This window comes from Oryx dammah, unplaced genomic scaffold, assembly GCF_014754425.2.
Source record: "Oryx dammah isolate SB20612 unplaced genomic scaffold, SCBI_Odam_1.1 HiC_scaffold_23, whole genome shotgun sequence".
In the NCBI taxonomy this organism is placed as follows: domain Eukaryota; kingdom Metazoa; phylum Chordata; class Mammalia; order Artiodactyla; family Bovidae; genus Oryx; species Oryx dammah.
This window is the reverse complement of record NW_024070207.1, coordinates 112750317-113241053: the sequence shown is the minus strand read 5'-3', so window position 1 is coordinate 113241053 and position 490737 is coordinate 112750317. Positions and strand designations below refer to the sequence as shown.

General features: G+C 38.4%; 3 protein-coding genes and 1 non-coding gene across 9 annotated transcripts; 1 reads left to right on the top strand and 3 right to left on the bottom strand.

Moving 5' to 3' along the window:
• Window positions 1-42818: 42818 nt before the first annotated feature.
• On the top strand, window positions 42819-327815 carry CNKSR2 (connector enhancer of kinase suppressor of Ras 2). 5 transcript variants are annotated; one of them, XM_040266669.1, is made up of 22 exons: window positions 43015-43277; window positions 104800-104963; window positions 114770-114972; window positions 132889-132976; window positions 158741-158782; window positions 173040-173159; window positions 180037-180096; window positions 184555-184623; window positions 201008-201154; window positions 210970-211103; window positions 216268-216479; window positions 232948-233037; window positions 234642-234856; window positions 259283-259331; window positions 259744-259916; window positions 262560-262633; window positions 262930-263001; window positions 269070-269137; window positions 275178-275278; window positions 277813-278362; window positions 323510-323706; window positions 325791-327815. In XM_040266669.1, the coding sequence occupies exons 1-22, from the start codon at window positions 43214-43216 to the stop codon at window positions 326004-326006; spliced, it is 3108 nt and encodes a 1035-aa protein (XP_040122603.1). In that variant the 5' UTR covers window positions 43015-43213; the 3' UTR covers window positions 326007-327815. The 5 variants fall into 5 exon arrangements, with proteins under 5 accessions (XP_040122605.1, XP_040122604.1, XP_040122607.1 ...); XM_040266671.1 differs by lacking the exon at window positions 201008-201154 and having other exon boundaries at window positions 42819-43277; XM_040266670.1 differs by lacking the exon at window positions 232948-233037 and having other exon boundaries at window positions 42874-43277.
• LOC120882740 lies at window positions 151262-151365 on the bottom strand. Its single transcript, XR_005725592.1, has one exon. It is a non-coding gene; the product is annotated as a U6 spliceosomal RNA (small nuclear RNA).
• A 406-nt stretch (window positions 327816-328221) lies between the features above and the next one.
• Window positions 328222-333738, bottom strand: KLHL34 (kelch like family member 34). The gene has a single exon (XM_040266674.1). The coding sequence runs from the start codon at window positions 331657-331659 to the stop codon at window positions 329707-329709; it is 1953 nt and encodes a 650-aa protein (XP_040122608.1). The 5' UTR covers window positions 331660-333738; the 3' UTR covers window positions 328222-329706.
• A 58703-nt stretch (window positions 333739-392441) lies between these two features.
• SMPX (small muscle protein X-linked) lies at window positions 392442-442581 on the bottom strand. Of its 2 annotated transcripts, none has more exons than XM_040266666.1 (5): window positions 442099-442581; window positions 438440-438496; window positions 427015-427101; window positions 419292-419434; window positions 392442-392874 (listed from the first exon to the last, which is right to left on the bottom strand). In XM_040266666.1, exons 2-4 carry the CDS (start codon window positions 438476-438478, stop codon window positions 419306-419308), a joined length of 255 nt encoding a protein of 84 aa, XP_040122600.1. In that variant the 5' UTR covers window positions 438479-438496; window positions 442099-442581; the 3' UTR covers window positions 392442-392874; window positions 419292-419305. The 2 variants fall into 2 exon arrangements, with proteins under 2 accessions (XP_040122600.1, XP_040122601.1); XM_040266667.1 differs by lacking the exon at window positions 392442-392874 and adding an exon at window positions 402004-402100.
• Window positions 442582-490737: the final 48156 nt, after the last annotated feature.

The following is a 490737-nucleotide window of genomic DNA, read 5'->3' as shown; positions in this document are numbered from 1 at the left end:
TTCATAGTGATGCTTCCTAAGGTCCACTTGACTTCACATTCCAGGATATCTGGCTCTAGGTGAGTGATCACACCATCGTGGTTATCTGGGTCATGAAGATCTTTTTTGTATAGTTCCTCTGTATATTCTTGCCACCTTTTCTTAATCTCTTCTGCTTCTGTTAGGTCTATACCATTTTTGTCCTTTATTGTGCTCATCGTTGCATGAAATCTTCCCTTGATATCTCTAATTTTCTTGAAGAGATCTGTATTACCAAAAGACATTTCTACAAAACAAGAGAAAATGACTATAGTTCAAGGAATTCTCTGTGGTACCACTTCATATTTCTACATCCAATAGTAAAAGTTAATGGAAAACTAAAGCAACTCAATTAAGAAAGGACTGATAAGGACTCAGACCCTTCAGGAATGAAGTTAGGGATTATCTTCCCATGTAAAGATCCAATCAACCTATTTCCTGACAGTAAAGCAAACTTGGAAAGAGTAGTGGAAGAAACAAGTTATGAATTTCAACTATGACCTTCTGACTAGTTACAGAAATTAAAATTTAGTAGCTTCCTTGGTTGTTATGAATATATTAACCATTTTATCTTTTTTTTCTTTCTCCTATTATTTTAATTAAAAAGCGTTACCAATATCTGATTGGTTATTTCAACTTATGCACAACCGCTTATGCTCTTTCAGCCTTCCAACGTCTAGGTTACCACTGTTGTTATTTTTCAGTCGCTCAGTTGCAACCCATGGACTGTAGCACACCAGGCTCCTCTGTCCATGAGATTTCCCAGGCAAGAATACTGGAGTGGGTTGCCATTTCCTTCTCCAGGGGATCTTCTCGACCCAGGGCTCGAACCCGTGTCTCCCTCATTGGCAGCCGGATTCTTTACCACTGAGCCACCAGGGAGCCATTTTTCTATATTAAATCCTGATGAACACTTAAAATTGTTTATGTTTTCCCCATAGGACCCTAACTAACAACATATCATTCTCACTTAACTTTCACAGGCCTCAGTTATTCTGACTATAGCTTTGCATTATACTTTCCCCTCCTTCCAAGTTATATATCAATTCTGTTAATTTCTTTAATAAACAAATCACCATACATATTATATGTTGACTTTCATGCAGTGATGTCCAGAACTGAATTTAGTAGTTACGCATCTAAATTTAGAGAATTCAGCGATGCTTCAAGAACTGTGACTGGAGCTTCCCTGGTAGTTCAGTGGCTAAGAATCTGCCTTGGGATACAGGGGACACCAGTTTAATCTCTGGTCTAGGAAGATCCCACATGCCAGGGAGCAACTAAGCCTGTGAACCACACCTAGAGCCTGTGCTCTGCGACAAGAGAAGCCACAGAAATGAGAAGCCTACACACCACAACTAGAGAGTAGGCCCCCACTCTTTGCAAGTAGAGAAAGCCTGAATGCAGCAACAAAGACCCAGAGCAGCCAAAAACAAATAAATAAATATTGAAGAGCTGTGAATGATGGTAGAAAGATGGTAAATGAGTGGTGAGGAGACACAGTTGATTTGCAGGGTAGGTGAGGGGAAAATATGTCACACTCACTTACTGGTATTTGGACTTAGGCATCAATCAGGGATTTAAATGCTAACCTTTACACATAAGAGGTAGGGGAGCTAGTGATTACCAGACCTAAACTTTCTTCTTTTTCCTAAAAATGCTCTTTCATAAAAATTTCATTATGCACAGCATATATAGAAAAGAGGTAGGTTTTTAAACAATCCTGGTAGTTTAATTTGGAATTAACTAAGGAAAAAGTCCAAATTGTTTGCTCAACCTAATAAAATAATATCACAAATCAAACCAAATTGCCTGTTTGATGAAGTCAGATTACTTGTTTTTGCATAAATGATACAGTTTAAAGAAATACTTTTTAACAGAAAACAACTGTCTGGTATACAATAATTTTGTTTTCTTCAAATTAAAACAGAGAAATAGAAAATGAAAAGTTCTGCAATTATTCTGCAAGTTTATTGGCAAAATGAATGAACATGTATTTTGGTTGCTCTGCAGAGATGACGTGACATAACTGAAAGAGCAACGTGATGCCTGGTGACAGAGCTGAATAATTGTCTTTTAGAAAAAGAGAGTGAATAATTATCCATCTTCTGTATTTCTTTCACATAGGGTTTATGATGATTACTTCAACCCTGCAAAATAACTCATGCCTCCTAAAATCCAAACCAGAGACCCTAATGTTAATTTGACTATTATTACTAATAGTAATAATATTAGTTTGACTCTAATAGTAGTTTGATTCAGGGCCTTTTCATTAGTAAAACAAGTACTTCTTTACTACTACAATCACTGATGAATCAAGAACTGTCCTGATTCTGTATCTATAAGATGAGCACTAAGATTGTTCGGGGGTTTGGTTATTTGTTTTTATTTTTCTCTTGTGTTTTTGTTTTGTGGGGTTTTTTTAAATTTGTTTGCTTTGCTTTTGTTTTCCCAGCAGTGGTTTAAAGTTTTTTCTTATCCATGTACAATCCCTTGCTGTTTTCCTCCTGACCAATGCATTGATTTGTTATGGTGTATCTGTAACTAGAAATAGATTGATGCTAAACAGACATACAGAGGAAAAATAATCCATCAACTCTCCCTCCCTATTCCATAGCCAAAATAAGCTGCTCTTCCCAATTATTTGCTCATTTCCCTTTAGTTTCCAGGAAAGTGTGAGCTCCTTTGGAAATTAATCTTGCTTATATTTATTCTCAGTTCCTAGTTAATGCACTCAGTAAATTCTGATGTGTATAAGGGATCACCTACACTTCAGAACAGTGCTATTACCAATGAAACAATATCAGTTATTTGACCAGGCTGCTATATGAAGTCTGTGGAAAAATGTAGAAGGTGAAAATACTTCCTTAATTTGCATTCTTGCCCTTATTGTTATGTGGAATGGTAGTTTTTCACAAGCTTAATTTCAAAACCAGAACTCTATGCTTTATGCTCCTTAATGTTCAAAACATGAGAACTATTATAAATAATTGAAGTTGTTAAGGGGTCAGTTACTTTGATGAGATCATCTGTGCAGAAGTAAAATCAACAACCACTCATTCAATTCATTTGATAAACACATGGATACAAAGATGAACAAAAGACACACCGAAGTTTTTAAATACTACATAATCTTGTTGACCAAACAGCTTTCTACAATGAAAGAGTCAAACCACAGGGTATTATAGAACAGTAGGGGGAGGGTACCTAAAATTCCAGGCCAAAGGGTTCAGGGAAAGTTTCCTAAACTGAGTCTTAAAGAATGAGTAGGAAGCAGTCAGGCAGAAAGGATAGTTTGCGCAAAGACCTAAAGAATAGAAAAAACCATGGCATGTAGGAGGAAATGTAAACATTTAGATGTCACTGAAGCATAATAAGAGGACAGAAGATGGCTGAAAAGGGAAGTAGTATCTAAATAACAAGGCCAAATTTTCCGTATTATGGAATTTGGAAGTAAAGGGAGCCCTTGGGGAGTTTTAAGAAAAGCAATGACAGGGTTGGATATGCACTTTAGATAGATCATCTGAATTGGAATGAGGATGGATTTGAGGAGCACAGTATTGTAGGGAAGCAGTATTACAATAACCTAGGTGAAAGATTGTGAGGCCTTGGACTTGGAAAATAGGGGTGAGTTCCAAAAATATTTAGCAGTTTGGTGATTGATGGAATGTGAGCTGTGAGAAAGAGACTCCCTGGATCCTAACTGGCACAAATAAGTGATCGTACTGCTTGCAAAGGAGTTACAGAATGGGAAAAATGGGGGAGATGGTTTGGGGAAAGGATAAGAAGGATGTAAACAGACATAATGAATCTGACATAACGCTGAGGCATTCGATTGGAACAATATATCAGAAAGTTAGATATGTAAGAATCCCTCCATTACATTTTGGCAGTTGAAACCATGAGAGTAGATCTGAGGGGAGAACAGAGAAACTGCTAAGAGGAATAGTATCAACAACAAGAAAGGAATTTCAAGGAGGGAATTATCAACATGTCAAATGCAGCAAAAAAGCCCAATTGGATAAGAACTGAAAATGTCCAGCTATATTTGATAATTAGAAGGTTTTATAGAACATAATGAGATAATTTTCAGTAGGGAATAAAGTCAGAAAGCTAACTGTATTAGCTTCATTGTAAACGATGAGTGAAGAAGTAGAGATGAGTTCAGACGTTTTAAGAGTTTATATGAGAAAACAGAAATGATGGTGGCTCAATTTGTTCTTTTATATGAATTGCTCTTTTAGTGTCATATCTAAGGACTCTTTGCTTAATCCAAAGTTACAAAGATATTTTTATGTTTTCTTCTAGATATTGTATAACTCTAAGTGTTACCTTTATTCTATGATCCAGTTTGAATTACTTTTTCCATAAGATATGAGGATTAAGTCAAGGTTTATTTTTTAGCATAGTTGATGTACAGTTGTTCCAACACTATTCGTTGAAAGAACCTCAACTGACTGCTTTTGCAACTTTGCAAAAATCAGTTGGTTGCACTTGTGAGGGCTAATTTCTGGACTCTATTCTCTTCCATTGATTTATTTTAAATTTTTTTATTTTATAATCGAGCTAAGTTGATTTACAATGTTGTGTTAGTTTCAGATGTAAAGTGATTTAGTTATACATACATGTATATCCATTCTCTTTCATATTCTTTTCTCATATAGGTTATTACAGAGTATTGAGTAGGGTTCCTTGTGCTATACAGTAGGTCCTTGTTAGTTATCTATTTTATACATTGTAGTATGTATATGTTAATCCCAAACTCCAAATTTACCCCTTCCTCTACCCTTCCCCTTTGGTAACCATAAGTTTGTTTTCTAAGTCTGTGAATCTGTTTCTTTTTTGTAAATAAGTGCATTTGTATCATTTTTAAGATTTCACATATAAGTGATATTATGATATTTGTCTTTCTCTGTCAGACTTCACTAAGTATGATAATCTCTAGATCCATCCATGTTGCTGCAAATGGCATTACTTCATTCTTTTTAATGGCTGATTATATATATGTACTACTACAAATGGCCATTGTATATATGTACTACATCTTCTTTGTCCATTCATCTGTTGATGGACATTTAGGTTGCTTCCTTTTCTTGGCTATTGTAAATAGTGCTGCAATGAACATTGGGGTGCATGTATTTTTCTGAAATATGGTTTTCTCCAGACAGATGCCCAGGCGTGGGATTGCTGGATCATATGGTAGCTTTTAGTTTTTTAAGGAACCTCCATACTGTTCTCCATAGTGGCTGCACCAATTTACATTCCCACCAACAGTGTAGGAGAATTCCGTTTTCTTCACAACCTCTCTAGCATTTACCATTTGTAGACTGTGTCTAATCTTTCACTAATACCATACTATCTTGACTGGCTTTTATCTTATGTCTTGAAATTAGGTAGTGGTGATTCCTCTAACATTGTGTATTTTTTTTTCTTTTCCTCCCCAAAACTCTTTTGGCTTAGACTAGTTATTTTGCCTTTCAGTATAAATTTTAGAATCAGCTTGTTGATTTCTACAAAATTACTGCTGGTATTTTGATTGGAATTTTGTTGAATCTTAAGATGAATTGGAAGAGAAACAACATCTTAGCACTATCAAACCTTCCAATCCATAAACATGGTGAACATCTCCATTTATTTAGGTGTGATATTTTGATTTATAATAAAAATATGTATTTGGTTTCCATCCCCAATTTCTGGCATAGAGCTCCTGAAACCCTTGTAATTTCCTAAATGAGAGAGATAAAAGGAGTTTCAATGTTAATAAGGAGGTGATTTTGTAATGCCCCTAGGTCACATCAGGATAGGGGTTGGTCACCAGAAGAACCAATCATGTGATTGAAGCTTTCAGTCCCTTCCACGCCTCACCCCACCTCCAACTACAAAGAGGGGAGAGGGACTAGAAACAGAGTTCAATCACCAATGGCCAACAATCCTGCCTGTGTAATAAGCCTCCATAAAAACTCAAAGGACAGAGCTCAGAGAGTTTCTGGGTTGGTGAACATGTGGAGATTTGGGGAAAGTGGCACGCTCAGAAAGGACATGAAAGCTCCACATCCCCATTCCCTTCCCTAGGCATCTCTTCTATCTGGTTGTTCCTGAATTATATCCTTTAATAATAAACTGGTAATCTAGTGAGTAAAATGTTTCTCTGAGCTCTGTGACTTGGTCTAGAAAATTACTTGAACCCATGGAGGAGGTTGTTGGAGCTGAAGATCTATAGCTGGTCAGTCAGAAGCACAGGAGACAGACTGGCATCTTAACTGGAGGAGGCAATCTTATGGGACCAAACCCTTAACCTGTGGGATCTAATGCTATCTCCAGGTAGATAGTGTCAGGAATGAGTTGAATTGTAGGGCAATCATCTGGTGTCCCAAGAATTGTTTGATGGTGTAAAGGAAAATCCTCCTCCATATATTGGAATTGGGTTCAGAGCTCAATTATTGGGTGTTCTTGATTTCTTTAATCATCATTTTAGTTTTCACCATACAGATTCTGCACACATTTTGTTAGACTTGAACCTAAGTATTTCAACATTGTGGTACTGTTTTTTCAGTTTTGTACTCTAAATGTTCATTACTAGCATATAGAAATACAAGTGATTTTTTATATTGACTTTTTACCTTGCAACCTTTGTAAATTCATTTATTAGGTCTCAGAGCTTTTTTGTAAAGTCCTTGAGACTTTCTATATAGAAACCATGCCATTTTTGCACAGATATAGTTTTGTTTCTTTCCTTACAATCTGGAGATCTTTTATTTCTTTTTCTTGATTTACTACACTTAATAGAACTTCCAGTAGGCTGTTGATTAAAAGTACCCTTGTCTTGCTCCATCTGATGAAGAAGCATTAGTCTTTCATCACTAAGTTTAATGCTAGCTGTGGTGTGAGTAACTCCCTCAAATAAAGGGATTTGCCTTTTATTCCCTGTGTGCTGAGAAAAATTTTTAATGATTAACACAGTAGTCTCCCCTTATCTGAGGTTTCACTTTCTGAGGTTTCAGTTGCTCTTAGTCTACCACAGTCTGAAAATAAAAAATGGAAAATTCCAGAAATAAATAATTCATAAGTTTGAGTAGCATGATGAAATCTCACACCATCCAGCTTTGTGTGAATATATGTCCATTTGCTCTAGGCATCATGTGTTTTTTTAATTAGTGTATTCTTTTTTTTGAGGTTAATTTGTGATTTTATTTGCCAGCATAATTAATTATAGTGGCCTGCAAGCTTTTTTGATCTAAAAATTACATTTTACATTACAATCAAACACACACACACAAATATAATATAATATTTGTGTGTGGGGGTGTGCATTAGTTGCTCAGTTGTGTCTAACTCTTTGTAACCCCATTGACTGTAGCCTGCCATGCTCCTCTGTTCATAGAATTCTCCAGGCAAGAATACTGGAGTGGGTAGCCATTCCCTTCTCCAGTGGATCTTCCCAATCCATGGATTGAACTCGGGTCTGTTGCATTGCAGGCAGATTCTTTACCATCTGAGCTAGCATGGAAGCTTATATATAATAGGTAGACATATTTTGTTCAGTCGCTCAGTCATATCTAACTTTGTGACCCCATGGACTGCAGCATGCCAGGCTTCCCTGTCCTTCACCATCTCCTAAAATTTGCTCAGATTCATGTCCATTGAGTTGGTGATGCCATCCTACCATCTCATCCTCTGTCATCCCCTTCTCCTGCCTTCAATCTTTCCCAGCATCAGGGTCTTTTTCAATGAGTTGGCTTTTCACATCAGGTGGCCAAAGTTTTGGAGCTTCAGCTTCAGCATCAGTCCTTCCAATGAATATTCAGGGTTGATTTTCTTTAGGATTGACTAGTTTGATTTCCTTGTAGTCCAAGGGACTCTCAAGCGTCTTATCCAGCACTTCAATTCAAAATTCAGCACTCAGACTTATTTAGGGTCCAACTCTCACATCTGTACATGACTACTGGAAAAACCATAGCTTTGACTGGATGGACCTTTGCCAGCAAAGTGATGTCTCTGCCTTTTTTTAAATTTATTTTTAAATTGAAGGATAATTGCTTTACAGAATTTTGTGGTTTCCTGGCACATCAACAACTCCCAGACCTCTCTCCCATCTCCCTTCCCACTCCACCGTTCAGCCTGTTGCAGAGCCCCTATTTGAGTTCCCTGAGGCATACAGCAAATTCCCATTGGCTATCTATTTTACATATGGTATTGTAAATTTCTATGTTACTCTCTCCATACATCTCCCCTTCTCCCTTCTCTCCTCCCACCTTGTCCATAGGTCTGTTTTCTATGTCTGTTTCTCCACTGCCACCTTAAAAATAAATTCATCAGTGCCATGTCTTCAGATTCCATATATATGTGTCAGTATATGATATTTATATTTCTGACTTACTTCACTCTGTATAATGGGCTCTAGTTTTGTCCACCTCATTAGAACAGATTCAAATGTGTTCCTTTTTATGGCTGAGTAGTATTTCATTGTATATATGTACCACAACTTCTGTATCCATTCATCTGTTGATGGACATCTAGGTTGTTTCCATGTTCTAGCTATGCTAAAGAGAGCTGCAGTGAACATTGGGGTCATGTGTCTTTTTCAGTTTTGATTTCCTCAGGGTATATGCCTAGGAGTGGGGTTGCTGGGTCATATGATGGTTTTATTCCTAGCTTTTTAAGGAGTCTCCATACCATCTTCCATAGTGGCTGTATCAGTTTACATTCCCACCAGCAATGCAACAGTGTTCCCTTTTCTCCACAACCTCTCCAGCATGTATTGTTTGTAGACTTTTTGATGATGGCCATTCTGACTGGTGTGGGTGGTATCTCATTGTAGTTTTGATTTGCATTTCTTTGATAATGAGTGATGGTGGGCATCTTTTCATGTTCTTGTTAGCCATCTGTTTGTCTTCTTTGGAGAAATGTCTCTTCAGGTCCCTTTCCCACTTTTTGATTTGGTTGTTTGCTTTTCCATATTGAGTTGTATAAGCTGCTTGTATATTTTGGAAATTAATTCTTTATTAGTTGTTTCCTTTGCTATTATTTTCTCCCATTCTGAGGGTTGTCTTTTCACCTTGTTTGTAGTTTCCTTTGCTGTGCAAAAGCTTTGCAGTTTAATCAGGTCCCACTTGTTTACATTTGTTTTTATTTCCATTACTCTAGGGGTGGGACATAGAAGATCTTGCTTTGATGTATGTCATCGAGTGTACTGCCCATGTTCTCCTCTAAGAGTTTAATAGTTTCTGGTCTTACATTTAGGCCTTTAATCCATTTTGAGCTTATCTTTTTGTATGACATTAAGTAGTGATCTAATTCATTTTTTTTACACATAGCTGTCCAGTTTTCCCAGCACCACTTATTGAAGAGGCTGTCTTTGCCCCATTGTATATTCTTGCCTCCTTTGTCAAAAATAGGGTACCCATAGGTGGGTAGGTTTATCTCTGGGTTCTCTAACTTGTTTCATTGGTCTATATTTCTGTTTTTGTGCCAGTACTATACTGTCTTGATGACTGTAGCTTTGTAGTATAGGCTGAAGTGAGGAAGGTTGATTCCTCCAGCTCCATTCTTCTTTCTCAAGACTGCTTTGGCTATTCGGGGTCTTTTGTGTTTCCATATGAATTGTGAATTTTTTTGTTCTAGTTCTGTGAAAAATGTCATTGGTAATTTGATAGGGATCACATTGAATCTGTAGATTGCATTTGGTAGTATAGTCATTTTCATAATATTGATTCTTCCTACCCAGGAACATGGAATATTTCTCCATCTGTTTATGTCATCTTTGATTTCTTTCATTAATGTCTTATAATTTTCTGTGTACAGTTCTTTTGTCTCCTTAGCTAAATTTATTCCTAGATATTTAATTCTTTTCATTGCAATGGTGAATGGGATTGATTCCTTAATTTCTCTTTCTGATTTTTCATTGTTAGTATATAGAAATGCAAGTGATTTCTGTGTGTTGATTTTGTATACTGCAACTTTGCTAAATTCACTAATTAACTGTAGTAATTTTCTGATACTATCATTAGGGTTTTCAGTGTACAGTATCATGTCATCTGCAAACAGTGAGAGCTTTACATCTTCTTTTCCAGTCTGGATTCCTTTTATTTCTTTTTCTTCTCTGATTGCTGTAGCCAGGACTTTGAGAACTTTGTTGAATAATAGTGGTGAAAGTGGACACCCTTGTCTTGTTCCTGATCTTAGGGGGAATGCTTTCAGTTTTTCGCCATTGAGAATAATGTTTGCTGTGGGCTTTTCATATATGGCCTTTATTATGTTGAGGTAGGTTCCTTCTATGCCCATATTTTGAAGCGTTTTTATAATAAATGGATGCTGGATTTTGTCGAAGGCTTTTTCTGTATCTATTGAGATGATCATATGGTTTTTATCTTTCAATTTGTTGGTATGGTGTATCACATTGATTGATTTGTGTATGTTGAAGAATCTTTGCGTCCCTGGAATAAACCCAACTTGATCATGGTGTATGAGCTTTTTAATGTGTTGTTGAATTCTGTTTGCTAGAATTTTGTTGAGGATTTTTTAATCTATGTTCATCAGTGATATTGGCCTGTAATTTTCTTTTTCATGTTGTCTTTTTCTGGTTTTGATATCAGGGTGATTGTGGCCTCATAATGAGTTTGAAAGTGTTCCTTCCTCTGCAATTTTTTGGAAGGGTCTCTTTTCTGAATGTTTGATAGAATTCCCCTGTGATGCCATCTGGCCCTGGGCTTTTGTTTGGGGGGAGGTTTTTGATCACTGTTTCAATTTCAGCGTTTGTAATTGGGTTGTTCATAATTTCTATTTCTTCCTGGTTCAGTCTTGGGAGGCTAATCTTTTCTAAGTATTTGTCCATTTCCTCTAGGTGGTCTGTTTTATTAGCATATAGTTGCTCATAATATTCTCTTATGATCCTTTGTATTTCTGTGTTGTCTGTTGTAACCTCTCCTTTTTCATTTCTAATTTTATTGATTTGATTTTTCTCCCTTTTTTTCTTGATGAGTCTGGCTAGTGGTTTGTCAATTTTGTTAATTGTGTCAAAGAACCAGCTTTTAGTTTTATTAATCTTTGCTATTGTTTATTTCATTTCTTTTTCCTTTATTTCTGCTCTGATTTTTATGATCTCCTTCCTTCTGCTGACCTTGGCCGGGGGGAGGGGGTTGTTCTTTTTCCAGCTGTTTTAAATGTAGAGTTAAGCTGTCTATTTGATGCTTTTCTTGCTTCTTGAGCTATGAATGTACTGTTATAAACCTCCCTCTTGGAACTGCTTTTGCTGAGTCCCATAGGTTTTAGGTCATCGTGTTTTCATTGTCATTTGTTTCTAGGAATCTTTTGATTTCTTTTTTTTCTTCAGTAACCTCTTTGTTATTTAGTAATGTATTGTTTAATCTCCAGGAGTTTATGGGTTTTTTTGCTATTTTTTCCCTGTAGTTGATATCTAGTCTCATAGCTTTGTGGTCAAAGAAGATACTTGATACAATTTCAATTTCTTAAATTTACTGAGGCTTGATTTATAGCCCGAGATGTGGTCTGTCCTGGAGAATGTTCAATATGCACTTGAGAAGAAAGTGTATTCTTCTGCATTTGGATGGAAAGTCCTAAAGATATCAATTAGTTCCATTTGGTCTAATGTTTCATTTAAGGTTTGTGTTTCCTTGTTGATTCTCTGTTTTGATGATCTGTCCATTGATGACAATGAGGTGTTAAAGTCCCCTGCTATTATTGTGTTGCTGTCGATTTCTCCTCTTATGCCTGTTAGTGTTTGCCTTATGTTAGTGTTTGCTCCTATGTTGGGTTCATAGACATTCACAGTTGTTAAGTCTTCTTGGATTTGTAGTGTCGTTCTTTGTCTCTTATGATACTCTTTATTTTAAAGTCTATTTTGTCTGAAATAAAGATTGCCACCCCAGCTTTCTTTTGGTTTCCATTCACATGGAATATATTTTTCCATCCTTTTACTTTCAGTCTCTATGTGTCTCTAAGTCTTAAGTGGGCCTCCTGTAGGCAGCACATATATGGGTCTTTTTTTAAAATATAAATTTATTTATTTTAATTGGAGGTTAATTACTTTACAATATTGTATTGGTTTTGCCATACATCAACATGAATCTGCCACAGGTATACACGTGTTCCCTATCCTGAACCTCCTTCCCTCCTCCCTCCCCGTACCATCCCTCTAGGTCGTCTCAGTGCACCAGCCCCAAGCATCCAGTATCATGCATTGAATCTGGACTGGCAATTCATTTCATATATGATATTATACATGTTTCAATGCCATTCTCCCAAATCATCCCACCCTCTTCCTCTCCCACAGAGTCCAAAAGACTGTTCTATACATCTGTGTCATTTTTGCTGTCTTGCATACAGGGTTATCATTACCATCTTTCTAAATTCCATATATATGTGTTAGTATACTATATTGGTGTCTTTCTTTCTGGCTTACTTCACTCTGTATAATAGGCTTCAGTTTCATCCACTTCATTAGAACTGATTCAAATGAATTCTTTTTAATGGCTGAGTAATACTCCATTGTGTATATGTACCACTGCTTTCTTATCCATTCATCTGCTGATGGACATCTAGGTTGCTTCCATGTCCTGGCTATTATAAATAGTGCTGTGATGAACATTGGGGTACACGTATCTCTTTCAATTCCAGTTTCCTCGGTGTGTATGCCCAGCACTGGGATTGCTGGTCATAAAGCAGTTCTATTTCCAGTTTTTTAAGGAATCTTCACACTGTTCTCCATAGTGGCTGTACTTGGGTCTTATTTTTGTATCCATTCAGTCAATCTGTATCTTTTGGTTGGTGCATTTAATCCATTTACATTTAGGGTAATTATTGATACATATGTTCCTATTGGCATTTTCTTGATTGTTTGGGGTTTGTTTTTGTAGGTCTTTCCTTTCTCTTGTGTTTACTGGCTATGTAAGTCTCTAGTATTTGTTGCAAGGTTGATTTGGTGTTGCTAAATTCTGTTAATTTCTGCTTGTCAATAAAGCTTTTGATTTCTCCATCAACTCTGAATGAAATCTTTGCCAGGTATAGCAATCGTGGTTGTAGGTTTTTCTCTTTCAGTATGTTAAATATATCCTGCCATTCCCTTCTGGCTTATAGAGTTTCTGCTGAAAGATCTGCTGTTAATTGTATGGGTTTTCCATTGTATGTTACCTGTTGCTTTTCCCTTGCTGCTTTTAATATCCTTTCTTTGTGCTTTATCTCTGTTAGCTTGATTAATGTGTGTCTCGATGTGTTTCTTCTTAGGTTTAACCTGTAAGGGACTCTCTGGATGTCTCTGCTTTTTGATACACTTTCTACATATGTCATAGCTTTCCTTCCAAGTAGCAAGCGTCTTTTAATTTCATGGCTGGCTGCAGTCACCATCTGCACTAATTTTGGAGCTCAAGAAAATAAAATCTGTCACTGTTTCCATTTTTCCCCATCTATTTGCCATGAAGTGATGAGACTGTATGCCATGATCTTAGTTCTTTGAATGTTGAGTTTTAAGTCAGCTTTCACTCTCCTCTTTTCACTTTCATCAAGAGGCTCTTTAGTTCCTCTTCTCTTTCTTCCATAAGGGTGGTGTTATTTGCATATCTGAGGTTATTGGTATTTCTCCCGGCAACCTTGATTTCAGCTTGTGATTCATCCCGGCTGGCATTTCACATATTGTAGTCTGCATATAAGTTAAATAAGCAGGGTGACAATATACAGCCTCGACGTACTCCTTTCCTGATTTGGAACCAGTCCGTTGTCCCATGTCCAGTTCTAACTGTTGCTTCTTGACCTGCATACAGGTTTCTCAAGAGGCAGGTAAGGTGGCCTAATGTTCCCATCTCTTTAAGAATTTTCCACAGTTTTCTGTGAGAGTTGGAGTAATATCTAGCATCTTTGTTACTGTTTACCATTTGTTGCCCTTGTTCTTAGTTTCTCTGTTTGTCTTACATTATTTTTCTGCCTTTGTATTGTACTGCTGCTGCTGCTAAGTCTCTTCAGTCGTGTCCTACTCTGTGCAACCCCATAGATGGCAGCCCACCAGGCTCCCCCATCCCTGGGATTCTCCAGGCAAGAACACTGGAGTGGGTTGCCATTTCCTTCTTCAGTGCATGAAAGTGAAAAGTAAAAGTGAAGTCGCTCAGTCTTGTCCGACTCTTAGTGACCCCATGGACTGCAGCCTACCAGGCTCCTCCGCCCATGGGATTTTCCAGGCAAGAGTACTGGAGTGGGGTGCCATTGCCTTCTCCGTTTGTACAGATGGGTCTTATTCACTTTGATAATCTCAGGCTTTCATTGTTAGTGGTTACTTTAGAGTTTGAAATATACATCTACAATTAATTCAAGTACACTTTCATCATATAATACTATACACTTCTCAGGTAGTGTAGGTACTTTATATTACCAGTTCTTCCCTCTCATCCCTTATGATGTCTCTTATTACTGTACTTACTCATAAGCTATAATCACCCAATACATTCATTTGGAAAGATTTTATTGACTTATATTCAAAATCACTAATTCCTTCCTTAGCTATATCTAGTCTACTGATGAATTCACCAAAGGCATTCCTCATTTTTGGTACAGTGTCTGCAATTTCTATCATTTCCTTTTGTGTCTTAGAGTTTCCATCTCTCTGCTTACATTGCCAACTGGTTTCTGCATTTACCCAATTTTCTATTACAGTCCTTAGAAAGTTAATTATCATTATTTTAAATTAGCACTGATAATTTCAAAATCTCTGCCATATCTGGGTCTGGTTTTGATGCTTGGACTGATTCTTCAGACAGTTTTTTTGGTTTGTTTTGCCTTTTAGCATAGCTTGTAATTATTTTGTTGTTGTTGTTGAATGTCAAACATGATGTATCAGTAAAGGAAATAAGGTAAACAGGTGTTTAGTATGAGGGTTTTGTGTTTATTTGCCTAGGAGTTAGGCCGTGTTTACTGTTTGCTGTAACTATAGGTATGGGAGGCTAAGATTTGTTCTAATGTCCTTTTCTTTGTCTTCCTTGTTATCTTTGCGTTTCCCTAGAAAGAAGCTCCTTCTTAACTACAGGAAAAGTCTTGCTGTTCTTTCAGATGTAATTCCCTATTTACATACAGAAGCCCTGTTGATATTGTGAAAAGACATGGAGGGAAGAGGAGCCTGGCAGGCTGCAGTCCATAGGTTTGAAGATCTTTCTCATCAAAAGATCTTCACGCGTGCATGCTAAGTTGCTTCAGTCATGTTCGACTCTGCAACCCCATGGACTGCAGCCTGCCAGACTCCTCTGTCCATGAGATTTCCCAGGCTAAAAATACTGGAGTGGGTTGTCATTTCCTCCTCCAGGGTATCTCACAGACTCGATATATTTTGGCTTAACTTGGCCATTTTATGACTTTTTTCTGTTTGTTTTCTCCATTCCTCATTCCTCATTTTTTCTCATTTACTTCTCAGTGAGGTATTTGAACATTCTTAAGAATTCCTGATAAATGTGTAGTGTTTTTGAATACATTTTCTGTATTGTTTTCTTAGCAGTGTTCTAGATATTTTATATATATACATAATATACACACACGTGCACACATACATCACAATGAACTGGTTTAAACACTTATCCAGTTTGAGTTAAGTATAGGAACATGACTTCCACTTAGGTCCCTTGATCCTCACCATTAAAAAAGCATTTTTTCAAAGTGTATCCTCTACTTTTGTTAAGCATCAAGCAGCTGGTGTTACAATTTTTGCTTTAGCTTCAAATATGATTTAAGAAACTCATGAGAAGTAGGAAATCTGTTATATTTACCTCTATATTTACACATTCCAATTTTCTTCCTTTTCTGAAATTCCAAGTCTCCTTCTGTTATCATTACTTTTTCCGATTAGAGAAGTTACTTCATTCTATTTTTAAATTGAAGGATAATTGCTTTACAGAATTTTGCTGTTTTCTGTCAAACCTCAACATGAATCAGCCATAGGTATACATACATCCCCTCCCTTTTGAATCTCCCTCCCATCTCCCTCCCCATCCCACCCCTCTAAGTTGATACAGAGCTCCTGTTTGAGTTTTCTGAGCCATACGGCAAATTCCTGTTGGCTATCTATATTACATATGGTAATGTAAGTTTCCATGTTACTTTTTCCATACATCTCTCCATGTCTATAAGTCTATTCTCTATGTCTGTTTCCCCACTGCTTCCCTGTAAATAAATTCTTCAGTACCATTTTTCAAGATTCTGTACATGTGCGTTAGAATATGACATTTCTCTTTCTCTTTCTGACTCACTTCACTCTGTATAATAGGTTTAGGTTCATCCACCTCATCAGAACTGACTCAAATACATTCCTTTTTATGGCTGAGTGATATTCCCTTGTGTATATGTACAACAAATTATCCGTTCATCTGTTGATGGACATCTAGGTTGCTTCCATGTTCTAGCTATTGTAAATAGTGCTGCAATGAACAGTGAGATACATGTGTCTTTTTCAATTTTGGTTTCCTCAGGGTATATGCCTAGGAGTGGGATTGCTGGGTCTTATGCTGGTTTTACTCCTCGTTTTTTAAGGAACCTCCATACCATCTTCCATAGTGGCTGTATCAATTTACATTCCCATCAACAGTACAAGAGAGTTCCCTTTTCTCTACACACTCTCCAGCATTTATTGTTTGTAGACTTTTTGATGAGGGCCATTCTGATTGGCCTTTCTGCTTCATTGACTATACCAAAGCCTTTGACTGTGTAGATCACAACAAACTGTGGAAAATTCTTCAATAGATGGGAATAACAGACTACTTGATCTGCCTCCTGAGAAATCTGTATGCAGGTCAAGAAGCAACATTTAGAACTGGACATGGAACAATGGACTGGTTCCAAATCGGGAAAGGAGTACATCAAGGCTGTATATTGTCACTCTGCTTATTTAACTTATATGCAGAGTACATCATGAGAAACACCAGGCTGGATGAAGCACAAGCTGGAATGAAGATTGCCGGGAGAAATATCGATAACCTCAGATATGCAAATGACACCACACTTATGGCAGAAAGTGAAGAACTAAAGAGCCTCTTGATGAAAGAGAAAGAAGAGAGTGAAAAAGTTGGCTTAAAACTCAACATTCAGAAAACTAATATCATGGCATCCAGTCCCATCACTTCATGCCAAATAGATGGGGAAACAGTGGAAACAGTGTCAGACTTTATTTGGGGGGGCTCCAAAATCACTGCAATTGGTGACTGCAGCCATGAAGTTAAAAGATACTTCCTCCTTGGAAGAAAACTTATGACCCACCTAGACAGCATATTAAAAAGCAGAGACATTACTTTGCCAACAAAGATCTGTCTAGTCAAAGCTATGGGTTTTCCAGTAGTCATGTATGGATGTGAGAGTTGGACTGTGAAGAAAGCTGAGCACCAAAGAATTGATGCTTTTGAACTGTGGTGTTGGAGAAGACTCTTGAGAGTCCCTTGGACAGCAATGAGATCCAAATAGTCCATCCTAAAAGAAATCAGTCCTGAATATTCATTGGAATGACTGATACTGAAGCTTAAACTCCAATACTTTGGCCATGTGATGCAAAGAACTGACTCATTTGAAAAGATCCTGATGCTGGGAAAGATTGAAGGCAGGAGGAGAAGGGGATGACAGAGGATGAGATGGTTGGATGGCATCACCAACTCAATGGGCATGAGTCTGATTAAGCTCCAGGAGTTGGTGATGGACAGGGAAGACTGGAGTGCTGCAGTTCATGGGGTTGCAAAGATTCAGACACAACTAAGTGACTGAACCGAACTGAATTCTTCTGGTGTAAGGTGATATCTCATTGTGGTTTTGATTTGCATTTCTCTAATAATGAGCGATGTTGAGCATCTTTTCATGTGCTTGTTAGCCATCTGTATGTCTTCTTTGGAGAACTATCTATTTAGGTCCTTTCCCCACTTTTCAATTGCATTGTTTGTTTTTCTGTTATTGAGTTGTATGAGCTGCTTGTATATTTTGGAAATTAATCCTTTGTCAGTGGTTTCATTTGTTATTTTTTTCTCCCATTCTGAGGGTTGTCTTTTCACCTTATTTGTAGTTTCCTTTGCTGTGCAAAAGCTTTTCAGTTTAATCAGGTCCCACTTGTTTACTTTTGCTTTTATTTCCATTACTCTAGGATGTGGGTCATAGAGGATCTTGCTTTGATTTATGTCATTGAGTGTTCTGCCTATGTTTTCCTGTAAGAGTTTAATAGTTTCTGGTCTTACATTTAGGTCTTTAATCCAATTTGATTTTATCTTTGTGTATGGTGTTAGGAAGTGTTCTAATTTCATTCTTTTACATGTAGCTGTCCAGTTTTCCCAGAACCACTTATTGAAGAGGCTGTCTTCGCCCCTTTGTATATTCTTGCCTCCTTTGTCTAAAATAAGGTACCCATAGGTGCATGTTTTTTTTTTTCTGGGCTTTCTATCTTGTTCCATTGGTCTATATTTCTGTTTTTGTGCCAGTACCATGCTCTCTTGATGACTGTAGCTTTGTAGTATAATCTAAAGTCAGGAAGGTTGATTCCTCCATTTCCATTCTTCTTACTCAAGACTGCTTTGGCTATTTGGGGTCTTTTGTGTTTCTATATGAATTGTGAAATTTTTGTTCTAGTTCTGTGAAAAATGCCATTGGTAATTTGATAGGACTTAGACCATTCTTTCAGAGAAGGCAATGGCACCCTACTCCAGTATTCTTGCCTGGAAAATCCCATGGACGGAGGAGCCTGGTAGGCTGCAGTCCATGGAGTCGCTAAGAGTCAGACAGGACTGAGCGACTTCACTTTCACTTTTTACTTTCATGCATTGGAGAAGGAAATGGCAACCCACTCCAGTGGGCTGCCGCCTATGAGGTTACACAGAGTCAGACATGAATGAAGTGACTTAGCAGCAGCAGGAGCAGCAGACCATTCTTTAATAGGAGGTTTATTAGCAAATAATTATCTTAGTTTCCCTTTGCCCAGAATGTCATTTTTGATCCTCCATTGCCAAAGGATATTTCTGTCAGATATAAAACTTGCTGTTGAGAATTTAATTCAGTGCTCAAAAAATATTCTGCCACTTACTCTTTAACCCCATATTTTCAGATGAGAAATCTGCTGTCATCCTGATCAGTGCTTCCCTATAAGAAATGCAGCATTTCTCTCCGGCTGTTTTCAAGATACATTTCTTGTCTTTCGTGTTCAGAAGTTTAATTATGATATGTCATGGCATAGACTTCTTTGGGCTTATCTTAGACTTGTTTAGTTTCTTGTATCTGTAGGTTTATTTCTTTTTGCAAATTTGGTTTGTCTTTAGCTATTAATCCTTGGAATAATATTTCAGTCTCACTATCTCTCTCCTCTCCTTTTGGAAGTCTGATGATACAAATATTCTCTTTTGCTATTGTCCCATAGGTCCCTGAGACTCTGCTCAATTTTTTTTTTCAATCTATTTTCTCTTTGATGTTTCGATTGGGTAAATTCTACTGATCTGGTTCACTTATTCTATTTTCTCTACTCTACTATTGAGCCATTGAGTGAATTCTTCATTTTGATTATTGTGTTTTTGGCTCTATCATCACCATTTATTTTTTGTTATAGCTCATTTTTCTGTGGTGAGTTTTTTAATGAAAATTCATTAAATCATCTTTGTGATGGTGCTTTAAAATTTTTGCCAGATAATTCCAATATTTGATTCCTTTTGATGCTGACATCTAGTAATTTTCTTTTCTCATTCATGTTTGATTTTTCTGGTTCTTACTATGCTGAGTGACTTTTTATTATAGCTTCAACATTTTGGAAATTGTATTATGAGACTAGAGATCCTATTTAATCTTTATTTTATCAGCCAGTCCACCTGTTGAGGTGTAGCTCCCATACCAGGTGGAGTCTATGTTGTTTCCTGCTGGGGTTTGCAAACACTACCTCAGCAAAAGTAGGGCTATGACTCACACTGTCTCATTGAAGATAGGTGGGATGGAACGTAATCTTGTCCTTCAGTCCTGCTGACCCCTTCCTGGTGAAACTAGGATTCTGGCAGGTGGGTATAGAGACTCAACTTCGAGTGAGAGAACAGAAATGCTATCTAGCCTTTCTTGGTACCACATCATTCAGTCTCACTGTTACTGGGTAAGTATGGAAGGTCAACTTTGCACTGGCCTTGTTGACATCAGAGGTAGCTGGAATGCTGGGTGCTTACTAGGCTTGACTCACACCATTTATTAATACTTAGTCTCATTGATCTCAGAAAAGGTGGAGGCTTAGTTTCTCACTGAGCCCTTTGACATTGGACAGCAGGTATAGCCCCACCTCCCATCACCTCATTAAATCTCATTTCTGCTAGGTACAACTAGAGGCTCAGCTCACCTCTGAACCCCACTGAAACTACCTGGTTGAAGGAACCTGAACACTGCTTAATTCTGCCAGGTGGGGAATAAAAGACTGGCTCCCCACTCATCCTTACCAATAGAACCTTGGTAGGGGAGTCAGAGCACCACCTACTTCCACCTGGCAGGGGATGGACAATCAGCTCCCCACTTGGTCCAATCATTACTATCTCCACAGGAGAAATCAGATAACTGGTGTCTACTTCAGATCCCCACTTAGCTTGCTAACACCACCTAGTGGAGAAATCAGAGTGCCACTTACTTGCGCCAAGAGGACTACCACTGAAACATGGGGGATGAGGCATACTTTTTCCCTTGATGTTTGTCTGGTATAGGATGGGTCTTGCCAGAAAGGGTTTTTGTTCTTAGGAAATCCTGTTTCTAGTGCTTTGGCTAGACAGTGGGAATTTGTTTTGTCTTTGCCTATTGGTAGTTTTGGGTTGGAGGCCTCTGCCATACTCTGTCAAGAATGTATGGGAGACAAGGAAACCCAGGGAACGCATCACTGTGTCTCTTCTCAAGTCAAGTTACCTATACTGTCAGCCTTTTTTTTTTTTAACCTTTCAAAGTCTATGATCATTTGCTATTTTAAGCCATGACTTTGTACTTGTAAGAGGGAGAACCTGGAAGGAATGGAGTAGAACCAGAAGTCTCCCCAAAAATAATTTAAAGAAGACAATATTTTCTGTTTGTTCCTTACTAGAATTTTATTTAAAATAGGAATTGAATATTTTACCAAAAATTTTTCCTTCATGTATTATGGAGATTGATTTGTGTTTTGACCTTTGATCTACTGATTAGGGTTAGAATGGACACTTAGGAAAACTTCACATGATGGCCAAAACTTTTTTTTCCCGTATGCAGAAGGCAAAACAGTTTATTGATCACCAACCTTTTAAATTTAAAAGCAGACTTTGAAATTCGCCAGTTTTGTGGAGAACCTGAAATGAGTACTAAAGGCTTTGATATTTGATGTTATTAAGATATGTAACTGAAGGCTAGAAGGTACTGAGTCTTCTAGTGAAGCTGCAGTCTTCTCAAAAAGAAGTATATAACACTTTACTGGTAACCATTTTAGTACTTATATGTGTGATATATTAGTATGAGAGCAGCTGCTCAGCCAAGTGGCTCCCAATATTTTGTTTCAGCTGACATCAACATGCTGTTCCTCTATATGTCATTTGACAACTGCTTAAAGCCTTCTATATTTCTCAGTGTTCCAGAAATATTTAAAAATTATGATAAGGCAGTATTCAACTTTTAATCGGTTCCTAGACAATGGTCATATGTTGAAGCATCAAAAGCTTATCCTAATGTCCTATATGTGCAAAATTACAAGACAGAATTTAATTCTTGGATATAAATTATGTACCATAGACAAACCAAAAGTGATCGGCTATATACATGGAGTAAAACTATGCCTTTAAAATCATGTATTAAGTTATTAAAATTAAACAGAAGGTATGAAAACTTGATTTCTAATATTACTTTTCAGGGATTTTTCAGAAACAAAACAATTAAGTATAGATCCATGTGTCAGTATGGAGGAATCTCAAAAATAGTATCCCGAGTAAAGAGAAGCAAGACACAAGAAGTATACATCGTATAATTTCATTTACATGAAATTCTAGAATGGACAAAACTAATAATCCATGGTGATAGAAATCAGATCATAGATGTTGTGGGGACATAAGGGAGATTTCTGCGGTGATGAGGCTGTTCTGGGTCTTAATAATGGTATGGGTTAGTACAAGTTTATGCATTTGTCAAAACTGAACAGTACACCCAGAGTATTCAGCTGTATTTAAATTGTACTCCAAAAAGTCAAGATCTATCTATCTCTTTATATATATATATATATATATATACACACACATATATGACTAAAAGACTTAGAAAGTATACTGTCTAAATAAGTTCTCTACTCTCCCAAATTAAATAAAAATCTTAGCAATATAGGGCAAAGCAGGGAGGAAAATGTGAAGAGAGAAAACAAGAGAACCAGACGTAGTGGAGGAAGGGAGGGCTGTGTCCTTCCCTTCAGATGCTCCACAGAATCCTGCTGTAAGTGAGTATGTGAGACAGTATAACGAATCCTGGGTAAAGACCAGGGAGAAGGCAAGCCTTTAAGAAAACTCCTTCAAACCATTAAAAGTGCGGTTGTTATTGTGTGCCTATACTGGAGAGGGCCAGGGAGTCCTGGAATACTGCAATCCATGGAATCGCGAAGAGTCAGACACGACTTGGTGACTGAACAACAATAGACAAAATCCAGTGAATTTCCTGTAGGATGGCACCTGAAAGTCCTAGAGAGTTAGAGAGGAGCCATGCAGAGAAATAGTTACTGAACTTGTGAAACATCTACAGGTGATACTAATGATCACTAAACAAGAGGAATGTACAGCTATATAGTTTGATTTTAACAAACTCAGATCTCAACATGCCAGGCATAGGCCCGGGGACTAAACAGGAGAAGTCACATTACAGAGGATGTCAGTTTAGGATATAACCAAATTAAACATAACAAGTAGATACGCCTACTTTATGGAAACTTTTAAATATTTGTTCAAGCTTCCTTCTAGCTTTACATCTACCTTGGGGAGGGGGAGAAGGTAAAACCTATGAATTTCTTTAAGAAAAATCTTAAAGGTAACAAACTTTACTGGTTGTGACCAAATAAAACTTTCTAGGACATAGATAATTTTTCTGTTACTAGATAAAATTTTCTGGGCACTTGAGACGAGAATACACTTAGTCAAATAAAAAGCAAAGCTTCTTTTACTGTATGTACTTGTTTTAAACTTAGAGAAAATTTGCAAAAGTAGTACAGAGAGAGTTCTCTTCTATAGTTCACTTTGCTTCCCCTATTGTTATAACCACAGTTTGATTATAAAGAACAAAAATTTAACATTGATACAATATTATTAACTAAACGACAGACTTTATTCAAAATTCACTGATTTTTTTCCCACTAAGTTGTGATGGCAATGTGGGATCCTGGATAGGATCCTGGAACAGAAAAAAAGACATTAGTGGGGAAAAATCGGTAAATTTTGAATAAAGTCTGTCGTTTAGTTAATAATATTGTATCAATGTTAAATTTTACTCATTAGGTAACTGCAGACATTCTTCATTTCTCCAACACCTTTAAACTGAATTGAAAATTTGGGCTGCCTGTTACGAACATTTTCACTGATCATTATACTTGTACAAACGCTACAAACGCCTCCCAAAGTCTTTATGTGATAAATACTAGGGGAGGAGCAGATTGCATGGTATTTTCTTCTGTTTCAATGAAACCTTGCATTTGGTTTCATGTAGCAAACAGCTCTCTAGGAGGCATACCTTCTACTTCAATGATTTATTTTTTTCTTGAAAAGTCTTCTATGTATTTCTATAGGTGGTTACAAATTTTTTGATGCTATGGCAACAAGTTTTTCTTCTGAAACAATCAAACCTTATTTTGCTCATGATGCTGATATGTCACTGCACTAACTCATTTCTCCTGAATTGCAAAATGTTTTGGCCATATATGTTACTTAGATCTGAGGCATGAGAATTCACTGCATCTGATTACAAATCTATGCAACAAAAAGTGTTTTGACCTGCTAAATCACCCCATCCCTATTCAAATTACCATTAATCATATTAGTCCTCCTTCTGAACTATTTGATGGTAGAGCTTAGCTGATGTCTATGTCTGAGGAAGTCACTAGTTAAAGTGTGAAAGTGAAAGTGTTAGTCAGTTGTCTCCAACTGTTTGCGATCCCACGGACTGTAGCCCATCAGGCTCCTCTGTCCATGGAATTCTCCAGGCAAGAACACTGGAGTGGGTAGCCATTTCCTTCAGGGGATCAAACCCCATTGCAGGCATACTCTTTACTGTCTGAGCCACCAGGGAAACTGAGGAAGTCATTTAGATATTAGTGAATTTGGAAACATGTTGTGACTACACTCATTTGGGGAAAGAAAGATCATTAAAACAGAACATCAAAGGCAAATTGTCATAAATTTTCTCCTTGAAAATATTTTTCTAACCAGTTTATGGAGAAGGTGGCATAAGTTCCACTTACCTTGAGCTTTTGATTCTCTCTACGACTCTTACTATACTTCTTCCAGGCCTTGACTAGATGATAATATCTAAGGTAATGAAAGGTAGCAAAGCATGCTACCATATGCTGCTTGGCATATTGATTATTTTGAGCTTGAAGGTACTTAAAAACAGCAATTGCAGGGAGAGACTTTCTCTGAACTCCCCTTATCTGCCTAAAATCCTTCTGAAGGATTTCAATTATCATAAATTCCCTCCCTAGGAGTTTCATCAACTAGAGACGACTGACTTTCTCAGGAGAAACTAAAAGTCCATACCACACCGAGACAAACTTTGTCACACACTATCATATTTCCCACATATTCTTTTAAGGCCCCATTCATCAGCCCTAAAAATTATTTTATTTCCCCTAAGAAGCCTACCATCACTGTCCCCTTTCCCTATGAAGGTGGTTTTTAATCTTGAATTCTAAGCCACATCTCTTGTTAACCCATCTTTGATTATTGGATTCTCAGCTAAGAATTTAGAAGGGTAGAGAAAAAATTATTTTGTCTTCCCTACAATCAGTAAAGAATCCACCTGCAATGCAGGAGACCACCTGCAATGCAGAAGACCTGGGTTCGATCCCTGGGTCAGGAAGATTCACTGGAGGAGGAAATGGCAACACTCCAGTATTCTTGCCTGGAAATCCCATGGAGTGAGGAGCCTAGTGGGCTACAGTCCATGAGGTCATGAGGGTTGGACACAACTTAGCAACTAAAGCACCACCACTACCACCACCACAGTAATAATGGCAGCTATGTTAATACTACAGAAACTGATATCTAAGAAGTACAACTAAAATGTTAGCAAATTATTTAATTCTTTGAGGTATTCAAAATAAATTCAAAATATAACTGTGTAATGGCAGGTATCAGCTGAAGTCATCTTTACCAAATGCGTATGGGAAGTCTTTGTATTAATGTTTGCTTGAGGTTGCTTCTGTGTGACTTACTAAAACAGATAAATTACTATTAATAGATTTTTCAGTTTGATATCACTGTTGAAACATAAGATCCCATGAGAGTCCAAGTATATTTTTCATACCAAAAATGAGGTACACTGCATGGTAACAGGACACTTCTGATTATACTAACAGCCTTTGAAAGAGATTTGATATCTTGCTATTTTTTACATATTTATGTTCTAATGGACCAAGAAAAATTGAGTAATCAATACAATATTAAAAAGCCATGAAAAAAGAGAAAAACACTGCATATACGAAAACAATATCACTCTCCCAAAAGCCAGATCACATTGGGTACCTAATATAATTCATGAATAGTGTTTTTAAACTAAACGTTGTATTTAGTTAATTTCATCATCTTTCTAATCTCTTTCCCAATTAGCTACAACTTCATTTTCTTTGTTCAGGTATAAATTTTGCATGTGATCAGTCTCTTTTTCCATGAGATTATGCATATCAGAAGCTGTGCCATTAAGGAAATAAGGTTCTATAATTTCTAAGTATGGCCTTTTTTGGGGGGGGTGGCACACCACACCATACTACACCACACAGCTTGTGGGATCTTATCTCCCCAACCAGGGAGATGCCCCTTGTAGTGGAAGTGCAGAATTCTAAGCACTGGACAGCTAGGAAATTCCCCATGGCATAGAATTATTATTTTTTTAGAAAAAGACATATAATAATTCTATGACCTTTTCTTCTGCCTGCCATGTGAGGATTTCAACAATGCTACGTAGGAACACGGATATGTGGTTTGGGAGAGAGAACCCTGAACTGCAGTTTACTTTCATCTAGCCTACCGAAAAGGTATTTCTGTAAATAGAGAACAAAAGCAAGGTTTAATTTTTTTAACCAATTTTGTTTTCTTCAGGTACTCATTTAAATATGTTGATAGCGAAGTGGTACTTTTGTAGTGCAAACATTTTTCTCCCTACTCCTCTCCCTTCCCTTTTCTATCTTTATTCACAATCCTGACAAAAAAGGAATAGTTTATAGGAGCTGACATTTTATTTACCTTTCTATAGCCACACAAGAATAACTGAATATTTCATATATCTCATTTTACAAACATAAATTTACTTACTTATCTTTTGCTCTACTTTAAACTTCTATAGAGTAGTATCTTAAACCAAATATGTAGAACCATAATACTAATAGAGTAACCTAAAGTACAGATAAATGTATTCTTTTAAGAAACATAAGCAAAGAAATGCAATCAATTAGTGTTAAAGGTTCAAGTAGTCATCTTTGGGATGTTGATATAATTCAAACATTCTGGGAACTTTTAAAACATTGCTTTCAGTAATTTTATGCAGCATGCTTATAATAATGTATATTTTATAGCTTATTTTTCCTTAATCAAAAACAGTATTAGCTAATTGGGGCATCAAATTTACTGGTTAGACATAGTTTCAGATGAATTTTTACTATCAAAGTTATTCTTGTAGAAAAAAAGTTTGTCAGTTTTGAAGGTGTTTAGAAAACGGTGCTATAAATTCTATGCAATTTGAATGATAACATTAGCTTACGTTTGTAAGTTTACAGTGATTGTGAACACATTTTTTAATTTGAGCCTCATGACAGTTCTAAGAATGGGAATTCCCATATTGCAGAAGAAAATACTGAGGATTAGTGGGGTCATGTGATTTGCCCAATATTACAGAGCCTTGAACTTGAAGTTTAGACAGCAGGCCCAACTCTTCTCACTCCTAATTTAGCTCTCTTTCTAAGTATATCATATTTTGCAATTCTACATGTTCTGGGAAGTTTATTTTTCTTATAATTTTATATGAAATTTCTTTTCATACAATTTATAATAATATAATTTATAGTTGCTCTATAATTTTGATGAGGACATACTTCAATGAAAATTAAGGTTTGCTGCTAAAAACATCATTAACTTTGCCTTTTGAATTTATACATTTAGGTTAATACATAACCATATGTAAAACCTCAAATCATTATTTCAAAATTTCTGGACATCTGGTACCATAAGAGTCATTGCATCAGAACAACCAATCCTTGATAATAATTAAAAAATCTGGACACATGCAAAGGAAAATAAATAATAATGTACACCTTTCTTTGAATGGCTATAATCTGCCATGAAATAAACCACAAAATAAAACTGTTTTCATAGAATATTAAAAGTAGCCACATGCCAATGGAAAAAAGCTTGGTAATTATGCCTTCAAACGGGACTTTTGCAGAAAGTTATTTGCTTAGGAAGCAAGAAAATGCTGTCAAATTCTCATTATCAACTGATTTCTGTTTCTTCTATCACATTCCAAATCCCATTATAAGTGGGTTAACATAACTATATGACATTGGAAACTGTATGTCTCTTCTAAGTAGAAAAGATATGTGGCTTCAGTCAAGTTTAGAAGTAATATATTGTTCTAAAAATAAGGTTTCTGACTTAGAAGACATATGGTGAATCTTCATGAAGTCAGTGAGAGAGGAGGAGTTGTCATGAAATGTGCTCCATTAGAATTGCCAGGGGGACAGACTGTACTTTCCCACTAACAAATGTCCCTTTTTTAATGTGACTGTCCCTATATTTTCTTATTACATGCACAGTTCTTTCCAATTCTTCCACTTTTTCCCTGTGAATATGTGAAATACTTTCTCTATTGAATTTCCAGAATTCATGTTTTTAAATATTTACTTATTAGAACTCAAAAGGTATATTATATTACCAATTGCATATAAAAATGGAATTTAAAAAAAGCATGCTATAAAAGAGATAATTCTACCTTTGAGGGTGGAGGCTGCTTGATATGAGAAAGGCTCCACAGAGGAATTTAGATTTCAGTAGGGCCTTTTTGGGTGAGAAGGGTACCTGAGGAAGAGTTAACAAGAGAAGTAAGACTTCATTTTCTGATGTGGCTAAAGCAAAGTATTCTAGGCAATGGATAGAAATAGAGGTAAAGCTAAACTGGAGTCAGCCTGTAAATGATTTCAAACACCATGCAAGTAATTTCAGTCATTATGCCCTTGTCAGTCCAGTAGAGACTTCTGGTTTTAATTAAAATATTTTAAAATGTTTACCAAAGTAATACACGCACAAGACTTAATAATCTAATGGTACAGAAGGACTCAAATGAGCAAACCATAGTCCTCTGCCCTACTCTTAAGTACTCCCATTTTCACTCTTGTAAGTTGATTGTCACTATTAATAGACTTGTTAATTCAAGACACTACCATGGATTTTCTGCCAAGGCAGAAGAGTACTTAGCTAACTCATACCATATCTACTGCTTCATTAATTCTTCCCAATGTGATTATTTTCAGCTCTTATATTTCTTACTATTGTAAGTCCAAGGAATATATTTAATGTTTATTTCTTTTTCATCAACAGTATAAAGTAAATCTTTACTCTCTGCCATGTAAAATGAGTTTCCCAGTACTTCTATTTCTTCTTTTTTACTTTTCTTCCCTCTTTGAAATCACTTTATCTGACATTAATATAGGCACTTATGCTTATTTTTAATTAATATTTGCTCAATATATCTTTTTCCAACCTTTTACCTTCAACCTGCCTATATCGCTACATTTGAAGTTTATTGTAGATAGCATATAGTTATATCATGTTTCTTTCCCCACAAAGTTTTATTTCTTCAACAGTATATAGAATATTAAGTGGAATAATATGCTTTATGACTTGGAGAATCAGGTTGTGATATATTTTATTTTATTGTGCTTATGAGGGTTCAGCAAAAAGGATAATGAATAGGATTTTGTTTTACTTGAAGTATAGTTGAATTAAAATATTGTGTTATTTACCACTATATAGCAAAGTGATTTAGTTATACACATACATTCTTTTTCATATTCTTTTCCATTTTGGTTTATCATAGGATATTGAATATAGTTCCCTGTGCTATACAGTAGGACGTTATTGTTAGTTGCATCATCTTTTCTTTTTCATTGGAGGATAATTGCTTTAAAATATTGTGTTGGTTTCTACCATACATCACATGAATCAGCCATAGGTATACATACACCTCCTCCCTCTTGAACCTCCCTCCCACCTCCCACCCCTTTGGGTTGTCACAGAGCACCAGGTTAAGCTCCCTGTGTCATACAGCGAAGTCCCACTGGCTATCTGGTTCATATATGGTAATGTATATGTTTCATTGCTACTTGCTCAGTTATTCCCTCCATCTCCTCTCCCCACTGTGTTCACAAGTCTGTTCTCTGTGTCTGTATCTCCACTGCTGCCTTGCAAATAGGTTCATCAGTACCATCCTTTTAGATTCCATATATATCCAATAATATATGTGCATCATGTTTTTTAAATCCACTCTTAAGTCTGCCATTTTAATTCTTGTTTTCTGTTTATTCTCTGCTTTTCACTTCTTTTTTCTTGTTTCTGTCTTCCTGTAGGTTACTTGAATATTTTTAGAATTTCATTTTACAGATAGTTTTTGAGTATGTCTGTTATATAGCCTTTTAGTGATTGCTCTAGGCAATACATTATATATATATACATAACTTATTACAGTCTACTGGTGTCATCATTTTACCAGTTCAATTGAAGTTTAGAAACAGTACCATTCTTTGTATGGTTTTATTCTCCCTCATTTATACTGTAATGATCTTATATATGTCCTCTTTATACTGTATCGGGCATTGTTATATTTTTGCTTCAATCATCAGCCATAATTTAGAATACTCGAAGGAAAGTCTATATTACATTGTATTTACCCATGTTCTTTCTTCCTTCTGGATGTTCTACCATTCCTTTCTTATAATTTCCTTTCTATTTAGAGAACTTCCTTTAGCCATTCTTGTTAGGGTGGATCTGCTGGCAAAATTTCTTAATTTTCTTTCATCTGAGAATATGTTGATTTACATATCATTCTTGGACGATATCTCTGCTGAATATAAAATTCTGGGTTCTTTCCTTTCAGTGCTTGAAAGATGTTGTGCCACTTCTTTTTGGACTCTGTGGTTTTCCTTTTATTTAAGTATTTTTATTGTGATAAAATATACATAAAACTTACCACTTTAAGCATTTTTAATTATAAAATTCAGTGGTATTAAGTACATTCACAGTGTTTCACAACCAACCTCTATTCATTTCCAAAATTTACCACTTAGACAATCACTCCCCATTCTCCCCTCCCCCAGCCCCTAGTAATCGCTATTCTCCTTTCTGTCTCTGTGAATTTGCTTATTCTAGGTACTCTGTGTAAGTGGAATTATACAATAGTGGTCCTTTTGTGTCTGGCTTATTTCACTTAGCATAGTGTCCTTAAGGTTTATCCATGTTGTAGCATGCATCAGAACTCCAATCCTTTTTAAGGATGAATAATATTTCATTGTATGTATATACCACATTTGTTTATAAATTCATCTGTTGGTGGACATTTGGAGTGTTTTCCACCTTTTAGCTATTGTGAATAACGTTGCTATGAACATTGCTGTAAAAGTTTGGTTGAGTCCCTATTTTTAAATTCATTTGGATATATACCTACAAGTAGAATTGCTAAATCATATGGTACTTGTTTTTGATTTTTTGAGGAACTGCCAAACCATTTTCCACAGTTGTTGTTGTGCTGTCGCTCAATCATGTCCAGCTCTTTGTGACCCCATAGACTGCACCACACCAGGCTTCACCATCTCCCGGAGCTTGTGCAAACTCAGGCCCATTGAATTGGTGATGCCATCCAACCATCTCATCCTCTGTCATCCCCTTCTCCTCCGGCCTTCAATCTTTCCCAGCATCAGGGTCTTACTGGAAAATTCAATATCATGGAAATTGTCCTCACTGTTTTCTTCAAAGAGTTTTATAGTTTTAGTGCTTACATTTATATGTTGCATCCATTTTGAGTTAGTTTTTGTATATGGTATAAGGCAAGGGTCCAGATTCATTTTCTTGCATGTAAATTTCTGATTTTTGTTTTTTTGTTTCATTTTGCTTTTTTCAAAAAATATTTCTTTGAGGAACAAGAGCATGAAGCTTCCTAGTTTGCAATCTTGCTATCATCCTGGATTCCATGGTTTCTGATGAGAAATCAACTATCATTCACATTATTTTTTCCCCATAGGTTAAGTCTTGTTTATGTCTGTCTGCTTTCAAGATTTTTGTTTTGCTTTTCGTTTTCAGAAATTTGACTGTGACATGTCTTAGTTTGAATTTGTTTAGTTATCCTATTTGGAATTCATTCAGCTCTTGAATCTGTAGGTTTGTATCTTTTGCCACTTTGGGGAAGTTTTCAGCCATTATTTATTTGAGTTGTTGTTCAGCACTTCCCTTTTTCTCTTTTCCTACAGGACTCCAATGACATGAATGTTAGATCTTTTGTTTTTGTGCCACAGGTTTCTAAGGCTCTGTTCTTTTTTGTTTAAGTCTGCTTCCTCTTTGTTATTCAGATTTGGTAATTTCTATTATTTGTCTAAAAATTTATTTATTTTTGACTGTGCTGGGTCTTTGTTGCCATGCACAGGCTTTGTCTAGTTGCAACGAACGGGTGCTACTCTTCCTTGCCGTGCTCTGGCTTCTCATTGCAGTGGCTTCTCTTATCGTGGAGCACGGGCTCTAGGCTCAGGGGCTTCAGTGGTTGCAGCACATGGGCTCAGTAGTTGTGGCTCTTGGGCTCTAGAGGGCAGGCTCAGTAGTTGTGGCACATGGCCTTAGCTGCCCCATGGCATGTGGATCTTCCAGACCAGGAATCAAACGCATGTCTCCTGCATTGGAAGGTGGATTCTTAACCACTGAGCCACTAGGGAAGTCCCTATTCTATCTTTCAATTAATTGATTCTTTCCTGAGTCACTTCCATTCTTGCTGTTTGACCTCTACATTGAATTTTTATTTCACTTGTTTTATTCTTGGGTTCTTAAATTTGGTTTCTTTTTATGTCTTCTATTTCTCTGCTGATCTTTTAAAAATTTTTTCATATATTTCAAGTGTGTTTTTAATTGTTCATTGAAGTTTTAAATTATGGCTGCTTTAAAAATCTTTGTCAGATAATTCTAACATTTCTGTTATCTTTTTGGGATTAATTGTCTTTGTCTATTCAGTTTGAGATCTTAGTGGGTCTTGGTATGGCAAATGAATTTCAACTGAAATCTGGACATTTTGGGTATTATGAGCCTCTGGATTTTAAATAAATCTTTGTGTTTAGTTGTGACACCACTCCAAAAGAAGAAGCAGAGGTGTGGCCCTTTTTCAGCCAGGTGTCATAAAGCCCAGGTTTCCCACTCAGCCTTCATTGACACCTGAAGGTGTGGCTTCTCATTATTGTTGGGCACTATTTGGACTTTCTGACTTTCTTACAGACTTCCACTAATATTTTCCAGGCTGAGAGGGGTAGAAGTGTTTCATTACTTAAGCTCACTATTTGGTCTCTGCTGACATCATGGGATGGGAGGTGGTATCATTACTGCTGGACAGTGTTCAAACTCTTTACTCACCACAGGGACTCCTCTGACACCACTAGAGCAGAGAGGGGGACACTCTGTTACTGCTGAGCAGAGGAAGTAATCCAGGTTTCTCCCTCACTGGAAGTGGGATGGAGGAGGTCATACTGCCTGGCAAGGATGAAAGACCTAATTCCAATTTGGCATTCTCTGAAACCACCATGGCAGGGGTGTTGAGGTGCCTTGCAATAGCCTTGGGAAGTTAAAGAAGTTTACGTGCCCTACTTTGCCTTTTGCTGGCTAAGGTGGGGTGGGGTTTAGTTTTCTGAGTGGTGTTTGGCTGGAGTAGAATGGTTACTGTCTCAATGTTTTCTGCCTTCCTAAGCTACTGGAATCAAGATTGCCGGGAGAAATATCAATAACCTCAGATATGCAGATGATACCACCCTTATTGCAGAAAGTGAAGAGGAACTAAAAAGCGTCTTGATGAAAGTGAAAGAGGAGAGCGAAAAAGTTGGCATAAAGCTTGACATTCAGAAAACGAAGATCATGGCATCTGGTCCCATCACTTCATGGCAAATAGATGGGGAAACAGTGGAAACAGGGTCAGACTTTATTTTGGGGGGCTCCAAAATCACTGCAGATGGTGACTGCAGCCATGAAATTAAAAGACGCTTACTCCTTGGAAGGAAAGTTATGACCAACCTAGATAGCATATTGAAAAGAAGAGATATTACTTTGCCAACAAAGGTCCATCTAGTCAAGGCTATGGTTTTTCCAGTGGTCATGTATGGATGTGACTTGGACTGTGAAGAAAGCTGAGCACCAAAGAATTGATGCTTTTGAACTGTGGTGTTGGAGAAGACTCTTGTGAGTCCCTTGGACTGCAAGGAGATTCAACCAGTCCATCCTAAGGGAGATCAGTCCTGGGTGTTCATTGGAAGGACTGATGCTGAGTCTGAAACTCCAATACTTTAGCCATCTCATGCAAAGAGTCGACTCATTGGAAAAGACCCTGATGCCGGGAGGGATTGGGGGCAGGAGGAGAAGGGGACGACAGAGGATGAGATGGCTGGATGGCATCACCGACTCAATGCACATGAGTTTGGGTTAACTCTGGGAGTTGGTGATGGACAGGGAGGCCTGCGATTCTCGGGGTCGCAAAGAGTCAGACACGACTGAGCGACTGGACTGAACTGAACTGAGGTTGCCTCTTTCCTGGTCATTAACTAGAGAGCTCAGGCTTTTTTTAGGACATTTTTGTCTGTGCCTTTCATTCTCTTCATTTTTCTAGGAAGGCAATGGCACCCCACTCCAGTACTATTGCCTAGAAAATCCCATGGATGGAGGAGCCTGGTAGGCTGCAGTCCATGGGGTCGCTAGGAGTCGGACATGACTGAGCGACTTCACTTTCACTTTTCACTTTCATGCATTGGAGAAGGAAATGGCAACCCACTCCAGTGTTCTTGCCTGGAGAATCCCAGGGACGGGGGAGCCTGGTGGGCTGCCATCTATGGGGTCGCACAGAGTCAGACACGACTGAAGTGACTTAGCAGCTTCTTCAGCTCTATGTCTGTAATGAACAAAAAATAAACAACCTGGGAACTCATCACTGTGTCATTCCTTGGGTCTGAGTTCCCTTGCTTGTCTGCTTTCTTCTATATTTCAAAGCCTTCTTATGTTGTTTTATATATAATGTCCAGGGTTTTAAATTGTATGTCGTGGGAGGACTAGGGGAAAGTACCTCTCCTCAGTCTTTCTAGAAGTGAAAGTTCAACTCCTTAAATTACAAATATAAAATCACATCATGTTTCTGACCTGCTTTCAAGTCTTAAAGGTTTTGCACTACACTCCAAGCTAGTTACTACATGGACATAGAAGACTTTTTTTTCTAACTCCAGCCTATTTCTCTAGCCCCTTTCATGCCCTCACCCATTCTCTGTTTCAGTCACATGGACTTCCTTTCTGTTCCTCAGTCATGTCAAATTCTTTATTGCCCCAGGGACTTCACACATGCTTTACTTCTCCCTTGAATGAGCTGTCTCTGATCTTTGCCTGCCTGTATTCTTTGTGTGTATTTCAACGCTGCCTGAAAGTCACCTACTCGGAGTATTCTCTGATTACTGTAAGGAATTTTCTCTCTCCCTTGCTATAGTTGTTCTCTATCATTACACTTTGCACATTTCATGCCAGCATTTTTCATGATTTACATTTTTATACACATATTTTGTTTGCTTACTAGTGTATTGTATGCTTTTCACTAGACTGTAAACTCCATAGGTTCAGGAGCCATATTCATTATATCCACTGGTTTATCCATGATGCTTAGCCTTGTCCCTGGTACACAGTAACCATTTAATAAATGCCCGTTGAATGAATGAATGGAGACACAACATTATACAACGTACAAATTACATTGCCATTTTATAGTCTAGAAATATATGTATTTGTTTTGCATTCTTATTTTCATATTTTGAAATACACCCAAAATACGTTTGCAGTCTCTTTCATTTTATTTGCTACCATATGTCAAAAGTATCTATTTGTACACTTTGTTCTGTTTAAAGGATTCAAGGACGGCAACTATGTTTTACATTTTTGTATGTATAGTGCTTAGTACAGGGCCTATACCGAGTAGATGCTCATGATGAAAAATCAATAAATGATACCTTTTGCAATGTGCTACAAAGTATTTGAAATAGTTCCTAAGAGGAACTAAACAAACCAAAATATTTTCATAACTTAGATGATCCAAATAACCAAGTATCCTTTCAAAATCAAGAAAATGTCAAAAGCAGGGACAAACGTCTATGCCTCTCTCTCTTTCTGGATACAGCTCTTGGTCAGTGGGAATAAATTTGTTCTACTTGGTATGACCATCTTTAATTTTCCAGTCTTCCTAGAAGTAATAAGACCCATTTGAGAAAAATGACAATTATCTATGGAGAAAGAAAGCAATCTTCCTTTCCCACTCCCCATCTTTATTCTACTATACTCTGTGAATTATTAGTCAAAGATCAAACAATTTGTGTCTTAAGTACTTTTTATGTTTAAAATTTTTGATTTGTTGAGCTAATTTATAAATAAAATGTCTGAACTTATCTAGCATCAATTTTGCCAGTTCATATTTGCCACTATCAATAAGACTAATAAATGTTCAGATGAAAATGGACCTGACATTTTGAATATAAGGGAATACCCTAAGAGTGAGATGTTTTGTAAATAAATAATGTTAAAGCTCAGAAGAAAAGGTTTAGATCAGGTTTTTATTCTTACCCTGCAATATTAACATAGGATTTTTCTTTTATTAGTTATGGAGTTATCTTAGGCAGCCCCAGTGACTGAAGCAATACATCCTTTTTGAATTTGAAATCCAGCTCCTGCTGCTGCTCTTGCTGCTAATTTACTAGGCCAGGGCTGGACTGGCCTAGTTTATCCAGGCAGAGGTTCAGCAGAGCTCACTTTTTTGAGGAGTATTTATGGACTTCCAAGATTAAATCTGTGCCAAGTGGTCAAGCAATACCTAAGCAGCAGCATGGTGGCAGCTGCTAGGTTGGTTTATCACACCTCCATAGAGTCAGTCAGTAAGGCAAAAACAACTCCAAATGAATTTTGAAAATTTATTATTTACACAGACAGCAACACAACATCAGCATGGTGTCAACTCCCCACGTCCCAAGTCCCATAGGATGATACCAAATTGGAGAGGCCAGATGATAGATGATACAATGGTAAGTCATTCTGTCACTGAAGAGCCAACTCTAAACTACTGCTGAACAGTTCTTAAGTCTGAAGTTGTATCTGAAGCTCCTATGAGATGGCAAGTCCCATTCCTCACTGGAACCAAGGTGGCAGATGAGAAATGGACTTGAGATAGCTCCTCACAGTGTTCATTTGCCATGTTCCAGGAAAGATCACAGGTCATTTTGCCATGGCATGTGTCAGACTGTGGTAGAGCCTTGCCTATGCAGAGATGTGCAAGATGACCAGAATGCCATGGTAAAATTGTTCTCCTATAATCTGATGAGGAGGGGAGGATTTCAAAGTCAGCCTAGTTAAAAGGTGATATCATGGGCTTCCCTGGTGGCTCAGATGGTAAAGAACCAGATGGCCTAAAATGTGGGAGACCTGGGTTAGATCCCTGGGTTGGGTAGATCCCCTAGAGGAAGGCATGGCAACCCACTCCAATATTCTTGCCTGGAGAATCCCATGGACAGAAGAGCTGGTGGGCTACAGTTCATGGGGTCGTAAAGAGTTGAACATGACTGAGTGACTAAGCACATACACATCATTGTATAAGTGGTGAAAGTATAATCAGGTAAGAGTAGGGATCATTATTAATGGATGAGACTTCATCAGAAAATAGTACTGAAAGTGATGGTGGTAAATTGAAGAACTGTTACCATTCATCGTGGAGCCATCTGAATAAGATATACACATAGACAGGTTATGAGGAAGAAGAAAAAAAATCGACTTACGAAAAAGCTGCTAGCCTGTATATACCAAGTTTTCCCATTTTGACACCCAGTTCTTCCACAGATATCAGTAAGGCAGGTGAAGATATCTAAACTGACAAAACCACCAGATTTTTCTTCTGAATTCTTACTAGAACAACATCATTTTTGCACTGCACGCTATTTTTCACTCTTTTCTATCTGAAACTCTTTTTTCATTGGGCTGCCATGACACTTCATTCTCTTGTTCTTCTTACAATTTTATTTTCTCTTTCTCTTCTGTGGGTGTCCTCCATGGACATCTCATACTCTCCTGGTCCTCATTTATGTTTTAGGAGTAACTTTCAAGTCTATATCTTCAGTCCATACTGAGCTTCACATTCCTATATGTGAATGCAGAAACTGCCTACTGAGAAGCCCTTCTCACTTGTCCCATGGGTACCTCATGTTTAGAATGTCCACAAAATATCTCAGGTCATTTTCCTTTCCCAAATCCTCTTTTTTAAAAACATTTTAGATGGAGAAGAAATAATTTACCCATTCACCAAAGCTAGAATCATGCAAATCACTCTTGATATTGCTGTTTTCCTAACCTCTCATATCCAATCAATTACCAACTTCTGCTGAATATTTATTAAATCCATCTGACCCAAGTCATGTCTTCATTGGTCTATTGCCACGTCCTCCAGATTGACTTCTCCCTCCATCCTGTCCCTCTCACATCTGTGCTTCTCCATGACTGCCAGTCAATATAAAAACATAAATACATAAATATGACCAAATCACTTAGTTGCTTAAAATTCTCGAAAGGCTATGTTTTAGGTTACCTTTTAGTTTGAAATTTTTCCCCTGATCTGGCTATTATCCACCCCTCCCACCTCATCTCCTGTTGCCTCTTGCTTTGCTTTTCAACTCCAGCCATCCAGGCACTTCTAGGCAGTTGCTTTGTAACTGCTCACACATATTATCTTCCCCCCAGTTGTTAGGTTCTCTTCAATGCATAGTACTAGACACATCTATCACTGTACTTATCACATTATGCTATCAAATTAATTGTGAATGTTTGTTTCCATTACTAGTCAATGGGCATCTTGGTCATCTTTGCATCTACAAAATAAAGCTCTTTTTTTTCTGATTAAGGATACAACTTGGGCCACCACATTGGTAGTGTTCAAAAAAATGTTTGTTTAATAATAAGTTTATATTCTTTTCATTAATGGCTGCTAAGTATACCAGAAACTTCCCTGATGGGCTAGGGCTAGTCAAGAAAACTAGGTCTCCTAATCTTAGGTGGGCTCTGGGATTTTTATTAGACTGTGATTAATACCTGGAAAGAGCCCTAAAAACACTCTATTGGGATAATCTCAACTTCAGCCAATTTTTCTTCACTCAGAGATGATTGCTGTGAGTCTTGGTCTGGAAAGGACATGGCTTGATTTAATACAGTTTACCCCTGAGGCAGAACAGCAAAGAAAGGATTCTATTAATTTAATTATAGTCTCAGGGTCTTTCTCCCTGATAATATAAAGGGAAGTTTGGCCCAGAGAAGCACGCTTAAAGGTCGGTTTATGGTCAAAGACTATCTTCCTACTCACCTCTCTGACTATTGGAGGCATAGACAGATTTGCTTTTTTCAGAAGCTTTGGTTCTTTACTCATATTGTTAGTTGAATTATACAGCAAGAAAATAAAAACATTGTTCCAGAAATTTTGCTTTACTTTCTCTGGAGCACGTTTTACATACTCTTCTTGAGAATAATTTGTATTTAGTTTTATCATTACTAGTCTTATCTGAATTGGCTAGCTAATTTTTCTGATCAAGGTATACAACTTGGGCCAACATAGAATACCTGCTTTTGGAATTATAGAAAAGGTTTGGGCTCAACTAAGTGGAAAAAAGAGGGCTCTCATCCTTTCCTCTCTTTCAGGACATGGGCTTCCCACACAGATGTTCTGTGTGGTCACTCCTCACTAATTATTCAAAAATGAAAGATAAAAGAGAAAAAAATTTCTGATAATATATTACTCAATTTAAAAAGCAAGAAATCTAAATATTAAACAGGGAGCTATAGCAGAAACACAATCTAAACAAATTGGGAATATACCAGAAAGGGCTCTGCAAGATATTCTGTAAATATTAAATAACTAAAAAACATTAAAATAAGTCCTACATTGCAAGTCTGAGGTCTGTGCAGAGCAAGCTTCTTAGCAGAAGAAATGGGAAGTGAAGATTAAGGCCCCTATGAAATAATCTAGGTTAGAACATGTGGCAGTTAGAGATCTTCAACTTGCAGCTCCAGAAGAAACATTCACACATTTACTCCTGTCTTTGGCCCTAAAGAGACAAAGGCTTCAGGTTTTCTCCCCATCTAGCACCTAGATTCTAGTCAGAGGACCTTTGTAAATTTTGTATCTGAAGTACTTAGACTCATTACATATACTACAAAATCTTAACTGAAAATATTTTGGTCAAGACATTTTAATTTTTTATGGAAATCGAGAGGGTCTAAAAGACAAAAATAGAAAACTATAATAATTGGATTAAAAGATGATTTAAAGTGGTTTATTTTGATATAGTTGCAGACATCTAACAAGTTCTATCTCCAATTAATTTAAGCAATTTAATGTTTCTCCTTTATCTGCTTCCAAAAAGAATCCAAGGCTGCTTCCAAAGAATCAGTTTGGCTTTTATATCTAGACTGTTGAAGTATCTGTCACATATCATTTAGTGCACTGTTGCGATATGTAGTTTATGACAACATACCTTTTCCCCTAATCCTTGAGATTTGTTCATTGAGAAGGCAAAATTAAGAGGCTGAAGTTTCATGTAATAACGTTTTACTAACAAAAATGGGGCAAGAGATTAACATTTTGAATAAGAGGCAAAAGAATATAAAGGTAGTTTATTTGAACAGTTGTAGAAAGACTTCCTCAGGAATACAGTGGCTCAGGCTCTGTGCCCTCAGTCCAGGGGCCAGGGTTCCATCCCTGGTCAGGGAACTGGATACCACTGGTAGAAAGTTATCTCAGGTGATTAGATTAAATAAATTCCTTAATGTAACATAAATAGGAGAATGTGTACAACCTAATTCTGTGATGTAATTCTCAATATCCTCTTTTTCTAGGGCCTTTTTTCCCCATTTTCTCTGGCACTTGTCTTTTCATGAAATGCATGTCTTTTATTTTTACTGCACCCTGGCCTTTAGCATTTGTTTTGATTGATATTACATTCATTACACAAACAATATCTCACTTTAAGCTTGCTTGCACTATGATGGATAGTCTGGTTGCTTGTCATAAAAACACAGCCAGGATACACTGTTTGGGTGTTTCAGCCAAATTTCTTCATTTCCTGTATTCTCAGTTGGTACTGCTCAGGAACACTGATGGTGACTCTCAGCCTCCTGTGTCCTTAACTTTCTGAGAGACATGGTCAGTTAACAATGAATAGACCTTCCCCTTCCAAAGTACTGTTCATTTTGTGACACTGATACCAATCTTTGTACTAGTTTTAAAAGCTCATATTGTGGAATCACCTTAACTTGGTATTACAATCATGCATCATGATCTCAGACAAATTACTTAACCTCTTTAAGCCTTATTCATTACTTTATTCAACATTTATTGAACTATGTGTCATAGGCTCTGGGGATAGGAAGTAAACGTGATAGCCACAAGTTTCTCATCTATAAAATGTTGCTAATGATAGAACTGTTTTGAGTATAAAGTATAAGTAAAATACTTAGCACGGGGCTAAATAAATGTTCATTGTTATTATTAGCACTATTATTTTGATCAAATTACTTTCAACATCTCTCTGTGACTGTAACCTCTAATGATTCACAATGCATCCATTCCATTTCTGAATATAAAGCTACTCCATAAATTACTGATGCTTGGAAATGATCTTTTATAGAAACACTGATGCAGCCTTCTGAGAACACGGGAATGGAGGCACTTCAAAATAAACCTTTCATGCCTGGTTAAGCCAAGAAAAAAACTGTAAATCACACCACGGTCTGGATTATGAAAGGGAGGTGCTATATCTGTCTCACCTGAGTGTAGACTTATCTAGATAATCTACATTTCTTCCCAAAATTTTCAGTATACTTTAAAGTTTGTATTATTAAAATAAATAAATAAACCACAGCCTACAGACAGGTCATCTTAAGTTTTACTTCTTGTGTATCACTAGCCTGAAAAGATCAAAAATATTTTTACTGTGGTTTCAGCTCTTTGTGTGTTTGAGGGGCGGGGGGGGGTGGGGAGATGTCAACTCCTGTTGGTTGAGAAAAGTGGCAGTTCTGCATCTCATGCAGTTGAACAAGAGAAAATGGGTTACTGCAGGGGCTGGCAAAACCTACTGCCGTTACTGAAACGGTTATACAAGTAAACCTGAAATGGTTATACAAGTAAAATGAGTTTCTCTTTTACTCAGTGGAGCTATTTAAGAATGGCAAAGATAAAACATCTACAATGGTGGCAGACTGCTTGTGTCCAAACATTCTAGGATGAATTATTTGTCGTTTAAATCGAGCCTCACTAGGCAAGCTTTTTACTAAGGATTGCACGGGAGCCTGCGTAACGTTTCTGAAGAACGGGAGTTTTGAAGAATCGTTTTCCACACTTTGTCACTCATTTGCAAGCCCAGTGTTACCCTTCGGTTCTTACACAAGAATATCTTTAAACAAAAGGACATCCCTTAAAATGGGCACTGGGCGCTCTGAGCCTCGGTGGAGTTGGCCGAAAACCCCATACCGAGCCCTTCAAAAGGCACGTGGGGCCGAAGCTCCCTCAGAATCGCCGCGGCCGGCGCTCGCAGGCTCCAGGCTGGGCGCCTGATTTCCGCGGCCGGTGCAGCTCCGGGGACGGTCCCGAGCACCGGCCCTCCTGCCTCGTCATCGCTGCGTCTCTGGCCGGCGGGGCCCGGTCCCCGTCCGCGGCACTCCACGCCTCCGTCTCCGCGGGCGTGCGCGGGGCTCGGGAATCACCTCGGGAGCCCACTCAGCAGCGGGAGGGCGGGAGCGAGGAAAGCCCGGGCTCCCGCTTTAACCCCCGCGCTCAGCGGCATCCCCCTCCCCTCGGCGGCGGGGCCACAGGTACCTCCTCAGCCGCCTCAGCAGTGGGCGCTCAACTGGTGGGCAGGGCGTCCCGCCACCGCCGCCGCGTCCGCTCAGAGGCCCTTCAGAGCCGCGCTCCCGCCGCCTCGGCACCTGACTGACTGACTGACCGACCGACCCAAGGCCGCCGCCGCCGCCACTGCCGCCGCGCACGCGCTCCTCGTCCGCCTCCGTCCCGGGGCTGCCCGCAGGGCGGGAACGCGACGCTGGAAGCCGCCCGCACCTGCCTGACTGACAGGCAGACCCCGGGATCGGGCCTCGTGCGGGCGCGCACGCGCACGCGCATCGCGCTCCTGCCGTCGGCCCCGGGGGCGGGACCGCGCGGCAGCGAGCGGGCGGGGGGCTCGTGGCGCGCGCGCCCCGCACCCGAGGGCTGCGGAGAGATATTTTGGGTGGCAGGAGGCCCCTCGTCATTTCCGCCGGGTAGCTGGTCGTGCCCGGGGCTTCACTCCCGCGCACGAGGCGAACGGGCAAGTTGGCTTCGGGAGTGCGGCGGCGGCTCCTTGCCTTAGCGGCGCGACCCTCGGCAGTGCAAGCCATGAACTGAAGCCCCGAAGGGACCGAGACCCGAGCGGAGTGGCCGAGCCACGGCGGCAGCCGCCACCTCAGCGGGGAGCGAGCAGAGCCGGCGCGGAGCCGCGACCCCGGCGCCTTTCCCTCCCCGTCGCCTCTCCCACCGCTGCTGCCCGCCGTTTCCTGCGAGACATTGCAGCCGCGAGACTCCATACACAAAAGCCGCCTTCTCCGCGCCGCCCGTCCAGCGAGGCAGCGACCAGCGAGGGACCCCACCTGAGGGCGGCTCAGGCTGCTGAGTTCGTTTTGTGTCTGAGCTCCGCGCCCCGCGCGGAACCGACCCCGTGCCCATGGCTCTGATCATGGAACCGGTGAGCAAATGGTCTCCGAGTCAAGTCGTGGACTGGATGAAAGGTAATGCCCGCTGTGCGGACGGCGAGGCGGCCCTGGGGCGCGGGGTCCCGGCGCGCAGGAGGGAAGGGTCGCCCGCCGCGGCCGAGCCCGCCATTGGGGCTGATCTTGGGGCGCCGAGGGCGGCCGGGGACCGCCGGGACTGCTGGGGGCTCGGGATCCCGGTCTCCTATTGTCTCCAAGTCAGTGGCTTCCCAGCTGGAGAGGGGCGCGGAGAGCGTGGGGGTGGCCGGCGCAACCCGATGGGAAGCTGGAAGCCCGGCGGCGGAATCCCTGTCTTTCCGCCTCCTGGCTACCCTCAGGCCGGGAGGATGTAGCGACCCGGGTTTTCCCCCTCAGGGAGGAGGCCCCAGGAACTGTCGCCCCTTCCTCCGGCTTCTTTGTTCCTGGGAATCCTGACACCCCCTTGGCGGCCGCCCCTGCCAACTGCCTTTTCTTGCGCCAACTCTCCCGGCAACTTTTAAGCCCACATAATGGGGTCAAGACTCGGCCGCAGGGGTTTGGATCCGGGGAGCTCACCCTCTTCCCCAGGTTGGGCTGAGGATGCTCGAGGGATGCGCTACTTTGGAGGAGAGGAAAACATGCTTCCCCCGGGACAGCATCTTCGCTGGTGTCTGTGGCTCCCTCCTGTGCATCCCCCCTCCACCCTCACCCCGCATCCTCTGCCTCCTCCTCTTCTGACCGCTTGAGGCTTTGCATCTTAAGGCTTTTTACTTGGGGCTCGACCCAGCTGTAAGATGATGCACAGTCAAGTGCCCCTCGTTTCTTCCATCTTGAAGACGCTCCCCTTTTTCCCCTGCAATTTTTAATAACCATACTTAATTTATTCGCCTTCCTAATCTCGAACGTGGGCTTTTTCTCTAGTCCCTGGTCTTTCCTGCCTCACTATCTCCCTCTGTTGTCTGAGTTAAGGGGCCTGTAGAGGACCCCCCTCCTCACGACCACTGCACCTCCTCCCATCCTCAAGATTCCTAAGATTTGGGGAATGCTGACGGGGGATGGATGGGATGGGAAAAAAAGGATTCCTCGCTACACTTGGGAGATGTTAGAGCTTTGCCCGTGGTTATTCTTAGGCACCAGCTCTGGGTAGATTAGTCAGGGACCAAGGCTTATCATTAGAAAATGCACGTTCCGAAGATGGGGGAGCCCCTTCTTAGGGCTTGCTTAGCACTCAGACTTTCTAAGCTTCAGGTACTTTAGAACGAAAGGTAGGGTGATTGGAAGGGATAGAGAACGACAGGGGGAAACTCGATTTTTTTTTTTTTTTTGTTGTTCTTTTTTCCTTGATCCTTTTCCGCCTCTTGTTCTTGTGGATTTTCCTTTATCTATTTGCTTTCCTTTTATGCCCTTACTTGCTCCTTTATTCTTCATTTACTTCTTTTTTCTTTTCTAATATGTGGAAAGTGCTTTGTAACTGCAAAGCACAGTACAAATGAGTGTATTGACTTAAATCGAATTTATTATTTATCGACTGCCCCCCTGTGTTCGCTGAATTGTGCTAAGGTGCCATGGGTGCCATGACTAAGACAAAGTCCTGCAGTGGCTCATTTTTTTTTTTCCTGCAGCTTCTTCTCTTTTCATATTTGCTATTGAAATTCCACTCTCCTAGATTCCCATCAATTTTAACACCCTTTGGAGTGTCAGATGCAGACAAGCATCTGTCTTCTCTGTTTCTCAGTCATGGAAGAAAGAGCCAGAGTACATGCAAGAAGCAAGAATGCTTAATTAAAATCCTTTCTTTGAATTTGCCTATTAAATTACTTTAGTTTCAGTCTTGTTACTGAAGTACTCAAACAAAAGCTCTCTTGGCTCCATGGGAGTCAGATTACCTTCAGAGACTACCTCTCACAAATTCCCATGATGCTTGTAGTGAGTGCTGCATACTCCATCTTCTTCACCTCCCACCTTCTCAGTACATTTCTGAGGTTTCCCCTCTCTCTACACTTTAGGTCCGCTGAAGCATACAGAACATATGATGTACATATTCTGACACACATCATTAGTTTCTCAGTACACTAGTCCTTTAAAAATCTCTCCAGCCTAAAATGCAGCTTCTTTGAGGTTGAACTAACATCAGTTGCTGTGATTTTAAGTGATTGTTATATTTAAGTTGAATACTTTATTTTCCTACCTGTTGGTGATACATTTTAGCGCTATTTGAAAAACCAGAATTCATGTATCTTTGTATACATTAAAGCAGAAGAGAATCACTGATGTAGCTGTATATTTCAAGTCCCAAACTGCTTACTGCTGAATTCCCATAATCTTCATATAAATTTGATTGCAAATAGTATTGGAAAATAAGGTTTAAAAAAGTAGTTTGATGAAACGAATATTTCCTCAAATTAATTAAGGTAACTTACACTGTTACCTTAATTAATCCCTCCCATTCTTTTCCCCAAATAAACTTTATATAATACACTTTAAAAATACTTTTCACCCTTTCTTCAGATGCACTAATGTTTAAAACTCAATTCAAGCTGTAGCTTTGGAATGGCTAAACCTCATTTAGTGTTATATGTAGTGTTATATAGGCAGTACCAAAGCATGAATAGGACTTTCAAACAACTGTAGCATTGTGGGAGTTCTTTAAAAACATGCTCCTGATGTGACAGTTTCATCATCCTTAACATTTAAAGCATATATATAACATACGGTTTCACCTGGTCACAATTGTAGATAGTGAGATATAACTCTCTTTAATAAGGTATATGCTTTATGTTCTTTCTAGGCTATTTTTTTTCTTCACTAAACAGGAAATGAACCACTAAGCATATAAAAATAGCATGGCCATGTATTTAATGCTTCCAGACAATTATAGAAGTGCTATAGAAACTCAGTCAGCAGAGCGGGAAATGAAAGGAAAAACTCCTAGCTGACAAGATTATGAAGCTTTGATAGAATATATTCAAGTTTAATTATCAAGGACCGTATATATATTGCAATTCACTTTGATTTCTTTTTATTAAAATATATTTCAGGACACCTAAGTATTAATCTATGTTAATTGAGTGCTATGAGGAAATACTTCCATGTTTTTTGCTCACTCCCAACTTCACTATTTGTAAAATCCAATACTCATTGCATTTTCGCTGACAATAAAAATTTGGTATGAGACGGTGTCAGTGTTAGTTCCAGTAAATATATGAACTCCTCATGAGTCAGTAAAATAAGCATTTATGTCCCATATTATCCTGATAGTTAGTACTTCACACAATCTAGAAATGTCTCATAGCCTTCAAAATTAATTTAAAAAATGAATTTTATAAAAATATTTTTTGACATGAATCAGCCACGGGTGTACATGAGTTCCCAATCCTGAACCCCCCTCCCACCTCCCACCCCATATCATCTCTCAATACAGTATTGTAAAGCAAAATAAAGTAAAAATAAATAAATAAATGTACATCCACGGGGGGGGCGAAATTATGTAGGGGATTTGTGATAAGTATGGCAATAAAAATGCTTTTGTTGTCTCTAAGATATATATATATTTTTTTTTGAGAAAATCAAATACTCAGTGTTTGAAACTAACCTTTTTCAGTTGGAAATTGCATTCAGTCCTCTCATAGTTTTGACAAAATTTTAAAACCAAATCCTTTTTTGCAGTAAATAAAAACAAAGCAGTTATTGGAAAAAGGTACAAAAGTAGGTCAGTACAGTAACTGTTTCTAATTTTTGCTCAGTCTATTACTCTAAAGTACATTATTTCTCAGCTCCTGTCTGTTCACTTGCAGTGCCTGGAAATATTTCATAATCTGCAGTTGCTTGAGTCTACTTTTTTTGCCCTCTGAAATATAATAAAAACCCCTGAACAAGTTAGGACCCCTATTACTAGTTTTATTACTCATTTGCCTTATCCATGTCACACCCAGTGATTCCAGTTTTTTTATCACACCTTTTCTGACTTTTGAAATTCTTTCATAATATCCGTATGACTAAGATAAAAGTTATTTTCCTGGACCAGCTCCCTTTATGACATTTTTCCAGTGATCTTTAATCCTTTTCTGGATCAAATAAAATGGATTATTGTTTTCAGAGTCAACCAACAGGCCCCACTTTGCTGATCTTCTCTTATGGTCTCTGTGACTTAGTTTCATCCACTCTTGTGTTATTGTGATTCCTAAAATAGTCTATATTTTTAAGATAGCCTCTTAAACCATCCCACAATTAACTGCTCTGGTCTTTCCTGTTTACTATAAACCATTTTCTTTAAGAAGCATTCATTGACTTCTAATTTCTGTCTGATGACTCAGCCTTCTTGAGGATAGAAAATGAAATACATTATTTTAGGTCTTAAAAAATAGATAAAGCCAACGTTTTGTATACAGCTCTAAAAAAGAGGAAAATGCAGTGATAAAATAAGCTCTATTTAATATAAGAGTGTAAATGCTCTAAGGGAAAATGTGCCTGGTAACAGAAAGCAGTTTCGACAGGTACAGTGCTCTTTAGTAATTTCTTTTCTCTCTCATAGGACCAGACCTGAAGTTGAAATTTATCTTAATCAGGAAAATGTCAAAATTTTGAGTTAACTGTCTTGAGAGAGAGAGATCAGAAATAATTTTCTGGCAGGAATTTGAAAAGTATACACCATAAGGGGAAAAAAAATATGTTAAATGACCAAACTGGTGCTATCACCTCTATTTGAAAATTAATTTTTTTCCCCAATTGCAATGTGACTAGGTAGTAACCAACAGCTACCTGCTTTGGATTTGGCATTTTTGGAACAGAAATTCTTGTCATTTTATACAAAGAGGAAATTTACCTTTTTGATATATAGAGTTGAGTTCACAAGAAACATTTTATTTATAGTGTCATTAACATTCGCTCCTTAAGGTAACACTCCTAGTGCACAGTAGGAAAAATAGTATATTTATGTACATATATTCTAGTCGTTACATATTATTTACTCAGTGTTTCAGCATGGAAGCTTCTTTAATGGATGGATTTAAATAATTCCCTGCTTTGAAGAAATTAGTCTCTGTAAGGGATGGCAGTGACATTGACAAACCTTTGCCAAGACAGAGATAGGTCCCAATTAGTACATTTGGTAAATTTTAAGAGTTTGAATGTGTATACAAGCACGAGTGGAAAGAGAAAAGGATGATTTTAGTAAGTCAGGAAAGAATCCATGAGGTAGCTGGGGTTTTCGCTGGGGTTTAAGCAGTTTATTTAATTAAGGTATATTCTAAGAGGGATGTATTCTAAATGTAGAAGCACATCAGGAGGCTGTAGAGTTGAGATAGGGTGATTAACCAGAGGGGTTGTGTCTGGGTTTGTCTGGTTGAAGGAGAAAGGTGGGCAGTAGAGGGAAAGTGAGGGAGGAGCATGAGTAGGTGGCACAAAAGTACAAGAACAAATCTGCATTTCACAAAGACAATAAAACTCTCATCGTGTCCTGAGTTTAAATAAATACCACATTATAAAACTTTGGCTGCCAAAAATAAGCCCACAAAGAATGTGTATTGAATTGGTACAGCTGTTTCAAATCTGTTTCTCAGGAATAATTTGGAAATAATGTTAAAATGAGTTATTTTGAAGATTAATTACATCATTAACATTATGTTGTTGAATATTTAGAAATTTACTGATCCAAATTCTTACATGAAGAATGAAGATGGGCTTTTAAATGTTGACATTGTTCTTAAAACAATGATAAACTATCATTTTCATTTATAGCAGAGTGACCTCTGATTAGGACTACTTTTAGCTTTCTCTGTGACTTCCTTCACATTTAAGGTTTATTGTGAAAACTGAAGTATTAACTTCTACAAAGAGTCCTAGAAGGATGGATCATCTGTACTGATTTAAAGGTGGGGGCGAGGGAGGATAAGTAACTTGGAAAAAAATAATGGAATCTTTTGTTTATGTTTTATAAGTTTTATAAGTTTGTCATAGTTTAGTGTCTGGCTGAAGAACAGCCAGTGTAGTCTTAGCATTCAGTGAGTGAATTCAGTTTTCATACATAGCATAGGCCTGTGCTCCCCAAAATGGTATGTTTCTATGGTTGTGGAAGCCAAATGATCAAAAGAAGCCAAAGAGTTGATTTTTGCTAAGTATTTTAGAACATTATTTTTACATTAAAACAAACATATTATATTCATGCTATAGAAAGCAAAATTGGCAGGATTTTAAAGATGAGACCAGAGGCTTAACAGGAATCTTAACAGGAATCTTAAGCTTGCAGCAGGCTGTTTAAAGCTGCATTTCCCAGACCTCCCAGGGTTATGAGTGTACTCCATTTAGCAATTATGGATACATCAGTGGAAAAGTTTGAGAAGTGGTGGTTGGGTTTAGAAAACTTAAAATTTATGTACTCTGCTTCTTCTTTTTCTATTTCAAGGGTCAAAATAAAATTTCAGTCAAGGTCATGATAATTATAGCATCTTTGTTGTATTCATAAAACTGTAGTCAGAATGAACTTAAGAATGATTCTCTTCTGATCCTACCCTTTCACTTCTCACTCACCCCCCTCAGTTTAAAAAATTTAATGATTCCTCACTGTTTTGAGGAAAAGGTCCTTAAAATGGCCTATAAGACCCTTGAAAGTTTGGCTGTTGCCTATGCGGTAAACCTCATTGCTAGCATCAGCTAGCTGGTAAACAGCCAGCTCCACTGGCCTTCTTTCAGTCCTGTTTACCCTGCCCTTGAGCCTTTGCACTTTTTCTTCACCCAGTTAAGTCCTGCTCATCTTTCAGATCTCAGGCCTCCCATCCCCTACCTTAGAAAAGCCTTCCTGAATCCCCAGATCACACCAGATCCTCAGTTACGTGTTATCTGATTGCCTTGTATATCTTCTTTGTTCCATTTGCCATTTTTACCTTGATTTGTGTGGTTATTTGATGAGGGCAGGGAACCCATCTTTTTGCATTACAATGCATAAGAAAATATCTGGTGAAAAGTAGGCACTCAGGAAATATTTGCTGAGTAAACGAATAAATAAATTTATTCACAGATTACTAGTCTGTGGGCAAAACTGCTTTCCTAAATGGCAGTTGACGTAAAGGCTCTTATTAATACAATGCTCTGATGGATACTTCAGAGACAAAGTGTATACTGTGTGCCAGAATACAGTGGAAATAGAGTTGCTTTGTCTATTTTTCATAGTTGCATTGCTATCTAGTCAATTCAGTGTTCCAAATCATGGTTTAGATTTATTTTGTTAAGAATTAATAATTTCAATGAATCTGTAACACTTCTGTCTTTATGCTCTAAATATTATTTACTGATAATCATTTAATAGGCCAACACAGTAGGCAAACTTCTGCTTAAAAAATGAAAACATACCCCTTTTCTTAAGCATTTTTTTCTTTCATACAAATTTTCTAATTGTTTCTTCATTTTGGTGTTTCTAAAGGAACTATATATTTTGGAATGTTGATAGAATGAAATTGAAAGAAAAATGCCTTAAATTTGTCCTCTTAAAATTTTTTTAAAAAGTTTATATAAGAAATTAAAATTTATTTTTCTGTTGTGAGAAGAAAATGCCCTTTATTTGTTAATTTGGAGGATAAAATGAAAAAAAGCCCTTTAGCTTAATGGGAACCGTTATCTTCTCTATTATATTTAATATTGAATTTACATTTTTATTAATAGGAATAAAATTAAGATATTTATATTTGCATCTTAAGTTTAGCATTTCTCTATATTTTTTCATCTCTCACTTTGATTTTGAAAAATGGAATTTTAATTGTTTAAGCCAAATATAAATTTATTTGGACTAATTTTTTTGAAGAGTGTTCATTAAGAATCTATGTAGGAAGTTACTGTAAAGCATAACTTGTTGAATACAGGTGCCTCGTGGACTTTTTGTGAATTACATGCTACTGGATAATCACTAGTAGGCAAGTTACAGAGATTTTTCTAATGAAATGTGTCCTTCCACCCAGATTTAGAATTGTTAAAGCATAAGTCAGAATAAGTGAAATTAAAACTTTATCATAACTTTGCCTGTTAACTCTTAATAAAACAACACCTTCAGGCTTCAGTGTCCTAGGTAGTACTGAAAACCAAGGATTGCAATTGTGCCCTGATTTGAATTACAAATAACCATTAAACATGCTAGAATTTTTTTTAACTTGAAAGATGTATTTAATTTCTTGTTCAATTTCAATTTAAATTACAATCATTAATTCTAATAGTTTTCATTATCTTAATCTTACTCTTGCAATTTCAGGAAAGAAAGGGTTGTGGGTATTTGCATAAATTCATTGAATTTTAAATTTTACTAAAGTACAATAACTGCTGTTTTAGTTTTCTGTATTCATCTGTTGAATAATTAGTCACAACATAAAATTGTTTTAAAAACCAAGATTTATTAAATAAACCAAAACTCACAATGGCATTAATGTATCCTAGTTTGCCACAGTAAAAACATTGTTGCATAACTAATATAAAATGTAGCATACTTGTCTGTTTTATATTTATTTAATGTTAATGTTCTTGGAAATTAGTCTTATTAGGTAGGCTGGATCATCTTCTAATAAGATAATAGAGAAGAGGAAAATTTGTTACTTGCTTTTAAAGTGTTAACTAGTATCCTTTTGTGTGTTTGAACTACTTATATTGTTTTAGCTATATCTGCTATTTTTTAAATGGGCTGGGAACATGGTTTCTGAAGTAATATCTACAAAAAATCAATAGAGGGCAGACTTAGATCCTGAATTTTACTTTTTTCCAACTTGTTTACCAAAGATTACCAAAGAATATGTTTTTTAGCAAGATGTTCAGTTCAATTCAGTTGCTCAGTCACGTCTGACTCTTTGTGACCCCATGAATCACAGCATGCCAGGCCTTCCTTCCCATCACCAACTCCTGGAGTTCACCCAAACTCATGTCCATCGAGTCGGTGATGCCATCCAGCCATCTCATCCTCTGTTGTCCCCTTCTCCTCCTGCCCCCAATCCCTCCCAGCATCAGGGTCTTTCCCAATGAGTCAACTCTTCGCATGAGGTAGCCAAAGTATTGGAGTTTCAGCTTCAGCATCAGTCCTTCCAATGAACACTCAGGACTGATTTCCTTCAGAATGGACTGGTTGGATCTCCTTGCAGTCCAAGGGACTCTCAAGAGTCTTCTCCAACATCACAGTTCAAAAGCATCAATTCTTCGGTGCTCAGCTTTCTTTATAGTCCAACTCTCACATCCATACATGGCAACTGGAAAAACCATAGCCTTGACTAGATGGACCTTTGTTGGCCAAGTAATGTCTCTGCTTTTTAATATGTTGTCTAGGTTGGTCATAACTTTCCTTCTGAGGAGTAAGCGTCTTTTAATTTCATGGCTGCAATCACCATCTGCAGTGATTTTGGAGCCCCCCAAAATAAAATCTGACACTGTTTCCATTGTTTCCCCATCTATTTCCCATGGAGTGATGGGACCAGATGGCATGATCTTCGTTTTCTGAATGTTGAGCTTTAAGACAACTTTTTCACTCTCTTTCACTTTCATCAAGAGGCTTTTTAGTTCCTATTCTCTTTCTGCCATAAGGGTGGTGTCATCTGCATATCTGAGGTTATTGATATTTCTCCTGGCAATCTTGATTCCAGCTTGTGTTTCTTCTAGCCCAGCGTTTCTCATGATGTACTCTGCATAGAAGTTAAATAAGCAGGGTGACAATATACAGCCTTGATGTACTCCTTTTCCTATTTGAAACCAGTCTGTTGTTCCATGTCCAGTTCTAACTGTTGCTTCCTGACCTGCATACAGGTTTCTCAAGAGGCAGGTCAGGTGGTCTTAGACATGTACTAAATTTATTAATTAAAAACCTTTTAAATACTGGTTTTAAATAATTACGCTGAATGAGTAATTTCAACGTTAGGTGAATTCTCATTATAATTTTGATATGTTTTATATGTGTATGTGGGAGTTTATTTCATATACATTTTCCCCCAACTATCCATATTATTTTCAAAATGTTTGATAGTTCTGGGGACTTGTGGGTTTTTTTCCACTTGACTGAGCAGAAAATTCATATTTTAATTTTGTGTAATTCACTTATATTTTGACTATGCAAACGAGCTACTAAGCTTTTAAAATATATAAAACAAGAGAAAGTGTTGCAGAATTGCTGGTGCTCAAAATAGACATTACAGTCCAGTTTCTAGTTTTCCTCCCTGCTTTCCAGAGCCTATATGGAAAAACCAAATTCAGTTTGGTGGAAGCCAACACATGGATGGCAAGGCTAGGTGCTTCTTCCCCATTTCCCTCTGTATTGGTGGTGTTGTGAGTTTTGTGACAGTCCCTGTTGGTACCAGCTTTGCATTAAATTAATGGCAGCTTTCCTTATCTAGAAGGCTACTCCCTTCTAGAGGCTTTCATTGGGATGTTGGTTTGTCAAAGCAGAGAGAAGCTTATTTCTATGGAATATTTAAAGCTAGATAATTTGTCTTTCTCTTTGGTTGCTCCTTGCAAGAAACCTTCCAAGCTTGTTCCTTGGAAGCTTGCTTCTTCTCCAAGCTTGCTCCTTGGAAGAAAAGCTATGACCAGCTTAGACAGCATATTAAAAAGCAGAGACATTACTTTGCCAACAAAGGTCCATCTAGTCAAAGCTATGATTTTTCTAGTCGTCATGTATGGATGTGAGAGTTGGACTATAGAGAAAGCTGCGAGCTGAATAATTGATGCTTTTCAACTGTGGTATTGGAGAAGACTCTTGAGAGTCCCTTGGATAGCAAGGAGATCCAACCAGTCAATCCGAAAGGAAATCAGTCATGAATATTCATTGAAGGACTGATGTTGAAGCTGAAACTCCAATACTTTGGCCAACTGATGCGAAGAACTGACTCTTCATTGGAAAAGACCCTGATCCTGGGAAAGATTGAAGGCAGGAGGAGAAGGGTATGACAGAGGATGAGATGACTGGATGGCATCACCGACTTGATGAGACATGAGTTTGAGCAAGCTCTGGGAGTTGGTAATGGACAGGGAAGCCTGGCGTGCTGCAGTCCATGGGGTCTTAAAGAGTTGGACACAACTGAGTAACTGAACTGAATTTGTCTTTCTAATCTGTCCCTGGATATAATGTTTTAAGTCTATTTATGATAAAAACTTGTTAACTCAGATTCCATTTATTTGATGTTTGTGATCAATTTGAGTGGGTTCCCACTGAACTTTACTTTTGACCTGTGAAGAAAGGGCTTGCTGATCAATCTAATAATGTAATCAAGATTGGAAAGAAATTGTTTGACCTTAGAGGATGTGGTATTTTCAAGTATCGTACTTTGCCAGGAGCCGTTTCTATACTGAAAATATTCAAGCTAGGAATGAGTTATATTTTTAGTTAGAATTTAGCATGATTGGTTGGAATCATGGTTTTTTACTTTTTTGGTATATTTTTGCAAACATCCTGTAGTACAGCTTGGTTCTTCCCCTCATTGGCACATGTTAGGAAAGTCTCATGCATTTCACAACTATTAGTAGTAGTAATACTTAAAAGTGAAATAAAGGACAGTTGTTAACACCCTTTTCCCTGATAAGTTACAGAAAAGTTAAGCAGCTCAACAAAGATGTGCAGCTGTCAATAGCTAGGACATGAAGGAACCTAGATGTCCATCGGCAGACAAATGGTTAAGAAAGCTGTGGTACATATACACAATGGAGTATTACTCAGCCATTAAAAAGAATGAGGTGGATGAAACTGGAGCCTATTATATAGAGTGAAGTAAGTCAGAAAGAAAAGCACCAATACAGTATATTAACACATATATATGGAATTTAGGAAGATGGTAACAATGACCCCATATGCAAGACAGCAAAAGAGACACAGATGTAAAGAACAGACTTTTGGACTCTGTGGGAGAAGGCGAGGGTGGGATGATTTGAGAGACTAGCATTGAAATATGTATATTACCATATGTGAAATAGATTGCCAGTCCAGGTTTGATGCATGAGAGAGGGTGCTCAGGGCTGGTGCACTGGGATGACCCTGAGGGATGGGATGGAGAGGGAGGTGGGGGGGGTGGTTCAGGATAGGGGACACATGTACACCCATGGCTGATTCATGTCAATGTATGGCAGAAACCACCACAATATTGTAAAGTAATCAGCCTCCAATTAAAATAAATTAATTTTTAAAAAAGATGTGCAGCTGTAATTAGGTTGAACATTAACTCTTTTTTCTGCCTCCTGGATTCAGAAAAGGCAATGGCACCCCACTCCAGTACTCTTGCCTGGGAAATCCCATGGGCAGAGGAGCCTGGTAGGCTGCAGTCCAAGGGGTTGCGAAGAGTCAGACACGACTGAGCAACTTCACTTTCACTTTTCACTTTCATGCATTGGAGAAGGAAATGGCAACCCACTCCAGTGTTCTTGCCTGGAGAATCCCAGGGACAGGGGAGCCTGGTAGGCTGCCGTCTATGGGATCGCACAGAGTCGGACACGACTGAAGTGACTTAGCAGTAGCAGCAGGATTGGACTTATAGTTTCGTGAATGAAGAACAGAGTTCAAGTTTATACATAATTATTTTTTTTGTTTTATCTTTTTAAAAGTTGCCTGAATTTTCTATCTTTTAAAAATTGGCACAACTTAGTATATATAATAAAGAGTACTTTGAAATCACATGCCTGGCTTAGTTATATTGAGGCTCCATTACTCCTAGCTATGTGATCTTAGTGAGGGAGAGTTTAAGTAACTTGCCAGATTTTCTCATTTTTGTTAAATAGGGGTGAAAACATTATGCACCTCATAGGGTTGTGGTATGCTTAAAACAATGCCTAGTATATAGTGAGTGCATGATAAATGTCAGTTTTTTTTTAATTAAGGTGGAAGTTTAATTCTGTTGGTAATCTTCAGAGGCAGAACTGTTAATAGATAATATTTATTGACTGTGTACTATATACCATGTCCTGTGCTAGGTGCTTTTCCTGCATCATCTTATGCTTAACCTAACCCTGAAAGGTTGGAATTATCCCTGTTTTACAGATGAAGAAACTTTTTTTTAGAAGCTTAGTCACTTTTCCCTATATATCCAAATGTTTATCCAGCAAATGTTCAATAAATATTTTGAAGAATGAATAAACATTAAGTGCAAGAAGCAGAGTTTGAATGAATTCCTAACTGGTTCTGAAACATAATATGTTTACCTTCCCTTTCTACCAGAGGTAGATGTGACATGAGAGGAATCCTGGGAATCCTTGCAAACAGGTGGATGTCCTCTCCATCAGACCTACTTTCTTTAGTGTGTGATAAGGTGGGCTGTGGTTATTGAGTTCTCTTGACCTCTGTAGGAGTGTGTGTGTATCGTTTGTTTGGTGGTGGTAGTTTCTCCTCAAGACTTTAGCCAGTGACAAAAATGCCACATATATGACTATAATATTGGTGACATCTTTTTTTTTTTTTTTTTTGGCTGCACTGTGTAGCATGTGGGACCTTACTCCCTGACCAGGGATTGAACTTGTGCCCCCTACAGTGGACGTGCAGAGTCTTAACTACTGGACCACCAGAGAAGTCCCTCATCTTTCTTATTTTTAAGTGTACTCCAGGAGTTTGATGTTCTCCTCTTTTGAGTGTGGTGGCGGTGGTGGTTTAGTCACTAAGTCGTGTCTGACTCTTGCGACCACATGGGCTATAGCCCCTCTGTCCATGGGATTTTCCAGGCAAGAACACTGGAGTGGATTGCCGTTTCCTTCTCCAGGGGATCTTCCTGACCCAGGAATCAAACCCAGGTCTCCTGCATTGCAGGCAGATTCTTTACTGACTGAGCTATGAGGGAAGCGACCTAGGCTAAAGATCTGCTTTAGGATACTGCTATTACCAGCCCTGGAGAAGGAAATGGCAACCCATTCCAGTATTCTTGCCTAGAGAATTGTATGGACAGTGGAGCCTGGCAGGCTGCAGTCCATAAGGCCACAAAGAGTCAGACACAACTGAGCAACTAACACTTTCAACACTTTGATTAACAACTCAGTGCTGAGATGTTTTATTCTGAAGAATTGCTAATGAAAGTGCATGGTACCTCATGAAAAAGGATGCTCAACATCACTAAGCATCAGGGAAATGCAAATCAAAACCTCAATGATTTGTCACCTTACACCTTTCAAAATGGCTGTTATCAAAAATACCACAAATAATAAATATTAGCAAGGATGTGGAGAAAGGGGAATCCTAGATCAATCTTGGTAGGAATGTAAATTGGCACAGCACTGTGTAAAACAATATGAAGATTCCTTAAAAATTAAATTGATAGAACTGTTATATGACCCAGCAATTTTACTCTTGGATATATATCTGAAAGAAATGAAAATACTAATTAGAAAGATAGGTGTACCCCAGCATTCATACAGCGTTATTCACAATAGCCAAGATTTGGAAGCAACTATGTGTCCATCAACAGGTGAGTGGATAAAGAAGTTGCAGTATACACACACATACACACACACGATGGAATATTACTCAGCCATAAAAAGGAATGAAATTTTGCCATTTGCAACAATATGAATGGATCTAGAGGGTATTTTGCTTAATAAAGTAAGTCAGACAGAGAAAGAGTCACTTGAAAGTGCATGTTTTCACTTATGTATGGAATTTTAAAAAAAATGAATGAATATAACAAAAGCAGGAACAAACTCAGATACATAGACCAAACTAGTGGGTTATCAGTGGGGAGAGGAGTCAGAGGAAGGACTGATAGGGGAAAGGATGTATGAGATAAAATAAGCTACAAGGATGTAATATATGACACAGAATATAGCCATTATTTTATAATTCCTCTAAATGGAATATAATCTGTAAAAATACTGAATCACTATGTTGTACACCTGAAATTAATATAGCATTGTAAATCAACTATACTTTAATAACAAATAATAATAATAAATTTTCCTTATATTAGGGCTTCCCTGGTGGCTCAGAGGTTAAAGCGTCTGCCTACAATGTGGGAGACCTGGGTTCAGTCCCTGGGTTGGGAAGATCCCTCGGAGAAGGGAAAGGCCATCCACTCCAGTATTCTGGCCTGGAGAATTCCAGGGACTGTATAGTCCATGGGGTTGCAAAGAGTAGGAAATGAATGAGTGACTTTAACTTACTTATACTTTCAGTGAGTATGGATAAACATCTAGAGTATTTTTTAAGTATATTTAATATACTGTTATAAATTAAAGAAAAAAACACCCCTCCCCCAGAAGTAATGGTGCCTGTAATAGATGTTCCTAAGGAGTGTTACATTTTACTACAAATACAGACATTACTTGGAGATAATGTGGGTTTGGTTCTAGACCGTAGGAATACAGCAAATATTGCAATAAATTGAGTCACATGAATTTTTTGGTTTCCTGTGCTCAGTTGTGTCTGACTCTTTCCAACCCCCTGGAGTGTATGTAGCCTGCCAGGCTCCTCTGTTCGAGGAATTCTCCAGGCCAGAATACTAGAGTGGGTTGCCATTTCCTCCTCCAAGAGATCTTCCCGACCCAGGGATCAAACCCTGGTCTCCTTCATTGCAGGCAGATTCTTTACTGTCTGAGCCACCAGACATAGTGAATCACACAAAAAAACTTACATGCTGGAGAAAATGTAATTGTTATGTATCAAAAATTCTATTGTGAAATCATTGTTAAATACAGAGTGGTGAAGTTGAGCTAAAGATGTTTGATCAGTTGAATACTTGTATTATACAATGGTACCATTACCTCAGATATGCAGATGACACCACCTTTATGGGAGAAAGTGAAGAAGAACTAAAGAGCCTCTTGAGAAAAGTGAAAGAGGAGAGTGAAAAAGTTGGTTTAAAATGCAAAATTCAGAAAACTAAGATCATGGCATCTGGTCCCATCACTTCATGGCAAATAGATGGTGAGACAATGTAAATAGTGACAGACTTTATTTTGGAGGGCTCTAAGATCACTGCAGATGGTGATTGCAGCCATGAAATTAAAAGATGCTTGCTCCTTGAAAGAAAAGCTATGACACACCTAGACAGCATACTAAAAAGCAGAGATATTACTTTACCAACAAAGGTCTGTCTAGTCAAAGCTGTGGGTTTTTCAGTCATCATATATGGATGTGAGAGTTAAACTATAAAGAAAACTGAGCACCGAAGAATTGATGCTTTTGAACTGTGGTGTTGGAGAAGACTCTTGAGAGTCCCTTGGACTGCAAGGAGATCAACCAGTCCATCCTAAAGGACATCAGTCCTGAATATTCATTGGAAGGACTGATGCTGAAGCTGAAATTCCAATGCTTTGGCCACCTGATATGAAGAACTGACCTCTTGGAAAAGACCCTGATGCTGGGAAAGATTGAGGGCAGGAGGAGAAGGGGACAACAGAGGATGAGATGGTTGGATGGCATCACCGACTCAATGGACATGGGTTTGGGTGGACTCCAGGAGTTGGTGATGGACAGGGAGGCCTGGCGTGCTGCAGTTCATGGGGTCACAAAGAGTCGGACCCGACTGAGTGACTGAACTGAACTGAACTGAATGATAGCTAAAGTGGTATCCACATTATGTTTTTAAATGATACATGTGGTTTTGCATGTGTGTGTAAAATATATGTTCTAGCATGTATTTTTGAAACTTTAAACTTTGTCCAGCATAGAAGCACAAACATAATAGTTTCTATTTCTCTTTGTTTTCCTTTAATAGAGTTGAGGTGAGTTTGCTTTAGGCTGAAGTTTTAAAATAAGTGAAAACAACTTAAATTGTCCTTTGATTGTAGAAAGAATGATTTGAAGTCTCTCAGTTTTTATGAAAGCTACAATAGTCAGGACAATAGACATTTAAAAATTAATGTCAACTATGAACTGTAGTAATTATTAACAATTTTGAAGTTGGCTTAATGTCCATTTGATTCTGTAAAGCATTTTTTCTCTCCTAATGTGCTCATTATCTTTGAAAATCCATACAAATTAAAATTAATTTTGTTTGGGTATGTTGTTGATAATTTCATCACTTTCTTTGAAAAAGTTGACATTTATGTTGATAAGTGGTAAAAGATAGACTTTAAAATACAGAAACACAACGAGTCTCCGTCTCCGTTAACTTAAGATACGTCTAATGTTTAAACAACATGGTTTCTAATTTTGAGGTAATGAGGCTGTTTTGTCGGCTTGTTTTTACAATTGCGATCATCACACACAGAAATAATAAATACAGCAAAATAATACCTAGGGATCTACTAACATTTTTCTTTTTACTGATTTACCAGTAATAAGATCACAAAAAATTAAAGGCTGCTGTGTGTCTAAAACATAAGGGCTTAAATATATATATATATGACACATACCCCTACAACACTATTATTACACCAAAATTCATTTCTTAATATTAAGTATCTAGTTCAAATTTCTAGTTTCATAAATGTCATAAACATTTGTACAATTTTTTTCCTCTTAAATCAGGATCCAAATAAAGCTCACACATTGTAGTCTACCTTATTTTTTTCCTACATCAATCCTTTTGGATTCAGTAATCCCTTTATATGGCAGGCATTATTTAATGTCACTTGAAGTAAAATTCATAGATAATAAAACCTACCTCTCCCACAATTAAAAAATTCACTGTAATGCCTTTAGGATAATTTAAAAACAATTTTTAAAAATAAGATAGGCTTTTATATATAAGTGCTTCTAATGACTGTACTAGAAAAAAACAGTGTGTGCCTATTTATAATAAGAATGCCTGGATTCAAGCTAAGCAAGCAGTAAGTTCAGAAGTCATTCCATAAGTATAAGAAAATAAAAGAGCAGGTGAATTGATAAACACTGGAATAAGAATAAGTATTAGAAGAAGTATCAGGATAGACGTACTTGATATGTCACTCTAATACTTTCTGTTCAACATTTAGTGAAAGGAACCTCAGCTTTTTGGAGAAATGGTAGATTCTAGAGCTGAGGAGGGAAAATTTAAGATGAGTGTGGAGCATCTTTTGCCAGAAGGTAAGGAAGTGCTTAAAAAACACAATGATAAGAGCATGTCAAAGACTTGGAAGCCCTTCTGAAAGAGCTCTCAGTGGCTGAAGCTGGAACAATTTGAGCAGTGAAAGTAGTTTTGAATTTTAACTCAATGTATAATGTAAGTATTGAGGAGTCTATATTGATGTAAATAAATGTCTGGATAAACAAAGAAATGAGGGAGGAGAGAAAAAATCTCCCATACAGATAATTTCAAATAATTTATGTAGAAACATCCCTCTCAAGGAAGTGGCACATAACTCCACACTTTTTGATCCTGAACTCACTTGGTGACCTGTTTCTGAAGACTAAAGTGTGGGAAGGGGAAGTACAATTTCAGTGGACGAGCCGAGTGAACACTATTCGCCACCTGATCACCGTTTGCATCATCAGTAATAAGTGATGTTCATCGCAAGTACCTTTGATATGACATGATGTGGTGAGAATGGCACCTGACCAATGTAGTCTTCTTCCCCAAAACCTGTAATTCCAGTCTCAGTTCAGTTCAGTTGCTCAGTCATGTCTGACTCTTTGCTACCTGATGGACAGCAGCACACCAGGCCTCCCTGTCCATCACCAACTCCAGCAGCTTCCTCAAGCTCATGTCCATTGCGTCAGTGATGCCATCCAACCATTTCATCCTCTCACGTCCTCTTCTCCTCCTGCCTTCAATCTTTCCCAGCATCAGGGTCTTTTCCAATGAGTCAGCTCTTCGCATCAGGTGGCCAAAGTTTATTGGCATTTCAGCTTCAGCATCATTCCTTCCAAAGAACACTCAGGACTGATCTCCTTTAGAATGGACTGGGTGGATCTCCTTTGCAGTCCAAGGGACTCTCAAGAGTCTTCTCCAACACCACAGTTCAAAAGCATCAATTCTTCAGCACTCAGCTTTCTTTATGGTCCAACTCTCACATCCATACATGACCACTGGAAAAATCATAGCCTTGACTAGACGGACCTTTGTTGACAAAGTAATGTCTCTGCTTTTGAATATGCTGTCTAGGTTGGTCATAGCTTTTCTTCCAAGGAGCAAGCGTCTTATAATTTCATGGCTGCAGTCACCATCTGCAGTGATTTTGTAGCCCAAGAAAATAAAGTCTGTCACTGTTTCCATTGTTTCCCCATCTATTTGCCATGAAGTGATGGCACCAGATGCCATGATCTTCTTTTTTGGAATGTTGAGTTTTAAGCCAACTTTTCACTCTAAACTTTCACTTTCATCAAGAGGATCTTCAGTTCTTCGCTTTCTGCCATAAGGGTGATATCTGCATATCTGAGGTTATTGATATTTCTCCCAGCATTCTTGATTTCTGTTTGTTTTCATCCAGGCTGGCATTTCACATGATGTACTCTGCATATAAGTTAAATAAGCAGGGTGACAATAAGTAGCCTTGTTGTACTGCTTTCCCAATTTTGAACCAGTCTGTTGTTCCATGTCTGGTTCTAACTGTTGCTTCTTAACCTGCATACAGATTTCTTAGGAGGCAAGTAAGGTGGTCTGGTATTCCCATGTCTTTCAGAATTTTCCACAGTTTGTTGTGATCCACACAGTCAAAGGCTTTGGCATAGTCAATAAAGCAGAAGTAGATGTTTTTCTGGAGAAGGCAATGGCACCCCACTCCAGTTCTCTTGCCTGGAAAATCCCATGGATGGAGGAGCCTGGTGGGCTGTAGTCCATGGGGTCGTGAAGAGTCGGACATGACTGAGCGACTTTACTTTCACTTTTCACTTTCATGCATTGTAGAAGGAAATGGCAACCCACTCCAGTGTTCTTGCCTGGAGAATCCCAGGGATGGGGGAGCCTGGTGGGCTGCCGTCTATGGGGTCGCACAGAGTCAGACATGACTGAAGCGACTTAGCAGCAGCAGCAGCAGCAGCAGCAGATGTTTTTCTGGAACTCTCTTGCTTTTTCAATGATCCAATGGATGTTAGCAGTTTGATCTCTGGTTCCTCTGCCTTTTCTAAATCCAGCTTGAGCATCTGGAAGTTCTACTTCATATACTGCTGAAGCCTGGCTTGGAGAATTTTGAGCATTACTTTGCTAGCGTGCAAGATGAGTGCAATTGTGTGGTAGTTTGAGCATTCTTTGGCATTGCCTTTCTTTGGGATTGGAATGAAAACTGACCTTTTCCAGTCCCGTGGCCACTGCTGAAAGTTTTCCAAATTTGCTGACATATTGAGTACAGCACTTTCACAGCATCATCTGTTAGGATTTGAAATAGCTCAGCTCAAATTCCATCAGCTCCACTAGCTTTGGTCCTAGTAATGCTTCCTAAGGCCCACTTGACTTCACATTCCAGGATGTCTGGCTCTAGGTGAGTGATCACACCATTGTGGTTATCTGGGTCGTTAAGGTGTAACCAGGAGAAAGACATTGAACAAATCCAAATCTATGAACATATTTACAAAATGACTGACCAGTATTCCTTCAGAACTGTCAAAGTCATCAAAAACAAGGAAATGTGAGAAACTCAAACACCATAAGAGGCTAAGGAGACATGAGGATTATTTAGATCCTAGGACATAAACAGCCTGATAGGAAAAAATTATTTGAAATCAAATAACCTCTGCCTGTCTCTTTGCTCCAGTGTAAATGAATTGTGAAGTTTAGTTAATAGTGGTATAACAGTGCTGTTCCTTAGTTGTGAGAAATGTGTGACAGCAATGTGAGCTGTTAATAATAGAATATAAAATGAAGTGAAGTGAAAGTTGCTCAGTCATGTCCAACTCTTTGCAATCCCATGGACTGTACAGTCCATGGAATTCTCCAGACCAGAATAGTCGAGTGGTTAGCCTTTCCCTTCTCCATGGGATCTTCCAAACCCAGGAATGGAACCCAGGTCTCCCACATTGCAGGTGGATTCTTTACCTGCTGAGCCACAAGGGAATCCCAAGAATACTGGAGTGGATAACCTATTCCTCCTCCAGGGGATCCTCCTGACCCAGGAATCGAAGCAGGGTCTCCTGCTTTGCAGGCGGATTATTTACAAACTGAGCTACCAGGGAAGCCCTTAAAGTCAAAGTCGCTCAGTCGTATCCCAGTCTTTTTGGCCCCATGGACTATACAGGGCATGAATTCTCCAGGCCAGAATACTGGAGTGGGTAGCCTTTCCCTTCTCCGGGGGATCTTTCCAACCCAGGGATTGATGCCAGGTCTCTGGCATTGCAGGCAGATTCTTTACCAGCAGAATATGAGTGAGAGCTATGCAGAAATTCTGTACTATTTTTCCAACTTTTCTGTAGACCTAAAATTATTCTGAAATAGTTTTTTAAAAATTAGAGTTAAATTTATTTTGAAATTTGGTTATGTCAAAATGTAAACAGTATCTCATATGAAAAAGCTTTGGTTTACCATTTTGCGTTAATAATAAACTCTTTCAAATGTAAGGAAAAAGTCGTGTGGTTTACGGCAGTTCTACGGTGTGGGAGTGGTGCATTCATTGATCTAGCAGTCATTCAGTAACCCAGTCATTGTGATAACCCCAAACTCCTCACGATACTCACAGTGCAGCCAAGGGCCAATATTGGCCCTGACCTGGCTACAAGAACCTTTGCCTGTCTCTTACTCCTGCTAAGTCGCTTCAGTCGTATCCGACTCTGTGCAACCCCAGAGATGGCAGCCCACCAGGCTCCCCCGTCCCTGGGATTCTCCAGGCAAGAACACTGGAGTGGGTTGCCATTTCCTTCTCCAATGCATGAAAGTGAAAAGTGAAAGTAAAGTCGCTCAGTCATGTCTGACTCTTCGCGACCCCATGGACTGCAGCCCACCAAGCTCCTCCATCCATGGGATTTTCCAGGCAAGAGAACTGGAGTGGGGTGCCATTGCCTTCTCCAGCCTGTCTCTTTGCTCCAGTGTAAATCTCATGCTCTTCCACATGTGAAAAAATAATTTTTTGAATGAATGTTATACGTGGTTTCCCTTCAACTGAAATTAATCTTTTACTTGATTAGCTTTTGTTTTTAATGTTTTGCTAATGAGTAAGTGTATTTAAGAGAAGGAAACTGAATGTGCATGGAATAGGGTGGAAACCACCAAAATTTAGCTCCATCTCCTTATGTATTTTACCTCAGTTATAACAGATTTGCAGTTAAACTGTTGGACAGAAGAGTGTGCTATTCTAAACCTTGTTAATAAAGCCTGATTCCCAACACTTTCTAATTGTAGTTTCTGTTTCCTACAGACATTGTGTAGAAATGTTAAACAAGGCATGAACATTTTTAGCAAATAAATGTGGTTTATAGTAATTGATTTTAAGCTGAATATATAAGTGAAGTGAATATATAAATGTGTATATAAATATGCATTCATGTTTACTTAGAGAAGATATTTGCCTAGGGTAGATTTGCTGAAATTGAATATAACCAAATAAACTTTCATCATTGCTTTTCTTCAAGGAAATCACCATTTTTCTTTTTGTCACTAAAGGTAATACTATTTTCATTGTATTATGGGGTCATGTCCTGTGTTTAGCGGGCTTCCCTGGTATCTCAGATGGTAGACTCTGCCTGCAATTCGGGAGACCTGGTTTCCATCTCTGGGTTGGGAAGATTCCCTGGAGGAGGGCATGACAACCCACTCAGGTATTCTTGCCTGGTGAATCCACATGGACAGAGGAGCCTGGTGGGCAACAGTCCATGGGATTGCAGAGAGTAGGACATGACTGAGCAACTAAGCAAAGCACAGCACAGTATGTTTAGCAGCTGAGTTTTGGGTATGAGAGTGTTTGTAACTTAATACCTCCTTTGGTCCCGTCTCTGAGAAATTATACTTGATTTCAAAATAGAACTACTTTAACACTTGCATTTTATTCCTGTATCTTTTTTTTTTAATTAATATTATCCTTGTTTTCTATTTTACTGGCATGAAAATTTTCTGAAAGGAGTAGGGTCTGGTAATAAGTAGGTAAAACTGTGACCAGGAGTTTGATGCATTAACTTGTTTTTTTCTGGCCACAATAAATTGAAATGTTATATTGATCACAATTTCAGCTTATTTGATTCTTTGCTATTAATCCACATCTATGAAAGTGTGAAGTTCTGCTGATGTTGATGTGAATATCTGAGAATTGTCTCCCTGTCTTGCTGCTAAATGTTCTTCTCTTTTCCTGACTTCATGCTCTGACTACCAGCCTAGATATACATTAATGTATTATCTGTGAAATACTTTTGTTTTTTGTGCAAAGTGTTTCTTAAACTATGCTCACGTGAATGAAAGTAAGTTTATTTTGTTTTTTTCTGCTTTGTTTTGTTTTAGTAAGGTAACAATGTTTTGCATTTTAAGAAAACTTAAAAAAAAATCTGTGTAGATTGTAAATTAAATATCAAAGCTTTGAAGCCATCTTTGAATATGTGACTAGAAATGATGGGTTGGCTTTCCAAGATTCTCCTTGTATCATAGACAGGATAGAATCTGTCCCAAGGTAGGTGAGCAACATTTAGACTGAAATTGTTTCCATAACTTTCCAATGATACTTTTCATAACAGAAGTACATAGATTTAGGATGACTAGCTATTATAGTAATACAGTCTCATAATAATTAAAAACAGAATGTTAGCAGCAAATAGTGTGATTTTCATGACTTATGAAATACAGATGGCAAGAAGAAGACTTGGAAGCTTTTTCAGAATACAGATGGACATGAGTTCTTCACAGAAGTTAATTAAGAGTAATCATTGTATAGTAACTACTGTCTTGTAGGCTGCCATGAATTTGATCTTCTACCTTCCCCAATAAAAATGCCAGATGATGGATTTAAGGCTGCTGAAAACATCTTTATCACCTGTAGGCATACCAAAAGACTTACTCACCTTTTGTACCCCACTCTTCCCCCATCTCTACATGTCATAAATGTATACAAAGATGAATAAAAAGATAATCAAAGGGAAAAATATCTAGTAGGAAGCACTGTTTAGTGAAAACAATACAACTTATCTGTAGGACTGAGTTGGAACTGAAAATCTCCAGTTTTGGTCCAACTTAAATTCTGTTCCATTGTGTGTTTTTAACTCACCTCCTCATTTCTCAAGCCCTCAGTTTCTTTTTCTAAAAATGAGGGTAAGGAAAATGTGCTTTATAGAGATTTCTGAAGAACAATCAACATGTAGTCTGATTAGAAACTGAGTAACATTTTTCCACTGGCAAAAGTAGTTTATTAGTTATTGAACAATATTTTTAAATGATATTTATGAAAAAGAATTAAGTATTCCAATTTAGAAATAAATTGCTGTATATAGCTCACATATACGAAGAAGCTAAGACAAAGATTATACTGATTTTAAAATATATTTGGAGTATGAAGTGGCTGGCTCTCTCTTGGAAACTTTTCCTGTTATTAGCTTCTCTCTGCCTTGTGTGTAGCCACTTCTCTCTAACAGCTTTATTGGAATCTTCCTTTCCAAACAATTTTTTCCATATGTGAGTCAAATGATCACTTAAGTAATTCAGTCTAATTATTAGAATGGTATATCTCGTTCTTCATGCTGGGAAACCAAATACTAAGGTCCAAAAGGCATTGCTGTTGATGCCTTACCATCCGTGTCTATGTCTCACCCGTATGAGCCTCATCTCAGTAGGAATCCTGCATATCATGATTCCTCACACTTCTCAGCTTTATTTCACCAAAAGGTTCATGATCACAGAAATTTCATTTTTCAGACATTGTCAGAAGATTGGAATATAAGTTTTATCAACACAGGCATATACATGCTGATCAAAATCACTAAATACTGAAACTGTACAATGAAAATAACAGGCACTTATGAACACTAGAGCTCCATTTAAGTGGTAAGAATGTACTGACTTTTCATGGGGAAACAGTCAGTTGTAAGGAACAAATGTACCAATTCAGTTGAGCTTGGATCACTGAAAACAAGAGAGAATCACTGACAAAACAATGCCTTTTCTCATTCATGTATCACAAGTGGTATTTGGATGGAGGACAATTGAGAAGCATTAAGACTACAAATTAGTTCCTATGTTTTATATTATGGAATGGTTGTTGGAAAGTGTACTTTCCCAATGTTAGTATGCTATATATTTTTTTAATTACCAACAGTTTTGTTTTTCTCCTTATGTTTCACATCTGCGTTTCCCTTGGGAAAATGCTCCATATATCCAAATTGGTATACTTGTGTAAATGATGTCAGCTCACATATAAAATTTAGTGTAGAAGAATTTTTAAAATACAGAAATTAAGAGCTTCCTTTTAATCAGTGTAACAGTGTAACAATGTTGACTTTAAAACCTTTGAGAAATATTTTTCTCCATGATTTTGTTATTACTACTTTTCCTCCATCTTTTTGATTTTGTGTGATAAATGACAGAAGACAATAATATGCCATATTTTATTCTTTTCATTCAAACTTTGAAGATCATTTGGACTTTTTTGGTCACCCCTGAGCCATTTATAGCTCATTTTTTAAAACCATTAAATTTTAAATTAAACAAATAACTTTTGAAAAATGAGATCATGTAGTTAAGATAGCTATCAGAGTTACCTAGGGAAATAATTTGGACTTCTGGTTTTCTTTGCCTTAAAAGAATATTGGGTGACACGTTCTCCTTTAAAACTGGATTATAAATTTTAAATTCCTTCTTATATTTGGTTTAGAAGCAATGAATGATGAGCATTCTTGATTTTCTTTATGTCTACTTTAGTGACAGTTGGGACTTCTGAATTTTTAGAAGGTTTAATTTTTTTCCATCCTATAAATTGAATGTCAGGCATAAAACTTCATGTACTTTACATAAAGAGTTGTTATGTAACAAAAGCAGAAGGTGTATTTTTGATCTTGTAGGTGGATCTGAATCCTTCAAGTCTGTGCCATCATTGCCAGATTACTTTTACAAATTCTGGTTAGCAGATTCCTCAGATGGTAGGTTACAAATCTCTCCCCTTTCTCCCTTTTTCTATAATCTTTCACTACTGAAAACTGTAACAAGTTTTGCAAGAAGGTCATTGAGCAAATACCTTCTGATCCCTTGGATAGACTAACTCCTCACACTCTTTCTTTGCCTACTTCTTGGTAGTATTAAAATTTTTTTTCAGGTAGCTGAGAAGTCATACTATATAAAATAAAAATATGAATTACAAATGCTCTCACAAGACCAAGGAAAGCATAAATTAGAGTATGTGGTATATGCAAGTTAATACAGAATATCTTGACAAAAAAACCCAATGCTTTTTGTTCTTGGTGTTCATTTTTAAATCATCCCTTTAAAATCAGGGTCTGTGTAATGTTCTTTTAAGTTATTTCTAGATATGTGCAAATTAATCAAACAGATTTATATTAATGGATATAGTGCAAATATGTCCCTTAAATTCTTAGCAAATTTTACAGATATTTTTATAAACCTTTAACATTTATGGTATTAATTATATTTGACAGGGAAATTCTTACTTAGGTCCCTTTATTGAAACACATCATTTTTTAAAACAATTTGTAACATTTCTTTAATAAAAGAACATGCTTAATTTGTGTGTACACTGACACACTTGTTCTCTGTGAAATAAATTGATAAGGAAGAACTTGTAGAAATCTCTTATTACATGTAACCAACTGAGCTTAGATTGGTTAAGGACTTGTCTAGATTCACATATCTTTCTAGTAACAAAATTACAAAAAGACAGCTCAGAAAAAGTGTGAGGCATACATCTTTTTATTAATATAAGGACATCTCTGTTAGGAACAAAATTAATTCTTTTGATCACTGGTGTCAAAGCTAGAACATGCCTTGATTAACACATGCAACAAGCCTACTTCATACAATAATCCCCCATTAAGAATGTTTGCTTTAGATTTCATTGATCATAAATAAAATGTAAGATTCAGAGAATGCCAGACCCCATTTGTAAGGAGTTAAAAATGCTATTAACTGCTAGAAACACTTCTGATGGTCTTCAAATCTCTGAGTGCTGTGATTCAGTGATTTTTAAATATCATTTTCTAAGGCAATGCTGTTTGTTAGTATAGTCCAGGGCAACAGGATTAAATCCAAGTCTGAACACAGTGGATTTTGTGGTCTGTTTAGAGCTGTAAATGGTTTACTTTGCTGAATTGTCTATTACAATTCACTTATTTTTAATTATTTGCCATTTTAATTATGAATGATATACATGTTCCTGAATCTCTAAATGTAGAATAAGTTTTGGCTTTATATTCTTTAACTATATAATTTAAATAACCTCAGCATTCTGCTAGAATTAGTATAGAGTAAATTGGTTCCAACCAAACACAAATAGCTGTCTTTGATACATCAGAAAAGTACATTTGAAAGATCAGGACCACTGAATTATTTTAAGATTTGTTTGTTGAGTTGACTTATTGTGGTGTCCTCCTTGATACCTATTTTAAACATTGCTTTCTTCTTCTATGTGGTAGATATTGCATAATTTATGCTGTTTTCATTGCTTTCTTTTTCCGACATTCCTGTATCTCAGTGTTAAAAGCCACACAGTTGGAGTCTCTGATAAGTATATGAATGCCAAATAGGGAGATGTGAGTAAATAAAAGTATTTAACAAAATGGAAACAAACACATAAATGGATTTTTTTCAAGTTTGAAACTTGTAGGTCTCTTGTATTAGGTGTGCTGTCACGTATTCAATAACTAGATGAAAACATAAAGTATTTTTTCTTTCACCACTGAAATACCATTGTGTTTTCTATTCTAAATTTCCTTCTAATGGCATTTACTGTCCTTTAGGAATTACTTTCTTTTATGTGTTAATCTTTTGATATTGTATATTTCAAGCTTTGTCATCCTTTTAAGAATGGCAAAAATTTGTAAGTTAATGCACGTTTTCTGATAGCTGCTGTTAAAGATGGAATGATAATGCTTTTCCTGCCACCATGAGACATGTGGTCACCTCAGGACAAGCACTGAGTCATACTCTGGGCCCAGTAGGAAAAGTTCACATCATTGGCAGCCGCCTGGGCTCTTCATGTTCCATGACAAATGGCAAACTGGCACATAGTGTAACTGAAGTGTTTCTCAAATGTCTAAGTCTCAGGAAAAATTAATGTTAAGGAGTGTAAAACTTAATTCTGTGACTGCTTTTGAACCAGCAGATTTGAATTATTAATTTAGTTATGCTTGTTTCCCAAATTTGTAATTGTGTTTTAACTAAATTCATATTAGAACTTGAAATGGTAAAACTAAAGCACCTTGTATAGTGAAGAGCTAAAGAATTAGATCTTGTTCCTATATATTTTTTTGTCCATTAACCCATCTCAACAACTCAGATAACACTAGAATGTGACCATAAATGTTTTTTTACTGTATATTGGTCATAGATACACAGCTGTTAAATTAACCTAGAAATTTTTGGACTGACATATAAGTATTTATGCAGTTATGTAAACAGTAATAGAATAATAGAAAACTTCATTGATTATCTGCATAAACACCAGTAAAGTTTGGTACCAAAAACTACCCACTTCCACCTACTCAAACAACCTTAAAGCATAAATTCTATTTTAGAGTATTTTACTAATATTATGAGTTTTAGTACAATTAAAATAAGCACCTTATAAAAATAAAACCTTTAATTGAATGTCTTTGTTAATGTACATCTTCAAGGCACCTTACATTTTTTATGTGAAAGTTAATTGTATGTATATCCTTCAAATGAAAGGAAGTTTGTTTTAGTTACATTTTTCTCTTTTTGTAGTTTTACTTGAAACATGTAATTTTATAAGTATATCAGAGCTAATTCTGTATGGTTGAGTAGTATTTTTATTTGTCCGTGGGCCGTTGAGTTTTTTAATAGTAAAATACAACATATGTTGCCTACATAATTAGGTATTTTTAAAAGTTGCTCTGAGAACATTGGAATCTAACATGAAAACCTTTTGGGATAGTTCAGTTATTTTTCCCCTCAGGGATAATCAGAATGTCCCCATTCTAAATTAAAGTTTTGACAGAATATTTTTTTTTACCATTTAATCACATTAACTTAAACTCCCGTAAGGCCTGTCCACCATCACCATTGTATAACCACCTCCAGTAATCTGCTCAGTGGTCACAGTATTACACAGTCTATTCCAGTAGTCACTTTATTACAGTGGGAGAAATGTAGACTTTGAAGCTAAATATACCTAGATTTAAATTCCAGTTTTGCTACTTACTGGTTGTATGGATTTGAGCACATAATAACCATTTTCTCCTTTTTAAAATGAGGACATAACAACACCTACCCTAAAGACCATTGAGATTTAAATGAAGTAATCTATGCAAATGATATACTGATTATTGGTACTTAGTAGGTTCTAACATTGGCTGTTATTATTACCACCACTAATACCACCTATAAAAGAGGGTTGTAGTCTGAGAGTGCTAATATATGCAAAGATCATAGTAGAAACTGGAAAAGTATTGGTTATTATTGTTACCACTAACAACACAAAGTCACCACGCTAGCCTACAAATAATTTATTACTGTAATTGATGCTGAATGTAAACCATCAAGTATCTTTTGAGCTACTCCAATTTAATTTTACTGAAATAATAAATGAATTGTAAGTATGAAGCTGGAAAACAAGATTACTGAGAAGATAAAAATAAAGATTCCATAAACAGTTTACATTTCAGTCAGAATTAAGACTCTTTGCCAGGAATGGACCATTCAGTTCAACATGGCTTACTCATAGAATAATTTCTGATTATATGCCTCATGCCTTAATATACTTGAATTTAAAGTCATAGTCATACTTCTGAAATGTAAAGCTCCACATATTTTCATATGGTGAAAATATAGTATTTAAATCAGACTTAGCAATGTCTGAGTTTCAAAAGACTTTCAGAGTTGTATCTGGCACATTTATACAATAAATATTTTTGAATGAACTAATGAGTAATATCACCCCAATAAATAAAACCTGATCTAAGATAACTACTGCTCTTAACTTCTATTTCATATGTAAATTTAGCTACAGCACAAAGAATATTTTTCTTCCACCCTTTTAAGAATTAAGAAAGATAAATTTTTATCTTATCTCAGGGCAGAGACTTTCTTTTTATTGGTTTGTGTAAATTAAGTATTTTATCGAAAGCTTTTCTTTTATGAACTAGAAGTTCAAATGTTGTTGCCTGAATAAGAACCCAAATCAAAATATATAAAGAAAATATTTTTAAATGAATAAATTTTCTTAATTGTTTTTGGGCAAGCTTACCTAAACTTGGGGGTGTCATTATGAATGATAAGAAAGAGTAGATGAAAGACTATTTTAAACTTTTAGGTGTTTTAGTCACTTCTTTCTTCCTTAGCTCTTTACAAGTTTTTTTATAGTAGTAGAAGTGTGCAAATACATTTTAAAATCTTTTAGTCCTTCTTTTTAAGAACACTCAAATTTAAACCTACTGCTATACCTTGTTCAAGCTAGTGCCTTTTGGCCAAGATGTATCTTTTCTAAGCAGTGATTTGCTGAATTAGGGGTTCTCTTATAAGCCAGGATGTTAGTAATACTAACAGAATGATGAGCTTAGAAAAGTGGGTTAAGAAATGATCAGGAAAAAGTAAGAAGGTTGGATTGTCCACTAAAAGGATAGTCCAGTAGCAGGAATCTGGTCAGTTCAGTTCAGTTCAGTCGCTCAGTCATGTCTAACTCTTTGCAACCCCATGGACTGCAGCACGCCAGGCCTCCCTATCCATCACCAACTGCTGGAGTCTACCCAAATCCATGTCCATTGAGTCGTGATGCCATCCAACCATCTCATCCTCTGTCGTCCCCTTCTCCTCCTGCCCTCAATCTTTTCCAGCATCAGGGTCTTTTCAAATGAGTCAGCTCTTGATGAAAGCCTCTTGATGAGCCTCTTGATGAAAGTGAAAGAGAAGAGTGAAAAAGTTGGCTTAAAGCTCAACATTCAGAAAACTAAGATCATTGCATCTGGTCCCATCACTTCATGACAAATAGATGGGGCAACAGTGGCTGCCTTTATTTTTCTGGGCTCCAAAATCACTGTGAATGGTGATTGCAGCCATGAAATTAAAAGAGGCTTACTCCTTGGAAGGAAAGTTATGACCAACCTAGATAGCATATTAAAAAGCAGAGACATTACTTTGCCAACAAAGGTCTGTCTAGTTAAGGCTGTGGTTTTTCCAGTGGTCATGTATGGATGTGAGAGTTGGACTATAAAGAAAGCTGAGCACTGAAGAATTGATGCTTTTGAACTGTGGTGTTGGAGAAGACTCTTGAGAGTCCCTTGGACTGCAAGGAGATCCAACCAGTCCATCCTAAAGGAGATTGGTCCTGGGTGTTCATTCGTAGGACTGATGTTGAAGCTGAAACTCCAATACTTTGGCCACCTGATGTGAAGAGCTGACTCATTTGAAAAGACTCTGATGTTGGGAAAGATTGAGGGCAGGAGGAGAAGAGGACGACAGAGGATGAGATGGTTGGATGGCATCACTGACTCAATGGACATGGGTTTGGGTGGATTCTGGGAGTTGGTGATGGACAGGGAGGCCTGGCGTACTGCAGTTCATGGGGTTGCAAAGAGTCGGACACTACTGAGCAACTGAACTGAACTGAGGTTTAAGCCAACTTTTTCACTCCTTTCACTTTCATCAAGAGGCTTTTTAGTTCCTCTTCACTTTCTGCCATAAGGGTGGTGTCATCTGCGTTATCTGGGGTTATTGATGTTTCTCCTGGCAATCTTGATTCCATCTAGTGCTTCCTCCAGCCCAGCGTTTCTCATGATATACTCTGCATATAAGTTAAATAAGCAGGGTGACAATATACAGCCTTGACATACTCCTTTTCCTATTTGGAACCAGTTTGTTGTTCCATGTCCAGTTCTAACTGTTGCTTCCTGACCTGCATATAGGTTTCTCAAGAGGCAGGTCAAGTGATCTGGTATTCCCATCTCTCTCAGAATTTTCCACAGTTTATTGTGATCCACACAGTCAAAGGCTTTGGCATAGTCGTAAGTGTAGACAGCAACAAGTTGACTTTTTATATTATTGTCAAAAATAGAGGGTTTTAAAATTGGAAATAACATGCTCGTATTTCTTGATACTTATCTAACTCTATAAACCCTTAAGGTGATGGTACAAACTACTAAGATCTGGCTTAGAGATAATTCATTTTGACCTTTTCAAAGCCAGAAAAGTACCACTTGTGGGTTCAGAGACTCTGATATATAATAAATACATATTTCCTTTCCCTTAGTTTCTGACTGGAAGCACTGAAAAGCCTTGGAATTTCCTAAATGAGGGGATTAATAAAGGTGTCTTGTTATTTTAATGAGGTGATTTTTGGACTACACCTAAGAATGTTTGACTGATGAGTGTAAATTTCTCTCCCTGAGGAGAGAGCTTGGAAGTGCCCTTGCCCTTTACTGGTACCTTGCCCTGTGCGTCTTTTCTGTTTGGCTGTTCTTGAGTTATATCCTTTTATAATAATGGTAGTCTGGTTAGTGAAATGTTTCTGTTATGTGAGCTGTTCTAGCAAATTAATGGAACCTGAGTATAGGGTTGTGGGAACCTTTGATTCATAGCTAGTTGATCAGAAGTAGAGGTAATGTTACTGAAACACACTTGGGTCCACTCTTCCACCATGCAGCAAAGCCAGTCTATTGGCACCTGGTTGTGGTGACTGAGCATACAGCATTTATTGAAAGGGCACCAGGCAAGGAGAATGAGCAACTCATGCTCAAAAGACTGTACTCCCTTATGACTTTCAGGAAAGAGTTTTAAAGGCAACATTTAGGGTGAGGGTTATAGGGTGTATGACTTTCTTCTGATGGGTTGGTGGTGAGATAACAGGGTGATATTTTGGGAATCTTAATCATCAGCCTAGTTCCAACCAGTTTGCGATCTATGTGCTTGTTTAGTATGTAGTCCCCATCCTCTACCTGGCATGTGGATGTCTTTGTTTCTGCAGAACAACTCAAAGATTTGTGTCTGATTGTTGTGTATATCCCTTGAGGAGGAACTAGTACCCTGTTATATCTCTGAACTTTTGTTTAAGCTATTATTTTCTTTTTTGACAGCTTTTCCTATGTTTCTGCATTTACTCACTTCCCTAATTAGTAACTGTTTGAGCCTGTTCTTTGAGAATCAGAAAGGCCCAAGAGACTAAAGCCTTTTTCTACAAACAAGAAACACAGAGGGGTTGTTGTGCCTGGGAGGGACCTTCAGGGTCTTGCTCTATTTCAGTAACAATCTGGACTTGTGGTTGGCACCCTGAGTTAGAGGGGATCCTTGGATCCTCCAGTTTGTAAGTGGTGGGTCAAAAGCACAAATAACCTGGACTTTCTGATAATGTCAGAATTGAGTTGAATTGAATTGTCAGGCACCCTCCTGGTTTTGAAGGAGTAGTTTTCTACTCTTATAGCAAAAAGTTCAAAAATAAGGCTGCCACATTCATTCACTTGTGTAACTTTTTACTATCCTATATATGACTGTGCAGGTATGTATTGTCCAATCTGCACGGATCTATGTGGTGTCCTTGGATAAGTAAGGATATGGAGTTGAAACCTAGAGCAAATAAAGGGAAACTTCATAAAATTTCTGGTTTTGCTTATCTAAAATTGAGAATATTAGAATAAATGATTAATATTTTAGAATGATTTAGTTTATGTTCATTTTCAGTTTGGGTAATTGAATGCTTATGGCAAAGGCTATGTCTGGATTTATGACGATACTTAACAGGCTTAATAATTTTAAAGAAAACTTATGTTTATGATTTTTCCATTTCTAATCTAGCATCTAATCTGAAATTTAAATGGCAAATGATTACAAATAAATTACTATAAATTACTCTATCTTACAAATAAAAATGCATTTTTTTAGTATTCTGGAACATGCAAATAGTTGACATGTAGTTAGCTCTAAAATATACAAAAGCAAAAGATCATGTTAAAATTATAGGCATTGAAATTTTTATACTTATTTGACATAATTTAATTTTTTGTGCTTGATTTACCATCCTGATTATGGTTAAGACATAATTTTTAATCTCTTGAATTCAGCTCACAACTGAGTATATCAATCATCAAACTTGTAAACATATAAAAAAAGGAAGAGCTGGGAAAACCTGGAAAAAGAAAAACTATAAAGTAGGATTATCTTTACTAGATATGAAAACATTATAAAGCTTCTCTAATAAAAACAACTTGATGTTGGCCCATAGACAGACAAATATACCAGTGGAATAGAATATAAAGCCCATAACTAGATGTCAGCACATACAGAAATTTATGATAAAGGTAAAATTAGATCCTTAACCTCCTACCATACCCAAGATGGTTTTGAGATCTAAATGTAAAAAATGAAACTGTAAAAATACTAGAAGAACCCAATTTTAATAGCGGTCTCCATTTTTAAAGAAAATTTCCACACAATGGAAAAATTTCCTTTTAAAATGATACCTTCTTCTCCTCATTTTGCAAATATGATCAGTTGCAGGTAACAGGCATAGGGAATATCTGTTCTGTGCTCTCAATGTTATCATCCCGTATATGGATTGTTTTATTTAAAAAATCACTATCAATTTATACTTATATTATGTAAGAATAGATTCACTCTCAGTGACCATAATATGTTTATATACATTATCAATTCTGTCCTCAGTTTTTTTCCTGTTACCTTAGGATGAATTTATCTAACTATAAAATATCAATGGCAACTCAGATTTTGTGATGGTGAGACAGGAAAAGTATTTTAAACTCGTGACTATGACTGATGAGTGTAAATTTCAGTTATAGAGAAAAAATGAGTTAACTGGTTCATTACATAAAGATTTTAGAAGGAGAAAATCTCATAAAATTAAAAAAAAAAACCTTGAAATGAATTTTAAATCTGTTGAATTTTAAAACAAAAGATATTTATTAGGTAAATGTATTAAATACACTCTGTTCTGGAAGTATAAAAATAGCATATAGTATCAAAGCTGGTCTTACTAAGTATATGGAATTAAATGTATAGTCTTAATTCTAAATAAAGGTTATTATATTGACTCCAGTATATGAGTTTCCATTCTTTATACAGCTGCTGTATATTTCACTTAAACCACATGCTACTTGTCAGAACAAATGGTAAACTGGTACATTAAAGAAAAACTGCTTCCAGAAAATAGCATTATGTAACATACTGTTCCTCCTGGAGAAGGAAATGGCAACCCACTCCAGTATTCTTGCCTGGGAAATCCCATGGACGGAGGAGCCTGGTTGGCTACATACAGTCCATGGGATCGCAGATTTGGACATGACTTAGTGACTGAGCAAGAACAAACAAAAAAAAATACTATTCCTCATAAAATCTTCCATAGTAGCTTCTATATTCATAAATAGAAACATGCAGCAATATGTACATAGTGTAAACTAGATTTCAAGAAGAGCTTAATTAGTTGAAAGAATCAGTTGATAAATCCTCAGTCATGTAAACAATTCACATGGATAGGTTTGTTTCTGGATTCTCTTTTTTGGGTTCGTGTATTTCCTATTCAGGGCAGTTTTGAATTGATGTTGCTTTATAGAATGTTTATTATCTGAATGACAAGTCCTCTCCCCCAGCACCATGTTAATGCTGTTTCAGATATTTCTTGCTTATTGCTCACTTTTTTTTTATATGAAATTTGGGTTCAGTTTGTCAGGTCAAACAAAACAACATCCCATTAGGATTTTGACTGAAATTGAATTGAATAGGTTAATTTGTGGAAAGTTAATATCTGTTCACTCTTGGGTATTCTCATCCTGGAATGTGTGTCCTTCTTTATTTGCTTGGATATTCTTTTATATACTTCCATGAAATTTGAAAGCTTTAAAAAAAAATAAGTGTTTGCTACATTTTTTGTTAGGTTTTTTCTTAGGTACTTTGTGTTTATTCCTATGTGAATGGAATTTTTCATTATATTTTCTAATTTATTTTCCTCTGTTTCAGTTCAGTTCCGTCACTAAGTCGTGTCCGACTATTTACGACCCCATGGACTGCAGCACACCAGGCCTCCCTGTCCATCACCAACTCCTGGAGTCCACCCAAACCCATGTCCATTGAGTCGGTGATGCCATCCCACCATCTCATCCTCTGTCATCCCCTTCTCCTCTGGCCTTCCATCTTTCCCAGCATCAGGGTCTTTTCAAATGAGTCAGTTCTTTGCATCAGGACGCCAAAGTATTGGAGTTTCAGCTTTAACATCAGTCCTACCTCAGGACTGATTTCCTTTAGGATGGACTGGTTGGATCTCCTTGATATCTAAGGGACTCTCCAGAGTCGTCTCAAACACCACAGTTCAAAAGCATCAATTCTTCAGCCCTCAGCTTTCTTTATAGTCCAACTCTCACATCCATACATGACTACTAGAAAAACCATAGCCTTGACTAGAAGGCCCTTTGTTGGCAAAGTAATGTCTCTGCTTTTTAATATGCTGTCTAGGTTGGTCATAGCTTTTCTTCCAAGGAGTAAGCGTCCTCAGTGTCATGGCTACAGTCACCATCTGCAATGGTTTTGGAACCCAAAAAAATAAAGTCTGACACTGTTTCCACATCTATTTGCCATGAAATGGTGGGACCAGAGGCCATGATCTTTGTTTTCAGAATGTTGAGCTTTAAGCCAACTTTTTCACTCTCCTCTTTCACTTTCATCAAGAGGCTCTTTAGTTCTTCTTGGCTTTCTGCCATAAGGGTGGTATCATCTGCATATTTGAAAGCAAAGCAAAGTCACTCAGTCGTGTCTGACTCTGCGATCTCATGGACTGTAGCCTACTAGGCTCCTCCATCCATGGGATTTTCCAGGCAAGAATACTGGAGTGGGTTGCCATTTCCTTCTCCAGGGGATCTTCCCGACCCAGGGATCGAACGTGGGTTCTCCCCCATTGTAGGCAGATGCTTTTACCATCTGAGCCACCAGGGAAGTGGTGGTTATTGATATTTCTCCTGGAAATTTTGATTCCAGCTTGTGCTTCATCCAGCCCAGCGTTTCTCATGATGTACTCTGCATAGAAGTTAAATAAGCAGGGTGACAATATACAGCCTTGACGTACTCCTTTTTTCTATTTGGAACCAGTCTGTTGTTCCATGTCCAGTTCTAACTGTTGCTTCCTGACCTGCATATAGGTTTCTCAAGAGGCAGGTCAGGTGGTCTGGTACTCCCATCTCTTTCAGAATTTTCCAGTTTGTTGTGATCCACACAGTCAAAGGCTTTGGCATAGTCAATAAAGCAGAAGTAGATGTTTTTCTGGAACTCTCTTGCTTTTTCAGTTATCCAATGGATGTTGGCAATTTGATCTCTGGTTCCTTGCCTTTGCTAAATCCAGCTTGAACATCTGGAAGTTCACAGTTCACATATTGTTGAAGCCTGGCTTGGAGAATTTTGAGCATTACTAGTGTGTGAGATGAGTGCAATTGTGCGATAGTTTGAGCATTCTTTGGCATTGCCTTTCTTTGGGATTGGAATGAAAACTGACCTTTTCCAGTTCTGTGGCCACTGCTGCATTTTCCACATTTGCTGGCACTTTAATAGCATCATCCTTTAGGATTTGAAGTAGCTCAACTGGAATTCCATCACCTCCACTAGCTTTGTTCGTAGTGATGCTTCTTAAGGCCCACTTGACTTCAGGATGTCTGGCTCTGGATGAGTGATCCCACTGTCATGATTATCTGGGTTGTGAAGATCTTTTCTCTTGCCACCTCTTCTTAATATCTTCTGCTTCTGTTAGGTCCATACCATTTCTCTCCTTTATTGAGCCCATCTTTGCATGAATTGTTCCAGGGAAGTTATTGTATACTGCTCTTATTTTTGGCCACTTTAACAAAATTTGCTTATTCTAATAGTTTTTCAGTTGATTTTCTTGAATTTTCTAAGTAGACATATATAATATATATTATACATACATATTTTGATGGTTTTTCTTCTACTTTTTGTTACATTTTTGTGTTGGCTTGGTCTCCTGCTCACCGTTGATTATTCTTATCCTTAAGGAGAATGCTTAAGTTTAACTTTTATGTTGATCATATGATTCTAAATTGTTCTAAATGTGTCTCTCTATTTAATAAGGTCTGGTAAACTGATACATTCACCTTTATACTTATAATCAAAAGTTTTAATTAAATAAATACCCCCATATTTATATAAATCATAACAATTGGCTTAGAAAAGTTAGTTTAAGGAAATGATTATTAGTGGTCTCTGAGGCTTAAGGATTTAGCTACCTGTCTTCTAGGAAGCAAATATATGTTGAGGAAGATTTTTTATTTATGTTACATAACTTAGTTTATGAAGTAACTTGGTTTCATATTTTATAAAAAAATATAATTTTAGAGAATGTAAACATTCTCTTTTAAGGCTATTTAAGTTTATTTATATGTACTGATGATGCCATTAACATTTTAATTGTTGAACCATTAGGGCAGCTGCACCCATTATTATTTATACATTTCCAGAAAACTTTGTTGTATTTCTCTGAAATGCATGAAGGGCTTCCCTGGTAGCTCAGTTGGTAAAGAATCTGCCTGTCTGAAGCAAGCCTCTTTGAATAAAGAAGTGAAGATATGAAACCACTGAACCACTCCCTGTTGGACCAAAGAGTATTCCATTGTTTCTGATCTTCCTCTTCATTCCTTCCTGTCAAGACAAGAAGAAATGGGAGTAGGAGATTAATTGTCATGTCTCTCTTTAGTTTATAGAGATAGTGATTTAAAATACAAGTGTACAGGCTTGAGGTCTTCCACATATCCAAGGAATATTAATCTGTTGCTAATATAAGGTGTATTTTTAAAAAACGGAAGGTAAGTGTTGTCTGTGTAATCCTCCTTTTCTGTTCTTAAAAGATCAAAACGTGTAAGAACCCTAAAGTGAAAAGTTTTATTGGTTCTCTTCGTAATACTTTCACTTTTGTGGCTTTACCAGGTCATAGTCACAGAGTAACACTCCTCTTCCTATTTGACAGACTATGAGAGCTTTTAATTGTGGAACGTTAGTAGAACTTTTATTATTTTTGAAATAAATCTAAGAGCTGTAAGATATTTTGAAGCACATGTAAACCTGTAGTTCATATTGTAGTCTTAAAAAATTATATGAATATTTAAATGAAGGATAAATAAATAAATCTTATTCCAGAAGAATTGCCCCTAATTTAGGTTTTCATTAGCTTGCACCAGGTTGAACTCGTTAAAGTTTACCTCAGGGCTGGAATGTACTGTATGTATTGAAGAGAAAATGCCATAGTAAAGCATGTGGGCCATGTTTCCTTGCAGAGAGGACCAGTTTCTCCAGATTAGCTGTATTCTCTTTCCTGTGGTAGTCTTTTAAGTCATTTGTTAGTTTATTTTTCCTGTTGTATCCTTACAAGATAACAACTTACAAGACAAGTTACAAGATAACAACTGCATGCCCCTCCTGTTCAAGCAGAAATAATTTTTTCTCCTTTTTGGGATATTAGGTATGGGGTTTCTATGAAAAGTAATGAAATCAGCTTTTGACATGATTCAGTTTCAGATAGGAATGCACGGTTTTATTTTGAACTCTTTACCTTTTTTTTGGTTTAATATTATTTAATATTAATATTAAATATTAATGTTTTAAATATTATTCAATATTTAACAGCACTGGACGTCAGGATCAAAGTGCTTTTTTCATAACTAGAAGTGTCCAAAACTTTAACAGGAACTTAAAGTTGCCTTTATCATTATTCCATGAATCACACTCTTCCTAAATGACTTTAATCTGTGATGCTATAGCCAAAGAATATATTTCCTGGGAGGCTGCTGACAATACAGATGTAATTGTAGCTTTTCCTGCATTGTTACATATCTTAGTATAATTCCTATTTCCTTTCTTGAAATGAAAAATTCATATTCACCATAGGTTCCTTCAAGACTTTTTCCATTTCTGGAAAAATACCTTGAATTCCAGTCGGCTGTTAAAAGTTATGAGTAGTGAATTATTGCCTTTGAGAAAGGAACAGTTTTGACGCATGTCTGCCAGTATTTCTGTAGCTTTCACCAGGGTTGTTTGTAATGCTTATCACAGTTAGTTTTATTTTGTATATTTATAGCATTTGCAAAAGAGTTCAGGAAATAGCTTAGTTTGTGGCTGCTCAAGATGGTCCTTGGTAAGCACTTGGTTCCTTTCACAGGTTGATTTACAGCTGTCTTGAGTATAGGCCTGTGCTGCAGTCAGTGGTAGCATATTTATATATATGCAAATCTTGCATCCCTCAGGGTCTTTTTACTGAAATTAACCAATGGAGAGATTTGGGATTGAATTGAAATAAAAGCTTGCTAAAAGGATTGTTTGCGCAGCTGCTTTTAGGCAGTGACCAAAGTCTCTCAGGAGAGTGAGTGAATACACTCTTGTTGGAGCAAACTCAGAAGTTTTTGAGTCGTGCTTTGCATAATATAAAGTCATTAATATGTTGGATCTTTGCCCTTGCTCTAACCTCCCCCAGCCCTCACATTCCCCCCATCCTGCCCCGCCTTTTCCTTAGTCTCCTTTCCTTAGAAGAGCTGATTGTTTATTCTTTGTGTCCTGTGGAGGTAATTTTTTTAAAAAATCATGGTCTCATGTGACATCAGTGTATAGTGATCTAGAGTTAAATTTCATGTTAGACAGTTTTTAAATCGTGAGAACTGAATGAAATGATGTCCATGCATCTTTATCTTATAACCTGCTGTCTATGAAACTAGGGTTTTGAGTAGTAATTTAATCAAAGGAATCAGAACATTAAGCTCCATTAACTATTGGGTTGCCAACAGTATGGATCTAGGATTAAATTATGACTTGGAACTTTGCAAATGTCATCTAAAAGTTAATTCTTAAATTCCTGGCAGGCACTTGCCATCTGCTAAGAAACAGATGTGGTGGAGGTTAATTTGTGACTAGAGAAGCAATGTTGTCTCTGTGGTAAGGAGTGAGGGTAAGATTAAAAAAAAGCAGGTCTATCAGATTATTTCCTTTACTCAATATTTAGCCAAGTCCCTGATGTGCTCCCTCCATCTCCCTCCTCCCCTCTCTCTCAGTTCTCTTCTCTCCCTCCCTGTCTCCTGGCTCCCCTCTTTTCTCTCATTGATATGCATCTCTGTAGAACTTTATCCTCCTTCCTTTCTAATTTATTAGTATTTCTGATTCTGGTCCCCAGTTAGGAATTTGGCATCTGGAGGGAACAAAGTACTCACTAACACTGTTTTTTTTTTTTTCCAGTTTGTTAAAAGGAGGAACCACACTTCCCTAACCAATGGTGATTGCAGTAGAATGTTATCACAGTGAGAGAAAATTTTAATTTTACTAAGCAGAGAGGAATTATGAGAAATATTAGAAGATTCTCATATCCTTGGAGCTCCTTGAGAACTGCTTAATGATAATGAAACCAAGCAGGACCCTGTGGGGCCCTCTCCAGTACAAATCCTTTGTGTCCTCCCTTTCTTATTTGTAGGAAATGAGCTTCATTCAGCCCCCTAGACTTTCCTTGAGTTCCAAAGGGTATTTTCAAAGGGTTGCTAAATCAGTGAAGTGAGGGAATGCAGAGACAAAGGGGGAGCCCTCAAGAAATTATAGCACAGCAATGAAAGATAGGTCCTGGTTCCTTCTCAAGGGATATACACAGCCATATCTCTTGAGTTTTTCTACGGAAGCTAAAGCCCCCACCCGGGTGGAAAATGGAAACCAGACTGAGCACATGACTTTTTCTGGAGCACCACCCTTTATGTTACCACCAACCAATCAGAAGAAAGTCACACACCCTGCAGCCTTCACCCCCAATTTTGCCCATAAAAACTTGTCCCTGAGGTGTTGAGGGACAGGGAAGCCGGGCACACTACAGTCCCTGGGGTCGCAAAGAGTGGGACGGGACTTGGTGACTGAACAACGGTTGTACCTGGTTAATACTAATTGCAAATAAGATTGATTCCCCCCCCCCAAAAAAACTTCCCCCTGAAAACCATCTGGGAGTTCCAGTTTTTTAACACCTATTATCCTTAGTTAGCCCTACAATAAACCTTTCTCTGCTCCAAACCCCAAAACAAACTTGGATTGGATACCAATAGGGAATAAAAGTTTGTATCGTTTGTTGTTTATTTAAAAAAAAACAAAAACAAAACTTGCACTGCATTCTTTTATAATTTATGATAATATTGTGAAGGATGAGAATAATTTAAGCTGGTGAGTTTCTCCCTGGACTTCATATTTTGGAAAATTAGGATGTTTTCTAAATACCAATCTTAAAAGATGCAGTTAGGGATTTATTCGAATAAACATAATTTCGATTAGTTTTGAATACCTTTTTTTCTTTCCGCTTGGTTAAAATAATTTGTCTAGGTTACAGTATGAGAATTTGTTACTGTGTGGTTTATAAATTTATGGTGAATATTTGTTGATCCGTGGGTATCATAATAAATATATTTCCTAATTAGGACTGGTAAGCCTATAAATGCTTCCCTGGTGGCTCAGATGGTAAAGAATCTGCCTGCACTGCAGGAGACCCTGGGTTGGGAAGATCCCCTGGAGAAGGGAATGGCTACTCACTCCAGTGTTCTTGCCTGGATAATTCCATGGACAAAGGAGCCTGGTGGGCTATAGTCCATGACGTTGCAAAAGTCATGACTGAGTGACTAAGCACAGCACAGCACAGCAGCCCACTTGTGTCTGTTTATGTGTATTGCCAGTTATCTTTATTGTCCTATTTGATAATGACCTCATCACTTATTGAAAAACTCTTCTCTTTTTGCACCTGACAAGCTTGGCTGTAGTAATGGCTATTGTTATTTGGGACCTTGTTAAAAATACACAATCTCGGCCCCCACCCTACAGCAACTGAATCTGTTATTTGGGACCTTGTTAAAAATACACAATCTCGGCCCCCACCCTACAGCAACTGAATCAGAATCTTGAGTTTAATCAGCTCCCTAGATCTTTTATATGCACCTGAAGTTTGAGAAGCAATGAAAAACTGACATTGTTTTGTGTTATAATTGTAGAATTATCTTGAGAAGGTCTTATGAATTTTAGGGGAAAAAAATCAGCCCCTCCAAATAGCCTGTTCTCCTAGGCAAAGTAAAATTTACATCTAGGCAAATAAAAATATTGAGCTTTTAGTAAAATTGTATGATATTATGTATTGATTCTGCTACATAAAGGAAAACATATATAAAATTCAATATCAGAATTTATGTTTTTAATAGACAACCCAGAAATGACTGGATTCTTTTAATCTTGAAAATAAATTCTTATGAATACATTTTAGCTTTGTGTTAAAGGTCAAAATTCATAGCTTTTATATGAAATGAATCGCCAGTCCAGGTTCAATGCATGATACTGGATGCTTGGGGCTGGTGCACTGAGACGACCCAAAGAGATGGTACGGGGAGGGAGGAGGGAGCGGGGTTCAGGATGGGGAACACATGTATACCTGTGGCGGATTCATGTTGATGTATGGCAAAACCAATACAAGATTGTGAAGTAATTAACCTCCAATTAAAACAAATTTATATTAAAAAATAAAATGTCAATATTCAGTAAAACTAAGTGATACAAACATTAAATGGAAGGTAAATGTTGACTGAAAATTTGTTGTTGTTCAGTCACTAAGTTGTGTCTGACTCTTTGTGACTTCCCTGTCCTTCACTATCTTCCAGAGTTTGTTCAGATTCATGCCCCTTGAGGCAGTGATGCTATCTAACCATCTCATCCTCTGCCAGCCTCTTCTCCTTTTGCTTTCAGTCTTTCCCAGCATCAGGACCTTTTCCAATGAGTTGGCTCTTCGCATCAGTTGGCCAAAGTATTGGAGCATCAACTTTAGCATCAGTCCTTCCAATGAATAATCAGGGTTGATTTCCTTTAGGGTTGACTGGTTTGATCTCCTTGTAGTTTAAGGGACTCTCAAGAGTCTTTTCCAGTACCACAATTCTAAGGCACTCAGCCTTCTTTAGGTTCCAACTCTCATATCAATACATGAATGTTGGAAAAACCATAGTTTTGATTATATGGACCTTTTTTTGACAAAGTGATGTCTCTACTTTTTATACACTATGTAGGTTTCTCATAGCTTTCCTTCCAAACAGGAAGTGTCTTTTAATTTCATGACTGCAGTCACCATCTGCAGTGATTTTGGAGCCCAAGAAAATAAAATCTATCACTGCTTCCACTTTTTCCCATCTATTTGCCATGAAGTTATGGGACTGGATGCCATCATCTTAGTTTTTTGAATGTTGAGTTTCAAGTCTGCTTTTTCACTCATCAAAAGGCTTTTTAGTTCCTCTTCAATTTATGCCATTACAGTGGAATCATATGTATATCTGATGTTGTTGATATTTTTCCTAACAATCTTAATCTCCACTTATGATTCATCCAGCCCAGCATTTCGCATGATGTACTCTGCATGTAAGTTAAATAAACAGGGTGACAGTGTACGACCTTATCATACTCCTTTCCCAATTTAGAACCTGTCAGTTGTTCCATGTAAGGTTGTAACTGTTGCTTCTTGGCTTGCATACAGGTTTCTCAGGCAACAGGCAAGGTGGTCTGGCATTCCCATCTTTTTAAGAATTTTCCACAGTTTGTTGTGATCCATACAGTCCAAGGCTTTAGCATAGTCAGTGAAGCAGATATTTTTTGGAATTCCCTATATTTTTCTATGATCAAACATATTTTAGCAATTTGTTATCTGGTTCCTCTGCCTTTTCTTGTACATCTGGAAGTTTTCGGTTCATGTACTGCTGAAGCCTAGCTTGAAGGATTTTGAGCATAACCTTAATAGCATGCAAAATGAGTGCAAATGTCTGGTAGTTTGAACATTCTTTGGCACTGCCCTTCTTTGGGATTGTAATGAAAACTGACCTTTTCCAGTCTTGTGGCCACTGCTGAGTTTTCCAAGTTTGTTGGCATATTGAATGCAGCATTTTAACAGCATCATCTTTTAGCATTTGAAATAGCTCATCTGGAATTCCATCACCTCCACTTGAGCTTTGTTTGTAGTAATGTTTCCTAAGGCCCACTTGAATTCACACTCCAGGATGTCTGCATCTAGGTGAATGACCACACCATCATGGTTATCCAGGTCTTTAAGACCTTTTTTGTACAGTTCTGTGTATTCTTGCCACCATTCTTAATCTCTTCTGCTTCTCTTAGGTCATTACTATTTCTCTCCTTTATCATGCCCATCCTTGCATGACATGTTCCTTTGATACCTCCAATTTTCTTGAAGAGATCTCCTGTCTTTCCCATTCTATTGTTTTCCTCTACTTGGCATTGTTCATTTAAGAAGGCCTTCTTATTGCTCCTTGCTGTTCTCTGGAACTCTGCATTTGGTTGGGTCTATCTTTCCCTTTCTCCATTGCTTTTCGCTTATCTTCTTTTCCTCAGCTATTTGTAAAGCCTCCAGGCACCACTTTGCCTTCTTGCAGTTTCTATTTCTTTGGGATGGTTTTGGTCACTGCCTCCTCTACAGTGTTACAAATTTCTGTCCATAGTTCTCCAGGCACTCTTTCTACCAGGTCTAATCCCTTGAATCCACGTGTCACCTTCACTGTATAATGATTTAGACCATATGTGAATGACCCAGTCCTTTTCCTTACTTTCCTTAATTAAAGTACAGGCTAGTAGCCAGCCAATCAGGGCAATGTGTAGGCTAGGAGTCAGCCAATCAAGTCAACATATAGGTTCGGAGTCAGCCAATCAGAGCACAGTACAGACTAGAATTCAACCAGTCATGGCAATGTACAGGCTGTGTTAATCAGCCAATCAGAGCAAAGTACAGACTAGATGGCAGTGAATCAGGGCAATCAGGGCAGAATGCAGCCTGTCTTTGTTGTTCATTTGCTAAGTGGTGTCTTACTCTTCCCAACCCCATGGACTGCATCAGGTCAGGCTTCCCTGTCCTTCACTATCTCCCAGAGTTTGTTCAAATTCATGTCCATTGAGTCTGTGATGCTATCTAAGTATCTCATTCTCTGTCGCTCCCTTTTCCTCTTGCCTTCAATCTTTCCTAGCATCAGGGCCTTTTCCAGTGAGTCGACTCTTCACATCAGGTGGAGCGTCAGTTGATTTACTTTATTGACTGGTTTGATCTCCTTGCTGTCCAAGGGACTCTCAAGAGTCTTCTCCAGCACCACGATTCAAAAGCATCAATTCTTCAGTCCTCAGCTTTTTTTATGGTCCAACTTTCACATTCGTACATGACTACTGGAAAAAACATAGCTTTGACTAGATAGACCTTTGTCGGCAAAGTGATGTCTCTGCCTTTTATATGCTGTTGAGGTTTGTCATAGCTTTCCTTCCAAGGAGGAAGTGTCTTTTAATTTCCTGATTGCAGTGACCATCCACAGTGATTTTGGAGACCAGGAAAATAAAATCTGTCACTGCTTACACTTTTTCCCTGTTTGTCATGAAGTGATAGGACCAGATGCCATGATCTTAGTTTTTTGTTGAGTTTTAAGTCAGCTTTTTCACTGTCCTCTTTCATCCTCATCAAGAGGCTCTTTATATCCTCTTCATTTTCTGCCATTAGTGTGACATCACCTGCATTTCTGAGGTTGTTGATATTTCTTCTGGCAATCTTGATCCCAGCTTATGATTCAACCTAGCATTTTGCATGATGTACTCTGCATATAAGTTAAATAAATAGGGTGATAGTATACAGCCTTGTTGTACTCCTTTCCCAATTTTGAACCAGTCATTTGTTCCATGTAAGGGTGTAACTGTTGTTTCTTGGTGTGCATACAGTTTTCTTTGGAGACAGGTAAGGTAGTCGGGTATTCACATCTCTTTAAGAATTTTCCACCATTTGTTGTGATCTACACAGTCTAAGGCTTTAGCGTAGTCCCTCCTCCAGTGGACCACGTTTTGTTGGAACTCTCTACTATAAACCATCTGTCTTGGGTGGCCTTGCATGGCTTGGCTCATATCTTCATTGATTTACACAAGCCCCTTCTCCAGGACAAGGCTGTGATCCATGAAGGGGACTGAAAATTAAATTGAGTCTAATATTTTATAACCTGTTTTAGGAGTCATACCATATGTAAAACAGATAGCCAATGGGAATTTGCCCTATGAATCAGAGAACTCAAACCATCTTGGTATCAACCTAGAGGGGTGGGATGGGGAGGGAAAATGGGAGCGAGTTTCAAGAGGGAGGGGATATGTGTATACCTATGGCTGATTCATGTTGATGTTTGACAAAAAACAACAGATTTCTGTAAAGCAATTATCCTGCAATTAAAAAATAAGTAAATTTAACAAAATGTTCTTCTTGACTAGCTGTTGTCTATTATAGACATTTATCATGTCAATGTGTTTGTGTGTGTGTGTGTGTGTGTGTACCAGAGGCAGAGGGTGCACACAGTAAATTTGGAATGCTGTATAAGATTTGTAATTAGGGAAGCATCATACGAGATGTATTGAGATTAGGTTTACTAGTGGATGGTACCCTTTGTTTCTACAGTTATTACTTTAATGCTAGAGTTTTCTTTTGGGAAAGTTATTTCACTCAGAATTAATGATTTGCATAAGTTTAGATTAAAATGCGGAGGAGGCAATGGCAACCCACTCCAGTACTCTTGCCTGGAAAATCCCATGGGCGGAGGAGCCTGGTGGGCTGCAGTCCATGGGGTTGCTAGGAGTGGGACACGGCTGAGCGACTTCACTTTCACTTTTCACTTTCATGCATTGGAGAAGGAAATGGCAACCCACTCCAGTGTTCTTGCCTGGAGAATCCCAGGGACGGGGGAGCCTTGTCTCTAGGGTCGCACAGAGTCAGACACGACTGAAGTGACTTAGCAGCAGCAGTAGCAGATTAAAATGATCAGCTGTAACTTCTAAAGACAGTTTTTTACTTTCTATTACTATACTGTTGTGTGTGTGTGTTTTTTTTTTTTAATGAATCACCACCATTTTAAAAGATGTTTCTACCTTTATTGCATTTTTTTCCCATTGATTTTTGATTTGTTTTTCAGGTATAAATAACATGGGCTAGGTTGTACTTCTAGGGTTTTTCCCCTTACTTTTTGTTACCAGGAGGAGACTAGGTTGTGGTGCGGGGGGAAGGTGTGGTGTAGGTAGCATGGAGGAAGGAAATAGCCCAAGAAAAGACAAGTTTGGGAAAGCTTATTCAACTCCCATGACTAGAATAACTTGAGAAGTGAAGGTACTGAGGAGGAAGATGAGTTCCTGCCAAAGACGATCTTTTCTTGGCAAAAGGTAAACTACAAGTCACTGTGCTACACATGGAAGCCAGTGGGAGCTTTTGCGAGTACAAATCTGAATGCAGCCTTCAGTAATGCTGGCCTTCTTTCAGTGCTTCATACTCTCCATGCTCTGTCCCACCTTTGGATCTTTGCTGTTCCCAGTATCTAATGCTCTTCCCTCCCCCTTTGTGTAACTGGCTCACACTCCTCTTGTCATACTTCTCACAGAAAACCACCCTTGAACTGTCAAATTTGGTCATATCCCCCTATTTCAGGCTTTTGAAGCACCATTCAAAGATAACCTTTCCTTTGATTTATATGTCAGAGTTGCTTGTGTGATTCTTTATGTAATGGTCTTCTTTCCAATTAAACTGTTAGCTCCATGAAGGAAGGGACCATGTCTATTTCTGCTTACCTTTTATTCATATTCCCTAGAATAATACCTAGATCATAACTAGGCATTTGATAAATACTTGTTGAATGAATAAATGAAAGTTGATATCAGGAAATGGAAAAGCACTTGGGAGGGATCCTGATATTGAGCCAGAAAGGGAGATATTCCTAGCTCAGCAAGCTAGTTGATCAGAGGAAAATCATATATAAGTCTGTGCTAAGGAATAGTTATTGATTTATGAATCTGATTTAAATCTGAAGAAAATCAAGAATATTAAGGGAAGCCTGGGGCTGAGATAAAGCAAGATTAGATGACTCTCCAGAAGTAAGGTTGGACCAACAGGTTTTTCCCTTTACAATGGCATGATCCAGGTGTCCCCACATCAACATTGGGCAAACACTGCCTACTCCCTCCCTTCCTCCCTAGAGAAGGAGATCTCTCCCAGCACTTAAAGATGACTGATCAATCCTTTCTGCTACTATTCCTTCAACATTTATGTGAATGGTGTTTGGATACAAAATTACTTTCCTCCCTTGGTATAGCTTATGTACAATTTTTTGTAAAATTCAAAATCCACATATTGCTGAAACTTTTGGCGTGTCTTCACATTCAACAATACTGTTTAGACATTAAATGAAAATATTAAAAAACAAAAGATAGCTGTATTAAATACTGTTGTGATTAGGCTAATTATTTTTTTATGATGTATTAGCTTGGTTGAGATATTTTGATGAGTTTCATGTGAGATTCCCTGAATTTAGTAAATCATTGCTTTTGATGGTTTCTTTGAAGTCAACAAAAAGAAGAGTTGTGTTTCTGTTAGAGAAACTTAATTACACAGGAACATAACATTTGTAATCAAATATAAAATAGTAAATTACAGGCGTGGCTTTCATAAACACATATACTTCCCCAAATGCTTAAGTCTATTTAAAATTTGAAAGAAGTTAATTTAGGCTAAGGTTAAAACTTTGGCCACCTGATGCGAAGAGCTGACTCATTTGAAAAGACCCTGATACTGAGAAAGATTAAAGCCGGGAGGAGAAGGGGACGACAGAGGATGAGATGGTTGGGTGGTATCACTGACTCAATGGACATGGGTTTGGGTGGACTCCAGGAGTTGGTGATGGACAGGGAGGCCTGGAGTGCTGCAGTTCATGGGGTTGCAAAGAGTCGGACACGACTGAGCGACTGAACTGAACTGAATTTTTTAGTTAGCTTGTACTTTTTAATATATGCATAGTGTAAAATTCACCATTTTTAATCATTAAAATTTTTAAATTATATAATACACATCAAATTTACAATTTTAGACATATTAAAATGTACAATTCAGTGATGTTATGTCCATTCACATTGTTAAGCTACCATCACTAATATCTATCCATGAAACAATTCATCTGGTAAAACTGAAACTCTTTACCTATAAAACACTAACTCCCTCTCTCAGCCCTTGGCAACCAGCATTCTACTTTATGTCTATGAATTCTAGGTATTCTAGGTACCTCATATAATTTCAGTCATATAGTACTTGTCCTTTTGTGAATGGTCTGTTTCACTCTGTGCTCAGGCGTCATCCATTTTATAGCATGTGTCAGCATTTCTTTCCTTTTTTTTTTTTAAGATTGAATAAAGATGAACAAAGTTTGTTCATCTGTTGATGGACACTTGGGTATTTCCACCTTTTGTTTATTGTGAATAATGCTGCTATGAACATGGGTATACATATTTTTTAACTTTTTATATTGGAGTATAGTTTATTAACAATGTTTTGTTAATTTCAGGTGTACAAAAAAGTGGTTCATTTATACAAATATCTATTCTTTTTCAAATTATTTTCCCAGTTAGGCTGTTAAATAATATTGAGCAGAGTTCCCTATGATATACATTAAATCTTTATTGGTTATCCATTTTAAATATAGCAGTATATACCAAAAATTAAACAAATGAACTTATTTGTGAAACAGAAACTGACTCACAGACTTGGAGAATGAATTTTTGGTTACCAGAGGAAAGATAGGGGGAGAGATATTTCAGGAATTTGTGATTGACAGATATCTTTTTGAGACCTTGCTTTCATTTCTTTTGGCTCCAGAAGTGAAATTACTGGATTACATGGTAGTTGTTTTTTTCAATTTTTTTGAGTAACTGTTGTACTCTTTTCCATAGCGTTTGTACCATTTTATATTCCTGTTAATGGTGTTTATCCAAATCCTTGACAACACTTGTTGTTTTGTATCTTGATTATTTTGTTTTGTTGGATCATTGCTATCCTGGTTCGAAATAGGAAAAGGAGTACGTCAAGGCTGGATACTGTCACCCTGCTTATATAACTTATATGCAGAGTACATCATGAGAAACGCTGGGCTGGAGGAAGCACAAGCTGGAATCAAGATTGCAGGGAGAAATATCAATAACCTCAGATATGCAGATAATACCACCCTTATGGCAGAAAGTGAAGAGGAACTAAAAAGCCTCTTGATGAAAGTGAAAGGAGAATGAAAAAGTTGTCTTAAAGCTCAACATTCAGAAAACGAAGATCATGGCATCTGGTCCCATCACTTCATGGCAAATAGATGGGGAAACAGTGGAAACAGTGTCAGACTTTATTTTTCTGGGCTCCAAAATCACTGCAGACGGTGACTGCAGCCATGAAATTAAAAGACACTTACTCCTCAGAAGGATAGTTATGACCAACCTAGATAGCATATTGAAAAGCAGAGATATTACTTTGCCAACAAAGGTCCGTCTAGTCAAGGCTATGGTTTTTCCAGTAGTCATGTATGGATGTGAGAGTTGGACTGTAAAGAAAACTGAGCACCGAAGAATTGATGCTTTTGAACTGTGGTGTTGGAGAAGACTCTTGAGAGTCCCTTGGACTGCAAGGAGATCCAACCAGTCCATTCTGAAGGAGATCAGCCCTGAGATTTCTTTGGAAGGAATGATGCTAAAGCTGAAACTCCAGTACTTTGGCCACCTCATGCGAAGAGTTGACTCATTGGAAAAGACTCTGATGCTGGGAGGGATTGGGGGCAGGAGAAGGGGATGACAGAGGATGAGATGGCTGGATGGCATCACTGACTCAATGGACGCGAATTTGAGTGAACTCCGGGTGTTGGTGATGGACAGGGAGGCCTGGCATGCTGCGATTCATGGGTCGCAAAGAGTCGGACACGACTGAGTGACTGAACTGAACTGAATGGATATGAGGTAGTATTTCATTATAATTTTGGCTTGTATTCCCTAGTGACTAGTGATGTTGAACATCTTTTAATGTGCTTATTGGACATCTGTATACAATTGTTCTTTGGAGAAATGTCTATTTAAGGCTTTTGCAATTTATTAATCAACCTTTTGTTGTTGTTTTTGAGTTACAGGTGAGTTCTTCTTGAGTTCTTTATCTATTCTGTCCCTTGCCAGAATTCTCATTTGCAAATATTTTCTCCAGTTCCATGAGTGCCTTTTAATAGTTTAGCGTGCTTTAAAGAACAAAACTACTTAATTTTGATGAAGTCCAATTTATTTGTTTTTTTTTTCTTTTATTGCCTGTGACTTGTACTTTTTTAAGTCAAAATCTGTAAGTGTGCTTTTCAAGATTAGAAGTATGACAGTAGGAGTCTTTTATTTTCAATTGTCATTGAATGAATATACAGTATGTATCCTCAAAACATTTTAAACACCTGTTGATAAACTATCGATTTTCCAAAGATGATTCAACTCCAACTCACCCATTTATTTTTATTATAAAAGTGAGACTCTACTAGCTATTTTCTCCTTAGAACCTCTGTTGAGAAATTGTAACATCTTTAAAGCCAATAAATATGAGTATTTTTTGTCTTTGTGTTAATCAGTTACTATTTGGCATACAAGACAATAAAATTTTAGGAAAAATGTATTTCAACATTGCTGTAAGAGATTCCAATTAGAACCTATAGTTGTGTTTATTAAAGGGGTTTATTGAAGGCGGTATTCATTACATCACACAAGAATTTCTTCCAATGGGAAATCTTTTTTTGGCTTCAGTATTAGATACTTTTGAACTGTGGTGCTGGAGAAGACTCTTTAGAGTCCCTTGAATTACAAGGAGATCAAACCAGTCAATCCTATATGAAATCAACCCTGAATATTCATTGGAAGAACTGATGCTATAGCTGAAACTCCAGTACTTTGGCCACCTGATGCAAAGAGCCAACTCACTGGAAATGATCCTGTTGCTGGGAAAGATCAAAAGCAAAAGGAGAAAGGGGCAGCAGAGGATGAGATGGTTGGATGGCATCACTGACTCAATGGACATGAATCTAAGCAAACTCTGGGAGATAATGAAAGACAGGAAGCCTTGCATGCTGCAGTCCATGACATCACAAAGAGTCACATACAACCTAGGAACTGAACAACAACAAATCAGGAATAGGTGAACTTCTCTTAGATGTTGGTTTCCTTTTCTAATGAGTATTAACTGTGTACCTGATCCAGTTTTCTTCTTTATTATCTTCTAGGCAATTTACAAGCAGTGTTCTATCTCCTCCCATACTTTAGCAAGTCTAATATTTTTCATTGTTATGAAGTTTGTATATTACCATTATTTCTGGATCCCATTTAATGACTAATCATATTTTCTCTCAACCATATTTTTCTCATCTACTTTTTAATTTGTGTTCTCCTGCTGAGTTGTGTGTGCTTGTGTGCAGAAATGACATACTTAAACCCCTTTTGATATAAAGTAAAATTTAAATAAAGGGATTTTAAAACAATGTCTTTAAAGTTTCAAGTGGAAAATAGAAAAAATATTTTTGGTATAATGTCTTTCTAGTATGTTATAGATGATCACTTTGGGAAGAATTCTAATTCCTTCTAATTTAGCATGGGCTTTAAAGGTAGAGATTTGGTGTCAGATGGACTTGGTTTTAGATTTGACTTTACTATTTATTAAGCTGTGGGATCCAGGGCATGATCTCTAAATGTCCATTTTCTTATCTGTAAAATCAAGATAATTATATGTAATCCATAGAGTATCCTACAGATTAAATGAGAAAATGTTTGTGAAGTTCTTAAAACAGTGCTTGGCACACAGCACTAAATAAATAAATAAATAAATTGAAGGTATTACTGTTAATCAGAATCATCTTTCTACTTGGAAATAACGGAAAAGTATTGGCAGCTTAACATTTTCTAGAAGAAATTAGGACAAAATAAATTAGAACAGACTCAGAAGAAAATTGACCTTCCTTTTTCTATTTTATCTGGTTTTCTTGGGAATCCATGTAAAAGGAAATCATATACTATTTGTTGTAGAGAAACTGCTGGTTTGTAGAAGGAGAGTGACTAAAAGATGGCATTGAAGAACATAAGGACAAGGATTTCTCAAGTCAGCATGTATTGCATTGGTTTCAGTGATATCTAAAAACTTTGCAGTGTTTGTCCTTTCATTCATTTAAACACAGCATCAGATCAAATGCCAAACAAGTCCCCTATTCTGTTCAATTTATCAGAGTATACTTACATGGAATTCATGACTTGGTAGTTTTAAATAATTTTTCCATGTATGTCTGGAAGAATATGATTTTATAGCCCCTGTCCTATGTTGTCCTTTGTTCATTTTAATAACTGCATGTTTCTATCTCCATTTATCTCTTTCTGCATGCATACAGATTATTGTTGAGGTCTGTTTTTTTAACCTTGAAATGATCTGATGTAGTCCAATCAAAACAGATTGGACTTTAGAATCCTTTGGCACTAGGTTTTAATCCTTGCTTTGTCAGTCAGTTACTGTGTAAACTTGCAAATGGATAAATGGTGACATTATTCACCTTTAGATCCTTTCATCATATAGTCTTGTTGGTATAACAATAGCCCCTTTGTCCCCATGTGATACCTCCTTATCAACTCTCCATCCTCATCAATACCATACAATCTCCTAAAAGAATATTCTATATGCAGGCCTCTAATTTCTTACCATTCAGCTCCATGCTCTGTCTGATTTCTGGTTTTACTAATATGATATTCTGATTAAAGTCTCCTTGTTATCAGATTAAGAATGGGCTTTGAATTGTGGTCAGCTGACTGGGAGTTTTCCTTTACCACAGTCCTGTACTGCTAGTCTTGAAATTTTTCTTTTTTTCTGGTTCCTCTTCATGATACCACCTGTTTCTCTCTCTCTCTCTTTTTTTTTTCATCCCTCCTTTGCTGTACTTGCTCAATTTGGCTCTAGCAAAGTAATGCTCAGAATTCTCCAAGTTAGGCTTCAACAGTACATGAACTGAGAACTTCCAGATTTCAAGCCGGATTTAGAAAAGGCAGAGCAACCAGAGATCAAATTGCCATCATCTGTTGGATCATAGAAAAAACAAGAGAATTTACAGAAAATCATCTACTTCTGCTTCTTTGACTACACTACAGCCTTTGACTGTGGATCACAACAAACTGTGGAAAATTCTTAAAGAGATGAAACTACTAGACCACCTGACTTGCCTCCTGAGAAACCTGTATGCAGGTCAGGAAGCAACAGTTAGAGCAGGACATGAAACAACAGACTGGTTCCAAATCAGGAAAGGAGTACAACAAGCCTGTATATTGTCACTCTGCTTATTTAACTTATATGCAGAGTATATCATGAGAAACGCTGGAGTGGATGAAGCACAAGGTGGAATCAAAATTGCTGGGAGAAATATCAATAACCTCAGGTATGCAGATGACACCACGCTTATGGCAGAAAGCGAAAAGGAATTAAAGAGCCTCTTGATAAAAGTGAAAGAGGAAGGTGAAAAAGCTGGCTTAAAACTCAACATTCGGAAAACTAAGATCATGGCATCAGGTCTCATCGCTTCATGGCATATAGACATGGAAACAGTGATAGACTTTATTTTCTTGGGCTCCAAAATCACTGCAGATGGTGACTTCAACCGTGAAATTAAAGGACACTTGCTCCTTGGAAGAAAAGCTAAAGCTATGACCAACCTAGATAGCATATTAGAACAGAGACATTATTTTACTGACAAAGGTCTGCCTAGTCAAAGCTCTGGTTTTTCCAGTAGTCATGTATGGATGTGAGAGTTGGACAGTAAAGAAAACTAAGTGCCAAAGAATTGATGCTTTTGAACTGTGGTGTTGGAGAAGACTCTTGAGAGTCCCTTGGACTGCAAGGAGATCCAGCCAGTCCATCCTAAAGGAAATCAGTCCTGAATATTCATTGGAAGGACTGATGCTGAAGCTCCAGTACTTTGACAACCTGATGTGAAGAACTGACTTATTAGAAAAGACCCTGATACTGGGAAAGCTTGAAGGCAGAAGGAGAAGGGAACCACAGAAAATGAGATGGTTCAATGGCATCATTGACTCGATGGACATGAGTTTGAGCAAGCTCCCGGAGTTGGTGATGGATAGGGAAGCCTGATGTGCTACAATCCATGGGGTTGCAAAGAGTCAGATGCAACTGAACTGAAGACAACATTAAATTTTTAGAGAAAGAACTTGGCTTTGGGGAGAAAAGTAGAAATGGTGGTGGTCCCTATGGTGGATCTTGGCCGTCTAAGAAGTCTTCTAGAGACCACAGTCACTGAGTGGTTTTCTACTGCATCACTCTATGCATCCTATATTATATAAGCTTCTTAGAATTCTGTTTATAATCTCTCAGCTCTGCCAATTAGCAGGGTGAAGGAGACTTTTCAAAGGTAGTTAAATGCATGAATGCACACTGTCCCAAAGTTAGTTCAGTTCAGTTCAGTCGCTCAGTCATGTCCGACTCTATGAACCCATGAATCACAGCACGCCAGGCCTCCCTGTCCATCACCAACTCCCAGAGTTCATTCAAACTCATGTCCATTGAGTTGGTGATGCCATCCAGCCATCTCATCCTCTGTCATCCCCTTTTCCTCCTGCCCCCAGTCCCTCCCGGCATCAGGATCTTTTCCAATGAGTCAGCTCTTTGCACGAGGTGGCCAAAGTATTGGAGTTTCAATTTAGCATCAGTCCTTCCAATGAACACCCACGACTTATCTCCTTTAGGATGGACTGGTTGGATCTCCTTGCAGTCCGAGGGACCCTCAAAAGTTCTCCAACACCGCAGTTCAAAAGCATCAATTCTTTGGTGCTCAGCTTTCCTCAGAGTCCAACTCTCACATCCATACATGACTACTGGAAAAACCATAGCCTTGACTAGATGGCCCTTCGTTGGCAAAGTAATATTAATATCACTGCTTTTTAATATGCTATCTAGGTTGGTCATAACTTTCCTTCTGAGGAGTGTCTTTTAATTTCATGGCTGCAGTCACCATCTGCAGTGATTTTGGAGCCCCCAAAAATAAAGTCTGACACTGTTTCCACTGTTTCCCCATCTATTTGCCATGAAGTGATGGGACCAGATGCCATGATCTTCGTTTTCGGAATGTTGAGCTTTAAGCCAACTTTTTCACTCTCCTCTTTCACTTTCATCAACGGGCTTTTTAGTTCCTCTTCTCTTTCTGCCATAAGGGTGGTATCATCTGCATATCTGAGGTTATTGATATTTCTCCCGGCAATCTTGATTCCAGCTTGTGCTTCATCCAGCCCAGCATTTCTCTGCATGTAAGAGAACTTATATGTACTCTGCATATAAGTTGAATAAGAAGGGTGACAATATACAGCCTTGACATACTCTTTTTCCTATTTGGAACCAGTCTGTTATTCCATGTCCAGTTCTAACTGTTGCTTCCTGACCTGCATATAGGTTTCTCAAGAGGCAGGTCAGGTGGTCTGGTATTCCCATCTCTTTCTATTGTGATCCACACAGTCAAAGGCTTTGGCATAGTCAATAAAGCAGAAATAGATGTTTTTCTGGAACTCTCTTGCTTTTTCTATGATCCAGCAGATGTTGGCAATTTGATCTCTGGTTCCTCTGCCAGTTCTAAAACCAGCTTGAACATCTGGAAATTCACGGTTCATGTACTGCTGAAGCCTGGCTTGGAGAATTTTGAGCATTACTTTACTAGCGTATGAGATGAGTGCAATTGTGCGGTAGTTTGAGCATTCTTTGGCATTTCCTTTCTTTGGGGTTGGAATGAAAACTGACCTTTTCCAGTCTGTAGGTACTTAATAATAGTTGCTGAAAGGAATGCTGGAAACATTATTCCCTGGTCTGGGTCTTTTATATCAGTCACTATGATAAAATCATATGAGAAGGAAATTTTTTCTGTAAAAATTTTGGTAGTTTCCAAGTAATAAATTATATTCCAAAATTAGTATTTTCCAAATATTGTATTGCCTGTAGTTCATTTATAATATTTCTTATTTTATTTTTTTTAATTTTCAGAATAAAATTGATTTTGGTGGCATTACAGTTGTATAAGTTTTAATATGTATATAGATTTGCATTACCATATCACAGTTGGGGCACAAAACAGTTTCATCACCTCCAAAATCTCCCTCTTGCTGCTTTATAGTGATGGCCTCTTCATATACTCAGTATCTGGCAACTACTGATGTGTTTTCTGCTGCAATAGTTTCATTATTTTCACTATATAATATAAATGGAATCTTGCATTAAGCTCTTTCATATTGGTCATTTTTACTCAGCATAATAAGCTCCATTCAAGTTATTGTATATGTCAGTTGTTCCTTTTTAATTGCTAAGCAGTATTCCATGGCATGGATGCTCCACTGTTTGTTATTCTTGTTCATAGTATGTTCCATTTGTTAAATAAGATATTGCCTAACTTTTGTTGCAATTTAGAATTATTTAGTGGCATAAAGGATTTTGAAGAAAACTTTTTCATATTTTTTTGGTTGAATAAAATTAAATTTGAATAGAGGAAAAACAGAGCAAAGAGTAAATATGCTTTTACTTACAAATTAAGAGTGATGGCTAGCTTATCTCTGAAGTAAATCAAGAATTTAACATGGCTATATCATCTCACTGGATAAGATGGCTATAACATCTCCTGGAATGTGAAGTCAAGTGGGCGTTAGAAAGGATCACTACGAACAAAGCTAGTGGAGGTGATGGAATTCCAGTTCAGCTATTTCAAATCGTGAAAGATGATACTGTGAAAGTGCTGAACTCAATATGCCAGCAAATTTGGAAAACTCAGCAGTGGCCACAGGACTGGAAAAGCTCAGTTTTCATTCCAACCCCAAAGAAAGGCAATGCCAAAGAATGCTCAAACTACCACACAATTGCACTCATCTCATACGCTAGTAAAGTAATGCTCAAAATTCTCCAAGCCAGGCTTCAGCAATATGTGAACCGTGAACTTCCAGATGTTCAAGCTGGTTTTAGAAAGGTAGAGGAACCAGAGATCAAATTGCCAACATCTGCTGGATCATTGAAAAAGCAAGAGAGTTCCAGAAAAACATCTATTTCTGCTTTATTCACTATGCCAAAGCCTTTGACTGTGTGGATCACAACAAACTGTGGAAAGTTCTGAAAGAGATGGGAATACCAGACCACCTGACCTGCCTCTTGAGAAACCTATATGCAGGTCAGGAAGCAACAGTTAGAACTGGACATAGAATGACAGTCTGGTTCCAAATAGGAAAAGAAGTTCGTCAAGGCTGTATATTGTCACCCTCCTTATTTTACTTATATGCAGAGTACATCATGAGAAACGCTGGGCTGGAAGAAGCACAAGCTGGAATCAAGATTGCTGGGAGAAATATCAATAACCTCAGAAATGCAGATGATACCACCCTTATGGCAGAAAGAGAAGAGGAACTAAAAAGCCTCTTGATGAAAGTGAAAGTGGAGAGTGAAAAAGTTGGGTTAAAGCCCAACATTCAAAAACTAAGATCATGGCATCTGGTCCCATCATTTCATGGGAAATAGATGGGGAAACAGTGTCAGACTTTATTTTTTGGGGCTCCAAAATCACTGCAGATGGTGATTGCAGCCATGAAATTAAAAGACACTTACTCCTCAGAAGGAAAGTTATGACCAACCTAGACAGCATATTGAAAAGCAGAAACATTACTTTGCCAACAAAGGTCCGTCTAGTCAAGGCTATGGTTTTTCCAGTAGTCATGTACGAATGTGAGAGTTGGACTGTGAAGAAAGCTGAGCACCGAAGAATTGATGCTTTTGAACTGTGGTGTTGGAGAAGATTCTTGAGAGTCCCTTGGAATGTAAGGAGATCCAGCCAGTCCATTCTGAAGGAGATCAGCCCTGAGATTTCTTTGGAAGGAATGATGCTAAAGCTGCAACTCCTGTATTTTGTCCACCTCATGCGAAGAGTTGACTCATTGGAAAAGACTCTGATGCTGGGAGGGACTGGGGGCAGGAGGAAAAGGGGATGACAGAGGATGAGATTGCTGAATGGCATCACTGACTCGATGGACGTGAGTCTGAGTGAATTCTGGGAGTTGGTGATGGACAGGGAGGCCTGGCGTACTGCAGTTCATGGGGTCGCAAAGAGTCGGACACAACTGAGCGACTCAACTGAACTGAACTGATATCATCTCACAGCTATATGAGAATTGTCAAAAGAACATTTAACTGCATAGGTTTTAGAGCAAAATCATGTGTCTAGATTTATTAGATATTCTAGGTATCTGTAAAGTACCGTATATATTGATGTAGTTTGGTTAGTTTTCCCCTGATTAGAATACAGTATTTAGTTTTTATACTGGGATAGGTGGTGGTGCCATTCACTGAGACGGTGATTACAGGAGACTCCTCTGGAGGGCAAAATGAGAAGTTGTGTTGTGGACGTGTTACAAAATATGGATATGTAGGTTTGGCATTCATGAGGGAAATCTGAAATGGATATTTAAGATCTCAGATGGAAGTTGAAGAAATGGATGTGAATGAAATTCTTCCGTTAGAATGTAATGAGTGAGAGGTAAGGCAAGTAGGAAGGGGTCTCTGGAGTGCAGAGCAACAATATTTTAGGACAGTTGAAGAAAGCTTCCTGAAAGGGAACTGACAACCAATAGGCAAAGAGAACCAAGAAAGAGCAATGTACACATACCAGTAGAGGGTGAAAGAAAGAGTAGATAGTATAGAGAGACTGCAGGGCAACTCAAGTTACTTTTGAAATTTAGTGAAGACATGTGTGATCTGGTATACTGGACTACTGTACCAGGAACCAGGTAGCTTTTAGGAGTATCTATTCTTCTTTCAATGGCTACATAATTTCTGTTATGGAACTTTGCTTCACTTTGCAAAGTTTTTCTAATCTTGTCTTTGTTTTCTCTTCTTATAATATCTGCTCCATCATAATTTCAGCTGAGTTGTAGCCCATTATTACCTTTGATTTCCTGCCTTGACATATAATCAAGACCTTTTAGATATTGAGAATTGCCTCACTTTCTTGGTATTTCTTACTTAAAAATCTTATTAGTCCAGTTCAACATTTATATCAAGTTGTTTCATAGGTTATTGAAGCCACTCAATCTGTAGCCTGGCCAATCACTTACTGAAGTGCCCTGAGTAATCTTGAAAACCATATACATTGTGGATTTCTGCTTTTGGATCTGTAAATTGCAAATGATGGCAGATTAAAGAGTGCATTATAGGTGAGGAAATAAATGTGTAAGGGGTTTGGCTTTGAAGGGAATAACAGACTAGTGGGAAACACAGCATCAAGGAAATCAAGGAAAGAATTTTGTTTTATTTTGTTTTTTAAGGTGACAGAGGTTTGAATATAGAAGTCAATAAAAAAGAAATGGTTTACTTCAACATTTAATTTTTTAATTGTTGAAGTAGTGTTAAGGTGGCAGAGGAAGATTGAATAGCCTTGTACTGAAACAAGGATACCTCTCCCTCTGCAATGGAATTAAAGAAGAAAGGAGGAGGGGCTGGAGATAAATTTGGAAGTAGGGGAATATGCCCATTAACACATTTTGTGAAAGAGGCCACAAAGAGAATGCTGAGAAGAGAGGTAAAGATTTCCAGTAATTGCTGAGGAAAATTCAAATAGGAACCTAACAGCTAAGGATAAGAGGAAGTGATTATCCACCGCCTGCCCCCTGCCCCCTGCCCCCAGTGAAGCCCATGTATAGGTTGAGAAAAGGTGGATGACTGAACTAGTCCAGAGCTGAAATGGACTCAATTTGTGACTTGGTAGTAGTTAATGCTTGCTTTATTTTAAAAATTTGTTTGGTTCTACTGGGTTTTTTTGTTGTTGTTGTTTTTCATTCTGGTCTTCAATATGTTTCTTCTGCAGGTCTTGATGACTGTTTGCAACAGTATATCAAGAATTTCGAGAGGGAGAAGATCAGTGGGGACCAGCTGCTGCGCATCACACATCAGGAACTAGAGGACCTGGGAGTCAGCCGCATCGGCCATCAGGAGCTGATTTTGGAAGCGGTTGACCTTCTGTGTGCACTGGTAAGGGCATCATGGAACTGGTGGGAAGGGAAACTTTGCTTTTTCTCCCTGTTTTCTTTCCTTTTAAAATTTTTTCCTAAAATTTTTTTTTGTTTCTTTTTCTCCTTCTCTTTACAAAAATAATTTCAATGCAAGAAGAAAAAAAAATCACCTAATTATCAGTCAACTGGATGTGGTATTTTCCTCCTTCATTGTATATGATGTGTTATGCCATGGCAAATTACAAATTAAGGAGGCTTATTAACTCAATTTGTGGCATTTTATCTAGCTGCTTGAAAAACTAAAAGCTCACCAAGGGAGTTTTCACAGTAGCAATTGGGATGTACAGTTGCATACAATCATTTATAAAGTTCATTTCCTTCTAAAAGTTTGATTTAGTATCCCAAATGTTAAAGTAATCCTATTTTAGAAAAAAATCATCCTTAAAATAATCAATTATTTTAGTGTTCTTTGTATGTATATCAATGAATATTGAATAATTTATTTATGTCTGCTTATGTATGCTATAAGAGCAGTGCCTAGTCAAGGCAAGAGAAATCAATATCAAAATAATCCTGCAAGATTTTGATAGTACATTAGATATTCTGAGAAGAATATAGATTTTTTCCCTCCTGTGTTAGCTAAAATGACACTAGCATGATTGGGGCTAGAACTACAATGAGAAAGAACATGAGTCTTGTAATATAATAATATGGGACTGAAATTTGACTCAGTCAGTGAATGACATTTGTAGGCAAATCATTTCACGATTGCCTTAGTTCTTTTATTTAACATAGAGATATTTTATTTAAACAAGAGATATTTTATTAAAAAAAAAAAAAGAGCTTCCTTGGTGGCTCAGCCACTAAAGAATCTACCTGCAATGTGGAGACCTGGGTTGTAACCCTGAGTTGGGAAGATCCCCTAGAGAAGGGAATAACTACCCATTCCATTATTCTTGCCTGGAGAATTCCATGGACAAAAGAGCCTGGTGGGCTACAGTCCATGTGATGCAAAGAGTCAGACACAACTGAGCAACTAACACTTTATGGGCTTCCCACGTGGTGCTAGTGATAAAGAACCTCCCTGCAATGCAGGAGATGTAAGAGACTCACATTTGATCCCTGAGTCGGGTAGATCCCCTGGAGAAGGGCCTGGCAAACCACTCCAGTATTCTTGCCTGGAGAATCCCACGGACAGAGGAGCCTGGTGGGCTACATACAGTCCATGGGATCGCACAGAGTCGGACATGACTGAAGCAACTTAGCACAATATCAACTACCTCTTGGTGGTGGTGTGAAAATGAGATAGTGTTTGAATAGTTCCTAATTCACTGCCTGGCACCCAGTCGACATTCAATAAGTTGTCGCTATTATTAAGATGATGATTAATAATAAATGTGTGATTCAAGCATCCATATACTCAGCACTGTATGTGTCAAATGTAAGATCTAGTTCCTGCCATCTTGAAAAGTCTAGTGGAGGGAGAGTGACATACAAAGCATGATATAATCAAATTACTAAAATAAAAGCATGAGCTAAATATTAAGGGACACAGAAATTTTAACTAAAATAAATGGGTTCATACTGCAAAAGATGTCATCTTTAACAGCCTACTGGAATATGAGCTTGTGTTTAAGATGTGGAGAAACAGAGGGAAGTAATTTCCAGGTAGATAAAACAGCATATACACAGGCACACAGAATAAAGAGCATGCCTGGTATGTATGAAAAATGGTAAGCTGTTTTCCCACCACAAATAAGTGGAAAGCAGTGGGCATAAAATTAGACTCTAAAAGATAGATCAGACTGTAGAGTACCTTAATATCCTGGTAAGAGATTTGTAGTTCTTAGTCTGGGCACTGGAGAACCATGCAAGAATGATCAAATACTTGCTTTAAAAAGGTAACTGATGGTAGTGAAAAGGGTGGACTGGACTGGACTGAAGATGGGGGAACAATTAGGAAATATTTAAGATAATCCACTTAGGCTATGAGAATGGCTTGAACTGTGGATGTGCTATAGGAATAGAGTATACTGGTAAATAGGAGGAGTGAGTGACATAGAAGAAGCTGAGAAAGATTCCATCCTTCTAGCTGCAGAGACAGAGTAGATTTTACAGTGATGCAGATAGGCAATAGCAGCAAAAATAGATTTAGGTGGGAATATAAATTGAGTTTTATATTTGTTGAATTTGAGGCATCTCTGGTTTATCCAGAAAGAGAGACTCCACCAGACAATTGAATTTATGAATTTGGAGCTGAGAAGTGACTGAAGACAGAGATTTGGGAGTCTCAGGGACATAGGGATTGAATCCATAGAGAGAGAGAGAGATCATTCAGGGAAGGTTTATAGACTTCAAAACCTTGACACTCCATCTGGGAAGGAAGGAGGGGAGGGGAGGGGAGGGGAGGCTGGAGAGGAGTGGTCAGAGAAGCATGAAGACAACTATGAAAGAGTGGTCACAAAAGCAATGGGAACTGTTATTTCCATTAAGGAACATTAATAATGTCATCAAATTTCACAAAAAGCCAATAGAATAAGCAAAGAAAAAAGAACTGACTGAAAATATTTTTTAAAGAATCTAAAACCAGATTGGTTGAATAGTACCTCCCACTTACACATTTCAGTCTTAACATTAATTGTCCTTTCGTCAGAGACATTCCCTGATCACTCACTCCCTCACCCTGACTGGGTCTAAAATCATCCCCTCACTGTTCTTCTCTTTCTTAATCTTCATCTCATTTTGTAATTACATATTTATATGCTTTTTTTTAGTTTAGTATCTGTTTCTTCTGCTAGACTATAAGCTATATGGGGAAAGTGACATTGCTTATTGAACACCTAATATGTAGCACAAATGCCTGGCAATAGTAAATGCTGAATAAACATTTTTTGAAAGTGGTGATGAAAGAGATGACATATTTTTCACATGATAATTTAGAGATCCTCTTGTTTCCTTATTCCTGAGATAAGAAAATTAATTCAGACCAGAACACACACTTGCACTAATCAGATCGCAGAAATCATGCCTGAAATAAAAGCTAGTACTCAGGGTTAGGTAAGAGTCCACAGTGTTTTTGCATAATGGTTTCCATATCTGAGTCAGAATGGTCATAAAGGTATCATCTAAGTGACTCAGGGACGGGAATCTGACCTAGCAGTCCCCTATCTATAACAGTAAAGTTGAGCATGTTAGAGCTGGAAATCTAGAGTGTATGTGTCATAAGCAGGTCTTCTCATAAATGAACCATTCACATGCTGAGCTCCACTCTGCCACTTTGAATAAGAGAATGAGATTGGTAATTATGGAACTACCTACAGATCGTCTAGACCTGTAGACTTTGGAGTTTGGCCCATGATAAACTCTGCTGACCTCGACTTACTTAAAATGATGGTATCAGAGATATAAACCACTGCCATGCAGTTCTGGGTTTAAGCACTCTAGTGTTGCATCATTTTCTTGGGGAAAAAAATGAAAACATTAAATTCATTCTTTCTATGTTTCTTCCTCAAAGAGGTCAAATGTTAAACATTTTCACTGCTTCCTAATGGCTATACATCAGCAGCTTAAAAGTGGACATAGCTTACACTTTATGCAGTAGATGTTTTCCAGTAAATATAAAGTAAATATTTGAGCAATGAATCCTGATTTATTTCTCCATGCCATTATAAAATCAGAAAGTGAGAGCCCTCCAGCAAGCTGAGTTGATTGCAACAGCAGTTGTGCTGTTGGGAATGAGAAAAAAATCTGTAATGTCTCTACTGACTCTTCTACTTTTTCCTACATCTATTATATTTATTTCTTCTTTTAACAATTATATATTCATGCTCATACAGTGCTACCACAGGGAATACAAAGATGAAAAAGGCATAGTCTGTGCTCTTAAAATGTCTCTAGTCCAGTAAAGAAGACAAGAGTAGTTAAAAGATAATATAGATTTAAAATAAAACAAAAAAAATCCCAGGGGAAAGCAGAATCAGATGATAAACACTACTGAGGGATCCAGGAAATGTAAGTGGGATCTGTATTGGGAATTGCAGGATAAGTAGGTGTTTGCCAGATAAAAACGTTGGAGAAAAGTTATCTAGGCAGAAAAATATGTGTAAAGACAGAATTGTGAAAGAGCTTGGGGTGTTCAGAGAAAAGGAAGAATTTTGATTTAGCTGCTGAAGTGTGGGAAGTGATGGGAAGAACGGCACCTTGCACTTTGTATCACATTATAAATCTTTGCTTTGGTTTTTTGGTCCTCAGTGTGCTTTCTGCCTAGTGTTTAACACATAGAGGATATTAAATGAATGCTATCTTACTGAATGAAGTTCTCCACCATTCTCTAGAGAACTGTGTAATTTTTTTCTCTTGCCAATACAGTCTCTGACTCTGAAATATAAGGAAGACACAGTTCAGTTCAGTTCAGTCGCTCAGTCGTGTCCGACTCTTTGGGACCCCATGAATCGCAGCATGCCAGGCCTCCCTGTCCATCACCAACTCCCAGAGTTCACTCAGACTCACGTCCATCGAGTCCGTGATGCCATCCAGCCATCTCATCCTCAGTCGTCCCTTTCTCCTCCTGCCCCCAATCCCTCCCAGCATCAGAGTCTTTTCCAATGAGTCAACTCTTTGCATGAGGTGGCCAAAGTACTGGAATTTCAGCTGTAGCATCATTCCTTCCAAAGAAATCTCAGGGCTGATCTCTTTCAGAAGGGACTGGTTGGATCTCCTTACATTCCAAGGGACTCTCAAGAGTCTTCTCCAACACCACAGTTCAAAAACATCAATTCTTCGGTGCTCAGCTTACCAAATTTCATTGTTTCATTTAAGCAGTGGATATTTTTCTGCCTTGTTTTAAAATTAGTCCTGATGGGAAATAAATGTCATGGAAGCTAATGAAAATCAAAAGTATATTTAGTAACTTGTTCATTTATGCAACATAGGTTTATTAAGCTCCATCTATATACTGTTTGTAAGGACTTCCCTGGTGGCTCAGATGGTAAAGCGTCTGTCTACAGTGTGGGAGACCTGGGTTCGATCCCTGGGTTGGGAAGATCCCTGGAGAAGGAAATGGCAATCCACTCCAGTACTATTGCCTGGAAAATCCCATGGACAGAGGAGCCTGGTAGGCTACAGTCCATGGGGTCACAAAAAGTTGGACACGACTGAGCGACTTCACTTTCACTTTCATATACTGTTTGTACAATGTTATCTTAGAAAGAAATAAGGTTTTCATGATTTGGAATTACATTAACTCTTTCAAGCTGTTATGCTATCATTTGGTGTGCTTCAGTAGAGAGCATCTTGTATTAACTAAAATAATAGAGCATATATATAGTTTAATGCATAGTCCTCAATTTATGTTCTGACAATACAACTTTTATTGAGAAGTATAAGTGAATCATTTATGATAGGATAAGAACAGTTTTCATTTCATTCTTCATATACTTTTCATGTAATAGGTATTTTGTGAAAAATTTGATGTCACTAGGATTTGTTTCTTTGCAGCATAATTGCTTAGTTCATTCATCTCAAAATAATTTATTTCTGAAAATATTTGTTAAAGCAATCCTTTTAGGACTCACTTGTATTTATAAAGTATTATAAAACCTAAACATGTATTACATGATGCATTCAATTAAGAGCTGTGAAGAAAATAGCATTGACATTGTAAAATGTATTATAATAATATTTTCAGTTAAGTGTGTAGTGAGAATTTGCCACTAGTAGGGTATAGCCAACTTGACTTTCTAAAATGTTTTCTTTCTTTCATGTGCTTTTCCATGCATATAGTTGAGAGAACAGTAGAAACCTGGCACCAGTTCTTTAAGACTAGACTGACTATGTTGAATCCTTGTGGAGTCACACCTGATTCCTGGCATGAATGTTGTTGGCCACATAGGTAACATAGGATGAAGAAAATAGCAAAGTACATTTCATGTCCAAGCTTTTGTTTAATTGATTTAGTCCTTTCTATACATGGCACCCCACTCCAGTACTCTCGCCTGGAAAATCCCATGGATGGAGGAGCCTGGTGGGCTGCAGTCCATGGGGTTGCTAAGAGTTGGACACGACTGAGCGACTTCACTTTCAGTTTTCACTTTCATGCATTGGAGAAGGACATGGCAACCCACTCCAGTATTCTTGCTGGAGAATCCCAGGGATGGGGGAGCCTGGTGGGCTGCCGTCTATGGGGTCGCACAGAGTCGGACACGACTGAAGCGACTTAGCAGCAGCATACCAATAGTAATGCCTAGTTGTCCCATGAGTATCCAGTAAAAGCAAGCCTGCAGTGAATAAACCTGCATTTTAAAATTGTCAGGACAGTAACTCTTACCCGCATACCTTTGGCCAAAACAAAGAGGCAGTTCTTTTACTTGTTGCTTCTTTACATGGTAGGCTGGGGAGTGTGATTTACTGGTGACTTTGTGAGTCAGAACAAACCATCCATTTTCACGAAGGAAAAGGCAAAATGGTATCTGTGTTGTCAGTAATTGATTTTGAGCTACTTAGAATTGAGTTCTGTGATGATAAAAGTTAACTTGCAGGATCAACTAACCCACCTCTTTTGTTAAAATAGTATCACATAGACAGTGTTATATACAGATAAGCTGCTAAACTATTTTTATAGTCCTCTAGAATTTCTTAAATGCTTTTGAATTATTGGTTTAACTAGTAATAGTTCAACTAGTTATATTTGTTAACTAGAATAAGTTTTAAGAATTTCCTTCTCCATCTTCTACTATGCATATTTTGTCTATTCTCGCTACTGGGTTACTCTGTTGCCCACATTTTTTACCTGAATTTCCTTCATAAAGGGTATTTCTTTAGTAGGCTTCCAACTTAGAAGACCTCTGTATCTTACCAGATTTTGTCCAGAAGAATTTTGGATTATCTTAATTCTTGAGCTGTATTTTTTGTTTTAATGTAATACTATCTTAAAGTTTGAAAGCCTCAAAGTAGTTTTACTTTGTCTTCAGATTTTTATTTATGAGAGAATCTGTATTCTTTTAAAATCATTTTTACCATTTCTAATAAAATATTTGAGATGATTATATATATATAAGGAGATAGTTTAAATGGATCTTTTGTGGGCACTAATGGCTATAGAGTTCAAGTTATGTTACCAGATTGATTAGGTTCCTCATTAATAAACTACTTAAATTTGAGCTTCTCTGAGCAAATGCAAATATTTTCTCATTAAAATGATTAATATACAGAAATGAAAAAAGCAGACACTGTTGTACTTCAGGGAAAATGCTTTAACACAGAAAAAACTTCTGAAAATACTTTAAGTACTTCAGAAGTTTCATTTTAAGTTTAGTTGATATAATTTTTAATTTAGTCATTAGAGTATCTCTTCCACGAGGATTTTCTTCATAACATACAGACATGCTGGATAAAATCTCCTAAATGTCTCACAAATAATTCATGCTCAAATGCGATAGAATTTGAATAGAATGTTGTTTTATTTGTGTAAACCAAACCTTTTAACTTGACAAGACTATTGCAGTTCAAATTTAGCAGTGAATATATAATATATTGTGTGTGTTTTTTTTAATCTATGGCTCTAAAACTGTTCTTTTAGTAAAACTATGAATTTTCAGCCAAGAACAGTCAGATTTTTATCATTATTAAATCTTTAGTGGTAACATACATAAGTTGGTATTAATGTTTATGCATCCAAATCCTCTCCCCTACTCCCTTTTTTATTTCTTTCCTTAAATTACCATAGAAAAAAAATAAACCTGAATTTCATATAAACTTGCTGCTGAGTCGCTTCAGTTGTGTCTGACTCTGTGCGACCCCATAGACAGCCGCCCACCAGGTGCCCCCATCCCTGGGATTCTCCAGGCAACAACACTGGAGTGGGTTGCCATTTCCTTCTCCAATGCAGGAAAGTGAAAAGTGAAAGGGAAGTCGCTCAGTCGTATCCGACTCCTAGCGACCCCATGGACTGCAGCCTACCAGGCTCCTCCGTCCATGGGATTTTCCAGGCAAGAGTATTGGAGTGGGTTGCCATTGCCTTCTCATATAAACTTAGGTACACAATAATTGTTGACTTGATAATAGAGCTAAATCTGTCGTTACATTTGCTTCCCTTTCTCATTGCCTTCTCATATAAACTTAGGTACGCAATAATTGTTGACTTGATAATAGAGCTAAATCTGTCATTACATTTGCTTCCCTTTCTCATTGCCTTCTCATATAAACTTAGGTACGCAATAATTCTTGACTTGATAATAGAGCTAAATCTGTCGTTACATTTGCTTCCCTTTTTCATTTTCCCTTTACTTTCTTCCATTTTGCTTCATTTGTTTCTCCTACCCTGCTTGAACAGGAACAGATTAGTGGTGCAAAGGAGTGGGTGTAGAGGTGTTCTCTCATAGGTGGCCTGGTAACTTATAGTCCCATTCTGATTTCTGTCTGCTCTAAGCTCTGAGTTCTTTAAAGCAAATCAAAAAGTCTCCCTCACTTTACTTAACTGTAAAAGGAAAGGCTAAATCAAAGTTAGAATTTGTTTGGGCCTCAGAGACTATCTAACATTCTTCGACGTTCATAATTTTCTAGAATTTAATAATACTTTTAATTTTACACATGAAAATAATGTACATGTTGCCAAGTAGTTTGATCAAGGTCATCCTCTGATCAGGTTAACTGGCCTTTCTTAGAAGTGTTTTATAACTCACAATTACCTGTTTTAAACTTTAGTTGTAACTTGGGAAATCTTTCACTGAAGTTTATTTGAGAGGATCCTATAATATGTCTCTATTGAATATGGTTTAAAAAAATTATTTGTATTTATTAATAAAAATCTTTCTTGGAATAGTTTATAGATGAAACATTTAGGGTGAGGTACTATATATTACTGTGGGCTCCCCAGGTGGTGCTAGTGGTAAAGAACCCGCCTGACAATGCAGGAGACATAAGAGATGCTGGTTTGATCCCTGGGTTGGGAAGATTCCTTGGAAGAGGGCATGGCAACTCACTCCAGTAGTCTTGCCTGGAGAATCCCATGGGCAGAGGAGCCTGGTGGGCTAGAGTTCATAGGGTTGCAAAGAGTCGGACACGACTGAAGTGACTTAGCACACATGCACTGTATATTTCTAGAAATTGAAAACTGAGACCAAGGAAAAGAAGAACAATTATACTTACAAAAAAATCATTGATTTCTTTAGATGCGATTCATACTTGACTGAGCTAATGCAACCATGACAAAATTAAAAGTTTAGTTTTAAAGTTTGTATTATAAAAAGGAGAAGCTATATTGGTTCCCCTGAGGATGCAGAGGTTTACTATGTATACCATATCATAAAAGAAACTTCCTATGTGAGTCATTATGAAGAGGACACAGAAGGAAAATTATATGATGTATTTTATGGTTGGGCTGTGCTTACTTTGCTCATTTTGGGGAAACAGAATTTTTCCTAGTGCTTACTTTCATGACTATACATATGCTAATAGAATAGATAATCAAAAATAATTGTTGATAATAATGAATTTCACAAGTAAATGAACTTAGGTTTGCTTAAAAAAGAAACTGCTTATGAGTCCTTATAATTTTTCTGTCTTGGGTGCCTTAGTTCCAAGATACAGTGCCCTCATCTCTCCATGTTCATGTTAGTACTTACACATTTTATTGTAATTTGTTTATCTGATATTTCCTCAAATCCTCATTTGACTATGAATTCTGCCAGGCCAGGAATCCTACCTTAGTCATATTTAACTCTTAATACTTGTTCCATTGCCTGTACATATAGTAAAATACTCAGTAAATGTTGACTGAATAAAATATTGATTTTAAGTATATTTGTTTTTTCTCTTTTCATAATTCAGAATTATGGCTTGGAAACAGAAAATCTAAAAACTCTTTCTCACAAGTTGAATGCATCTGCCAAAAATCTACAGAACTTTATAACAGGGAGGAGAAGGAGTGGCCATTATGATGGGAGAACCAGTCGAAAATTGCCAAATGACTTTCTGACTTCAGTTGTGGATCTGATTGGAGCAGCCAAGAGCCTGCTTGCTTGGTTGGACAGGTAAAATCTTTTACATGTTTCATAAGTTATCCTCTTCAGATGTCAGTTTGAATATAACATTATTTCATTTTCTTGTGAAAAGATTGTTTATAGATAAATTGATAAGTAGAGGAATATTAAGTAAAAAAGTCTAATTATGATTTACCACAATATAGGCATTGTGATACTAATTATTTGCAAAATTTTATATTTGCAAGATTTTATATTCAACTGAGTAGCTAATTAGTCATTAGTTCCTGACAGTTTTAAAATACATTTGCTGCTTTATAAGCAAAATCATTTTTGACTGTCACAAGATTTGTAATACTGCCTTGCTTTGTCTCTTGATTTTCTATGTACTTTTCATTCATTGGTCATGTTTAAAGAAGCAAACATCAAGATTCTATTTACTGTTTTAAATGGGTAATTAGACACTGACATTTTCATAGCATGCATTGTATCATTACGTTTGCTTTATCCATTCTATATTATTATTCACATTGCACAGTCAATTTTGGATATTACAGACACAATTTTGGTCCTTTTTTTGCTAGTTTAGTTAATTTCACTTGTTTTGAACACATAAAATAACATAAAAGTTTTCATACTATAAAATGAAAAAGATTAGGTTAAAATTATATATGTGATTAAACATTTTAATTGTGAAACATTACAAGTATTAAAACTGAAGTTTTCATTTTTGAAAATTTTTTGTGAGGGATATAAGAATGTTAGTTGTTCAAACTCTTAGTGACCTCATGGACTATAGTCCACCAGGATGTGAACTATGCTATAATGGTTAAATAATCAAAAAAAAATTTTGTCTGAGAAACTCTGATATATAGAAGTTTACTAGAATCTTTTTTTGAATAAATGTCAGTAGAATTTCCATACATGTACAGATATATATGAGCTTCCCTGGTGGCTCAGTGGTAAAGAATCCACCTGCCAATGCAGGAGACTCAAGAGACGTGGGTTTGATCCTGGGTTTGGGAAGATCCCTTAAAGAAGGAAATGATAACCCACTCTAGTGTTCTTGCTTGGAAAATTCCATGGATAGAGGAGCCCAGCTAGCTGCAGTCCATGGGGTCACAAAGAGTCAGACAAGACTTAGCGACTTACCACACATGCACATATATACATATATTCACAGTGACCCTTGAATAGCATGGGTTTGGAGTGCATGGGTCTACTTATATATAGTTGTTTGTTTGTTTCAATCAATATGCATTACATTACTACACGTCATAATCGTCCATTGAATGAGTCTGCGAATATGGGCTGAGTATAAAGTTACACATGAATTTTCAACTGTGCAGGGTTGGGACTCCTAACCCTCTTGTTGTTTGAAGTTCAACTGTATTATATTTTTTCCTTTTTAAAAAATATAATACTTTATATTAAAAATAAAGTATTTTTATATCTAAGGTAAAAGTTAAGGTAATTTTACTTATTTCTATAATTTCTAAATTTATATATATATATTACTAATAATATATAACAAAGTTGAAAGTGTTAGTCGCTAGTTGTCCCCGACTCTTTCTTTGCAGCCCCATGGACTGGAGCCCACCAGGTTTCTCTGTGCATGGAATTCTCTAGGAAAGAATATTGGAGTGGGTTGCCATTCCCTTCTCCAAACATATAACATGATAATAGTAAATCCGGATCTGAACAGTAGGCTGTATATTGTTAGCTTTTTGGGTAATTAATTGGTAGACAGCATATTTCTCTTATGACACCATTAAATTCTTTAAATTGTTTAACCCACATTTATCAATTGTATGAATTGTCATTTAAACATAGATTCTACAAGTTGTATAATGATCGATTAGTAAATATATTTAAACTATAGTTTATCCTTAAGTAATGTAATATGCTTGTTTCAAGAAGCTTCTCAGTAATTGGGAAACTTATAGAAAATATATTTGGTTTTTAGTTATATCTTCTTATATCACCTATCCTATATTATAAATTTGCTCAGCCTTTATATTTTATTTGGTAAATTTCATTTTCTTTTTACACTAGTACATATGAAATGAATAAATAGAATGATTAGAGAATGTGTTTACTTCTTAATGGCAAGTAATGTTTATAAAGTCACATAATGGCTTCTAGAACATTATATAATAATTTCCGAGATTTCATTGTATTATATAATTTATTATGGTTGCATTATTTGTATCATCTAAGACCACATCCTTAGTAAATGCTAGTTTATCTGCAAACGTACATGAGCATACACACACATACATAGTAATTTATATAATCAGTGGTGTTTTGTGTTGTTTCATAGGTAAAGAAAATGTGAGAAAAAGCCTGAAGGAAATAATTTAATTCATCTGTTAGGCTTCCATTGCTGCAAAGGTCCTCATAATGCTTATTTTGAATTATATCATACTACAGTGATAATTAAATCAAAGGCCATTTAACATTTTGGCCATAAAAATGAAATATATACTTTGAAGAAACAAAGAGACAACTTTATGATAATCTTAAAAATCTTCTGACTAGACTATAAGTTGAAAAAAGAAACTGAAGTTTATATTTTGAAGATTCTTCTAAGGAAAGTTCAGCTCCAGGCTGGCTTGCCTATAATGATTATGCTTTAACAGATTAAGTTTTAAAAAGGAAAGAAGAAGAACAAAAATAATTCTTTGTCATTTTAAGGCATTTGGTCTTCATGCTGAAGGCATATAGGGAGCTGTTTAGGATCACTGTTGTTTTTAGACCTGTGAATTTGGATGATGCCTTGGGCTATAGTGTTGGGAAATATTAGGTGAAGAATAAGGCTAAAAGAAGGGAAACCAGTTAAGAGGTTGTTTTAGGAGTATTTGTTCCTTGTTACCTGCCCAGGGGTTAGTTCCAGGACCCCTCAAATACCAAAATTTGAGGATTCTTAAGTCCCGTATATAAAATGACATACTATTTGTATAAAACCTATGCACATCCTCCTTTATGTTTTAAATCATTGGTAGATTACTTATAATACCTAATACATGCTATGTACATAATTGCCCTTGTGCAACAAACTCAAATTTTACTCTTTTGAGCTCTCTGCAATCTTTTTTTCCCAAATATTTTGAATCAAGTTTGGCTGCAGCCATAGATATGGAACTTGCCAATATGGAGTGCCAACTCTAATCATGCTACTGCTACTATTGGTGATTCTGATGCTGCCAGCCACATTCACTTAAAGCAAACCTAGAAGAGTTGTCTTCATTTTGCAGATAGGAAAAATACAACATTCAGAGGCAAAAGTTATATTCAAAACCAAATAGGAAGTAAGTGGTGGAGCCAGGATTCATTCCAGGCATCTGACCACAGAGTTGATTCTCTGAGCTGCTATTGACTGAGATATTTAACTGGAGAAGCAGGAGTGGGGATAGAAGAATATTAGAGATAGATATAGAGACTAAGGAAAAGGGAGACATCTAGGGTGAATAAAGGTATCTGACTTGGCTCATCCAGTGGATGGTGAAGCCATTATCAAAATAGGAGGAACGAGTTATGGTGGAGGACAAGTACTGAGTGTTGGCCATGATTGTGAAAAGTTCTTTAGAATATTGCTGCTCAGAAAAGATACATGGTGGATAGAGATTTGGGAATCATTAAAATATGAGTGGTAGTTAAAGTCCTAAATATATTAATATGGTGGTGTAAGGAGATTTTTGCACAAGCTGGAATCAAGATTGCCAGGAGAAATATCAATAACCTCAGATATGCAGACGGCACCACCCTTATGGCAGAAAATGAAGAGGAACTAAAAAGCCTCTTGATGAAAGTGAAAGAGGAGAGTGAAAAAGTTGGCTTAAAGCTCAACATTCAGAAAACGAAGATCGTGGCACCTGGTACCATCACTTCGTGGGCAGTGGATGGGGAAACAGTGGAAACAGTGTCAGACTTTATTTTTTTAGGCTCCAAAATCATGGCAGGTGGTGATTACAGCCATGAAATTAAAAGACGCTTACTCCTTGGAAGGAAAGTTATGACCAACCTAGATAGCATATTGAAAAGGAGAGATATTGCTTTGCCAACAAAGGTCCATCTAGTCAAGGCTATGGTTTTTCCAGTAGTCATGTATGGATGTGAGAGTTGGACTGTGAAGAAAGCTGAGCACTGAAGAATTGATGCTTTTGAACTGTGGTGCTGGAGAAGACTCTTGAGAGTCCCTTGGACTGCAAGGAGATCCAACCAGTCCATTCTAAAGGAGATAGATCATGAGTGTTCTTTGGAAGGAATGATGCTAAAGCTGAAACTCCAGTACTTTGGCCACGTCATGCAGAATTGACTTATTGGAAAAGATCCTGATGCTGGGAGGGATTGGGGACAGGAGGAGAAGGGGACGACAGAGGATGAGAGGCTGGATGGCATCACCAACTCAGTGGATGTGAGTTTGAGTGAACTCCGGGAGTTGGTGATGGACAGGGAGGCCTGGCGTGCTGCAATTCATGGGGTCACAAAGAGTCGGACGTGACTGAGCGACTGAACTGAACTGAAGGAGATTTTTAGAATGAATTCCTCTTTTCCTGTTCTATTTGTTTTCCATAACACTTAAACCCTTCTAACACGCTATATAATTTGCCTATGTGTTAGTCTTGTTTTTATCTGACAACTCTATACATGATGTATGCTTCAAGAGAGCAGGGATTTTCATCTGCTTTGTTCACTGCAGTCACAGTTATCTGGAAGAGTTCTTGGCCTATAGTAGGTACTCAATGAAGTTTTTTGAGTGAACGAAGCGAACTGAGATAAGGAATGACTGCTGCAGACAACCACCAATTGAAGGATGATTATAAGTTCAGCTTATGGGGAAAAAATAAGAAGGTATAACCAGAGACTCCATAGGCTAGAATTTGTTGAGAGTGGTGTCAGTTTGTTGAGTTTTTTTGGTATATTTGGGGAGAGGGAGTGTTGATATTTTTGTATTTTTCCTAACTTTATAGAGATACAAGTGATATATAACATTGTGTAAGTTTAAGCTGTACAATGTGATGATTTGATACACATACATATTGCAAAATGCTTACCACAATAAGATTAGTTAATATAATTTATAAACTCACATAATTACCTTTTTTGTGTATGTGGTGAGAACATTTAAGATGGGAAAAAAGAGTTTTAGGGAAAAAGTGAAGTGGTCGATAAAGTCAAATGCTGCTGACAGTTTAGGCAGGGTAAGACTGAAAGTATGTGGTAAATTAGGGAATCAGGATATATCTTACAAGCAACAGTTTAGTCTTTTTATTTAGAATTAATGAAAGCTGGAATTCATGGGTTGATTGTGAGTTAAATGTAAGTGATAACTCTGAAGAAATTTTTCTGTGAAATGGTTAGTAGTTCACGATAGTTTTGCATAATATCAGACTTTGACTTTTTGTAGACTCAAGTCTTTTAGAGGTGTTGCCAAGGAGGAAAGTCAAATGATGAGTGCTAGAAGGAAATGACAACCCACTCCAGTATTCTTGCCTGGGAAATCCTGAGGATAGAGGAGCCTGGTGGGCTATAGTCCATGGGGTCACAAAAGAGTCAGACATGATGTAGCAACTAAACAACTTCTTCTAAGCAACTAAACAACTTCTGTATTTGGAAACTTGACTTTGCTTCTTCCACTGCCATAAAAGTAAAGTGAAGAGTGAAAGTCGCTCAGTCACGTCCAACTCTTTCAGACCCCATGGATAATAGCCTGCCAGACTCCTCTGTCTATGGAATTCTTCAGGCAAGAACACTGGAGTGGATAGCATTTCCCTTCTTCATGGGATCTTCCCAATCCAGAGATCAAACCCAGGTCTCCCGCATTGTAGGTAGATTCTTCACCATCTGAGCCACCAAGGAAGCCCGATATAAATTTCGAAAGGTCCCAAAGTCGAATATAAATGTAATAGGATTTTATCTGTAACTGTGCCAGGTAAAATATTTACACCATTTGTTTTCCTGACAAGTAGCCCAGGAAAGTTTTTCTGACTTTTATTAGAGATTGTTAACAGATGTGTATTTAGGTTATATTTTTATTCCTTTCAAGGAAAAAATGTCTTCTAGGTAGTAGCCAAAGCACAACACAACACTCCACATGCCCTCTTGTTTCATTGTATCCTACAAACTACACCGAAAGCTAGACACATTAATCAACACTAGAAAAGCCAAAAGAGCGGTATTCTCCATGACTGCTGTTGTGAATCCCTGCCAAAACTCATCATGAAATAGTATAAAAGACCAAGGGGCTAATAAGAAAGAGATGAGTTTCAGTTCTGCCTCTGGCCCTGGATAATATTGAACCTTAACCTCTGCTTTTCTTTTTAGAATAAGGATGTAAGATCTGGAGAATTTGAAGTTCTCTTATAAGCACTAATATTCCGTAAATCTTTGACCTTGTTCACCAAAGTGATATGAAAAATATATTCATTTTATTTCCCTTTACACAATTTGAAAGAACAAAATACTAACAAAATTTGTTAGTGATTTGTAAAATCATGATTTAACTGTCTCTTCTCTGATTAAATTTAGTTCATATTAAGTTCTAGACCCAAACTGATCTGTTTTTGTGCTTTCTTTATATAAGTTAAGAATGTATCTTGTCTTTTTTATTTTTGTTTTGAAGAATTTAGAGCTTAAGTACTTAATTATAAAAGTTCCATAGAAATTATATTGACTTGTCATTGTAGATTAATTTGGAGGGTTTGAAATGGTCACTGCAGTCAAATACTGCCAAGCATTGGACTTTAAACTTGGTTTATTCCTCTGATATATATAATGCTCTGGTTGAAAAATAAATTCTATCAGTTGAGTATGGTTATTTTGATGCTAAGTAACTGGCTTAATTTTTAAAATTTGACTTCTGGCATTACACCTGTTTTACATTTTGGGGGGAACTTTCATACACAGCAATGTGATGACTTTATTGCAATTTTTATTTTATGTCACTTGAAGGAGAAGAAAGGAAAAGAAAAATAGGAAAAAAATCTTTAATTTAGTTCCATATTGAACTAGATGCTTTGCAAGTATTGACTCATTGAGTTCTCACAGAACAGGTATCTTTATCACCATTTTACATATGAAACATGAAGTAACTTGCCTAAAGTTATTCACGAGTATGAAAATTATCATTTGAATCTATGTTTGTTGTAATACAAAAGCCCTTCTTGTTTCACTTTTATCTTGTTCCTTTGTTATACTACATTTCCTTTTGAATGTGGACTGATTCTTCAGAATTTTGAGGAAGTAATTCTTTGGAATGCAGCATATATAAACATATATTTGTACTTGGGTGTTTCTCTTCAAATGCTAAAGAAGAATACCACTTTTCTGTTTCTGGCCTTGACACGTCAAATTGCTATGTAGAATTTTATTTCTAGAAGGTTTATTTCTCATTCTACTTTAAATACATCAATGAGATATATTTTAATATCACTGAAAGAATGCTAGGGGAAATGTTTACAAATCACAAAACCCGCAATTTCAGTGGAGCTTCTATTTAAATAATATTTAAAATTTTTGAAATAAACAACACTTATTTTAAAAAACCAGCTCCTAACATTTCTTAAATAAAATCTAAGGCTAACAAAATCCTTTTTTTTTCTTCTTATTTTAAATATCAACGAATGAAACAACAGACTTTCCCAGAGGAAAAGCCTCAGATAGGAATCACAGTTGGTTAATATCTTTATTGTTTATTTTCAATTCATGGTTTACTTGTCTATTTTTAACATACATCCTGCTATTTTTCACACCTCATCTTTCTTACGTTTTTTTATGGCTTTGCCAAAATGAATCTATACTTTGAGGGGTTTTTTTGTTTTTTTGTTTTTTTAACAAGTTGCTCAGTCGTGTCCGACTCTTTGCGATCCCATGGACTACATAGTCCATGGAATTCTCCAGGCTAGAATACTGGAGTGGGTAGCCTTTCTCTTCTCCAGGGGATCTTCCCAACCCAGGGATCGAACCCAGGTCTCCCGCATTGCAGGCAGACTCTTTACCAGCTGAGCCACAAGGGAACAAATCAATTTATGTTCCATGTTGTGCCATAACCTTATTAAAAATGTTCAAAAGTATTATTTATAGAAAAAGTTTATTTTACTATTTATAGTGGAAGTTTAATCTTTTCTCTCATTTTTAGCATTAATACCTATTTCTAATTGTTTCTACATTTTAGGACCATTCTGTTTTGAAGGGATCAATGAGATATCTTTATATCATTGAAAAGCTTTTAAATATTTAAGGCATAAAGGTTGGGATGCTAAGGAAAGAAATGTATTTTTTGAGATCTTTTCCTTTATCTAAGAAGGCGGTTGAACTAATTTCTTCTTTCATGATAAGGAAATATAGGACAAAAGTTATTTCTATACCAGGGAAAAATTATAAAGGCAGAGAAAACTACCCCAAAACCCCAAACACTACCAGATGCTTGCTGTTTGGTCGTATTTCCTCTTGTGTGCTCACTGCTCCCACTTGGCACCTCTTGTTCCAGAAATGAGCAGTGATGTTAGCAAGGCTGCTGTTCACAGACTGCCCCTCAGGCTCAGCAATGTCAACCTGAGAAATATTAAGGCCTTTCAGATTTCCTGATTAACTCTTAGCTTTTCTTATTAGCTTCTAATTTGTTTAGGATTTCTGAAACAATAACCTTTCCATAAATGCTTTTGTTTGAAAAGAATGTACAATAAGTTTTCTGTAGTATCAATAACTTTTTCATTAGAAGTATAAGCATTATATTATCCATAAGATTTGAGGATAGTTGCATATTTTAAGATCTAAATAGGATAGTTCCTGTAATAGCCATTTATTAATGAGCCAAGTATTTTATCTTTTTTAAAAAACTTTTAACTTTTGGCATCGAAAAGTTTTCATGCCATGAATTTAATTTCCTTTAAGTCAGCCACGTTTTTTTTTTCCAAGTAGCCTAAGCTCTCGGGGTTTCTTGAGACTGAGAAATTCCTCTCTTAATTTTGTTTTCAAACTGATCGTGTTCAGCAATTCTGTAATGATACATTTCTTTATCTCATTAAGTCATGATTGAGCATTCACCTTTGGTAACTCACAAAGATTGGAACCTGTCAGCCTTCTTTTATTTATGTATGTGTATAGCCAAGATCATAATACCAAATATTAATATCTGCTAGCTAAGAATGGTTGTTATTATAGTTATATGTGATTTACCTTTAAAATGAAAACGTTAGGGGGATTCACTACAAGATAAAATTTATGTTTTCCTTGCTATATGTTTAGATTATTTTTTTTGGACACTTAATCTTGAGTGAGAAAGTGGTCCTACTTGAAATGTGAATGATCAGGAAAGTGGAAAACATGCCTTAGAATTCAGTTTGCTACAGGCATTCAGTTATCAAATAGATTTTTCTTTTGGTACATTTTAAAGATCAAATGAGCATTTTTTTTTTAAAGAATTTATAGGGAAAATCATGCTGTACTTCATCACTTCTGAATGAAGTTTTAGATTTTATTAACAGTCTTTGACCTTTGTAAAACTAGGAACCCAAGCTCTTTCTAATCATGCCAGAAGCACTTTGAATTCTTAATTGAAATGCCAATTTTTATGCTTCAGTGCAGCAAAAATGGTCTTGGGTGGTTTTTTTAAAATGATGTTTTCCTACAAGTACTTAAATCTTACATCATTAAAAAATAGTTTTATTGAGGCCTAATTTACATTCTATAAAATTTATCCCCTTTAAGTTTAATGAGTTTTAATAAATTTAGATATAGCTATGCAATGATTTCTACAATCACACATTTTAGAAAATTTCCATCAGTATAGGTTTGTTTAAAACTGGATCCTGCTTACAATTAAAGAGGTTAATTTTTTTAACAGAGAACACAGATTAATTAATTGCATATATTTTGCTCTAATTAACATTATTTGAATTCTTAATGACTCCTTAAGTTTTAGTAAATTTTGTTAGAAAAATATACTGTTTTGAAATAGTAATAAGCAGTGGTGGAACACAGCACAAAGTAGACTGTGATATATAGAATCATTTAGAAAACAATATGTTAAAACTCCTGGAAAAAGGGCTTCCCCTGTGGCTCATCTGGTAAAGAATCCGCCTGCAATGCAGGAAACCTGGGTTCGATCCCTGGGTTGGGAAGATCGCCTACAGAAGGGAAAGGCTACCCACTCCAGTATTCTGGCCTGGAGAATTCCATGGACTGTATAGTCCATGAAGTCTCAAAGAGTCGGACACGACTAAGCCACTTCACTTTCACTGGAAAAAGAAAGGGTCATTAAATAAATGGAATTGGGGCACTTGATTAAGCCTTTCTAAAATAAATTATGATGGAGCACTACCTGTTCACTAAAGTAATTTTAGGTATATTATTTATTTAAGCGAGAAGCATTAGTTCATAATGAAAATGGAGAAAATATAGACAAAATGGTTTCTAGATGTAGACTTATTAAGTGTTTTAAAATGTGCAATTAAATGCAAAGAAATATACTGTTTGACTATATAATATTGAAAAATATGATTAAGTATAAGATAGATGACAAACTGGAAAAATACTTGTAGCAAACAGTTATGAGAAGTATAGGGTTAATGTGTACTATGTGAATATTACATTTACATTAAAAAATGAAACACCAAAGTACAGTAGATGAGCCTATAATAAACAATTTAAAAAAGAAGAGACAGGGATCCCTTGATGGTCCAGTGGTCAAGATTTTGTCTTCTAATGAAGGGGGTGAGGGCTTTATCCCTGGTCAGAGAGCTAAGATTTCTACATGTCTTGGGACCAAAAAATCAAAACATAAAACAGAAGAAATATTGCAACAAATCAAGACATTAAAAATAGTCCACATTAAAAAGAAGAGGAAGAAACAAACTGCTAAGTTGTATAATATCAAGCAACAATTTCAAAGTACCTGAAGCAAAAACTGTCAGAACTAAAAGAAGAAATAGATAAATCCACAATTACAATTGGATACTTCATCTCCTCTCTGAAAATAGAACATAACGATTAGAAGAACTGAACAACACTAGGTAACAAGATATAATTGACATTTTTAGAGCATTTCATCCAACAAATGTATAATACAAATTCAAGTGTCCATGGAACATTCAGGAAGGTACACCACATCTGCATCATAAAACAAACTTCAATACATTCAAAATAATTTAAATCAGAATGTCTTATTTAACCATAATGCAGTCAAATTAGAAATCAAACAACAGACTTCTAGAAATCTATAGATAAAAGGAGGAAATCTCAAGGGAAATAAAAAGAAATACATTGAACAGAATGAAAATTATGGTAAGTCACAATTTTTGTCAGTTCAGTTCAGTTGCTCATTTGTGTCCGACTCTTTGCGACCCCATGGACTGCAGTACACCAGGCCTCCCTGTCCATCACCAACTCCCAGAGTTTACTCAGACTCATGTCCATTGAGCCAGTGATGCCATCCAACCATCTCATCCTCTGTCATCCCCTTCCCTCACTCCTTCAATCTTTCCCAGCATCAGGGTCTTTTCCAATGAGTCAGTTCTTCACATGAGGTAGCCAAAGTATTGGAGTTTCAGCTTCATCATCAGTCCTTCCAATGAATATTCAGGACTGATTTCCTTTAGGATGGACTGGTTGGATCTCCTGGCAGTCCAAAGGACTCTCAAGAGTCTTCTCCAACACCACAGGTCAAAAACATCAGTTCTTCAGTGCTCAGCTTTCTTTATAGTCCAACTCTCACATCCATACATGACCACTGGAAAAACCATAGCCTTGAGTAGACGGACCTTTGTTGGTAAAGTAGGTACAGTAATGTCTATGCTTTTTAATATGTTGTTTAGGTTGGTCATAACTTTTCTTCCAAGGAGCAAATGTCTTTTAATTTCATGGCTGCAGTCACTATCTACAGTGATTTTGGAGCCCCCCAAAATAAAGTCTGTCACTGTTTCCACGGTTTCCCCTTCTATTTGCCGTGAAGTGATGGGCCAGATGCCATGATCTTAGTTTTCTGAAGGTTGAGTTTTAAGCCAACTTTTTCAGTCTCTTTCACTTTCATCAAGAGGCTCTTTAGTTCTTCCCTCACTTTCTGCCATAAAGGTGGTATCATCTGTGCATCTGAAGTTATTGTTATTTCTCCCGGCAATCTTGATTCCAGCTTGTGCTTCATCCAGCTCAACATTTCTCATGATATGCTCTGCATATTAGGTTAAATAAGAAGGGTGACAATATTATAATTATAATAATACAATTTTTATATATGACAGTATAATAATGCAATTTTTGTGGGACACAGCTAAAGGAGTTCTGAAAGGGAAATTTGTAAAAACTGCTTATATGAGAAAAAAGATCTCAAATCACTATCTAAGCTCTCTTCTCAAGAAAATAGAAAAATCAACAGGCGTGGGCATAAGGTTTCAGTTAAGCAAGATGAAAAAATTCTAGATACCTGGTGTAGAAGATTGTACCTATAGATAATAATACTGTCTTTCAGTTCAGTTCAGTTCAGTTGCTCAGTCTTGTCCGACTCTTTGTGACTGTCTTTAGCTGGTCCTTTTTGTGATTCCAGTTGTCTTGCTGTTCACACTGTTTGTACTGTTCACTGAGCTTAGGGTAGATAAGGTACGCACTAAGAGACTGGAAGAAGACTTGAGGAGCCATAGGAACTGCAGATGTGTTTATTCCCTCCTGGCTGGCATGACAGCCATAACACAGCCTCTCTCCTGCCTGACACAGCAGCCATAGCAATAGCCATAACATAACCATAATGTAGCCACAGCGTAGCCATAAGATAACTTCATGTAACATAGCCATGATGTCACTCCCGTGTAGCCCCAATGCTGTAGTAGCCAGGGCTTTCATGGTGAAGCTCATACAGGCGTACTGCACAAGGTAGCCGTTGACCAGGTGAGTACCTTGTGGCATGTGTGTGCAGTACTATAAGTGATCTCAGCTGTTACATAACTGTGGGAAGCCACTGTTTACAGAACATGGGGCGAGGGGGTGAGAGAGACTGACTGGCGCCATCTTCTTAATTTCCCCACACTGTCTTTTACAGTTAAATTTTTAAGAGGTTAGATCTCATGTTAAGTATGCTTAAAAGAATTAAAATAGAAAATAAGCCCAAAGCAGCAGAAGGGAGCAAATAATAATGATCAAAGAACTAAATGAATGAAAATGGAAACACAGTATGTTGAGAAGTCAATCAAAATTAAAAGGATAACAAGAAATACTGCAAATAACTCTTTATAAATACATTTGACAGCTTCGATGATATGACTCAATTCCTTCAAAAACACAAACTACCTAAACCAGTTGGAAAATTATCAAGGAAATTAGATAGCTCTTAAATATAGATAATAAATACATAGGGAAAATACATATAACTTTGGGAAAATACCAATTAAATCTGTGATATCGGGGGCTATAGCTATTAGAATGGCCAAAATAGGTAAGTGAAAAATATGATTTTTAAAACTATAACTAATAAAGAGCCTCTCATATGGACCCCTATGACAATGGGACGTGCTTGAGTTCTAGAGTTTTTCTATAAGAGAGACATTCAGATTGTAACCAGGAAGCAGTTTTATATAAATTGCCTTAAGAGTTATCCGAAGCACTGAAGTTCTAGTTAATCTGACTAGATTTTTACCCCCATATCTTTTCTTTTTGTGTTCTTGTTTTCTTTAAAATGGGCTTCCCATATAACCTCTGGTCCCATAAAAACCTAATTGGCATTCATAGACAAGAAAGAGGATAAAGAATAATGGAAGTAAAAGTCACTTAGTTGTGTCTGACTCTTTGCGACCCCATGGACTATAAAGTCCATGGAATTCTCCAGGCCAGAATACTGGAGTGGGTAGCCTTTCCCTTCTCCAGAGGATCTTCCCAACCCAGGGATTGAACCCAGGTCTCCCACATTGCAGGAGGATTCTTTACCAGCTGAGCCACAAGGGAAGGCCACTGTAAATTCATTTGGTGGCAAAACAGTTGCTTGGGAAGACTGCTGTTGTCTGTAACATTCTTGAAAATATAAACCTTGTTCAGTTCAGTTCAGTCACTCAGTCATGTCCGACTCTTTGCGATCCCATGAATCGCAGCACGCCAGGCCTCCCTGTCCATCACCAACTCCCGAAATTCACTCAGACTCATGTCCATCAAGTTCGTGATGCCATCCAGCCATCTCATCCTCTGTCGTTCCCTTCTCTGCCTGCCCCCAATCCCTCCCAGCATCAAAGTTTTTTCCAATGAGTCAACTCTTTGCATGAGGTGGCCAAAGTCCTGGAGTTTCAGCTTTAGTATCATTCCTTACAAAGAACACCCAGGGCTGATCTCCTTCAGAATGGACTGGTTGAAGCTCCTTGCGGTCCAAGGGACTCTCAAGAGTCTTCTCCAGCACCACAGTTCAAAAGCATCAATTCTTCGGCTCTCAGCCTGCTTTCTTCACAGTCCAACTCTCACATCCATACATGACCACAGGAAAAACCATAGCCCTTGACTAGACGGACCTTAGTCGGCAAAGTAATGTCTCTGCTTTTGAATATGCTATCTAGGTTGGTCATAACTTTTCTTCCAAAGAGTAAGCATCTTTTAATTTCATGGCTGCAATCACCATCTGCAGTGATTTTGGAGCCCCCAAAAATAAAGTCTGACACTGTTTCCACTGTTTCCCCATCTATTTGCCATGAAGTGATGGGACCGGATGCCGTGATCTTCGTTTTCTGAATGTTGAGCTTTAAGCCAACTTTATCACTCTCCTCTTTCATTTTCATCAAGAGGCTTTTGAATTCCTCTTCACTTTCTGCCATAAGAGTGGTGTCACTTGCATATCTGAGGTTATTGATGTTTCTCCCAGCAATCTTGATTCCAGTTTGTATTTCTTCCAGTCCAGCATTTCTCATGATGTACTCTGCTTATAAGTTAAATAAGCAGGGTGACAATATACAGCCTTGACGTACTCCTTTTCCTATTTGGAACCAGTCTGTTGTTCCATGTCCAGTTCTAACTCTTGCTTCCTGACCTGCATACAGATTTCTCAAGAGGCAGGTCAGGTGGTCTGGTATTCCCATCTCTTTCAGAATTTTCCACAGTTTATTGTGATCCACACAGTCAAAGGCTTTGGCATAGTCAATAAAGCAGAAATAGGTGTTTTTCTGGAACTCTCTTGCTTTTTCCATGATCCAGCGGATGTTGGCAATTTGATCTCTGGTTCCTCTGCCTTTTCTAAAACCAGCTTGAACATCAGGGAGTTCACAGTTCACGTAATGCTGAAGCCTGGCTTGGAGAATTTTGAGTGTTACTTTACTAGCATGTGAGATGAGTGCAATTGTGTGGTAGTTTGAGCATTCTTTGGCATTGCCTTTCTTTGGGATGGGAATGAAAACTGACCTTTTCCAGTCCTGTGGCCACTGCTGAGTTTTCCAAATTTGCTGGCATATTGAGTGCAGCACTTTCACAGCATCATCTTTCAGGATTTGAAATAGCTCAACTGGAGTTCCATCACCTCCACTAGCTTTGTTCGTAGTGATGCTTCCTGAGGCCCACTTGACTTCACATTCCAGGATGTCTGGCTCTAGGTGAGTGATCACACCATCGTGATTATCTGGGTCGTGAAGATCTTTTTTGTACAGTTCTTCTGTGTATTCTTGCCACCTCTTCTTAATCTCTTCTGCTTCTGTTAGGTCTATACCATTTTTGTCCTTTGATCCCTGTCTCCTGTACAGTGTCATGAACTTCATTCCATAGTTCATCAGACACTCTATCTATCAGATCTAGGCCCTTAAATCTATTTCTCACTTCCACTGTATAATCGTAAGGGATTTTATTTAGGTCATATCTGAATGGTCTAGCTGTTTTCCCTACTTTCTTCAATTTAAGTCTGAATTTGGTAATAAGAAGTTCCTGATCTGAGGCACAGTCAGCTCCTGGTCTTGTTTTTGTTGACTGTATACAGCTTCTCCATCTTTGGCTGCAAAGAATATAATCAGTCTGATTTTGGTATTGGCCATCTGGTGATGTCCATATTTAGAGTCTTCTCTTGTATTGTTGGAAGAGGGTGTTTGCTATGACCAGTGCATTTTCTTGGCAAAACTCTATTAGTCTTTGCCCTGCTTCATTCTGCATTCCAAGGCCAAATTTACCTGTTACTCCAGGTGTTTCTTGACTTCCTACTTTTGCCTTCCAGTCCCCTATTATGAAAAGGACATCTTTTTTAGGTGTTAGTTCTAAAAGGTCTTGTAGGTCTTCATTGACCTGTTCAACTTCAGCTTCTTCAGTGTTACTGGTTGGGGCATAGACTTGGATTACTGTGATATTGAATGGTTTGCCTTGGAGATGAACAGAGATCATTCTGTTGTTTTTGAGATTGCATCCAAGTACTGCATTTCAGACTCTTTTGTTGACCATGATGGCTACTCCATTTCTTCTGAGGGATTCCTGCCTGCACTAGTCATCTGAGTTAAATTCCCCCATTCCTGCCTGCAGTAGTCATCTGAGTTAAATTCCCCCATTCTAGTCCATTTTCGTTCGTTGATTCCTAGAATTTCGATGTTCACCTTTGCCATCTCTTGTTTGACCACTTCCAATTTGCCTTGATTCATGGACCTGACATTCCAGGTCTCTATGCAATATTGCTCTTTACAGCATCGGACCTTGCTTCTATCACCAGTCACATCCACAACTGGGTATTGTTTTTGCTTTGGCTCCATCCCTTCATTCTTTGTGGAGTTATTTCTCCACTGATCTCCAGTAGCATATTGTGTACCTACCGACCTGGGGAGTTCCTCTTTCAGTATCCTATCATTTTGCCTTTTCATACTGTTCATGGGGTTCTCAAGGCAAGAATACTGAAGTGGTTTGCCATTTCCTTCTCCAGTGGACCACATTCTGTCAGACCTCTCCACCATGACCTGCCCGTCTTGGGTTGCCCCATGGGCATGGCTTAGTTTCATTGAGTTAGACAAGGCTGTGGTCCTAGTGTGATTAGATTGACTAGTTTTCTGTGAGTATGGTTTCAGTGTGTCTGCCCTCTGATGCCCTCTTGCAACACCTACCATCTTACTTAGGTTTCTTTTACCTTGGGCATGGGATATCTCTTCACGGCTGCTCCAGCAAAGCCTTGTACCAATATATATTATTTGTATGCCAAACTGTTTGATAAAGTATGTGAAGTGACAGAAGCCATTAGTTTAGTACAAGTGAAAAGCTACTCAAACTCACAGCAGTTGGTATATCAGTGTTTTACTCTGGGATGTGGAATCTGGGAGTCAGCCTTCTTCTGTTTGAATACTAGCTTCACTACTTACTAGTTTTCACTTAAGTTTGCTGTACCTCAAGTGTCTCATATGTAAAATGGGAGTAAATAATAGTGTCTTGGAAAAGGAAATGGCAACCCACTCCAGTATTCCTGGGAAATCCCATGAACAGAGGACCCTTGTGGGCTACGGTCCTTGGGGTCCCAAAGAGTCGAACATGACTTAGTGACTAAGCAAACAACAGTAATAGTGCCTATAAGAGTTGTGAAAATTATTTAGTACATGTAAAGCAATTAGAAGACTAACTGGCACATAAGTCCTCAGTAAGTGATAGCTGTCATGAGACTAAGCTCTAGATTGTGACTATTTCTAGATGATACTGGAATCAACAATGTTAGTTTCATTTGAAAATAACCCAAAATGTCTTTGCTTAAGTATGCCGTTTTTTATTTTATTTTAGATGTAGTAAAGAGCCTTTGTGAGTACCAGAGAACTTTTAAGTATTAAGAATTTAAAAAAGAGAGTAGTATAATGGAAAGCAAGCATTGTTTCTTATATTTAATTCTCTTCCAAGCATTTCTCTTAAATTTTTTTCCTTAAGTACCTTCTGAATATTTTTATCACTATGTAATCTTAAGAACAATTCATTTCACATTATTCAAAACCTTATTTTACACTGTTGTATTTGGAGACCTTTCGAAAGCTGTTCCGATTAATCACAATTTTCCTTTTCCCTTTATAGATCACCATTTGCTGCTGTCACAGACTATTCAGTTACAAGGAATAATGTCATACAGCTCTGCTTGGAATTAACAACAATCGTGCAACAGGTATTAACTGGCAAAATTTCCTTCTGTTAATTTATTAGTATCATATTCTTTTTAATATAAATTTATTTATTTTAATTGGAGGCTAATTACTTTATAATATTGTACTGGTTTTGCCTATTTAGCAAGCGTTTATAAAATACTGATTTGGGATTTTTCTCATTCAAAGGCAAATGGTTCATTAGAAATCAAATACATAATTCATTGGAAAACTGTGCATATAATAGCCCAGTAAACAAGGGTTTTATTTATCAGTAGATATAAAAGTAACCTGAACCTCTAGAGACAGTATTATATCAATAATAATTGAGGCTGTTAGTCTTACACTTTTAGTGGGGATGAATAAACTGTATTGGCTTTCACAAAATTAAATTGCCCCATTTGGATAGCAATCTGAGACTTTTGCTCCAAATGCCATTAGTTCCTTATTAATACAACTAACTACAGTTTTATTTATATAGGTATACATAATAAATATACATAATAGCCTTTCATTATACTTACCATTTAAGTGATCTGTTTACATGACCCAGTTTTTTTACTTTGAATTCCAGGCAAGAATACTGGAGTGGGTTGCCATTTCCTTCTCCAATTATTTAAACCAGGAACCACCAAATCAAATGTGTCCAGGAGTGCAGCAGCTTATACAAATGTCCTGTCATAAGATATGAAGAAATGGTAGAGGAAGGAATTGACTAGTACATATACTGCAAAAATTTGTTTAAATCTAGCAAAACATATCTGAGAGGTGTAAGGCCAGCACGCACCACTCTGTAGAAGCCTGATGTCAACATAGTGCTGCTGCTACTTTCTCATTATTTGTTAACCTATCCAGTGATGCAGAAATAGGTAAAGCAGAGGATAAAATGTGATGATACAGAAGATTATTGAGGAAATTAATGATTTAAGTTATCCTTTTACTCCCTGTGTTTATTACCAAGGATAATTAAGAATTTCCTATATTGCCTATATTTTCTCAAATAAGAAATTTTATCAGTACAAATTTTAATGTTTCAAGTATATTTTCTGTTGTACTATATAGATTTTATTAGCGCCATTTCTCTGAAACTGCAGGTCTATAGAAAGGAGAGTTAAGTTTGTGACTTTTAATTGTGGAATATAAGAGACATTCATCATTCTGTCATAGCAGTAAGAAAGTCAGTAACTCATTGCTATTAGTCACAGACATTGATGAAGATGATAAATATTTTATGAGCTTTGAAATACTATTGTACATGTCTTCATATTTGATATCAGTGAATTTTATTTCTGAATGTCAAAGATTTCTGGATAATAGGGAGGAGAGTGGCATTTGAGGGTGAGGGTCAGCAAATGTTTACTGTGAAAGGCCAAATAGTATTAAGGTTTTGGAGGCTTTATGATATAGGCTATATGGTGTTTGATCCAACTGCTCAATTCTGCTGTTACTCTGCAAAAGCAGCCACAGACAGTGTGTATGTGAAATAAATGGGCATAGCTGTGCGCCAATAAAACTTGTGCTACAAAAACATGCAGCAGGTTGAATTCAACCCTGGGCCACAGTTTGCTGACTTGTGTTCTAGAGCTATGCTAGTCCAGTGTGTCCAGTGTGGTTCATGGACTAGTGGCATTATCACAAAGAAACTTGTTAGAAATTCAGATCCTTGGCACACACTCCCAAATTTACTGTGGGAAATGCCCAGGAATCTGAATGTTAACTAGTTTGTCAGGTGATTCTGGTTCTCGTACACTGTTCTAGGGCATAGGAATGAGAAAGCAGTAATATAGTCTATGGGTAATTTTTCCTGTAGTTCTGTATTATCAGTGACATTGCTTCAAAAGAATGTTTTCTAAAGTGACTTTTAAAGCCATTAAACTTGACCAGAGACTTAAGATATGGATAGCAGACTATTAGTTTCTTCTCTTTTACTATGAAAACAATTTTCTCTGCTTTAAGGGTACCTACTGTACAGTATTTCTATGATAATCGTTCATAGTATATTAGGTATGTGTTCAGGAGTAATCTATATGCAAATAATCCTTGTTTTGCATTTTATGTATATAATTATATACATATAATAATTTGCAAATGATTATTGTCTGCTACATGACAAGATCTGTGATAATCATATTATGTGTATTTCTTAATGTTTTCATTTATGCATGAGACCCAAGACAATTCAAATACTGTGGAATTAAATGGGCGATTTAAGAGTTTGTTTTTTTAACTTTTATACATGAGAAACTCATACTTATTGTCAGTTGAGAATGCAGTCCATCTAATGTCACCTTCTAAAATAGTGTAATTTCCATACATAATTATGACAGAAAGTGGGTGTTTTTAATTTCTTGTATCTCTTTTAAACATCTGAATCTAGATAGCCAGTTTAAGGTTAACTTTTAAGTAACTGGCCCATTGTTGCCTTGTAAACAAAGACTGCAATTCTTCTAAATGGCATCTTTGAAAAGTTTTCTTGAAAATATTGAAGGAGAATCAGGTGTATTCATTTTCACTGAATTCATTCATACCTAATTTTTTCCTATATTAAAATAATCTTATGTTGTTAGATTTAAACGAACTCATCTTTTAAAAAGTTACATTTCTTTTAATATTACCTATAAAGTCAAAAATGGACAGTTTTATATGTTTAGAATTCACAGGTTCTAGAATTGTCACGATAACCTTCAGATGTTACATTCAGAATGGCTGAAATGATTTTCAGTGACTTAAAATTTCCTGTAGAGGCATGTGCAGGGGTGGAAGTGCAGTTTGTGTAGAATATGACTAACCCACCCATTCCGCTATTTTAAGAACCTACCATCTAAGTAACAAGTGATGCAGTTCTCATTTCCAGAATGTATGAACACCTGCTATAGACATCTACTTCATAGAAAACATATGCCATTCTGATGTTGCCCTCAGCGGCTTGTTCATGCTCACAACAGGACCTTTTAACAGCTACACTATTTGGCTCAACGTTCTCTTTAGGAAGCCTACTTCAAGACATAATGGGTTTGAGTTTTGCTGTTTACAGATCAGGAAACATTAGGTAGAATAGAGAGAGATGTTTTTACAGCTTGAACTTTAAGTACATTTTGTCTTGAACAAATGCAGAATTACTGAAATTATCCCCAAATAATTGAAATACTCCAAGTATGCTGAGGACATAGAAGGACTTGCTGTACCCTCCACCCACTGTACACTGTTTTGAAGAGGATGCCTTGCCCTTCTTAGGACATTTTGCCCTGATATAACCCATTTATTTATTTATTTTTTAACGTTCAGTAGCTCATAATGTTTGTCATTGTTCCTTCTATCTCACCCTCATTTCCTGATCACATGTCCTGTTCCACATGTCACTTTTAAGATGTTTCCAAACAGAAAGTTCTCTGTACATGAATGTTCTTGGTTCTTTCCTTGCCTACCCCATCCCAGTATGTACCTGACTTGATGTCATAATTCATTTACTTTAACTCTTTTCTGTTGTACCTTAAAGGAAATATTAGATGTGAATTTTTCTTAATAAAGCACATCTTCATGACATTCTGGTTTAATCTGCTTACAAGTATTGAATGGATCACGTTCAGACTAGTCATCCTAAAGCCCTGCTCAGATTCTGTCGTTTTCAGCAATTTTCCCCTAATCTCCAAACTGATTACAAATTCCTCTCTTTGGAATTCAAAGGACTCCGAGTATGGTTCTAACATAATTTTGATTTTATTCTCTAATTCTCCTTTGTATCTTAATTGTACTCTAGTTCATGTGGATGAGTTATTGGTAAAATAGATCTTGTAGTTTCATCTTTTTATGTTTTGAGGATGCTTCAGAACATTCCCCATATATCTTTTTATCTCTGCCTGCCAAAATCATGTCCCATCCCTTAAGGCTTCTAGGGAATACCACCTCACTTGTGAAATTTTTACCATTTCTCATAATTGTTTATATTCCCCTACTTTGACCATTTATATTTAATATAATAACTGATGTGGTTGGGATTAAATTAAATATACCACCCTGCTGTTTGTCTTCTTTGTCTCCAGTCTGGTCTTTGTTCTTTTTTCTGCATTGATTATCTTATATGATTCCATTTTGTCCTTTTTATTAACTTCTCAGATCTAATTATTTGTTGTGTGGGCAAAGATGTAAATCTCTTACTTTACATGCGTTTTATATCTTGTCAGTTATATTCTGCTGTGAATCATACTTACCTTACTTCCATTAGATTGTTATCTCCTTGAGGACAGGAACAATGTGTGCTCATTACTTACTTGTTAAAATAAATTGACCTGAGCCCCAGTTATCTTATATGCTTTAGCAGTGCTCATTTATGCTCTTCCAGAAAAGTCTAGAATTTAATGCTTGAATTATTACTCATTTTTATTTCACCTCTTGTGTAAAACCTGCAGTTCTATCTCTGCTACTCATATTAAGAACCCCAGAGATATCCAGAGATACCCATCACTTTGCATCTCAGTTTATACATTAATTAAAATTACTGATCCTCATAACCATTTTCCAATGCTAGAATGAAAGTGAACAAAACTTCAGAAACACCATATGCTTTTATATAATGCTATCAAAATATATTTTTAGAGGAAACTTAATTATAGTCATGAAATGAATGTTTATAAATCATCTCTTAAATAATCTACTGTTTTCTTCTGTTATGTGATGACTTATCTTTGATACAAGGTCTTTCTGGGCTCTCTTGTCTGTTAAAGGATGATAATTAAAATAATGAAATAAAACAGTTAATTGTTTGCATCTTGATGATGAAAATATGGGTAATTTTAATTTATTTAGACTACTTTTTTGTCTTTTTCAAATTTTCTAAAACAAATTTGAGTTAGAAAAATATGAAAAGAATGCTATGTACATTGAAGAAATACTGCTTAAGTTTGATAGAAGAGCACAGCATAGATGAATACTTATTATATTTTGAAATAAATTTTGTAGTTTACAAACAGCCAGTGTCCATCTAATGGTCTCATTCAGCCATTAAATACACAGTAATCGTTGCATTCACTTGGACTTGTATGCAGTATCTAAAGACTGAATTAAACTTAAGCTGCCAGTAAAAGAGGCCAATTTGAATAAGCAAAGTGTAGATTAAAAAAATATATCTAGGGCATGCATTTATTACTAGGCTTTCAAGAAATCTCATCTGAACAGTTATGATGATAGTTATGCTTTGAAATATGCTGTACTTGAAATTATTTTTCACTCAACTTTAATTATTTTTATTCCCTTTGCAGCAAGATGAGATGATCAATATCTAAAAATAAACTGTCACAAATAGATTTTTTTTCCCTTCTTAACACAAAGCGGTGTTACTGTAAAGTAAGTGGAAAGTGCCTTTTGATATTAGCTACTTATATTTTAAGTAATGTAAACAGTAAAGGAGAAAGATACATTTCGTTTAACAAGTTCTGCTTGGAAGAATTTATTTAATCTTACTATATCTGTTTTTCTTATTTCCAGTTGTGATGGGTTTAGACCGTTATAGTTGAAGTCTTTAAAAGAGATTCTTCCCCCAGCACCTCTTTCCCACATAAGATTGATTATAATAACACATTGGAGAAAAAAAGGGAAACTGGTTTTAAAATCTTAAATGGAAAGAATTCTTACAAAGAACTGAAGCTGCAGATATTTAGAGCACTGTTAGCACCTGAAACAGAAAAGTGAGACAGGTACCCACGCACTTCTCAGCACTGAAATACTTGCCATGATGCCTACTCTAATGGGTATTAGCTTAACCTAAAATTATTCTATCTAAAATTTTTTCCAGTTCAAACACAAAAAAATGATTAATTAGATTGTCATATAGTTAAGAAATGGTCATAAAAGTATCAGTTTGCAAGGTTCAACTTTGGTGGAACTTAGAATACTTGGGGCAAGGGACAGAGGGTGGGAATGATGAGTCCTGGGAGACTTGAGGCTTAGCCCCATTGTTTCATGCATATACATATGCATAAGTATTTTGAAAATGGTCTTTTTCATTTACTATTGTGTGATAATTTTTTAAAAATTTTATGCACAGTTATTAGCTTTTCTGTCCTTTAAAAATGTTTATAAGATAGTAATACTTGTTAGTTTTAAAAATACAGAAAACCTTAAAGAATAGTTATTGCCATGTCAATTTAAGCACCAGAAGCAACTGTGCCACTGCTATGGTCTTTCCTATAATAAGTGTGGATGACACCACCCTTATGGCAGAAAGTGAAGAGGAACTAAAAAGCCTCTTGATGAAAGTGAAAGAGGAGAGTGAAAAAGTTGGCTTAAAGCTCAACATTCAGAAAACGAAGATCATGGCATCCGGTCCCATCACTTCATGGCAAATAGATGGGGAAACAGTGGAAACAGTGTCAGACTTTATTTTGGGGGGCTCCAAAATCACTGCGGATGGTGACTGCAGCCATGAAATTAAAAGACGCTTACTCCTTGAAAGAAAAGTTATGACCAACCTAGATAGCATATTCATAAGCAGAGACATTACTTTGCCAACAAAGGTCCGTCTAGTCAAGGCTATGGTTTTTCCTGTGGTCATGCATGGATGTGAGAGTTGGACTGTGAAGAAAGCTGAGCGCCGAAGAATTGATGCTTTTGAACTGTGGTGCTGGAGAAGACTCTTGAGAGTCCCTTGGACTGTAAGGAGATCCAACCAGTCCATTCTGAAGATCAGCCCTGGGATTTCTTTGGAAGGAATGATGCTGAAGCTGAAACTCCAGTATTTTGGCCACGTCATGCAAAGAGTTGACTCATTGGTAAAGACTCTGATGCTGGGAGGGATTGGGGGCAGGAGGAGAAGGGGACGACAGAGGATGAGATGGCTGGATGGCATCACCAACTTGATGGATGTGAGTCTGAGTGAACTCCGGGAGTTGCTGATGGACAGGGAGGCCTGGTGTGCTGCGATTCATGGGGTCGCAAAGAGTCACACACGACTGAGCGACTGAACTGAACTGAACAGATAATAAGTGTCTTTTAATTAACTTGTTATTCTGGCTTTCTGCCAGTTCATTTGTTTGATTTTTTTCCCCATATTTACCTATCTAATTCATTTTCTTTTTTTTTTTCTAAATCTTCATTCAAGAAAATGGAAAAATCATCTTCAGAAGTCAACATTAGTAATATTTCTTTTTGATGGACATCTTCCTCTAAATTATGTGTGTGTGCTCTCTAATCAATTTTGTTACCTTTACATTGTTTTAAATACAAATCAGTAGACTACTTATGAATTGTTCTTAAGTATACATTTTTAAATAAAGATGTATGTGAACATATTGAGTATATAATCCTTTCTGAAAAGAATGCATGCTTGAATTTAATCTAACTTGTTTTATCTTGATCCGGTTGCTATTTACTCAAGGTAAATTCCCAGGAGAAAATAAGAGGTTTTTAAGGACTTAATTGAATTGGTATTTATGGTTTAAATTGTTAGGGCATGTATTTATAAATACTAAAAAAAATTAAAATATTATGGAATTTTGTAAAAATAGGCTTAGAAGTGATTTTTAATGTTTTATTAAGGTTATACAAAAAAATTTGGCCTGTAAGTTTATTGACAATAGCTATCATATTTAACTTCATTATATTTTATCCATATAAGTATTACCTCCTTTACCTTCCTAGTTGACCTTTTATATTATTTACTCTTTTATTTTATGGCAAAATAATATAGTGGGCTTTGACATAAAGTAGATATGAATTCTAGAGAAGGCAATGGCACCCTCTCCAGTACTCTTGCCTGGAAAATCCCATGGATGGAGGAGCCTGGAAGGCTGCAGCCCATGGGGTCACTGAGGGTCGGACACGATTGAGTGACTTCACTTTCACTTTTCACTTTCATGCATTGGAGAAGGCAATGGCAACCCTCTCCAGTGTTCTTGCCTGAAGAATCCCAGGGATGGGGATGCCTGGTGGGCTGCCGTCTATGGGGTCGCGAAGAGTCGGACACGACTGAAGCAACTTAGCAGCAGCAGCAGATATGAATTCATCATGGCTCTGCTTTTTACAAACAGTATGAACTTTAGCAAATTACTTCATATCATAATTTTGTCTTCATCTATAAGGTGGATCACTTTGTTGGATTATTATAGGTGAATTTCTGTGAATATTGGAAATTGATCTAGTTCATGATCTGGCATTTTAGTGGGAGCTTAATAAAAGGCAATTTTAGTTCTCTTGTATAGCAAAAGATCTTTGGAAACCCTCAAGTCAGTTTGTTGTTTCACACAAAATTTAAAGGAGTGTTTCTCTGCTTACTTTTGGTATTGAGTGGCAATGAAGAAAGACCTGGTTCTGAAATGAGTGATTTTTTTTTTTTTTAACAGCGGTGTTAAGTTTTATTGTTAGTCTTAACATTATACATTCCCATTTAAAGTCTTCTTTATACGTGCAATGAGTGATTTTTTTAAAAAAGGATTTTGGTTTAATTTCAGATGTTTTTTAGAATTTAAGGCGATTGATAACTATGCTTCATATTCTGAATGATATTTTGAAATGTCTATGTTCAAATGGAATACAGAAGTTAATTTTGATTATTTGTGAATTTGCCCTCCCTATCCACATATTCAAGTAACCTAGAGTTGAAAATTCAAAACAGGTAAAGGTAAAAGGCGAGTGTATAATAAATAGTAAGTTATACAGAGTTTGTGTTTGAAAAGGGATATCAAGATTCAAGTAGTAGTGAGATACATGTATACTGGGGTAGGCAGGCTACATATTTTATGGTTCATGTAGTAAGTATTAAACCATATGAAAGCTCAGCCAAGGTAGACTATCACTCATCTCAAACATGGCTTTCCATATTATTTTTGCTGTATTCTCAGGGTTAGTCACTCCAGTACTGTTGCCTGGAAAATCCCATGGACCAAGGAGCCTGGTGGGCTGCAGTCCATGGGGTCACTAACAGTCAGACACGACTGAGCGACTTCACTTTCACTTTTCACTTTCATGCATTGGAGAAGGAAATGGCAACCCATTCCAGTGTCCTTGCCTGGAGAATCCCAGGGACGGAGGAGCCTAGTGGGCTGCCGTCTATGGGGTCGCACAGAGTCGGACACGACTGAAGTGACTTAGCAGCAGCAGCAGGGGTTAGTGGTTAAGCCTTCTTGAAACAGACATTCTAGGTGACCTGAAAACTGGACTTGGCTCTTGGGATTTGAAACTGGGACACTTCAGACCAAAAACCAGGACAAACTTTATATGTAATTTTTAAACAATATGAATTGCATTACTTGGCATACCTGTTGAAGGCAATATGAAAGATGCTTCTTTTTTATTTTATATTTAAGGAATATATTTTAGTTCAATACTCACTCCTTTAAGTTTTCTTCAGTTGTTTTAGCTGACAATGAGAAGCAAACCATTATCTTTTTAAACTTCTCTTTATGATCCTAATATATAATGAATTAGATAGTAGATATACAACTATTAAGCATAGTACCCAGATAGCTTGAGTAATGTTTTTTCTGAAAACAAATATGAAACCAAAAATTTAGAAAATTTGCAAAGCTGAGATTATGTTCTACGTATGTGCCTGTATCCCTTTAAGGCCTGGAATATAACATTATAATCAGAATAGATATAAATATACAGAGAAAAAATAAATCCTCATTCTTGATGTTTAAAAAATGATTATTGATATCTGCAAATTTTCTGAAGGCTCAGAACGAAAAGTAAATAAGTAATGAAATTATTACATGCTAATAAGACTTTAGGAAAGCACTATTTAGAATATTGGACATAATAATTTTTATTCTTCCAGCTTTCTGACACTTTTTGTAAAAAAAAAAAATTAAAACATATAAAATGAAGTAGATTGTTTTTACAGGTTTATTTTACAAACCTAGACTGTGTTGCATATTATCTGAGCGTCTTACCAAGACACTTTTAAAGATGTAGATATTCAATAGTATCATCAGTAATAATATCAGAAGAAATGGATGCATGGTGCCATTAGTATACTAATCAAATTCTTTTAGGTAGTAAATAACAAGATGCTATTTTTCAGACATCTGTTTTCTAACTATTATATTTTAAAATTTATGTTATATATATACACAAAACCAATACAATATTGTAAAGTAATTAGCCTGCAATTAAAATAATTAAATTCAAATTTAAAAAAATAAAGAAATTCATGTCATATATATGTTATGAGGCATAAAAATAAATACTCTTAAATTGGTCATTTAATAGCTATAACATTACCAATATTGTCTTAGTTATAATTGTGCTCTTCTCATTACCCTGCCTCTTCTAAGGGTGTTTATTATTTCATTTTTTTTTTCTGTAAAGTAATTTCATACACTTTCTGAACATTTCATTTAGTTAAGCTTGACTTTGAGCTTTGTACAAATAGTATCACTTTGCATATTACTTTTTTATTTGATAGTGTATTCTGAACTAATTCATGTTTTGTTTAGTGACTGTAGTTCTTTCACTTTCAATACGTATAATACTTAATTATATGTATATACTTCAGTGTTTATTCATTTTCCTGACCATGAATATTTGAATATATACTTACATTTAACTATGTATGTAGGAGGATTATACAGTATACACATGCTCATCTTTAGAAATGTACCACATCCTTTTCTCAAAGTTTTATTGCTTATTTATGGAATATACTTTAATTGCCTTCCTATTTTCTGAATTACTACATTTTGTCATACTGTCACCTTTGTTATACAGTTCACCTTTCAAGAGGCTTTTAAACTATTCTCCCAAAGAAGATAGAACATTTAGCATTATTGCTCTATTATATATAAGGAACTAGAAAGAGGGATTACACAATTCTTAACCCTTTTAGGTGGTCAGGTTTTCAGAAGAGAATCCTTGATGTGCTCCCATTTGTAATCTACTGTGGTGATTCTTTTTAAAGAATCAAGCCAAATGTAACACTAATCCATTTAAGAAAAGATTTGCTGTAGGAGACTTGGTAAAGGCAACTTTTCTGCTTTTTGCACTTGAGTGTCTCCAGTGCCAGGCAAATAAATGTTGAAAAAATGAAAGGATTCATTTTCTCTTTAAAATTTCACTGGAAAAGGGGTTACAGGATTTTAAATGTAATCACTGTAACTAGTTCTGAGGCTGATGAAAACCTGAGAGAGAACTAAACAAAATACTGGTTTCTTTTTTCAAAGTTGATAAAATCCAGGTATGTCATGATTATTACAGATATAGTCCTTAATATTTTAAGACTGACTGTGGTGAACAGTATGGAGATTACTTAAAAATCTAGGAATAATACTACCATATGATCCCACAGCCCTACCACTGGGCATATACCCTGAGAAAACCATAATTCAAAAAGATACACGTAACCCAGTGTTCATTTACAATGGCCAGGACATGGAAGCAACCTATATGTCCATTGACAGATATATAAATATATATATACTGGAATGTTACTCAGCCATATAAAGGAACAGATTTGAGTCAGTTGTAGTGAGGTACATGAGCCTGTTAAACAGAGTGAAGTAAGTCAGAAAGAGAAAAGCAAATACAGTATATTAATGCATATATATGGAATCTAGAGAAATAGTACTGATGAACCTATTTATATGGCAGGAATAGAGGTGCAGACATAGAGAACAGGCTTGTGGCCACGATGGGGGAAGGAGAGGGTGGGACAAATTGAGAAAGTAGCATTGAAACATATACATTACCATGTGTAAAATAGATAGCTAGTGGGAAGTCGCTATATAACACAGGGAGCTTAGCTGGTGTTCTGTGACAACCTACAGGGGTGGGATGGGAGTGGGGGTGGGAGGAAAATTTAAGAGGGAGATATGCTTAGGGCTGGCCTACGGAGGTATGCATATGTATGTTTATGGCTGATTCACATCATTGTACGCTGAAACCGACGTAACATTGTAAAGCAATTATCCAATTAAAAATAAATTAAAGAATAGTTTGAGGCTGCTTCTGTTTCTTCTCCTTTTAATGCTTGTAACTCCAGGGAGATGAGTTGGGTGGGGGCAGGACGGGAACAGTGTTAATGGCACTTGTCTCCTTGTGAAACTGGTAATAAGCTGGTGAATTAAAAATTATAGTGGATAGGAATCAGAAACTTGGAGGGGAGAGTTGGTTTGGAAGCTAAAAAAAGTTCCTATTACTACTGTCCATTCTGCTTCCCACCCTCCCCAAATAAATCCATGGATACATTTCCGAGTATCGTTTAGAATGCCTTTGTAGCTTAAAAATTCCATTTTTTGATCTGATAGCAAATTTGAAAACCTGAGTCATAAAAGAATATAGAACGTGATATTATTGGATTATGCACTGTCAAAGCAGTAGTTATCAAAGTATCTAAAGGGAAAAATCAAAAGGTTTGATTAGGTAAATTATTGGTTCTGATTCTGTAAATATTTTGTTGTGTATCTTGCTCTTATTTAAGTGCTATCTGCAAAGTTTTTAAATCCTTTTGAAATGTCTACCCTAGCACTAAGCAGCAGTTATTAATACTGTAATTATTAATTTCCCTTTTAATGTTTCACTGTTTTCCACAGCTCTCCATACCCAACTAAATATCTCACTAGGCTTCCTGGTTCTTCCCATTTAAACTATCTGCATGAATGCTTTCCTGTCCCATCTCCCTACCTGCTTTTTAAAATTGAAATGTATTCTGCCCTTGGCTCTTCAGTTCACCTTTATAACCCCTCCCTCAAGCCATGTCATCTGGATAAATCCTATATCTTATGACATTTAAAAATTATTAGCAAGAAAAAAGGGCTATATAAAGTATAATAGGCAGGCAATGGTATTATTTCTATTTTGAGGTTGGCAAAATGCTTTTAGAACTTAGCAGATTTATCCCTCACAATAATCAGGTGAAATAGGTAGACTAAATGTCATTATCTCAATTTTGTAAATGGATAAATGGAATTTTAGAGAGGGACAGTGACATGGTCAGTTAGTGACATGACCAGGACTTAGGTCCAGCTGCTTTGACATGGTTTGTAATACTTCCTGCTCATTGTTTCTCAAGTTTGGCTTCACCTTGGAATGGAGTAAAGGGCTTTTTATTTAAAAACACAGATATTGGGTCCCATCCAAGACCTATTAAATTAGACTCTCTTGGTAGGGTTGTAATCAGTTTTTTTTTTTTTTAATGATGTCTCAGTTGATTCTAACATAGAGCCAAAGTTGATAACCACTGTGATGTAGTCACACTGCTTTAATGAGATGAACGTGAGGTAGGAAGAAAATGTATGTGATCAAGAACAGTGCTTCCCAATGGTTGGTCCAAGGACTATGATTCACCGATTCACCCAGGGAAGCTTGTTTAAAATGTAGATTTCTTGCACTTCACTATGGTATGAATGGTTGAGAACAATGGATCAGGAGGTCCAACTATTTATAGGTGATATCAGCCCAGAGCCCACACTTTTATAAAACAGGCTGAAGTTTTGAATATACAACTGTTGCTATTAGTTCATAGTTTATTTGGGTCATAAATGCATTTCCAAAAGGATTAGACTTGTTCTTCAAAACATCAAATATATATGTTATTAACAAAAATGGTCCTTGTGCATTCATAATAGTGGGAGAACCCATGCTAGAAACTAATGTGGTATCAACAGACAGAGGTAGAAACTAGACTTACTGAAACAAGAAGGAATAGTAATATTAGCATTTTTATAAACCATATTATGCCTTATTTGGGTTATATTGTTGAATCATTACACAAAATCTGTGACACAGATTTCATACCTACCTTGGATGAAAGCAAGAAATCAAAGAAAATATAGAACTGCTCTTTTTATTTTTTTTAATTTTTTAATATAAATTTATTTATTTTAATTGGAGGTTAATTACTTACAAAAGGCACTGGTTTTCTGAGATATTTTGCCCAACTGCTGATGTAGTTTTTAATAACCATGGCCTCTTGGGTTGGGTCAGAATAACCACTGATGTTAGATAGGTAATTCATAAGAAATTAGACCCTGACACAAGTAAAATAATGGATTGAAATTGTAATCAACAGGGGCAGGTTGAAGAACCGGTCAGAATTAAGTAATTAGGACAAGTGAGCATAAATCAAACTGAAAAAAAATGAGGTAATTCTCTAAAGTACAAGATGGGAAAAGACTAGATTTGCATGAAGGTAGTAGAACGTAATCTGAGGTTAGTTGTGAATTACATTCTGTGAGGAGTGACATAGCCCCTCATATTTCCTGAAATGAAGAAGTACAACCAGTAAAATTGATAAAATAGTTATTGCATTAAACTCTGTGCTGGTTAGGTCTTCATTTGAGTGAGAGTTCTGTTTTTTCCCCTTGTTATTTGATGGAGGATTTTATCAGTCAAGATAAGGTTGATTATGCTGTGGTAACAACCTGAAAATGTTAGTGGCTTTTAATAATGCTCATGTCCAGTGCTCATGTTCCATGTCCATCCTGGGTTGTTTTAGTTCTTCTCCACATCCTCTTCATTTCACAGCTCAGACTAGCCTCTTCTTGAATACTGCTTGCACAGGGAAAAGAGAGCCTGGTGAACTATGAACTGGTACCTAAAGTTTCTGCATGGAAATAAGACATAGCACTTCAACTCACATTTTGTTGAACAAAATAAATCATAGGTCCATGGCCAACATTGGTGGCTCCAGGAAATTTACTTTTCCCTTAAGAAAAGAAAGTATATATTTAGAAATCATAATACAAACCTGCTACAATATTGAACCTATAATGAATTTCAGTATAACATTTACTAGAATTTTAAGGACAACAATGTTTATTTGAATATAAGGAAAGAGGCAATGAAACTAGGTGCTAAAATGTTGAATATCAAGAAAACAGCTTGGTAAAGGTTGAATTTGAAGAATTTCTTCTTTTCCCTCAATGCATGTGTATGCATGTTTGTATGCATGTGTGTGTTTCTTGGTATTTGAAGTATAGTCTACTGGAATATAGGGTGGGAAGTTTGGTGGGAAGGGGAGACTTTGGTGAGAGGGGGAGACTTTTGAAATTTTTCGAAGCATAAAATTCTACCCAATAATCTCTGTGTTATGACTAGGAAATGCCAAATGGATACTGATTCCATGTAATATCTATTTTGAGGGTGTACAGTATTCAGCCTCTGCATAAGCTAGTATTATTACTTGAACAATTTAGTATTTGTTATGATTCAAATATCATCATCATTGATCTAAAAATATTTATTGAATGCTTGGGTAGATGTCACTTTTTCAAATGCTGGACATAGTTACTAAAAGAAAAGGTTCCATTTTGTCTATGAAAGTGCAATCTAAGCAGGTAAATAGGGCAAAGATGCATGAGCTTAAGGAATTTTTTTAAACTAATACTTGGAATTTGTTCACATATATTATAACTTCCATTTATTTTCTGGCAGTCAGATGTATGGTCTTGAATTAAAGAATTAATGTTTAATTGATATCTTTATTTCCAGGGGAGTGTGGTATTAATCTTTGCTTGAACTCTTCAGTTGGATTTATCACAAGGGAAAAATTCTCTCCCAATTTTAGACGCTATAGATTTTCTTTCCATTCTCCAGGCAAGAATACCAGAGTGGGTTACCATGCCCTCCCCCAAGGGGTTTGCCCAACCCAGAGATTGAACCCAAGTCTTGCATGGCATCTGATCCCATCACTTCATGGGAAATAGATGGGGAAACAGTGGAAACAGTGTCAGACTATTTTTTGGAGCTTCAAAATCACTGCAGATGGTGATTGCAGCCATGAAATTAAAAGGCGCTTACTCCTTGGAAGGAAAGTTATGATCAGCCTAGATAGCATACTAAAAAGCAGAGATATTACTTTGCCAACAAAGGTCTGTCTAGTCAAGGCTATGGTTTTGTCAGTAGTCATGTATGGATGTGAGAGTTGGACTGTGAAGAAAACTGAGCACCGAAGAATTGATGCTTTTGAACTGCACTACAAGCAGATTCTTTACCAGCTGAGCTACCACGAAGCCCTTGTGATATATTAGATGGTCATTATAGTGAGTAACTTGAATATGTGGAAGCTAGAGAGACTTATTATTACAAAGAAATTTTAACTTCATTGAATAAATATAAAATTCTTGATATCTTTTACATAATGCTAATCTTTGTGCTGAGAAAGCCCCAATTATTTTTGTTGAAAATATCTGTTGAGATCATGCAAATTGAAGTCTAATACCAAATTCATATTTAAAATGATTTTAAAACTGTGAAACTCAGTCTTTTTGTACAAAATAGGAGTGTGAAGAAACTAAGTGTACTGTGCTAGTTTATTTAGCAATTAGTTTTGTTTTTAACATATAGCTTTAAAGTTTTGTTTTTATACCTAAGCTATAAAACCAATGTTAAATACTTACTATGGAATATGAAAATAGAGACTCAATGGAATAAAATAATCATAACTGATGAATTCACATTTATAGCATATACAGAGCCTCTGGAGATATTAAAGAGAGAATATTGACAGTCTAATGGGAAAGACCAAAAATTAAGATCACTGATAGAAACATAAAATGCATACAGTTAGAGTTATCTGATTGGCCTTTCAGGACCATTTTGGATTTGTTGGATTTGCCTTGATGGTTTTTGGATTTGTTGAAGAGCCACTTAGATGCTGAAAAAAACTCACTTCTGCTTATACCTCCACGTCTGTATATGCTAAAAAATTAGTTTCCACATTCATCCAACTGTTGGAACATTAGTCTTTCATTGTCAAGTAAAAGATGAGTGATTAGAGTCAAGTGTGGTTTCATTTTAGATGAACTCCTGTGGGAGAACTGGAACAGAACTTTGGAGAGGAATATGATCCAAGATACAGAAGAATATAATTATGTTCACCAACAGAAAGACTAAGATGGTCTCTAAGGTCATGCCCACCCACATTCTGCTCCTATTCTTGGTTTATTGCATTTTTTGTTATAACTCATAACCATATTTAACCTAATGAAAACCTTAGCCAATTTTTAAAATGGGTCATTTTAAAATTTCAGTAGATCCCAGCCTTCATGAACATACTTCTCATTTCTGAAATAACATCAGGAAGACTAACAAGTTTGTGATCATTGAGTCAGTCACAATGGTGAAGGGACTGCCAAGGAAGTAATTGTTGGGTTATTATACTTCTGCCTTGTTTGCCAAGGACATTTATGTGAAATGAGAATTAAACTATGGCATTTTGATAACATATCAGGAAGGATGTTAATGCCTGTCCATTCACCGTGGACATTCTTCTTTTCACTTGAAGTACTCAGTCAGTTTCAGTCTCTGATGAACCTAATTTAGTTTGAACTTTTATCTTTCATCCATTGCAAATCATTTAACATTGGCACTGCTTTCTCTGTGCCCACAAAACTATGTGATGGGTACTTGGAATTCATTTTTCATGCTCTTCTGTATTTTGTCTTACAGAGAGAATTGGTGTTATTGTACTGTGGGCTACTGTAGATGTCGTAGTAGACTGGACTCTGCCCTTTGCTGAAGGGGAAAAAAATGAAGTATCTGGTTAATGACTGGGAATTCAATCCCTTCATGCTTTCTTCCCAGATATTGCTTTTTCTGTTTTTTTTTTTGTTTGTTTGTTTGTTTCTTGGTAAATGGCTTTTCCAGGCTTCTCTGGTGGCTCAGTGGTAAAGAGTTCACCTGCCAGTGCAGGAGATGCAGGTTTGATCCTTGGGTCAGAAAGACCCCTTTAGAAGGAAATGACAACGCACTCCAGTATTCTTCTCTGGGCAATCCCATGGACAGAGGAGCCTGATGCGCCACAGTCCATGGGATCGCAAAGAGTCTGGCATGTCTTAGCAACTAAAGAACAAATGGCTACTCCAGCTGTTGGATGGACTAAGTACATTTCTCTAGACTTGTGCTGCTGTCTAATATGGTAACCACTAGCTGCATGTGGCAGGTGTTTTTTTGGCCACATTGTGTGGCTTGCAGGATCTTAGTTCCATTACCAGGGATTGAACCCAGGCCAAGGCAGTGAAAGCATGGAAAGCTAACCACTGGACAACCTGGGTATTCCCTGAATGTGGCAATTGAAATGCAAATTAATTAAAATTAAAGAAAATTACATATTCAGTTCCTCATTCGCACTGAAGGCATTTAAAGTGCTTAATAGCCACACATGTTTAATGACTTGAATTAGCACAGACATAGACTATTTTACTGTAACTCTGTTATCACTATAACTTTTATTAGATGTCTCCGCAACACTTTCTCCAGTTACTCCTGACCACATAACTAACTTCCTCCATCTCTCTTTTTTAATTTATTTTTTATTGAAGGATAATTGCTTTACAGAATTTTGTTGTTTTCTGTCAAAACTCAACATGAATTAGCCAAAAAATATGGAACACTTCACAAATTTGCATGTCATCTTTGCTCAGGGGCCATGCTAATCTCTGTATTGTTCCAATTTTAGTATATGTGCTGCCAAAGCAAGCACCATCTGACTCCTAAACATTATCTGATCTTGTCCATAGCTGTCTTCTCACTACACATATTCTTTGTTGATGAATTCATTGTTGTTTCATTTTTCTTGTACCTTTAACTCTCTCTTTAATGTAAATATTTCCCAGCTTGGATTCTATTCTAGATCCAATTCAGCTTTTTTTTCAGCTACTTGCTGAGCAGCTTTGTATAGGACTGGCCAAAAAGTTTGGGTTTCCGTAAGTTGTTTTTCTGTAAGATGTTACATAACATCTTACATAAAAACCCAAATGAACTTTTGGCCAGCCCAATATATGGCCTTTCAGCCACTTCTAATTTTACATGTCCAAAATAGAATTATTTTATTTTCTCTAAATTCTCTCCTATCATCTCTACAGTGTTATTCATCCAATTGCTTAGACTTGAACCCCAGGGTAATGTTTAACTTTCCCCTCCCCATTATTCTCTGTACCTATCAATTAATTACCAAGTTAGCTCATTGCGGACTACATGTATCTCATCTACCTTTTTACATCTCCCCTTCTGCCATCATCACCTCAGTTCAAGCCCTGATCACATATCATATTTTCTATTGAAAAAGTATTCCAACTGACCTCCTTGCATCCAGTTTTGCTCCCTTCCAAATCCATGACTACTTCTTCATCGTTTTCATGAAACATACCTTTGATCACAGTCTTCCCATACTCAAACATTTGTGAGCACTTCCTTTAGCAGAGTAAATTGCATATTTCATCTTCCCCAGAGATGAAATGTCTACTTGGTATATTTTGGAAGATAACACAACTTTGAAGAGTTTCTTCCCTCTGAGACATGGCACCAAAGTTATTCTTGTAACTAAAGGAAAGGAACAAAGAAAAAGAACTATGAGAAAAGAGAGATGTCTGTTTGAGTTGTTAAGCTAGACCAGATAATTTGAACTATAGTTTCATCCCACCACCCCCATATTTTGTTAAAACACACACACACTCATGCTTACCATTCACACTGCTGTTTAATACCAACCATGGCACTAAGTGTAAGCTATCCTGACTTTAGCCTCTTCCAAATAAGTCACAAGAAATTGTCAAGTGATTGAGGTAAGTCTTTGCCATCCCAATGGAAAATGAAAGTCACTCAATGTGTCTGACTCTTTGTAACCCCATGGAGTATACAGTCCATGAAATTCTCCAGGCCAGAATACTGGTATGGATAGCCTTTCCCTTCACTAGAGGATCTTCCCAACTCAGGGATTGAACCCAGGTCTCCCACATTGCAGGCAGTTTTTTTTACCAGCTGAGCCACCGGGGAAGCCCAAGAATACTGGAGTGGGTAGCCTGTCCCTTCTCCAGCAGATCTTCCTGACCCAGAAATCAAACCAGGGTCTCCAGCATTGCATGCAGATTCTTTACCAACTGAGGTACCAGGGAAGAGGGAGCTTCAAAATAGATTGCTTTATAAAAATAAAGCTTTTATTCCCTTTAAAACAACAAAATTCCCCCAGCCTATCATTGGTAACTCTCCACAATATGACTCTTTATTTTCTAGACTTTCTTTCTCATTGCACTCACCTCATGTATCTTAGGCTCTAGCCAAATTGATTTCCTTATCCTGATAGTGTGCCTTTGTTCAGTGTGTTCATGTAATTTGGCACTATCTTTCCCCCAAACCCCGAATTTCCAGACTTAAAAGCTATTTAAGCTTAGTTTAAATACCATCTCCTTCAGAAGATCATTCCAGAGTTAAGAAGTCAGAACTTATCTCCTTTTTTATAGGATCGCCTATTAGCATTTATCTTGTTTACCTTGTATTATTATTTGTTTCACCTACTTCTTTAGGAAATAATGAAATAATGATGGCCAAGGATCAAGTTTAATTTATCTTTGATCACCGAATAGTGCCTTATAGTGAATTGCATTTAGAAGATGCCAAAAAAAAAAAAAAATTCTGGTGAATGGCATTGTGACTTGGGGCTTCCCTCATGGCTCGGTGGTAAAGAATCCGACTGCCAATGCAGGAGGCATGGGTCAGGAAGATCTCCTGGAGGAGGAAATGTACTCTTGCCTGGGAAATCCCATGGAGAGAGGAACCTGGCAGGCTACAGTCCATGGAGTAGCAAGAGTCAGACACGACTTAGCGACTAAGCAACAACATTGTGACTTGAGTGAGTGAATGATTGAGTAAGAGTATAACACTAACTCATTACATGAATTAATCAGTGAAGCAACATAGTGTAGAAATTTTGATACCTTGAAAATAGAATATGTGAGGTATTTGTATGTAAATACCCTTATCAAAGGTTTGCATGGCTGGCTTATTTAAATATTAGTTGAAAGCAAAGCAATTAATGACCTATGTACTGTTCTTGTGACTATCTATAATACACAGTTGATGAGATGTATTATCTGTACTGAACATTCTAATCCCCAAGTGACAAAGTATTTAGCATTTATGGTAAAATACAGGATAGAAATTTTTTATGTATTCTGCTCAGTTTAGCAGTTGGATCGTGGTTTCACTAAAAGGATAACTGATTATGATTCTGTGGGGTGATCTTACTTTCCTAAGGAAAAAAGTGATCAAAACTGAAGAAACACTCCTCATTTTATAAATATTGTCTTATTAAGAATTTGATGCATTTAAATGTGCATCACATCATTTGAAAAAGTGTTATACATAAAAAGGATAAAGAAATTCAAGTGTTATTTTGCATGTATAGTAAAAGACAGCATCAATACTAAAGAGAATTCCTGGGAGTATATAGTGGTACAGCTCTAAATCCAATTTTAAAAATCTAAATTTAATCCTAACCTAAAAATAACTAGAACGTCAGCGGTGTACCTTTCCATAGTGTGCATAAGTTCAGAAAATGGAGGTATATTCATATCCAGTGCAATTTTATTTTTAAAACTTGGGGTATGATCTTTTAGGACAGGATTTGGCCTCAAGTGTTAATAAAACTCCCACTTCAGAAGCAAATATTTTAAAATCACATTTGATGGAAATAAAATGACTTACTGATGAGATGAGACCCCCAAAGTACCTGCTGTATGTATGCCATGTGTGTGTGCTCAGTCGTGTGCTACTCTTTGCGACCCCGTGGACTGTAGGCCACTAGGCTCCTCTGTCCATGTTATTCTCCAGGCAAGAATACTGGAGTGGGTTGCCGTTTCCTCCTCCAGGGGATCTTCCTGACCCAGGTATTGATTCCATGTCTTTTGCGTCTCCTACATCGGCAGGCCAGTTCTTTACCATAGCACCACTTGGGATGCCTCATAGCACAACACAGTGGTTTTGTTGAATTTTATTAAGAAATATATTAATACTTTAAATTTTTAACTAATTAACCTTTTATATGTTGATTTGTGTGATTTTTGTGGCTTTCATAGTCCTAAAGTTATTAAAATATAAAACTTCTTGAATAGTGTAGAGTTTTACATATTGTAACTTATTTAGATGAATGCCTGTCTTCTTAAACTGCACTTCTCTAAGCCATGTTTTATTCATCTTTATATTCTTAAAACAGATGATTAATATTTGCTGAATCAAGAGCTATACAGATAAATAGCTGTATACATCTATCATACATTATCCAATTAGTTTAATATATTCAATATTATTAAACTTCATTATAGTTATCCTCTTAGATACTCAAACTGCTCCATCTCTGCCCAGGGAGAATTCTCTTCATATTGACTTCTGAATCCTACTGACACAGTCCTTGTAATCTTTAATAGCTTCTTTCTATTTTGTGTCACAATATAATTCATGCTCCTCTTGTACAATTCCTATCCCAGTTTGGTATTAGCCATTTTCCAAGAAAGCCTGTGAAATGGTATTTGAATACCACCAATTGTGGAGGGTTCATTTACTACTAAATGGATCATTGTTTCTATGCTTTTTCAGTGGACAGAGCTAAGAGATACATACATACATATATATACATACATAATACATCAAGAGACTCTAAGGTTTTTACTGATCTTCTTGTGTATGTGTCTGCTTTCTCCCATGCTAAAATTACTTACCAGTGTCACCAAGAGTGACAAAATGTTCAAATCAGTTCAGTTGTTCAGTTCAGTCGCTCAGTCGTGTCTGACTCCTTGTGACCCCATGAACTACAGCACACCAGGCCTCCCTGTCCATCACCAACTCCTGGAGCCTACGCAAACTCATGTCCATTGAGTCGGTGATGCCATCCAACCATCTCATCCACTGTTATCCCCTTCTCCTCCAGCCCTCAATCTTTCCCAGCATCAGGGTCTTTACAAATGAGTCAGCTCTTTGCATCAGGGGGCTAAAGAATTGGAGTTTCAGCTTCAACATCAGTCCTTCCAATGAATACCCAGGACTGATCTCCTTTAGGATGGACTGGTTGGATCTCCTTGCAGTCCAAGGGACTCTCAAGATTCTTCTCCAACACCACAGTTCATAAACATCAGTTTTTCGGCACTCAGCTTTCTTTATAGTCCAGCTCTCACATCCATATGTGACTACTGGAAAAACCATAGCCTTGACTAGGCGGTCCTTTGTTGGCAAAGTAATGTCTCTGCTTTTCAATATGTTGTCTGGGTTAGTCATAGTTTTTCTTCCAAGGAGTAAGCGTCTTTTAATTTCATGGCTGCAGTCACCATCTGCAGTGATTTTGGAGCCCCCCAAAATAAAGTCAGCCACTGTTTCCAGTTTCTCCATCCCATTGGCATGAAATGATGGGACCAGATGCCATGATCTTAGTTTTCTGTGTGTTGAGCTTTAAGCCAACTTTTTCACTCTCCTCTTTCACTTTCATCAAGAAGCTCTTTAGTTCTTCACTTTCTGCCATAAGGGTGGTATCATCTGCATTTCTGAGGTTATTGATGTTTCTCCCGGCAATCTTGATTCCAGCTTGTGCTTCCTCCAGCCCAGCGTTTCTCATGATGTACTCTGCATATAAGTTGAATAAGTAGAGTGACAGTATACAGCCTTGACATACTCCTTTCCCTATTTGCAACCAGTCTGTTGTTCCATGTCCAGTTCTAACTGTTGCTTCCTGATCTGCATACAGGTTTCTCAAAAGGCAGGTCAGGTGGTCTGGTATTCCCATCTCTTTCAGAATTTTCCACAGTTTGTTGTGATCCACACAGTCAAAGCCTTTGGCATAGTCAATAAAGCAGAAATAGGTGTTTTTCTGGAACTCTCTTGCTTTTTCAATGATCCAGCGGATTTTGGCAATTTGATCTCTGGTTACTCTGCCTTTTCTAAAATCAGCTTGAATATCTGGAAGTTCACAGTTCACGAATTTTGAGCATTACTTTACTGGCATGTGAGATGAGTGCAATTGTGCAGTAGTTTGAACATTCTTTGTCATTTCCTTTCTTTGGGATTGGAATGAAAACTGACTTTTTCCAGTCCTGTGGCCACTGCTGAGTTTTCCAAATTTGCTGACATACTGAGTGCAGCACTTTCACAGCATCATCTTTTAGGATTTGAAATAGCTCAACTGGAATTCCATCACCTGCACTAGCTTTGTTCATAGTGATGCTTCCTAAGGCCCACTTGACTACTGTCATGTAATTGTTCACTGGCTTCATCCTGTAAGACACCAGTTTCAATAAAACAGTAACAAACTAACAACACTACTACCAACAATGTGGTTATTGAAAATAGTATAAGTGAAAATAGTAAAAATCACTCAGTCGTGTCCAACTCTTTGTGACCCCATGGACTATACTGTCCAAGCCTGAAAATAGTATAAGATTTTCTTTAACAATTCTTTTTTTATATCATACTAGGGATGTACAAATAAAGTATATTGTAAAGAACCTTGAAATAATTATTCTCTGTGTGATTATTCTCTCACAACAGAATATACATTTAAATCATATTTACTTTTTTCCTTGATAAGAATCCTTTTGAATTGTGAACATTTAATCCATATTGATTCTAGGAAGGTAGGTAATTAATGAAACTTGCATCCAGTACAGCTGAAGCTAGCTATAGAGGCAGCATGGGGAAACTGGGCAACTTCCCAGCTTTTCCCAAGTTATCGTCTCAGTGTAATTGTGTTTGAAGTTAATTCTGTAAAATTGGACTCTTCCAAATTCAGATGTAAGTACACAAGCACTTTTCAAATATAAATGTTTTATCTACACCTTGCCTCCTCTGTACACATAATTCATTCATACTTAATAAAGAATTGACTTTATATGATTATATAGACATAGATGTGATTGTAACAGACCTCTCCTTTGGCACAGGAGCCCTTCCAAATGGCAAGACCCAGTCCTTAAGTATTTCTATTAGTTTGTGAAATGAATTAGACCAAATTTAATGTTAAAAAAAATTAGCCCCCCCAAAAATATGTGCTTCTTCTGGCAAGGTATTGTGGTGAAATGGTGTTACCAAAAGCTATGTTGAACAAGATTCCTTTTTGTCAAAATTAAATTCAGGGGGAAAGTGAAATGGATTCTCATTCCTTGAAATATGTAATACTTTGGAATATATATATTTTTTCAAAATTATCTAGCCAAATTATAATCAGTTAACTTTATATCTTGAGGTAAAAGTTATTCGTTTAAAATTCTTAAATCGTGCAGAGCACAATAATTCATAGTTAAAATGTACTCATCATTTACTGTATGTCAGATAGTGCTGAGCCATTTATTTCATTTCCTCATTTGATTCTCACACATTGCTATTGGTTTACTGCTATTATCATGCAGTAAATTTTATAAATTCCTTGAGTAAACTGTACCATAGAAACACAGAGTTTCTAAGCAATGATCACTTTGCTATATTACTGTTTATTGTAAGTCTAGCAATTGCAGCTATAAAGACAATGGAGAATTTTTTAAAATAATTTTTTGTTATTTCAGAGACAAATTTAGGGAAGAACTATAAACTTAATATTCATTGGTAGCGTACATTAATTTTAATTGCATATAAATATGTTTAATATACTATATATTTTTGAGATTGTTTATATGACTGTTGAAATTAATGTTAATATTTTTTCTTAATGTTCCAATATATAATAACTAAGTATTTGAAATGTTGGACATATTTCAGCAAAATATATTTATTACATGTATAAGTTTAGACAAGAAATGATTATAGTTATTTTTCCATTAGTTGCTTTTACATCTACTTAATGTATATTGTCCTTTATTTTGTGTGTTTAAAATTAGTAAAATTAGAAAACACAGTTAAACAAAAATTAAAATAACCCTATAACTGACCATCAGAGCAAATCAGTGTGAATGTTTTGGTATACAGTATTCCAGGCATTTTCCCATTCTAACTGCTGTTTTTGCTTAAGTTTCAAGACTTTTTCAAATTGTAGTACAGTTCCTAAGAAAGTGTTTTAAAATGAATGTTTAATTTTTTTTAATTAATGTATGTGTTTCTTTTTTCAGGATTGTACTGTCTATGAAACAGAGAATAAAATTCTTCATGTGGTAAGTATACTTGGATTTATTTTCACCTTCGTTGCAAAGTATGTATTCCTTTGCTTAACTAGTTATTAAGTAAAAAGCTACAGCCTGTCTACAGCCTGTGAAATAGTGAGCCCTGTATATTTTATAGGGAAAGTACAAAAGAATCAAAACATAATAAGTTGTATTAGTTATAATCATTCTTTTTTAACTTAATAGAAAAATATTATACAGTGGTTTAAGACTATAGTATGTAGCAAGGTTAAAATGCCATAAAATAAAGAATCTAGAGAAAAGGAAATTTGAAATAAGAATTTTTCACTCTTGATCTGTGACAAAAGGAGATCAGAGTAAAACGTTTGGTTTTATAATAGAGATGATCCACCTCTGTTGGCATTTGGATGAAATACTTCATAAAATGATCAAACTGCCTTTACTCTGATTCTGCATTCACCAACCTTCTAAATTTTAATTTGGCCATATTTATTGAATCAGCTAATGACTTTGCATGTGTTTTATCTTATTACTAAAAATGTTGAGTATGAGTACATTATACTTGGTAAAAAGGCATCTTAATGAAGTTTGCTGTTTTTCTTTGTAAATCCATTTCTTGGCTGATGCTCATCTGCCCTAATAATTTCACCTCTATTAGAAATGAGTGACAACATAAATAACATTGAAGAAGTTTAGAAATGAATGTAGTATAATATTTACTTTGATTATTTTCCATTTCAGCTAGTGAGAATTTAAAGATTTTGTCTGATAATGATTGCGGCTTCCCAGGTAGTAGTAGTAGTATTAGTTGCTCAGTCCTGTCCGACTTTTTGCAGCCCCATTGACTGTAGCCTGCCAGGCCCTTCTGTCCATGGAATTCCCCAGATAAGGATACTGGAGTGGATAGCCATTCCCTTCTCCAGGGAATCTTCCCCACCCAGGGATCCAACCCAGGTGTCACAGTGGTAAAGAATCCACCTGCCAATGCAGGAGACACAAGAGACGCAGATTCGATCCCTGGTTCGGGAAGATTTCCTGAGGTAGGAAATGGCAACCCACTTCAGTATTCTTACCTGGAAAGTCCCATGGACACAGCTGAGTAACTGAGAATGTATGCTGATAATGTTTGAGACAGAGATTGGCGTTAACCGATCAATTCACCTCAGAAAGCACTTGTATTTTCATGTTACTATTCTACCTCCTGTCTTGGCCTTTTTATGCAAGAATGGCCCAGCCTTCACTAGAAGGTTGTATACTTGTATATTGCTTTTCTCACAATAAGAATTATTTTTTTAAGAAAATAACAAAATGTGTAGTGTACCACTTGGTATATGATGCTGGAATACTTTATTATTTTTTTTTTTTTTGACACAAAGTTAACTTTACAATGGAATGCTTTCTTTAAAACTAAAATTTCAGAGAAGTCTCTTTCTGGGTTTCCTGTAATATAGAAGGACATCAAACATTTCTCACTCTTCTGGAGACTGGGCAATCCAGGATCAGGGTACCAGCAGATTTAGTATCTAGTGAGGGTCTGTTTCCTGATTCATAGAGGATCCTCACATAGTGGTAGAGGCAAGGGAATTCTCTGGAGTTTCTCTGTAAGGACTCTAATCCCATTCAAGAGGGCTCTAAACCAATGATCTAATTACCTCTCAAAGCCTCCACGTCCAGATACCATCATATTGAGGATTAGGTTTCAGTATGAATTTGGGAGGAATACATACTTTAAGTCTGTAACAGATGGTGAGGAATAAAAAAGTATATGAGTTCTAATTACTATTTTCAAATGAAAAATTTTAATGATAGATCAAAAAATAATACAAATATCATTGAACTTATGTTTTAAAGAGACAAGCTCTGTTATTTCTAAATTAAACCACAAAGACTACCATTACTTTCCAGTGGCAGTTATTCTCAGAAAATAAGGATTTCCTGTAAAACTAACGAAATACAAATTTTCATCTGTAGATTCGTAAACATGAACACACAAATTTATGTAGTAGCACACTAAAAATATCCAAATGGTACTTAGAATCTGATGTAATGAGAATGGACATACCTTGCTGCTAGGCATGTAAGTTCATAAAAACCATTTTTAGTTAATTTTAAGACTCACAAACATTAATTCTAACATTTATGTAGTGTTTAAAATATGCCTCAGGCACTATTTTAAATGCTCTGTATAAACTAATTCCTTTAATCCTCATAGCAACCTTATGAGGTAGTTATTATTAGTGTCTTCTCTATTTTACAGTTGAGGAAACTAAAGCACTAAGAGGTTAGACAACTTTCCCCAAGTGACATAGTTGGAATGGATTTAAGACAGAATTTTAACTCAGGCATTCTGGCCCCAGAGTCTGTATTCCTATACAGAGTCTAGTCTAAAAATAAATTCTAAAACACAATAGCATTTTCTATGGAAAGTGTTTATAGCAGCATTATACGTAATAATGAAAAATGGGCAATAATAGGTTAACGCTTCAGTACACGATGGTGCATTCAAAGGATGAAATATTTATTCATACTGTTTGAAGTTGTATTTGTGAATATATGATTTATGAATAAATTTTCCTTAAATTTTATTAATATACCAAAAATATCTTTTGAAAATATTCATGGAAAGATTCTAAATGATAATGTTAACTAAAATCCAGACTAAAAGCATTATAAACACAGAATAAATCACCATTGAAAATTGAAATAAAAATATTCTTTATTAATTTGAAATAGAAAATATTCTTTATTAATATTTCTTATTTATTTGATAAAATAATAGCTGATTTTTGTTTCAAATGTCATCCCAAGTTCCTTCAGTTAGTGTTACTTTTATATGTAAGTAAATATTTATTATATTTATAATCCTGATGGCCTTTAATGGATAATTTTATTATTTATGTTGTGAGATTGTCAAAAGTGATTTGGACAACCCTTCGCCTAGATTTCCTATCCACCTTTTTATCCTTAAAATTGGAGAGAGTTGTTTATATTTAAAATGATAAAGTAATAGACTCTGAAAACCAAAAAGCTGGGTAGAAAAGAGCATTGGTTGGTTTCAGTGGTAGACAGAGCTATCTTTTATTCAGTGAGACTGAATAAAAGGAGATGGGACAGCTTGGATTTCCTTGGAATTTTGCCATTAAATATAGAGATACAGATAGCAGAGTGCAACCATAAAGGACAAAAGGAAATGCAGGTATTGGTGTCCTATATATCTGAGTGATTGTCACCTGATGAAAAAGAGTAATTTATTTCACCTCTCTTGATTTGATCTTTACCTCTCAGTGAGGCTTTGTCCCTAGGCACACATTTCCTGGCATGTTGGAGCCCATCTGTTTTTCCTCTGCATGAATCCTTGTTTCATACAGTAAATCAGTTGCAGGGAATCTGGAAATCTCTTCAGTTTTGTGCCCTACTTTCTCCTCACTCCCACCTTTCACTATAATCTGTAAAAACTGGAGAGTATTCCTGAGAAGCCATTTCAGACCTTGTGCTTTAGCAGACTTATTTTGCTTGTCACAGCTCTGCTTCTCTCCTTGGTGAGCTGGAAACACATGTCAGCTTTGATAAACTCATGAAAATCCCAGGCCAGGCATTGATTGTTAAAGTCACATTGTTTAAATCAGATTGTACTGAGCTCAGATACACCTTTTACATTAACCAGAAGTGTGGTCTTATATATCGCACTTGCTTTGTACTAGCATTTTTTTGCACCCATCTTTTTTATAAAGATGAGAGGAATAAATAAAGTAAATGCCTATTTATCATTTTAGTGTTAACACTATCTTTTCATTGTATAGTACTTTACAGTTTACAGGCCATTGTTATGAATGCTGTCTCTTCTCTCTCCTCTCTTTTCTCTCTAAGCTAAATTTTTTTTTCATTTGTTATTTAAGTTTGATCATGAATTAGGCTTATTTTGGCCTGTTAACTATTTGTTTTATTTCACAAATATTTCGTGCATATTTTATTCCTTCCTTTAAATTTATGCATTGTTTACGCTTAAACTCCATTTGAAGTGATATTACTGTCCCTTCTCTGCTATCTAGACTAGAAATGGCTAAAACTGAATAGAACCAACAGTTAGGTTAAGAGAAGAGCCTGGAGGAGAAAATTAAAAGCTCATTTTAGACTTTGCCCACCATCTATAGCATGTCATTTATCTAAGCATAGTTTCCTTCTAATCTCCCCAAACCTTGCAGATGTCAGTACTAGTGCAGCAGCATGCTCCATAATAAAATAAAAGTCATTGTGTTAATATTTTATTTTTAGAGATTTCTTCAAAACAGTGACAGTCTAATGACTTTATAAAAATAGTTTTATATTGGGTCTCTGATGCTGTAAAATGGCAGCTTTCCCAATTATAGACTCTTCTCTTAAATCTGTGATCCTGAGCCATTGCAAACTGAATGTTTTTGTATGGTTGACATTGTGGTTGTAACTGGAGCATTTAAACATACAATTTATGGTCAATCTCATTAAAACATGAATTCTAATACTGGTTTTGTAGATAGAAAGCATTAAGATGCTTCTTTATTTTGAAAGTTAATGTGACCCTTCCATTTTGGCCCACTTCACTATCTTTGTGGTCACCCTAAAAAAGCACATTAACTCTATTACTGAAATAGGCATTGATTTCTTGAGTGTTGTATTAGATTATCTCCAGCTTTTGGCACTTTGGTGCTTTATAAATTATTTTAACTATAAAATTAAATTCTCCACAGCTGATGTCCCATGTAGGAATGAAGAAATCTAGTTAGAATATGATGGAGTTAGAAGATATTATTAGTCTTTTATGGGGCAAAAAAAAAAAAATGTGTATATACTAATGGGAGTGTGACCACACATAAAAAATTAAAATGATTTGTATTCGGTGTCTTTTTAGTTTGTCTTTATGATTTGGATACACAGTATGTAAGTTGGTATATTTATGGATGTTTTTGCTAACATCACATTTGCTGAATGCATTATGCATTGTAAAATGCTTTCATATTCAGATTGACTCTGAATGTACAATCCTCTCTATCAAAGAGTATTTGTTTCAGTTGTTAAGTCAAGTGAGGCCAAATAATGTAGTAGAAAGAGCAGCAATTTGAGAGTTAAAAAGATTTTATGTCCCGACCCCATTCTGGCACTTACTAGTTATGAACAAACTAAATTAGCCTTTCAGATTAAGTTGGGGTAGTGGAGTGTGTTTGATTTCAAAGATCTAAATGCCATAAATCTTTGGTGACTCACAAACTCAGTAAAAAACAATATGGCCACATAAAGAGATGATTGAAGGACTGTCTTAATCTAAGATCATTCTTTATGTGATCAAAGACACTATGTTTTTTAAAAAAACTATAGTTATTGTCACTGTAAATGTAAAGATTTCTTCAAAAAGATAATTGAATCCATCTGGAGACAGAAATTACACGGTAGCTTAAACAAGGGAAGTTTAATCTAAATAATTATTAAACGGTGGTGGAAGAATACCGCTAAAGCATGCCCTAGGACTAAGACAGAGTACCCAAGGAAGGACAGCTTGTAAGTGGACACCGTTCCTCCACGCTGAGGGCCAGAGCTCATTAGAACAATCACATTGCGGCTTCACCACGTTGCCTAACCAGAGCTGGTCCAGACAAGCAGGAAACAACCTTCCAGGATACAGGCAAGTGATGCTGGTAAGAGTCCTCACAGAGGGAGTGGGAAGCTGCTGCTGTGAGTGTGACGCTGACAGGGCTATAGCATGGTAGTCAGTGAGCCCACACTGAGGCTATGAGGTCACTGAGGGACTACATAGTCTGGGCATCATGGATGTCCCCTCACACTTCTGCTAATGGACCTTGTACCAGAAGCAAATAAAACAAAACACTGCCCAAAGGAAAGAAGAAAAGCTTCCCTCTCCTTTCCCTATCCCTCCAGCACCCTCTGCTGATACAAACTTAACATTGTCCTTACTGTAGAGCACAAAGGTCCTGCCTGTTCCTAGAGCAAACACTGAAGGGTGAATTTGGAGCTGAGAGCCCATGAACTAATAACTGGTCCAATGTGATTAACTCTTTTCTCCATAAAATCACATATGGCAACTTTGAACTTCTCTACTAAAAGTAAAGACATTGCTCCCAGGTCTCTGCTATTTGTTCCCCATTTGTCCATAAACTGTATATATAGTGCCTGGATTTTCCAGAAGCTCATCCAAACATAATGAACTGTTTCACTCTTGCTATTTGACTCTGAAATAAAATGAAATCATCTTCCTGATAACCTACATCTTGCTTGAACCACTGGTATTTCCAGACTCTTGTTAATCTTTAGCCTGGAAAGTACTGTGCATTCTAATGAGTACCCCTCTCATCTGCCTGGGAACTCCCTATAAGCCTGTTGGCTCTACTTTCTGCCTCAGAGAGAGAAGGTGAATAGGGTGGAGATTTTCCCAGATTCAGTTCTGGTTTCCATCTGACTGTTTCCCTATCAGAAAACGAAAGAGCAATGGAGGCTCATGTCCCAGCTTTAATTCAGACCAGGATGCCTCAGGAAAGTAGTTGTACTGATGCTGAAGCTGCTATACTTTGGCCACCTGATACAAAGGGCCAGCTCATTAGAAAAGACCCTGATGCTGGAAAGATTGAGGGCAGGATGAGAAGTGGGCAACAGAGGATGAGATGATTGGATGGCATCATCGATTCAATGAATATGAGTTTGAGCAAACTCCAGGAGACAGTGGAGGACAAGGAAGCCTTGCATGCTGCAATTCATGGGGTTGCAAAGAATCAGACAGACCACTTAATGACTGAATAACAACAGGATGCCTCATGAAAGTAATTGGAAGTAAGTTGGAAGTATCATGGATCCACTTCTTGCTCATCAAAGTAGGTATACGTTTGGGACTGAGGTTTTCTCACTGGTAGGTACTGACCTCATCATTCTTCGATGATTATTATTTTAAAGGGTTATTCCTTCTCTGTCATCAGGAACACAAGGACAACATGGTTAACGTCAGTGATACTAAGAACAAGCCAAATACATCACCAGAAACACTGTCTCAGTTTGAGAAATCCTTAAACGTAGCAGTGACATTTAAATCATGTAACAGATACTCAGCGCTTTTTGAATGAATGAATGGCTTAATAAAGCAGTGGTGGTGGTGATTTCTTTACATTTTGCCAATAGTTTTGTTGTGCTTTTCCCCCACCATCAGAGTCTGAAACCTAAAGGGATTGGAGAGTTTTCTAGGTCTTTTTGGAACAAAGTTCATATGACCTTTATTGTTTATTTGTAAATACAGTTGCTTTCTGAAGCTCTTTGAGACTCTTAATCTTTGTTATATACAAAAATAATTTTTATATTGGTTTAAAATTGAAATTTTATTCTATTGTATTAGTTTTTAAAGTTTAAAAAAGATTTCTCGAACAGTTCTTTTTACTCATATGAGTAAGAAATTCTTCCTATGTTGGGGAATGTGTCTGTATGCAAGACAGCAAAAGAGACACAGATGTATTAATACTTTTTAATATCAATTTAAATTAATTGTTCACTCCTGTTTTAATTTTTATTCTATATTAGAGTGTAGTTGATTTATGGGCTTCCCTTGTGGCTCAGCTGTAAAAGAATCCACCTGCAGTGTGGGATACCTAGAGAATTCCATCAACAGTATAGGCCATGGGGTTGCAAAGAATCGGACATGACTGAGCAACTTTCACTTCACTTCATAGTTGATTTACAATGTATTAATTTCAGGTGTATAGCAAAGTGATTCAGTTATACATATATCTATTCTTTTTCAGATTCTTTTCCTATTTAGGTTATTGTAAAATATTGAGTAGAGTTCCCTGTGCTATAGAGTAGGTTGGTGTGTGCTAAGTCACTTCGGTCATATCCAACTCTTTGCAACCCTATGGACTTTGTGACCTACCAGGCTCCTCTGTCCATGGGATTCTCCAAGCAAGAGTACTGGAGTGGTTTACCATTCCCTCCTCCAAGGGATCTTCCTGACCCAGGGATCAAAGCTGCATCTTTTAAGTCTCCTGCATTGACAGGCAGGATCTTTACCACTAGTGCCACCTGGGAAGCCCAAAGTAGGTTTAGGGAGCCATTGTAAGTGCACAGTTGCTAACTCAGCATAGATCTGGCAAGTACTATAAACACTGTATTTCTAAATGAAGCTTATATAATTTGGAGTTTTCACTATTTAATATTGGAGTAAATTTGTACTATTTTATGAAAACAAAGCCTCTCATTTACCAATTATATTGGAAATATACTAAATTGGCAGTTACATGATTTATAATACTGCTGTTAAGTTGCTTCAGTCATGTCTGACTCTGTGTGACCCCATAGATGGCAGCCCACCAGAATCCCGTCCCTGGGATTCTCCAGGCAAGAACACTGGAGTGGGGTGCCATTTCCTTCTCCGTAATAATACTGAGGTATAATAATATATAAACCAAACAAAATAAAAATATGCTCTGTCCTCTAGACTATTTTAGTTGAAATATTATTTATATATCAATAACTATTTTAATATGTATATATTATTTATCAAAACTAAACTGTTGTTAATGTTTTTCATATTATTGATAAGAAACCTGAATTATTTTTGCTGTCCTTAAATTGTAGCTTTCACATCATTTTTCCCATCTTAAAATACATATTCATCTGTTTATTGTTTCCTCATTTTATCTTAGTTTTACACTGTTGTCCCTTTTATATATGTGTATACCTGAAAGTAGAAATTTCCTTGTATAAATCCTTTTGTTAAACTTCTGAACCTGAGGTTCTTTTCTATGTGAAATGAATTTCTTATTTTTAAATCTAAAGATAATTTCCATTCATTTCCTCCAGTATACTCAGAAGAATAAGTATCCAGTATTTTACTTATTTAGAGAAGCATAAATAAAAATACTTTAAGTAGCTTAATCATGTCTGGCTGAATGTGCTCCCAGGCTAAGAGGCTGACTTAAAACTTTTTACTTACTCCTTCCCTATTCACTGTTGTTTGCACTTTCAATGCTTTCTCCATTTCCTTTTAAAAATACTATAGTTTATTTCACATATTAATCTAAAAAGTGTCTGACAGGTTCAGTGATAATGAAAGAATGCTCATCAGAGATACTGAAATAATGCTCTGTTATTGGTTAGTATATTAATGTAAGATTGCTGTTTTTCGAATCTTCACAGTGGCTGAAACTTTGCTTTTATGACTTTTTAAAAACCACTATTTTATACTAAACGTGCTATGTTCAGATATTTTTTTCCCCTAAGAACTTTTAGATTTGGGTGAACCAGCCATGCACTATATGCAAACCTATATAAAATATACTATGTGTATAGGATAGAGGATGAAAAGGTCCTATTTCTTCCTGAAAATATACTCTATGATTATATTAATTCAAATTTGAAATTTATATAAATAACTGGAGAGGAAAAAAATGCTAATACCATTAAATCCAGCCCATGACACTCTTCTGTTTTAAAAGTTTCTTAAATACTAGCTAACCATATCTGTTAACTGTTGTTCAGTCACTAATCTTTTCTCACCATTTTGCATAGTATAAACAGAATCCAGAGGATCAGTTATAATACTCATTGCCATTTTATGTTTCCTTTATACTAAAGACATATTTTACTAGGCTTTAACTTAAAATTTCAAAAATTGTTTCTATTTTTAGAACTAAAGATAAATAGAATTTAAAATTATTTGATATAAATATTGCAAAAATAGTGAAAGAATCTCCTTTATGCAAGTGGCTACAGTTATCTTCTAACTAGAATAGAGTTGTCTTTTTTGTTGCTAAAATTGCAAGTTTTCCCAGAGAGCTGCTTCTTTCATACTCCCAAGTCTACTAGTTCTTATCTAAACTGCATTATAAATTGCAAGAACACTTGTAGGCACAGCTTATATTTCACTATACTATGTAATTTAAACATGTTATATAACATCCCTTTAATACTAACATAGATTTTAAACAATAAAAAAATTAAACTAATCAGCAACAAATGGAGATTTAAGGATTGAAGAGATGGTAAGCATAATGATTAAGAAGTCAGATTGTTTTGTTGCCAAGACAGTGACTTTGTTTAGCCTTGCTTTCTCATCTGCTGCTGCTGCTGCTGCTAAGTCACTTCAGTCGTGTCCGATTCTGTGCAACCCCATAGACGGCAGCCCACTAGGCTCCCCCATCCCTGGGATTCTCCAGGCAAGAACACTGGAGTGGGTTGCCATTTCCTTCTCCAGTGCATGAAAGTGAAAAGTGAAAGGGAAGTCGCTCAGTCGTGTCCGACTCTTAGTGACCCCATGGACTGCAGCCCACCAGGCTCCTCTGCCCATGGGATTTTCCAGGCAAGAATACTGGAGTGGGGTGCCATTGCCTTCTCCGTTCTCACCTACTAAACTGACTATAATAATAACTACTTCAGAAAGTTGTTAAAAAGATGCATGAAATAATGAGGTATTTAGCGTTGTACAGCACACATGGTAGGTACTCTGTAGAGTTGATGTTAACTTTTAATAATAAAGAATGTATTTTCTTAGTATATTATAGTTAATTTTCTTTCTCTGGGATACACTATTAGGTAGCAATAGATAATACTGTGTGTTCACTGAAGGGAAAAATTAACTTTTTACAAGGACGTGTAGGGCATCATGCTAAGTGACATAAGTCAGACTGAGAAAGACAAATACTTTAGATGTCACTTACATGTGGAATCTAAAATCTACAACAGACTAGTGTCAACTGAATAAAATGCAAAACCTAAAAGTTGAGAATTATGGTTTATTCGGTAGACTGTCTGAGAACTCAAGTCCTATATAGGCAGCCTCTCAAATAGTTCTGAGGAACAGCTCCCAAGAGGTTAGGGAGTAACCAGGGTATATATGGGTTTTTGCAACAAAGACTAGGGAAAATCAAAAGATCACTGTTAATTAAAGAAAACCAAACATCTCAAGTTAACGAAATTAGTACTTGCCCATGTATGGGAAGATGCAGGAGTCTGGGTTCACTGAAATTAATTCTTTTGATACACACTTTAGCCAGCACCCTCTTCTTTCCCATTCTCAGTCTCCTCGGGGTGTACCTTTGAGTGTGGCTGCAGTGGCTAAGGGCTTGGTGGTCTCTGCATCCTTTGTTTGTGGATATGGCAGACAGAATTTTTTCATTCACACTACTGAATATAACAAAAAAGAAACCAAATCACAGAACAAAGTAGTGGTTACCACTGGGGGAGGGAAGAGAAATCTAGGGGTGGAGAGTGGGAGATACAAACTGTTAGGTGTAAAATAGGCTCAAGGATATGTGGTACAACATGGGGAATCTAGCCAATATTCTATAATAACTGTAAGTGGAAAATGACCCTTAAAAATTATTTTAAAAAAAGAAAAAAGTTCTAAATCCTACTTAAAATTCAGTAAATAAGTAAACAAATAAATAAAAATGCTAACTTCCTTGGAACTTTTCTGTAGTACCCTTAATGTGGTTTTCTGCAGTGGCTTGGTGTATGATACAGTAATGAGTGTAGAATTAGCATATGAAACCAAGCTATTTTGTATCCCTTCTAACTGGCTTATTGAACCAAGTGCCAAATGCTACAATATAAAGATTCTAGTACGTTATCTCTCAAATAGGGAGCAAGGTTCTAGCCAAGTTGCTTTTCTAAGTCTTTTTATTATTTTTAATCTGTTAAATCCTGATAGCTTTGCTAGTAAAGTCAATGTTTTATTCATCTTTCGTATTTCCAGCAGACCTAGAACATAGCAGGCATTTGACAAATAAAATTACTCAGTAGAGAAATCTGAAAAAATGATTTGCAACTTAGTATGGTAGATTTAATTTTTTTTTTTTTTTTGTAAAAACACCTACAATGTAGTTTTTCTTCTTTTCCTCCTACTCCACTTCTGAGTGCTTCCAGTACTTGAATAGGAGAGCTACTGTTGCTCATTACTAGTGTGTTATATGAGGCCTTGAGTGTTGCAGTACACACATGTTGAGCCATTTTTATATATTCTTTACCTTCCTATTTATTTTCAGATTATCATGCAATTCAAGTATTCTATACAGAAACCCTTCATATTAACATTGTTATCCGTCCTGCCCCCTGCCACTCTTGAGACAGAGAGAAAATAAGAATGAAAATGAAACCACTTAAGGAAGGAAAGGAATAGTTAAAAGATTTAAATCTGCCCCAGTTGCTTTTCTTCCCATCAAACAGTAGCAATTTGAACTGTAGACATTTTTGTAAAGGGCTGCCATTCTGTCTTTTTCCTCCTGGCTGCTGATGAATATTTTCAAAAGAAATTTTAAAAACACAGAAACTACCGTCCCAGGATGGGCTTCATAATATGTGAGACCCAGTGCAAAGTGAAAATATGAAGCTCCTTGTTCAAAATGGCACCAGCAGAGTATAATACTAAATGCAGGCCCTTGTGCACAAGTCATATGCCCACGACGCTCACCCTGTGCAGTTCCCTGTAGTTCTGAGAGAGAGTCTTCCTGTTCGCACTTTCCTTAGCAGCTTCAGGGTAAATACCTACATGGTATCTCTTGAAAGCATTGAAACTTGAACATCAGAGAGAGTAAAGAGGTTTGAACTTCCCATCATGACCATGCACTATGATTACTGGTCATTGTAACATCATTAGCAAGGCCATGGAGTTAAGAATAATAAGATAATTCATCCCATGAGTGAGAACCAAGCCCTTTGAGCTTACAGAAAGCAACAAGGGAAGAATAAACATTTATTTGATGTCTTCTTTGGAAAGAAACCGTATTAGACTTTTAAAATATATATTCATTATCCTGATTTGTCATGTAAAACATATAAAATAATTTTTATTACCTCACTTTCTACATGTGTAAACTGAACTTCAAGGATATAAGATAACTTGCTCACAGACACACAGCAAGTAGCTGGCAGTGTGGTGATTGCCCACATCTCTTCATACCAAGCTGATGCTTTCCATGCTGTCCATGGTCTATCCTTAGGGGTTGATAGCCACAGTAAACGTGCAGCCATGAAAAGCAGATGCAAATGGCAGGGCTTCAGTAAGGGGGAGAAATTTAGCCAGGCAGTTTCTGTGGGGTGAGAAAGCTGAACCAAGCAGAGACCAAGGTCGTGGACCATGTAGAGAATGCAGCAAATAAAGAGCCCTGAGGGAACTGACCCCCTTAAGTAGAGTAATGAAGTGGTCACAGAACAAATGTAACATGTTGGATAGAAGGTATGAATAGATTTATCCTAATTTAAGCACTAATTTTGTGTCTTCAGTCAACAACAACAAATGTTCTAGGATCTGTCTCCCAGGGGTAGGGGAGGAAGAGAAGTCAGAGATGAGTAGGACGTGGTCCCAGCCTTAGAGGGCTTCTGAATGAAGTTATACAGTTTTGGACAGTTCATAGAACGTTGAGAAAGCAGGTTTGAGGGAGTGCCAAACTTTGCCTGGAGGAAGGGGGAACTTTGCAGAAGAGTAACCTTGAGAAGGAAAGTCTAGACAAATGAGAGGGAGGAGTTCACCAAGCAGATTTGGGAGATTCATTTTCCCTGGATTTTGGCTGGATATTTTTTTTTTTAAATCTTTTCTGATCATGAAGTAGAAAACCTTCAAGGTCTTTGAAGTTGTTGAATTCTCTTCCATCCAGTGGCTGGTATCAAGAAGTGTTCAGGTTATTAAGATTGTTTTGAAACAATCATTTCATTTTAGATCTGATGAATCAAATAATAGAAACAAAACATAACCATAACTTTCTTGAATATTTTTATGTATGCATTCATGCTAAGTCGCTTCAATCAAGTCCGACTCTGCAATCCCGTGGACTGTAGCCCGCCTGGCTCCCCTGTCCGTGGGATTCTCCAAGCAAGAATACTGGAGTGGGTTGCCATTTCCTTCTCCAGGAGATCTTCCAATTTTGATGTGTAGTTCTTATATTTACTGGGGTCTGCCCTGGTGGCTCAGAGGTTAAAGGGTCTGCCTGCAGTGCAGGAGACCTGGGTTCAATCCCTGGGTCTGGAAGATCCCCTGGAGAAGAAAGTGGCAACCCACTCCAGTATTCTTGCCTGGAGAATCCCACAGGGTCGCAAAGAGTCAGATACGACTGAGCGACTTCACTTTCTTATGTTTATAATTTAGATATAGATGTGTTTTGTGTGTATTTCTTAACCTGAGTATCTTTTTAATACAGATATTATAAAATAAAATGCCAAGTACCTTCTTCTATTTTTTCTTTTTCCTTGTAAAAGGTATTACAATAAAAAGTGATTTATGTTATTTACAACATGTATTGACCATAATTTTTTGTTTGTTTGTTTTCAGTGTAAAACTCTTTCTGGAGTCTGTGACCACATCATATCCCTGTCATCAGATCCTCTAGTTTCACAGTCTGCCCACCTTGAAGTGATTCAGCTGGCAAACATCAAACCAAGTGAAGGGCTGGTAAGAGAAACCATGTTTATCAAAGCTACCGTCCATCAACAGACAGCTAATAGTATGGGTGGGCAGCCCCCAAATATGAGAATCCATTAATTTTAACAGAATGAATAGGTTTTTTTTTTTTCTCTCCTAGAGGAATTGAAGTGGTGGGAGTTAGTCATGATAAAAAGTTTTATAAAGATGAAAGAAAATTTAAAATAGTGATTTCTGAATTAGCCTGTTTACTTTGGTAAATAAATTAGCTTTAGTTACATTTTTAACCCTTATCAAAGTTCCTTGCTGCTGCTGCTAAGTCGCTTCAGTCTTGTCTGACTCTGTGCGACCTCATAGACAGCAGCCCACCAGGCTCCCCCGTCCTTGGGATTCTCCAGGCAAGAACACTGGAGTGGGTTGCCAATTCCTTCTTCAATGCACGAAAGTGAAAAATGAAAGGGAAGTCGCTCAGTCGGGTCCGACCCTCAGTGACACCATGGACTGCAGCCTTCCAGGCTCCTCCGTCCATGGGATTTTCCAGGCAAGAGTACTGGAGTGGGGTGCCATTGCCTTCTCTGTCAAAGTTCCTTAGATTTACAGGAAATTTAAGAATTTTGTAATAAAAACTGCAGTGTTATCTGCTGATGCAACTGGGTGTTTTATTTTGCTTTTGTTTGTTCGTTTTAATAGGTCTCTCTTCCCTTAGGTTGTATAAGCTAAATAAACCCAATATTCTTTATAATTCACATCTTTTCTTTCTTTTAAGGGTAAGTAAGCAGGTAGATATCACTAAAACTAGGCTAACATCAATGAGATGTATTTTTTATTATGTCATAATAAAGATAATCTTCTATATTTTGTTCACCTGATTAAAAATTGTATTGATTCTAAATTTAACCCAAGGGATACCTTGTCTTTTAATGAGTCTCTAGAAAGAAAGCATATAATATTATTATTAATAAGTGAGAGATTAAAAAAAAAAACAGGAAACTGACTGGAGAACATCTTGCCTACCACACAACTATTTCATGATAGTTTGATGCTACAGTGTTTCTACTCTCCCTATAGGTGAATTTTCCAAGAATACTAATAAGGATATTTTAGAAAATAGAAGTCTTAAAAACTACTGTTCACAGTGTAATTCAGATAATATATTCTTATAGATTCCTGTGCAGGTTTAACTTTTTATGTGACCTTCCTTCTTCGACTGAATATGTGTGTGTGGTGTATGTGTAAGTGTGTATATATGTGTGTGTGTGTGTGTGTGTGTGTGTGTGTGTGTGTGTGTGTGTGTGTGTGTGTGTGTGTGTGTGTGTGTGTATATAAAAAATGGTTTCTGGGAGCAATGCCTTCATTGGTCACCAGTGATTTTTTTGGCTTGAAGTCCTGTTTTCTATAGAATGACTTTTCTCTGGATGCTTAACAAATTACTTTTGAGTAATCATAGTTCCCTGTCTTTTTGTGGCTTGTATCTGTATTTTCCTGGAAAGATGGAAATTAGCATCTCAAATATAGCCAAAGTATGTCATCATTGTAACCTATAAGTGTTATTAGCTATATTTTGATTAGTTTTAGAATTTATTTTAATGTTTATAAACTTATTTGAAGTAATATTTATGATTTTAATTCTTACTTCCTTTTAGTTATGTTTTACAAAGTCCGGTTTTATTTAAAGCATCTTTCTACCCGTAGTATTAAAGATTTTCCTTCTTTAAAATCTCCCCTTTTAGTAGTTCTGAAGGAAAGAAAGTTCTTTAAGTGTGATTTGCACTGTGAGAAATTATGAACTGCTACTATATAATATTAGACTAGGAGACAGAAAATCTGGATACAAATCACTTCCATAAAATAGAGCTGTGAGTGGGATATGGGAGAGGTGAGGAAGTAAATTAAACCTCCTTGGCTGTGATATTTTCATCTGTAGAATGTGAGGGGCAGGAAGGGATGGACTGCTGCTGCTGCTGCTGCTAAGTCGCTTCAGTCGTGTCCGACTCTGTGCGACCCCGTAGACGGCAGCCCACCAGGCTCCCCCGTCCCTGGGACTCTCCAGGCAGGAACACCGGAGTGGGTTGCCATTTCCTTCTCCAGTGCATGAAAGTGAAAAATGAAAGGGAAGTCGCTCAGTCATATCCAACTCTTCGCGACCCCATGGACTGCAGCCTACCAAGCTCCTCCGTCCATGGGATTTTCCAGGCAAGAGTGCTAAGGGATGGACTAGATCCTCTTTAAAGTTCACTGTAGCTCTATGAATTTGCAGTTCTGAGGACAGTATTGTTCTGAGAAAAAAGCCTGATTTTTCCCTCTAATTTCCACTAAAATAATGAGGTGAAAATAACCATGTGAAGTGAGTCAACACATTGCTCATTTATGGACTTGGTGAAACCTTGATTTTTATTTTCAAAAGACCCCCTGGACAGGGGTCTTTTATTTTTTAAATTTCAAGTACGTAGAGCTGGATGTGCTCTTTGGAATAGTCATGAACTTAAAATGCCGAGAACCAGGTTCAGTTATTCTGGAAGAGAGCTGGTAGAGAAAAGGAAGGAGTGAGTACCTACCATTTACCAGGTATCATCCTCACAACTCTGTAGAGTAGGTATTTGCAAAATGAGAAAATGGTATCATAGATCCTCACCAGTTTGCCGTGTATGACATTAAGGTAACATTCAATAGAGGCAGAGATTAAATCCAGGTAAATCTAAATGAGGTGCAGTTTACCAAAGTTTGTTCCATTATCCCACAGTTAAACTTGGGGTGGCTAAAAGGAGGTAAGAGAAGTTTAGGAGGATGACTTTAAAATTAGAACTACTTAGAGGAATCCATTTAAAAGGGTAATCAGCACCATTTCATTGGGAAAATATTTCCAAGGGACAAAAAGAAAAAGCTAACATGTTGAATATTAATAAAAGGAGTTATGTATAAAACCATTTCATGTGATTCATGTTAAAGGGGAGATGACTGAATAAAAATCTTACGTAACTTTACTCAAGGTATCATTTTAAAAATCAGTCACTTGATTTAAGTTTAGTCACATTTGAAATAGATTTGAGGATTTGGGTGACATTTAGCATGAGCTTAGCCATAGAAGTGTTTAAATGAAGGAAAGGAACAGAAAAACATGGGAGAATACCAAGCTTTAATGAAGTTTAATCAGTTTAAAACATCTGCAGATGATCTTTTCTGCCTCTTTCAAAGCAGAACATCTCTCATAGGTAAAAGGTAACGGGCTTTATTCTTGCACTGATAAACTAGATAGATTGTTCATCAACTTTCTGCCTAAGTAGTCAAAGTAGTCCTAGGATTTCTTAGTTTTGAGAGTCCTGAGCATTATAAGGAATAGTGGGCATTGTGCTTAGTAATGGTTAAAATATATCAAGCTAACTTCTAAAACACTTTTAAATAACAATAATTAGCAAAAAGTTAAAGAAAGGAAAATGAGAACTATTGGAACATATCAAACTAGATCAGAGCCAAGAGATGGAAAGAATAGAGAGGAAAAGGGCTTAGGGAGCAACCTTGGGGAAGCCTCTTTGCTTTAGAGAGTTCTTTTGCTGTTTAGGCACTTGGACTCGCTCCTAAAGTGCTTTATTCCATTGACTTGACTGTGAGGTTGCTTTGGTTCCATTGGTTAACCGCCATTTGAAGACAGTAAAGCAAATGTCATTTTGGCAAGCTGAACAGAAGACAGGGAGCTGTTGGAGTCAGCTCCAGAATTAATTAATTGCTTTAAAAGAGAAAAGGAAGGAAGGAAGAATGAAGATTTTGATGAAATGGAAAACCAGATTTGTCTCAGTCCCAGAAAAAGAACCATTTGAATTTCATGTCCTTCTGCTGTTTGACCTTTTCTGAGAGGTGACCAAGTGATCAGATGTATTTCTGTGAACTCTTCATTATTCAGAAGATGATTAGTTTGAAACGCATCCAAGTAACTTGTTTCTTCTCTTACTTTCTGTTTGTGCCTGACTTTGGGCCATTTTCCTTGTTAGTACCACCAGAAAGATGAAAAAGCTGAAGAAGTCAGTCTTGATTATGAAAAGCAGTTACAATGAATGGTTTGTTGCATAAAACAAAATATCTTATTCTATGTGGCATTTTAAAAATATGTTTTATTTGTTTTATTGCTCATAACTATGAAGTTGCAAAAACTGAACTCTGTATACATAGCTAGATCCTTATTTATTTAAGCATTTAAAAAATATACTTTGTCCATCTGAAAAAAAATTAGCTTTAATATAAATTACACATTTAATTATATATAATGATGAAATCCTCTTCCTATAACTAATTGATAACTTGCTTTAGCTTACAATTGCCATTTTAAAAGTTCCCGGTATGTGTAGTAATTGCATACAGATTTCATTTCCTGAGTCATAACTAGATTATCTCCATGAGTTCCTATTATCCTGATGAATATAATGATTTTTCTAAATATTTATTTTAGGAGACCAGACTTTCTCTATGACCTAATCATTTAAGAAATTATATAGAGCTCTTGTCAAACACCTTAATTCATAATCAGTAATGCACTGTTGAAAGAAGTGTGGAAAGAAATATAATCAACTTTTACTTGCAGTTGTCAGAAGAGATGGATGATTAAAATAAATTTGTAAAAGGTCAAACCCAGTTATTCTTTTATAACCACATTGAACTTAGTATATGTGTGCTAGAGAGGTCTTCATCTTTTTAGAATGGATGTTAAACAGTGACTGTTTGACTCAGTATCTACAATTCCCAAATATTCTGTTCTAATAAGGAAAGTGAAGGTGAACAACCCTTCTGTTAATAAATCTGTAAATTAGGAGCCTCATGGTTGAGAATATTGTCTGGGCTCGAAACGCAGCTTCACCTCCTTTGGCAGACCTGCCCAGTCTATCAGTAACTCAGTTTCCTTATTCCTGAAACAGAGATAATCATAGTGTGTACCACACAGACTATTGTAAATAAATGTCAAACACTAACACAGTCCTTAGCAGATTGTAACAAGTAGCTGTTAGTGATGATAGTGATAGATAATGATGAGTGATGATTGTTGTATATGTCCAAGTTATATATTGCTATATTGTTTTACTTCACTGTTTTTTTTTTCCACTTAATCCTCTCACAATCCTTCTATGTAAAAAAACTAAAACAAAATTTAGTGTTTCACTCTTACAAATGTACTTAAAAATCCTTTATTAATTTGATGTCATTTGGTAACTCCCATGGGGGAAATGATTGCAAGAATCTTGTCCCGTTCTATGTAGCACTGTTGTATTACCTTCCAATAAATAATGGGATTAAATAAAGTATGTTATATACTTGTCACCTGTATAAGGTTGAATATTACCATATGGTTATAGCCAAGAACTAACCAATTTCTTAATTAATTTCCATTTTTATGTTTGTTGAGGTTATGTATTTCATATAAAATGATGAACTTTCATATAAGAAATTAGAATTCACAGATAAATGAACATCTTGTAAAATTACATTTATTTTGTTTCACAGTAAGAGATCCAGGCTTAAACAATCTCTGAACTGATACCAACATCTTAGACATATGACATTACTCAAATGACTTTTCTGAATTAAAACCTACCCAATGACTTCTTAATAATTCCATGCCATGAGCTTATTGCTTCTTGTTTTTATTTCTTAGTTATTTTTAGTGAAAACACAAGTACATTTAGATATCAAAATGTTAACATCCAGGTATAGGAAATTAACACTGCAATTGTCTACACATAATTATTTAAATGTCTTCTTTTTCCAAGATGATTGTTCTTAGTTATTAAGTCCCTTATATTTCAGGCTTCAGGTTTATTTTAAAGTTAGTATTTTTTAATTTTTGAAGTCAATAGTTGAGATGCAAATTAGTTTCAAAGTAAAACTCAGTAAATTTTTTATCAGAATATTCCTCAGGAAAAAAGGCCATTCAGAGAATCATCTATTTTTTTTTTCTGATTTATTTAAGTGAAAATATTTCAGTATTTAAAATGTGAATCCTTTCTTGTAATTTCTTTTAGGGTCCTGTCATAACTGGCATAACTTAAAGGTTTCATTTGTTCTTAAAACTTGAATAATTTGAAGATTTCTAGATAATATTTTATCTTTAATGAAGCTTTTTCTGAAATCACTTTGTTTAAATGGAAACGGAATTTCTTCTTTATTGGGAGGAGGGGTGCCACACATTACCTCTAAATTAATATTATGATTTTCATTTTAAATATTTATTCATTTTTGGCCACATTGTGCAGCTTGTGAAATCTAATTCCCCAACCAGGGATTGAACCTGGGCCCTCAGCAATGAGAGTGTGGAGCCCTAACCACTGAGCTGCCAGGGAATTCCACCTCTTAATTATTGATCGGTCATTGATGTAATTACTAAAACTTCAGCAATAAGATTAAGACAGAATGTGTAAGATACCACAAAAGGGGAACAGAAAACAAGTTGATATAAAGAATATCTTCTCATTCTTCTGTGTCCGGTGGTTCTGTAGTGGCTCTATGGAAACCTGCTTTTTATTGTATAATATGTATCAAGTATAATAAACTAACAATATCCCAATATTTGAATTTCCCATTGTAACTTTTATTTTGCCACAGCACATGTAGTATGGATTTTGAGGAGAGTGAACTATCTTCTTCAGGATATTGAATCCCCATGAGGCATTTTGTAAGTTCACTATTCAAGTAATCATTTGATTAAGCTGAGTACAGGCTTCTTCAGGCAAACTTTAGAAGCCAGAACATTCAGATAGGAATTTCTTAAAGTTCAAAGACAGCCTTATTGAATCATGGATTCATCCCTGCGGCAATGGCAATTTTAACTTGATAGGGCAATTCTTTTTGTAAATGAGGTTATAATATCCTTGAAAATATTTCAGTTTTCATTTGTTTTCCTATGCTGTCTTTTTGTGTTTTTTTTTAGGGTATGTATATTAAATCAACATATGATGGCCTCCATGTAATTACTGGAACTACAGAAAATGTAAGTATTCTAACATTTCAAATTTTGGAGTATGTTTTGTCTTTTATTGTTAACCAACTTATGGCACTTCCATAATTCCGGTTGACTTCTGAGGAAATAAACAGATTAAAATATACAACTAAAAAGACATACTGAGTTAGTAAGCACTGATTTGGGGAGAATTTCAGTTATTTTTGTTAGTTGAGAATAGCTATTTATCTGAAGTAAATCAGATGTTTTGTATTCAAAGCCAGAATTTGTTAAGTATTTTCTGATTCATGACAAGTTATTGTGATATCTAAAAGAATCCACCTCCATCTGACAAATAGTGTAGTTTTATTAGGAAACTTAAATTGTGTAAGAAAGAAACATCAGATAAGTTAGGTTTCCTGAATACCTGAAGTATAATTGAACTTTATTCAGTAAAGAGGCAGCATGGTATAGATCGGCCCATTTTCACAGTGAAGTCCATCCCTGGACCAGCAGCATCAGCTTCCTTTGGGAATGCCCCACCCCAGACCTACTGAATTAGCTCTGGAGACCAGTCTGTTTTTTAATAAGAGATTCTCTTTTAAAAGGTGCACAGATGTATAGAACAGTTTTTTGGACTCTGGGAAAGAGCGAGGCTGGGATGATTTGGGAGAATGGCATTGAAACATGTATAATATCATATATGAAACGAATAGCCAGTCCAGGTTCGATGCATGATACTAGATGCTTGGGGCTGGTGCACTGGGATGACCCAGAGGGATGGTACAGGGAGGGAGGAGGGAGGGGGGTTCAGGATGGGGAACACGTGTATACCTGTGGCGGATTCATGTTGATGTATGGCAAAACCAATACAATATTGTAAAGTAATTAACCTCCAATTAAAATAAATAAATTTATATTTTTTAAAAAAAATGTGTTTTAGAGACATGCTCCACTGCAAGCAGTAGGTCAGAGTCACTAAGTCTAGGCTGTACACCCAATTTTGATTTTGTTGGCAGTGTAATTTCTGATGAGTCATTTACACTCTCACTGCTTTGATTTCCTTAACTATGCATGCATGCATGCATGCTAAGTTGCTTCAGTCGTGTCCGACTCTGTGCAGCCCTATGGACAGCAGCCCACCAGGCTCCTCTGTCCACAGGAGTCTCCAGGCAAGAATACTGGAGTGGGTTGCCATTTCCTTCTCCGTCCTCAACTATAAATCATAAATAATATATCATCTGTACTGCATACCTCACTAGGTTATTGTGAAAATTAAATAAGATAATAAATATGAAAGACTGTACTATAAAAAAAAGAGCTACAGAAATGTGAAATGATTGTGTTGGACATTAACATGATCACTATAACAGATCTGAGTTGCATAATAAGTCATTATTTCTGCATTTGGTTGTCCTAGATTTCCATCCCACTCTCTTAAGCAGGTTTTGAGCTTCAAATATTTTTCTTTTAGAAATTCTGACAAATCACATTTATAACATGTTCCTTCAAAGAAGACTGAGGTGAAATTAGTTAAATCTCAAGTTATTATTGTTCTCAACATTTTACCAGCGTTTTCTTTTTAAAAAGACAACATTATTTCATCTAATTCACCTATTACTTTAACCATTTGTTGATTTTTTCCCCCTCCACTTCACTTAGTTTCTTGTGAATGGTGAGATACATTGAAGTTGCAGTTTTGTGCTGGCGTCTCATTGTTATTAAATATGAGTTAAATGAGATCAAGAATACGTTATTTGCATATTGTCAACTGTTTAACATTTTTAAATGCAGTGAGATACTTATAAACTATACTCTTGTCACTGATTGATCATTTTCATTCGTGTGTACATTCCTCTGATCATTTGTTTGATCATTTGTTCATTTAGCAAAACTCTGCTTCATGTCTGTTGTGTTCCAGACTTGAAACTAGGTATTGAAAAAAATTTTAAATTAAACTAACTTGCTGCCCCTAAGGCATACAAGTACAGATTTATCTGTGTAAACAGGTACTGAAATCTGCATAGATGGACAAAGGAAAAAATAGTAAATGCTGCCAAATAAAAACAAGGAAGGAATCACAGAAGTGGTTATTTTGAACTAACTGTATCTTGAAGAATTGATCAAAACAATCTCTCTACATTGTATGGAGTCTGTTAAAAAAAAAAAGTTGAGCACTATGCATTGTTTATATTAATTAGTAATATTTTATAAATGGATGAGTGACCAAAGAAGGATTGATTCTATGAGTAGTTCAGATATAAATGGTATGTTACTAGTTCATCATTTAATTCTTTTTTCTTGAAAGTATTTCACTATTTTTGGTACCCTAAATCATTTATCATTAGATCTGTGTTGAGTCTTAGTAAAGCTGCTCACTAAGTGGATAAGTTATTTTGTTTTGCTGTACCCTAGTTTCTTAGTTTTTCCTTTGTAAAATTAGGGGGTTTGGATAAACTCTTTCTAGGATAAATTTTAACACTGAAAGTCTATACTTTGTACGAATTGTTTCCTTTTTCACTTCCCTGTGCAAAAAGTTGTTTCAGTTTCTTTGAATTTTATGTAGCAGCTATCAAGCTCTTTTACATTATGAATTAGAGCCATTGACTTGATTTTTCTTTTCATTCACTCATTTAAAAGGATCAATTGTAAGCCAAATAGCGCTGGGACTGACTCTATAGTTACAGCTCTATTTACAAACTTTTCAGAAATGTTACATGGTCTTGTCTGATTTGGTAGGTTTTGTGAAATAAATGCTTGTTTTTTTCTTGTTGTGACACTATTCTTAAAGTTAAGTTCACATCCTAGGTGAACTACCCTCTTAATTGTGTGGCTGTGTTACTCCTTCAAGAAGTGGAATTCCCTGAGATACCATCTAACCTTGGATTCTAGCCTATTATAAATAATTTTTAAAGAAAATCCTATTCCAGTGTCTTAAAAGTAGCATTTTACTTTGCAAGTTCCATCACCATATCATCCTTCTTTTCCTTTCAATAGATAATAATGAATTGTATTACAGTATTTATAGTTGTGTTTGATAAATTAACACACATATAAATACACAAATACATTTTTTTCATAAAATACATTTTCTGCCTATTCAAAAGCCCATATGCATATTATCATTAAAATGTCTAATATACATAATCAATAGTCATTACAGGGAAAAATAAAGAATAGAACAGTATTTTAAATTCTTACAGTATTATGAAATTTCTATCTTAAATCTCATTTTAGTTTCCTAAAAACTTCAGAAAACTTGGCAATATTAGTTTACTAGTCTTTTTTTTTTCTTGTTTGTTTTTGTTTTTAATCTCTTTGGGGAATAAAGAGGAAAAATGATAAAATTGTTACATCCTGTATAAATGTTGGCATTTTAGTTTATTTAATGTGGTTTTGCCAATGTATTATGCTGCGTGAAACATTAGAAATAGGACTCTCTTGTAGTTAGATACTGAAAAGAATGTTATTTAATGTAACTTTGACCTAATGGCTATCCTTTCAATTTGCTTTTCTCATTTATTCAGAATTGATGGTATTAATGATGAAATAAATTAGCAATATAATCATTAGTTGACAAAGCTTTGGTGCTGATCATAAAGGTGTACTTGAAAATATTTGCTGAAATTAATGTGAATTATTTGTATTAAATGAAAAAGACCAAAGTTTTAAAAGATTATGTTTTAACATATATATTTTTGAACCAGATGCCCAGTAGAACTACTGAGAGGGTTGCCTGTTTACAATCTGCCGTTATTATTTTTCCCTAATGATCTCAGAAACATAATGGTCTTTTACAACATAAATATCTATATATTGTCTTACATTCCTACTTTCTGTTATTAGTTTTACATAGAATACAAATAGTATATCAAATATTCAGTCAGTTCAGTCGCTCAGTCTTGTCCGACTCTCTGCTACCCAATGGACTACAGCACACCAGGCTTCCCTGTCCATCGCCAACTCCCGCAGCTTGCTCAAACTTAGGTGCATTGAGTTGGTGATGCCATGCAACTGTCTCATCTTCTGTCGTCCCCTACTCATGCCTTCAATCTTTCCCAGCATCAGAGTCTTTTCCAATGAGTCAGTTCTTCGCATCAGGTGGCGAAAGTATTGGAGTTTCATAGAGCCGTTCAACTTCAGCTTCTTCAGCATTACTGGTTGGGGCATAGGCTTAGATTACTGTGATACTGAATGGTTTGCCTTGGAAACGAACAGAGATCATTCTGTCATTTTTGAGATTGCATCCAAGTACTGCATTTCGGACTCTTTTGTTGACTATGAGGGCTACTCCATTTATTCTAAGGGATTCTTGCCTACAGTAGTAGATATAATGGTCATCTGAATTAAATATCAAATATTAGTAACATTTTTTTAGTTTAATTTTATGAAGATTATAATTAAGCCCTTGATCTAATTTAAAGGAGTGAACTTATGATAGTGTTTCCATAGAGAGGAAGTGATTGATAAAACTTACGTTCTTTATCATTTCCTTTATGTTTAATTTAGTCACCTGCAGATCGGTGCAAGAAGATCCATGCTGGCGATGAAGTGATTCAAGTTAATCATCAGACTGTGGTATGTATAATTACCTTACAAGTCACTGGGAGGAACTAATACAAAGATTGCTTAAGTCTTTAAAAGAAAACAATGAAATGAAATGCCTGTTTCTGTATAAAATATTTAAATAGCCTTTTGAAAAATAACTGAATGACTATTTTTCTTAATTATCTTAAGAAATTTCATAAGGCATTGTTTTAAAATAACATGATTTATTGTTGGTGGCTGATGTTAGATGTACAATTCTATATGGATAATATTACCCCATGAACTAGGATGACCATTTTGGAATAGAAATTAAAGTGATAGTGTGTACAAATTCAAATTTTTTAGTATAACTTTTAAGTTTCATTTAAAAAAAATTATCAAGTTACCTAGTAGATATGTTTTATAGCACCATACATTCATTTATCTACTTTAACATTGATTTGTTCATTAAAGTATCTGGCAGATTGATTTATTTTCATGTCATTTTTTAATTTTAAATTTTAGTAGCTGAATTGGCTGTTCATTTCCCAAAAGAGAACTATAGTTTAAGTTTTAAAACTATTGCACTTAACTAAATAAGTTCATAATTTTTTTTCTTTTTTTGTTCTTTGAACCTCATGATTCCCTTTCTAGGCTGAGAATGACAGTGACATTATGTGCCTATAGTAGATTTTCAAGGGCAGTTTTTCTTAATCTTAGATTTTAAAAATTAACATCATATGATTTTCATTTTGGACTAGCTTCTATCTCACTTGCTCTATCTCTGCCAAAATAAAATATGTGGTTTTTAAAAAGTGAAGTTAACATTGAAATAATCTGATTATTGATTTATAATCCATATTTTAAAAGAAAAACATTTTTTTCCTGGTAAATGTTCTATTTATTACTCACTGACTCTTCAGAGTAAGTAATTATTTCCTACTGTACCTTTTAACTAAATTTGGTTTTGCCTGTTCTAGTCATAGAAGAAAGGCTATATTTGGAGGGTAAGAAGACTCATGTGAAAAGTCTGATCTTTCTCAGTGATTTTGATATTAAGGCAGATGCTATTTTAAATTTGGTTTGAATGAGAAGTTGGTAATATCTTGGAGAGGCTCCTGAACACTGATAATTAAACTTACGACATTTCTTCAATAAGTTCATTTTCTAAGTGAATAAAAGTTAATGAAAGTATGAAAAACTATATGTATGGGGTATAAAGTTAATACTAATTATTGTTAGCTAGTTGAGGCTAATTAATAGAGGATATTGGTAATCAACAGAGCCTTTCCACTCTGTGACAGTTTTGATGATGAGTAAGTTCTCATGACTAGAAACTATACAGTACAAAGTGATTATCCTGAGCAGTTTCTTGTCCTCTAGGATGAGGATTTGGGCAGTGGGATAAAACAGCTGCTGAAGTAGATTGGCAGCTCCTCCTGATGTTCACACTGCCTCCACTTCTACAATGTGACCTTAGCAAATATGATGTCTGTTGGATAGTTTGACCTATTTCCAGTTGGTCAACACTAAGAGGATAGAAATTAGTCTCTAATGAGAAATAAAGTTGTTAAAAGGATATTCTTTGTGGAGCAAAGATTCTCATGTCTGTTGAATATGAAAGTCTTTAAAAGACTTAAAGTGAACCAGTAAAATTTATATGGATTGGTGATATTTAAATACTGTGAGAATGTGTCAACACATCTTTCTATTGCAGGAATATTCTAAAATATTAGAAACTACACAGAATGATGATTGGAGGAACTTGCTTTCAGTTTTTGCTCTGAAATTGACCTATAGATTTTTTAAGTGAGTCATGATAACTATTTGCGTTTATCTTTTCAATAATAATAACCGTAGCCAACACTTCCTGAGTTCTTACAGTGTGCCAAGCATCATGTTAAGCCCTTCACATATTTTATGTTATTTACTCCTCACAATAATCCTATGAAGAAGGGGTGTGTGGAGACTGAATGATTATTTAACCCACCCACAGCTCAAAGCTCACTGACTCCAAGGTCCATGCTTTTACTTCAGTTTTATTATACTCCCTCCCCAAACTCAAATTGCAAGATTATCAAACAAAAGGGGAGGAATTCCCACAATCCTGTAAGTAAATCTTAAGGTTCAGGGAGAGGTTACGCAGAGCCAAGGGTAGAGAATAGAGGAAGTGAGAATTCACATAACTTGGGTAGTGGTTCAGCTTAATTGAAATTAGAAATGGGGTTGAAATTTAACTTTACTGCTACATCCTCACTCACTGCCTTCCTCCAGATAGACAAGATACATGAAACACAACGCCAGGCATGTGTTAGAAGTTCCACAGAAATTAACTTTCCAACCTCCCTTTATCTACTACAACAGTTGGGCCAGTTAGAGTCCAAGTCCTCAGCAGACTGCTACTGCACCTACAAATTGATTTTGGATGATAATAGAGACACTGTCTGACAGAAAATTATGTTGAATTCCATCAAAGTGACCTTCCTTAATAATATGATCAATTAGCAGATTGCCTTCTTTTTGTTCAAATGAGCCATATTTGTGCATGAATGGTATCTTTCATTAAATGCACCCTGCTGTGTCCTCTCTTTCTTGCTATTGCCCCCATTGTAGTCTGTGCAGTGGCTTTTACTTCTTACGAGACAATATACAAAGGTGAGGGAATGGACATTATCTTAGTGTTGTTATTACGAAAGGTTTGAAAGATGGATAAATTAGTTGAAACAAGTATAAGTTATTTGCAGTCTACAGTTATCCCTTCTGTCCCTGCATTCATAACCAGGGATATTAGGGGTTTGTTATAATATATTTACATTAAAATATTGCCTAATGCTTTTGAAATACATATTTTAACCCAGTATTTACTAACCAGAATAGTGAGATATTACCAATATTATTCTATACCAATATAGGTTCAAGAATGAAAAGAATAATCTTCAGTTTTATGTTTTGAATGTTATTAGCTCAGTTAGTATTTTTATATAATTATAAAATTTCCTATTGTTATAGGTAGTAATGTACAATATAAAATTTGACTACTTTTCTTATTATAAAATACCTAGAAAAGCAATGTGAAATTTTCCCCTGAGAGTCTGAGAAAGTTGAATAATCACAGATGAATTCAAATACTATTTTTGAAATTGCTAGTATGGTATATCTTCAAGATGTTCAGTTAGATGTGTGTGTGTGTATTTACAGTTTGCTCTTTAAAATATATATATTTTCTTATTTAAAATGAAACTGGAAGTTTTATGTCCTTTTTCACGTTGCTATATTCTTTATTATAAGTGGCTTTTAAGCTTTTCTAATCAACATACTTCTGTGGCTGAGAAACTGGCTGCCAGGTAGGAAGAAGAAAAACTCATGAGCATCCAAGCAAAGCAGACTGAGCCCTATTGCATGTCTTCCCTGCCAGTGAAGATCCAACTCCTCAAAGGCTGCTGGAATCTCCCAAGATTTTTTCTACTTCATCTGCCACTACATTCCTCTCTGGGAGATACCTCGGCATAGTTTGAACCAGCAACTCTGCCCTCATGATGCACTTTTAACACTTTTTTTTTTTTAGCTGATGAGTCTACTTATAGTTATTAAATCTATTTGGGCATATTCCTAATGAATCTGTTAAAATTTCATGTCTTTGCTGTTTTTGGTGTGTAAGTGTTATTAAAGTCTATCCATACTAAAAACAGATACTTTCTTCTTAGGAATATCAGTTGAAAAGAATGGGGTTTGTGATGGTTGAATCTAGCAGTTGGAAAATTTTCCTTTTATTTTTTGTATATACTAAAATATATTCACTATTACTTTGGAAAGTCTTCTGGAACCTGGTGACTACATTATGGCAAGAAAGGGTTCAGTAGATGGGGCTATAAAGCCTACTGGAAGGGAAAATAACCAGGTTGGGGTAGTCAAGAAGAAGATAGCCTACAACAAACAGTCAGGGTGTTTGACAGTGATCAGTAAGAGATGGAAGATGAACACTGTAAACTAGTGGGTTTTGTTACCCCCTAAATGGTAAACATTACTGAACAAGAATGCAGCTGATGTCATAGGGGATGGGAGAAGGGAACGAGATAAAGGACTATTGAGTTATCTGGAAAGGTCATTCTGACTTCATTTATATAATTCTCAGCAGTGTCTCCTTTATTCTCTTATTCTTACTCTAGTCTCTCATTTGTGACTCTTTCTTCACTCTCTTGTTCCTTCATCCTCAGAACAACAGGCGAGTATTGTCTGAAAGGGAAGCCAATGTAATCAGAATGGATGGAGAGTATGGTGACCCATTAAAACTCAAAAATCCCTTCCCCCTGCCCTGCCCTTATCCTGTTGCCTGGAAGGAGTAGTTCATTGAGTGGATTCAGTACCACAATATTGGCTAACACCAATGTGCTTTCTCTCTTTTTTAAATATGTATAATTGTTGTCTTTATTTTTTAGGTTTTTCTTCTAAGTTTTCTTTACTTTACCATCCTCACCTCTTCTCACTTGACGATTTCTCCTACATTCTTCACATTTTTCAGTATTTTTTTTTATTCTCGCCTATTTTCTTCTGTCCTCCTTTCTCAAAAGAGAAAATATTTATCTTATAATTTCTTACAACAAAAGTATTGAAAACTCAAATGACAGTATTTGCAGTACACCTCCTTTCTTATCCCTGTAAACACAAGATGTGGCTGGAGTACAGAGATTAAGTATATTAGCATGGTGTTTAACATATTGCTTAATAAATGGTTATGATAATATCCTAAAATAATTCCGTTAGGATTCTAAGAAATTGGTATTCTAAAACAGAGCAAGTGAATTATTTTCTTTTGGAAGGGGAAAATACCATGAAAAGACACTTACCAAAAATTAGGAGAAATAATACATCAAAGATTTCAGTTCCTCACAGTAAAATTTTATTTCAGATTCTACTTTGTATAGGATATGGTTTCTTTTATTTTACATTGACTATTGTGGATTTGATGAGAATGTGTGGAAACTGGTTTTGAACTACCACATATTTATATAAATTATGTTTTATTATCCCTACAGAAATCTATTCATTACTTTATTATCTAATATAATATTTTATGATTTTTCTGTTATCAAACTAAAATTATCTTAAGTCTTTATATAAAGAAGATAAGTTGTATGATACCTTAATATTGGTAACTTCCTGTGAACCAATTTATTTTTTCTGCAAATCACTGCATCCTGACTTATTTCTTTCTAATTTATACAATTCTTCCTAGCTCCACCAGGAAAAGACTAATTGGTTCTAAATGTGGTTAGCTCTATTTTTTTTTATTATTAGAAACATCTTTCAGTGTTGACATACAATTAATAGGTTAATTATTTTACATGGAATTTTAAAATGTATCCATATAAGTGATTATTTTGTATGTTTAAAATGTATCTCCTGGCTGATGTTCTTTCCTACTCTGGATTTTTAAGTGTGCAGCTCATTTGCAAATCAATGTCAATAACTATATCCCTTTTCCTACATGTATCAAAAAGACAGAAATCGGTCAGTTACAGTTCCCTGATTTACTTTATATCTATAATAGAGGTGGGCAATTAGTAGATTACAGCTGCCTGATGAAGATAAAAAATTATTCCATGAAAGGGAAATACATTCGAGTGTCATAAAATGGGAAATTCAAGAGATAATTTTAATAATGTTAAGTTCTTTTTAAGTTATTTAGCCCTATGATTCAAATATAGGTTTCATACACTAAATTAACATTCTCAGCTACATTGTGGCTGAAATTCTAGGTCATGTAACTACTCATCACTTTCATATTTCCTCTCATCTTATTACTGTAATACTGGACAATAAAGGGTATTTTAAAATTGAGACAAATGGCAGAGAGAGTTCATGCGGCCCCATTTAGAACTGACAAGGAATTACCTTTTTTGTCTGAGTTGTTGCATTTCTGATAAAATGATTTCTGAAGATAACATCTACAGTGAAAGTATTTACAGCCATTATGGAACTTCTTAAACTAAAACTTTTTGTTAATAAAGATGTAGACTACTGTTTATTTAGCTATATAAATGCATATATGCACATTCTTTGGTTTTGTTTTGATAAATGTAGACATCTATTGCAGTACTTGCTAGTATTTTCAAATACACATATCTGTCAAATGTCTACCAGTAAATGACATTATAAAATTATTCATAGAAAAGTTGTAGATTTTTAAACATATTTCTTTATGAATATTTGGCTTTGGTTACTTTAATTACATTTTTGTTTTGATTCCTAAATTAAGTTTAAGTTGAATTTTTCATAAATATAGATGTTTTGTTTATTCTTTCTCAGAATTCTTACAAATAGGATGTATAGATTTTTAGATAACAATGTTTAATCCCTTAGCTTTGGTGACTAAGACTCTATTTTAAAACACACGTTTTCAGTGTCTTTGCAAGGAGAACAGACATGAAACATAAGAAGAAATGACTGAAATGTAAAATTTCCATATATATGCAAACATAAAATTAAGTTAAAATGTAACCCATGCAAGTATCTTTATAAAAATTTTAGTTAAAAACTTGTATTATTATGGTTCTTTGAAATTATCCCACTGATTTTGTGGGTAATGAAGCTCTGTGATATGACCAAAGATTCATCCCCACATTCTTTTACTGTTACATGATTGTCTTCCTTCTCCGTGTCTCCCTAGCAGAGGCTTTTAGACTCACTGAATTTTATGTTTTGGAGAAGTTAAAGAATACCATGAATGATAATGAAATAAGAATAAAATGGGCTTTGACTTAGTTTCCTATAGCATATACGAATATGAACCATGAAGCCCCTCAAAATAAACTTTTGGCCTTCAGAGACCAAAATATTACCAAATACCATACTGAGTTGGTATATTGAGTTGCTCAAGATGCTAAACTATACCAGAAGCAGAGATACCAATGATACAAAGGTGCAGTTTATATAGGTAACAGGATAGGTAATAGAAGATAATGCAAGTAACAGGATGTAGAAATGTATCACCTTTGGTAAAAACAATGTGGGTGATCTGTAGAACTAAATGGAAAAAAAGTCATGAATATTATTTTCTTCCTTCCATGAGCTTCCTCAGGAGTCAGTCAAGAAATTCTGATTTAACCCTCAGAACTTCTTGGTTATAGAGAAAGACTCCGGGAAGGTGGTGTACAATAGGTGAAAAACAAAGTACTGCTTGTAGTCTTCAACTCCCTATCTTGTAGTCTCTGGGACTCCCTATCCATCTTCAGCGGTGAGAAACTGTGTTCTCTATGCTTTTTCTTAAATAAAACACACATACACACACACACACACATGTATATTATATATGTGACTATCTGTGAAATTCACATGAAAATATTAGCTACCAAAACATATGTGTAAATTCAAATTGTGAGGAGCTCAACCTGGTCCAACTCTTACAGTAAAATTAAACCACATAAAAAACATGCCTTTAAAAAACAATGCTTTAATAAAGTCTTATTTCATTGTATAAATACTTAAGGAGGCCGTGAGATGAAGAGTGGCTCAGTGAATAAAGACATAAAATTGTGGAGTATTCCCTGTAATGAAAATAAAACTTTTTGATTCCTTCTTTTTGAATGTTTGTCCCTTCATCTTTTCCCAAGATTATCTCTTCTAGTCATGTTTGTAAAAAATAGTACTAAGGTTTCGTTTATAATAGATAGAACCTTGGGTCATTTCTAATACTCTGAATTACCTATTTAAATTATGCCATGCTGGAATTTTTTTTAAATTTTACTTATTTATTTATTTTCAGTTGTGCTGGGTCTTTGTTGCTGCACATGGGCTTTCTAGTTGTGGCAAACAGGGGCTACTCTAGTTGCAGTGCATGGGTTTCTCATTGCAGTGGCTTCTCTTGTTGTGGAGCATGTATGGACTCTAGATCACAGGCTCAGTAGTTGTGACACACGGGCTTAGTTGCCCCATGGAATGTGGCTCTTCCTGGACCAGGGATCAAACCCGTGTCTCCTGCGTTGACAGGTGGAATTCTTAACCACTGGACCACCAGAGAAGTCCTCTGTGCTGGAATTTAAAGTAACTTTTTTTTTTTTTTTTTTGCATTTAGTTCCTTAACCAAATGCATACCTTTCAGCTTATATTCCTCTTTATTTGAACCATGGGTAATTCTCTGTTTCTACTCACTAAATGAATGATTGTGAAAAAGCAAAATTAGGATATCTCCAAATATATCACACAAATATATTGTGTGAAAAAAATAAGTTTAGATGAAGTTTTTAGATTGGTACTCAAATTTAGTGATTCTAGGATCTTTGAAAGATACTGTGTATCAAAATTCATTAATTCTGAAATGTTTTGAAATGTTTCAGTAATGCAGGAGAACAGAACAGTGTAATATCTCAGCACCAAAACATTTGACAAAGACACAGTGTCATCAGTCTGAATGTGATGGCTTGTATATTGAATTGTCTCTTTAGTGCTTTTGAAAAGAGCAGAGGAACATTTGGGTATGGTGTGACTCATATTGTCAGACATTCATATAGGCACACTTCAGGCCTCTTTGAAATTTACTTTGTGAATAATTATCATTTAAACATTACAACCATGAGTAAGAGCCAGTGTTTACACAGGAGTGTGTGTAACTGTTAATGAATGGATCTGTTACTTTGTCTTCTGAAGGATAATAACTGAAAATATTTTAAGAATGTCCTATCTTCCTACTTGTATTTCTAGAGATGCTTTTTTATAATTTCAAATACAGTTGTAACAGAGGCAAAGGTCTAAGTTGATAGGCCTACATTCTTTTATGCTTATTTGTAACTTTGGCTGCTTGGAACCATAGTCTTTTCATTTGTTGGTCAAATTATTCACCACCTATTGTTTAGGAATCAGATAGGCTAGAGAATGTCCTAAAGGGGTCAGAGACTTCTTCGCACTGTGTACAAAGAGGAAAGGAAGACTCAACTCTTTAACACCAACCCCAAAGCCCTTTGTGTACCTAATCTGGGCAACCCATTGTCCAAGGACCTGCCCACTTATGTTGCCATTTACCCAAGAATCCTTGGTATCTGCTTCAGCCTGATCAAAGCAATTACAAGCCCTGTCTACAAGAAAGCAGAGCATGTGGCTTTAAACTCTTGGGATACCTTAAAAACTCTGTTGGACCATTTTAATTCTGTTTGTGCTACATACATTTCAGTGTCCAAGTTGGGGATTACATTTAAACTAGTAAGACTTGCCATTGTTTACAGATACTGAATTTGCTACCTGGACAATCAGGAAGATACTATTTGTAGTTCAGCATATGAGAAAAACATATTATCTTTAATAATATGACATACTTGGTATCAGATGTATAGGTGGATTTTTAAAGGTTCATGAACTTTAGTGTGAATGAAATATTCTATTAAATGTTGAGAAAGAAAAACCTGGACTATTTATATTTTTCTCGAAAACCTTCCTAACTGTTTCTATAATGTATATGGTGAAGCACAATATTTCTACAACAAATAGCAACTATATCCATTGTTACTATGGATATATATTATTATAGATATTATGGATATTATATATTATTATGGAAAATATTTTTCTTGTCATAAATCACTGTGACTTTAGGTCTGAAGTATCCACTCTATAATTTTTTTTTCCAAATGTTTATAAGAAAGTTTATTTGGTAATTTGAGGTAAAGAATGTTTATTATAGCTTTAGTATCAAGTATATTACATTTAGAGAAAAACTTAATACTACATCTTAGTTTTATATACAAAACGAAATTCCCTTCAGACCTTTAAGGCACTTCATTATCTCGGAAACATCCACATTCTCGTGTCACTGTGCCATTTCACTAGTTATCAACAAACACGCATTAAGTCTCTGCCTTTTTTTTAAGGCATTGATTGCAGGTATATCCAGAAAAATGAGACTCAGTTTTGATCCTCAAAATAAAACCCTCGATATCCAGTTTTGTGAGGGTAGATGAAGGACGTGAGGAAAAATATGTAGCTTTAATAAGCAGCAGTGCATGTAAAATGCCATTAGAGAGATGTAAGATCACATGAGGAAAATAAGATCCTAGCTATAAGAGGCTGTATGATGGGTGTTGCATTTAATAAGTGCCATTACGGATACATAAGATTTTATAGGTGGGAGAAGAAAAATGCAAGTATTTATATAATAGAAGGGTACTTTTGCTGAGAAGAAAAGCACAATGTTGAAGGGCAACATAATACTAACTTAACCAATTGTTCCACCCATACTGGACTAATGAGAATTGCTCAAACTGGTTTTAACTTGTCTCAGGGCTTTCTTCAGTCCCTCAACTTCCATATCCTCTTCGCGTGTCCACTTCCTAAGAAATTCAGCCTAGGCTAATAGGAAACCTTTCCTGGACCATCAAGAATGGGTTAGCTGCCCTTTGGGGGGCTCCCATTATCCATTCTGTAGGGGTACTTCAGTTCAGTTCAGTTCAGTCGCTCAGTCGTATCCGACTCTTTGCAACCCCATGAATCGCAGCACGCCAGGCCTCCCTGTCCATCACCAACTCCTGGAGTTCACTCAAACTCATGTCCATTGAGTCAGTGATGCCATCCAGCCATCTCATCCTCTGTCATCCCCTTCTCCTCCTGCCCCCAATCCCTCCCAGCGTCAGAGCCTTATTTATCATAAATACTTACTGAGCTGCTCATCTCTCCCCTGCTCATTATGCTTTTTAGAGAGTCACAGGTTGTGCTGCAAGCGCCATTGCACCCATAATACATGGAAGGCACACATCACTATTTAGTGATTTTATAAGTTATAATATCTAATCTTAAAAACATATTAAAATATTCTAGACATGGGCAAGTCACTGCCTTCAAGAAGCTCATTGTCTAGAATAGCTGTTCTCAAACAGTGTTTCCTGACCAGCAACATCAGCATCATTTGGGAACTTGAGGGAAAAAAATGTAGATTCTAGGGCCCCACCTCACACCTACTGGATCAAAAACTGGTATTTCCAGGTGATTCTAACACATTCTGAAGTTTAAGAACTACATTAAAGAGAAATTATAGGAGATAGTGATGGCCATATTGGCGCAGGGTCTATTGTAGGAATTGACTCTTTAGTTAGGCCTTTGGTGAGCTTTTCAAGTGTTTTGAGGAAAAGAACACTTTTATGCTGTAGCAGTATATTGGAGCTGCAAAAGACTAGTAGTAGAAAAAGCAGTTAGGACTCTTAAGTCTAACAACCTGGTATCCAAGACAGATAAAGGAATGAGAAGATGTATTAATTGCCAGAATCTGTTCTTCAGGATGGGCTTCCCAGGTGACATAGTAGTAAAGAATCTTTAGTGGTAAAGAATCCACCTGAATACGGGACACGCAAGAAACACAGATTGGATCCCTGGGTAGGGAAGATCCTCTGGAGTAGGAAATGGCAACCTGCTCCAGTATTCTTGGCTGGGAAATCCCATGGACAGAAGAGGCTACAGTCCATGTGGTTGCAAAGGGTTGGACATGACTGGGTAAGCACACATTCTTCAGGATAAATGTATATTAAAAACAGGGGGAACTGTTGTGGGTGACTCCATGCTCAAAACTTGAGAGGACGATGGGGAACTTTTTATTGTTGCTGTTGAATCAAGTGTTGCATTCATTTGTACTACCAATGGAATATTTAGAGGAGGATGTTTGCTGTCATAATGCCTTGTGCTTTAGAATCAAACAGACTTGAATGAATTCTGGCTTTGCAACTTACTATGTTTCTATTGGGCTTCCCTGGTGGCTCAGATGGTAAAGAATCTGTCTGCAATGTGGAAACCCTAGGTTCGATCCTTGGCTTGGAAAAATGCCCTGGAGAAGGGAACAGCTACCCACTTCAGTATTCTGGCTTGGAGAATTACATGTTTCTATTAATAATCTTGACCAAGAAAATTTAATCTCTTTTCGCTTCAGTTTCTTCACATGTAAAATGGGTTTAATAGTTTACTTCCTAGGGCTGTTGTAAGAATGAAGATATAAATAAAAGGAATGCAGTATGAAGCATCTAGCACAGTGAATTCCTGGTGCTTGATTATTCAGTAGCTATTAGTATGGATGAATGAACTGTTGAAAATATGCCACAACTTCTTGATAGGGATTGGGGACAGTTAGGAGGATTTGTGAGTCATGCCGAAAGTTGTTAGTGGAAGTTCTGGAAACGAGTGTTTTGTAAGAAGACGCCATGAAGTATTAGGGGAATAACACTTAGCCTGGAGGAAACACTTGCATGTATTGGTTGTGAGGAGGAAGAAAGATGGAGGACAAGTATTCAGAGTTGTATCAGGACCATATCCATTTACTACAAAGCTCAACTGTTGTCATCTATTTGTACTTTTCTACCCATTCTGCATAGAAAAGTTGTAACGTATTGTGATTTTTGAAGTCTAATTATTTAGCCTGTGCAGTAATACATAAACATCTCTTTTGGTGTTGAGTTCACTTTTTCACAAGTCTACCAGTTCCTTTTTGGATGTTTTTGATTAGAATGTTTTTCTTTGTATCCCAAACTCACTTAAACCTTATTTAGTTCCTTTCCATATTAGTGGATTATACTTTTATATTAGCAGCCACTAGAATCCCTGGTTTTCCTTCCTTCAAAGCTCCTTCTATCTCCTAGTACAGAAAGACTTTCATTTCAGCCAGTGTATATAATTATTTTTCATATTACTGTTATATCTTCACATGGCTTTTAATTCAGGTCTATCAAACTTAATACTTTAAAATGATAGCCAGAAACTCAAATGAGGAAATAGAAAAATAAGTTTGAAAAATGATTAACACACATTGATATATTTTACTTATTTTGATGTTTGTGTACCATATCGTTTAGCTCCGGAATGGGGCTCCTGAATTTCTTGAAGTTGTAAACCATATACTTGCCTCATTTCATAATATTAATACCATCTACTCATCTCCCCCTCTAATCTGTCAACCATAGTATCTTAGTAACAGAGAAATAAATTTATTTTAATAATTCACTATACTTATGTTTGAAGATATGTGAGGATACACAGAACCAGAGCTGAGAATCATTTTTCGTAGAGCTCTAAGACCACACCACATCTGCCCTTGAATAGAACTTGGTACAATCCAATATATGGGTACAGTTGTTAAGCATAATATGCAGTAGAAAAGGTAGAAAGTAATGAAGAAATGATCCAAGTCAGGGAGCTTGAGAAAGGACTAAGGAAAAATAGGATTATTCATATGAGAGGCATGTTGTCTGGTTGCTGTTTATGGGTATACAAGTACTGGGATTGGACTGATATAGCTAAAACCTATCTGTTATTAAGAAAAATGTTACATGTAAACTGGGAATTACACAGCCAACTTCATTACATTACTATTCAGCAGTTTCCACAAAAACCTAAATTAACACTTACGTGAGGAACCTATTGAAATCATTCATTGAATTACAAAAAATCAACAGATAATGTAGGTCTTATTATGAATAGTTGAGTAATCATTTTGTTTTTCTTTTGACAGTTACATAAAAGAATAATGTACAGAGCAGATGTCATTTCCCCATCACTATCTTTTACTGTTCTACATAGTGTTGCCTTTCTGGTTCTTTTTGTGGGAAATTTCCATCCATAACAAACAGTCCTAATGAGATAATTCAGAAAATTCATGATTTTCTAACTGGAATATTACTCTTAGACTCAGTCCATTATCAATATTTTGTTGGCTTTATTGTTTATAAAACACATGTTTATTGCCAAAAGTTTAGGAAATTAAAGAGTAAATGGGAAAATATATATTACCCTTTAATGTAACCATTGTTAATAGTGGTATATAGCTTTCTGTGTTTTCTATATTTTTACAAAAGTAAAATTGAATTGCATTAGCTACATTTAAACTTTTTCTACACAAATTTTACATCCCATGCTAATGGACATTTGCATAATGTACAGTTTTTGTTTGGTTTAAACGGCACTGCAACATACATGTTGCACATTTATCTCTATGCTTTTATCCAGTCATTTCCTTTTGGCAGTGGAAGTTGAATTTGAGAGCCAAAGATAAATATATGTATGGATCACTTTTGTTTAAAAGACTGCTAATTGAATGTCAGTGAGTGTGGTAAGGCTAATTAAAAAGTAATAAAGTTATATAATTTTCTGCAATTAAATAATATTCATTCAGCTATAAAATTTAAGGCTTCCCAGGTGGTACAGTGGTAAACATTCCACCTGCCAATGCAGGAGACGCAAGAGACACAGGTTCGAGCCCTAGGTTGGGGAGATTGACTGGAGAAGGAAATGGCAACCCACTCCAGTGTTCTGGCCTGGAATATCCCGTGGAGAGAGGAGCCTGGCGGGCTACAGTCCATGGGGTCACAAAGAGTTGGCTATGACTGAGCGACTGAGCATGCACACAAAATTTAAATCTAACCAAATTATTACTTTGTCATCAAAAATCAATTTCACTTTCTCATGGAGAAACAATTCTGTTTTTTGGAATTGCGTACTCAAAAAGAGCATAGAAAAATTGTGAAAGAGTAGGATGAATCGAATTACACTAAATGTTACACTGGAAAACCCAATCAAGCCCTAAGAATATTCAATTAGTGATTATGTCATAGAATAAAATGAAGAGAAATTGGTACATAAAAATCAATGTGTAATTCGTTGTCTAGAGTAGATAGGCTGAAAGAAGGTTACAGTAATATTGACTGCTTTAGTATCATTAGCAATTATCTAAATGAATAAAATAAATGATAAAATGTGGTTATCATTAATAAGTTGTTCATAAACTCTTTGTATAAACAGTATGTTTTCTCCCTCCAAACCTGATATTCAAAAATATGCTCACTTATTTTTTTGGCAAGCACAATTAATACTTGAATTTGAACTAACTTTGCTTTGATCTTGGCTCATAGAAATGGCTGTAAGGACACTTCTTAGCCATCAGAAGAATCAGAATCAGTGTACCTTTGGGGATGTAATAATCTCCACTTATATCTAATGGGAGACATTTGACCAATATCATTGCTGTAGCTGATCCACATTAAAGTGATTTTTTAAAAAATTGACAGCCTGTTATTCATGTTAGGCAAGTATCATAATGATCATTTTGATTCCTGAGACCCTGAGGTTTTAAGCATTATAATGTCTTGCTTGCTTTTTGTCCTCTTTCTCTTCACCATCGCTCAGTTTAGCTAGAGTAGAAGCTGTAGTTTAAATGAATGGTCTGTCATATAAACTAAAGTATCTCATTATCCTTCAGTGGCTGTGGTCCAGAGTACCTCTTTCATCATAGTCTCTGGGATCTGTGCTAATTTGGATGAAAGTGCTCATTCTTTACAGCTTGAGCATTATCTCACAGGCAAAAAGATGGTGAATAGGCACAGGCATCCATTCCCTTTCATTTGGGTGCCTAGGAAGAAACTAGATCATGTTCAGACCATTGGCTAAATCTTGCTTGCAATCCAGGATAAATTTTGACCCACTGTATTTATATAACACATTTATATAATTTATGTAGCATAAATTTCTAATCCATTAGAGTTGGAATAAATGGTTGTCTCTTTTAAATGTGAAATATATTGTTTTAAACCTTGGAATAATAGATGTTTTTAATGTGTTTCTTTAAAGAATACTTCTAGGATTTCAAATAACTGCATAACCAGTATGTCTTAAAAGCAAATTAACAAATATTCAATAATGTAAAAGAATGATAAGTAATGTAACATGGATAACAGTTGAGTCAGGTTTTTGGACATTTATCAAGTACTTCTGTTTAATTATACAATATGTTTGGGGTGATATTCACATATCACATGAAGGCTTCATTAAATTTAGTTTATTTTAAATTTATAGAGTCTTTTGGAACACATTTTCAATAGCTGCTGCATTGGAGTAGCATTACCTTGTCATTTCTTACTCTATATTGTGGTTAAAGGTTTATTTATCAATCCTGTCTTCCACGCTCAGATTGTCGCCTTGGTGTGTCAGTACTAGCTACTGGTAGTGTAATGTCAGTCTCACTTAGGGACACTAGTACCACATATCTCTAAAAGATGGTGATGAGCAAGCATGTGGTTTAATTTGTAAGTTCAGGCCATTGCCAAATCTTTGTTTCAGGCATGCGGATTCTTAAATTGTAAGTTGTGAACAAAGCTTGGATCTACACCTTGTGCAGCATTAATAATGCCATAATTTCTTTTAATTCTAAATTATTCTATTGGTTGGATACCATCTTAGTCTCTGCTTTGACTTGTAAATGTCCATTGTTATCTCATAATGATATGGACTCTAATGCAATAACATGGTTAGTCAATTCAAAAATAAAATATCTTTTTGAGTTTATAGCTCCTGAAAATTGATAGGATGGTACACCAATTATGTGGTTTTCTTTTTTTTCTTACTAATCTTATTAAAGGGGGAGAACATTAAATCTTTGAATACTGTACCTCAATTTTATTGTAATGATTTTGCTGGTTACCAGGTGGGGTGGCAGTTGAAAAATTTGGTGAATGCACTACGAGAGGACCCGAGTGGTGTTATCTTAACTTTGAAAAAGCGACCTCAGAGCATGCTTACCTCAGCACCAGCTTTACTGAAAAATATGAGATGGAAGCCCCTTGCTCTGCAGGTAATGAAGCTTAATCATAAGTCATACACCATCATTTTAGCCATAGATTATCTCAGTAATGCTTCTTTATTGTGCCTCATCTCAGCAGCATATGGATTAATCTTGTATGCTTTTGAAAATTTGTTTGTGAAATGATCTCTTCACAGCTGATCCTAATAGGCTTAATTGTGATGAAATTTCAAAATCACTATAACTAAAATCAAATGATAAAGAACCCTGCCTTAATTTTTAAACATTTTAAAGCATAATTCCAAAGAAAAGCACAAGTTATTTGAAGCTAAAATGTGGATAGAAATGAAAGTGAGAGGTTTCATTTTGTGATATAATCTTCCATTTAAAAGTTATATCCATATACACTTCTTGAGGAAACTAGATAATAGTTTATAGAATTCTTTTAAATCAGCTCATGAGATCAGAATAGTTGTTTTTAAACAGTAGGTAGAGAAAGTTTTAGATAGTAATTAAAATGTACCTATTACGTTCTTCCTGATGGATCATTTTTTTCATTTCCACCATGTACAAAGGCAAAAACAGGGAAATTGTTACATTAGAAATTCTGCATTTTTCTTCAGCATGAAACATCACTCTAAAATGTTATTCTGGATGTTGATAAATTAGGTTCATTAAGAACCAGAGGTATCTAGGAAGTGATAAAAATATTCTGATTGATAAAGACAAGGAAATAATACATTTTCTTCCTTTTCAGTCAGGCTATAATGTTTAAACACATCATAGAAGAAAATTTTACTCTTCACAAGACCTGCACTTTTAAAATAGAAGACCATTACTTTTCATAGAAGTTTAATTTTTAAAAATTAAAGTCGCCCATTGAAATAGAACATTTCCTGTTATTCAGATTGAAAAGAAAAGCAATAAATGAAAATGCCATTGTTATCGCTGCTATTAAGTTCTGTATTAGTACCTTACACCAGTCTTGATTTTTTTTTTCCCCTGAAATTCTCAATTTTTCATTACATATGAATGGCCTTATAGATTATAATGATTTCTCATTGTTTAAAACTTTCCTACTTCTTGGCCTCAAAGTTGCATTATACTTAAATAAGATAAAAATATAAAAAGAACATTAAGATCTTTAAATTTTTAATGTGAATCTATTTTTTCAAATAAAGATGTATAAAACTATATTTTAAACTATATTAATATGTCCAAATGCACTTGACTTGCAGTATATGTTTATTATCAAAGATTTTTGATGATCATTAAAGTTTAGAGACCAGTATTTGACTCATTAATTCATAGATTAGCAAATCAGACCTTCCCATCACATCATTTTATTTTCTCACTACGTTGTAAGTTACTTTGTTGTTCCACTCTGTAGTTTTCTATTGACATGTCTTCCTCAAAGATCCTTCTTCAGAGCCTGAAAGGTGGGAACCCTGAAGAAGAGACCCTTTCAGCCATTAAGTTTTCTTCTCTTTATGTGTGGTTAAATTTAACAGCTTCTCTCTAGAACCTTCTGCTTCACAGTGAACACCAAAAAGACGCTAATTTCTTGTTGATCCATGAACTCTATTTGAGGGAATACCTCTAGAAAATAAATTGATGGTTTGGTCCCCTTTTAGATTCTTTTCCACGAGCACAAACTGGGGAATTAAGCTAATGACAATATCTAGTTAAGAATCGTTTTTATAGAAAATTCTGAAATAATCGAAAGACTTTTTTTTCTTTGCTACACATACATTTGGTGTGTGTGTTTAAACCTAGAGAACAAAGACTTTAATTTTTTAAATTGTTCTACACCATTCCTTAATTATAATAGATACTTAAGACACTGTTTCTAGGTTCATTCCTAAATGCCAAGAAATGTGCCTCATCAGATCACTAAGTATATTTATTCCTTATTGCCTATTCAGTTACTCTGACTATACTTGTAAATTTACTTTTTCAGAATGCTGAATTCAGAAAAAAATAAAATCAGTATTTACATAAGTGCTTATATGTGTTGACATTTTTATAAATTCATTACTTCACCTGCATTTAGTTCACCTAAAATGTATTGTCCAAGCTCGACTCTTTATAGATGAACAATACTATTAATGGGTTGGAGGAGGCAAGGAGGGACCCTGCTTTCAACTTTGAAAATTGACTTTAAGAAGCAGAAGAAAGAGTAGTAGTTTTAAGTAAATATTTACAGGTGGTAGTAAAACAAAGTCTTAAGAGTAAGGGCAATGGATTAGTCCTGTAACATAGCACACCACTACCAAATCTCCCGCCACCATATCTTCCTAAAGTCTATTTTGAAGACCTGAAAATGTACTATTACAGAGTTTCATTTTGGTATTAAGGCTTGGGCTTGTGCTAAAATGCAAAAAGAAACCAGAAGCATAATGGAAAGTATCTGGTCAGGATTTTAAGAGAATGAATACAACCAAAATGGACAAAGCTTGAAGATTCCAGGATCTGGAGGTTGTAAGTAGACTGCTTCCAGAAGGGGAAAAAATCAAAGAAATAGTGGGATGATCAAGTCTTACAGGCAGTTCTGGATTCTTTGTAACTTTGCCTGAGACTACATATTTTTCCTAGTGGCCAAGAAAGGACCTCATATGTGAAACTTAAGTGCTTAATGTAGCAACAGTCCCCTGTGCAGACATAAGTGCCATTCTTACTGTAGTCCTGCTTCTGGTGTGTTGGAGCCAAAATGCCCATTAACTCACCTGAATACAAGTTTTCATGTTCAAGCCTGAAGAATTGGACATTAGGTTATTTCTTCATAGGGTATACCAATAGTCTACTAAGAATTTTTTCAAATAGAGTTTACAAAAAAGAAACAATCTGTGGCATATATTTAACCTCAATGCGTCCATTTCATCTTTTTCTTTTATGATACCAGGCTTAGCATTTTCAGATAAAGTATAGCAAAATTTGTGTAGTTTGGAGGTAGATGCTAATACATGCCTCTAATGAAGAGAACAACTTAATTCTAACAAAGGAATAATTATTTTTTAAACTAATAAGGAAATAATTTGTACCTGCACAACTAAAATATAACCTTATCTACCTTAAGGTAGAAGATTTTTGAGGAATACACATGTTTTAATAAAAGTCATTTTAGTTCTAAAACAAATAGTAGCTTCTATTATTAATTAACTCCAATGACAAATTTTAATCTGGATTTTCTTTTGAAAATCATTTGTGGAATTATAGCCAAATAAGCAAAAGCATACAATTCAACTTCATGCTCACAGAGCAATTTCATTAGTACATTTCATGAAATTTGGCAACTCTTGTTAAACTTGATTTCTCAAATATTTTGCAATAAAACTGAAAGACTTAAAGATATTTTAGTCAAATACTACAAGCAGATTTAATCTGGAATTGAATTTGTTGTCATCTGCACCCGTTTATATATAGTAGAGATGGTCTACCTGAGGTAGAATCTTTTATTCTGAGAAAGCAAACTAGCAATTCCTTGCTTTCTGAGAACTGTTTTTATAACATGTCCTTAGTAGCACCCTCTACTAATGTCCTGGATTTTGGTAAGCATGGTGGTTGCTTATGGTCAAGTCCTTGAAATTCAATGAAAAAATCCTGGGGAATTATGGATGAACCTCAGTGTATATTTTTTGATGTTTGTCGTCTTAAATTAGCGTGCATAGGTCACCAGCTTGCACAAGTGGTATTGTTTTCTTCTTAAAAGAGATGTATGGGAGAATTAGCTGGACACTGGTGAGAATATTGATTAAAATCATCACTGGGAATCAACAATTTTAAACATTTAGGAACCCAACTTTTTTTTTTTTTGGTGAAAATGCATCTCAAAAATAATCACTAAAATCAGTGCTGGAATTCGATTTACAGATACAGGTTTCATTAGACATTTTTAATGTAAAATGATATCAAGCTGTATCGTTAGAATTGCTCCTAGACTGTTCTAATCCATAAGTCTTTTATATCGAAGTGATAATTTTTTGTGTGGTTTTTGTGCTTTTCACTTTAAATGTTATTGCTTAGCATTACCTTGATGCCATTTTTACAGGATATTTAAATTAAATACATTTGCACAGAGAAAAAATGGAAAGCAAATAGTCGTAGTACTCAGTTTTGTCTATCAACTGGTGTAACGACTGAAGAACACTGATAATGTTACATCTCAAATACATAGGAATATGAATGGTTGAAGTCACTGTAAAAATAAAAACATAAGCAATAATAAAATTTATTTTAATATCAAAGTTATAGGATGGGGCGGCCAAAGAAACATTAGAAGCAAAGTTTATATGTTTCTGAGAATTTTGCTTTAAAAGCATGTTTTGGAGGAAGGAAGGAAAGTAACTAATATTAGATATGACACTAGAGAAGAAAATAAGTTTTAACTAAAAATGTAATTGTGCTGACTGGGAGGCAGAAACAATTACATGTTTTACATGCTCAAGTTAGTAAATAGCTGCAAGCAATTGTCACATCAGATTTTTGTTCACCAATGTTTAAGCAAATTAATTAAAGGATCTAAATCACATTTGTGGTTTTCAACCAAATGCTTTCAAAATGTTAACACAGACTACAAATAATTACCTAATATAAAAAATTATTTTTTAGTTTTTCTATTCTTTAGCTTCCTATTCTTTCTTTAGTTAATATCCTAAAAATAATGTGTAGTGTAAGGTGAAAAAATTGGAAGCTCAGTTTTAATGTTGCAGTATTAACTATGCCCATAAGTGTGGACAGCATAAATATCCTAGTGGTAGTTTCAGTACAGTGTGCAAATTTTGATGATTAACTGGAAAAAGCCATTTTTTGATGTGACTCTAAAGTGTATATTATTGTGTATTATATAATAATGTACATAATTTTATGCCCATAGATCTATTTTTAACTTATATAGATACAGCTTCCTGATCAAATCTGTGGTTGAAAAAAAATGTTTTTTTCTTTGTAGTCTGATAAGAGAAGATTACATGCTTTAAGAAGACTCAAGTCTTTTGTATTTATAAATTTGTATTTTAGAAAAAGCTGAGAAAAAAACAGAGTGGGAGAATTTAGAATACATGTGCTTCTCTTACTTAGACTCTTCAAATCATTGAATACTTAAGAAAATCTTTTCCAAATTAGATCTAGTATTCTTTATATGATCAAGAAATTTACAAGATTGTTTGCAACTTCTTGCCTCCCAAAATCCAGAATACATTTTCTCTGGAGCATTTCTTTAGATGTCTCAGAGCTGCTAACATAAAACAATATTCTGGTACTTGTATTGGAATTATAATAAAAATGTGTTTGAACTAAGGACTTGTGTGAATGTTCTGTGCTAAAATAATGGGGTATTGTGTTCCAGTTGAGTCTGTACTTACTCCCAAGAGTGAAGAAAATTAATGGCCAGGTTTTCTACTTGATGTAATCATTCATATTTCAATGAGTATTTTCCCTCTGGAAGAGAAAGCAAACTCTTTGTGATATTTGCATTAGTGAGCTCTACAGATAACTGCATAATGTGTAATGCACCATTTTCATCTTTTAACATTGGGACAGTCTTTAAGTCATTGATTCCATTCAAGTCTTTATATAGCTCTATGAAAGCTGGGTCACTTACCAGATAGATGGACAACTAAATTAAGATATGCTTGCCAGAAGTTCTTAATATGTAAAATGTTTCCAATAAAACCTTTAACTTTAACTGTAGTTTTTTAGGTATAGCCGCTCTTCTCTCATAGTCTTTAAGGCCGTATGGTTTTCAGAGGTACATTAATGCCTTCCAGATGTGCTCAGTTACCTTAGAGATGTTAGAATCTCTAACGAGGAAAGGCCCTGAGCCATCAGAGGACTTAAAGTGAGATTTCAGTGATCCCTTACAAAAGCTGAAAACTTTAGTTTATACTAATCACAGCCTCCCAATGATGTTTAAACTGGAGGAGTAGGATATTTTTACTAAATTCATCACTCATGATTCAGAGGAAGATTTGTGCCGTACCATATTTTGGGATACAGTTTAAAGGTATTTATAGAGTTCAAACTGACAATATGAGAAATGTATGTGTACGTAATATAATATACTTCTGAGTCCTGTTCATAGTAGTAACTTATCATTAATTGACTATGGTTATAACTGTATACTTGAAGAGAGGCATATATGATCATTTTATTTACAGTTTGGATATTTCAAAATATGCATGCCTGTGCCCCCAAAAATCTGTCATAGATTTCTTTTAGAAGAGTAACAGTATGTATGCAAAATATGTTCTTCCTATTGGAGCTTCATTGAATCTGGAAGGAAAACTTTGTCATTAGAACTATTGAGATATGAAAAATAAATTTTGTGGAAAGGTCCTTTCAGAAAATAAACCCACTTGGATAGAATCCAAGATGGATCCATGTCATGCTTGATTGCATACCGAAGTTGATCAAGTTAGACTGAAGCTTCATGCTTGCTTGAGTTACAAGATGCAATCTTAAAAGACCCTTGTATTTTATCCATAAGTGATAATAGTTCTTAATTTTCTTCCTATGCAGATTTTCCCATTATAAGAGAAAGAGTCAAAATAGCAAAGTGGTACAATTAAAAAAATATTATCCTTTATTTCTATTTTTTTCCCTTAAATTGGAAATTCTTTATAGTACAATGGTAAACTACTTTCCTTATACTATTTTATGAAGAAATTATTAAAGTAAATGTTACCAAGGTAGGAAAAACTATCCTTCTGCATTATTATACTCACATATTTAGGTTTTTGTCTGAATTCAGGCATATGTGTATTTTGAATTAAATCCAGAGAGAGCTTTTTGATTTGAGGAAAGCTGTGTTTTCCACTTTTTGTGTGTATTAGATAGTTATTGGTGGTAGGTATAATTTTAATGGCATTTGTTACACCTAGGAATTTCTCACTGATAGTTTCAACTAATAGCATCATTTATTTTGTGCTTTATTTAGTCATATTTTGCCTATCTTTCTAATGTTCTTTAATGCCATTTTCATTCTTTTGTCATTTATATTTTGTAACGTTTCAATTCTTGTCCTAACTTAGAGCTTTTTAAAGGCGTTATAAATTATCACAAATTTCCTTTGGGGTTAAGTAGCTATTTCCATTTTCCCATGGAGATTCTATTTTGCCATACTTTATTTTTCCATTGCTTAATGTCTTCTTTAAAATATTCTCAAGAATAATGTTTACTTTTTAGTTTGAATTAGCTTGACAAAAATATACTGAATAAATTTATTATTTATCATGTGTCTTATACTTAGTACAAGGCATACTGATTTAAGTAGCTAGATATCAGCATGATAACCCAATTTAAATGTTTTCTATGATTTACCAGTTAAAAAAATAACTAGTAAGTAGAGTTAACTGAATCAACTAATTTCTTATTTCTCTGAAAGTATAGGTGGTTTTTTTCAATGACTTGAATTAATTGAACCAGCTGAGACAATCAAACCTGTTATTTGTTTAAGTATATCTGTCTTTTTCTTCTACATTTTTGCTAGTTTAACTGTGCTGAGAACATTAATAGCAAATCTGTGCTAAAAATAGAAACCTATAGAAAATATCAATTTGAAGGAAGTTGACATGACTAATATTTAAAGTTCCTGGAAGGAGAAGGATCAAGTACCCGAAATAGACAATCCTTGTAACAGTCCAGGCAGAAGAAAATACTTTTATTGGTCCTTACCTCACACTTCACTTGTAATCACTGACTAATACTACTCCTTTTTTCCTTCCTTCCTACCTCTTTGTTTGCGGAGGACAGGAATAGATAGCAAGAGAAATTATCTTTAGTTCTACAGATGGTAAAATAGAAGGAGCGAAGTCTCCAGAATTAAAGTAGTAATCCTAGAAAAGAAGAAAGAGAATAAAAAATGTTTAGATTATTTTTTAATGTTATGTTTTTAGAACTTGTTTTTAAGTTCACTCATAGTGTTAAAGATAATTTAAAATAAGAGCATATTAGAGCATTTAAAAAGCATACTGAATATACGTTTTTCTCTCACAGTGCATCAGTTATAGAAAATGTTGGCAAGTAATGTACTGTTTAATGAATGTTTTCTTTACATTTTTATAATTATGAAATTTTGTTTAGATTTGTTGTTTAGTGTCATTTGTATTTAATAATAAGATATCCTGACAGGAAAAATTTGTAAACAGTCACATTACAGATCACACTTAACATAAAGATCCTATCTTTCAAAGATCTATTGGAGAGACTTGTAATACATTCTTAGAAAGAATTTAATTCTTTATTTCCTCAGGCTTCATGGTGTTCATCTGTACGGGCAACTCCTGATTACCTATATAAATTTCAGGATTTCCCGTTGCCAAAATTTTTGTTTCTAAAAGACACACATAGTTTAACTTAGTGCTATTCCAAAGTCAGCATATTTAAATGTAGTTAAACAGCATAGTCTTTACCGTATGCTTTCAAAATAGATAAAAATTCTTCGACATGTCAACTTTCAGACTTTATAAATATCATGTAAGATAGAATATTCTAGAATCCCAAAATAAATTATCAATTATTTTTCCCTTCTCTCTCTCTTTCTTTAATTTCTATTTCACATAGATTAAAACTTAACCGTCATTTTGGCAGGATGTGTGATTTCAAGCTATTAAGGTGAGCTGAGTAAAAAGGAAGGTCAAAAACCATGAACTGAGCCATAAACTATGTAGCCTACCCCAGGGACCTACATTGTACATTGTATTTATGCTTGGATTTTTGAACAAATTTTGTTTATCTGTACAAAAATATTGTCATAATATAAAATAGTTGTACTATGCCATTTTTTAAGTGTCAAGCAATACATGTTAAAGTAATAGAACTATGGGTCTATATACAGCTATCCTAAAAGTGTTTTCATACTGGCTAAAATGGCAACATCTTGTCATGTGAAGATGCAGCTCATTTTGTGATCATCATTTTTGTTTGCAATTACATTGAAGTTCTTATTTCTCAATGTTACTGTATATGTAGCTAATCAGTCAGATATCTGTAAGATGAACATGTGTGAATTTTAGTTTCACTTTAATTTCTCAAACCACAATATCATTTCCAAATGCTGTGATGCTTAGAATTGGGAGTGTTCGTAAGTTAATGCATCCTGATGTATTGCTTAATTCAGTAAATAGAATATCTTAATTTTTAAAAAATTTATTTAATAGGTAAATACAGGCATGAAAATAAGATCTATAGGTATACAATTAAAAGTTACTTTAAGCAATGGTAAATGTGTGTGCCTATGACAAGTGAAATGATTGTGTCACACTAACCACCATACTTTTGAAGATGTACCATAAAATGACTTTGAGAAGACAGTACTGTTTATATTTATGGAAGAAGTACATTTTCCTAGGAAATATTCTCATATTAGCCTTTCATACTCTATTTTTGTAACGTTTTCTGAGAATCTGTGACTTTCTACTGACTTAGGAGTATAATGCATCTCTTTTGGGAAAAGATCTGAAATAATCTTTCTTGTATAATCAGTCAGGATATAAGTGAACTCATTCTTTTGGAAGTTAGTCTTTATTATCTTTCTTTCAAAAGTGGGATTCTAACAAAGCAAATTCAAATAAGTTTCTAACTGTGAGATAGATCTCTCCATTATGAAACACTGCGTGATATTATTACCTTACAAATAGCTTTAACTGATTATGCCACACAATAAGGTGAGTTAGGAACTAAATGGAAATCTGTTTGTTTTTGAAGATTCAAAGGAATATCCATGTGCTAAATAACATACTTCTTGATTTCAGCCAAGTTCAAAAACTTTGTAGAAATAGATCACTTAAAAATGATAACTGTGTCATTGTTGTTGTTGTTGTTTGTGTGTTGTTTGTGTGCGTATGTATTTTCTTTTTCATTTTAACCAGCCTCTTATACCTAGAAGTCCCACAAGCAGCGTTGCCACGCCTTCCAGCACCATCAGTACACCCACCAAAAGAGACAGTTCTGCCCTTCAGGATCTCTACATCCCCCCTCCTCCTGCAGAACCATATATTCCCAGGTATCAAACTAACCATCATTTTGTTCTGTGTAGCTTCCAGCCAAAGACTGACCTCAGTGCATGAAAACTGTGAAGTAAATTCTCAAGGAACACCTTGAATATTTTCTCAGTTAAGAATTCTGAGCACATTCTGGAAAAAAACATTACATGATAGAGACTGTGGGCTTCCCAGGTGGCTCCGTGGTAAAGGATCCTCCTGCCAATGCAGGAGATGCAGGTCCAATCCCTCAGTTGGGATTATCCCCCAGAGGAGGAAGTAGCAGCCCACTCCAGTATTCTTGCCTCGGAAATCCCATGGAGAGAGGAGCTTGGTGGTCCACGGGGTCACAAAAGAGCTGGACATGACTTAGCAACTAAACAACATAGAGACTTGTACTCTAGTTAGTAATAACAATAACTATGATTTGTATTAAACACTCTACATTAAATATCATATAAACATTATCTCATATAATAGGAAATAATAGTAAACTAATATAAAAGTAACAATTTAGGATTATTTTAGTAAGTGAAAAAAAATCAGTGAGGCTCTTTGACAAAGAAAAGAAATCTGAGGTTACTTTGGAGCATTCCATACTTTTTCTCTAAATGAGAAAGTTACAGGTAACTTTTATGCCTTCTTAAATGTATGTAATTAGGAAGAATTTTTTTTTCTTGGATGATAATGAGAGAGAGTGTTTTTTCCCCCCAATACCTCTGTATCTACAGTTTCCACTTAGTTAGTTCATTAATGTTTCTTTCAGAAAGTAGAAAGAGTTTGCAAGAGAATGAGTTGCTTTTAAAGCCTATTTTCAGATTTCTGGAGGCTGTATCTCTATTTCATGTTCCAAATTCCTATTTGAAATTCCTGGCAGGTGGAAGAATATAATTCTGTGCGATCATGCATTCTGTCCAAAAGCATTCTGGTTTCCAGCCTGTGGAATACAAAAATTATGGGAAAAGGCCAGCACTAAATGGAGATAATTAATACCAATCACAAAGTATTTGATTCAGTTTTTAAATTAGTTGTGCAGTCATCCAAAAACAATAATTTAATGTCTCATGTTTTCAAGCTATACTTAATATTAAAATTCTTTATTAAATCAAAGCATGGAAATTCCTCTTTTTAATTACTTTTCATTATTCTTTACTTTAATACATCTAATGGTTCATTCTATTGGCTATGATGCTACTGACATTTAACAATCTAAATGCTACATGACAACATGGCATGTCTGCAAATCCTGTGTTGTCATCTAGTAATAAAACTACAGCCAATTTTAAAAACATTTAAGGTCTTTTTTTAAAATTAAATGTTGTGAGAACATGGTTTGTGAAAAGATATAATTTGCTAAGCTGGTGTTTCAAAAATCTTACTAATATATAATTTGTACTCTTATGTTCGATTTACAATCAGTTGTACAAATTCATTTGATATCCTAGTCAAATGTAAGTTGAATTTTAATTAAAGTAGTGTTGGACTTTTAAAATATTCCTGTAAAAGGAACAATAAAAGCATGTGTATTTCAAATAGGAAATGCCTCTTTTGGTTTGTTTTCATTGGAAAGATTTTATTCAGGACAAATGATTATTTAAAAGACCTTATTTGTCAGAGTGCCACATGTCCAGATAAACTCAGAAAACTATTTTTAGCAAATCTCTGCAGTTTTTTTATGTTCTTTCTTTTTCTCTTGGATAGGGAGGAACTTGTAATAAAGACAATATTTCCTAGACACCTTTTTTAAAATGTATTTCAGAAGACAAGAGTGTTAAAGAATATAGTTCTGTCCTCCAAGTGTGGTGCAGATATGAAGGCAATAGATTGAAGTCAATAAAAAGCTTTAAACATGCTATTTACAAAAACAGGAGAATGTAAGAGACTGAAGTATCAACACCATAGTACTTGTTTTGGTAGTATTGCTTGAATGCTCCATACTTTTCAGGAAGATTCATAATTAGAGTCTCATCTCTCACTTTAATTGATTCTTAGTCTAGCGTGTAATTTAACAGAATATTCTAACTGTATTCTGAGTCAAATTAGTAGTTACCTAGTCACACAGTCGTTTGATATATCAGTTAGAAAATACATACATCAGAGTCCCTTTGTACCACAGCCTCGTATAAATTATCAGCATTTTCTAATTTCACTTGAAGTTATAGTCATAAAAGTTTTTGCATTTGTCATTCTTTTATAGTTACAGCCATGGCATTTCCCCCCTTATTTTCATGATGAAAGATTTATCCAATTAAACTCATCTAAGCATTTTTTTTCCTACATTAAAAACATTTGTCTTCATAGGATCGGCATTTCGGTGATAATTTGAATTGTGAATAATAAAAGCTTTCTCATCTTAAAACCAAAAACCTTTAAAATGCTAGGAATGATTGTCACATTAAGTAGACTTTATCATTCTTCAAACACATTTATTCCAGTAAAAGGATGTGATCGCAAAAGTGACTTTTTCACTGAGAGGGAAAACACTCATATATATGTGAGTGAGGTTTAGTCCATTTTTTATTATATGACTATATACAATTTCATTATCAAAGTAGATAGTGAACTTTCATACTTAACCAAAATTCTTTATTTTATCTTGAAAACTAAGAATTTATAATTCTTGCACAACTATGAAGTTTAAGTACTAATTTATCTCATTAATTTTACTATGAGCCATTAAATATAAAGATAGTACAATGAAGCAGTTGTCTAGCTTTTCATCGATTCCCTTAAACACTTTTTAGAGCAAAAGCATAGGTTTATTATATTTTGGCCACCTGATGCGAAGAGCTGACTCATTTGAAAAGACCCTGATGTTGGGAAAGATTGAAGGCAGGAGGAGAAGGGGACAACAGAAGATGAGATGGTTAGATGGCATCACTGACTCAATGGACATGAGTTTGGGTAAACTCTGGGAGTTGGTGATGGACAGGGAAGCCTGGCATGCTGAGGTTCATGGAGTCACAAAGAGTTGGACATGACTGAGTGACTGAACTGAACTGATAGCTGTATAGGGCTTCCCTAGTGGCTCAGATGGTAAAGACTCCATCTGCCAGTGCAGGAGACATGGGTTCGATCCCTGGGTTGGGAAAATCCCCTGGAGAAAGGAAAGGCTACCCACTCCAGTATTCTGGCCCAGAGAATTCCATGGACTGTATAGTCCCCGGGATCATGAAGAGTCGGACACAACTGAATGAAAAGACAGAATGCAGAATATGAGTACATATACACATAGGCACACACACTTGTATATGCAAGTCATGTATCAATTAATTCTACTGTAAAGTTTGGTTTTGGTTTATACTTTTCTTAATTTAGCTTTATTAAATGTATTCCATATAGACATTTCTAATAAATCTTCTTTGTTGGCATAAGGCCCCTCTTTCATATCACGATAGAATAAGGAATACCAGCCCTTCCCATTTTCTACCACAGGGTGTATCCCTATAAAGAGAGTGTGGTGAGAATTGAATCACCCTCTGATCTCAGCTGCATTACTATTCATGTCACAGGACTGATAGAAACATCTGCCCACTTATAAAGAAGCATAACCTCCAGTGCCCCAGGTTCATTAGGGCTGTTTCCAAGCTAATTGCAGTGTCAGTTTCTTTTTGCTAGAGGTCTGACTTAACAAAAAGTGCCAGGCAATTTGTTCAGGAAAAGTTTTTACCTAGCCGAAAATACATGTGCCTGAGTTTTATATTTCCTTCTTCTTAAGAACTAACTTTCATAGTTATAATTTGGTAAGCAGCAGCACTTTTATTTAAAATAATTAAGGAGTGCCAGCTTGCTGATTCCTTCTTGAATATTATTTACTACTTTCTACATAGTTCAAATAATAAGAATATAGTTCTCTTCATTTGGACAAACCCAGCGTATACCTGAGATATAGTATACTGTAGTATAATAGTATAGTATTTTTGCTGAGCTGAAACTCATATTTTAGAATTGGCATTATATTTATAAGCTCATCACCATCTCATAAGACTTAGTAGGTCAATTAAAATTTGGTATTTTTCTCTGTTTTGTTTTAATTCAGTTTATTCTGTAGAGTTAAGATTTCACCCTTGGCATTTAACATAAAGTTAAATTTTATTTGGTTTGATAGGATTCATGGTTCTGTTTAGGGTAGAACTGGAAATAGAACTTGGAAGAAATAAAATTAATGATCCATGAAGAAAGAAATATTGCATTTGCATTTATAGTCATGTTCTAGAATGTGAGCTTCTCTAATAAAAATTTTGTAGCTGGTTAGTGAAATTATCATAAGATAAACAAAGTTCATTTTTACTAATCCTAAATGGAATATTTCTACTGAAACACCATTCATTATGGGTCCAATCACCTGGCTGTGTGATTAATACTTTGTGTGAGTAAGAGTTTTAGGGATCTCATAAATTATTAGAGATTCTTCTCTTCAGAATCCTATAGAAGAAAAAATCAATTTGTCATCATCTTAAATCCCATTCTTAAATTCTGTATATGATCAAGTTTCTCCACCCTCTCTCCCCAAGGAATGTTGCTAATATGTAATGAAATTTTGATATATCCATTTTGAATGAGTTCCAGGAACATATCTTTTTTACTATTAAATTAGACATATACTGTTTAAATACAGAGTGTAATTCTTTACACCAAGGTTATTTTATTAATAACAAACTGTTTGAAATTCTTAAAATACCAGTTTATATAGTGCTAACTTGGTTCTTAAGGTCACAGTACCCTCATAGAGCTGGTAGTTCTTAAATACATCTTTGTTTTTAAGCAGTGCAAATATTACCATGAATCAGTTAGATGAACTGGCAGAAGAAGCCTATATTGTTAGCATTGTTAATATTATACCTATTTTCTTAAGCAGTAAAAGCAATTTATGTGCTGAGATGATTTCTTTTATATGCCATAGTATGGTGAACATGAACTAGAGCAGGAGTTAGATTATCCATGGTCCATGTCTAGCAGTATCATTTATTACCTGTGTAACCTTTAGGCTAGTCATTCAACCTCTCTGAGTCTTGGCATTTTTTTCCCCCTGCAAAATAGGAATGATTAAAAATTGCCCTATAAACATCAAAGAAAGTTTGGAAAGATCAGAAGATATACAGGAAGGATATTATTACTACTTTAAACCCTCTGCCATTTTACCTCCCTAACACTTCCCGACATCCTTCTCCTTTACCCTTTCTTTAGGGATGAAAAAGGAAACCTTCCTTGTGAAGACCTCAGAGGACACATGGTGGGCAAGCCAGTGCATAAGGGATCTGAATCACCAAACTCATTTCTGGATCAAGAATATCGAAAGAGGTTTAATATTGTCGAGGAAGACACTGTCTTGTATTGTTACGAATATGAGAAGGGAAGATCAAGTAGTCAAGGAAGACGAGAAAGCACCCCAACTTATGGTAAGAAGTCTTCTCTTACGTTGATGAAGGAGTTTGTCTGGTATGGGAATCTCAATTTTTTTTCCTAGGCTTTTCGGTTGCGAAAATTACCTGAGAGCTTTTGCATCTTTGTAATTGATCTGTTTCTGTTGTGTGCTTCCAAGGAATCTCAACAATATAAGGCATGACATTAAAATTTATTCTAAATTTTCCAAAGGTAAGAAAGAATAATTGCCTCCCAAAGGCAGTGTTTTAACTTAACAATACATAGAAACCTTTTTGAATCACATGTAATTTTTGTATATCAGAGGTTGCCAAACTGAAGTAGTTCAAGAGGTTTTTTTTCTTTTTTTAATCAATACTTAACTGTTAACATAACTTAACTTAAAATCAAATTTCTGTATTTCTCAGATATTAAAAAAATCTTAGATGGACTTTTCTGGGTAAAATTTCATCTTGATTTTTGTTTTGTTTTTTTTTTATAAGAAGTGGTAAATTTTGAGTGGATTTTAAATAGAAAGGACATAATATATTTAAAGCAAAGATGGGCCTAAAGTTACCATGTCCCAGGATTTTTTTTTTATCTGACTCCTATTTTTCCATGCATGACCAAGAAAGTAACCCAGAATTGATATAGTTTAGCTGAACCATTTGCAGATGAATTTGCCTAAAGTTAGAGTAGTAAATTCTGTGGTCCTCTTGCAAGAATGAATGGATTTAATTGGAATTCTGTACTCCTTGCTTTCCAGTTTTAGGAGAAGGGCAGGATCGTTGCTGATAAGTGCAGATTTGATCAGTGGAAGCTGAGGAGAAAGAACGTTGTTTTTAACTTTCTCTTTCCACTTACCTGCCTTACTTGTTCACCATGGCCATATGCCTCCCTCCTGTGGTCCCAAAATATTGGTCATCACATACTTTATAACTGACACCCTATTTCCTTACAGCTTTTTTGGTAATAATGAGTAATAATTAAGTATGGAAAATTTTGTCCAAAACGATCCTAAGTAATAGAACCCTACCTATCATGCTTTATGTAACTCTCTGTACATGTGCTGTTTTTTCATGTGCTCCTCATTTATACTACCCTGGTGGCAGTTATTTTGAACTGTCATAAATTGAAGGTATTTGCACCGTTGCTTTTCTCCACTATTGTAAACTTCTGCAGTAAACCTCTGCCTGTCATCTTCATTATCCCACCCCTGCCTCATCACATGAGATTTTTATTTTTACGCATTCATTCCACAAGTACTTATTGACTATATATTATTAGATAGGCGTTCAGTTCAGTTGCTCAGTCGTGTCCAAATCGTTGTGACTCCATGGACTACAGCACGTCAGGCTTCCCTGTCCATCACCAACTCCTGGAGCTTGCTCAAACAAATGTATATCAACTCTTCTTTTTTTATGTCCCAGAATTTTCTGGCTGTTTTCTACTTGTATTGAAGTAGATAAGAATGTTTAAGGGGAAATTATAGTCACTAGATAAAGTTGATTATTGATAGCTTTATGAAAAATAGTTTACCAAGGCCTTACTTAAATAGCTGTGAACTGTTAGTTCCTTCAGACTATTATGGTTTAAAGCACCTAGTGCTATCATGTTCCACAAATCATACCTCTTCCAATAAAATAGAATATCATTTAAATTTTAGAAAATGTAGATATCCTATAGATACCTAAAGTGTTTTTATAAACAACTTAGGAGAAAATAAATGTATATATACTTAAAAGAGGAATAAGGAAGTAAAAACAAAAGTTCTTTTACTTTTGGATTTGAAGGTGTTTGTTTTTTTTTTTAATTTTGAACCTGAAATATAGCCTGAACTTTCACTTAGAGATACTTTAGAGATACTCCAGTAGAGATTCCCTGGCACGACTGGAAAATTGTTCCATGTAACTAGCAGTTTAATGTATATTTACCTTTTTAAAATCAGATCTTAAGTAATAAAACCTACTTGTCACATACATGAATTTCTGGCCATAACATTCCCAAAGAGTAATTTATCTGTAAATGCATTCAGCTGATATTTGTTGTGTGTATAAAGTCAGCCAGGCACTGGGGATGCAAAGTTGAGTAAAACATAAATCTTCCCTGGAAGGCAGCCATCGCCCAAAGGGAAAGAACAAAGAGATGCAGCAGCAGCAGCTTTAGGCCAGACGGAAAGTGCGCCAAGTGCTGCAGTAGCATGGGCGTTGAAGTCCCAGTGTCTTCCTGGGAAGTCACATAAATACAAGTGACGTTTATGCTGAGTTTTAAATGATGAAGAGTCATCATCCAGGGTTTCTCAATGCTAGTTATCCCTACCAAATACTTGACACCCTCTCAAACCTAGTACTGAGATCTGAGAGTTTATATAAATCTCCCAGCCCATCCCCTAAAGGCCCCAAGTATTAGTAACTTCAACCCTTAATAAGTAATAATTGATGACAACTTCATTTAACCTATAAAATGGTCCCATTATATGGATCCCCAAGTGTGACAGTATTTCTTGGGTTTAAAAATAATGATAATGAAATGCTTGATCCTGCTGAAGTATATAACAAAATAAACTCTGATTGCCAAAAAAAAAAGTTCACAATTTATATTTTCTGAAAATGAGTAATTTAACTTCTTAGCACTTGTGAAATACTTTAAAATCATTGTATAAGTCCTTTAGCCTTACAGTTCAACTTAGTTCTTCATTGCAAATATCCTTATCTTCCAGTGTGTGGACTTAGCCACGATTGCTACCTATTAACTTCCCAGTTACCTATTTACTCAAAGAGGTTCAGAGTTAAGATTTTAAGAGTCTAGATAGTGTTTTGAGAAGCAAAGGAGAAATTTAATACAGTTTTTACTGTGTGCTTTTGTCTTCATTCATATTTTAAAGTTAGATATGTAAGACAAAAATTAAAATTTAGAGACACTCTGTTATTAGACTCAGTGACAAAGAAACAGATATAAAGAAAAATATTTGAAAATATCCTAATCATGAACTTTATTTTAAGACTGGAGGTTTATTAAATGCTTTATCATATTTGTTAACCAACTTCTCAGTTTATATCACGGACCCACTATTTGTGGGTAAGAGTGAATTAAAAGATCAGTTATTTGCCCTAAGCCATAAGATAAATACAGTATGGATAGACAGTGGATGGCCTATCTAGAAAATAAGTAAATACTTGTTGAGCTTTTATGCTCAAAAAGCATTGGGCTTACATCATAGGTCAGTTGGTAAAGAATCCAGCTGCAAGGCAGGAGACCCCGGTTCAATTCCTGGGTTGGGAAGATCGGCTGGAGAAAGGATAGGCTACCCACTCCAGTATTCTTGGGCTTTCCTTGTGGCTCAGCTGGTAAAGAATTCGCCTCCAATGAGGGAGACCTGGGTTCAATCCCTGGATTGGGAAGATCCCCTGGAGAAGGGAAAGGCGGCGGCTGCTGCTGCTGCTGCTGCTGCTGCTGCTGCTGCTAAGTCGCTTCAGTCGTGTCCAACTCTATGCGACCCCATAGACGGCAGCCCATGAAGCTCCCCCGTCCCTGGGATTCTCTAGGCAAGAACACTGGAGTGGGTTGCCATTTCCTTCTCCAATGCATGAAAGTGAAAAGTGAAAGTGAAGTCGCTCAGTCATGTCCAACTCTTAGTAACCCCATGGACTGTGGCCCACCAGGCTCCTCCGTCCATGGGATTGTCCAGGCAAGAGTGCTGAAGTGGGGTGCCATTGCCTTCTCCGCAGGGAAAGGCTATCCACTCCGATATTCTGGCCTGGAGATTATAGTCCATGGGTCGCAAAGAGTTGGCACGATTGAACTACTTTTACTTTCATTCTAAAAAGCATTAACCCATTTAATCCTCACAACCCCGAGAGGTAGATAACTAATAGAATCCTTACTTTATAAATGGGTTAAATATCTTACTCAGCTAGTAAGTGGTAGAACCTTGATATTTGTTGACTCTATCAGTGTTACTAGCTAACTAAATAATATGAAAATATTTTGCTAAAATGTAGGAAAGTAGTTCAAAAAGGCAAAATGGTTGCCTGAGGAGGCCTTACAAATAGCTGAGAAAAGAAAAGCTAAATGCAAAGGGAAAAAGAAAAGATATGCCCATTTGAATGCAGAGTTCCAAAGAATAGCAAGGAGAGATAAGAAAGCCTTCCTCAGTGATAATGCAAAGAAATAGAGGAAAACAATAGAAGAGGAAAGACTAGAGATCTCCCCAAGAAAATTTGAGATACCAAGGGAACATTTCATTCAAAAATGGGCACAATAAAGGACAGAAATGGTCTGGACCTAACAGAAGCAGAAGATATTAAGAAGAGGTGGCAACAATACACAGAAGAACTATATAAAAAAGATAACCATGATAACCATGATGGTCTGATCAGTCACCTAGAGCCAAACATCCTGGAATGTGAAGTCAAATGGGCCTTACGAAGCATCACTACAAACAAAGCTAGTAGAGGTGATGGAATTCCAGTTAAGCTATTTCAAATCCTAAAAGATGATGCTGTGAAAGTGCTGCACTGAATATGCCAGCAAATTTGGAAAACTCATCGGTGGCCACAGGACTGGAAAAGGTCAGTTTTCATTCCAATCCCAAAGAAAGGCAATGCCAAAGAATGCTCAAACTATTGCACAAATGCACTCATCTCACACGCTAGCAAACTAATGCTCAAAATCCTCCAAGCCAGGCTTCAACAGTATGTGAATCGTGAACTTCCAGATGTTCAAGCTGGATTTAGAAAAGGCAGAGGAACCAGAGATCAAATTGCCAACATCTGTTGGGTCATCAGAAAAGCAAGAGAATACCAGAAAAACATCTATTTTTACTTTATTGACTACGCCAAAGACTTCGACTGTGTGGATCGCAACAAACTGTGGAAAGTTCTATAGAGATGGAAATACCAGAGAAATCTGCCTCCTGAGAAATCTGTATGCAGGGCAAGAAGCAACAGTTAGAACTGGACATGGAAAAACAGACTGGTTCCATACTGGGAAAGGAGTACATCAAGGCTGTATATTGTCACCCTTCTTGTTTAACTTCTATGCAGAGTACATCATGCGAAATGCTGGGTTGGATGAAGCACAAGCTGGAATCAAGATTGCTGGGAGAAATATCCATAAACTCAGATATGCAGATGACACCACCATTATGGCAGAAAGTGAAGAAGAACTAAAGAGGCTGTTGATGAAAGTGAAAGAGGAGAGTGAAAAAGTTGGCTTAAAATGCAACATTCAGAAAACTAAGATCTTGGCATCTGGTCCCATCACCTCATGGCCAATAGATGAGGAAACAATGGAAACAGTGAGAGACTTTATTGGGGGGGGCTCCAAAATCATTGCAGATGGTGACTGCAGTCATAAAATTAAAAGATGCTTGCTCCTTGGAAGAAAAGTTATGACCAACCTAGACAGCATATTAAAAAGCAGACATATTATTTTGCCAACAAAGGTCTATCTAGTCAAAGCTATGATTTTTCCAGTTGTCATGTATGGATGTGAGAATTGGACTGTAAAGAAGGCTGAGTGCCAAAGAATTGATGCTTTTGAACTGTGATGTTGGAGAAGACTCTTGAGAGTCCCTTGGACTGCACAGAGATCAAACCAATCAATCCTAAAGGAAATCAGTCCTGAATGTTCATTGCAAGGACTGATTGATGCTGAAGCTGAAGCTCCGATAGTTTGGCCACCTCATATGAAGAACTGACTCGTTGGAAAAGACCCTGATGGTGGGAAAGGTTGAAGGCAGGAGGAGGAGGGGACGACAGAGGATGAGACGGTTGCATGGCATCACATGAGTTTGAGTAAGCTCTGCGAGTTGGTGATGGACAGGGAAGCCTGGTGTGCTGCAGTCCATGGGGTCACAAAGAGTCGGACACAACTGAGTGACTGAACTGAAGTGAGGAAAGTAGTTTGTCAAAATTTCATTACTTCTTCAAAATTCAAGCATCTGATTTCAATCAAGCAGAACTAGGTCTAATTATGTATGTTCTTCTATATGTTTTGTATTTCCTGGTGCTACAGTAAACATGCATTCACATAGACATGGCCCTAACACACCGTAGGAAAAGATAGCTGAAATGAGGGGTAAAGTTAGCAACAGTGTGTTAGACTCTTTTTAAATGAGAAAGTGTAAATGGGTTTTACTTTCCTAAAAAGATAAACAAGAATGATTCCTGGAAACACAGATACAGTAGGGGAAACAACCTAGATTAGTGATTGCTGGTATTGGCTTTATAATCAGCCACATTTGTTAATCCTGTCTGTCATCTTATTACTCCAATATGACTTTAGGAATGTTACTCTAGGGCTCAGTTTCTCATTTGTTAAATGAAGATGATAATATCTGTCTCATAGACATTTTGTGAGAATTTAATGACAACAGACTGAAAATTGACTAGAAAGTGCCCAGTATGTGCCAGATATTTATTTCCACTGCTTCGTTATTACATAGAAACTTTAGTGTTGCTGAGAGAATAGATCTTAAGTGTTTTCACCGCATATACAAAAAAGGATAAGTATTTGAGCTGATAGATGTGTTAAGTAGCTTGATTGTGGTTATCATTTCACAGTGTATATGCATAATATCAAATCATCATTTTGTATACCTGAAATGAATGCAATTTTTGTCAATTATCCCTCAGTAAAACTGGAGGGAAAACAATCAAAGAACTGAAATACTTCAACATGTAAATAATATTAATAATAATAAGAGCCATTTAAAATTCTTTGAAGAATAAGATGGGATGAATAAACAGAAAATTCAAGGAAGAAAAGAAATTGTAATGTGAAAATAAAAGGGAAAAAAGGATAGCATTAAATTACTTTAACTCTTTGGTCTCATCTGCTCATGCTTCAAAGGCAAAGGTTCAAATTGGATGAGATTAGTTGCTTGGTGACTTTTCAGAATGATAGTATTTTCCATCAGCTTTCTTTTTTCACTCTTGACAGACTCCTTGCTCTTGTTACTCCATCACAGCACATTTCTGTGCATATAAACCTGCTAAAAGGTAGACACAGTTGGCTGAGTCCCTTTGTGGTTATGAGTGGTCATGTTTTCTAAAAATAGGATAAAAACATATTTTTGACAATAATATTGTAGAATAGTATTAGTTTGAAGAAATTCAGACCTTTTCTGATTTATTGAAAATTCAAGACCTCACAGAAAGCACACAAGTGAATGCAAGGTTGGTATTTTACAAGTGTTTCTCATGAATGTTATTTGTCCACAGTGTGCAGTGAGGAAAATTAATTTCTATATTATACTTGATCATTTTCCACTGGAGTAGTTGAAACAAGAGAAAACCAAATACCATCTCCTTTTTAGCTACATAAATAGTACATGGCTTGAAGTGACCTATAATAGCATGATGAAGGACCTATGGGCAGTGATACTGGGAACTGAGCTTTATCATTGTGAGGTGAGGATATGGTCTGAAGGTTCTAGGGTCTCTCATCATACTTCAAAATCACCTTTCTGTCGTACAACTTCATTCTATCTTTTGGGCAGTTGAATTACAATTAATAGCATTATTTCAAACATTTCTTAAAGATATGCAGAATACATTCACAAATACATTTCCAAATGAAAGCTCGTTCCCTCTCCTATGTTTTTTTAGTATAAATTGTCTTTATCAAACAATAGCCCAACTGTTATTCATCAGCTATTAGAGACAAAAGAAAATGAGATTCTAATCACAAGAAATTTCTGTGCTCAAGTAAAATGTACTACTTCCAAAGCAGAACTAAACAAAGTACAAATTAGTAAATCAAAAACGCAGAAATATGAGACAAGTACTGTACCCATAGGAATTCTTATTCTTTAGGACTTACTTAATACATTTCATAAAGACTGCATGTTGGTTAGCTTCATGAAAGAATTTTGACTATCAAGCTGATGGTGATAAGGGAGCATGTAACTGATGGAAAAGTAGTTCAGCAATATTTTGGCATAGAAACAGAAAATAGTCTAAGGTAAAATTTGGAGTAATCATCTAGGGAAGGTGCTCTTCCTCATCTCTATAATTTTACTGATTAAAAATAGAGCATGAGTTTTGAGGTCAGATAGAGCTGAATTTGGTCCCAAGGCTTGGCCTTTAATAACTGATTGACCTTGTACTTGAGAGTTAGCCTCACTGTACTTTTGTTTCCTTATCTGTAAAATGGGATAGCAGTACTACTCACAGTATTTTGATGAGGATCAAATGAGTTTTATGAGGATTAAATATATGCCAAGTACTTAGCACTGATTTTGCCTCATAGAAAGTACTCAAGTAATGGTGCCTAAATGGCATAGTAAATCACTGCTGCTCATAAATAAAAGTGTCTCAAAGATTGTGAAGTGCTGATGGATCAAATTAATACTTCCTCCTTTCCTGTGGAGGGACTCAATGACAAACTAAAGGAATGGAAGTATTCCCAATAACCAACCATTTAAATCATGCCTATGAAAAGAAATAGTTTGCTTGTTTTTTTCATTTGGTTTTGAAAAGTAGAAGGAAGAACATCAAATAGCTCATAACACTAGAAACCTCTGTGATACCAGTTTTCTTTTTAAGTTCTGTTACTGAAATCATTACTTCATATGTTAGGTATGTTTAAAACAGTTTAGACTCTGCACATTTTTAAAGTATAAGATTAATTGCTTTTAAAAAAAGGATAGAGAAAATAATATGCTAAGTAAATTGAATAGTTGGAGACTTTCAAAAAAGTGAAATCTGGCAAGAGGAAACCAAGTAATAGATAACAGTAAGATTAAGGGGAAAAAAAAACTTTTAATAAAATTCTAGAATATTAATATGTAGATAAAAAGGAACAATTAGCAAACCAACAAAGTTGATGCAACTATTAGAGAGAAAGAGAAACATCTTTAAATGAATTAACAGAAAGATAGGAACTAAGTGAATTAGTGCTTCCCTTAAAGACAAAATGGGAAAGCCAAAAATAGAAATAAACCAACTCAGGAGATTTGCGACTGGGTCAGTATTGTCCCCTAGGGGACATTTGGCAATTTCTGGGAACCCTGGTAGTTGTCATAAATGGACGTGGAGGTACTACAGGCATCCAGTGAGTTGAAGCCCAAGATGCTACTGAATATCATAAAATGAATAGGACACCCCTCCCCCCAACAATAAAGAATGATCCAATCCAAAACATCATGAGTGCTACTGTTGAGATACCCTAGCTAAATTAAGAAGAATCGGTTGTCGACAAATACAGAGTCAGATATTTACGACTCAAAAATTAAAGAACCCTTGTATGACATAGGGCCAATTGCCTTTTTCTCTCATTCATACAATCTGGGAACTTATTGCTCTGAAATGATAAACCTACATTTACTCACACTTAGCATATTCTCTGGGCAGAAATAATACAAGCTTGTGAGTGTCTGAGATGACTTACCCAGCTCTACAGTAGAAAAACCTAATCATGGCATCCCCTGGAGCAGGAGGGAACTGTCCCTAATTGAAATCAGAATGCATTTTCCCTCCATGGGAAAATGATGTACTAAATAGCAGCCAGGTGAAATTTAAATAGAGTGGTTGATGTCTGCTTTCAAATCACAATGTGGCTTAAATAATCCAGCATTTTCTTATGTATGTTCTTCAGATCACTACTTCTGAAAGAGATTCTTTGTAAAAGAAGGAGATTATGTGGTTAATTAAGATTGGGAAGCTCTGCATATTTTACCCCCCTCTTGGAGATTATTACATGCATATTAGCATACTAAAGGCTTTGAAAATCTTGGTTTCCCAAATGTATTTGTACATTGCATCTGCTTTGGTTTTGGTCACAAAATACCTCCCAATGTAACTGATGTTTGATGGCATATATTTTGACAAAAGCTGATACAGACTTGCAGCTCCTCCTAAAGACCCATATACCAATGATAAAATTTAAGTTGCAAACTGCTGACTTAACAGAATCCTCTATTCTTAACTTGAAGTCTGCCCCAGCAGACAGCTTGTTGAATGTCATCTTCATTCTTATCATGCAGAAAAGCCATTTTCTAGAGTAAATCTTATTTGTGATGAAAGTCCAAACTAAATAAATACTAACTGGAACGATCAGTGCATGGCTCCTCATAGAATTACTTTTATCACAGCAGAACAATTTGCTGGAATCATGGAAGAAATAGATCCCTGGGGATAGAAAATGTCAAGTGTGATATCCAATCTTGTTATAAGCAATGACTAAAAATTATACAATTAATATCTTAATGACTGGAAACATTAAAGCAAATAATTAAAACAATAGACAGCCATTTAAAAGTATACATATGACAACCTAACATTACTTTATAAATGATACATCATGTCAAGCCAGTTTATTTTCCATCTTGGTTCAGGGATGGATAACAAACACAGTTACAGCTACAGTTTATGTTCGAATCTTCTACGAGTTCTTTACCTAGCCTTTAAGAACTTTTTGCAAGAGTTGCAGACTGGCTGGGAGTATAGTTGTTTAAAAAGCAGTAATCATACATGTCAGTGAATTATTTTTGAAGAAAAATGAATTGAATATTTGTATAATGCAATGGCCTTCAACTCATCGCTGAGGCAACTTAATATAATGAAGTTACAAAGTCTACGTTCACAGGCTGACTCCAACATTGATTATCGATGAAATCCTAAGAAATTAACTGGGTGTGTGTCAAGTTTTTCATCTCTACCTTTTTAAAAAATAGTTTGCTCTATTGTCGTATTTAACTGGAAAATGGCATGCTTTTAACCAAATAATATTTACCCCACATCATCCTTCTTTCCCACAACTGTATTGCTGAGCACAGCAGGAGGCAAAAGTATTTAGCATAGCTCATTGCTTTTTTACCCACCAGAGCCTTCAGAAGAGAAGCCAGAACTGTTTTGCCACTTAGTATTTAAACCACTGAATTCTTCCCAGACCTCCCACATCCCTCTAATGTAGAGGAATAGTCTCTATGCACAGTGGCAACATTTCAACTGAAATAGCCTGCCTTTCTGTACTCCAGTGTGTACAGCACATTTGCTTTCTTGGCAGAATGTAATTTGGTTCAAAATGTAATTCACCTTGGAATCAAGTGTTCAAAATTCCCTATAATTTTTGATGCGGTTCAGAATTTTCTCCTTCAGCAATTTTTATGTGACTCCCCATTTAAAGTCTAGATCACTTTTAGGGAGCAGTAAGAAAATTCACAAACAAGATGTAGCTTATTCTTTGAAATGATATTTTAATTGTTTTGCTTCTCTATTAATGCAACCAAAAAGATTTCAAGTTAATAATCATCAGGTTTGTATTTGATTTATATTGTTACAAGGTGTTAAATCCAGTACTTAAATAATCATCACATTGTGATGTTTACAAGCCAGTTTTTCTCCCAAACTCTTTTATCTAGAAGTGAAATTTTAAAAATATGGCCCTAGAGATCAAAGTGCCCATTCTTACTTATTTTATTAGATCCAGATATGTTGCCTTTATCCTTTAAAAAGTACTGACTTTCCATTTAATTCAGTTTTACTCCTCTTTAAATGTATGTGATTCTCTACCTTAAATAACCTCGGGATGTTTTCCTAGAAATGCAGTCAACCATCTGAAAGTAATTTTTCTGTCTGGTATGTGGGGAGTTTGATGGGTGTATGTGACATGCTTATAGCTTAACATTCCTTACTATACTCATTTTCATAAAAATATTGGCTAAAGTATTCAGAACAGATGTGTATATGTGTGTGTGTGTATTTTTCTAGAGAAAGCTTCTTTTGTGAGCAATTAAAAGGTACATCAGACATAAAGAGAAATTTCTCTACAGCCTTTTTTCCCCCAATTCTTTGGCAACTGTAATAGAGAAGATTACTTCTCAGATGCTGTATATCATCCTGAAACGTAATGATTTTAGCATGTTGGGGCCAGAGTTTTAAAAATGTAGGGAAGGGATACGACTGAAGAAGGCAGCAATTCAGTAGTATTTCAGCATGCACCATTGGTAGTTTAATATGGAGATGTTTCTAGATAAGAAATCAGGAGGCAGGATTTCTAGTTCTGCTTGATTAGCACACAGCTCTGTCAGGCTCAATTTGTTAGAATAGTGCAAGTGGTTGGTCAGAAAGGGTGGGAAAGTGATGGGGAGGGGGGATGGAAAGCTGACAGGAAGAAAGGGAAAGGAAACTTTGAAAATAGAAACTAACCATATAGCTTGGACCATTTTTAACTCCAATGTATGAGGAAGGTCCCCTATTTACTTTCTTAACAGGTCATCAGTTAACAAATATTGAGCTGTTAACTATGTTTAAGTCACTGTGGTAAATGATAGAGATACCATGGTGAACAACAGATAAATTTCTGTTCCCTTGTGAAATTTACATTCTAGAATGGTGACAGAATTCAAGCAACTAATTTAATAAATACTTACTTGACTATAAGTGACACACTATGAAAAAAATTACGAAAGAAAAACAAATACAGAGAAACCCAACCTAGAACAAGTTCAACGAGAATATCCCTGAGGAAATGACATTTTTGCTGAGCTCTAAAGTATGCATTTGAGTTTAATAAGAGAAAAGGAGACAAAAACCAGAGAAAGATAGTATCCTGGGCACCAAGTGAAAAACGTATTTCAAGAAAAGAATAATCCTCTGTGTCAAATGTTGCAGATAGATAAGAAAAGTCAAGGGTTCTGAGAATTGTCTTTTGGATTTAGCAACATGGAAGCATTAGTAACCTTGACAATAGTAGTTTTAGGGAGAGTTGAGGGGCAAGATCTTAACTGGAGAAGATTCAAAAGAAAAGAGGAAATTCTGCATATAAGTGAGATCATACAGCATTTGTCTTTTGTGCCTGGCTAATTTCATGTAGCATATGTCCTTCAGCTTCATCCGTGCCATCACAGACAGCAAGATTTCTTTTTTATGGCAGAGTAATATTCCTGTGTGTGTGTGTGTGTGTGTGTGTGTGTGTGTGTGTGCGCGCGCGCGCACGCGTGCCCACGTGCTCATGCACCACGTTTTCTGTATTCATTCATCTATTGATGGACACTTGGATTGTTTACATATCTTAGCTATTGTGAACAATGTTACAATGAATGTGAACTCTTGGAGATACTGATTTCATTTCCTTTCAATATATATCCAGAAGTAGGGTTGCTGGATCCTACAGAAGTTCTCTTTTTAATTGTTTGAAGAACCGCTGTGATGTTTTCCATTATATACACTTGAATTTTGCTAAGAGAGTAGATTAGATCTTAAGTGTTCTCACCACACAGTCGACACAGTCATACATGCACACACAGATGGTAACTGTATGAGGTGAAGGGTATCGTAACCTGCTTGTGGTAATCATTTCACAGTGTAGGTGTGTGTATACATACAATCACATTACACACCTCAAAAAGTCATTGTGTATAGCCTTAATGTGTAAATTTTCTTTTTTAATATAAATTTATTTATTTTAATTGGAGGTTAGTTACTTTACAATATTGCATTGGTTTTGCCATATATCAACATGAATCCGCTAATACTTCAATAAAGCTAGGGGGGAAAAGAGGAGCGAAATTGGAGACTGAAAATCAAAATGAGACTTCTAAGAGCTTTTCTTAGGGGACCAGAGAAAGGGGTTGTGGGGTGGCTGTTAGCAAAGAGAGGTTTGTTTATTTTTTAAGACTGTAGACGTTATAGCATGTTTGTACACTAATGGGAATCACGGATAGAAAGGGGAAATTGATGCTACAAGAGAAAGTAAGGTAGAATTGTTCAAGAGATGCCCTTGAGTAAGAAAAAAAGGAGTAGGATCCAGTGAGCAGCCCAGTAATCTCCCTAATGTCTGGCATCCTTTCATTCAAGCGTTCAAAAGAAATTTAGTGAATACCCACTCTGGGTCAGAATCCTTGCCAGGAACTTTCATAACAAAGATATATAAGACCCAGTTCCTGCCAAAAAGTAGAAAAAACCTATAAACAGAAAGATAGAATACAGTATAATTAAGGATCATGTATACCAAGGAGCTAAGGGAGCCCAGTAGAGCAAGCAGTTAACTCTGCCACAGAGCACTGTAGCATGTGTAATAGCACTGAAAATACTTTATTGGCTAAGGAAAAAGTCAGTTTATTTTCAGACAGTTCTGTACACTGCTATTAAAGCATAGCAGTTTCATATTGAAACAGTATTTGATCATTGTAAGGCATTCCATTGTTGTCAATATTCTTTTGTTTGTTTTTTTTTAGTAGATCACCAGTTTGTTATAAAGGATATAACATGGGAACAGCTGGATGGTATAGATGCATAGTGCAAGACATGGGGCAAGAGCTTGGAGCTTCTGTGCCCTCCCTAGGGTGCCACTCTCCTGAACTCTCCTTCTGTTCATTGCCTGGGAACTCTTCAAACCCTGTCCTTTTGATTAGTATGGAGGTTTCATCGTAAAGGCACAGTTGACTAAATAATTGATCCTTGGTAATTAAACTCACTCCCCAGCCCCCTCCAGTCTCTAGAGGCTGGGAGTAGGACTGGAAATTTAAAATTTTTTTAATTATTTTTTTAATTTAATTTAGTATATCTTTATTTTATTTTTTAATCATTTTTTAAATCGAAGTGTAATTTACAATGTTTTGTTAGGTTTAGGTGTACATCAAAGTGATTCATCTATATATATATATTACAGATTATTACAAGATATTGAATTATAGTTCCCAGTGCTAAATATTCTTTAAATTATATTTCGTGTTCTGTTTGTGTTTAGTTGCAGCTAAATATAGTTCATCTTTTTTAAAAAGCTACTTGCCATTAATTTCAGAATAAAATTCAAACAAAATCCAAAAGTATCTATCTTTGACCTCTTCTACATTTATTAGGCTACAGTAAGAAATACAGTGCACAATTGGCACCCCTATAAAGATCCTGGTTAGAATGCTCCAGATGTGCAACAGATATGAAAAGCCAAGTAATGGAATAATTTAACTATGAGACAGTAGCAGAGAGATATTGCAAGGCTTATGATCACGTGTCAACTACATCAGCTCACCCAGATTCTCTCTGTAAAATTGCAGAGATCTACCCCCATGAAAATTTGGAAACAGGTGATCGTTTATGAAGTCGTTTGCACACCTTGTAAGGAAGTCACTAAGTAAATACTTCATTTCGGGGTCATTAATAATTTTGTCATGTCTAGTTCATCCTCAAATTTCAAAGAGCTTTGTAAAATATACTGAATAAACTGTATTGGCAAAATGCCATTAAGTTGTCACATTTTCCCTTAACAACATAATGAGAAAGAAGTATCTTGATGGATTTTTTAATGAAATATGTGGAATGTCTGTAACAATTTGATTGTGAAATTTATCTAGCCCATGGGGAGAGTGACAAGACCATACTGTGACCAAGAGGTGTTGAAAGGTGGGAAGACTGGTAGATTAAAGGAGAAATTGTTAGAGTGCTGTGGAGGATGTGCTAAAAACACAGGTTTTAGTTGAAAAGTGGGATACCGGGAAGAATTACTGCCTTTTCAGTCGATCAAGATTAAGCATATGACCACTAGAATGGGTGGAGAGAATCTCAAAAAACTGAGAGGCCAGAATATGAGTGGGTGAATATTGAAGTTACCAAAAGTTATTGCAGAAGTACTATTTGAATGCCTAGGTTTGAACCCTGGTACTACACACTTAACCAACTGTGTGTCCTTGGGTAAATTGCATACGCTATCCCAGGCCCTTCATCTGGTAAAATGAGTGTAATGGTTTATTTCTTATAATTTTGAGAATTAGGTGTTGTGCTAGATGTCCTTTTGAAACTTGTGAGTGATTTTTCTTTTGGCTATTTTGTGCTTCACACATTTTGAATTGATCAGAAATCAATTGATCATCCTCACCAAAAAGCTATCCTTAAAGTCTATGTCATGAGTTCTGCTTGCTAAAATAAAATGCTGTTTAGTAAGAACACAGACCCAGAGGAAAATGGGACAGACCAAAGAAGTGATTACTTGAATCTGGAAACTAGAGTTCGTAATAGCAAAAGAGATGCTCAAGGGCAGACCCAGCTTTAGGCCATAGAAAAGAATCTAGCCGTGTTGCTGAAGCATGGTAGTATCTAAAACGCAGATAGGAATTAGGAAGCAGTGAAGATGGGAAGTTAATACTGTGTTCCAACCTTAAATACAAGGGGCTACTGTCTTGAAGATTGGCTATCAAAATAAAGATACTTGGGCATTGAGGAATAAGACAGATCCAGTTATAGAAAATGAAGTCACTAAAATAATGGTCCTCTTTGTAAAGGACCACATTCTTAAAGTCTGGGGCTCCTAAGAGAGCAAACCTAGGCTGTTCTGTATTACTTATAAAAAAGTGCCTTAAGTTTGCATTATCACCTGGCCAATTGCCACAGGCAGTTTCACCTTCTGGCTCAAAACACACATATTTTTCATCTTCACAAATGCCAACCATAATGTTGCATATGAGTGAGTGTGTTTTGCAGACTGTAGCTAAAAGTCAGTTTAAGTTTGAGCAGACATGGGGAAGAAAAACAATGTGATGTGAATTTTGTTCTCTGTGTTTAGGCAAGCTACGACCTATATCTATGCCAGTGGAATATAATTGGGTGGGGGACTATGAAGATCCAAATAAGATGAAGAGAGATAGTAGAAGAGGTAAGTGTTCTAGAATTTCAGTGTAGGCTGGGTTGTTGAAACAAAAAGCAGATTTAAATGTTGTTTTACGTAGGATGTTATGGCTTCAGTGAAAAACTATTCATTCTCTTATTGATTTTTATGATACATCCAAACCAATTCAGACCAACCTTTAACTGTCTTGATCTATTATTAAGTCAATATCTCCTCTGAATGCCTGCTAAGGGATTTAGGGTAGATAAGTACAGTGTTAAAAAAAGTAATATCTGTTATTTGAAATTTAATACTTGGAAAACAAGGTCAGAAGTGTGAAACTGCATAAAATAATTAAGTTCAACGAATAGGAAGTGTTTGTGATCAGTCCCCATTGGTCCGCAATGCCAACCTCACTATTTTTGTATTAATATAACCTTAAAATGAGTTTTGAAGCACATGGGTAAAAGCTAGTAGAAACTGGGCCAGTGTCTCTAAAAGAAAACCATATAAAAATGGAAGGAAAAAAAAAAAAAACCTGCTTTGCTTTTTTCTCTCCTGTTTGCTGTTCAGGGCTATCTTCTTACTTGGGGGTGGGCTACACTTGAAGTATCTACCAAAAGTAAGTTTTTATGTTCACTTATCCTGCTATTGAGGTGAGCAGTAAAGAAGGCAACGGGAAATTTCACTACTAAATGGGATTGAACCAAGTGTGGATGGATATGGTGGGCCCAATGGGTCATGCTGCTACTTCTATTTTCTGAAATAAGATCCATGAAGTTATAGATGAAAAACAGAAAGAAACAAAGCAAAAAAAAAAAAAACTCTTCATAGAACATGACTTCATGAAGCTTCCTTTAAAACATGTTTAACCCATTTGCCTGTTATTTCTAGCCAGTGTGCAAAATTTATTTCATTAATGCACAGATCCACAGACCACACAGAAATAAGCAAGCATGAATATCTGCTTCATTAGTCTTCTTAACACTTGTTTTATGGAATGAGTATTTCTGAAAATGTTGGTAAATATAGGAGCATTGAGATTACTTTACATTTATGTATTCACTCCATTTTCCAAACTTCAGTTTCTAACCTCTTCTGTTTTATAGAATTAATCAAGAAAAATATTTTAAGAAAGAAACACTTATATGCCTTTTCTGAGTCACCCTTTTGGGACTTGATATGATAGTAACATCTTGGGGAATAAAGGCTTTATGAAATAGAGTTCTGGCTATCAATTTAAGCATAAATTTTTTGAACTAAGTTTCCTCACTATTGGTCCATAATGTGGGCTTTAACTTCTCCAAGGATGCTCCCTAGGATGTTTGTTGTCAGATTTTAGCAGAATCTCCTTGCGAGAACTTGTTAAAAATTTTATGAGCCACACACCTGAAACTTATGATTCAGGTTCTGCGGGTAATTCTGATATGGTTGGTTCAGAGCTAAAACTTGGAGAAATACTCTATAGGCTATCAACTTCCTGTTGTCCTGTGACCCCAAATAATTAAGATTCTCCATATTTTCACTACAAAGGTGTTTTATAAAGGAAATCAAGTTACATTTCTGAAATGAAATCTAATAGTACACTTAAAGGATGGTAAGTTTTGAATATTTGCATATCTACATTGGTGTATTTATCTTTTTTTATTTAGAAAACTCTCTACTCCGATATATGAGCAATGAAAAAATTGCTCAAGAAGAATACATGTTTCAGAGAAACAGCAAAAAAGACACAGGGAAGAAGTCTAAAAAGAAGGGTGATAAGAGTAGTAGCCCGACTCACTATTCGTTGCTACCTAGTTTGCAAATGGATGCACTGAGACAAGACATCATGGGCACACCTGTGCCAGAAGCCACGCTGTACCATGTAAGTACACTCTGAAAGACTCTGTGATGACAGTTTTATTGGCAGTCTGGCAATTGACTCTTTTTGGTAAATTCCAGATTATTTATTTTTATCCTCTTGTCAGATTTTCACAAAAAATCCTAAATTTAGATTTTATACCCTGAAAAAACATTTTTTAAAAATTGATGACTTATTGATTTGTCCCTCAGTTCATATGTTCAGTGAGTGCATATGTTATAGTAGCTTATTTTTTTAAAGATATAACTTCATAACTTCCTATGCACAGAACTGATGGAGAATAATAATTTGCTGATCAGTTATTATTGTGATAATATACAGTAAATGAATAGCTGTAAAGTTCATCATTAAAGATAGGATTTTTAATATATTTATGATTTCATTTAAAAATGAACATCTGTTGTACAGTAGACTTGGACCATGATTCTTGAAGTAAAGATGAAAAGACATAGATAGCACCCCATTAATGGAAAGAAAGACACATGGAGAGTTCTAATACAATTTGTAGTAAGTCAGTGTAAGAGTGTAGGAGAAGAAGGGCCTTTGCCCGCTTGGGAAGTGAGAAGAAGCGTCAGAATGAGGAGCATATGGGTAAAAAGTGAAAGACGAGTAGCGGTATTTTTGTGGTGAGGCATATCAAGGTGCGCTACCAATGTGTGTGTATGGTATGTTCCAGCAGTTTTATGTGGCTCAGAGTTACTGGTTCACTAAGAATTGAGGGAAAGCATGTGAGAAAGGGCAGTAGATGGGCCCCTAGAGAGCTAAGTGGGGAATTGTATGATAAAATACTTAGGCTTTTTGCTGCAGTAATAAAGAGCTACTGAAGAATTTCATCCTGGGGACTTGCATGATGAGATTGGCCTATAGGATCTCTCTAGTGCTAAGAGCATCCATCAAGAGTTGTGAGGCCAAAAGCAGGGCCATTAAGCCCAGGCCAGATGGATGATGAGAAACTAGGAAAATGGTAGTGTGGAGGCTGATAATCTTACTGACCCAAACTTTCAAATCACAAAATCGACCCATTTTATGACATTTTGGTTAGAAGGAAGTTTATTGTGCTTCTTGTTAGAAGACCGTGAAAAACATGGCTACAGGTTTTTAAGTAATTTGAGCAACAGTGCTTCATGTTCACAGCATCAAAAAAATTTGATGTCACTGCTGTGGAAGATAGACCATCTAGATGTACAAAGATGTGACAAATTTAACAACTTACATTTGAGTTGCTTTCCTGAGTACATCTTTTAAATATCTTATTACTTATAATTCTCTCCTAAAACTGAAGTGTAGGAAAATATTTTCCTTTATTCGGGTTGATGCAGGAGTGCAGTTCTCTGTGGCAGTTGTTCTCTATTGTCTCTTGTCCGCAGCATCTTGCTCTCTGCAAGAATAGTGCCCTTATCAAAACCTGCTATTCTGAATAACTGAGTAATCAGGTTATTATTTTGTCCACAGACATTTGAAATTTGTCTGAAATCAATACTCAGAACCTGTGTGACGGGAGACACTTTTGTTCTTACTAGTCAGAAATGCTCTCTTAACACTAAGCTCCTTCTAGAATCTGGCATTCCAGTCAGAAGTAATAGCCTGAACAAAGATCGAAACATAAGAGACAGCTGGCCTATTCGAGAGGGGAGTTGGTAGTGAGAGATCATGCTAGAGAGGGAAGAAGAGGCCACTTCACCCAGAGCTTGTAAACTATTAAAGGGTTTGGATTTATCCTAAGAGGAACAGTAAGCAATTGAAGGCTCATTCAAACACTCAGCCTGTGCCATCCTGTCGTGCACACTGGGACAGGAATATACTGTGTGAGGAAGGAAAAATAGCTGAGTCTTGTGGATTTTGACTGATTAAATTATGGAACATAGTAAAAGGTAAAACTGGTGTATTGCGAGCATCATCTAGGAGTATAAATTGTTAGCACCTTTCTGAAAGGCATTGTTTAGGTGGCACAGTGGTAAAGAATCTACCTGTCAATGCAGGAGATACAAGAGACGCAGATTCGATCCCTGGGTCAGGAAGATCCCGTGGAGGAGGAAATGGCAACCCACTCCAGTCTTCTTGCCTGGGGAATCCCATGGACAGAGGAGCCTGGTAGGCTACGGTCCATGGGGTCACAAAGAGTTGGACACGACTGAGCGGTTGAGCATGAGCACATGAAGAACCTGGTCTAGTAACTTCACTTCTAGAAATTTATTCCAAGAAAGAGAGAAGAGCCTACTTTTGCCTCCTATTTTTATTCTATATCCTGAGTTTGTAACATGATATTTCCCAGATAGATATTTATCCCAACTAATTTTTGACAGAGAGACAGTACAGGGTAAACAATATTGTTAATCATGGAGGAGATCCTCCCGTGTAACACTGACCCACTAATTTCAGAGTGAAAGGCTGAACAGTTTCTAACTCTGGTCTCTTGTTTTTAAAAAAGCTAAATAATTGTTAATCCCAAAGAGTATGTTAAATGCCTATGACCAGTGTTCAAAAAGAAAGAACATTTATCAATGAGTTTTTATTAGACTTAAGTTCTTTTGAGGACCTTAGTTGATTAATTTAGGACTTTTGCAGTTATCAAGGGAGTTTCCACATTTATGTATTTTTAAGCCTCACTACAACTGTATTTGCAAATGACAACTCAAAATGGTTAAGTGATTAACCCAAAGCCATGTTGCAAAAAAAGTGCAGGAGTAAGGACTAGAACCCAAACCACTAGGGATCTTTCCACACTCTGCCTTGGTCCTCCGTGCATGGTAGGGATTGCATACACATAGGAATTTGAGCTTTAATAACTAATGAGTGAGTTTTGGAAAAGTTTTACTTAAAAAGAAATGTGTGTGCTCATATGCTGATTTAAGTAGCATTTTTAGTAACTGGATTGATTTCTACCCAGGTTTCTCTTATGCTCTTTATTACTATTTTTTATTAAGTTCAAAAAAACATACAGAGCCGCTGCTGTTATAAAACTCGAGCAGTTATTCAGCGTTATCTATTACCAAGACTACAGGGTATTATAGTTAAATCGCCTGGACTTGGGAGGCAAAATAACATATACATAAATGATTGCTTTTTACATTTCACAAAAATTGGTTTTTTTTTTAGTCTGTATATATGTACTTATATAAAATAAAAGGGCGTTTCCTTATGTTAATTTTCTTAAACACAAGATCAGTATCAATATATAATTCACTTACCTTCATAATGAACCATTATCTTCATTCTTACCAATTATTCCTTTGGATGATACAGCTCTTTTTAATGAAATAGAACATAAGTGGAAGAGGACTATAAAGATAGAATATGGAGTTTCGTAGGCTGCTGTCTCTGCTATAATACTAGTTCCATGTGGTCTGAATCGAAATTTAGAGAAAAATTTAGTTTAATTTTGTAGCAGGATCATATCAGCAATAAATACCCTTTAAAAATTTACTAAAGCTGTGTGTGTTGAGGGGGGAGTGTAGGGTGTAGGGTGTTCCTTTTTAAGCTCCTAGATTATAATCCTCATTACTGTTTTCTGGAAATTAGCCTAATAAAAATACACAAAGCCAGGCAAATACAATTTGACTTCAGTGTGACTCATTCCTCTTAGCAATTATAGCAGAAATGTTTATATAATAATAAAGACAATTTAGAAGTTTCTGGCATTGTAAAATACATAATTTTTATTAATTCCATATTTGTTATTCTCGTTTATGTATTTTTCTTAAACTTATCTGAAAGGAAATCATTCTCTTTGCCTTAACTACCCTAATCATCCACCAGTCTTTGCCACCTCTTTCATTTTTGGCATATTCTTCGTCCATGGGGTCTCAAAGAGTCGGACACAACTAAGCAACTAACACTTTCTCTTTCCCTCTACTGAGAATGCTTCTACTCAGTCTTTACCTCTGGCTGGCTCCTATCTAAAGCTGAGATTGCAGAGAGATTTTTATCTGATCCCTACCCCCTAAATTAAATCAGTTTCTCCTATTATAGTCTCTTAGCACCCTATATAATTTCTTGGAAAACTTTATGATTCACAATTATGTATTCATTTGCATGATTATCAGCTTAGTGTCTTTCTTCACTATACATGGTAAGGAGAGCATGTCCAGGTCCATGGCAGGAAAGGATAGTTTCTCCATTTTGTTCAGCACTATATTTTAGTACCTAGTCTAGGTCTACTACCTTATAAGTGCTCAATAAAACTGTGATGAGTAAATGAATGAACAAGTGAGTGAATGTGACAGGAACTTTAATGCCTTTCTCAGTATCTCTCAATTGATGTCCTCAGTCTGCAAAAACAGCCACCTCCGTGTCCTTGGCTAGTCCCATCCAGCACAAGCAGGCCTTCAGCTGGGGTGTATTCATAGTGGGAATCACCAAGAACTTATTACCATAGGTTCAGTGTCCCATGTGCCTGGGGAGAGATGTTTGTCTAGTCCACATGACTAATTTCTACTTTGTTTTATCAATTACCATTTTACTCCAAAGACTGGGACTCTGCCCTTATTGACGCCTCCTCCAAGAAGGATTTGGCTGCTTTACCAGTACAAACAACAGACCATGTGGAGCCTAACTCTTAACATCCATCCACTTATAAGAGTATTAGAGCACCTAGAAATTTATACTCACCACATTGGGTTCCCTGTCAAAGCAGGTCCCAGTTTGCACCTTTTATGGGACTGATTTATAGCACTGCCCTGCTCCATAAGTGCCACCAGGGCAACCCAATTAGCTCCCCCTCAGCCTAGCCTTGCCTCTTCCACTCCAACTAGTTATTGCTCTCTTCCTATCCCTGACCTCTCATTATAGAGGTCACAGTACGGCTGTCTGCTAAGCATGTGATGGTATTTTTCAAGAGAGTATGACGTTAGTTTGCCTACTCACTGATCCTCTGCCTGAAAATGTGGGAGTTGTTAGCTGTGAAAACCCTCTTCTGACCTGATAGCCCATGAAGGAAGGGCAGACAGCAGTATCTGGTGTATATGTATGTGTACGTGTGTGTGTGAAATCCAGATGCAGTGGTAAAGGCTTTAGATAAGGAATGATTAGATTCAGAGCTTTTTTAAATCCTTAATATTATATACATATGACATCTTACTCTCACATTAAAGCTGCTGGAGTAAATCCATAAACAAAGTGATAGTTTGTTTTAAATCTACACACTGAGATGCCAAAAAAGTAAAATCTGATAATGGATCTAGACAACCTGCAAGTGTACTTTCATAAACTGAATAATGTGATTTTAGGTGACTTAAAACAGACTTTGAGTAGGTGTTAAAAAATCTGGATGATTCGTTTCCTAACAGTCCAACATTTGTGTGGCTTATCTTAGCTATTTAGGCTATAACTGCAAACATTCAGTTACTGTTTTACTTATGCTAAGTCCTTTTAGCTATTTCCATCAAACTGTGACAGGATTTTTGGTTGAGCTTCTGGGGGAAGGTGGTGGAAAGCTGTTAAAAGACATCTTATTTTTTTTTTTATTTAACAATTAAATAAACATTGTGAAACAGACACTATTCTAAGTAATTTGTAATATTTAACTCAATACTCATAAAAAACTTAGGAGGAAGGTGCTAGTATTATCCTCATTTTATAGATTAGGAAGCTGGGGTGCATTGGATTAATAAGTAAAGTGGTAGAGCTGGGATTTGAACGTTGGTAGAATGGGCAGGACTACCACCAACAGTAAATGTGTTCAATTCTATGCTGTTATTTCATGTAAGTGGAAGATTTCTTGATTTAATATTTACTTCCATTACCACCTTACCCCACTTGCTCATTTTTAGACTTTTCTGTAGACACACACTAATGAGAAAGTAAGGGGAAAATATTTTTCTTTGAAATGTTTAAATCTCAAAGGCTTTTATTTGTTTATTTAAAAATTAAATATGTAGAAGTATTTATCCTTGTCCCAACTGTTTCAAATTGTCCCTCTAAGTGAAAGTGAAGTTGCTCAGTCGTGTCCGACTCTTTGCGACCCGTGGACTGTAGCCCACCAAGCTCCTCCATCCATGGGATTCTCCAGGCAAGAATACTGGAGTGGGTTGCCATTTCCTTCTCCAAAACAATGTAATTTAACAGAGACTCAACAGCAATTCTAGTGTGCCAAACAATTTTTAAGGCACAATAAGTATTGTGGAATATATATAAATAATAATAATACTGTCACTGCTGTTACTAATAATAGCTAACATTTACCTATTGCTTACTAAGTTCCTATGCTAAGTACTTATATACTCATTGAACTTATATCTCGTTGAATCCTCAAATTGACCTTCTGAGGTTGCTACTCAGAAGTTCTTCAATTCTTTAGTTTTGAAAAACTGAAATACAGTTTACCTTGCCCATGGTCATACAGGCAGAAAATAACAGACTTGAAATATAAGTACAAGCAGTCTGGCTCCAAAACTCACATTTTTAGATGAATAAAGCCATATCTGCTCATAAGGATTTTACCATCTGTTAGAGAAGCCAAAGCTAGTATTATCACAAAGATGAAAAATATGCTGTATTGTCAGCCTATAAACATTTATAATTCACCTGCAATTATAAAGGTTGGTTTGTCTAGTATAGGCCTGACTTAGCTGCATTGTTTCAGGATCAATGTAACTAAAATAAGAGAGCAGTTATTTTCAGTGGCTAAATAACCATCTCTGAGCTAACAGTTTATAACAACCACTTTCTCCACACTTTGACTTTACTCACCTAGATGACAGCCGTGGTACAGTGTGATGTGAATCTTCTCCTCACCAGGGTGCCTGCAGATGTGTTAGGTATCCATTCTAAATGTTATTCTATTCACATCATATGTATTTCCTGGTTCCCATGGATGACTTCATTATTTCTGGAGTGTTAATGCCAAATTCATAGTAGCACTGGCAAAGCCCTACATGGGAACAGCCTGGACTGCGACAAGTGTTTCCCACTGGAGCACTTCACTAGAACAGTGATTCTCAAATTTAGTAAATGGCTCTTAGTGACTGAGGCTTGATGTAGAAATGATAGACCTTCCTTTGATTCTTACAGGCAAATACCACATCATTTCAGAGACTTTAATTTTCCCTTGTTATTATATATTGCTTCCTAGTAGCTTACTAAATGACTTTAAAAGGTTATACATTGAATAGCCATAAAATGGTGCATTAGTAGAGCTCACTGACTATTACAATTCCCTATTTTTCCTAAAAGCCTGATATTCATGCAACCAACAATGCAGTTTTGCTCTTCTCGTACAAACCCAAGTGTATATGGCTCAGGTTCCCACAGCTTTCAGGAGGAATACTGTGTTGGTACCTCATCAGGATTTTAAGTTACCTATAGTTTTCAGTTGCCTTTTTATTATAAATTATCGTTAGACTATTGATTTTAGTTTGCTTTATTTAGGTCGCTTGCTTTACCTTCTGTGTGTGTGTGTTAGTCACTCAGTTGTGGGTTGCGTGGGCAACCCCATGGACTGTAGCCTGCCAATCTCCTCTGTCCATGGAATTCTCCAGGCAAGAATACTGGAGTGCATAGCCATTCCCTTCTCCAGGGGACCTTCCTAACCCAGGGATCGAACCCGGGTCTCCTGCAATGCAGGTGAATTCTTTATCGTCTGAGCCACCAGGGAAGCCCAGTGCTTTACCTTCTAGCATGTTGTAATTTATATTACCCATAATTTTTTTAAATGGTACTATGAATTATCCACACCCTACAGTACTTTTACAGTCATATTCTATTAGTAGAACCTAATTAATTTTTCACTAGAAACTGGGGACAAATGGATCACGGGATCTGCTGGCCTAAGATAGAGTCACAGTCAAAAACTGCTGAAACCCACTTAAATACAGTTATGTGATTTTTAAAAAGTAGAAGAAATGTCTTAAATACAGTTTTTGTCTATTTATGTCTTAAATACAGTTATGTGGTTTTAAAAAAGTAGAAGAAATGAAATCTTGACTTTTCTTGTCTGTAAATATGAAACCGTTTTATAGAATGCAAATCCATAAAGAAGTTTAGGAGGAAAATACACTTGTGTTTCCTGACCAATTTGTACTAATAGTTATTTTTGTGAAAACCATTAAAAAAAAATCATGCTCCTTCTCTACCACAACAGGCCTCAAAAGTGTCTATTCACTAAGACAGAAAAATCTTTATGTGCATCAAGCAACAGAGACTCAAAATACTAGAAGCAAAGTCCAACAGAACTGAAAAAGAGAAATTGACAAATCTATAACCATAGTTGAAGTCTTCAGCACCCCTCTCAGTAATTTATAGCACCACTAAACAAAAATTCTGCAAGAGTATAGAGTGCTGAATGACTACCCACCCACCAGTGGTCTCCCCAAAATAGCAGAATACATATTCTTTTCAAGTATGAGTGGGACAGTCATCAGGATAGACCATACCTTGGGTCATAAGATAAATTTTAATTTTAAAAGAACTGTAGTCATACAATGTATGTTATCTAACCATAATGGAATCAAACTGGAAATTAACAACAATTAACAAGTAAGTCTCCAACCTCTTGGAAATTAAGGAACACATTTTTAAATAATCCATAGATAAAAGAGGAAATCTCAAGGAAAATTGAATGAAAATGTAAACATAACGTATGTTTAGGGGAAAATTATAGCAATAAATGCTTATATCAGAAAAGGGGAGTGAATTCCCTTGAGATCTAGTGGTTAGGACTAAGCACTTCCACTACTGGGAAGCAGGTTCAATCCCTGATCATGGAACTAAGACCTCATAAGCTGCACATCAAGGTCGAAACAATGAATGAAAGAAAAGGAGAAAGTTGTCAAATCTAAAAACTAAGCTCCCACCTCAAGAAATTAGAAAAAGAATAACAAGAAATAAGCAGGCATAAGGAAGACAATAGAGAGAAGAAATGAAATTTGAAAACAGAAAAAAAAAAGCCATAATAGAGAAAATCAAATCAAAAGCTTTATTAAAAAATATTTTAAAAGAAAAGCTCTTTTTAGAAAATAAAAAAGGAAATTGATAAAGTGTCTAGCGAGACTGACAAAGGGAAAAAGGAGAGAAGACTCAAGTTAGCAGTGTCAGGAATGAAAGAGGAGTTATCACTAAAAACCTCATAGACATTTAAAGAATGATAAGGAAATGTTATAAACAATTCTGCACTGAAGTTTAACAGTTTAGATGAAACGAACCAAATCCTCAAAGCCCACTAGCTATATAACTCTCTCAAGATGAACTAGGTGAACTGAACAGTCCTTTAACTATTAAAGGAAATTAACTGATCATTAAAAGACTTCCAAAAAATAACCACAGAAATACTGAACAAAAGGGCTAAACATATTGCACTTTTGTATTGCTGAAGTGCAACAGTAATCCATTTTGCTTTTATTATTATGTTCTGTGGTGCCTTTAAAGTGCTGGCAGCCTGTAAAATACTTGATGTATAGGTCCTGTGACTTAGTGGAATTCCTAGGAGACTGATTAAATGCATAAATGTTATTAATGGTAAAAATATTGTTTAAACATTTGGAAAAAAATTTTATTTTATAAATGTTTATAAAAGTTTAATCAGTTATGCAAACAAACAAAAAAGATTCACTAATACACCCTCACGCTTTAGAGAGGTTTCTGCTTACACTGTATAAAACAAATTATTTAAAGTCAGCCCCATCGGTTTCATGTTTGACCCAAACAGGGTCCAGTCCTCATTCTGCTAGTTCCTGGCTAGATAATGGCTGCCAGGAAGCAAAACACAAAATCTGGCTTAATTAGCAAGGCATCATGCAGAACAGGACACAGAAGAATTGAATTAAGAATTTTTTAATTTTAAATTTATTAAATTTAAATCTTACTATGAATTCCTTGTTGCCTTTTAAAAATAAAACATAAATTCTGATGAGAGCCCCTTCACTTGGTTGCTGTGGTCAATAATTACAGACTATTTGGATACATACCTGTTTTTATCAGAGAGGTTAACGAACCCCATTCTTTTTTATGTTGTAGGCCTATCTCTCCCAGCTTCATAGCCTGAGAAAATTTCCTCAAGTTTTGTTGGCAATAGACGTTTTTTGCTCCCATTATCACATTACCCATATTACCTCACCACCATAACTCATTTAATCAAGCATCTCAAGTTTAATGAAACTCCAGGTAAAATCATTTTACCCCTAGAACTGTTTAAAGCCTCTTCTGATTAAAGGACCATAAAGTGAAAGTGAAAGTGAAGTCGCTCAGTCGTGTCCGACTCTTTTATTGACTACTATTACATTCTAGTTTCTTGAGGATAGTTTCCAAGAACAGTGTTAAATTGTTTGCACCCTTCACATATTCATCTTTGGCTTTTGGCTCAGACAGCAACTGGCAGCAGGCCAAAGTGCATGAGCTCAACCTGGAGTCTTGGTTCTAAATGATATTGTTAAATCTGTTTCTTAGCATCTCTACGGGTATCAGGTTAAGCCAAAACAGTATCCTAATAGACTTGAACCCAAAACAATCTGCAGTGTTGAGAAGTGGATCCGTATTTCAATTCCTATTCTTTCTATGCAAATAATTTTAGATTAACTAGATGCAAACTTTCCTGAAATCTCAAATAGGAGAATAAGTTACCTTCTCGTGTTTTCTTTTATTATCGTAAATTCAAAGTGGCCTCAAGGACAGTGGTTCCTGTATATAACCAGTTCCAAGTAAAAGGGCCCAACATTAAAGACAAGAATTGTCTTTTTAAGATTCAGATGGCTAAGAATAATGCTCTATTTAAAAGAACATGAGCTGTTTGAACTTAGACATTTCTGAACCTCATTTTCTCATCAGACTAGAGAGGCTAATAATACTTAATTTGCTCAGCTATTACAGAAGTAAATCATATACTGTATATAAAGTTTATTCTGCTGTGCTGGGCAGATAGTGACTATTCTTAACACCATATAGAAAGGAAATGGGTTCATTTACATGGAAGGGGATTGCTTCCTGATGAACAAATCGGAAAGGCTTCTAGGACCAGAATATCTGTCTTCATTTGGCATTTTAATGAATATATCAGTTAGGGTTCAGTTGGGGAGGCAGAAGCACTAAGTGGCATGGAATAAAGGACTAGATCTTACTCAGTCGAGGAGCTGAGGTGAAGACACCTCAGCAGAGCCAGTGGTCATGAAGAAAATCTGGATGTAAAGCCAGGGAGAGCAAGATGAAGTAGAATTCATCAGCACAAACTGGAAGCCTGTCTCCAGCTTAATCAACGAAGCTGATGCCGTCTGCCATGGAGATTCACAGGTCCAGGATTTAGAGGACCTGAAGGAGTTGCTGGCCTGGCTACTGACCCAAACCAACAAGAGTGGCGTATGTGTGCAATGTGGTAGTGACTGGCACCTTATGCTGATCTCCAGAGCAAGGCTGCTGCCTCACTTTTCCAAAACTCCCACAGATTTACATTGATTGACCCTAACTAACACCATACACGGAGAAGGCAATGGCACCCCACTTCAGTACTGTTGCCTGGAAAATCCCATGGATGGAGGAGCCTGGTGGGCTGCAGTCCATGGGGTCACGAAGGGTTGGACACAACTCAGCGACTTCACTTTCACTTTTCACTTTCATGCATTGGAGAAGGAAATGGCAACCCACTCCAGTGTTCTTGCCTGAAGAATCCCAGGGACGGGGGACCCTGGTGGGCTGCCATCTATGGGGTCGCACAGAGTCAGACGCAACTGAAGCGGCTTAGCAGCAGCAGCAGCAGCACCATACAGGAAGAGGTATTCTGAGATACATAGTTCCAACTTTGCTCAGTTGACATAGCTCTTCTCAGTTTGTTGATAACCACCACACTGAGTTTTCCTTTTCTGTTGTTACCATAAGTATATACCAGGTAAAACCTGCTTTGAAAATTCTAGTGACAGTGTGTGTATCAGTTGTAAAGTGAAAAATTCTAAACGACCATAAATTTGGAGTGGATACAAGGTGTAGCCTACCTCTATGGAGGTATCATCCCCACAGCCTACTTATTTAATTTCCCAGAGCATATAGGAAACTATAACTTCAAATTGTCTTTCATCTGTCTTCAATCAAAACAGTGACTGCTATAAGTAATAATTAGGATAAAATGCCTGATTTACTTAAAGAGGTTTCTACTTAATAAAACATATGAGGCAAGTCTTTAAAGAATTTCTTTGGATAATCTGTTTTAGGAAGAGTACCAGAAAACCATGTCACTCTACCATGTTATTTTAGTCAGTTGTTGAATCATCTTCACTAAATTGCATTTTCCATTATGTCCTCCATTTTTATCAGATGCCTGGTGTAAGAAACAAGCATATGAAATTCACTTCTTTGTTTGCTAGTAAAATATCTTTGAGGGTATTATATTTTTCCTTTGTGTCTCTCTCATATATATTTTATAATTGGATAAGGACTTTGACTCCCTGTAATTAAAAAACATATATAAAGTGTCTGATACAGTGTCTGGCACTTGGATAGTGCACATATATTCTTAGCGTCCTTCCTCTAACCATACTACCAAATGTCCTCAGCAGTGGGCTGAGAACAAGCCAAACCCTAATCTTGGTGCATTTGAGGCAACGAGTTCTGGAAAAGTGGCAGCAAACATCAGGCCCTGCAGAAATCTAATTTTTCATATCTGAGCTTGCATAAATTGCTTTCTTTCTCTTAGTTTTCTCATTTACAAAATGAGCATAGCACTGGAAAGAGGACTATGGAAAATGCTATCTAAATTGACAGCATAATGATGATTTGATTCCTGTTGCAAACATTTTTTTTTTATGTCCCCATCAAGCTCTTTTTTCCTTTCTGTTAGATAAAACCAGTTTTACTTTTTCAGTCTTAAAATCATGTCCTAGTAGGTGGTTTTGTATAGAAAAGAAGGCAGAGTGTGATTTATCTTGTTATTTTACTATAAAATAAATTGTGTATAGCAACTTTTGAAACTTTCTAAACTTAACTTTTATTTTTATCCAGTATTACCTTTGAGAGATTTTCTGGTAAGGAAAAACAATCTCTGGATCAAGAAGACTGCAGCTAAACTAACAGATACAGAAACATTTTGAGTGAGTGTCTGGGAGAGCGCGTCTATTCTCTAAGCAAAAATCTCAGAATAAGAGCCTGATATAAACATCCTCATACCCGTAAAGGTATTTAGATAAAAGCTAGAATTCTTGGAACAAATTACACTGACATGGCAAGCATCCCATGGTAAGAAAACATGTACAATTTATCAGAGCAACAAATCTAAAAATAAAGGTAACCCCAAACCATTTAGTTTCAGATTCTGTGGCTCAGCTGGTAAAGAATCTGTCTGCATTGTGGGAGACCTAGGTTTGATCCCTGGGTTGGGAAGATCCCCTGGCGAAGGGAAGGGCTACCCACTCCAGTATTCTGGCCTGGAGAATTCCATGGACTGTGTAGTCCATGGGGTCACAAAGAGTCAGACATGACTGAGTCACTTTCACTTTCATCCAGTCAGTAACCATAAATTTTTCCAATATTTATGGTTGTCATAAAATTGCTGACAAAATATGCCATAAACATTTATTTGAGAGTCTTAACTTTTTGTACATTCTTCATTAGAGATGATTCATTTGTATTATTTTTCTCTCTCTTTTCTTTTGCAGATGGTTTATTTTTATGTCACTGAATAGCCTTCCGAAGGCAAATCTGTTTCTCTCAATTTTTTCTGATCATAAACATTTCTTTGTCACAAAATATGGGCAAGCCTATCCTGATTTCTCTGACACATAAATGTTGACAGTTTGTCAAACAGAAGATTCAGGAGCAGGCACTGTCCTAGTTCTGCTTTTTACTTATTCGAAGTTTCTGCCTCTGTCCCACATTGTACACATTAATCAAACACCCTACAATAGCTATATCTAATATGGCTGGAAATAAATGATTTTCATACATGGTGCAACTTAAGCATAAACCAAGTACCTTTCAGTGAATAATCTAACGTCGTGTTAAGATTAACACTGATTACAGGTATATGTAATTAATTCCTGAAACATCAATAATTGTATGTACATTTGGTAACTAGCTATTTTCTCCCTGTACAGTTAGTCCTTGTAAGATATCCTAAAAGCATCTGGTCCAGCTCTCTGATCTTGCCGATGAAGTAATTGAGGTGAAGATTACTTTCAGTGACTTATCCTCAACCATAGAGCTGGAATATGGAGAACTAGAAGTCAGGTCTCTTGATCTCTACCATAGTATTGTTCTCCTGGTGCTGTGCATTCATTCTTGCTAAGACAGCACCCTTCAAAGTGTATCACTCCAGCTGGTGTGTTGAGAATAGGCTGCAGGGGCTGTGTGTAGTGTGGAAGCATGAAAACAGTCTGACTAGTCAGTTGACTAGGATTTAGTCAATTCAGGTGAGAAATGATAGGGGCTTAGCCCTGAGTGCTAATTGGAAGAAGTGAGAAGGCCTGGGACTCTGGATATGTTTTGAAGGGAGAGTGGATGTGCTGACAGATTGCATATGAGATGTAATAACTCATACCCTCACTTTCCACACACATAGGTAGTGTTTGATTCATGCTTCCATGCTTTCAATAGAAGATTATATGTCAGGTCCAGTGTTAGGAGTTGAGTAGAGAGTGGCAAGCTAAGCAGATGGTTTCTGCCTTTATTGAAACTAATGTAGTAGTTAAAAACTGCATTTTGAGAAATTGAACCAAGTAATTTTAAGGCATAATAATCAGCAATGTATCAAGTGAAAAATTGCATAACACAATGAATCAGCTCCAAGAGATTTCTCCTGTGTAAAGAATTTAGTGGAGAGGCAGGCTTGCCTTATTTGGATCACTGATTTCCTCATCAGTATTGACATAGGGTTTTTTAATTGCATTGAGTTCAATTAACACTGTTAATATGTTTGGAATAAAATATGAATGCAGTCTCATCCTTGTCTAACTTGGCTGAGCCTTATTACCTTTCTGTACCTTATTTTCTATCTCATTTGCAAAATTAAAATGTTAACATGAGCCTTCCTCTCATGAAAATATGATTAATGGTTACCTCCCCCAAACAGCTGCAAATCTTTTTTTTTTAAATCCCACAGAGCAGTATAACTTGCTAATTCAAAGAAAATCGACAAAAGCATGAGAATCAGAGATTGGTAGGATGTTACATTGGTAAGATTGCTAAGACTACTAAAGTCTTAGACTGCTAAGATTGGTAAATTTAGAGATGAGCTTCTCTGGTGGCTCAGACAGTAAAGAATCCGCCTGCAATGCGAGAGACCTGGGTTCTATCCCTGGGTTGGGAAGATCCCCTGGAGAAGGGCATGGCAACCCACTCCAGTATTCTTGCCTGGAGAATCCCTTGGACAGAGGAGCCTGGCGGGCTGCAGTCCATTGGATCGCAAAGAGTCGGACACAACTGAGTGACTAAGCACACAAGATGTTACCTGTTTAAATTATCTCCATGAATATAAAAGTATAACCCTAGTATCTTTCTGGTTTACAGAATCTTTCCACATAACAATGCACTTATATCACATGTTATGGGAGGTTTTCATAAATAAATATCCTTGTGTCAGATGAAGAAAGCAGTTCTTTTCTCTAAAATGGTTACCATGACTACACAATACTTGCCTGAGAGGCCAATATTGCATGGAGTGGTTAGAACGGGTTTGTGAATAGGTAGACCTGGGTTTGAATTTTGACTCTGCTACTACCTGTGTGCTCCTGAATAAGTTATCTACTTTCAGTTTTCTCCTCTTTGAAATGGCATTAGTGATCACCACTGAGCAAATGTATTGTAAACATTAAGGTTGATAACTGATACAAGGTCCCTAGTGCTGTACCTCACACGTGTCATTCAGTCAGTTCAGTCGCTCAGTCTCACACATGAGCCCTCAGTAAATGATAATTATTTAGATCCAAGAATGACAGTTCCTGTTTCCCAAGGGTGGTGACTTTTACTCTTCCTAACCAGTCATTACTCTTCACTCTTCTTCCTATCTTACCACTTACTACTCGATAGGAAAAGGAAAATCACCTTATAAAATCTTGTGTAAGTTTCACTTACCTACTTCCTTCTGAATCTAATGTGCATGGTATTCTTTTGATGAAACATTGACTCTACCCTTCCTAATGAATTTGACCTTCTCTAAATTCCCCCCAGTCACTGCATTTTTGTTCTTATTTGACTCATAATTTATTAGCATGCTTATTATTTTTTAAAGCACACTTATTTGTAAGTATATGTAGAGCCATTTTCAGTCAATATAAAGTCAGATTAACTTTATTGACAGAATCCAGAGCAAGCTCACCCCACTGTCTTCAGAGAACCAGTGTGCATGCAGTATCTTGTCCCCACCCCATTCAGCACAGAGTTTCTCTCCTGTACCACAATGGGCAACAAGCTTGTTCAATTCTATGCTGTTATTTCATGTAAATTGAAGATTTCTTAAGATAATATTTACTCTCATTACCATCTTATCACACTCATATTTAGACTTTTTCTGCTGACACACAGTAATGGGAAAGTAAGGGAAAATACATTTCTCTGTGAAACATTTAAATCTCAAAGCCTTTTGTTTATTAAAAAATATTAAATATGTGGAGATAGTTATCAGTTGTCCCAAGAGTTTCAAATTGCTAAGCACCTTACGTATAAGAAATAAGCTTTTGGTTTGACTGGAGAAATCTTGGAACTTTGCAGAAAATTACAGTAAGAGGAAGTTGCTATATTGCAACAAGAGAGTATTTAGATTGCAAATTTTTCCATAAGTGTGGCAATTTGCAACTTGAGAAGAATTTAATAGTAGCTGAGCTTTCAAAATGTAACACAGAAACTGTCATTTTCTTCCACAATTAAAATAAGTGCTTCTGAAAGTTTCAGGATAAGAATGACCCAAATTACCCTCCCCCACATTTCCTCATCTAGAATAGGGGAGAATGGGGAGAATGTTTGAACAGAACATCTGTGGACAAAATGAAAGACAAATGGTCTTTTCAGGCAAATGTCTGAAAAAGCGATCTTTTATAGTCAAATAGAATACTGTTGCATGCATCGCCGTGGTTAAGAAGAGGATCAACAATGCTTTCATAATGGCCTTTTATTTTAGCACATTCTATTTTTATGAGTTGAATTGTGATTTCAACACATCCATTCATAATTCATCATATAATTGTATGCATAAATATCTTTGACACATTAAGGCACTTTTGCCGGCCACATCTTGAATTCAAATTTAATTCAAACTAAGTGCATTAAGACAGATCTCATTTCCAGTAATGTTTTGAAAGATTGGATTAAAAAAAACTTTTTTATTTAACAAAAGGAACAGTCTTCTAAAGAACAGAACTTTCAGTAATATGCTGTACATGGATTACTGGAGAAAAGACACCTGGCTTACTTATTTCCTGCTGAAGGACTTCAGGTTAAAAAGCAATCAATTAAGACTACATCCTGTGTTCTTTGCTGGTGGTCTGTTCAACTTTTATGTGCTCAATCAATATTTATTTAGTACTAAATAATCCCTTTGACTAAATTTTAGTCAAAGGATAAAACAATGCCTAAAATAGGATTTTTCTTTCATGTAGCTTATATTTGGAGGGAGGGCTGAGTAATTAACAAGAAATATAAGTATTTTTGGTAATGCTAAGTTCTAAGGAGAGAAATAAAGCAGGGAAGGAAAACAGGAAGTGCTGAGGGCAATAATGGAAACCATTTTCTATAGGGAAGCCTGGGGAGAATGATCTAATGGAGGTAAAGGAGTAAGCCATAACAGTATTGTTACCAAACCCAGGTTTGGCTGCTTGCTGCTTATAAGCCAATAATTCGAGAGGCAAATGTCAGTAGAAAGGAAAGCTGCTTTAATCAGAAAAGCCAGCAATCTGGGGAAAATGTGGACATGTGTCCAGACACCAACTCCGAAGATTCTGCTCAGCCATGACAGTTTTTAAAGGGGCATAAAATGGGGATGGTAAAACTTAACGTTCAGAAAACTAAGATCATGGCATCTGGTGCCATCACTTCATGGCAAACAGATGGGGAGACAATGGAAACAGTGTCAGACTTTATTTTGGGGGGCCCCCAAATCACTGCAGATGGTGACTGCAGCCATGAAATTAAAAGATGCTTGCTCCTTGGAAGAAAAGTTAATGACCAACCTAGATAGCATATTAAAAAGCAGAGATATTACTTTGCCAACAAAGGTCCATCTAGTCAAAGCTATGGTTTTCCAGTAGTCATATATGGATGTGAGAGTTGGACTATAAAGAAAGCTGAGCGCTGAAGAATTGATGCTTTTGAACTGTGGTGTTGGAGAAGACTCTTGAGAGTCCTTTGGACTGCAAGGAGATCCAACCAGTCCATCCTAAAGGAAATCAGTCCTGAATATTCATTGGAAGGACTGCTGCTGAACCTGAAACTCCAATACTTTGGCCACCTGATGCCAAGAGCTGACTCATTTGAAAAGACCCTGATGCTGAGAAAGATTGAAGACGGGAGAAGGGCACGACAGAGGATGAGATGGTTGGATGACATTACCAACTCAATGGACATGAGTTTGAGTAAATTCTGGAAGTTGGTGATGTACAGGGAGGCCTGGCATGCTGCAGTCCATGGGGTTGCAGAGTCGGACACAACTGAGTGATTGAACTGAACTGAACTGAAAATGGGGATCAAGAATCTAATTGAATCATTGAGGCAGGAAGTTGGATTCTGCATCATCCTCCATTGCATGCAGACTGGCTGACTCTTCCAGATGTTCTTTTGCCTGCATGGTCTGCCTCAGGATTGCTAAGACAGCTGTTGAGAGTAGAGAGCTAGTCATTTTTTAACTGTTTAATTCTTCATTCTTTCCTCTTTTTATCTAGGAATAAAAAAATCAACAGTTTAGAGAAGGCATGGTGTGCATTCAGAAGAGCATAATCAGGAATTAGTTTCAATTGTTTAATGGTCTCATTCTTTTAAATAGATTCTTTTAAGGCTAGTGGGGAACAGAAATGGGCAACTAGGAAGGGGGCAAAAGAGCTACTTTCAATATCTGAACAAACATTTCAGACAGAGGGAACAGCAGGGGTATAGATCCTAAGGAGGGACTCTATTCCACACAATCCAGAAACAGCAAGTGTGGCTGGAGCAAAGTAATAAGGGTCAGGAAGCAAAGGGAACAGCCCAGGTCATACAGGGCCTTCAGGGTCAGTGGAAGAATTTGAGTATTTATTCAAAGTGAGGTGAGAAGCCATTGGAGAGTTTTCATGATCAAATCATATTTTAATAGGATCACTCTGCCTCTTACGTTAAAAACAGAAGAGGTGAGGACAGAGGAAGGGTGAACAATGAGATATTTCAGTAATCCAGGTGAGGGATGATGGTGGCTTCTACCAAGGTGATAGTAATAGAGATAGTAAGAAACAGTCTTATTTTAAACATATTTTGAGTACAGAGCTGATATAACTTACTGGTGGATTGATTATGAGTGGTAAGAGAAAGGAAAGAGTTAACACTGACTCTAATATTCAGGGTTTGCACAGTTGTGGGGAGAAATGGAATTGCCATTTACTAAGGTATAGAAGACTAGAAGAGGAGCAGAATTGGTTGATGGATGGTGGGTATGAGAAGCTCAGTTTTGAACACATTGAATCTGTTGAGTTAGGCAGCCTGTAGCTCAGTCAAGAAGTCCCCATTGATTATATAAATTCATAAGTTGCTGAAGATCAGAGTTTGTAAACACTCTTAGGGAGAAAGTTCAAAGAACTTTCACCCAAATGCTCAGTACAATAAACATAAAGTGCAAGTGATGGTGTTAGAAAGATTTTATTGAATGATGATTCAGGAAATAATATAAAAATATTTTTTAAGAGAAAGGACGTTCATAAATGTTTATAGAAGGAATCTATTTTTGGTGGTCAGTAAGCATTATGAGCTCATACTTTAAATTCTCACACACCCCTACCCCAAACATAAAAAGATACAGTCATGGTCAAAAATGATATCTAGTCTCCAGGGACTAGAAGAAAACAAAATTGCACAACAATAAATGGGAACTAAAGCCATATACCTGTTAGGCTCTGAGTCCAGGAAGGGCTAGAAATGACTAGAAGTCTACTCTAATGGGTATGAGAGAACAAATGGACCCCAGCCATGTCAGGAAACTGACTCATGGGGTGAAACCAGCTGGGAGGGCAAACAGAGCTTCTTCACCCATGAGTATAAGAAGGTTGAAGAAAGATAAGGCCATTGACCAGAGCAATGACTTGTTAAAGGTGATTCTTTCCTTAATAGATGGAAATTTTGGGAAATCCAAAAAGCCCTTAAAATTTGAAGTAATAACAAGATGACTGAGAACCCCGGATGTTCAGAAATGCTAGCACCAACTAGTCATCCTGGATATGTAAAATATAGTCAGTGAAATAAGCACTCTATAGGTAAAATCAACTTTATACAGGTACAGGTGTGTAAAATCAGAGAATTAGAAAATTGAAAAACAATAAAAGTCACCTAAAAAGCATTGAGGAAATATGAAAGGATAGCAGTATTAAAGATAGATGATAAATTGAGAGATACCAACATAAATCTAGAGACAAAAAAGAGAGTAGTAAAGAAGGCCATTTGGAGAGAGAACGCCTAAGAATTTTCAGGATTGAAGAACTAACGCCTTCATGTACGACACAATGAATTTGAAATGGGGTTCATTAATATCATTTGTAACCTAGACACATCAGAGAGCAATTGCAGAATATCAGGGATAAAGAGGAAAATATTTTAAAACTTAACAGAGAGACTAAAGACAAATTATAATGAATGAGAGCAGCTACAGATGTTTTAAGGGCAGTGATGCTAAAAGAAAATAAAGTGATATATTCAGATTGCAAAGGGAAAATTATTTTCAACAAGTGTTTGCTACTCACAGACTGCTATGAAAGAACTTCTAAAGAGCATGCTTATTAAACATGAACCTGGAAGAAGGGTGATCTGAAACTATTAAGAAAAATACAGAAATAAAGTATATTACAAATTTTCTCTATTAGGAGAAAAACATTTATCATGAAAGCAAAGACTCCAAGCCCCTTGTTTTTCTACATTGGTCAGAACACTATGTGCTTTGCTGTCTTATCCATTGTAGTCATGTGTCTGTTCTTAGTGTCCTTCTTTTATTAAATATTTCATGATATTGTCAGAAACTGGGAATGTGATATCAAATACCTTTCAGAATGAATAATTCCATCTTTTTTACTAAGAAAGACTACATAGGATTGTAATTTTGCACCTCAGGGTATTTAATCATACCTGCTGATAACATGAGGAAACCTTCACTATCAGGAGCTTATTTATGTGTGTGAATATTAAACAGTTTCTGATGTAAGTTTTTAAGTAATCTTTTGAAAATGAGTCTATTTCAAGATCCCAGATCACCCACATGTCCAGTGATTGACTAGGCCAGAAGACTCTGTTCTATCCACAGCTAAGATTGTATTACAGTGATGCAGCAAGGGTATCCAGCCAGATTGGTATGGAAAAAAGAGACTGTGGAATCCCTAGAAATCCACCTGCAGGCTTCCTGTGCTCTCTCCTCATGATAGATCATGCAGAGTACACTTCACTTAGCAGCAAAAATGCAGTTACACATGTGTAGTATCTCTGCCCAGGGGTGCCTATTAAAGACTCAGTACCCAAGGACTTTATTGAATTGGTTACATAGGCATCCTCTGCCTAGCAGCTACTTTTCCTTTCCTGAAATTAAAGCAAGTGTTTAGTCCCCAGGTGGGCAAAGTAGTCTTATTGCTTAGGGAAGCTGCATGTCAATACAGAGAATTGTTTTCCAAGCCAAGTTCCCAGATGTCAGCGGAGGGCCAGCCTTGCAAGCAGGCTCTTCTAAGATAGCAGCCTCAGGCCTGCTATATTAACTCTTTTCTACACAAGGGACCTATTTCCTTAACTGTAGTTTTCATTGTTTTTTTCCATTACTTTCAAAAGAATATAGTTCAATTAACTTTCATTTTAGAAAATATCACATCACTTGGAAAAATAATGAAGTCTCTTTTAAGGGAATGTCATTGTAGTATTTACAATATTTTAAAAAGATAGCTAAAGCTTTGCTTCTTTGAATGATGTATAAATCTGTATTGTGTGCCTTGGAGTTCTTAGTTACAACAATATGTATGTTGATTATACTCTGCACTCATGATAATGATAAGTATGAGAATATATTTCTATAGGGAAAGAAAAGATAATCTTGTTGAAAAAGAAAACCTAGAGAGCATAAACGGAGAAGGCAATGGTACCCCACTCCAGTATTCTTGCCTGGAAAAGCCTATGGACAGAGGAGCCTGGTAGGCTGCAATCCACGGGGTCACTAAGAGTCGGATATGACAGCGACTTCACTTTCACTTTTCACTTTCATGCATTGGAGAAGGAAATGGCAACCCACTCCAGTGTTCTTGCCTGGAGAATCCCAAGGACGGGAGAGCCTGGTGGGCTGCCGTCTATGGGGTCGCACAGAGTCGGACACGACTGAAGTGACTTAGCAGTAGCAGCAGAGAGCATAAAATATGTTTTGTGTAGATTTTAAACTAGACCTTCAGGTTCTAAGAAGTAATGTGTAAAAAGCATAGGAAGTACATTATATAACTCAGTTCTTTAAAGCTGTCTGTTATCCATGTAGCTTCCTAAAAAACAAACCACCCCCATCTTTGTCATTCTTAAAAATAATGAGCTGTTAAATTATAATGATTACTTGTGGTAACACTAAATGAAAAAAACCTAATCAGTAATTTTACAGCCAAACAATTTAGGGAAAATAACTATGTGTAAATTAACTATACTTAAACATACTAGTCTGAGTTATTATTTGAGTTATTATTCTGAAGCAGAGTGCACTCAAGAAAATTAGCATAACATGATGGGTTTTATCTTTTATGCTTTCTCTCTAAAATTAATTGTGAATTTCTATAGCCATGGATCCTGCAACTGATTTATACACACACACATCCCACATACATATTGGGTGGTTATTTCTGGGTTACACTGAATGTCAGCAAATTATTTGATCCTTATCTTTAGGGCTAATATCCATCCATAATATTATATTCCTAAGAATTATATAAACCATATACAAATTGTGAAAATTGTTACAGTCTATGGGGTCACAAAAGAGTTGAAGATGACTTAGCAATTAAACAACAAAGAATATTATTTTATAAGCAAAGATATTAAGTAAAGTATGTCACATAATATGAATTTATTGTATAAACCCAAGGCCAGCAGATTTTATGTAGACAAAATCCAACTGTTCCTTACGGATATACCTTGGTAAAGAAAAAGAAGAATCTGTTACCTAAAATTCGTTTTGAGGGATTATCTGTGAATTAAAATTATGTATACTGTTCTCTCTACCCTAACTAGCTAGTCATATGAATTTAACCTTATTTAGACTAGTGAACAATCTAGTTTAGTAGACTGACTAGAACCAGTGATTTATAGTCATTAATTGAAAGCTAAACCAATTGTGGGTTTCTCTGTTGACATTATGCTCTTCTGGTCCTTAGCGTGGAATAGACTGATAGGTGGGTTTAATGGATGGTTGTTTAGCTAGGCAAGTATGCAGGAAGTATAGCTCCAGGGAATGGTTATAAAGATGTTCTGTGGAAATCAAGTAGAATAAGAGAAATAAAGGCACAAAAGAGTGGTAATGTCAATAAATTGGATACTTGAGTGGAGATTTTCTTTTAAAAAATTGCTGGGTTGGAACTAGTGTACTATGTAGAATGGAGATAAATAGAGGCAGTTGTTTGAGTGTGCTTAAGAATAACAAACATAGGGTCATGGGGGTGGACAGCTGGAGAATGGAGAAGTAAAGAACACTGGAGCTAAGGGACTGAGGAGCCAATGTACTGACATCACCTACATGAAGATTAGTTCTGTGTAATAGAGGCACAAGTAGGTGTGAGAATAAAATATTGATTCAAGTACTGAAATACTAGGTGGGCCAAAAAGTTTAAGTTTTCTTTGAGCGGTTACAGAAAAACCCAGATGAACTTTTCGGCCACCCCAATATTTAACACCTGGGAATGTTGCCTAGGAGATCAGTAGCTAGTGGTGGCTTATGGAATAGAATGAACTTCAAAGGAACAAGTGATAGTTATATTTGCTTGACTCCTTCGTAAAATTTTGTGAAAATCCAGTGAGACATTGCTTGAGAAGGCACTCTAAACCCCTAAAAAAGGTACGCAGCAGTACTCTGGATGTTTAAGAGCCCTGAGCTTCACCACTGCTTTGTGTCCCTATTTCTCTGCCTACAGAATAAGGACAAAGATAATATTATTCTCTCCTGCTTCACAAGAGATAAGAAAGTTTAGTGGCATGATATATGTGAATTTGTTTTGAGTCTTTGGAAAAATAAAGTGCTTTCATTCACTGGGGTTCAGAGTCACTGTTCCATTCAGCTTTTCAGTGTTTTCTGCGACTGTTGGTACTTCAGTGGCACCCTGCGTATCAAATAACATTCTTCCCCATCTTTGATTTCAGACATTTCAGCAGTCTTCTCTGCAGCACAAATCAAAGAAGAAAAACAAAGGTAAGAAAAGTAAATGAAACAATTAGCTGCTTAGTCTACACTGGAACAGTCACCAGCCCACTTCACCCATCCTCTCTTGCTTGAGCCCAGTGTGGTGTGGAAGAGAACCATCCACTAGCATAAGAGCTACAAAGATCAGCTTCTCCTTCAGGTCAATTATGGTACAAGGTACCCTTTACAAGTGGTCCCAACATGTTTTCAGACTGGGACCACGCATTTCAGATTAAATTTTATGTCCATGTAGATGAAAAGGTATTAAAATTTTCCAGTTTTTTTATTTTAATACAATGAGAAAATAAATATTTTTAAGGTTTAATATCCAGACTTATTTTTATGATCTATAGATTAATCTTCTACCTTTTATGATCTATAGATTAACTTAAAGAGCACATTTACCCACTATTATTTTTAGGTCCTATAGCTGGCAAGAGCAAAAGACGAATTTCTTGCAAAGATCTTGGCCGTGGTGACTGTGAGGGCTGGCTTTGGAAAAAGAAAGATGCGAAGAGTTATTTTTCACAGAAATGGAAGAAATACTGGTTTGTCCTAAAGGATGCATCCCTCTATTGGTATATTAATGAGGAGGTAAGACAAGCACATTTTGTTTTCTTATTCATTTTGTTTTTAACCAAAAGAATCACTGTTTTAAGATTTATATTTTAAAATATAATCAACTTAAGGCTAATTCCCGAGACTTCTAGTAATTTTTCAGTCTGCCTTCTTAAAATGGTTGCATTGTGGGGTTCTGTGAAGGCAGTTGTTTCAATTACTCTAATGAAACATGTCTGAAACATAGGTAATATATAGTAAAATTCTGTATATTTAGTTAAAATATGAAGCTAATTCAAGCAATAGCTTAAAAGGATTATATATATAGAGAGAAATTTGATAAAGGTTTTTAAATGTCTTGCTTTTGTTCAGCGTTTTACATTTTTTTCTGTTTGCTTTTTTGAAAGGAAGTCTTTTATAGTAAGTTAAGTTAATTAATATCTGCATTTGCTTCACTTTTTCTTAAAGAATAAATGAGCTAGTAGACTAGCTTTAAAAATCTGCAAGTATTCATTTCATTTGACCCAATAGGGGAAGGAAGGGAAGAGTATATAACAAATGCAAATTGTTCTTATGATTTCCTGTTTCATTTGTGGTAATTAGATTTATATTCAGAGTAATTATATAACCTGTCAAATATCACAACAAATATACAGTATACCTTATTTTTTAATATTCTCTTAACTCTACATTTGCTTCCATTGCCATAGGCATCTATCAGTTCACTTTAAGTTTTTATTTATTTCTTTATTTTTGTCCGCACTGCGTGGCATGTGGGATTGAACCCATGCTCCCTGCATTGGAAGGTGGCATCTTAACCACTGGACTGCCAGTGAAGTCCTCAAGTTTGTTTTTTTTTTTTTTTTAATATAAATGTATTTATTTTTAAACAAAAATTTCTTTTGTTAACTTGTTTTTTCATTTAAAAAATATACATGGTTTTAAATAGTGTGCTGGCTAAGTCCTTTTTTATGTCAATGAAATAGTATAAAAAGATAGCTTCTCTATGTTTCTCTTTATTTTAGATCACTTGTAGCTTGTCTACTGACCACTATTTTTTTTTTCAGTATAATGAGATCATAACTACCCCAAAGTTTTTTAAATTTTTCAAAATTTTAAATTTTAACATTAAAAACATCAAGGGTAACATAAGAGAAATCAAAGTTAAGAAAGAGATTTGAGACTATTGTATTTACCCCAAGATTGGAAGAAAATAAAAACGGACTTCCCTGGTGGCTCAGAGGGTAAAGCATCTACCTGCAGTGTGGGAGATCTGAGTTCGATCCCTGGGTTGGGAAGATCCCCTGGAGAAGGAAATGGCAACCCACTCCAGTATTCTTGCCTGGAAAATCACATGGACAGAGCAGCCTGGTAGGCTACAGTCCACGGGGTCACAAAGAGTCGGACACAACTGAGCGACTTCACTTCACCTCTTCTTCATTGAAAAATATTGGAAGTTACAATACTACTTTTGTATATAACACACATTTTAGTCACTATCATTAGCATCAAATTTTACTAAGTTTTACATATAAACATACATACACACACTAAAAGAATTGAGAATCTCTATTCTTTTTCTTTGAGATAGCAGGTGGGAATGTGTAATGTCTCCTGAACTTGATATATAAGAACTGGTATAGCACACATCAGTGTTTGGGAGTAAATGTCTGAGAATTGGCTTATGTACATGAAAGAAACAACGATTAAAGGGTTTAGCCAAAAATACTTGGTTGGTTGATTTAATCACCAAGTCGTGTCCGACTCATGTGACCCCATAGATGGTAGCCTGCCAGGCTCCTCTGTCCATGGATTCTCCAGGCAAGAATACTGGAGTGGGTTGCCATTTCCTTCTCCAGGGGATCTTCCCAACCCAGGAATCCAACATGGGTCTCCTGCATTGCAGGTAGATTCTTTACCAAATGAGCAATGAGGGAAGCTTAGACTAGTTGAAATAACTTATATCTAACATGAGATTTTAGATAATTCTCCTATCTTATATTTCTATCCTACATTAGAGAGGGAGGGATTTTATGGATTTCATTCAATTTTCCAAGTGAAAAATAACTATATATATATATATGCACATATATATATACACACACACACATATATATATATACACATATATATATGTATAGCATGTAAACCAAGTCAGATATTTGCAAATCAACTTAACTTATCCACTTGTAAAATGTAGAGTACACAAAATAATTATTTAATTTGAGTTTGATAACAGATTCTTTTGGAGGCAGAAAAGGAACTGAATTAATAGATATTCCTATATTTTACATCTGGACATTTAAAATGGGAGGAAATTTAATTGTAAATGTGGACTAAAGTTATTTTATATGTTATAAAAGTCTATATACTTTCTGGGAAAAATACTTAGAAAACAGGTTTTACCTTGAGAATTATTTTTTCTATCTTTATTTTAATATAGAAAGAATTTTTAAACATTCTATATATATATATTTTAATATTTACTATTCTAAATGTTCAAAATATACATTCAGTTTAATGGACTATAACAGGTAAGAGTGAAATTCTAATCTCTCAATTATCTAAGGGATTAAATGAACTGTTTTATTAGTATAGATATTTAAGACATAGTTATATAGTAGCATCAGCTTTAAACCTCTGTATAAAATACCCTAAACAAGAGTGTTGCCTCTTCAGGATGAAAAAGCAGAAGGATTCATCAGCCTGCCTGAATTTAAAATTGATAGAGCCAGTGAATGCCGCAAGAAATAGTAAGTTGACTTTATTTGGGCCAAGGGAGAGAAAGGAAGGTTTTTTTTGGTTTTTGTTTTGATTTTTAATTTCTAGCTTTTAAATTATAGATTACTTGGCTAATGCTTTCAAACTGAGGTAATAAGAAAGCAGTTTTGTGGGCAGAAAATTGAATTTTTAACTGATTTCTGTCATCATGGTAGAAGCATTATATATTTGTACTCAGGTTAGATTTGAGGCAATTTTATCCATAAAAATTATCTGGTTCTAACTTATTTCCCAATCTGAAATGAATGTACTCTGTTTCCTTTTGCAGTGCATTCAAAGCCTGTCATCCTAAAATCAAAAGCTTTTATTTTGCTGCTGAGCATCTTGATGATATGAACAGGTAAAGTATTACTTATATTTCAAAATACTTAGAAAGTCTGTTAGGCTTAGAATTCTCAGTTTTCCCCTTTAATGCTTAGAGAAAAATATCACTGAAGTTTCTAGATCAGATTTAAAATAAAATGGACCCAGCCATAACTCCATACCTAATTTTAAAGAATAGCATTTTAAAAAGTCAAAATAAACTCACTGACTTTTTAAGTTTACCAAAAATGTTCCAAAATCCATATATAGGCCAAATATATATATATAAAGGCAAAAAAATACCCACTGCAGGAAAAAAAATTTTAAGTCCATTTCAGGAATATGTCTCCAAATTTATTCCCAAGTGAGGGAAATAAAGATCCCCACACAAAAAGCTGACTTTTCCAAGTGCAGAGTATTTATGACAGAATATCCATCTCAATAATTCAAGCCTAAGCTTAGTTGGTATATCTTTCTGTCACCTTTCTTCTATTGCTGGACAGGATTGTGCAACCAAGTGATTAGATGGCACATGGTTATGTGATGCCTCTGGGAAAATCTGTATATATATATGTATTTATCATCTACAACATACAGCTTCTTGTTTCCATTTTGGCTCTTATGAGTTTGATCCTTTCTTCCTTTTTCTTTCCTTTCCCCTTTCCTTTTTCTAGATATGTAGAAATTATGTTTAAGATTCAAAACATTTCCTTTTATAGGTCTTCAGCAGGCAGTGCATGTTACATATATAATGTGCCAACACATTATACAGAGATACAGAATAGGGAGATACAGAATAGCATAGTGGTTTAGAGTATGAACTTTGGAACCAGGCTGTCCAAATTCCAGCTATCCCACTTACTAGCTGTATGACCATGGATGTAGAACTTAGCCTCTCTATGTCAGATATTAAGCTCTTTTAAAAAGTGACGATAATAACCATCTTCATCCATATAACTTTTATGAGGAGCAAATAAACACACATGAAAGGCTTAGAATAGTGCCTGCTAAATTGTAAGTGCTATATAAATGTTTCCTTTCAGTATAGATTCCTTTTATTGGGTTAGCCAAAAAGTTCGTTGAGGTTTTCCATACAATGTGACCAAAAACCCCAATGAACTTTTTGGCCAACACAATATATACTTTGGGCTTTTACACCATATACCCTTCTTTGTATATCTCTAAGGAATTTGTGTTCAGATATTTTTAAGCACAAAACTACATCTTCATAAATGTGCTTGAATGCACTCAATGAACACTTAATATGCTGTCATAAATAATCTTGTTCTTTGACACTTTGGAATATAGGCACGATTTTTCCAAAGCAAGGATATGAATATAAGGAAAGGGCAAAGAAAGGTGTTGAAAAACTTGATAAACTCTTTTTATAATTAATAGGAAAATTGAGCCTTTCTTTTTTGAAGTTATTAACAATGTTGTGTTAGTTTCTGGTATACAGTGAAGTGATTCATTTTCACATATTGGATTAGCCAAAAAGTTTGTTCAGGGTTTTCCATAACATCTTACAGAAAAATCCATGGTTTGCAGATGTTTTCTCACATTCCTTACATTGTCTTTTTGTTTTGTTTATGACTTCCTTTGCTGTGCAAAAGCTTATAAGTTTGATTAGGTCCCATTTGTTTATTTTTGGTTTTATTTCTACTGCCTTGGGAGACTGACCTAAGAAAATACTGCTATAGTTTATGTCAGATAATGTTTTGCCTATGTTCTTTTCTAAGAGTTTTATGGTGTTATGTCTTATGTATGTCTTTAAGCCATTTTGAGTTTGAGTTTATTTTTGTGTATGGTGAGAGGTTATGTTCTTACTTCATTGGTATGTATGAGTCTGTCCAGCTTTCCCAACATCACTTGCTTGAAGAGACTATCTGTTCTCCATTGTGTATTCTTGTGTCCTTTGTTAAAGATTAATTAAGCATAGATGTATGGATTTATTTCTGGACTCTGTTCTGTTCCATTGATTCATATGTCTGTTTTTGTGCTGATAGCATACTGTTTTGATTACTGTTGCTTTGTAGTATTGTCTGAAGTTAGTGTGTGTTGCAGGGGGATGGAGGGGGGTATGCCTACAACTTTGTTCTTTTTCCTCAGGAATTCTTTGTCAATTCTGGGTATTTTATAGTTCCACATAAATTTTAGGGTTATTGGTTGTATTTCTGTGAACTGAGCCTTGCATTTGGTTTCCACAGTCTTCTCTTGCTTTGTATGTTACCATTCTTGAAATTTCACATGAAGCAATCAGAATTTGCTGAGCTTGTTCTCAAAATGAGAATTATGTAGTTGTTGGGGAGTGGTGCTACTCTGTTTTGTGTTTTAACTATTTTATAATTCTGCTCTTTTAGCTACTATTCATTTTTTCACAGTTGAGCTCAGTACCCTTAGGATAAACATGAAGGGTTATAACATCATAGCCAAACAGAAAATAAGTGGTATATATGAACATGTCCTCTTCTATAAGATAAACCCACTAGAATACAGTTTAACTCCTATCTAAGAATTAACATAATTTAATCATTTGGGATACTTGCTCAGGGTTTTTTTAGGTTTAGAAAATAGCCTGCTCAAAAATGCATTTTTATTAGCTGTAACACCATTCTTGGTCTCCATTCTCTATCCTGTGTTAGGAATAACTTTAGAAGTATATGATGTCACTACTCTTCCCTGATACTCCTTTGGATGTATCTGGTTCAGGATATCAGAAAAGAAACTAAGCCAAACCCATAAGTTTCACTTCATTGCCTTTTCTAAGCAGTGAATCAAAGAATAAATAATCTGATCAAATATGTCATTATCTCCATATCATACGTTTCAGAGTGCTGTTTTATATTAGCCTTTCCATGTTGTTCTATAACCTTCCGAATTGTCCTGAAATACTGAAACTTTTTTAAAAATTTAAGTATAATAGACTATTACTGTTTTGCCTTGCTTTTTCTTTCTTTAATAACCATATCCCTAGTGTCTATTTTCAACAAACAAGTTTTTTAAAAAATTACTTGTCAATAGGAAGAAGGAGTGAATGGCAGTGTTCACAGAGGATTGGTAATAGGGAAAGACACCCTCCAACAACTTTATTTAATAACCTAATTATTACATAACAGCAAGATGTCCTGGGTATTGGTTCATTCTTTATGTAGTCGTTTGAAGGCATGTACCTAACCCTTCAAGAAATGATAATTATAATTATATTATAATAGTTATAAATACCTTATCTGGTTATTTCATAATTTCTAAAGTATCATATGTATTTTTAAAATGTAGTGCTAGTTTTGACAGGACCTAGAAATTGGAATGAAAAGGCAATCCTTAGATTTAATTTTCTTCTATAAAATCTGCATATATGTATACACATTCATACACTTACTCATATATATACCCAAATATACATATACCCAAATATAAATGTTAGAATATTAAAACCTCACCTTCTGTTTTTTGAGTAGCTTTAAGTTGGAATGTGAGGTAATTTGCAAAAAACACTTTTGAGCTCCCTACCACCAATCCATCTGTTCCCTCCTCAGAAATGAGCATTGAAACATTAAAAAAACCTTTTTTGCCAGTCTGTGTGAAATCTGTGGGAAGAAAATAAAACATCAAGTTTCTCAAGTATTCTGAGACTTATTTACTGAATTTGCTTGGCCTGTGTATTCCTTTTCATGTCAGCACATATGTCATTGTAATTGTCAGGACTCACCAGTTTCTGTTCAGTAGTTATTATTTGTACATTTCTTCCATAATTCTTACTCTTATTTCCCTCTCAGTACGTTATTCTGTGTCAGTTCTTGGCAGCTTCGTTGGAATATTCACCGTAGGCCCAATTTTCTTACTCCTGCATATTGTCTGTCTCCCTCGCTGCAAATATAGGTATCATGAAAACAGATACTTCATTTCATTTATCTCTTTATCCTCCATGCCTAGGACAGTACCTGGCCCACCTAAATATTTCTTACCTCAATTACTGCATCAGTTCACTTCAGTTCAGTCATATCTGCTATTCATAATAGCAGAAAAACACCAAATCGTAACTGCAACAAGTGCTTGGTTAGGCATTTTCTAACCAAGGCCTAAGGACGACTTATCCAAGACAGCAACAACAGCTGTGTAGCATTCAGCCTTTTGTATTTATATACCCTGGCCCAAGTTTATACACATCCTTTTTCTTTTTTTTTGATGGCTCAAACAACAGAAATTTATTTTCTCACAGTTCTGGAGGCTAGAATACCAAGATCAAGGTGCCCTCAGGGATGGTTTCTGCTGATACCTCTCTTCCTGGCTTGTAGATAGTTGCCTTCTGGTTTTGTCCTCACTTTCTAAAGAGTTTTTATTGTGGGCAGAATTTGTCTTCCTAAAAGTAGTTTAATTTTTTCATTGTCTTGTGAAATTTAAGAATCCTGGAGCTCATTAAAGGCAGAAATTATGTCTTACTCATTTTTGGACCCCTAAAACATAGCTCATTGTTCAGCATATAACAGACATTTCATAAATATTGTTGAGCTAAAAAATTAAGAAGCCTCTTTTTAGTTTCTTTATTCATCTTATACAAGACCTCATTGCTCTTTAGCTAATAACAAAATTAAATTTCAATGATATATTAAGAAGTAGTAAATAGGAGGTACTGAATTAAAATTCAGCAATAAATATTCCTCTGGTGGTATCAACATCATTTCTACCCAGAAAGCACCAACCCAGTCTTTCCTAAGGGTGCTAAGACTTGCCTTATAATACAAATTCAACTCCTTTCTTACTACAAGTCACCTATAGACTAGATTTTCATGTTGACCTTTTACTAATGATTAGTCATTTTAAAAAGGTTGTTATGAGGTTAGCTTCTTACAGTTTATAATTTTCTGCATTATGTGTGTATATACCATCCTACTGAAGTCATTTGATTACTTTTTTTTCATTTCTGCTTCCTTTTTTACTTCCCAGACATACTTGAGGTAATCATTACACTGTAGGTTTTGTCAAAGTTGAGCTTTAAGTGACTTGTTCCTAAAATTAAACCTTAAGTTTCCATGGGTGTAATTTTGTCCATTAGAGAAACAACTTTTCTCCCTCTCTCTTCAAGATATTCTCAGTATCTGATGCACAGTCAACACCACTTGGCATAATGATGAAGTATATGAGTCACTTCAGAGACATTCATCATCTAGTTGACAGGGGAAATAATCTCTTAGGAGAAAAAGTTCTCAAAAACAATTTTTTAAACATATGTTAAGATCAGATTACTCCACAATTTAATATTAACTCTATTAGCTAGTTTGGAAGGTTGATTCTCCCTTACTTTCTTATTTGGGGAAATATATGAATCATTGTTCAGGATTAACCAGTGAAAAATTGTCAAGTTAGTTTAAAGACTTTGTGATTCAATAATCTGATGCAGTGTAAACAGTTACCAGAGTTATGGAACAAAAGATGGAGACTGAAGCAGTGCTTTGCTTCAGGTAGCCCCCTACATTGGCAATAGCAATTCTCCTGAAAGAGGAGAGAACTAAGATTTAATTTTAAATTACTATTGTTCATGGAAATAAATTTTCAGGATCCAAATCATAGGTTAAAACTGTATGTGTACTTTTTGTCTTGGAAAAACCTAATACCCTTGTATTAGAGACAGATTTCCATAGTACTACTCAGATGTGTTTCCCCTTGGATCATTAAATGTAAAAGAGATTCATCAAAACTAATATTTGATAGTAAAACTTATTTGACAAGCAAAGTCAATAGCTTTTTCCCTTCTCAAGATAAATTATATCTGACATTGTTTAAATATTTCTAAAGGAGTATTTTTTTCTGAGGAAACAGAACAGCAACAGAATTATAGGACTTTGGTCATCTCAGACCCCTTCATATTGCAGATATATACAGGCTTGCCCAAAACTTTTCTAGTGAAATAGCATCTTTACTGTGGGAACAGTTTGTACTGCAGCAAATTATAACTTATTGATGACTCCATGTGTTAAGAGTAACAAAAACAACACATCTTTTATCTGAGGTTATTCCATATACTCATATGCATTTGAAAATAAATATTTCCAAAAAGGTAAATTATAAGAAATTCAGTTGCAATGTTACTGATATTTGTTTTTTCAGGTGGCTTAACAGAATTAACATGCTGACTGCAGGATATGCGGAAAGAGAGAGGATTAAGCAAGAACAAGGTAAAGGAATACTTTTTTTTTTACTATTGTTATGTTCTTTTCCCTTGCTGTTTTCCTCTACAGTGTTTCATTGCTGTCACTTGAGAGAAAATGCAAATGTCAATCTGTGTTGTTTTTTTTTTTCTCTTTTGTGCACTTCAAAGGAATCCAAACCATAGCATTTTATGGGTAGGATTTAGTAAATCAAACAGGAAATAAACTCAGATTTTTAGAGCAGCTAATATGGAGTTTGTTCCTGTTTGTTGCCATTTCCTTTAGACTATTTCTTATGGGAAAAAAATCTTAAAAATTAAAGAACCTAGAATTGGTCCTATATTGACCCAAGTCTAGATCCTTAGTGGTTTTTTCTACTTAGTGGTTTCACAGACATTTAAGTGCTTTTTTATGCAGAGAGCTCAGATGAATGATTCATTCTTTCATCAAGTATCTCATTTGGATGTGTTCTTTAGTTCTGTTAGTGTGTTAGCTCTGTGATCATATGGAACTTGCCTTAGTATTGACCTCATATTTATGAAACACAATATCCTGATGCAGAATTGAAATCTCAACAAAAGTTGTGGTTACCATTCTAAAAGTGGCTTTACTTTTCCCAAAGAATGTTTGTTGTACATCCCTTGGAAGCATAACTAGTTTTTTGAAAACTTTTGAGACATCCTAAAGTTAAAGGAATTCTACAGAAGGATACACAAACATACTTCTAGTTGTGTCTCCAGTATGTATAGTCTGTGTGTTGATGTGAAGATTCTGAAAACTTTGTTTCCTCACAGAGAAAACTTTTTAAAGCAATCTGTCAGCAAAGGTTTAGGTCAGGGGTCAGGAAACTTTCTGAGTAAAGAGCCAAACAGTAAATATCTTAGGCTTTGAAGGCCTTAAGGTTTCTTTGAAGCTATTCAGCTCTGCTACAGACACATGAAAAGAAGTGGCTGTACTTCCATAAAGCTTTATTTATGGACAATGAGATTGAATTTCATAACATTTTTCACATTTTGAAACTTCTTTTGATTTTTTTTAATCCACTTAAAATGTAAAAGCCATTCTTGATCCACAGGCTGTATAAAAACAGGCCAAGTGCCTCATTTGGCCTGCAGACTATAGTTTACCAATCCCTAGTTTAGAGCCATAGGATAAGAGAATGGAAGTGCCTAGAGCAGTGAAGAGTGAGGAGATAGGGCAGGAAGATGTCCAGGAAATAGCATAACATGATTATTGCCGATGGGAATTTATCATCTTGTTGAGAATTTCAAAAATATACACTTGAAATTGCCTAAGAAAAATTAAAGAGTGACATAAAGTAAATGAGTACTAATTTTTGCACAATATGCAACTGATTTTAAAAATTGCTAAGTGGATGCAAAATTTAAAAAGAAAAATCCTGAAGAGGGGGCAGGATTAACGAGGATATACTTGGAGAAAGTAATCAGTGAGCCTGATGTAAAATCTTAGCACTGAAGAGAAAGAGAAGACTTTATTAAGTTTTGAAGTGTTTCTGGCATCACCGAAACATGTTTCTGGCATCATGTCAGTGGACGTGAGTTTTAGCAAACTCTGGGAGACAGTGAAGGACAGGGAACCTGACATGCTGCAGTCCATGGGGTCGCAGAGTCAGACACGACTGAGCGACTGAACAACAACAAAGTGTTTCTGAGTGAGGCCTTCATCTAGCACTCTAATCGTATTATGGTGAAATAGGCACTCATCCTGCCTGAAATTACATTGAATTGTAGCAGAAAAGATACTCTGAGTAAAATAGAGAAAGTGAAACATGGAAAAGTACAAACCAAATTCCATGGGAATGAGTCTGGAGAGATTTCTTCCAGGAAGGAAATGGGAAAGACATTATGTGGACAAAATCTGAACTGATTCTCACAGGATGAGAAGTAATAAAACATTTCTGAGAGTGGAAGCAGCATGGGTACTTCCACAAATAACATGGAAGCCGTCTCCATCAAATCACTGTGCACAGGCAAACCCAGCCAGGACTATGAAGTGTCAGGCCAGTAATTAAGTCACATTTCTTCATTGTTAAACGTTTATTCCCCACTGAATTCTTCTACTTAATTTATGGGCCTACAGTTATAGTAAGAGAACTAAATACACACACATACACACACACCAGCCCCTTTTCAAATTACTTTTTAAAGGCATGAAAGCTGTTCTTTAAAAGTACATGTAGGTTTGTTTCTCTGTTTTTTAAGATGCAAGAATTAGAAGTGGGGGCAATGTGCTGATAGGAAAATGAATCTTTAAAAAGTCAATTTGCATGAATAAGGAAACTTGGATTTTCAGGCTTAACTTGTGTATTTTGTCACTCGACATTGCTTTGAAACTGAGCATGGCCTTGATTTTAGTAGATTTCCTTTGTACTTGGTATTATATAACCAAAATTCATTATGGATGAAAGAACTGGTAAGTCACATTGCACATGCAGGTTCCAAAAAATACTCATTCCATGGATTCATGCTGCCATAGTCTGTCATGTGAGTATTTATTTTAGTGCCTACTAGAAAATGGTAGATAATCATATGTAGAAGCTTAAAGTTACAGTTCAATTCTCTACAACCAGAATCTCTGAGATTTCCCCTTAGAGTATACATTCATCAGATGCTCTAACATGGATCACAAGCATATTAGATTTCCTACCTTATATGGGATTAGGTCTCACAATGTCCTATATAGTCAACTGCTGGATGCACGTGTCTATGCCACACTTCTATAGAATTGTTTGACATCTGAGTACCATTCTCAGCACTGAAGTTAAACCTGAAACAAAGCTCTTTGAGAATTGGGAATATTTCAGAAAGATGCAAAGGAATAACTGCCAAACACTGTTTCTATTTAAATACTCAGTATAGCTTAGAAGTGACTCTTTCATTGACTTAAAAGTTTAGTAAATTGCTGTCTTTAACTACAGCAGTATAAAGGATATGAGGATCTTTTTCATTATGCATTATTCTACATAGAAAAAACAGGGTTACCTTGAATTTTGCCAAGATCATAATTTGGCTAATTGTCTGCTAATCCTTTTTTTTCTATTTTTCCAGCTTCAGATCAGACATTCATGACACATTATTTTCAATCACACGTAAGGTCTTTGTAAAGCTTTAATTACATAAAAATGAATAAAATTCATTGTGTTTCTTTGATAGTTCTAGATGAAAAAGCCAATTTTTTTAGATTATCCTTTGTATCAACATAAGAAGTGGAAATTTTCCTCTTCTATTGATGGCACTGTTTATTCATGATTAGTTACTTGTTAAATTGAATATCACTGTGAGAGACATTAAAAAGTATCCATTCATTCCATGCTAAATAAGAGAGCTAAGAAAAATAAATTAATTTGCTCTTAGAATGAAAATCAGACTGGTTTCAGCCTCTGGGCAGCAGTGTGCTGGTAATTTTCCACACAAACCCAAAAAGGCCCGAATTTTCTGTAGGCTCTTCCCTGTCATTACTCTCTCAGAGACACATGGCTTAGTGTATAAAATGAAGTTAATTTACAAAGTGATATTTCAACCTCTTCTTAGACAACCCACAAAAAATTTGGTTTGATGGTGTTTCTTTTTTAGTAAACCAAGAATTACATCAAATTTCAAACTAGAATTTTTCCTCATTTATCAAGGAAGGAGGGGTTGTTAGGGCGGGGAGTAGAGAGAGAATCTCCTGAATCTGTCACTTGTAGTGTTAGTCATAGAGATCTTGAGAAAATAGTTATCTTCTCCTTCTCAATGTGCTGATTGGACCATTTCAGGTGCTAACTCCTTGACACCCAAAGTCTCAGTGCAAAGGTGAAGGGAAAACTCAGCCCAGGTGTCATAGTTTCTGGAAATAGTGGGAAGGGTAAGAGCAGAGTGATCTTGGCAGGCCTACTGCTGGGGAGAAGGAGGCGGAGTGCTTAGTACCTCTCCCTCCAGCAATAATTTCCCAGTAGAATTCAAGCTCTCACAAAGCTACCCAACTGAGGCCCCAGAGCTCCAGAATTCACTTTTCATTGCTGGAACTTGCTACAAGAAAAAATTAATGGCTAAGAAGATGGGAACACCAGGCATTTATTTCTTGTGTGATCTGGGACAGACGGTCCTAGCGTGCTACCTGCAAATCCACCAGTATTAGGAACCCTAATATTTTTTAGTGCTTTCAAAGTGTAAGGCACTTAAATATGTGCTACCATAGTACCCCACTCATACAACTCTGAAAGGTGGTGTTTATTAGCCCCGTTTTACGGATAACAAAACAGACTCAGAGAGATTAAGTCACCATCACAAGAGCACAGAAATGGCAGTTGGTACAGCCAAACACTGAAGCTGCATCTGCACGAGTATATAGTCCATGCTTTTCCGACTAGCGTTTACTGGGTACGTTTCTGGACAGCTACATCAATTCGTATTTGGGAGGAGACTTAATATGCTTCCCATCACCAGTGTGACCCAATGTAAAAGCCAGATATCAAATTTAGGTTAACTATAGTGAAGTGAAGTCGCTCAGTCGTGTCTGATTCTTTGCGACCCCATGGACTGTAGCCTATAAGGCTCCTCCGTCCATGGGATTTTCCAGGCAAGAATGCTGGAGTGGATTGCCATTTCCTTCTCCAGGGGATCTTCCCAACCCAGGAATCGAACCCGGGTCTCCCGCATTGCAGGCAGACGCTTTACCGTCTGAGTCACCGTTAACTATACCGTTAACAGATACTCTGTTTTTCTTTGACTCAAAGGGGATAATTAAAGCAGGAATAGGATTTTCAAAGACTTTCTCTCCATTGCTAAAGAATTTTGACCAAATTCTTTAGCAGGGAGGACAGGGTCTTGAAAAATCATGAATATATGTCACATTAAACTCTCTCTTTAATATGTCACAATAAACTAAGTCATACGAAAGAGTCCCAGTAATTTAACCCTTCAAGGTTTAGAACAAGGCAATTTCTTAGTTCAAACCCCAGTTTTACTACTTTCTGTTTGGCATATAATAAGTACTCAGTAAATGTTAATTGTACTTATTAATCAGCACCACAAGGAAAATGTATAAAAATATTACAATATGGGAATTCCTAGATGGAAAAAGGTACCTATAGAAATATGTGCCATGATTTTTCACCTACATCTAACTATTAGTTAAGCCTTCTAGTGGTTCTTTTGTGGTGGAGCTTTTCATAAGAATAAGGAACCTTTTGTTTGGCTACCTTTTCTTTTATCATTTGAAATTCATATGGGTGATACTTCTAGATTTTTCCTTGTAAACACAGTTAACCCAGCAGTTATAGGGTGGTTGAAATATTGGTAGAACAGATCTGATGATTGGCCTTTGTGCTGTATTTTACTCGACCAATGTACCTCGGTTTTTCCTCTTCCCTCTTGCCTGAGGTCTGCCAAGTCATTTTGTCTAGCGGCTTACATTTTCTACCCTTTTAAGTAATTCTAGAAGTTTGGAGCTTACAGCCCACATCAGCAGATTTGCCCTTTTGCGTTTGGCAAGAATCAAGGCTTGCCATGTGTTTCCAAGTAGAGGTGGGAGTATGGTGTTATAGAGACTCGTGTCAGCATGACTCGAAACAGTGATTGTTAGATAACCAGTGAACTGAAGCCAGAGAAGAGAATTGAGAATATTATTCTGGGAGCTGTTTATATCTGTAGAGATCTCCAGCAATGTATGCATTTCTTCTTTGAGTGTTCATCTTTAAGATAAAATGATACACCTTTAAAAAATGTCATGTAACATCATTCATTCTTTGAAGTTTCAAGTAGTTTGGTCTGGAATTATACCCTAAACCTGATTTGACTTACGCATTATCTTTTTCGTAACTCTTTAAAGTGCAGCTATGTGTTATTGCTTGCTTTAAAAGGAGGTAGGAATTGGGTGATTGTACTCTTTTTCTCCTCAAATCCCAACTGAAAATAAAAGTTGTTGGACCTGGAGTAGCCAGTGCTGGGGAGCAGTGTGTAGAAATGGAATTTAAACTTCCCTCTGTTAGCTGGTAGTGAGTGTTACTGAAAATATGGCTATACACTTTTAATGGAATACTGATGTATCCATATGTGTGAACTTTCAGATTACTGGAGTGAGAGTGACAAGGAAGAAGCAGATACTCCATCAACACCTAAACAGGACAGCCCTCCACCCCCCTACGATACATACCCACGGCCTCCCTCTGTAAGTTGCCAATAGTAATGTACTCAATATAGTATTGGATTCTTGGATCTGAAACATCCTTTTTTTATGTTAAAAAACATCATGTGGTGAATTACTTGTCAGACCTTGCGTTTTTCAGGGGGAAAGAAAACACCGAACCTAAAAGAAATAAGGGAGAAACTTTAAGTATACAAAGAATATTTAATCAGGAGAAGCAATCACCACAGATTCCACACTTAGAAATATCTTACCAGTTTTATTAAGAAAACATACCATTTGTGTCAGAGTAGCCTTCATGAACTATCAACAAAAAAAAGTTTTGTGGAAAAAAGATATGTAAATTGACCTTATCTATTCTACACTAACAAAGTTCATTCCTATGTTCTTTAGAAACAATAGTAAAAATTGATATTATATCTGTATTGAACATGTTTTGGTAGGTAGCTTTTCAGATAGCTATGGGATCTGGTTTAATGTATATATGTTTATGTGGTACCCTTCTTCTTAAGACTTCTTAAACTTGTGTAAATCATTCTGTGTATAGACTGTACCTTGATTTTTATAACTGTCCCTGTTTGTTTTATGCTCATCAGAATTATTGAAAGAGTCTCAATACTGTCCCATTTTAAAGACTGTACATTGCATGGTCACCGTACATAAGAGTCCATTCTGCCTATCTGGGGACTGAGTCTTCCACATAGGTAATGGAAACTGGATTTAGGTGACAATAGCCGCCAACCTAATTCCACTTCTGTGTTACTCCAGGGGATTTTTAACAAGAAAGGTGCTATGCAAGATGTTGATATAATTCGAGGTCACTTCTCAACCTTGGCTGTGCATAAGGATCAGCTCTGGAATGTTTTAGAAATGCAGATACTCAGGCCTAATCCAGAGATACTAAATTGGTATATTTGGGACTGCAAATAGCTCACTGGACTGGACTGTGAACTTTTTGAGAACAGGGACTCCATTCTATTCATCTGTTCATCCCCGTGGCCTAGTACAGCACTGGTACTTATTTATTCAGTGCTCAGTGAATATTTCTGAAATAAATAAATGGAATAAATGGATAAATATTTTAGCTAATGACTAAAAGGGAAGTCACATTTTTAATTGAAATGTTTGATGACAGTGTCTCTTACCTAAGGGAAAAAGAAGAAAAGTAGAAAAAAGGCAGAGTTGTATACACGTTTCTGTATACACATTTCCTTAATAAATGCTACAGTGCAACAGAATGCCAGGATGAACTAAAAAAATGAAATAATGAAGTCAGGAACAAGATATAGTTTGTATCATATTTTCCCTCTTTCCCTAAAAAGTCAGGATCTGAATATTCTTTTAATACAAATGTATTATTTATGGGGACTTCCCTGGGGGTCCAGTGGTTAAAACTCCACACTTCCAATGTAGGAGGCATGGGTTCCATCCCTGCTCAGGGAACTAAGATCCTACATGCTGCCTGGCACAGCCAAAAGATAAAAATAAACAAATCTTTAAAAATAAAATATTTGTAAACATGAAAGAAAGGGAAACTGCTTAACCAAACTGCTCTTTAATGAAAGCAACTTGTGAATTTCAAGAAGGAAACTACCCACATTGTTATTAACACGTGGGTGGATAAACTGCCCACAGAAAATGCCACTGAACTCCTTTACCCAAAGGGGTAGATGTACTTTCACCTTAGTCAGGCTTTTCCTGGCCACAACTTCAGCGTCAGTCGTAATGACCACATTGAACACACCTGGCTCCTCCTGCCAGGAAGGGCCGGGCCGGTCTGTTAGCCCCCAGAGGTAGAGTAAGGCTTCTCCCAGTAGGGGTGCCTGCAAGTCTTTTACAACATTCACTTGATGCCAGTCCTTCTTGGTTGTGCTTTGTGCTGTAACATATGTTACCAAACTTTAAATTCCACTGATAAAAACATTCCATTTCTCTTTTGTGTTTATGTATTCTGAAGGCTGTGCTCAAGGCAAATGCTAGTCCCCATCAGGGTGTAATCTTATCCTTCCTACATTTTAACTCTCTAGAGTGTGCCACAGAACTGACAAGACCATAAGAAAACTTTTCCTTGGCTCCATAGGAGCAGACAGTCACCTTTGAAGAAGAGGAAGGGTTGTGTCTCATTAGAGAGAAGCACCTTGTTTTTTATCCAAAAGCCATTCTTGCTTTCATCCCCAGACTCTGTAAAATCTGGAAATATGAATTTGGCAACAATTCTTCAGGATTTTTAACATGTAGAGATTTTAAAACTTGGGGTTTGATTTTTAGTTGCTGAATATTTCTTATATAGGCACTCACATTCCCTTATACTTTGAATGTGGTGCAACTTTGCACTAATATGTCACATTTTACATGAGAGCCCAGCATAGCTGTATTTCAATACATCCATGTCTCAGTCTCTGAAAATTTAAGCTGGGGCCTACCTTTGAGATACGTGAAAAGATGAGTAGTCATTCACTCAAAGAGTAAATATTACCTGCTGGGAATCAAAAGGTGTTCCTTGGTGATAGGAGTGGTCTGTTACTTCTGGGAGACTGATCAGAGTCTCCTTTCCACAGATGAGCTGTGCCAGTCCTTATGTGGAAGCAAAACACAGCCGGCTGTCCTCCACAGAGACCTCCCAGTCGCAATCCTCCCATGAGGAGTTTCGCCAGGAAGTGACTGGGAGCAGTGTGGTGTCCCCCATTCGCAAGACAGCCAGTCAGCGGCGCTCCTGGCAGGATTTAATCGAGACGCCCCTGACAAGCTCGGGATTACACTATCTTCAGACTCTGCCCCTGGAGGATTCTGTCTTCTCTGACTCGGCGGCCATCTCCCCTGAGCACAGGCGGCAGTCCACCCTGCCGACGCAGAAGTGCCACCTTCAGGATCACTATGGGCCGTACCCCTTAGCTGAGAGCGAGCGGATGCAAGTGTTAAATGGAAACGGGGGCAAGCCTCGAAGTTTCACTCTGCCACGAGATAGCGGGTTCAACCACTGCTGTCTGAATGCGCCGGTTAGTGCCTGTGACCCGCAGGATGACGTGCAGCCCACAGAGGTGGAGGAAGAGGAGGAGGAGGAGGAGGAGGAGGAAGGGGAGGCAGCAGGGGAAAACATAGGAGACAAAAGTAAGTATGTCGATGGAGATTCTTAGCCTGTACACACAGATTCCTAACCTTTTCAAACTTCTTATTCTAAGAAAACAGAATTTTGTTTCCCCTTTTTCTTAAAATAATGGTCTTGCTGCACAGGAAGTTAGGTATCCCTTGGTGTCCCACTTTCAGAACTTGAATAACTTGAGGGGGAAAAAAGATGAGTAGTGAAGCCTATATCTCAGGACACTCACAGCTAGAAGAAATCATTTATTTTCTCCAGTTACTCATTTGCCTTTTCAGGTTGATGGCATTCATTTTTCTTCCTCCTCTTATTTACTTACTTTCTTCTCACTCACACGCATCATCCCTTTGGCCCACAGTTGTTGCCCTCTGAGTTTGGGTTAAGAAGCTATAAATGCTTCAAGCAGGTATTAGCAGGACCTTGGTTGAATAAGTAAGTAAATACACAAAAAATACACATACTCATACATATACATACATATGTAACTTCCCTTTTCACTATTAGAAGATTGAAAGGAAAAATCCAAAAGAATTGTTTGAAGCAGAAATTGTACATAGCATTTCTATCAACTCCAAATAGCAGAATCTGTTTCTAGAAACCAATTTGCCAAAAGCATCCATGTACTTGCCTGGTATGTATGTTGATTGCAAAGCTCAATTTATGTGAATCAACTCCTGAGAGAGAGAAGTCATTTAAGCAACCCTCTGTCTTATTGGAATTAAAAATTCCACAACCAGGTTCAGTCCCTGGTCTGGGAAATGAGATCCTACAAGCTGCTTTATGTGCCCCACCCCCTAAAAAAAAGTAGGTAAAAAAATTAATATGTTTACTAGTTACCAAGACTTGAATGTAAACTACCAAAGAAATAATATAAATGTCTTTATTCAAAATGAAATATTAAACAAATAAATAAATGAAATACGGGCCAGTTAGTACAGATGACCCAAGCCAGTGTTGATGAAACCACAATTACTGGTTTGGTCCCATGAGGGCATTAGACTTCTCTTTTTAAAGGATACCAATGGACTTTGTCCTTCAGCCCATTTTACGAAGTATATGAGGCTTCGATTAAAGGACATATTAGTGTAAGATCATCACAACTGGAAAAACAACTCAAAGCTCACAGGTTACCAACAGGTCAGGAACCTCATATCAATTTCAAATTTGGCTTATTTAAAGTGAGGGTTACTTTGGAGATTATTGACAAGAAAATTTAGGGGACTTCTTCTACTATCAAAATATGAGTTGCTTACAATAAAATTCACATGTTGAAGCAATTTCCATATAAAGTATGTTGTAGTCATAATCTCCATGAGGACCATTATAAAAGGTATACTGTTGGTTCAGGAAAGTTGATTACCTACCAAGCTCTCATAACATTCACATCTATTAGAAATTATAGAGGAGTCTTGTGGAAGAAAGATCTAGGAACCGTGTTAGGCCTCTGTAGGAGTTCTGGCAAGCACAGTCATACATTTTTAATGTTAGGATGATTAATGAGTTGTTTTCTAAAACTTAACTAAAGATAAGTTAGAAACCTCATTTTGACTGTTGTCCAGGTACTCCATAACTGCTGCAACTAAGTATGGGAGGTTTATTCAGTATTTTATAAATGCATTAGGGAAAATACTTCATCTCTGCCATTTTCCAGTGAATTGTGTTGAAATTAGGCACAGCCCTCTGAAATAGAGAATCCTGTTCACAACACATTCCTTCATTGCCATACGTAGAAGTCTTTGAAGCTGTCTTTTTCTGTTAAGCTAGATACTTAGCACTTCCTCCTGGTCATTGTGTAGGGAGGACTAGAATGGAGAATATGTGTCCTAGGACCTGAAAGGCAAAGCTAGGCCTTTGCTTGCCCTTCCTTCAGGCTCCACTAGGCTACAGAGCATCTCTAGTTAGATGGTGTTGGATTATTTTTTTCTTCTATTGTCAGTTTTTTGCTGTTTTGTTGATCGAATGCATTTTTAGCCATATAGATGCACTCCAAGTGGATGGGTTTTTCCTTCAGGTTCCCAAGTGGGTCAAGTAGGCAGTTACTCAGTACTTTCCATCTTTTTCAGCAGGCTTTCTCTTTGTGGAATGCTTGCAATAAGGGAGAACAGCCCTAGGAAATGTGTAGGTAAACTTGGTATTGTGTATTTTGCCTTTACAGTTTGATGTGGTGGGGCAGCTGGGGCTCTTGCAGTCGAGTCTGTTTCACCAAAGGTGGCTGTGCACTGTCTCGCACAGCCCCATCTATTTCTGGGTATTTTTCTATAAATCTTGCCCCTTGATGTCTCAGTGTCCTTTAAACCATTCTCATCAGGGCAGTACATTTCATGCTTGCCTAGAAGATTAATGATGGTTTTTCTGCATTATTGTTTCTAATATTGAGAAGCATACAATTTGATGAACACTTCATTTGGGAAACATCAGCTGTAAAAAAATCAGTGTTTTCAAAAGAATCTTTAATGTCTAGTTAAGGCAAGTGTCTTATTCATGACTGCTCTGAGTTGGCCATTATGTGTAAGTATTTTAGGCTGCTTATTCAAATCAGGCTGCTTGGTGTTATGTCAGCAGAGTCAAAATTATACACGGGAAAGAAGCTGTGGGCATCCCATCAGCCTCAGACTTATAGCCCTCCACACAGAGCATTCACTATGCTGCCACTAGGGTCAGCAGGCTGCCATGCTTGTTAGAATCAAAGACTGGCAGCAGTGTATTACTAACTGTCCTGCTCAAGGCCAGCATGCGTTGTGACCTACTAAAGTGAATTTGCTCTAATCAAGTACAGACCTGCAGAGGAAGTAAGTTTCATGTCTCTAGCTCCAAACTTTTTTCTCAGTTTGCCAAGAAATTAAAAATAGGAAATATCAGGCAAGTGAACAGAAGGAGCCATGGGAGAAAACGTTAAAATACAGCCTATCTTCAGTTTTAAGGATTAAGAATTTTGTCACCACAACCTAGATGGGTGGGATGAGGTGGGAAGTGGGAGGGAGGTGACATACATATACCTATAGCTAATTCACGTTGATGTATGGCAGAAACCAACACAACATTGTAAAGGAACTATCCTTCAATTAAAAGTAAATAAACTTTTACAAAAGAATTATGTCATCAACCAAACCTGTTTCATGATCTGTATCATGTAGTGCTTATGAGTTTACAGAGCAATTTAAGAAGCAAGATATACCTACATCTGTTACCTGAATGGTTTTTTCATTTTCTTTGTACATGTAGAATTCAGCCCTGCTTGGGAGGTGTAAATTCAGTCTTCTTTGGAGCATACTTCTTAGAGCATACTTCAATCTATGTTCTCATGGTTGAACTACCTTTTGTCTTATTTTGAAATTCAGTTCTTTAACTGAGTCATACTGTGATTTTTCTCAGGCTGAACTCATTTTAGTCTAAATGGATGGTACTAAAAGTATACAGATGAGACCTGTCTTGTTTTCCTTTGACTGAAAAGTCAGCTTGCATATTAATTATCCTGACCTACTTCACTGGCATTTGGGAGAAGACAACTAATTTCCTATTATCCCAATTAGCACTTTGGAATCTTACTGAGGTGTAGGCCTTATAATACCTCAGTGAAATTAAATTATAAATTATGTCAGCCTGTGCAGCTTTCAAGGAGTATTAATCATAAAATTGTGGGACAAAATATAAAGATATAATATTCTTTATTCAGAAATCATCTGCTATAACACTAAAATACGGTTTTGGTTAATACAGCTTGAAGTCTGCTTCTAATAGCTGTCTTTCCCTTGCCATACTATGTGGTTTAGGTGAGATTTTTGAAAGCTTTATCCCTTAATCCTGCTGATTTCCCTCTTGGCAGTTAAAAGAGCACTCTTTATCAGCCATAGATTTTTGGTGCCTCCGGGTACTCAATGAAGTTATAATGTGCTCTTTTTCATTGTCCTAGAGATAACCTATCAGCATTCAGTTTACACATTTATTACTTTGGTCTTAGGAATCTAAAGCAAAACCTGGGGGTTTTTGCTTTTCTTAGCAGGGATGAGAGTTGTGATGGATAAAATGTTCCCTACTAGCTACAATACCTGTCACGTTATCTGGTTAGGATATTTATTGATGCTTTCAAAATGAGATCTGCCAAGAAGTGTGCTTTAAAGTTGTTGGGTTTTTTTTTCTAACAGCCATTGCACACCATTGGTAACTTAAGAGCTGTACAAAATGTGCAGCTCAGTGCCTTAATATCTTAAATAATCTAGGCAGAGAGGTTAGATAATGACTACTAATATCATGCAGAAGAAGATAGATTAATCCTCTTCAATCATTTTGAGAGTCCTGAAGTAATTTCCTGAAGAGTTTCTAAATGCTATGAATTTTATTTTGAAGAACATTCAGGTAAGAAGTATATGGGCAAGGGGAAGATATTCTCAGAATATGAAATTGTGTTAAAGAAAAAAAGGAGCAAGTTGAAAATAAAAATGTTGCAGTACTTTTTACTATTTTATTTATTGTCAAGATAAATTATGCTCAAGCACAAAGAGTTTGGAAGAGCATAATCATCAATAATATCTTAAATTACAGTTCAAGTCTAAAGGGAATAGATGGAAAAGATATACAAGCAATGTGAATAAAAAGACAGGTACCAAAAAGTCAGAGAAAGAATAATAGAGAACCTTAAAAATGTCACTTTTGTGAAGTTCAAGGGCACCATTATTGGCTGGTTATGTAACACACAGATATTGAAAAAACAAAAACGGGACTTCCCTGGTGGTCCAGTGGTTAAGAATCTGCCTTCCAACACAGGGGATGTGGGTTCGATCCCTGATCAGGGAACCAAGATCCCACGTGCTCCAACAAAGATCTGACACAGCCATAAATAAATAAATATTAAAAATAAAAGAAAACTCTAGAAAGCCAAAACAAATATTTTCTTAATACTATACTATCTGATTTTGAAGAAAGACTGTTAGGGAGACATAAACACTAAAGATTGGATATAGAGTAGAATGTAGCTATGATTCTGGTATTAGTTATAGGTTGGATTTTTAATCACACCTCCCTCTTTTTTTTTTGTTTGAATAATGGGTAAAAGCTAATTATCTTAACTTACTGAAAGTTCAGAGATGGAGTTGTTCTGGAATAAATGTCATGGCTCTGTAATGTCAGGACTCAGCTAACTTTTCTGTAATGCCAACAGCTCTGAGCATCACTTTTCGTAAGACAGCATCCAAAATCCAAAGACCAGACCCTATTCTTGGTATTTTTTGTAAAATCAAAACTTCCTAGATCCTTCCAGCAGACTTAGCCCTAGATTTCACTGGCCAAGGTTGCATCACATGCCCCTGCCTAAATATCAAGGGAAATGAAATGATTATGAGTTTAGACTAAACTTGATTTGTAAGATCATAAAGAAAAGGAGTGTACCAAACTGTCTGTCATTACTATCTATTGATACACGAGCCTCTGTACTATTATGTGTATCATCAAATATATTTGTTCCAATAGTGTTTCACCCTTTCAGTGTATATATACAAACACACACCCCAAATCACATCACATCATTTGAAAGTCTTGACCTTATAAAATGTTAAATATCAGAAAAAGGATGTATATTACATAAACCTAGAAAATATAACAAGTTAGATATGTAGTTGACCTTTGAAATAAATAAGCATGTTTTCCTATGAACACTGAGTGACCAAAGGCTAGAATACAGTCTTTCCTATGAACACTGAGTGACCAAAGGCTAGAATACAGTCTCTGGAGACATTCCTCAGTTCACATCTTTGCCTTGTCACTTTACCACTTCCAAGTGGTATGACTGATCAAGTTATTTGACACCTCTAGACCTCAGTTGTTAGATGATGTGGTAACAGTTCCTAACTTTTGAGGTTATATGAGGATCAAATGAGGTAATGCCAGAAAGCACTTAGTTTCCATTTTTGACACACTGTAAGTCCAATAAATGTTTTATAATTATGTAATTTATGTAGATTTCATGCAGATTTGGATTTAAGCAAAGAGGGCAATTACAATACTTAGATAGTGAATTAGTCCTGGCAAACCTCACTAAATAACATTTACCTGACTACTGACCTAACTTTGTTCAGTTCTAGCTATTGAGTTGAATCATATGAATTGCTGTTTTTGTAGGTCAAAATGATGAAGTATCAGCAATTTTGTATATTTCAACACAATATGTTAGCTGTGCTCTAGGAGCTAAAATAGAAATGTCCCCCCCGCCAAAAAAAAAGAAATATCCCTCATTTCACATTCTTATCAGTCACTCTTCCTTTCCTTTTTGACTTTGGACATTTGGGAACTCAAAAGAAACTTTGTATTCCAAATAGAAGTTACTTCATATATATTTGGGCTTTCCTGGTGACTCAGACAGAAAAGAATCAGACGGAAAAGAATCTGCCTGCAATGCGGGAAGACCTGGGTTCAATCCCTGGGTCAGGAAGACCCCCTGGAGAAGGGAATGGCTACCCACTCCAGTAGGATATATTCCACGAGGTCACAAAGGGTTGGACACAACTGAGCACTACTTTCACACTTTCACTTTTTTTTCATATATATTTACAGAAATATTTGTTTATAGATCTTGCCATTCAGGTTCAGATATTTTCCCCTAAGAGAGATCTACCCTAACAACCCAGTCTGACCCAGATGTCCCTTCCCTGCCTCGCACCACCACCATTCATCCTTGGTTGTGCTACCCTGTTTTATATTCTTCACACTTTTATCACTTTGAGTATAATATCAAATACTGTTAGCTGATTTATTTTCCATCTCTACCCACCAGTGTATAAATTTCTAAAGAGCAGGGATTTTACTCTTGTCTTGTATACCCAGTGCCCAAAACAATATATAGCCCATAGTAGGCCAGGCACTATTGGATAAATGAGTAAGTGAAGGAATGAATAATTGTAACCCTTTTATCACTAATTCTTTCCCATTTTATTATATAATAGTTAAAGCTAAAGTTATTTTTTATTCATTGTGGGACATAAAGTCAAAACATTACAAAATTCTTTATTTTGGGTATCTTGTAAGGGGAAGGGCAGGGCTGCATGTGTTCAGCAAAATTTCTTCATGCTGGGCACCACAAAGCTAGGATACTAATAACTAGAATTACTGCTCTTTGTATTGATATTATAGCTCATTTATAGTCACTTTCTCTATGTTGAAACCATTTTCTTCCTGTTTTACTCCCATTTCAAAGATGAAGGCCGCAAGAAGAAGACATATTAGATAAGCAATTTATTGTTAGAAACCAGATCTTTCAGCACCCATTGGTAGTTGATTTTCCTACCAAAATCTGCTGCCTCCCTCAGAAGTCACCCAACACCTAACTTCATCCTGATTCATTCATAAAATGTGTTGAAATTGCAACTTGTACTTTAGCAAATAGCCAATAGCCTGCATCAGCCAGAAAAATATTCTCAGAAGTTTCATAATAAGTAATGAAGCCAGATTCAATTGGCTAAAGAATGAATTCTAGATGCTGCAGAGTCATACCAGCAGATGTGGACAGAGAAGAGTTAAAGCTCACATACAAGAATGACAACCCGTCACCTGTACAGCTAAGACTAGTTATGATTTACAGTATGTTTTCCCAAGAAAGATGATGCAGTTCAGCCACACTGCTAGTTGTTACTATTTTCACACACCAAAAGGCAGTCCCCTTCAGATCAGTGATAGCATACAGTCAGTTTCTCAGTAGAATTTGTTCTAGCTTATTTTATGAGAAGCTGTTCTAAGTTTAAACTCCTTTTATCTGGGTCGCCCTTACCAAAGCTGAACGTCACAAATGCTCCTTTTTTCCCCTCTGTATATGAAGTCTACCTCCTATGGTTACCAACTACTGAAAGATAGTAGATTAAGACATAATAGGGATATACTATAAAACATGCATTGGAAGTTTTTAAACTTTCCTACACGTTTTTCTTTTATTGTTTTATTGAAAAGTAGTAACTTACTTGTTGCTAGATACACAAATTAATTAAAATACAATGATAAATGTATCATTATGATACATTTGTATATGTATAAAGTATATATTATGATACAAATGTATCAAATGATAAATGATAAAGTTAAAAAGCAACCCTCTCTCCTTCTTACTCTCCAGAGGTAACTTCTTTTAAAAGTTAAAGCTTTAAGAATTCTTGTATGAATTTGTTTTTCTCATATATCTTTTTCCTGTAACTCAGTGTGAGTAGGGAGAGATGATATGGTTTAGTTGGTTTCAAGTTAGTGTATTTACTCAGAATTTTTTGATGTGATTTATAATATAATACAATTGTTTATAATATAAGCAGTAGTCTTATGTAATTACTTACATACTATCTCAGAACCCAGCCTAAATCCCAGCATATATCACCCTAGAAAATGGAGCAGTTACCTGTTGACTATTTCAAAAATGAGGGAAGGAGCTACAAGAAATGACAATGGCTGTACATTCATGCTTACACCTCACACACACACTCAGAGTGGTGTGTCGCTCCTTGCCTACCTGCCCAATGCCTTAATGCTGTATGACTTTTTCCCACCCTTCTTTACGGGGGTCTTCCCATAATGTCAGCTTATCCCAAATATCTGTGATGAAAAAAGCTAAGCCAGAGCCAAGTAGCAAAAAAACATAGCAAGTCTAGCCTTCAAAGCCAGAACGTAGAACTCAGAGATGGACTTCAGCACTACTGTGTCTGGTAGTCAGTTTTTTTCACCTGTGACTTTGGCTTTAACCTTTTTACTAAACCATCTCCCTTACTTCTTTTTCCCAGTGTTCTCACAAATTCCTTCCTCTGGCCTCTCAAACTTTCTTATGTTTGAGAGGCCACAGTTCAACACCACAGTTCAAAAGCATCAAATCTTCAGCACTCAGCTTTCTTCACAGTCCAACTCTCAAATCCATACATGACCACTGGAAAAACCATACCCTTGACTAGACGAACCATTGTTGGCAAAGTAATGTCTCTGCTTTTCAATATGCCATAGGGTCATATGCACTTCAGCCTTAATCAGTTGAGTTCAGTTCAGTCGTTCAGTCACGTCTAACTCTTGGCAACGCCATGAATCGCAGCACACCACGCCTCCCTGTCCATCACCAACTCCCGGAATTCACTCAGACTCACGTCCATCAAGTCCGTGATGCCATCCAGCCATCTCATCCTCTGTCGTCCCTTTCTCCTCCTGCCCCTGATCCCTCCCTGCATCAGAGTCTTTTCAAATGAGTCAACTCTTCGCATGAGGTGGCCAAAGTACTGGAATTTCGCTTTAGCATGATTCCTTCCAAAGAACACCCAGGGCCAATCTCCTTCAGAATGGACTGGTTGGATCTCCTTGCAGTCCAAGGGACTCTCAAGAGTCTTCTCCAACACCACAGTTCAAAAGCATCAATTCTTCAGTGCTCAGCTTTCTTCACAGTCCAACTCTCAAATCCATACATGGCCACTGGAAAAACCATAGCTTTGACTAGAAGGACCATTGTTGGCAAAGTAATGTCTCTGCTTTTCAATATGCTATGTAGGTTGGTCATAACTTTTCCAAGGAGTAAGCGTCTTTTAATTTCATGGCTGCAGTCACCATCTGCAGTGATTTTGGAGCCCCCCAAAATAAAGTCTGACATTGTTTCCACTGTTTCCCCCTCTATTTCCTATGAAGTGATGGGACCAGATGCTATGATCTTTGTTTTCTGAATGTTGAGCTTTAAGCCAACTTTTTCACTCTCCTCTTTCACTTTCATCAAGAGGCTTTTTAGTTCCTCTTCACTTTCTGCCATAAGGGTGGTGTCATCTGTATATCTGAGGTTATTGATACTTCTCCCGGCAATCTTGATTCCAGCTTGTGCTTCTTCCAGCCCAGCATTTCTCATGATGTACTCTGCATATGAGTTAAATAATCAGGGTGACAGTATATAGCCTTGACGTACTCCTTTTCCTATTTGGAACCAGTCTGTTGTTCCATGTCCAGTTCTAACTGTTGCTTCCTGACCTGCATATAGGTATCTCAAGAGGCAGGTCAGGTGGTCTGGTATTCCCATCTCTTTCAGAATTGTCCACAGTTGATTGTAATCGACACAGTCAAAGGCTTTGGCATAGTCAATAAAGCAGAAATAGATGTTTTTCTGGAACTCTTTTGCTTTTTCAATGATCCAGCGGGGATGTTGGCAATTTGATCTCTGGTTCCTCTGCCTTTTCTAAAACCAGCTTGAACATCTGGAAGTTCACAGTTCACATATTGCTGAAGTCTGGCTTGGAGAATTTTGAGCATTACTTTACTAGTGTGTGAGATGAGTGCAATTGTGCAGTAGTTTGCACATTCTTTGGCATTACCTTTCTTTGGGATGGGAATGAAAACTGACATTTTCCAGTCCTGTGGCCACTGCTGAGTTTTCCAAATTTGCTGGCATATTGAGTGCAGCACTTTCACAGCATCATCTTTCAGGATTTGAAATAGCTCAGCTGGAATTCCATCACCTCCACTAGCTTTGTTCGTAGTGATGCTTTCTAAGGCCCACTTGACTTCACATTCCAGGATGTCTGGCTCTAGGTGAGCACACCATCGTGATTATCTGGGTCATGAAGATCTTTTTTGTACAGTTCTTCTGTGTATTCTTGCCACCTCTTCTTAATATCTTCTGCTTCTATTAGGTCCATACCATTTCTGTCCTTTATCGAGCCCATCTTTGCATGAAATGTTCCCTTGGTATCTCTAATTTTCTTGAAGAGATCTCTAGTCTTTCCCATTCTGTTGTTTTCTCTATTTCTTTGCATTAATTACTGAGAAAGGCTTTCTTATCTCTCCTTGCTATTCTTTGGAACTCTGCATTCAGATGCTTATATCTTTCCTTTTCTCCTTTGCTTTTTGCTTCTCTTCACAGCTATTTGTAAGGCCTCTCCAGACAGCCATTTTGCTTTTTTGCATTTCTTTTCCATGGGGATGGTCTTGATCTCTGTCTCCTGTACAATGTCATGAACCTCCGTCCATAGTTCATCAGGCTCTCTATCAGATCTAGTCCCTTAAATCTATTTCTCACTTCCACTGTAGAATCATAAGGGATTTGATTTAGGTCATACCTGAATGGTCTAGTGGTTTTCCCTACTTTCTTCAATTTAAGTCTGAATTTGGCAATAAGGAGTTCATGATCTGAGCCACAGTCAGCTCCTGGTCTTGTTTTTGTTGACTGTATAGAGCTTCTCCATCTTTGGCTGCAAAGAATATAATCAATCTGATTTTGGTGTTGACCATCTGGTGATGTCCATGTGTAAAGTCTTCTCTTGTGTTGTTGGAAGAGGGTGTTTGCTATGACCAGTGCATTGTCTTGGCAAAACTCTGTTAGTCTTTGCCCTGCTTCATTCTGTATTCCAAGGCCAAATTTGCCTGTTACTCCAGGTGTTTCTTGACTTCCTACTTTTGCATTCCAGTCCCCTATAATGAAAAGGACATCTTTTTTGGGTGTTAGTTCTAAAAGGTCTTGGAGGTCTTCATAGAACCGTTCAACTTCAGCTTCTTCAGCGTTACTGGTTGGGGCATAGACTTGGATTACTGTGATATTGAATGGTTTGCCTTGGAAACGAACAGAGATCATTCTGCCATTTTTGAGATTGGATCCAAGTACTGCATTTCGGACTCTTTTGTTGACCATGATGGCTACTCCATTTCTTCTAAGGGATTCCTGCCCACAGTAGTAGATATAATGGTCATCTGAGTTAAATTCACCCATTCCAGTCCATTTTAGTTTGCTGATTCCTAGAATGCCAGTGTTCACTCTTGCCATCTCCTGTTTGACCACTTCCAATTTGCCTTGATTCATGGACCTGACATTCCAGGTTCCTATGCAATATTGCTCTTTACAGCATTGGACCTTGCTTCTTTCACCAGTCACATCCACAGCTGGGTATTGTTTTTGCTTTGGCTCCATCCCTTCATTCTTTCTGGAGTTATTTCTCCACTGATCTCCAGTAGCATATTGGGCACCTACCGACCTGTGGAGTTCCTCTTTCAGTATCCTATCATTTTTCCTTTTCATACTGTTCATGGGGTTCTCAAGGCAAGAATACTGAAGTGGTTTGCCATTCCCTTCTCCAGTGGACCACATTCTGTTGGTCCTAATAGCTCAATTTTTTTACACAGTGAAATTTTGCCTTTAATATGAAAATACTCACTAATATGACATCCAATAAGGAAAAAGTACCTATCATGATACATTGTAAATGCAAAAGTGGCAATTGATCATTAAAATATTTTAATATTTAAACCTCATCCTTGAGAATTCTAGGTTATGGTCTCTGGTATGTAATTTGTCAATTTCATATATATTTGTTTCTATTACAAACACAAAATTTTCCAGTAAGATCAATTTTCTAGGTTATCTCACAGAAATTATACAATGTTTGAAAATAAAAGTGATAGTTTTTAAGATTCATTTCACAGATATAAATTCTTTAACATTCTTAATCCTAGATTTCCTAATATTTCAATATCTAAATTCAGCCTACTAAAATGTAAAATAAACCTCTATATTGTATTTTTGCTTTGCTGTATCAATATATAGTCTATTTAGTTCTAAATGTGTATTTATTCATTCATTCAACAAACATTTACTATTTATTACAAGCCAGACACTATGTTAAGAGTATATCTAACTCTTTCATAAGTCTACCAACAACAAAAGTTTGTAAATTATCTTTGAGAAATAAGAAAAATCTTTCTGATAGCATGAAACAGAGCAAATAATTCAAAGTATTCAGCCTCCTTTTTACACTGTGCCAATAATTCCCCTAATAACCAACTGATAATATAAAAATGATCCTTTGAGAGGTACTGCAAAATATTCTTTGTTCATTTTAAGGTACTTATCACTTATGCAAAATTTATAAAGCTGGTTAGGATCAAATAATATCACTTTTGAGCTATTTCTGATTTGGCTCATTCCTTAAACATTATGGTTGGGGAAAATACTTTTTGGTTAATCTCATATGCTGATTAACTAAAACTGGATGTCTAAAACTTCTCATTGGTTTCTATAAAATTAGGAATTTTTTCTCAATCGAAGAAATATTAATCTATGGTTTAGTATGATATATAGGCCATGATACTACACCGACATAATACTATACTGACCACAAGGTAAATATTTCTTTGATGATTGAGAAGATGCTTCCCAATTTTATAGTACAACTAATATGGAATTTGATCATCAGAAAAGCCTACTATTGACAGAGTACCAAATACAGAAAATTATACTGTATTTTGAATGTCCATTTTAGGGAAATTTTAACCTTTTTAAACAGAATTTTTCTCTTTCTTCTACCTTTATAACCCCATATCTTCCATGATTTTTAATCTGGTATATTTATGTGCTTTTTCTCTTCTGATAAATGATCTGTAGGCTTTATTGACTTAATACCTAACATCTATTCACTTAAGACCTCAATTTTCTCATCCATGACTTTATTGCTTCCTTTCTTTTAATATTTTCCTTAAATTGTTGTTGTTGTTGCCCTAATTTTGAGTCTATTCTATAACCTTATGAAATGGGTATTTTAAAGCACTCACTTTAGGATTCTCGGTGAGAGAAAATAGCCCATAACTTCAGCACCACTAAACTTAAACTTTACCTTTTTTCCTCTAGCATCTCTGCTGTTTTCTCCTTGTTCTTTAACAATGTCAACAGGCAGGGGTTTTCATGCCTTTTCTATAAAGAACAGGGAGCAGGGCCAGCTTGGAATCTGTGTGGCTTCAACACAACTCACTGCCAACTCTGACAGTAAGCCCCACCCCTCACTTTGTATTCTATTCTCTGATACCCTATGAGTTTGCTGGGCGGCCATCTCTTGATTTAGCATCCTGGGTTCTAAGACCCATGATCATCTTTTATTAACCTAGTTAAAAGGATTGTGCCTCAGCACTGGAGGTCAAAAAATGTTTACAATTCCAAAAATAATTCTGTACAAATGTTGAATATCTTTGCTGAATAATTAAGTGAAAAGTTAGCCATAACTTTGAAATCTTCTTTAGATATGTAACATTTTGTGTGTGTGTTGCTGTGAATAGTGTCTCTCTGGTAAATGCTATAGAACCCATTTTAAATTGTTTTATATTAAGGTAAAGAATCATTTAATAATAGATAAATTGTTTTTTATTGGAGGAGGCATATAACAAGAGCCATGCTATATGTAAATATGCATAATAACTAGCTATCTCACCATAGAAATTAGAGTTTTAAATATCTATCCTCACACCCAATATGGAAATATCTTTATACACTTGATGAATTTTATTGAGTCTCTGCTTAAATATTTTAGGGACTTAGAGCTTACTGCCCCCAAAGACAGGGCATTTCATGTTGGACAGCTCTAGTTTAAAAGGTCTTCCTGGTAGTGATATAAAAGTTGACTTCTTATAAATTTTCTACTCATTGTGGGTCTTGACATTGAAAATCAGAAAAGTACTGAAAGGCTGACATGTGGAAGATGGATGGATGATCTTTAAGATTCCAGAGGACATAATCGATGCATGAAGGGTGATTTTAGATTGATATGAAGGAAAACATTCCAATGATTGCGTTTGCCCAAGAGTGGAATAACTGGTCTTTGTCAGTTTAGAGGATTCCTCCTTACCCTGTGTTTAAGAAGGGACCAAAAACCAGCTACCAATCAGGGCTTCCAGAGTCAGTGGGACAACTGAATGTGAGGGCTTCTTCTAACTCTATGATTTAATGGTTCTCTTCAGCATAATGGTCTCACCTTTGCTCTCTTCTGTGTCTACACATTGTACATGTCCAAAACTGTACAGTGCAATTGTGTTAAGAGACATTATTTGTGTTGCCTCATCTATGAGCTGAATGCATATAATCACCTTAACTTTATAACCTGTGATATAAGTTCTACACAATCCTGGTTAATCTGCATCTGTCTGCCTTGTTTCTTTTTAGTGTCTCCATGCCATGTGTACCGGAACTGTTACAGCAATCTAGACATATTTTTGTGGACATGACTGTATTAGTTTAACCTACTTGCTGTCAATTCATATGATGCCTTTATGTCAAGTAGCATCCCCACACTTATTTACTTTATTTTTAACCTAAATGCAACTATTTATTTTCTTGCTGTTAAAGTTTTCAGCTTTTCACCTAGCAGTATTCAATCCTGTTAAGAAGGTTTGAACTCTCAGTTGTATAATCTATGGTACTAATCATTCCTCCTGTTGTTGAATAATCCTCCAAGGTTCCAAGTATCCTTTCTATGTTTTTAACTGCTTCACTGAATAAGGAAACACACAAAATATTTTAAACAAGAAAGGAGCAAGGACATAGCTGTGAGGCATTCAAACTGAAATTTTATATATGCTAATTTCATTCAGTCATTCAATATCCTTATCTGGCTCCAACTAATTAATAGTAATATCACTCAGTCCATATTACAGCAATTTATTCCTAAAGATATCATGCAAAATTTTATCAAATGCAAGGCTCACTGCTCTTGGCTTTCCACTTGTCTTCCAACTTAGAGATACTGTCCAAGGGGTGTGGGGGAAGCCAGTTAAAAATGTTTCATATTTATTGAATGCATGTTGGTCATTCAACTGAAATTAAAAAATGAAACTCCTCCCACTAATAGTCTGTTCTAAAACTTTATCATGCATCTATGTCAAGTTTATCACTGTGTTCTCTGAAGAACCCATGCAAGGTTTGGTTTATTTGTATAAGAGAACTCTCTCTTTAAACAATGTCTCAGGCATTCTGATGGTGACCCTAAGATAAATTCCAAAAATTCATTCAGTTCCTAAGATTATTCTTCTAGCTCAATGAGACCATAAAGTAGTTCTTTTGATAAGATAGTCCCTTATCTCAAGACACATGTCTTTTAAATTTCCTAGTGTAAAGACTTCTCTCCTTGCAGGAAACACCTAAAATACCATTGAAGTCATATACTACCACCTTCCTGTTTCAATTTTTCTTTAAAAAAATTTTTTTTAAGCTCTGTCTTCAGCTTTTTAACAATCCTCAGCTGAACATTTGCCTTCCTGGTATTCTTCTTACAAGCAATTGGTATTATTTTCCACTTGATCATTTCTAGTACCCTCTTCCTTAAAAGCTTTTTCTAAGGAATTTCCTGTAACTATCTTGACTGGAACTACATCTCCTTTCCTTCTCTCATTGAGACTGTTTATGTTTGTATTACTAGAATTTCATTTTTTAAAACTACTGATCATTCAGAATTTCTGTTTTACTCTCTGAAGTTTTAAAATCATATTCCTTATCATCTCATGTTCATACCCAACTATGTGTTTTCTCTCCTTGCCACTAGAAAAAATAGGAAACAATTAAGCTACTTTTAATTCCCTACATGTCTAAAGTGCCACTTAGTTATCCCCTGTTGTTCAGTGTTAGATTCCAAATAGATTTTAGTCATTTCTTCATATTTTTGTGACATGAAATTGTCAGGACTTAATGGACTCAGCAATTACTTACAAGTATAAATCTCATTTTTAATTAATTAAACCCCATAGTTAGTATATTGGTAACAAGCAAAAAATATTGGAACTCAGGTTATATTGTTTCATATTTGTTCATCTTCAAAAGGTTTCATAGAAGCTGATCACAAGCTTTTTTGTATTCTGCAAGTTGTACAACTGGAGTTATAAAAACTAGATTACTTCATTAGGACAGTTTGTAAGATTTTTAATCTTTTATTCTTACATCTCTCAATACCAGAATGTGCCAAGATACAGTATTAGAACCACACAGACCTTGGCCATTAATATAATCTAGCAAGAGTAAGGAAATAAGAATACCAGAGATTTCTGGTAACTTTTTTTTAACTTAGAGTGCTATCCCTGATCAGCCATATTCCTTGGTCAGCCTCATTCAGTGGTTCCTAAGAATTAGCATTTATTCACTGTAACCTAAGTCACATTTTCTATCAACTGTAGCTTCAAATTGTAGAAACAAGCTGCATTCAAATCTCTTCATGTTAAGCCCTTTTATATAAAATGATAATATCTTGGTAATAAAAAAAACTATACTACCAATTTCTGATCTAAATAATTTATGGATGATACTTTCATACTTCTGTTTATTGAATTAACTTGCTATAATAAGATATATGGTGCTTATCTATAAAAGACAAGGATATTTCTTGAAGGTCATCTCTTTTATTATGGTTTTTAGAGAATATATGGTAAGATTTCATGTGCGGTTTAATCAAAAGTAGAGTTGAACTACATTGTCTATGTACCTTGATACTGTCACACATAGTTAGTGATCTTTCTCTCCTATCTGAATAATTACTACAACTGATGGTAAAAATAAATGAACAAACAAACCCACTAGATTTAGCCCTTCAAAAATTACTTTGCTAATAATTCACTGAGCATATTGTAGCTCAGTCAGTAAAGAATTTGCCTACAGTGCAGGAGACCTGGGTTCGATCCCTGGGCTGGGAAGATGCCCTGGAGAAGGAAATGGCAACCCACTCCAGTATCCTTGCCTGGAAAATCTCATGGAAGAGGAACCTGGTGGACTGCAGTCCATGGGGTCGCAAAGAGTCGGGCACAACTGAGCGACTAACACACACACATGTGTATTACATAATGTTTATATTAACAACATATGCTTCACTGTCATAGAAACAAGACTATACAAATACTAAATAAAACTTTTGGGGGGATTTATATAATAGCTTACAAAATACTGCATGCTGTTAGAAGAAGAGACATGGGTGTCCCCAAATTGGTTTCCAATTAATATAATATGGAGAATAAAAAAAGGAATAACTGTTCTATAATTCCAGATAAAATTTAGCAATTCCACTTACTACTTTGAGCAATTTGTCAGTGACTTTCAGGCTTTCAGAGTTTAGTAAATACACCCCAGAAATAATAATGAGAAAACCAGACTATGAATGACACACTGTCTAAGCATTAGTAATATTTCCACTGGTGACTTCAAATCAGTCTTCGGTTTCTGAAATGTATAGGGAAGTCCTGTGCATTACTGACATTCAGAGCTATCTTTTTAGTATATTGAAATGATTGACATCAAACTAGGGACTTTAAGCCAGTTATTTTCATGAAATGCAGAACTGTCCTATCTCACACTGTCTCTTAAGTTTTAAAAAGAAAAAGAAGGAAAAGGGATATAATGCAGTTTGTTTTACTTAGTTTTTGGTGGCTCAGACAATAAAGCGTCTGCCTGCAGTGCAGGAGACCTGGGTTCCATCCCTGGAGAAGGAAGATCCCCTGGAGAAGGAAATGGAAACCCACCCCAGTACTCTTGCCTGGAAAATTCCATGGACTGAGGAGCCTGGTAGGCTATAGTCCATGGGGTCGCAAAGAGTCGGACACAACTGAGCAACTTCACTACTACCAAGTTAAGCAGCACTTGATTATCATCTGAAAGGTAAATCATAAAAGCAGTCATAAATGATGTCTTTACAGGTCATATATTTGACCAGTGACTAAAAACTCAAGAATATTTTATTGTATCTGCAGTTGAGTTTAGTGGAGTTTAAATGTTAAAAATTGTGCCTATGAAGTTATAATTCTTATGGCTAAAGAATACCTAAATCAGATCCCTGATGATTATACAGTGCAGGTAACAAACAGATTCAAGGGATTAGATCTGGTAGACAAAGTGCCTGAAGAACTTATGCCCAGGAGGCAGTGACCAAAACTATCCCAAGAAAAAGAAATGCAAGAAGGCAAAGTGGTTGTCTGAGGAAACTTTACAAATAGCTGAGGAAAGAAGAGAAGCAAAAGGCAAAAGAGAAAAGGGAAGATCTATCCAACTGAATGCAGAGTTACAGAGAATAACAAGGAGAGATAAGAAGGCCTTCTTCAATGAACAATGCAAAGAAATAGAGGAAAACAATTAAATGGGAAAGACAGGAGATCTCTTCAAGAAAATTGGAGATATCAAGGGAACATTTCATGTAAAGATGGTCAAGATGAAATAGTAAGGACCTAACAGAAGTAGAAGAGATTAAGAAGAGGTGGCAAGAATATACAGATGAACTATACAAAAAAGATCCTAATGATCTGGATAACCACAATGGTGTGGTCACTCACCTAGGAGCAGACAACCTGGAGAGTGAAGGCAAGTGAGCCTAAGGAAGTGTTACTACAAAAAAAGCTAATTAATGTAGGTGATGGAATTCGAGCTGAGCTATTTCAAATCCTAAAAGATGATGCTGTTAAAGTGCTGCACTCAATATGTCAGCAAATTTGGAAAACTCCGTAATGGCCACAAGACTGGAAAAGGTCAATTTTCATTCCAGTCGCAAAGAAGGGCAATTCCAAAGACTGTGCAAACTACCATACAGTTGTGCTTATTTCACAAGCTAGTAAGGTAATGCTCAAAATCCTTCAAGCTAGGCTTCAACAGTATGTGAACCAAGAACTTCCAGATGTACAAGCTGGGTACAGAGAAGTCAGAGGAACCAGAAATCAAATTACCAAAATATGTTAGATCAGAGAAAGCAAGGGAATTCCAGGAAAACATCTGCTTCATTGACTACGCTAAAGCCTTTCACTGTGTGAATTACATCAAACTGTAGGAAATACTTGAAGAGATGGGAATAGCAGACCACCTTACCTGTTTACTGAGAAATCTGTATGCAGGTCAAGAAGAAACAGTTAGAACCAGACATGAAACAATGGTCTGATTCAAAATTAGAAATAGATTATGAAAAGGCTGTGTATTGTCACCCTGCTTATTCAACTTCTGTGCAGAGTCCATCTTGTGAAATACCGGGCTGGATGAATCACAAGTTGGAATCAAGATTGCCAGGAGAAATATCAATAACCTCAGATATGCAAATAATACTACTCTAATGGCAGAAAGTGAAGAGGAACTAAAGAGCCTCTTGATGAAAGTGAAAGAAGAGAGTGGAAAAGCTGGCTTGAAACTCAACATTAAAAGAACCAAGATCATGGCATCTGTTGCCATCACTTCATGGCAAGTAGAAGGGGAAAAAGTGGAAACAGTGACAGATTTTATTTTCTTGAGCTCCAAAATGAATGCCCACAGTGACTGCAGTCTTGAAATTAAAAGACGCTTAGTCCTTGGAAGAAAAGCTATGACAAACCTAGACAGCATATTAAAAAGCAGAGATATTACTTTGCCAACAAAGGTCCATATAGTCAAAGCTATGATTTTTATAGTCATGTACAGATGTGAGAGTTGGACCTTAAAGAAGGCTGAATGCCAGAGAATTGATGCCTTCGAACTGGTGCTGGAAAACACTCTTCAGAGTCCCTTGGACAGCAAGAAGATCAAAATAGTCAATCCAAAAGGAAATCAACCCTGAATATTAACTAGAAGGACTGATGCTGAAGCTGAAGCTCCAATACTTTGGATACCTAATGAGAAGAGCCAACTCATTAGAAAAGACCCTGATGGTGGAAAATATTGAAGGCTGAAAGCTCAAGGAGAAGGGGGCAACAGAGAATGAGATGGTCATATAGCATCACCGACTCAATGGACTCGAATGTGAGCAAACTCTTGAACATAGATACTGGAATGCAAAAGTAGGAAGTCAGGAGATACTTGCCTGGAGTAACAGGCAAGTTTGGCCTTGGGGTACAAAATGAAGCAGGGCAAAGGCTAACAGTTTTGCAGAGAAAACACACTGATCATAGCAAACACTCTTCCAACACAAGAGACTACTCTACACATGTACATCACCAGATGATCAACACTGAAATCAGATTGATTATATTCTTTGCAGCTGAAGATGAAGAAGCTCTATACAGTCAGCAAAAACAAGACTGGGAACTGACTGTGGCTCAGATCATGAACTCCTTATTGCCAAATTCAGACTTAAACTGAAGAAAGTAGGAGAAACCACTAGATCAGGTATGACCTAAGTCAAATCCCTTACAATCATACAGTGGAAGTGACAAACAGATTCAAGGGATTAGATCTGATAGAGTGCCTGAAGAACTATGGATGGAGGTTCATGATATTGTCCAGGAGGCAGTGATTGAGACCATCCCCAAGGGGAAAAAAAGGCAGAATAGTTGTCTGGGGAGGCCTTACAAATAGCTGAGAAAAGAAGAAAAGTGAAAGGCAAAGGAGAAAAGGAAGGATATACCCATCTGAATGCAGAGTTCCAGAGAATAGCAAGAAGAGATAAGAAAGCCTTCTTCGTGATCAGTGCAAAGAAATAGAGGGAAACAACAGAATGGGAAAGACTAGAGATTGCTTAAAGAAAATTAGAGATATCAAGGGAACATCTCTTGCAAAGAAGGGCACAATAAAGGACAAAAATGGCTATGTTGTAATGGTGTCTTATTTTGCCTTAGCCACGTGGTATAGAAACCTAATCATTCAAAATCGTCTTAAATGACTGTTTTGCACATAGCAATAAACCTCAAGGCTGCAACGCCTTCCAGCATCTTTCCAAGTTAGCAAGGTGTTAATAAGACTTTTTTGCAGTAGTTCCTTCTAATCAGCCTCTGTCAACAGAGGACCTTTCAAGAATGTATTTATATACTATATTTATAATTAAAAGCTTGTCCTGAATCTTAGTAAAATTTTGACTCACCTCATCTACTCCGAATGTGAATGACATGTGAATAACTTGACAATCTAGGTCATTCAAGGAAACACCCTTTAGCAGTGGTTAGGCTATCACTTCATATAAGGTCTAGATCATTCTTTTTTGACATAACAGTGCCATAAATAGCATTCTTTGACCTCAGCGATCTATCTTCCTAAGGTTTTCCCCTCTGCCACATAGTTCACATTAAAGACTTGAAGTAAATCTTCTTAGTAAAATGGAAGATCCAGTGAGTAAAGCATTTTATCTGGTTGTATAATAGAATACTTTATTCAGCTTGTACCTCATGTTTGTTATTGTTTAATCACTAAGTCATGTCCAATCCCTTTGCAACCCCATGGACCAGGCTCATGTCTGTTAGGTTTCACAGGCAAGAATACCGGAATGAATTGCCATTTTCTTCTCCAAGGGATATTCCCAACCTAGGGACCAAACTCACGTCTCAGCGTTGACAGGTGGATTCTTTACTACTGAACTACCTGGGAAGTCCTGCACCTCATATACTTAGATGTTAAAATAAAATTATTTTAGTGACTTAATTCAATTTAAGTAATATCTATGGAGCAACCACAATGTCTTGAATATGCATTCTCCTAGGTGTGGGAAAAACAAAGATTTTACCTGTGGCGGATTTATGTTGATGTATGGAAAAACCAATACAATATTGTAAAGTAATTAACCTCCAATTAAAATAAATAAATTTATATTTTTTTTTTAAAAATAAAACTGAATCCTTACCTCACTCAAAAAAAAATCAGTAAGTTTGCCATCAAATAGGAGAGAAAAGCATCCACATGTAACATTACAGTATATTAAGTCTTTTTATTTATTTTTTAAATATAAATTTATTTATTTTAATTGGAGGTTAATTACTTTACAATATTGTATTGGTTTTGCCATTGATGTATATTAAGTTTTTAAAAGATGGAGCATGTTAAGTTTCACAAAAGTATTTAAGAGGTCTTGATTATTTCGACCTTGTGAAATTAGACAAGAGGTCACAGAGGATGTAACTTTTAAGCTTAATGAGTAATATTTCACCAGGAGGAAAAGAAAAGTGGTTCTATTCTTTGTGGTTAAAAAAAATAGCATCAGCAATGGTCAAAATGAAGAAAAATGATAGTTAAGAAAATACAGCATATAATATGGAAAAGTAGAGATGAGACAAAAATTGTTCAAGAACTAAATTATAAGTCTTGGTATTCTATGCCCAGAAGTTTGGATTGTATCCCACAAAAGCATGATGGAGAGCATTTGGAGATCTCAGTAGGAAAGTATTTGTAATCAGACATGTTTCAGAAAGGTCACTCTTCTGTGTAGAAGTACAGAAGATGTATTGGTGTGAGAGCATACAAGTGATGGGGAAACCAGTTAGGAAACTGAACAGTCCAAATGAGAGTTATTTTATCCCCTCTACAAATGTGGAAGCAAGTAGTTATCTGTTTGAAGGAAGATCCATAGGTAGAGAGTAGGACTTGAAGAATCTAATGGAAACTTGGAGCATCTCAATGGGGAACTGGAAATTGAACTAAGCAGGCACTAATAAGAGATCTGCCAAGTGGTCCTTAATGATGAAAAGTCAGAATACCCAAATTTAGAATGGTGCCACTCAGCATGGACATACAGTGTCTCCTAGCAATGCCCAGTGGCTAGGTAGGATAAGAAAGCAGAAGTTGAATACTTGAAAGTGTATGGTTAGTACCTATCCAAGAGGGTAAGGAGATTGAGGGTTCTAGTTAGAGTGGCTCACGCTGGATGAGGAAGTGAATGCAGGAGGAAGTTGTGTTCTTAATTAGCTCAAAGATTAGACATAGTGGAAGAAATAGAAGGAGAGGAAGCTGTAGTCATGGAGAGCTATATAATACATCAGAGGTGATATGGTTCATCATAATGGCAAGCTGAAATATGTGATGCTTTTGGATTTGACAGTAAGAATCCCACACAGAGGGCACTGATTTCAAAATAACTCTTCAATATCCCTCTTTTATGTTTGTATCTTAATGAAAAAAATTAATTTTGGACATTTAGCCACATTAGTGTGTAAAGTAAGCTGTCTGATGACAAGTGGGGGACACACATTGATAAGGGAAATAAAAATACCATTTGTATTAATATGATTTATTATATATTTCAGTTGTTTAATGAAATATATTTAATGAGCATAACTTGAACTGTAAGGAAGCGAAAATTGAAGATGTTCTAACTTGCTACCTCCATTCTAAGTAAATCTTAATTCATTTCAATCAGGTTTACAACATCTTTAATGGTTAGTCTTTGAATAATGTTATCAAAGACATTCTGAATAGAATGACTGAATTATGGATACTTGTCCTTTTACTTTCACTATTGTCTTAGGAAAACTCCCTTCACCTTTCCTAAGGACTATACCTGTCTGTTGAGTGAAAGACATTTCAGTGATTTATCTTTTCTGTAAAGGTATGCTACATAGTCTGGACTTGAAATGCAATCTGCAAAGCTAGGCATGTCCATAAATCTGAATTTTTCATTCTTCTCTCATGTAGAGAGAAGAGAGATTTTTCCACATGGAAAAAATACTGTAATGGAGTTGCCTTCCCTAAGGTAAAACCAACACATTTATAATAGGGTGTATTTTGTTTAAATCTTGTATGCTTGTTGAACACATTATCTTATCACAAATAATAGCTAAGACTTTTAATGAGTGCTAACTATTCTAACGTGCTGCGATTCATGGGTTCACAAAGAGTCGGACACGACTGAGCGACTGAACTGAACTGAACTATTCTAAGGTTCTTGCATAATATATAACCCATTTAATCATCACAACAATCCTGGGAGATAAATACTGTTATTACTCTCATCCTCTAGATGATAGCATGATCCAGGACTCCTTGGTAGTTAATAGCACATCTGAGATTCAGTCTAAAACTTTCTGACAGCAGAATGAATGCTCACAACCACATATTGCCCCTCAGATCTATCATTTTAATTCAGGTTAAAATTTAGCAAGATGTTTCCTTTATCTGTATGTATATTAGACCCATATAATGTTTAAGTTTTAATATAGCAAATCAGTATCACCATTAATATGCTCTTTCAAAAGAATAAATCAAAGCCCTGCACACCACTTGGCTCTTTATTACTAAAAATTGTAATTGGTGCACTTTCCAATTTTAACTAATCAGTATCCAAAAATCATGTACCTTGATATGTATAAATAGTGAAACAATTCCCCCAGTTGAGTCAAAACTCCTAGTATTTTAAACTTTGACATGATTCCTTTCATAGCTAATTTGTATCAAGTTAGTATTGGTATATTAAAAAAAGAACTACTGCTGAAGAATTATGTTGAGATGAATTTGAAAAGTATTTCATGTGGTGGACAAAGTTACTTCAGTTTTCCTTTCCAAGTTCTGCTTTATTCATCTTCTTTGAAATAATCCAAATCTTTCTTCCCTTTTTTTTGGTATCAGGTAAAGATCTTTTTGTTTATTTTTTTAATCTTTTGATTGGTACAGGGGCTAGAGAAGCAACAGATTTAGAAGTAAAATGGGAAGATGACACTCATATTTCCAGTTCATACCCACAGGTACCAAATCTGATGTACTGTAGATGACTATGTTTTCTTTCCTGATAAAACGTATCTTTGTATCACCTCTTACACACCTGAAAAGTTGATTCACGTGCCCTGAAAGGCACTATTAGAGAGTACAACATCCACACTTTCATGTGTTTCCAACTTCGGATTTCTCACTTGTACTTTGCAGTTGGTAGTATGAAAAATTCATTACCAAAATGAACTCTAGTGAAATTCTCTATTTTCCACATCTTCTTTTGAGATATTGCATTTTTAAAAAGCACTTTAAAAAGTAGAAAGTAGAACACAAATGTTAGTATCATAATTAATTTGCCTTCAGAATGTTTACACGAAATTGAAGAAGAGTAAAAGTTGTTCAGGGCCATTTCTTAAGATTAAAAATCTTTTTTAAAAAATGCTGCTTGAAAAAAAAAAAAAGAGTCACCCAGTCATGTCCAACTCTTTGCAACCCCATGGACTGTAGCCCGCCAGTCTCCTCTGTCCATGAAGTTCTCCAGGCAAGACTACTGTAGTGGGTAGCCATTCCCTTCTCCAGGATATCTTCGCAACCCAGGGATTGAACCCAGGTCTCATGCATTGCAGGAATTAGATTATATGAATTTTGTAAGAACAATAATGACACTATTAAACTTCTAAACCCAATTTAAGAAAACCAAATTCAAAACTAGTAAATAAATTGTTACTTTTAACCTATATGCTCTGGCATTTGGTTTGATGTTTTAGTAGTAAACGATGTAGATATCTGTAACCTGCCTTTCTTAGCAGATTGCCATGGTAACTCCCGAAGTAAGGTACCATTTCACTGGAGCTTCAGGCTTTGGCGATGCTAAATACAGAAGCTGCATTTGATTTCAGCTTGTCTGTTTCTATGGGGAGCAATGTACCACAGTTCTTTCCACTTCTCAGGCTGACTTTCTCATCACCATGGAGACCAGATCTGCCCACACAACGAAGATCTGAAACCATTCCTAGCATGGCTAAAACTAAGGCCTTGATTCCCAAGGCCTTCTATAATTAAAGTATTGTTTTGTTAAAGAAGAGTTCCTGTTTCTGCTTTTGAAGTATTTATTGATTTTCTACAAAGAGAAAACAGACTTTCTAGTGCTGTGCTGAAGATTTACAATAAGGAGAAAGAAAATGTCATCATGACATTTTCCTTGGTCAAGTTCTGGTTTTGTGTATCTTTATAATGTATACTCCACTTAGTCAATTAGTAGGAAGTAATGTTTCTTTCAAATTATGTGACAGTTTTCCTAAATGGTAGTATACATACTTAATGTACTGTTCATAATGGTCTTAAAGTGCTGCTTTTAATTTTGGCTTTGGGTTGTCTAACTTTGTTCTAAATCTGTTATTGGTGTCTTTTGGATTAGTTCTGCACTTGCTCGCAGTAAAATCAGTATGAGAAAACTTATTCTAGAACCTTGATCATAACTATACATCGGTTTAACAAGAAAGGATTGGTGTAATGTATCACTGTAAATCCAGTTTTAGAATATCCTGATAGAGTAGATCAACTAGCTATAAAGGGTCATACACACCAGTACAACTTATTATAATGTGTTCTCTTTTTTATTTTATTATAGTAAGAATATATTCTTTTATATATATGTTAATATCACAAAAAGGGCCAAAGTTCTGCAGAGTTCTTTGGTGATCACATTTGATACATGCATGCTCAGTCACTTCAGTCATGTCCGACTCTTTGCAACCCCATGGACTGTAGCCCACCTGGCTCCTCTATCCATGGGATTCCCCAGGCAAGAATACCGGAGTGGGTTGCCATGCCCTCCTCCAGAGGATCTTCCTGACCCAGGGATAGAAGTTGTGTCTCCTGCATTGCAGGCAGATTCTTTACCCACCGTGCCACCTGGAAAGCCCCTCACATTTAATAGGAAGATACTAATTACACCCTAGCTGCTATCAGTGTCTCCTCACCCTCCCTCAAAAATGACGCCAGTCAGAAGAGATAGTAAGGAAGTCTTAAGTGGAACTTGAGAATTCCAGAATCTCCCCTTGATTTGCACATCCTTACAAATTCACATATCTAGTTTGATGGTTGTGGTTTTTTTTTTTCGCCTTAGAGAAGACAGTTTGGCCCTTGTTTAATAGAAATACGCTAAATAGGAATTACAAAAAAGCCTGACTTCAGTTAAATATGAAATTGTCCTTAATTTTTAAAAGATACTATGCATAAGCTAATATCATAAAGTTGCTATAAGTTAACTAATTTACAAATGGAAACCAAATTTGTTAATATAATTGGATTTCTTGTTTTCACCAGCAGGAAGTTAGTGATTCATTGCTATATTTGAATACAAATTAAGTTGTACGATATGGAGAATTTTCTGACATTTCAAACGTTTGAATTTTGCAAAATAAGCTCCCACCCTAATGAACTCCTTGTATGATTCTAGTTTTCTATAATTACATTTGAAAATGTGAAATTCAACATGTGATGATAAATGTTAAACACAGATATAGCTGGAAACCTTTTGCAATAGCTATAAAGTCATTTGTATTTTTCCATAAGAACACTGAGAGTCAGCATATCTCTAACACTTTAGTAAAACTTACTTTTTTTGAAAGGGCAATGCTCTACAATTTTGTCGGGGTGGAAAAAATGAAACATATATAATAGGGTATTTTATTTAAAAATATGTTCTTAGATTCCATAGTTTTCTATCCCAAAACTAAAATGAGTTTGTTGGTTCAAAATGTAATAACTAATCATTTCAAAACAACGAAGACCAAGTATAAATATTTGTTATTCTAACCTCTGAGTTTTTTGCTAAGATGAATGTTCATGCTAATTTGTTTACATCCATGCTATTTTTCTAATAGACATGATTTTATTGTGATTTTTACCAAAATAATTTTCATTCTTATCATGTACACAATATATTTAAAATACCTGAAAATGTAATAATTTAAATGTCATGATATGCAGATAACTCTAACAATGGGGATTTATGAGAATAGTCTCTGATGTAATTATTATATATTGAAAAATAAGAGAGAATCTGAAAATATTATTGATTAGGGTGAGAGATTAGATTATAACTGGTTTGAGGTAAGAAAAATATGAATTTTGATAAGTAAGTGTTCAGATAAAATTTTAGACTATTACGAATACCTTTTGAATTTTCTTTTTACTTTTTTTGTCACTTGCTTTGCTTGGAAAGGTATTTTTGGTTGTCTTTATTGCTAAGAAATTCAGTTGGCGGAGCCCCCAAAGTGACTCCTTGCCAAAGTTGCTAATGAGCAAATGATCCCAAATGTCACACTGGTATGCCAAGGAGGTTAGCAACAAGGTATTAACATTTAGAAGTTATTGAAGGGGGAAATCAGTATTGCAAGTTTTTGGTAATATAAGTTTAGCTGGGAAAAGTAAGCAGAAGTCAATTTCAAGTTTCTGTAATCATAAACAGTGTTATAGCATGAGAGGAAGTAATGTCTTTAAATTTATAGCCTAAGAATCACTCCTTTTATTACTATTCCCAACCTATACACATGCACCCATTATGGTACTCTTGTTGAAGAGAATTTATTATTTCACTCACTTCTACAGATCAGTGCCTCTATTTTTCCCCTCGTTTAGTCTGGATGGTATCATGATACTAGAGCTGATACTGAATGATATTTTTTTTTTTAAGTAGTCTCTCCAAAATCAGTATGACCATACTTTGAGGGTAGTATATGACTCTAGTGTGAGAATAAGAATAGAGTGGAACTTTATAGAGCAGAAGTTCACTAAGATCTATGTTACTGTTTATTTGAAAAAAAAATGTACGTTAAGTCTTTATTTTAGATAAAATTTTCAAGAATTAAGAAGTTGCAATGGCACCCCACTCCAGTACTCTTGCCTGGAAAATCCCATGGATGGAGGAGCCTGAAAGGCTGTAGTCCATGGGGTCGCTAAGAGTCGGACACAACTGAGCGACTTCACTTTCACTTTTCACTTTCATTTTTCACTTTCATGCACTGGAGAAGGAACTGACAACCCACTCCAGTGTTCTTGCCTGGAGAATCCCAGGGACAGGGGAGCCTGGTGGGCTGCCGTCTCTGGGGTCGCACAGAGTCGGATATGACTGAAGTGACTTAGTGGTAGCGGCCATTGTCTACTTTTAGTCTACCTTAGTAGCAAGCTGGCCAATAAAAGTAGTTTGTATCAGCTCAAAATTTACTGATCGTAGATCATGTTTGCTGCTCAGCAACTTAGAAGAGGAGATAAGACAAAGTCCTTTGTTCACTTTGAGTAAATTCTGATGGACTCAGCATATGAAATGTGTCTTTACAACTCCAAGCCCCCCAGGTAGAGATACCTTTACCTGTTATTCCATCAGAATGTCCAGTTTGTAGAATTCAAGTCAAGTGCAACAGGCAAATGAAATAGTTTGAGTCATGGAAGTATCATCAGTGTTCTGAAGACTTTTTTTTACCATCCAGTCTCATAAGTGATTCAAGGTTCAGATAACATTGGAATTGCTTTTTTGACTGCTTATCAGCTAGGAAAGAGAATGTCCTAATAGGGTTGGAAGGACCAAAGAGTAATCCGTTGAAATAAATAGTCAAGAAAATGACTGAAATGTAGCTAGTCCCAATTTACCTTTTCATTTTGGCAGACTAGACATAGTCACAGATGAAGTGTTCTGTCACATAGGATACACTTGTTCACCCCATTGGCAGTTCTCAGCACTGAGTTGCAGTTCACACTGATTATCATCCAGACTGAATATCATCTATTGAATTTCATCCTTTTATTATTGGGTTGGCCAGAAAGTTCATTTAGGATTTTCTGTAAGCTCTTAGAGAAGTCCATAAGAACAAACTTTTTAGCCAACTCAATATAACCATGTAAGGTGGTGTTAGAGGTTGAAAGTTTTCATAAATTAAAAATATACATCATTTATCTCTGCATTATTGGAGAGTAAAAGAGTCTTTAGCTCTCTTACCTCTTTTGGAAATGATCATTTTAAAGAGATTACTTTAAAATAAATAATCATAAAATAGGTTGCAAGAGCCAATAAACTGCCATCTATCCATGTTGCTGGAAATTATCTCAAAATAACTTTATGGAATGCATTTACTTCGTATTTAAATATTTTTAATATAAATATTTTAAAAGATATATGACTTAGAATGGTTTAAGGCTTGATTTAAATGTTTTATAGGGAAAGAAAGAAACATTTCCTCTGCTCTGTTAGGTTATTTACCTGGAGCCTGTGAATTAAACTAACAAATGACAGATTAACCAGAGAAAGGATATATAAATTTTATTGTGTTAATTTAATTTTTATGTGTATAGAGGCCTTCAAAGGAAAGAAATGAAGACCCAAAGAAGCACTTAGACCCGAGGTTTATATACCATTTTAACAAAGCATGGTAAATTATGGAGAAGTGACAAAAAAACAGAAAGGGGGTTTGGGTTTCTAAAGTGGCAAATTTTGGAAAAGTTTATATATGGGGAAACTAACAGAAGATAAGGGCTATTTTAGTAAGATTTGTTTGTGCAGACCCATCTTGATGCCAACTTTCTGTCTTCAGTGTTAAGCATTGTTCTCCCGGCATACAAGAGGAGAGGAGGAACAATTTCAGAGTGGGAAACATATGTCCTGCTTTATGGCAGTTAGAGGGATGGCCAAAGATCTTTCTGTGTCTACTGCTTCTTAATTACCTTCAGGTCAAAATAATCCTTAGGCCAGAGTGGTATATTTTGAGGTGGCATATTATGATTCCTTTCAAGTTTTTTTAAAGGCTTTTTGTTGTTGTTGTTTATTTTTCATTGGAGTGTAGTTGATGTACAATATTATATGTTACAGATGTACACAGTATAGTGATTCACAATTTTTTAAGGTTATATTCTATTTATAGTTATTATAAAATATTGGCTATATTCCCTGTATTGTACAATATATCCTTATTTATTTTATACATAGTAGTTTGTACCTGTTAATCCCCCACCCCTATATTGCCCCTTCTTCCTTCTCTCTCCCTACTGGTAATCACTAGTTTTTCTCTGTATCTGTGACTATGTTTCTTTGTTGTTATATTCACTAGTTTTTGTATTTTTTGGATTGCACATATAAATGATATTTTACAGTATTTGTCATACTCTGTCTGACTTATTTGACTTAGCATAATGCCTCCAAGTCCATTCATTCCATTATATGCCATATCTTCATATCCATTCATCTGTTGATAGACACTTAGCTTGCTTCCATATCTTGGCACTTGTAAATAAAGCTACTATGAACACTGGGGTGCATGTATCTTTTTGAATTAGTATTTTTTGTTTTCTTTGGATATATACCCAGGAGTGGTATTGCTGGGTCATATACTAGTTTTAATTTTAGTTTTTTGAGAAACTACCATAGTGTTTTCCATAGTGGCTGTGTGACTTTACATTCCCATTAACAAAGCTTCCCTTTTCTCCACATTCTCACCAACATTTGTTATTTCTTTTCTCTATGATGATAGCCATTCTATCAAGTGTGAGGTGATATTTTATCATGGTACTGATTTGTATTTCCCTGGTGGTTAGCAGTGTTGAGCATCTTTTCATGTGCCTGTTGGCCATCTGCATGTCCTCTTTGGAGAAATGTCTATTCAGATATTCTCCCCATTTTTTACTCAGTTTGTTTGTTTGATGTTGAGTTGTATGAGCTGCTTATGTATTTTTGATATTAACGCCTTATCACAGTTAAACCCTTTGCAAATATTGGTCTGGCCCAAAAGTTCATTCTGTTTTTTTTCAGTAACCACATATGAAAAACCCAAATGAACCAATCCAATATTTTCTCCCATTCAGTAGGTTCTTTTCATTTTGTCAATGGTTTCATTTGCTATGCAAATACTTTTAAGTTTAATTAGGTCCCGTTTGTTTATTTTTGCTTTTGTTTCCTTCGCTTTACTGATCTCCAAAAAATTGCTCTTATTTATGTCTAAGAGTGTTCTGCCTGTGTTTTCTTTGGAGTTTTATGGATTCCAGTATTATATTCAGGTCTTTAATCCACCTTTAGTTTATTTTTGTATATGGTGTTAGAGAATGTACTAATTTCATTCTTTTACGTTTAGCTGTCCAGTTTTCCAAGTACCACTTATTGAAGAGACTATCTTTTCTCCATTATATATTCTTAATTCCTTTGGCTAATAGACCATAGGTGTGTGGGTTTATTTCTGGGCTCTCTATTCTGTTCCAGTCCCCTTCAGTTTTCAAGTCTATTGTAAGCACCAGAACTCAGCTGTTTTATATCATATATATATGTATATACACACATATATTAATATTTTAGTGATCTTCTTTAAATTTGCCCTAAAATTTATTTTCTATGTATTCCAAATATACTAACCATTTAAATTAATATATTCATACAATATACATTGTTAGGGTAATTTTATAATTATATTATAGTTATATAGGTGTATCTGTATATATGTATATATATATTTATACTAGTAAAGTAGAGCTTTATTTTACTGATAATCCTTAATTATAAAATTATAAGACAGAAATGGGGAAGGGGTTATACAGCTATGCCATGAACTCTTTGAGGTCAGACTATCGTCTTTGTATATTTACCCCTAACACTTGATGTAGTATACACACATATATATACACATTTAGTTTAGTTAAGTCACTTGGTCAGTCATGTCCGACTCTGTGACCCTGTGGACTGTAGCCCACCAGGCTCCTCCGTCCATGGGATTCTCCAGGCAAGAATACTGGAGTGGGGTGCCATTTCCTTCTCCAGGGGATCTTCCTGACCCAGGGATCAAACCCAGGTCTCCCGCATTGCAGGCAGATGCTTTAACCTCTGAGCCACCAGGGAAGCACATAGGTACCCATTAAATCCTTAAACAATGCATGTCTATAAAAGTGAATTCCTCCCATTTTCTGTTTTAAAATCTGAAAGATGACATTTGGAATGACAATATAATGTGGCTGAATTCCATAGTACATTTTTCTAATATATCTATAGGCTCTTCATTGAATATAAACTCAGGGTAAATTGAATTAACATAATAAGTACTTCTGTGACTATTACATGTAAAAGACCTTTTCAGCTGTTGCTAATATATAAGCTTAATTTAAAGGATACATTAGATGTACCTTTATTTCAGGTAGTAGTTTTGATGCAGACAGGAAAAGTAGTATGTGGTATACCCATAAGTCCTAAATGTACTTTAAGGTCATTGTATAGCGGTAAGTAGTTTAAGATGAGATACCACTTCATAAGGAAGTATTCTGTCTCTTGTGAATTATACACAGAGAATGGAATTGTTAGAGTAACATTCTAATCTGGGAACAGTATTTCCTTATCTGTTTTGCTTGTGGCTAGATTCATCAAATATTTTTATTTTACCTAAAATTTCTAATTAAAGATATTCATAAGTATTAGACGTATAAGCACAAACTATATTACTTTTTGCTATTTATCACTTTATTTTGAAAAAGAATACTTCATCATTCATAAAATAAAAGATTTTCTAGTTCCTCCCCCATGGTATTAAAAATAAGCAAACAAAGTTTTTAAAATCTGATATTCTGTCTATTTGAGCTTCATCTTTACAAGGAAATAGACCCTCAAAATTTGAACAGCTACTATTCAAGCCACAAATAAGTCTCTCTCTTGGTTTGAACATTCTGAATCAAGGTTTCAGCCCACTTTTTCCAAGACTTTCACTGAGAAAAATTATCACTGACTATCAACTCATGGTGTTAGATATTCCTGTTTTACAAAAAGAAAAACATAAATGTGAACATATACATTTGGAAGAAGAGAGAGATCCTGATAATCACAATAAATCAGATCATTTTCAAAAGCTCACAGCAGTCTGTACTCTCCCAGGAGCTCCACGTGTGTTACTATTGATAGGCTTGGATGTCTGCCTTGTTATCTGCAAGCAGCTTAAGACCAGTTGTCAGTGGCTTTGCCCTTAAATTTGCCCTCAGGCTCACCGATAATGGAAGTGAGTATATGGAACCAGTTTTCTCCCATAACTCAGAAGTAAAAATCTTTGAAAGTGCTGTTCTGGCTTAAGCACTTCTTATTTCCATTTTTATGTATTTCCTTCTGTTTCATTCATTAAGGAAAAGATTTATTTTTTACCTATTTTGTATTCAAACTGAATCATTCTCTTGCAAATGTTTGTACCTCTATCCGTACCTTATAATCTATTAGCCTGATTACGTTTCTAAAAGTTACACTTCTAGCATTTCTATTTCTGCTTATAATTTGAGTGGAAAGAGTTTTAAATTCATAAAACAAAAAGGGAAAGAAATATTTTTCTCACCATATCCTACATAGATTCAGTCTGTAAAGAGCTGGCATGAGAAGTGGATCCACACTGGAATAAGTCATCCTATATACAACATGGCATTACATCTGGGTACACCATTCACATCTCGAGGGGTTTAGTAACAAGGAAGTAGGATCTTTCTCTTTCTACCCAGCTGGGCTGGTGGCCTCACAATCAAAGGTTTCAGTAATGAATGGAAGCTCAATAATTATTTTAGTAATATGCCAAACAGAAACATTACTGATTTTCTTGGGCTAGCATAGATATAGCTATTGTTTCAAAATGTACTTGATTAAAAGCTTGTTAAATAGTGAAGTATATTTTAAGAGCAGGAAGTAGGGAATGGAATATTTTTTATAGTTGGGATATTGACCAAAAGAATAAAAACAATCAAGAGCCATACAATTTAAGTTTGGGGGATTTTTTTTTTAGAAACATGCAATTTCCACTTGTCCTTAAAAAAAATAAATAAAACAGGCACAAAATTTTGTTGTTGTTTAGTCCCTAAGTTCATGTCCGACTCTTTTGCAACCCCATGGACTGTAGCCCACCAGGCTCCTCTGTCCATGGGATTTGAGTAGGGGTAAAGTTGTCAGTTTGGAGATGTCAAAAATGGCAGTCCACTCCAGTATTCTTGCCTGGAGAATCCCATAGACAGAGGAGCCTGGCGGGCTACAAGTCCATAGGGTCTCACAGAGTCGGACACAACTGAGTGACTAAGCACAGCACAGAAATAGGCAGAGAGAGAATACCTGATGAAAATACAAAGGGAGGGGAAAAGGAATATTGAGACCCAGAAAGGGACTTGCAGAAAGTTGAAGACGCATAGATATGAGATTCGCAGAAGTTAGGCTTTCATAGAACAGTATCTTTATGAAATATGTTTTTGTGTTTTAGAGGTTTCATGTAGATTAGCCATATACCAGTCCATAAGAATCGGACATGACTGAGTGACTTCACTTTCATGCATTGGAGAAGGAAATGGCAACCCACTCCAGTGTTCTTGCCTGGAGAATCCCAGAGATGGGGGAGCCTGGTGGGCTGCCGTCTGTGGGGTCGCACAGAGTCGGACATGACTGAAGCGACTTAGCAGCAGCAGTCCAGCATATCTGACCCTCCTTGCCTGCCAATGCTGTTCATACTTGAGATTCAGAATGCCCACACCAAGACGTAGATTTAGCAGGCTTGAGTCTGGAAGTATCTGTTTCTTTGTTCTGTTTGCCTCAAAAATAAAGAGGAGCTATTTAACATTACCTAAAATATATCTTTAAAGAATTGATTCAAGCAGTATACCACAATCTCTTTCATTTTGCCATATTCTCAGTAGACCAGGATATTTCCATCAGATTCCTTGGCAAAAACCTTGAGATTATTTGAGTTACATAATACAGTGTTATACTGTTGACAGGACTGAAAATAGAACTCTGTGTGATGTGTCCAACTACAAAGCTTGTGACTTAAAAACTCCTTCTATGTGTAGTACAAAAGTTGGCATCACTCCAACCAGCCCTCCCCACAGTGTAGCCCGTCACAGTGTGACTGGCCTCGTGCACGGGGTCTCAGACTGCAGTGGGCAACAAGAATCACCTGGGTTGCATGCTTAAAATGCAGATTCCCGAGCTCCACACCCAGAAATTTTGATTGAGTAGAGTAAGGGCAGGGCCCAGTAATCTGTATTTAACAAACCTCTACCCTGAGATTTGGTAACCTGACCACTACTAGTTGAAGAGACACCTTGCCAGAGAGTTACCTTCTCTTATGTTAGTATATACAGACTTGGAAATAGCTGTGCATGCTAAGTCACTTCAGTTGTGTCTGACCCTTTGCGACCCTATGGACTGTAGACTGCTGGGCTCCTCTGTCCACAGGATGGGCTCCTCTGTCCACAGGATTTTCCAGGCAAGAATACTGGAGTGGGTTGCCATTTCCTCCTCCAGGGACTCTTCCCCACCCAAGGATCAAACCCACATCTCCTGTGTCTCCTGCATTGCAGGCGGATGGATTCTTTACTGCTAAGCCACCTGGGAAGCCCTGGAAATAGCTGTAGTCACTTTGAAATAGTGATCCACCCCCCACCATCCTGCATGTTGGCAAGGCCTCAACTGAGGAGGTATTTCCAGTCTCTTGAAGTAGAATTTCCCAATCCTAATTAAATGGTGTCTTACGTGTAACTAAGATGTGACTTGATTAGCAAGGCTCTAGTTCAGATTTAGTATGGGTTGAGTTCAGTAGAAAGTAAACCATTCATGTAAGTTGTTTTTGAGGGGAAAATATTTGAGTTGCATAGATAAATTAGAAACAGTTTAAATTTAAGGATGACCTTGTGCCAAGTATTAGATTGCCTCTGACTTTACCGTTTGAAGTTCCATGACCTTATTAAACAGAGTGGTAGAATCCAGAGTTCGCATTACAGTATTATCATTTTCTTTAAAAAAAAAAAATAAGGTGTTGTCTTTTCTTTCATTTGACCTACCTATGAAGGTTACTTACTTCCCAGCCCCTTTTCTGAAAAAGAAGGTTATGATATGATAAACAAAAATTAGATCTACTGATTTCTGAACCATACTGCAGCCTATTTTCTAAATACTGTGCTGTGGGCAACACACTCCCTCGCCATTTTATAAAGGAGCTAGGAGTGAACAACATGCTGTCTCTGTTCCCTCTCCCAGTTTGTTCCTTCTTGATATAACTCAAAAGGTACTAAAGGATGTAGCAAATAAAGATCTGCCCTAGGTTAGAAAGAAAAAAAAAAACCCACTGATTGGTGCCTGGTGGCAATATTTGAACTCCTCAAAATCCAAAATAAAATGAACTAAAAGAGACTACAGTTTATTTTTAGCCCACTTGTTCTGAGTTTTCCAAGTCATTCAGAAACTTTAGTCTCTTCTAGTTTCTTAATTCCTAAGAATGTGGCTTGTGCTCGGGTGTCAAGTCACCCTTTCATCACGTTGACCGTGTGAGAGCTTTTCACCTGTTCACTTTGTATTGGTCTGCATTCGACCACTTCCTTGGAGCCACACTAGCTGGGCTTTTCTGTCTCACCACTCAGCACGTGGTAGCATGTGAATCGGGTTAGTCAGATAGAAGGTAGACCAGAAAACTTTTCTCATACTTCTTGATTGGATGAATTTGAGGAAAGATCTTGTATAGATCTACAGTTTGTTTTCTTAGAAGACTAATCATTTTACATGTGTGTGGAGAATACTTTTAACATAAACTTTCTGATTAAAATTGCAGATACGCATGTACAAGTATAGAGGTGAGAAAAGATATCTGTGCTGTGTATTATTTTGTATACATAAGATTGGCAATTCGAGATAACCAAGCTTAAAATAAAGTCCCATTTTTGGCCAAGTAGACTTGCATGCCAACACAAAGACATTATGGTATTAAAACCATATGCAATTCTAGCCATATTTTTCTCTTTTCTCTTCATGGGTATTGCATGATGGTATTTCTAATACAAATACTAATATGCTTTGGAAATAATGGCACTCGCAGGTCTTTCATCATATTGTATCACTGCTTTATCATATTAGGCTAATACACTGCGAGAGTTGGTAGAACCTCTCCATGCCAAATCGGATCCACTTCTGTTGGCACTCAACCCATTGGACTCACAGATTGATAAGCTAATGTTTAGAGAATTTAGATCGGAGAGAGTCGGCACGACGCAGACTTAACATCAACCTCTTGCAAGCAACTAAAATGGCCTCGTCCTTGCTGTTTATAACAGAAAACAGACTTTTAAAAGCTTAGATCATCAAGTGTTTTGGATTGGGGGCCTCCCTAAAGGGATATTAAGAGGGGCAGGCCACTCTTAAGAAGAATGCAAGCTTTCTTCACTGGGACTAGCATAAGATCAAAGCCAATCAAGATGGAGCACAGTGACAGAAAACTGCTGTTTCTGTGGGTGAACAGAGGGAAAGGGCACTGACTGGGGAAGGGCTCAGTTGTGTTCTCCTGTCACAGGAAAGGAGAGGGATCAGCTCCAATAACTAGAAAACCCTGGCTGTTCAATGGACTCTTAAGTGGCCTCTTGAAGGCAAAGCAGAGAAAGCAAATTCTGTGTGTTAAGTGTATTTTGCATTTTTAAAATTTGACGTGCTGTATTGTACTACATTAAGTGTAATCTTAAGGCAAGGTATCTACAACCTGCTCTGAAACTTGCTGTGTTTATTCTATTATAAAGTGTATTCAGGTGCAACACAGAGACTGCTTTCAGTGGCACTAATGAAGAAAATGCCACATGCCAGGCTTTAGTAGATTCCTCAGCTAAAATCCTAACTTTCTCCTTACTTCTTGGCACTTGTATACAAATGGTGTTGCCTCATAGGACAGGCATGAGCTATTCTTTTCTGTAAAATTTTCCAAATCTATAGGCTGTGGTTTTCACTTTGGAAAAAGTATTTTGTCTGGTTGTCTTTCAAAATAGTTTCAGATATTATTTAATACTATGTAACTGGGTCCCTTATGGCTCAATATTGCTTATTTTTCTTCTGTAGTGGATGTGAAATTTCCTTTATTTAGTTGGATAAGATACTCTGTAATAATTTTAATGCTAATTAATGGATATTTCATACTGTGCAATGAACAGATAATTTAACATTGTATTTGGAAATGTTTTTTTTCTTCCTGTCGCCGCAGTGTGTGGTATTGCATAATGTGAATACTTGTAAAAATATAAATTACATAAAAATAAAAATATGACCAATTGGTATCAGATCTTTTTAGATAGCTAAATAATTTGCTAAGTATGCTTGATAGTAAATATCTTTCTAAAGAGGAGTAATCTATGCTTCTTTCTCACAAATGGAATTTGTGTTGTGAATAAAATCACATTGATATGCCTTACAGTTGCCTCCGTGCTCTAACCATTTTAATGTGTTTTTTAAAATATATATAAAAATGATGGTTCTGGTATATAGAAATGCATCAAAAAGCATTATGTTGGTTTTAAATATTCATGGGATTGTCTTGAGTCATTCTCCCTGTTTAAGTCATCATAAAATTTTATGATATGAAGAATTTTAGTTTTTTCTCATTAAGGAATATGATGACTCCACATTAATTTTTTAATAATCATCTTTTAGCTTTGTTCTTAAACTGTATCCTTTATGAATTCTTTCCTAAGAACCAGGTACCTTGACCTCCATGTCTTTATATAAATTTTCTAAATTTGCTGGGTAAATATAGAATCTGTTATTTATGTTTGCAATTCTCCTTCAAAGAACCTTCCTTTTGGGTCAATAAATCAATGCCAAGGACACCAAGATTTTGCCATCTGAACTATTTGTCATAAAACTACCGTAATACCCTGAAAATACAACCACTTTCATAGTTGTGGCATTAAACCACATAATTCGGCAGAAATTACCTGCTTTGAGAATGAAATGTAGAATAAGCTTCAGCTCTGTCTGTGGTGTCACCTCTATGGAAGTCAGCTTTACTTTTGTGCAGAAGGGATTGACAAACACTGATATGGCTGTACTTAATTTTGGTGAAGCACAAGGTCATTCGTACAAGGATGGGTTTCACATATTCCTTAAAAATGCACTTAGCAATATCAGTGGACTCACTCAAGCTGTCCTTTCAAAAAAAGGACATTTTTTTCATCAGACAAATTATTGTTATATTGCCTAAAATAAAACAAACCAATTAATTCTAATTATAAGAAGGGTAGTTGATTACAGAGTAACAAGTAAAAGCCAAGTTTTAAAATCGTATGCTTTATAACAAACTGTCCTCCCCCCAGTTTTACAAGGCATAGCTCATTGACTTATATAAAAACATGAATTAAAAGAACTAATCTTTCATTATAAAACAATTCAGATTATAGTATAAACTCCTGAATGCATAATCATCTTTAGCAAAAAACCTACAGACATTGAACCTATTTCCATTAAACCCATTAAAACTTTGGCACCTTATATATAAATAAGTTGTTCATTATGGCGCACTGGTAAATTAGTATTCACAGAAAACAGTCCTGTGTCTCAATGCAAATGCTAATTGCCTTTCATGGCGAGAATAGTGCTCCACATACTTGATGCCATTCTCCTGGAAGCCTTAGAGCACTCCGCGACCGTACAAGAACGAATACCTCTCACATTTGACTGGTGACTAATGCTACTATGTCCAGCCTTCTCCCCCACTTGTGACTTAGCCTTTTCCAGCTTTCTATGCTGATTACCCAGTTGTGTTGTGGAAGGAACAACTGTTTCCACGAGGACATCATTGTCCAATTTTAAAAGAGCACAGTTCCCTTCCAAAACATGTACAAGAACTGATTATTCATTGCTGACTTGATTCTTTAAGAGCCTAGTTCGTATACTCGTTTTGTTTTGTTTTGTTTTCATTTTTTACTCTCCTTCCACATTGTCATTGCAGGGGCAGGGAAACAGCGAGGACACCAGAATAACATTTTAGGTCACCACACTTGTACTCTGCTCTTAATTTTCACCAAAGAATCACAAACGACATTACACAAGAGACTGGCATAAAAAATTATTCAGACTGATACAAGGTCCTCTTTGGAGTACTTAGTGTCTAAAGTGAAGAAAATCAACACTCGGTTTAAACATTGGGTTCATCAGACCCCATGTCCTGTAGAAGACTGGGAAATACAAAGAGAGCAAGGCATATGCACTCAGGGAAAGTCACAGTCTAGGTCTCTAAAGAAGGTACACATGGAGTGAGGTACAGAACAAAAAAACATTGGGATTTCTCCTCAGGTTTCATATCTCATTTTCTTGAGTATCTCTTCTGTGTCTATCTATCTATTAATATAGAGTAATACATATGTTGAATATTTATCAACAGAAGTGTTTTAACTGAAAAGGGTATACAATCGAAAAGGTTTAAAATCCACTGGGCATGAATGTAAGGAAATACGTCAACCAAGCATCCTGCAGTGTTTGAGGAATGCATTATCATCTGCTAATAAGCCTTTTCAAGAAAGTTCCAACCAACTATTATTTTCTATTGGCTAATCTTTTCTTTGAGCTTTTATCACTGCCTGGATGTCATATGCAACCTGAAGGAGCCAGACACAACTATATCGATGCTCAGTGCTTTTCTTAGAGTCACAGTGTTTCATGGTGTAGCTAGAGTATAAACGAAACGATAAAGAGGATCTTCTTCTAGCCCTGCCACTATGACACAGCCAGAAACGAGTCCTCCCTTGGCTCAGAATACAAGTTACCCATAACTTCATTGGGATCCTCAAATCCATCAATGAAATTTTATATAGGAAAGAGAACTTTATATGTTCTATTCACTTTAATAAAATTGAAATAGAAAAGTGTCATCTGACACAGGACTGATTTACATGTTGTGAATGTGATTTGAGGGCGAATTTATTCCTGCATAGGCCCAGAATTTCTGAATCAATTTGATACAAATTTAAATTTCATTGTATCAGGGATACACTTCCTCTTGAGGAATCACAGAAGGTTCCTCTATATGTCCTGTGGTTTGCATGTGGTTTTCTACACTTTACCAACTTTCAGAAACCATCCATTCAAATTCCGAAAGAGCTGGGCTTGGGGCCAGTGTTCCCATGACTGAACTGGCACATTGAAAGAAAGTCAATCAGGAAGCAGACCTCACCAAGTGCTTGCCGCCTCTTCCAAAGCAAGCCTCTTCTAGGAGAAGAAAAGCAAGGGTTTAAAAGAGAAACCAGAAGAGAAAGAGACAAAGAAGAGGGCAAAAAGAAGAAGTAAAGGTGCTTTCACATTTTCAGTTGCAGAGGTAGCCCCGATTGAGTTAATTGGTATTCATCTAAGAAAAAAAAAAACAAGGAAACCAGTTTGAAAATTATAAAAGAAAATAAAGGTCTGTTTTTGTCTTGAATGTTGAGTTCTGTGTTGTTTTGACTGTTGAGCACAGTGAATCAGATTTCGAATGTGACTCCAGCCCTCACCCCCTTCCTCTGAAAATAAAGGGACTCTTTGTCTAGTCTTAAAATGTTTAGTAATCGGTGGCATTTTGTAGGAGCCTGGCATCTCAAGCCTTCATCCTCCTCACCCCACTACTGTGTCTTGTGTCACATATGTGTATGGTGTATAGGGGTGGGGGGAGGAGGCCTGACTTATCTCTAATATCTCTGTTCCATTCATAGCTTGGAAATGTTTCTGTGTTCTGTCTTCTTGTGATTCCCTGTTCATATGTGCTGCCCAGAGATGAATCCATGCTTGATTCTCCTTACAGCTGTCAAACCAGACTCTTCGTAGAATTATATGTTGTACTTTGGTTGAACGTGTTCCACCTTCCCCCTCCCTTAATGGCAAGAAGAAAAAAAAAGCTTTCAGTGTTAAGTCACGTTTGTCATTTTTTATATTAAATCTTTATTTACCATTCTTGAAATAAAACTACATTGAAATTTTATTTTATAATCCAGCATGTGACTCAGTATTCCACAAACTGTAAGAATTGAGGAGAAAGAAAACTGGGTAAGAATGTTTTTTCAACAAAATATACTCCTTACAGTGTTAGGTAATATGGAAGAAGGTTATCTTAAAAATTTACTATGTGGAAATATTTCTGCCTCCCTTAAATCCTAAAACTATTATTTGAATTCCTTTTTTCTTTACCTTCCTTTAAGAACTGAAAAACGAATAATATATTAGGCTACATGATACCTAGACTACTATAATTCACATCTGGTAGGGCTCCGATTTCTCCCCCACCCTCTGCTTTATGAAATTTTTCTGGCTTAAGATGCAGTCTTGCCTTGAAGCAAAAATAATGATAACTACTAAAGAATTCCTCAGGGTTCTTTCCTGGCCTATGATTTTATGAAATGGAATTATGCTGTTCAAATGTATCCTTGTTTTTACAACTCCATTTAGTTTTACACTGAATGACCTTATGATTTTGTGCCTTCCTGGCTCCAAACCGTTCTGTTTAAAATTCTTTATCTCATTTCAACCTTAGCCTACAAGGCAATTAGTTCCTCTTTTTACAGTCCTCTGTACCCCCACCCAGCCCCTCAGAATCCTCTAGGTGGTGCAAACATTGAAGGATGAGGCAACAGAAAATTAAAAAGCTGTTGTTTAAAGGGTTTTCTTTTTTTGTACTTTTAGATTATAGTTCTAACTTAGATATATGATTAGAAAGTTAAAGTTTGTTGTAGAGGAATAGTGGTAGCAGGTGCTGATAACAAAGGACTTTCTAATGAGAGAACTCAATAATCATACTTACCAATAGTTGCTAACCTTGGCAGGAAAGTAAATGAATATGAAACTTAAATGAAGTCACTTTTTCACCCTAAAGGTGATCCCTTCAAGTTAAGGTACTGTGTTTGTGGGCTTTGGGGGAAGCTTTAGGTACACTCTAAAAAATTTTTTTTCAATTCTGTATTTTAAGCATCTCACAAATTCATTAACACCTCCTGTTTAATACACAGTTCAAATGATTCCTGACAAAACTGGCAGTCTAGAATTCTTATTAAAATCATGAATTCTGGAGCCAGACTGCTCAGTTGGAATTCCGACTCCACCACTTAGTAAATGTGACTTTGAGCAAGGTACTTCCCTGCTAGAAAATGAAAATCAAATAGATCTACTCCTAGTACTGCTGTGACAATTAAATGAGATCATGAATGTTAAGCATTTACCCTAGTGCCTGACACATATAAATGTTTACATTATTACCAATTAGGGTGTCTTAAAAAAAAAAAAAACTGTGTCAGAAAGCCTAAAATATTCACATGGACCATGGTGGAATGAATGATATTCCATATTTACTTTTTGGGCCAATGTAATTAGCATTCCTCAAATAGGACTCTTTGGCTCTCTATTAAAGGAAATGTGATATAACCCTAATCCTATCTGCCAATCCAAGCAAAATCCAAGTTAATCTTTGTTTATCATTGAGAAAAATACATCAGTAGTCAGACAATTCAAGAATAATATGGTAGTTTGATTTGCTCAAATAGATTCAAGATGCTTTCCTGAACTCGACCTTTTTTTTTTTCCCCTCAAAAATATTTAATTGGAGTGTTTTCTTCCTTGGTCTTTCAAATGTTAAGTAGCTTCCTTCAATACATGCCAGATTTTTACTTACATTTGCATATAAACATTCCCACATGTCATTCTAATTAAAACATTATTATTGATGATTTATGATCATTTACTATATTTACAGTGTGGCAGACATTTACTATGGCAGTCACATGAAACCTAATAATCCTCTACAGCATACTTTTGGAAGATTTTTACAATCATACATACTCCAGTGAATGCCATTCCATCTTATGAATTCTAGAAAAATGTAAATATCAGTTCACTCAGTATTGCTAAACCAGGAGAGCTCTGTTATTTAGCACATTTATGCTTATCAGTATAATGATAAGGGATATTCATTACTGTTTTAAAATGTTAAATTATGTTCAGAATTGTTTCTGTGTTGTGTACCTTTTGTACTGTAATTTTTTGAATTTAATGGACTCAAGATATATGTACAATGATTTGCTATTTATTGAGTATTTTGTTAAAGTATCTATTAATTATTCTAAAACAATTGGCTGCCTGTAGCTAGTCTTACCCAATATAACTAGCAACTGTGGGTTTGATGGGTTGCTTTTCTTTTTTTTAATGTAATAGTGTTTTCCCGATCATTCATTATTCTGTTTCTCAGGTATTTTTTGTTAGTTTGTTTAGTAGATTTTTGGAATGTCAAATCACTGTATTACACTGGATTCATATTTCTCTCTGTTTTTTTTTTTTTTTTTTTGGACATTGCAGGTGAAAGTAGGGAAGAAAAGTTAGGAGACTCTTTGCAAGATTTATACAGGGCATTGGAGCAAGCCAGTCTGTCGCCCCTGGGAGAACATCGCATTTCAACCAAGATGGAATACAAACTATCATTTATAAAGAGATGTAATGATCCTGTGATGAATGAAAAACTACACAGGCTGAGGATTCTCAAAAGCACTTTAAAGGTAAGATTTGAAATAGAAGGAGACATTTGTTTTAAGAGATTCATTCCTGAACTCAAAATCGATTATCAGATACTTTAGGGGACAAAATGGGAGGGGGATAAATAGAACGAATGTGAGTGAAGTCGCTCAGTCTTGACCAACTCTTTGCGACCCCATAGACTGCAGCCTACCAGGCTCCTCTGTCCATGGGATTTTCCAGGCAATAGTACTGGAGTGGATTGCCATTTCCTCTCCAGAACGAATGTAATAAGTGTATTTGGCCAAAAGGAAATAATCTTAACTTTATATTAACATCTCAGAGCATGCACAGACTACATGTTATGTAACTTAGTTCTAGGAGAAAACAGGATGTAATTAATTTTTTTTTCCAAAAATGCAGGGCTAATGTTATTCCTCAGTCTTTTGTTTTCCTAAGATAAATATGCCATGTTGTAGAATTGATACAGTTATTAAAAGAGCACAGCATTCATGCAGGGGTGGGTGCTAAAAGGGTTTGAGATATTTTATGAATATCTCTTGTAGCACATTTGGAGTGAAGCCACATTGTTTCATATCCCGTGTGGAAATTTTGTAATTGTGCTGTATACATTAGCAGTTCCCAACTCACGTGTTACTTTTTTCTTATACATTTCCATAAGCACTTACATTGTCTACAGTCTTCTTATGCCACCCCCAGATTGGGGAGGAGGTGGTGAGGAAAGGGAAACAGGCAGGAAGTTGAAGAAGGAGCCAGAAAAGTCAGCCCCCTCACTGTGTGTCTCAGTGGAGAGGGCCTGCCATACATACTCTCCCTAATCAGACCATGCTCCCTGAAAAACTCAAAAGCAGAAAAGAACTGTCATACCAAGTTTGTGATGCAGTCATTTCAAGAAATAGAAGGTCAGAGAGTTCGTTTGGAAAATATTTCAGATCCATAGTCTACTGCTGAGGTTTCATAATTTTGAGACAGAGTACCAAAGAGATCTTGGGCTTCTCTGGTGGTTCAGTGGTAAACAATCCACCTCCCAGTGCAGGAGACACAGGTTCGATCCCTGGGTCGAGGAGATCCCCTGGAAAAGGAAATGGCTATCACTCCAGTACTCTTGCCTGGAGAGTCCATAGAAAAAAGAGCCTGGTGGGCTACAGTCCATGGGGTAACAAAAGAGTTGAACATGACTTAGCAACTAAACAACAACCAAAGAGATCAACAAAATAGGAAATGCATGATTTGAAAAAACTTCTGGTAGCCAACAGCCAAGTTCTCATAGTCAATTAGCTCTCAGTTGATATTCATGTGAATGCTGTTGCAAATCCATGGGACAACTTAATGACCTTTGATAACTAAGACAGAATTTTTTAAAGAGCTTTAATATACATAAGAATAATTCTGGTGCCCAACTAAGGTCCAGAGATATCCTTACTACCTCCCACTTCACGGAGCCCCCATTCTCATTCAGGTCCAAACTGCCAACTGAGCATCTAGCAGGAGGAGATAGGACAATGCAAAAGTAACTCAAGACACAATGGGATAAGCCCACTCAACAGCAGTGATCAAGTGTTATGGGGACTTATAGAAACAAAGGAGAAAACATTTTTTCAGTTGTTTAAGGAATGCTTGAAGAAATGAGAGGCATATGAACTGGACGTTAAAGGATGAGGAAAAGTTTCCATAGGCAGGGATGGGAAACAGGATAGGCCCCGAAGGAAAAATAAATCAAGAGTGCCTGCATGTAGAAAAAAGTACCTGAGGATTTGAGTCTAAATAGGGAGTTTGAGTATCCAGTGAACCAGTGAAGTTGTTCAGTCATGTCCAACTCTGCAGTCCCATGAACTGTAGCCTACCAGTCTCCTCCATCCATGGAATTTTCCAGGTAAGAGTACTGGAGTGGGTTGCCATTTCCTCCTCCAGGGGATCTTCCCAACCCAGGGCTCAAACCCAGGTCTCCTGCATTGCAGGCAAACACTGTACCCTCTGAGCTACCAGGGAAGCCCAAGTTTGAGTATAACAGAGCTGTTTCTTCTTGGCTTTTGCCTATTAACTCTTTAGTTAAAATTTGAAGAAATTTCTGTCCCTTTTGTAACTCTTGAATCCTTTTATTTTTCAGGCCAGAGAAGGGGAAGTAGCCATTATCGATAAAGTACTAGACAATCCAGACTTGACATCGAAAGAATTCCAGCAGTGGAAGCAGATGTACCTCGATCTTTTCTTGGATATCTGTCAAAACACCACCTCAAATGACCCATTAAGTATTTCTTCTGAAGTAGATGTAATCACTTCCTCTCTCACACACACTCATTCATACATTGAAACGCATGTGTAAGTGTATTGTGCCCTCTGGCCATTTGGTACCTTCTGGTACTTTGAACAAGTATATAAGGTAGTTTTTATATCAACGTGTGGGACACGTTGACAAGCTATACTTTAATGTTACCATTATATGAAACAAACCCTATATGGTCATAATACCACTGTCTTTAATGAGCATTTGTATATTTTATATGCAGTTAGTGCTCAGCTTATGTTTACCATGTGCAAAATCAACTGTCTTCAATGACTCAAAATTAACTTTTGCAAACAACCCTGAAGACAGGTGGTCTTCAAGTAGAAAAAAAAGACACAAAAAGGCGGTTTTCTATCTAAGGTCATCTTTTCTCCCTTTAAGTTAATTTTATATAAACAAGACTTCAAAACTAAATCACATTTTTTCAGGTGCAGACATCCTTGTGGGTGGGAAAGAATTTAAACCTTTTTTATATTTATTAAAATGTTCTAAGACTTTTCTTAAACATTGCACAAAGTTTAATGCTGTAGTTTTATTTTTGTGAAATGTAGATGCGCATACATACAAGAGTTGAGCAAAATAGAAGAGCATCAACATAAGAAAAGTTCAGGTATCAAATATTCGTCTTAATAGTCTATTAACTTGTGAAAGCTGGTTAATGGAAATACTATTCCATATCCATGGGGACACTCAATGGTGTATCAGGGCAAAGCTTTGTAAGATGTTTTTGTAACTGAGACCAAAATTGAAGATAGAGCTGCTTTATTTTCTTGGTTTAAATCTTCCTTTATTTTTGTAGTGATGAAATGCTGATTGTGTACAGAGGAATTTGAGAGTGAATTTTTTAAAACACACTTAACTCACCCAGAAAGGCAGCTAACATATATATATATATATAATTTCAGCCCAAACTCATGTTTTTAAACTCCAACTCCTAAAAACCTACAAGATATAAACGGAAATGAATCAACTTCCCAATTAGTGTCCAGTTTTCCCCCTAGTCCATTAGTGAAACTTATGTAATTATACTTCAGGCAGGGAAGTAAAATATGTTTGGTTACAGGCTGATGTGTGTTCTAATATAGAAAACAATGTTGAAAAAGAAAAATGTACCTCTCTCCTGAGGAGCAAGAGGATGATGGTCATTCAGAGAGATATTACATTGAACTATACGAGAGAAACAATTTTTAGAGGTTTTTCCTAGTTTCATGATTTGTTCTATAGAGTGGATAAAGTCTATGAAAAAATCCTCTTCATATATTTCCATTTATAAGCATCTCATTTTTGAAAAGTGATCACAGCATGATAATGACTGTGCTGCTTTTTAGTGTCTGGCTGCATAACATACAAGTCACAGTTTGCTGGGTTTTGGTTTTGTTTTTTTTTTTTTTCTTTAGACGGAGGAAGAGACCCTCCTTTACTATTCTATATCCTGAAATCTACTTCTAATCAGCTTTATACTGTTGCCTGTACAGCTCAGTGAATGTACTTTCATCTCTAAGAGTTCAGATATCTGCCAGTGACTATTTTTGCTGTAGAGAAGAAAGTAAAAACTCCACAGCGAGGATCTTTTTCTTTGCTTTTGAAACCACCATTGAATCACTATTGTTCTGCAGACTTTGCACAACTATACAGGAGAGTGGCCTTTCTACAGCACATTTTCAGTAATCCTATATTTAGTCAAAGTGGATGAGAAATCATGTATTAATGTTTGTATGGAATTTGGGGTCCAGTGTAATATTTTTATCATTTAAAAAACCTATTTGTAAAAACATTTATTTACTGCATGGATATTGATGCACATTAAATTTGTGGGATTTTGTATATGTAAAAAAAAAAAAAAAACAAAAAGCAAAAAAAAAAAAAGAAACCTCTTGTCCTAAAATGAAGTGTGCTTGTTACAGGTGTTTAGACTTGTTGATGTTTACTAGACCAAATGTGTACATTTACTTAAAAATATATGTACCTGATGGATGTGTCGTGGATACAGTGGCCAGATTGTGCCTCTGTCAACAGCGAGCAGTTGATGGAAAAACTAGCTGTGTTGCTACTAAGCGGCTTTTACTTTGGTAAAGTTGGCTCTGTTGTTTTAAATGGTAAAAAGTAAACTAATGAATTTTAAAAGACTCGTGGCTAGCTTAGCATGAAAGAGACCTTTAACGCTATATATCTGTACATTTTATTGCATTAGTTTCAAATCTAGGAGAGAGGCGGCACTGTAAACTGAAGTCAAATAAATTCAGCTCTTAATGAATCCTTATAAAGCACCTATTTTATTCATGCAGTCCACATCACATTTCTTTGTGACCGAATTACATGCCACCCCACCACCCCCAGTTACAAGTTTTAACTTTGTCACTCCACTGTGGTATAAGCCAGAAGAGGCAGTGTCCAGTATATACAAGAATCTTCTCTGAAATCCTGCAAAATCAAGTTGGTTTCCCATTTACCTGACACAAACTTTAAAATTTCACCTGCTGCTCTTTCCTTTCTCTGTGATTCTTTTGGGAAGGTGGGGTAGAGGGTCTGGGAGGCGGGGTACCATCAAAAATAAACCTTAAAAAAATTTTTTTTACAAGTATTACCTACAGCGTGTCTGCAGAATGAACATTTAAAGAGGATGAAAGAAATAGGGGTTTTGTTAGCTGCTGCTGAGTCACTTAAGTCGTGTCCGACTCTGTGTGACCCTATGGACTGGAGCCCACCAGGCTCCTCTGTCCATGGGATTCTCCAGGCAAGAATACTGGAGTGGATTGCCATTTCCTCCTCCAGGGGATCATCCGGACCAAGGGATAGAACCGCTTCTCTTTTGTCTCCAGCATCGGCGCCACCTGGGAAGCCCTGTTAAATGTTCCACTAAATCAGAGAAGCCGGACTATTATGGCAAAAGTGAAGTCACTCAGTCGTGTCTGACTCTTTGTGACCCCATGGACTATAGCCTACCAGGTTCCTCTGTCCATGGGATTTTCCAGGCAATAGTCCTGGAGTGGATTGCCATTTCCTTCTCCAGGGGATTGTCCCAACCCAGGATCGAACCCGGGTCTCCCACATTGTAGACAGACGCTTTACCATCTGAGCCACCAGGGAAGTTATTATGGCTAAGGGCTGCACAAATAAAACTTAAAACCAATAAGCTGCCAAAAGTCAGAGCAAAAGCAGACTAGGGTAAGTAAGGATGAAGTACAGAAAAACTTAACCTAGGTTATTTTCTCCAAAAATAAAAATAAAGTGCTTTCTAGATTTTTTTTCTCAGTTCCATATCTATATTAAACCATCAAAGCAGAACTATAACCATGATTCTGTATCATAAAATCATAGTTCTCCCTACAATGATTGCATGTTTTTTAACCAAGGCACTTTCCCTTCACTATTTATTCAGATAATGCCATCTTCTAGAACCATTTATTACAGTCATTATACCTAACAATTTTCTGGTCTGGTATATAACTTATTATGGTACGTTTTTTGGCTGTTTGGTACAAAGATAATCATTGCTTAGAACCTGGGAAACACTTTTAACTACAAGAGGGAGAACGGGCTCATACTTTATTTTCGAAAGTCCATCTCTAGCCCAACATGAGAATTTCTAGAAATCCCCAGCTCGCTGGAGATGATTCATATATCCTTCTAAATTTGATCCCTCCCATCTCCCATTCTCAGAATAAGGGCAAATGTTTCTCTTTGGCCAAGTCTAGGAAAAGCCCATCCATGGCTTCCTCCTCCCTAACCCTGAGGCTGCTTAACCCATTAAGCCCAGCACAAAATCCGGTGTCTCTCCCGGCTCTCCCTCCCTCTGCTCGTCCCCACCCTCTGCCAGCTGCAGTACTGCGCACTGCAGGCCGCTCCAGGCCCAAGGCAGCGCGCAGCCAATGTCCTCCCAGCGGTCCAGGTCGAGGTCGTAGCCCACCACGTTGCGGGTGGGCACCTGGCGTGAGTCCCGCCACTTGAGGCCGCCCAGTAGCAGCACCGTCTCCTCCACCAAGGCCAGCCCATAGCAAAAGCGGTCGTAGGGTAGCGGCCGCAGCCGAGTCCACTGGTCGGTGACGGGGTCGTAGCGCTCGATCTCGGAGAAGGGCTCGTAGCGCCCCAGAAAGGCGAACACCGCGCCGCGCAGGGCGGCCATGTGGTGCCCGAAGCGGGCCGTGCCCATGGACGCTCTCTTGCTCCACGCCTGCTCCCCGGGAGCCAGGGAGAACACGTCCCGGAGGCTGTTCGCGCCGCCGTCGCCTCTCCCCGCCTTGCCCCCGGAGATGTACACGACGCCGCGGTCCCCGACGGCGCCCGCGTGGCCGTGCAGAGCCCGCGGCAGCGCCCCGGCCGCCGTCCAGCGGTCTCGGCGCAGGTCATACATTTCCACCGAAGCCAGCGCTTGGCCGCCCGCGCCCAGGCCCCCGACGGCCAGGAGCCCCTCGCCCACGGCGCCGCACCAGAAATGGGCCCGTGCTTCCCGCATAGGGGGCACCGTCGTCCACACGTGGAAGCGCGGGTCGTAACGGTGCACTTGAGCCATGACAGCCAGCGGGCCGTCCGCTGGGGGCGAGCAGGCGCCGCCCGACGGGCTCTCCCCGCCCAGGACGAACAGGAAGTTGCCCGCGACACACACGCTGTGCCCCAGCAGCTGAGCAGGCAGCCGCGTGAGGCTGCGCCAGCGGTGGTTGTACACGTCAAAGGCCACCACGTCCTGGGTGAGCTCCCACTCCTCCTCCTCCACCTGCTCCTCTTCATCCTCCTCCTCTCCCTCCTCTTCCTCCGGCTCCGGCGCGGCGCCCCTGCCCCGGGCTGCCCGCGGGGGGACCACGACTTCCTCAGTCACCACCTCCCGCCCCCGGCGCCCCCCGACCAACAAGATGCGTGTTTGAGGGCTCCGGACGCTGGTCTGCTCGCCCTGCATGAGCGGCTGGCGGGAGGGCGACGTGTGGTAGTTGAGGGCCTGGATGATGAGGCCCTTGACCCGGGCGGGCAGAGTGAGGCCGGAGCCCGAGTACACGCGCCGCAGCACGTCGGCGGGCACGAGGCCGAAGCGGACCCGCTCGAGTAGCTGGGTGCAGTGGGCCAGGCGTTCGGCCTCGGGCTCCTGCCGGAGCCAGGCCAGCGCCAGGCCCAGCAGCCGGGCCTCAGGCACCCGCGCCACGTCAGGGGCACCCAGCACGGCCCTCAGCGACGCGGGGTTGAGCTCCAGAAGGCCGGCCGGGCCCGCGCCCCGCGCCAGCAGTTCCCTCAGGTGGGTCACAATGCAGCGTTCGGCCGCGCCCAGCGTGTGCGCCAGGCCAAAGCGAGCCGCCACGTTGGCGGCGAAGCAGCAGTTCTCCGGGGCCAGCTGGCGCTCCAGGTAGCGGCCGCAAAGCCCCAGGGCCTCGGTGACCTGCAGGTAGCTGGCCGCCTCCAGCGTGTCCTCCACTGTGTCCATGGAGAGCGGCAGCCAGGCGGTGTAGATGAAGTCCAGCAGGCGCTGCAGGCCCGCCGCCGACGGCACGTGCAGGTGGATCACGCTCGCCCGGGATTCCCGGGTGTGACTCTTGAACAGAGCCCTGAAGTAGTCGCTGGAACACGCGAGGAGCGACCTGTGCGCCGGGAACTCGCTGCCCTCCACCTCCAGCGTCACGTCGCACAGGAAGCCCTCGGCGCGCAGCGCCTGGTAGCCGGTGAGCAGCGAGCCGCCATGAGCTTTGCAGTAAGACAGGAAGTAACTCATGATGCCCAGGGCGGGAAGCGGCCGGGCCGGGGCTGGGGCCAGCCAGACGCGGCCGGAGGCATCCCGGGACACGGAGCCCCCGGGCCCCCCGCGCGAGCCGAAGAGCCCCTAGCAGGGGTCCATTTTTGCCTGCTCAGCTTAAAGCCCAGGCCTCCTTCATACAGGTCCGCAGATCTGCCCGTACCCTTCTCAGAGCAAATCTGGTAGGGAAACGATTTCCAGAAGCACCTAGTAGCGGAGAGCGCGGAGTTTGGAGTTTTCCGGGAGGTGCAGGGTTCGGTCTCGGCGGCTGCCGAGGCTGCCAGCGCGTTGCCCAAAACCCCCTCCCCGGCCCTGTTTGGGGAGCCCACACCTGCGCGCCTGGGGCCGCAGTGGCCGCGCACCATCACCTGAAAGGGCGGAGCTGCGGATGGACTGACTCCCGAGGGGTGCTGGATCTCCGACGGCCCAGATGCACAGATGGGGCCGGACGAGGGCTGTCCGGGAAGTGCGGGGCGAGGGCTCTGACCTCCCGGGGGTGGACAAGGAGGGTTCTGCGGGCACTGGCGAGGGCCGGGGACAACTAGCTAAGGGGCAGGGGGGGTGAACTTGTTCCGCGCGGAGGATCAAATCAAAGCCTGGGGGATTAGGGAGGAGGGGCGCGGGTCAGCGCGACGGGTCGCAGGCGTGATTGGGCGCCACACATAACATGCCAGTAGCTCACAGTGACAGGAATAGCGCGCGGCCTCGGCCTCCCTGGCGCGCCCCGCCCCGCTCCCCGGCTGCTGGCTGAGAACCGAGGGCGCAGGAGGAAGCGGCCCGGCCTGGGACATGACTCTCGTGACCCGTCAAGCCGCCGGTCACCAGGGGGTCCCGGTAACCCGCCTGGGGGTGCGGAGAGCGCTCACCGGAGAGGCGCGAGTCGCGGAGACGCTGTGCTTGGTGGTGTCTGGGGAGGGGCGCCCGGCTGGGCTGGAGGAGGACGACCCTCTTCCCCGGGCTCCTGTGGCTAGGAAAATAGCCCCTGGCTCGCAGCTTTCTGCTTTAAAGAGGCCCTAATTAATCCTTCGGGAGCGGGGATTAAGCGGCGATTTTGCGCGCTGACACCCAGGAGCCCGCTACGCGCAGAGGAGCCGCTGGCCGGAATCTTGCCCCGGCGAATCCAGGCTCCCAGCCAGCGGCGCTCCGAAGCACGCCCCTCACCTGGACTCACCCTTGCGTGATGCTGGGCCTTACTCTGCGCCCTTCCCGAGGTCTCCCTGGTTTGTTTCACACTCCGCTTTCGGGAGTTTGCGCCCACCTCTCTCCCCGACCCCGGCTGAGTTTTCCCTCCCTGTTCTTAAACCCTGTCTCGCCCATCCCTTGGCAAAGTGGACGAGGAAACTGTAGGTGACTTGGGTTTTCTGCTTTTGAATGACCACTTCCTTTAAGAAAATAAGTCTTTGCGGTTTCTCTCCCCGACTTTCCAGTGTATTAGTCGCTCAGTTGTGTCCGACTCTTTGCGACCCCATGGACTGTAGCCTGCCGGATGCCTCTGTCCATGGAAATCTCCAGGCAAGAATACTGGAGTGAGTAGCCATTCCTTTCTCCAGGGGATCTTCCTGACTCAGGGATCGAACCCAGGTCTCCCTCACTGCGGGCAGATTCTTTACCATCTGAGCCGACAGGGAAGCTCCAGATTTTCCAGGCTCTGATCTAATTAAGGTCCGCCCCGTCCTCAGTGCTGGGATGTGATAATGGGCAGTAAGGTTGCAAAGCTGGCAGAGGCTGCAGTTTCAAAGCGCCCCTCCTCAGGAAGTTATTTTTACAAGGTGCACCAAGCACAGAAATGATGGCTAAAACCACCCTGATCTTGAAACATGAGGAAAGCCTTTCTCCATCTCCAGCGCCCTGCTCTTAAAGAACTAAACGATTAATATAACTGCTCTTTCTTGCCAATTTGGAAGGTTCTGTGTGTTTTGCTTTCATCTAGAATTGATTTTCTGTTTTCTAATACAACCTCTCTGGTAATCTATTTAAAGCAAACCTTTTGAATGGGTTTGAAGTGACTTGCATTTCTTACAGTTGAGGTTGTATTTCATTTAAAAAAAAAAAAAGCCACGGAAGGAAAAAATTCTATCATTTTCTGCCTGGTATGCCATTGGTATTACAAGGTCTCCACATAGAAGTAATTCTTGAAGTACATAAAAATAAGTAAAATGATTTTGCTTTGTTGTCAAAGATGGAACTGTTGTATGACTTAAATTAGACAAATTATAAAATGCAGGCAGGGGCTCAGGTTAAGGGCTTGCTTAAACTCCAGAGGCTAAAAATACTACAATTTGAATTCCTAATGTAGAGCTACAGATGGATTGGGGGAGGAGAGGATGCTGGTTGGTTTGGGTTTTTCTTTTCTTTTCTTCAGTACTAAAATTCTTAACTCAAAAATAAAATACCAGCTTGGTTCACTATGCACAGATCTGTATGGTGAAGTTAAATGGGCTTTACTCAACCTGATAGAATTTTGCTAGAAGGGATATTTGACATCATTTAGCGAAACCCTTTCCCCTTCCTCCCCCAATTTCTTGTTTTTCTTTTTAAAAATGTGGCTGATGAGCCCCAGAGGGAGTACGGTTTGTCTGGGTGACTTGGATATTGAGTTACAGAGTCTGGACCTATATTATGTGACCTCGTGTATGATAAAAATAAAGTAGTGCAGTGCACAGTCAGTTGATTTAAACCAAATTTCAGAGTGATGAAGTTTAAGCAGTTTTTAAAACAGCATATTTCTAACCCCCAAATTGAACCACACATCCCATCAGCTCTGTCCATCAGCATACATTCAGTTTGAATCCAAAATGTCACACTTACTTGAGAATAGAGATGGTGTGGAAGATTTTAAACTCTTGACATCAAAAATCCAGTTTTACACAAGTACCTGTTCATTGCCAGCCCAACATGCCACTTTAACATATTTTGCCATTGAGGATATGGTGAAATGTGTTAAGTGAGACAAGGTCTTCTTTAGAAAATATATTAAAACTGTCAGTCCATCCAAGAACATTATTGTCCTTTGAGTAGCATTTATGGAAAGTATCAATATTTTAATTTCTTGGCAATATTAAGTAGGATGTGATTGGTCTGTTGAAAATGATCAGCTTATAAGTTGTCCTCCCCCTTTAGACTATAGACTTCTTGAGGCCGGGAACTATTTCTTGATCTTTTTATGTCCATCCCCTGTCATAGTCTTTGGCATGAGTCATGTTGAGCTGAACAGATATAGGGAATGGCACTGTCAGTAGGAGGAGTAAAGGGTTGTTAAGAGGGACTTGACTTAAGACAATTACTTCTTTCTTTCTGCTTCTCTTTCTTCCCTTCACAGAGCTGCAGTTGCAGACACCCCCTGATACAGCCATGAACTAACATCCCTAGGAATCAAGTGGCTCACCATGGGTGGCCCACAACTGAGAGAAGGTTGGACCATGTCATCCAACTCTGTCCTACATCCCTAGTCCTTTACCAAGACCGGCCCCCATGGCTCTTGGCACCTAGGTGGACACACTCCTCCTCCTGGGACACATAGCCCCAGGTGCTCCAGCAGCTCCTCCACACCCCACTTTGTATGGCCAGCCTTCTACTAAAGGCCCAGCTACACACTCCAGTGTGCCTGCTGGGACCCTGCCCTTTCTCTGAGCCCCTCACCCCATGTCAGGACTGGGACCTGCTGTCAACCATCCCTTTCATACATCTGCACCTCCTGTGACAGAGCCTACAACTAAAGTTCTAGCACCCATCTCATTTCCCACATCAAAGTAGCAGTGCTAGTCAACCATGGCACTCCACTTTCCCTGAATGGGCCCTACCTAGCTAAATATAAATTCCATAGTTCCCACCTCTAAAATAATTGTATTTGTTGAAAAAATTCCACAACTAAAAACGTCCATGTATAATGGGCACTTACACTTTTTTTGCAAATGTAATCTGCAATGGTAACAGCTTTGTTGAGATATTATCCATATAATACACAATTAACTTGATCAGAGTGTACAATTCAATGGTTCTTAGCATATTTCCAGAGTTGTGCAAACATCTCCAGAATCTCATTTTAGAAGATTTTCATAACCTCGAAAAGAAACCCCATGCTCTTTAATTCTTACTTCCCTGTACCACCTGTCCCCCAAGCCCTAAGCAACCACTGCTCTATTTTCTGTCTCTATAGATTCTGGATATTTCATGTAGATGGAATCATGTAATACATGGTCTCCTGGTGACTGACTTCTTTGACTTAGCATAATGTTTTCAAGGTCCATCCATTGTAACGCACTTTTGAGGGAAAAAAATAAAAGGATTTGTATAATAATAACATTGGGAACTTTTTCTCAAAACCACAACATTCTAAAATGTGCTGTTTGATATTTAGGATATAGTTTTGTCAGGTTAACTCTTCTCTTTAAGAATTTTTTAATATGTATTTTTATCTTTTTGGCTGCATGGGTCTTAGTTACTGCATGTGGGATCTAGTTCCCTGACCAGGGAACATCTGCCCACTGCATTGGGAGCATAGAGTCTTAGCCACTGACCTGCCAGGGAAGTCCCTTGGCAGGTTAATTCTTTATCATCTATCACTACTGACTCTTTTCAATCCCAATATGCTTCCTTCCAACACATGATTTCTGGAAAGTTCCGTGGAGAGTCTATTATTAGAAATTGACACATTAACTTAGCTAATTGTGAAAACATGATTACAAAAAAATAACAGACATTCTTCAGTAGAGGAAAAAAAAATCCCATATTAATGTCACTCAGATTAGCAACACCATTTTTTGTGGACATGAAACGTATTTTATCTTTGTGCAGCTTAAGTGAAAGAATTTCAAGGGGTAGAGTGTGTGTGTGTGTGTGTGTGTGTGTGTGTGTGTGTTTTAATCATGAGTGATTTTGGCATTCTGGGCCAAGTGACAGCTAAAGAAGCAATGTGGTGGGTAGAAAAGGACTGGGCTTTGGGGTCAGACAGATCTGTGCTCCGATTCCAGATCTGCCCCATTAGACTTTAAACAAGTGACTTAAATTCTGTGAATGACTTTTTAGTTCCCCAACCAGGGATTGAACTCAGGGCTACGGCAGTGAAAGCATCGAACGTTATACACTGGACCAGCAGGGAACTCTCTCATTTTATTATCTTTAAGATACTGCTTCTACTTTCATAGCACTGTCAAAATAAAATTAGGTTATGTATCCATGACAATTCCTAGCCTGAGTATACAAAATAGATCTGAGTTCTCTTCCTTCTCCCTCCCTTAACTTAAAACCTTCTGAAAATTCATAATACCAGAGGCCAAGCAGCCAGGAAATGTAATAGCAGTGGTTTTCAGTGGTCCTCCTGCACCATCACCTGGCAACCTGTTAAGAAGTGTAAATTCTTGGCCCCGCCTCAAGCCTAATACATCAGAAACCCTAGAAATGGGTCCAGTAATCTGCTTCACAGCAAGCCCTCCCAGTGATTCTGATGCACAAGAAAGTGTGAGAACACTGTGATAGAGAATTGATGATAATTCTCTATTCTCGATTTTGGGAATCATACACCCCAAATTCACTATTCTTGGTAACAACTTGTTCTAAACATGATGTCAACATTCTCCCCCCCAAAAAAGAGGAAGCCCACTGGCTCCAAAAGGTCAGAGGTTGGAGACTTAGACGAGAAAAATTAGTAGCTCTGCCATACATCATATGACTCTAAAATAAACTGTGAGCTTGTTTGCCCTTCCCTACCCCAGAGAAGATGACAATATTAACAGTAATCTCTGTGGCATGAGATGATTCAGTAATCAATGCATTTTCCCAAACAATACTTGATTGAATACTCAAATCAGAAAGTGGGAAAGGAGTAGGTGAAGGCTGTATATTGTCACCCTGCTTATTTAACTTATATATAGAGTACATCATGTGAAATGCTGGGCTGGATGAAGCACAAGCAGAATCAAGACTACCAGGAAAAATATCAATAACCTCAGAAATGCAGGTGACACCACCCTTATGGCAGAAAATGAAGAGGAACTAAAGAGCCTCTTGATGAAGGTGAAAGAGGACAGTGAAAAGGCTGGCTTAAAACTCAAAATTCAAAAAAGGCACAGATAAAGTAGGCACAAGGATGGTAAAGGAGGCCAAGGGAGGGGGTGGGTACTAACCACATCTACCATGCCCACATTGAACTAACAGAAAGTCAGCAACATCTGTGTACATCTAGGGAGGTCCTGAAGCCCCAGCATTCCCACTTCAAGAGAAGACTGGATGGGTATATCTGTGGTCCCAGGAGCATCAGCTGTTGATGGTATCATGAGGATCAGAAACATCTTACCCAAGTAGTGCTTGATATGAAATGCTGACTAGGCCTATTGCCCATTAGGCAGTGAACAGGCTTGTCTTCAGGGGCTGCATAACTACAGACTGGTGACCCCAAAGATGCTGCTCAGTTCCCAAAGATCCATAAACAGGTCAGAGGACCAAGTTAACGGGTGCTGAAGGAGGTTGGAACACACTTTCATTCCTGTGCGGTCCACTAGGACAGCAGTCCAGCAGTCATGTAGCATCTGCCAACCCTCACCCTCCAGATAGACCCTGTGGACCAACTGAAGGATAGCAAGCCTTGGCACGTTCCTATCCAAGTAAGACTCCTGAGGGTGTGGTCCCTGCCCTGCTCTTTGTTTCTCATCCCAGTCTGTCCCTATCCTCTCATTGAGGCTTCTTATTCCTCTGAGCCTTGTGACCAGTTGTGACTTCGTCAGCAACTCATCCCTTTGTGCTTTTACCTACAGAAAGAAATGCGTTTAGTACAGAGTTAAAAGACTGGGCTCTGGGACCAGTGTGCCCAGGTTCAAATCCTGGCTCTACCATCCTCAAGCCATTTGACTTGGAACAATTCGTGTGGCTCCCGGTTTCAGCTTTCTCATCGTAGGAATACACAGGACAGGATTGAGGGCTGTGTTAATAGCACTGGCTACATTGTAGTTAATAAACACAGATAGAGAGTCTCCCTAAATACATTAGGGAAATACACATAGTCCTGGAAAAATTATTTTCTTTTTTAATTAAAAAAATTATTGGAGTCTAATTGCTTTACGGTGTTTGTTAGTTTCTGCTGTGCAACACTCTGAACCAGCTGTAAATATACATATCGTATCCACTCCCTCTTGAGCCTCGCTCCTGCCCTTCTAGGTCATCACAGAGCACCAGACTGAGCTCCCTGAGTTACACCGCAGCTCCCCATTAGCTATTTCACGCATGATACTTACATCTGTCAGTGCCACTCCCCCAGTTGGTCCCGCCCCTCCCTCCCCTGTGTCTACAAGTCCATTCTCTACTCCTGCCCTGCAAATAGGTTCATCTGCACCATGAGAAAATGACTTGCAGTGAAGAGTTGACATATATTGTTAATTCTCCCTCCATGAAAACATTCAAGAACCTTACAGAAAAGCACAAAATAACCCTTGAACTATGGTATTTAATAGCAAGCATTGATTGGTACAATATATTGACTCTTTAAGCCACCTTTCATTAGTAATTTAGACTCTTGATAGAAAGGAAAAATCATTACATGGGCGAGATCAGTCAGTAGGTTCATAACCTCTATGGGATTTTACTCTGGATCTTCCCATAACACTTGCTCAAAGGCACTCACGTTTACTTAGGGGCAGAATAGGGCCTTGAATTCAGGTTTCCAGAGCCCCTATCATAGGACTCTGAAAAACAGCGGCAAGTGAGCGTATCCTTGCAGTAGTGTTCTTGGATTTTAAAAAAACAGCGGAAAGGGATTTTCACAAAGCAATTCTTTCAGCCAAAAATCCATGATGAATAAGTTTGTGTAGTACAGATGTTTAATAGTAAATATTCAATAGTTTTACAAATTGGCCTTGTAAGCAGAGCACATCATAAAAGCCTGTGACTGTTAATTGGACTGTGTACCTGATACCACGGTGGCCTGGTAATGATGCTCTGTGTTGGTGTTCAGACTAAGGGTTATGCAGGAGATCAGCCATCTTCCTGTCCTTATGGGTATGAAAAGTGAAAGTTGCTCAGTTGTGTCCAACTCTTTGCGATCCCATGGACTATACAGTCCATGGAATTCTCCAGGCCAGAATACTGGAGCGGATAGCCTTTCCCTTCTCCAGGGGATTTTCCCAACCTAGGGATTGAACCCAGGTCACCAAATGTCTTACAATTGCCTCCTTGCATAATAATATATAATAAATACTGTTTGCATTTGTCTAACATAACATACATTTTCCCTTTAAATAAACTACGTTAACTTTCCTCATCTTTTTTCAAAGACAGAATTTTTAAAATCTTGACCAGAACAGAAAAGAAAAATAAAGAAAGCAAAAATGCCAAAAATCTTTCCATTTAATAACCACTAACACTGATGGGATCATGCCACAAATGCTGTTTTAAAGTCAAATTTTTTCTTAACTATATGTTTTGAGGATATTTCCAAGTAAATGTATATGGCTATAAATATCCTTTATAATGTTTGTATAGTATTTTATAGTATTTAGATGAATATAGCAAAGTTTAACAAGTCTTGTTCTAATGGATATTCAGATAACTTCCAGGTTTTCACTCTTTTTTAAATTTTTTAATTCTTATTGGAGTGTAGTTGATTTACAATGTTGCTTTAGTTTCAGGTGTACAGCAAAGTGAATCAGTTATGTATATACATATGGCCACTGTTACTGTTTTTGAGATTCTTTTTCCCTATAGGTCATTACAGAGTACTGAGGAGAGTTACCTGTGCTATACAGTATGTCCTTATTAGGTATCTGTTTTGCATATAGTAGTGTATATATTGTCAATCCCAGTCTCCCAGTTTATCCCCTTCTTTCCCCATTGGTAACCATGAGTTTGTTTTCTACATCTGTGACTCTATTTCTGTTTTATAAATAAGTTTATTTGTACCATTTTTTTAGATTCCACATATTAAAAATATATATTTGTCTTTCTCTGTCTGACTTCACTCAGTATGACAATCTCGAGGTCCATCCATGTTGCTGCAAATGGAATTATTTTGTTCTTTTTTAAGGCTGAGTACTAAAATCACTGCAGACAGTGATTGCAGCCATGAAATTAAAAGATGCTTACTCCTTGGAAGGAAAGTTATGACCAACCTAGATAGCATATTCAAAAGCAGAGACATTACTTTGCCAACAAATGTCCGTCTAGTCAAGGCTATGGTTTTTCCAGTGGTCATGTATGAGTGTGAGAGTTGGACTGTGAAGAAAGCTGAGTGCCAAAGAATTGATACTTTTGAACTGTGGTGTTGGAGAAGACTCTTGAGAGTCCCTTGGACTGCAAGGAGATCCAACCAGTCCATCCTAAAGGAGATCAGTCCTGGGTGTTCATTGGAAGGACTGATGTTGAAGCTGAAACTCCAGTACTTTGGCCACCTCATGTAAAGAGTTGACTCATTTGAAAAGACTCTGATGCTGGGAGGGATTGAGGGCAGGAGGAGAAGGGGACGACAGAGGATGAGATGGCTGGATAACATCACCGACTCAATGGACATGAGTTTGAGTGAACTCCAGGAGTTGGTGATGGACAAGGAGGCCTGGCGCACTGCGATTCATGGGGTTGCAAAGAGTCAGACACAACTGTGTGACTGAACTGAACTGAACTAATCCATTGTATATATGTACCACGTATTCTTTACCCACTCCCGTCAATAGACATTTAGGTTGCTTCCATGTCTTGTAATATTGTAAATAGTGCTGCTGTGAATATTGAGGTACAGGTATCTTTTCAAATTATAGTTTTCTCCAGATATATGTCCAATCATGGGATTGCTGAATCATATGGCACATCTATATTTAGTTTTTTCAAATATTTGAAATTCAAGAAAGATCCAAATGGTAGAGTATTAGGTCACCTTTAAGATTATTTTTAGAAGAATATTTAATGACATGGGAATATGCCCAGAATATATTATTATCAAATGAAAGAATAAGGTTACAAAAGAGTAACTGCAGTATTATTCTAACTAAATCTGTACATGTATATAGAGCGAAAAAAAACCCTGTAAGGATATACATTAAAATGAAGAGTAAAAAAAAAATGAAGAGTAGTTATATCCAGGGGAGTATTACAGGGGATATTTTTTTTCTCTTTGTAGCTTTCTGCATATTCCAAATTCTCTACCATGACAAGTATTACTTTTACGTTGGTGAGAAAATGATCAATTTTATTAAAAATATTATCAATAATAACAAAAACTTTGGCCTTGATATTGGTGTAACAAATCAGAAAGGTTTAAAATATGGAGTTATGAGATTTGGGGACAGTTTCTTTCACTAGGCTTTGGGAAAACTCAGATCATATTTATGAGCAAGTAGCCTAGAGATGTTCTGATAAAAAAAAAGCTTTGAAAGCTTCAAGTTATATGCCTGTTCCAGGTCATCATTTACCAGCTTTACTTGGATTGTGTATCAGATGAAACTTCAGTCTGGTTGTAAATTTCAGCAAGCTGTTAGATGGCAACATGGAACATCATATACACTGAGATAAGCAAGCCCCATTTGCTCCATGATGTGAATACATGTATCTATAAGATGAGCTTCACTATAAAAATCAAGTTTCTGACTGTCAGGACACACATCATTAGTGACACATGGTGCAAGTTTAAAAAAAAATAGCATTTGTTGAAGGAAAATGTATAAAAGAGGAGAAGGAAAGAATGTGCAGTCCTCCAGAACTCACATTGTCCCACTGCTTACCATGGCCAGTGTTCCACAAAATGACCCACCACCAAGATGCTCCCCATACTGTAGTCCTAGGCTCAGGAGGCCAGGAGACATCAATGCCACTGTGTAACATAGTGGAGACCTCCTAGATGGACGAGTGGCTTTATTGAAAAAGGGAAGCCTCCAGACCCAGTAGCTGCTACCAGCCTGTCCTTTGCTTGAGCTAACTAGACCTTTTGAGACAGACTGTCCCTAAGCTCCTCAAAGTAGAGAGGACATCAGCCTTCAGAGCCATTCCAATAAGTCTTGCTTCACTGGTTTTTGTGCATTTAGAACTGAGACTGAGTTTCTCACAACTGCCAGATACATGGATCACCACAACAGGTTTCTTCCACAGAATAGGAAATAAGAGCTATTCTTCTACTTGGAAACTTGTCATCCATTATATGGAAACTCAGTATTTCCCACAAGGCCTTGCCCAAAGTATAGCCATTGCCTTTGTCCAAGGTCTTCCATGTACAACTGGGAGTGACTTCTCATCCTCTGTCATTCTGCTGGAGGCTCTTCCAGCTCCAATATTCTGATGGGGTGACACCAACGATGGCTTCCAAGACTCATTCTAGCTCCTCAGTGGCCTCTCTTCTGGTGACATTTTGAACTTCCAAACCATTTCAGCCATATAGGCAGTCCTTCTTCTCCTGTCATGAATCTGCTGTTTCTTTGATATGAGTCTTGGGATTTTACAAAATAATTGTCTATTTGTGTAATGTACTTCAGTCACTTTTTAAACTGATGTATTCTTCCATAGCGAAGCGATGTCTTCCATAATGAAACAGGAACTATGCAGAAGGGGTCCTTTCTCAAGACTGTCATGCCCTGAAATCTATTGAAGACAAAAGCCCCCTCACAGCTCTCAGTGGCCTTCCAAAGACAGTACAGAGTTGGGTTTTTTCTTTTCATAAGAATTCCTTTTATGATAAGCTTAACATTTCTCCAAAGAAAATGTTACAATACCACAAACTTCTAAGTTGGCATTTACTTAGTTTTTACAAGAGGGATATTTAAAATTTACACATGGCTTACATCTGAACATCTTCAGGTTTTGGAGGTACCTCAAATGGTAACTCTAAAAACAAAACTTAAGGCTACCACATTTTCACAGGTAAATAGAAGCACGTCCATGTGACTAGTTCTAAGTCAATACACTCAAATCCTTGGAGCTTCACTGGGTTCTCACCCCAGGTGGCCAGCTGCTTGCCAGGGAAGCACACTGGGCCAGCCATGTTCCCAATGTGTGATTCACCAACATGAAGTAACCTGTGGGAGCAGTGAATTATTTACCTCCTTGTCCCCTCAAACTTACCCAGAGACTCTCTCAGTAAAGGCGGCTGTGCCATGGACTCACTACTAGCCTTTCATTATAAGGCTTGTTTTGTAAAATATAACCCTTTACAACCCCTCAATTAATAGTGGTCCTGCTCTTCTCCTTTGGGAGAAAAGAAACCAAAGCTCCCATACCCTCTGCAGCACAAAAAGCTGTTTTTGAAACTCTAAAAAAACAAAGTTTTATAAAGGAGAAAATAAAAATTGTCCATATTTATACATCCACAATAAACTCCCATTAATATCTTGGCCTGTTTATTTACATGGTTTTTTTTTTCTGTCTCCCCCTTCTTCCTTCCTTCTCTCCTTTTTCTTCTTTCTCTCTCTTCCTATCTTTTTTTCTCTTGTTTTGTGTGGGAGGGGTGCTTTTTATAATTTTATTGGAGTATGGCTGATTTACAATGTTGTGTTAGTTTCAGGTATACAAAAAAGTGATCCATATATATATATTCATTCATTTTCAGATTCTTTTCTCATATAGGTTATCACAGATTATTGAATAGAGTTCCCTATGCTGTAATGGCACCCCACTCCAGTACTCTTGCCTGGAAAATCCCATGGATGGAGGAGCCTGGTGGGCTGCAGTCCATGGGGTCGCTGAGAGTTGGACACAACTCAGTGACTTCACTTTCACTTTTCACTTTCATGCTTTGGAGAAGGAAATGGCAACCCACTCCAGTGTTCTTACCTGGAGAATCCCAGGGACAGCAGAGCCTGGTGGGCTGCCATCTATGGGGTTGCACATAGTCAGACACGACTGAAGCGACTTAGCAGCAACAGCAGCATGCTGTATAGTAGGTCCTTATTGGTTATCTCTTTTATACATAGTACTATGTGTATGTTAATCCCAACCTACTAATTTAACCCTCCCCTCCATGTTTCCCCTTTGGTAACCATAAGTTTGTTCTCTATGTCTGTGAGTCTGTTTCTGTTTTGTAAATAAGTTCGTATGTATCATTTATTCAGATGCACATGTAAGTGATATCATATATATTTGTATTTGTGTGAATTACTTCACATAGTTTGATAATCTCTGTGTCTACCCATTTTGCTGCAAATGGCATTATTTCATTTTGTATACCTGGGTAGTATTCCATTGTATATATGTACCACTTCTTCTTTATCCATTCCTCTGTTGATGGACATTTAGGTTGCTTTCATGTCTTGGGTATTCTAAATAGTGCTGCTATGAACATTGGGGTGCATGTATCCTTTCAAAGTATGGTTTTCATTGGATATATGCCCAGGAGTGGGATTACAGGATCATATGGTAGCTCTATTTTTAGCTTTTTAAGGGACCTCCATACTATTTTCCATAGTGGCTGTACCAATTTACACTCCCACCAACAGTGTAGGAGAGTCCCTTTTCTCCATACCCTCTCCAGCATTTATTGTTTGTAGATTTTTTGATAATGGCCGTTCTAACCGGTACATTTTCTTCCTTTCTTTCTGATTTTTATATATGTATTTTTTCAAATAGTCTTTCAAACCCTAAAACCACCAGCAGAAAATTACTAGAGCTAATCAATGAATATACTAAAGTTGCAGGATATAAAATTAACACACAGAAATCCCTTGCATCCCTATACACTAACAATGAGAAAACAGAAAGAAATTAAAGAAACAATCCCATTTACCACTGAGATGAAAAGAATAAAATACTTAGGAATAAATCTACCTAAAGAAACAAAAGACCTATATATAGAAAACTATAAAGCACTGATGAAAGAAATCAAAGATGACACAAATAGATGGAGAAATATACCATGTTCATGGATTGGAAGAATCAATAGAGTAAAAATGAGTAAACTACCCAAAGCAATCTATAGATTCAATGCAATCCCTATCAAGCTACCGATGGTATTTTTCACAGAACTAGAACAAATAATTTCACAGTCTGTATGATGCAGAGTACATCATGAGAAACACTGGGCTGGAGGAAGCACAACCTGGAATCAAGATTGCCGGGAGAAATATCAATAACCTCAGATATGCAGATGACACCACCCTTATGGCAGAAAGTGAAGAAGAACCAAAGAGCCTCTTGATGAAAGTGAAAGAAGAGAGTGAAAAAGTTGGCTTAAAGCTCAACATTCAGGAAACTAAGATCATGGCATCTGGTCCCATCACTTCATGGGAAATAGATGGGAAAACAGTGGAAACAGTGGCTGACTTTATTTTTCTGGGATCCAAAATCACTGCAGATGGTGATTGCAGCCATGAAATTAAAAGGCACTTACTCCTTGGAAGGAAAGTTATGACCAACCTAGATAGCATATTAAAAAGTAGAGACATTACTTTGCCAAAAAAGGTACGTTTAGTCAAGGCTATGATTTTTCCAGTAGTAATGTATGGATGTGAGAGTTGGACTATAAAGAAAGCTGAGCACAAAAGAATTGATGCTTTTGAACTGTGGTGTTGGAGAAGACTCTTGAGAGTCCCTTGGACAGCAAGGAGATCCAACCAGTCCATCGTAAAGGAGATTAGTCCTGGGTGTTAATTGGAGGGACTGTTATTGAAGCTGAAACTCCAATACTTTGGCCACCTGATGCAAAGAACTGACTCATTTGAGAAGACCCTGATGCTGGGAAAGATTGAAGGCAGGAGGAGAAGGGGACGACAGAGGATGAGATGGTTGGATGGCATCACCGACACAATGGACATGAGTTTGTGTAGACTCCGGGAGTTGGTGATGGACAGGCAGGCCTGGTGTGCTGCGGTTCATGGGGTCTTCAAGAGTCGGACACGACTGAGTGACTGAACTGAACTGAACTATGCAAATACAAAAAAAACCCTCAAATACCCAAAGCCATTTTGAGAAAGAAGAATGGAACTGGAGTAATCAACTTGCCTGACTTTAGACTATACTACAAAGCTACAGTCATCCAGACAGTGTGGTACTGGCACAAAGACAGAAATATAGCTCAATGGAACAAAATAGAAAGCCCAGAGATAAATCCACGCACCTATGGACACCTTATCTTTGACAAAGGAGGCAAAAATATATACAATGGAGAAAAGACAATCTCTTTAACAAATGGTGCTAGGAAAACAGTTCAACACCTGTACAAGAATGAAACTAGAACACTTTCTAACACCATACACAAAAATAAATTCAAAATGGATTAAAGATATGAATGTAAGACCAGAAACTATAAAACTCCTAGAGGAAAACATAGGCAAAACACTCTCTGACATAAAGCACAGCAAGATCCTCTATGACCCACCTCCCAGAGTAATGGAAATAAAAGCAAAAATAAACAAATGGGACCTAATTAAACTTAAAAACTTTTGCACAATGAAGGAAACTATAAACAGGGTGAAAAGACAGCCTTTAGAATGGGAGAAAATAATAGCAAATGAAGCAAATGACAAAGAATTAATCTCAAAAATATACAAGCAGCTCATGCAGCTCAATACTAGGAAAATAAACGACCCAATCAATCAAGAAAGGGGCCAAAGAACTAAACAGACATTTCTCCAAAGAAGACATACAGAAGACTAACAAATACATGAAAAGATGCTCAACATCACTCATTATCAGAGAAATGCAAATCAAAACCACAGTGAGGTACCATCTCACGCTGGTCAAAATGGCTGCTATCCAAAAGTCTACAAACAATAAATGCTGGAGAGGGTGTGGAGAAAAGGGAACCCTCATACACTGTTGGTGGGAATTCAAACTAGTACAGCCACTATGGAGAACAGTGTGGAGATTCCTTAAAAAACTGGAAATAGAACTGCCTTATGACACAGCAATCCCACTGCTGGGCATATAAACTGAGGAAACCAGAATTGAAAGAGACACATGTACCCCAATGTTCATTGCAGCACTGTTTACAATTGCTAGGACATGGAAGCAACCTAGATGTCCATCGGCAGATGAATGGATAAGAAAGCTGTGGTACATATACACAATGGAATATTACTCAGCTATTAAAAAGAATGCATTTGAGTCCTAATGAGGTGGATGAAACTGCAGCCTATTATACAGAGTGAAGTGAGTCAGAAAAAACACCAATACAGTATCAGTTCAGTTCAGTTCAGTCACTCAGTCATGTCCAACTCTTTGCGACCCCATGAACCACAACATGCCAGGCCTCCCTGTCCATCACCAACTCCCAGAGTCCACTCAAACCCATGTCCATTGAGTCGGTGATGCCATCCAACCATCTTATCCTCTGTCGTCCCCTTCTCCTCCTGCCTTCAATCTTTCCCAGCATCAGGTCTTTTCCAATGAGTCAGTTCTTCACATAAGGTGGCCAAAGTATTGGAGTTTTAGATTTAGCATCAGTCCTTCTAATGAATATTCAGGACTGACTTTCTTTAGGATGGACTGGTGGGATCTCCTTGTAGTCCAAGGGACTCTCAAGAGTCTTCTCCAACACCACAGTTTAAAAGCATTAATTCTTCTGCACTCAGCTTTCTTTATAGTCCAACTCTCACATCCATACATTACTACTGGAAAAATCATAGTCTTGACTAGATGGACCTGTGTTGGCCAAGTAATATCTCTGCTTTTTAATATGCTGTCTAGGTTGGTCATAACTTTCCTTCCAATGAATAAGCGTCTTTTAATGTCATGGCTGCAGTCACCATCTGCAGTGATTTTGGAAACCAAAAAAATAAAGTCTGTCACTGTTTCCCCTCTATATGCCATGAAGTGATGGGACCAGACGCCATAATCTAGTTTTCTGAATGCTGAGTTTTAAGCCAACTTTTTCACTCTCCTCTTTCATCAAGAGGCTCTTTAGTTGTTCTTCATTTTCTGCCATAAGTGTGGTGTTATCTGCATATCTGAGGCTATTGCTATTTCTCCCAGCAGTCTTGATTCCAGCATGTGTTTCATCCACCCCGGCATTTCTCATGATGTATTCTGCATATAAGTTAAATAAGCACGGTGACAATATACAGCCTTGATGTACTCCTTTCCCGATTTGGAACCAGTCTGTTGTTCCATGTCCAGTTCTAACTGTTGCTTCTTGACCTGCATACAGATTTCTTAAGAGGCCGCTCAGGTGGTCTGGTATTCCCATCTCTTTAAGAATTTTTCACAGTTTGTTGTGATCTACAGAGTCAAAGGCTTTGCTGTAGTCAATAAAGCAGAAATAGATGTTTTTCTGGAATGTTCTTGCTTTTTCGATGATCCAGTGGATGTTGGCAATTTGAATCTCTGGTTCCTCTGCCATTCCTAAATCTAGCTTGAACATCTGGAAGTTCACGGTTCACGTAATTTTGAATCCTGGCTTGGAGAATTTTAAGCATCACTTTGCTAGCGTGTGAGATGAGTGCAATTGTGTGGTGGTTTGACCATTCTTTGGCATTGCCTTTCTTTGGGATTGGAATGAAAACTGACCTTTTCCAGTCCTGTGGCCACTGATGAGTTTTCCAAATTTGCTGGCATATTGAGTGCAGCACTTTCACAGCATCATCTTTTAGGATGTCAAATAGCTCAACTAGAATTCCATCACCTTAACCAGCTTTGTTTGTAGTGATGCTTCCTAAGGCCCCCTTGAGTTTGTATTCCAGGATATCTGGCTCTAGGTGAGTGATCACGCCATCATGATTATCTGGGTCATGAAGATCTTTTCTGTATAGTTTTTCTGTGTGTTCTTGCCAACTCTTCTTAATATCTTCTGCTTCTTTTAGGTCCATACCATTTCTGTCCTTATCGAGCCCATCTTTGCATGAAATATTCCCTTGTTATCTCTAATTTTCTTGAAGAGATCTCTAGTCTTTCCCATTCTATTCTTTTCCTCTATTTCTTTGCACTGATCACTGAGGAAGGCTTTCTTATCTCTTCTTGCTATTCTTTGGAACTCTGCATTCAAATGGGTATATCTTTCTTTTCTCTTTTTTCCTTTCACTTCTCTTCTTTTCACAGCTATTTGTAAGGCCTCCTCAGACAACCATTTTGCCTTGATGCATTTCTTTTTCTTTGGGATGGTCTTGATCAATGCGTCTTGTACATGTCACGAACTTCTATCCATAGTTCTTCAGGCACTCTGTCTATCAGATCTAATCCCTTGAATCTATTTCTCACTTCCACTGTATAATCATAAGAAATTTGATTTAGGTCATACCTGAATGGTCTAGTAGTTTTCCCTACTTTCTTCAATTTAAGTCTGAATTTGACAATAAGGAGTTCATGATCTGAGCCACAATCAGCTCCCAGTCTTGTTTTTGCTGACTGTATAGGGCTTCTCCATCTTTGGCTGCAAGGAATATAATCAGTCTGATTTTGGTGTTGACCATCTGGTGATGTCCATGTGTAGAGTCTTGTGTTGTTGGAAGAGGGTGTTTGCTATGACCAGTGCATTGTCTTGGCAAAACTCTATTAGCCTTTGCCCTACTTCATTCTGTACCCCAAGGCCAAATTTGCCTGTTTCTCCATGTATCTCTTGACTTCCTACTTTCACATTCCAGTCCCCTATAATGAAAAGGACATCTTTTTTGGGTTCTAAAAGGTCTTGTAAGTATTCATAGAACCGTTCAACTTCAGCTTCTACAGCATTACTGGTTGGGGCATAGACTTGGATTACCATGATATTGAATAGTTTGCCTTGGAAACGAACAGAGATCATTCTGTTGTTCTTGAGATTGCATCCAAGTACTGCATTTCAAACTCTTTTGTTGACTATGATGGCTACTCCATTTATTCTAAGGGATTCCTGCCCACAGTAGTAGATATAATGGTCATCTGAGTTAAATTCACCCATTCCAGTCCATTTTAGTTCACTGATTCCTAAAATGTCGATATTCACTCTTTCCATCTCCTGTTTGACCATTTCCAATTTCCCTGGATTCATGGACCTGACATTCCAGGTTCGTATGCAATATTGCTCTTTACAGCATCAGACTTTATTTCCATCACCAGTCACATCCACACCTGGGTTTTGTTTTTGCTTTGGTTCCATCTCTTCATTCTTTGTGGAGTTAGTTCTCCCCTAATCTCCAGTAGCATGTTGGGCACCTGTGGGCCTGGGGAGTTCATCTTTCAGTGTCCTATCTTTTTGCCTTTTCATACTGTTCATGGTGTTATCAAGGCAAGAATACTGAAGTGGTTTGCCATTCCCTTCTCCAGTGGACCACGTTTTGTCAGAACTCTCCACCATGACCCATCCGTCTTGGGTGGCCCTACATGTCATGGCTCATAGTTTCATTGAGATAGACAAGGCCTGGTCCATGTGATCAGATTGGTTAGTTTTCTGTGATTGTGGTTTTCAGTCTGTCTGCCCTCTGATGGAGAAGGATAAGTGGCTTATGGAAGCTTCCTGATGGGAGAGACTGACTGAGGGGGAAACTGGGTCTTGTTCTGATGGTTGGGGCCATGCTCAGTAAATCTTCAATCCAATTTTCTGTTGATGGGCAGGGCTGTGTTCCCTCCCTGTTATTTGACCTGAGGCCAAACTATGGTGGAGGTAATGAGGATAATGGTGACCTCCTTCAAAATGTCCCATGCTCACACTGCTACACTCAGTGCCCCCAACCCTGCAGCAGGCCACCACCAATCCACACCTCCACGGGAGACTCCTGGACACTCATGGGCAAGTCTGGATCAGTCACTTGTGGGGTCACTGCTCCTTTCTCCTGGGTCCTGGTGCACTCAAGGTTCTGTTTGTGCCCTCCAAGAGTCTGTTTCCCCAGTCCTGTGTAAGTTCTGGCGGCTCTATGGTGGGGTTAATAGCAACCTCCTTCAAGAGGGCTTATACCATACCCAGGTCTGCTGCACCCAGAGCCCTTGCCCCTGCAGTAGGCCACTGCTGACCCATACCTCCTCAGGATACACTCAAAGACAGTTCTGTTTCAGTCTCTGTGGGGTCTCTGGGTCCGGTGTGCACAAGGTATGTTTGACCCCTCTGAGCGTCTCTGGCAGGTAGGGGGTTTGATTCTAAATGCAATTTCGCCCCTCCTACCATCTTGCTGGGCTTCTTCTTTGCCCTTGGAGGTGGGGTATCTCCTCAAATTAACTCCAGTGCTGCGTAGCCTCCACTCCAGCCCCTACTGTCTTGCTGGGGCTAATTACTCTAATTAATTTAAAAAATTAGTCTTTCTGTCAGCATAATGCATGCTTATTTTGAAGAATTCCAATAGTTTTAAAAAAGTACAAAGTTAAGGAAGTGAACAGTCATTCACCAAACACCATCCAGAAGCATTTATCGCTGACATTAGGGGAGTTCCAGCCAACTACCTGGGCTCATACAAAAAGATAGATAAGTAGATCATTGGACAGATACAGAGAGGGAAGCTTTTTATAAAATGTTGGTGGGAATGCAAACTAGTACAGCCACTATGGAGGACAGTGTGGAGATTCCTTAAAAAACTAGAAATAGAACTGCCTTATGACCCAGCAATCCCACTGCTGGGCATACACACTGAGGAAACCAGAATTGAAAGAGACATGTGTACCCCAATGTTCATCACAACACTGTTTATAATAGCCAGGACATGGAAGCAACCTAGATGTCCATCAGCAGATGAATGGATAAGAAAGCTGCGGTACATATACAAAATGCTATTTCTTAAAGTAAGAATAAAATAGCTAAGTGCTATTTTCATTTAAATGTTGTTTTTAATTTCACTTGAATATCACATAAAATAAGAAATTGATGTGAAACTGAAGAACTCCTAATCGATTTTTCTTCATCACAGGCTAGTATTTTCTAAGACTCTTGAGTTTAAGGGGGAAAAAGGATTCTAAACTGTTGTTAAGGGGTTGTTGGAGTTGGAATGTTGAAACTCCCAGTTTAGACAGTATTGACTGTCTGCTACAAACAATGAGGAAATTCATACTTTCCCACCACCCCTCACCTCTCCTCACTTTCCAGTGTTTGATGGTTTTATATTCTTTTCTTATTGGCAATTTAGAGCCTTCTTATCCTACTCTGTGATGGCTGAATAGGGGCAAAGTCTTGCAAATGACTTTTCCTCCCTGAACTTCTCTTAGGAGGGGTTTCTGATGTTCCATTTGTCCTGTGCTGGGTCCTGGGCTTTCCACCTGCTCCATCCAGTGTGTCACTGAAGTCCCTGCCTCCAGCCACCTCAGCACCTCTACCACTAGCCCCTCACATGCTAGCAGTAGAGGGGAGACAGCTCCCTTAAGATGATGGAAACTCGTTTCTCTACCATTTCCCCCTATCTTTTAATGTTTCTCAACCAACTGAATAAGGCATCGTTCAAGATTTTGGAGGCCAAAGCCTCCTTTTCCTTCTGGTACTTTCCATAACTCACTGCTGTGCGGCTTGTCTCTTTAAAGAAAAATAGGATCATAAGAAAAAACATAGCTTAGGGAAAGTATGTGGAATATTTCAAAGGGTAAACACAAGCAGTTTACCTAATAAAGGAGATTTCTGATGAGGTTTGAAGCCCTTCATCAGGATAAATTATAGTAAGTGCTAGGTAACAGAAAAATATGGAAATAAAAAGCACAGCAGGGGTGGTGGGTTGGTGGAAAGGAATCTCAGAGGCATCAGTGACAACACTGAGGAACATTTTATATTTACATGCAGCACAAGCTAAATAGAGGACATCTTTCCCCCCTGCCTCCCTGCACACGTGGTTCTGGGATGAATAAAATTTAGTCCCTAAACTAATGATGATGATTACCTTATTAAAATGTGTTTTGAGAATATTTTCCCTCAAAAATAAACAACAGAAATGTCCATCAATCACAGTCCAACAACACACACTTTTTAGAAAGTCAAGAAAGAATGACTCAGAGAAACTTTGGATCACAGTAAGCCCTGGTGGCTCAGTTGGTAAAGAATCCACCTGCGACGCAGGAAATGCAGTGGATGCAGGTTCAATCCCTGGGTCGGGAAGATCTCCTAGAGAAGGAAATGGCAACCCATTCCAGTATTCTTGCCTGGGAAATTCCATGGACAGAGGAGCCTGGTGGGCTACAGTCCATGGGGTCACAAGAGTTGGATATGACTTAGCAACTAAACCATCAAGCCCATCTAACTAAGAATAGCCTCTTTTGAAGGACTGTGACACTCTGTTCAGAACTGTGTCTTTGGTTTGTTAGGCTGCTTTCTGAGATGGCTGTCAGTGATCCCCACCTCCTAGTGTTTATATCTTTGTGCAATCCTCTCCCTTGGAATGTGGGTGGGGCCTCTAAATTGTTTCCAACCAGAAAAATATGACGAAAGTGATGGGATGTCACTTTCATGGTTAGGTGACAAATGATTATGACTTCTGTCTTATTAACAGACTCTGTTGACATCTCAGTTTGGATGTTTTGAAGTAGCAACTGACCATGTGGGAGAAGCTGAGAAAGGTCCCAGCCAACAGCCAGCAGGGAACAGAATGCTTCTGATGACCACGGAGTGAGCTTGTAACCAGGTTCTTCCCCTGCTGAACATTCAGATGAGACTGAGACCCCGGACTACCAACACCTCGATTACAGCCTCATGAAAATCCCTGAAGCAGAGATCCTGGGCTCCTGACCCACAGAAACAGGGCCACACACTCTGAAGTGTGTGTTGTTTTAAGCCACTGAAAGTGAAGTGAAGTCGCTCAGTCGTGTCCAACTCTTTGCAACCCCATGGACTGTAGCCTACCAGGCTCCTCTGTCCATGGGATTTTCCAGGCAATAGTACTGGAGTGGATTGCCATTTCCTTCTCCAGGGGATCTTCCCGACCCAGGGATCGAACTGGGGTCTCCCACATTGTAGACAGAAGCTTTACCCTCTGAGCCACCAGGGAAGTCACTAAGACATGGTGTAATTTGTTACACAAGTATGGGGCTTTCCAGGTGGTGCTAGAGGTGAAGAATCCACCTGCCAATGCAGGAGACATGAGAGAGATGCAGGTTTGATCCCTGGTTTGGGAAGATCCCCTGGAGGAGGACATGGCAACCAACTCCAGTATTCTTTGCTGGAGAATCCTGTGGACAAAGGAGCCTAGAGGGCTACAGTCCATAGGGTCACAGAGTCAGGCATGACTGAAGCAATGTAACACAGCACAAGTATAACCAGTACGCTTAAATTCACGTATACTAATATATATATACCACCTCCGGGCAGTTCAGCCTGATGGAGAATTACTGAGCCAAAACAAATGTGAGAATGTCAAGAGTAGTCATGGGGAGTTTACAAAACAAGAGTGAAGTTAATGTGGATCACATTCTTAGTTCAATTGGCTATGACAAACTGCTGCTATTTAAAATTAACATCCTGTCTCAGTAATTTACACAGTTGCTTTTTACTACTGACTCTTCTTACTGTATTTTCAGTACAACACTTTTAATTATTATTGGAGTTTCTTCATGAATTCAGTGTAAAACTCCAGAGATAAATGACTATAAATTACTGAGGTAGAATGTTTGTCTTAAATTTAAGATACTTCTGGCTTTAGATACTAACGTTTGGATGCTCTCGTTGATTTGACTTTTTGAAATGATTTCCAAAAAATTTATTTGGGTATATTTTTTTAACTTGTTTTCAGTACATCTTTGTCTTCACATAGTTCAGTTATAATATATATTCTTATAACATTTATTTCAAATTCCCATCTTTCAAGTGAGTAAAATAATACATCTCTCAAACATGTCAAGGGTATTAAAGATGATGCTTCAAGTACCATGAAACTGAAAAGTGCTATTAAATTCATTTTTATCGAGTCTGCTCTTATGAGCCATTATCGCATCACACTTTTACACAGGCTCTGGATTATCTACTGCCACCCAGAGAACAGGGAGTTCAGGCTTATTATGTGAATCATTTGGTGCTTATATCAATCAAAGTTTTTGGCTGCAAGCAGCAGACACTCTGGCTTACTTAACTGCACAAGGAATGATTAACTGGTGTAGGGTGGCTCATAAAATCCTCCGTAGAGCCAGAAAATAAGGTTTGGGAGGCTGTGCAGCCAGGAAAATGCTTCATATCACACCTCAGAGCTGGAACCACATAGACACCATTAGTGCTTCCCCTGGGCTTTGATACCCTGTGTACTGCTGACTGCTGGACACCACTATGAAGACTACTGCTCTCTTTGGAGAAATGACTGATTTCAGGCATGGGGCAGGTATAAAGTGAGCCTGGAGCATTCTTCTCGTTCAGAAAGCAGGGAAGTGATCAAGCAATGGAGACACAGCCAAAGGACAATGGGGCTGGCTGGAAGGGACTCCCACTGGCTGAATTTGGGATAACTTGAGAATCACAATGAGTAATGATAGCAATGAATTACAACAAAAGGAAATCAGTGAGTCCACAGTCAAGGATAAAGGTGAGATGAGGAAAACTTCTTTACAAAATAATGTCAGTTTAGACGTATAGAAGGAATGATAGAATTTGAAAATCACCATTTCACAACCAACAACATAATGACTGGTTCAGGCCAAAAAAAAAAAAATACCAATGAATACTAAAACCAATGGGTGAGAGGTTAGTGGGCAACAGAATATATAATCTCAAAGTATCACCTCCCAAATTACTTATTAATTTCAAACGGGAAAAAGATATTTTTACCCTAGAGAGATATGGTGGACCCTCCCCTTAAACAAATGATCAAATTTAGCATCTCCAGTAATGGGACAAACTGATACCATGTTCCTCCTGATATGATTCAGTGGAAGGACACAGTAGAAATATGTAGAATTCTTGTCAAAAATGTTTAACCAGTATCTAATAGTGAGGAAATATTTAGACAAATCTAAAATTTCAATAGTCATGAAAAATAAAGATGGAGAGATTGTTCTTGATTAAAGGAGACCAGAAACAAACATGATAGCCACAGGTGATTTGTGATTCTAGACTTGATCCCGGGGCTTCCCACATGGCACTGGTGTTAAGAACCTACCTGACAATGCAGGAGACCTAAGAGACCCAGGTTTGATCTCTGGGTTTGGAGGTTTCCCTGGAGAAGGGAATGGCTACCCACTCCAGTATTCTTGCCTGGAGAATCCCATGGACAGAGAGGCCTGGCGGGCTGTGGTCCATAGGGCTGCAAAAGAGTCGGACATGACTGAAGTGACTTAGCAGCAGTAGCAGCAGACTTGTTCCTAGATTTTCTTAAAAAGACACAACTATGTTTCAAGGACAATTGGAGACGTTTGAATATGAAATGTATATTAGATAATATTACTGTAGCAACATTACATTTCTTGGGTGTGACAGTGGTCTTGTGGATATGTAAGAGAATGTCTATTTTTAGCAGATACATTCTGAAGCATTTAGAGGTAACATGCCATGATATATGCACACTATTTCATTGTTTGCAAAAAGAAAACAAAGTAAAACTTCTGTATGTTGAGAAGGGATGGGGTAAAAATTAAGCACATGTGGCAGGATGTCAAACAATTAGTGAATATAGGTATAGGATATATGGAAATTTAGACTATTTTACATTGCCCCACATTTCATTTATTCTCTGTTCCTTCTTTTTTTCATTTAATAAAATTCCAAAAAGGGAAGAACTATTCCTAAATGAGCAGAAATCAGCACCTGCTTTCTTCCCAGGGGTCATTCTCCAAGTGTGGACAAGGACTGAGAATCAGGCCTACTGTATGCAGAGAGACAGTGTAGGGCTAAAAATAAATGAGGGAAGCTTTTAACAGTTGTGTGGGCTGACACAACTAACTGGGATCAAAAGGAGCCCAAAACATACAGCCAGTTTTCTCCAACAGGCCTGTTGCTGAGGTGAGGGGCAGTGAAGGAGGCTGGGAAATAGAATCAACTTGGTAGACATAAACCCAACTGTACTGTAATTACATTAAATGTAAATGGACTAAACACTACAACGAAAAGACAAGGGCAGCCCAGATAAAAAGTCCAACCCCCAATTATATGCTCTTTATAAAAGATAAACTTTAAAGATCAGGGAACAGCAAAATTGAAAATAAAAGGATGAGAAAGATAACTGAAAAGAAAAATCTCTGGCTCTATTAATTCCAGACAAAGTAGACTCTAAGGAAAAAGTATAACCAGAAGTAAAGAGGATGGTCCATAATGATATTAATAAGAATTGACTCAACAGAAAAGCATAATGGTCTTAAAAGTGAATGAACTTCTAATAACATAGCTCCAAAATATATAAAGGAAAACTTAACACAACTAAAAGTAGAGATAGATCAACAATCTTAGTTGCATAAATTTAAAATTCTCTCACATTAATTGCTAGAACAAGTAGGAAAAAAAATAATAGAGATATAAATAATTTAAACACACCATTAACCAACATGACCCAACTGACATTTGCAGAACATCTATGGAAATCGCATGGAATGTTAACCAAAATATATCTATATTCTAGGGCATAAACAAGTCTTAATAAATCAAGGGTGGAAATCATACAGCGTAAACTCTCTGACTACAGTGGCTTAAACCAGAAATCAATAATAGAAATAATATAGCTAGGGGAAAAAATAAGCAAAAACTTACAGTTAATGAAAAACATTTGGGTCCTTTATGCTTGTGTCACACACCAGAAGAGGGGAAGCTGGTTGAATGATGCATGTGGCTCATCATTTTTCCTGCCTGCAAGTCAGAGTAGAGTTCCTGAAATGGGATACATGGGTAGCCCGACAAGATATGTGCGTTCAGAGCAGCTCGCAAAGAGAAGACTCCCTAAATAGCACCACCAGGTAACTTCCTGTTATCACCATCTGAGAGAATTGAAAAGAAGGGTGGGGGATTTTGTATCCAAGGATAAGAGCCCTTTACATTCTGCAATATTTATAAATGAAGTGGCTTTTACTTCAAATTCTTATGGGAGGGGAGATCTGATATATACATAAAATAAGATCAGCCACAAGTTGGGAGTGGTACACTAAGTGGCTGGGTACATAGGAGTTTATTATAGTGTTCCGCCTGGTACATAATTTAAATGTTTCCATAGTAGAAAGAAGTTTTTTTTTAAAGAAAAAAAATCACAAATAATTGATATGGGTGACTGGTTTGAACCATGGGGTTGATAAGTGTCTCTTAAAAACTGTCCTGAGCAGAAGGCAAATGAGAAAGGACAATTCCCTTCTTCCCTTTTCCACATCCAGAAATATAATCTACAGGAGGCTGAGGGGAGAACAGTGGAAAGATACCAGCTGGTTCTGAATGAGAATGTATGGGCTGCACTCTGGGATGAGATTGGTTTCCAATTGATTTAGAAATTGATTCCAGGGTCAGGAGTTTTAGAGGTAGCACCATAAATAACTCGCATACTGGAACTTTGTGTAATAATCACTCTTTTGACATTTTCTCCTTTCCAGTTTTTATTTTTAAATGTATATAAAATTTCTCAGCCGTGGGCCTAATGTTTTCTTCCTTTCTTGCATCTGGTGCTCATGGTACTTAAAAGGCCAGATCTCTATTTTTAGTTTTTGTGGGTTTGAGCAATGCTTCCAGGTTCAAGGGATAAAGATTGCTCATTAATATTTGTTTAGAGGATGAGGTAATTTCACAAACCAGGCTGTGAAGATCAATAGTGTATCAAATCTGATGAAATTATGAATATCAGGCCTAGTGAGAAGAAGAAATTCAATACAATTATGCAAACTTACAGTGACATTGATATGATATAGTTTATTAATCTCTTATGAACTGTGTGAATTATTGGAGCATGTGAGCCATGCTTTAATGAGCACAGTGTTGCAGGCATAAATCAAAATCAAAATAATGGAGATTTCTCCACTCACGTTTGTAAAACCAAGAGATGGATTTGGCTTAGTGGCACTATTAAAACAGCCTTCTATTTATTCATGCTTTCATTCATATGATAAATGTTTATGAAGTCTCTGTTAGTGAGCCATCCACTTTATTTTTCAAATTAATGTCCAGTTTGCAAAGATCTCAGATAGCCTTCCTTGAACCCTAAAAAAAATAGTAAGGGGAGTAAAATTTCACCCATGAAAAACCTGAATATTAGGATTCAATTAGGGAGCAAAGACATCTCTCACATTTGCTACCTGCTTGTCCTGCACTTAACTCCACAATGGGTTCATTGAGGAGGATAAATTGTAGCCTAGCCCTTACAGAAATCATGATCTAAAAACTGCCCATACTCTTCAATATGGCTGACAAAGTCATTTATGGTTTCTGGTGCCTCAACAATGAAACTAAACCACCCAACCCCACCAGAATTATCAGTAAGCTCCACTAAGGTACCGCTTTCCACAAGAAGCCTTCCCTTACCCTCTAAATAGATGGCACTGGTTTATTGAGGAGTCTCTGTTTGTTTGTTTTGTTCAATGACTACCTCCCCCTTCTCTACTAGGTAGCAGATCCTTTAAAACATCTTGACCAGTCATTTTTAATTATCAAAACAGTGTCCATTCAGCTTAAATACTCAGTGCTCTTCACTCTCAAATTTCCATCTCAAGGTCAATTTAAAATTCATCTGATTCCTCTACTCCCAAGTCAGGCTTGGAGTAGAAAGTAGTACAGTCTCTTTATACACATTCCCTTCCTCCATGCTGGGGAGACTAACTTCCCCTTATATTCAATAAGTATTTTCTGACAAGACCAGGCCAGCTAACTTTAGTGTGGGAAGGTTTTAAGAAAAAGTTTGAAAGGAATTTGAAAGACAAGATGTACCTGTTTTCAGAAAGAAAATGGAAGATAATCCAAATAAGGGTGATAATTTGAGGGGTAAATGTGCTAATAGAAAAATTCTGTGCCTATGAATAGAGTTGTGTTTGTTTAAATACAACAAAATGATGATTGTATACTATGTTAAGAAAGGACAAGTTGCTTTATAGAATTGTTGTTGTTTAGTTGCTAAATTGTGTCCGACTCTTTTGCAACCCCATGAACTGTAGCCTGCCAGGCTCCTCTGTCCATGGGATTCTCCAGGCAAGAATATTGGAGTGGGTTGCCATTTCCTTCTCTAGGGGATCTTCCCAACCCAGAGTTCAAACCTGGGTCTTCTGCATGGGCAGGAGGATTCTTTACCATTAAACCACCAAGGAAGCCTGCTTTATAGAATATATAGTTTCATATTAATTTTGTAGAATCAGTTGCCTCCATTGTAAATACCTGGTGGAAATATCGCAAGGTGTCAGTATCAAGACATATGATCTCAGTTGTTATGGCAGGACTAACCTCAACCCATTTCCCAAATCCCTAGAACAGACAGACTTTTCAGGTAGAGATAAACAAAGAGTGTTGCACTTCATTCTTCACAGGCATTGATGCAGTCAAGCTTTGCTGAATAGTACAGTCTTTGCTTTAAAGTTACTGTTGATTTCCTCTAATAACTCAGTCTATGCTGAGTGAATTCTAAAACCATTTAAGGCCACACATTTGGTCATGAAATAAATGCCCTGACCATGGTTTATAAATGCCCAATTAAAAGCATTATTCTTGCTGAAATTCTCTGTATACCTCCATTCAGTGTTTCATTTCCTGGTCCTTTTGTGAGTATTCAGACCAGATGTAATTTACCTAGACTGGATAGGCATTTTTAAGTTTTTCTGACAGAGATTTTCCCAGAGTTAAGAAAAATATTTGTATGTGTTGAACTATGTATCTTTGCAACAGAAGGGTAAAGCTGATTTTCTGGATCACCTGTCTCCACAAAAAAACCTCTCTTCTTGGATCAGACTCTGCTCTTTGGCTCCTTTTGAACTTTACATAATCAGTAAATGGCTGTATGTCTGTTGGGAGAAATAGCAAGGCTTGAGTGTAGATTTGGTTAAGATCATCTGCCATTGGAAAATTGACAAGTGGTGCTCCACTACGAAGAGAGTTTTCTCTTAGACCTGACCTTGACTAGCTATGGTTGACAGTGACTGGCAGAAATGAGTTATTTGAAGAATCTGGTTCGCATCGTTTCTGGTTGCAAACTGCCTTTCTCTCTCCATCATTACTTTTTGGAGTGAGAATTCAAACTGACATTCCATATAGCCTTGAGTTTTCCCTCCGTGTTTTCTTGAACTCCTTTTTTCCCCCAAATCCTAAAACAATTGTCACATATTTCCCCAAGTATTTATTACCACTGCCTTACGCTTTCCCTACTTTGGCCCATGTGTATGTTCTATCCCGAGGCACTTACTAGCGGAGGCAAGAAAGGGGCAGCCTTTCACCCAGACAGGCTCTAAACACTGTGAAGGAATTCTTGGCATATGCCTTTCAAACTCTCAACATTCCTTTTTTGAATGCAGACTTCCCTTGCTATCTATATCTAATCCATCTCTGAAAGCATGTTGGATAGCAAATTTTCAGATAAAGGAAGCTGATAGTCTGTTATTTTAAATGAAAAAAAAAAAACCAATGTATTCCCAGCCCATCCAAAATCCACAACCAATTTTCCTAAATATCACTAAAATACTCTTAAAGCCCTCTATAAGCATCCACCAGGGATTCCTACATAATGTAAAAACATCAAAACATCGACTATCTGATTTTTTGTGTGTATAATACTCCAGTGTATAGCAAGGCTTTTCAAACGTTGGCATTCATCAGAATCATCTAAGGAGTCTATTGAAACATGGGATCCTCGGACCTAGAGTTTCAGATTTGGTAGGTCTGGGTTAGGACCCAAGAACTAGCATTTCTTTCTCAATATTTCTTTTTATTTATTTATTTGACTGTGCCAGGTCTTACCTGCAGCACATAGGATCTTCAGTCTTCTTTGTGGCATGGGGGAATCTATTTATAGACCAGGGATTGAACCCAGGTTCCCTGCGTTGGGAGTGTGGAGTCTTAGCCACCGAACCACCAGAGAGATCCCAGAACTAGCATTTCTAACAAGCTTCCTGGTGATACTGACATAGCTGGTCCAGGACAACACTGACAGGAGGAATACTATGGAGTAGACGAAGTTCATCTTTCCCACACTCAGTGAGTATAACTGAAACATAAGTAATTATTGTTGTTCATTGGCTAAGTCATGTCCGATTTTTTGTGACCCCATGAACTGTGAACCCCACTTCCCCAGGCTTCTCTGTCTCCCAGAATTTGCTCAAACTCATGTCCATTGAGTCAGTGACACCATCCTACCATCTCACCCTCTGTCATCTCCTTCTGCCATCAATCTTTTTCCACATCAGGGTCTTTTCAAATAATGTAATAAATGAAATCATAGAGCAGTTTTCAGGTTCTGGTTACTGATCAACGTAAGAGTTGCCCGAGCAGAGTCTGGTGGGCCAGAGGGAGGAGGTGGAAGCTTCAGTCCCCTTTGGGGATTGGGGTTGAGGGAAAGACTGAGTGGAATGGTAGATGCATCACATCCTACACATCCAAACAAGGAAATGGGGGGTGGCTGTCTGATTAGCATGCAAGCCTCTGGAAGTGGTTGTGACTCTGAGCCGTCATTTGGAGCTATAGATGAGATAACATGTAGTGGGGAAAGCTCTCAAATGAACATGTTTGTATTGTTTCTGTTGAAGGTTATACAGCTCCCAGAGGCATGAGACAGGGTGTGTCACTGCATTTCTGGGGTGCAGTGCTTTCTTTGATATCACAGTCACATTCTCTTGGCTGCAGCAATGGTTTTCTGCATGTGATCTGGAGTTTCTTGTAAAGATTCAGTACACGGATCCTCTTCTTTCCTTTCTTCCAAATGATGATGAACATGAAGCTGAATGAGTACTACTTTCTTAGAAGACTTTTTCACTAAATAACTGGGAATGCTGATCACCTAGACATCTGGACATTGGTACACACTTAAACAAGTATCCGTATCAGGGGGCTTCCCAGATGGCTTAGTGGTAAAGAATCCGTCTGCAGTGCAGGAGACGCAGGAGATGAGGGTTCGATCCCTGGGTCAGGAAGAGCCCCTGGAGAAGGAAATGGCAACCCACTTCAGTATTCTTGCCTGGAGAATCCCATGGACAGAGGAGCCTGGCAGGCTACAGTCCATGGGGTCACAAAGAGTCGGACACAACCTTGCAACTTAACAATAATCTGTATCATGCAGCCGTTGAGGTAGGACTACAACACAATCTACATTCTCTTACCTGGGTTCACATACACCTTAAACAGGCTTTCTGGTGTTTGTTGGCTGGTTTGTAATAAATCTGGAATTTTTGCAAGTCATTTTAGTGGATAACTGGATAATGAGAATTCAGATAACGAAGGACACCTGGTGGCCGAAGGAGAAGGAAGAAAATAGGATGAACCCCAAGTGTTTGGCATGATCAAATAGGCGATAATGTCATAAGGGAGACAGGAAGGGGTGTGTGAAACAGGTTGGAGGTGGGGACAGGAGAACAAAAGTTTGGTAATTCTGACGATTCATGTGAAACACCTAGCTGTCCACCTAACCTTTACTCTGTGGCAGGCACAGGCCTGGGTGCTAGGTTTAGAGTACTCAACACTGTAAATATGGTACTGCCCTCATGGCCTTACAGCTCGTGAGAGAGAGAGAGACAATAAAACCAGAAAACAAAATGTAAACCACTGCCAAGTGTGATAAAGACCAAGAGAGGAAATAACAGGATGCTATTAGAGATAATAATGTAGGGATGGGAAAAGGGAGGGGAACCCTTCTGAGAAGGTATCGTCTTATTTTTGTTTTTCTTTTTACAGAACATTTTGTTTTGAGTTTTCTATGGAAGTGTTTAAAGTGCAAAAAAGTACCAGGAAGAAAATAACATCCACCCATATATCCACCCTCCAGAAATAACCTCTTAGTATTTTGGCTTTGTTACTTCCAATTAAAGCTTGTAAAAGATCTATTTTGCTGCTGCAGGGAGCTGCAGGTTTAATGGCAAAATCAGGGTTGCCTGGCTCAGTAGTTCCTGTGCTGTGGAGTAAAGGGTAAGTGACAGAAAGGATCTGGTATACAACAGGGTTTGGGGATGATTGAGCAAGTGGCCGAAGGAGAAGGAAGAAAATAGGATGAATCCCAAGTGTTTGGCATGATCAAATAGGCGATAATGTCATAAGGGAGACAGGAAGGGGTGTGTGAAACAGGGTGGAGGTGGGGACAGGAGAACAAAAGTTTGGTAATTCTGAAGATTCATGTGAAACACCTAGCTGTCAAGTAGGCCATTGGAGAAAAGATTCTGGGGCACAGAAGATAGAGGATATTAATTTGAAATGTTGCATACAGATACTGTTTAAAACCAGGGACCTGGAAGAGATCACCCGCAGAGGATGTTTAGAGAGAGAAGAAAGGGGGCCAGGGCTAAGACCCAAATACAGTTAACATGAAAATGAATTAAAGGAAGAGCAACTGGGCTGAATGAGTAAAACTGACCTCTTACCACAGATCAAATTGCCCACATCCACTGGATCATTAAAAAAGCAAGAGAGTTCCAGAAAAACGTCTATTTCTGCTTTATTGACTATGCCAAGGCTTTTGACTGTGTGGATCACAATAAACTGTGGAAAATTCTTCAAAAAATGGGAGTACCAGACCACCTGACCTGCCTCTTGAGAAATCTGTGTGCAGGTCAGGAAGCAACAGTTAGAACTGGACATGGAACAACAGACTGGCTCCAAATAGTGAAAAGGAGTATGTCAAGGCTGTATATTGTCACCCGGCGTATTCAATTTATATGTAGAGTACATCATGAGAAACGCTGGATTGGATGAAGCACAAGCTGGAATCAAGATTGCTGGGAGAAATATCAATAACCTCAGATATGCAGATGACACCACCCTTATGGCAGAAAGTGAAGAACTAAAGAGCCTCTTGATGAAAGTGAAATAGGAGAGTGAAAAAGTTGGCTTAAAGCTCAACATTCAAAAAACTAAAATCATGGCATCCAGTCCCATCACTTCATGGGAAATAGATGGGGAAACAGTGGAAACAGTGGCTGACTTTATATTTTTGGGCTCCAAAATCACTGCAGATGGTGATTGCAGCCATGAAATTAAAAGACACTTGCTCCTTGGTAGGAAGGTTATGACCAACTTAGACAGCATATTAAAAAACAGAGACATTACTTTGCCTACAAAGGTCCGTCTAGTCAAGGCTATGGTTTTTCCAGTAGTCATGTATAGGTGTGAGAGTTGGACTATAAAGAAAGCTGAGAACCAAAGGATTGATGCTTTTGAACTGTGGTGTTGGAGAAGACTCTTGAGAGCCCCTTGGACTGCAAAGAGATCCAACCAGTCCATCCTAAAGGAGATCAGTCCTGGGTGTTCACTGGAAGGACTGATGTTGAAGCTGAAACTCCAATACTTTGGCCACCTGATGCGAAGAGCTGACTCATTTGAGAAGACCCTGATGCTGGGAAAGATTGAAGGCAGGAGGAGAAGGGGACGACAGAGGATGAGATGGTTGGATGGCATCGCCAGCTCAATGGACATGAGTTTGGGTAAACTCCGGGAGTTGGTGATGGACAGGGAGGCCTGGTGTGCTGCAGTTCATGGGGTCACAAAGAGTCGGACACAACTGAGCAACTGAACTGAACTGAACTGAACTTACCACAGGGGTAGGAGGAGACCCTAGTGAGGTGTGTGGTGGGCCGAACAGTGGCCCCAGATTATCTGAACGTAGTCCCTGCAGCCTGCCCAACCCCATTACCTAAAGTGGCCAAAGGAACTTTGCAGATGGAATTAAAGATTCCCAGGTGGGCCTGATGTAGTCACGTGGGTCCTTAAAAGTGGAACGGGGGCATAAGTGAAGGTCAAAGAGAGATACTGATGGAAAACAAGGCAGGAGAGAGTGTAAGGCAGCAGTCCCCAACCTTTTTGGCACCAGGGACTTGTTTCATGGAAGACAATTTTTTACACTGACTGGGGCTGAGGGGATGGTTTGGGGATGATTCAAGCACATTACATTGATTGTGCCCTTTATTTTTATTATTATTACATCAGCTCCACCTCCGATCATCAGGCATTAGATCCTGAAGATTGGGGACCCCTCATGTCGAGGGACTTGATCCAACATGGCTGGCTTTGAAGACAGAGGAAGAGACCCATCAGCCAAGGAATGCAGGCAGCCTCTAGTCGCTGGCAACAGCCCTCCACTGACAGCCAGTGAGAAAATGGAACCCTCAGTCCTACTAGCATCAGGAACTGAATTCTGCCTCTGGCTGCAGTGAGCTCCAAGCAGATTTTTCCTGAAAGCTTCTGGAAAGGAACTGAGCCCTGCTAGCACCTTGATTTTCTAGCCTGCTGAGACCTGTGGTAGACTCCTGACCTACAAAACTGTAAGTTAACACATTTTCTTGTTTTAAGCCTCATGGTTTGTAGTAAATTGTTATGGCAGTTAGTCCTTAAGAAATATTAGCTATTATTGCTATCCTTTTTTGAGACATGAAGGTGATGATTCCCTTTCAGTAGGTGTGGTAACAAGAGAATTGCTTCTCTCATTTGTGACTTGGGTGAATCCTTACAAAGTTAACCAAACTACCCATAGCAGACCGTGTCAGAGGCAGTGGTCAATGCCTCTTCCATGACGTCAGCCTGTTTTAATTAATCAGGTGACCCGGTTCCCAGCTGACGGCTCAAGGATGCCATCTGAGTGATGGTGTGCTGCTATCTCATTACATCACTCATGTCTAGGCCATCCTTACACCATCGCGAGAGTTCCTATCTCCAGCTAATGCCTCCTTTTCAGAGAGGAGTTGCATGCAGAGTAATGGAAATGTTGAGACATTTTGTGCTCCCTGCCTAAATGTCAGGCTTTGACAACTATTGCTTTCTCACTGTTCTCCCCACCTGGGTAATGTCATCATTCCTGACAGCTGGGATTCACTCATCTGTTAGACCGGAGCCACCCAGGGATAACCTGCAGCCCTTTGCTTCACAGCAGAGCTTCACAAACCAGGCTGCACATTAAAAGCAGCTGGGAAGATGTTTATAAAACTACTGACAGTCAGGTCCCCTTCTGATCATTTGAACCTGGACTTCTGAGTATGGGGCTTGGGCATGGACACTTTTCAAAAGTGCTCTGGGTGATTCCAAAGTGAAGTGATGCTGGAGAAACACTGCCCTGGGGCAGTTTGCCTTTCATGGCTGAGGGTGGAGGAGGCCCCCTTTTGTACCCGGAGGGACGTCTATTTAAGTCTGAGCCCTGCAGAGCTAATGGACAGAGGGTCCACAGTGCAAAGCACTGCCATAGACATGTGGGAAGAGACATCCAAACATCTCTAAGTGGGGACGGTCTTCCCCGCAGCCACCTTCAGTGGTGATTCTGTGCTCTGGGTCATCTGAGAGACAGGAAGGGGCTACAGTTGGTAAGGCAAAGACATTTCATTCTTTCTTTCATAAGCTTTATTCAGGATGCTCATTGTTTTAGCTAAGCAAGAAAACACCATTGACTGTCTCCTCACAATGTAAAACACAGAATGCTACCCAGCTATCTTAGTCAGCTGGAGTTACTGTAACAAAATAGCATGGACCGGGTAGCTTAAACTACAGACATTTATTTTTCACAGTTCTGGAGACTGGAAGGTCCAAGATCAAGGTGCCAGCCAATGTGGTTCCTGATGAGAACTCTCTTCCTAGCTTATAGACGGCTGTCTTGCTGTATTTTCAGTGGCTAAGAAAGGAAGCTCTGAGGTCTCTTCTTATGGGGGCACTAATCTCATCACGGGGGCTCTACCCTTATGACCTCGTCTAAACCTAATCCCCTCCAAATACCTTCACACTGGCGCGTAGGGACTTCAACATGTGAACTGTGGGGGAACACATTTAGTCCATAGCACCATACAACTTTCTGGGACTCTGTAAATTGATCATTGTCCTATGAATACCCCGAGGAACCCAAATAACTCAAGATTTTTTATTGAAGTATAGTTGATTTACAATATTGTGTTAGTTTCCGGTATACAGCAAAGTGATTCAGTTATTACAAGATACTGAGTGTAATTCCCTTTGCTGTACAGTAAATGCTTGTTGCTTATCTATTTTATGTATAAGTAATTTGCATCTGTTAATTCCATCCTCCTAATATGTCTGTGTCACCTTCCCACTCTCCTTTGGTAGCCGTAAGTTTATTTTCTATGTTTATGAATCTGCTTCTGTTCTGTACACAGATTCTTTTGTATTTCTTGGATTCCACATATAAGTTATATCATATTTTGTCTTTCTCTGCCTGACTTCACTAGGTATAATATTCTCTGGGTCCAGCCATGTTGTTACAAATGACAATATTTCATCCTTTTTATGGCTGAGTAATATTTCATTGTGTATATATACACTACATCTTCTTAAGCCAGTTGTTTGTTGATGGGTACTTGGGTTGTTTCCATGTCTTGGCTATTGTAAATAGTACTACTGTGAACATTGGGATGCATGTACATTTTCAAGATAGAGTTTTCACTTTTTCTAAAATGGGATACCCAGAAGTGGAATTGCTGGATCATATGGTAGCTCTATTTTTAGTTTTTAAGAAGCTCTAATACTTTGGCCACCTGATGCAAAGAATTGACTCATTGGAAAAGACCCTGATGCTGGGAAAGATTGAAGGTGGGAGAAGAAGGGGACAACAGAGAATGAGATGGTTGGATGGCATTACCGACTCAATGGACATGAGTTTGAGTAAGCTCCAGGAGTTGGTGATGGACAGGGAGGCCTGGCATGCCTGGGGGGTCACAAAGTCCATGGGGTCACAAAGAGTCAGACGTGACTGAGTGATTGAACCGAACTGAGCACACTTTTTTCCATAGTGGCTGTACCAATTTACATTCCTACCAACAGTGTAGGAGGGTTCCCTTTTCTCCACATCCTCTCCAGCATTTAGTATATGTAGAGTGTGATGATGACCATTTTGACTGGTGTGAGATAATACCTCATCATGATTTTGAATTGCATTTCTCTAATAAGTAACAGTGAGCATTTTTTTCACATGCCTGTTGGCCATCTGTATGTCTTCTTTGGAGAAGTGTCTGTTTGGGTGTCTATTTCTGCCCATTTTCTGATTTGGTTGTTTGGTTTTCTGATGTTGAGTTGTATGAGCTGTTTGTATATTTCAGATATTAACTTCTTGTCAGCTGTGTCATTTGCAAATATTTTCCCCCATTCCGTATGGTGTCTTTTCCTTTCATTGATGGTTTCCTTTCCTCTACAAAAGACTTTAAGTTTGATTAGGACCCATTTGTTTACTTTTTAATATTTTTTAAAACTTTATATTTTGTATGGAGGTATAGCCATTTAACAGTGTTGTGATAGTTTCAGGTGAACAGCAAAGGGACTCAGCCATACATAAACATGTATCCATTCTCCCCCAAACTCCCCTCCCATCCAGGCTGCATATAACATTGAGCAGAGTTCCATGTGCTATACTGTAGATCCTTGTTGGTTATCCATTTAAAATATAGCAGTATGTACATTTCCATCCCAAACTCCCTAACTATCCCTTCCCCTGGTCCTTCCCCCTGGCAATCAAAAATTCATTCTCTAAATCTGTGAGTCTCTGTTTTGTAAGTTCATTTGTATCGTTTCGTTTTAGATTCTGCATATAAGGGATGTCATATGATATTGCTCCTTTTCAGTCTAACTTACTTCATTCAGTATGACAGTCTATAGGTCCATCCATGTTGCTGCAAATGACATTATTTCATTCTTTTCAGTGACTGAGTAGTATTTCACTGTGTGTGTGTGTGTGTGTGTGTGTGTGTGTGTGTGTATCTCATATCTTCCTTATCCATTTCGCTGATGATGGACATTTAGGTTGCTTCCATGTCTTCACTATGATAAACAGTGCTGCAAAGAAACTTGGGGTGCATGTATCCTTTCAGATTATGTTTTTTTCCAGATATATGCTCAGGAATGGGATTTGCAGGGTCATATCATAGCTCTATTTTTAGTTTTTTAAGAAACTTGTATATTTTTTTTCCACAGTGACTGTACCAACTTACATACACCAACAGTGTAGGAGCTTCCCCTTTTCTTGATGGTTCCAATCTAATCACATGAATCCTTAAAAACAAAGAAGCTTCTCAGACTTGAGGCAGAAAAGATGCTGCACCATCACCAGAATGAAGATGGAGAAAGCAGCATGGTAAGGGAAGCAAATGGCCTTAAGAAGCTGAGAGAGGTTGCTGGTTGACAGTCAGCAAGGACATGGAGACCTCAACTCTATAACTGTAATAAACTGGCTTCTGCCAATAACTTAAATACAACTAGAAGTGGTTTCTCCTCCAGAACCTCTGGAAGAGAACTCAGGCAGGGCAACAATCAGTCACTGTCACTAAAATTGCTTAATACAAACCACAAGTTGAAAGATGAGAAACCTATCAAATTAGGTGGTCAATTTACTTGTGGAGGATTTAGCCTGACTGTTGACTTGCCAAAAATGAGTTGTGATGGTGACAACTTAGATGATATTCCTTTCTACAAAGTTCCTAAACATAATAAAGGGAATCCCAATGGCCATCAAAAATTATTATGCCTGGCCAGCCCTGTTGTAAAAAAATGACACAGAGCTATGACTATTGCCAAAAATGTTCAAAATGAAATGCATATTTGGCAAAAGAGAAGTTTAACTATCATCAAGACAATCATCAAGACATTTTCTCCTATCATAGATGTATGAGGGCAGCTGGGACTTCTAAGCAATTTATCTTTTCCCGTGTATGTTAGGCTAAACAGCCAGGCATAGCCACAGTCTTGATGCTCTTCCAATTTCCCAGCAACAGACTTCTAGCCAGGAGTTTCATTAGGAAATGCCTGCATTTTAGAATCATGGCAACATCCTTTAAAAGGCTCCCCTCTGGGCATATTTTATTAACTCCAACAACAGAAACCAACTGTGTTCACCCTAAATACTTATTACAGTTATTTATTGAATAGCTCAGATTTAACAGGAAGGCTTGGAGAATTGGATCTTCTCTGATGGCTCAGATCCGCCTGCCAATGCAGGGGACCCAGGTTCGATCCCTGGGTTGGGAAGATCCCCTGGAGAAAGAAACGGCAACCCACTCCAGTATTCTTGCCTGGGAAATCCCATGGACTGTGGAGCCTGGCAGGCTACACAGTCTATGGGATCACAAAAGAGTCAGACACAACTTAGCAACTAAACAACAACAATGACTGGAGAATCAGCTCTGACAATGGATATTCAACTAGGGAAGCCAAGCAGTTGGATCCACTGCTAAGATTACATCATAGGAAGAATTGATTAAAGAAGTCACCTCTGAACCACTGATGTTGCCCACCCACACCCTGACTATCACCTGTGGAGGCCAGTTACTATGGTTGCAGTGTCAAGACTTCTGAACTATTCCCTATTATCTCCATATCCAAAATCCCAAGTAGAGGAATTTCATTTTTCTCAGCTCAGATAACATGCAAAAAATTCCAGCCATGAAGGGTCAGAAAAAGCACATAATAGAGTTTCCTCAGTAGGAGGTAGGACTGTTCTTCCCTCCAAGACTTACACTGTGGGCAGTTTCCTTGACATAGAAAAGGGTGCCAAGTAGATGGAGCTGTCTACCCCTCTGGCTGTCCAATATCTCAGAAGACTCATCTTCTCATACATCTGTTTTTTTAAGTGTTGCCACTTCAAATAATCCAACATACTCTATACCCAAAGAAAATATCCTGCTATTTCATCAGTCACTTCTTCTAGCCCTCACCCAGGGCATCTGAGGGATATCTGTCTCTCTCATAATCCCTTCTCAACCACCATCACATTCTGTGCAATGGTGAAGTAAAGGAAAAGGAAACAAAAGGTGATCAGTTTAAAATATGTAAATAGGGACTCCACCTTCCACTGTGGGTGGAGGTGGCAGGGTGGAGGGGTACAGGTTCTATCCCTGGTTGGGGAACTAAGATCCCACATGGCATGGGGTTCAGACAAAAAGTAAAAAAAATAATAATAAAATAAGATGTGTAAATAAACAATGAGGAAGAGAATCATTGTAGAGAATCTATGGTCCTTGTTTGTGCACCTGATGAGGCAGTATTTATGACTACCTTTGGCCATTCCTCCTTCATGGTCCCATTATCTTCTGCCCCACCTGGGCTGACTGCAGTGGTGTGCTGGTAAGGTTTAACTAGATCTATGAAAAGAAAGATATTCATTACAAATTTTACTGATGTAAAGGATGTTTAGCACATACTTTAATAATAAAATCTACAATGCTCTTTATTATAAATTCCATATAGCCAATTGATTATCAAAGTTTGAAGGTTTTGGAAGCATCACTATGAACAAAGCTAGTGGAGGTGATGGAATTCCAGTTGAGCTATTTTAAATCATAAAACATGATGCTGTGAAAATGCTGAACTCAATATGCCAGCAAATTTGGAAAACTCACCAATGGCGACAGGACTGGAAAAGGTCAGTTTTCATTCCAATCCCAAAGAAAGGCAATGCCAAAGAATGCTCAAACTACCATACAATTGCACTCATCTCACACGCTAGTAAAGTAATGCTTAAAATTCTCCAAGCCAGGATTCAGCAATACATAAACCGTGAACTTCCAGATGTTCAAGCTGGTTTTAGAAAAGGCAGAGGAATCAGTTCAAATTTCCAACATCCACTGGATCATCAAAAAAGCAAGAGAGTTCCAGAAAAACATCTATTTCTGCTTTATTGACTATGCCAAAGCCTTTGACTGTGTGGATCACAGACTGTGGAAAATTCTGAAAGAGATGGGAATACCAGACCACCTGACCTGCCTCTTGAGAAATCTGTATGCAGGTCAGAAAGCAACAGTTAGAAATGGACATGGAACAACAGACTGGTTCCAAATTGGGAAAGGAGTACGTCAAGGCTGTATATTGTCACCCTGCTTATTTAACTTATATGCAGAGTACATCATGAGAAATGCTGGGCTGGAGGAAGCACAAGCTGGAATCAAGACTGCCAGGAGAAATATCAATAACCTCAGATATGCAGATGACACCACCCTTATGGCAGAAAGTGAAGAACTAAAGAGCCTCTTGATGAAAGTGAAAGAGGAGAGTGAAAAAAAACTCAACATTCAAAAAACTAAGATCATGGCATCTGGTCCCATCACTTCGTGGCAAATAGTTGGGCTCCAAAATCACTGAAGATGCTGACTGCAGCCATGAAATTAAAAGATGCTTGCTTCTTCGTAGGAAGGTTATGACCAACCTAGACAGCATATTAAAAAGCAGAGATGTTACTTTGCCTACAAAGGTCCATCTAGTCAAGGCTATGGTTTTTCCAGTAGTCATGTATGGATGTGAGAGTTGGGCTATAAAGAGAGCTGAGCACCAAAGGATTGATGCTTTTGAATTGTGGTGTTGGAGAAGACTCTTGAGAGCCCCTTGGACTGCAAGGAGATCCAACCAGTCCATCGTAAAGGAGATCAGTCCTGAGTGCTCATTGGACGGACTGATGTTGAAGCTGAAACTCCAATACTTTGGCCACCAGATGTGGAGAGCTGACTCATTTGAAAAGACCCTGATGCTGGGAAAGATTGAAGGCAGGAGGAGAAGGGGACAACAGAGGATGAGATTATTGGATGGCATCACCGATTCAATGGAGATGAGTTTGAGTAGACTTTGGGAGTTGGTGATGGACAGGGAGACCTGGCGTGCTGTGGTCCATGGGGTCGCGAAGAGTCGGACATGACTGAGCAACTGAATTGAGGGTTTTGTGGTGGAGCAGTTGTTGTTTGTCTTCTGTTGTTGTTTTTACCAACCTATGGTCACAAATCAACCATGATTTGACAAAACCAGACTAGAAATAAAGGCTTGGGTATTGTCTGATTCAGTCAGGAAGTTGCTTGAGTAGTTAACTAATAAATGTAGTTCTGACATGGATGTTGGTTTATCATTCTGTTCACATTAATAAGTGAGATGGAAGTGAAGAATGAAGATACATAACAAAGCTTCACTCATTAATCAATGACATTAACAACTGCTTTACTAGATCAGATAAGTTTTGAAATACTGGAAGATTATTACCTCAACTTTCTGTGTGTGTGTATGGATAATCTTGACTAGTGCAAAACAGCGAATCTTGACTAGTGCAAAACAGTGTAAATGTAAAAGTCAATAATAAGACACAAAAACAAAATTTAATTATAATTTAATTTCTTGGTAATATGGAAGTGGCTGATTTTTAAAAATTAGTTAATACATCCATAGATGAACATGACTTATTGCTAGAATGAATCAGGGTCCAGCAACAATTAAACAATCTGTTCCTATTTTTTCATTGTTAAAAGATATGAGTTCTGAATCTTGCTGATATATAGGAATGTAGGAGTTTTGCTATCCCAATGACACTCAATTTGTTGAACTCTTTCCAAGTATGTGCTAAATGTTATGTGGTGAACTATCAACAAGAATTATTTTTGATAATGTACGAGCACCCAGCTCATAGGATTTTCACTTTGTTAAAAGCAAAAGCTTAAAGCTATATGACTTGAGAAACTGTTGTCTACACTTTGCATCATTTACCATCTCCATTTCTGAAAGTATACTAAAAATATATTATTATGACTTAGAACAACAAGTAAAATTAATAGTTGTGTTATTTCTCCACCAGGCATCTCATTTAGCCTTTAAACTTAGAAAACTTTAGCATATAGTTCTATTTGGCACGTGCTTTAATTATCTTTTTATTTAAAGCTTGAAACTGCAGCTTTAGCCCATTCAAGTTAAAGTGTCTGCCATACCATGTAAGTGGGAAAGCCCATCCTCATTGTCACATCAGTTAGTCAAATCAGACTTGTGCCTGTCTCTTCCCACATAACACCTCATGTTGACTTGGGCTTCTCCCAGTGTGGTGGTCTCAAGGTAGTTGCTCTTCTGACAGGGCAGCTGCCTTCCAAGAGGCAGGAAGTGCCCGACCAGTTAAGAGGTACACATAGAACTGGTATGGCATCACTTCTTCCCTATTCTATTGATCAGAGTAGTCACTGGGCCCACCCAGATTCAAGACAGTGGAGAAACAGACTCTACCTCTTATTGGGGTAGTTGCAGGATCACATTTGAGAACAACATTGGGATGGGAAATAGCATTGCAGCTCTCCTTGGAAAATAAAATCTGCCACAGTTTCTGAGAATATATTTCATCAATATTCCGGAACTGAAGAAACAACCTGGAGGTGGGTTCAGGGTCCCACAGGCATCACCATGAGCTGGACTCCTGTCCAAAATCCTTTATCTTCCCACAAGTCGAACTGATGAGCCACAGTAACTTTCCAGGTTCTCAGGAATTAGTGTTATCTTAGATTCAGCATCCAGTAATACCCCCAAAGATGTATATGATTTCCTTTCCCCAGAGTGTATTTACTGTGGTAAACGATGAGGTCTGTCTAAAGTGGGCTAGAAAGATCCAAGAGATACTGGGAAAGTCTTTGCAGGGTTCCTTCTTGGTGCATGCAGTTCAGGGAGCTCTGGTCTGGGAGCTGGGTGACTCAGATTTTAGACGTCGGTAAGAGGTCTCAACTCAGTCATTATATTTAGGGGCACATGTCTAACCTCTGTTAACCAGTTTGTTGTTGTCAAAGTCAAAAGTCAAATGGGGAAACCAGAGTTTGTTGTTTTCAAAGTCAAATGGGGACTCCGTAGACTACCCATGATCTTCAGATCTGGCAATCCCAAGGTCAATCCCAGTCAGATCTATCAATCCCATAATAACCATGGTCATCTTGCTGCTTGTTAAGTAGTGCCCCTAGACCTCTTGATTTTAGGACACATTGATATCAGTTAGCCTGTTTCTACATGTGATCTCATGTCAGTCAATCTCTCCTCTGGTGAGGAGCACACTCCTCACCAACTGATTTCTTAAGGCCATGGGAAGACTCTTCTGAGTGTTTCTCAAGTAATATTAGTGGAAAACACACAAAAGAATGAACTTGAGCTTTACTATGTGCATAAGTCTTCAGAATCCTTGCAGATCCTTACATCTCAACCTCATTCAAGATGAGTCCCAACTGAATCCAGAATTTAGTCAATCAACTAAGTAAACTATTATAATGACTATCAGCTTCTTGAGCTAGCCTGCTGGATCCAGAATCACCATGCCCCACACTGTATGAAAGATGAGACTGAAAACTAAAAACAGCCACCATTTGAAAGGGTTGTAGAGAAAGTGATGTCCTCATGTGAAAGCCCTGAGGCTTTCTAACAGTTTCTGTTAGAACATGCCTTGTGCTCTATTGGGGAACCCTGAACTGAGGGGTCATTTAGAAAAGAGACTTGAGCCAAAGGGGTTCTGTTGATGACCAGCTAGGGTTATGGAGGGCACCTCAGAGAGTTGGGGAGGGCTTGGTGGTGGGGCCTGAATAGGAGATACGCAAAGCTACAAGGGGGTTGAAGCACGGATAAGAGTGTGTGGCAGCCTGGGCTTCTTGTGATGAATGAATGTGTTTTGGACATAATGAGATGAGTCCTGGTGATCCTAAGGCAGATAATAGTAGGCGGTGTGAATGAGGAGAGAGTAGGAGAGATGGGCACTTAGAGCTGCTTGCCTTGTCTCTCCTACCAGGAGAGAAATGATTCCCCTTTGCGAGGGAGGGTATCACTCTTGATGCTGCCAAGGAGAGCTGTGGCAGTCCAAGGAGGAGCATGTCTTTAATGAGGACGTTATTCCTGGTGACCCTAGATGAATAGTTTGCCAGTTTGCCAGTGGCTGCTACAGTCCCACCCCTTAACACTGCCTTCAGACCCAACTAGGACAAATAACTCCCTTCAGAGAGCCTCCATTTCCCTAAGGCTATTTGTTAAAACTCATGCCCAAATACCAATTTCTGTGTGAGTCTAGTTTATGATTCTAAGCAGTAGATACTGACCCATCACTGGAAGGATGCTGGATATTTCACATACTCAATTGGAAGGCTGGAGAAACTGGCTTGGAGAAACAGTAAGAGAAAAGTAGGTGAGCATGACAGAAAAACACACCATAAAAAAGTGTGGTCAGGACACCAGTGTACCACTGTCCTCTCCTGAACCTTGCCTCAGCCACTGCCACCATTAGACTGGATGAGCTACTACTGTTAATCTAGAATGATTTCTAAATAAATTCTAAATTGTTCGCTGCTCCCTTTTCCATACTCAAATGACCTGCCTTCACATATGTGTCCATGCTCTAGCTCACCATGGAAGCAAGTATCCATCCTTTCTGTGCAGGTAGGCAGGGAGAGATTCAGAATGACTGCAGTTCTAAACAGAAGAACTGGATATGGTTGTTGATCAAAAAGGAAAATCTATTTCCAGTAAATAACTTGCAGATCTCATATTCATTTCCATGGAATAGCCATTTTAGTAGTCAAAATAAACTTCAGCTTTCAAATCCTGAAAGATGATGCTGTGAAAGTGCTGAACTCAATATGCCAGCAAATTTGGAAAACTCAGCAGTGGCCACAAGACTGGAAAAGGTCAGTTTTCATTCCAATCCCAAAGAAAGGCAATACCAAAGAATGCTCAAACTACTGCACAATTGCACTCATCTCACATGCTAGTAAAGTAGTGCTCAAAATTCTCCAAGCCAGGATTCAGCAATACATGAACCGTGAACTTCCAGATATTCAAGCTGGTTTTAGAAAAGGCAGAAGAACAAGAGATCAAATTTCCAACATCCGCTGGATCATCGAAAAAGCAAGAGAGTTCCAGAAAAACATCTCTTTCTGCTTTATTGACTATGCAAAAGCCTTTGACTATGTGGATCACAATAAACTGTGGGAAATTCTTCAAGAGATGGGAATGCCAGACCACCTGATCTGCCTCTTGAGAAACCTGTATGCAGGTCAGGAAGCAACAGTTAGTACTGGACATGGAACAACAGACTGGTTCCAAATAGGAAAAAGAGTACATCAAGGTTGTATGTTGTCACCCTCCTTATTTAACTTATATGCAGAGTACATCATGAGAAATGCTGGGCTGGAGGAAGCACAAGCTGGAATCAAGATTGCCAGGAGAAATATCAATAACCTCAGATATGCAGATGATACCACCCTTATGGCAGAAAGTGAAGAAGAACTAAAGAGCCTCTTGATGAAAGTGAAAGAGGAGAGTGAAAAAGTTGGCTTAAAGCTCAACATTCCAAAAACTAAAATCACGGCATCTGTTCCCATCACTTCATGGGAAATAGATGGGGAAACAGTGGAAACAGTGGCTGACTTTATTTTTCTGGGCACCAAAATCACTGTGGATGGTGATTGCAGCCATGAAATTAAAAGATGCTTACTCCTTGGAAGGAAAGTTATGACCAATCTAGCTGCTACTGCTAAGTCGCTTCAGTCGTGTCCGACTCTGTGCGACCCCATAGACGGCAGCCCATCAGGCTCCTCCGTCCCTGGGATTCTCCAGGCAAGAGTACTGGAGTGGGTTGCCATTACCTTCTGCAACCTAGATGGCATACTAAAAAGCAAAGACATTACTTTGCCAACAAATATCTGTCTAGTCAAGGCTATGGTATTTCCAGTAGTCATGTGTGGATGTCAGAGTTGGACTATAAAGAGAGCTGAGTGCTGAAGAATTGATGCTTTTGAACTGTGGTGTTGGAGAAGACTCTTGAGAGTCCCTTGGACTGCAAGGAGATCCAACCAGTCCATTGTAAAGGAGATCAGTCCTGAGTGTTCATTGGAAGGACTGATGTTGAAGCTGAAACTCCAATACTTTGGCCACCTGATGCGAAGAGCTGACTCATTTGAAAAGACCCTGATGCTGGGAAAGATTGAGGGCAGGAAGAGAAGGGGATGACAGAGGATGAGATGGTTGGATGGCATCACTGACTCAATGGACATTGGTTTGGGTGGACTCCGGGAGTTGGTGATGGACAGGGAGGCCTGGCATGCTGCAATTCATGGGGTCGCAAAGAGTCAGACATGACTGAGCGACTGAACTGAACTGAACTGATGGGTAACAAAACCCCCAAAGGACAAGCAAGTGGTTTTGTTTTCTCCCCTCAGAAATGTCAGCAACCCAAGTCTACTGTGGTGGCTCTGTGGACCTATGTTCCTAATAACACACAGCTTCCACTTCATGGTCCAAGGTGGCCAGTCCTGCTCCAACCATTACATCTGCATTACAGCCAGAAGAAAGAGGAAAAGGGAAAGAAAGAAGTAGCTGACCTCTCCCTTCAGGGTCACTCACCACAAATTATATACACTGTTTTGCTTAATGACCTTTAGCCAGAATTTAGTCACAGGGCTACTATGAGCTGCAAGAGGAGTAGTTGTGCAGCTAGTTAGCTTTTATTACTGAGGAAGAGGAGGGAAAGTGAATATCAGTGGACACCGAGATCTCTCTGCCACTTTCAAGACATTTTTACATTTATAGTGTTGAAACTACTTTTGCCCTTTTCTATGCTCCAATCACCCCCAACTCACCATGGCAGGGAATCCACCCAATGGGAGAGACTTGTTTGCCACCCTTCAACCTCAGGGCATCTCAGAACATCATGTAGTGACTTACTCCGCCGCATTTCTGTTGCTGGTGCTTTCATTTCCTCTTCCTTCTTGATGCTGTTACCTTATTTGCCATTTTCACTGCAGAGCCTAGCAGGCTCCCAAATCATTGGTATCGATTACACGTTATGTTCAAGTTCTCTTTCTCTTTTGCTCTTTTTATCAATTCACTCAAGAGTGCTTTCTTATTGAACTGATACTTAAGCCTCAAGTTGTGTGCAGTTTGCAATGACTTACATAAACAAGACTGACAGTCTCGGGTACTCTGGAGCCATGGAGTTTAACCATGAGGATATTTTATTGGAGCGTTCAAAAACTCCTAATAGATGAAAACATGCTGCTTTTATAGAAAAGGGAAATCTGGGTCTGATCAACAGTTTTTTCTAGGGACATATCTATTTTAGAAATAAAAACAAGCCCTCATAGTGATAGTAATCTTGTATATTAATTGTATATAGAGAACAAGTATCATTAATCATGTAATATTTATATTTGTATAGGTATATTTATTTATATAGAACTATATAAGCCGGCTGCAATGGACCACACAAAAGCGTGGCTGAGAGGAGCTACCACACGTCCAAGGTCAGGGGTGGCGGCCTAGAGGAGCAACCCCACATCCGAGGAGTGGTGGCTGCACGGGCACAGGAGGGCTGAGAGGAGCTACCCCACGTTCAAGGTCAGGAGGGGCAGCTGTGAGGAGATACCCCTCGTCCAAGGTAAGGAGCAGCGGCTGCGCTTTGTTGGAGCAGCCCTGAAGCGATACCCCACGTGCAAGGTAAGAGAAACCCAAGTAAGACGGTGTTGCAAGAGGGCACCAGAGGGCAGACACACTGAAACCATACTCACAGAAATCTAGTCAGTCTAATCACACTAGGACAACAGCCTTGTCTAACTCAATGAAACTAAACCATGCCATGTGGGGCCACCCAAGATGGGCGGGCCATGGTGGAGAGGCCTGACAGAATGTTGTCCACTGGAGAAGGGAATGGCAAACCACTTCAGTATTCTTGCCTTGAGAACCGCATGAACAGTATGAAAAGGCAAAATGATAGGATACCAAAAGAGGAACTCCCCAGGTCAGTAGATGCCCAATATGCTACTGGAGATCAGTGGAGAAGTAACTCTAGAAAGAATGAAGGGATGGAGCCAAAGCAAAAACAATACCCAGTTGTGGATGTGACTGGTGATAGAAGCAAGGTCCGATGCTGTAAAGAGCAATATTGCATATGAACCTGGAATGTTAGGTCCATGAATCAAGGCAAATTGGAAGTGGTCAAACAGGAGATGGCAAGAGTGAATGTCGACATTCTAGGAATCAGCGAACTAAAATGAACTGGAATGGGTGAATTTAATTCAGGTGACCATTATATCTACTACTGCAGGCAGGAATCCCTTAGAAGAAATGGAGTAGCCATCATGGTCAACAAAAGAGTCCGAAATGCAGTACTTGGATCCAATCTCAAAAATGGCAGAATGATCTCTGTTCGTTTCCAAGGCAAACCATTCAATATCACAGTAATCCAAGTCTATGCCCCAACCAGTAATGCTGAAGAAGCTAAAGTTGAACAGTTCTATGAAGATCTACAAGACCTTTTAGAACTAACACTCAAAAAAGATGTCCTTTTCATTATAGGGGACTGGAATGCAAAAGTAGGAAGTCAGGAAACACCTCGGGTAACAGGCAAATTTGGCCCTGGAATACGGAATGAAGCAGGGCAAAGGCTAACAGAGTTTTGCCAAGAGAACACACTGGTCATAGCAAACACCGTCTTCCAACAACACAAGAGAAGACTCTACACATGGACATCACCAGATGGTCAACACCAAAATCAGATTGATTATATTCTTTGCAGCCAAAGATGGAGAAGCTTATACAGTCAACAAAAATAAGACCGGGAGCTGACTGTGGCTCAGATCTTGAACTTCTTATTGCCAAATTCAGACTTAAATTGAAGAAAGTAGGGAAAACCACTAGACCATTCAGATATGACCTAAATCAAATCCCTTATGATTATACAGTGGACGTGAGAAATAGATTTAAGGGACTAGATCTGATAGAGAGCCTGATGAACTATGGACGGAGGTTCGTGACATTGTACAGGAGACAGGGATCAAGACCATCCCCATGGAAAAGAAATGCAAAAAAGCAAAATGGCTGTCTGGGGAGGCCTTACAAATAGCTGTGAAAAGAGAAGTGAAAAACAAAGGAGAAAAGGAAAGATATAAGCATCTGAATGCAGAGTTCCAAAGAATAGCAAGGAGAGATAAGAAAGCCTTCCTCAGTGATCAGTGCAAAGAAATAAAGGAAAACAATAGAATGGGAAAGACTAGAGATCTCTTCAAGAAAATTAGAGATACCAAGGGAACATTTCATGCAAAGATGGGATCGATAAGGACAGAAATGGTATGGACCTAACAGAAGCAGAAGATATTAAGAAGAGGTGGCAAGAATACAAGAAGAACTGTACAAAAAAGATCTTCACAACCAAGATAATCACGATGGTGTGATCATTCGCCTAGAGCCAGACATCCTGGAATGTGAAGTCAAGTGGGCCTTAGAAATCATCACTACGAACAAAGTTAGTGGGGGTGATGGAATTCCGGTGGAGCTATATATTTGAAACCCTGGAAGTTGATGCTGTGAAAGTGCTGCACTCAATATGCCAGCAAATTTGGAAAACTCAGCAGTGGCCACAGGACTGGAAAAGGTCAGTTTTCATTCCAACCCCAAAGAAAGGCAATGCCAAAGAATGTTCAAACTCCTCACAATTGCACTCATCTCACACACTAGTAAAGTAATGCTCAAAATTCTCCAAGCCAGGCTTGGATGAAAGTAATGCTCAAAATTCTCCAAGCCAGCCTCTGGATGAAAGTGAAAGAGGAGAGTGAAAAAGTTGGCTTAAAGCTCAACATTCAGAAAACTAAGATCATGGCATCTGGTCCCATCACTTCATGGGTAATATATGGGGAAACAGTGGAAACAGTGTCAGACTTTATTTTGGGGGGCTCCAAAATCACTGCAGATGGTGATTGCAGCCATGAAATTAAAAGATGCTCACTCCTTGGAAGGAGAGTTATGACAAACCTAGATAGCATATTAAAAAGCAGAGACATTACTTTGCCGACAAAGGTCCATCTAGTCAAGGCTATGGTTTTTCCAGTAGTCATGTATGGATGTGAGAGTTGGACTATAAAGAAAGCTGAGCGCTGAAGAATTGATGCTTTTGAACTGTGGTGTTGGAGAAGACTCTTGAGAGTCCCTTGGACTTCAAGGAGATCCAACCAGTCCATTCTGAAGGAGATCAGTCCTGGGTGTTCTTTGGAAGGACTGATGCTAAAGCTGAAGCTCCAGTACTTTGGCCACCTCATGCAAAGAGTTGACTCATTGGAAAAGACTCTGATGCTGGGAGGGATTGGGGGCAGGAGGAGAAGGGGACGACAGAGGATGAGATGGCTGGATGGCATCACTGACTAGATGGGCACGAGTTTGGGTGAACTCCGGGAGATGGTGATGGACAGGGAGGCCTGGCATGCTTCAGTTCATGGGGTCACAAAGAGTTGGACTCGACTTAGTGACTGAACTGATATCACTATAGATAGCTACTTTCCTGGCTTTATGGCTATAACATTGTGATGAAAATGTAGTTTGAAAAATATAGGGGGGTGGGGGTATTTGTGAAATTGATATAAGATGCCCTGTAGAATTTCTAGTTGTTAATTTATTTTTATCATCAACAATGTTTCAAAATGGTTACCCTTGTAGGAAAAGAAACAAGGATGCGACTTACCTATCCAGAAGATGTTTTCCCCTTCATTTGTTAAGAGGAAATACCAGGAATAATTCACTTCCTGAATCAATGTTGTATATTTAGCTGGTCACATCTTCAATAGAAAATGTTTGTGGTCTACAGTAAGAATTTCATTTTTGTCCTTTTGTACATAGGACCCGTGCCTCACCCGTATCCTACTGGCTCCCACATTTCATTGCATGACCGAGCTTCCAGCCTGCCAGTCACCACGTTCCTTGGTAGTGGGGAGAGTGCTTCCCCCATCTGCAAACGGTACTTTGCCAGCTGGTGGTTAGTTTTTCTTTGTTGTTCAGTCATAAGTCATGTCCAGCTCTTTATGACCCCATGGGCTGCAGTACACCAGGCTTCCCTGTCTTTTACTATCACCTAGAGTTTGCTCTAACTCACATCCTTTGTGTCTATGATGCCATCCAACCACCAATAGGCAGCTCTCAATCAGTGATGGATGGGAAGTGACGTATAAATATCCCAGCTCTCTCACTCGAGCTCAGACCACTCTGGAGCATGTGTTCTATTCAGACTCCCAGAGCTTCCCCATCGCTGGGTAAGCTCCAGTTACCCATCGTTAGACTAGCTTCACCACTTCTTCAGCTGCCTCTCCTGCCTTATTTATTTCATCTTCCCAGCCCCTGCTGATATTTCCTTCCCTACCCAAATGAGCTTGTTGTTGTTGTTATTTAGTCGCATGCAACTCTTTTGTGACCCCAGGGACCATAACCCCTCAGGCTCCTCTGTCTATGGGATTTCCCAGACAAGAATCCTGGAGTGGGTTGCCATTTCCTTTTTTAGGGGATCTTCCCCACCCAGGGATCAAACCTGCATCTCTTGTGTTGGCAGGTGGATTCTTTACCACTGAGCCATCAGGGAAGCCCACCAAAAAAAGCTACCTTTACTTAAATCCTTGTCCCAGAGTCTGCTTCTGGGAAAATTAAAATACACACATACACACAGAGAAGCAAACAAAAAAGAAATGTTTCTTGCTGTGCTTATTGCCCTTGAGGAATCTAGATTGTGGGGGATTTAAATTAAATCAAAATGACTTGAAGCATGACTTAAATCACTAGATAGGTAGATTCATTTTAAGTCATTGTTGGTAATTTTTTCCCTATACTTTCTCTCTCCGTATACTCATCAAATATGGCCCTTGTCAATGTCATCCTTAAACCATACTCATCAAAACTGTGAAAGTGTCTGAGTGAAGGAAAGGACTCCACACTGCAGTATTGTTTCCTCCCACAGGGCCTGGCCCTGTACTGGATGGAGGCTCGTTGCCTATTAATTGGGTTGTAGGTTTTATTTTGAAAACATGCAGCATTTTAAGTGACTGTTTCTCTTTCTGATAGAGCATCCAGGATTGAAATGCCAATCAGCCTGGGTTCAGAGACTAAGCTCTTAACGGTGCAAAAGCCTCGATACTTGCCCCTGAAAGCTAAAAGCAGGAGAAAAGCCTGCTTGGGAGCCACTCAGCGGGCTAGGGCTGAGTTAATCTTGCTAGAGTAAGGAGAGCAAATAAGGGATTAAGAAAGGACTGGGGCCTGAGTCACCTCAGGGCAGTTCCAGGTCACATGTGCATTTGAGACTATGTGACATTTAGATGTCTCAGGTCACCTCAAGCCAGATTATCTTTTAGTCCTTGCTTGGCTTTGCCACATACACTTGGAAGGTCTCACACATCCTCCTTAATACCCTTCAGAAGAAAATAGATGATGAGTGTTCGATTGTGCATGAAAGAGATCGGCTTCTGCTGCTCAGCCAGACCACAGAGAAGCCATGGAATCTTATTCCATGGCCTTGGCTCTAAAGCGAGTACACTCAGTCTCCCCTTCTTTCCCCTCTCTCCCTTTCTCATGTTTTCTCTCTCTCTCTCCCCCTTTACCTCCTACACACCTTTCTCTTTACTGCCTCTTATGCAGCAAGATAAGTTTGAAGTTTAAAAGCAGACGTGCTCTGTCTTTGTTTGAGTGAGGTCATGATACCAGGGCCATGCCCCCCGGCCTCCCAGTCATTCTTCCCAGCTCCCACCTTTCTTGGACCCACTGACCTTGAGTCTGGGTCTCTGTTGAGTTCCTAGTACATCAACAATCAGGTCAAAGGCAATCAAGCTTCCAAAAGAGAAGGCAGTCATTCTGAAAATCTGAATCCCAGAACCACAGCTAGTGATTTCTGCTTATTGACTGGGATGAAAAGTTGGCACATAACCATGGTTCCGAGGATGAGAGACTGTTACATAACCATCCTTTGGCGGAGACAATGGGGTCACATGTTCGCCCATCTAATCACTGATCAGGGACATGTTTGATTGCAGATAATGTGCTCGCTGGCCCACAGCTTAATTACTGAATGTCTGAATCAACAAAGCTTTCAGATGTAGGTCTGGCCTAATGGTACATCTATTAGAGACCATCGCCTCCACTCGGCCGCTAAACGAAAGGTCTGGGGGATACCAGGCCACTGCCAGTGCTGTGCCCAGTGACCTCTCATAAAAAAACATGCCAGTTCCCACGGTTTATTTTCCAGCCAGCAATAGGCATTATTGTTTAGATCCAGAGCTAAATGGAATGAAAGACTCCAGGGTGGCAGATACTGTAAAGCCTCTGGTGGAAGCATGCTCTCCAAGGAAATTAATGCCACAGTCATTTTGGTTTAGAATCTGCAGCTGGAGTCCAGTTATCCAGATGGGAAGATTCCAGAGCCACAGAAAGGGGAGAGTTCCTTTCCCAAACTGGTGAAGAAAATATGTTGGGAGAAGTCTAGGGAAACAAGCAAGGAGTGAAGTAGAATCACAATGTTGAATCTGTAGGTTGGTGGTCCCGGAAGTTCACCTGGATCTAACTACGGAGTTTGGAGTCTACCACTGGGTCTGTCAGGCTTCCAAGGTGGCTCAGAGGTAAAGAATCCGCCTGCTAATGCAGGAGATGCAGGTTTGATCCTTGGGTCGGGAAGATCCCCTAGAAAATGAAATAACCCACTCCAGGATCCTTGCCTTGAAAATCCCATGGAGAGAGGAGCCTGGTGGGCTACAATCTATGGGGTTGCAAAGAATCAGACACAACTGAGAGACTAAGTATCCACGTATGAACTGGGTCTGTCATTTAGGGACATCTCTTATTTCCTCCTTGCGAATTCCCCACTGTGGGTGTGGGCGTGTGTGTGGTTTGCCTGGATTCCAAGTGGAGCACCTTGCCTCTCCCTCCTCAACCATTATCATCAACCATGATGCCTGCCTGGCAATGATTTTGAGATTTGGAAAATACTAGATTGGGGATGGGGTGCTTGGGGAGTGTTTTGAGATTTAAAGAATCGTGGTCTATGCACAATTTTTATTACTCACTAGAGACGGCTATGCCTATTTCCTTGCCTGCAAATTTAAATAAATGCAACATACCATTTTCAAGAAATTATAATAAAGTTGGATTCCCCCAGATGATTTTAGAACACTAGGCAAAGGCCTAATTTCCAATACCGAGCAGAAATGTCCCTGGTGGGTGTCCAGCCCCATAGAAGTGGGTCAAGGAGGGTGAGAACTGCTGAGCCCCAAGATCTTTGTGTGTGTGTGGCTGGAGCCAGAAGACACAGTAGAAAGCAGAGCAAAACAAAGCTATAAATAAACCTCAAAACCTTCCCTGTTTTTGTTTTTTTGGTTGTTTTTGTGGGGTTTTGTTTTGTTTTTGCCTAAAGCCTGCCATCAGCTGTGAGGCAGCGAGACTTGTGTGGGCTGGTGGACTGAATGTCGTATGTGAAATTCCTCCAGGACCCTTCCTCATCTAGTGCATCATAGAGTCCTAAGCAATATTAAGGAGCAGGAAAGGTTTGCAGAGAAGCCTAGAGCTTCTTCTGTTTGTTGAGAGCAGCTTGCCCACTGGGGTGAAATTCCACTTGTGCCTCCTATCCCCATTGCTCTGCTCAACTCATGATCAGGTTTCAAAATGACATTTTTAGAGCACAGACCACCTTTTGCTTTGCAGCTCAGCTGCAGGCATCTGAAGTCCAAGGGGAGAGTCCCCATTCCCCCTGGAATCTGCTTCTTGACGGTATCCTCACTGAACGAGGGGTAAAGCAGGTCATAAAAAAAGAGCCCTGTTATCTCCTAGTGTGTGCGCTCCTAATCTGGTGTGGCACTGAATTATTTTGCACCGAAGTCAGATGTTACAGGAGTTCTTTTCTCCTGCAATAAAGAGGCATAGGGTTGAGGGATGTGAGGCCAAGTGCAGCCCAGAATCTGAAAACGATTAGTTAATCGAGGTCGTTTTTCTTTCTTTGAAAAACACCTTTTAGGTGAAGGTGTTGTTATGGCTGTGATCTTATTTTGCAACTGAATCCCATCTTTTATAATCAGCACATACATTTTTTTTGACAAGTTTGGTCATTCGCTTAGAGAAAAAAAAATGAACTCAGTATATGACCTCAAAAGGTTTTCTTTGCTCAGCAATGTGCTGGCAACTGGTGTTACCCTGAGTAGGTCGCACCATGCATAGCTTGTTGACTGAATACACAATTGCATCCAAACGTTGGGGCAATATATCATCTCCTTTGGAGGAGCACAGCAATTTCAGTGATGTTGTGTGAGGCAAGGAACTAGCAGTGGGCCACATTGATGCATATATTCAGCAGCAGGTTAAAATCCCAAGGGAACATCAATTACCAAGTTAAATGAAGTTTCTTTTTCAAGCTGAAGATTGCAAAGCAGTGGGGTAATGCCACACGCCTTCGAAGGAAACTAGTGTTAATTGATCAACCTGTGGTCCTTGAAACCAAATAAGCTCTGTTCTCATTCTGCCTGAACTTTTCCACGTCCTATCTTGCAGTGGGGAACCTAATTCTACATCAGCCCAAGAATGTAAGAGAGGGCATGTCATAGGATGGCAAGGCCACATCAGTGGCACTCCTTCTAGGGACCTAATCCTAACAAGAGGCTTCGTGTAAATCCTCTAACTACTCTAGTTCAAAATGAGGGATTTGTTTGGGTAAGTATCATGCCCCATGCCCTGGCTGCTGCTGCTAAGTTGCGTCAGTAGTGTCTGACTCTGTGCTACCCCATAGACGGCAGCCCACCGGGCTCTGCCGTCCCTGGGATTCTCCAGGCAAGAACACTGGAGTGGGTTGCCATTTCCTTCTCCATGCCCTGGACCTCACTTTAAAAGTTCTGCTGTGTCGTTCAGCTACTCAGGAAGTAACCTTGGAAGCTAAGCTAATTACCCTCCAATCTGTTCTCTTAAAATGTAGAAATCATAAAAAGTGAGGGCTTGAGATGATTCCAGAGAGCCTCACTTGTTCCGGATGGCTTCTGCTCCAGAGAGAGGAGCTTTTCAGGTGTCCATGCGGTCCCACACTCTGCAGGGGCCTTCTTCTCTCACTCAGCCTTGAGCACAGAACACAGATATCCCACTGGGGAGGGGAGGGGCAGTGGGGGGAGACGCAAGGGGATGCTCCAGGTGCAGATGCGTGTCCCCCTACCTCACCCACAGTGGGCAGCCAGCTGAGATGGACGAAGGGACTGTATCTTCCCCTCAGACATCCTCACCTGTGAACTGAATCGCTCACTGTTGGACCACTCAGAGCACAGGCACTAAAATCGCCACTGTCCCCATGAAAGGAAGTGAACGTGTCAGTTACTCAGTCATGTCCAACTCTGTGCAACCCCATGGACTGTAACCCGCCAGGCTCCTGTGTCCATGGAATTTTCCAGGCAAGAAGAGTGGAGTGTGTTGCCATTTCCTTCTCCTGGGGATCTTCCTGACCCAGGAATTAAACCTGGGTCTCCTGCATGGCAGACAGATTTTTTTAGCTTCTGAGCCACCAGGGAAACCCCTATGCTTGCTTTTAATTCCTCGAAACAGTATTGTTTCTCTCTCTTCTAATAAATCTTCAACTGCTTGTATCAATACCTTGTTCCACCCCCCGGGGATAAGTTGCATAATAAGCAGTTGTTTACAAACCTGTAAGATAAATAATCACACTGTTTCAATGTGATGTATGAGTTTTCAAAGAGCCATTTAGCATGATACATGTGAGCTTTTTTTAATTATAATTTCACTGAAAATAAAATCTGTCTTTCCCTAGATTATATGTACTGTCCAATGACTGATAGACTGTGGAACTTGCTAGATCCCATAGAGTGAATTTGAGTCTTAACAAAATAAAATACCCATTAAGTGAAAAACTAAACAAATACATTGAATATGCCTAATGACTCCACTCTGTGTTATGCTGCAGATTTGAGTTGGGAAACCTCATTAAAATATGAAGATGGCTTTTATCACATTAAACCTGAATTTAATTTTGAAACTGAACATGGATCATTTATTAATATATGTAAACAAACTATTTCAAATCCTAAAAGATGATGCTATGAAAGTGCTGCACTCAATATGCCAGCAAATTTGGAAAACTCAGCAGTGGCCACAGGACTGGAAAAGGTCAGTTTTCATTCCAATCCCAAAGAAAAGCAATGCCAAAGAATGTTCAAACTCCTCACAATTGTACTCATCTCACACGCTAGTAAAGTAATGCTCAAAATTCTCTAAGCCAGGCTTCAACAGTATGTGAACTGAAAACTTCCAGATGTTTAAGCTGGATTTAGAAAAGGCAGAGGAACAAGAGATCAAATTGCCAACATCTGTTGGATCATAGAAAAAGTAAGAAAGTTCCATAAAAACATCTATTTCTGCTTTATTGACTATGCCAAAGTCTTTGACTGTGTGGATCACAATAAACTGTGGAATATTCTTCAAGAGATGGGAATACCAGACCACCTTACCTGCCTCCTGAGAAATCTACATGCAAGTCAAAAAGCAACAGTTAAAACCAAACATGGAACAGCAGACTGGTTCCAAATTGGGAAAGGAGTATGTCAAGGCTGAATATTGTCACTCTGCTTATTTAACTTCTATGCAGAGTATATCATGAGAAATGCTGGGCTGGATGAAGCATAAGCTGGAATCAAGATTGCCGGGAGAAACATCAATAACCTCAGATATGCAGATGACACCACCCTTATGGCAGAAAGCAAAGAAGAACTAAAGAGCCTTTGGATGAAAGTGAAAGAGAAGAGTGAAAAAGTTGGCTTAAAGCTCAACATTCAGAAAACGAAGATCATGGCATCTGGTCCCATCGCTTCATGGCAAATAGATGGGATAACAATGGAAACAATGACAGACTTTATTTCCTTGGGCTCCAAAATCACTGCAGACGGTGACTGCAGCCATGAAATTAAAAGACGCTTGCTCCTTGGAAGAAAAGTTATGATCAACCTAGACAACATATCAAAAAGCAGAGACATTACTTTGCCAACAAAGGTCTGTCTAGTCAAAGCTATGGTTTTTCCAATAGTCATGTATGGATGTGAGAGTTGGACTATAAAGTAAGCTGAGCACCAAAGAATTGATGCTTTTGAACTGTGGTGTTGAAGAAGACTCTTGAGAGTCCTTTGGACTGCAAGGAAATCCAACCAGTCCATCCTAAAGGAAATCAGTCCTGAATATTCACTGGAAGAACTGATACTGGAAGGACTGATACTTCAGCCACCTGATGAGAAGAACTGACTCATTGGAAAAGACCCTGATGCTGGGAAAGATTGAAGGCGGGAGGAGGAGGGGACAACAGAGGATAAGATGGTTGGATGACATCACCGACTCGATGGACACGAATTTGAGCAGGCTCCGGGAGTTGGTGATGGACAGGGAAGCCTAGTGTGCTGCAACCCATGGGGTTGCAAAAAGTCAGACATGACTGAGCGATTGAACTAACTGATAAACAAAGGGAAAACTGAGATACAGTTTGTAACTCTACCCAACTATCCTGATTAGGAAGGGGTGAAATGTTCTGCAGATGATGAGCTGGTGTATTTTGTTCTGCTTGATATTCCCCGCCCTGTATGACTACAGTAAATTTAGATCATCAGCCTAAGCCACAAGCCAGTGAGATATCTGGGACCTACAACCAGATAGATGGGTGCCCCTTCAGGAAAACCTAAACTCATCATGCACCGCCTTAATCTGCAGCCAGTCACATGGGTGAAATGGTAGTCCTGCTTTTGGAAACCAATCTTGATGAGACAAAAAGCTAAGGACCAATTTACGGTTGGGATGTTTAAAAAGACATCCAACATATTTTAAAGGGCAGGAAGTGAAGCGAGGAAAAAAGTCATGGTGTTGGGGTGTCTGCATACCGAGTAGATGACATACTTATCTCTGAAACAGTGTGAGCTCAAGGACGTGGTCCCTGTGGTCCTCGTTTGTACTGTGAAGTTACAGGGATAGCTGAGAAGCTCAGCAGATGCTACCAGGGCATGACCGATTCTTCTTGGTTTGTGATTGTTTCGTAGAGACTCCATCTTAGCAGCAGGAGACTCATTTCATCTTCTTTGGACAGCTAAGTTATGAGCAGGCTCTCGCTTTCATTCTCATCTCTCAGCTTTACTTTATTGTGCCTTATAATGGACTCTACTCCATCTGGGCAAAGAGAATTTCTTAGCTTCTATGGAGGTAAAATACACTCACCATAAAAGTTGTCCTTGAAGCAGGAATGTCAGCAATGCCCAGTTCCTCAGGCAATGTTTAACTTCTTTTGCAATGATCAGTCAGCCATAGTTTTACCTGTGGTACCCAGTAATTCAGAATAAGAAGCTCCCATTTAGGCGGTGTGGGATTTGGTTGGTGCTCACATCTGGTTTCTCTCCATGTTGGGGAATATGTAGCTATCTGAACATAGGAAAATTAATGTAGTCTAGAGTCACATTTTACATTTACTCAAATATTTATTTGAACTCATAAAAGTTTATTGACATAATTTAGAAGGTGAGGAACTCAAATACATTCCAAATATTGACCAAAATAGTGTGGGAAGTAGCTTAGAGAACTTTCCATCAAAATCATTGTTATGCATATCACTGTATCCTTCTCCATAAAATCATATCCCTTCTCAAAAGCACACCCTCCAAGTGGTAAATTCTGGAGCTGATTTGCTCTGCAAGTTGCCAAACGTGAAAATAAAGTAAGTAGTACAGCCAGCTAGAAGGAAGAGATATAAATGTACAAACAGGACATTTCTGCTAGAGTCTTAGGCATTCAGGAGGTACAGAATCTTCATACAAATATATAAAACTTTTTAGTGAGCCATTTTTGTTTGAATCCATTCTGTTACTCTTCAATTCTTCACATCAAGCCTGCAAAGGAAAAAGCAAAGGACCTATTAGTGCCCGTGAGATATTTTTAGGGACAGCTTGTAAATCAATATGATAGGGACAGGTCAAAATTGAAAACCTCATTTTCACTTGAAAACTTTACCTCTTGAGTCCATGAAGGTAAGTGAACTATGAATAGAAGCTGTGACCATCAGTTCTGCCTCTAGGGATCTGAGTGATTCCAAACTAAATGAAGATGACTTCCTTCTGAAGCTCTAGAGTATAACGTCGACATTAGATCCATCCTCATTGTCCTGTAACATTTTAGTTTCCTATCATCGTGAGGAGAATGGGATTCCTCATGCCTGAGCTTGGCCACGTGACTTGCTTCAGTCAAGAGAATGACACAGAAGGGCGCTGGTTCTGAGCCTGCTTCTTGAGAGGGATCACATGTTTTGATTTGCTCTCTTGCACACCTGCCATTGCCACCAGGAGGGTGTGCCCAGGCCCCCTGCTGGTCCCCAGTGAAGGATGGGCAACATGAGCACAGCCCTCAGCTCACACTGATACCCAGCCTAGGTCAGCTGAGCCACAAACACATGAGCCAGAGTAATAAATGCTTTTGTTTTAGGCCAGGGGTCCCCAACCCCCAGGATTTAATGCCTGATGAGCCTGAGGTGGAGCTGATGTAATAATAATTGAAATAAAGTGCACAATCAATGTAATGCACGTGAATCATCCCCAAACCTTCCCCGCAGCCCTGACCTGTGGAAAAACTCTCTTCCACGAAACTGGTCCGTGGTGCCAGAAAGGTGGGGGGCCTCTGGTTTAAGCCATTAGATTCAGAGATGGCTGGTGATGCAGCCATAGCTAACTGATACAATGCCCTTTCTCTTAAAGGCACTTGCAGTGCCAGGATGGTTGAACATTATTCACCCCTTTGTTTTCCATTATTCTTTGCTGCCATTTCTTGCATGTTTCACTTACGTGGATAGGCTGAATCTTTTCTAAGAAATAGAATCTTTATAGTTTTACTCTGTTTTTTGTTTTTGTTTTTTTTTTTTTTTTTTTTGCCAGTGGCTGTAGGAGGGTCACCCCGCCCTTACTACACATGCTGTGGCAGTCACCATGGCTTGGCTCTCTCCGAGTCCATTCACAATCCCCTTCTCCTTTGCTTTTCCCTGCTACAAAGACTGGTGGCCAAATACTCCCTTTCTCAGTCTCTCTTATGGCTTGGGGCAGCTGTTGCACCCAGCTGTGGCCAGTGAACCCCAAAGAGAATTCTGCAGCAGAGGTCTTTTAGAAAGCTTTGCTTTCCTGTGTATTTCTGTAGGGATGACAGAGCCCGTGGCATCATTTTAACATTTATGTAGTGTGGCTGTGATGCAGGTTGTATTATACTCACTATTGGGATGAAACACCTAGAAGTTCAAAGCGCCAAATGAGTAGCTCAAAGTCTCATAGCTGTTAAAGAGAAAAGCTGGGATTTGAATTCCAGTGTCCTGGCTCTGGGTGCCTTTCACTCCCTTAAAGGGAAGGTTTGGATGGTTCTTGAACTGGAGGGGAAGGTAGGAACGCGTCATTGACTACAGAACTGATAATGGTACTCCCACTGTCTCCTGTATTTTTTATTATAGCATTTATTTCCTTTTCATAGAAACTCAGTTTTCAGTGTAGGTCACTCACCGGGAAAAAGAAAAATGCTTCCTCTTTCCCAGTCCATGATTTCCTGGCTGAAATGCACTTTGTTGACCAGCAGCTTCCCAGGGTCACCTGGGGTCCCCCATGCCAGTCTGGGTCTCCCTTGCACACCCTGCATGGGTTTGTTGCCACTTACTGCTCACATAACATGATTCAAGCCTTCAGGCCTCTCCCTCTTAACTGAAGTGACTAATAACTCTTAACTGAAGTCCCCCCACTCCCGAATGGCTCTCCACGTCATAGGCTGCATTGCAATGAGCTGCCTATACATCCTCTCTCTCCCCTCGTCTCATTCCCGCCATAGCCGTCCTGTAGGCTGTGACCTTCTGAAGGACAAGTCTTTCCACACCCCTGCCTTTCCTGGCACCTGACACAAAGCGGAAGCCTAGGGACCGGCAAGTTGGCGTGCTGGAGGGCTGGGGGCAGGAGAAGAAGTGGCACTGGAATGCTTGTGAGGCCGCAGGAGTGGGCGAGGGGCCGCAGAGGCAGGACGCCAGCAGTGCCGATGGGCTGCACTGTGCCCCCACTGCGCTGGCACATCTGTCCTGGGCCCCAGTCATAGCTCCATCAGGGCCAGTGTGTGCCCACGCCACGTTACTGCTGCGGCCACTGTGCTCGGTGACATATGGCCAGTCTCTCTGGCCAAGGGAGAGGCCCATCACAAGCTGCCCTTGAAACCGAGGCATTCATCCCTTGAGCTTCTCTGAGCAGCACGGAAAGGGTGATGATTCATAGCAAATTGTCACCGAAGCTTGTTCTATGAGGTGACATTTCTCTCCAACAAGTGTCCAGACTATAAAGCCTCATCTGCAGCCGTTTCTGTGACAGGCTTAAGATGGACTTTGACCCCCACACATCTGTCTCACGGGGCTAGAATTATAGCTATCCTGAGAAATAGAGGATGAGCCATTTGCAGCGACCCTTCAGCAACTGTTGTCTTAAAAGCCCTAAGATGCCCCTCATGACTGGGTTCAGCTTGTGGACATCTCTAAGACAGTTTTGGAAACATAAGGAAACCTTGACGCAGTTTGCCCAGACCACTGTGGCCACTGAGATTTAAGAAAAGCAAACTGTGTTTCATAAGGGGATGCAGGAATCACTGACTTGACATAATCACCTCATCTCATCTATAAAGTGAGCCCGGATCTTTTCTGTAGAAGGAGCTGGCAGGAGGCAGCAGATGGAGCAGAAGAGTCACCGGAGTTATTCTGCAGACCACCCTGCCCTCCCTCAGCTTCTGCTCTCCTTCCCTGTCCCCAGTAGAATCTGAGAGGGCCCAGAGGCCCTGGACACAGGACATTACTGATGGCCAAGGTCACAATGGTCCTTCCAGGAGTACAGGGCCCCCAGAGGACCAGTGTCTCCATCCTTGGCCTGTTGAGACTCTGAGTGTTCTCAGAATGCCTTTATGTGACCAGAATCCAAGAATTCAGAGACCTGGGTCAGGGCTCACATTTAAAATTGAGAACAATGGGAAGGGATCCAGAGCTAAAATTGCCCCTCCTGTAAAGCACACTTGTTTGTCGGGGTGCTGGAATGCAAGGGTGTTGGGCGGTATCCCAGGTCACACTGCTTTGCCGCCTAGACAACAGCTGTCAGCTATTCTGCTGTGTCCCGTTCTCCTGTCAGGGACATGGGTGAGAACAATGGGGAATGCAAGGCCCCCTGTGGGAAATGTCACTCTCCAGCTACCCGGCATCCCTTTTCTACCCTAAGCAAAAACGTTCACACTGAGAAAGGCACACCTTGGCTGTGGCAGGGGTGATACCCCAGACAGCTCCCATGTGTCAGCCTAAGTCCAGGCTGAGGGCATGTGATGTTTATGCCTTGCCATGACCCATTTATAGCTGTGTTACTCATACTTGCCACGGCCCCAATACATCATTTAGGAAATGGAGTCCCCTCAACACTACTCTGCATTTGGTCCTTTACCCAGACGCCTGGGGGCGGTGCAATGATAACTTCCTCCTGCGTGGTGCTAAATCACAGAGCCATAAACACAGTGGCACGCAAATGTCGTCGAGAGAAAGGCCGAGCCTCATGTTCCATCCAGTTCCATATGGAGCGGCCGACCAGGCTCCCAGAGCACGCTGCTTGGAGCTTTGGAGTTTGTCAGAGGGCATTGGTGGAGTCCTCTAGAGTTTACCAAGCACGTCATGTGCGTTGCCCCACGTGACCATCATGACCACACAGAGATGAAGCAGTGCCAGCTACAAACACAACTCTTAGTGCAGCCCCCTACCAAGGTCAGGGGCAACGGAAGCACGCTGTGTGAAACCACGCCAGGGCCACTCCAAACCCGAAACTTGATCTCCACCAGCCACTCAGAAAGTAAAAGAAACAAAACTCTAGGTAAAAACTTTTTCCTTAAACTGCAAAATAGCCACGCCAATTAGCTTTGGTACATCATGAAGCCTTTGGTGGCTAAAGTAAAAACTGAAATGTTTCTACTAATTACTAGTTTAAAAAAAAAGGTGGGGGGGGGGGAGATGAGAAAGACACAAAGAGCAGGACATTTGGGGATTTGGGGGTTATGATTCTACACCTAAAATCCAGTCAAGCAGTGTTACATGCTGGGTGTGAAGAATTTGAGTGATGCTAAGAAGGCAAATTACATGTCCAGGTCAAATTCATTAAAACTAAGTTCAAAAAGGTTTTTTTTTTTTAATCCTATTCTACTGAGAGTTTGTTGGCTTCGATATCAAGTCAGGAACTGGCAGCTGAGATGATATTGAACTTGTTGGTAGAGATCTTTGTGGAATCAGGGGCATAATCCAAGACTAGTTACCACTGGTGGCTCCTGGCTTTGCGGTCAGTGTCTCCATGTGTCAGAGCACAGACCTCCCTGTTTCTAAAGGGGCCACAGATTTTACTGGAAAAACACTGGCCCAAAACTTCCGAGTAAAGCAGGGATCAGTAATGCACAGAGGAAGACAAAGTGATGAAAAAGTCAAGTAGATTGCTGTCTTAAGAGGTTCTCAAGTTTCCAAAGATGGCAAAACCTTCTATGTTGTTTAGGCCTGACCATTTGAGACCTAGGGACAATGGCACTTTCATCAGAAATACCCAATATCCTCTTTGAACTGTCTGGCATGGTCTCTGGCAGGCAGAGGTCCTGGGACATCCAAATGGAAAAGCAATTTCTTGACATAAAGTTAACAGAACATATGAAATAAATGTACGCCTCCCTCACTCTCTCCAGTAAAGCATCCTGGGAAGCACACTGTCATGGAGATCCCCTTAGAGCTCACTGACATTTTGTTTGTTTTGTTTGTTTTTATAGTAACGATCGTAGTGAGTGGTCCATAGTCTGAGTATTAAATTTAAAAACCTGGATATTGGTACACCATCAAGCAAAGGTATAGCTATAAAGCTTTGCAATCTTCCAAAATAGTAAACCTATTTTCAAAGATGGATGAAACTTGAGTTTTCTTATTCCTCCTCATTTTAGAAATTAGGAAATTAAACTCCAGAGGGCTTGAATCACTTGTCCAAGGTCACATAGCTAGTTAATGGCTGGTCCCAGATTAAATGCTTGTCCGGAGCTCCTAGCCCCTACAATCAGTCTGTACATGTTGATGGTATTAGAGGCACCACAAATGAATAGCTGATATATATAAGTGTACCTGTAGTGTAAAAATAAGTTGACTTAACATTCTAGTACTTGTCCTAATGAATACCTAATTTTCATTTTAAAAAATATTTTTGCTTTCTCTGAATTTAGTAGTGTTAATATTTTCATAGAGTAAAATGCACAAATCTTAAGTGAACAACTTAATGAATTTTTTCCATATGTATATACCCATGTATGGCTTTTATTTTTGTATAGCTTTTAAATACTACCATATATGCTAGTATATCATTAAGGTTTTGTTCATTTGTTTGAGAAACATTAGTTCCGAGAGACAATAAAGCAAGTTTCACCTTTGAAAGAAAGGGAAGGAAGGGAAAAAAAAAAAAAACTTTCCATGGTCAGAAAAATTGAGATTACTGGATCAAACACAGATAAACCATTTTCTTAGTGTTAGGGCACCTTGGAGCTTTAAATGTACAAATATATATTGTGTATATTGGGTATGAAGACGATATCAGGTAGCATTTCAGAATTTGATTACTGAATCATTTGTCCAGTTTTCTACTGTTTGTATTCTTTTTTTATTTATCATTCATTGTATCACAGATGGTGGCTTCCCTGTGGCTTAGACACTAAAGAATCTGCCTGCAATGCAGGAAACGCAGGTTTGATCTCTGAGTTGGGAAGATCCCCTGGAGAAGGGAATGGCAACCCACTCCAATACTCTTGCCTGGAGAATCCCATGGACAGAGGAGCCTGGCGGGCTACAGCCCATGGGGTCGCAAAGAGTCGGACACGACTGAGCAACTGACACTTTCACATCACAGATAGTATGCGTACTATTCCATCAGGTCGGTATACAAGAGCTGACTTAACCATAATCCTATTATTGGACACTTAGGTTCTTAATGAAGTTTGCTATCATAAGTAAGCAAAACTTTTGCTACATATTCTCTTTAGGATGGCTTCCATCAAGGTCTAATTGGGTTGGAGGACATAATAATCCACAGTGGCTGGAACTTTTCTTCATTTACTGAGGCCCACACCCTCATCATCTAGGCTGGCATAGCACTTGCTCGACAGAAGACTATCTTTTGAGGGAATGAACAAGCCCCTGTTTCATGGTCATTTTCCCATTAATTTTTGTGAATATTACAAGTAACTTTTTTCATTGAATATGCCTTTAATTACTAATGAGGTTCTCATTTTCTCATGGCTTCTCTATTAATTCTGCATCTGCTTTTGTGAATTGTGCTTCAGTTCCTTTATTTATCTATTAAGGTATTAATATTTTGCTTCCCAATTTGCATGGGCTCTTTATACAATTGTACAATTCAATTTCATGGGAAACAGTTTTCTTGATAGCGTTTGCCATTTATTTGGGTTTTCTTTTTCAAGTACAGAATTGTTTTTTAATTAGCAAGACTTTTTTTAAAAATAATAATAAATAATAAAATAATTAGCAAGACTTTTGGTGACTCTTCTTTAAAAAGCTTTCTGAGCAAGCTTAAATTAATGCCTTCATTCCCTCCCCCACCCTGAATCATTCCAACCATTAAAGTTATAGCCAAATCCTACCTTTTGAAGCCATTATCAAAGGTCCTTAATTTTATCACCTTAAAAGTGACAAGAGGTCAAAAAAGAAGGATGTTCATGAAAAGAAAAGCATGGAGATATGGGGTCTTATTTAGAAGCTTTGGTAAATCACTCCCAAAGTTGGGGAGGGGTGAGTTTTTTTAAATGCCCCAGAACAGGAGCTCAAATTTGGCTGCACATTGGAATCACCTGGGGACTTATTAAAAATTCCGAGGTCCAGGCTGCCCCACAACTATGACACCAGCATCTCTGGGGGTGGGATCTCCTGGGCCTCTGATGTGCAGCCAAGGTTGAGAACTGCTGGCCTAGAAGCACTTCTCAGACTTTAATGTCCAGAGGAAGCACTTGAGGATCCTGTTAAGCTGCAGATTCTGACTCAGGAAACCTGGGGTGGGGGCCAAGGGCTGTCCATTTCTAGCAACCTCACAGGGGATGCTGTTGCTGTTGGTCCATGGAGCACACTTTGAAAATCAAGGGTCTTCAGCAGTAGTTCTCAGCAAAAGGGATGGCATTTTGCCCCTGGGGGACTAAATGGTTGGAGAGGAGTATTGGAAGCAGTGAACTGAGTTGAAATTACAGAAAAAAGAAGGACCAGGGCAATCAGTGGATAACTGGACTCTAGGGAAAGAATAAATGAAAAGGAATCATAGACTAATAATGGGTCAAGAATTTTTAGGTCACTTTACAATGTTAATCTTAGGTGAAGGTTTGCATTCCTTTTTGAGACCACTTTATGTGATCAATTGATGTTTCTTTTGGAGGAGACTGTACTTAAACGGTCTTAGAGTTGGAAACCAGATGCCTCGTTTTATTTTGATTACATTATATGCCAGAAAATGTATTAGGTTGGCACTGTGGACACACCAATGGGTAGGTTATACCCCTTCGTGGCACTGATCATCCAGAGGGAAAATCAGACAATAAAGTAAGTGATGGCAATCCATTCCTCCATGGTGATGGGTGCAGCCATGACGGGACCAACACAGAAAATTGTGGATGCTTTATCAGTTTAAGGGGCTATGGAAAGGCTTTTCCCAAATCGTATTTAAACTGAGACCTGAGTGATGGGTAAGAGTTAGCCTGCTCATGGGAAGGGAAAGAGAGAGCAATTGGAAAATAATATTGAGCACGTATAAAAGCCTAGACTTAGCATGGCACCTCCATGAGCTGGCTTGGAGCAAGGGATGCCCTGGGGGGCAGAAATGCCTGTTGGGAGAACCTGGTGAGACTGAATCAGTTAGTGCAGGCCCTGGGAGCGGTGAGGAGCCACTAAGGGCTGTTTGTCAGGATGCCCTGTTTATCACTTTTGTGTTTTTACTTTTTAAAAAAATGCTGTTTGCTGCAGGGCTCTGGTGATGAAAAACCAGGGAGAAAAGGCTTTAGGGAATGAGAGGCACAGATCACTCTGAGAGCTGTGAGCCACTAATGCTCTGATTGCTCAGAGAGGTCACGTGCATGGCAGCAACAAGCATGGTGGGTAAATGGAGTTCGCAATCCTTTCAAGGTAACAACAAGGGTCAGGCATCTAAGAAACTGACAGCGCTTGTCCAAGGACTCTTGCCTGAGGATTTAGAAAGGCGGCCCAGCGAAGGCCCAGGGGCTCCCCACTGAAGCATCTCCACTCCAGTCTCAGACTCCAGCAGGGGCTTAGGAAGGTTCCCAAGGGCCTCCCACTTTACTCAGAGAACAAAATATGAGGCAGATCACAAATGACCAGACTGCTGGCAGCCTCCCACCCGTCAATGCCCAGTAGTTTGCGGGCTAGGAAGAATCTGAGCTTCCATAAAGCAGAAATGGACAGTCTTCCGATCTCATGGCTTAATTTATTGAACAGGAAATAAGCCTTGGGAGGGTAACGGACCTGTTCCTAATGATTTAACCATTAATACAGCCCTGCTATAAATGACAAGCCACCACAGAAGAAAAGGTGGCTTGTCAGAGGGTGAAAGAGTGGACCCCATTAGACAAAACAGGTCAGGCAGAGAGAAAGTCGTCCTGTCTCCTGACTAGTTATGTTGATCAGAGATGACAGGCCTTGTTGTTTTTTAACTGTTCAAAAAGGGAGAGAGATTATAGAAGCGGTTTCTTTCTGGTTGCTGTCCTTTTTAGAAGATGGCTGTTTCAAAGACGATCCTGAAAACAAAGGAGCTGATAGTATTTATCACAGTTCTGAGTTTTGTGCTTAAAAATGTGTGTGTGTGTGTGTGTGTGTGTGTGTGTTTTCAGAAACAAGTTTTTACAGAAGAAAAATTCTGTGTTTCTTCTAGGGAGTCTTCTCTGGTTGATCACTGCCTTTCATGTTGGATTAATGAGACAGTAACTCCTAAGGAGGATCACGCTTCCATCAGTCTGATTTCTGCTGTTGCTCTCTGCTTTTTTCCTGTTTTTGTCTTCACCCTCCCAAATCGAAAGAGAATAGGAACACGATCACAATATGAGAACAAACTGAGGAGAGGGAGCAGTACACAAGCTGATTTATCCCTTCAACCTTGACTTTTTAGCTTACTTCTGAATTTGCCCTCCCTAAGAGTTTCTGCTTTCTCCTCCCTCCATTTGGAGCGCCTCCTGCCTAATGACTCAGGGAAGTGAAGAGAGACCTTTCCCTAGTGCTCAGAGTTTGTGCTTTGCTTGTATGTTGTCTGGTTTATGAAAGTGTCTGCTGTTCAAAACATCAGGGAAACTGGCTTCACATTTGGAAGTAATCTTTCTAATCTCCCCAAAGATAAACAACATTTGGTGTTTTAAATAAATATAAGAAATTGTGAATGATGGGGATCAGTAGGGTTGAAAGAAAAGCAAACACTGAGATGTTAAGGCTATGTGACGCTGGGCAAAACCTCAATTCTCCAGACCTCAGTTCTGTCAAATGTGAAAAAAAAGAAAAGAGGGGTAGGGGTTAGGTTGCTGGGATAGGCATCCTCCCAGGTGACCCCCAGTGAGTCTTGCCACCTGGTGTTCATATACCCTTGCCCAACACTGAGTAGGGCTGACTTTGTAATCAATAGCATATTACAGAAATGACAGGGTGTGATTTCCAAGACTGGGTCTTAAGAATCACTGCAGCTTCCACCTTGCTCTCTTTTGGATCACTGGGTCTGAGGGAAGCCAGCTGCCATGTTGTGAGGGCACTCAAGCAGCCCAGTGTACCAAGACCTCTTGATAACTGTCATCATCAATCAGCCAATGGTAAAGTACACCACCTTAAAAGAGGATCTTCTAATCTTAGTCAAGGGTTTAGATGACTACAGTCCCAGCCAATATCTTGACTGCAACCTCATCAGGGATGCCAGAACCACACAACTCAGCCACTTGTGAACTCCTGACCCACAGAAACTCTGAGATAGTATTATTGCTTTAAGCTGCTGGGATTGGGGTAATTTGTTATACAGCTGCTGCTGCTGCTGCTGCTGCTGCTAAGTCACTTCAGTCGTGTCCGACTCTGTGTGACCCCATAGATGGCAGCCCACGAGGCTTCTCTGTCCCTGGGATTCTCCAGGCAAGAACACTGGAGTGGGTTGCCATTTCCTTCTCCAATGCATGCATGCATGCTAAGTCTCTTCAGTCGTGTCCGACTCTTTGCAACCCTAAGGACAGCAGCCTACCAGGCTCCTCCATCCACAGGATTCTCTAGGCAAGAATACTGGAGTGGGTTGCCATTTCCTTCTCCATGTTATACAGCAATATATAACTAATACATTTGCCTTGGGCCAAGTCCAGCTCTTATATTTTCTATGTCAGTGAGTAGGGGTTATTAATGGGAGTCTCAAAGTTGGCATTTTGTTTATCTCAAAAACCAGATCCTAGCTGCAGGATAAGACCATATTGCTTTGGGCATTTCTAAAAAGGTGAGGAGCCAGTCTCTAGAGACTTGCCATCCTAAGAACTCAAGGATTTCCCTTTGTGGAAGCAGGCCAACACAGCCAGCTGGCCTTGAACCAAAGCTTACAGTGCCATAGTTCAGCAAGCAGCAATTAGTCCTTAGCATATCATACAAAAAACATATCCCACTTACATTGGGTTTACATCTAGACACTGAACTTGTTAAAGCAAACTTCAGTGGAATGGGGACTTACTTGGACTCTGCTCTTAATAAGTCATTCCAAAGGGTGCAACTGGAGGAAACAGCACCCCTAGCAGTTTTTAGTCTGAGATGAATTGCGAGATGGGTTCAAAGTTGCTGAGTTAATGGTTAAACTCAAGTGACTCTCCAGGGCGTGGGACATATCTGGAAAGCAGGCCCTTTGCATTGGCCTGGACCTTGGTTAGACTGAGAGACACTGATGGCACCCTTACCTGTGAGGATATGACTCTGTGTATCTTGGAATAGACACCCAGCACTAACAAGGCATAAAGCACACTCACTGTTGGGAACCACCGTATCTTCAGCCCCTTCTAAACCCAACATGGCTATTGTTCTGAACTCATGTGGTAGTCTGGATACTTCAGCGTCTCTTCCCCATGTCCTATCCCAAACAGAGGTGTGGCTCACCACGGATCACCCTCTGAATAAATGGATATAGATGCTGCATGGCTTTCAAAGAATGTGTGGCTGTTTTTCACAGTTAAGAGACTTTCATTGCAACCATCTTCACATTGAACGAAAGAAATACTTTTCCAAACAAGAAATATTTCAGTTTGGTTTGTCCATGGAGGATCTGAGAAACATTCTCTAACCCAGTCCTTCTGTCGCAAGTTGCACATTGGACTCACCTGGGGGTCTTGTGAAGCATACCCCTCCCTTATTGTTTGGGGAGGGCCTTAGGGAAGTCCAGGTGATCCTAGTGTGAAGTCAGCACTGAGGATGGTCTAACCGTACCCAGAAACTTGCTGCTGCCTGACCCCAAAACTAAAGGAACTAGAATAAAAATAAGTCAGTTGTTCAGAGACTGGCTTCAGTTCTTATGTCATAATATTTGAGAAAAGCTATACATCTGCCCATCAATCAGCCAGGTAGCTGGGATCCTGGGCCTGTTTTTTATTGGACTTGAAAGATGTTTAAATTTAGAATATCTTCTGTGTTTTATTCCCACTGCCTGGACATCCATAACAGTATGCTTGAATGAAGACGATCATACCTGGCTTTTTGGTCTCTGCATATACTTGAAATTTGGCAAAACCTTCCTTAGAAATATTTCTATAGAGATTGGAAAAGTGACTCCTCTTATTTCTTGCCAATCACCGCATCCAGAGATCTCTATACTATTTGTTACAACTGCATGCAAGTCTAAAATTATCTCAAAAGTTTAAATTGAAAATCAGATAATGGGCTTTATTTGTTCCCTGGACCCTGGTTTGCCAACCCTTGGACTATAGCAAGGTTAGAACTTAACAGTTACAGTAATGAATATTGTAACAGTGAGATTAAGTGACTGGTAGGTAAGTTGATGCCACTGGCAGAATTCTTCATGCATTGTATTATGATTATCTCTCGTACTTTACACAGCACATGCTGTGCCACCTTGGGCAAGTTATGTAGCTTCTCTGTGCCTCAGTTTTCTCACCTGTAAAATGCAGCTCTTATGTATAGTAACTCATTTAAGAATTACGAGGTAGAGTACTTGGGACAGTGCCTGACCCTTGGAAGCACTATTGTAAGGACTAATGACTGTTGCTTCATCAATGCATCATGTTATCTGAATTTCAGCAAGGAAATGTGGCCAAGTTGCTTTCTATACCTTTGGATACTAGCTATAAAACTGTGGGCCAGATAATGGAATAGTTAGGGGATTTGGAATGTCCAGACCTAAACAATCTAGACTGAGGGCTCTAGGTCAGTGGTTCTCAAAGTGTGGCCCCCAGACCACCACCAGCAGCAGCAATGGGAACATGTTAGAAATACAAGTTCTTGGGCCCACCCCAGACCTCTAGAATCAGAAAGTTTGGAGGTGGGGCCCAGCATTCTAAGTTTCAGGAAGCCCTCCAGATGGTGCTGCTGTTTGAGAAAGTTTGAGAACCGCTGCTCTAGGCCAGTCTGAAGAGTTTCTGTTGCCATAGCCCACAGGATGCTGTCCTTGGTGCTGCCTTGTCTCCACTCTCCTCAAGATCTCAGTTAAATATAGGGACGAGCTTGCCTCTCAGATTGGCAGATCAGACACACAACGTCAGCCTGGAGAAACAACTACACTAGTGGATGCTGGAATGTGGACCTGAAATGGTCTCAGTCGGTTGGAGGTGCCAACCAAAATTCGCAGTTGTTTTGATTTTTAATAGAGTTTTATTTTTACCCAAGACAAATTTCTAACTCAAGTTTCTTGGCATTTGAACTCCTACATGTTCAGAGAGGTTGTGTGCAGTGATGTGGGTATCCAGGCACTGTATTTCTAGTTAGCACTGTGGCCAAGATTGCACGATTGCAGCAAGTTGCCCCTGAGTACAGGACTGAAGCCTTGCCCATCACCTCTTGGCATTTTATGATTTCATCACCTAGTGAGGAAGGGTACCACCCAGGAGAAAACAGAGTCTGCAGTAAGTTATGAAGGAGTTGCAGTGAGACGGTGAGGTGGTTCAGGGGTCATTCTGATGCAGCTTCATATGCCATCTGTTTTGGTCTCTGGGCATTATCAGCTGTTTTGTCTTATCCAGGCCATGTGCTCTTCCCATGCACTGGGATTCCCTGCCAGCCAGGGGCTCTGAGACCAGCTCAGTTGGTGGTGTAGCCTAGTCCTGGCGATGGAAGCAGGTCTATAATTGGCCCTTAATTGGATTGGATTTGGCTCAGAATGACTCCCAGGCTGTCTGTCCCCTGACAGATAACCAGCAGTGAATGTTGTATATAATCCTGTAAGGAATCTGGGAGGCCATTTCTTGGCTGTTGCTGACAATGGAGAGCTTTCCAGAAGAGTTGACCTTCAGGGTGATGATCTGGGAGTATCTTAAAGAGAAGTTTTCCCCGGGTCCATTTATTTGCCACCTGGTCTTTCTTAAATTAAGACATCCCAACCTGATTTTCAAATTCCAGAATCAAATATGTGTGTGTGCATTGTGTGTGTGTATATATATATATATATATATATATACATGGAAATGATACCGTATTTTTTTAATTAGGCAGCAAGAAAACAGTAAACAGAAATGGAAATTGAGATAGTACTTTCCTTTGAAATATATCTATAGATATAAGTGGGTAACTTAATCCTAGCTCTCTTTCTCTGTGAGAAAAGTCCCTCTGGGTATAGGCAGAGCCATCATCTGTCCCGTTCTGGCCCATTGCATGGGTTGTAACTAACCCCACCCACCCTCAGCACCTGCTGCACCCTGAATGGTGGTCCTACCTTTTTGATATATTTGAAATGAAAAGTACTATCTCAACCTATGCAATGGACCAGATCAGGACAGATGATGGTTCTGCCTATACCCAGAGCTTTTCTCACTGACAGAGAAAGAGAGCTAGGATTAAGTTACCCACTTATATCTATTGATACAAATGGACTTAACTATACTTAATCAAAAATTAGTCTTAAAACAAACTCTCTTGATGATACATCCCACAGTCTTCTACCCTGAGTGAAGCTGGAAGTCACGTAAGAGTGAACTGCAAATTCAACTCCTGCCCTGCCTGTCTCATGGAACTGTTGTGAGCCTCAGAAGAGAATAAACACAGTAGTAGGCTGGACTTTTTAAAATCAAGTGCAAGAACTTGTTAATATTATTACTGCAAGTAGCTTCCAGTTAAAAGATGGGATTTAAAACTTGCCATAAAACTCCAAATGAGCCTTTATTTCCTCATTGCCTGGTTCTTGATACCCCCTAAAGTAGCCATTTCATAGAGTCTCCAAACTGCCATGTTATGTGGCAGTTGTATTTAGTACTGACTGCCTACCTTCACTCTTGTTGCAAAGCAGAAATGATTCAGTTGTCAAATTTAGTATCATCAGAAAGAGGGAGAAAACGCCCCTGGAGAATACTAAGAGGAGGGGACTGGATGTGAATAGGGCATAAGCCAGGAGAGGATGTCCTAGAGAAGACACAGGGCCGCTTCTGGATGTTTAGATCAACATGGATCTTGTTTTAGTTTCTGCACCAGACTTCAATAGTATACAGTCTGTGTACAAAAGATTACTAAAAAGATGAGATGCCTCTGTTTTGGGCCATTAAGCTCATTCAAAATTCTCAGTAAAATGGTGTCTGAAATGCATTGTTTCCCTTTCCCTTGATAGTAAGAGAATGGCAGCTTGACTCTAAACATTTCTCAAACTGATTTTCTTCAGAGAAAGATCGGAAATGCAAACTGGACATATTTAGTAGTTAAAAGTGGCCGAGGAAGGTGTGGAAATCCCTTGAAGTCTCCAAAGATCAAATGAAAGTGCTCAAGTGAAATGTGTGTAATTTTACTAGCTTTGGAAACAGCAGCTGCTGCAGGTTTTGAAAAATGGGACTGCAGTGCCTCCTTCTGGAGAAAGATGGTACTTGCAGATTAGAGATCATCTCAGGAGGTCAGAGACACAAGTCCTCCCAGGGGCTTACAAGGGCCTCAGTGAGCTCAGATTAGTCACAATTACTGGGGTTTCTTTTTCAGTGAGCTTTTTCATATTCCCTAGTAAAATATGCAGAACTCCTCTTTAGAGAATATTTCATGTAAAAACCAACCAACTGACACTTGGCCTTGGAAGAAAGAGAGGGGGAGCAAAGGGCATGGGCAATTTGTGGGGACTAAAAAGGGAATGACGCTTTCTGGATGCTGATTTGTGCTGGGTGCCCCATCTGAGTCAACTCACTCTCTTTATATTTGCCTCTCATGATCGAGATAATCATTCCTATTTATAGACGTGGCTCGGAATGGTCAGGAACTTGCCCAAGGTCACAGACTTACTACGTGACACAGCGGGAAGTGAAGCGCAAATGTGTCCCACTCTATCCAGCACGTCCAGTGCTCAATGTCTTAAATTAAATTCCTTCTCATGGTAGCACACTATCATAATAATAGCTGCTACTGTGTACACACTATGTATGTAACTTGGTGTCTCTCAGCCTCGACACTCCTGAAGTTTCTTGTCGGGGGATGTTTGGTGACATCCCTGGTCCCCACCCACTAGATGGCAATGGTACCCACCCTGTGTTGTGACATCCAAAAAAGTCTCCAAACATTGCTCAGTGACCTTTAGGGTGGTGAGAAAACTTGCCCCCATGAGATAGGTATTACTCTCAGTTTTCAGAAAAAGAAACCGTGATGAGCCAAATCACAGACCAAGAGAATAGCAAAGCCAGGGCATGAACCTGTGCCTGCAGCACCTCTAAAGCATCTGCTCTTCAACCTTCTTTCAATAGAATATCTGTTTTCTAACATCCTGTCTGGAATCTCTGTCACTTGTATTCAAAGGCCACGACTTGTTTCTTTCTTCCTGCTGCAGCCATTATGTGCTAAAGTCCACTTTTACATTGTACCCAACTAGACTGGGAGTCCCTCAGGGGACATTGTCTTGCATCACCTACCATTAATGTCATAGTGCCTGGCATATAGTAGATGCCCAGATGTTCACTTACTAAAGGAGTGAATTCATTCCAGTCCTTTAATCCTTCCCTCCCATTCAAATCCAGCTCATGGTATTAACTTGCTTTATGAAGAAAAAGGTTAATTTGGCTAAAGTAAATTCCAGGTAGCACATATATAGATGATTCAGAAATGAAAATCAACTTCAATCTACTCTGAATAAATGGATGTTTGAACATGCAGAATTGAATAACCCTGTTTGGTAAGGTTTCAGGATCTGTTGCCTCCGGAACGGAAGGGCAGCCATGATTCCTATCATTTGTATCTAAAATCAGGGGTCAGGCAAAAGCAAGGCAGAAAAATGTATATTATGTGTTCAGGATTCAGTTGTGCCTCTGACACTTCAGGGCAGGTCTTCTGGGGTGGAAAGAAGTGCCATTGTCCTTTCTAGAGGCTTCCAGTGACTTCTGGGTGATAAGACAGGCTTGCTTTCTGCTGTTTTCCCAGCAGTCAAGACGAAATTGTTCTGAGCTGCCTTTGTGCCACCTGCCTGGTCAAAAGCGACTCCAATCTGTCTGCAGCTTAATAGAAATGTCCCTCGGTGAGAAGCCAATTGACTGCCCTGCCTGGGATTAAAGCAGCCACCACCTCGCCCTACACATAAAGCCCTAAACCGGAGGGTGTGGACTGATCAGTCCCCGGGCAGGGAGAGGTGGCGCGAAGTACAAGTTAAATGTGCCGGTCTCGTCGTGACTCCTTCTCCTTCTCAAATGCCACGATGTGTCGGGGGAGTTAAAGCGAGCAGCGTTGTCACGATGCAGCCAAGCCTGATGAGACAGCCCGGAATTCACTTCCCCAGTTTTCTGCGTGGGCTGCACACAGCGTGAGAAGGAATGAGAGAGAAAAGGCCTCATGGGTAGGAGACTGCCTCTTGATGACACACAGATGCCTGCCAAGCCCTCGCTCAGCCCAGGAGCAAAGGCGGGCTCTGCAGAGGCCTGGCCTTCCTCAGACCGGCCGCAGCTTTGTCAGCACCAGGCCAGGGCCACGGCCTCCCAGGCACGGCCCCTACTGCCCCTCTCCGTCCTCCTCCCCTCCTTCCTTCCTTTCCTTTCACCTCCTTGGCCTTTCTCTCATTCTTGCTCTAATCTTTAAAGACAGTAAGGAACCCTTCCTGTTTTCCATGACCCTTAAAGAGAGCAAATGATTCATGCTTCCAGGCAATATTCTGCCCATTCATCTGACCCCGGCTAGACTCCCTGATCCGTATTTAAATCCCCAAAGCTGGTATCCTCAGCGCCTGGTGCAGGCTTTATGCTCAATAAATGCTTGTTGACTGACTGAATTCATGCATGAATGGATGGATGAACAAGCAAACAAATGAATGAATAAATAAACCAACATGTCAAAGTTGTGATGTCACCTCTTTGTGTAGATGACAGTTTCTGCAGCCTTTTTAAGCCTTTGCTGGTTTTTCCTACAACCTAACACAGTGAAATATTGGCAAAACCCAGAAGACTATAACTAAAAGAACATTTTTAAAGAATGCAGTGGGTGCTAGTGATTAAAAGAACTGGCTATGGAGTGTGATATCTGACTTCTGTGACTTACAAGCGGTATGACTTTAGTCAAATTACACAAACTATCACAGCCTTCTTCCCCCGACATAAATGAAATGGGCATCACAGCATATAGTCTGTATAGTCAGCACAAGGAGTAAATGAAATAATGTATGTGAAGTACATACATCAGGCATATCACGAGTATATAATAAATGTAATGATGACAATAAAAATGATGACATGGATGTTAGTGCTGATCCATTAACATGGATGTTAATGCTTAATGCCTAACATTCATATTTTAAAAGACTTGATGAGCTGCTGAGATAACCTACTGCTTTCTGATACATCTGAGAGGAAAAAGTAACCTATCAAAAATGGTCATGTTTAAGGCCAAATACTGTAATTCAGGTATATGCCATGTATACCATAAATATGCTTAGTTTATCAATTAACAAAAGAATCATATTTAAGAGTGCTCGATTCCTAAGTCTCTGATTAATGTGAATTGATTATAAATATTGGGCCATTAATTACTATTCTCTTTTTATTAATGTTTTCATTTCTATAAAATGCATTGCATTGACTGCTTGGAAAAGAATGTTTGCAAGATGGTCCTAACGTCAGTCTTCGAAGTAGATCAATCAGGGTTACTTACACTCAGCGCAACTAACGTTTAAGATTGGCTAATACTTTGTTGGGGAGTGGGACTGTCCTGAGCATTGTGGGACATTGACCGACATCCCTGGCATGTCCCCACTAGATGACAGTGGCAGCCCATACCTCTCTGAAGTTGTGACCAGTCAGACTATCTCTAGATGCTGCCCTCTATCCTCAGAACCACTGGAGATAGAGCAATGAGTTCCATTGCACTGGGGGTAGGGCAAGTGCCAGTGGTAACTGTCCTTTAGCCCAAGGAAATCTACATGCCAGATTACAAGGGTCTACAAAATTGGGTCCTGAGTCACCTCTGCCTTCTAGCGAGCTGGCCAGAGCAGATGTGCCCTTCTCAGGGCTCAGATCTGCTTTCACCAGTTCCAAATCCCTCCTGAGAATCCACACATTAGGCCTTCCAGATCTCTGTTGTAATAGAAACCATCCAGGTAGCTTCTGTGTGTTTGCTGTAGAGAGCGTCTTAAAGCAACTGTCACCATCAGCTCAAAGACTCCTCACGTTCACCTTCAAGAGTACTTTACACCCACACAGGCTGTAACCAGGGCCTAGAACAAAAGCTTTACCAGGCAGGTTAACAAATGAATAAAACCTTGCAGTTCAGAACCATTGCAAACTCATCTTTATCCTAAGCAATTGGGGAACAGGAAAAAAAAAAAGAGCATCACAAATCAAAAGAAATGTGGCTCTACCAGAGAGTGAAAAATCTCAGCATAAAACCATTTCCTTCAAAGTGAATAGAGCATCTATAATTGGGTCAAAGCAGGGAACATTTCCAAATTGAGGACAAAAAATTTCCAGCAAACCACAGAGAAGACATTTAGAGAAGTTGTTAGGTTTGTTTTTGTTTTTAAGTTTCGTTCTATGTAAAACAATAAATCAGTCCTCTGTCTTCTGGCAGAGGGAAAAGGTTATGAAACCATGATTAAGTCAGACTATGAAAAATAAATCATCTTAATTCCAAAAGCTACAAGCAGCATAAAACATTTTTATGATAGAGAAAGACAGATACTATACAATCTCACTTATATGTAGAACCTAAAACATACACTCTCATAGAAAAATAGGTCAGACATGTTGTTACCAGAGGCAAAAGGTGGGAGGAATAATTAGAGGAAGGTGGCCAAAGGTACAAATTATCAGCTATCAGATAAATATTGGGCTGGCCAAAATTTTCATTCGGATTTTTCTGTAACATCCTATGAAAAAACCCAGACAACCCAATAAATACTAGAGATATAACGAACAACATGATGACAATAATGAACAGTTATTAAGAGAGTAAATTGTGAGGTCTCATCACAAGGAGAAAAAATGTTTTCTTGTCTTCTTTCTTTTCATTATATCTGTATGAGATAATGTGAGCTGAGCCTATTTCTATAGTCATTTTGCAATATATGTAAATCAAACCATCAAGCTGTATGCCTTAAACTTGGCCAGTGATGTATGTCAATTTTTTCTCAGTAAAACTGGAAAAACATCCTTATGAGAAAATGTGAAGTGGAAAAAGGGTCAAAACCATACATGTGCTATGAATGATGCTATTTGAGAAAAAAAAAATGAAGAAAAACTAGTTCCCATTTGTGTGTAATTACCCCATCCCAGTTGCTGTGCCTGGATATGCTTTTTAAAATACATCTTCCTAAAATCCTTCACGTCTCCCTAATCCTAAACCCTATGAGAAAGATACCATTTTCTGCTTTTTATGAAACCAGGAAATAGAGACACAGAGCTCAAAGTTCCAAAGGTAGAAGGTAGTTACCGCAAATCCCATATTGTTAGCAGCTTTAGTTATAGTGTATCTCCTACGTAAACCCAGGGGGAAAACTGGAAGGGAAGATATCAACATGAGTACTATGCTGAATGATAATTTTATAGGTTAGTACTTTTTATTTCCAAGCTTCTATTATGTTGTGACAGTGTTTATACAAATAGATTTTTTAAATGTATTACATTTTATCATTTGAAATGGCTGATATTTCCATTCAGACATCAGTTGAATCATCTGCCATTTATGTAGATATGGGGTAAGCTTACTCTAAGATGATAAAAGGCATGGTTCCCAAATATGGAGCTACTGGTATTGATTTGACTGGCTGGTCATTAATTTGAGATCTTTGTTCTCTTTTTAATATAGACATTTACAGCTATTACATGTAATAGCTCTGATGCGAAGAGCTGACTCATTTGAAAAGACCCTGATGTTGGGAAAGATTGAAGGCAAGAGGAGAAGGGGATGACAGAGGATGAGATGGTTAGATGGCATCACCGACTCAATGGACATGAGTGTGGGTAGGCTCCGGGAGTTGGTGATGGACAGGGAAGCCTGGTGTGCTGCAGTCCATGGGGTCACAAAGAGTCAGACACGACTGAGCGACTGAACTGATTTGAACAGCTATTAGTTTCCTCTAAACACTGCTTTTGCTGCATGCCACAGTTCAGTGTCTGTTATTTTCATTTTCAATTGTCTCAAAGTGTTTTCTAATTTCTCTTGTGATTTCTTCTTTGACTCATTGGTTATTTAAGAGTGTGTTGTTTAAGTTGTACACCTTGTGAATGTCCCAAATTTCCTTCTGTTATTGACTTCTAATTTCATTCCACTGTAGTCTGAGAACATATTTGCCATGATCTCAGTCCTTTCAAACTTATTAAGAGTTGTTTTACGGCCTAACATGAAACAAGTCTTGGACATTATGCCATCTGTGTGCCTAAAAAGAATATGTACTCCGATGTTGTTGAGGGGAATGTTCCACTAGTTAGCTTATAGCGTTACTCACATTTTCTGTTTCTGCTATAGACTGAATGTCTGTGTCCTCTTGCCCCAAATTCATATTTTGAAGCGTAATCCACTGTATGATATTAGGAGGTGGGGACTTTGGGAGGTGAAAAAGTCATGACGGTGGAGCCCTTATGAAGGAAACCACAGAAAGCTTCCTTGCACCTTCAGCTGTGTGAGAACGCAGGGAGATGGCCGTCTCTGAAACAGGAAGCAAGTTCTCACCAGATACCAAATCTGCTAGTGCCTTGATCTTGGACTTCCCACTCTCTAGAACTGTGAGAAATGAATTTCTGTTGTTTATAAAGCACCCAGTCTATGGCCTTCTTATATACCAGCCCAAACAAACGGCAACAATTTCCTTGTTGATCTTCTGTCTAGTTGTTCTATCCATTGTTGAAAGTGAAATACTGAAGTTGCCTGCTGTTATTGTTCAGTTGTCTATTTCTCCCTTCAATTCTGTTAGTTTTTGTTACACGTTGGGTCTGTTGTTAGGTACTAAACACACTTCATCAAGTGTCTGAGTACATCAATTTGCCCTTCTGCCAACACTCTCAGAATGAGCCTTTGAATCAGCAAGAATAACTGTGATATGTAATGCTTAACATTTAGGAGTAATGAACGCCTTATGTTCTCCTCGAGCAGAGATGGCATCTTTCCGGATGACTGGTTGGTGAATATGTCTTATCTGGACATAGATGTTCTTTGAAAAATAAATCCAAAGAACTCTTGAAAATTAGATGATTTTCGTCTGGATTTACATATTTTTCTCCCCCTTTGAGGAAAATGAGCCAATCTTGACATTTTTCCTAATTGTTTTCAGTTTCCCAGAGGAATAAAATTATAATCAATAAATTAAAGTCAAATTTCTGAGACCTTTACTGATTGTGGCCAACAATGTTACCTTCAGTCCTTGACAGAAAAGCTTTTAAGTAGTAATCTCCCAGAGAGTGCACGGACCTGGAAAGTCTGTAAGAACACATTTCTACAGACTTGCTGTGGTCAGGGCACCAGTAATGAGGCATGTGTGCTCAAGATGTATCCAGTGTGCCCCGGCCTTTGAAAAGCTATATCCTAGCATGATAAGAAGATTTAAAAAATGAAATGAATAGTTTGATAAGGATTGTGACACCATAAACAGGTGATGCCAGAGTTGCCACAAAGTGCTTGATGGAGAAGGCATGCCTCCCCAACAGGACGTGATAATGACTCTTTTCAAACTACAAACTAGAGAATCAAGGGTGGCTGGTTAATGTTGGGTACAGGATCGAGACGAACTTGACACCAGGGGGCTGCATATGGGTGTGCAGGAGTTACAGATCATTCCAATTCACTCTCACTCACTGCCCTACAGCAATGTTTCTTAAAGTATGGTCCAGTGCCCGCAGGGTGACTTTAAAAGACTCTGATTCCCAAATGCAAGTGCTTCCCTCAGTTCAGGCCAATTTCCCTGGTGGCTCAGACGGTAAAGAGTCTGCCTACAGTGTGGGAGGCCAGGCTTCAATCCCTGGGTCAGGAAGATGCCCTGGAGAAGGGCATGGCAACCCACTCCAATATTCTTGCCTGGAGAATCCCCTGGATGGAGGAGCCTGGCGGGCTACAGTCCATGGGGTCGCAAAGAGTTGGATATGACTGAGTGACTTCACTTTCTTTCTTTCTTTCCCTCAGTTCTTACAGGAAAATGGAGATTCATTTCATAGACTTTCTATATACATGGCCAAAAGCTAAGCGGGTTATTAAGAATCACTAAAATTTTGCATTTTTCTAAAACCCTGGTTTTGTCTGCTGTCATCAGATCTGGCTGTTGCACACCACATGGCCGTGCTGCAATGTCCAACACAGAGAGGAGAAGTTCCTGCCACTTCAGAAGGACAATTTCTTTCTAGTGCTTCACGGCTCCCAGGGCTTTCAATTACTGCTATCTTCGTGTTCATTAACATAATTGTAGAACTCTTCTTAGGGTTTATCTTTATTAATCATTCTTCTCCTAATTGCTACATTGCCACTACTTTGATACTTATTTTGTTCCTCTCTAATTCTTTGTTATCACTGATTTCTTTAATTGCTGGAAAAAGAGAAGAGATGATGTGGGTGGGCTGTAGGATCTTGTTTTGCTCTGCCCTGAAAGTCTAAGAAGTATTGCCCTAGAAGAACTCTTTGGTCTCAGCAGGCTGGTCCACTAATGATGCTCTGGACAACCCCTACACTCAGAAATTATCTCTGAGCCTCTGTTTAAATCATTCCATTCCTACCACCTCCTTGCAGTTGTCTCTGATGCCAAATCATTGTGAGTCTCCCCCTCTAGTGAGTCATAACCTTGCTTTATTCTACTGACTACTAGTCATAGGGGGTCATAAAGCCATGGGATATCTTGAATCACTGAGAGGCTATCAAATTCTTAAATTGTTACCTATCTTTTCAAGTATTTTGTATTTATGTTTCCATTAAGATAAAAGTATCCTTGAGAGCACTGACCAAGTTTGACATCTATTGATCTTGTAGAGCAGAATGAAGTGCCCACAGTACAGAAGCTAGTTACAGAGGTTCTTTACTGGGCTCCTGTGGTCTGATCTGAGGGTTGGGAGGGAGCAGAAGTGGACACAGAGTCTTTTGGACAACAGCCCTTAGCAATCCTCCAGGTTCCCAGACCCCTATTCGTGAAGTCTGGGGTGGCCTCTGCTTCAGCTACAGACAGACAGGCTGACAGTGGCTTTTGACATGGACGTGGGGTTGGAGATTACTGATCATGCAACAGATAAGTAGGTATGTGAGCATGAGAGGGCCCTTGGTTTTCAGGCATTGCTGCTGCTCCTTTCTCTTCATCTAACCCCCAGGCTTGCTTAAATCACCCTCTGGCCACCTTGAATAGCAGCCAGGAGACTCCTGAGAGGTACGGGAATGAATACCTGCCTTCCCCTGCCCCAGTGTGGGTTAGGGCTCCATTGGGCATTCTCCTGTCTTTCTTGGTCTTGAGTCAGTATGTGCTGTCCCTTTGTTGCCTGGTTCTGGTTTCTGAGGAGGTTTAGGCCCTAAGTCCTTTGCCATAAGCTGTGAATACTGATCTCTAAATGGCTAGCCACTGGCCTTCATGATTCTTATCCAAAGTGTTTTTTATTGATATTCATGAATAATTCTAGCCATGACACAAGACATGGAAAGAGTTTGAAATCTCACTTAAAAGAAGTGCTGATCTTAGCTAGAAGGAGGTGCTCCTCTGTCTTATGTCTAGAGTATTATAATTGTTGTACCCTAGACTTTGAATCTTGTGGTTTTCATAGCTTGGGTGTTGTTGTTTTAGTCACTCAGTCATGTCCAACTCTTTATGACCCCATGGACTGTAGCCCACCAGGCTCCTCTGTCCATGGGATTTCCCGGGCAAGACTACTAGTGTGGGTTGCCATTTCCTTCTCCAGGGGATCTTCCAGACCCAAGGAACAAACCCTATGTCCTGAAGTGGTAGGCAGATTCTTTAGCACTGAGCCACCTGGGAAGCCCTCCTAATTTGGTACTGTGAACTTACTCAGTTTTCAGACAATGACCTGTTCAATTAAATCACTGAACAAGGTGGGAGGGGTTCAGGATTGGGAACACGTGTACACTCGTGGCGGATTCATGTTGATGTGTGGCAAAACCAATACAATATTCTAAAGTAATTAGCCTCCAATTAAAATAAATCAATTTAAATTTTTAAAAAATCACTGAACAATAATAGACAGTGAGGGTAGGTGATGAAGGGGTGGCCCAAAGGGGAGGAAATCAAATCCAACCAGTGAGGAGCTAGATGATGGCTGGCCCAGGGTATTTACTGCTTATGATTCCAGCTAATCAGTCAATGTTAAGAAATCCTCTCCCTCCGTGACCATAAACCATGACCATGGAGGTCTCCAAATCCGACAGATTTGCAGAAGAAGCATTGATGTGTCAAAATCAAAACAGCTCACTACCTCTCCTACAAAAATAAAGATCACTCCTAGGCTCAAAACAGTGACTGTCTTCATCAGGAATTCAGATCAACCACCTGGACAATTTAAGTTTTTATATTCCTGTAGAATAAGGACAAATGGGCTTCTCTGAGTGATTTTGCATTATTAGAATTTGTTCAGGAGGGAAGAATCATTAAAGTCTTCTCTGAGATAATGAAGTAACAAAAAATATATTCTGGCTATTGTGGTACCATTTTGATATTTTATTGAGTTGCTATTGTTCTCTATTACCATAACCACAGATTCAAGTCTACAGAATCAATCTCACTGCTGAATAACACCACAGGATCCTCTCTGAACTAATTTTAAAACACATTCCTTTGAATCTTCAAAACTAAATTCTTCTGCAACTGGAACTGGGGTTAAATTTAGGTCAACAAGAATTTCATAAAAGCCAAAAACCCTTTAAAGTTTGCATTAAAAATTCATGTGTCTAACTGAACAGCCTTAGTTGGGTGATGATAATAAATATTACCAAAAGTTTGTTTCACTTCTGGGGGCTTTCTCACAAGAAACTTCTGTTGCCTCATCCCAGACATATTGGAATATTTCATCTGAGCTTGGCAACGCAAGCAGTACTGAGTAAAATGACACAGAGTCATCAGTTCATTTCATCCTGTCGTAATGAATACCGAGTGTGTATGGCTTCAGATCACTTCCTGCTGTCACTTTCTCCTCATCCAGCTTCCTGGACTCACTCTGCGGTCATAGAATCTACTGTGTTTTGTTCTGACTCCTTTATCCTTTCATATAACTATGCTGAAAACACTGGATACTGTTCTGTTCTTTTGACTTGAAACAGCTCCTCTCTCCACTATAAAGGAAGCTTATCAGCAGAAGTTACCTGTAAATGCCCTGGTAAGTCCGCATCAGTGTGATACACGTAGCACGGCCATCGTCCTGTGTGGGGCTGTCTCACTAAGAAAGTGACTAGGAAGGGGAAGGCAGCCCAACATCCTCAGTGGCTGTCTGACTGCTCTGGGAATAAGACAAGCCTCAACGCTTGGTTTACATACCAGAAAACCCTTGTGCCAGAAGCTCTGGTCTAACGTGAGAGTGCCAATACTTAGTAAACACTTCTGGAATTCCAGACTTCTTCTTTGGAAGGGTTTCATAAACCATTTTTATAGTGGTCTTTTTGAGATAAAGGAAACAGTTTTTCACTCACCTTTTTTCTTCCAACTACTGTTCAGCTTTGGGGACATACTTCAGTTCACTTTTAATGTTCTGGATCTCCGATAGGTTGACCGCTGGAAGTTTCTTAGCTCCTGGAATTGGCTTCTTCTCCTCGTCCGAAGTGGGAGGAGCACCCTAAAGAAAAAATAAAAAGAGAAAGATTTAGCTCACTGAAAAAGACATATGGTCTCTCTGGGTCATGGACATGAAGCTGAAAAAAATTAAAGCAAAAATAACATCAGTGTAATTCTAGCAGACTGACTTTTTCTTGTGCTGTTGTGATCCACTCAAAGTTTCAAGATCTCATGCAATTTATGGAGGAATAAAGCTGGAAGAAAAACACAAGTAATTTCCCCATGACTTAGAAAACACAAGAGTACTGTGTCTGATACAGTGTCTGATAACTCATAAAAATTAGCACTAGTGAAAAGGATTTATGTTTCCAAGAGAAGCATCTTACAAAACCAAATTTAATCTAGTGAGAAAGAAACCTTGCTGGGAAAAACTGAAGGCAGAAAGAGAAGAGGGTGACAGAGGATGAGATGGTTGGATGGCATCACCAATTCAATGTACATGAACTTGGGCAAACTCTGGGAGATGCTGAGGGACAGGGAAGCTGGATGTGCTGCAGTCCATGGGGTCGCAAAGAGTCAGACATGACTGAGCAACTGAACAACAACAAAGAATCCACCTGCCAATGCAGGAGACACAATAGACTCAGGTTCAATCGCTGGGTCAGGAAGATCCCCTGGAGTAGAAAATGGCAACCCACTCCAGTATTCTTGCCTGGAGAATCTCATGGATGGAGGAGCCTGGTGGGCTACAATCCATAGGGTCTCAAAGAGTCAGATACAACTGAGCCACTGAGCATGCAGGCGCACGTGTGCGCGCACACCCACCCCCCACCCCCCCACACACGCACACATCATAAGGGGGGGGGGGGGGGGGGGGGGTAGGCCGGAGACCGTTAGTACACAGCCACCTCTAACAATAACTCAGTCCAGGAGTTTTCTGTTTTTTCGTTTGGGGCATATTGGCTGCCAGCCTTTGTTCCAGTGATGTTTCTGGGGTACAGAAACAAACTGAAACTGATATAAGCAAAACCTCTTTAAATCTGGATGGGAGAGGATGCAGCAGCAGAGGAGGGCTCTCCTCTCCTACTTTGGAAAGCATTTCACATTTTCTGTTTTTCTGTTGTGGCTTTAGAGCTGGACCACATTCTATACTTGTTTTGGTGGCTCGTCCAACTATTGGTAGGGGCTTCCCTGATAGCTCAGTTAGTAAAGAATCCGCCAGCAATGCAGGAGACCCCGGTTCGATTTCTGGGTTGGGAAGAAACCCTGGAGAAGGGATAGGCTACCCACTCCAGTATTCTTGGGCTTCCCTTGTGGCTCAGCTGGTAAAGAATCCACCTGCAATGTGGGAGACCTGGGTTTGATTCCTGGGTTGGGAAGGTCCCCTGGAGAAGGGAAAGGCTACTCACTCCAGTATTCTGGCCTAGAGAATTCCATGGACTGTATAGTCCATGGGATCCCGAAGAGTCAGACATGACAGAGCGACTTTCACTTTCACCAGTTACTGGTACAGAAGGGAACAGTCACACTTGTGGATAGCTGTTTAGCTGATTAATCCTGAAAATGTCCCATAGTGACAAATCTATGCCTCTATGTACATATACCAAACACACAGATTAACAGGGGGTGTAAAACAGTAAGACCCATTGCTGTTTGTGGCTCCTGGGACCCCAACTAAGTAGTGCAGATGGTTGCTGGTTAGCTCCTTCCTCCTATTTGCTAGTGGTGAGGTGCCCAGTCTCCAGGGCCCTGGACTGGAGGTGTTGGAGGAACATTTGATCTCTGTGGCAGCCACAGGAGCACGCCTCTCGGATCAGTTTCCTGCAGGGAGGATAACTGAATGACAGCCCCAGCTGCTTTGCCCTGAGACCCGCCCATCACCATGCTGAGGTCACACTTCCCACGGCTGCTCGTGGCCAATGGCTGAGCGTCATAGGATCCGAAGGTGGGCTTGCTTCTGGGAGACCTGGGCCGCCTCTGGGAAGGACTCGAGAATTTTCCTGAGAACAGCACTGTTGTCTAGGTCACTCTCCGCCCCATGATCCTTCATCTGCATCACGGTCTCATGTTTCTCACGACCGTCTCATGTTTCCTGACAAGTGTTTTCCCAGTAAATACTTTGCCCGTCGAATCTCCTCTTTGGGTCTGCTTCTTGAAGGCCCAGACTAACATAGGCTCTCCGTGAGACTGGCAGAGCTCCACCTGCTGGGCCAGCAACTGAGTGAACCGGTTCAGTTATGGGAAAAATAATAAGAAAGCGCACGCTTGTCTCAGGTTCAAGCCCTGTGCCGTAGGTGTGCCAGCCAGTCCTGTAACTCGGGTAGTAAAGCCCATGCTGTGCTTTAGCCCCCATCGAGCTCCTACATCTAGTTCTCGAATTGTCTGAACCCTAAAGGGAAAGGGAAGAAAGCTTCCCAGACTTCTGGTGCATGTACAGAAATGCTTTTAAATTGTTTGTTTAAAGGGCTGAGTAGAAACATAAGATAGTAAGGTGCTTGTATTCTCCTAGAGGCTAGTGGTTTTTCCTCTTGTCATTTTCTTAGATTCTGGCACAGTGCTAATGAAACAGCTAACATGTCACCCACACGAAATGATAGTCATGCAATGTCAACTCTACCTTTGTAAATACCCGCAGAGTGTTGTTTGCCTGAGTCATTGTACAGAGCCATAGGCTCAGCTTCTTTGCATCCTTTGTGCACATTCATCATTTATAAATGCAGATTTAGAAGCAGTAGATAAACCTGTTAAAGCTCCACCTGGAGGACAAGGTATTCCGAAACCTTCTTCATTAGGCTTTTGAAAAGAAATTTTTAACAAGGCTGTAAGGTGTTCTTTTTAGAAAATATATGAGTAGTGGTGAGATGAAAAATGTTTTCTCACTTATAAACATTCCCATAGTTGTTAGGTGGATAGAGCTTAATACAGAAGCATGAAGGAGAAAAATATTTTTAATTCCTTCTGTTAAGTTCCTAGATGAGTCACAGTCGCTTTCTAATTTCAAAATGTGCTATATTACCACAATTAACACCTAAAGCCCATGTGTGCAGTTATGTGTCTGTGTGCAAAGATTTACTGTGTGAACATACACGGTTAAAGGATGAAAATATTGGACATTAGGCATTTTCCTGGAAATTTATTAAAACCTCAGTGCACTGTGATTTTTATTTATCAAAATAAAACTTTTAGATCTTGATTTGGTAGGGTCACAAATAATGGAAAGTTATAAGTGGAGATATTTAAGTAGGTTTTAAGACATTGACTCAGGAAGGGGTTAGTGGTGGTACATACTCTTAGTTGAATCTTCTCTCATCTTTTAAAAAATAATGTGAATCAGATTCCATTTTTTTCTATGAATTTGTTATCATAAGAATTATAATACATTAAGGCATGAACAGGCAGGGTCCAGATGGTGCCATTTGGCTGAGCATGCTTTCTTTTCTTTTGTAAGTAGATATTTGAATTGAGAAAGAACATGGAAGACATTCTTTGGTTTTAGATAAAACTTGAGAGACAGCTTATCAACCCCCATGCCAGTCCCAATTTCAGGAATGGCTATTGTCAAACAGAAATGTCCCTTTTGGGGGTGACAGAGTATTTGTAAAATCAAGCAAAATGATGAACCATTTCCCAGCTATCTCACCTTCCTCTTCCTCTTTACTGCCAGGTGCCCTGAGTTTCCCCCTAAATTCTCTTCTGTACAACAGTACAGCCTGATGTGCTGTTTATGCTCAACCACTGAAGACTGAATAATAACAGCAAGCACACTGCTAACACATTCAATCCTCACAGCAATCTTCAATCCACAACCATTGTTATCCCTGCTCTGCAGTTGAGGAAACTGAGGCACAAGACTGGGGGGAGGGGTAAGAAACTTGCCCATGGCCTCACAGCTAGGAAGTAGTGAGACCAGAATTCAGCAGTGTGTTTGCATTGTGTAAAGGGACCAGGCAGAGGGGGAAATAATGAACAGAAAATCCCAATGTGCTATTTTGTGGCTTGATAATGATGGAATTTGAGTCAAAAGTAAGATTTGGGAGACAGAGTACGGGCTTGTCAGTATCCTTCAAATCACTTTAATCAAGCAGCTGCATTGTCTTAGGCAAAAGACCAGCCCAGCTTCTTAAGATCTGGTTGTAAGGCTTCTGTGTCGGGCACACGCCAAGTTCTGGCTGGGCCAAGCAGATGGAGAGCGTGCTCCAGCTCTGCAAGCAGAGCAAGGGCTCACAGAGACCGTAGGTGGGTGGGAGGCCATCCTGGCTTCCTGCTAGGGTCCCTCCTCTTCTTCACATCTGAGGTGGTGGCAGGATTGAGATGGGGGAGTTCCTGGCTGTGACAAGAGGTGGCCTGTTCTGTTCAGGGATAGTATATTATGTCCTCGACTTTAGACAGTAGTTATCTTAATGCAAAGCTAGGCAGTGAATCCCAAATCTAAGAAAGTGAGCAATTCCAAGGAATACCAGACCACCTAACCTGCCTCTTGAGAAATCTGTATTCAGGCCAGGAAGCAACAGTTAGAACTGGACATGGAACAACAGACTGGTTCCAAATAGGAAAAGGAGTACGTCAAGGCTGTATATTGTTACCCTACTTATTTAACTTATATGCAGAGTACATCATGAGAAATGCTGGACCGGAAGAAACACAAGCTGGAATCAAGAGTGCCAGGAGAAATATCAATAATCTCAGATATGCATATAACACCACCCTTAGGGCAGAAAGTGAAGAGGAGCTAAAAAGCCTCTTGATGAAAGTAAAAGAGGAGAGTGAAAAAGTTGGCTTAAACCTCAACATTCAGAAAACGAAGATCATGGCAGCCGGTCCCATCACTTCATGGCAAATAGATGGAGAAACAGTGGAAACAGTGTCAGACTTATTTTTGGTGTCTCCAAAATCACTGCAGATGGTGATTGCAGCCATGAAATTAAAAGACACTTACTCCTTGGAAGAAAAGTTATGACCAACCTAGATAGTATATTCAAAAGCAGAGACATTACTTTGCTGACTAAGGTCCGTCTAGTCAAGGCTATGGTTTTTCCTGTGGTCATGTATGGATGTGAGAGTTGGACTGTGAAGAAAGCTGAGCGCCGAAGAATTGATGCTTTTGAACTGTGGTGTTGGAGAAGACTCTTGAGAGCCCCTTGGACTGCAAGGAGATCCAACCAGTCCATTCTGAAGCAGATCAGCCCTGGGATTTCTTTGGAAGGAATGATACTAAAGCTGAAACGCTAGTACTTTGGCCACCTCATGTGATGAGTTGACTCATTGGAAAAGACTCTGATGCTGGGAGGGATTGGGGGCAGGAGGGAAAGGGGACGACCGAGGATGAGATGGCTGGATGGCATCACGGACTCGATGGACGTGAGTCTGAGTGAACTCCGGGAGTTGGTGATGGACAGGGAGGCCTGGCATGCTGCGATTCATGGGGTCGCAAAGAGTCGGACACGACTGAGCGACTGAACTGAACTGAACTGAACTGAACTGAACTGAACTGAAACCGGATAGTAATAGAAAAGCAGGGCTGTACAGGTTAGTTGAATTCAGATTCCATTATCCCATTCAAACTATGTGACAAGAGGTGGCTCAGGCCTTGCAGCCGAGCCATGCACCTAACTGTTCGCCTGCAATACTGTTTTCATGAGAACCTTACTCCAATGTTCAGCTCAGATACGGCCCCTCCAGAAGATCCCACGAGCTCTTACAATAAGGGATACCACCCTTCACCAGCCTTTGGATCCATGAGCCCCATGAAAAAGATGTAGCTCAACTCAGGAAACATTCCTGGGGTCTCTGGATCTCTGTGAATACCTTGCTCCCTCTATCCCACAAAGCATGTTGGCTGGGCATTTGTTTATGTGGTTGGTCATGAAATAGGTTTTCACAACCCAGGCTGTTATCAGGGTTTAGCCATTTTGGAATGTGCTGGAACCATCAAACTAGAAACAAGGCAAGAGTAAAAGCAGATTTCCTAACTGGGACCTTGTGTGGAGAGAGTACCAGCTATAAAGAAGTGAGGGCCATGTCTACCACAGAGGAAGATGAGGGGCAAGCCTCCAAAACAACCATCATATCAGTCAGTTTAGTGAGAAAAGAGAGTCAAGCTACCTTGCAACTGTTTGCCAGACACAGTGACAGACACAGCTTAGGAGGAAGCACAGGAAGAAAACAGAATTAATAAAGAAATTAAGAAAAACAGATGAATGGAGATGTGGGAAGAATGCTTTTCTGCCCTCCCTTCCACCTCCCTGGGCTATTTTCTTACAACATGCAAAATAATAGGCCCAGGAGTCCTTCATAAAAATTGGATAATTCAGTCAGTCAGTGAGCAGTCATTTATTGAATACCTGCTAGGTTATGCCATGTCCATTATATCACTGACTCTTTCCTCACAGAGACCGCTGGAGAAATGGGAGGGATCGTATTTTGCAAACAGAGGTTCAAAAGGAGAGTTCATGATCATGAGCTAACTGGTGGCCAGATTAGCAGCAGCAGAACTTGAAATTATCTACCGTTAAATCAGAGTGGGGCTGGATCTTTTCAGCTTTTATGTTCAAAATGTTACTCATCAAGGGTGACTAAAATTCCAGAACTTGGTGATGTCACTCAAAGATTCTATCTCCTTTCAAAAATTATCTTTCTCTTTATAGGGGGCTGGAACCACTAACTTAGGACCACATCAGTAATTATTTATGAGAAAGAAAAAGGTTAGATGCAGGACAACCAAAGTTTTATTAGGAAATTTTGAAATGCTGATTTTTTTGGACCAAATACCAAAAAGGTCACCTACAAAGTTTAAAGAAATCTTTTCACCTTTTAAAAAACAAAATAGTTTGCAGTGCCCTGTGACTTTATTTTTTGCTCCAAGACCTTAAACTTTTTTTCAGACTCGGACTTTCCAAGTTTCATCAGTAAATTCACAATTGAGGAAAAATATAAACATTTGGATAGGGAACTATTCTCTTTTTTTTGTACCCATGATGAATTTTAGCTCCCATTTTAGAAGACTGGGTATTTGAATTTGGAGGAAAGGTAAAGAATTAGAGGGAGGGGGAAAATCCAGAAACTGATGGACTCCCTTGCAAGTTTCTCTTTTCAAAGGAAATATCCAGGGATTGGGGCTTTCTGTTTGAATCTGCAAGTAATTTAATGTGCTTATTACCTGCATTCCCACCGGGGTTCATTGCTCATCAGAAGCTGTACTAAGTGTATCCTGCTCGATTCAATAAAAGCTCTGGAGTGAAAACTTACCAAGCTCGTGACTACTATTAAATGAAGAGCATCTGAGACGTTCCACTTCCCCCTACATATACACATACACAGACACAAACACACACACACACAAGCAGACACACAAGCTGACATACACAATGAATAAATAAACTAGAAGCCAAACTCAGCATCTTCAAGTACCTGGGCCAGGCACTTAGAGTCAGCTGAAGGGAAGTGAGGGGCAGTGTGTTTCAATGGCTGACTGAGCAAGAAAGCCAAAGAAATGTGTGTTCTGTGTGATGACTCCTTGACCCACATCCACCTGTAGCCTCCTCGTCCTGGAAAGCTGGCCCTCGCCTTGCCTCTTGGCCCTGTCTAGTCAGGATATTGGAGGAGAAAGATGGAGCTGAGTTCTGCCAGCTCAGTTTTCCTCACCTCCTCCATCTCCGGAGTACATTCTTTTCTTCTGGGGGGTTGCCCAGCTCCTGGCCGAAAGGCTCCCATTGGGATATTGATATTTGCCTAAAAGAGAAAGCAGGGAAGATTTAGCTTAAGAGAAGTAAGAAACGGCAATAACATTCTGAGACGGTAATCATTGTCAGGCAAAACAAATCTGAAAAGTACATCTTTAAAGCTTTTCACCTCAAGAAAATTGCTATAATGACAGTACAAAAATATGCAAAGGATAATTTGACTTCCATTTATTCCACATTTGTGGTACTCATCCTTAGGTCTGTGCAGTGATTTCACAGCTCCCTACTGGCTGAAAGAATTGGAAGACAGTTTGTTCTGGCTGTTGCCCTCCTGTGGTGCTTAATATTTTCTGCTCTCTGGGATGAGGAAGGAACACATAATTCTAGGAGAAGAGACAATAGCATTTGCACAAACCATCCCACACCTTAGCCCTCCTTCAGCTGCCTACAGATTTACCACCGGAGGAGGGCAACGATACCTCCTAAACCACCTCTTCCTTCCCATAATGTTCTATGGCTATTCTCACACTTCCTTAAGTGAAACTGAAAATGAAGTCGTTCAGTCGTTTCCGACTCTTTGCGACCCCATGGAATGTAGCCTACCAGGCTCCTCCCTCCATGGGATTCTCCAGGCAAGAGTACTGGAGTGGGTTGCCATTTTCCTTAGGTCTCTGTAATTGACACTCTTTTACCTTCTCCCTGACACACCACTGTGTGGATCAGTGCATGAGGAAAGTGCTGGAAAGTCAAGTTCACTGGTATCACAGTTCATGGATTCTTCTCCTTCAAGATGACATACTAATTTCCATCCATTAGTAAAAATAAAATACCTTCTAGAACACACTAAATATGCTAAACATTAAATTATGTAAGGAAAATAAATGACACAGTAATTCAGACTTGGGAAAGAGAATATGTAAATTTGAATTTTGTGCATATTTCATCTGTTATCAAAAGGCAAGAATGTTTAATGCAGACCAAAAACATCTTCACCCAGGAGTATCACTCATATAAAACAAGCATTAAGACTTTTCTTTAAGGCAGAATGTATTTTTTCCACTTGAGATAAAAGTGTTGCCTTATGAGTAATTGGATATGTGGGCTTGAAAAACTGAAGTTGCACTTTGATGTTATGAATGAAAATGATGCCTGAGCAAAGGGAGCAAAATATTTTGTTACCTTACGACTCAATTTAGACAATTTTGGTACCACAGCAAATGGGATCATTAGGAGGTGTGGTATTTGAAACTGCCTGATATGAGTTCTGTTGCCAGGGGAATGTTTAACTCAAGACACAGAAAGTATCCAGTGTCCATGTTCATGCAACATGGAGGATCTATGTCCTGTTCTGTGTGACTTTTTCCACATAGAGGCTTTAAAACTTTCTTCCCTACTAGAATAAGGCTGATGCCACAGAAAAGAAACAGATTAAAAGTGTTTGTGGTACGTATCCAGGGAGGTCCATCACCTTTTCTAGGGCAAAAACATGCCAAGAAGTATTTGGGGTCAGTATGTATCATATATGTTCACATGTAATCACAACACAATTTTAGAGGGAAGCATTTTGCAAATACTAAGGCTGAGCCTTCTATGCTATTTTCTGCTTAGTGGAAGCATCAGGCAACCTTAAGAGGGAAGAGGGGGAGCATAAGACAAGGGGGAAAGTATGTCTTATATGGTGGCAAATACTGTAGCATACTTCATGAATTCCAAAAGGCACCTCTTTTAATATCTCTGAAATCAGAGTGCCTTACAGGCAATGGTATCTTAATTTTTAATAGGTGCATTGGTTTTATTTCTTAGCAAGACATAAAATACTGGTGTTTTACAATAGACAGTGTCTTTGATTGGTTGAAATATCATTAGGGTTCTGAAATAAGATCAAAACAATGTAAAGAAGACTCACTGAAGATGATATATATTGAACTTTCCATTACTACAGTTTCGGTGAAAGAGGGGAAAAGTTGATATAGGGATTATTTGGGAAAAAAGTTAACTGGCTAAAAGTTTAATTAGATCACCACCATCCTTACCCATTTATTACACATTTACAGAGGGCATCTTCCTAATAGGAAGTTCAAGTTAGCATAATTGTTTCTGAAATATAAGATTAGTAAGCTAACCCATTTAATCAAGTGTGTATGCTCTATGGTAGGTTGTGGTTTTCAGTAATGGAACATGTAAAAATCATCAGGACAAAGCACATGGTCAGGAAATACCACCTTTTCTTGCTCAAAGATTGATTTTAGCAATGCATGTGGCCTCTCCATGGTCCATGGGTGGGCTATGGTAGTAAAAAAGAGCCCACTGCTAGGAGTGGCTACAGCTACTCTCTGCTTGGAAAGGTGACAACTGCTCTGAGTCACATCTTCCCCATTTGTTTAATATGAATATTAGGCTTCATTAGTGGTTTTCAAACCTCTTGTCCGTGGAACCCTTCTTTTAAGTAAAGCATGGTGAGACTATCTAAAATGCAGGCTCAGTGGAGATGGACCTGCTCTGGCCAAGGTGATGGGGCGCCCAGATCCCACCTCCTTCCCCCAAGCCCTGGGCCATGAGCAGTTCCAAGGAACTTGGGGCCCAATCTGACAACCATTGAAAGGGATCATCCCTAAGTGGATGAGTATTGATGTACATTTAAAATGCTCACTCTGCCCGTGATTAAGATGTCTGTAATTACTTTTAACCACTTTAGCATAGACTGTGATATTTTATATACACAGATTGGTTTAAACTGCAGTTGTAGGGAACTCCATTGCTCTAACTGGGAGTTCATCTTCCTGGGGTGGTTAGGTAATAAAATATCACTAAGACTGCATTCTCCAGACTGCTGCTTCAAGTGTTTTCTGTTAGCCTCATCTCCACCAATGCCTGAGACTTTAATGTTTGTAGAAATGTCAAAAATAGGTGAGAAAATGAAATGAGTGTTAGAAATGGCTTCTCTTGGTGAAGGTGGAGGAGGTTAAGATATGTAGAGTGGTTAAAATATTTGAGAGAACTTTCCCACACTGCTGAACAGAGTGTAAGAATCTGATGCCTATAGCTTGCATCTTTAGATTCAGAGCTCAGAAGAGTGATCCCTAAATGGGCCTGTCTCCAGCCATTGATAATGAGGAATTCCAGCTTACAGCTGGCAGCCTGGGGCAACAGAATCCCCACAGGAATCTTTTATGCAAACTGGCAGTCACTCAGAGCACTTAAAGGGACAAGAGGAGAGGCTTCATCCAGCTCACAGACTGTGCAGATGGTTTCTGCTAACAAAGTGGCAAAGTTGGGTTGGGACTAACTTTCACCTTAACCTGTTGGTGATATTGTGGAACAGTGACTGCCTCTCCCCCCACCAACTGCTATATTCACCCCAGACCCCAAGATTCAGCCTAGGTTGTTGCCACGTTCATCCTCACCACACACTTATGAGGTTCAGGCCGTCGTCTTCATTTTATTCACAAAGAAACTGAGCCTCACAGAGGTTAGATGACGTGCTCAAAGTCACACAAACAGTCCAAGAAAAAGCCAAGATTCCAGAACCACATTCCCTGACCTTAGGGACAGACTCTATCAAACTCCTCTCCAAAGAGCTCTTTTCACTGGACCAAAGTTAACTCTAACCACTCTCACATTCTCTAAACCGGCTCTAAAACTGCAAACTCACACCTTGAGAATGGCCCTGGAAAAGGGGCACACAAATGGATAATTCTAGAATAGGCATCAAAGGAACACTGAAAAATGAGCCATTAATTAACTGGCTTGATGCTTTTTCATCTTTAAGGCATCACTCAAAAAACCAGGAACCTAAATGGGTTTTTTGACAGGATCCACAGCAGCCTATGAACATGTCAAGTATGCAGTCATTAATATACACACCAAGGGAATGTCGGCAGAGTGCTTTGTAAATGATTAGAGATGATTCACTAATAGAATTGTAGGGCGGTGATATCTGAGTGACAAATTATAGACTAAATTAGAGCCATAGGCAAATTCCTTATCATTTGAATCTCATAGAAATGTATAGACCCATAGCGCTCTGTTTTTATTCCATCGGTGGGAGAATTGTCATGTTCTTGTTTCTTTCCGTGTCCTGCTCTGTTTGAACACAAATAAAATACCTTCTCAATGACTTGATTTTTCCATCTGCAAATTGAGCATCATATTCACTACTCAAAATGGGTTTGGAATATGAGCTACATTTTTATGACAGAGTAAATAAACACAGAAATCAATGACCTTGGGTTGATATAAGGTTGGACTTCCTTCTTTATATAGATTCTGCATAAATGTAAAGGAAGTGGGCTTTTATTTTTCTTTTGTAACACATTCTCTTAGCAGTTTTTCCGTCCTTGAGATGCATTCATCTTAGATATTTTTAAATATGCCTCTGACACAGCAGACCCACTGCATCACTTTCCCAAGCTATACAGAATTTGTTACATCCTCAAAGTTGGGAATGGAAAAAATCTACTAGATCATCTTTTGCCAGAACAGGATACAGTTCCCTGATAATAGACCTATCTGATGTGAAATGAATACTACGCTTGATCTCACCAGGTGAAGAAAAGCTGAAAGAATTCCCTGTAAGGTAATTCCACCAGTCCCTTAATTATTTGTATTGTTCTCCTGCTTGGCTCTGGGCTTTGAGCCCGAGAATTCTGGAAACAATATTCCCTCCAAAGCCACTCCTGTGTGATTTACAATGCAATGACATCTTTACCCACTGGGTGGGGTTCTGATCGCTGCCAGCCACTGAGTACTGACAATCCCACTCCACTTTACCTTCCAGAGCCATTGTCCTCTGGTCTCCCCCTCCTCTTGGTCCCCACTCCATCTCTCTTTTTAGTGCTCAGGCTTTGGGAGTTTCCTCCCATTGCATGTTTGTTTCAGATGACTCCCTATGGGTTCTATCTTTCATTTTCAGAAGCCTCCAGCAGCTCCTGCCAGAATCTATAGCATCCCCCATGCCTTTCTCCCATCCTGCGTGTAGAAGAACCCCTACAGGGTTGCATTTTGCAGTATTTCTTCCTGCGCTTTCCTATTCTTACATCTTAGTCCTTCTCTGAATGGAGCAGGGTATGGCATTTTGAGATTTCTAGCATCTTCACAGAAGATTTTCAGAAAGAGATGTGTTTTACCTATATCTAACTAAAAACTAAGATTTCTTATTTAATATATTAGCCCAAATTAGGAAGACGGACAGACACACACACACACACACACATACATACACCATCTAAAATATATTCAACCCGTTTTAAAATAAAATTCTATATCACTGGAATGCATAACTTCTTTGTCTGTAGAGATTCTTGAAATGTGAAATGGATTCAAAATGCACAAAACTTCCCCACTCAACACCATTTTGAGAAACTCCCACTCAGCCCCAGTTCTTCACTCATGATGTTTCATATTGAAAGGTTTTTTTTCCCCTCTCTGTTCTCAACACTTTTTGTTCTCTTCAATAATTTCCTGAGTGACTCAACCATAGTCTTGTCATCCAGGGAAAAGCAGATTTCAAGAATGTACTGTACAGCTATTAAGATAATGTGTACAATTGGTTGGAGGTAGGTTATGTTTCTGATGTACTTGTGAATGTCAGCCTCAAAAAATGACACCTTTTAGTCAGTATATGGCTGTTTGCCTCATGTCACCGATATGGAGCCCTGGGCAGAGCAGCAAACATCACCAGCTGGAAGTAGCTCTAGAGTCAAATTGCTCCATTTTAAGTTCTGGCTGCACTTCAAAGAAACCAGCATTGGAAATCATAAACAATGGATTACAGTGGTTTACCTAAGAAAGGAACAGTAGATCCAAGGTCAAAAGAAAAACGTGGTAAATGAAAGTTCATTTTTTTTTTCTCTTTTACAAATTTAAATAAAATAGTAAAGAAAGGTATGTATCATCATTATTATTTTTAGCTTTCATAAATGTATTTGATTAATTGGCAAACCATGGGTGGTGATAGTCTCTTCCTTTGTACCAAGGACTGTCATATACCTGAAATCTTTTTTTTAACTGAAAATTGTAAATGGGATTAGAGTCCCTAACACCTGTCTGTAATTATTTTTGTTGGGCTTTCTTTTCCATGGAGCCCTTATGCCCTGGGCGATGGAGAGTGGAAGAGCAATGGTAATGGATGGGGAAAGAAAAGAAGTACTAAAACTAGGGGCATCAAGATATTCTGTTCTACACATGGATTGGGTGACAATGGAAACTTCCCGTGGTAAGAGGCCACACACTAACTAATGATGCAAGGCTCATATAATCATTCCTCTAAAATGTATGATAAAGAAGTTAGATCTAGTTTCACAAGCAGCTTAATTAAATCAACTAAGCAGAGCGGTGGGATTCAGTGGTCACGGTCATTTGTATTTCCAGAGCACGTTTGTCACTGAGTCACTGTACTTTGTACTTTTCACTCCTAGCCGACTTACATGTAAGGTGACTTTAATCAGTGTAAACTGTTAGCTGCTTCTGCTGAAATGCTGATAGCTGTTCTGCATGTCAGTTTGAGGGCTTTAAAAGGGAGGATTCAGCATCTATAAAATGGTAATTTTCTCTCAAGTAGCCTTGGTCAGTATGATTACCCTTTAGATGCTCCCACTCCTCCATCCTTACTCTGTGTGCCGAGGTGGAGATGGTAAGCAATGAGTCTGGACAGTTTTGCAGGGTGGTTCCTCACATGGGCTTTGGGATCCAGCAAGTTGGGTTCAGCTCCTGACTCTTCTACTCACATGCTGTGTGATCCTGAGTGAGTGCTTTTGCTTCTTCAAACCCTTCATTATAATCCATGGAAATCCCATTGCATTGTGCCAAGTACATAATAAACCCGGAAGAAACTGTGACTATTATTATCATCCTAATAATAAACCTTAGAAATTAGTCTCAAGAAGTTCATAGATCATATGGTAGTTCTATTTTTAGTTTTTTTGAGGAACCTCCATACTGTCCTTTTAATAACTATCTGTAATGTTGTCCTTTATGGTGTCTGTAATGGTCAAAATCAAATTGTGAAAGGTAATAGTTATTACTATTTTAAGCTAATAGGTTTTTAAGTGTTTTTATGTAGTAATGAGTAACCTGTAAGCGTGACTTCCAAACTGATTTAAGGCAGACTGGCATACAACAAAGGGATATAAGTATATTCGACCAAAGTAAAAAGTTCGTAGACTGTTAGAGGCTGGACAGAGGCTTACAGGTCATTTCATGCAGCATCACTCCCACCAGCCCCCATGCCCTTTGCAGCTCACAAGGCCCACGGGGGCGTGAAGTCACAGAGCACAGCTATGAGTAGGATACAGGACTCTTTTCTGTTCAACCATGAAACTCTCAGATCTTGTGGGAAAGGACAATAATACTCCACTCACTTTGATCGTCAATGGAGAAAAAGGGCCATTGATGACCCAGAGAACATTGGCTCTCAGTGGGCTGAGGCTCCGGGGAGGCCCCATGATACCTTCCAAAGAGGGTGTGTTCAGGAGGCAGGGGAGGGACAGGCAGGTGCTGCCAGTGGTCGTTGTCATTTGGTCTCATTAGACTTGGTGAACAGATCGCTGATGGGGTTAGATTTCCCGGCAGCTCTAGCTTGCCCCACCACCTGTCACGTCAGATTCTTTCATCTGAAAGTATCAGATCCACTTTGCCTAGTGTGCTGAGGTTACCTTGGTTGCAACTCCATTCCCATCAACAGTGGGGTTTAAGAAGCAGACTACAGAGTACAGAACCAGGGTCAGCAAATGACAGCCCATGGGCCAAATCCATCCTGCCACCTGTTTTTGCAAAGAAATTTTCACTGACACATAGCCACCCCCATTCACTTGTATATTGCTGCTTTTGTGCTGTCACAGTAGAGTTGAGTAGTGCTACAGAGACCCAGTGATCTGTAAATCTTAAAGTATTCACTATTTGGTCCTTTACAGAAGAGGTGGGCCGACATCCAGTCCAGAACCTTATCAGCTGCTTGGAAGACTAAGGCCCTCTCCAGGCTATGGAAGGATTAACTGATTTATTCAGGATATTTTTATGCCCCTGGCATAAATGAGATTTCATTAATACAATTGAAAGAAATGTGGACTTAGATAGAATCTTCTTATAATTCAAATGCAATCTCTTCTTCAATGTGAATGTGAAAGACAACTATCCATGTCCTCTAAGGGTGGGTCTCATTCTGGCCTCCCTCTTAGTCTGGGGCAGGGAGGAGATGGAAGCAGCTGAAGAGAAAGCAAGGCCATTCCATGCATTACTTGGATAATTAGAAGAACCGTCTCTTAAGGACTTTGTGTGCAATAAACCAGGCACTTGCCATACATTATTTTGTGTATTCATTATAACAATCCCGTTCAGTAGTATGATTGTCCTTATTTTACAGAAGGATAAACTAAGGATGAACTAAGGTCACAGAGTGAGTGAATGGCCAGGTAGAGATCTGTAACCATTTGGCTTCATGTTGTCTAAAGCACACAGGTACAGTAATTCAATTACCTATGCCTGACTGCTAGAAGTATGGTCGACAGTGGCTTCAATTCGCTCAATCCAGACAAAATAGAGATCTAGCCGTTACTTCTAGAAGTTTGCACTGAAAAATACTATCCTACAAGATACTCATTTCAAAGGTCCAATATGTTTAAAAAGTATTGCGTATACCACTGCCTTCTTGGAAGTTATAAAGTTACTAGCAAGTTATGGACTCTGAGAAATCCTGCAGTAAGGATCCTATTCAACTTTGCTTAATGCAGTGTTTCCAAACACTTTTTCATGGAACTCTTTAATTAACAGCATCCCATAAAACAACTCTTCCAAGAGACACACTTTGGGAACCACATGATTACAATGATGATGATTGATAATAATGGCTAATATTTATTGAGCAGTTGCAATAAGCCACGGATTGACCTAGGCATTTACACATATGGATTCATTTAACCCTCACAACAACCCTATGAGCTCACATGTGATGAATTCCCCACTTGACAGATGAGGAAACCGAGGCACAAAAAGGATGAAATAAGTTGCCCAGTCACATAGTCCTGGAGACCGTGAGGCCCTCAAATTCCAGGATCAGGTTTCAATTCATCTTTGCATAGCTGACACTTAGTATGGTGACTGGAACAAAGCATGCGCCCAGAATATGACAGCTGAACTGGATTAGAGATAAGACCCTAATAAAAAGAAGTGGCTAGAGTGTATTGAATAGAATATTTAAGATCTTTAGTATTTATACAGCGAGGGCACTCCCTCATTAGTTGAGGTTTCTATTTGTTCTGCATAAGACCATACCCTATATAATGTTCCTACAATAAAGCATTTTGTACTGTGTAACCATTTTCATATTTTATTTAATAGACCCTACTTTAGGTTACTGTGAGATGATAGGAAAATATCAGTGCAGATCCTATTTAACCACAAGAAAGAAAATTTTATTTGAAGGGGCATTAAATTAGGCTTTCTGTCTGGCATAAAATACATTGAAAGAGGTGATACCACATCTATAAGGAAGTACTGTATTGCCTTTGTTGGTAGAGTAGATGGATTTTTTAAATTTTTTATTTTTATTTTTTAACACAAAAAACATTTTGTATTGGAGTATAGCTGATTAACAGTGTTGTGATAGTTTCAGGTAAACAGTGAAGGGACTCAGCCATACATATACATGTATCCTAGATGGATTTTTTTCAAATGCAGTATAAAAGCTATTATGAACAGTCAATGAGAGTTTTTTTAAATATTACAGACCTAAAAATATATCAAGGTCAAAATTAATAGAATACTGATGAGTTTTCATTGTAGATTTGAGGGAGGCCAGGAAGCACTAAGGAAGAAAAATAAACACATTTTCAGCTGTAAAAGGAAGAAAAGAAAAGGCAGACTGAGAGACTATGTTTTTATGTTCTGCAAAATAAAAAGGAAATTTTATGTTTAGCACTTCAAGAGCTGCAAGTGCAGTGATTAAATGGTATTATTTTTTGTCACTTTAATATAGAGCATAGAGCATTCCTGAATGATTATTATAATAACAGTTTGACCCTTAAGGAGGGCTTACTGTACTGTTTTAAGCATCTTCTGTGTGCAGCCCTAGAAGGTGAATGCTGTCACCTTTTTACAGATGTGGAAACGGTACAAAATGGATTAAGGATTCAAGCTCCAGTAATCTCTGGCTTCACAGCCTGTACCACTAACAGCTATACACACTGGGTAACACAGACAGTTCAAAGGCTCAAGGATGCCGATAGGCCTGGGAGCCAAAATGAAGTCCACTACCAGTGTCGGATACATCAGAGACTCATCAGGGGTACACCAGAGGGCAAACGTGGCAAAGCAAAGTTGATTCCTGGCCAATAGGCCCTTCCGAGGTGGTTTGTTCTGTGACAGGTTTTCTGAGGTTATTATACATCTTGCCACTTAAGGAACCTCTCCACTTAAGGCTATGCATTATCATGACAGGTAAAGATACATCCCTCCACCCACTTCCACCACCTGTGTGTGCTAGGATCCTTCACCTCACAACCTGACCACATACATGTGGTCATACAGTGTGTTGCTTATGAATAGCTGTATGTGTGATTGTGCATCAGACCCCAAGTATTCAGGAGCTGCCATATGTTCTGCAGTATTCATGAAAGTCCAGGAAAAAAAAAAAGTTTAAAAGTTCCATTAGAGAAAGTACAGATAACTCCATTTTGATGGAAAAGAAAGATGGAATTTTACAATAAAGCATTGTGCCCAGCATCTCAGGGTGGGAGCCATTTGAGAGTTAAACACTGAGCTCTTAAGAGAAATAACAAATTTAGTATTGAGTCAAAACAAATACTAAAAGCTTTCTCTGTAATTGTGTTTGGGCTCTAAAATGCCTGCTTCCCCTTCCCCTTATTGTAGGTAACACTTAAGTCTGTTGAAAGAACCAAAGAATTTGTTTGCTGGGAGGGCATGAGGAGACATAATAGAATACAGACTTTAAAAGAGAAACACCCAAGCCTTGGGAAGAACATTTGACAAGAAAAGGACGTTTTTCAAGAACCATGTATTCTAAACAGATGAGTAGACAAACTCAATTGGATCTAAAAATGAAAATGGAATTTTAAAATTTCTATCAATGAGCATATCAAAAACTTACACATCAAAAAACATATCAGAAACATGTGCACTACATTTTTGTAGGCCATTTAATTCTCATTCATAAACTTTGAGTCCCTTACAATTATGCATATTTACACAGAAACAGCTTCTCCCTTCTCAGCTGTACATTACCAGCCTTTTTTCTTCCTGAATTGTACCTTATACAAGTCTTTCTTCTCTCTGTGAAGTTAATCATCAGGTGGGTGAACGATCACAGAAAGTCTGATTTATTAAGCAAACAGGCTGGAAGTTGCTGATGCGAAGACACAAACGTGTCTACTCACCTGGATGGCTCTGACATTGGAAACTGGCTGTTTCGACATATTGACGCAGTCTTATCCCTAAAAAAACAAGTAAGAAACTGTGAGAGGTGGTGGCATTCAGATTCTCAGGAGCGATAAATTTGAATTTAACTCATGATTCAACTGGGCGATCACCCCTTTCACTGGCCATATATTCTTTCAGTCTCAGTTTCCGGTTACTTAGAGACTCTCCTTCCTCAGCCCTCAGGGACAGGGAACACTAGAGCACTGGATAAATCATTCAGGAGGAGAAATGCTGAGATGCCTCGCCCCTGATGCTCCTGATAGGCAACCAGAAACTTGAAAGGCGCTATCATCTCCTTCCCTGCCCTCCTGCCCTCCTGCCCAGAACGGCAAAGCAAAGAGGTAGTGGGAATAAAACACCTTTGTTTGGGCCCTCGGAAGCTTTCTGCTTGAAACTGAACTTTTGATCTGAACCGAGTTGTTGCCAGGGCTGTGCAATCAGTCCATGGGGAGTGCCTCCCCTCCATCAAACACCCAAGGAGAAATGGCCCATACTTCATTCCTATTACTGCCATGCTCTCTGCTCGCTGGGCACATGTCTGTTCCAGCCAGAGACCTGGGGGCCGCATCTCCCTGCTCTGTGTGTCCAAAGCCTGGGCTCTGTAAACCCGGCAGCTCCCAAGCAAGCTTTACCTCTGTCTTCTCTGCTTGTAATGAAACACTCTCTGGAAGCACACAGGACTTACGGGACGGTGCCAGCTTCCCCAGGTGTACCAGTGCTTCCTTCTGAAAGGACCTTTGCTTTCTTTCAGTTGAAGACCTGACTTCGAGCCCAGTGACTAGTGGTCGTGGTCTACCGGGGCTCAGGGAGCAGGCAACAGCCCAGCTCTGTACATGTGTTGTTTTAGCTTGGTCAATTAAATATGACAGGGTCAAGTGGTAAAGTTTGAAATTCAGTGAATTAAAAACATGCTGCTTTTTAATCCCCAAACTGTAAACTGGGTTGATTAGTGTTTCCTCAATTGACTGATGTAAGCGTGTGGGTTACTGGTGAGTAATTGAACACAGCAGGGTCTGCATTTGCCACAAGTCCAATGTTACCTGGACTATGTCAGTCAACATCTCGAGGCCCATTTCCTCTTCTTTAAGTTCTACCTGCTTCACAGGTTGTGGTAAGAATCAAAATGACATAAGGGCCCTGAAAATGCCTTGTGAAGTATATAAAGCATGATGCAAGTATTTATTGTTTTATTGCCATTGCATTTAGCTGGAGACTTTTAGTTCTTTACTGCTATACAGTTTTAATACAGAGTAAGAATTGCGATAGTGATGCCCCACAACACTTTAGAAATAAAAGATCTGAGAACTCTGAAAAAGTCTTCAAAGTGTTAGGCTCTGTTATATGAAGTTAAATCATTACATAATTTTTTAAACTCTCAAAAATAGTACATGTAACTATATGGTCTTTGGAATCACATACCTGAAAACAATGGGTTTTTTTTTTTAAGTTCTACCTGAATGTTTTGGTAATATATAGATATAGCCACCATGCATAAGGGTCTAGGTAGAATTGTTTTCAATATGGTTAAAAAAATTAAAAAGCTCTCACAAGTCGAACAATCAGGAATGCATTTTGCTCTGTGATATGTTTCAGATAGATTGCTGTCTTTTCTGCAGTGTAAAAAAGTCAATGAAGGATTTTAAATTTTTGAATCTAGGACACAAAGCTCAATTTCAAAAAGAAAAGCTTCATAGTTTAATATTTAATGTTTCTATTCCTCAAAAGCTATTAGGAGTCACACAAAGCAATAATTCACACAGGACTTTAAATATCTCATCCTATAGCATTCTCTATAGGTGTACAATTAAAGTTTAACTATTAACACTCGACAACTTTAAAAATGTATGTCAATTTGAAATGTGGGGATTAGGAATTTATTTATGTTGTTACAATAGCAAGTTAAAATGTGAAAAAAATAAGGCAATGAATGATTGCATTTGTACTGCATGGATTTTTTTTTAATTAGACTGATTTTGTTTTTTGCTAAACTGGATTCGTGGTATGTTGTGGACCCCTCAGCCTAACGGATGGATATTCCTTGGGCCTCGTCTCCAGTATAGCTTTGGTATAACCTTATTTGCATACAGATTCCTTCTCAACATATATGTCAGTCTGTGAGAGAGACATCTCTAGAAAGTTGGTCAGATCCCAGCTCTCATTCCTTGCAAACAGGCTAGATGACGTTCGTGTTCATCAGTTCTGCAGCCCATCCTGCTGTCCTCATTATTCTCAGAGAAATCAGGGCAAAGCAGACTGGTGAATAAAAATAGACAGTGTTCCCTGGCTCTTTCATGGCCCTGCATTCACCTCCATTAGGGATGCAGGGTGTAGAATGCACCTTCCTTCTGTTTCTGCCTGCTTCATCCTGGGCCCCCAAAAAGAAAGCTATGCCTTCGATGTACAACTCCACTCACATCGGGACCACAGCTTTGCATCCAAGGAGATACTCTTTAGAGTACCTCTATTACTGCATCTCCTAGTTCTGGCTTCAGTTGGAGAACACAGACAGTTTGACCAGGAGTGTATGGACTTTTACAAAGCCTATTATAATGGAAATGCTTGCCAGTTTCGCATGGTTGAATTTTCCTGGCGCTTGTGCAAGTCTGTGGGGATCTTTAATGGTCTATACGCTGAGTCATGAACAATATTCCTCAGCTGGTATTTGATTGGACAGCATCTATATCTGACTTCTAAATAAGACTCTTTCACGTACTAAACATTTGTCAACATTAATAGCACTAATTTAAGAAAAAGGGAGTCAGAGGAAAATAAATCAATATACAGAGAGAGGGGGCTTTGTTTGTTCTTTTTAAAGGTCAAGTAAGTGGCTACAGCTCAGTCTCACAGGGAATTATCTTCTGTCCTGCAGCTAAAAATAATTCCCAAGAAGGGTGCAGAAAGATGCTCAGCTGTCCAAACTAACTCTTTATTCAACTCTGCATGAGATGTGCCGAGAGGGAAGAGGCAGTCCGCGTGCCACGCGTCAGCCTCTGGTGCCCACACAGAGAGACAGGGTTGCCACCCTCTCCTCTGCTGGGTCTGGAGAACGCTGTGATCGAAGGGGGGGCTTTCAAAAAGACAGGTCTGGAGTATTAACAGTTCTATAAGTTGATACAACTTTATCACTAAGGTCAAGCCTGGCACTTAGGGAGAAGAGAAAAGCGTTTTAAACTTGTAATGTGTTAACAGCTCTGGCAATGATTTGTGTTCAGGTAAACCAAAGAGCTAGCATCATAGCTTTTCTCTGCCCTTAGTTCTCCTAATTATTTCTAGGCTTACAGCTTGAGTCAGGTCTGCAGCTGATCAACTGCAACCATGGCCATGAGAATCAAAATGACATAGTGTTCAGGGTCAGAGTCATCTTAGCTGGACTGTGGAAATTTTCAAGTCACTATCAATGAAAACTACTTTTCGTTCAATGTTCTTTCAACCTCCCCACCCTCCGAACAATTTAGAAAACAGAAGCAGCAACGTAACCAATGGAGAGTGAATTTACAAGGAAGCTACACCCTCTAGTTACAAGCCTACAAAGTTAGAAGTAGCCACACTTCAAGTTAGGTAGCCAGGGAATTTCTTTCAGAAAACCCGGTTGCCCAAGGTGAGTCCTCCTGCTTACCTGCTTTGTGTACTTGCTTCCTGCCTGAGGAAAGTCCCAGGCAGCCAGGTACAAGGATACAAGGCTCTTCAGTGAGTGGAAGGGACGCTGAGTGTCCTCTGAGCTGTGATCTCGGTTCCGATGCTTTTCATGTGGCTGAAATAGCTCAAGCGATCTGTGCTTCACCCGGTACTGAGAGCTGCTCCTGGCTCGGGGCTGGAGGGGAACTCGGTTTAAGGATAAGTGTTAAAGAGAATTCCTGTCATAGTTCACAGTTGTTCTTCCTAAATATAGAGTTTGATACAAGCCATACGCTGCCTCCAAAAGGCTTGACCGTGCTGAAAGCAGGGCTCAAATGTCAGCCGGAAGGTGGCTCTGGAATCTTACTGCCCTCCTCATCTTCCAGAAGATGCTGGCTGCGTTTTCTCACAAATTCTGAGGGGGCACAGGCAAGTTTGAAAAGTAGGAAAAGTTTCTATCTTTAGCTTTATTACCCAGAGGCCAGAAGACTGAGAGTGTCGAATAAAAAATTGGAGAGAGGCAGCACAAGCACCAAGCAGTGTTTGAGTCCTCGCTTGGTCACCGAGGAGCTGAGAAGGTTACTTCCGAATCAGCACTCAGTCTGACTACAATGAACTATAAAACATCGTCCTTTTTGTAGGTCAAAAATGATCACAGATTGACCAACTCGTGTGCTTCCAAGGCCCAGTCTCTCTCTCTGCTCAGCTGCCTCTACTCGTGGCAATGACTGTAGCCCTACAACATGTGAGGCAACAGAACAAAAGAGAAAATATCTATTTTACGTATGACAAAGGCCAGGACCAGGTATCAGACAAAACACTCTTTAAAGAGAACACTGCCAAATCCTACAAAATATGTTCATTATTTTTAGCACTACTTTTCTTTTCTTTGTTTACTTCTCTAGTCTCTAAAATTACCCTGGAACTTCTCTGGCAGTCCAATGGTTAAGACTCCACCTTCCAATGCAGGGGGAGCAAGTTCAATCCCTGGTTGGAAAACTAAGGTCCCACAGGCCACGGGGTACAGCCAAAAATTTTTAAACATAATAAAAAGTAAAATTACCTCTATACAGAACTCCCCTTCAGTAGAAGGATTAAACAGTGGACTCACTTATCATCCATCCAGTTATAAGTGAGGGATGTCTGAGTCCATGACAGCACAGTCAACCTGCAACCATCTACTACCTGTCCTCTCGTTACACAAGATGAAGAAGCTCCAGTCTGTGTGAGCCCCTAAAGTTGCATGTCTGTTCCCTGCAGCTGAATGTATTCCCAATACTTGATTTCAGGTCAGTAAAGAGAAAATCAACTTTCCAGTAGCGAAGGAAGTCAGCAGATCATTGTGGAGCACCTCAGTTTGGGGCCCACCAATTAACTTCTGTTCATGTGCTGTTTAAAAGAACTGTGTCTTCAAAAGTCAGTTTAGACATCGTACTTTGAGGTTTTGTGGCACCAAAAGTGAATTCTTTATACACTGGGAAAGAGATTAGGGTGAAAGTGAAAGTCAGTCAGTCATGTTCAACTCTTTGTGACCCCATGGACTATATAGTCCCTGGAATTCTCCAGGCCAGAATACTGGAGTGGGTAGCATCTCCTTTCTCCAGGGGATCTTCCCATCCCAGGGATCAAACCCAGGTCTGTCACATTGCAGGCTGATTCTTTACCAGCTGAGCCACAAGGGAAGCCCAAGAATCCTGGAATGGGTAGCCTATCCCTTCTCCAGGGGATCTGCCTGACCCAGGAATCAAACCGGGGTCTCCTGCATTGCAGGCGGATTCTTTACCAACTGAGCTTTCAGGGAAGCCCATACTTCCTGAGATTAGAGTAGGCACCTTAATATTTCCCAGATGTTTGGATGTTCCTCTGCGTTCAGAGCTCTTCCCCAGACACTAGGTGGCGTCACTCCATGAATGAACAACAATGAGCCATTTTTGACACCTTGCCCTGCAGTCATCCCATAAATTTTGCCCCCATTGACCCTTCAGTAGCTCCTCCTGTTGTTTATGTGAAGGAAAGTGCTCCTGGCAGCAGTGCCTTGTACCCAAGGCTGACCCAACACGGACGCGGCTGCCTCTGTGGAAAGAACTGAGATAAGCTGCATAATTGGGGCTTCTTTACTCAGAAGTGACAGAAACGCAAAGTGAACTAGTTTAAGCCATGAGGAGGCGTGGCAGACACCGTTCATGTCTTTCTCAGTATTGCTCTACCCACATGAGCTCTGCAGCTGTAGACATTCCTCAGTACACCTCAAAAGCCGGAATCTCTCTGCTTCTCTGCATTGGAGCTCTCTCCATCTCCACGGCAGGGTGCCTGGGTGTGCTACAGCCGTGACCCAGAATTGCCGGGGAGCAGACACCCCTAGGGACTAACCTCAGCCAATGGAGACGCCAGTTGGTGATAAATGCCCCACCTCCCCATCCTCTGGCGGAATGATGGTGAAATGTGGTCTAGTTTCCAGAGGTCCCCAGCAGGACTGAGCCCCGGTTGCCCTCAGCAGCAAGTGACTCACTCATTATTACGCTCTTATTGGCTTTTTCCTTTCCCCATCTCACTTCAATCCCTCACTTATGTTCTCTGGGATCACCACCCAAACAGACCACCAAATAGACATTTCCAAGTCTCTGTCTCCACATCTAGATTTGAGGCAACCCAAACCAAGACAAGGGGGTTCACTGGGAAAGCTTCATATTGTGACAGGAAGCGCAAAGTGCTTCCTTGGTGCTCACGCTTAGTTGCACCACGGCATGTGGGAAAGGCATGAGGTGCAGGTGGGCCTCAGAAATAACAGAGAAGGAATGTTTGTGCTGAATGTCCTATGCTTCTGCTAAACACCAGCCCTGTCCTATCCCCACCACCCCTGGGGAGAAAACTGAATACGCATATGTTCCTGCCTGCAGAGCTTACTAGAGGGAGTGGGTGGTGGACAAAGCTGAGTAAACAAGATAACCCCCGTTAAGTAATATGAAAACAAACAGAAGACTGAAGAAGAGAAACTGGGGCAGAGGGTGAGTGGCATCTCTGTAATAAGAACTGAGATTGATAGGGTGAGAAAAGAACACTTTAGGCAGAGGAAACTGAAGGTGCAAAGGCCCTGAGGTGGGAAAGTATGTTTCCAGAACTTGCAGTAAAACAATGCCGCCTAAACATGGAGAAGGTGGCATGACATGAGGTGAGAAAGAGGCAGAGGCCGGCAGGGCCTTTGTAGGCCATTTTGGCAACAGGTGCTGGTTTTCTTAGTGTAGTAGGAATCCTTGGAAGGTTTTTTTGTTTTTGTTTTTGTTTTGACTGCACTGGGTCTTCATTGCAGCATGCTGGTTTTTCTTATTGCGTTGCACGGGCTCTCAGATTATGGTGTGCAGGCGTAGTTGCCCTGCGGCATGTGGGCCCTTAGTTCCCCAGCCAAGAATCAAATCCACATCCCCTGCACTGGAAGGTGGATTCTTAACCACTGGACCACAAGGGAAGCCCCACTGGAAGGTTTTAAGCAGTGGAGTGGTTTGGTTTGAGGTTTGATGAACTCATATCACTGCTATGTGGAGAATAAACTGTAATAGAATAAGCAAGGAAGAGGAGAGAATATTTAAAAGGCTAGAGATGATTGTGGCCTGCACAAAGGTGTTGGTGATGGAGATAAAGACAAGCAGAGAGGTTCAAAGTGTATTTTAGTAGTAGAGTCAAATGTGTCCTTGCTTATGGATTGGATGTGGGGGAATGGAGAAGAGGAATCTAGGTTTCAGACTTGGATTATGAGGCGTGAAGGAATGTAGTCACTGGGGGACGAGTGAAGGTAGCAGCCTCAATAATGAGGTCCACATCTAAAGAGCTCGACACAGGGCCTGGCACATAGCAAGCTCTTAAGATGGGGCATGAAGAATTGAAAGCCATTCTTGCCTCAGAGAGAAGTGCTTCAATGGATTGAGGGGGCTGCTTCAAAAACCAGATCACTGCAGGTTGTAGCATGAAGGGTTGAGGCAGCAAGTGGACTCATCTCTTCTAGACCCTTGATGAAGAACAGAGAATAAGGATAGTGGCTGGGTTTGGAGATTTCCAATATGGAGAGAATTTTTTCAGCTGTATCTTATTTCAGTCTGAGCAATATTTAAACATGTTTAGAAGCCAAGGTGCAGAGGTTGACAAAGGTCAAGAGGAGGTCATTGACAAGCAAAAGGATGAAATCTTGCCTCTAGAGGTGGGAACAGATGTTCTTCCCACTGAGGAGGCACTAAAGGGGAAGGCTGAGACAGAAGTTTGTAAGAGGGTCTGTGCACTTGGAGGAGGAGGAATGGGGAGAAGCAAGGCCACCTGCTAGCGGCCTCAACTTTCCAAAGGTCTTACAGAGGATAGATGCCAGGTGTAATGAACTAAAAGCTGAAAGTACTGCTTAGCAGTGTGCAGGGTCCAGTTGGGTTTGGAAACCTCACTGCCTCAGAGACAGCCAGCCATCAACATGGTGACTGTACTAAAGAACACACATCTCCCGTTGGTCTTCCCCCAGAAGCAGATCTTGAAATCAGGTTTTGTGTACAAGTGATTTATTGACTAAGTGTTTCAGGACTTCCCTGGCAGTCTGGTGGTTAAGACTTTGCTGCCCAATGCAGGGGCACAGGTTCCATCCCTAATCAGGGAGCTAAGATCCCATATGCCTCATGGCCAAAAAACTGAAACATAAAAACAGAAAGAGTATTAGAACAAATTCAATAAAGACTTTTAAAATGGTCTACATTAAAAAATATATATCTTTAAAAAAGAAAAAGTGTTCCCAGGAAAACTGGGGAACAGAGGAGCGATCTCAAGCCCCACAGAAGGTGTCTTCTGTCTGATCCTTCAAGGGGGTCTGGAGTATAAGTTTCACCATAAAGCTTTGCTCTAACCCAGGAGAAGGAGTGGGGCTGTCATATTCTTGTACCTGTCCATCATTGGGGAAGGGCTGCCTGGACACACAAATTCCCAGGGACTCTGGCTCTCCGTGTGTGTGTGTGTGTGTGTGTGTGTGTGTGTGTGTGTGTGTGCTCAGTCACGTCCCACTCCTTGCGACTCCATGGACTGTAGCACACCAGGCTCCTCTGTCCATGGGATTCTTCAGGCAAGAATACTGGAGTGGGTTGTCACGTCCTTCTCCAAGGGATCTTCCCAAACCAGGGATCGAACCCATGTCTCCTACGTCCCCTGAACTGCAGGCAAATTCTTACCACTGAGCCATCGGGGAAGCCCCTGGCTCTCCTTACCAGTTGCTTCAGATGCCCTAGGGCAGGCCTCCAAAACAGAGCTAGGATGATGGAAGCAAATGCCCACTGAAGCCAAGAGCAGGTAACAATTGGGAAAGAGGACCGGAGGGCGTCTGGGCTGAGCTTGGTTATTATCTGCCCCAACCCGGCAGTCCATTATGGAACATGGTTTATGGTGGTTTAGTATCTAAGTCATGCCCGACTCTCTCAACCCCATGGACTGCAGCCCGCCAGGCTCCTCTGTCCATGGGATTTCCCAGGCAAGAATACAGAAGTGGGTTGTCATTTCCTTCTCCAGGGGATCTTCCCATCCCAGGGATCGAACCTGGGTTTCCTGCACTGCAGGCAGATTCTTTACCAACTGAGCTACGAAGGAAGCCCCATTATGGAGCATAGGCCTCATCAAAGTTGTTCGGAACTACAATGGCATCTCGTCTCTAAAAAGCCCAGTTTATTTGGAACAATCTTATAAAGTTATATGACTGCAATGTTGAGCACTTCTGTTTCTTGTTAGTCATCTTCTAATGAGTGTTGAAATGGACTATTTTTGCAGGGTTTTGGCAGTTTACAGAAGTATTTAGACTTAACATTTTCCTGCATTGTCGTACAAAACCTCTATAAGTTGGCTTTTTTTCAAAAATAAGGTAACTCTACTCCCTTTGGTGACATATAGTAGAGGGGGGACGGTCCTCCTCTAGAGTCTGAAGCAGAAACAGTAGCCACCTGGCATATGTACCAGAGATCTGGAATGTTACAGAAACATCATTGCTGCCTGTGTGCCCTTGAACACAGTTTTTACCCAGCTCGAATTTTACCCATGGTCAGGATCTGTAAAACTGGGGAGAATCACAGTGATACAACATACTATGCAGGACAATTTCCTAGCTTCTTCCCCTCCTGCCCTGCAAAGCTTTTGCTTTTAAATGAGAACCATAAACATAAATGAGACAATAAATTTGTAAACATTTGGATCCTCCTAGAGGGAAAGAGTAAAACTCTAACTTAAAGCAGGTCACAGAGGCAATGCTGTGAGTTCAGCCAGTGTCTCCTCTTCCTGGCACACAGCACATGATATTGTCCAGGCTTGCTCACAATTGCACTAGGGTCATGCAGCCACGTTCTGGCCAGTAGGATGTGGGCCCAATTACTGTAAATCAGTGCTCCTCAAACGGTGGTCCATGCAGCAATGCCCATTTGCAAACTGTATGTTACCAGTTTGCAGTGAGTGAATACAGAAATTTAAAAGCAAGCAATTAGGGACTTTGACAGCAATTTGACATTGCCACTGCATCCAAGCAGCATTTCCTTTTTCTAGTCATTCATTTCTGTGAAACTATTGGTCCATGATGGGTTAAACTTTTTTAAAAACTTGGTCCTCAGATAGTTTGAGAAGCACTGCTGTGAGCCATTCCAGGCCTCGCCCTTTAAAACATCTTATGCCATCCAGGAAAGTTTCTTTCTCCTCCATAGCAACCTTAGAAGCCACTGGTCCTAGATGTCATCGCTACAGGATGAAAAAGGATCACCAGACGCACACTGGATTATGACATGAGTGAGAGAGAAATATTTACTATGTAAAGCTACAGAAATGTGGACATGTTCGTGACATGTAACTTAGGACTGTTTGATTCTTAAAAGGAATAATTGCCCTCGTTCTGGAAGTTGGACCAGCTGGGGCCGGGGGACCCACTTGGATGCCCTTTGTCAGGGATGGCTGGAAGGCTGGCTTAGCTGGGACTGTCAACCGGAATATCTACATGTAGCCTCAGCAGGATGATAGCGTCAGGTTAGTTGGCTTCTTAACCTGGAGGTTCAGGGTTCCAAGAGCAGATAATCCAGGGAAAAGGACAGAAGCTGCATGGCCTTTTATTACCTAACCTTGGAAGTCACGTAGCCTCACTCCTGCTGTGCTGCTGGCTGAAGCAGTCACAACCTCATACAGATCAGGGGAAGGAGGCATGGACCTCTGTCTCTACATGAGAGGATTGTCACATTTCAGGTCGTACTTTAAAACTGCCTCACTGTGATTGTAACTGGGGGCTCTGGTTCCAGATATCTTGTATTTCCTTCAAACCACCTGACCCCAAGCCTTCTCCATAGCAGATACTCACTAAGTGTGTGTTGATGATCATAGAGGGGAAAGCTAGGAAGATTGCTCGTTTTGAGGATAACTGAGTCTGTGTTCATGGGAATTTGAGTTCATGGATTCTAAGATGCACTTCTTTCACATTTTCACATCTCTGAAATTGGCACTTGTTAAAATTTATGGCATCTTATAATAATGTTTATTAGCAGGGCTTTTTCTTTCTTGAGTACATAAGATAACCAGGTGTCTGTCATCCAAACAGTAGCTCATTAGATGAAATATAGTAAATGTCAAGGACTCAATATCTACTCAGTGGAGCCTTAGCTAATGAGAAGTAACGAGAGGAAAGGAAATAATGGAGAAATGCCTACTATCACTGAGATGAAACTGATCAGCAAACAAAGACAGCCAGATGGAGAGCCAGCAATCACTGCAGTAAGACATTCCTAATGCTGTAAGGAACCCAAAAGGGCGTCATGTCGAAACTCTGCCCAATGGCCACCCCACCACCACACTTGCTCCGTATCTGTGCAGTCTCTGGACCCACACCATCCGCCCCTTGTGCTGTAACAGAAAATAGTAATAGTTTGGAAAGCGGCCAGTTGAAGTTCAAATTTGGGCTCTGTCATTTCCCTCTTGGAATTTTAATTTCTTCATCTGCAAACTTAAGTGAGCTAGTGGAAATAGAGCACGTATTAGGTGATGCACCAATGGTATTTTTTTCTTTTCCTGTGATTAACTCTCCCATCATTTCCAACTTGTTTATTTTCTGCAAGTCTTGAGATAATCCTCTTTATTACTTTGTAGACCATGAGTCTTTGATTTATTAAAACTATTGAGAATATTCTCATACTGTTAAAGATCCTAATCCCAGATCTGAAGAATCAGACAAAATAGCTCCATATTAACCTTAGAAATATTGCCATCAAGTCACCCACAGCCTGACCTCCCACCCTTCCTGGAGGTTTTCACAGCTGTCTCGTTAAGTCATTCAAAGTAAGGAGAAAATACCATATGAAAGAGGCTCCTAGTCCAAAGGAAGAAAGCCTAAATTCACTCATGTATTCCTTCAGCCTAACAGCAAATATTTTTGAGCATCTACCATGCACCTCAAATTGCACTAAGCCATGAAAATACATGAAACACGCATAGACCCCATCCATAGAGAGTTCACAGCCTGTGAAGGAGACTGATATTAAATACAAAGTTATTACAAAGGGGGTGAATGCACTCAAGGTAGAGAACCCTAATCTAGTTGGGGAACCAGGTTTAGGCAGGATTATTAAAAGCAGACCCACAGAGAACTTGTGGGCAGGTGGTTAATCTGGGAAGCAATCCTTAGGAACAGGAACAAGGGAGTGGGGAGAATGAGATGGAAAGACTCTTGTAAAAGCCAGTGAAGGATGCCATAGTGGGCAATTTGCCTTTGTGGGCAACTGAGGTTGAATCCTTCTGGGGACCCTACAAGAAACTATATAGAACACACCTCAGAGTTATCTTACCAGAGGACAGGGAGCCTGGTATTTACCCACTGGGCTGCCCCCAGAACATTGATACACATACACACACTTCTGAGTTGCCTCAATATCAGGGTTTCTCAACCTGGCACTACTGACATTTGAGGCCAAATCATTCTTTTTCTTTAATTCAAATATAGCTGATTTACAGTGTTATGTTAATTACTGCTGTACAACAAAGTGGTTCAATTATACACACAAACAGACACACACACGTATATATATATACACACACACACACATATATATATACACACATACACATTCTTTTTTAAAGTATTCTTTTCTATTATGGTTTATCATAGGATATTGAGTATAGTTCTCTGTGTTATACAGTAGGGCCTGTTGTTTATCCATTCTGTATATAAAAGCTTATATCTGCTAACCCCAATCTCCCACTCCATCCCTCCCCAAAAGCCCTTCCTCTTGCCACCACCAGTCTCTTCTCTATGCCATGATTGTCTCTGTTTCATAGATAGGTACATTTGTGTCATATTTTATATTCCACATATGAGTGATATCATATGGTATTTGTATTTCTGTATGGCTTACTTCATGTAGTCTGATAATCTCTGGACCCATCCATGTTGCTACAAATGGCATTATTTCATTCTTTTTGGATTTTTTATTTTTAATTATCTTATATTTTGTTCTTTTTAATGACCGAGTAGCATTCCATTGTATGTATGTACCACATCTTTATCCATTCATCTGTTGGCAGACATTTAGGATGTTTCCATGTCTTGGCTATTGTGAATAGCGCTGCTATAAACATAGGGGTGCGTGTATATTTTTGAATAATAGTTTTGTTTGGATATTTGCCCAGGAATGGGATTGCTGAATCATATGGTAATTCTGTTTTTAGTTTTCTGAGGAAACTCCAAGCTGTTTTCCACAGTGGCTGCACCAACTTACATTCCCACCATCAATGTAAGAGGGTTCCATTTTCTCCATACCCTCTCCAGCATTTGTTATTTGTAGACTTTTTAATGATGGCTATTCTGACTAGTATGAGGTGGTGCCTCAAAGTAGTTTTGGTTTGCATTTCTTTAATAATTAGTGATGTTGAGCATCTTTTTGTGTGCCTATTGGCTACCTGTATTTCTTCTTTGGAGAAATGTCTATTTAGGTCTTCTGCCCATTTTTCAATTGGATTGTTTGTTTTTTGATACTGAGCTGTATGAACTATTGTTTATTTTGGAGATTAATCCCTTGTCAGTTGCTTTATTTGCAAATATTTTCTCCCATTCTATAGGTTGTCCTTTCCTTTGGTTCATGATTTCCTTTGCTGTGCAAAAGCTTATATGTTTGATTAGGTCCCATTTGTTTATTTTTTGTTTTATTTTCACTGTTCTAGGAGATGGATCCAAAAAGATATTGCTGCAATTTATGTCAAAGAATGATCTGCCTGTTTCCCTCCAAGAGTTTTGTAGTATCTGGCTTTACATTTAGGTCTTTAATCCATTTTGAATTTATTTTTGTGTATGGTGTTAGAGAATATTCTAATTTCATTTTCTTACATGTGGCTGTCCAGTTTTCCCAGTACCACTTATTGAAGAAGTCCCAGCTGTGATCTCAATTTGGGGTGTCACCATTGTGAAAATGATGGGCTTCCCAGGTGGCTCAGTAATAAAGAATCTGCCCACCAATGCGGGAGATGTGGGTTCGATCCCTGGGTTGGAAAGATCCCCTGGAGAAGGAAATGGCAACCCACTCCAATATTCTTGCCTGGGAAATCCCATGGACAGAGGAGCCTGGCGGGCTACATCCACAGGGTCACAAAAGAATCGGACACGACTGAGCGACTAAACAACATTGTGGAGATAGTATTTAAAACCAGGGTTCAGATGAGGCCTCCTAGAGAGGGAGTGTAACTAGAGCAGAGATGAGGTCAAAAGGCTGAGCTCTGGAACACAACATTTAGAAGTCAAGGAGAAACTCAGGATGGAGTGGGGCAGGGACAGCTAGTGTTTCATAGTGTTTCACAGAGTTTCCCTTTTGCAAGATGAAAAGAGTTCTGTGGACAGATGGTGGTGATGGTAGCTCAACAATGTGAATGGCCTTAATGCCACTGAACTGTACCTCTATAAATGGTCAAGAAGGTCAATTTTGTTCTGTGTGTTTTACCACAACTTTTTTTAAAAAGGGAGATAAACAGGTCCAAGAACCCAAATGAAAGAGGTGTTTCCAGAAGGCAGGAGGGATCAACCAGGTCAAAACACTGCTGAGAAACCAAGAGTTAACCAATGGTTTTGGCAACATGGTAATTTTGAGAGCAGAGCAGGTGACAGCAAACGCTTGCTTGAACTCGGCTCAGAGACAGCATGGGGGATGAGGAAGGCAAGATGGACAGGGTAGCTAGCTTTGCAGGTGGCAGAAAAATGAGGCCAGTGGCTGGAAGTGGTCACAGGAAGGGCTCTTATTTTAAGATGAAAGATAATCCAACATATTTCAGGGCTGAGACTGGAATGACCTCACGGAGGGGGAAACATTGATGAGGCAGGAAAGAGAGGGGACACTTGTCACCAGGGCTCTAAGCCAGAGCAGCCGCGAGTGTTGGGGATCCGATTTACGGAGGCAGCGTGGGAGCAGGGGCAGCTGACGGGTGTGACCAGAGCAGAAGCCTGTGGACGCAGAGGTGAGCAGGATGGGCCACTTGCCATGGGGAGGCTGAGGATGTGCTCTTCTGATTGAGAATAATTTTTCAGTGAAATAAGAAGCATGACTGGCAGCTGACAGTATTTAAAATGGCCCTCTCAGACAGGAAGAGGGTATTTCTTGGAAATGTAGTTGGACTGGGAGGCAGCTCTTGAGGTCAAATTAAGGTTTTTGATCATAAATTTCAAGTGAGACCAGGATAAATTTTCATCTGAATATATATTAGTTTTATTGTTAATAAGTTCCTAATACGTTTCTTCAGTTGTTTCCTCTCTCATTCATTTATTATATATAGGAATTTTTAAAGTATTTCTAAGAAATGAGGAATATTTTTTTTTTGAGGAGTATGTTTTAATACAAATACAAGCCACCAAAGTATATCAATCATGAATCTGTAGGTACTGACAACTTTTTGTCAAAACATAGAGAGCCGAAAGTATTATAAATACACACACAAAAAAGCTTTGACAAAACACCTCTTTGGAATTTGGAAAACCACCTAGTTTAAAATGGATATAAAAGGTTGTAATATTACAGTGTTTAAACTTGATTGAATATATAGATGTACATACATATGTGATTATATATGTATAATATGTAATACATGATATATATGTATAATATATAATACATGATATATATGTATAACATATATGTATATATATATGCACACACATAAATTTTTAATTCAGCATCCATTTTTCACTGTCACAAAATATTTACAGAAGTGCTTAAGGCCCTGTGAGACAAAGAAAACCTTGCTGCTAGTAGCTTCAGTCATGTCCAACTCTGTGCCACCCCAGAGACAGCAGCCCACCAGGCTCCCCCGTCCCTGGGATTCTCCAGGCAAGAACACTGGAGTGGGTTGCCATTTCCTTCTCCAATGCAGGAAAGTGAAAGTGAAGTCGCCCAGTCGTGCCCGACTCCTAGCGACCCCATGCCATTGCCTTCTCCAAAGAAAACCTTAAATCTCCAAATTTAGAAATTACATATTCTACAATCTCTGACCTGAATGCTGAAAAGCTAGAAATTAACAATACAAAGAAATAAATAGAACTGTTAGGAAAATAAATAGTAAAATACTCTTCTAAGGAATTCCCTGGCAGTCCAACTGTTAGAACTCCATGCCTTCACTGTGTAAGGTGCAGGTTCAATCCCTGATTGGGGATCTAAGATCCTGAAAGCTGCGTGGTACAGCCAAAAAAATAAAAATAAAATAAAATACTCTTCTAAATAACTCAAGGGCCAAAGAAAATAATCAAAATTACAATTATGACCCCATTATAAATTAACCACGGTGAAAACAGTGTGCACTCAGAGGAAAATTCTAACCCCTAAAACTACCTTTTAATTGGAGACAGTGCAATATAGCATGCCATGTTTTTCAATTTACTACAAAGGCAAAAAATAAAAAGGCCTAGAGAGGTACCTAGGGAAATTGCTGCAGTACATATCTTCTCTTTTAGATCATGCTTTTGAGATCCAATTTGGCAAGCTCAAATATGTCCTGCTTAGAAATAAATGACTTGAACTGGGAGCTCGCAGCAGTCACAACTTGATCCCAAAATGATCACTAACATCTCATCTTGCCCACCTCTTGCATCTCAGAGGTGTGGTCAGACCAAAAAAGTGTCCTGCCTTGCTTTCAAGGTCAAGGGAATAGGAGAATAAGGGACTCTGTCTTTTCCTTCTCTGTCTACTGTGCCCAAATGAATAGTCCTTATTTCCTTTTTATGTGTGTGTAGTGATGGATGCTTGGTTAGGTTCATCTGCACAGGCAGGTTAGATACAAGGAGGAAAAGCCTTTGGCTCCACCCTAATGCTTTAGGTTAACCGAAACGTCCTCAGAGACAGGTATAAATATGTTCCAGCTTAAATATGGAAGATTACAAAAGTGTACAAGGGTCAAAGAAACAGCTGTTTGGAAAGGTAAAGGGCATCATTGAGACAGGAAAAATGAAGTAGGCAGACAAACACAGTATATGCATTGAGGTGACAGAAAATGCGCTAAGTTGATTCAACGTACATTACCACGCACCAAACAATGAGATATGAAACGTGTCCTCAAGGGACTCACAGCTGATACTCTCATGCAATGAGTGCTTTCCTCGTCAGGGCTGGGATTAGAGTTGAAATCTGGTGCGATCCAAATGAAAAAATGAATATAGAATTATTTGAAAGAGTAGAAAGCACTGAATTCTATGATATGATTTTTACTATTTATTACTTGATGAAAATGTTCTCCCCAGTGATTGATATATAGCAGGAATTAGCAAACTATGCCCTGCTGCCTATGTTTATAAATAAAGTTTTATTGGACTACAGCCACACCTGTTCATTTCATATCGTCCATGGCTGCTTTTCCCCTACAAAGGCAGAGTGGAGTAGTTTTCATAGAAATGACACAGTTCAAATTTGCTATCTGTCCTTTACAGCAAAAGTGTGCCATCTTCTGATATATAATGTTATTCAAGTGTTCCCTGGGTCACTCAGTTCTCCTGAGTCATCTTTTCCCTGTGGAGAATAACTATTTTCATGTATAAAAATAACCACCCTCATTCAAAAAATACTTTAAAATCATGTGAAAAGCATGATGGTATATTCTCAACTGTTAATTGTATTACTATATAAATATAAGGTATATTATATAATGTGATTAACATAAATTATAATTTTTATTATTTTGTATTTTATGAATTATTTTTTAAAATTTGCTTTTATTACTGAAAAAATATATTCTGCAGTTTGGTAACTTGTGCCTTTCTAGTCTTTTAAAAAGGAAAGCTTTTTTTCCTTCAGTTGTGACAGTCTGCTTTGTAGAAGAAATCATTGCTTTATGTTAAGGTGACTTGCTTTATTCTGTATTATTATTGCCAAGCAACCTCATCTTAAATCCCGAAGTTCTAACTTCTTTTAATAGACATAGAGGTATTATCTGAGTTCCAAGAATTTATATTAAGCTCTTACAAAATGTATTATGAATGCAGCCCACACAAACACTGAAATATAACTCTGGGACAGCTGCATTAGACCCAAGGTTGGTTTCAGCTATCATTTAATCTTTGAATATAATAAATATCCAGCAGTAAAAAACCCTTGGAGAAACTAAGATTTTAATTGGCTTGGTTTAATCCCACATAGGCATTTGTGATCCTCAAAAGCCTGCAGCCGCAGCCATGTGAGCTAACCAAGGTGGCAGCATGAACTTGCTTCTTCCCTGCCAAGTATTATTTCGTATATACTCTAAAAATCATCACTCCATCTAAAACCAACAGATTTACTATCTTTTTTTTCATTTGGTTTTGGCATTGGCCATGATGAGCGGCATGCAGGATCTTAGTTCCCTAACTGGGAATCAAACCCATGCCCCCTGCAGGGGAAACACAGTATCCTAACCACTGGACCACCAGGGAAGTCCCTGGGTTTGCTACCTTTTAACATTTGAATAAGGTTTTAAGAAGAAAAAAAAAGCCTTTGGTTTATTTGAACTAAACCTTAGGAAATCACTTCTGAGGCTCTGAAGAAATAAGAACTTATGCAAACATTAGTTTTGAAAACCTAAAAGATAGTCATACTTAATACTCAGTCCTCGTTATTGCCAGTTGGACACATCACTCTCCCAGTCCCTAATTTCTCTTCTAATAGTTTCTTCTAGTCACCATTCACTGAGTCATTTTGAAAGTGTTAGGTCACCTGTTGTTGAAGGCTGATATTGTCCCAAAATAGAAATGTAGAAGCAGCCTAGGCCAAGAAAGGCCTTAGAATGAAACATACATTAACAGGAGAACATTCTGGAAAGTAGACCAAAAAAAGGAAGAATCCTGTTTGATTAGAGAAAAGTTATCAAAAGATTCTTGGTGATTCTGAATGTATTTTATGTTCACATTTAATCTGAAGAGAAGTATTTACCCACTAGCCATCTACTTTTGGGCATAGCCAGGCTTTAAAGCCACAGTTGGCAGTTTTCCCATTAGTAGATGTTATGGATTTACTGTGTGTCCCCCAAAATTTGTTGGGGGAATTACATTCCCCAAAGTATGTTGAAGTACTAACCCCCAGCACTTCAGAATGTGACCTCATTTGGAAATAGGGTAGTTGTAGAAGTAATCAGTGAAGAAATGAGGTCATAATGGAGTTGGGCGGGCCTCTAACCCGATACGACTGGTGTTCTTATACAAAGGGGAGATGTGGGCACAGACATGCATACAGGGAAAATGCCATGTGAATATGAAGGGCGTGTGAAGATGCACCCTGGGAATGTATCTACAAGCCCAGGAAAACCACATTTTGCCAGCAAACCACCAGAAGCTAGAGGAGAGGCATGGAACAGATTCTCCCCCAGAACCAACTCTGCCCAAACCATGATCTGGACACTTGTAATAAATTTCTGTTTAAGCCAGGGGTCCCCAACCTCTGGAATCTGATGCTTGATGAGCTGAGGTGAAACTGATGTAATAATAATAGAAATAAAGTGCACAATCAATGTAATGCACTTGAATCATCCAAATTGTCTCCCATGAAACTTGTCCCTGGTGCCTAAGCCATCCAATATGTGGTGCTTTGTTATGGCAGCCCTAGGAAACTACTACAGTAGCATCCGTATCAAATTCTCAGTCAGCATCCACACACCTATAACAGTACCACTGTGGGTCACAGGGCCTCTCCCTAGGCCCATTCCTTCTGTAGACCACTCTGAAGGAAACTCTGGTCAGCTCTACATAGACTATTGTTCCTCTATATGATAACATTCAGTTCACGTTTTCATTCCTCTACTAAAGCAGCTATTTCCCAGCTTTATCAATTTTTCACTTCTGGTTTCCAAATTAAAGTTCTCTGGTAAGTATAAAATGATACATATGTTCTTTCTTTACTCCTCATTGAATTAAAATACACAATATCTATAAAAAGATATTAGTTTCAAAATACAAATAACCATAATATTTATCGAATGTTTTTCTAAATCAGGATATGCACAATTACCTCTAATATATGATCTCAATTTGTTTCATTGTTTTTCTTTTGATGAACGCTTAATATACAAGAACCCATCACATCTTTGTACTTGAGGTTTTTTCCACTAAATCAAAAAAATCTCAAATGTGAATTAATCACATTCTTACTTAAAACATAAGTTTAAGGTAATAAAAGAAAACTAATGAAAGTAAAATAGTCAACTTTGTGAGATAAAAGGATTTGGCAACTTTGACTATGATTTAATCCATAAGCCATGAGTAAAGTGGGAAAGAATGTACACATAATATGACTAAAACATAACTAATGTCTTCTGTATTGAGTGTGTGAAGTGTTTTAGTGACATCACTTATTCCACTGTGCAATCTAATAAGTAGTACTAGTATTTTCCCCATTTTATAAATGTAGAAACTGAGACACCAAGAAATTAAGTTAATAGCTCAGGGTCACAGAGCTAGTCATTGGTGGAGCAAGAGTGCTGCTTAGGCAGCCTGACTCCAGTCTCCACACTAACCCCTCTCTGATACAGCCTCTCAACATCCTGGCACATTTTGTTCTTCTGCATGCTAGAAGTGGGACCAAAACAAACCATAGTCACTTAAAGACGCTGGGCGTTCAAGAGCTGGGGAAGTTGATTTTTAATGCTCTTAGAAACACTTAATGATCATCTTTTCTAACAGATCCATCATCTTTTAAAATAGTTACAACAGTTGAGAGGTAGGAGTTACTTGCTTTTAAAGATGGAGAGCTCATAAGGAAAGATTCTGTATGGACTTCACATTAATAAGATCAGATACTGAGGAAATCTGTGACCTGTGTAGGAAAGACTTGCTTTTCAAGGCAACTGACAAGCTTTTAGGCTAAAGTACTGATTGTACAAAAAGAGATGAACCCCTGTCCCAAAGTCCAGGGCAAAATTGTGAAGCCAGTGAAACCCAGGGTCTGTGTCATAATGCCTCTTGTTTTGTGCTCCTATCTTCAATAAAACCAATGTCAGGAGTTGAGAGAGAGACAGAGAGAGGGAGAGAGAGAGGTGAGGAGTCCTAGTGTGGGTTCCCAAACGCAGAACCTGAGGCAGGGATTCTTGTTCATCTGGTTTTGGTGAGAGCGCTCTGGGGAGAAGGGACATAAGAGAAGCAGGACAGGAAGGGTTCAGTGTGGTCTCAAATGGAGACCAGCTTTAGCCTGATGCCATGGAAAGCTCTGGAGTACACATGGCACCATGCCAATAAGGCGTCAGCATTGTCACCCCTATTTTTTTTTCCTAGGAGGTTGGGGTGGGAGAAGCTACTGTTGGGCCAAGAGCAACTCTTTGGAGACAGGGTCCCCAACACTCACTGCAGCTGGAAGACTAGGGCACCAACCAGCAAAGGAGATCTGTGAGGGACACCAACAGCACCCACTAGGCTTGGAGAGGTTGTCCTACAACGAGCGTCTTTTCAGTGATCGTTTCCCCCAAGAATCCTCCCCCGAACCTCTGCTGTGGGTCTGAGAGAATGCCCCCCCCTTTTTTTGGTCTGCTCTCATGCAGCACGACCACAATTTCATGCATTTTCCTTTGACTCTAGCAAGCAAACAAGTTTCTCATGCTAAAAGTTTTGGACTTCTACAACTAATACCAAAACTGGAAGGAGGGCTAGCTGTCTCCCATATATCAAAGATACCCTTCTAGCCACTGGCATGATAATCTGACTCCATCTTTCCCTCTATCTTTTGTTAGTCTGCTTTCTACAGTGGCCTGCCTCCACCTCTGTTATTTTTTTTCCCTCCAACTTCTGTTCTCTGTTGCTCTTTCTGACTCCATCTGAGGCTACCGGCACAGTCTATCATGGGCTTCCAGTTTCTAACATTGCTCAGGGTCGTCTTCAAAATGACAGGCCACAAAGATGGGGCTTTGGGCTAAGGATCTTTCAAACAGGGAAGCCATGCTTTGATCTGTTGTGTATATTGGCCTTCTTCTTGAGCTATTGTTTGAAGATGGGGCTCAGTGACTTTACAGAGTTTCAAACACACTGGTGTCTACCACAGCTGCATCTACAGTATTTTATTTGAGGAAGCTGAGTCCTTCTATAGACCAAAGATTCTGGTATTTGTGCCATGGACCCTTTTGCATCTAGTAAAGCCATTGGGTCCCTTCTCAGAAGGTTTTTAATGCAAAAAATAAAATACATAGTACTATAAATCTAACCAATTATATTGAAATACAAGTATAAAAATATTTAAAATCAATCTGTGGTACAACAATATTTGTGTTTGTTTATTAGTGCATTCAAAACTGAAGTCTAGAAGTAGTTCTGTTAACTCTCATAATTCCCAAGTGATGAGCATAAATGATATGGCAACATGATAATGTCCTGGAAAATATCTGTTCCATTAGTGATAAAGTTACAGATCAATGCCTCCTATCACTGTGGTTCACTGCCTATATTCATAATTGAAATAGATGCTAAATTTAAGTTAGAGGATAGTGAAAAGAAAAATATAAGTCCTTAAGCCCCCTGAATGAACTCCAGGTTAAGAAGCCCTGGTGAAGATAGAGTTTAGAAAATAGGTATTATGCCATTCTTCAGTTCAGTTCAGTCACTCAGTCGTGTCCGACTCTTTGCGACCTCATGGATTGCAGCACGCCAGGCTTCCTTGTCCATCAACATCTCCCAGAGCTTGCTCAAACTCATGTCCATCGAGTTGGTCATGCCATCCAACCATCTCATCCTCTGTCATCCCCTTCTCCTCCCACCTTCAGTCTTTCCCAGCATCAGGGTCTTTCTCAGGAGTCAGTTCTTTGCATCAGGTGGCCAGAGTATGGAGTTTCAGCTTCAGTGTCAGTCCTTCCAATGAATATTCAGGACTGATTTCCTTTCAGATGGACTGGTTGGATCTCCTTGCAGTCCAAGGGACTCTCAAGAGTCTTCTCCAACACCACAGTTCAAAGCATCAATTCTTCGGTGCTCAACTTTCTTTATGGTCCAACTCTCAATCCATACATGACTACTGGAAAAAACATAGCTTTGACTAGACAGACCTTTGTTGGCAAAGTAATGTCTCTGCTTTTTAATATACTGTCTAGGTTGGTCATAACTTTTCTTCCAAGGAGCAAGCGTCTTTTAATTTCATGGCTGCAGTCACCATCTGCATTGATTTTGGAGCCCAAGAAAATAAAGTATCTCACTGCTTCCACTATTTCCCCATCTATTTGCCATGAAGTGGTGAGACCGGACGCCATGATCTTAATTTTCTGAATGTTGAGTTTTAAGTTTGCATTCTTACAAACTGTTAAATAACTCATACAAACACGTACACACACAACAAAAATGACATGTTTGCGCCACATTCCTTGGAGTTGAATGCCATGACTTGGCGCCCAGGAAGCCCCCAGTGGCCCCTGCTTCTTTCTGGGTCCAAGATCATCTATTTCATAGTCCTTGGGAACAGGGTCAAACATTAGACAGATGCCCAGAATCTCCTTGAAAAGTAAAAAGAAAGCATTTTAGGAAACATTTACACCTAAACTCCCCACAAATTTGTAATATGAAAGTTCAGCAGTAGAAAATCACTTGCCCAACACAGTATGAGCTATGTGGTTTACAAGATGTTAATTGCAGTTGGCACTTCTGAGGCTGGTGTGAGATGTGTCGGCCTTCATCTCCCAAGTTGTTTCTGACCTACTTTCTTCCTGACCACCCCACTAGAAAAACGAAGGAGGAAAAAACTGAATTTGTTCTAAGTGTTTTCTGAGGAATTCTAATTAAAATATTTTGATGGATAATGTGCTTTCATAAAAATTTTAATGGAAGTTGTCTTTAGAGCTCATATTTTATGTCAGCGGGCAGTTATGACCTAGATTGAACAAAATTTAGGCCTGACTCATTTTTCTATTAATATAGTGATAATCCCCCATGAATATTCATATTTTCTCCATTCTTAATGTTTTTATGTATCTCCCTTAGATGAAACAGCTTAAAACTTCCATTTTATCACACAGGAAATAAGCACAGGAGATTCCAAACAGGTAATATAAACTCTGGGGCTTCCTTCATGGCTCAGTGGTAAAAAAAAAAAAAATCCATCTGCAATGCAGGAGACGTGGGTTCAATCCCTGGGTTGGTAAGATCCCCTGAAGGAGGAAATGGCAACCCACTCCAGTATTCTTGCCTGGGAAATTCTGTGGACAGAGGAGCCTGGAGGGCTACAGTCCATGGGGTTACAAAAGAGTCAGACACAACTTAGTGACTAAACAACATAAATGTAAATTTTACCAAACTTGGGTTAGTTTATTTCACTGATTTTTGTGTAAATGCATTTTAATCCTCAAGTGAAACTCCAGTCAAATGAGTCCCAATCCTTGAAGACCATTTTATACATCAAATTCTTTCTTCCCACTCCATAAGGTCTCTCTTCCTCCAGCAAAAGCATTTTTATTCCATCCTTTACTGCTCAAATGTTCTAAATTTCAATCTATTTGTTTAACAAATATTTTACTAAGATGTTCTCTCTAATGGGCAGTGAACTAGACCTGGGGATGCAATAATAAACAAGATGTGTTCTGATCCCTGAGGGCCTCATAGTGAGGAAGACAGATAAGGCTAACCAGACTGGTGGTACAATAGAGGCAGGAACTGAAAGCAGTAGAGGTACTGAGGAGCTTATCATCCATCTGTTTAAGAGATTAAGATGAAACTTCAAAGAGATAAATGATTTTTTTTGAATTGGGTCCTGAAAGATGAGTAGGAGTTTTACAAGTAGAGAAGCCTGGAAGAAAACTCCCTAGGTTTTAGTTATAGAATTTTCAGAAAGAAAAATTAATTAAAAATTTGAAAAAGTAAACCTAAATATTAATCCAAAAACTGGATGAGAAGATGAAATACATCCTTGAGCCTATCTTATACCCAGAAGTTTGTACCTCCCACTCCCTTACCCCTATTTTGCCCCTCCCCCCTCCACACTGGTAACCACTAGCTTGTTCTCTGTATCTGTGGGCCTGTTTCTTTTTTTGTTACATTAACTAGTCTGTTGTATTTTTAGATTCCACATATAAGTGATATCATCAGTATTTGTCTTTCTCTCTCTGACTTATTTCCTTTGGCATAATACCCCAAGTCCATTCATATTGTTGCGAATGGCAAAATTTCATTCATTTTTATGGCATGTATGCAACATATATATCATGTACCATATCACATCTTCTTATTCATTCATCTGTTGATGAATACTTAGGTTGCCTTCATATTTTTTGCTTTTTCTCAGATATATACCCAGGAGTGGAATTGCAGGATCGCGTGGTAGTTCTATTTTTAGTTTTATAAGGAACCACCATACTGTTTTCCACAGTAACTGCACCAATTTACATTCCCACCAACACTGTAGGTGTGTGTGTGTGCTAAGTCGCTTCAGTCGTGCCCGCCTCTGAATGACCCTATGGACTGAAGCCCTCCAGGCTCCTCTGTCCGTGGGATTCTCCAGACAAGAGTACTGGAGTGGCTTGCCATACCCTCCTTCAGGGGATCTTCCCCACCCAGGGATCGAACCCGCATTGCTTATGTCACCTGCCCTGACAGTCGGGCTCTTTACCACTAGTGCCACCTGGGGTCCCCTTTTCTCCACATCCTCGTCAGCATTTGTTATTTGTGTTGTTTTTGATGACAGCCATTCTGACAGGTGTGAGGTGACGTCTCCTTGTGGTTTTGATTTGCATTTCCCTGACGATTAGCAATGTTGAGCATCTTTTCATGTGTCTGTTGGCCATCTGTATTTCCTCTTTGGAAAAAATGCCTATTCAGCTCTTCTGCCCATTTTTAAATCAAGTTGTTTGTTTTTTTTTTTTTTGATGTTGAGCTATATGAGCTGTTTGTATATGTTGGATATTAACCTCTCATCAGTCATATCATCTGGATCTGCATAGCTCCAGAAGGCTTTGGCATTACACTGGGTTTTTCTTTTAAATGTGTAAGTATGCTGAGGCTGGCCTTGGGATAGTCTAGTTTTGGGGGGAAAAAAACAATGTTTATGAGCGTTTGATCTACAGGATTTGCAAGAGAAATGAACAGAACCAGTGTGCCAAAGAGAGCATATGGCTAACTCTGGGGATTCCGATTACCTCACTGGGGACAAATCCAATAGACCATATGACATTTATCATGATCTCTATTGTCCTGATTTGGAGTGGGAATTAATTTCCTCTTCGACTTTGGACAAACTTTTAGGGAAAATAATGACATAGGTCAATGTTTGTTGAGGACAAGAATGGCAGGGAGACTCAGGATGGAAATAAATTGAGGATCAGTTCCAACAATCATCACTGAATGAGCCAAGGGTTCTTACTTTAATGAATAGAGTAGAAATAAACATTTCAACAAACACACATCCCCCAAATTTCATGTCCTTGAAGAGCAGCATGAAAATTAGTGGCACATATAATATATTAACAATCCCACCCCCACAAAGAAATCCACTGCAAATTTAGAACCAGAAGAAAAATCAAGCTAACTTTTGTTCTTCGGTTATTCTTCATTTGTGTTATTAAATTACCATTCTAAAAATAGTTGGTGAACAACACTGTATGATGTGATGAAAAGAAGTGGACTTTGAAGTCAAACACACCTGGATATGAGTCTCAGGTTACTAGGGGTGTTCTCTGCTGCCTACTTCATTAGGTGGGATACAAGGATTAAGTGAGAAATAGAATTACAGCACATGTGCCTGGTGCCTAGAAATGGCTCAGTCAAATTAACCAGCAGTCACAGTAGTAGCCGTAGTAATAGTAGTATTAATATTATTTAACAACCTTTCTGAATGTCACTTTCTTCATTAGTAAAGAGAGAGAAATAATACCCACCTTGTAAGTGTTTTTGAGAATAAATTTGCAAATGAAATAACTTGTTTAAAATACCTAAGCCAGTGTCTGGCTCAATGGAGGTATTCAATTAATATAGTTGCTATTATTAGTGTGTTATTGTTTGCCCAGTACCCCGTGACTTCCCCTCACTGATCCCTGTTCCCACTCGCTGGACATGTCCTTAAAATCATGTCCACTGCTCCAGTGGACCATAGTATTGCTCTGCCCTGGGTCACGTGACATGTGATTAGCAATGTTTATCATTGGATAGGAACATTGACTTGGTTTGGTCCTTACTGTAAGTTCTCTCTCCCTGATTTTTTTTTAATATTTACTTATTTGGCTGCACTAGATTTTAGTTGCAGCACACATGCTCTTTAGCTGTGGCATATAGGATCTAGTTCCCTGACCAGGGATCAAATCCCAGGCCCTCAGCATTGGGAGTGCTGAATCTTAGCCATTGGACCACCAGGAAAGTCCCTGCACAAGGTCTTAGTTGCAGCACGTGAGATCTTTGATCTTTAGTTTTGGCATGTGAACTCTTAGTTGCAGCACGTGGGATTTAGTTCCCTGACCAGGGATCAAACCTGGGCCCCCTGCATTGGGAGTGCGGGGTCTTAGCCACTGGACCAACAGGGTAGTCCCTTTTCCTGTTTCCTTTAGCACTCTTTCCCCCACTGGCACTCTTTCCCCGTTACCAACCTCTTTTAGTTCACTGCTTAAATACAAGTATTTTTATCTGAGGAAAGGAAGCAGAATCATTGCTTAAGACAAAGTCCTCCAGGCAGTTGCATTAGGAGATCGTGATGTTGAAATCTCTGTTCTAAACAAGCTGTTCAATCTTTTGCTTGGACAATGGAAGGAGCAGCACAAGGACACGTGAAATGGGGGTGAACCAAAATCTTGGTACTGAAAAACATAGGTTGTGCCAAGTGGTACCAGGTGGATGGTGAAACACAGAGACTGCTTCTTATTTTGGAGCTTATTTATCAACCCCAAGTAATCTCCAATTTGTTGAAGGGGACCTTTAATCTCTGAAGTAGAACAAAACCCAGCTTTGATTAAAAGCCTTTATTGTGAATTTATGAAGCATCGAAATTTACAAAGTAAATTTCCTGAGAAAGTAAATTGTGCAGAGAAGTCTGGCTCATGACAACACATCCAAGCGCATCCAAAATCATTTCCTGTTCCACTCAGGTTGCTAAAGTTACTTTTCCATTTACCTTAAATTTCCTCTTGCTTTATGTTGTTTCAAATAAGCAATAAATGTAGAAGAAACAAAACTTTAAAAAATTTATTTTTAAATCCTATAGGACTAACAGTCCCATGTTTCATTTCCTGTCTTGTGTCCCAGTGAAGCACAACTATGAAATGATGTATACAGCATGATTCAATCAACCCACTTAAAACAACTTTATATTTATCTTTTTGTGAATGGTAAACTAAGTCATGTCTCTTGTAGAATGTAGAAGTTGCCAAAGATGAAAGAAAAATCACTCATAGCCCCAGTAGAGAAATAAATACTATTAGCATGCTGGTGAAGTTTGCTCCTTTACATCTATGCATTTGATGTTGTATTAATCAGAATCGTAGTATACATACATATTGTTTTGTGATCACATTTTAAAGTCATTCAATGCCTTTTTCAACATGAGCTTTACTGGCTGCATAGTATTCCATCAAATGGCTCATTTAGTAGTCAATCTCATTTGGTTAGCCATTTGGTTATTTCTAGATATTTGTGCTATTTTAACACTTCAGGTGGGAATTCCCTGGCATTCCAGTGGTTAGGACTCTGTACCTTCACTGTTGAGGTAAGTCAAGTGGTGCAGCCAAAAAAAACATTTTGGGAAACATTGTTGTACATATATTTGGGCATGGCTATTTATTTATTTCTCTAGGGTAAATTCCTAATAGGGGAGTTTCTGTGAAAATGGTATGTTTACTTTTTAAAGGATTGTTTTAAAGGTGCATTTTTTACTTTGTAGAACCTACCACAAGTATAACTAAATGACCATTCTTAGAATTATTTTTCAAATGACTGACTTCTCAAATAGTTCTAACAGTTTGGCCTCCAATCTATATCTCTCTGTCTTTCATACTTGAAAGAACTATGAAAATCTTTTTATCAAGAACATGTGTCTTTCTACTTTGGGCAGTACAGTAGCTATAACCATATGCCATGAATCAAAGTGTTCAGTAAAGTCCTGTATATGTGCACACCTAACACAGATGTTCCCTATAGCCCATAACTTCTACAAGGGCAGGCACCTCCCATCTGCTTACCTCTGTGTCTGTAGACACAGCATAGCATCTGGCACATAGAAGCTCAAAATTTACTTCGGTTTTTTTGTTTGTTATTGTTATTTTTAATTGGAATATAATTGCTTTGCAATGTTGTGTTAGTTTGTAGACGTCCAAGAGGGAAGGGATATATGCATACATATAAAAATTACTTCTTGAATAAATGAATGAAGGATATCTGGTAAGGATTACATCAATTTGCATTCCCACCAATAATGAGAACAGCTCTCATAACATGCCAGTTAACCTTTAGGCAAAAATTCTATATATTCCATAAATGCTCAGTGGTTTAATAAAATCTATTTTAATAGCTTAAGTAGACAAAACTATCTAAAGGAGTCATTCTCACCAACGTTAAAAGCATATTATGTTAATTTACCTACTTTATATGTAAATGACCACTAGAAATTTGAAGTAAGCCACTTATGTAATTTTAAATTTCTTAGTAGCCACATTAAGTAAGAAGAACTGGGTGAAATTAATTTTAATATATTTATTTAATCTAGTAAAATACTTTTACTTTCAATGTATAGTAAATATTTAAAAGAATTACAATTTTACACTCTTTCTCATAATAAATCTTCAAAATCCAGTGTGTTTTGCATTCAGAGCACCTCACAACTCAGACACTCAGTTTTCATCAGAAATACTTGACCTGTGTTTAGATTTCATAACATTTACAGCTGGTCCATACGCAAAGGTGTTCCTTTGAGTTTGTGTGAGGTGGGAATACTCACACACGAATTGTTCCAAATATCCCACAAAGTTTACCAATAACTGAATCAAGTATAAGTTTTTAAATTTGAATTCAAATAAAATTCAGTTCCTCACTGGCACTAGTCATAAGTCAAATGCTCAGTAGGCTCACATGGCTCATGGTTGCTGTATTGGATAGTATTGCAGAGACCAGCTCTTTAAGTATCTTTCGTCTGGCCTATTTAACAAGTACTTGCATAAATTAGACCTTATTACCCCTATTTTCAGATGAGGACATGGAGGTTCTGAGAAGTTAGCACTTCCATAAGATAACGCAGTTTGGAATTAGTTAAGACTCAAATCTAGGCATTTAGACCCCAGAGGCTAAATCCGTCTCCCTATCCTGTTAGCTGAAAAAAAAAAAAAAAGACAGCAAAATGGAACATCTGTGTTAGGTGTGCAAATATCTGGAAGTTTCCTAGACACTTTGCTTCCATGGCATATGGTTATGGCTACCATGTTGGCCAAATTAAAAACATCAGCACATGATTTTGACAAAAGATTCTTGCACTTCTTTCAGGTGTAAAAACCAGTGAGAGAGACATCGTTTGGAAACCCAAATGTTGGAATTTGAGGACGTTTCAGTAGTTTATAGTAGCAGTTTCTAAATTCTTTTAAGCAACAGAACACTTTTGTCCCTGAGATCTTGGATAGAACCCCAATATATGAAATCAATGAAAGCGAGGCATCTCTATTAAATCATAGATGAGGGAGCTCCCACTCCACATCCCCCTCGGGTATGCCCTCCCCTTACCGTAGAAGTCCTTGAGATGATGCCCCAAAGCCCCACAACCCCACCTTCTAAGTCAAGCTAAAGAACCCCTGAACATTATATGTAAAATAAACACAAGAAGACTCAGAAAGGTAGAGAGAAGTCAGAAAAGCTAGAGAGTTTGGACCCTGAAGAAAAACATGGTGGTGAGTTCTTGGTTTTTCGGCCTTTTGATTTTGCCTCAAATATCCCAGTCCAGGTACTTGAAGAATCTGGCAAACTGGAAACACCAACGGCCACAGACCCAAAAAAGCCCCCCCCAAAAAACCCTGCCCTCTTTAGCCAAAGGACCATAAAAGAGACATCCTAGAAAGACAGAAAACTTCAACAATGGCCATTTGTCTCCAGGTAAACTCCATAGAAAGACTGTAGCCACCACCACCATCTTCATCAGCAAAGGAAAGTATGGGAAACCCATATTTGCACACTGTCCAGGCTGTCACAAGGCACTGAAAGCTCTCCAAAAGGGTGTCATCAGGGGTGACCAAGTAAGGAGCTGGGACCTTCATCTCTTCCAGGCTGAAGATGGTTCAGCCACCTGCTGGCGTCAGCAGGGGCCATGTGGGAAACCTGGACTTCCATTCCCACCTGGAAGGAAGGAGGAACCCCTCCCCTCTCCCACTGGAGTGATGTCAGAGGCAGCCTAGCAGGGAGTCCAGACTTTCGCCACCATTCAGTGGCAACAAGGCCTCCCACCCATGTTGTCAATGGAAGCTTTGTGGGGAGCAATAAAGAGGCACCCCTGTTCCTCTAAGCCAAGGTAGTTCACAGAGGCCCAATAAGGAAGGAACCTGAAGTCTCACCTCAACCCTGCAGTGATGAGAAGCCCTCCTTGCCCAGGTGTCAGTGGAGGCCAGCAGAGAACCTGGATTTCTACCCATGCGTAGCAGTAAGAAGGCAGTACACACACCCCTCCTCCCTGCTAGAGTGAGCTCAAAAGAGGTCAGCTAAAACAGAAGCCTTAAATAAGATCCAGTATCTCATAACATAATATCAAATATGTCCGGGTTTCAACCAAATATCACATGTCACACCAAGAACTGGAAAAGCTCAACTTGAATGAGAAAAGACAATAACAGACACCATCACTGAGATGATGCAGATGTTAGAATTATCTGTCAGGGATTTTAAAGTAGCCATCATAAAAATGCTTCGGTGGGCAATGATGAACACACTTAAATGAAAAATCAGAAAGTCTCAGCAAAATAATATAAGGTATAAAGAATCTAATGGAAATTTTACAAGTGAAAATACAATAGGCAAAATTAAAAATTAAATGAATGAGCTCAACTGCAGAATGCAGAGGATGGACAAGAAAACTAATGAACTGGAAGACAGAACAATAAAGATTACCCAATCTCAACAACAGAGTAGACTGGAAAAAAAAAATGAACAGAACCGCAGAGACCTGTGAGACTGTAACAGATAATCTAACGTCTGTGTCATCAGAGTCCCAAAATGGGAGGAGAAAGAGGGTCAAGGCCTAAAAAGTATTTGAAGAAATAATGGCTAAAATGTTTCCAAATTTGGCAAGTGACACAAAAAGATTCAAGAAGCTGAGCACACCCCAAATAGGATAAACCTAAGCAATTTCACACAAAGATACATCATCATTGGGAATCCTCTGGTGGCCTAGTAGTTAGGACTCCTCGCTTTTACTGCTGAGGGCCTGGGTTTGATATCTGGTTGGGGACCTAAGATCCCACATGCTGCCCAGGATGACCAAGAAAAAAAAAAGAACGGTAAAAGATAAATCATTGTCAAACTCCTGAGAAGACAAAGGACAAATCTTGAAAGCAGTGAGAGAGAAATGACACATTACCTATAGGGGAAAACAATTCAAATGACAGCAGATTTCTCTTAAGGAACTAAGGAGACTGGAAGGATGTGGCATAAAATTTCTGAAGTAATAAAGAAAAGAACAGAACCGCCAACCAGAATTTTACATCCAGTAAAAATAACCTTTAAGAATAAAAAACGTAATAAAGATATTCTCAGATGAAGGAAAATATAAGGGAATCTGTCACTAGCAGACCTATGCTAAAATAATAGCTAAAGGAAATTCTCTAAACAGGAAATGCTAAAAGAAGAAAATCTTGGAACATCAGAGAGGAAGAAAGAAGAATGGAGAGAATCAAAACATGGATAAGTGCAACAGACTTTCCTTCTTGAGATCTCTCAATGTATGTATAGGAAATGTTTACGACAATTATATTATCCATGGGAGAGGGTAAAGGAACATAAAAGGAAGTTAGTTTTGTATCCTTCACTCAGACTTGTAAGATGCTCAAACTAGTAGACAGTGACGAGTTATAGACATGTAATATACTAACGAGCAACCATTTATTCAGAGAGAGAGACTTTGAAACAATAAATCAGATAAACAGAAACTAATCATGAAAACACAAATACATAAAAATGGAATTCTAAACAATGTTCAAGTAGGAAGACAGGAAAGAAGAAAAACAGTACAAATAGAAAACAAAGAAAAAAAGTGACAACTTCTTTCAAGAATGTAGAGTAGAGACTCCTTCCCTGGTGGTCCATTGACTGGGGCACTGAGCTCCCAATGCAGGGGGCCCGGGTTCCATTCCTGGTCAGGAAAGGAGGTCCCACATGCCAGAACAAAGATCCCACCACAACTAAGACCCAGCCCAGCCAAATAAAAAAATTAATAAGTAAATAAAAGGAATTTAAAAGAAAAGAATGTAGAATAACTGGATCTCTCTCTTACATTTTTGGTGGGAATGTAAAATGGTACAGCCACCCTGAAAAATAGTTTCACAGTTTCTTAAAAAACTAAACATATACTTACCTTATGACCCAGCAGTCTTACTCCTGGGCATCTATCATAGAACAATGAAAACTTATTACCACACAAAAATCTATGTAACTGTATTAGTAATAGTCCAAGACTGGAATCAACCAACATGTTCTATTATAAGTGAATGATTAAACAAACTGTGCTACATCCATACCATGGAATCCCACTCAGCAATAAAAAGGAACTATTGATATTACATGGCAATTTGGATGCATCTCAAGAACACCACACCGAGTGAAAAGCACAATCTCAAAAGGCCACAGACTGTATGATTACATTTATGTAACATTCTCAATATGACAGAAGTATAGAGACAGAGCTAATTAGTGATTATGAAAGGTTAGGGCTAGTTAGGATAGAGCTTTAAAGGAATAGCATGAGGGAAATCTTTGTGGTGATGGAACATTTCTGTATCTTGATTGTGGTTCCTTCAATCAATCATTATTTCAAAATAAAGTTTTTTTGAATGGTCAGACTGAACTGTATCAAATGTGAGTAAGAAGGTGGAGAGACTAGAACTTTCATTCACTGCTGACAGGAGTATAAACTGATAGAATCACTTTGGAAAACACTTTGGCCATACCTACTGAATCTAAATGTGTATGTATGTGTGTGTATAGCCAAAAGGTATATACACATACCCACACACCCCTTTCGATTTGGCAACTCCATTCTTTGTTATATACTCAAGTGAAATGAGAACAGATGTCCACCAAAAGACCCATAAAAGAATGTTCATGGTGCTTTTATTCATAATATTCAAAATCTAGAAACAACTCGAATATCCATGACCGTTAAAGTGGATGAGTAGAGTGAGGTGTATTCATACAGTGGAAATGAGACAACCATGGAAAGAACTGAGGACTGCTTCACACAACCACACAGAGGAACCACAGACATTCTGCTGAGCGAAAGAAGCCGGACACAAAGGAATACACACACATATTGTATGATTCTGTTTGTGTAAAAGGCGAGAACTGACAAAAGCAACCAATAGAGGTGATAGAGATCAGAATACTGGTGATCTCAGAAGAGGAGTGTGGTTACTGACTGGGAAAGGGCATGAAGGCGTCTTCTAGGGCTCGGGATGGGCTCTGTATCTTACTCTGGGTGGTGTCTCTGGGCATGTATACCTATGTAAAAACTCATCAGGTTATACACATAAGATTAGAGCACTTTACCATATGTAGGGAAAACTTCAATAAAAAGTAAAAAAAAAAAAAAAAGACAAACCAAACTGGTACTGGGAGACTGCTGTGCACTGTCTGGGCGCCGTGTGTGAGGGACACAGATAATCCTTCTTGCCTGTTGCGGCCTCTGGCATGGAACGGCCTTCTCACCTCTGCCGCCTCTCTTGGTGGCAGCATTTCAGCTCCAAATCTGGAGTCCCTGGCTCTTCAGTCCAGGCCATGGTTATGTTATACTCTACGTTTACTTACCTCAGTTAAGGAAGTGATCGAACCTTGGGTGAATATCTATCTGTGTACAAATATTCGCAGGGAATAATGCAGCACAGTGCTTAGGTGTGGGCTGTGAAACCAGATTACATTGCCTGGATTTGAACTTCTGCTCTGTCACTTATTCAGCCTACTTGGGGCAAGACCTTCAGCTCTGTGGCTCTTCAGTTTCCTCCCCACACGGTTATGATATCCAGTAAAGTCTAAACTAAAGTTAGGTAAGATAGAGACTTTCCTGGTGGTCCAGTGGCTAGGACTCTGGACTCCCAGTGCAGAGGTCCCAAGTTCGATCCCTAGGCAGGGAACTAGATCCCACATTGCCCCAAGAGTTCATATGCCACAACTAAACATCCCACATGCCACAACTGAGACCTGGTGCAGCCAAATAAATAAAGTAACTTATTTACACAAGATAGTATGCCAGTGTCTGATACTTAGGAGCGAGAAGCAAATCTGATTCATTCCTGGGTCCTAAATACTTACTATAGTGCTTGCCACACAGCAAATGATGGTAGAGTCTAATGGTTTAAAAAAGGGTTTTTGGAGCCACAGAGACTCAGGTATTCAAAACCCAACTCTCCCTCTTACCAGCTGTGTGGCTTTGGGCACACAACTTAACCTCTCTGATGTCAGTTCCCTTGTTTATACAATGAGAGAATTAAGGGTTGATTCATAGATTTAGCACCATGCTGATGCATAGTAGAAACTCAGAAGTGTTTGCCTAAGATAAATATCTGTGTGACGGACTTGAACTGCAAAGGGGTTGCAGTTGAATCTACAAAGTGAACAACTGTACTTCTCTGAGTAATCCGAGCCTAAATGTTCCATGGAACTTAGGAGGAAATATTTGCCCCCAGAGTGCCCATTATGGCTGAAACTTATAATGTACTCTTGGGGGAAGGTAAACTTCTTTTACTTCAGACTCCATCTTTGAAGGGAGAGATGTGAGCTGCTTTCACTGCTGAGCCCGAGGGAGGGGAAGGGAAAGCTGTCCTTTTCATACCCTTCTTCTGGATAAAGGCATACTCGTGTGGAAGCTGGTAGGTGGCACTGGGCCCACTGAGGGGTATTGATTTGTTCTTTCCAGGAAGAAATGCACATTATTCATTTTTAATAGGCTGTCTTGTTCTGTAAGGCAACTCCTGTGACTTTGAAATAACTCGTTTGTGTGGTTTAGGCATTAGCTGCTTTGGAGGGGAGGTATGCTGTTTTGATTAAGTGGGTGCACAGAAGAGCTCTGTTCTCACTCCCATGATTAATGGAGGAAGTGTCCTTTGTCCTGCTCTCCACCCGCCCCCCTAGGCGCTCGTGGTGCACAGTCGCCCCAGAGCTCATTATGACCAACAACTTGTTCTGTAGCACTGTCTCCTCTCGAATGGTCAAACGTGTCATTCTACAGACTAGTTTGAAAAGCCCTGTCCAATATCACTTCACCTGGCACCGATCACTTTTCCAAACATTTCTCGTCACTGTTTCATTTTGCCCTCACAGCAACAACCCGGTGAGGTAACAGACAGACCTATTTCACTGCCAAGAAAACTAAGGCACAGGTGGTAGCAAATGGAAGACAAAAAGAATAGGAGTTAGCCAGTCTGAAGAAGACGGGGCTGCTGGGGCCTTTAGAACTGAATTAATCATTTAATTAATTAGTTAAGTAATACTGTGCAGCAGATGGTGTTTTTTCTACTAAGAAAAAGACAAGAAAAAAATAGATATATTGAAACACTGGGCGTCTAAGTCAGATACCAAAGAATGTTTTCCCAAAATATTCTAGCACAACTTTATGGATAGGGATTCTAATAAGTTGTGCTAAATATAATTTCCTTCTGTATTCATGAGTTTATTCATGAAATACTTCTATAAATATCTCTTGCATGCATCTTAACTGCAAGACACACTGTGGAAATGGAAAAATGAAAAAAACATGTGACCTCAAGAAGTTTACCATACAGTAAGAGGAGATTTTAAGGTACACAAATAAAACAAAATATGGAAAGTAACTTTAGGGTTTCAGAGGAGACGGAGGACTATGGGAGCAGCAAGCGATTCCAGGGAGACTTTCATAAAAGGCATCTCTGAGCCTAGAGGAGTTCAGATTTACATAAGTGGGGAGGGTATGGGGCCCCACCAAAGCAGGCTCTGTGCTGTACTTTGTTGCTCAGTTGTGTCTGATTCTTTGCGACCCTGTGGACTGTAGCCCACCAGGCTCCTCTGTCCATGGGGATTCTCCAGGCAGGACTGCTGGATTGGGTTGCCATGCCCCGCTCCAGGGGATCTTCCCAACCCAGGGATCAAACCCAGGTCTCCTGCATTACAGGCAGATTCTTTCTCGTCTGAGTCACCAAAGCAGGGGGGTGACCTAAATAATCACATCCAAAGTCAGAAAGCACAGGACTTTCTCTAAGTGTCGGAAGACCAGCTGAGCCTGTTACTATTGAGGCCTATTTTGACAGTGCTTGAGGGGAAGAAAAGGAACTGAATCCTCTCATAACATAGGTTCTCTCTGCTTGGGTTCTGCATTGTGCAAATTCAGTGCAGTGTTTGTCTGCTTTCTGGAAGCACTCATCCTATTCTTTTTCACAGGGACGCAGCAGAGGAACCTTTCCTAATCATACCTGGATGCTATTTTTAGTATAAATTTGTCCCACAAAGACTTCCAGATTAGGCCCGATGGGGCTTTGCATCTTCTGACCCCAGAAATAATTTGGTCTAGAAGGCCACACCAAGAACTGCTTGGGGTTTCCAGCCGGCAGATTTTGTACCGTCCACAATTTGTGTAGCCTCACTGGGGAGGCCTGAATGTGGTTCTACAGTTCTGGACTGAGAGCTCACGTCCCCCTACCCGCCCAGGATGTGTCCCAGGCAGCTGTTCTGGCTGTCTTCACAAGATGACCTGTCCTACCATTGCCCCTGCTCAAGGGATAAACCTGGAGATGAGTGTGAACTCCCTTCCCAGCAGCCCATGGGACAGGGGATTAGGATGCCACCTGGCCTGTGCCCTCATGGAATTACTGACCGCAGTGGCCTGGAATGGCCTTGGCAGTTATTTTTAAGCCAAGTAGTTAAGAGTAAGTCATCACCTAAAATTTAAGATGTGTGTTTCTCAGCCTCCTAGCAGACAACATTGCTCAGTACATATCTTTACCCTTGGGTGCGACCTATAATAAAGCTGCAGTGTTCTGTAACAGTTACTCATATCATAGTCCGGGTGATGGATCATCCTGAGCCTTGAGCTGCTCACTTTGGTCTCCAAAAGGGAAGTGCTTCAAGATCCTTTCCCACTGGGAGGCTTGGGTCAGGATTGGCCCTTATCCAGATACCATCCCTCACAAACCAGGAGCCATCAGGTTTTTCTCTCTGCATTAGCAGAAGGGATAGAAGAGGCTTCCTAGCTTGGGGGAATGCCCACAGGATCAAGGCTTGTTGGTTTCCAGGGCCCACAATGCTCCATGGATAGATAGTTGGACCCCTGACCCTTACTCTTCCTGCCACTTGCTTCCCATGGATTTTCTGACTCTTTACTACATGGCTACCCTGTGACCTCTGCCTCTCACCCTCCTGGCTCCTCAGTCTCCCCATCCATCTGCTCTGTTCCACCCTCCCAGAGCTCCTGCCATCTTTCTGCAAACAGACAGTTTACCTGGCTCCTGCTTCTGGCTTCACTGTGGGCCTGACTGCATCTCACAACCTTATAGGAGAACCACAGGGTCTGTCTCTTCCAACTCTTTCTTCTCCTTGCACTTGGCTATGGGTCCTTGTTTTAGCAACCCTTACTGCCTGTGTTGGTTCTACGGAAACCATATCCACATGTAAAAACCATGTCACTCAGCAGTCCCACTCCTAGATATATATCCAAAAGAACTGAAAGCAGGCACTCAGATCTCTGTACACAGATACTCATAGCAGCACTATCCGTAACAGCCAAAAGGTGGGAACAACCCAAGTGTCTATCAACAGATGCATGGATAAACGAAATGTGGTCTATCCAAACAATGGAACATTATTCAGCCATTAGAAGGAATGAAGTTCTGGGCTTCCCTGGTGGCTCAGTGGTAACGAATCCGCCTGCCAATGCAGGAGACATGGGTTTGATCTCTGGTCCTGGAGGATTCCATATGCCACAGAGCAGCTAAGCCCGTGCACCACAACAAGAGAAGCCACCACCATGAGAAGCTCACGCGCCACAACTAGAGAGTAGCCGCAGCTCGCCACAACTAAAGAAAAGCCTGCACCGCAATGAGAACCCAGCCCAACCAAAAATAAATAAAAACAAATGAAGTTCTGACGCATGCTGCAGTGTGGAGGAACCTTGAAAATATTATGCTAAGTGAAAGAAGTCAGACACAAAAGGACCAATATTGGATGATTCCACTTACATGAAATATCTAGAATAGGTAAATCCATAGAAAGCAAAGCAGAGGTTACCAGGGGCCGAAGGGCGGGAGGGATGAGAAGCAGTAGTTTAATGGGTACAGAGTTTATATTGGGGATGATGAAAAAGCTTGGGGTATAGTTAATGGTGATGGGCACATAGCATTGTGGACATAATTAATGCCACTGAATTGTACACTTACAAACGGCTAACATGACAAATATTATGTTATATATAAACATAATTTTTAAAACCATATTTTTAAGAAAAGGCAGTCTCCATCACCAGCACAGCATGAGTTACCCCAAATGGGTAACTTTTGGTGCCATGCACCCACTTTGCCTCTCAGTATATCTGAGGACAGTAGCTGGCACCTGCAAGTGCTCAGATATTCAAAACAGATGAGCTTACATAAGGATAGAATTGACTATCCACTAAAGGCCTTACCATTTCCAGCAGAGTTTATTCAGCAGGACTGCCACGGCCTTGAGGAATTACAAAGACAAATCTACTCATAAGGAAAAGAGTCAGGGCCTGCGTTTAAGACAGAGGAGAGAAGCAGCAGAGTACTTTGAAAAAGGAATAAGGCACCTTGCAGATGCCAAAACGTGGGAACACAGAGCTCATGCCTCCACCCACCCCCATTCCTCAGGCTGCTTTCTTAGATCAGCACCCTCATAGGAGAAACTTATCCGCAAACAGCCATTCTGTCCCTGGCACTGTGCTTCCACAAGAAGGCAGTGTCTGGAATTTGTCCAAGAGCAAAATGGATTTTTAGGGATCAAAGACTTAATTCACATTGAAAAGCAAGGTTTTTGCAGCTGGGAAGAATTACTGTTTAGCGCTTCACCCACCCCCTCCTTTCTGTAATTTATTTCTGGTGTGTTAGAAAACCCTGGGGGGAAATTCATAGGCTTTTTAAAAAATTAAGACAGACTCCAGTGAAATTTTCATTATATTCACCAAACCTCAAATTTAGAAAGACACTGTGAGTACTTATGGAAATATGCATTAATGTTCTAAACAATTCTTTAAAGTGTACTCTATAATTTTTATTGTGTCTCCAAGTTTAAAATTCACTTCCTGAAATATGTAAATAGCAGTGTCAGGGAAAGGATCACCGCTCTATTTTATACATGGAAATAGAAGCCCAGAAAGGAGCAGTAGCCGCTGACTTTGGTTTGTTTGTGGGAGAGACCGGACTAGAGCCAACACCTCCTCAATCTTGAAATCCAGGCCTCTTTTTCCAAAATATCACGCTGAACAGATGCAGTGCAGGGACTGAGATCAGGTTTCTTGGCCAAGGTCAAAATGACGTCAGCAGCAGCAAGAGAAAGTCTAAGGAGTGAGGCACCTAGAACTCACATTTTCAGCACTGAGAAGAGCCATTTCTGGGCCTTAACCTTCCAGGCTGTGTGAGTCGCAGCCAGTGTGAGCCCACCTGTCAGCCATGTTGGGAGGTCACCTTAACCAAAGGGCTATCAGGGAGGCCTGCAAAAGTCAGAATTGGGCAAGGCTAGGACCAAGGGAGCTGACTTTGCCTTGGGTGACCTCTAGTTCAAATGACAGTGTTCCAAATAATAGTAAAGCCTTGGGTCTAGAAGGACAACACAGAAGGGGTGTGATTCAGTGAATGGGACGCCATGGTGACATTCTCTAGCCTGAGTCTCCATCTGAGTGCTGGCAAGTGAGACATCCTTGGGTCTTGGCCAGTGGCTAAGGATAGTCTACTCCAGCACCTTGGAGAGAGGGAAATGCAAGAGCTGGGAAGGCTCTGCCTCTTCAAACAAGGGCCTGAATTGGGGCCAAAAGTGGTGCAAATCAGGAGAAAAGAAGTAGTTCAGGTACATAAACTAGACACACAGGTTAAGAGTTACGGTATCATTTAGAAATGCTTCTGGTTATAAGTGACAGATAAACAGCTAACGGCGGCTTAAAACTTAAGAGCATCTGTTGTTTAAAAAGTAGAGTCTAGAGATAAGTAGTCCCAGGATTTGTTCAACATCTCAACACAGACATAGATATTTCAGGTTTTTTCCATCCTTCCACTCTACCATTCCTCTGCGTATTGGCTTTCTCGCCCTTGGACTTGCTGTCTAATGGTCACAAAATGGTCACCACAGCTCTAAGTATCATATCCTCATATAACTGCCCCCAAAGGCAGAAAGCAGGGGAAAATATTTCTCCGGAGAGTTCTCCTTATGTCTCCTTGGACAGAGCTGTGTCACATGACTACCCGCAAGGACACATGGTATTTATTTATTTTCTTAATGGGTTGTTACATTTATTGTCATAAAACTTTTTACAACAATTCTCATCATCCTTTTGAAAAACATAGTTTTTGTAGTATTGACCTGAAATAGACTGCCAGATGTGTCTCCAGTGAAGATGGGTGTATCCAGGGATCAGCAGAGAATTGCAATTTGGGGTCTGCAACCATGTGAGCAGCCTGCAAGTCACCCCTTGCTCCCTCCACCCCCACCCCCAGAAAGGGAAGGAGAAAACCTTTACAGAGGGGAAATGAAGATAGAAGGGCTGCAAACAAAAAGTCCCCTGGCTTTTCATGGCTGAGTCCTTGCCAGGAAAGACAGGAGCCTTTCTCCTTCCTGCTGGGCTCTGGCACCATCATCAGTTCAGTTCAGTTGCTCAGTCGTGTCCGACTCTGCAACCCCATGGACTGCAGCACACCAGACCTCCTTGTCCATCACCAGCTCCCAGGGTTTACTCAAACTCATGGGACACGTGGCATTTAATTGTGCATTACTACAGTGTAAGGTCGGCAAAGGAGAAAGAGGAATGGTTATAGGATAACCAACCAACAGCATCTCCTACCGCGTGGCAAGGAGGCTGCAGCTTGCTGGAATGTACTGGGCACCACGATCCCCCAACCCAGCAGCATTCCGGAGACCAGGCATGGGCAACCAGACCAAGTCCAGATGCCCATTTCCAACAACGAGGGGGCTTCTAACACTCGTTTAGATGGCGCAGGGCCTGTGTGGGACTAAAGCTGTTTGTAAACACTTTTTTTTTTTGGCTGTGCCGGATCTTAGTTGCAGCATTCAGGATTTCATTCCCTGACCTGGAATCAGACCTGAACCTGCAGCATGGGGAGTGGGACACCAAGGAAGTCCCTGGCTGAGGGGTTTTAGCACAGACAAATGTTTTTGGAATAATCCTTTTAACCTAAAACTGTGTGCGTGAAATACTCCTCCCTTCATGTGAGAAATAATGGTGAAGTCCATCACCATGCCCTTTCCAGAGCTTAGCTGCTGCCACCAGTTCACTGTTCATCTTTGCATCAGTCTCAGGAACTCCTGCCCTGGCTCTGCTCAGGTCGGGGGGGCATTACCATGCGGAGGCTGCCAAGCCCTACCCAGCAACGAAGTTTTGTGAAATTTCCCCCTAAATTGCTGGTCTCCTCAGGCACCCCTGGGAAGGCCAGGGCCTCAAATTAGTTCCTGTGATAGGCTGTCTAGGTGTCTTGGCAACTGAATGTCCTGATAAACCAGACAGACCCTCTCCTGAAAGATTCTATTCCAACTGACAGCAGCTGTCCCCAGAGTCCATGACAGCTAACGAGTGACAGCTGACCCTTAGGTAGCATTTACTGGGAGCCAGGAACAGCATGTTCTATGGCCTTTCTATGCCCACACTCGTGTAATCCTCGTTAACAACCCTGTGAGTAGGTACTGTTCTTATCCCACCCATTTTATACACAAGGGAACTGAGACACAGAGAGGTTAAGAAACTTGCTCAAGGTCACCCAGCTAATAAATGGCAGAGAGAGGTTTTGAAATAGGGCAGCCTGATCCCAAAACCCTTGCTCTTCACCACTGCCCTTCCTCTTACCATGTAAACTTTGCAGTCCTTTGAACCAAGCATTGCAAAAATGTAGCTCACAGTGGCAGTAGGAAGCACGTGGATGCCGAAGGAATGCCAGGCACTGTCATTCATTCTGTTGTTGGTCCCCAGGGTCTGGTGCTTTTCCTCAGTGCTGTGGTGGTAGGTCGTGGTGCCACCCATTGGGCATTGAGGACTACTCCATCTAGACAGCAACAAGCTGTGTTCCTAAGAAGCCTAAGTGGGCAATGTCTAATCCAAATATTTGTCAATAGAGCAGTCCCCGTGGCTGGGCTGCTTTGGGCCAGGCAAGATCAGACATGGCATATGTTAGAATGGAGTTGTCACTTAGGTTATACCGAACATTCCCACATAATGGAGTATTTGTGAACTTTTGACAATACGTAAATAAAATATTTTGTTTCTCATGCAGTGACTTCAGTCAGATTTTATGGCTGCCTGCTGAATGCTGACATGAAATACCTTTTGTCTCAACTACTGGAGTCGTGAGGTATTGATATTTGAAACACAAAGCCTGCTCCTATCTGTTTTAATTGCTTTGTGCCTCTCTTGTCCATGAAGCACTAAATACGAAATTCATTTTAATGCATGTAGATTTCCTTCAGGGCTCCTTTTAAAGGTTACTCATGACTTCACAAAATAAAGAAAATTTGAATTAAAATATGAGGTCTGTTTAATGATTTTGAGTTTTCAGACTGTAATAATCAACGTGAATCACCCTCTGACTTTAGCAACACTTTTAGGTAACTCAGCCTCTGACGAGGAGAATATCAAAATTCTAATAGCTCAAAAACAGTATTTTACCTAAATCTGGTGTTTGGGATTTGCTTCTGGATATGTGTGAATCATGGGACGGGTATACAATATTTTCAGCCAAAGGGTGACTCTCTAATGACCTAATCTAATTCTGGGGCCACCATTACCTCACCCTAAGCTGATTCAGTTTAATGACACACAGTCAGTGACATTAATGACATAATGTGATAAATAATAACCAATGAATAACCCAAGTCAATCTCTTTGATACATTTAAATTTGATTATGAAAAAATAAGCTATATAGAATGAAGACTTTGTTATGCACTGCTAAGGTGGAAACTGCAACTTAAATATTTAGGATACAATCCGATAGCCACCACCTTAAATTTTCCTTCTGCCCCTGATTAGGGATGAGAAATGGCCTCCTGTGAGATGTTGGGCCATATGGAATGGGACCAGGTAGGGAAGAACTTCCTAAAGCTCAAGGACAAAGCTAAGTCTCAAGATTGGCCCTTCACAAAAGTATGAAGTTAGGAAATTTCACCATCTGCATCACCCGCCAAATCCCTTTCTTGGCCTGGCCCCCTTCTCCTACTTCCTCCTCCACTTGCTTTCTGTCCAGTGGAGGAAGGGATATTCAGGGAAGGTCTCAAGGTCACTGTCTCTTTTCTAAACTCCTGGCTCTGATGTTTCAGTTAACCAGGTTGATTAGATCCATTCAGATGTAACCCAGGTGAATTTGTAGCAGCATTCCAAATTAATAACTTACAGTGCAAGTGTACTGATAGTTTCCAGGCAGACCGATGGATAAGACATTGACTCTCTTGCAAGATAGCCTGCTTACAAGGCAATAGAAATTCAGGAATGGCTAAGTTAGTCTGTGATAACCATTTCAAAACTTCAGTGGCTGACAGCCAGCAAAGGGTATGTCTTCTCACACTACACTTTGAGCACAGCTCTGCTCCATGTCATATTCACTCAGGCTGTTGAGGTAAAAAAGGAAAACAGAGTTCACAAACCACAGGAGAAGGGTACTGAAGAGAGAGAATAAAAGATGTATTTGGTAGGGGGGGGTGGATAGCAATATAATCTATACAAAATGTCCAGTACTTTGGCCACCTGATGCAAAGGGCTAACTCATTAGAAAAGACTCTGATTCTGGAAAGGCTGACAGCAGGAGGAGAAGGGGACGACAGAGGACGAGATAGTTGGATGGCATCACCGACTGGATGGACATGAGTTTTACAAGCTCTGGGAGTTGGTGAAGGACAGGGAAGCCTGGCGTGCTGCAGTCCATGGGGTTGCAAAAAGTTGGACACGACTGAGTGACTGAACTGAATATAATCTACCACAAATACATGGAATTATTTCTCAGGAGAGCCCTAGACTGAGTGTCTAAAAGCAGGATTCCCTTTCTAGCTTTGCTGCATAACCAATTCTTGACCTTGCCCAAGTCACTTCACCTCTCTGAGCTTCATTTGTACAATCAGGACAATAGGGGACTGAATTCCATGACTCTCAAAATACCTTCCAGCCTAGAGACCAGAGGTTCACGATGGCTAGACTAGGGATCCACTGACCAGCCAGAGCCTGAAGCACATCACCAAAACTTTACTCTAAAGACTCTAAAACTCTTCGGACTCTAGGCTATAAAAAGCCTGCCATCTCCGCTAGGTTTCCATATCTGAACCCCAGAACACAGATGATTCAAGTTTCTCTGTCCTCATTTCTCCCAAGGAAAACTGGTAAGTACCATTCTAGATGCAGAGAAAAGAACATGGAGTGAACACCCCTAGCACCCCTGGCTCTAATCCTCTCTGGGAACTCTCTTATAACTGTCACCTGGGTCTGTTTTGTGGCTTTGAGGGAACTCAGGTCTCCCCAAACTTAGTGACAAGTTCAGTGCTGTCCCAAAATGTCTGCAGATCCCTGAGAGCTCATGATTTCCTGTATTTCCTGACCACTTCTCGGTAAGATTTCCAGCTCTTGCTGATCACACATTTCTTCCTGTTCTGTTTTCTCGTCTCAGTCCAAGAGGGAAATACAACCCCTTATCTTTCATGCAGTTGAGGGAAATCAGCTATGCTAAAAGCTAAAGAACTCTATGTCATGTGTCCCCAAAGTTAAAAACCGAAGTAACAAGAGATCCTTAATGCTTTGTTCTTTCAACATTTAATTCCTCTGTTCTTCTGAGTGACTACTGTAATTCTTTTTAAGTAGTCACCTGAATATTTTTCCACGTGAACAGTCATTCTATTTACTTTGATTCCCTTTGTTTTCAAATGTATACTTGAATTGCTTTTCAAAGTCATCTCTATTCATTTATGAATACAAGAGTCTCCATTCCCTATGGATCCCAACACAATTTCTGGAAAGGAGTGGGAGGGGTGGGGTGGGCATCTTGAATTTTGTACTCATAAATAAGACTAATGGTAAAACTGATGTTAAGAACTCAGGCAAATCCTTTGGCTCTGGCTTGGGACTTGCTCTCCTCCTTTCTTCTCACGTGGATTTTTTTTTTTTTTAGTAAATGTTTTTTTTTAGTCAAATGTTCCTATTTCAAAAATTTCTGAGTCTCTGGTCTCATTGCTACATCAGTTTCAACAGAAAACATTCCCCAAAGGCCTAAATTTACAGAAAATACCAAGTACTAGATGACCTTGTTCTGAAAGTCATAGCCCGCCCCCCACCAGGAATTTCTCAGGTATCCAGCCTGCTGCCTGATTGCCTGTTCACCCTGCTCTCATTCTCAGCCTCACACTCACCCGAGTCCTTGCTTAGTTGCTCCCTTGCTTTCTCACTCTCTACTTCCCCTTCTCTTTCCTGTCTTCACTCACTCTGGGAATTCCTATCCATTTCTATATAGGCAATTTTGCCTATATCTTTGTTGTCTCCTTTCACTCACTATCCACGTGCTTCATCTTCCATCGCCCAGGCAGCCTATCAAAGGACTTAGACCCTTCCCTAAACTCTGGTAGCAGCTAATATAATCGAAATTTCATCCTCCTGTGTTAGCTTAAAAGGAATCATTCAGTAGAAGTACAGATACTCCTGCTAGGATGGATTTGAGCAACCTCAGTAACTGTGTCACCAAATTTCCTATCAATGACCTTAGTTTCCCAGTATCTGGGAACTGGGCTTCCTGTCTGTCCTGGTTCTTTCTTGCAGCAAACACACTCTCCAAAACCCAGGGGCTTAAATAACCACTTCTTTCTCTTTCACCAATCCCTTGGTAGACTGAGCTCAGCTGGATGGTTCTCCTGCTCCACATAATGTCACATAGGATTGCAGTCATCTGGGGGCCCAAGAGGTCTGAAACATTCAAGATGTCTCATTCATGAGGCCTGTGGTAAATACTGGCTGTCCACTGGGATCTCAGTTAGGGCTGTTGACCAGCAGATCTGAGTTCTCCTTTACATGGCTTCCTCATGTGCCTTGGGCTTCTCACAGCATGGTGACTGGGTTATGAGAAGGGAGTGTCTCAAGGGTGAGCATCTTCAGAAGCAGAAGCATAACTGCCAGTTCTCTTAATGACTGGGCCCAGAATTCCAAGAATATTAGCATAAAGTGAGTTGAAAGGCCAGCTCAGATTCACAGGGAGGGGCAATAAGTTATGCCCTTGATATGAAGAGTGGCATATGCATAGAGAAAAGGAATTCCTGGGGCCATTTTGGGAGACTAGCTAGCACAGTGTCTTAACCAGGAGCTTCGTGCCAACCTCCCCAGTATCTGCTGTCAGATCACTGTGATAACTCGATGTTGGAAAATCTTCATAATTATTCATACAGGCATACCATGCTGACATTTTAGATCTTGGGCTATCTGAAGATAATCTTATTCCACTAGTCCTTTCCATGTAAACCAACTTTTTGGTTTGAAATTTTCTTCATAAAGCTCCTAGAATATTTTCTCTGCTTCTGTTATTTTTAGACCCTGACTATACTGTTTCGGAGAAAGCAATGGCACCCTACCCCAGTACGCTTGCCTGGAAAATCCCATGGACAGAGGAACCTGGTGGGCTGCAGTCCATGGGGTCGGAAAGAGTCAGACACGACTGAGCGACTTCACTTTCACTTTTCACTTTCATGCATTGGAGAAGGAAATGGCACCCCACTCCAGTGTTCTTGCCTGGAGAATCCCAGGGACAGGGGAGCCTGGTGGGCTGCCGTCTATGAGGTCTCACAGAGTCAGACACGACTGAAGCGACTTAGCAGCAGCAGCAGCATACTGTTTAGTGTCCAGTCTGAAAATAGAGCCCAGATCAGTTGTTTTAACAGGAAAAATTTAATATACGGGTTTCATAAAGCAGGTGTCAGAGGGTTGGAAAAGCCAAAGGGGAACACTGACATAAGACAAAGACAATAACTGCAAGAAGCAGGTACCTGCCCTGGGACTGAGGAAGCAAAGGAAAGAAGTCAGAGTTGTTGGAGCCTCGGAGCTCAGAGAAAGGACCCCATGGAGCAGAGACCCAGACCCCAGAGGGGCGAGCTGCTCGGCTGGTGCCTCAGAGGCGTAGAAGACAGCCTTGCTGAACTGAGGAGAGGATGACGAGCTGGCTCCAAGAGGATTATAAACGACCTGGAAAGTGGGACCAATTAGTGCTGGAAGCCATGGCTACTGATAAAGTATAGTCGCCGGCTAATGCCAGACACAGACGGCAGCATCCCTTCTCTGTCTCCCAGCTTGGCAGTCTCTCTCCAGTGCCCCTTTGGGCAGAGCCCAACGCTGACAGCTGGCAAAGCACACACGTTTGTGGAATCCCCACCGACCCTAGCATCACAAAGAAGAGTTTGGAGTTGAGAAACAATGGCTTAATAACCTGTGTACTGCATCACGCTGAGTGGCAGCAGTTTTACTGAGTTATTTTCTTTTGATGAATATATTTATAATATCACTTGTGGGGATTAGTGCAGGGCGAGCACAGAAGTTGCTAAATCTGTGAGTGAAAACATACTTTAATGTACACTCCAGGGGCAGTTAGTGAACATTGAAGGGCTCTAATCAGTAATCCACCCTCAGCAGGTAGCTATGCAAACATGGCCATCTGAATCTGCCCTGGGGCTTTTATATTTACTGAAGGGGTGTTGAAAGAATTTCCCAATGGTCAAATGAGAGATGTTCAAGATATGTGATGGGCTGGGAAGACTGAATGGGGTTCATAACTCTTAAGTAGTGAAAGAACAGGAATCCCGCTTACCCAGCAGCCTAACGTGTGGGCACAGCATTCTGGTGTGTGCTGCCTTCAGAAAGAACAGTGGGGCCTGATCTGACTAAAAGACCTACTCTCTGGTCTTCAGAATAGTGCCGAGTCCACCCTGGATTAAACCTTTGAGACCAGGTGCTTGTAGGAATAACTAGGGAACTGACAGTAAGGTCAACTCATAAAACAGGCTGCCTGTTTGGGGACTGTTGGCTCTAAGTACTTGTGTGTTTGGCAGAATTGGGTCTGCAACGTGCTTTGACAGTGATCTTCCATCTGCTTGCTGGGGAGGAGATCCAGGAGACTCATGTGTCTCTGATCACTAAGTCTTTTCCCATATTAACCCAAGAACCTCGTGATGTCTGAGCAGCCACACTGGCATAGATTGATTTACAAGGGCTCAAAGAATGCTAGGGGGGGAAGCTCAAGGAGAGGTCATATGTAGGGGGCTGAGTCAGAACAGCATGGGCAGCAGATCATCCATCCATGTATACACTCTTTCCAGGGCTTCTCCCTGGAACCTCAGAACTGTGTGTGTTCAGAAGTCATTTCCTCACCCTGTAGATGATGATCCTCCAGGACTCCAGATCCAAAACAGGCCTCTCCCTTCAGCCTGCTCTCCCTCATCCAGGCCCTGCCCTGCTGGGCTTCTCTCTCTGGCCACCAGATCAATTCTCGTCTCCACTTGGAATGTTCGGTGTCCTGTGGGTGAGGAGGTGGGCAGAGTTCTCCAAGGCCATCATTAAGCAGCTATGCTGAGAGTTTCATGGTAACCTTTGAAATAATTGGGAGCTGATGAGTCCCAACACAAAGGATGGGAGATATTGTACATTTGTTGTTGTTTAGATGCTTATTCGTGTCCGACTCTTTGCAACCCCATGGACTGTAGCCTGCCAGGCTCCTCCATCCATGAAATTCTCCAGGCAAGAATCCTGGAGTGGGTTGCCATTTCCTTCTCCAGGAGATCCTCCCAACCCAGGGATGGAACCTGGCTCTCCTGCGTCTCCTGCATCTTTACCACTGAGCCACCAGGGTTAGGAAGAAGCTAATCATACAATCTAGAGGGTCTCCACATCCCTGCTCCTGCATATAACGTGAAGTTTCCAAAGTCTCTTCACCATCTCCCACCAACCCCCCCCAACACAAACACAAACACACACACTCTTCCCAAAGGGATTACTGATCTCATTTGAGAAATAATCGATTCTGTGTTGCCAATCATGCCCAGAAAAACCAGCCCATGTTTTTAAAGGATCAGGTTTTATGTAAGAAATTCAGAAAATAAAAAATCAATAAATGCATGAGTCAATTCCGTGCCCCAGGATGATTTGGGCCTTTGGGAAAAACAGAAGCGGTTTGGCACCTTTGGTTGTGATTTCTGTTCTACTGTTTGGCTGGGATGGGAATTTTCCAACACATTCGTGCAGTTCATTAAATATGTTATTGTGTTGGCTTATGTTTCTTTTTCAATTTAGGAACTCAGCTCTTAGAAAACATTTGCCTGAAATGAGTCCAAGTAGTTTAGGCCTCAGAAGCAAATCCATTTTGACTAATAAAAGACTAATTTTCTAAATAAGCAAGATGGTTTCTCTTAAATGAGAATCTAATTGTGAAATCCTATATCCTTAAATCCAGCAAATTACTACCAGAGACGCTTCTAAGCCTATGCAACTTGGATCAGATTTCTCATCATCAGAAAAAGGAATAATTTCTCTATCATCAGAATTTGAAATGAGCTTCAAAAACATGGGCCTCAGCTGGCAATTACCTCTTGAAGTAAACAAATCCATATGCTGGGACCCTGAAAGACTTGGGTTTCTTCCATGACTTTTCCCAACCCCTCTATGCACACCCCTACCCTCCCACCCCAACCACCCTCCAACAAATCAATTTTAAATCCTTAATCAGCCTTCCTGTCTGCTCTTTATTGAGGACTAGGAGTGGTTCCTGTCTTTAATTAAATTTTCTTCCTCAAATTCCAAAGGCAAAACAATACTGTTCAAATTTTCATGCAGAGCAGCTAGTCAGGTGTGACTGATAGACCCTCCCAGCCCTCAAGCCAGACTACATAAATTAACACCTTCTAAAAAGGAAAATTAGCAAGGAACATCTGGGTCTCTTCACTCAGAAATTCACCTAAGAATTAGTCTCCTGGCTATAAATAACTTGGAGCGGTGTATCTCACAAAGGCAGATCCGACCACTCCCTCCTAAGGGAGATATGCCTTTGTCCCTGGACATCCAATCAGCCACCAGAGCTGATCAGTATTCCAGCTGCATCCTCTGAATTGTTGCAAACATTATCAGCCCAGTTCTGTCTTTTTTATTACAGCCACAGGGTAAAGCCTCTCTTCAAATTACTAGGGTAACCTGTAGGCTATCTTGCAATGTAGCATGTGGACAAAAGTCTAACAAAGAAGGGATATGTGTGATGAAAATAAACAGCACAGACTTTGAAAAATACAAAGGCTTTGCACATTTTTCATTGCCATGAGTCTTCCACACACATATATATTTATACTAGACTTTTCAAACTATATTATTATGAGCAGATCCTCAAACCAAATTGCATTCTTGGTTGTTTGTCCTCACTTTTGTATACATTCATTAAGTATTAGGTCGGCCAAAAAGTTTGTTAGGGTTTTTCCATAAGCTGTTATGGAAAACCCCAAATGAACGTTTTGGCCAACCCAATAAAAACAAAATAAGTACTCTCTCTATGGAAGGCACTAATGATGTTAGGTGCTGGGAATGGTGAAATAGAGTCACAGTTTGCAACCTTATGAAGGTCACACATAGCCTATGAGGGAAGATAGTCAATTAAATTTAAAAAAAAAAAACAATGCCTGTGCTAAAGGCTCTGATAAAATCAGGTGTTGGAGCTTTGGCAATGCAGAGAGGCAGCAACTAATTCATTCCTATAGGAGGTGATATTTACATTGATGTTGGGAGACCTTTGGAGTAAATAGGGGCGGAAAGATAGATGTGGGGAAGGGAGAAAGAAGAGTGTGTCAGGACAAGGCAGGAGCATGGAAGAAGGCTTGAAAG

What these genes read in the sequence shown, in the direction of transcription:
- CNKSR2 (XM_040266669.1), top strand. Translation starts at nt 43,214, where the DNA reads ATGGCTCTGATCATGGAACCGGTGAGCAAATGGTCTCCGAGTCAAGTC. An exon ending in AGAATAAAATTCTTCATGTG is followed by an intron (nt 158,783 to 173,039) that starts GTAAGTATACTT and finishes GTTTGTTTTCAG; the next exon opens with TGTAAAACTCTTTCTGGAGT. An exon ending in GAGGATTAAGCAAGAACAAG is followed by an intron (nt 269,138 to 275,177) that starts GTAAAGGAATAC and finishes GTGAACTTTCAG; the next exon opens with ATTACTGGAGTGAGAGTGAC.
- KLHL34 (XM_040266674.1), bottom strand. Translation starts at nt 331,659, where the DNA reads ATGAGTTACTTCCTGTCTTACTGCAAAGCTCATGGCGGCTCGCTGCTC.
- SMPX (XM_040266666.1), bottom strand. Translation starts at nt 438,478, where the DNA reads ATGTCGAAACAGCCAGTTTCCAATGTCAGAGCCATCCAG. An exon ending in CCAATGTCAGAGCCATCCAG is followed by an intron (nt 427,102 to 438,439) that starts GTGAGTAGACAC and finishes TTTCTCTTTTAG; the next exon opens with GCAAATATCAATATCCCAAT. An exon ending in GTACTCCGGAGATGGAGGAG is followed by an intron (nt 419,435 to 427,014) that starts GTGAGGAAAACT and finishes TTTTTTCTTTAG; the next exon opens with GGTGCTCCTCCCACTTCGGA.